Genomic DNA, 460735 nt, shown 5'->3' with positions numbered 1-460735 from the left:
GTCCCGAATGAGTAAATTTATAATACCATTATTTTATAATGTCCAATATCGGACCATTATATTGGTATTAGAAAAATATTACACAATAACACGTTTACTTCTTTGTGTAACAACTTTATTGTCACTACAATACATATACTGTTCTCTTCATTCGTTCTCTGGTAGAAATTCAGTAAGTATTACATTTCTTTTATAACATGATAAGGATGAAATATGTTGGAAATCTTAAGTGGAATACCTTGTAGAGGAGAGATGTGTTCACTGTGACAGTTAAGAACCCACCCACCGTCCCCCAGAAGTAATTTTGCTTTTATAACCTAATACAACTTATCACGCGCCATAGTCCATCACCTAACTACATTCCAGCATTTCGATTGGGTGAGACACAATGGGATATGATGTCACTCGTAGCAATGAATTCCGTTACCAATCCACGCACAAGAAATACACAACTGCCCAGACCAATGGAGGTGTCACGCAGGATACTAGAGGCCTAGGGCCGCTTCGCGGCTTCTAACCTGGGGGCTTACACCCCCAGACCCCCTTTGCTTCATCCAGACCAATGACCTAACCAATCCACACCAATGGCTTTGTCACGAGATTCGTAAATTCAAAAGTAGCGCCGCTGCCCTAGGACTAGTTCTTTATATGAACTGTTGGCAGCTCTGTCCACCGCACGATCAAGCCCTTTGCGAGACATGAGCGAGGGAGAAACAAATGACAGTGCAATCGCGCCTAGATGCGTGCGCTAGAAAATGTAACCTGTTCTGAACTTTTGCCTCGTTCTCCTTTTTTATCCTCGCACTTGCATTATCTTTTTTTATTCTCTAAAAAAATCATTCTTTTTCTTTTTTAAAAACAATCTACAAAGAATATATACATGTTTCACACCAATGACCTATTGGTGATTTTTCTTGGCACCATATTGGAAGTCTTTTTGTGTTAATATGTCCATTGCTATGTCACAAGTCTTTAAAAATCCTGTCCACTGGTATCTTATTCATCATAAACTGAGCATGCTAATAGATGTCTGTCTGTTAGGCCATCAGCCCAGAGGCTGGTTGGATCCTCAAATAGCACCACCAAAGGTTATGCAGTTATAATGAAACCCCAAAAACCAATGGCAGAACCAAAATGAGGCATACTAGGCAAGATGAGGAGTGAGGTAATTTGCCATTGCTTTCCTCACTGGGTCAGGAAGTACTATTGCAGCACGACTGACCCTATGAGCAGCACCTTTCAGAACACTCAGATGCACTAGTAATGCTCGGAATGTCATTACTCAGCACTACCCATACCCCAGCAACTTCCATATTGTCACAGCCATGGATGTTGACTGGGACTTCGGTGGAAGCTACACTTTACTGTGGCCTGTGCCAAGAGATGGATGCAAAAGTACTGTATAGATAGTACTGTATAGATAAGCAGGATAAGTATATGGGCGTTATACATCTATGGGCACAAAGCATTAATATATTAACACAATTTATAAATCATTGTAACTCCTATTATTTTATCTATTATATTAAATATGATTATTGAAGGTTTTACCTCAATAAGGATATCAGACCTGTGACAAGGAAAGAGAAATTATCTTAATTGCATAGTTCAACTAGAGATACTGTTCTTTTGGAGCACAGCTCTGCATGATACCATTGGTGAATTTTTCCACACAGTTCACAAACACACCTTCCATCTGGTTCGTGGAACTACTTTCTATTGCGCATCTTGTAGTGAAATCCATGGACCGTGAAATGTGTCATGGTGTGTCGCAGGTCACAGCCATAATTCATCCATTCTGACGTCATGGCATCTGTTCGGTAGAAATCTATCCAAATATTCACTTTTTTATCCTGTAGCTCCTGAAGTGAGACTTGGTATTGTGTCGTGGAAGGCGGTGGCAATCTTAATCGTAGATCTTCTATATAGAAGGGTTGTCTTGTCAGCGCATAGGTTAACCTCGAAGGAGTATTCTTTGCCAGGCAGAGAGCTTTCTTGAGATGCATGGCCTTCACTTGTTCTGGTACAGCTAGGTTGTCCTTGTTAGGTACTCCCAGATAATCTTTAAGGCATATGCCATGATGGGGGAGATCTTGATATGGAATAGGGCTATTGCTGTCTCTGTAGATAACTGTCGAAGAACCTTGGTGTCATTCAATGCTGCAACTGCAGAGGCTGCTTTGTCTCTGATGTGTTTGGTGAAGCTTTCTTCATTTGATTGTAAAGTCACGCCTAAGTACTTGTAGGAATTGACCCTGGCAATTGAATTTGATGTTCTCTGCAGCTGGGAGTTTCCCACCTCTTCTAAATGTCATTTGAACTGTTTTCTCTAAATTAATTCTTAGACCGTTTGTATTCGACCAGGTAATAAGTTCATCAAACGATTCCTGTAGGTTTTTATATGATGTTGAGGCTAATGCCATGTTGTCAGCATATATGTAAATGGAGACCTCCTCACTGGTGATTGATTCAGCTACGTCCCTTGTGGCAATGTTTAACAATCTTCCTGCAACACTCCCGTCATCTAGTGGCTTGCCTCTGATCTCGACAGGTTGTCGTTAATAAATAAATAAAGAGGAAAAGCGCACAATGTGCAGGAAAAGAAAAGTTAACAATAGTTATTAGGATAGTCACTGTCCCTCACTGCAAAGCATTTTCAATGAGCACTTCCTTTCACTGCATATCAATGCGTGATATCGATCGCAGCTTCTGTTGCACAAACACAGGTGACGTCTGGATCGTGATATTTGCTGGTCATGCACACCTTGAAGTGGAAGCCATGAACGGCGTAGCGTGTCACTAAATGTTTCAGCTCATAGTTCCCTTGTTGCCAATCGCTGTAGATCATAGCGTCTGTAGCGTAGAACTCTGACCATATTTCATTTTTCTTTTTCCAAAGCACTTCCATGAAGCCTTTATATGCAGGAGTTGCTGGAAAAAGTAGCTGTAGTCATAGTTCCTCAATGAAGAAAGGCTCCCTGGTGAGCTCGTATGCGAGGGTGTGAATTTGGAAAGGCATAATAATTTTTTCAGAAGAGTGGCTTTCACTTTCTCAATCTGTTCCAGATTTCTCTGTGTGCAGTGTATCCAAATTAATTCTAGTCCAAATGTTATGATAGGAGTGATTTTTATTTTGAATAATTTCATTGCCATTCCAATTGATAGTCTATTGATGAGTTTTATGTCGTTCATCGCCTTGATAGCCGTGTTTGTTTTGTCTTCTATGTGTTTTCTGAATATGATGCCATGTGTTTGTAAGGTCATGCCGAGATATTTGAAGTGTGACACTGCTGTTATTACAAGATATTAGAATCATTCCGTATTGACGGTTTTCACTTTACAATGGCGAAAAATGAAAGTATCAGGAGGATACTTTCATTTTTCGCCATTGTAAAGTGAAACACTGCTGTTAGTTTCTTTTATTGGTAGAAGAAAGAGAGGCCTGTGGCCCCCCTTTTCTGAAGCTCATGGACACTGTCTTTTTTTCGTTAATTTGTAACTCATTTTCCTTTGTCCATTGCACCAGTTGATCGAAGGCAATCTGCAATTCTACCTGATCTGTTGATGTTATTACCATATCATCTGCATAGATATATAGACGCACCTTTTCTGATGATATTGCTTGAACTACATCATCTGTTGCTGCAATGAAGAGCAGAGGGCTCTGTGGATCTCCTTGGAGTACCCCGTTTGTTTGATGAATTGGTAGTGAGATGTTTATACCATCACTGATGATTATGCTGTTGTCGTGCAGTATGTTTTGAATAATTCGCAATAGATAGTTCTCTCTACCAACCAATTGTCGTTAATGTATATTAAAAAATTTTGATAAGAGGGAATGAATTATCCTGTATAGGTAGTAATCCTGATCTATAAGTTGTGCCAGTTTACTTATTAGTACATTCCAGTCTAGAGAGTCGAATGTTGTAGCATAGTCTATAAATAATACTTTTCCTTTTGGAAAACGGAGAGCTTCAGTAATGTTTTCTAAATGTTTATTATAGGAAAGTGTGCAGTTAAGGATTACACCCAGATATTTTAGATAAGGTTTGTGATGAAGGATGGTACTGTTGAGAGAAACTTTCAACTGTGTATCTGCCATTTTGTTACTGAGATGGAAACAGACCGACTCTGTCTTGTTCATACTTGGCTGTAGTCTCCGTTTATGGAAATGCCAGTACACTCATGTCTGTGGTAAAGGTGACTTTGGCAGACTCATATCAGTATTTTGAATGGCAATTGCCAAGTAATGGGCATAAGAAAATTTACAACACTTAGTTGGAGGAAGGTCAGATGTATATAAATTGAACAACAAAGGAGCCCATACGGAACCTTGTAGTAGACCATTGTTAAGCTTCCTATGACTCATGCTGTCATTTATGACTACACAAAAATATGCAGCTGATAAAGTTAGCTAAGCATAGGCATGGAATGACTTGCAATAGCTTGAATATTAGTCCCTGTCTCCAAACAGTGCCATAGGCTGCTTTCATATTAACAAATACTGCACAGGTCCTTGTGCGTTTTTGAAAATCAGCTTTAGTATATGTCGTGAGGGCCATCACTTGAGTAACACAACTATGGTTCGGTCCAAAGCCATCTTACTCTGTGAGAGAGATTTAATTAACCACTGTACTGATTCTGGTATAAATGAGTCTCTCAAGGGCTTTGTGACCCACATTCAGAAGGGCTATTGGTCAATAGTTCTCAAACTGGTCGGTTGGTTTTCCAGGCTTTGGAATGACAATGCTTTTAGTTCCCTTGAACTCAGGTGGTAATTTCCCAGGAGTCAACATGTAGTTAGCCGTAGGCTTGTTTTAGGTCCATTATTGATAAGAAACGCAGGGAATATTCCATCAAAACCTGCTGCTTTGCCTGGTTTAACATCCACAAGAGCACCATCTAATTCCAACTTTGTGAAAGGGCATGAAAAAGATGAGTTGCTTGGGAATGAGATCTTTAGTTGCTTCAGTGGTTTCTTCACTTGAACAGTGTGTTTTTTATCAGCGGGAACCTTTGAAACATCCACATTGTGGTCTGCAACCTGATTTGGGGTGATATGAACCTTATCATTTGTACATTTAACAGTGCTGCTGCCAAATTTTTGTTAAAGATTCCAAGCTTTCCTGCTGGAATGTTTCAAATCCATGCTCTCTACTGTACTGTCTCACTTGTGTCTTCTGGAAACATCCAGGCTGTGTAAGAGATCGTCAGCTACTTTGGAATCACCACTGTGACAGACCAACTTACAAGTTTTGACTCATTTGGCATTCTCAACCTTGAATTTCCAATTTTGGTGGTGGCTGTTGAAGTTGTCAGTATATATTACTGGGTGACTAGAGATAGGGAGCATCTTATTGGGGCATGACACAGATGGTGGTTTATACACACATCACTTTAATGCCCCAATATCAACTGTTATTGTTTTTATTCCATCGTCCTTTATAACTAATAAGCATTGTATGTTTCTTATGGTTCTGCGAGCATACAAAGCTGAACCGCAAGCATGATGGTAGGTTGCAGCAATTAAAGCCAGAAACCTTTCCTCTGTTTCTCAGTTGCTCTACTTTTTAATGCACCTCCTATATTGTGACTGCGTCAACATTAGTACATACCTGCCAACTTTCCCGATTTAGGCGGGAGACTCCCGATTTTCGACAGTTTGTCCCACCTCCCGATTGTTCTATTATTTCTCCCGATTTTAGCTTTCTTGTGGTGAACTTCAAACATTTGTTTTCAAATCCCGCCATTTCAGCATTTTTACGCCAATGGCTGGAAGTCCGTCGGTAATTGGCCGCTTCCAAATGAAATATCGACGTTTATTAATGCGAGAAATGTGCGTGAATGTGCGATGTTCATTGAAACCTGTATATTGCGACGCGTATACCGATTGTCAATCTCTCGTACTCGCATGCTATATTCGTGTTCATTCACTGTTCACATCAGTCTAGTTGATTCTAGAGATTAGTCGCTAGATATGGAGTTTTTTTTTTAGTAATTTAGTGACAGAATTTCAATGATAACTAGTGACTTTTTTAGAGATTTTAGGAGCCATTTGGAGACAATTCTGACTACTATTAACTTATCTCAATATAAAGAAAATAACAGTTTTGTCTGTACATTGCTCAGAATTTTAAAAAAAAAAAATTTGTACCAGTTGTGGCCGCAGTAACAAGGGGAAATGCACGTTTTAATTTTCCGTAATTTCTGTCTGTGTCTATATGTATCTATGCTCATCACGAGAAAACGGCTGAAGAGAATTTAATGAAAATCAGAATATAAAGTCGGAGAATATGTCGCTACAATCTAGGCCGTAAATAACTTTTTTCACGCTGAGTGAAATGGTAGTTAAGGGGAAGGCTTAAAATTTAATTCTCAAATATTTGTTATTATTGGCACTACCTAACTAAAATAATATATTATTCAATTTCCTATCGTTTATGTCTTATACATTGTTACCGTACCTGCTACGATAACAGATATTCATGAATTTTGATTTTTGTTATAAATCCATATCAACACCGAACCATGAAGAAATGGGTGAAGAGAATTTAATGAAAATCAGTATTTAGTCGGGGAATAAGGAACTACAGTCTATGCTGTAAATAATTTTATTCACCTTGTTCGAAATTGTACTTTAGGGGAAGGTGCCAAAAAATTTAACTTTTACCTGTCTTATCCGTCACATCGAAAAGTACTACATAACAAAAGTTATAGAGAATACAATTTCTGATTATGTCTTATTCAGTTTTACTGTAACGACTATAATAGTATTGGTGGTGATGGTGATTAAATTATTATAAGAATGAGAAAAAAGTTCATGAAGGAACGTCGCTTGAATAATAACACAAGAGGGAGTTGTGAAAGAAAGGACGACTCGCTTTACGTTAGATGCTCTAATTAAAACTAAATGTGAAGGCCTTCAATATAGAAAGCTCATAAAATTGATCAACCATAACATTACATTGACCATTGTTTGTTGTGATGTCCTTTATGTATTCTGCTGCCATTTATCTCTGATAGATGGGATTACTGCTGCATATCGAGTATAACAGCCTGCCTGAATATTTGCGGGAAGTAGCTGGGAAGTTAAATCTCTTTCTTATTTATCATGCCATTGCTCTGGTTCATAAATTTTCTGATACTACTGGCACGTAACACACTGGATCATCATAGTATTCCAGCTATTCGATCCCTATTGTGAGGCAGTGATTGGAATGAGCCGTGTGCACACTTAAACAGAATAATTACACAGGAGTGTTTGGGGTTGTCTACGGCCTGGTCATTCTAGCTCTGGAACTTTGAACTGTTAGATCGACACCGTAGTACTTTTCGTTTTATTGAATATTTCATATGAAGCATTGCTTTTAATGGCGACATTCGTACTGACGTCATTGTAATGACCTATGTTGACTTCGGTTGGGAAAACTGAGTGTCAGGTTCATACTATTTTCGGAAGGCTTATCAGAGATCGATCATCTCACTCACATACCTGCTGTGAGGGAATAAGAGATTTGTAATGTTTAGTCTTGTAGCCTCGTATAGCATCAATCGGGCTTTGAGACAATAAGTGTTATAAATATATCATAGTACTGTGTTGCACAAGACCCGTAGAATAAGCAGTTTTGACCAATTGTATCTCCTGATTTCTCCTGATTTTTCCTGATTTTCATATCAAGATCTCCTGATTTTTGGTTTTGTAAAGTTGGCAGGTATGTTATTATTAGAGCTGGGATTTCTATGTAATTACATATTTTGTTCCTTGTTATTTAGGTGCTGAGAAAAGAAATATGTTCACAAAACACTATATTAGGGTTATTATTACCGAATTTCATTTTACATATTTTTTTATATTTGTGGGCATTAGTGATATTTCATAAAATTACATATTTTAGCGTTTTCCTGTTTTCATATATAATAAATTGCTGAATTGAAGTTTCACACTTAATGTGGGGCTCTTGTCTGTTCTCTCAACAGGGGGATTAGGTAATTATGAGTGACAGGTATTTGAGAGGATGATAGGTGCATCGAAGGTTATTTTAATGGTTCCAATTAGGTGCAAGAAAACTGTTACTTTACATGTGCGAGTCTTAAATCTTTCATCCCTTTTAGAGTTAATTGTTTTACAACTAGCCACTTTCATGTTGGAGTTTCCAGGAATATTTTTTAAGCGCATTTCTGTGACCTCTTTGTTATGTACTTAGGAATTTCCAAATCTGTTGTTAGAGCTGTCTTCCTTTGAAATGTCTCAATTAGGTTTTAGTTTCTTTTGAACAGCTGAAGAACATAGTTCATGAACATCAGTTTCCTCTAGAGTCAATATGGCACCAGTAGCGTCCTCGCTGGCTTTAAAGTTAAAATCATGGACTGCAGTTGACGAGTCATTTGCAACTGATGGCAAAGTAGTGATTTGCCAAGTATGCAACAAACATATCGCATGTTCTATGAAATCCCAGCTTGAGCAACATGCACGAAGTGCTCTGCATAGAAAAAACCAACAGTTAGGTCTACAAAAGAAACAAATCCTTTTAACACAAATGCAGCCTCCACCTTCAAGTGACCCTTTTTATAAAGATTTATGCAGTGCAATGATTGCAGCCAATATTCCATGGTATAAACTTGAAGTGCCTGAATTCACACATCTTTTCTGGAAAAATACTGCAAGCAACATGTTCCTAACCAATCAACACTACGCAAGAATTATCTTCAAGTCTGCTACGACGAGGTAATGCACAAAATAAGACAGCATATAGGAAATTCTTTCATATGGGTTGCTGTTGATGAAACAACAGATGCTAAGGGTAGATTTATTGCAAATCTTGTGGTGGGGAAGCTACAACCTGACAGCGCCTCAAAACCATGTTTGATCTACTTTAAAGAGCTAGACTATACAAATCACCCAACTATTTGAGAGATTTGTGAATGATGGATTAAGAGCTCTGTGGGTGACTGAGATGAAAAAGGAAAAGGTATTAGTGATGTATTCTGATGCTGCAGCATGTATGCTTAAGGCTGCAACTGCTTTGAAGGTGTTTTGTCCCAATATGCTCCATTTTACATGCTTGGCTCATGGACTGCAACGTGTTGCCGAAGATATTAGAGATAAGTTTCCACAAGTGAATAGATTAATTTCAGCAACAAAAAAAGTTTTTCTAAAAGCTCAACAACGAGTGCTATCTTACAAACAGCAATTGCCAGAGATACCACTGCTGCCAGAACCAGTGTTAACGAGGTGGGGGGACATGGATAGAAGCAGTTAACACGCGAGAGGTCACCCGTTTTAGAACGCGAGAGGTCGCGCGAAGGCAAATTGCTCACGCTTCATATTTTAATGAGCTGCTATTTTCCTTTGGCAGTGAATGCTCTGATAAAAATATTAATACGTACCCTGTGTAACTGCATTTCGACTAGTACTAACATAATTACCCAGTAACAATAATTTCTCAATTTAAAAAAATTAATGAATTTTTTCGCAAAATCTGGTAAAGTTACGAGAGTTTTAAAAGAGCACGAGAGGTCGCACGTGAGCAAATTGCCGCAGCGTTTCCATTTGTACATTTCAATGAATGATTTGGTCACAATTGAAGATAAAACTACAGCACCACACTTCACTGAAAGCCACCATAAACCTCATGAACTTTACTTAAGAAACTTTCTTGGAAATGCAGTCATGTAAGAATGCACTACGCGAGGGGTCACATGAAGGCAATATGCCGCGGCAGATGCGAGAGTGAAAGAAAACTTAAACTACTCCGGAACGCAGCAGGCAATTCACTGACGATAATCAACGTCAGGCGAGAGAGAGGGAGGGAAGGGATGAAACGAGAGCCCTAAGCCCTACAGCGGCTAGCAACGAAATTATTAACAAATATTTAAAAGTGCGACAAATTGCCGTGGGTGCAACCTCTTGCGTGTTAAATTCTATAGTGAGCATCTAGATGCTAAAAGACCGTGGGAGATTCTCTTGATCCTGAAAATGCTGTATGTATTAGTGAAACACAAACTGCCTTTAGTGACTTCAAAGTGGTCTCCTCAGTCACCTACATCAGGGGCAACTTCTGCTGGCTTCCAGAAACCATCAAACGTCTAGAAACATCAGGACTGTCACTGCAAGATTCTATTGCCATCATAAAGGATGCTATTGAAAAACTAAGTGCTGTGCATGGGGAAACTGGTGCAAGTGTATTGAGTAAATTGCAAAAAGTGTTGAAGAGAAATCCTGGTTATTCAACATTTCACAGTGTGTGCCGAATTCTAAATGGAGGTGACGTTGATCCTCCTGAGGACATTTCTCCAGCAAAAATTCCTCTCCTAAAATTTGCCCTACTTACATTATGTGATGCTGAAAGATCTTTTTCTGCATACAAGAACATCCGAAGTGACAAACGCCTTTCCATGACCGCAGGGAACATCGAAAAATACTTAATAGTTCACTGTGCTACAAAATTTAAGGAATAAACGTGCTTTGAGTGTTGAAAATAATAAGTTTCTATTGAATATCTGTGCGATATAGTCATATAATATGACTCCAAAGAACATTGAAAAATACTTAATTGTTCACTGTGCTGCAAAATGTAATATAAAGCGTATTTAGTGTGTTGTAACTGACAAAATGGTAAGTTTATTTTAATTATATGATATTACATATTTTGCCCATTCTACATATTTTGCTACATATTTTGGTGCTTTTTGTTACATATTTATATACATATTATGCCACTTGATACTACATAAAAATCCCAGCTCTAGTTATTATCAAGTAGGAGCTGTGACAGGTGTTTGCTTTTTGATCTTGAAATGCCTCCATTGTTAGAGTTTTATGCAGGGTCCCAACTAACTCACTTGTTTGGTTATGAGAAAAACCTTTTGTGTTCATATATGAGTCGATATGGCCAGGAGATCTGTTGAAATTCAAAAAATATTTGGATGCCTGTATGCTGTTGTTCAATTAACAGTCACGTGTAAGGCAATTTAAGGTTAAACCTACAGAATAGAATGATACCTATGGACTTGGAGACTTCATTCATATCTGCTGTAGGCTATTAATGTAAAAACTTGCGGTAGTATTCTGGATTCTTGTGGTCCCCAGTAACTTCAGGCAGAAAATAATTCCTCTAGAAAGTTTAATTGTTCTGTCATTCAGTGTCTTAACACAGTTAAGCAGTTATTTGTATGTGTGAAAATTACTTCACTTGAGGTCATTGTTGGAGTAGTTTATATTCCTCCTAAATCTCCATTTCAGAAATATAAGATCATGCAAATTCAATCAAAAACATACAGTCATACAAAGATAATCATATTTTTATTCTAACTTGGGAGTATGGGTTGGTGACCACAGGACCCTCAGCTGAGTCCTGGAATTGCTTCCACTTACTCGTTCTGGTCTCTAAGTTAAGGCAGTTGTAATAGAATTGAAGATTCATATAAAAATCAAACCAACATATTTTTGATTCAGTACTAGAGTGCATTAAGCGAGGATGTATCAAGATCTTGATTGATCCCTTTAGTCTATGAGGCCAACGGTGTGAAGATATCTTTGTCAATTCTGAGCCTGTTGCTGAAGTCAACATAGAATGAGGTAATTGTGCTCGTGGTTCTGACTGTAACTTTCAGGTTTTTGAGGTGGTATTTACATAGATTGTAGATATTCTGTTTATCTTTGTCAACTTCTACCGGCTGTGTCATCATCATCATCATCATCATCATCATCATCATCATCATCATTTCCCTTTATCCAGTTGTAGCCGGGTAGGGGCAAATATGGTTCCTCTCCACTTTCTTCGGTCTTTCCACCACTCCTCCTCCAACACTGTGTCCCGGTCCAGGTTTCTTTCTATAATGCCGCGTTGGATGGTATCCTTCCATCTCAATCGTGGTCATCCACGGCCTCTCCTTCCCTGGATTTGCATTTCCATCACCTTTTTTGGCATTCTTTCGTCGCTCATTCGCTTTATGTGCCCACACCATCTTAGTCGGCTCTTCTCTTCATTTTTTCCACTCCAATTTCTTCCCGGATTTTCTCATTCCTTATTTTGTCTCGTCTACTCTTCTGTATCATACTCCTCAAGAACTTCATTTCGGCTGCCTGTATTCGACTCTCATCCTTCTTTGTCATTGTCCAAGTTTCTGCTCCGTAAGTTGTTATGGGTATGTAATACATCTTGTACATAGTATCCTTTGCTTCAGTTGGCACATCTTTGTCCCATAACATGTTTCTTACACTATGATAGAAACAACTTCCAGCATCCAGTCGAGCATTCTCCATGAATTCACTCCCCAGGCATTTAAACGTTTCCACTACTTCCAGGGGCTTGTCTGCAAGTCTAATCTGACCTTTCCCTTCTTTCTCCCCTCTAGTCATAACAAGAGTTTTACTCTTTTCGACATTTAAATCTGACAGTTGGGTCGATTATATACCTGCTTTTTGTTTTGTTGTTCAAAGGCAGTGATGTCTATCCAACATGTGCTGACATATTGTTACACCCCCATGTGATCCTTTCATACTTATCAAAGGAGAATGATCGCATCAGAATTAAATGAATGAAGCCCAAGTTCACTAATACCTTTGGATAAATTAGTTCCTGTAATTATCACATCATAATTACTCATTTTTGAGGCTAGCCTAATTTCAGTCAATTTTGATCTACTGTAACTCCATTGACAGTCTGATAATATCCTTGCAAGACTTGGTTACTCCTAACAGAGCATTCATTGCCATATGAAGATGGTTTTGAGAAGGAAAGGTAGCCCCAGGGACTCCTAACTTGGGAATATGGGTTGGTGACCACAGGACCCTCAACTGAGTCCTGGAATTGCTTCCGCTTACTCGTTCTGATCTTCTCACTTTCATCTATCCTATCCAACCTCCCTCGGCCAACACTTGTTCTTTTCTGACCCTGGCAGTGTTAGAGCATTTGAGCCATAGGAAATCTTTCATTTTCATGCCTTTCATGGCCTTTGTCTTTCTTTTGCCGATACCTTCATTTTTCAAAATGTTGGACCTTTTCTGTTTCTCCTCTGTAAGTCCAACCCTTGTTCCATTGTTCTATGGGGTTGTGTTTGAAGTGAGATTGTGATAGTACATATATCACACCCCAGAATTATATGTAGAAGTTAGAGATATTATTGTCAGTATTCGATTTATTATTATTATTATTATTATTATTATTATTATTATTATTATTATTATTATTATTATTATTATCGGTATTTCATTTGTATGTTTTGTCATTTATATTTATAAGCTGGAAGATATCCACATATGTAGGTATGAGTAATTTGTTTTGCATGAGTGGGAAAACATTGCTGTAATAACTCTGGTAATTTGAATGAGTCATATGGCTGCCCCAGTGCTTGTTGTTGTATTAGGAAAGTTTGGTGAATCATGGAATATACCCCAGAGTTTGTTAATCTCTTGGGAGCTAGGTCTTGACAAGAGGTTCACTCATGATTGGCTGACAAGCACCAATCCAGACGTATCATCTGAGAGGAGGGGGATGTTGATGTCTATAAAGGTTGATGATACGGCGGCAACCAAGAACATTATGAGAGACATTGTAAGGAACATTGTAAGGGTGATTGTAGAGGTGATTGTAAAGGAACGAGAAGGAAGATAACTACAACTACAACTACAACTGAGGCACTGTACGGGAAGGAAGTGGTGCTGATACACGGTACTGGAGTGACACGGCTGCAATGGACTGGACTTCAAACGTTCGTGGAGCGTAGTCTTGTTATGTTTGTGGAAAGTGGCTGATTGTGGAGAGTGCTTGCGCATTAAGTAGTGTAGCACTTGTGGCGACCTAGCATTATATGTTGGTGAAAGCTATCTCAGACTTTCTATAAATTTATATGTTGAGGATCGACAGACGTGTGTATATATATTTACAACAAGTGTTAAAATATGTGAACACAGTAGTACAAGGTACGGTATCTGTGTGATGTGATAACTGCCGATTATGAGAATCGGTAAATCGAATTGATATAGAGACAGTGAAGGGTGTTTATCTTCATACATGTACATTGTTCATCGGACCATCTACAAATGGTAGCTTAGTTCTCGCTTTCGTTTTCCCACGATTTTCATTATTATTGTTGTTGTTGTAAATATGGAGTCTTCCAACAATATTTTATGTGTGTATTATATGTATAATGTTGTATGTTGATGAGGTGCTCATGCACGGAATTTGTTCAGAATATAGTTAGCTATTTTAGAATCAGTGTTATTGATGAACCTAGGTGCAGTTCCTACCTAATTAGTCGTTTTCAGGAGGTTAGGTAAGGCCTGCAGCAGATGTACCAGTACGCAGCATTATGTACACGCCCTGGGATATAAAGTTTATCATGCTCTTATCTAAATTCGAGGGATCCATTCTGGTGAACTCTGGCGCCCATACTACGGACATTTCGGTTAATTATGCTTATTAATTTTATTAAGTTTTGAGTAATTTTATTTATATATTTTTATTCATGATTTTATTTGTTAGTATTATCAGCAAAAAAGTTACAATTGGCTTCCCAACGTGTGGCTGAATGATTGGTACATCTGTTAGGCTTATAAGCGTAGGTGCACTTGTCAGGTGTGGTTGGAATTCTGCAAACTATGTCAGTGAAGTGTTTTATATGTTTCATGTGTATTTTGGAGTATGAAGAAATGTTGTAGCGAGTCCAGTATTATAAAATTGAGAAGTAGAGAGGTTTTTAAAGTTGCTGGTACTAAGAATCAGGAGAAGAGAAGGCAAAAGAATTCCACCACATTGAGTTTATCTAATTTAAGTAAGAGTAGCAAAATGGCTGATAGTAGGAAGGATCTATTGGCAACAATGGGTGAGGAACCGAGTAATCCGTCTCAAACTCAGAATGTAGGGGATCAAGACGAGTCTTCAATGCTCTGTATGATTAAATCGCTACTTAATGAGCTGAAGGGTGAATTGTCTAGTAAAATTGATAATCAGAGTGTTGTTTCTAATAGTAAGAGTGATGAATTGTCCAGTAAGATTGATAGTCAAAGTAAGGAGTTAAATTCAGTGAGTGTTGAATTGTCCAGTAAGATTGATAGTCAGAGTAAAGAGTTGAAGAGTGAACTGAGTTTTTTAAGCAATGAAATATACAGTATTAATAGTGAATTAAATTCAGTTAGTACGGAATTGTCCAGTAAGATTGAGAATCAAAGTAAGGAGTTAAATTTAGTGAGTGTTGAATTGTCTAGTAAAATTGATAGTTTAAGCAGTGCTGTGAATGGTAGAATAGATGAATTAAACCAAAAGTTTGACCATCAAAGCAGGGAAATTCAGGAAGTCAATAATAAGGTAGAATCTCAACGCTTGGAATTGACTGAGAAAATCGAATGCCGATTTAATGTAGTTAGGAAGGAATTTGTTGAAAACAGCAAGGAATGTGATAAGAGAATAAAAATAGTGGAAGATAAAGTCGAAGAAATAGATAGAATTAAAACCAGCCAGAATGTTTTAGCGAAGCGAATAGATGAAAAGACTGAGAAATTGGAGAAAGACCTCAAGTCAGTAGAAGGAAATGCCAGAATGGTAGTTGAAGAAGGAATTAAATCATGTCATGTGAAATTAAGGCAGGAGATCAGTCAAATCCAAGTAGGTAGCAGTATATGTAATAGGTACGTATCTTGTACGAAGGACTCTGAATTACCCAAGTTTAATGGTCGGCAGTTTAATCCGATGGAATTCTTGAAAACGGTGGAGAAACGGTTTTCCAAGAATCTTGACGATGGTTTGATCGAGTGGAGTATGGTTGATGAGATGTTGGATATTGCATTTGTTGGAGAAGCGAGATCCTGGTTTCAAGTTTATAGACAGGGTATTTCGAGTTTGGAGGAATTTAGGGAGAAATTTAGTTCTAAATTTTGGAGTGAAGCTATTCAGGGAAGGGAAAGAGATCGCGTGCTATTTGGCAAATATAGACCTCAGGAAGGTGTGTCTATGACGGAATATTTCTTAGCGCATGTTCTGATCAGCCAGAATATTGAAGGTCTAGCATCGGAGAGAGATACAGTCCGCCAGATGTTGAGGCACTTTCCTGAGAAGGTCGGATTAGCTGCATGTATGCAGAATATTGTTACGATTAAAGAATTAGAGCAGCTGTTAGAGAGGTTTGATGCTTTGGAAGGGCAGGGGAGGACTAGGCAAAGTGAAGGTAGAAATTACGGAGATAATGGGAGACAAGGTAATCAGGTAGCGGGAGATAGGAATAATCAGAATTTCAGTCATTCTAGTCAAGAGAATCAGGGTGGTAATTCCGGAAGGGGAAACAGACAGTCTAATCAGGGAGGTAATCACCAGGAATATTTTGGCAGAAGACCTAATCAAGGGGAATCAGAAAGTAGGGGGCGTACGGATCAAAGACCTCCAGATCAAGTGCAGAGACATGATAATAGTGAACAGTCCACGTCAAGTAATTTAAACCGGAATCAGACTTCTTAGTTGGGTCAGATAGGCAGTCCGATACCGAAATTCCTATTCACGTGATGAAACAGGTAAGTTACGAGGTAGACGTGAAAGAGGAATTATTGTATGACCATGTGTTTTGTGTTCAGGGAGATTTTGAGAATAGGGGGCGTGATGAAAGTAAGAAAGATGTGTCGGATGTCTTACTTTGTACTAGTGGTGATGGTAATAGTGGTGTTGCGAGCGATAATCTTGTGGAAGTTTCTGAAATTGAAGGTGAAGTTTTTTGTGAAGTTGATGAAGGTTGTTTAGTAAGTGAAGAGTGTTTACGGAGTATACATCATGAGGATGTTTTTGTTGATTTAAGTGTACGTGAGGAGAGTAAAGTGAGGTCCATTATGTGTGAAAATGGTGACTTTGAAATTAATGAAACTTCTGATAATTGAGTCGAAAGTAGCAGTGTTGTTGGCATGAAAGTGGTGCAAGTAGGAGCTGATATGGAAGGTGGTGAAGATGGATTAATTGTTGGGTCATTAAGTAGTAATGACAGCAATTTCAATGTGTATTATGGTAAGAATTTCTGTGATAGAGTAAGCGTGTGTAAGAATGGAAGTGTGCGTGAGATGAAAGAAAGTCTACCCAAGCAAGTGTGTAATGTTTTATTTAATTCTGAGAATTGTGTGAATTATTTTAATGACATGTTGTATGATATCGAGGTGGAATGTGTGAAAAAAGTATGTGATTTGTTTGCTTGCATTAATTATGGTTTTGTGGAAGAGTAAACGTAGTGAGATTCCCGCGCATTTCAGAAAGAGGGATTTCCTTTTTATGAATGTTCCGAATGAAAGTTTGTATAATTCTTGTGTGACTGGCTGGTATGAATGTTTGTGTGTGAGATAGAGTGGATTCTAGATGTAGTTAGATTTTATTGCGGTACGCATTCCTCGTCTATCGATGCCGATGTTAAGTTTATGTATAGTTTTTTCATTTATATTAGGGTCCGTATACTGTTGACAGTAGTATAGGCAAGTGTGCTTATAGGCTCCTAACTTCTGACAAAAAGGTCCTTGGGACATTTAATATCTATAGCCTTCGCAGATATAAGAGATAGGTTCTGCACCTTGGATGTATATATTATCAATTTTAATGTGTGTGTACAGTAGCAAGAAGGGATTGTGTTCAATGGTATGTGAAACAATCAGAGTTGTGTGTATATAGCCATATTATTATTATTATTTATGTTTGGACAAATTGTATTTCGTGTGTGCGAATACAATGCAGTAGACGCAATGTATATATCATTATTACAGTAAACTAAGTGTTCAGTTATGTATAAGGTTATGTATGAAGTTCTGTTTTATGGTGAATCATAATATATGATATCATCGATTCACCAAGGGGGCGTTATGTGATAGTACATATATCACACCCCAGAATTATATGTAGAAGTTAGAGATATTATTGTCAGTATTCGATTTATTATTATTATTATTATTATTATTATTATTATCGGTATTTCATTTGTATGTTTTGTCATTTATATTTATAAGCTGGAAGATATCCACATATGTAGGTATGAGTAATTTGTTTTGCATGAGTGGGAAAACATTGCTTTAATAACTCTGGTAATTTGAATGAGTCATATGGCTGCCCCAGTGCTTGTTGTTGTATTAGGAAAGTTTGGTGAATCATGGAATATACCCCAGAGTTTGTTAATCTCTTGGGAGCTAGGTCTTGACAAGAGGTTCACTCATGATTGGCTGACAAGCACCAATCCAGACGTATCATCTGAGAGGAGGGGGATGTTGATGTCTATAAAGGTTGATGATACGGCAGCAACCAAGAACATTATGAGAGACATTGTAAGGAACATTGTAAGGATGATTGTAGAGGTGATTGTAAAGGAACGAGAAGGAAGATAACTACAACTACAACTACAACTGAGGCACTGTACGGGAAGGAAGTGGTGCTGATACATGGTACTGGAGTGACACGGCTGCAATGGACTGGACTTCAAACGTTCGTGGAGCGTAGTCTTGTTATGTTTGTGGAAAGTGGCTGATTGTGGAGAGTGCTTGCGCATTAAGTAGTGTAGCACTTGTGGCGGCCTAGCATTATATGTTGGTGAAAGCTATCTCAGACTTTCTATAAATTTATATGTTGAGGATCGACAGACGTGTGTATATATATTTACAACAAGTGTTAAAATATGTGAACACAGTAGTACAAGGTACGGTATCTGTGTGATGTGATAACTGCCGATTATGAGAATCGGTAAATTGAATTGATATAGAGACAGTGAAGGGTGTTTATCTTCATACATGTACATTGTTCATCGGACCATCTACAAATGGTAGCTTAGTTCTCGCTTTCGTTTTCCCACGATTTTCATTATTATTGTTGTTGTTGTAAATATGGAGTCTTCCAGCAATATTTTATGTGTGTATTATATGTATAATGTTGTATGTTGATGAGGTGCTCATGCACGGAATTTGTTCAGAATATAGTTAGCTATTTTAGAATCAGTGTTATTGATGAACCTAGGTGCAGTTCCTACCTAATTAGTCGTTTTCAGGAGGTTAGGTAAGGCCTGCAGCAGATGTACCAGTACGCAGCATTATGTACACGCCCTGGGATATAAAGTTTATCATGCTCTTATCTAAATTCGAGGGATCCATTCTGGTGAACTCTGGCGCCCATACTACGGACATTTCGGTTAATTATGCTTATTAATTTTATTAAGTTTTGAGTAATTTTATTTATATATTTTTATTCATGATTTTATTTATTATTATCATTAAAAAAAAGTTACAAGATTAATCTTCATGGTGAGTTTTTATGACCAGATGCACTTCTTGATGTCATCCTCATCAGATGAGTTAATGAGATTAAATGAATGATGTGATATATGACAGTACAAAGAGAGAGGGTGAAAGCCATGCTAGCACATAGCCTACTCTTGTTGAATAGCACCAAGGCTCTGATTAGTGCTAATAGAGGATGGTACCAAGTTGTACTTCCTCTTAAGATGATAATTAACACCACCACCGCTTGAGAAAGAAATGTATCTTTAAATTTATTTATTTCAGATTCATCATTTGCTGTGGTGTGGTCCAGAAGAAAAGAAGAAAATTTTGATGTAAGTGTTTTTGAAGAGGAAGATGTCACTTGATTCAAGTATGAATCCATAAGATCTGATGATGTGGACAGAAGTTCTCGATGTTTCACAACGTGCTGTCTGGAAACCAACAATCCTTGACACCTTACAACCCGGAGATGAGTATTGTGCTGTACTGCAAAGCCAACTGATGTAGGGTTTCTGAATTCCAATTTCTGTAACCTTAGTGTGGTTAAGCCAAATATGGTTCCAGTTTTATTTATTTTAATTTTTTCTCTCCAGAATGTCCATTGCAGGTTCGCTGAATTCATTCTAGATGGAAATTGTGTTTCATTCTAAATTCTGCAAGTAATTTTTTTTAACAAACATGGAATTGCTTTTCTTAAATTATTTTAATTTAAAAATATATAATGTCTGAAAGAAGTATGTTTTCCCTCATACACTTTTGCACTGTATGTTGCATTTTTAAACATTGTATCCTTCATTAAATATTTAATTAAAACAAAAATTATGAATGAATTTGGATCATATTTTTACTTCCTTTTGGCCAGTTTTTAGGTCCTTTTTATTTATATTTTTAGGTCATTTTATAGGTCCTTTTAATACAATTTATATGTCTTCAGCTACAAAGCCCTAGTTATCACAATATCTAATGAGTAGACCTGGTATTTTAAGACAATTGCTTATTTTGTTCTGTAATAAATAATGTGATAAATGTTAAAATATGTTGATGTTTCATGATAAATTCCTTAGATTTATAGAGTTTTGTAGTGCCCTAAAATGCTTATTTGGACCTTTAGAGCTTATTTTACTATTTTAATACCTAAAATGCCTATTTTGTACATTTAAAATAAAATTCTACTTCTGTAACTTTTACTATCACACGAGAATTGGAACTTAAATAGTGGCAACACTGCTGTGGAGACGCTATGCAACGGAATCTAATGTTGTCGCTGATAGCACACGTTGGTTACATACCTACCTTACCTCAGAGCAAATGGACTCGCCCTTCCCAAATCACCTGCGTGCGCTCAAGCGAGAGAAACAGTCACTTGTGAGCTAGCGGTTTAACGTAACGTTGTCACTATGTTTTCCAAACAGGAATAACGGAGTTGGATCAAGATTGAATGTGCCAGAGGTCGTACAGCACGACAGTGTCATCAAGGTCTTCAAGAGGCTTGCAGGGAATCTGCATTGCCTTACAGAACAGTGGCACATTGGGTAAAAGCCTTCAATGTTGGTCGACAAACTGTGGCGGACATTCATCGGGCAGGTCGTCCTACAAGTGAAGAAGAAGTGCATGCTCCTGCCGTGTTACTGGACAGTGATCGAAACCAGACGATTCGTGAGCATTCGCTTCAGAATTGTTGCAGAGATTCGACAGGCAGTAGACCGCTCCTTTCGCACTATCAACAGAACAGGCTCTACTAAATGTATACTATGACTTCAACATTGCTGGCAATGGGTTATACACAATGCTGGTGACTACATTGAAGGACAGTAGGGGTTGCTAACATGTAACTCTTTTGTATCTAATACCAATATAAATGGTCCGTTATTGGACATTATAAATTTTCCAGCTAACTCATTCTTGGTTGCCAGCGTTTCGCCCTCGTGTGCTAGGGTGGGCTCATCAGTTGGTACCTAGCACACCTACCAATACGCTGGCTAGTGCATACCGTGGAGGCCACTGCGTAGGCTAACTGGAGCCACCGGCAGTGCCAATGCACTAAGAGACTTTGTCTCATCACTAAAAATTGATGCCTGCTTGGCCTTCAGATGATATAGATGTTGATTCCCATAGGGAATCTGAAATATTTGTCCTGAATGAGTAAATTTATAATACCAATATAAATGGTCCGTTATTGGACATTATAAATTTTCCAGCTAACTCATTCTTGTCGCCCTCGTGTGCTAGGGTGGGCTCATCAGTTGGTACCTAGCACACCTACCAATACGCTGGCTAGTGCATACCGTGGAGGCCACTGCGTAGGCTAACTGGAGCCACCGGCAGTGCCAATGCACTAAGAGACTTTGTCTCATCACTAAAAATTGATGCCTGCTTGGCCTTCAGATGATATAGATGTTGATTCCCATAGGGAATCTGAAATATTTGTCCTGAATGAGTAAATTTATAATACCAATATAAATGGTCCGTTATTGGACATTATAAATTTTCCAGCTAAATTTTCCAGCGAAACGCTGGCAACCAAGAATGAGTTAGCTGGAAAATTTATAATGTCCAATAACGGACCATTTATATTGGTATTATAAATTTACTCATTCAGGACAAGTATTTCAGATTCCCTATGGGAATCAACATCTATATCATCTGAAGGCCAAGCAGGCATCAATTTTTAGTGATGAGACAAAGTCTCTTAGTGCATTGGCACTGCCGGTGGCTCCAGTTAGCCTACGCAGTGGCCTCCACGGTATGCACTAGCCAGCGTATTGGTAGGTGTGCTAGGTACCAACTGATGAGCCCACCCTAGCACACGAGGGCGACAAGAATGAGTTAGCTGGAAAATTTTTAATGTCCAATAACGGACCATTTATATTGGTATTATAAATTTACTCATTCAGGACAAATATTTCTGATTCCCTATGGGAATCAACATCTATATCACTCTTTTGTATCTGTTGTAAATAAATAATTGCCACCATTTAAGTTCCAACATTCGTATAATGGACATTCCTGAATGAAGATCAAAAGAACAGTGGGTGGTTTTTCACAGAAACTTGATCTTTCCAGGAAACTGTTGCCAAAGGAATGCTGGGTGACCGAGAGAGGGGGACGTTTAGCTCAGAAGAACAAGGAACAGGCAGTAAGAAGGGACATACTGTGTCAGATCGCCAGTTAAATAATATCTGTTTAAGTGAATATAGTTGATCATGTCAAACACAAAATCATCTAAGAGTGCGCTTATACAGCACTGGTCTGTACAATTTCCAGGGATGACTTTTGATGGCAAGATAATTTTCTGCCAGTACTGCAATAAACAGGAATGTGCATGTGTCTTAAATTTCATATTAATCTAAAACTAAAAATTTAATATTAGTTCATCAAGTTAATTTTAGAGACCTCGTCCAGGCAACCTGATTTTGATTTTTCAGTACTGGCAGTAATTTAGAACGCTATGAGGTCTGGAATGTCATTGTTCCAGCATCGTATGGTATGCTGGGAGTGTACTCAATAAAACCAAGATCATTGGCACTGATGGCAGTCATACAGTTAAAGACTTGACACAAGTATGTCCCTTCTTACTATCTATTGTTCTTCTGCATCCAGGTTGGCAAGTTCAGTGCCAGCTCAATCTGGTAGGAACCTATTTAAAGTTGCTCAAATACGTCAACCTCGTAATGGTAAATTTACAGACGCATAAAAGAATTCCTGTGGTACAAACTTCCAGTACCTTGGCACCTTCAAGAACTGTAAAATTAGTTATTGGGATGTAAAACCAATAACATTAATGAGACTGATTACCTCGCATGAAGTTGGGGTGCATCAGTTGCCTTGATAAAGAATTCTGTGTGGTAATGTATTCAAAACATTGGCTATCGTTACATTTACTTATCATGTGGTCACAGGGCTAAAAATTACACCATAGAATTATTAACCATTTTTACTACTATAGATAGCAACAAGATGCCAGTACCCTTTACCAAAATAAAGTACCATGGCTTCAGAGCCACTCACCAAGTCGGTTTTGCCACTGAATTAAGGACAGTGAGAATATGCTCCACAGTTCCTGTTGGGCGAGTTCTGGAAGCCCTACTCGTGGAACAATTAAGCACATTGGCTATGTTTTGTGCAAAACCTGTTTAGAGATGGTCAAGTTTTGCGAGGAAGGTCAAAGTCTCTTGCAGCACATGAGCCCTTCTGTTTCTATTCTTGAGGCAGACTGAACCTGTCAACTGTAATTGTTTTCATTTATGGGTGGCACGATTTTAGTCTATCAATGCTGGGATTCTTGATATCCCTGGGGATTGGTAGGAGAGTGTTGAATGAGATTGCATTGCACTCTCAAAACAAAAAATGCAAATGAATGGCGCAAGTCTGGTGGAGCAACATTAAAAGGAAAATGGTAACTGCAAGGGCTGTAAATAAAGTAGTGGGAATAGTAATAGAATGCAATATTTTATTTATTTTATTTACATTTTATGGCCTTCATTGGACCTCTCTAGCCAACTTTATACAAAGAATTTTTCAGTTTCCTGTCAGCCCAGTACTTCTTCATTCTCTCTGATCTTATCCTTCTTTCTTCATCGGAAATCACCCTTCTTATTGTCTATTTGTTGATTCTGGTTTACTTGTCTGTGAGTTTCCTGATTTTGTCGGTTTTGTTTCTTAGGTCTTCTACTGTAATTTGTAGTTCATCCATATATTCCTTGATTTCTGTAATCCACTTAATGTTGCACTTACTATTCCATAATTTTTCTATTATTCTCCTGATGATCCTGTTCTCTGCTGTCTTGATTAGATGTCCAAAAAATGAAATGCATTTCTTCCTGATTGTGCTCATTACTGGTTCTATTTCATTGTAGACTGTTACATTAGAAGCTACTCTCCAGTGTCCATCTTTTTGGTATGATCTGTTGATGCACGTTCTAATGATCCTTCCCTCTCTATCTTGAGTATTTTGTCTATTTGTGCAGTGTTAGTTATTTTGAAGATGGTTTCACTTGCATATGTTATTTCTGGTTGAGTGACTGTTTTGTAATGTTTTAATTTTGTTGCTATTGACAGCCCCCTTTTGTTGTAGGTATTCTTGGTGACATATTGTGCTCTGGTCAGTTTATTTATTCTGTTACGCCATGCTGGGTTTTCATTGAGGTTATATGTTATGATTTCTCCCAAATATTTAAATTTATCTACAATTTTGATTTCTTGGTTTCCTGTGGCAATTTTGTTTATGAGTGGTGGGTCATTAAACATGATTACTGTCTTTTCAAAAGATATTCCAAGACCAATTTTCTGTGCTTCTTCCTGTAGTGATATAACTTGTCTGGTTTTCTGAATATTATTGGGCAAGAGAGCGAGGTCATTGGCAAATCCTAGGCAATTTAAACTTATGTTGTCTTTGGGTCTTCCAATTTAGATGTTCTTTGGGTTAATATTGTACCATTCCCTCAGTATATATTCCAAGGCACAGTTAAACAGCAGTGGTGACAAGCAATGTCTTAAGCCTGTTTTTATGATGAATGGCTCAGAGAATTCCCCTCTGACCTTGACTTTTGATTTAGTGTTGGGTAATGTGAGTTCTATCAATCTGATTAATTGTGGATGGAGGTGAAATTTCTTAAAATTTTCAACATTGAAGGTCTATGGATACAGTCGTAAGCTTTTTTAAGGTCCACGAAGGTTATTGCAAGAGATTTGTTTTGCTTCTTGTAATATGCTATGGCTAATTTTAAAGTGATGATTTGTTCTGCACAGCTTCTCCAAGATCTGAAGCCTCCTTGGTAATCGCCTAATTCTTCCTCTAGTTGAATGCAATATTTAATGAACTAACAAGTACAATTGCATTACATTCCTTCAATATAGTCACCCACAAAGTCTATTACCTTTTGCCAAATGTTGGGAGGCCGTTGGGGACCGTTGGCAAGACGTTCTCTGTTGATGACAGCAATGGAGCACCCTACTGTGTGGAGTACAGGTGCCACATCAGGAAATCGGCAGCCTTAGAGGGGTTCCTTCAAATTCGGAAACAGGTCACGAGGACTCATGTCTGGTGAGTTCGGAGGGTGTTCCAAGACCTCCCAATGCCACTGTTGCAATAAGAGCTTGACATTGTTTGCAACATGACAAAGCACAACACAATAGGGCGATCGTCTTGCAATAAATGTGGACGTTTGTGCTGCATAGCCAGATACAGACATCACCCCAGAAATCAGCAATAGTAGTCACTGTTGGTAGTTTGTCCTTCAGACACAGCGTATATAAGAATAAAACCCTCGTAATCGTATGCTACAAGCAGCGTAAGCTTCGCCCGACTGGGTTTCTGTCAAAATTTCTGTGGACATGGCGAACCTGGGTGATGCTATTCGTTCAATTGATGCTTCAATTCAGACTCGTAAGCTTGTGTCCACATCTCATCAATGGTGACAATACGCTGCAGAAATGTGTCGCCTTCGTTGTGGTATCTGTCCAGCTGGATGCCAGCCAGTGCATACCGGTGTCATTTTTATACATTGGTGAATTGGTGTGGAACCCTACGGTAGGCAATTTTCCTCATGTTAAGACATTTTGTTAGTATGTGCCACAGTATTTGATGACTGAGACCAACCTGTACAGTCCATCGATGATCTGCAGAAACAAGACCACTCACAATGTCAATCTGATCTTGAGAAATGGACAGCTGACCTGTGCAGTGCAAATCCGCAGTCTCTTTCCAACCTGTACAAAACGCCTTGACCTATCATGCAGCCGTCCTATACAGTAATCCATTCTTGCCACAGGCTTCACCTAATCTTTGATAACATTCTGATGCATTTTTGCCTTGGCCAACCTTGATTTTAATCCATGACTGCTGACCACCTTTTTCAAACATGCTTTAGGGTGGTTAAATCTACACTCTCTATTTAACGCCACACAGCAACAACACTCCCAACTGGATGTCCGTCAAATGCACACTGCGCATCAACAACAGCACCACCTGACCGCTCCCATATTCTATTTGCACATGCCCGATCTCCTGCAAGTGTCTGGACTACTTTGTCACTAATTTATAGCTCTCGTAGTATACGGGAGTTGACTAACAGTCCCAAACATGATCCACATCATGCTGTTCAGCTGGAGCTACCTTTTTTGTGTGGGTGCTTTTTAAGAATATTGGGGAGCAGCATTCAGTTGTTGACCACCTGTGGGTAGGGATAGTAGAATACATCCACAGGGAATTTCAGCAACTCTCAACTTGGAAGTTTGGGTGGTGACCACAGTGCCCTTAGTTGAGTCCTGGCATTGCTATCATTTATTTGTGCCAAACTCCTCACTTTCATTTTTTCTATCTGACCTCACCTCTCTTGGTCAACTCTTATTCCTTTCTGACATCTGCGATATTAAATTTGCGAGGCCTAGGGCATTTTTCATTTTTCCACCCTTCATTGCCCTTTTTTTTCTTTCTGATATCTTCATCCTTCTAAGGATCAGACGTCTTACTGTTTTCTCTTCTGATTAGTATTAAGAGAGGATGGTAGCCAAGTTTTATACTTCCTCTTAGAACAATAATTACCACCACCATTTTAGCTGTTGGATATGCAAATCGAAGGACAGAGCATTCAGAGCATTGCCCTCAACATAGCTTAATGTTCATAGAAGAATGACACAATCCAACCAAGATAAAGAACATAATAGAGTCTATCAATTTTATTTTATGAAGTGTATGGGTAGAACAAATCCCAGGCAACCTGTCGCCGTGGCGACAGAAAGAATTGTGTAGGCGTCTAAAATTGTTGAATTGTAACTGCTAAATTCCAGTTTGAGGGTAAACAATGTTTTCAAATTTTATTGCCAGTCTGGAAATAACATATACAGTGAAACCTCGGAATGCGAGTAACTTGGTCTACGAGTGTTTTGCAAGACGAGCAAACATTTTAAATAAATTGTAACTTGATAAGCAAGTGAGGTTCTGCAATACGAGCGTCACGTGCGCCTACTTTTTCTCCTCCCCTGTGCCTTTGTTGAATGGATGAACGTGGTCTTTGGTCCTGTAGTGAAGAAATACCTTTCAGAAAATAATGTACTGCTCAAAGTCTTGCTGGTTATGGACAATGCTCCCACTCATCCTCCAGGCCTTGAGGCCTTGAGGACGACTTACTGGAGGAATTCAAGTTCGTTAAGGGTAAATTCCTTCCTCTCAAAACTATTCCAGCCTATGGATCAGCAAGTCATTTCGAACTTCAAGAAGCTATACATCAAAGCACTATTTCAGCGATGCTTCAAAGTGACCGAAGGAAGAAACCTTACCCTCCGTGAGTTTGGGAGAAATCATTTCCCCATCGTGAACTGCCTGAAGATCATCGATAAAGCTGTGGATGAAGTCACCAAGAGAACTCTCAATTCCGCTTGAGGAAAGCTGTGGTCTGACTGTGTTCAAGGACGTGATTTTGAGGGGATTGTTGGCGACAATAAGCTGCCGATTGTTGATGAAATTGTGTCCTTAGGGAAGACTATGGGACTGGAGGTGAAAGACATGGACATTCAAGAGCTGGTGGAAGAACACAGCTAGGAACTGACCACCAACGAACTGATGGACCTGCATCGCGAACAACAGAAGGATGTTATGGAGGAGATCTCATCCGGGGAAAAGTCATTGGAATCTCTCACTTCAACTGAGATTCAGGAGAAGTGCAAAATGTGGGAAATGCTGCAAAATTTTGTAGAGTAACACCACCCGAATAAGGCTGTAGCAGTGCGAGCGATGAATCAGTTCAATGACAATGCAATGTCACATTTTCGTGAAATCCTCGAAAAGACGCAAAAGCAACAGTCATTGGTCAGGTTCCTCGTTAAAGTTGCACGAAAAGAAAAGAATTCTAGTGAGCCAACCGATAGCAGTGATTCCGTTCGTGAAATTCGTGCTACACAATAACTCTTTGCCTATCATCTCTTGTCACCCTCACACCTGTGATAGTACATATATCACACCCCAGAATTATATGTAGAAGTTAGAGATATTATTGTCAGTATTCGATTTATTATTATTATTATTATTATTATTATTATTATTTATTATTATTATTATTATTATTATTATTATTATTATTATTATTATTATTATTATTATTATTATTATTATTATTATTATTATTATTGGTATTTCATTTGTATGTTTTGTCATTTATATTTATAAGCTGGAAGATATCCACATATGTAGGCATGAGTAATTTGTTTTGCATGAGTGGGAAAACATTGCTTTAATAACTCTGGTAATTTGAATGAGTCATATGGCTGCCCCAGTGTTTGTTGTGATGTACTTGTGTCGGGAAATTCATGAGTCATGTATATATCCCAGCCTGATGAGATGAGCTTGTTGTTGTATTAGGAAAGTTTGGTGATTCATGGAATATACCCAGAGTTTGTTATTGTCTTGGGAGGAAGAAGTAGTTCAGGGCTTGGGCTTGAGAAGAGGACCACCCATGATTGGCTGGCAAGCACCAATCCAGACGTATCATCTGAGAGGAGGGGGATGTTGATGTCTATAAAGGTTGATCATACGGCGGCAACCAGAAAAAAGGACGAGGTGACTGCCGAAGTGAAAGGACGTACGTGCCTCTCGCTGCGCTCTCTCTCTCCTTGCCAGGCGCTCAGTACTTCTAGTGCTAACCAGGCAGCTGTACTTATTAGTACGACTTCGGAAGAGCATTTGTCTGAGCTGAGCACTTCTCAGTGCTCGCTCTTTCTCTTTCAGAGTTTGTTACAGGAGGACCAGGATGGACAACCAGGCGGATACAATGACAACCCAAGAACGGGCGGTGGCGATCGGGCACTTGCTCCGAGATCTCTTCACCGGCATGACACCAACACCGGAGAGCAACACGGAGCCGCAGACGCTGGAACCTGTGCCGGAGACCCTGGCACCCGAGCCAGAGCTGCCGCAGGAGGAGCCGGAGATCGAGGTGGAGACGGAGCCTTACAGGGACGGGTGTGACCCCCCTAACGGCTTCTTCTTCTCCGAAGGCTACACCGACCCGGCGCACGAAGCGCTGCTCGTGTACTACAGGCCGGGGCGCCCTGTAACTTCTGAACGGGGCCTCATCCTGGACAGAATGCGGCGCCCTCGCCGAGGAGCCAGGATCATCTCGACAACCATGGCCGTCGAGAGCTTCCTACCAGGAGGCCTCATCATCAGGCATCACAACCAGGAGCGGATGCGGGACGCAGAGAGGGAGCTTTCTTCTCTGTTCCAGGTCATCCGTCTACCAGGGAGGGACGGAGTGCCAGGGATGAACACCGGCGCAGTCAGGGCCGCGACGGAGACCAGGGAGACACCGAGGAGGCTAAGGAATAGGGCAGTTAATACCGACCTAGTCCTGGCCACCCAGCCGGCGACCAGCGACGCCACCACGGAGGTGGGGCATGACGCCCTCTGGCGCCGCGACTGTGCGACTTCAGTGGAGGAGGACGCCTCCTGGCGTTCTGAGGCTGCTGTCCAGGCCCAGCCTGCCAGCACGTCTATCGAGCTGCAGACCTCGATGTGCGCCCCACAGGACAGGGAACGCAGTCAAGCGTTAGCACCGACCGACGACGCCGCCGCCAGCCAGGAGAAGGAAGAAGATGGCGACGCAGCGGAGCCATCAGCTACCCTGGGGTCACCAGCCGGGAGGAGAGTCACCAGGACAAGGCCTCTTCCCCTGCCGAGAAGACACGCCCGGGAAGAAGAAGAAGACGACACCGGACCACGAAGCAGAAGGCGACGCCGGCCCACCAGGAGAGGGCCGCCCAGCCGCAACCCAAGACTGTTCCCAGGACAGCAGTCAACCGAGGAGCCAATCAGGAGAGGACCTCAGCGGGTAGCGGCAGTCAGGTGAGAGTAAAACGTCCCCCTCAGCAGCTCTTGCAGTGTTTCCGCTGTCTGAGGTGGGGCCACCGTCAAGTTAGCTGTGGACTCCAAGTGAAATGCAACCGCTGTGGTGGTGATCACCACTACATGGCCTGCGCAACACTTAAGGAGGCGCCGGTGTGCGCCAATTGCGAGGGGGGCCACCCGGCCTCCCACCGCAGTTGCCCAGTCTACAGGGCCATGGCGCGGGGAGAGAGGAGGGAGGCCCGGCGCCATGACCCACCCCATTCCAGGAGGCCCCCGCCTCGGCGGGCTTGGCCTCATTCTCCGGGATCGGAGACTGGGTACGAGGTACCCCAAAGAGGTGGAGCCGTGCGACAGGCCCTAGTGGTACTCGACGCATGGCTCCGCAGCTGGCAAGGACCGCGCTAGTCCCAGCAGTGCCCAGACGGACTGATCCCCAGGCGATGGAATGGCGAGGAATTGGTTTATGTTTTGTGCATGTTACCTGTTCCTAACTAACACAACCTCTGGTCTTTTTCCAGCCCACATCCTTGCATGTGCTATCAAAAGATGTCAGGTTTTACATGTAGGCTCTTTCTTCTTTCTGTCTATGTGGTTTTTCCCTGACCCTTCAATACCATACTTCAACACCATATACCTAACACAAACTCTTGCCGTGGTAGCGAGTCTGACTCGGAAACTGGCAGATACTCCTTGTATCACTTCCCACTCCTCCCTGCTATCTCTTTCTTCTTCTTAGAAATAATAGCATGTCGGAGGCCATGTAGATTGAGTCGTTGGTCATGCGGGGGGAGCGGGCTTCGGGGGCCCCTCCCGAAAAAGAAAAAAAAAAGCGGCAACCAGAAACATTGTAAAGAACATTGTAAGGGTGATTGTAAAGGTGATTGTAAAGGAACGAGAAGGAAGATAACTACAACCAGTGACACTGTATAAGAGAACTACAACTGACGCACTGTACGGGAAGGAAGTGGTGCTGATACACGGTACTGGAGTGACACGGCAGCAATGGACTGGACTTCAAACGTTCGTGGAGCGTAGTCTTGTTATGTTCGTGGAAAGTGACTTATTGTGGAGAGTGCTTGCGCATTAAGTATTGTAGCACTTGTGGCGGCCTAGCATTATATGTTGGTGAAAGCTATCTCAGACTTTCCATAAATTTATGTTGAGGATCAACAGACGTGTGTATATATCTTTACAACAAGTGTTAAAATATGTGAACACAGTAGTACAAGGTACAGTATCTGTGTGATGTGATAACTGCCGATTATGAGAATCGGTAAGTCGAATTGATATAGAGACAGTGAAGGGTATTTATCTTCATACATGTACATTGTTCATCGGACTATCTACGAATGGTAGCTTAGTTCTCGCTTTCGTTTTCCCACGATTTTCATTATTATTGTTGTTGTTGTAAATATGGAGTCTTCCAGCAATATTTTATGTGTGTATTATATGTATAATATTGTATGTTGATGAGGTGCTCATGCACGGAATTTGTTAAGAATATAGTTAGCTATTTTAGAATCAGTGTTATTGATGAACCTAGGTGCAGTTCCTACCAAATTAGTCGTTTTCAGGAGGTTAGGTAAGGCCTGCAGCAGATGTACTAGTACGCAGCATTATGTACACGCCCTGGGATATACAGTTTTATCATGCTCTTATCTAAATTCGAGGGATCCATTATGGTGAACTCGGCGCCCATACTACGGACATTTCGGTTAATTATGCTTATTAATTTTATTAAGTTTTTGAGTGATTTTATTTATATATTTTATTCATGATTTTATTTATCAGTAGTTATCAACTTATTACACACCAACAATGATTCTATGGTAAGGTAAAGTGCACTTTAATTTGTTTCTGTTATATTTTGTTTTAGAAATGATATGCGAATAAATATTTTTGTGTTGTGGACGAATCATCCGCATTTCGATTGTATGGGAAAACTTGCTTTGATCGCTTTGGATTACAAGCATGTTGCCGGAACGAATTATGCTCACAATCCAAGGTTCCACTGTATAAAATTAATTTTGTGGCATTTAAAAAAGCATGTGTAAAATTCGTTCCTAAAGTGTTTTGTTTGTTTTTGTTGTTACTGTTGTCTCTCTAACACAGGGGTTCCCAAGCTGGGGGGCGTGAAGTGATTTCCGAAATAATTTTTTTAAACTCAAATATTAGAATTTTGTATAATAAACATTTTTCGAATCTCTCCAAGTAATTGTCGTGTCAAGTCAATTGTTCAAAAGCACTGGTAATTGCCAACTGTTGGCACAAACCTCTGCGGAGCCGCAAGGTTGGAGGTGAAATAATAAATTTGCTGTGTTGTGAGAAGCAAAATTAAGCCTGAGAGCAGGTGCGGGAACAAGACCACTCAACGCACATTTAATCGCACACTTTGTGTACCTACTTGCGTGAAAGTAAACTATGACCATACCATACGCAACATGTTTCAACTCATCAACGATGTATTTGCTTTCATTTTCCAGTATTATTGTTACATACTGTGCAAGGCTTTTCTCATAAACAAAATATATTACATGAAGGATGTACTCGTATAAATGTCGGTATTATATCAAATTGATGTAGGAGTGAGAACAACAGGAGATGAGGCAATAATAGTAGGCTAAATTATAAAAAATTTATTTAATATAACATGTTAGGCTTTCACGGCTAGTGTGAAATTCTATGTAGGCCTACTGGTATTTTGGGGTACAACTAATTATTGTTTAACCACAACAATTAATGAAACAGTGACATTTTCTTGCCAAAGATCTTAACTGGCAATAAGTTACTACAGTGAGGAGTCGACATTAACTCTGAAGAACAAAGAATATCAGAGTTTCAGAAGCAAAAAATGAAGTGAAAGTTCCTCCTTGAATGCTCTGTTCCCACCCCTACACATTCTTATTCTTCCCTTGCAGTCAAATTGGCGAGAGCTACATATAGAGGATTCGATCCCGGGATCCAGAAAACCGGGATCGCGACCGCTTTTCAATCCCGTAGATTTCGGGATTACGTTTTCGGTATCCCGGGATTTTCGGGATTGACATCATTTTAAAAATTTGCAAAATAGACTGCGTGAAGCGGAACTCTCAGTGCGTTATGTATGCGTCTTTTCGGTGTATAAATGCCTGTTCTCATTTAGCGCATGCGTTCATCCCCTTTATGCGTGAAAGTCTGACCACAATTGCATGCATTGGCACATTACCTCTCCCGTGTGAGTGAGATGAGTGAGTGCCTCCTTGAAATTTAGCATCGAAAAGGCGCTTATAGCTTTGAACAATCCAGCGCAGTTGGAAGAGTCCGATTTCGAGCTCATTGATGAAATCATTAGTCTTGGCTCCAGTCAAATTAACTGTAGAAGCACTCTGTCGCACTGATGCGTATTTATTCACAACTGGTGCTGCCCTAAAGTTTCTTTTTAAGCAGTTATATGACAATAGCTCTGAGTTGGCTTCTAAATTCAAGATACATTTATAAAAGCGCATGAAAGATCGCCGAAGAAATGAGTTGAGTGGCGTATTATGCTACCTCCAAAATCCCCATAGTGCCAATGTGGCGTTGGCGTTCGATGATGAAATAAAACATACATTTTCAACTCTGAGCAAAGTCCTGATAAAAAACACATTGTTTCTTTAATTGAGAGATTAAATGGTAAAAAAAGACGAAGAGGAAGAACAAAATATGCAAGTCGAGCCTACAAATACAGAAAAAAGTGATTTGACGCTCAAAGAAAAACTTCAGCTGGAAATAGAAAACAGCATGAAAATTATGTCTCCTGAAGCCTTAAATGAAAATGAATTTTCCAGAATTGTTAAGAAAGAAATGAACCTATACGAGTATTCAAATTCTACTCGGAGCTATAACCTAGAGCAGGCTTATAAGTATTTACTAACAATTCCTCCAACTTCCATCGAACCTGAACGCGCTTTCTCAGCAGTTGCATATATGTGCAACAAATTGAGAAGCAGGTTTGGTGATGAGACACTGGACGTGTTGTTATTTCTCAGATCATATTTTTGCAATTTAAACTAGAATGTTGCTATTAAATTAATTTTCTTTATATTTACGAGAAATGTGAAATGTGACTGGTTAATGTTATTTTTTAATACTTTTTGCTAAGAAACTTTTACCTACTTATTATGTTGTTACATGTAAGTCATCTATTTAGTCTATGTTCAGAGAGATTGTTGTTAATTTCTAAAGTTTATTTGCATAGTTTTTTTTTTTAACTTTATGTAAGTTTAAAGAGATCTCACTGATTCCTGGAAAAGAGTAATTTTAACATAGAGACTGAGTGATTTTAAATCTGGTTAGTCTGACTCTAAGTCTGATTAGTTAGAGTGATTAGATTAGCTAAGTATATACCGTAAAATATGTTTATTTTGTCTAAATTTCGATTTTCTGATTAAACAGCTGATTTCTGTGAGAATATCTTGTTTTTTATTTGTAACTTTCAATCCCAGGATTGACCAAGTGTAATCCCAAAATCCTGGGGTTAGAAATAAGGGCCGGGATCGAATTCCCTAGCTACATAATACAACTGTCCCATCAGAGATGGCACAGTAATGCCAAGACAACACATCGCCGATAGACCATCAGTGGCCTAGCCCTTCGACTGTTGATTCTGTGTCTCGTATACTTTCGCAGTGGATGTGTCTGTCAAGTTGTTTATTGTGAGTGTTGTGTATGCTTCGCTTTAACAGTGCGGCTGTGTGAATTGTGTTATTTAATATTGCGACTTTAAGAAAAAATTGATAACAGTGTCCAAGAAGAGACTGTAAATGATGACTACATTAAATATGGCTTTACAGTCGTTGAACGGAATGGAATACAACAGCCTCAATGCATAATCTGCCACTGTATTCTGAGTAACGATGCAATGAGGCCTGTGCATTTGGAGAGACATTTAAACACGAATCATTCAGGATTAAAAGACAAACCCACAGAATTTTTTGCAACTAAATTCAACTCACTAAAACATATGAAATTAGATTCATTGCGTATTTTTAACCGAGAAAATGAGAAAGCAGTGGAAGCATCAGATGAACTAGCTGTTCTGATTACCAAAGACGAAAAAGCACACACAACTGTGGAAACATTAGTAAAGCCATGTATGTTATTAGCGGCAAATATAGTTTTGGATGAAGGCAGTCGGCAGAAATTGTCTAAAATTTCTCTTTCTGATAACACAGTGAAGTGCAGACTTCAAGAACTGTCATAAGAAATTAAAATGCAAATTTTGGAGAAGGTGAAAGCATCTCCAGTGTTTTCAATTCATTGTGATGAAAAAACCAATGTGGCCCATTGTTGTCAACTGATTGTATATTGTCGATTTGTCGACAGTGGAATTTTATGAGAAGGAATGTTATTCTCCCATTGTTTGAAAACAACTTCGAAAGCTTGTGATGTGTTTTCTGCTATTGATAGTTTTTTCCTAGAACATGGACTTTCCCCTGAAAATGTAGAGGGTGTGTGTACGGATGGTGCACCTGCTATGACTAGGTCATGTTCTGGGTTTCTCAAATTGGCCAAAGATAAAAATTCAAACATCATGGGAACCTACTGTATAATTCATAGGCAGGCTTTGGCGGCCAAAACCTTGCCCCAAGACTTTAAAAAAAAACTCTAAAAGTCACTATAAGAATTGCGAACTCTGTAAAGACAAGTTCTTTACATACAAGATTGTTTGAAACCCTTTGTGTTGACCTTCAAGCCGATCACAAAACTCTCCTTTTCCACATAGAGGTTCGCTGGCTATCAAAAGGGAACATGTTGGCTCGGCTGTTTGAATTAAATTCTGAAGTTGACATTTTTCTTCTTGGTGAAGGTAAGAACGATCTGTATGAAGTGTTTACTGATGCCAATTTTATCGTCTCATTGGCATATCTTTGTGATTTTTTTGAAGCTTTGAACATTTTGAACTTAAAGCTCCAAGGCAAAAACTCCAATATTATGCTTGCTTATGATACCATAAGAGCTTTCCTGGAAAAAAAATACAGTTATGGAAACGCTGGCTTCAATTGAACAACTTCTCATCCTTTCACCACCTTTGAAATTTTGCTGGAAAATGAACGTTATTGTAATAAACTTAATGTGCTAATTCAGTCACATTTGGATTCCCTGGCACAAGAATTCAATTTCTACTTTCCTGATATCTCGGCAGATGAATGGTCCTGGATGTTAACAAGAAATCCATTTGGCATTGACATTGAAGCACTGCCAGAACAACTTCAAGAAGAAGCCATTGATTTGAAGTGTGATTCAAAGTTAAAAGATGATTTAAAAATATTAGGACTGGGCGACTTTTGGGTAAACTGTCTTGCAGTGTATCCTGAAACAGTCAAAGTAGCATTGCGTGTCATTGTACCATTTTCAACGACATATTTATGTGAGTCAGGATTTTCAATGCTGAGTGCCATAAAAACAAAGTAGTACTGTCGGCTTGATGTTGCAAGTGATCTCCGCTGTGCTGTCAAATGTCAAACCGAACATACCGAATCTCACCAAGAGGAAACAGTGTCAACCCTCTCACTGACATTTGTTGACTAAGGATTTATTGTAAAAGTGTGTTCTTTGTATTCTGTTAAAATTAAGTTAGTATGTCATAGATATAAAGTGCGTACTTCATATTATTTTTTCGTAAATAATTGAATAATGGAATAATTTAATATGTAGTGTCATTAGGTTAGGTCTATATCCTCCACGTCAGTTTATCAGAAAGGTTATAGAGCGACGAGGTGGGGGGGCGCGATGAAGACCTGTATCTCAAAAGGGGGGCGTCAGCTGGAAAATGTTGGGAACCACTGCTCTAGCATATCTAAAGATGGTTTAGAAGCGGTTATAAGCATCAGCTACAAATGAACGTTGACTTAAACCGATTTGAAGCTTTCGATATATCTCGTGACTGCTCGTAACCAGATTTTCTCTCTGATGTTCTTTGTATACTGCACTACTATGTAGTAAGCACTGTATGTCTGGTACCTAAGAAATTTTAGTGGCTTCTGGATATTTTCTGATTTGTCTAGCCCTGGGGTAGTACACTGTGATTACAGTACGTTTTGCCAAGACAACTTTCTTTTTTTTTTTTTTAGACAATACACAGGAAGTAGAGTTGAGGATCACTGGAAAAAAAAAGACATTTTAGCTAAGAATACATCAAAGAGGAATACAAGGAAATCCTGGATGTGAGGCTGAAAGAATGCTTATAATATTATATGAATACTATAGAAAAGTTTATTTTACTTTCTTTTTTACATATTGCACAACAACAGACATGAATTACATCTATAGAATTGAGCTTATCGAAATAAACTAATAATAATATGGTACATGAAAAGAAGATGATGAAATAAATGATAGAACTGAGGTATAAGGAAGCCAACAGACAACCAACCCAGTGGTAACTCAGTCTTGGGTAGTATGTATGGTATTTGAAAGAGATTTTCTAAAATGAAGTATAAGTTAGAAACTTCTTTTTTTTTTTTTTTTTTAACATTCAGGTATTTCAGTTCATAGCAGTGATAATTATCTTACAATTTGAATGATAGAAGGAATATTGAATTTTTAGTACGATTTTACTTCTCATTCAAAATTTGAGCAAGTGTATTCAGCACAGTTAATCAGTTAGTCAAAATGCTTCATGTTTCCAGATAAACAATGTGAATCTCCCACCTTATTCTGAAAGATCTGCCTTGTTTATATTATACTTAAGAAACAGTTGAAACCTTTTATTGCGACATCACTTTTAATGATGTATTGGATATAACAGCAAAATCTAATGGTTCTGTCTAAATTCTATATAAGCACTGTACTTAAAAAATCACTTAGTATGACATTGCTTATTATGATATATTGCATAAAACAGCTTATTTTTTATCATATTTTTGGAGAAATGTATTTGCTACAATATCCATTGTTGATTTTTGTTCGCTACACGTTTGGAGATTGCTGACAACAATGTAAATCTTATTTTCAAACTCCTGTTTTTAGTAGATTGTACAAGGGTAATCCCAAAAATAAGGTCTCCTATTTTTTATAAATACAGAACTCTTTCCGTGTAGCTGTTGGTCACAATATTGTGAAGAGTGTTTCCCATGCTCATATATAAACATGTGCACGCCGCACTGAGTCACTCAGCTTTGGCTTGGCAGCCGCTGAGAATGGAGCTCCCGCTGGATGTTACCACCAACTGCGAAGTGCGCACAGTTATTTCTTTTTTGAACATAAAAGGTACTGAACCGATTGAAATCCATCGCCAATTGACGGAAGTGTATGGTGAGTCGTGCATGGATGTCAAAAATGTTCATAAGTGGTGTAGAGAGTTTGCAGCCGGTCGGATTGAAATTCACGATGAACAAAGGAGCGGGAGACCGTCAATTTCCGTCGAGACAGTCGTGAAGGTTGAACAAATCATGCGTGAAGATCGGCGGATCACCTTGGATGATCTCTGCACTTTGGTTCCTGAGGTTTCCCAAAGTGCCACTCACAGAATTTTAATGGAAAAGTTGAAATACCAGAAAGTGTGCGCAAGATGGGTGCCACGCATACTGACTGAAGACCACATGCGGCAACAAGTTTATTCTTCCCGCGCATTTCTTCATCGCTTTGTAGCCGAACAGGACAACTTTTTGGACTCAATTGTCATGGGTGACGAAACCTGGGCGTTCCACTTTTCACCTGAGACCAAGCAACAATCACGCCAGTGGCGGCATCCCTCTTCGCCAAAGCCGCGGAAATTCAAGCAAACATAGTATGCCGGTAAAGTCATGAAAACTGTGTTTTGGGATCGAAAAGGGGTATTGTTGGTCGACTTCATGCCCGCTGGGACTACAATTAACGCTGACAGGTACTCTGAGACCCTGAAAAAAGATGGGCAATTCTGAACCGGAAAAGAGGAATGTTGAGCAAGGGCGTAAACATTCTCCATGACAATGCTCGCCCACACGTCGCCCGGCAAACCGTTGCTCTCCTGCAACAGTTTCAGTGGAACATCATCACCCACCCACCCTATAAGGAACAAGTGATAATCACTGGGCGCCAAGTCGGGATGAGGGCTGGAAAGCGATTCAGCACTGATGACGAGGTGAAAGATGAGGTTCACAACTTCCTGAATAGCATGGCGGTGAGCTGGTATGACATGGGCATACGAAAACTGTCACATAGTCTACAAAAATGCATTGCCCAAAATGGTGAATATGTAGAAAAACAGCTAAATGTTCAAGCTGTAAAGTGATGTAAACCATTGTAGAAATAAACAGGTCTATGCATTTATAAAAAGATAGGAGACCTTATTTTTGGGATTACCTTCGTAGATTTCAAATTAGCCTGTCTGTTAAATAGTCAAGTCAAGCATTGCTGTGAAGATTTCACAAAAAAAAGTGGAAGTGTTTAATATGGAAGAAAAGTCACCCATAAAATGGCGAATACAAATGGGGAAACAAACGTCAATATCCCAAAAGAATTGGGTGTATCACATTCAACAATTTCTACAATTTAGAAGGACAGATAGAAGAACTCATTTATTAGCCAAGACTGTGTGCAAAATTATTGACCAGTTTATATTGTTGCTATTTCTTTCTTTGCTTATTATTTTATATTTTGCTGACATATTGTTGCTGTACGTACTGTGTAAACATTAGAAGAAAAATTCCTCTCAGTCCCACTCCACAAATACTGTATTGCAGATACAGTACTTACTTCACGTATGTATCTTTTTAGTTTTAACTTTATTCTATTAATTAACCATGTCAATGTGCAGCCTAAAACTAACAGGACCGGGCGAGTTGGCCGTGCGCGTAGAGGCGCGCGGCTGTGAGCTTGCATCCGGGAGATAGTAGGTTCGAATCCCACTATCGGCAGCCCTGAAGATGGTTTTCCGTGGTTTCCCATTTTCACACCAGGCAAATGCTGGGGCTGTACCTTAATTAAGGCCACGGCCGCTTCCTTCCAACTCCTAGGCCTTTCCTATCCCATCGTCGCCATAAGACCTATCTGTGTCGTTGCGACGTAAAGCCCCTAGCAAAAAAAAAAAAAAAAAAAAAACTAACAGGTATGATTTTTAGCAACAAAAAAGAAAAGACCGGTTTGTGCGACTATTGCCTATAACAGCTGTTAACTGGTGTTCCCTCTGGAGTCGTTATAACTGGTTTTGACTGTATTTCTTAATTGCCTTAACACATTAGCTGCCATGGGGGTCCGATTGGACTGGGAGTTTGGCCATTTATGAGAAATTCCGCCAGTCCAGTGGTACCGGCAACAGTTGGTTTCTGGGTGATAACAAATACTCTACAAGTCCTCAACTAACTGCATGCTTTTTAGAGCAAAAATAATGAACCAAGATGTCTGCATTAAGCCAATGTCATGATAATGTCACCCAAATGGGAGGGCTAGACAGCATAGAACACACACAAAATTATGTAGTATAACGTTCTTGGCTTTCTTTTTTTTTTAAGGGCAAGTAAATGAGAGTCCCAGGGTGAAAACTATGCCCTTTCACTCATGTGTTTCTGAGAATATCCAAATGAGTCAGAAAAATATGTTTATTACACTGGCGGGGGGAAAAGCAGTCTGGCTGAGGGGCAATATTTTGCCTCCCATGATCAGTTCGACATATACAGGGTGACATATGAGTAACAACACAGTAAAGGTTTCCACCTATTCAATACAATAGTTCAATACGGACCAACAACATGAAATTTATAACCCTTAAAGATATACAGAGTGAAGCGAAATTTGTGCACTCGGGCGTCGCAGCGCGACTCCTCACATGCCAGCAATAAAAAAAGTATCTCACAAAAGTTCGTCCTGTGAGTATATCCGGCAAAAAAAGAACGTTGAAGAGTGACAATCTGGCAACACTGTAACCACATGTAGGGTAACTACCTCTGTCAGCATTTTTTTTTTTTTTTTTGCTAGGGGCTTTACGTCGCACCGACACAGATAGGTCTTATGGCGACGATGGGATAGGAAAGGCCTAGGAGTTGGAAGGAAGCGGCCGTGGCCTTAATTAAGGTACAGCCCCAGCATTTGCCTGGTGTGAAAATGGGAAACCAGGAGCACATATTAATCGTTCTGTACAGCTGGTGCAGTGGATAGAGTTTTGGGTTAGCATGCAGGAGGTCGAGGGTTTGATCCTGGGTTGATGCTCATTTTTTTATTTGCTAATTTCCATCAGACATTACATATTGTGATAAACCGTTTCTTAGGTTAGATGTATCCTCTCTCTCCTCTCTTAATCTGTTTACCCTCCAGGGTCGGTTTTTCCCTTGGACTCAGCGAAGGATCCCACCTGTACCGCCTCAAAGGCAGTGTCCTGGAGCTTCAGACTCTGGGTCGGGGGATACAACTGGGGAGGATGACCAGTACCTCACCCAGGTGGCCTCACTTGCTATGTTAAACAGGGGCCTTGCGGGGGGATGGGAAGATTGGAATGGATAGACAAGGAAGAGGGAAGGAAGCAGCCGTGGCCTTAAGTTAGGTACCATCCCGGCATTTGCCTGGAAGAGAAGTGGGAAACCACGGAAAACTACTTCCAGGATAGCTGAGGTGGGAATCGAACCCACCTCTACTCAGTTGACCTCCCAAGGCTGAGTGGACCCCGTTCCAGCCCTCATACCACTTTTCAAATTTCGTGGCAGAGCCGGGAATCGAACCCGGACCTTCGGGGGTGGCACCTAATCACACTAACCACTACACCACTGAGGCGGACATCTCATGTATCCTACATTTACAAAATCTAGTAACACTGAACACGTTGTAATGCATCTTAGTATATGAAGTGGTGCAAATAAATTCACGCCCGTGACGTGGAAAGTGCATCTTTCAGAGCTGACCAAAGAAAACGAATGTTCATCGATTTCTAGGATCGTAGTATGTAAATGCAAATGGTTTCTAGAGGACCCGCTGCAATCGCTGTTGACGATTAAGATGCCAGATACCATACCACTTGGACTACATTTACGAAATAAAAAAATTACGCCTCAACCCAGGATCGACCCCTCGACCTCCTGCATGCTAACCCAAATGTCTATCCACTGCACCAACTGTACAGCACGACTGATATATGCTGACGGAGGTAGTTACCCTACATGTGGTTACAATGTTGCCAGCCTGCCACTCTTCAACGTCCTTTTTCTTCCGGATATACCTGCAAGACGAACTTTTGTGAGAGAGATTTTTTTATTGCTGGCATGTGAGGAATCGTGCTGTGACGCCCGAGTGCACGAATTTCGCTTCACCCTGTATAAGCAGTAATGATCAAGGTAAGATTGAGAATGCAAACAAATTTTTTTGACAATACAATACATTTATTTCAGTCAGAAAACATACAAACATCATTTATATACACAGAGGTTAAAAACAAACCAAGTTAACAAATGAAAATTCCATACATTCTAGTAGTGTAGCATATGTATGACATTGACACAGTGAAAGTAAACAAAGACTACCGACGTGGCCTGAAGTTCTCATGCCAAACTGTAAAACAGCGACTAACAAGAGAAATAACATCTACCACAATAGACTAAATAATAGCCATGCTCAGTCGGGTCGGCATATCAATTTTAAATGCTTGTAATGGCCAAAAGTAAAAGTGGCGACCTGATTGGCACAGAAATTGTGAATCCTTGTATTTTAACACATTTTCCTCATTTATGGTTTATTAGCAAGATACTGATCATAACTGTGATTATTGGAACTATCAATACAGGCTAATGAAGCTAATAAAGTACGACATACATGATAAAATAAGAAATGAGATACCATGTTTCAGTCAAAATGGCAATTAACCAGAGGAGTAGCCAAAAGTGTGGCAGATAATGTGTTAATGATACCAAATACCAAATAATACCCTTCATTAAGTGCTTCATGAATATACATACATACATACATACATACATACATACATACATACATACATACATACATACTACATATGGTACCATATTTTCAGTGAGTTGGAAAAAGAAGCTTCTTCTTCTCTCTTTTCTGCTTCAGTACCATCATAGTTTTTTTCGATTCACTGTATGGTGTGGTTGCACCATTTCTTTGTACCTCATTCTTGACCATCCTCTACGTCGTTGATCTTCCAGCTACAGTATTTTCATTTTCTTGAGTGTTTCATTAGTACTTGGTTCTTTTTCATGTGACTGTACTACATGAGTCTATGCATAGCTTCATCCCGAAGACTGTCAACTTCAGGTGAGTCTTTTATAATATCATTTCAAATTTTCCCTCGTTTTGCTTTTCCAGCCATTATTCTGGTAACTCATCTCAACTACCTGAATCCTCTTCTTGCCTTTTGTCCACATGATTCAAATCTTACAGCTATAGGTTAAAATTAGTATGTAATAAGTTAGGTAGATGGTTATTTTCATGTTGGGACATTTTCTGGTTTCATATTAGGCTTATAACAATTCCTTAGAATGTTCCTCTAGTCTGGATCTGATTCTTCACCAGTGGAAACTGTTAGTGATTATCCTCCCTCCTCCCCCCCTGCTGTTCCCTCCATGGTGTCAGAGCTCTGGATGCACCTTGGCCTACCAAGTGATTACACTTTCTTAATATATAAATATGTCCAAGAGTTTCCATTGTTTTCCAGTGAAACACCTTCTTGTGTATAGTCTTGTCCCTGCAGACCAGTGCAGGCATGTCCTTTACACTGATTTTTCATAATGGTCATCAATGCTAGTGAGTTTACTTAACTAATTTGTGGAAGATGTATTTACATTTTAAAATAAATATACTAGATAATACATTATTATCATGTTGTAACCCTCCATCTCAGGCCAATATAACATACAATTCTGAAGACTAACATGAATGCACAAAGAATCATTACTGGGGTCCACACCGAAACATGCTCTATGTCTACCATTCTAAGGATCACTTTGGGATCACTGTAGTGGCAATAGATCTCGTAACAGTCCAGCTTCTTTCTTCCCATACCAAATATTGTAACTGCAAGTGCTACAACACCACACCGCAAGAAACTCAGTTTCATCACTGCATTCATCATCCAGGAGATCTTGTTGGCAAAGTCAAATCCATACACAGCTAGTCCAAGGAATGGGGCAATAATTGCAGGTACAGCTGCACTACCATTCTGGAAACATAAATATAATGGTTAATTATACTAGGCTTTGAGTCATGTACAGAAAAATAGGAACATTGAAAGGAACACATAACAGGATTAACACAATGACAGGTCAGTGTGCAAAGAGGGTGAAATCGAAAAGAACGAAAGAAAAAAGAAAAGGAAAAAAAGGACAAGGACCATCACCCAATCTCCGTACACTAGGGGCATAGCACAAAGGTGGGGTTACTGGGGGTTAGAATCCCCCTCCCCTGGAATTTTTACAAAGGAAAATAAACAAAAACTGACAATAAACATGTGAAAGTTGATTAATGGGTTTGCTCTTTTGAACATTCATAAAGACATAATATCTTGAATCTATTTTCTAAGAAGCCTCGAAAGTTGGACTTTAGATTGTAATCTGAAGATACCAGTTGCCAGAAAACTGTTCACCTTGATCATATTGTTCTCGTTTTGTATGTTAATGTAACATTTTGTAGTGTACTGGTACTGCAATCTGAATATCAATGTAATTTACTTGTATCAATGTCCTTATAATGATACTCATGCAGGCGCATACGACACATGCACAAGCCCCTTCATTATGTTCCGTCATCATTTTGTAACTGCCAATCCTGGCTACGCTCCTGCCATACACTTCAAAGAGAGATTGGCTCTCAACTCATCAATCCCAGTTCTAATACGGTACATCCATTCCTTCTCAGCCCCTGAGAGCTTGTTTCTGTTTCCCAGCTTCATCAGAGAGCAGGCTTTAAAACTCATGGAGAGATTTCTATATATAACTTGATGCGCTTGCGAGATCCTTTCTATTACTTATATCTAATAATTTATCTATCTTGTATTTAATAATAAAATAAATATTTTGACCTATTGGGATCCTTTTCTCCTTCTTCTGTGTTCATCCTGTGTTTGTTGTCTTTTTCCATCATTATACATCTTCATGTAGTTTGTTCTTCCTTTTCCATTTCTTTATCTGGCTTTCTTCTTGTCCTACACTTCCCACATCAAGACTGAAGTCAGCAATGTATGAAGTTGTTCTTTTGAGTTTACTTTCTATTTCTCTTCCCAAACTGAGCTGCCATTATGTGCTCCTTTGATGTTTCTATCTTTTTATAGGATGACTTGCTTTGCACTTGTTTGTACCTTTCCATTAATATTCTTGGTTAAATAATCACTTGTTAATTCTTATCATCATATGTAACGTTCATTACCGGTAACTTTGATCGGCTCCATCAAGGGTATGGGTGTCCACATTCATTAAAGGAATTATTCTCCAAGATCTCTAATCTTGAAATGAGAAAACAATACTGTAAAGGTCATCTGAGAACCAATGAATGAAGAATTAGGATGGGTAAGAAGAGAGCTTATATGTGTGAAGACAGCAGTGTATAAAGAAGTGGAGGTTATCTTTATCCTCTTGAGTTCTTGGCTATCTTTCAATAGCTCTCCCTTCCACACTGCCCTCCTTCTTTTAACTTCTCAATCCAAAGATTAGTTGGCAGCTATTCTCCTCCTCCATTCTTCTCTGTTAGTCACTGCATTTCCTCATATGAGCCTGTTCCTACACCTTCTTCGATATGCTTAGAGTATTGCAGTCTAGGTCTTCCTCTTCCTGTCTTGTCTTCAACCATTCCTTCCATTACATTAACTATAAAACTATTGTGCTTATAGAAACAGCCAATTAATTGGTCTCTTCTTTTCCTTACTGTTGATAGTAGAGATCTTTCTTCACTTATTCTTCTAACAATTTCTTCATTTGTGAGCTTTGCTCTCCTTGAGATCTTTTCCATCCTCCTCTAGCACCACATCTCATAAGCCTCCAGATGTTTTTTATTACATGGACCAATACACTGACTGAGCAAATGTCATAGGATAAGGGAGCACTGATGCGCAGGTGTGTTGTCTGCGCACCACACGCCCCCTGTGCCAGCGGCAGTTGTATAGGAGATCTTGTGAGCAGTGGCTGTGCATGTTGTAGCTGGTGTAACATGGAACGTCGTCGTGAGCTGACACCGTTCGAACGGGGTATGGTGGTCGGTACCCGACGGATGGGAAGTGTGATTTTGGAAGTGGTGCGGGAATTCGGCTTCACACGATCAACCCTGTCCAGGGTGTATCGTGAATGGTTGAATGCGGATGTCACCGTTCACAACAGACAAACGACCGGCTGTCCAGCCACCCTTGATGATCGTGACCGGCGACATCTGAGACGTATTGTCAGTAGTAACAGACAGGCAACTGTGCAACAAATCACGGCTCAATTCAACACAGACCATGTTAGACATGTCTCCCAATGGACAATCCATAGGAACATGGGTTCTTTGGGGTATGGGAGCCGGCGCCGCTCATGGGTGCCACTGTTAACCCAACGTCATCGGGCACAACGACGCGCATTTGTTGCCAGTCACCCGGGGTGGACACTGGAACAATGGTGTAACGTAATATGGTCGGACGAATCACCATTTCAACTGCACCATGCCGATGGGAGGCACCGTCCCTGGTGCAGACCACATGAAGCGATGGATCCCGCCTGCCTCGAAGGCGTGGTCCAGGGTGCTGGTGTCTCTGTTATGGTATGGGGTGCATTTTCCTGGTATGGAATGGGCTCCCTAGTTGTTTTGGAAGAGACTTTGAATGGTACGCGGTATGTTGAGCTGCTCGGAGACCCTCCCCACCCACGTTTGGCCTTCCAGCGCCCAGACGGTTCTGCGGTGTTTCAAGATGATAACGCGCCGCCACATCGCTCGCACATCGCCCGGTAATGGTTTCAGGAACATTCAGCAGAGGTCCAACGACTGCCATGGCCACCCAGGAGCCTCGATATGAACCCTATCGAGCATCTCTGGGATGTCCTGGAACGCAGGCTCTGTGCAGTGGATCCTGCACCCATGAACAGTCCAGCATTGGCGGCCACTCTGCAAACAATTTTGTGTCAGCTGCGTCCAGAGGACTACCAGGGACTTGTCGACTCACTTCCACGGCATCTCACTGCAGTTCGCAGAGCCAGAGGAGGCCCCACACGCTATTAGGTGACTGTCCCAAGACATTTGCTAAGTCAATGTAGACCACATTTCCAAGCCGTACAAGGCCACACAGACATAGTACTAATAAATCTATTTTTGGTCTCTATATTTATATACCACACTGTCCTGTCATTACATAGATGTACAGGTCTACATCTTGTGTGCATTTCATTATACAATCATGCCAAATGGTATTCAGATGTAAACAACTTTGTACATTGTAAACACAATCGTATTTTAAACAACAGTTGGTAGATGGCATTCCCGTCACCTTACAACTATAACAGCGACAGTTGTCCTTACCCCTATCACAGGGTTGACTGCCTCTATCAGTCCGACACTAACTGACACTCTTAGCATTCCGTTATGGCTCAGAGAGCCTCCGTGCTCAGACGGCAGCGTGTCGGCCTCTCACTGCTGGATACTGTGGTTCAAATCACGGTCACTCCATGTGAGATTTGTGCTGGACAAAGCGGAGGCGGGAGAGGTTTTTCTCTGGGTGGTCCGGTTTTCCCCGTCATCATTCATTCCAGCAACACAGTCCATTATCATTTCATAGCATTTATCAGTCATTAATAAATCACTTTAGTAGTACTAATAGCGTATATATGGTTCATTCATTACATCCCTGACCTGGTCAAAGACTGGAAAACAGGTTGTACTATGCCTCAGAGAAGATGCCTGGAAGACTCCCTGTACTGGAAGGCAATAAGCAGAATGGAAGCTGGATGGTCTCAACCTGATGTGACCACATGGCTTAATGCACATCATTCTGTTGTTTTTTTGGATGTTGCAACAGTTTACAGAGTCCGAAACTGTAAACCTCAGGCCAGGCTGAGGACGACCAGAAGCAACATCAGAATGAAAGTTCCATTATCTGGCCATAAGGGAAAGATGGTACCACCTTCATACTGCATGGCACTTGGTATAAGACCTTGCAGCATCCACTGGAACAATTGTATTGAGACAAATGGTGTACAGAAGGCTTAGGGTCCTGCCGGCTACTTGGCTGAATTGACACATACTGGTTCTTGGTTCAGAGGATCCTGGGTTTGATTCCTGGCTGGGTCAAGGATCTTAAATGGTTATGTTTAATATCCTCGTTTGGACACTGGGTATTTGTATTCATCTTGATACACTTCTCTTCATATACACACAATAAGTTACTGGTACTCTACTAATTGCCACAGAAACATGCAGTAGAGAATACATTCCTCCACATAAGGTTGGTGTAGGAAGAGCAACCTGCTGTGAAACTAAGCCAAATCAAGTGCTAACCCCAGTAAACTGGGATTAAGGCCAGAAATAAGAAAGGCATACAGAGGGCTTAGGTAGGGAAGCATTTTTTTTGTCAGAGACCTGTTACATATGAACTTCTGACACACTTTACATAAAACACCATCTATAGTAGAGAAATAATGGACCATGTTCTCTTTATGGATATCTCTAGGTTTGGTCTCCATTAATATTTATAACCTCAGATTGGTAAGTAAGTAAGAAAGTGAATATTTCTTGTAGACATACGAAATCAACTTGCAGCATAACAAACGAACCAATCCCATGGTGCTGCAGTGACATGATCAGTGCAACAAATGCTCTTGGCCAGTATTATTGGATTTCTAGTCTGGGGCTGCAATCTGACTATCAGATAGCTGCTCAATTATTCCCATATAGGCCATTATTCTTGGTTCTGGTAATGAATAACTTTGTGAAATATAACTCCTACCACCTATAAACAACCTTCTTAATAAAAGACAATGTACAGAAGGGAGGAATTTAACATCATTATTCATACTTTATGAAGAAAGGGTACTTTACATTATTTTTATGAATGTAAGGTAATAAGTGTTTGGCTTCAGCTTGGCCTACCATGTGCATGCATTTTAATTTGACACCATCTGCCTGCTTGCTTGTCAATTTTGATGTTCTGTTTTACTCCAGGCCTACTAGATGGCAGAGTCAACCAAATCTCTCTTGGGCGTCTATGACTGAGTTTTAACCCTTTCGCTTTCAAGCTCTCAGCTGATGGATGTGTGAAAACTGTTGGCCATATTTACCCCACTATGCACACATTTCTTTTTAAAATTATATGGAAGGCACATCAATAAAGATATCAACATGAATGTTTGTAAATTTATAGAGTACCATATATATATCACTTATTATTACTGTACGTAAGTCATGCCCCTAGACTAGAAAGGTTCATTATAAAATAATAAATGTGGAAACAAAGTTACAAGTTTCCGATTTTGAAAGTTTTGAAGTAATTCTGAGAAGTGGAGTTCAATGCACAAATTTGTGATTGATGTTAGTAGATAGGTCATAGTATTGTTTACTAGAATAGTAAATATCAAAATTCTATGTGCATTAGATCCAAGGATAGATTAAATTGTGTAAAGTGATGTATCAATGAAAAAAGTTGGCCATTTTGTATAAAATACACATTTCTTACTGGAGGTGCTCGATTATTATCATCGTCATCTACACTTTCTGATTCGGACAAAGAAACATCATCACTTGAATAACTGTCAAGATATTCAGTGATATCGTCAGCTAAATGATCTCTCTTCGCAGTGTCGCATGCGATAAATAATTAGGTCTAACCTATATGAACTAGGCTATATCCGACTGGACTGTATCTAATACTTCGCTTACAATATGCACCTTATTACCTAAGAAAACTAATTAATAATGAAATAGCAAGTAAACTAATTGTAATGCATATGATACTGCTTAATTTCACTATATAATCAGTATCATCAACAAAAACTGAGAGGAATGCTCGCATGTTTGCCGCCAACCACGACGTAAACAAGACACCGAACTCCCGTGAGCATGTGTTTTAAACTCTAAAGGGCCCCATACATGCGCAAACTTAGTCGGAGGTAAGTTGCGCAAACCAGTCTCTTCAGACATGTCTCTGTGTGTATGGCCGATAAGTCTGCCGACAAAAAGTCTGCAGGCAAGTCTCTGACATTCTGGCGCTGCTTGAATTCAGCTGAAGACTTTGCGACAAAAGTGCTATCTCAGAGTTGCGGCAATAAATGTAAATGTGGTAACCTACAAATATGAAAACTGAAATAATTTTTTGCGTGTCTTCTTCGTGCAGAGTGCTACATTATGTCCAAATAACAACTCATCTTCTATACCGACTATCTAATTAATTTCAATCCATATATATTTTTCAACCATCCGAAGTGCATAATCTTAAACAGAAAACAGCTGAGCGCGTCGTATTCAACCTCCTCGGTAAATAATCATTTAGTCTGAGCGTGTGTGGGCAACTGCATACTTCCAACTTACCTCCCAGAGGCAAGTCTGTGCAGGTAAGTATTGCAGAAGTCTGCGCGTGTATGGGGCCCTTATGAATATTGATAAATACTGATAGCTGGCAGTTCCTGCGAAGTATAACGTGAGTTAAAACTGTGCACTTATTATTCTATGCAAAATGCTGCTATCTGGCATATAAATAATGAAAAAATAACAACTAAATCCGGTAACGATGGATCGTTACTATGTGAGTTTTCGCAGGCACCTTGGGTACTGATAGATCGTTAATTAATTTTGTCAGGTGAACACCAAATGTGCCACCAAAGATCTTTTACATACCAATATACTATCTGCGCACTTTTTAGCGACAGATTTACACCCTAGTGCTGAATCGGTCGACTTCGGTTATCTTCGAGATTCGTATTGGCAACCTTTGAAACACAAACTAAGAATCGCTTATCATCGCTGTGCGACATCTGGTGTATACTTTAAGTACTCGTACTGTTGTTGTTTACACATCAAAGCCAAACTATAGAATTCATGCTAGGAACACGTTTCGCATCGGGAAATGTTATGTAGTATTATATATTGTGTGTGTGTGACACAGTTGTTGGCGTAAGATAATAAAGGTTTAGAAAATTCATATCGATCGATCATATTATCGATTCAATTCAGATTTCATTTTCATTCAGTTGGCAGTATTACCGGAACCGGCAGTGCTCCCTTCTTACTCCTCAACCGAGTACAAAAATCTATCACTATAAAGTGCGCGTACTATAGTTGGACCGTTATTGGACATCATAAATTTTCCAGTTAACACATTCCTGATAGTCAGCATTTCGCCCTAGTGTGCTAAGTTGGGCTCATCAGTTGGTAAATAGCACACCTAGCAAGACGCATGGCTAGTGCATACCGAGGAGGCTACTGTGTAGGGTACTTGGAGCCACCAGCAGTGCCAGTGCACTATGAGAGACTTTGTCCCATTTAAAAAACTAATGCCTGCCTGGCTGTCAGATGATGTAGATGTTGATTCCCATAGCAAACCTGAAATATTTGTTCTGAATTTGTTCCAAATGAGTAAATTTATTCATTCACAACAAATATTTCAGGTTCCCTATGGGAAAAAACATCTATATCATCGATCTTTTACATGCCGACATCGTACGAAAGGGAGTATAACATGAATGTAAAGGGACAGTCCTTGTTGATACTTACCGTCACATTAAGTATAGATGCAACTGCTAACCCAAGTCCTTCTGCAACCATTGACGTGATCACTCCAATCAATGAGAAAATGAAAAATCTCTGGAATTCGGTTGGAAGACCACTCATAAAGTATACCATACTCAGGAAAATCATACTGAAGAAAATCTGGTGAAGAGATGAGTAAACAACTGTCACAGATTTGATAACAGAACACAAGTTAAAACTAGATGGTCAACATGAATGTAAATTTTCAATGGAAAATTATTTTCTGAAGTTATCTTGCTTGCACAGGTGTGTAAAAATAAGTACCATTTATAACACTTAAGCACGTATTAATTACTTGCACATAGGTATTAATTCCACTGTGGAACATGTGACCTTGCCATAGTAGGGAGGCTTCGAGGTTGATCCATCACCCTTATAGTACATTTCTCACAAGGATCATTTACTAAAATGTATGAAATATCAGGATGAGATTTAGTTGGGTAACCAGTTTTACCTATACCTTTTGTAAAGATAAACTGTATTGAAAACTTGCCGTCTAACATCTTGGAACTTGAAAAAGAATGGTGCAAGTACAGAGCATGCACAAAGTCCATACATCCCTACTTATTATTTATTTATTTCTATTGTCAGACCCATTGTTATCGACTTCAATTTTTGACAGCAGTTGGTGCCAAGATATTGAAAGAACGGCTGATACAAGTCATTATATGATTGAGGAATGTTTTCTGGCCTTTGTGTGGATTCTTGAGCATAAAATTATTGGCAAATAAATTGAAATTCCAGGGACAATTTTGTTGGGCAATTTGTGAAAGCAGCACCGACAAGGAAGACATTAGTGTGGGAAAAGAAAGCCTTTTTGACGGGCAGTGTTCACAATGTGCTGAGAAGTGGAAGACCATCCACCAGATTTGAACTTTGTGCTGACATGGAAAATCTATTGAACAATCTCCAGTTAAATACCTACGGAAACGTGTGTCAGAGTTACGGATACCGGAATCAACCAGGAGGAAACACATCAAAGTGGATCTGAAAATGAGGTGTTAGCATCCACTGTGTGTCAGTGAATTATATCCGATGGTGTTTTGGAGAGATTTGTTGATGCTTGTGGTTGGATGCTGTAACAACTCCAAACAATGGCTCAGAAGGCAGAAGTTATGTTCCCTGATGAATGTGCAATTTATTGCAGCTCCCGTAGTCACAATGTTTACTTTTGGGAAAAAGAAAATCCACTTTTTTTTTTTCAAAAAATCGAGAAAAACCCACCTCTTATCATGATCTGGGCCGGAATGACACAAATGCACCTGTTTGGCCCATATTTTTTTTTAACCATTCTATTAATCAGAACGGTTACCTCCAGAGGATTAATGACTGGCTCATTCCGCAGCTGCAAAATGAAGGAATCTTAGGCGTTGTTTGGTTTCAGCACAATGGGGTGCCGGCTCACTTTGCAGTGCCTGTTCAACAATTTCTGAATGCAGTTTTTGGGAATTGCTGGAATGATCAATGATCAGGCAATGATCCAGCTCCTCTTCCATGACCACCAAGGAGCCCTGATCTAACACCACCCGATAACACACTCTGAGGTTACATCAAGGAACAGGCGAGGAAGCAGTATGTTGGAATTGATGATCTGGAAAATACAGTGCGCAGAGCTTTTCAGACAGTAATTCCAAGAATGTTGTTCAATATGAGCATCGGAACAGGGCGGTGCATTCATCTGTGCAGAGACCATGGAGGGACGTGTACGGATGTTGTAGTTTCCTAAGATGAAAGATGTACGAGGGTTGTCTTTTTTTCAAGTTCCAATAGGCCATAAATAATTGACTATTGAGATAACAAGATGATTTTATTACCAAGGGATTTGTACATTCTTAGTTATTTTTCTACATAGTCACCATGAAGGTTGAGGTATTTGTCATAACGAGAGACTAGCTTTCCTATACCCTCTGCAATGAATTCTGCCGCCAGTGTGCTCAGGTGGGTCCTTACAGTGTCTTGAAGCTCTTCATTGGTAGTGAAGCGTTGTCCACCTAACCACGCCTTCATTTCTCGAAAGAGGTGATAGTCACTGGGTGCTGGGTCAGGACTGTAAGGCGGGTGGTCAAAGACTTCCCACTTGAACTTTTGGAGAAGTTCTTTTGTCACATTGGCACTATGCGGTTGTGCATTGTCATGGTTCAGAACCACACCAGATGAGAGCATGCCTCATCGTTTGTTTTGTATCACTCTCCGGAAGTGACGTAGGGTCTCACAGTAGACTTCCTCATCTGGCATAGACTGGCGGCAGACTTCTTTGCAGAGGGTATAGGAATGCTGGTCTCTCGTTATGACAAATGCCTCAACCTTCATGGTGACTATATAGAAAAATAAGTAAGAATGTACAAATATTTTGGTAATATAATCATCTTGTTAGCCTAATACATCTATTATTTATGGCCTATTGGAATTTGAAAAAATACAGCCCTCGTATGTAGAAATAAATAAATCATGAGTTTATGTGCTTTTATATCAAGTCAGTTTGAGTTTAATTTAATGAAATTTAATTTAATATAGGGGTATACGGACTTTGTGCGCACTGTGTATGATTAAAACTGAGCAATTCCAAGACTAAAGTGATGTTGATTGGGAACTAACATATGAGGACTGAATAGCAAGTAGAAAATATGAAACCAACTGGTGAACCATTTTACGTATGATACTTACAGTTAAGATATGCATTCTTCCAGATTGATAGTATAATGAGTAAAATTGCAATAAGATTAGAGAGAAAGAAACATATAAGGATAAATACAATGGCAGGTCAATGTCGAAAGAGGGAAAATGAGTAAAATTGCAATAAGATTAGAGAGAAAGAAACATATAAGGATGAATACAATGGCAGGTCAATGTGGAAAGAGGAAACAACTGAAATAGGAAACGAGGACAAACACAGAAACACAAAAGGACAAAGACAATCTCCATGCACGCACACTCTCTCTCTCTCGCTCTCGCTCTCTCTCTCTCTCTCTCTCTCTCTCATATATATATATATATACATATATATATACAGCATATATGACTTGATCTGACACTTAGTTGTTCCTTTCCTATAATTAATTTTTTGTAAGCTCAGGATATCTTATTCATAAGCTGAATTTGTAAGCTGGCATGAACAGACAGGATCAATAACAAGAGATCACAAGACAGCATTCACAACGAAGAAATAGAGGCTGGAGTTGTAAAGATTTTGATGGATGGAGATGAGCATATGTAACAGTTTCAGTCTAGAAGTTATGTGAGGCAAATGGAGGTGGCTAGGTTACGTAGTAGAATAATGGATTCGACTATGGGAGGTGAGAGAAGGAGACCTGTACAGAGACTGAATATTACAATCCATTGCAGTTTATATTCTAAAAAAAATTTCTTACCTGTGTTGGGACCTTGGATAATTGTAGAGCCATGTAATAAGGTGATAAACTATACCATTGATTGAAGAATTCCTTCTTCATCACCTTCACTTCACTTGGAACTACAAGAAGACAAGGATTTTTAATTAGTACATTTATTAGTATGAATTATCATTTAGTTTAGTATGAACATTCTCCTCAATACCAAACAGTGGGATGTGAAATGAAATGTTATTTGGTTTTTGCTTTAAAAAAATATGCTGGCTATCTCAGGTTGGTTAATGAATGATAAAAGTGAGTTGTGGATGAAATTTTACTAAAATGATGATATCTGTTCTGCTGTTTTGACAGTACTAATAGTAATCTACCAACAATCACCATCCTTAGCCTAATTTTTAAAAATTACAGACTGCTAGTTCAAGTATACTCACACAAAAGCACAGGTACCATGAGCCAGGTGTATGTGTGAAACAGTATTACACCGATACAGAATTTCATATGGTTGAACATTTTGGAACCATCATTAGCTTGATTAAAAAAGACACATCCCACGATGAGGCCACAAAACACATGATGGAAGAGCTGTATTCTTAAAGCCACCTGAAACATTTATAGTTACACTTATAAATAATACAGTGATATTAAGAACATTTCAAAGCCATAAGTGCAATAAGTAATTTGCATTTGCAGAACACATTTATAATAATTATCATAATTTCATTTAATTTTTTCCAGTATGATTGCAACTAAATATTCGGGAAAATATCGAAATATACACTATGTGATCAAAAGTATTCGGACACCCCCAGAAATGTACGTTTTTCATCTTTTAGGTGCATTGTGCTGCCACTTACTACCAGGTACTCCATAGCAGCAACCTCAGTAGTCATTCGACATTGTGAGAGAGCAGAATGGGACACTCGGCAGAACTCACGGACTTAGAATGTGGTTAGGTGATTGGGTGTCATTTGTGTCAGAAGTCTGTACTCGAGATTTCCACACTCCTAAACATCCCTAGGTCCACTGTTTCTGATGTGATAGTGAAGTGGAAACGTGAAGGGACATGTACAGCATGAAAGCGTACAGGCCCACCTCATCTGTTGACTGACACAGTCCACCAACAGTTGAAGAGGGTCGTCAAGTGTAATAGGCAGGCAGCTATCCTGACCATCACACAGGAATTCCAAACTGCATCAGGATCCACTCCAAGTACTATGACAGTTCGGCGGGAGGTGAGAAAACTTGGATTTCATGGTCGAGCGGCTGCCCATAAGCCACACATCACGCAGGTCAATGCCAAACGACGCCTTGCTTGGTGTAAGGAGCGTAAACATTGGATGATTGAACAGCGGAAAAACGTTGTGTGGAGTGACAAATCACGGTACACAATGTGGCGATCCGGTGGCAGGGTGTGGGTATGGCGAATGCCCGGTGAACGTCATCTGCCAGCGCGTGTAGCGCCAACAGTAAAATTCGGAGGCGGTGGTGTTATGGTGTGGTCGTGCTTTTCATGGAGGGGGCTTACAGCCCTTGTTGTTTTGCGTGGCACTATCACAATACAGGCCTACATTGATGTTTTAAGCACCTTCTTGCTTCCCACTGTTGAAGAGCACTTCGGGTATGACGATTGCATCTTTCAACACGATCGAGCACCTGTTCATAATGCACGGCCTGTGGCGGAGTGGTTACACAACAATAAAATCCCTGTAATGGACTGGCCTGCACAGAGTCCCAACCTGAATCCTATGGAACAGCGGTCTGTGAAGAATGGGCTGCCATTCCCCAAGCAACCTTCCAGCACCTGATTGAACGTATGCCTGCGAGAGTGGAAGCTGTCATCAAGGCTAAGGGTGGTCCAACATCATATTGAATTCCAGCATTACCGATGGAGGGCGCCACAAACTTGTACGTCATGTTCAGACAGGTGGCGGGTACTTTTGATCACATAGTGTATCTTGCTCAAAAAAAAACGATCCTGGAAAATTATTCATTACTGAAAATATCCTATTTAAAACTGTAACATGATATTTGAATCATGTGCCACTTACAGACATGACACTAGGTTGAAAACAACAAACAATACTGGAGACCAGCTGACTCTCAATAAAATCAACAAATTTGTCCATTATTGGTCCTCGATTATTCCGTATTGACTAAGCTCAGCCTCAAGTCGCTTCAGGCTTATTTCAACATCTGCTGTTAGTTCGTGTCTGGCTGGAGAGCGAGAAGTCATTCACTGCCCCAGTACATTATGTAAATTCAGTTACATTATTCCACATAACGGTATTCAGCATCAGGTTTTGAATTTATTACTCTAATAAGATTTCATTTCAAGGGCACGGCAGGATTGTTAGATCCGCTCTGTTTACATCTGGACAAGAACTTTCAAAGGACGAGTTTGTCCAATAAAGCTATGTATCATGGTGCAATTCATTGTAAAATGTCTTATGCAGTAGAAAGCCCATAACTTTGTGGAGGATAAGATCTTCTTAGCAGGATTTTTTAACAGCAAGCAAGACTGTAGGTGTTAATTGTTTTAATTTTTTACTTCATCCAAGAGATCAATGGTGGTTTTTAATATGAACTTTTAAAGTTCTTCCTTAACATTAAGAAGAAACTTAACAGCTATTAATGCAATTTAGACAAGAATTAGAAAGGAAACGTAAGTGTGAGAAAAAGAGAGAAAGAGAGAGTGTTTTAAAATTATTACATTTTTAACTATTTGTTTTTTAGTGTAAGTTAGGTTAATGGATCTTAGAATATGAGGACTTTTGGTTTATGATGTCAAATTCGCTGATGAAGAGAGAACGGCCATTTCTTGAAACATGTGCAAATAACTGTGTAAACTAACGAGTTTGAATATTGACAGGGCGGACATAACAACTTAATAACATATCGAATGTCCAACCATTCCTACTATTTTCATATACTGTATATTGTAATCTATTTAAAGAAATAATTTGTTACTGATGATGGATGATGACGGAATTTAATTTCTGAAAACCAGTTCTAACAAAGAAATATGATTTGTACTGATATTGACTGTGTTTTCATTACATTATTGTCTTGTGAATCATCACCATGGTTTATAAGTATGGGTTTGTCATTTTTAGATGATATTAGAAAATGTATTTAATGTAATTTATGTATTTTGTACAATATATACTGTATGTGCAAAAATTTACAGAGGGAAGAAAAATTATATTTGAATTTTTTAGCCTTACATTTTAACTTCATCTGGTGAATGATATACTCTGAACCCATTGAATCTCTTCATCTTTCTGGCTGCTTTTATCAAAATTGACTCTGATTATAAAGAAATTAATTTTCAGATTAATTATTTACACGATTTGAATATCTTATTACATGGAATAAACTTCATCGTAAAGCCCATATTGCCACAAGTAACTACTTGTGCAATTCTTGATTATACACTCCACCTTTACAATACAAATTGCCTGTCTTTATTAAAAGTCATTATTCTCATCATTGTTCCGTATTAAAACAAATTTAACTCTAAGTTTATACAAGGAGTATTTTATTATACCACCTATTCAAAACAATCCACTGTTGTGTGGTTAAATGAGCATAGAAACTACCAAATTATAAGGTACATGTTTCGCCCCTCTTTTACTGGGTGAAGTAATCAGCCTTATTCAATCTTAAAACAAACTTTGGTCTGAGGACCTTATCCAATTTATATAAACTATGCTGTTAAACGCTTAATAATATTGACACTGTGGTTCCTTATACTGTATTTAAAATACAAGGATACCTAAAACACATATATATACACACATTAAAATCAATTTAAAAATATTGAAATGTTCGTCTAAAAGAATTTTGTATCACATTATTTCTCAAAAATATACATATCTGAATCTGAAGTGGATCTTCTTCATAATTGCTTGAACAATAAGCAACACTTAGAGACCATGTGCTGAACCCAAGGCTATCAATAGAAAGGACGAACATACAGTTTTTGGATAAAGAGATGGAGATCTTGAATTAGGGTCCTAAATATAATTGGCCTAGCAAGAAAAAAAGAGGTAGACATTATCAACACAGTGGCCAAGATAGAGGCGAATGTTTCTTAACTCCCATATGAAGTACATAATGACATAAAATCGGAAATAAAGAAAAAAACTACGTAGGTTAGCCAAGGAACTGAATACTAAATTTGATCCCTATCAACACACATTAATACAAAATTTGAAAACTAAGATAGAGGACAACAGTATTATGGTGGCTAAAGCTGACAAGGGAGATCAATAGTTTTACTAGACAAGGAAACATATATCCAGTAAACAGAGGATTTTTTCAACAGTAACAATTACTACTCGGTGGTTAATAAGGATCCATTAGTAAAAGTACAGCGTAATTTAAAGACAAAAATCAAGAAATTGACATTTCTTTTTAATGAACAAGATCAACAGAGACTCATAAGTATGAATCCTAACATCACAGTATCAAGAGCCCTTCCTAAAGTCCATACGAATGATATTCCAATACGTCCTATTATTAATTGCCGTAACAGCCCGACCTACAAAGCTTCTAAATCCATTCAGTTTTCTTAAGAAATATTTTGTATTTAATAAGAGGCAGCCCTTAAAGAATTCAATTGATTTTGCTGAGATCCTAAGTAAGTTCAAGCTACAACCAAATCGAGCAATATGCTCTTTTGATGTGATTAATATGTACCTAAATATTCCAACCAGAGATACAGTTAATATCATCTATAATAATATCTGTAAACATAGTGGCCTCAGTAGGATGGAGACCGAAGAATTCATGCAATTATTGAATTTTGTGTTGGACAACAACTATTTCACATTTAATAAGAAAATTTTGGTTTAGCAATGGGTGACCCAATATCAGGCATCCTGGCTGATATCTACATGGACTCGATTGAACACACAAAAGTAATAACTAAAATCAAAGGAATATGTTTGTGGTTGAGATATGTGGATGACACTTGTAATGATTGATAAGAATGTCCCCAACTGTCACCAACAGTAGCGAAGTGTTGGAGAATTTAAATAATATCGACCCTAACTTGAGTTTCACTAAGGAAGATGAAGACAAGGGCTCCTTAAACTTTTTGGATATAAAGGTTAGCCGAGCTAATAATACCTTTGAATTTCAGATGTATAGAAATCCTACACATTCTCTGATAATTATAAATAATTCCTCATTACACCCCGGTTCCCAGAAACAGGCATCTTTTCATAGTTTAATATAAGTTACAGAGTGTTGAGAATATCTCTTTCCCCTATTAGCTTAAAGTTAAACTACATAAGGAGCCTTGTCATACTTAATGGATTTAAGGTTGAGATGGTCAACCACTTAATTTATAAAATCAAAAACAAGTTATCCATAAGTCTTATACCAGACAAACCAAAAAATAACTGATTACACCACTTTCACGTATATGTAATAGTCCAGCTATCCACCAAATCACGAACACTTTCAGTAAGTTTAATATGAACATAGTCTTTAGAACAACTAACACGACTCAAAACGTATTCTTCAATTATAATAAGATTAATTGTAACAATAGTAGATATTCAGGTTCTGGGGTCTACATGTTAACATGTTCACAGTGTGGATTTTCCTATGTTGGACAGACTGGACGAAGTTTCTATACAAGGTACATGGAGCATTTTAATGCTGAAAAACATAATAAATATTCTGCAATGAGCATGCATGTGAAGGAAGCTGGACACCGTTTTACTTCTATAGAAGGGTTCGATGACCTTAGATGTTAGGGCCCTTTAAACAACAAGCATCATACTCACTTCTATAGAAAAGGATCTCACAATAATCAGGAATACAGGCAAAGGGAAACTTTTAAATGAATTAGAGAGTATATACATCTTTTTGGACAAAACATATAATAAAGATCAGAATCTCAATGACGACACTGAAATCGGAAGTCCACTACACACTTTAACCCCTAATTTGTTATTAAGTGCTGTTAATCCAGTCCATAACAGGATCCCTCGGTTATTGAAATCCTTAGAATTAAAAGCTCCCTTCATCTTTCTAAATACCAAAACTGCTCTTGCTCCTCCAAACAACCCCTTCCTATGTCAGCATCGACTTGCAAAGCTCCACCTACCTCCCCCCCCCCCCAAGCATTCCCCACCACCTCTACCGCATCAATACAACACTAGGAGTAGGAACACCAGACAGGCTAGTGCTGCTGTAACAGTAGGACGTACATAATACCTGTTGAATGAGTAAGTACCCATTTTAAATATAAAAATTTTTCCAGGGAAATTCCATGTTCCATCACATGCCATCAAGTCCTTTTTCAGTTTTGTTACAGAACATCCACGTTTCTTTCTATGGCCATCTACATCTACAAGGGGCATCACATTTCCATGAAATTGTCATATGGGCCTATAGTTCACTCTTTTGAGAAGTTTAGCAGCGATTCTGACCAACACCCCAATGTTTACTAGTTCTCGTTATCAACAAAGAATTCTACACAACACCCATTATGATAACTTGGTCCATATCGTCTTCAGTTGGACCATGCACCTTTAACTCTTATGTTATTTTTAAAACAGATCTCACACCCAATACGCACGTTGTGTTACACCGATCCTTTCTATTGATAGCCTTGGGTTCAGCACACTGGTCCCTAAGTGTTGCTTATTGTTCAAGTAGTTATGAAGAAGATCCACTTCAGATTCAGACATGTATATTTTTGAGAAATAATGTGATACAAAATTCTTTTAGATGAACATTTCAATATTTTTAAATTGATTTTAATGTGTGTATATGTGTTTTAGGTATATAAGGAACCACAGTGTCAATATTATTAGGCGTTTAACAGCATAGTTCATATAAATTGGATAAGGTCCCTGACCAATGTTTGTTTTAGGATTAAATAAGGCTGATGATGCCCAGTAAAAGAGAGGCAAAACATGTACCTTATAATTTGGTAGTTTCTATGCTCATTTAACCACGCAACAGTGGATTGTATTGAATAGGTGGTATAATAAAATACTCCTTGTATAAACTTAGTGTCTTTATTAAGATAACGTTAACATTTGATACATGTTTCGTCTTTATCAGGACATCTTCAGTCAAAAAATAAATGTACAGACATTAAAATTGTAACAAGGATATTGAAATTATTAAGTATGAGAATTCAATGCTGATTGCATCCAGCTTAAATGCGATGTATGAAATGTCATGTCATAATAAAAGTAGAATATCAGAATTTAAAATAGCAAAAATAAAAACATTAGGTGAGCCTGTCTGTGTGATGAATGAAAACTTGACGCACTCATTGTTGACTGCAGTGTAATTGTCTGTGATGTGCACAGACTGTTGCAAGCCTGTACATTTATTTTTCAACAAAATGTGCTCTTTGGTGTTTGCCATGTCAGAAAACAAGGCGAAATTCTGTATGTTTCGTAGAGATTGACTGGCATGCTCCATTTGAGCTCTTTATAGAAGACCGCAGAAGATTTTTAGTTGTTTTCCAGATCATTCTGGCCACCTGGTCCCATATTAACCAGCTTCCAGCTTTTCTCTCAACAGTTTGCTGGCGCTGTGTTCTGCTTGCTGCTGGCCCTGTCCACATTGTTGTCACTGCACTGTAATTACTGTCTCTTGCTGGAATTCTTACTGGTCGCCCTGAGTCAGGTCGTAAATGTACCCATAAAACGGGTCCAATGTCCTTGTACCAGATCTAATGACACTTCACTTTTCCTTAAGGTAGCCTTAGCAGATCATTTCCATGTTGCTTTAGGACACCCTCTTCCTCTTTGGCTCTGCGATGGCAGGAACTTTCTGTACTAAATAGTGTTCATTTCTTCTTCTGATGTGTCCATATCAGTGGAACTGTTTTTCCTCCATCTTGTCAATGATGGGCACAACTTAGAAAGATCCTCCCTCACGCATGTTCATGGCATACTTTGTCATGCAGAGTGACTCCCTCCGACCATCACAACATCTGCATCTCTATGACATGCATTCGCTGGTCATGCTTTTTCTGCCTTACTCAACATTCAGAACCGTACATGAGGGCAGGCCGGCCCTTAATTTGACTGGCATCTGCTTATCACACAGAAGTCCGGCTCCCTGGCTAAATGGTTAAGCGTGCTGGCCTTTGGTCACAGGGGTTCCCAGCAGGGTCAGGAAGTTTAACCATAATTGGTTGATTTCGCTGGCACGACACGCAGGTTGCCTACGGGAGTCAAATTGAAAGACCTGCATCTGGCGACCCGAACTTGTCCTCGGACACATCCCGGCACTAAAAGCCATATGCCATTCCATCACACAGAACACCAGTAAGAGACCGCCATTTCATCCAACCGACACTGATGCGGTGCTTGACATCTGCATCGATATTACCATCCATCAGTTATGATGACTGATCCAAGATATTTGAACTTGTCGGTCATCATTCGTGGTTCTCCAGTAAGGAAGACAGTGTTGTGTGGGGCCACTTGCCCTGGCTGCACAGAGTTGGCTTTCATAGTCATAATCTAATTTTAACATAGTTTCAACCTCTCACCACCACAGTTAACACTTGCAAACCTTTCTGAATTTCCAGTTCTCCATCTTGATGAAGAATGCAATTCTTCGCTGTTTGGACCACTTTGTACCAAGTCGTCTTCTCATCCTTTGCAGAAGATTCTTTAACCCATGTACCCAGGTCCTGAACTTACTTCTTTCTTGAACCAGTGTCTCAGAAACACTGGTCAGTTCTTCCTTCACTGCAGTTGCCCATGGAGTGGTATATTTCCAAGTCATGAGGAGATCAAGAATTCTTCGAGATATTCTGATGTTAGGCATTCGAGACAGATAACCGTAAAACATAAGAATTCGGGTGTTAGGCATTCGAGACAGATAACCATAAAACATAAGATGATGCTTCCTCATAACAAGTGAGAACTTTTCAAATTTAGAGTACAGCTCTGCATTTGATCTCAGAATGTTGATGGGGGTCAAGGATCTTCCATAACCATTTCCCTCTCTTTCATTTAGATCCCCCGGTATCTCACTATGGTGAATGGGGGCCAAGCATTTGGCAGCATATAAGGCTTCAGGACATACCACTGCAGTGCCATGAGATCAGTCCGGACTGGACTGGGGTTGCAGAGGTGAAAAGCTGTTTCCGTACATTTAGTCTGATATTTCAGAGTTTCTTTCTCTGATGTACTAAAGGAAATTATCTCTCCAAGATACTTAAAGTGAATGCAATGTTTGATTTTTCCATATTTGTTATTGCACCTATCTCACAAGGGTACATACAGTATGAAGAAATGCAGTGGTATTATGATCAAAATCAAAATCTCTTTATTTGCAAATGAGGTGTCTACCTCGGTGGCAAATGGTACACTAAAATACATTATTGTCAAGCACTAAATTTTAAATTAACAGGAGACGAAGAAAATTTTCCTAGAATACAATATTATACAATTTACGCTAATAATTTTTTCTATTAAACACACACATCATCCTTAATAAATTTATATTGTTTACAAAATTCTACTTATAATATCTTACAAACATAGTCAACTCATATACAGTACGGTATGTGAAATTACTTCTAATAATACTATACAACTGGTATAAGATTAAAATTAACATTAAATTTATTTACATATTTATATTTTACCCATTTTGGAACCTAAGTAGCATAACGACCTGCTGCGTCTTAACCAGAGCCCCTTTTGCCACCACTTTTCAGGGTTCCTGAAGGGCCTTCACAGCTACCGTAGCGGTCCCAGGGCCCTCGAAGTCCCCACTGTATTTCACCCCTACAGGCAGTCCCCTACTTGGGCTGTCCAAACTCCTTAGACCAGGGGATTGAATGAATTTAATCACACACATTTATTATTTACAATATCCTGCACTGGTCGAATGCCCTCTAACATTTAATTAATTATCTCTGTTGTTGTTTATTCTCTTCTTGAATATCTGTACAGATTTTGGAAAAGGATCAAACACTACCCCTGGTAAACTGTTCCACTCCTTCACGCCCTTCCCAATGAAAGAAAATTTACCCCAATCGCTTCTGCTAAAATTCCTTCTAATTTTGTACTTGTGGTCAGTTCTACCAATATAATTATTTTCCAACCGAAGCCTCTCACGGATATCTCCCCATGCTTCTTCTCCTGTATAGGCTCTATATAATCCTATAAGTCTACTTTTCTCCCTTCTCTTACTTAAAGTTTCCCACCCAAGTTCCTTTAACATTTCTGATACACTACTCTTTCTCCTGAAATCCCCTGTTACAAACCTTGCTGCTTTCCTCTGCACACCATCTAGTTCTTTTATTAGGTATTCTTGGTGAGGATCCCAAACACTGTTTGCATATTCCAATAATGGACGAACCATACTTAAGTAACATTTTTCTTTTAATTCTTTGTTGCATCCTTTAAGTAGCCTCATTATGACATGTAACGTTCTGTATGCTTTCCCAACAACATCATCAACATGACCCTTCCAGTGCAAATTACTTTCAAATCTCACACCTAAGTATTTGCACTTGCCATCTTTTGGCATAACTACCTCATCCAAAGTATATTCAAATTCAGTTTTAAAGCTCCTGTTTGTAAAAGTTGTAACAGTTGATTTGGCTCCATTAATCTTCATATTATTTTCTTCAACCCATTCCTGGATACTGTCAAGGTCCCTTTGTAATTCTGAACAATCCTCAATGTTATTTATTTCCCTATAAACAATTATGTCATCTGCATACAATCTTATTTTCGATGTTATATTGTTCCCTAAATCATTTGCGTATATTAAGAAAAGTAACGGACCGATTATACTACCCTGTGCAATTCCCTTCCAAACTTTCTCTTCCTGTGATATATTATTTCCTACTTTGACTTTCTGAACCCTTGAATTTAGAAATGTTCTTATCCAACGTATAACCCTTACGTCCAATCCTATTCCCTCCAATTTCTTTAATAATATTCCATGTTCCACTCTATCAAAGGCTTTGGAAAGATCTATGGCTATGCAATCTAACTGGCCTCCTGAATCTAACTGATCTGATATGTCCTGCTGAAATCCCACCAGTTGTGCCTCGCAAGAAAATTTCTTTCTAAATCCATACTGGCTCCTCATGAACCAATTTTTATCATCACATATCCCTCTGATGTACTTTGCTATTAAACTCTCCAGTATTTTACAAACTATACTGGTCAGGCTGATTGGTCTGTAGTTCTCTGGTTTCCTTTTATCACCCTTTCCTTTATAAATTGGTATTATTATAGATTCCTTCCATTCCTTTGGTATCACACTATTATTTATGACATAGTCAAAGAGAAATTTTAAATAAGGCACTATATACCACCCCATTGTCTTTAATACCTCCCCAGTAATTTGATCACTTCCTGCTGCTTTTCCTTGCTGAAGCAGTTGGATTTCTCTAAAAATATCTTCATTTGTGAATGTGAAGCTTCTTGTTTCCCTCTGTGTCTCTCCCTCTCTATCTTCTGTTACGGTTTCCAAGTCCTGACAATCTTCTACTGAATCTCGGAATTCCCTACTAAAGAGGTTTGCTTTCTCAGTATCTGTTAAAAAGTGTTCACCCCCTTCTCCCACCATTGTAGGAATTTGGATTCCTTTTCCTTTTTGATTCCTAATATATGAATACAGCTTTTTCCATTTCCCTTTGTGGTCATTACCCTCTTGAAGAATGCCATTCATATAATTCTCTTTTGCTTCCTTTTTCACTCTATTCAGTTCCCTCATTAGTTGTTTTCTAGTTTCTCTATTCTCCCTACCTTCTTTGATTTTCCTGTTTACTATTCTACATTTTCTTTTTAATTTTCTTATTTCCCTTGTGTAATAAACAGGGTCTGAGGTCATTTTACCCTTCTTAACAGGTACAAATCTCTTCTCTCCTTCCCAAATTATTCCTTTAAATTTAGCCCAAAGTGTATCCACATTATTCCCTTCACTTATCCAACAACTGAATTGTGATTTAAGGTAAGTCCCAAATTCATCAACTTTAGTTTTTCTGTATAATTTCTTGTCTTTTGTGACCCTCTTATTAAACATTTTTGGTACGAGTCCTACATCCATTATTACAGCCTTATGGTCACCTATTCCTTCAATTACCTCAGTTTTATCAACAATTTCCCATGGTTTAACCAAGAATACATCTAGCAAGTTATTGAGACGAGTTGGTTCTTGTACTACTTGTGTAAATCCTCCCTCCCAAATTAACTTATTTGCCAGTTTCTGTTCATGGGCTTCACTTGCAGCTCCATTCCATTCAACTTCAGGCAAGTTTAGATCTCCCCCAATTATTACCGTATCATTATTGTTTTTATGAGTATAATCTATTATTTTCTCAAATATTTCCATATCTCTTTCCTCTCTTCCAGGCCTATATGTTCCTATAATTCCCACCTCCTTCATATTATCACAAACTAATTTTATCCCTAATATTTCATCCCTTTCATCAGTAAACCATTCATGCGAACAATAAGTTTCCTTCACCAGAATAAATACCCCTCCTCCTTTTTTATCTCCTCGGTTTCTACGATAGACTGTATACCCTTCTGGAAATACTTCTGTATTACCCACCCCTTCTCTCAACCACGATTCCACTCCTATCACCACATCCGTCTCATAAGATTCCATCAATGTACCGAATTTTAATTGTTTATTTACTACACTCTGACAGTTTACCAAGAGCAATCTCAGACCTCCTTCCTCCCTAAAACTTGACTGTTGCAATTGGGTAACGTTTGACTCATGAGTTGAGAACTTCCCTGGAACCCAGATCCTTGTACATAGATCTTGATTTAAGGGTCTGGGTTTTCTGGCAAGTTTCCCTGTATGTGCCAGTTTAGTGGTATAGGTTTTCTTAAGTACCGATTAGTTTGCAAATCTCTGTTGATAATTGTAGCAATTTGTCTACAGAGAGTTGCTTTTCCATTACCATTTAGATGTAACCCATGTCTAGTGAACATTTGCCTGCCAAGACCTAAAGTATCTACTACATAGACATTTCTAAAACTCTTACATAATCTCTTGATTTTTATATTTACATCATGTACAGCTTTGTTCACACATAAGTCCTCTAAAAGGTCATACCTGGGTGGCACATTTACTACAATTACTTTTGAGTCAGGTAGTTTGGAAATCTTACCTCTGAGAGTCGTAATTAGTTCCTCACCTTCATTTGCAGCAATGTCATTTGTACCACTCACAATCACCACATAATTGTCCTTCTCTGACACAGGATCACAACTTGAAAGGACGTCTTCGGTTTTGGCACCTGGTTTTATTAGTCCTAAAACCTCAGTCTCTGGATTCTGCAGCTCATCCTTGATGCCTTCTGCCATACCCCGCCCTTGACTGTCTGCGTAGAGATGAATCTTTGGCGATCTTGACTTTCGGTTGGTTTTCTTACCTCCACTGGATTTAAAATTATTTGGAAAACTTGGTGTGTCTTCTTCTGGAAGTTGCTGCAATAACTGAAATCTATTTTGGCACTGCAAAGAGTTTTTTCCCGGTTTTAAGTTGTACGTAGTTTCTCCCATATGTTTAACACTAGGCCTAAAATGGCCACGCGTCACTTCCGTCCACGGCGATCTTTCTTCTCCAATGTCTTCTTTATCTTCCAGTTTCTTTATTCTGTCCTTTAAGCATTCATTTTCATGTTTCAGAGCGCATAAGTCCTCTTGTAGCACTCCTAAAATCTTAATTATAGTTTCATAAGTCTCTCTTTCTTGTTGTTCTGCCTCACTATCAGTTTGTTTACACTCGGGACACAGCCACTCACTTTCTTCAATATCAGTCCTATTTACAATATTTGCACAACGAAAATGGTACCATTCATCACACTTACGACACAGAATCCCATTTTTAACTACTCTTCTGCATTTGCCACATTTTTCACTGCATCTTACACCATTATCTACTACGGATATCACAGACTCACACACAGTAGTCGCCATCTTCGCCGTTGCTTCTATCTCTTCTGACATCTGGTCTGACATATCTTTTCTAAAGATATCTAGAGACCTACAGCTTCAGCTCCTTCTTTTAACTTGTGAAAATTTAGATTTTATAATGCCACCTTTACAATACTGTAATTGTCTTTATTAAAAAGTTAAAATTTAATGTAGTTTTTTAATAAAGACAATTACAGTATTGTAAAGGTGGAATTATAAAATCTAAATTTTCACAAGTTGATACTTTGACAATACAGGCTCTAATATGAAATTTATAACGTGCAATCCTTCTTTTAATGTTTCAACCTGGAGGTGGGTGATGTTGAGGTCATCTTCCATTAGTACATCATTTTGCAAAAACAAGACAGTTGATGTTTACTGCTTTCAATCCAGTGCATAGACTATACTATTACATAGTCTATTTCTCCACTCAAGGAAAGTTTTTGTCTAGAACACAGTCGAAAAGAATGGGTGAAAACCTGTCACCTTGATGAACATCAATCTTAATTTCAAAGGATTTAGAGATTACCCCCAGGAATATTACTTATGAATAGGTGTTGACAGACCCATATTTACACATGGGCCACATGGGCCACATGGGCCCAGGCCCAGGGCGGCAATGTGTTTAAACAAATTTACGTACATCTCAACTCAGATCTGTTGAATTGTCTGGGTATATTGTAGTTAGAAATGACCTTACTGTGGTATCTGAAGATGTGATTAGTGTGGTCATTAGTATAAAAACAAAAAGAAAATAATTTGCCCAGTGAATTCTTTGTTGTTGCAGTGATAAATTGGACTTGGAAGCTTGGTACCAATAATGTGGCATAATGTATCCTTTTTTAAAATTTAATAGTTTTAATCATTTTTACCTTTATTATGTTTCTCAAGAACCTTTTAATGTCTTTTTGTGTGTGCACTTACTGGATACATATCTGAAGACATGTACAAATAATTTGGGGGCGTAAAATATTTTCAGGCCCCGGTGTACAAAATACCTAAATACAGGCCTGGTTGTTGGTCAGAGTTTGTTTGATGATGGAATGGGTCTTGTTGTCCATGCCCATCTCCTTAAGGATATCAAGAAGAATGAATTGGTCAATTGAGTCAGAGGCCTTCTTGAAATCAACAAAATCAATACAAGTGATTTGGCACAAAGAGATCTGATTTTAATGAAACTTATTAATGAAAACTGCAGGAGCAGGTCTTACGAAAGCCAGCTTGATATTTGCCAATCTGCAAATCAGTAATAGGTTTAATGCAACTAAGAAGTGCTTTGGACAGGATTGAATAGGCAACTGACTGAAGAGATATGCCCCTCTAGTTATTCACATTTGCTTTATCGCCTTTTTTTATGGACAGGATGTATAAGAGCTGAGTGCTGCTCCTTAGGAATATTCCCACACATCGTGAAAGAGTTCTTCCATTTTGGCAACAAAATTGGGACCAGCCATTTTCAGAAGTTCAAATGTGGAATCCTTGCCTGATGGATGTTTGATTGTTGGGGCAAGATGCAATGATCTGAGTGATTTCTTCTCGATCAAGAGGAAGAGGATCAGATGAAATGAAGGATGGACTAGAAACTGTAAAGTGTGATGCTGGAGGAGGGAAGTTGAGTAAGGACTCAAAATACTAGCCATTGTTATTCAAAAGAAGATTGCCATTCTAGTCCTGAAAGCATAGCGAAAGTGCTTGGTAGCTAGTAAGTTAAGATTTGAAGGAATGGTGAAAATCATGAGTGTTGTTTCCCCTGAATGTTTCTTTAGTGATCTCAAGCCAAGCCTTTTTTATGAGCATGTTTTGCTTTACAGATCACTTTAGGAGTCAGTTTATGTTGGATGAGGAATTCTTCAATTTTTCCAGTTTCATTCCAGTGATTCCAGGCTTGAGACCACTTTTTGAAAGCTTTATCACAATGTTCAGTCCACCATGGATATTTCTTTTCTCCTGCTAAATTGATCATTAGAGTAGCAGCATCCTGAAGCTTCTTGGAAATGTCTTCCCTCTTGTGTGATTTTAGATACTCAAATTCTTTCTTGTAATCATGAATGGCATTTTGATTTATCTTGAGTTTGTTGATGTGAAATCTATGGATTTTCTGCATTTGTGATTTGTGATTGGTGTTTGGTACAAATTGCACTTTAACTTTAGTTAGATATGGTCCGAATCAATATTAGCAACTCTTAGCACTTTCACATTCTGTATCTTGTGCACATTGCGGTGGCAGATGGCAACATGGTCTATTTGAAGTTTACCAATATGTTCATTAGGTGACTGCCAAGTCATACAATTATGAGGATTCTTTTGAAGTGGGTGGTCATAATAATTTTAAGGTTCATCCACTTGCAGGTATTGATGAAGTGTTCCCCACATTGGTTGATTCGAATGTAAACTGGATGTTTACCTATGGTGTGCCTAAACTTTCACTCCTTACCAAACCGGGCATTGAAATCACCTAAAAGAATTGCTGGAATTTTAATTCCAGACAGGATATTATCAAATTGAGTCCAGAAGGTCTCAAATTGCTCAGGATTGCTTGAGTTGTCTTGATTGATAGGAGCATGAGCATTGATTAAGATGCAAGCCATGTCAACGTACTTAATAGTAAAAGTTGACAGACTGGGAGAAGTCCACAATGGATGTACAAACTATAAGAAGGCTGTGTGCCTAGAATAACTAAATTAGCAGGTGTGATCTTAGCCTAGGATTTGTGAGATATCCTCTGACAGGATACATGTCTCTTGAATTGCAAGAATTTTTGACAGTGTGTTTGTCCAGAGCTTTTGTGATCTCAGTGTGTTTGCCAGTTCTAGTAGATGTCCGGACATTGAGGGCTCTTGTGTTCTGTTTGGGTCTGATTCCTTGAGGAGAAACCCTTTGATTGGTTGCTAATGTTTGCACTAAGTATAGTGACCCCAGAATCTGATGCACTGCATTTACTGTTCACTCTTAGTGGCCCTGAATTCCCTAGGTTATCAGCTGTGGTTTGTACTTTTTCCAAAGTGCTGGATTAAATGTTGAGAAGGCAATGGATGGAGCTGTTATTTGATTTTCCTTCAACTGTTGTCAGTAAAGTCAGTAGAATTTTAAGTATAGGAGACGAGTGTCTGATTAATTACACTACCCCCGTGGGCTGCAGAATAAGTTGGTCAGAAGTAACTCAAGTCATAATTTGGTGGTGGATAACCTGTGAATTAAATCACTCCTAACACAAAGTACACTATCATTAAGTAATGTCCGACTCGTTGGCTGAACGGTCAGCGTACTGGCCTTAGGTTCAGAGGGTCCCGGGTTTGATTCCCGGTCGGGTCGGGGATTTTAACCTTAATTGGTTAATTCCAATGGCACGGGGGCTGGGTGTATGTGTTGTCTTCATCATCATTTCATCCTCATCACGACGTGCAGGTCACCTACGGGTGTCAAATAGAAAGACCTGCACTTGGCGAGCCGAACCCGTCCTGGGATATCCCGGCACTAAAAGCCATACGACATTTCATTTCATTTCATTAAGTAATAAATTTTGTGTGTTGACTGTAAGTCATTTTTTATTGTAAACTTACTTACCCTATTTCTGAAGATCTGAATGATCATGCGTTTGAATAATGTGATGAATTGTTGCCATTGTGATGTAGCATAACCCAAGCTCTTAGTATGGCCAATTCGATGATAGCGCAGCACAGAAAATCCAAGTCCTTCAGTAATACATTGCTCTGATGATCCACTTTCACTTGAAGTATCTGCACTTGTACCTGCACAAAAGTTACATGAAAAAGATATTTAAGTCAAAATAAAGTTAATAAGGTTCATAAAATATATCTCTAAACATACTGTAAATGCTAGGGTATGAAGGCTGAAGTATAAAAATGTTAAGGAAACAAATGCAGAACAGTGGCTTACCATGTAAGTATACAGTGTGTGTATAGAGTGATTCCTCCAATGAAGAAGGTTGCAGCCAGACATTTTGGACCCATGTCTTTTTTGTATGTGTGATTTTGTTTTTTACTGTCTGCTTTATGTCGCACCATTTGGTCTTATGTCGGCAACGGGATAGGAAAAGGCTAGGAGTGGAAAGGAAGCAACCATGGCCTTAAATAAGGTTCAGCTTCAGTATTTGCCTGGTGTGAAAATGGGAAACCATCTTCAGGGCTGCTGATAGTGGGGTTCGTACCCAGTATCTTCCAAATACAAGCTTATACGTGATCCAAACCAAGCAGCCACTTGCTCAGTCTTTCATGTGTACTCTATCCATGCATGCTTACATAGTAAGATGCTGCTCTCCATCAGTTTCCTTTACGTATATAGATCTCTAGTCAGTGTGCCTACAAGTATCGCAATTAAGGAGCCAAGGGATAAAACCCGATAGCTCCACTTTTCAGTCCATTCATATTTTTTTAAATGTAAGCTTATAATGAAAAAAATATGCTCTATCAGTTAGCACAACCAGAATGTTCCACTGACTTTGTGTGTAGTAGTAATGGAAAAGAGCGAGTTTGGGTTTGTTTCACAATTTCTACTAGTGCATGACTTTAGACAGCCTATGGAGCAGTCTGGTTCTTGCAGCGGCAGGATCTCATGGACCTTGCAGTTGTGAACATGGCAGTACAAGGGTGACAAGTGGTTTCTGTAGGTGTGATAGATAAGGTTTAATTTACATTAGTAAGTATTGTGAAGGAGGATCTTAAAATACGTTGGGGGAACTAGTCTATTGCTATTTCTTGACAGATACAGTACTATGCATCTGCCTCTTGGCACAGATCAGACAAAAATGTTGCTTTCACCAAATTCCCAATCTCATCTGTGGCTGTGACAGTATGCAAGCTGCTGAGTAATGACTTTCAGAGCACGACTAAGAGTCTCTACAGCTACGTGACCAATAGTGTAACCACTTGCACTTTACCTACTTGAGCCTAGCTCCTTATCTTCATCTTTCCTATCCAGCCTCCCTGGTTCATCTCTTGCTTTTTTCCCACCCATATGGTTTTAGGTTTGAAAAGCGTAGGATGTCTTTTAATCTGACAGTCTGACAGCATTTTTGGTTCTTAGCTATCCGTTGTGATACCTTCATTCTTCGATAAGTTGGATCTCTTATTTTTTCTCTGATTACAGTTAAGAGGGGATGGTTGCCTGGTTGTACTACCCCTTAAAACTATAACCACCACCACTATCACTACCATCAGGCTGTATGAAATAAAACACATAGTTTGGAGACATTATCAACTTGACTGCTCCCTGTCCATAAAAGTGGATGATTATGAATGCAAGTAATTATGAATTGTAAAATAGAGGTTCCTTCAGAGTAAATACTTGTGAATTTAATAGGCTTTAATTAGTAGGCTACTGTACCTTGATTTTCTTGTTCATCTGGCAGCACTGCACTGGGTCGTTTGTACACAGTTTCTTTTATATCATCTACTCCATATTGTGTCCACGATAGATTGCCATTTTGGACTACAGATGATAGAGCTGTGATGGTACTTTCATCGTTATCACACACTTCAATTACTGCAATAAATGGAGATATAATTGATACAGTATTTCAGATTGTAACAAACTGGAATTGATTTATATGGTTACTCTATCAAATAAAGAGGACAGGTAGAACTAAAGGGTAAGTACTATTTCCCAAAGTAGGCACCATTTTTTTCTAAGACAATCTATATCAGCCACTCCAACATGTTGCCATTATTCTAAAATAGTGTGGCATTTATAAAGAATAACATAATTGGTTGGAGAAAAAGGTCCAAGGTTGCGTGTTGTAATAATAGTTAGTTTTACAAAATATTATAAAAAGTAAACTCTTGTCATCATATTCCTTGAGATGTTACAGTTCTTTTCAGGTCCCACTACACCCTCAATATAGGTGAGCTGCATGTACCTTTTTTTTTTTCTATTTGCTTTACGTCGCACTGACACAGATATGTCTTATGGCGACGGTGGGGAAGCAATGGGGAAGGAAGCAGCCATGGTCTTAGTTAAGGTACACCCCTAGCATTTTCCAGGTGTGAAAATGGAAAACCACGGAAAACCATCTTCAGGGCAGCTGACAGTGGGGTTCGAACTCACTGGGCCGATTGCAGAAACGATGACTAGTTTTAAGCCTTAGACATCGTCTACCTAAACAACGTCTAAATCATTCACGATCTTCCATTGCATAAACAATGTTCAGTCCATGTTTAACTAGACATCCCTTAAAGTTTCAATTTCGGTTTGAAAATGGAGACAGAACTATTTTTCATGCAACTCTTTGCTTGTCACAACTAATGAAAATCGTCGGTGTGCGAGCCGAATGCCAGTTAGCTGTTCGTCTTCCTACACATTACTCAAATATGGTTGAGCATGACTTCCCCACAGATAAGAGTATCGCTTTCGGTGCAAATTAAATCTCATAATATTATCGACACTAAAGCGACACGCCAGCGTACGGGGAAGTGTAGCTTTGATTATAGCGTTGTTACAGTGAGTGTAATTTACTCATAAATGCAGTAGCTTCGACGAAGAGAAAATGAAGCAATAGTAATGTGTAACCGAGTGTGTTGTACAGGCCATATAGATGTAGCTTGCATTCTGGAGATCGTAGATTCAAAACGCATCATCGGCAGCCGTGAAGATTGTTTTCCGTACTTTCCCTATTTTTACATCTACATACTAGAGCTGTTATTATGGTCACGGCTCTTCCCCAGTCCTCTTTAAACAATAATCACCACCACTTGCCTTTTCCTATCTGATAGTTGCCGAAAACCTATGTGATTTTATATATATAAAAATCCCATACAACCTACTTTTTTGTTTTCACTATTATGTGTGTTTACTTAGCAGTAAAAATAAGTGAATCTCTTCCGGTTGATGTATGTGACAGCCCTCAGACGATCGGGACACGTAATTGTGGTATGTATGCAGTCGAAGTGACCTATAATTCCATGGAAATTACCCGATGTATATAATAAAATATATCGATTGCCAAGAATTGTATTCAAGTTGACAGTTACCGGACTGTCACTTTGTCAGTCTCAAGAAACAAGTCTCTCGTAAAGCGAAACCTTATTTTATGATTATCTCCCCGTGCATGTCAAACAAATTGCTGTGATTTAGCAGCGGGCAACCCACAGAGAGGCCGTCAGACTAACCTTTCTTCCCGGAATCGTCTCAACATGATAATACAAATTACATATTTCACGGTACATAACCTCTGATTGTGATTCACTCCTGTCATTTGAGGTTAAACAGTGCTCTCGGCAGTGTTTAAACATGACCAGTTGAACATCGGTTTTAGACATTGTCTAAGTGATAAATAACATCTCTGCAATGCGGCAGCCATACTTAGGCATTGTTTAACCGTAGACACCGTCTAAATGCCATTTCTGCAATTGGCCCACTATCTCCCAGATGCGAGCTACAGCTGTGCGCTCCTAACTGTATGGCCAACTCACCCAGTATGTACCTTTTTTTTTTAACCACATAACTGCAGTCCTGCAATTCTTAAATATCTGTCAGTTCAAATCAAGTCATATATAGAAAGATGTTTGTTTTGATGTTTCGATCTTCCTATATATGACTTGAATTGCTCTTGTTCATTCCTACCTATTACTTATAATTGACCTATTTGGTTCCTTCTCTTGTTTTATGTTTGTCCTGTGTTCCTAGTGTTTTACGATCTGTATTCAGTTTTATCTTTCTGTCACTTCCTTTTTTTCCTGTGTTTATCTGGCTTTCTTCTTATCCTATACCTCCCACCTCAAGATTGAAGATATGTCAAGATGATCCTTCATTGAGTGTTGAAGCCCACCCTCCTGATGAAGATGGGAAGCAGAAACAAGCGCTGAGGGCTGAGAAGAAATGGATGTAGAAGACCTGGGAGTGAAGAGACAGCCTGTCTATTTGAAGATGGTAGTTTATAAATTATGGAAGCAACATTACTTTAGTTTTGGAACTAAGTTTTATAAGAACATGCTCTATCTATAGCACCATAGTTTTGAATAACTTACAGATGTAAACAGGGATTTTCTTCACTGCCTATGTGGTGTATCTCTTTAGAAACAGTTGAGACAGTTGCCTCAGCAACTACGTCTTGTATGTTTTTAGCAACAGCTGATGAATAGCTGATGTATTACACTGTCTTATACTAGACTCACGGTATAAGAAGAGAAAAAGGGCAAGAAGAAGAAACCGACACCAACATGATTGAAGATAAGACAGAGGAGCAGGCACAACAAGAAGTTTGTCATAAGACCTCAGGCATAAGACCTCCTGAAGATCTAATGATGGACCAGACTCAAGAGGAAGTTTCTTGTAATCGTAGACTCCCAAAAAACCAACGATCACATGATTACTTGACCAATTATATCTTGTAAACAAAATATATATTGGAAAGAGTGTGGTATATCTTTGTAGAAACAGTTGAGACAGTTCCCTTAGCAACTACATCTTGTATCTTTAAAGTAACAGCTGATAAAGAGCTGATGCACTACATTGTCTTAAAATAGGCTAAGTTTTTACTCAATAAAACTTCTTATAAGGCTTAGCACTGGTCAATATAAAAACAAGAAATAAGAGCTACTTCTTTATAAAGATCAAGAATTACAGCTGTATTTATCAGCAATTCCTCCTCATATTGAACAATGTGCAGCAATTAAATAAGTGCATATTTCTCCATCCATTTATATAAAAATGTGTGTAAACCGTAACTTTAAGTAACCATCCCCACCTACAATTTTATCAAGAAGTAGATCATGAGAAACCTGCCTCTCCAGACCTATGACCACCTTAGCCTTTAATGCTTTGCAGATTAAGATTACATAAGTAGATACACTTGAACTAAAGACCTTAAAAGCAACTTGTTCCAAAGAAAAATTTGTGAGAGGCCTACTGGAAAGCTGCTGTTGCATATGTTACAAAGGAATGCAGGGAAATTGCATCACAAGTAGTAGGTAAGGGGAATGAGGTGCGTGAGGAGGGTGGGATGTATTAGCAGAATTAAGGAGATTCATTGTAATAATTAGATGATAGCAGGTGAGTACCATATTTGTATTTTCAATACTTTAAAATCAGACATCAATTGCAGTTAATTTAAATTACTCTGTAAGTTACTCACCAAAATCTGCTGGGTTATAGTGTGTAGGGCAATGGATGCCAACAGAATGTAGATAGGGCACCAAGGCTTTGGTGCTTCCTTGATACACACATAGACCCTTGGCTACTACATACACATGGTCGAACAGCCCAAATATTGACGCACTGGGTTGGTGAATGGTGCACACAATAGTTCTGCCTTGCATTGCCAGAGTCTTTAGTAGAGATATACACTGTTTTGCCGCAACGTTGTCCAGACCACTGTTCAGAAATAAAAAACAAGGACATAGATTATAAGCAAATACTATAGTATACATAGTTGGTGTATTTTTAATGCAATGTGTTTGAAAGGATGTACCATAATATAAGGATAGTACTTCATTTCCTATACAGATTGAATCATATTTTTATATTCAGATATTCATAAAGATTTTGAATTAATATTTAACCAACAATTTATATTTAAACATGTTGCCATTTGGGGAGAAACTGAGAGAGACGTTCAGAGGAGACTGAATCTTTGGAACACCAAGTTTAAAGAATATAAATTAACTGTGAGCAGGAGCAAAACAGTGGTAATGAAAGTTAGCAGGACAAATACACCTTGTAACCTCGCCCTTGAGGGAGAGAAGATTGAATGTGTGAATACCATTACATATCTGGGGAGTACAATATCAAATAACGGAAGTGCCATGAACGAAGTGTTGAATCTGGTGCAAAAAGGATCCAACTTCTTCCGTCAAGTAAAGAACATAGTATGGGACAGGGGAGTTCCTCAGAGGGCTAAACAGACCCTGTTTATGACTCATCTCCTGCCCATCATGACGTATAATCTGGAGAGTTGCATCATACATGAAAAAGAAATAAGTCAACTGCAAGCTGTACAGAAAACAAGGAAGGACAGAGTTAGGAATGATCAGATATGAAGAGACCTGCAGGTCAACCTGACCACGGAAGAAAAGTTGAGTGTTGCAAGACTGAAGTGGCTAGGACATGTTAAGCGGGTGCAGGTGACTCGAACACCAAGGAAGTATTTTAAAAAGATGGTTCTGAGACGAAGACCAATTAGACGCCCTAGTAAAGGTGGTTAGATCAGATAAGAGAAGACCTAGAAGAGAGAGCAGAAACATGGGATGCCCTAGAGAGAATAGAAGCAAACCAGGACCGAGATGAAGTTCCCTAGGTCCACAATTCAAAATACCAAACTGGACAAGTTAAGGAATGATGTCGTTAGGAAGGAAGCTGGGATTGTTACATCATTGTTAGATCAGGTCAGCATGTCCAGACTGAGGTGATTTGGGCATGTAATGAGGATGGATCCAACAAGGACAGCATATGTTAACTTGGAGAGACACGTGGCAGGGAAACGGATGGTGGGAAGACCAAGAACCCACTGGATGGACATCGTAAAGATGGACATTGCAGATCAGGGAAGGACACTGGAGGATATCATTAACAACAGAACGTATCTCAATAAGACAGAATGGAAGAGGCTCGCCAACAGTACCCAGGAAACTGGAACTGTAAAATGATGATGATGATGACGACGTGAGGAACATCATGGGTCAACGTTACTTGCAATTACTACCCTAATGTGAGGAACACCATGGATCTATATTACCTAGGAGTACTACCCTTACGTAGGAACATCACGGGTCTGGGCGTTGCCTGTGGTTAGTACCACTGTGGGTATCCCACCGAGGAGGTGGCGGCGTACACTCGGCTGCGCGTGCTAATGTCCATACAAGAAAACATGCCATACACTGCACTGAAATGTGTCAGTTCCCCTGTGTTTAGAATGGGTCTCCATTACTTATGAGTAGTATCACTATATGAAGAACACCATGGGTCTACGTTGCCTCTGATTAGTACCACTATGTGAGGAACACCACAGGTTTGGCTGTTGCCCATGATTAGTACCACTATGTAAGGAACACCATGGGTCTGCATTGCCTGAGACTAGTGCCAATATATCAGGAACACCATGGGTCTGTGTTGCCTGTGGGTGGTACCATAATGTGTGATAAGCCATAGGTTTGCGTTGCCTATGATTAGTACCACCAGGTGAGTGGCCTGTTTTTAGTTCCACTATGTGAGGAACTCCACGGGAATACCAGCACCCATGATTAGTTTCACTATGTGAGGAACACCATGGGTCTGCTTTGCGTGGGTCTGTATTGCCTGCGATTGGTGCTGTTATGTGTGATGTACCATGGGTTTGCATTACCTGTGATTAGTACCACCATGCGAGGAATGCCATAAGTCTACATTACCTGTGATTGGTACCACTAGGAGGAACACCATGGTTGTGCTTTACAAGTAATTAGTACTATTATGAGGAGCCGGTGACCTGGATTTTGGACCCTTTTATATAACAAGCATCATCTCAGAAAAGAAAGCATTGTGAATTGGATCCACTGATTGTTTTGGATTCATGGTCCTTTTTTCGTCATCATTTGTTTTATATTTTAGTCAATGGATACATTTGAAGTTTTAATTATTTTATTTTATTTTATTTTAATTATCATTTCATTTTGTTGTTCCTCATACCATTAGGGGCCGATGACCTAGCTGTTAAGCCCATTTAAACAACAGACATCATGTTCTTGAGATCTTCTAGAGCAAGTTGAAGGCTAGAAAGGTAGCTGGTACTGATGAGATTTCTGGGGATATATTGTACCCTGGTAGGGGTGTAAGTTGCGTCATTCAATCATTTATTAAGGAATATGTTACAGAGATGCTAAAGCATAAAATATTATACATTGTACAGGCCAGTCCGTAAGGAGTTGAGAAATCCTACAGACTTCTGTCTCCAGTAGGATTAAGGGATGGTCAGGACATACAATAGAAGAGCAGAAATATTCTACCCAGTAGCCTTATCTTACTGGCCGAGGCGGTAAAGGTGTGCTCGGTTTGCTCGGAAGGACGTGGGTTCGAATCCCCATCAGGAAATCGTAAAATTTAAGAAACAAGATTTCCACTTCCGGAGGTGCACATGGCCCTGAGGTTCACTCAGCCTACACCAAAAATGAGTACTAGGTTAATTCCTGGGGGCAAAGGCGGTCGGGCATAGAGCTAACCACTCAACCCCATCAAATGCCGAGGTTACGGATGGTGGAAGCCTTTACCTTCCAACCCTCCAGGAGCCTTTATGGCCTGTACGGAGATTACTTGCCTTATCTTGATGGAATGAGAATGCTGTAGTTACTTCCAAACCCAAAAGGGAAATACAGAGCCTCAGAGCCGGGCTCCACCTGAACCGGTGAGCGTAATATGCACGAGTTCTAGGAAATGACGACAGGGAAAAACCGTCGACTCAGGCGTTTTTTGAAGGATGCAGTTGGTAAGATGAGATACTAGGGCAAGATTTGAATTACCGCTTACCTACGGGCCAATTACAAAATTCGCCTAGGAAACCTTTACAGAGTCAATCATGCCAACATTATATTGTATGAGGCGCTACATGGAAAAATTTCGCAAAGAACAGTAAATAAAATCTGAGTACAGATTCAGAATGAGGAAGAATTTAGAAACATGACCTGATATTAAAAGTTGGTAATTTAAGTAGATGTACAGCAGTTATTCTCAGAAATCAGTGACGCTATTCTCTGATTGGCTGAAAATGAGGGGCGCTAAAAATGGTATGAGTTTGCCCGCCAAGAAGACAGGAGCTAAATTCATAATTATAGTATTAACCTGTGATGGACCTGAGTTCAAATTTTGCACAGAGGCAAAAAATGATTGATCACACATGTGGACCACAAATTGAAGCTCCAGGCAGATTGTATGTTATGCTGGTAGAATGTAATTAGCGGAGCAAATAGGCCAAATGTGGACCGTGTGTGAAAATTACGAATGGGAATTCTCTCGGGGGCTAGACCAGGTACGAGAGGCCTGTCATGGGATGAAGGAAGAAATGAAGGATCACTTTGATGCGAACCTGATCCAGGTTACCGAGACGGTCGAGCGAGTTAGATCTGAAGCATTGGAGGATCGTAACAAAATCAGGGAAAGATTAGTGGCAGCACTAAGCGAAATCATGACCCAAATGTTAGCCGATCGAAATGAAGCTAAGGCATATAGTGAAAAGATGTGAGAAGAGTGTCGACAAGGACGAGATGAGATTAAAAATCAGATAGAAGGTCATATCGTCCGAGCAGAGCAGAAAATTGTAGAAATTGTGGGGAATGTGGAAACTCTATGAGAAGACTACAAAGGCACAGAAGTGAAGGTTTGGCTCTGAAATTAGAGGTGGAATCTCTCAAAATTAATCCAGAGGTTTCAACACAAATAGACAGTCTTGTTGTCAGAGTTGAAAATTTAGGTTGCTGGCTGGAGGCTTGAGAGGAAGTAAGTGACAAGCTGGTCACCTATCCTGGTAACTTTGGCACCTGAGAAGTGGGGACCAGGAGCTGGAGACCTTGTAACAGCTACCTTGGTATTTTGGGGGAAATGTATGCAGCTGTGGTATTTCTACGGTCTAAAGATAGTGCCAGTGTAATTGTTCAACTGCTGCAATTTAAATCAATAGTTTCCCTCTGAAGAACACAACAATTCCAAGACTAGAATTAATGGCATGTTGCATTGGGGTAGGACTGACCGTACAGGTCAAGAAGAGTCTCGAATCGTTACATCTGTAGGAGTTTTATTGGACCGATTCCACTTCTGTTCTATACTGGATCGAGAAAAATGAACAGTGGTGGACCTTTGTCAAGAATAGGGTTAAACAAATACGTGCCTACTCGGACAGCGCAGATTGGAGACATAACCCGGTTCAAGATAGCCTTCAAGAGGCTGTAGTGTAAAAAGATTAATCGAATCTAGATGGTGGGAGGGTCCAGAGTGGTTAAGATACGATGAGAATGAGTGACCCACAACTCACTACCAGCTGAATGAAGCAGAAATGAAACGCCGGAGAATTGTGCAGAATGACGCATTTCAAAAGCGAGAGAAATCATTATTCATTCCATGAGAGAGAGAGGGGTTGCTGAGAATCCACAACAAGATAGTCAGAAGAAACGATGAGGAAGACATTAGATTCCCCATATTGTTGCTACCTGAACATAAATAACAGCTTTACTTGTAATGGAAGAGCTCTTGAAAGCTTCTCATGAAGGAATACAGATTTTGTTATCTATACTTAGATGCATACGTTACCCCAAAAAATTCCAAGGTAGCTGTTACAAGGTCTCCAGCTCCTGTTCCCCACTCGCCAGGTTTTGGTTGTGGCATTATACACAACCATTAACCCGGCTCAAGGGAGATAGGGTCATCTTCCTTATCCTTCAGTTGAGTAATTCTTGTCTGGCGCATCCATGTTGTGGGGGTGGGTATCCTCCACATCAGTAGGCCGGTGTGAAGGAGAGCTAAGTTCAGGCAGGGACCCAGTCTCACAGGGTATAACGTGGAACCCATGTCCAGGGTTACGGGTGAAGAATTTAACAGCATCTTAGACAGAGAAGGAGATATCATCTGATGGCCAGGCAGGCATCAATTTTTGGTAATGATACAAAGTCTCTCATACTGCATTGGCACTGCCGGTGGCTCCGAATAGCCCACGCAGTGGCCTCCATGCTATGCACTAGCCATGCGTCTTGGTGGGTGTGCTATTTACCAACTGATGAGCCCAACTTAGCACACTGGGGCGAAACGCTGGCAACCAGGAATGAATTAGCTGGAAAATTTATAATGTCCAATAATGGACCATTTATATTGGTATTATAAATTTACTCATTCGGGACAAATATTTCAGGTTTCCCATGGGAATCAACATCTATATCATTACTGCTAATAATTTTAAAATTGCTAGGTTACCACAATGTTACCTTGAAGAGTTCTTTCTTATTGCTGGAAGTACAATAATGGGTTTGACATATCTGTGCACCTTACACATACTGTCAAGATTCAGTAACCTAACTCTGGAAACTAGAGAAGAGCTCTGAATGAATGTACTATACAGCCAAATATTGCATACTAAATTGGAGAATATCATCATAGGATTTCTGATGCGTTATGGATCCTGTCATACTCACCATTTGAAGTAGAGCTTAGAGCTTCCTCTAACCCACAAAAATAGCGGTATGATGACCTATACAAAGTGAGTTAAACAAAATTGATGACCTCAGCTAATGAAATGTTTTGTCTGATGAGGGAAGATAACAGAGAAAACACAATAATTGACTTTTACCTACCTCGTAGGCTCATCCAGGAAGAATATCGGAGGATTATTGATTAACTCTAGGGCAATGGATAGTCTTTTCTTCTGACCTCCTGATAGTGAAGTGGTACAAACATTTCTGGCCTCTAACAATCCAAGAGTTTTCAGGATCTCATTAATCTGTAAATAAAATATTTTTACAACTTTTAAAATTTGTAGTGGGTATAAAAAAGCATATGTGAAGGATTGGAAGTTATGTGATTAAGTTACAATATTTATTTTATTAATTTTCCAAGAGGCATCAGCTTATGCATTACTGTATAAGCAACAACAGGCATCCTGAAGCAATTTAACAATTTCACTTTAGTAGGGTGACTCCTCCTGTAAAATACAAATGATGAAGTACTGATAGGGAATCTTTGATAATATTTATAACAATATAATTTAAACAATTGAAGGATACTCCTCACTTTTAGATATTCCCAGGCACTAGCATTATTAGCTGAGTTAACTATTTGAGACACACACACTAAATAATGTCACATGTGCAATTTATTTTTTGACTGCAACATACCTTTTCTGTTTGTAAATAAGAAATTTAAAGAACTATTGTAACTTAGGCTATGTGCTGGGTAAGCTATTCTTCATAACCATACAAATATACTATGCAGGGCTACCGTATTGGTCCTACAAGCTTCACTGTTCTACCTGAAGAGATAAGCATTCAATCTATTCATTTATGGCTACATAATGCTGGCCCTGTGGTCTATGTTAGCAAGCCTGCCTCTTACCCGAAGGATCCAAGATCAATTGCTGGCCACATCAGGGATTTTTTTACCTTGATATGGTCCAGCTCCTTGGCTGAATGGTCAGCGTAGTTGACTTCAGTTCAGCGGGCCCTGGTTTTGATTCCCAGTCAGGTCAGAGGTTTAAACTTAAAATCGTTAAATCCCTGGCTTGAAGCTGGGTGTCTGTTCTATCCCCAACATCCCTGCAACTCATATACCGCACACAATACTATCCCCTACCACAATAACACTCAATTTCCCTTACACGACAGATGTCGCCCACCCTCATCGGAAGGTCTGCCTTACAAGGGCTGCACCAGACTATTAGTAGCCACTAATAATATTATTATTATCAGAAATGAAAATCCACAGCCTGTTTCCAGTCATTCAACTGGGTCAGGAATGGGATGAATGTAGCCCCACTTAGAAGCAAGGATAGGAATTCTGCCGGCTGCCGAAGCCTATCGCACTCCTCTGGAGCAATGATTAATGACTGACAGATGAAATGAAATGATATTGGTATGAAATATGACAGGGAAAACAGGAGTAACCAGAGAAAAAGCCTGTTTTGCCTCCACTGTGTCCAGCACAAATTTCACATGGAATGATCAGGATTTGAACCACAGAACCCAGAGTTGAGAGGCTACATGCTGCCATTTGAGCCATGGAGGCTCATTACTATTATTATTATTATCATTAGAATAATGGCCAAGAGGATATATCAAGCTGACCAAGTATCACTTTGTTATCCTGGAGCCTTTTGGGCTGAGCCACAGTTGCTTGGTAGGCCAAGGCACATCAAGGGCCTGATGTATTTCACAGCCCCTTTTTTGTCAAACAAACAACATGATTTTATGGAGAGTAAATGATGCCTAACAAACCTATCCATCTTCAATCAATATACTACGGTACCTCCGCCATCAATAACAAGACGCAATTGGACGTCATTTACAGTGACCTGGCTAAAGCATTTGTATCCACAAACCATAATATGTTTTTTTTTCTTGTGTCAACAAGATACACATTTGATTGTAAAACAATCAATTGACTCACTAAAAGGGAATCCTCATATCACACCATCTGGCAGTAATCTAAGTTACCACTGCACTTATCTTGAAAGTTGCCACTTTTTTGTAGTCGGCATGGTCTAAGTGGCCTTGGTGTGCATAGCAAATTAAATTGTTTAATAATTTGTTGATTGAATTCATCAATACAGTCATGAAGTGGACAGCTTGCAATCATTCATGATAGCAAGCTGAATTTCTTTTTTCATAAAGACGAAGTAAAATCCCATGTCATGAGGTCTCTTGAAATTTTTATCAGATTTACTGAATTTCGTGACTTAAATGCTCTTACATTATACTTGGTTGGGAACAACCAAGGATGGTGGAGAGCTTCAAGAACTCAGGCAGCTTAATACGGGTATGATAAAGAAGAAAGTGAGCAAGGGAGACAGGAGAAACATTCATAAACAATGTTAGAAGCTTGGTGTGGAGTAAAGATGCCCCCCCAAAACAGCATGAATGGTATACCTACATACTATATCCCAATACCAACATATGCTACAGAAACCTGGGTAATAAGGTGAAGAGAGGAAAGTAGGATCCAGGCCAACAAGGTGAAATGTTTGAGGAGTAGGATAGGAGTAATAAACATGAATAGGGGTATGATTTTTTTTGCATTAATTTATGTTGGATTTTGCAAAAAGGAAACCATTTTTTGTTAGTTTGCAAAATAGGGCTGACCACATCACTTTAATTTTGCATTAATCATTTCCTTAAATTATTCATAAAAAGTACAATTCATGAGATTTGTGAATTATTTATGTGAAAGACAGATAAATAAAGAGAAACAATATTGATAGTCATTATATATTGATTAGAATAATATAGCCCTAATCAAGGTTACATAACAAATTACCCTTTCATCCTACATGGCTATAGCTTTCACTCTATATGGCCATACCATTAAGGAATTTCCTAGAATATTAATACGAAGCAATACTTCTGTCAAAATGAGAAATCCTTAGTCTCTTTACTGTTTCCCTTCACACATGTGATATTAGAATACAATTTCAAGATTTTTATTTTCCATGAATTTTGCTGCAGTTTTGCACTTGCTGCAAAATAAGTAATTTTTGCTTTAAACTGGCCTTGTCACTTTAATTCACTGTAATTCACAAAAACAAAATCACTGATTTCTTAACAAGAATCATATGATTTGTTAAGATATCTCAAAATTGCTTCAAAATATTTTTTGTCACGTTTATTGTTAATGTGAAAATAAGTATCATGCCTCTAAACATGGACAAGATAAGAAACAAGAAGGTCAGAGAACTAGTGCAAGTGGAACCATTCTTGGAGGCCAACTTAATTGCATATTATATTGCTCATAATATATTGATTACCTTTCTTCCATCTGAATATTATAAAGGTTCAAGTATAATAGACCATGTTAGTGAAGACATCATGATACAAAAGGCTGTAAGATAAGGTTGTATCCTCTCTCTCTAATCCTCTGTAACTTGTTCTCTGAAGTCATCATCATCATCATCATCAATTCTTCGCTCCAGCAAGCTGGGTGCAGTTGTGTATGAGCCTCCCCCAGTTTGTCCTATCCATCCACAGATGTTGTTCATAAATGTGATGCCAGTTTACATCTCTAATTTCAAGGTCCTTGAAAATCTGCTTCTCCCAAACATCACGAGGTCTTCCTCTTGATCTCTTCCCAGAAACAATGCGGTCAAAGTATGCTCAAGGAGTCCTGTGGGAATCCATCCTTTTCATGTGACCATATCATTGCAATCTCTTCACTTCTAGGGTCTCCAGCAAGCATCTTTCCAATCCAAGCTGCTGTCGGATAGCCACATTCCTTATTTAATCCATTTTTGTTTTTTGTATTCATGAATGGAGGAACTGCATTTCTGTTGCCTGAAGACGACTCTTTGTTGATCCAGTAAGTGTTGCTGGTTCCAGACCATATGTCAGTATAGTTACCAGATATATTTTGTACAAGCTTATCTTGGAAACTAACAGAAATGTTTCATCCCAAAGTATTTGACGTACAGCATGATAGAATGTGAAGTCATTTTTCAAATTGTCCTTGATGAAGTTGACAAAGGAATCAAATAAATATCATCTGCTATAAAGATGACACCATGAATCTTACGGACAATTCAGAAGACCTTCAATTTCTTCTGAACAGCATCAGTGAAGTAAGCAAAGAGTTTGGCCTTTAAATAAACAGTGAGATATAATTCATGGTAATCACCAAGCAGAAAATCACCAACATTTCAGGGTCCATGTTTCAGTGCCGTACAGAAGCACTGGTTATACATAGCATCTGACAAAATTGTGATGTGTCTCCAAGCTGAAGCTTCTGTCACACATCCTCATTTTCAGAAAGCTACGAAGGGAGTTCAATATATAACGCAACACATTTTTCTACAAGCAGGTTGGTTTTATTGAGGATTCAAATGCACCATGTTATTCCCCAATTCTTTTTTCAACAATAACCTATTTTTCAAAGTAATTTTTCGTTCAATGCTACCGTAATGTGAGGGCCTGTGTGCCTGCATGGTACCACTTGATATCGGAGCCAACGTTATGCTGCATCGATAACTTCCCCATCATTCACAGAGTGCATTCTTCATTGGGCCAAACAGATGGAAGTCAGAAGGCACGTGATCCGGGCTGTAGGGTGGATGAGAAAGAACAGTCCACTGAAGTTTTGTGAGCTACTGGCATGTGCGCAGACTTGTGTGAGATTTTGCGTTTTCGTGGAGAAGGAGAAGTTCGTTTGCATTTTTGTGGCTAAGAACACACTGAAGTCGTTTCTTCAGTTTCCTTAGAGTAGTACAATACACTTCAGAGTTGTTTGTTTCTCCACAAGGGAGGACATCGAACAGAATAAGTCCTTCAGAGTCCCAGAAGACTGTAGTCATGACTATACCAGCTAAGGGTACGGTTTTGAACTTTTTCTTTGTGGGAGAGTTGGTGTGGTGCTACTCCATGGATTGCTGTTTTGTTTCCGGTTCAAAGTGATGAATCCATGTTTCATCACCTGCGACTATGTTTGACAAGAAATTGTCACCTTCAGCCTCATAATGAGCAAGCAATTCCACACAGATGTTTCTTCTTTGCTCTTTATGGTCTTCCGTTAGGTGTCGAGGAACCCAGCGGGAACAAAGCTTTGAATTCTCCAACTGATGGATAAGTGTGTCAGCACTACCAACAGAGATGTCGAGTTCAGCAGCGAGGTCGGTCACCTCAAATAAGGGTGTCACAGCTGTGTACAGCCGGCCAGCCGCGGGAGATCAGACAGGTTTGCTCAATCTTGTTGTGATGAAATGCCTCGCCCAATGACTCACTGCCAGGTCTCCCAAGACACGCTGCAAGAGCCTATGAATATCTGTGATGCCCTGGTTTTCCATCAAAAGAAACTCGATAACTGTTCTCTGTTTGGTATGCACCTCCATTACAGATGCCATTTTCAAGGCTAGTTATAGCGCTGCCATCTATCGGAAATTAATGAAACTCTATGAGACAAAGCGAGAATTTTCAAAGATGTCTCAAACAAAATTTCAATTTTTTAAAACCTAAATTGGCCGAGAAATGAAACATGTTGCATAATATATTGAACGCCCCTAGTAGCACCATTTCTATTTGTACATGGGTCTGTAAATCCAGGTCCAAGTCCTCAGTAATCCAGCTGCCAAGGTACTTAAATTTCCATACCTGTTCAACTTGTTCCCTATAAATGTTCATAAGAATATGCATGTTACAAGTTCTAGTAGTGGCCATCATCTTTGTCTTGTCAGTGTTCATTCTGTGTCCAAACTTATCCCCCTCACAAAACACAGGAAAGCAGCCTATTTCAGTCACATTTTCTGACAGGCAAATACAGCCTGATACAGCTGACCATGGAAGGGAAATGAGGACCCGGGCAGAGAAGATTATCCTGGACGTGGAACCTGTGACAGTGGTTCAACATATATGATACGGCAACTCTGGTATATGGTAGGGTCACCACCCTTCTGAGAGAAAATGGCACCAGAAGAAGAAGGAATAGAATGAAGTCATTCGATAGGATTCTGAGTAATTCTAGTCTTAGAAGAAAATGTGATATGTTAGTTACCTTTAGTTACAGGAATTAAGACAGATTTCATGCACTGGTGGAGTGATCAAGTAATAAGGAAATGAATAATGGAAAATTCAAGACTGATTATGGTCAGCAGGAAGATACAACATGGGAGTGTTTTCTATCAAAGGATGGAGAGTTTATCTTGAAATAGAGTTATACATAGAAAAAATGAGGAACTCTTCTCAGAAGAACTCTTAAGGTTTCACTTTACTTTGTCCTGCCTGCTGGCTCTTCAGAAAATGTGTGCGCGTGTGTTTTTATATTCAGGAATCATTCAAGAAGAACACTTTCGCACTGCAAGATATGTGGTTAAGGTTATTTTTAATATGTATAACTTTTGTTTTCTCAACGATTCATTTGTTTCTATATTCGTCCCTGTTTTTATCTCCTTGTAAGATGTGTATTGTTTAATGTAACGCCTTGTGTAATATAAATGCCTACATCTTGCCTATTTCCCACATTTTGGCTGATGATGACGCAAACACAGTGTCGAAACTAGTTCCAAGTGCAAATACATGTTATAAATAAATATAACATTTTTGTATTGAAAAGGTGGACCGTTTTAAGTTTTTCCTATCATCCTTCAACACGAATGTCGAAACATCAGATGTGTGGAGGAAAAGGTAGGATAGCTGATAATTTATAAGATGGTGATTAAACCCAAAGTTATTTATGGCCGCAATCTCGATCAGTTTATCGGATACACTGAGGCAGAATTAGAGAAAACGGGAAGAAGTGACAAACTCGCTAATAGACTCCTCTGCTTATTTCGTGAATTACTTATTTCGTTTAAGCAAAGTGTAAGAAATACATTGTAGAAAGTAAGTCATACAACTGCTCTTGGTCTATTTTTTTATCTCACATCTGTTTGATGTCTTGTGAGATTGCTAGTTTTAATGAATTTTTATAGGTTTTCTTACTGAAACGTGTTGCAATGAGCGGGCGAGACAGCTCAGTAAAGAGAACTCTAGCAGCGCTTGTCGGAAGTATCTCGAGGACGAGTCTAATGTGCTGTATTTCCCGGCCTTATGTATCTCGTAGGCAACGATGTGGGGAAGTGAAAAGGTAGTGCAAAATGGAGAGGAACCATGTCCACCCCAAACCAGCTCCTTCTGAATAAGGCAAAATGAAATTATGTTGTTAAATTGCTCAAGTGGAGTACTGAAAAATGATAGTAGTTTCCTAGTGTACCATTACTAACTGTTTATTCATTGAATTATAAATTGCAATATAATAGTTCTTTAAATTTAGGCTAAATAAATGAAAATTGTTATATTGTTTTTACTCATTGATGTTATAATTATATAAAATCTCCGTTTTAAGTTAGACTTTGACAGTTGAAATAAGAAGTTTGTATGATCACTGATGAAGAGAATATTTATTGTTCTCAAAACGTGTACGATGAATAAATAAGGTTCGTTAATGGAAAGTGTACTAACAAGGTGGATTTAATCAGAATACTGTTTAAAATAGTTTTTATGAGTTTATACATGTTTATACAGGAATAAACAGCACATATTATAATAAAATTTATCAACAGTGGAGTACTCAATTTATGTAATAATAATAATAATAATGTTATTTGTTTTACGTCCCACTAACTACTTTTTTTAAGGTCTTCGGAGACACCGAGGTGCCAGAATTTAGTCCCGCAGGAGTTCTTTTACGTGCCAGTAAATCTACCGACACGGGGCTGTCGTATTTGAGCACCTTCAAATACCACCGGACTGAGCCAGGATCGAACCTGCCAAGTTGGGGTTAGAAGGCCAGCACCTTAACCGTCTGAGCCACTCAGCCCGGCACTCAATTTATGAATGGGTTATCAGTCAAAATTGAAATTTAATTAATTGATGTACCGTTGTCTGTCGTTCAATTTTTGATGTTGAGGAAGGCAGTTTAAATGATGCCGCTATCATCATGCTCTCATTAACAGAGAGTAGTGGTTGTAAGTAATCATCCTGAGTGAGGTAACAGGATATCTTCTGGAACAAACGTTCATTCCGTTTCTCCCCATTTGTTAGGAGATCGCCTTGAATTCCACAGGACCTGAAACAAGTAGAAAGGAATGGTTAAAGTCTACAATTTTTACGAATAAGTTGCCAAGGAGGGGAAAGACCCATTGCAATATGATGCTTATATAACACATTATTACAAGGAGTTGTCATGACTTCGAGTGCAACAACATCGTGAACATCACATGTTATTACTTCTACTATACACAAAATACTTTCCACTAATATTATCACCTCTTGCCGTACTCATAAACCACATTGCTGGTTACAACTGCCCCTTTATAATCTCTGCATCCAGGCCATGGAATTCTCTACTTGCAAACATTAGGGGTTTAAAGTAGCTTGCCATAAGCACTTGCTGAGTAGATCCCGCTGACTTTCTGGATAATTGTTGACGGAATGAATGAAAAAATAAATAAATTAGCGTAGTTACTTCATTTAAATGTACTTTAGTCATCATTTTAAGGGATTCTACTGTTAATGTTATTGCTGTATATAATATTTGTATTATTTGTTATTATTTGTTTAAGTGTAAGAGAGGGCCTTGAACCCTAACTTTGCCACAAATAAAGGCATTATATATCCAGCTATCTATCAAGTATTTTATCTGTATTCATTAATAATGAATCATCCAAGTTAATGTACACTTAATACCTGATTCGAGTACCCTTGTTTTTAAAATAAATACATTCTCCGTATAAGCACAAGTGGAAGATATTAGAGGAGGATTCCATTGAAGAATACAGTATGTGTTCAAATACTTAAATATACAGTACCTCATTGATGATATTGCAACACTATAACCTTGACCTCAAAATTTATGAACAGGGAATGAGTGCTTTTTAAGTACTGTACTGACAATTAAATTTGTAGTATTAACTCTTTGCTTGTTGATTATAGTCTTCAAATTCCAAGAAATATTACATGTTTATTACTGGAAGTATACATAACGTGTAATAAATGTTGCTGCAACTCCAGCCAGTCCAGGGATTTTAATTCTGGGCTGGGGGCTGGTACAAGGTTCACTAAGGCTTGTAAGACCAACTGAGAATGTGTCTGATACAAGAGGCAGCGGACCCACTCACAAAAACCAAGCGATATAGGTGAGGATGTCTTCACGCTGACATGTTACACTCCCGTATTTACAGGTCATCTGGCTGGGCAGCAGTCATTTTGCCAAGCCAAGGCCCAAAATGGGCTGTGTGTGCCATGGAATTTCTTTTTATGATAAATGTTACCAGTTCAGCATGACTTGAATAAGGTGCTGCGTCAACAACAGGATGATACTCTGCATTGTATTCTGAAATAGAACTCCTGCTATGATGAGCACTGCAGGTTAACAAATTCATTCTGCATATCACCTGAAAAATAGCACACTTGTAAGCACTTGCCAGCTTGTTGGCTTTCCTGGACCTTGCTATTATAAGTTATTCAAGAACTGAATCTGTTAGACTTAGGAGGTCTAAAATTCAAGGAAATGTTTGTTATTTGGATCCTTATTTTCTGAGATGATCATCTGAAATTCATGCTCATTCATTTAAAAATAATATCACACAAAGAAACTCTTATAATATAATATAATATAGTATAATATAATATAATATAATATAATATAATATAATATAATATAATATAATATAATATAATATAATATAATATAATATAATATATTTTCAACCAGTGGATTAAATTTGCTGCATTTTATTGTGGAAGATAGTATTACATTGTTAAGCACTCATGCAACTGCCAGTCCTGTGGATCACCCTCCCCCTCTCTGTTATTTCCTGGAAAGGATGAGTGAGTGAATTAGGCCGGGGAACACCCAACCAACCTGAGAGAATGCGCTGGTCTCTCCTTGTATTTTGCTTTTCATCTGGTGTCTCTATTAATTTTCTGGAAGGAGAAACTCAAATGTTCCTGTACTGGACAACACCCCGAAGATACCACAACTCCATCATCACGTACAATGGGTGTAACTGAAATAAATGATGTGTGTTAAACTGGTGGTAGACTAGGTCATTTTAAGCATATTATGTCCTAAACATTTTGGTCTATCTTTAAATTTAAAGTTTATAAAATGTCAGTATTTTTAGGTTTTCAGTAACTCTTCAGGCACCAGTAGCAAACTACTGTACCGTATGTTTGCAGTAGCTAGAGTGGTTTGGGACGAGACACGGACGATGAGGGGAAGTTGTTGCATACTCTATTGTCTAAGCATGACTTTGCTTGTTGGAAGGGACAAGGAGGCGAGGTAGCTATCTGATATGAGAATACTGCTGTCTACTTGGCAAATCCTAACATAAAGAAACTGCTATTGTTGTTGTTCCAACTCCATATAAAGGATTGGGATATTTGGAGTGGTAGTACTCTGTAGCCTACCTTGTAAGTGTGTTAACATCATTTCAGTGCATAATTTCGTTGGTGTTGTAGGCCACGTGTTATAATTGAGTGATTGATTGATTAACTGAGTGATTAATTGATTGATTGTTGTTTTAAATGACAAAATAATTTTGATAATCAGCTCCCGTGTGGAAGTATACTAATGCATTGTCTGTCAAGCACTGTCTTACATACATGTCACATGGTCCTACCAAGGCTTAAACGTAGGGTTCAGTGGGGAATGATTAGGAAAAAATAAAATAAAAGCTGGTCATTATATTTAGGGTGAAGGGATGAATTTTAAAAAAAAGTTTCTCACTGTGCTGAGCATTAAGGGATTGATCAGATGGTTAGACATTGGCTTTCAATGCTACATTCCAGCTCCAAATCTCGGTTGGGGTATATGAAATTCGTGCCGAATAAATTGGAGGTGGGACAGAGTTTTCTCCATGATCTCTGTCTCCCCTGTCAATTTAATTTCGGTAATATTCCATCATTAACCATTTATCATCGCCCTGAAGTGGTGTGATGGGCTATCAGTCACTGAGTGATGCCATTTTTCCAAACAGCTGCCATAACTAGAGGAAGATCAGAACTGTTTAAATCTGGCTTCTGGTGTTGTGTTATACTTGGTTTATAGCTGAAACTCATTAAGGGTGTTTTAGGTTTTGAATCAGTACAGGATAAATCTTATCCATCAACATCACTGCCAACCTGAATGGCTCAGTTGGTTTGTCAATCAATCACTACTGATCTGCATTTAGGGCAGTTGTCCAGGTGGCAGATTCCCTATCTGATGTCTTCTTATCCTTTTCTTAAATGATTTCATAGAAATTGGAAATTTATTGAACATCTCCCTTGGTAAGTTATTCCAGTCCTTAACTCCCCTTCCTATAAATGAATATTTACCCCAATTTGCCCCCTCTAATTACAGCTTTATCTTCATTTTGTCATTGTCTTTCTGAGCCCAAATTTGCAGGTTCAAATCCAGCTCAGGTCAGTGGCCTTTAAGGGTGTTTTAGAGGTACAGTAACAACTCCATATCACAGCAATAGAACCAACTTTTGGGTAGTTAGGCCATGTGTGTTCGCAGAGTTTTGCCAAGTTGTGCTGTTTGTGCTCATCAGTGCTGTAGTGAGGACTTCAAATTTCCCACAAACAAGCAGCATGGGCCTTTGATACACAATGCTAAAACTCAGTAACATACCACCATGCTCGCTCAAGATGTCTTCTGTCTTGAAAATATAAAGGCCTAAATGGAATGATTATAAATGCATGCATAGTTTAACAAATAAATATTATCCTGTCTCAAGCAATAAGCTTGCATAGCAAGCACAGAAAAATTGCCCCTGTATTTATAACATTTCTTGGAAGGCAGTTTTAAGTATATGTATAATTGTTTATATAGAAAATGACACAGGCTACCAGATTAATCTCACATACTTAACCTATGGAGCCAAGGGCTATAGTTCCAAGTCTATACATGGAGGAACAAGAACAACTCTATATACAAAACCAAACCAAACCTCATGGCGCAACGGTCCCGAAGGTTCCTCGTCTCCGAAGTACCCGCTGCTCAGCCGGAAGGCCTGCAGATGACGAGGTGTCGTGTGATCGGTACGATGAATCCTCTCGGCCGTTAATTTTGGCTTTCTAGGTCTGGGTCACTGTCTCACCATCAGATAGCTCCTCAATTGTAATCATGTAGGCTGAATGGACCTCGAACCAGCCCTCAGATTCAGGTAAAAGTCCTTCACCTGGCCAGGAATTAAACCCAGGGCCTCCGAGTAAGAGGCAGGCACACTACCACTACACCGCAGTATCGGCCAACTCTATACATGAGCTGTGGAATATGTAGGATAAAACTTACCGGAAGCCAGATAATGCATTCAGCAGAGAGCTCTTGCCGGCGCCCGAAGGACCCATGATAGCAGTCAGTTCACCAGACTTGAAGCGCCCACTTACACCTTTCAGGACATTTTTCTTTGAACCTGAAACAAAGAACAGTTTCCATTGAAACATACATACACATTAAGTAATCTACTAATATATTTTGAAAGGTTGTCCTAAGTCATGAGGACTTCCCTTAAGCCACACCACTGTGTGTTGTTGCAATGAAATGGCGTATGGCCTTTTTAGTGGCGGGAGTGTCCGAGGACAAGTTCGGCTCGCCGGATGCTGGTCTTTTGATGTGACACCCATAGGCGACCTGCGCGCCATGATGAGGATGAAATGATGATGAAGACGACACATACATCCAGCCCCCATGTCAGCAAAATTAACCAATTAGGTTAAAATTCCCGACCATGCCGGGAGTCGAACCCGGGACCCCTGTAACCAAAGGCCAGCACGCTAACCATTTAGCCATGGAGCCAGACGTTGTTGCAATGTATAGTCTGTAAGCCCCAGTGGAAAACCAAGTGTATCACAATTCCTTGCTTGCATAGATTAAAAACATTTTTTCTGATTATTTCCTTCCTTCCTTCCTTCCTTCCTTCCTATAAACCACCAAAAACCATAGCTCTAATATTGCCTTCCAGATCCACTTCTGGCTTATTTATCCCTATGACTGTGTCCCTTAGTCTTTTTAATATATGGTACTGTATTTATCCGTGAAATCACAGAGTTTACAATAGGTAATGAGATGCGTGTCTTCTTCCAGTGTATTCTTTCCCAAACTTGGCCTTCAGAGATATTCCTTTAGCTTTCTCTACCTGCTAGTATCAGCAATATGCTTGCTCAAGTGAAGGTCTATTTAAAACCAAACAGATCAAAGGTTTCCGGCGACGAAAAATGGGAAAGGGCTAGGATTGGGAAGGTAGCGGCTGTGGCCTTAATCAAGGTATAGCCCGAGCATTCTTCTGCCGTGAAAATGGGAAATCACAGGAAACCTAATAATTCACCTATTGTTTCTTCATCAAACAGGATCAAATAACCCTTTAAGTCTTAACAGAAATTCAGATAAAATCCCCTTCCACTCTTATTTCTCCTTCAAGGATATTTTTGGTTTTATCATTATAGTAGCTATCCTATTATTATTATTAACTCTTCTCGAACCCTATATACTGGGAGACCCTGATAATCTTACTCCAACTCCAGGGCTGCCAACGGTGCGATTCGAACTTACTATCTCCCGAAAGCAAGCTCACAGCTGCACGACCCTAACCGCATGGCCAACTTGCCTTGGTGAGAATGATAACGTACAGTATTTACTGAAATGATTCAATTCAGGATAGCATATGTCGATAGTAAAATTCTGGAACGTCTGTTTTGCTACAGATGTTAGCTCATCTTTTGTTGTATTTCTAAACTACTTTTATTACAGATCCGGTTTTTTGTTATATAAGAGAAATCTTCCAGCCTTTAGTCAAATGTCCAAAAGTGCAATTATATTGTTGTATGAAGCGCTCTTCGTCCTCCTCTGTGGTGTAGTGGTAAGTGTGATTAGCCTCGGGAGGTCAGTGGTTTTCCGTGGTTTCCCACTTCTCCTCCAGGCAAATGCCGGGATGGTACATAACTTAAGGCCACGGCCGCTTCCCCCTTCCTTGTCTATTCCTTCCAATCTTCCCACCCCCCGCAAGGCATAGCAGGTGAAGCCACCTGGGTGAGTTGAAGCTCCAGGACACTGCCCTTGAGGCAGTAGAGGTGGAATCCCTCGCTGAGTCCGAGGGAAAAACCAACCCTGGAGGGTTCGGATCCCACTGGTGTCTGGCTGGCCATTTTTGTTCTGTACTTAACATCTCTTCAACACGTACTACATGTACGTAACACGACCTAATACGTTGAAAGTCTGTTTCGATTACACTGCGGTCGTGAAAATTCAATATTCATAGATAAAGAAGAAGAACACTAGTTGATATAAAAGTAATTACATTAATTTTTACATTAAGGTTGTTTCTAATATGTATTCTGCAGGTTTGGAGAAGAATATGATGTTTAGAGATCATTAATAAATTTAAGGAGCCGCTTTCCTCCCCTCAATTTTCTTGTATTGATTAACAATAACACTTTAAGGTTTACGATACTGGGGCAGAAGCTATTGATGGATTATCAGGTGTGACACAATATCTGTCACAAAGGAACATTTTCCTTCAGTTTCTCTTTCACATTTGACAAGTTAAGATGCCTCTTGGCCCAGACGATGTTGCAAGAGCAGTGGCGTTTGTGGATGACGGATGCAGCATTCGTTATGCAGCTAATGTCACCAGTGCATCATATGGAAGCATCTAGCATGTTCTAAGATGATTTCGTGAACTCGGTACCTGCCACAAACCACCTGGATCAGATCGTTGGAAGTCTACATCTACACAAGGGACGATAGGTTTCTGGTCATCCGAGCCTTGAGCGAACGCCAATCTACCGCCGTTCAAGCCGGAAATCTACTTGAGGAAGTAAGAAATGTCACTGTGACAGCGAGGAATGTCAGATGAAGACTCCGAGAAGCCAATTTGACCTGGTCCGCAGCTCGATTACAGTTTGTGCGTCAACATCAGAATTGGACTTTGGAGCAGTGGTCGTGGTCCTGTTAACAGATGTCACGATTATGCTTCCGGTCACGTAACGGTAGAGAGAAAGTGTGGAGAAGGCATGGGGAGCGATATTCACCTTGTAACATCTCCAAGAGGTCACCATTGGGGGGTGGCTCCATCGTGGTATGGGCCGGTATCAGTTTTGAGGCCTGGACAGAGATGGAGGTGCTCTGAACAGGGACGGCCGTACCGTATGTGCTGAAGTGCTGTAGTGATGGGACATTCGATTCATTTTACTGAATCAGTTCATTTGATTCTGTTCACGTTACTGAATCGATACAGTGATCTGATTCACGGCACATTAGTCACCGCTCCTACTGCATCTTTGTAGTATGTACTGGTAAGACAGCAGCAACAGCATTCAGTGCTCACTGCTGCCATCTGGTCTTCATACTATGAACTCCTTTCTTAGAAAAAAATGCTAGTCACTAATACATTGAAGGTTTCCGGCGACGCAGGATGGGAAAGGTCTAGGATTAGGTAGGTAGAAGCCATGGCCTTAATTAAGGTACAGTCTCAGCATTTCCTGGTGTGAAAATGGGGAAAATACGGAAAACCATCTTAACGGCTCCCGACAGTGGGATTCGAATCCACCATCCCCCGAATGCAAGCGCATAGCTACGCAATACTAACTGCACGTCCAACTCACTCAGTCATTTTTGAAAATATGTATTTTTCTATCAGCTTAGGATTTTTTAAAATCATCATATTTTGTATAGGCTACCCGAGATGTACAGTAGCCCAATGGTTTTCTAATTCAACATACTGCTGGTTAAGGTATTGCGTCAGTCGGCTCACTTACTGTCCACATATGATTGAACTCAGTGTGCTATGGCTCACTGTATGTCCGCCAGTGTCCAGTGTGCCGATAAGGAGCCGTGTGTATCTTGAGTCTCACTGAGCCGTGCTCGTTCACGATTCTTTCGGTGTGCCATGGCTCACTGTATGTCTCGCAGCAGCGGAAGCTCAGCTCTCCGCCAGTGTCCAGTGTGCTGATAAGGAGCCGTGTGTATCTTGTGTTTCACTGAGCCATGCTCGTTCACGATTCTTTCGATTTGCCATGATTCACTGTCTCGCTGCAGCGGAAGCACGGCTCCCCGTCAATGTCCAGTGAGTGCGCCACTCAGCACTGTCTGCTGGGAATAAGCTGAATTGTGTGCCGTGAGCTCGCTGTTCCTGTGAATCGATTCACTCGGACACTTGACTGAATTGATACACTGCTTCGAATCATGCATTCAGTAACCAACACTAAAGTGCTGCAGCACATTGCCTATTTGAAAAACAAATTACTTTAAAAATATTATTTACAATCAAATACAGTGCATTGAAAAAGACGTCAGCCAAAGAATAGGAAATTATTCAACTCCCCTCACAACGAGGTAACTAGTCGTGTGCTCCACGCCGGGTGGCTCTGCTGGGCTGTGCGATCACAGCTCAGCGACAATTTCTAAGCTTTTAGCCAGAAACCAGGAACTCTGCCTTTTGTGCATGCATGCCCAACTTTTCCGATAAACTGTGGACACAACAGCCAAGACCGCCAAGACATCACTTCACAGTGATTCTTCGTTCGACCATAGAGAGGCACCACTAGTCACACTTGCATTACAACCGATATGAGAAGGTGGCAGGTGGCACCCTCTTGACTCAGCGGTAGTGTTTAAGAGGGGATCGCTCAAAGCAAACGGGAAAACAAAATACTGTAGAGCTGTTCCCGCCAGGTCTTTTAATACCAAAGATGATAGAATACTACCAACTTGCCTATTCCATAGCCACATTTGTAAATCGATGAACTATAAAACTTGTACTTTTTATTTTGTCAAAATAAGGAAATGATATTGTGATTTTCTTTAATTAAAAATGCCTAGTGTATAAATGTCACTATAAAAACATAACATGTAATTTTGCATTACGACGTTGCTGGTTTTATTTCAATGATGTTGGTAACATTGGGAAATTCTGTTTTTGCGCGTTCACTCCAAGTGTTTGAGTTTATGAATATTTTGTCATTACTGGTGTTATTGTGTGTTTAATTATATAGTTTTATATGAGGAATGTGTATATGTGTTTGGGTTGTTTGCGTGTTGGTTCAGTGTGGAAAGCTCAATGGAGGGACTCTTGAAAACCACATACCGGTATGTTTCTAAATACTGTATTTGTACTTTTTGGAGGGGGGATGTGTTACAGCACACAACTGATTTTCTGCACCAGCCGCCACTGGCTCTGAATGCACACCGTTACATTGTAGAGGTGTTAGCAGGGCAGGTAATCCCCTGTGCTACCTTAGTTAGTGAAAATTCTATTCTGATGCATGATAATGCACGTCCCCATACCGCTCACTGCCTGACAGAATATCTAAGCAATGTCAGGATACGAACCCTCGACTGGCCAGCTTGCAGCCCAGACCTCAATCCCACAGAAAACGTGTGGAATATGCTTGGCCGAAATGTGCGGCGTCGCAACTGTGACACCCTCAACGAAATGCAGGCAACACTATTAGAAGAGTGGGCACTCATCGCCCAGGAAACGATCCAGGACCTTCTAACTAGCATGCCGCGAAGGATGGAGGCCGTAATTATCTCCAGAGGCGGTAATACCCTATACTAAGGCACGATAAGTGTAGAGTGTCATCAAGAAAACTTTCAGTAGTACCTATGTTTGTAAGTTTCCTTAGTGTAATGGAAATCGTGTCAACATACCGAGGTGGTGTAGCTCTCTTCGGGCACACACACACTGGAGGTGAGCTGCACTTACCATTTAAACCAGTTTGCTTAGTGTAATGCAATGTTTAATGACTTTTTCATCAATTACAGCATATAGGAAGTTTTTGGATAAACGTAAAAAAAAAAAAAAAAAAAAAGAACTTCCATAATCAGTATGAAGTATACAGAGCACTGGTTAATTTCATTTTATATTAATATGTTGTAGGAATGAAGAAAAAGCAATGCTTAAGATAAATAAATACACGTTTTGCTCTTAAATTAAATTATTTCACTCTCTTTTTCCACCAGTGTAGTTGGTCATTTGACCAAATTTTTGACGGTGTTTTGATCACCCGCCTTCATAACCATAAGAAAGTCCTCATAAACAATGCTTAAATTGCAGAAACATAAAATAATTTAATGTGTACATCTGGACGACAGAGACTAAGTATGGGCATCATCTTCAACGTGTAACAACAGACAACAGTAACATCAACAGCTGCAAGAAGCAGAATATATGATGTTCCGCGTAGGTCAGATGGTTAGCCTATATATTATGTGTTGGCCCTTTCGGTACTTCCTGGAAGAGGCAAGCGGAGTTGGCTGTCGCTGGTGTCCCACTGCAGTCTGTACGAGGAGTTGTCGGAGTGTCGAGTGAGCAGATGAACTGGAACGGCTATTCATTGGCGGCTGGTACAGAAAATCAGTTGTGTGGTGTAACCCATCCCCCCTCCAATAAGCACAAATAGAAACATACCGGAATGTGGTTTTCAAGCCGGTCTCCATTGAGTTTTCCACACTGAACAAACACGCAAACAACCCAAACACATATACACATTTCTCATAAAAACTATATCATTAAACACACAATAACACCTGCAATGGCAAAATATTCACGAACTCAAACACTTGGAGTGAGCGCGCAAAAACAGAATTTCCCAATGTTACCAACATCATTGAAATAAAACCAGCAACGTCGTAATGCAAAATTACATGTTATGTTTTTATAGTGACATTTATAAACTAGGCATTTTTAATTAAAGAAAATCACAATATCATTTCCTTATTTTGACAACATAAAAAGTACAAGTTTTTTATAGTTCATCGATCTACAGTATTTTGTTTTTCCGTTTGCTTTGAGCGATTCCCTCTTAAACACTACCTGCCACCTTCTCATATCGGTCGAAATGCAAGTGTGACTAGTGCTGCCCCTCTGTGGTCGAACGAAGAATTGCTGTGAGGTGATGTCTTGTCTTGGCTGTTGTTTCCACAGTCTATCGGAAAAGTTGGGCACGCATGCACAAAAGGCAGAGTTCCTGGTTTCTGGCTAAAAGCTTAGAAATTGTCGCCGAGCTGTGATCGCACAGTCCAGCACAGCCACCCGGCATGGAGCACAGGACTAGTTACCTGGTTGTGAGGGGAGTTGAATAATTTCCTATTCTTTGGCTGAAATCTTTTTCAATGCACTGTATTTGATTGTAGATAATATTTTTAAAGTAATTTATTTTTCAAATAGGCAATATGCTGCAGCACTTCAACGCATACGGTACGGCCGCCCTTGCGGCTGTTGGCTGCCGTCAATGTCCCATCGGAGTCGGGGTATCGTCACATGTGTTGTCTTAGAGTACTCTCTCTCTCTGTGTGTGTGCGCGCGGTCCATCGTAAAATCAGCGATTGGAGCAGCTATTGTGAGTGTATCTGGAACATTGCTAATGGCCATTGTGCTGCTTAACACTGTTGAGCTGTCATCGTGTGTTGAGTGGTCTGTGGCCCTGTGTTCAAACCTTAACTATCTGCATGTGCCTGCTGTGTGGGGTGACTGGACTTGGAGAGGTGAGCCTGTTAGTAGGATTATAGCCCTCTCAGGTGATGCCAACGAGCTAGACTGCCTGCTAGGTATATGAAAAGAACAGAGACTTGTAAATAGACAGCAATTAGTGAGTGTGGTCAATAATGGTTGGATTTTGTGTGTGTGTGCGTGTGTGTGTGTGTGTGTGTGTGTGTGTGTGTGTGAATTTATCGGGTTGTTCTGAAATAAATTAGAGTGATAAAACAGACGGTGCTTTATGCATAACAATATTTCTCACAACCCCGCTACTCAAGTTCACATCACAGCCCATGCGTAGCACAATATAGGTAAAGCAAGCTTATAGTTTAGCCGCGGGACCTCCGTTTCTACGTGGAATCTGAACCATAAGTATCACGCCAGGGCTCGATCAGCGGTCACCTTGATGAGAAGCTAGTAACAGCATCATGTTCTCTGTGAAGCGGTGCCTTCTGTTAACTAACCACTGCCTCTAATAATGTCAAATACATGCCTGTATTTGGTTAGTATGTATGTTCAGTCCGTCAACGATGCCGCTGGTGGGATCCTCAACAGCTCTGCCATCAGCTGTCATAAATGGCCTAGGCATCACTGAAGAGGCATACTAGGGAAATGAGGAGTGAGGTAGTTTCCCATTGCTTTCCTCACCGAGCCAGAGTTGCTATTACATATCAGTCTGCCAAGCCCACTGAAATGCATACACCAACTGACCCTATGAGCAACATTTTCACACCATTCATAGCAGGGACTGGCTGCATAAGGATTGGCATTACTAGCATCGCTCATACCTCACTCACTTTCATATTGAAAAAGCCAAGGATCAGCTAGAGACAGATCTGTGAAAGTAAAAAAATTGCTCTAGCCTATACCAGAAGACATAGTCACTGTAAACACTAGGTCCTGCCAGCAAAGGCATATTTGGTTAGTGCCTAAGCTATATTAGGAACAATATTATGAAGAATTTTGGGGCTGATTTCGATGTTTGCCCCTTATGGCAACAACCTTCATCATCATCTTCCTATCACCAAGAAACATTTTACGGACATTCCAGTAGTGAGGATTCTTGTCATTATTCAAAGTAGAAAACTGCTCTGCCAAACATGTTTTAAGGGTAGCCATGGGCGCCTCCCTTGGAGTGACTGAGGAAAGGACGCTTCAATCGTACAGTCACCTAATTCATAAACATACAAGTACCGGGCGAGTTGGTCGTGCGTTAGGGCCGCGCAGGTGGGAGCTTGCATCCGGGAGATAGTGGGTTCGAACCCCACTGTTGACAGCCCTGAAGATGGTCTTCCGTGGTTTCCCATTTTCAAACCAGGCAAATGCCGGGGCTGTACCTTAATTAAGGACACAGCCGCTTCCTTCACACTCTTAGGCCTTTTCTATCCCATCGTTGCCATAAGACCTATTTGTGTCGGTGCGACGTAAAGCAAAATAAAAACCTAAAAGTTTGCTTGCTTTTACTGGTGTAGATCTCTAGCAAAGGGCGTGGAAACGGTGCAATATATGGTTGAACTTTGTGGTTTACATAAAATGAACAGTAGAATTAAGATACTAGGAAGTACAGGCATCTCTGAATTATATTCGCAATTTATTCTACCGAAACTTGTTCATTAAGAGCAAAGTTACTATGTGAGATATCAAACTGTACTTAAAATGTAATGTGTACGCTATAAACTTTATAGCGACCAGATATTAAGTGAATGGAAGATGTATACTTGTGATTTTACCAAATACCGTAGCTGTGTTATATTAGCAGGAATGACATGATACATGCCATTCATTTTTATGGACTTGCTGTTGTTTATTCAAGAACATCGTTTAGACAAGTACAGTCCACTATCTACTTTCTAAATCTGTGACCTCATTTGCCTAAAGGTGGGCCGGCGTAAGGTTGCACATGACAGCTGCGCACAATGTTGGTCACACTGCAACGGCGCACGAAGCGATGTTGCCGCAGTAACAGCTGATTGCACGACACGCGAGTTTTTAAAAACATGGGAGAGATATTTTTAATGTCATCGCGATAATACATAATACAAATGAAATTCGTCGACAAAAATCGAACCTTATACTCACTGTTTATTCATCACACAATATGATACGAGATAAATATACTACGATGTTAGAAGGTACGGTAGAAATCGGCCGACAAGAATCTCACTTTAAATACACCAATAAATGTTAGAATAATTTACACCGGTGCTAACACAAAAGGTTTCAAGTAAAATCTATAAAATTTACGAAAATTCAGAAACCTTATTTTCATACCTGATTCACAAAGGTAGAGGCTCGATATACTCCAGATCACTGCTATCACTACCGTCGCCTTCGTTGTCATTGTCATCAGATCATCAACTCCTGACAGCCTGTGATGTCATGTGTTGCCATTGCCGAATTAATGAACGTTGCGACATGGCCAACTTTCTTCACCCACAAAGCCGCATCCATTCGAGCAATACTCTCCCGAACAGTCCTTCCACTTCAGTAAGGACTTATTAGTCCGTACGTAATGTTTTACTTCACCCCATACCGTACCAACTCAATGAGGTTGAAGTGGCAGTGGTACGGCAGCAAACTAATCACCTCGTGCCCTTCTTCCTTCGCTACTTCGTCGACTAATTTAGTCATACACATATGCGCTGGGGTACTTCTTTACCGCAGCCATTCTACTAACAGTTCTTTACGGGCGTTCGAAGTAGTGGTCTTGTCCATTATTACGGAGTGGTAATGGTGCATTGTCCATAACAGACAGAAGGGACTTTGAGCTGTAATAATCGTACTCGTGTCTTCGTATTACACCCAGTAGCGGCGATTGGGAATAAAAATTGCGGGGGCAAAGGATTTACAGACAACAAACAGTATCCGGGTTCGCGGGATATAGCGGAGGATGGGGGGAGGGGTGTATATTCATCAAAATTTGAAAAAAGGCCACAAAATGGTAAGTTTATTATGCTCTGTCAGCGAATTTAGACAGAGAGGTAAAGACTGACAGTTTACCAACTTAAATGCGGTAATATATATATATTTTTGAGATTTTGATTCAATACTATACAATAAAACTTTCGCCAAAGGAATAATATTACACATTTATTAAATTAAAAAGAAATACGGCGTGATTATACAATTAAAACCATTTAGTATTTGACTATACACTAACAACGTGACAGACACTAAAGAGACCGCCAGAATGACGAATGCACGCGGCAAGGTAGTGAATCGTACCTCAGTGTCTATGACCTTAGAAAAAAAAAGTATTGCCCTGGTACCCTTCCTTCTAGCACAGGCAAAGTCTTCACTATTTGCTGTAGCGCTACACAAATCGGTTAGCCGGGACGAAGGACATTTTGTGCGTATATCCGCTAATAATTTTGGTAATGATTAAAGAAAATAAAGAAAAGAATTAGCTGATAAGACAACAGCGCTTGTACTAATGGCTTTTGTTAATAACTCTGTTTCAGCCGGCTAAAATGTAATAAAAATATAATATTTTTTCCAAGAAGTTGATGATGATGATGATGATTATTGTTTAAAGGGGCCTAACATCTAAGGTCGTCGCCTCTCTCCAGAAAGTACGGGGGCGACTGCCCCCCCCCCCCCCTAATCACCGCTACTGATTACACCAGCCTGGAAATAATTCCTGTTACAGAAGATAGCTTAATTCGTTTCTTTCCCGGAGTGGTGTGAAACAAGTCCCTACTATCAGCCCCGTTTCCGCTACTGCTATGTACCGGTACCCCAGTCCTTTTTTGCTTCTGTTCATGGAGGCGAACACCTCTCTGAATAACAGTACGATTTGAAAGCCCTAATGTTTGACATATGCGTTCCACACCATGATCTGCAGGAACAGAGAGACGGCTAGCGTACGAATTTCTTCTCCCTCTCGTAAAACTCGCGAGTTCTCCGCACTAATTCTAATGCCTGACTATTAAGGGACACTCCGCGCTTCATGACTATGTTGCCGTTTCCGAGACATCGCACTGCATTCGTTGAAATGAAATTTCACAATTATTTCACAACGAAAACACAACTTTCATAAACGCGCGAATGACACCTGGGGGCCTGTTTCATAAAACTAACTAATAATATTAGCTAATAATATTAGAACTCATAAAACAAATTATTAGTTGTCAAAATTCTGTTTCATAAAGATGTATGCATGACTAATAAAATGGCTTCACTAATAATATTAGTTCATTAGTCAGCTGATACAGTTTGAGGTTAGAATCGATTTGTTGCATGTTCTTACAGTAGTTTGTTTTCGTTCCTTGCAGTAGGCTAGCGCTTGACCAACTCATACTCTGTGCTTTTTGTGTTTGACTACAACCGGAACCGGCTATTCAGTGCAGTTTCAGATTCAGTCCGTTCGTGTGTCTCGTACGGTGCGGATCGTTCTTTGGTTGCAGTCTGGTGTTTGCCTGCGGTGACAAGTAGTGTGTGACTGTTTGGCGAGTGTGTGTCTGTGTACGCTTTGGTGATGGATACTGATAGTGGAGGAGATGAGGCACCGGATCCCTCATCTAATGCCAATGTTGGTCGTAAAGAAACTGTGCCGATGCAAACCGATTTGATTAATATCACTTCAAATATGAATTCATTACAGCAGCCTTTACAACCTCAACAGTCTAATGCCGCTCAGCCGCCTCCTCCACCTCCCCCACCTCCTGAAGAGTTGGAGGTTTATCAACAGGCTCATTTTGGTCCATTTATTGTATTTGTTGAATCAACTAAGTCGAAAAATATTGGTGGGCTACATCCTATGGCGCTTGGGCGCTTGTTTTACGATAATGACATTTTTGTGAAAGGTATAACGCCCAAAGGACGCAATAGATTACTGGTGGAATTTAGTTCCGCGATCCAAGCTAATTCCTTTCTACGTCATTCAATACTTGCAACTCACTCATTGAAAGCATATATTCCCAGTTCCAATATCTTTCGTGTTGGACTTATACGCGGTGTGGAAAAGAATGTTTCTGATTCTGACATTCTTAAATACCTTAAATCTGATGTTCGGGTCAAATCGGTCAAGCGGCTTAACCGTAAGGTTGTGGAGCCCAGTGGAGTGACCTACGTTCCAACTGGCACAGTTAAGATTGTTTTTCGCTCTCAAACTCTTCCTCAATATGTCTCTTTGTTTCAAGTGCATTTAGAAGTTTCCCCTTTCATTTTTTCCCCGATTATCTGTTCAAAATGTCAGCGATATGGACACACGATTAAAAACTGTCAAGCTAAGTCACCCCGATGTGGGCATTGTGCGTTACATCACCTTACATCAGAGTGTCAGGAAAATATTCGCCGCTGTGTTCACTGTCATCAGGCACATTATACTGGCTCATCAAACTGCCCTACTCATCAACAGCAAACTGCCCTTAAAAAGCTTATGTGTACAGAAAATCTATCCTTTTCCGAGGCGTCTGCTAGAATACCCTCGACCCAATTTGACACGTCCAATAATACCCATCTTTTTCCACCTCTTCCTTCTACTAGTTCCACTTCACCTGTGGAAACCCCGAGGAAACGTAAATTTACTCAGGTGGTTATGAATGAGCCCCGTCCCATTCCAACACCTGGTTTTGATAAGTCTGGGTATCTTAATCTCATTCGACCCCCTCCAGTGTCTTCACATACCTCGGTCCTTCCATCCACTTCATCTTCATCCTCCCCGTCCCCGATTCCGTCTACGTCCCGTAATTCTCAGTGTTTACCTTCAGCTCCTTCTCAATCATCTAGTTCCCCTGTACTACGCCAAAAGGCGTATCTCCAAAGTGGTATTCATCAACTATTTCTGCAACTTATTCAATTATTAGGGGACCAGCCACATGTCGCACATACACTTTATAAGCTTCGTGACTGTGTGCACACTATGTTCTCTTTAGATGCTACGTATCCTGCAGTGGAATGCTAGGAGTATTCCTTCTAAACGGTATGAGTTACAATTTTTGATAAATGAAATTTCCCCATTCATTATAGCATTACAGGAGACTTGGTTTTCCCCATCCTCTGATTTTTATTTAAATGGCTTTAATGTTGAACGCTGTGATGGTGTTGGTTACGGTGGTGTTGCTTTATTTATTCACCATAGTTTATCCTATCAACGTCTTGATATCTCGTATTGTCTACCCCATACATTTGTTCTTGGTATCTCATATAATCGCCTTTCCATTATTAACCTTTATTGCCCTCCAGATCTTTCTATTTCTCACATTCAATGGTGTCGATTCTTGCAGCAATTTTCTTCTCATAACGAGCTTCTCCTCTTAGGGGACTTTAATCTTCATCATTCTATGTGGGGAAGCAGTAGTGATACTTCTCTGGGTTCTTATTTCCTCACTGCCTCCCAATCGCATGACTTTGTCATTTTAAACGATGGTTCTCCCACGCGCCTCACTCCCCCCGGCTCTCCTCCCAGTGCTGTGGATTTATCATTATGTCGTCCTGCAATGGCTTCGATTGTAACTTGGCACCGTCTCACTGATACACATTCTAGCGACCATTTCCCTATTATTCTTACGTATGGTCTTGGTAGGTTTCCTAGTTCTTCTTCTGCTCTTACATGTACCAGTAATGTTCGCTCCCTCCGTCACTTTGATAGAGTCTCTTTTATTACTTATGTTACCCATCGTATTGAGCTTATTTCGGATAATATTTTGCCCTTTTCTACTCTCTTTCAATTTATACAAGATTATCTCGATCTTTATCATCCCTATAAACCTATTTCTTCCCACTCTGCTCGCCCCTCTTCCTTTATACGATGGTGGGACTCAGAGTGCCATAATCTGGTTCTTAAACGACGCCGTTTATTCCGGATATATAGGAAAACATTAGCCCCCCACCATTATTTCCGTCTTAAACAGCATATTGCTTATACTAGACGAATTTTTCTTTCTAAACGCCGTGCTGCATGGCGATCCTTTATTTCTTCCCTAAACGCTCATACTTCGTCTTCTCACTTATGGAGTGCAATTCGTTCCCTTACCCGAGCTTCTCAATACATTCCACCCTCTGTCACCCCTCCACAGATTCTATCTATCTTTCTCAACTCCCTCACTCCTGATTATGTCGTGCCCGACTTTACTATCCCCCTGTCTCCATGCTCTTCCCGCTTTTCTGTATTACTTCAACCTATACACCTTTCTGAACTTGAGGCCACCTTGTGTAATGCAAAGAGTTCGTCTCCGGGCCCTGATTATATATCATACGATATGCTCCGGATTCTCCCTCTCCGTGCTAAACAAGCTTTATTAGCTCTCTATAACAATATACTTCTCACTACTTCTGTTCCTACCTCTTGGAATGATTTTTTTTTAGTACCTATCCCCAAACCTGGTCAACTTCAAACTGACGCTACTGGCTTTCGAGGGATTGTCCTTGGTTCGTGTATCCGCAAGACGTTTTTAAAAATTCTCCTTCAACGACTCCTGTGGTCTCTTGAATATTATAATTTGGTTCCCAAATATCAATTCGCCTACTTTAAAGGTCGTTGTGCTCAAGATGCTATTAATATTTTACTTATCGATATTTTATTAGCGCAAATTCGTAAGGATTGTCTTATTGCTATTTTTTTGGACATACGAGGAGCTTTTGACTCCATACCACTGCATCTTCTCTGGACTAATCTTGCACAGAAAGGTTTTCCTGCTCATTTTCTCCACATCTTGCGTAATTTGTTTACGTATCGGAAACTTTTAATTAAATCCGCTTATTCTTCTCTTCCTTGTCGTCTGTCATCTGTCGGAGTTCCTCAGGGAGACATTTTAAGTGGTCTGCTTTTCGCCCTGTATATGAGTAATCTTGAACAATTGGTCACCCAAAAAGCTCGCATTCTTTTTTATGCTGATGATATAGTTCTTTATTACTCTCATAGTAATGTCGATGTGTGTCGTCACCATATATATCAGTTAATGGAGCAAGTCATTACATGGCTTACTTTCCATGGTCTTCAACTTTCTACCTCCAAATGCTGTGCAATGTTTTTTACCTCTAAGCGTAGGTTTAACTCTGAGCCACTTGTTTTCGATTCTCATGTCATTCCTTTTTGTTCCTCCCATAAATACCTTGGTGTTATGCTAGATCGCTCGTTATCTTGGAAACATCATATTACTCAGTTACGTAATTCTTCTGATATGTATATTAAAATTCTCCAAGTGGTAACTAGACGAGCATGGGGTGCTGACCCTGGCACAGCTCAGTTGTTATATTTCGCTACTATTCGCTCTAGACTCGACTACTGTGCGCATGTTATAGATACTGCGTCGGATTCTGTTCTTAACCACTTAAATACTTTACAATTTAAAGCCCTGAGAACTTGTGTTGGAGCATTGTTGTCTACCCCTACTAATGCTCTCCTTGTCGAGACGGTGAGTTCCCTCTTCCCATTCGCCGTAAAATGATAACATCTAAATATCTACTTAAAAGATTTGCTCTGGCTCAACACCCATTGCTTCCTAAATTGCAGTTATTAGATGAATATTCTCTTCTTTCACAGGCCCGCCGTCGTAAGATGCCTGCTTTGTTGTATGCATATCAATTTCTTCTTTCCTATAAAAACACTATCTTACGCACTGCTTCTTCCCCCGTTTATTCAGTAAATTTTGATTGTTTATTTTTTGTCCCTTCTATCATTATTTCCCCTACATCTTCTTTTTCTTCTTCTATTCCTGGTTCTTCGTTGACTGGCCCACCTTTTAAGAAGCTACGTTTTGCTCTAAGTGATTCTGGCGTCCAGATATATACAGACGGCTCAAAAAACTCTTCTGGCGTTGGAGCAGCGTTCTATATTGTCAATACCAATGTTGCTGAACTCTATCGTTTACCCAGTGACTTTTCTATCTACACTGCGGAAATTTTTGCTATTCGTCAAGCTCTTATGTATATTAAGCATCATTCTATACCTAACGCAGCTATTTATACGGATTCCCTCAGTGCAGTTCAGTCGCTCAAGTCATCTCATCTTTCTTTTAACTGGTATTTGTATCATGTTAAAAGTCTCATTTATACTTTGCATCAATCTGGGGTGGTTCTCACTTTTGTCTGGGTCCCTAGTCATATAGGTATCTATGGGAATGAACAGGCGGATTTATTCGCGAAGCGAGCTGTTCGTGATGGCAAATCCCTCCTTAACCTTGCAGTTCCTCTACCCGATTTTTATCCAGTTCTTAAACATTATGCTTATGGTCAGTGGCAAGAAGATTGGACTAGATCAGCTTCTTATAAAGGTCGCTATTATTACAATATTCAGCCTTGTATTCCTCCCTATCCTTGGTATTTGAAGGGTAACTATTCTCGCCGTCACATTACCAACATTATTCGTCTTCGCTTTAACCATGCTCTTACTCCTCTGTATAAACATCGTTTTAACCTCTCCCCCCACTCCTCTTGTATATGTGGTACTCTGAGTGCTGATGTAAATCATTTATTATTCCAATGCCCTGTGTATGATTCTTTTCGTCCGGCTTTTATTTCTCGTCTTCTCAGTCTTCAGAAAGCTCTCCCCACCAATGTCTCCTGCTTGCTTACCGATATGTCTCCTGCTCTAATACATGCTATCAATCAATATTTGGATGACTCTCATCTTCATTTGTAAATTACTGTCTGTTTATTGTTCGCACCGTTACATACTCCTGCTTCCACTGTTTTTTGCTTCTACGCACTTCCTTTGTTATGTTTCGCGTTACTTAAGGTGTGTACATAGACCCGATGCTCAACTGTTCTTGAGACCTTCGTAGTGAAATTCATTGCGTGTGACCTTCGTAGTGGACTAATTGCGTGTGATTTCGCATTATAAGTGTAATATCACAATAATAAGTGTAGTGGCTGGGTGAAATAATAGAGCCCATAACCTCTCCGACAACAACAACAACAACAACAGTTTCAGATTCTTGTCAGTTTATATAGGCTACAATGGGTAAAAGAAACGACAATAATGTCAGGAAAGAAAGTTTCCTTAGAAAAGTGCTGGAGTTGAAGGGGCAGTTGTTCGGAGCCTTTTCACTAACTGTGACAAAGGACTCGAAAAGGCAAGCGTGGATGGAACTGCGGGATTTTGCTGTGGCTATTGGGCTGGTCACAACCAACAAAGATCACACTTATGTGCGGGATGCTACTTGGCCTAACATGAGGAGCAGAACAGTGGTAAGTTTTAGCTGTTGTTTTTCTCTTAGTTGGAGGTTATGTTAGTGTTTATTTACTAACTTTAAGCCACCCTTTTCTCAACTGGATGTCGATATTTTTTTAAGGGGGAGAGGGGGAAATAAGGAGACTATTAGCTTCGCAGTAGAGTTTACTGTGCTGTATACTACCCATAGTAATTTAACATTATGCATCATACATCCATCCTGTGTGTTTTTATGACTGTGACTGAGCAGAACATAACCTGAAATGAATTCCAGTGATATTTATAAATCTTTGTTATAATATGCAAAAAAGCATACAAAAATTATTGTATACAATAGATGTAGGTAGTACTTTAGTATAGTCAGTTATAACAGGATGTCCTTCTTCTAGACTTACATGGTTTCTTTTATTTACAGGCAAAAGTTGATAATGCTTATCAGACTGGAAGTGGGGGAGGAAGTAGCAAAAAATTAGATGTCATAGACCACCTGGTTCTTGACATTATCGGAAGAGAATCTCCTGTTTTACAGGGATTCGGAACAGAAGATTCTCTTGGAGAAATCGTTCTTCCTGCAATGGGACCAACTTCAGCTTCCTCCAGCGACTATATAGTGGCATTGGAAGAAAGTAGGCCTATATCTGCCACTGAAATTGATGGAAGCTGGCAAAATGGAGAGCTCCAGCATCAGCAGGAGACACCTAAGGCTAGAGGTAAGCTGGAAATGATTTAACTTAAGACTGTATTCTGGTATCTAATTCCACCTCTTGACTGCGACTTCTTTGTGTGACTTTAAACTTACAGGCTCAGGCTGCCCGCTAGTAACCAAGATCTGTTTTCCCTGGATTACATTCAGTGGAACACTGTACATAATAATGTGATGCTTGAGCATGTTTATCATACTCTGGTATAGTCATCTTGAAACATATTTTGCATGAACACTAATGGCATAAAGAACTTGAAATAAATGTATCATATGTCAAAAAAGCTACACTTTATCATAAAATATCAATCTGTGAAGTTGATCATCAGCAATCCCATTGTACACAGCCACTACAACCAACAAAAATTGACTACATTGCTCACAGCAAGCCATCAGTCATTCTTCTAATGCCTGTGCTCATCAGGGACCCTTTCTTGAAATTGGCACGAGTGAGCATACCAGTTTTAAACACGCTCATAACAGAAATGTGTGGATTAGTGTTCAGAAACTTGGGTACGTTCCCAGTTCCTGTCGCAAATGGAAGTGTCGTTAAATATGTAAGCTTGTCAACTAGTGTGTACAAAAAAAACCACCACTGACACAGTCCTTTATTTGTAGAATTCTTTTCTGTGATAACTTCCTTTTTCTATAATATTTTCTCCTTAATAGCAAGAGAAAATCTGGGACAAATATTCGTTTATAGGAAGGGGAGTTAGGGATTGGAATAACTTACCAAGGGAGATGTTCAATAAATTTCCAATTTCTTTGCAATCATTTAAGAAAAGGCTAGGAAAACAACAGATAGGGAATCTGCCACCTGGGCGACTGCCCTAAATGCAGATCAGTAGTGATTGATTGACAATACTTGAGCACCTCTGCGGTATGTAAATTATATGGGCAGATTTTAAAACATTGGGCGTTTGGAAAAAAAAAACATTAAGAAGATAAGAGTTATTGTCTTTTTAATCTGTAATATTATAATTTAAATTTTGGTTCAATGATTACAAGGCAATTAGGCCTACAAATTTATATTATTATTCCTACCATTTACCCGTTGGTGCAAGGTCCGCCATTTTGCACGATCTTGGGCATCGTGTGGTCTTAACATGAGAGTCTTCGTATCATTTACTGTGTCATGCCAGCTTCGCTCTGGACGTTCGTGTGGACGTTGCCCATTAATTTCAAAGGAGTGAGTTAAATTGGCTCCGGGCGAGTTGGCCATGCAGTTAGGGGTGCGCGGCTGTGAGGTTGGATCCGGGAGATAGTAGTTTCGAATCCCACTGCAGAAGCCCTGAAGATGGTTTTCTGTGATTTCCCATTTTCACACCAGGCAAATGCTGGGGCTGTACGTTAATTAAGGCTACGACCGCTTCCTTCCAACTCCTAACCCTTTCCTATCCCATCGTCGCCTTAAGACCTATCTGTGTTGGTGCCACGTAAAGCCGCTAGCAAAAAAAAAAAACAACTGTTCCAGATGCGGCACACAGGACATGACCGTACCATTTGAGATGCTTTTCCTGTGCTTTCTCAGTGATGGGTGCAATGCTCATTTACTAGTGAATGGTGTCGTTTTTGACATGATACAAGTGTGATGCCTATCAACAGCAAAGCGTATACATTTCCATATTATACAATTTATTAACTTCATTATATATACCCGCATTGACTTTTGCTCACCTGTAATGGAGTGTGTTCCACTTTCCAATACCTATTTTATTGTAGGCCTTTATATGTTTAGGACTAACACATTACACACGGTATTGATAATATTTAGGACAAAAAATAGCTGAAGATGTCTCTAATAGAGACTACCGGTAAAACATAATAGCCAAAGATGTCTCTATTACAGATTATTTATAAAGGCTGGTGTTTAACAATTTATTCCTGTCATTAGTCTCAGGGTACCCATTTTCTGGAAAAATAGGGAAAGCATGGAAAACACAGGGAAATGACTTGTCACATCAAAATTAATCTTTCAGTGTAATACTGTACCCAAACGTAATGATCGAGTGAGACTGATATTAGGTGCGACACGAGCCGAACGCAGTGGTAGTATTTTGAGAGAGAGATAGAGACAGATAGTGAACACATGCGATAATGAAGAAGAGTGAATGAAAAAGAGAGACATACTTGCACGAACCGCTCAAATGTTCCATCAGGCGTATTGTTCCAAATACAGTGTGTCCCACTCCCAGCATGGCCGGGAGACTACATGCATGTTCTGAGCGGTATATTCATAACCTTCTGCGTGTTCTGTGTCCACTATTACAACATTTATTGCTTACTCATGCACCCAATAGCCTTCATCATGAATACTAACCTCTTTAATTTCACTATGTACAGAGGATTTTGAGATACCGACTTCTTGTGCAACACATTGTACAGATGTAGTGGGAGATCGTACGAATGATGTGTTAATGTCGATATTTTTTTCTAATAGAATCCTTCGTTTCAGTTTAGGAATCACAAAATTAAGTGATCCTGTTAATTTATTCACGAGATATCTGTTTCTCTACCTGGAAGAGGAACCCCGGGAAATCTCTTCTGAAATTGCCTACTCACCTCTTTATGAGTCGGTTTTTACATATGTGTCATACATAAGAATTCTTTGTTCAAGTATGAATTTAACTGGCATTTCAACATTGTAATAATGTAATTAATCTAAATAATTCTACTGTAATTCAGCCCGACGCGATCTTCGGTTATACTGCCAACTGGGTGGAAATGAAATCTGAATTGAATCGATAATATGATCGATCGATATGAATTTTCTAAACATTTATTATCTTACGCCAACAACTCTGTTACACATACATTATTTAACATTATATAATATTTCTCGATGCGAATCTTGTTCCTAGCATGAATTATATAGTTTGGCTTTGCTGTGTAAACATCAGTACTAGTTCGTAAAGTGTACGCCAGATGTCGCACAGCGATGCATAGTTTGTGTTTCAAAGGTTGCTAATATGGATGTCGAAGATAACCGAGGTCTACCGATTCAGCACTAGGGAGCTCAGGGCTCAAGAAAAGGTTCGCGTATACTAACTGACCTCCTCATGGCACTGCAGCGAGTCAGCGTGAGGTTATGAATACACCGCCTGGAGTGTGCATGTCGACTACCAGCTCCGCTGGGAGCGTGACACACTGTACCAGCTTCTCCACCGTAGCTACCATTGTGGACTTCACTCATAACCCTGGCTGGGACCTTCCGTATTTATTTGCGGATGCAGCCTCTGGAGGTTGGCGGGCTCCCCCGAGGCAATCACAAATCAATGGGGGAAAGTTATTATCTATGAACATTTAATTTTACTATCAAGGTCTGGAATTACGTTTCATTAAGAGTGAATTTTAAGCTACACCACATGTAATACTAGATACATCACACGTCTGTTGCACTGCCTCCTTTAAGCGGTTACCACAAGTACCGGTATGTCTTTTTCATTAAATGTATTTCGCTACCACACGTGCGCACTCTATCTGTCTCCATCTCTCTCTCTCAAACTACTATTCGCTGCGTATGACTCACGTCGCATCTATTATCAGTCTCTCTCGATCGTTCCATCTGAGGTACAGTCTTAGATTGAAAGATTAAATTTGTCCATAAAATGGGTACCCTGAGATCAATAGTGGGAATAAATTATTAAACATTAGCCAATATAAATTAGCTTAACTGTAAGTCTTAACTTTCACCTAATTTTCTCCTTTTTTATTTTTTTATTTTTTTTATTTTTATAGGTACTGTCAAGAAGAGGGTACTCGTCCAGCATCCCCAGGAAAGCAAAGAAATAGAGTCCCTCAAAAAACGGAAGCTTCAACTTGAAGTCCGGAAGCTGGAGCTGGAGGTGTAGGAGAAGGAAAATTTACTCAATATTGAGCATTCACCCCTCACAAGTGGTGTTCAGGAACGTGGAAAAAAGGAACTTTCTGTACCAAACAATGAATATTTAATTGTAGAAAACAATGATGGTAACTTTGTTGTGGTTCAGCCTCAGATATAAAAAGTGTAAATAAATCATAAAAAGCACAAAATTACTGTGTTGGGTGTTCATATGATTTGTCTTTTATTCATCACAATGTCTGTTCACACGAAGTGGTCATAAAGGAATTGCAGTTTTTCTTGAGCCTGGACTGGAACCTCCTCACCCTCCTGAATATCCTCTTGCCCTAAATGATCCTCTTCCATTTCAGGAGCCGTGTAGTTATCTAGACGTCTTGACAGGTTACAAAGTACTACACAAGCATTGATAACTTTACAAGCAAAGGTGGGATTTATTCGCATACCACTGCTAAGGACAGGAAATTTTTCTTTAAGGAGTCCTATTGCACACTCTATAACCCTCCTTGTTTTTTTATGTGCTCTTAAAAATCTTTGTTGAGACTGACTAGCAAAATCTCGGATTACTGGTGGTATGAGCCAAGATTTTAAAGGATAGATGGAGTCTCCAAGCAGAACTGCACCAGGGAAAGGTCTCCAGCCATTAGCCATCCTATTGTTCAAGCTACTTAATCTTAGAACCCTAGCATCACTGACACTGCCAGGCCAGTTTGCACATACATAGTAGAATTCTAAATTTGGCCCACATACTAGCAGAACATTCAAGGAATGTTTCCCATGTCGATCAACAAATGCCGGTTCATATGCACTTGGTGCATCAATTTTGATAAGTGTTCCATCAAGTACTCCACAAATTAAAGGAATACCACCAAGTTCAGTGAATCTGGCAACTACTACACCACAGTCAGCTGGCCAACGTACAACATCCTGAAGAAGAGTGTCATTTATCACAGTCACAACTCGGTGCACAACTCTGCAGACTGTTGCTTTTGAAACACCATGCATATCAGAAATACAATGATACTGTGCACCACTACCTAACCAGTGTAGTGCAATCTGAAGCTGCTGTTTTGAGGTTAGTGCTTCATTCCTTGCAGTGGGAGATTCTAAGATATTACCAATCCTATCAAGCACATATTCAAATGTTCTGTAATCTAACCTAAATCTCTCATTGTATTCATATGATTGTTCCATACCCGTATAGGCTGTTCTTGGCCTAAAAGTTCTTGGACGGCGAATATAAACTCTCTCCTCGTCACTATTTGAATCAGTCAACCATTTCACTGATCTTCACAATTTTATGCCAATATATCAATATACCACACTCTTTGGTTTCACTAATAATATGAAATATGAGTCAAAATACACTAATAGAAATAATCCCAATAATATGAGTAAATTTTATTAGTTATGTTGTCTATGAAACAATTTACTAATATTATTAGGAACATCTACTAATAATTTAGACTCATAAACTAATAACTAATATTATTAACTAATAATTTTATGAAACACAATACTAATATTATTAGTTAATATTATTGGTTTTTACTAATAATATTAGTGAAATATGTTTTATGAAACAGGGCCCTGACCACGTGCTAGCGGAGACAGGCAAAACGGCAACACTTCAATACGGTAGTCAAGCTAGTTACAGATGGCACCACTATACTACCCATATTGCCAACTACAATCGACTGTAAATAGTTAGTAGGTATTTATTTTGTGGCTCGCTTAAATTTTATAACATTTTTTTAAAATTCTCATATTTGTGTAAGCAAATAAAAGATTATAAGCACTATATGGCATTAAATAAGAATTAACATGAATAAAATGCGTAACTCTATCTGACATGAAAAGTAGTAGATTGGTGATTCTGATTAACGGGTGACGTTCTTCATTTCATTTTTGTAGTGGTGCCAACATGACTTACAACTGTCAAGTGCAACCTTGTGCCGGCCCACCTATAAACGAACAGGTCTCTCTTTCTGCAGGCCTTTAAATCACTTTCATAGAATTGAAGCCGTACTATAATGCACTATAAAACACAAGGTTATTGAATGCTTCTCAAGGTAGACAAGTTCTGTTTTAATTTGGATACTGGAAATGTAAGCCTAAACAGAAGTGTTGCTTAAGGAGGTTAATATTTTGGCTTGATGTAATTTCAGTGACTCCTTTACTTTTATGGAATTACACGCCGCTGTATGCTAATGGCAGATTCCATTCTTTCAAAACACCGACTTCAGTGGTGCAGTCGGTTAGTGGTTGGTCTTCTATCCTGAAGTTAACAGCTCCATCGCGGCTGAGGCATGTCATCTCAAAATTCAAGAGTTTCAAAACTCACGATTCTCAAAACTTACGAATTCCACGAAGAGGATTAGTAAGAGTAGGTTTCTCTACCTGGGCCAGTCTCAAAACTCACGAGCAGGGCCAGTTCTTCTCTGAATGGATAAATGTCCATCCTATTAGTGATTGGATAATGGAATACTTTTAATAATGGGATAACTTCATTCCGATTATTTAGATAATCAAATGAATAATCAAATCAAATAATCGAATGAGTTTCAAATATCATTCAGTTTTATCGCCCAGAATAATCGGATGCGGCATGGATACATTTTTTGCTTTAAGTGTGTCGGGTTAGATAAATAATCAATTGAAGTAACCGAATAGATGAACGCTTACGAAAAATAGAAATACGCTTTTTCCAAACGAATCTCCAAATGTTGAAACTAAATGAGTGAATTAACTGTCTTGATCTCTAATATCTCTAAATAAAATTCCTTATTCAAGTAAATGTCGCCTTCTGGCCAAATAATGGAACTAAGCCCCAGTACCACTAACTGACCGTTTCTTTTACTAGCAGTGGGCAATATACCTACTTTTAATTTTATGTCTTCCGGCTCCATGCTGGTCTTCGGTCCAGGGGGTGCCGGGTTCGGTTTCCGGTCGGGTGGGAGATTTTAACTTCCATTAGTTAATTCCTATTGCTCGGGGACTGGGTGTTCGTGCCGTCTTCACCATTAGACTTCATCTGGGGCCTCATCCTCACAGACGTGCGGGTTGCCTATATGGCGTCAACCCTAAAGACCCGCACCAGACCTCCCCGGAGACTGCACGTCACTCTTATAAATTTATGTGAAAGGAAAAAATGCATTACATTAGCTTTAAGACAACAGCAAAATATTTTTAAAATAATGATAATAATACATCTCTGTCTCTTTCATTCACTAACCATTCATTTTCCCCTGTGTGTTGGGGTGACAGAATAATATTCACAGTATCCCCTCCCTATTCTAAGAGGCGACTAAAAAGGGGGGGCTCTTAAATTATTTAAGGAAAGACTAGATAAACAACTGATAGGGAATCTGCTACCTGGGTGACTGCCCTAAGTCGGTGGAAAAACATGGCTTGAAGGGAAATGTGAGTCACCGCGCACCTCATCCCTCCTGCAGTCATCGCAAGAACCTGTTGTCAGGATTCGTGAATTCATCGTTTTACAACGGTAGGGCAGAGCGATTTTTTCCCCTCACTAGAGTAGTTACTACGGGACCTGTTCCACTCATTGCAAATACTTTTTTTTTTTTTTTTTTTTTTTTTTTGCTAGGGGCTTGACGTCGCACCGACACAGATAGGTCTTATGGCGACGATGGGATAGGAAAGGCCTAGGAGTTGGAAGGAAGCGGCCGTGGCCTTAATTAAGGTACAGCTCCAGCATTTACCTGGTGTGAAAATGGGAAACCACGGAAAACCATCTTCAGGGCTGCCGATAGTGGGATTCGAACCTACTATCTCCCGGATGCAAGCTCACAGCCGCGCGCCTCTACGCGCACGGCCAACTCGCCCGGTCATTGCAAATACTACAAACACTGATGAGTAAAAGGGCACTTTTAGCTCTGGGACTCCCACTGACTCTCAAAAATATCGTTTTACAGTTTGCGGACTATATCTGGTTACCTGAACATATTTCCCGGGCCGAGTGGCGACTAAGGCGTTTATTTTCTTAGCCCAAGTTGGCAGGTTCGATTCTGGCTCAGTCCGGCGGCATTAGAAGGTGCTCAAATACGCCAGCCCCGTGTCAGATTTATTGGCACGTAAAAGAACTTCTGTGGATCAACATTCCGGTACCTCGGCGTCCCCGTAAACCGTAAAAGTAAGACCAATAACATTAATTCATGATGAACATTATTTTCGGCACATTTGATTTTTCTGTTTTGTCCATTAGAGATGGCACTTTGTGATGCGCTGCACTTACCTCCCAGAAAGTTGTCGACGCTTTATAGTATCACAACAAATCATGACAGATGTGCTGACCTGTTGTACAAGTGGGGGAACATCCCGAGTCCAACAGGCAAGTGCGGATTTCCTGACACAAACAATAAATTTATTGTGGAGGAATGTCCCGTGGAAATTTGCTGGAGTTCTTGAATACTGCTGTACCCCAGAGGCTCTACAATGTATAATAATTTAGACATTAATTTGTAACTCTCATATTTTCGTTTATCTTATATGTTGTAGATTAGTTAAGTTTGTAATACCATCCGCTAAATGAATACGCGATTACGATGGGCTAGCCGATCTTTACTCTGGTGTATTCTGAAGTACGGTAACATTTTTCTAATTAAAATGTGATTGTGACATGATTTATGATATGTGATGGATTTATTTATGAATTTTGAATGTTTGTCATGTCCCACTTTTTTCAAAATATGCCGGGCTGAGTGGCTCAGACGGTTGAGGCCCTGGTCTTCTGACCCCAGCTTGAGAGGTTCGATCCTGGCTCAGTCCGATGATATTTGAAGCTGCTCAAATACGTCAGTCTCGTGTCGGTAATGTACTGGCACGGAAAAGAACTCCTGCAGGTCAAAATTCGGCACCTCGGTGTCTCCGAAATCTGTCAAAAGTAGTTAGTGAGACGTAGAAACAATAACATTATTATTTTATTATTGTTAGTAGTAGTACCCATTTATGAAATATCCCAGCCTTTTAGGCCCAAGTTAAACATTTGGAAATTACCTGTTTAAAATGTATATTATGGGAACCTACGCTGGCCCCTAGCCCTACATAAATTTAGAAAAGAAAGATACACAGATGTTTGAGATGTATCATCTGGGAGAAAACGGAGATATGGTTGTCGAACAGGTAACAGACTTGTGTTCCCTGGGGCAACACACTCAAGTTCTCTTTCAAGGTGCAGTAATTTTGTGAGAGTACAGCAGCAAGGTCAGACTTTCTCCTGACCATTACTACACACTACCGGCCAAGTTCATGGCGTGCTGCTTTTTATTTCAGTATCCTTCATACTATGTTGACACAACCACTTCTGCTCAGTACGCGCACCACGTGGAATTTCAGTTGCCTCTTATTCAAAAGGACTGACGATCTTCAACGATTAAACATATAAAACAAAGTTACCTGCATATTCACTCAAGTCTCAGCATTCTGCATGACCGTGCGAATTTTTCCGGTTCATTCCAGATCTTTCCCTTATTTTATATCATGTTTACCGAGTCAAGAAGAGAATTTACCGCCGACATTTCTGAAGTTAATTTCTTAAGAAGTCGCACCGACTGACAGTCATAATGATTACGCTTATCGCGCTTCAAAGAACTCGTTGTTTCCTCCATGCATGTGTCACAGTTGTGCCGGTCAAACGTGCGCCTTTTCCTTCCAGCGAACAGAAGCTCCTCGTCAGCGTACCATTCCTAAAGAGGCGCTATGACAAGAATACAGTATAATGAAAATTTGTTTGAAAATAGTCTTCGTAAGAACACTACTTTTGTTAGAAATATTTTTAATAAAGCTGAAATGTCAGTCCTAATAAATTAAATAAGATCAACTGAATTCATACGCTATACAAATAATACTGGTTTGTCTTTCACCCTTCACTCGCTGATTATGGAGCGGGGATATCAGTCGTTCATTCTCCCTGCTTGTTAATATTTTGAAAGAATTTATCCCGACATGGTATAGGCCTTGTGAAGTTGCAAGTTCACTGTTCTTAATGAATGACGAAGCTCTAAGAACTGAACCAAACATACACCAAGCTTAGAGACACGGAGAAACAAGGAAATTTAACAACCTTCAGGACGAACATTCAGCTCTCATTCAAAGCCGTATATTATCCTGATATTAGTTAACAGATCTGAAGATCGTATTGACTACGTTCCTAGTTTTCTACTTTGTAAAGTACAGTAAAGTGGGACCGTTCAGAGATCCCAGTTTCGATTCTTGAAGCTGACAGTGGATATCTTCGGTGTCGCCCCCTCTCCGCCTCCATCAGTTTTTAATGCTCTGTCTAGGAAAATGCTATAATAATGCGTCATATTTTGCAACTGTAAGGTACAACTATAATATGATATCTATATCGAAATAATAATAATAATAACCGAGCTCGATAGCCGCAGGCGCTTAGTTGAGGCTAGTATCCAGCATTCGGTAGATATTGGGTTCGAACCCCACTGTCGGCAGCCGTGGTTTCGCAATTTCACACCAGGCCACGGCCGCATTCTTCCCACCCCTAGCGCTTTCCTATCCCATCGTCGCCATAAGACCTATCTGTGTCGGTTGCGACGTAAAGCAACTTTCAAAAGAATAATAATAATAGTACCGGGATGTACACCCCTACGCCGCACTTTTAAATCTTGCGCCAATAAAACCTTCTCTCTCTCTTTCTTAGCATTAATCCCGACTTGCAGGGTCTGCTGCTTTGCTACATCTCCTTCATTTCTCTACAGGAGAAACTCGGAACTTAAAACTGGACCAAATTATAAATTTTCTCAGAAGATGTCACTACCTTAATTTTTTGATTATGAAGTTGCCAGAACTGTGTGAATTTCAACTTGTTTTGTTTTCTGTTCCTCAAGAAGTGTGGACACTCTCTCATAGATGTCTCTACTAAAAAACTATGATCATGCACCTTGGTGCGAAGTGAAGGAACTTTATTTGAAGAAATGTTGTATTCATAAGTTTGTTCTTTACTAAATTTCGTTCATTCAGTGGTGGGTTGGCAATATCTTTCTTTCCGCCTGTTTTGATTTTTTTTTTTTTTTTTTTTGCTAGGGGCTTTACGTCGCACCGACACAGATAGGTCTTATGGCGACGATGTTTTGATTTTAACCAATCAAAAATTTCTGTAATTAATTTCCTACCAATCACAGGTTTCTTCTTCGATTTGATGTGTAACTTTAAGCGACTCAATAAAAGAAAGAGGGTGTGGCTTAATTATTCATGAAAGGTCTCGAACGTTCCCCGAGGGTTTATAAACTGTTGATTTTCTCGTCTCTCGGCCACTTGATCAACATCTAACCTAGTGTGTGGACGTGTAGCAGGAGGCGGGAGGTGCCTCGTTCATCAGGCGGCTGGTCTTCAGTAAGGTAATGGCCGTTTAACATCTTGCTAGCTCAGCAGTTTAACCCGCGGGAAAGGTCCGAAACCTTTACAATGTAACCTATCTTTCCAACATGTAATTTTCTGCCGTTTGATGTAAAAACTTCATAAAATCTGTAAGTGTAATTAGGGGATAGAGAGTGATTTACCCTCTCGAGCTCCCCTTCATTTTGGTTTGAGGTGACTACGTTCTGGTAACTGGTTCTCTTCCTTAATGTTTTAAATTTCTTTCTTATACGGGTCACCTCCATAGTTTGGGAATAGCCCCTGTTTCATTGGCCTAGTGCCTTTTAGGTTTTAAAATGAGTATTTAGGAGTGCAAGTACGCCTCCATTCATTTTTTTTATTTCGGGCCACTTATTTAACCTGTTCTTTTTCTGCTAAGGCCCAGTAGATTGGGTACAGGATACCCCCGTGTCATTGTTGTAAGTAGTGCCTTAATGGCAAGTAATTGTAAAGTCTACTATTGCCTTGAAGAGGCTTGAAAAACTGAGAGCGTGTATGCTCTTTTCAAGTATTGTAAAAGTGCCTCTAGGAGGCTTGACATGGTAAATTAAGGAGCAAGCGCTCCAGGTATTTGGGGATATCTGCCCTTTGTAAAATTACGCGCCTCTGTAATGTTTGATCTGGAAGCTCAAAAATTGTAAAACTAAGGGCTGTAGCCGAAGTGTGTTAATGATTCGAAGTCTTGGATATTTTTTCTAAATTTTGTTTTTAAATTACTATGTTATTGTTATCTCACTAAGTGAGAAATTGGTTTTTTTTGAAAATATAACCTTCCATTTCAGTTTAAATTCTTTCTTGACAAAGTAGTTAGACCCATTCACCCCGGCACCTTTTTTCACCTCTGCTGATCCACCAAATCACGGTAATAATAATAATAATAATAATAATAATAATAATAATAATAATAATAATAATAATAATAATAATGTCGCACTGACATCGAAGGATAGTAAAGGATTATGAAGTTATCGGGCTTGACCATACTGATGGTACAGCTCCAGCATTAACCTGGTGTGAAAATGATCCCAGAAAACCATCTTCAGGACTGACGATGCGACGGTGGGCTTCCGTCTCCCGAAAACAAGATCACAGCTATGTGACCCGAATCGCGCAGCCAACTCGCTCGGTAATAATAATAATAATAATAATAATAATAATAATAATAATAATAATAATAATAATAATATTGTGATGTTTGGGACATCACTGAATGTTTTTAATTATTGAACTATATATTTAATTGATAATATGTATATATTTAATCACTGATAGGTCATTTTAAATTAATATGTATATATATAGGGCTTTTATCATCGATTTCAATCATCATTTCATTTCTTTGTATCGCGGCTATAACGTATTCTGAACGAACAAATTATTGGGTAAAGTATTTCAACATCACGCATATTTATAACTTGCAGTAAATTTTCCAATAGCCGTTGTGAGGTGACCAGAGTCAGCAGGCTAATTTCAGCCCAGTTCCAGGAAAAGTACGTCATCGAGGTTACGAGAGATATTACCCTCTCCACCTCATGAAAAGACAGTTGATACATTATTAACACCCACTTTTCAAACTCAGCTTCGAGACGCTTTATTTCAGCGGGAAAGTTCAGCCTATGTGAATGAACGTAATGAAGCAACGTGATGGATGCACAGCTATACATGGGAGAAGGGATGAGACCTCGAATCTTACTGGACCATGTGATATGGCTGATGGAAGGAGACTTTTGAACCAATATATACCCTGACAAGGGCTGGAGAGGACATTCTCATTCAGACTCTCATTCACATTCAGATTCGGAGATTCGGACATTCTCATTCAGACTCTCATTCAGACTCACATTCAGATTCACATTCAGATTTAGATTCTGATTCTGATTCTCACGCTTGGAAGATACTCTTACTACGATTCTACGTCTACACATCGGAGAAGATTTTAACTTAGTTCACTTCGCATCTGAGTATATTCTACTCAAAAGTTACTCTCATTGGGACTTGTTATCTCAATGACGAGAGGTAGTCAACGGGAGACCGGTTTTTGACTAGTATAGGGCAGGAGAGCTTTTATTATGAGTTTAGCTACGCTACTGTTCCGTAATACGGAAGAATACGAAGGTATTCTCTCCATGAACATAACCCATGGTGGTTTTGCACTTAAAATTAGGACTCATTACGACTTTATGTAAGGAGTACAATAGGAAGTGTTAAAGACAGGAAATGTGGATGTAGGACTGGAATCCAACAACAGATGAGGCAGCCTGTACGAGAAATCCACCCATCTTCAGCTTCAAGACAACAGAGTCTACATTTGGTGAGCTTATGGCATAAGTTACTGCAAGTCTTCGCGCAACAGTTCATTTTCTTAAAGTTAATTTCATTCACTTTTACTTTTGCTTCCGTAAGTTCAGATTTCGTTAATACGCCGTTACGTCACGTTTTCATCTTAATAAATAGCTGTTTTAATTTGTATTTTATGAAATGATTATTAATGATCCTTAAATTCCAAGTTAGTGTACTTAATGGTTTGTGTTCCGTTCACCCCACCCCTGGGAGTTTTTTGAGTCTCATTACGTATTTTTATTTATTATTATTATTATTATTATTATTATTATTATTATTAATTATCTACTTTTGTTTTCAAGCCATAAGCTTGAAGACTGGCGCCCTTGGGATACTGTTTCTGGAGAAACCATGACATATCATTTATTTATTTTAATATTAAAGTGACCCGCCACGTTATAAATTTGTCATACATCTGTGGGCAAAGTGGGTACGTCACAATATGACACCTTTTCCGTTGCGTAGCTGTTTAGGCGCTCACCTATGCTCCAGGATGTGGAATCGAATGGCATTTAAGTGTTCTTAAATGCAAGCTCAGAGCCATCTCATGGAGATACAGTGTTTATTGTGCACTATCAGAGCCGTATGTAGGCCTGGGCCTTATGGGCCCGAGACCAGAACGGCAAAAATGAAAAGCTCTAATATTTCGAAAACGAGTTTTTAAAATGCGCGCACTTTAATAGTATTCTAAGCGAAAGCTTCTGACATGAATTACGCAAACTTCGGTCCACTTATTCGAAAGTTGTCGATTGGCAGGGCCTGGATTTCATTGACATGTCATCTTTTAATTGGTGCGTCATGGAAGTTGCTAAGTTATATACAAATCCTGTGTATGGCCCCCAGATTACAGAAATGCGTATTTATTAAGTCATTTTTTCGTCATTTTTTGAAGTATTTGATTTTTAGGTCATTTTTTTGCTTTTTGCTTCAATATTTTGTCATTTTTAATTATTTTCTTTTTCTTATTGGTTATTTTTAAATAAGAATCCACGTTTTACGTCATCAACCAACCAGGTCCTATATCTTGACATACTTGAAGGTTTACGTGAAGGTTCTTCTTCGAAAGTTTCTGCACTCAGTTGTGAGCTGAATACGTAGCTTTGTACACCCCTCACCTTTGTGTCTTAACAAGAGGTGAGAGCTAAGCTATTCTTGTGTGACCTTCAGACGAGGGCTAAGCCTTTATCAGTTCACCAGGAAAGTGTGTTCACAGTGTGACGTCAGCAGTGAGGTATTTCTGCCAGTGTACTATATTTCGTTGTTCCTTCAGGTCAGTTTTAGTTGTACAGTTTGTCGATGTCAGTTGTGTGTAACCATTTCGAGTGCGTGTTGAAATGCAAAAGGTAAAACCATCCAAGGCAGGTCATTTGAGACAAATTGTCTCTGAATTTGGGTAAGATACCTTTTCTACAGATGGTGTAGAGATGGCTGAAAAATAACGTAGCAGTTACTTTGTCCGAGTTACATGTCTGTCACTGTTACAAATGTAACGAGGACGAGAAATAACAGGTTATCGAGTAACGACAAAAGAAAAACAAACTAGTGAAAACAGTAACTGGGAAGTGGGGACCAGTCACTAGTAGCAGCTTGCACACTAGTAGCACCTTACAGACACAGAATGTGACCTTCAAATAGTACGCATGTCTTCCAAGTGAGAGCGGTTTCGTAGGAGATTGCTTTAAGTTCCTGCTGTCATCTGGTAGTGGTAACTAAAGTGTAAACTGTTATCACACATTCAACTGTTCGTGCAAGGCTACCTACATTATAATATTATAAGTTTCACCCGTATAATTTTTCTTGTACCATAAATAAATTATTATGCTAACTTTCCATACTGAACTGATATTATAGAATGAACGTAGATAAAATGCATTTTGTAATACTATTTCACTTTGACATCATTATAATTGAATAAACCTGACCCCGCCGGGAATCGAGCCCGGGACCGCCAGGTGACAGGCGGGCGCGTTGCCCCCTACACCGTGGAACACAATGAGCACAATTGTTTGAATATTCATAACAAGTACAATAAACATTTCAGATTGTCATGAATGAAACGAACGTGATAACGTCTCTTCACCCACTTAAGTTTTTATTAATTCATTTCACACAATCCATTATAACAAAATAACACATTATCGGTTCTTCATTTTACTTAAACGATCCTCTTGTACCGGTTTGTGCAAGGTTTGGCAGACAGATCATCATGTTTTCTTGTCTTCCATCCTTAACTGGGGCATTGTCAAACTCACTCCTCTAGATTTCAGAAAAAGATGCTATGTTGTCTTCTCATTTCATCCCCTGTCTGCCTCTTGATAACTTTATAGCAAATTGGAATGCGTGTTTTGCTGTTCAACAGTGTGTGTAGTGATGCGTGCGCGCATGTGTGAGTGAATGAATGGCAATTTGCAACACAGCTGTAAGGGGACAAGCTTGAAGCCGTGACCAGGCTGTGACCAGTAAAAGGTGAGTAACGTTGGACGTTAAACGGGGACAAGCTTGAAGCCGTGACCAGGCTGTGACCGCACAGAACACCAATGTGTGACCGGTAAAAGGTGAGTAACGGTGGACGTTATTTTTCACTGATACTTTTCACAATTACTTTATTGTAGCAGTGACAGATGTAGCAGTTACACAAAAATAACCGTTTATCACACCTCTAAGATGGTGAAATACTATTCTGTAAAGTGTGTGAAGTGAAAGTGGCAGCAGCAGAAAGATTCACTGTTCAACAGCACGTCAGTCGCGACAAACATGTGCGCGCTATTCACAATATCAGCAGAACGAAAAGTACTCAAGAGTTACTCATGCAAAACCCATCATCAAGCAGAGGTACAACCTCAGCCTTTTTTTTTTTAATGAAATGTGTGAAGTTCTTGTCACAGCAAATATTCCTCTTCATAAACTATTCCTAAATTAAGGCAGTTCCTAGCACGGTATACAGGTCATACCATTCCGGACGAATCTACGCTAAGGAAAAATTGCATATCGCTCTGCTATGAAAAAAACACTTCAAGGAATACGGGAAAGAACAAGCGGAAAGAAGATTTTTGTCTCAGTAGACGAAACTACTGATGTTGAAGGTCGTTACGTAATGTAATTGTAGGAACCACGGAAATAGATAATCCCGGAGAAATATTTTTGCTAACTTTTGAAGTCCTGGAATCTGTTAATCATTCTACAATATGTCGAATGTTTGACAGGGCCATGGTTCTGCTGTGGCCTGACGGTATGAGGTATGATGACGTTTTACTTTTCGTGACCGACGCCGTGCCTTACATAGTTAAAGCTGGTAAAGCTATCAAAGCTTTTTTATTCAAGAATGGTGCTTGTAACTTGTCTAACTCATGCTTTCCACAGAGTGGCAGAAGACGCGAGGGAGAATTTTCCTGACTTTGATAGACTTGTGTCGCAGGTAAAAAAGGAATCTCGGTTTTCCTTTTCCTAAAAACGAACAAAAATGACCTAAAAATCCCAAGTATTTATTGTTTTAAACTAAATTATATACGTTTCTAGATATGAACAATATTGATAATTGATATTTTTCCTAATTTTTACACAGCAGGTAAAGAGAAATGATCTGAACAGGAAAACCACGTTCCTATAAAGATAATCGTAATCGCCGTCGGTTGCAGATTTAACTGTAAAGCTATATATAATGCCATATTATGTAGGTTTTAATATTTACCTCAGACCGTGTTGCAGTAGACAACTCTGACCATCCGTAGATTCTCGAAGGTGAACGAACGTCAATTGTCGGCCAAAACGTTCTTGTACATTGAAAAGCTCCTTTCGACGTCCACAGATGCGAGGGGTGCGTACTTGAAGTGCGCTAAATCACTTGGTAACAGCTCATCTTCAATATCCACTTCACTCAAATCTTCCCAAGTGAGTACCCGGACGACTGAGCACAAAATCTTGTATGCTGTGTTTTTATCAAGAACAGATTTTAGTTTCCGAAATACTGACTCGCCAACTTCACGCACATTTTCTAAAGCTTCCTGCGTTGCTCTCACCAAAGCCGTCACTTGTTCGATTGTCACACCTCTCTCCTGAAGTCGTGTAATAGCTGACAGCAGGGAGCTACAATTTGCCTTAATGTGTGCCAACTTACCGGTTGTTTACATGTAACAAGCTTTAACAGCTTCATTTTAGATAATAATCCCGTACTGACTATAATTCAAATAGCGAACATATAAGATTAACTTAAATATTATATTTAAGTGGTCCGCCTATTCAATACATATATAATTTATTACGTTTAGTACAAGATTGGAAGACAGAATAGTATTCAGTTCTACAAATAACTTTACTGCTTCGGCCCCGTGTTGACTTTAAATCCTGAAGCTTCGCTACGAGATTCTCATAAAGGCTGACTTTGTGGTTTTCCTAACTGAAGTCAACATAGGTCATTACAGAAACGTCAGTAGGAATGTAGCAATTAAAAGCAATGTTATCATGTAAAATACTCGATCAAATGAAAATCCGCACATTTTCTCACTTGTAACGAACAGTACTACGGTGCCGATCTAACAGCCCAAAGTTCCAGAGCTGGAATGACTAGGCCACAGACAGCCATGAACACTTTTCTGCCGTTATTCCGTTAAATATGTACACTGCTCATTCCAATCAGTGCCTCAGAGTAGAAAATGAATAGGTCGAATGCTATGATGAACCAATGTGTTACGTACCAGTAGTATCAGAAAATTTATGAACCTGAGGAATAGCATGCTAAAGAAGAAAGTTATCTAACTCCCCAGCTACTTCCGCAAATATTCAGACAGGCTGTTACACTCGGTACGACCAAGCGAGTTGGCCGTGTGGTTAGGGGCGCACAGCTGTGAGCTTGCATCCGGCAGATAGAGGATTCGAACCCCACTGTCGGTAGCCCTGAACATGGTATTCCATGGTTTCCCATTTTCACACCAGGAAAATTCTGGGGCTGTACCTTCACACTCCTGGGCCTTTCCTATCCCATCGTCGCCATACGACCTATTTGTGTAGGTGCGACGTAAAGCAAATTTTTAAAAATACTCGGTACGCAGCAGAAGTCTTACTTATCAGAGATGCTTGATGATGATGCTTGTTGTTTAAAGGGGCCTAACATCGAAGGTCATCGGTCCTATCAGAGATGAGTGGCAACAGAAGACATAAAGCATATCACAACAAACAAAGGCCAATGTAATGTTATTGTTGATCTATTTTATGAGTTTTCTATATTGTAGGCCTTCACATTTAGTTTTCTTTCGACTCTTCGTTGCGTCTTATAAAATTATTTATAGCGTAGACTGTAGTTCCTTATTCTCTGACTTTATATACCGATTTTCATTCAAATCTGTTTACCCATTTTCTCGTGACTCAGCGCTGATATGGACTTAGTAACAAAAATCCAAATTCATGAATATCTCTGTGATCATAGCCGGTACGGTAAACATTTATAAGACATAAATGATCGGAAATTTAATACGGTATAACTTTCATCGATACGACCACTAATAGCAAATAATTGAGAATTAAATTTTAGTCCTTCCCCTCAACTACCATTTCACTCAGCGTGAATAAAATTATTTATGGCCTAGATTATAGCGATTTATTCCATGACTTCTCATGCCGATTTTCATTAAGGGCTACTAATAATATAAATATTTGAGAATTAAATTTTAAGCCTTTCCTAAAGTACCATTATATTTAGCGTGAATAGAATTATTTATAGCCTCGATTGTGGCGACTTATTCCCCGACTTTGGCTACCGATTTGCATTAACATACGACTACTAATAACAAATATTTAAGAATTAAATTTTAGGCCTTCCCCTAAACTACCATTTCACTCAGCGTGAATACAATTATTTACAGCCTATATATTGTATGGACTTATTCCCCGGCTTTGTTTAACGATTTTCATTAAGATACGACCAATAATAACATATATATTTGAGAATTAAATTTTAGGTCTTCCCCTAAACTACCATTTCACTCAGCGTGAATAAAATTATTTATATTCTAGATTATAGCGACCTATTTCCCGAGTTTGCACACCAATTTTTATTAAGATAGGACCACTAATAACATAAATATTTGAAAATTAAATTTTAGGCCTTCCCCTAAACTACGATTTCCATCAGCATGAATAAAATTATTTATGGCCTAGATTGTAGCGACTTCTTCCCAGACTTTGCATACCGATTTTCATTAAATTCTCTTTAGCCATTTTCTAGTGATGCGTGTACATACATACATACAGATAGACAGACAGACATACAGACAGACAGACAGACAGACAGACAGACAGACAGACAGACAGACAGAAATTACGGAAAAGTAAAAAGTGCATTTCCTTGTTACTGTGGACATGGCCGATACAGAAATACCTTTTTTTTTTCGAATTCTGAGCAATGTACAGACAAAACTCTTATTTTATACATAGAAGATAGATTAAGGAATGTCCATCAAATATCTTATAGCTCTTTCATAAAAAAATATTTTAAATCAAGAGTTCTTATTCATTACAACGATCATTTTAATATTTTATGAATACAACTGTTAGTTCCCACGAACTTTATCATCAAGAGTTTATTGAACAATTCAACCAGCTGGACTCCAGCTCCGTCCGCCGATTACTCAGGCTGCTCAAGGTTCCAAAACCCATATTGAAGTGGGAATTAATTCTTTGGATTTAATCAAGTTCCATGTTTATGTTTATTTTTCGGAACCAAACTACAGAACACACAGTGTCAATTTCATATGACATTAAACTCCGCAGCATAACTTAACAGTTTACAGAAACTAAAGACATATACAAGCTGGACAAACCGCCATGGGTATACAACAACGGAGTCATCGTCATTTTAACGGATTTTAAACTGAAATGCAACATCATCATGTACCATATTTTATTTCATATTCATCTGTGCAAGTGTTATAGTGTGTTTTAAAGTTGTTTTAAAGTTATATTTCATATTCATCCACGCAGGTGTTATAGTGTATTTAAAGTTGTATTAAGGTTATATTGTGTTTGCCCGATTTGACTTGTTGGCTGATGATGGCACATAGTTTGGTGCCGAAACTAGTACCTCATGTGAACGATATGCGATTCATTCACGTTAATAAATATCTTTGTATTGAATAGGAGGAACCCTCTTAACTTGTAAGATTTCCTAATAATAATAGTACTGTATTTGCTTTACGTCCCACTAACTACTTTTACGGTTTGCGGAGATGCCGAGGCGCCGGAATTTAGTCCCGCAGGAGTTCTTTTACGTGCCAGTAAATCTGCCGACACCAGGCTGACTTATTTGAGCACCTTCAAATACCAAAGGACTGAGCCAGGATCGAACCTGCCAAGTTAGGGTCAGAGGGCCAGCGTCTCATCGTCTGAGCCACTCAGTCCGGCAAGATTTCGTTGTAGACAGCATTAGTTGTTTCCTAATTAAAAAGTGATAGTGGGTACAAAAACAAGTATTATGAACCTAGTAACCATAGGTCTGCTGAGGAGTTGTCCGTCTGGGTTCTAGGACATTTCGCACCACTTGCCCGATGATTACCTGCGAAGTGTTAGCTGATGACTGTAAAATACTGTATTTAGGAGAGGACATTCCGAACCACTTGAAAGAGTGGTAAGTATTGCAAAGTTAAAACGATATCCTAATTAACCTAGTAATTTGTATCTCCTTTGTCCACTAGTGGCGCAGAAGCCTCCGGGTACGATGCGCATTGGTATCACCCAAATATCACTGTAAAATTTGTCACAAATGGAACATAATAATTGCTTTTACACATATCAAGTGAAAAATCCCTGGCAAATTACGAAATACCGTTGTTATTTGAGAAATATGAAAACATACTTAAGGCTTGTAGACAGGACTGGTTTATGACGTACTGCGCTGCTGGTGCCGTCTTTTGTTACTTTCTTCAGGTCCAGGGCTAGCACCGTGGAATGGGAGTGCTATGTCTGTAGATTCTCATTATCTTTGTCCATATGACTAGAGCGGCCAGTTCAAACAGCAAAATGGAGGTCAACAGAAAAATAGCATGATCCCTGGACCAATAAATATTTTTATTTTTGTTCGAACGAAAGTAGCTCGATCCCTGGACCAATAAATCACTAGTCCACTGAATTTTTCTTATGTACATTGGCCATACCATTTTGTCGCCTATTAAATATTGCATATCGCGATACAATTCATGAAATGATGATGTTTGACAAGTGAAGCAATGAAACGAAAGCAAAGTTCAGCGAACACGGATATCACACACAAAATCCACACACGAAATCGTTGAAAGTGTAAGACAAAAGACATACAGTACGTGTGTCACTGTGAGCGCAACACCAAATGTACTTGTAAAGTGGTAAAATACGTATACATAATATTCTCCAAAAATCAAATATTTCTTAATTTGCCAGGGATTTTTCACTTGATATGTGTAAAAGCAATTATTATGTTCCATTTGTGACAAATTTTATAGTGATATTTGGGTGATACCAATGCGCACTATACCCGAAGCCTCCGCACGGTGTGACCACTACTGATGTTAACTTTCCGTCGTCGCAACTGATCTGATTGGCACATGTATTCATTCTTATCTCACATTCGTCATTTGCGGAGAGCTATAATTTATATAATTACATCCACCTTTCAATAGTTTCCTGTTTCCTCGTGACCTTCAAGCCCATATCGGCCAGTTCATCAGAATCTTTTACTTGATAATGAAATAATGCAGTAATATATAAATATTCACAATAATAGTAATATTATCCATCCAAATACTCCTCAGGCACACTGCGCCCGAACACGATGTGTATTTCTATTGTATCGTTTTGTTTCGGGATTTATTCTTTAAAAATTGACCTTCTTATGATCATATTTACGTAAACATAAGTGTGATAAGTGTACAGTACTTTAAAGGGCAATTATTACAATAATGTAGGAGTTTTCTTCCGGAAATGTAAATTATTTTTGTTTCTGATTTCCAAAGTGCGTCTGTCAGGCCCATTCCGTCCACTGGCGTGGAAATGGAATTCCAATTTGACATGAAGTAGCACGGATTGTCCTGGCGTAAATATTTGGGGATTGCGGGAAAACCGTTCGCAGGTAGATAACAACCTATAGGTGAGTAGGCGAGTTGTGAAGAATTTAGTATTTTATGAAGAATGTTTAAGGTGTGGTAAGTGCACCGCAGGACGTGGCCAGGATAGGTGAGTAAATAATGATATTACCTGGTTGAAGTACCTCAGATTGTATGTGTATCGTACATATGCGTTCTGTCCTCGTAGTCAATTTTGTAGGATCACCGCTGCGTCTCTGTACACGTCATAGTAATCAAAATGAGGCAATACAAATGCTTCGACTACTGTTCGTTTTACCGAGCTCGATAGCTGCAGTCGCTTAAGTGCGGCCAGTATCCAGTATTCGGGAGATAGTAGGTTCGAACCCCACTGTCGGCAGCCCTGAAAATGGTTTTCCGTGGTTTCCCATTTTCACACCAGGCAAATGCTGGGGCTGTACCTTAATTAAGGCCACGGCCGCTTCCTTCCCACTCGTAGCCCTTCCCTGTCCCATCGTCGCCATAAGACGTAAAGCAACTAGCAAAAAAAAAAAAAAAATACTGTTCGTTTTAGTTTCTTCGGAAAAATGTATTTCAGCCTGTTTACGAAACGAAGAGATAATACTCGTTTCATTATGCTTGAAACACAAGCAGTCCAACACAGATTTTCATCCAGGGTAATGCCAACTCATTTCACTGTGGATTTAAGTGGTGCCATACTGCCACAAATGTTAATGGGAGGAAAATCCGCTGGGTTAACTTTTGATAGGATCTTGGGTTATCCCAGAAGTATTGCCTTGGTTAGAGGTAAATCTAACGCAATGCGAGAGATTTAAGACTGAATTATGGAGGACAGCGTCTTTGAAGGAAAACAACTGCAGCTCATTAGCATACAATCTGGTTTAGAGTTCACACTCCGAGAATGGTCTTGCATTCTCTCCGCCTACACTTTGCTCTACTGTACTTGTAGGCCAAGGGAACTTGAGTCATCAAAGATCCTTTACTATGTTGAAAAACAGGTTTATAAATCAAGAAGACATTATTATCCCATTCCTGCACGTGATGAGTCTACTGAAATGCCAACTTTCGAACTAAAATTATCAGTGGAAACCGGCTGCTCAAATTCACTCAGTTCAACCTGGGCAAAAGATTCTTTTTCAAAAAAGGCACTGAGGAAATACTGTAACATCCTTCTCAAAGGAAAAATGCTTCTCTCTGATTAGTCATGTGATGAGAGGAGAGAAGTGTCATCTACTTAAGGTGGTCATTCAAGGGAATGTAGGCAAAAGAAGACCAGGAAGAAGACGCATTTCTTGGATTGATAACCTCAAAACTTGGTTCAATTGGTCCACTATAGAGCTGTTTCGTGCTACATCATCTAAAGCAAGAACCTGTATAATGGCAACTCACCTTCTGAGAGGAGATGGCACTTGAAGAAGAAGAAGAAGAAGAGGAGGAAGAGGAGGATAGTTGCGTAGTTGTACTTCCTCTTAAAATAATAATCACCACCACCACCACTCTTAAATTGAGGAATATTTCAGTACTTCTACGGAGACACTTTGAAGGTAACTGGTTTCCGGGATATCTCAATAACATACAATTCTCGTTATATAACCTCAGAGCCGTTCAACTCTTTGGCTGAATGGTCAGCGTATTGGCCTTCGGTGCGGGGGTTCGACTCCCGGCAGCGTTGGGGATCTTAATTTCGTCTGGTTAATTTCTTTGGCTCAGGGGCTGGTTGTTTATGTTCATCTAAAATGCGCAAGTTCAGTTCATCAAGTTAATTAATAATTAATAATAAGAAAAATATAAAATTATATCTGGCTGCACGGTCGATAAGACCGAAAAAGAAAACAAAAGAAAAACCCTCAGAGCAGCCAGTTCCTCTATACTGGATTCGGAACCAGCTACACCAGCTAATTCGTTTCAAAAGCAGTTATAGTATTAAAAAAATTAACAACCTTTTATCCCAGAAAACATTTGGAATTATTCGGAAGATATTGAGTTCGAACTCCACTGTCGGCAGCCCAGAAAATGGTTTTCCGTAGTTTCCCATTTTCATACCTGGAAAATGCTGGAGCTGTACGTTAATTAAGGCCATGGTCCCTTCCTTCCCATTCCTAAACCTTTCCTTTCCCATCGTCGCCATAAGACGTATCTTTGTCGGTGCGACGTAAAGCAAATTGTAAAAAGTAAAAAAAACACATGGAATTCTATTTTTTCTTGTTTCTTTTTGCTAGTGGCTTTACGTCGCACCGACACAGATAGGTCTTATGGCGACGATGGGATAGGAAAGGCCTAAGAGTTGGAAGGAAGCGGCCGTGGCCTTAATTAAGGTACAGTCTTAGCATTTTCCTGGTGTGAAAATTGGAAACCACGGAAAACCATCTTCAGGGCTGTCGACAGTGGGATTCGAACCCACTATCTGCCGGATGCAAGCTCACAGCCGCGCGCCCCTAACCACACGGACAACTTGCCCGGTTTTTTTCTTATTTATGTACAGTAGTTACAGTTAATAACAATAATATAATAATATCGGCGGTTTAAAGTTATGCCATTCAGATGACCTACGTACCAATTTAAACGTTCCGATTGTGCTGTCATGTTGGTACGTAGCGAAACTCTATTGGGCTGTTCTTAGGCTGAGTTAACTTTCTTCGATGAAGAATGTCTCACAAAAGATTTTTTTTAACCTGTCAACACTCATCGGTCTAGAAAGCCAAGAATAACGGCCGAGAGGATTCGTCGTGCTGACCACACGACACCTCGTAATCTGCAGGCCTTCGGTCTGAGCAGCGGTCGCTTGGTAGGCCAAGGCCCTTCATGGGCTGTAGTGCCATGGGGTTTGGTTTGGTTTTGGTCAACACTCATGGCTTGGAATGACAAGAGAAATTGGGTACTTCGGCCGAGATTGAACCTATGAGTTTGTGATGTAAGTCGAATGCGGGTAGTGTGGTTGGTATCTTCTTCTATATGTATACATGTATCTAAGACCAAACGGTCTCCTTAACACTTGCACAAGCTCTTGGCCTACTGATCGACAGCTTCTTTCTTCTTTTGTAGTAGGGCTTAGTGTTATCTGATGAGAACGACGAACCACGACGTTAATGTCAATTTAATTGGCTTGTTTTATATATGTTCTAATTATCTGTTTACAAATGTCAAGCATAAGACCTTGATGAGGAATCCTTTGACGTATTCACGTAGGTAGGAGGCCAAACCAGCGTCCAGCTAAAATGATGTACATTAGTCCTCTAATGCATACCTTTGCAGTTAACTGCTCACCGGGCTGCTCTGGGCAGTTAATCTGCAAGTTAGCCGAGTAACTGCCCTGAGCGAGATAGGTATAACGGAGTGACTGAGCAGCAGGGTAGGCATGTGTTCACCCCCCAAAGAACGTGAGAAAGACTGTCTCGCCCAACATTCTCACAATAATAATAATAATAATAATAATAATAATAATAATAATAATAATAATAATAATAATAATAATAATAATAATAATAATAATGTTATTTGCTTTACGTCCCACTAGCTACTTTCAAGGTTTTCGGAGACGCCGAGGTGCCGGAATTTAGTTCCGCGCGAGTTCTTTTACGTGCCAGTAAATCTACCGACACGAGGCTGACGTATTTGAGCGTCTTCAAATATCAGGATCGAACCTGCCAAGTTGGTGTCAGAAGGCCAGCGCCTCAACCGTCTGAGCCATTCAGCTCGATAAACATGCATTTAAACATAAATTGAACTTAACTGACTTGTAAAAATAAACGACAATGAAATATTCTAAAATATTTAAAGAAGGGCGATCGATTATTCATTAAAAATCCCAAATAATTCCCGATTTTAGTACATGTATAAACAAAGGAAATTATTCTATCAAACTATAAACGTAAATTATATTTTAACCCACTGAATCAAAAATAAAATTTCGATATTTTTTAAAATTTAACACCATTTTAAATAAAGGATTATTATTTTTAAGTAGGTATAAAAGTTAATTATGTTTATCTCACGAAGTCATTAAAAACTTGCTTTAGAATTTATAACAAAAAAATTAAAGAAATATATAAACGAAAATTATTTTATCTCACAAATTCAAAAGAAATTCGATGTATGAAATTGAACAGAAATAAGTGCAAGTATTAGTTTGCCTATCTTATATAATCCAGCCAAAATGTGGGTCTTCTCTTCTTTTTTGAAGTAGAAACTTAACATCTCCTGGATGCTACCACTTTAGTTAGTTATGCTACCACTTTAGTTTGCGCTGATTGGATGCGTAATATATCTGACACATATGATCTTTTAGATTTATTACGGTTCATTATTGAAAATATTTGCTCTCAAACATACGTTGAGCCAAACTTTGCAGCAAATCGTCATGTCTGTGCATGTAGCCGTCGAACTCTTGCTGGGACTGAGACTGCTAAAAACCTGAGCAAATCTGTCGAAGGAAATCATGTACTGTACTGTATTTTTTCAACATCGTTATTGTGTTACTGGAGTCCAGTCCTGTAACTTGCTCATTTCCACGTATGGAAAATCTTAATCAACTGAGTAATGGGTTAACAATTTTCTGAGTCAGGTGACAAGAACACCACAGAACTAGTAGGTATTTTGAACACATTATTATAAAGCTAGTCAAATGACATAATCATTAATTCATCAAGTTGAAAAGTGTTTTTTGTTGTGAATGTAGTGGAGAATATATTTAACTTGTATTTATAAGAGTAGATTATCATATTTTTCTTCCTATCCTGAATAGCACGATTGCAAGTTTGAATAAGGTAAGCCTACCATCTATGTTAGATCCACGAATTATCGGACACGTTCTCAGATAATTATTTTCTTGTTTACGAGCGCAACAGAAACCTTAGATATGCAGAAAGGGAGGGTGGAATGCTCTCTCTCTCTCTCTGAGAATTCAGGGGCTGTTGACTGCTGTGTCCTACTGGAAGTTCTTAACAGTGTAGTAACAACGGAAACAATAACTACATTACATGGCAACATTAAATTTGCCCTAAAATTTATTTTACTTCTACATGTAAATGTCTCTGAACAGGCGTGACAAATATACAATAGGACACTAAAGTCTACATACGCCCTAAACATAACACTTTAAGACAAAAGCAGTCAAGAAAATATTATGTATTCACTTTCTGTGTCATAAACAGACATGTTGCAAACTGAAAAACAACATATTGTATATACTGCATAATTGATAATATTTCCATATACTGACATCTTGAGCATACAAATGAAACACCGGTTAGGTACAAAAGTCAACATACACCGTGATGTTGTTCACTTTCTTGCACGATTTAATATTTTGTATTGCCGCCTTTTACTTCGATCACAGCTTCCAAACGTCGAGGCATAGATTCCACCAACTTTCTTGTGTCCTCAGATGTAAAATTACTCTACTCTTTCACTAAGGCCGCTTTCCGATCATCTTTGCTTTTGCTGTCGTATCTTTTTATCCTTCCCTTTAGTTCTCCCCAAAGATGTTCAATTGGGTTGATGTCTGGTGACTGGGGGAGGCGAATGCAACTGTTTTGGTACATTGTAAAGTAGTCATTCTCTTACCACAATGGGCGTATGCTTGGGGACATTGTCGTACTGAAACACCCGGTCTGTTCCTAGTCCCATTTTCTCCGCAGATCGTTTCAGATTCTCCTTTAAGATAGTGAGATACTTCCATTTATCCATAATGTCCTCAATAGATACTAAATTCGCAACCCCAGCTCCAGACATGCTACCCCACACAAGAATATTTCCACCACAGTGTTTCACGGATGGGACAATATATTTCGTCTTTAAACATTCATTCCTTTTCCGCCCCACCTTTTGATTTCCAGCACACTGGAAGATGTCGAACTTACTCTCATCCGGGAAAAACACTATATTCCAAAATATGGAATCTTTACTTCGATGCAGAGTTGCAAATTCCAAGCGCTTTTGTTCATTTACATTGCTTATGAACGGTTTCTTCCTTGCTGTTCTACTGTCAAACTCATAATTGTGCAGAAGTCTTCGTACTGTGATGTGATGAACAATATTGCCACTAGTATTTGCGACATCTACCGCCAACTCCGTAGCTGTAATTCTCGGGTCGGCATTTACTTTTCTAATGATGTGTCGGCGCTCCCTGTTCGTTCATTTTGGTGGTCGTCCACATCTAGCTTTGTTTTCTGCACGTCCTCAATCATTGTAGTTTCTTATTACGGTTTGGGCAATTGCATCGTTCCGTCTAACAATTTCCCCCATTTTTCGCAGTGAAAAGCCCATTTTACTGAGCTCAATGATATTTTTCCTCGCCTCCACTAGTATTTTTAGTTATTTTTGGGTTCATGTTACGCGATCGAATTCTGTATTGCAATACACGTCCACTGTATCAACAAACCGCACACATTTCGCTGTGTTCACTGCAACATCTCTCCTACAACTGACGACAGACTCGAAGTGTATGTTAACTTCTGTACCGCAGTAAACACACACTACTGGATCTATCACGCTTGTCGTGTGCGATACTGGTCTGACGACCTTGATTATTATGTTGTTGTGGACGTGGACGCAGGTATAGAGTTGTACAGACGTGCACATTAATGGTGTCCCGACATAAACAATCAACACTGCCCCACTTCAGTACTGAATAGAAGGGGAGAGAGTGAAGGGGTAGTGTTGAAGGCCAATCCAGTACAAAATATGGGGGAAGGGAGTGAAGGGGTAGTGTCGAAGGCACAATGACTCACCTTCTCGCTTAACGCATTGCTGCATGGACTGGATGCAGACAGCCCGCTACAAGACTTCGTTGTGATCGAAATGGGCACAGTGGCGGGTGTATTGAAGTACAGCATTAGGTTACCTACTCGTCCGGCCCCGCGGTGTACGGGGCAACGCGTCCGGCCGCCCCGGGTTCGATTCCCGGCCGGGTCAGGGGGTTTTAATTGTAAATTATTATATCCCTGGCCTGGGGACTGCGTGTTTGTGTCGTCCTTAGCGTTTCTCACATTCAACACTCAACACTTCCGTAATTCCAATTACATGCAGGCTCATATATTGTGCAAGTAGGGACAAAAGAACTCTATAGGTCGACGCCCCGAACAAATAGTATTTTAACATAAAAAAAATTAAAAAGTAACCTACTCTGATAATTACAGTATTAAGAGGCAAAGGAGGTTTTTAACCGAAAAGTATTTTATACTAGTTGTAACATATCGATAATAATAACAAATAAAATCATGAATAAAAATATATAAATAAAATTACTCAAAAACTTAATGAAATTAATAAGCATAATTAACCGAAATGTCCGTAGTATGGGCGCCAGAGTTCACCAGAATGGATCCCTCGAATTTTGATAAGAGCATGATAGACTTTATATCCCAGGGCGTGTACATAATGCTGCGTACTGGTACATCTGCTGCAGGCCTTACCTAACCTCCTGAAAACGACTAATTAGGTAGGAACTGCACCTAGGTTTATCAATAACACTGATTCTAAAATAGCTAACTATATTCTGAACAAATTCCGTGCATGAGCACCTCATCAACATACAACATTATACACAAATAAAATATTGCTGGAAGACTCCATATTTACAACAACAACAACAACAATAATAATGAAAATCGTGGGAAAACGAAAGTGAGAACTAAGCTACCATTTGTAGATAGTCCGATGAACACTGTACATGTATGACGATCAATACCCTTCACTGTCTCTATATCAATTCGATTTACCGATTCTCATAATCGGCAGTTATCACTTCACACAGATACTGTACCTTGTACTACTGTGTTCACATATTTTAACACTTGTTGTAAAGATATATACACACGTCTGTCGATCCTCAACATATAAATTTATGGAAAGTCTGAGATAGCTTTCACCAACATATAATGCTAGGCCGCCACAAGTGCTACAATACTTAATGCGCAAGCACTCTCCACAAACATAACACGACTACGCTCCACGAACGTTTGAAGTCCAGTCCATTGCTGCCGTGTCACTCCCGTACCGTGTATCAGCACCACTTCCTTCCCGTACAGTCCGTCAGTTGTAGTTGTAGTTATCTTCCTTCTCGTTCCTATACAATCACCTTCACAATCACCCTTACAATGTTTCTCATACAATCTCTCATACAATCATCTGGTTGCCGCCGTATGACCAACCTTTATAGACCTCAACATCCCCCTCCTGTCAGATGATACGTCTGGATTGGTGCTTGCCAGCCAATCATGGGTGGTTCTCTTCTCAAGCCCTGCCCTGAACTTCTCCTTCCTCCCAAGACAATAACAAACTCTGGGGAGTTTTCATGAATCACCAAACTTTCCCTGGTACCACAACAAGCTCATCTCATCAGGCTGGGATATATACATGACAAATGGAATTTCCTGACACAAGTACATCACAACAGACACTGGGGTAGCCAGATGACTCATTCAAATTACCAGAGTTATTACAGCAATGTTTTCCCACTCGTGCAAAACAAATTACTCATACCTACATATGTGGATATCTTCCAGCTTACCAATATAAATGACAAAACATACAAATGAAATACTGATAATAATAATAATAATAATACTGATAATAATAATAATAATAATAATAAATCGAATACTGACAATAATATCTCTAACTTCTACATATAATTCAGGGGTGTGATATATGTACTATCACATAACGCCCCCTTGGTGAATCGATGGTATCACATATTATGATTCACCATAAAACAGAACTTCATACATAACCTTATAATGGCATAACTGAACACATAATTTACTGTAATAATGATATATACATTGCGTCTACTGCATTGTATTCGCACACACGAAATACAATTTGTCCAAACAATAATAATAATAATAATATGGCTATATACACACAACTCCGATTGTTTCATATACCATTGAACACAATCCCTTCTTGCTACTGTACATGTACATTAAAATTGATAATATATACCTCCAAGGTGCAGATCCTATCTCTTATATCTGCGAAGGCTATAGATATTAAATGTCCCAAGGACCTTATTTTCAGCGGTTAGGAGCCTATAAGCACACTTGCCTATTCTACTGTCCACAGTATACGGACCCTGATATAAATGAAAAAAAACTATACATAAGCTTAACATTGGCATCGATAAGCGAGGAATGCGTACCGCAATAAAAACTAACTACGTCTAGAATATACTCTATCTCACACACAAACATTCATACCATCCAGTCACACAAGAATCATACAAACTTTCATTCAGAACATTCATAAAAAGGAAATCCCTCTTTCTGAAATGCGCGGGAATCTCACTACGTTTACGCATCCACAAAACCATAATAAATACAAGTAAACAGATCACATACTTTTTCACACATTCCACACCGATATCATACAGCACGTTGTTCACCTCATTCACACATCTCTCAGAATTAAATAAAACATTACGCACTCGCTTGAAAAGACTTTCTTTCATCTCACGCACACTTCCATTCTCACACACGCTCACTCTATTACTGAAATTCTTACCATAATACACTTCGAAATTGCTGTCATTACTACTTAATGACCCAACAATTAATCCATCGTCACCACCTTCCATATCAGCTCCTACTTGCACCAGTTTCATGCCAACAACACTGCTACTTTCGACTCTCTTATCAGAAGTTTCATTAATCTCAAAGTCACCATTTTCACACATAATGGACCTAACTTTACTCTTCTCACGTACACTTAAATCAACAAAAACATCCTCATGATGTATACTCCGTGAACACACTTCACTTACTAAACAACATTCATCAACTTCACAAAAAACTTCACTTTCAATTTCAGAAACTTCCACAAGATTATCGATCGCAACACCGCTATTACCATCACCACTAGCACAAAGTAAGACATCCGACACATCTTTCTTACCTTCATCACGCCCCCTATACTCAAAATCTCCCTGAATACAAAACACATGGTCATACAATAACTCCTCTTTCACGTCTACCTCGTAACTTACCTGTTTCATCACGTGAATAGGAATTTCGGTATCGGACTGCCTATCTGACCCAACTAAGAAGTCCGATTCCGGTTTAAATTACTTGACGTGGACTGTTCACTATTATCATGTCTCTGCACTTGATCTGGAGGTCTTTGATCCGTACGCCCCCTACTTTCTGATTCCCCTTGATTAGGTCTTCTGCCATAATATTCCTGGTGATTAACTCCCTGATTAGACTGTCTGTTTCCCCTTCCGGAATTACCACCCTGATTCCCTTGCCTAGAATGACTGAAATTCTGATTATTCCTATCTCCCGCTATCTGATTTCCTTGTCTCCCATTATCCCCGTAATTTCTACCTTCACTTTGCCTAGTCCTCCCCTGCCCTTCCAACGCATCAAACCTCTCTAACAGCTGCTCTAATTCCTTAATCGTAACAATATTCTGCATACATGCAGCTAATCCGACCTTCTCAGGAAAATGCCTCAACATCTGGCGGACTGTATCTCTCTCCGATGCTAGACCTTCAATATTCTGGCTGATCAGAACATGCGCTAAGAAATATTCCGTCATAGACACACCTTCCTGAGGCCTATATTTGCCAAATAGCACGCGATCTCTTTCCCTTCCCTGAATAGCTTCACTCCAAAATTTAGAACTAAATTTCTCCCTAAATTCCTCCAAACTCGAAATACCCTGTCTGTAAACTTGAAACCAAGATCTCGCTTCTCCAACAAATGCAACATCCAACAGCTCATCAACCATACTCCAATCAATCAAACCATCGTCAAGATTCTTGCAAAACCGTTTCTCCACCGTTTTCAAGAATTCCATCGGATTAAACTGCCGACCATTAAACTTGGGTAATTCAGAGTCCTTCGTACAAGATACGTACCTATTACATATGCTGCTACCTAATTGGATTTGACTGATCTCCTGCCTTAATTTCACATGACATGATTTAATTCCTTCTTCCACTACCATTCTGGCATTTCCTTCTACTGACTTGAGGTCATCTTTTATCGACTTAAGGTCTTTCTCCAATTTCTCATTCTTCTCATCTATTCGCTTCACTAAAACATTCTGACTGGTTTTCATTCTGTCTATTTCTTCGACTTTATCTTCCACTATTTTTATTCTTTTATCACATTCCTTGCTGTTTTCAACAAATTCTTTCCTAACTACATTAAATCGGCATTCAATTTTCTCAGTCAATTCCAAGCATTGAGCTTCTACCTTATTATTGACTTCCTGAATTTCCCTGCTTTGATGGTCAAACTTCTGGTTCAGTTCATCTATTCTGCCATTCACAGCAATACTTAAACTATCAATTTTACTAGACAATTCAACACTAGCTAAATTTAACTCTGCACTCTGCTTCTCAATCTTACTGGACAGCTCCGTACTAACTGAATTTAATTCACTATTAATACTGTATATTTCATTGCTTAAAAAACTCAATTCACTCTTCAACTCTTTACTCTGACCATCAATCTTATTGGACAATTCAACACTTACTGAATTTAATTCCTTACTTTGACTATCAATCTTACTGGACACTTCATCACTCTTACTGTTTAATTCAACACTCACTGAATTTAACTCCTTACTCTGGCAATCAATCTTATTGTTAACAACATTTAATTCCTCCTTTAACTCTTTACTCTGACTATCAATCTTACTGGACAATTCGTTAAATAGCGATTTAAACATACTAAGAGTCAAACCTTCCCCTTGATCCCCTACATTCTGAGTTTGAGACGGGTTACTCGGTTCCTCACCTATCGCTGCTAATTGATCTTTTCTACTATCAGCCATTTTGCTATTCTCACTTAAATTAGATAAACTCAATGTGGTGGAATTCTTTTGACTTCTCTTATCCTGATTCTTAGTACCAGCAACTTTCAAAACCTCTCTACTTCTCAATTTTATAATACTGGACTCGCTACAACATTTCTTCATACTCCAATATACATATGAAACATATAAAACACTTCACTGACATAGTTTGCAGAATTCCAACCACACCTGACAAGTGCACCTACGCTTATAAGCCTAACAGATGTACCAATCATTCAGCCACACGTTGGGAAGCCAATTGTAACATATCGATAATAATAACAAATAAAATCATGAATAAAAATATATAAATAAAATTACTCAAAAACTTAATGAAATTAATAAGCATAATTAACCGAAATGTCCGTAGTATGGGCGCCAGAGTTCACCAGAATGGATCCCTCGAATTTTGATAAGAGCATGATAGACTTTATATCCCAGGGCGTGTACATAATGCTGCGTACTGGTACATCTGCTGCAGGCCTTACCTAACCTCCTGAAAACGACTAATTAGGTAGGAACTGCACCTAGGTTTATCAATAACACTGATTCTAAAATAGCTAACTATATTCTGAACAAATTCCGTGCATGAGCACCTCATCAACATACAACATTATACACAAATAAAATATTGCTGGAAGACTCCATATTTACAACAACAACAACAACAATAATAATGAAAATCGTGGGAAAACGAAAGTGAGAACTAAGCTACCATTTGTAGATAGTCCGATGAACACTGTACATGTATGACGATCAATACCCTTCACTGTCTCTATATCAATTCGATTTACCGATTCTCATAATCGGCAGTTATCACTTCACACAGATACTGTACCTTGTACTACTGTGTTCACATATTTTAACACTTGTTGTAAAGATATATACACACGTCTGTCGATCCTCAACATATAAATTTATGGAAAGTCTGAGATAGCTTTCACCAACATATAATGCTAGGCCGCCACAAGTGCTACAATACTTAATGCGCAAGCACTCTCCACAAACATAACACGACTACGCTCCACGAACGTTTGAAGTCCAGTCCACTGCTGCCGTGTCACTCCCGTACCGTGTATCAGCACCACTTCCTTCCCGTACAGTCCGTCAGTTGTAGTTGTAGTTATCTTCCTTCTCGTTCCTATACAATCACCTTCACAATCACCCTTACAATGTTTCTCATACAATCTCTCATACAATCATCTGGTTGCCGCCGTATGACCAACCTTTATAGACCTCAACATCCCCCTCCTGTCAGATGATACGTCTGGATTGGTGCTTGCCAGCCAATCATGGGTGGTTCTCTTCTCAAGCCCTGCCCTGAACTTCTCCTTCCTCCCAAGACAATAACAAACTCTGGGGAGTTTTCATGAATCACCAAACTTTCCCTGGTACCACAACAAGCTCATCTCATCAGGCTGGGATATATACATGACAAATGGAATTTCCTGACACAAGTACATCACAACAGACACTGGGGTAGCCAGATGACTCATTCAAATTACCAGAGTTATTACAGCAATGTTTTCCCACTCGTGCAAAACAAATTACTCATACCTACATATGTGGATATCTTCCAGCTTACCAATATAAATGACAAAACATACAAATGAAATACTGATAATAATAATAATAATAATAATACTGATAATAATAATAATAATAATAATAATAAATCGAATACTGACAATAATATCTCTAACTTCTACATATAATTCAGGGGTGTGATATATGTACTATCACATAGTTAGGAATATTTTGCAGCTGCGTTATATCGGGTCTACCAATCCTTCTTCACCTCGTTCTTGCCATATTTCTATCCATCTCCAAACTGCCTTAGGACTGCATGGTATTGCTTGTGCTATTGCTTGGGGGACCATGTGAACCTCCCATATGCCAATAATACGTTCTCGATTCACCTGTGATAGGATAGGAGCCATCTTATTACAATGTTACAGTATAACGCCGGAATACACACACTGTGTATTCAGCACTACCTGTTCACTCCCTTCCCCCCCTTTTCAGTACTGGAGTGGGGCAGTGTTGATTGTTTATGTCGGGACACCATTAATGTGCGTGCGTGTACGTACACCTCTGTGCATCTAGGGTTGTACACAACAGGATACAAAATGGGGGTGTATGTAGACTTTAGTGTCTCACTGTAGTAACAAAGAAGGAGATCCATTTTAATGAAATGGCGTATGGCTTTTAGTGCTGGGAGTATCCGAGGACATGTTCGGCTCGCCAGGTGCAGGCCTTTCGATTTGACTCCCGTAGGCGACCTGCGCGTCGTTATGAGGTTGAAATGATGACGAAGATGACACATATACCCAGCTCCCATGACAGAGAAATTAACCACTGGTGATTAAAATTTCCGACCCTGCCGGGAATCGAACCCGGGACCCCTGTGACCAAAGGCCAGCCCGCTAACCATTTAGCCATGGAGCCGGACATCCACTTTAATAATGTCCGCCATTAGCGACAACCGGAGATGTCTTTTCATCCAGTCATCGTCAGTCAAAGGCGGAACAGAGTCAATGACCTCCTAATGGCATCATATGCTGACAAATGGCACAAAACATCATCTGACAAATGTTCAAGGTAAGAAGGATTCCCATGAGGGAACGAGGCTCAAGTTAGGGCCTGTCAGTGGGGTCGATAGTACCTCCCGCCCGGATTTTTCAGCTCTCTCGCCAACGGTAATGAGATGGTTTCTGGACATTAATATTGTTGTTGGGAAAGGCGCTAGCGCAACCATCTAGCCACTCGACTAGCATCTCCGGTTTCGAATCTCGGTGATTTGGGGTGGAATTTTCAATAAGGCCAGCACGTAGTGGCAGGATTGGTATTTTTGCCTTAAAACCCTCGGCTGCCGGGCTGAGTGGCTCAGACGGTAGATGCGCTGGCCTTCTGACTCCAACTTGACAGGTTCGATCCTGGCTCAGTCTGGTGGTATTTGAAGGTGCTCAAATACGTCAACCTCGTGTCGGTAGATTTACTGGCACGTAAAAGAACTCCCGCGGGGAAAAATTCCGGCACCTCGGCGTCTCCGAAAACCGTAAAAGTAGTTAGTGGGACGTAAAGCAAATAGCATTAACAACCATCGACTGGTTGCTTCAACGATTCCACGTATGTAAATGTGGGAAACGGAATAGAGGAAGATAACATGTTCGTGAAATGTATATTATACTCTTACAGTCTTGCTAATAACCGGTGTACCATAACTTTTATTCCAGGTTTATACAACATTTATGTGCAATTTGTTACTAATAAACCGTTCATAAGCGCCCTGTGTATACATCTGTTATAGTTAGAGCCCTGCACTTACTGTCTTGGCGGATACAAACTGTATGGCAGTGCGGATAATTTGTAAATAATGACGTTTATTGATTTTCACTCAGGTAAACTCTCAGTTTTGCTTGTGGTTAGGTGACCCTTGACAGTGGTATGGGAGAACAGTGATATATGAAGAGCCGTGAGACCATAAAGCCGTAAATCTGACCTAAGCCTAACTGGCTCCTGTCCGCAATTAATGGAAGGAAGGAACAAAGGTCAATACGTCGGTAGTTGTCGCAAGAGAAAATCCATCATAGACCTGTGACTGTGGGGATTCTGGTGCCAGGTGTCAGGCCTTTTGTATTACGTTAAGTATCAATATCTTGAGTGTAATATACACTGACTTAGCAAATGTCATGGGATAGTCACCTAATAGCGTGTGGAGCCTCCTATGGCCCTGTGAACTGCAGTGAGACGCCGTGGAAGTGAGTCGGCAAGTCCCTGGTAGTCCTCTGGACGCAGCTGACACCAAATCGTTTGCAAAGTGGCCGCCAATGCTGGTCTGTTCGTGGGTGCAGGATCCATGGCACGGAGCCAGCGTTCCAGGACATCGCAGATATGCTCGATAGGGTTCATATCGGGGCTCCTGGGTGGCCATGGCAGTCGTTGGACCTGTGCTGCATGTTCCTGGAACCATTCCCGGGCGATGTGCGAGCGATGTGGTGGCGCGTTATCATCTTGAAACACCGCAGAACCGTCTGCGCCCCGGAAGGCCAAAAATGGGTGGAGATGGTCTCCGAGCAGCTCAACATACCGCGTACCATTCAAAGTCTCTTCCAGAACAACTAGGGGGCCCATTCCATACCAGGAAAATGCACCCCAGACCATTACAGAGACACCAGTGCCCTGGACCACACCTTCGAGGCAGGCGGGATCCATCACTTCATGTGGTCTGCGCCATACACGGTGCCTCCCATCGGCATGAAATCGTGATTCGTCCGACCATATCACGTTACGCCATTGTTTCAGTGTCCATCCCTGGTGACTGACAACAAATGCGCGTCGTTGTGCCCGATGACGTTGGGTTAACAGTAGCACCCGTGTCGTATGGAGTGTAACAGCCTGTCTTGAGTACTGGCGGGAAGTAGCTGCGGAGTTAGATAACTTTCTTCTTTACATGCAATTCCTCTGGTTCGTAAATTTCCTGATACTAGTGGTTCATCATAATATTTCAGCTATGCAATCCCTACTCCGGACCACTGATTGGAATGAGCAGAGGCGGCCTAGAACTTTGGACTGTTGGATCGGCACCGTAGTACTGTGAGAACATGTGCGGTTTTTCATTTGATCAAGTATTTTATATGATAACATTGCTTTTAATCGCAACATCCCTACTGACGTTTTTGTAATGACCTACGTTTACTTCAGTTACGAAAACCATAAAGCCAGTCTTTGTGAGAATCCCGTGGCGAAGCACGGGTACACCAGCTAGTTACAGTATGTACAAAACATTATTGTTATTATTGGGGAACAGGATGGTGTAGCGGCTTAGCTACTTGCCTGTCATTCGAGTGACCGTGGTTTGATTCCGGCCACAACTCTTTCATACCTCAGGGACCCTGAGCAAGCGGGATAAGCTGCGAAAGATGATGATGATGATGATGATGATGATGATGATTGGGACCGGGATGTTTATGACAATTTTTTTTTAGGAATATGCAAGCATTTGTGTCCTAAAATATATTAAAATACGTCAATAAATATTACTTTTAAAATTTTGGGTCACATTTTCGAAATCTTAAAAATATTGCCGCTGTTTAAATTAACATTATATTGAAAATGTACTTTTAAATTGTACAATATTCAATAATAATAATAATAATAATAATAATAATAATAATAATAATAATAATAATAATAATTTTATTATTATATTCTGAATTTATTTAGTTACTCAATCCAGAGGTAACTCTCGACTCCGCACAGAATGAAATAAATGTCACATTTCGATGGGCGGTCAGGAAGAATTACAGTAGCAAATTACATATATTTTAACGTTTTCAAATAGGAATGATCTTCTATTTTCACGCAACATTGACTTGAGACGGAAAAAAAAGACCGCTCAATATCGCAGGATGTTACTGGGCCATATGTGAAATACGTCAAATCACTAGAGTTCAATAAATTGAGGCTCACTATTCTCTCTCTTTCTAAACAGCTTACCCTCCTAATTCACATACAAAGAAGCTTGATTTTTTCGCATTAATTTTTGTTCGATTTCGAGAAAAGAAAACAATTTTTAGCGTTATTTCGCGAAATAGGACTGACCCCATCGCTTTAATTTCGCTTTAATGATTTCGTAAAATTATTCACAAAATGTTTAATTCGTGAGATTTGTGAATTATTTATGTGAAAGATAGATAGAGAAACAAAATTGTTAATCATTCATTATTCCTTATGTAACTAAATCTTGATTAGTACTATAATATAGGCCTAATCAAGATTAATAACAAATTGCCCTTTTCACTATATATGGCCGCAGCTGTCACTCTATATCGCCATACCATTAACGGTTCTTAAAATTTTAATTAATGCGAAGAAATACTTCTGTCGAATTGAGAAATCGTTTCTTCTGTCATCTGTTTCTCTTCACACGCGTGATATTCGAATACAATTTCAAGATCGTTATTTTCAATTAATTTCGCTGCATTTTCGCAAAATAGGTGCATTGCGCTTTAAACTGGCCTCATCGCTTTAATTCGCTGTAATTCGCAAAAACAAAATCACTGATTTCGTAACCAGAATCATATGAAGATATCTCAAAATCGCTTCAAAATATTTTTTGTCGCGTTTATCGTTAAAGCGAAAAAATCATGCCTCTACACATACATATATATTTCTAAGGAAGATCATTGTAAGAAATTACAGACACAATTAGGAGATGTGAAAAATCCGTCTTTGAGACGACTGCAAGCATGTATGCAAAAATGGAAAGAAAAAAGATAAAAATGACAAAAAGACGAAACTTCGCGGCGAAATAATATGACCACAATATGAAAATTACTGGAACATGACAATAAAAAGTAAAGAAAGCCAAATTACGTCTTCATATGACCCGTGAAAATTGCATAATTGTAGTTACCGAAGATGAATTCATGCTTAACTAGTATTTTCCATGTAAATAATAAAAAGAAATGAAATATAACAGGTCCGAGCTCGGTGCTGACGTATTTGAGCACCTTCAAATACCACCAGACTGAGCCAGGATCGAACCTGCCAAGTTAGGGTCAGAACGCCAGCGCCTCAACCATGGAAGATGAAATGAAATGGCGTATGGCTTTTAGTGCCGGGATATCCCAGGACGGGTTCGGCTCGCCAGTTGCAGGTCTTTCTATTTGACACCCGTAGGTGACCTGCGCGTCGTGATGAGGATGAAATGATGATGAAGACAACACATACACCCAGCCCCCGTGCCGTAGGAATTAACCAATTAAGGTTAAAATCCCCGACCCGGCCGGGAATCGAACCCGGGACCCTCTGAACCGAAGGCCAGTACGCTGACCATTCAGCCAACGAGTCGGACACCATGGAAGATAAGAGGAGTAGAGAGAGACCAAGTTGATGATATTTAGATTCGGATTTTAATGATTTAATGATGAGAGGCATGGAAATAAACGAGGCAACACAGCTAGTTGCAAACAGAGGATTGTAAAGACGAGTACCGGTAGTTAATTCACAGAGGCTTGAAGATGTGAGATGTGAAATATTCTTATGACTGAAGTGCGCACTATTATAAACGCAAAGTTCTAATTAGGTGAGAGGAAGGCAGGGCACTGGGAATTTCCAAGTAGAAGCAGTCTCCTATTCTTCTGTGTCTTATTTCGCTGGCCGAGATTGCAAGGTCAGTGCACCACTAAAGAAATTGACGTCATAGAATTCTCCACTGGACACCACGTACTGCATGAGCCTGCTGATAGTTAACTTATTCCTGTGCATAAAACAATTTCAAATGCAAATTAAAACACTATAAGCATACCTGTGAAAATCACATATTATATACAGTGGCTCAAAAAAGTATTGGTCTGTCGAGATATGCTAGATGTGAGGACGAGGAATCGAATTGAATGATGATAAAAATTGACATATACTAGAATCCTTGATATTTTATCATCGTGTGTAACATGTGCTTTGTAAAAAACATAATTCTTCCATGTCCATATAACTAAAAAACCAAACCTTAAAACAATAATTTTCACTTGCCACCCAAAAAGTATTGGTCTGAATTAACATAACGCAGTTTCTTGATCCTTCATGAACGTTTCAGTACTTGGTAGGTCCTCCTTTCCTATCTATAACCTCATCTAACCTATTTGGCATCGGTCGTACCAAGGTTTCCGTAGTTTCGTTTGGTATGTTATTTTTTTCGGTGAGTACAGCTTCTTTCAGGTCAGCTTTGTTTCATATTGCATGCTTTCTCGCGTTTTGCTCCAAATAGTGCCACAAATTCTTGATGGGGTTGATGTCGGGAGATTGTGGTGGTGTTTCCATCCAACGCGGAGTATTATATAACAGCCACAGCTTCATGTTCAGGGCTGTGTGTTTGGAGTCGTTATCTTGCGTAAATGTATACTTTGCAGAGAGTCCCACTCTTTGTACACTTGATGGAAGATGTGTCTTGAAGATGTTCGTGTATGCTTTGTGATCCATAGTCCCTTCAGTTAAGGCTAACTCACCTTCACCATTCGCACTCATGCAACCCCACACCATCAGGGAACCATCTCCATGTTTCACAGTAGCTGTCAGATTCTTCTCTTCAAGTTCAGAATTCGTTTTCCTCCACAGAGTCACTCGCCTGTCTGACCTGAAGAGGGTAAATTTACTCTCATAGGTAAAAACGACTGTCTTCCAATCCTCATAGCTGTAATTTCTGTGCTCTTTAGCGTACAAAAATCTCTTCTTCCTGTTAGCCTTACTGCTGTACGGCTTTCTACGGGCTGTTCTGCCCGCATATCATCTTTCGCTTAGCACATTTCGGATGGTTTCAGATGACGCTTGCACTTCTATATCTTGTTGTAACGCAGTTGCTATCTTCGGCGCACTTAGTTGAGGATTTTGGGCCACTTCACGCACAATTTGCCGTTTGTCTTGTACTGATAACTTCGAGGGGCGGCCTCTTCTTGGTCTTTTTTCTATTGTACCTGTACACAATATTTTTAACAGTTGTAATAGCTCTTCCAATAATTTCACTTATGTCCTTGAAAGATTTACCTTTTTGAAATAGTCGCACTGCAATCCTCCTTTCTTCCACGGTTGTTTCTTTCATTTTCCTTCCCATTGCTAACTGAACGCGGAAACAACGCTGAATATTACCTTCCAACGTGTCAGCACGAACATAATGAGAGACCGACTTGCGGTAGACAGCACGATGTCACGATGATATTGTTTACTAGACCAATACTTCTTTGGCGTGTAATGACGCATGCCGTTGTATTACTGGTCCGTTTGCAAACAGCGTGAATCTCCTTGGCTCCATATTCAACCTACTGATGTACTTGACTGTCCTACATATCTAAATACGTGAAATTCCATAATATGTACCATTATTTGTACTATACTGTTCCATTCATACCACGGCTATGGGCAGACCAGTACTTTTTTGAGCCACTATACAACGAATGACACGTTTCATTCTTCAAGAACATCCTCATATTTGATCAAATCACTTAAATTATGTGCATATATATACAGTATAGTTCACGTAGCGTAAACTTGTCAATGAAATGTAGTTAGGTGATAATATGAACCGCATGTGAGCAATAAATGATTGCATGGGAAACGACCAACACCGTATAGTGAAATATTTTGTACTTATCTACACTGCCGAAGAAACGTCTTTTGTCACCTCTCACTATAATTAAAGCCACGCCCTCTTCCTTCCCACTCCTAGCCCTTTCCTGTCCCATCGTCTACTGCTGTTATAGTCATCCATTGGATGGAATGTATAAGTTTTGTCCCATTAGCGCTTTGTTAATAGAAGGATGTAATATGTGGCTATCAGGTTCAAATGTACGTTTAAATAACTTATTTTTGAGAAAAATAACTTATCTCGAATAATAATAATAATAATAATAATAATAATAATAATAATAATAATAATCTTTGACTAAAACAACCATTTCACCGAGCTAATTGGCATTACGGTTAGGGGTGCGCAGCTTTGAGCTTGAATTCGGGAGATAGTGGGTTCGAATCCCACTGTCGGCAGTCCTGAAGATGGTTTTCCGTGATTTCCCATTTTCACACCAGCCAAATGCTGGAACTGTACCTTAATTAAGGCCACGGCTGCTACCTTCCCAACCTTTCGTCGCCGTAAACCTTCGATGTGTTAGTACGGCGTTAAACAAGTAGCCAAAACAAAAAAACAAAAAAATTGAAACTCATTTAGGTGGGCGGGGTACATATCTAATCTCATATCATTTATACAACAGTCATTACATAAATGAAAATGAAAATCCACAGCCTGTTTCCAGTCGTTCGACCGGGTCAGAAATGGAATGAATGAAGCTCCCATCTAGCGGCGAGGATAGGAATTGTGCCGGCTGCCGAAGCCTGTCGCACTCCTCTGGGGCAATCGTTACATAAAATGCACCTTATTTGTATGAACCATTCGAAACGAAATACAATCATACATAGCGATTTGTTTACAATTTTTACTTCAGTTATGAATTCCTTGTGAATAATCACACGCGAATCATGACCTTTTCTCTCCTTTGATCTTGCCGGATGTCTTTTTCAATTGTAGCGAAGATGGTATTACCACAAGTGATTGATAATTTCATCCGTTCCCGTAGCCACAGTTCTACCGCAGAAAACGACGATGGCGTACCAATTGAAAATGTTTGATCTCGCCATCGTATGTCTAAACATGCACTGTTTCTATCATTGTTAACTTCTCCGAAGGGCTTCCTTCCAAACGCTGAACATTTTGATGTTAACGCACTGCTCTTGAAAATTCCGTATTTCTTACTTTGCTTACTAGCATTAGGTTCAGAGGGCCCTTGGTTTCGCCTGAGCCGAGGATTTTAATGTCTGGTTAATTCCTATAGCTCCAGGGCTGGGTGTTCATGTTTGTCTTAATACATATCTTCAAATACACAGATCACATCACACTACCAACCATCAAGGAAACACGCAATAGTGAATACATCTCTCCACATATGGTTAGCGTCAGGACGAGCATCCGGTCGTAAAACTAGGTTAAATCCATTCAAGGTAATTGAAAGAAGAGAGACGGTGAATTCGTTAAGATATGTTTGCAGACTGAACGCCGTGAGCCATTACTACAGTATGCAAAACAAAATGTAAATATAAACAAACCTCATGGCGTTACAGACCAGCGCGTCTATGAGGACGGAGCCCTACCTATGATGAGTCCTAAAAATGAAAACGGCCTTTGCAACCGCTACTCAGCCCGAAAACCTGCAGATCTAAGCAACGAATCCTCTCCGCGGTTATTCTTGATTTTTTTATACGGGGGCCGCTATCTTACAGTCAGATAGCTCCATAATTGTTCACACGCAGATTGACTGAATATGGAACCAAATCTTAGATCCAGGTTAAAAAAAGTACCCCAACATGTCCGGGAATCGAAGCCAGGGCTTCCCCATAAGAGGCAGACTCCCCCCTATCGCTAGACCGACGGTCACAGTAAAGATATAAATAATAATAATAATAATAATAATAATAATAATAATAATAATAATAATAATAATAATAATAATAATAATAAACACCGGGCGAGTTGGCCGTACGGTTAGGGCCACGCAGCTGTCAACTTGGCATCCGGGAGATAGTGGTTTCGAACCTCACTGTCGGCAGTCCTGACAGTGGTTTTCCTTGGTTTCCCATTTTCACACCAAGCGAATGCTGGGGCTGTATTTTAAGTAAGGCCACGGCCACTTCCTCCCCACTCCTAGGTCTTTCCTCTTCCATTGTCGCCATAAGACATATCTGTGTCGGTGCGAAGTAAAGCAAATAATAATAATAATAATAATAATAATAATAATAATAATAATAATAATAATAATAATAATAATAATAATCGTATGGGCATTTTAATTTGATGCAATTTAGGCGGCATGCGTGTCAATTTCGACGTTCTAGTTTACTCTACCAGTTGGTAGAGAAATGGATCTCTGTTGGGCGATCTATGGCTGAGTTTCAATTCAATATCTCGGGTAAGCACCAAATACGTCAACAGGGACCTTTTACATGCCGTCATTGTACGACACGAGTGTCGAATGGATTTCATCCATCAGTATGAATCCGCGATCTTGGGATCCAGAGGCTGCCACTCTACCACTGATTCACAGAGGGAACTAGTAGAAGAAAAATAAAACAATAATTGCATTCTTAAAAATACTATGGCGCGCAGGCACTTAAACCTAATTTAGTCAGTTCAGTTTTTCCAAGCTGAGTAGTTGCAAGACTAGAAGTTAAATGGGGTTTCATACTTATTATTATCAACCTTGCATGTGTTGTCTGGTGATCATTGTCTTATATACGTATATATTGAGCACTCATATTCCACGTAAGTATTAGGAAAGTCCGCTACTGAACAGTACCTTGACTCATGAATAACAGGTTTAAAAATCTGGCAGTCCTACTTTGTATTAGCATGAAAATCCTGCCCTGTCCCAGAATATTAAGTATAGCCTACTTGGGAAAAAACATGACGGCCTTAGCTCTTGGAAACGAGCTGGAAGTCGGCGGTCAATCACACCCTACACCCTGCTGAGTTAACGAATTCTCTAAGTGATCCTTGTTTGTTGAGGAGAGGTTGCCAAACCACTTTCTTCCACACTCTCTTCAGTCTCTACCCCTTTGTTCGTGTCGAATGCAGTCGACGATTTGGCAACTCCGGCTGCAGTAGACGTAGTCAATCCTATAAGTCGCTAATGGACACCGGGCTGCCGCTGGTGAGTGAGGCGAGGTCGTCATGTTTGTCCCCAAGTATAATTACTGATGAAATATTTTCGTAGAACTTACTTTCTTTCCAATTATCGCAATCTTCGGAGTAGTTCTGAGAAGAGTACATATTTGTTACAAGAGAAGAAGAGCTGAGGTTTCGTTCGTGATAATACTTTTACGTACAGTTAATATTGAAGATAATAATTCAGTTCTTAAGTATATCATCAGAGTGCGAGAAACAAGCCTGTTTATACATTACAAACTTAGTTTATCTACGAGTATTTGTGCATTTTAAACACTCACGGCAAATACAATCTCTAGTGGAATAAAGTAGTAATAATTCTAAATTTTATTATTATTATTATTATTATTATTATTATTATTATTATTATTATTATTATTATTATTATTTGCTTTACTTCGCATCGACGCAGATAGGTCTTAGGGCGACGAAATAATTCTAAACACGTTGTAGGGCCTAAATAGTTATTCACTATTAATAAAATAACAGCGTCTGAACTTCATCCCGTAGTAGTTGCTACTTGTCCGCCTCTGTGGTGTAGTGGTTAGCGTGATTAGCTGCCACCCCCGGAGGCCCGGGTTCGATTCCCGGCTCTGGCACGAAATTTTAAAAGTGGTACGAGGGCTGGAACGGGGTCCACTCAGCCTCGGGAGGTCAACTGAGTAGAGCTGGGTTCGATTCCCACCTCAGCCATCCTGGAAGTGGTTTTCCGTGGTTTCTCACTTCTCCTCCATGCAAATGCCGGGATTGTACCTAACTTAAGGCCACGGTCGCTTCCTTCTCTCTTCCTTGCCTATCCTTTCCAATCTTTCCATCCCCCACTGGATGGTACTGGTCATCTCCTCAGTTGTAACCTCCGACCCAATGTCTCACGCTCCAGGACACTGCCCTTGAGGCGGGATCCCTCGCAGAGTCCGAGGGAAAAACCAACCCTGGAGGGTAAGCAGATTAAGAAAGAAAAGTAGTTGATACTTGCGATAAGTGAAGTTGAAAAGGAGTAAGTAGAGTTGGGTGATAAAACATTATGAATAAAAATCTTCATTTACATGTTTGTTCTTCTTGTTCTTGTTATTCCTCAACGGCCATATGCGGTCCCCCAGATCACCCTGGAGAAATCACCCCTTTCTTTAGCTAATCTGAATTGTTCGGTGTTGATGCCAGTTCAATCTTCAATCTTCAATCTTCAATCCTCGTTTGCTGAGTCATTACGTGTGAGAGAGAGGAGCAGACGTGTTTAGTAGTTGAATACCACACAAAATGGTGCCCACGATAAAACAGCGCGTGTTCATTGTCGAGTGTTATGCGATGCACGATTCTTGGAAAACCTGCATGGAACTGCTTGCGCAAGAGTTTAAGTCTGGAAGTGTTTTGGCAAAACCTCCAACAAAGTCTGCAATGCAAACCTTAGTGGCAAAATGGCGCGAAACGTGCTCTGTAGCAAGTAAAAACCGCAACTATCCGAAAAGTGTTCGAAGACCAGAAAACATTGCTCGATGGAATGAAAGCTTGGAACGAAGTCCGACGAAATCTCAACGCCGTTTATCGGTGCAAGTGGGAACTGAGAGATGGTCGTGTCGAAACATTATCAAGAAAGATCTGCATCTGTATCCTTACAAATTTGCTGTTGGGTCCGACTCCATGGCTAAATGTTTAGCGTGCTGACCTTTGGTCACAGGGGTCCCGGGTTCGATTGCCGGCAGGGTCGGGCATTTTAACTATCATTGATTAATTCCGTGGCACGGGGGTTGGGTGTATGTGTTGTCTTCATCATCATTTCATCCTCATCACGATGCGCAGGTCGCCTACGGGTGTCAAATCAAAAGACCTGCAGCTGGCGACCCGAACCCGTCCTGGGATCTCCCGGCACTAAAAGCCATACGCCATTTCATTTCATTTACTGTTGTGCATGTGTTAAAGCGTCCAGATGAACCTCTTTGCGTGTTGAGCGTGCGGGAGATGCGCACGCGCTGACATGTGTCAGCAACCCATTGGTGCACTGAAATCACGGTTTCCAGCATTTCCTGTGATAGGCACTTCTCCTGTTCATTAACGAGGGTCTGTAGTAGCATACACTCTTTACCTCGTAGAACGTGGATCTAAATAAGCTGTTTTCCTTTGGCTTCGATGACGTTTGCCAGATCTCTCTCTGCTCTAACTCTCCTTAACACTTCATTTTTTGTGACTAGATCTGTCCAGGATATTCTGAGCATTCTCCTGTGTAACCACATTTCAAAGGCCTCTAATCTGTTCATGGAAGAAGGCTTTGACTGTATAAAACACTGTTAACCAGATGTAACATTTCAATAGCTTTTGCCTGATTTTGAGGTTCAGATGATCATCATTGCTATAGAAAATAGGTATTCTACGCGTGACGTATTCACGAAAACTGTTTGATTTTTCTTACATGATAGTTGATTGCGAAATCATATCGTAGTTCACCTGCACACCTGCAGGCTCCCCCCTCCGTCCCCGCCCCATCATTGGTTGAGCTCCTACGGCCCCAATGGTAAGTGAGGCCATACAGCATTATTACATGTTCATTAATTTGTTGGATATTTTTTAGATGCTTGGCCGTGACTACTTTGTCAGAGGTCATTAGAATGACTGCGCGTTACCACAGAGAACAATCAAACTAAGTTGAAACTGTTTGAAGCAAAGCCATGTAGAGTCTCGGGTCATTACTGTAACACGGATGTAGATTAGTGAAGTATATAAAAAAAGCAGCTTAACCTTTAGTGAGACAATTGCTGCGTCACCAGTCACGTTCTGCGCGGCGTGAAACCCGCGGTATGTTACTCGTATATTACATGTGGTGTTCATTCCATAAGCCTAAGCAGGCTTAATAACAGAGTAATACCCATGTACTTTGAATATCTTAATGTATTTCTGTTTCGTATCACATAATGTTGTTGCAGTAGCTCTCCGGTTATAGGCGAATTGAGTACTAAGGTACAGTGCACCAGTTTCTCTTATACCGGTTAATGAAGACTCAGGGGTTGAATAATAAAGTTTCCGAACTTTTAAGGTCATGGAACACTTTTTAAAGTTCATTACGGAGCACACCTAGCCAGTGTTGCCAACTCAGCGGATTTCCCGCTAAATTTGGCGGATTTTTAAATGGGACAGCGGATAAATTTTCCATTTAGCGGACAGCGGATTTTTTTGACGGATTTTCAAACTTCTATTAAAAATTTTCAGCGGTAACAATATCACATTTCATCATCAGGAGAAAAATGATATAGAAATTACTACGGTATAATAGTCTACTTAATCCCATTGAGTACTGAAGTTACGCTGCGTACTACCACGCGGTTTCTAGACCAGCTCTGGCCCATAGACTCAGTCGGAATTTGTTGCAATCGTTATGTACTCTTGATGAGTCGGGTAGTGTCGTGTTTGATGTCGTGTTTCTTTTGACACCCGGCTCTTTTTGGTACGTCAATATGTCGAAAGAAAAGGTTAAAAAGTACAGTCAGATGTTTCGTCAAAAGTGGTTAAATAATTAAACTTTAAAAGACTAGTTGGTTGAACTTCCAAGTGATCCCAAACATGGACGGTGCATCTATTGGCAGTGCGATATAAATGCGAAATTGTAAGACATTATTTCTTTCCACACTTATCAAAAACAATGAAAACACAGCTTCATATGAAACCACAGGACCTCAACCCAGCACATCTGCTTCAGAGCATATACAGTAGTGCGGGGAGGGGAAGATGATGACCCCCTGTTCTGAAACTGGTGAATGTTGAGTTAATCTCATCATCATCATCATCTGTTTACCCTCCAGGTTCGGCTTTTTCCCTCGGACTCAGCGAGGGATCCCACCTCTACCGCCGCAAGGGCAGTGTCCTGGAGCTTCAGACTCTTGGTCGGGGGATACAACTGGGGAGTATGACCAGTACCTCGCCCAGGCGGCCTCACCTGCTATGGTGAACAGGGGCCTTGTAGGGGGATGGGAAGATTGGAAGGGATAGGCAAGGATGAGGGAAGGAAGCGGCCGTGGCCTTAAGTTAGGTACCATCCCGGCATTCGCCTGGAGGTGAAGTGGGAAACCACGGAAAACCACTTCGAGGATGGCTGAGGTAGGAATCGAACCCACCTCTACTCAGTTGACCTCCCGAGGCTGAGTGGACCCCGTTCCAGCCCTCGTACCACTTTTCAAATTTCATGGCAGAGCCGGGAATCGAACCCGGACCTCCGGGGGTGGCAGCTAATCACGCTAACCACTACACCACAGAGGCGGCACTTGAGTTAATCTACTCTATTAAAACAGCTTGTATATGCTTTTTTGCTTCAGTTCGAAATTTAGAGGAATGTAGCGGATTTTCAACTACAATTTAGCGGAGAAAATACTTATGGGTTGGCAACACTGCACCTAGCACTTATATGATCCTACTATTTTCTTTTAATTTTGTATGTGTGAAACTTACTTCGTTTCATTCACAATTTTCGTTACTACTTTAATTTATCTACATTTACAAAGGTAGGGGCTGCCTGGCCGAGGCGGTAAAGGCGTGCTCGGTTCACCTGGAAGGACGTGGGTTCGAATCCCTGTCAGGAAGTCGTAAAATTTAAGAAACGAGATTTCCACTTTCAGAGGTGCATATGGCCCCGAGATTCACTCAGCCTACACCAAAAATGAGTACCAGGTACCGGGAGTAGAGCTGACCACTCTACCCCCATCACGTGCCAAGGTTAACAATGGTGGAAGACTTTACCTTCCACTCCTCCAAAGGCCTTCATGGCTTGTACGGAGGTGACTTTGCTTTGCTTTGCTTTGCTTTACATTGGTTGGTTGTACATCTGGGCAATCATCCTCTATTGCTCTAATCAGAGGGGAAAACAAAGAAGGTGTCCGACACTTTTAAAAAATGAAGTTATCGGTCAAAGAAAGACAAGAGACAGGAAGGGCGTGAAAATTAAAGACTCCCTAGACCTCAGAAACTTAATTTCGTCCTGGTCGAAAAAAAACAAAAGTTGAGCAAGGGAGGCGGTATAGAATATAGATGAAAGTGAGGAGCCTAGCACACGTAAGTGGAAGCTAAGGGCACCATGGTTGCCAACCCTCGCTCCTAAGTTTTTTGCTAGTTGTTTTACGTCGCACCGACACAGATACGTCTTATGGCGTAGATGGGATAGGAAAGGCCTAGGAGTTGGAAGAAAGCAATCGTGGCCTTAAATTGAGGTGAAGCCCCAGCATTTGCCTGGTGTGAAAATGGGAAAGCACGGAAAACCATCTTTAGGGCTGCCGACAGTGGGATTCGAACCCACTATCTCCCGGATGCAACACTCCTAAGTTAGGAGCCCTTGTGGCCCCTTTTAGGCAGGAGATACCATGGATGTTACTGTACTGCCCTCGCCCACATGGAGATATATTTATAAAGCTGAGAGGAAGAAAACAAATAATAGCAGCTCATTTTAACATGAAAGAAAAAGCTTCAGTCTGTTCACAGATCGACTTCGCTATACGAGAGTTGAATCTGCTATAATTCGGAAGAAACAGACATGAAAGTAGCAAGAATGATTACTCGCACAATAAGACGATTCAGGACTTTGGAAGCAGGAGAAGAAGATGATTTCCATCATTTGGTTCAAGCGTTGTATGGAAATGATGAAGAATTTAAAAGTTACTTTCATCTAAATCAGGATCATTTTCATGTTATCTGTATTTTGGGGACAATATTAAGAAAACATGAATAAGAAGTGTTCATATTATAGAATATAGGGTAAGCATTTATGTAAAAGTAATAGTGATACGTACAATCAATGTCTAGAATTTCACTTAATTCTTGCCAGCAGTTGTTTTTCATGGTTATGCCGCCATAATAATTTGATGTTGTATCATAAAGAGGATATTTGTGTATCTCCATAATAATAATAATAATAATAATAATAATAATAATAATAATAATAATAATAATAATAATAATAATGAAATCAAATGTCGTATGGCTTTTAGTGCCGGGATATCCCAGGACGTGTTTGACTCGCCAGGTGCAGGCCTTTCTATTTAACACCCGTAGGTGACCTGCGCGTCGTGATGAGGATGAAATGATGCTGAAGACAATACATACACCCAGCCAATTAACCAATTAAGGTTAAAATCTCCGACCCGACCGGGAATCGAACCCGGGACCCTGTGAACTGAAGGCCAGTACGCTGACCGTTCAGCCAACGAGTCGGAAATAATAATAATAATAATAATAATAATAATAATAATAATAATAATAATAATAATAATATTAATAATAATAATAATAAACACAGAAAATATATTATTGTATTATTGTATTTAAGTAATTCATGAAACGCACATAGGCCTACACGAAACGACTGTTTGCCAGATGCTGGGCAAAAAAAAAAAAAAGAAACAACTGATCGTGCACATGCGCGAAGTCAACTACAGCTGTGAAAATCGCCTCTTTGGTGATCTGTAAAATTTAGTTTGATATTGCTTAGGTAAGCGTACCTTACCGTAGCGGTCTGTGTGTGTCATTCCATGTAGGTTAGCGTACCTTAGCATAGCGGTCTGTGTGTGTCATTCCAGGTAACTTCATTGGAGGTATTTTTTCGTTGGGTTGCGTAGCTTAGTTTAGCTTTCTGTGTGTATGGTGGCCTTAACTCTTGCGTCACTTGAAGACTGCTCGTCCTTTTCGAACCTCCTCAACACGTCCTTCTAACAGTCGAGTGTTCGAGCCGGGCGTAGACGACTGACATCATGCATTGACACCTAACACAGGACGGAAATGTAGACGAAATACTGCTGTGCGTACACATAATTGAGCAGGTACAAAGTATTGCGCTTAGCTCTCTACGATTGTAGAAATCTACTAGCAAATTTATTAATTATCTTCTCTCAGTGGCCGCGATGTAGAATAATGCGGAGTATTTTTGTTGGAATTTTTTTCTTGCATTCGATCGTCCAGCGGCTCTGCCATTGCCATCCGTTTTGCCGTATACAAGCCGCATGCCTGTCGTTTCCGTAGTTGTGTGCTGATACATATCTCATTGCTGTCAGCAGCGGTACTGTATTGGACTAAACCACAAACGACAATATTTAGTTTGTTCGCACAACGAATCCGTAATAGTTCGATTTATCGTCCATATGCGCATTTTGAAATGTGACGAGCTAATTTCCACTGCGAACGAAAGTGGTTGGAGACGTCAGCTGTTTTGCTAGTTGCTTTACGTCGCACCGACACAGATAAGTCTTATGGCGACGATGGGACAGGAAAGGGCTAGGAGTGGGAGGGAAGCGGCCGTGGTCTTAAATAAGGTACAGCCGCAGCATTTGCCTGGTGTGAAAATGGGAAACCACGGAAAACCATCTTCAAATCATGCACGAGGCGGGATGATCATGTCCTCGGACACTCCCGGCACTATATGATTTTTCACGAGAGTTTAATCCTGATGTAAACAAATAGGCGGAGCACCTTGGCTTTGCACGTGGACACAGACGTAGTTGATTGGAGAAGCAACCGTCGCACTCACTGGACTGTATGCGAGCTCGAAGAAAATTAGTACGTGGCATTAATTTAATTTTATCTTAGTTTATTACATTTATATAGTCTGAAAGAGTACGTAATCAAATTAAAATATGGTTGTCATATATACCGGTGTGTATCTATAATTTTTTTAAATAAAACAGTGATTAAATAACGAGATATGAAGGCAGAAGGCGTGGTGTAATGCAGGAAGTCTTCTCATAGCGAGGGAAAGTCCCAAGCTGTACAGCGTGGAGATAAGGTGTTGCATCTTGCAGCAGCTGTCAGTGTCAGTATTCACAGTGAGAGAAATGGAGCAAGAGGTGCTCTAGCCTACGATAGCTTTCTTTAATATTCAGAAATGAATAAATAAATAACGTAGGCCCTAATCTTCAGCAGTAGATCTCCCTTTAGACCCCTCTGTTTAGTTTCGCACAGCTCAAAAACTGTTCCTCGTCTATTTTAGGTAATATGCGCAGCACTGTATGTCCGAACGCGAGACGTTGACGGGGCGGAGGTCGATACTACACGCTCAGCGAATCACAACTCTTTCTTTGGCTGAGGCGTGGACATGCCTTGTTTACATCAGGATTAAACTCTCGTGAAAAATCATATAACTGCTCCTGAAAGCCTTCCTGTACGTGAGTGCCATCTCCCCACATCTGTGTGTAGCGTATGACATTTATATGATTTTTCACGAGAGTTTAATCCTGATGTAAACAAGGCATGTCCACGCCTCAGCCAAAGAAAGAGTTGTGATTCGCTGAGCGTGTAGTATCGACCTCCGCCCCGTCAACGTCTCGCGTTCGGACATACAGTGCTGCGCATATTACCTAAAATAGACGAGGAACAGTTTTTGAGCTGTGCGAAACTAAACAGAGGGGTCTAAAGGGAGATCTACTGCTGAAGATTAGGGCCTACGTTATTTATTTATTCATTTCTGAATATTAAAGAAAGCTATCGTAGGCTAGAGCACCTCTTGCTCCATTTCTCTCACTGTGAATACTGACACTGACAGCTGCTGCAAGATGCAACACCTTATCTCCACGCTGTACAGCTTGGGACTTTCCCTCGCTATGAGAAGACTTCCTGCATTACACCACGCCTTCTGCCTTCATATCTCGTTATTTAATCACTGTTTTATTTAAAAAAATTATAGATACACACCGGTATATATGACAACCATATTTTAATTTGATTACGTACTCTTTCAGACTATATAAATGTAATAAACTAAGATAAAATTAAATTAATGCCACGTACTAATTTTCTTCGAGCTCGCATACAGTCCAGTGAGTGCGACGGTTGCTTCTCCAATCAACTACGTCTGTGTCCACGTGCAAAGCCAAGGTGCTCCGCCTATTTGTTTACATCAGGATTAAACTCTCGTGAAAAATCATATAGTCCATCCAACTTGTGGCGATGTTTAATGGGTTGCATAACTGGTAGGACGCCAAATACAATGAAGACAAACCAGGACAGCTTACAGAACCCAAACCGTGCATTTCCGAACATAGGTCAGGTCTTGAGAGATGCTCTGTTTGCTGTCACGTACAATACACTAACTACTGTTGGTGTTATTCTGAATCGCCTTGTATGGCTTAACATCACCCCTTAATTTAATGATTTCTTCTTAACACTTCTTTTCTAAATATAAGGAATAAATCACACTAAATTGTCAGAAAAGTCATGAATCCCTATCTCTAATAACTAATCGTGATTATATTCCTAGAACCCAGCATAAAGACTCATACCTATTGAGACGTCTGAGGAAGTAATGAGGCTGCAGTTGACCCTGGTATTACTAGTGTCAGATTCCTGCAGAAATCGAACCCGTCCAACCTCTCTTGGTTCATAGGAAGGAGGTGTAAGATATTTGTTAAAATAACTGCTAGGGTTTTTTTTCTAGTTGCTTTACGTCGCACCGACACAGATAGGTCTTATGGCGACGATGGGACAAGGAAGGGCTAGGGGTGGGAAGGAAGCGGCCGTGGCCTTAATTAAGGTACAGCCCCAGCATTTGCCTGGTATGAAAATGGGAAACCACGGAAAACCATTTTCAGGGCTGCCGACAGTGGGGTTCGAACCTACTATCTCCCGAATAGTGGATACTGGCCGCACTTAAGCGACTGCAGCTATCGAGCTCGGTTCTGCTAGGGTTGTTCGTATTTATTAGCAAAGGTATTGATAACGAAGTTTTCACGGGTATTTTGAACAAGTTTACTAAAGATAACATTTGTTTACGGATTATAATGTACGTCATTTGTAGGTTATTCAAGTTACACAAGGGAAACATTGTCGTGTTTTTGTGAAGAAAGCTAGTAAAAGTTATAGAAAAGTAAACTCGTGCCTTCATACCGAGGTAGTGTAGTTCTTTTCAGGCACACCCCCAACAGAGGTGATCTGCATGTACCATTTCAACAACATACGAGCCCTTCTGCCATTCTTAAATTTCTGGCAGTCCCGGGAATCGAGCCTGGGGCCTAAAAGTCGGTAGCTAATAACACTAACCGTTATGCTACGAAAGCGAACAGTTACCAAATACAAAATACTTCATTTATTTATTTATTTAGGACGTTATTTTAAAAGAGAAAATATTACTATGCAATGTTTGTTAGTAAAGCTAATGAAGGGAGCATTCCTCTGATCATCGTTGAAAGAGCGCTACTACTGAAGGAAAATATTACAAGATTTTCTAACAAAGCAAGTGGACTAAGAATTTATTGAATACGGACGAAGTTACTAGGAAGACAATTCGTCAGTTTTAACGAACAAATCCACCTGAAGTATAGTTTATCAATTTCTATCAACAAAGCTTATGATATATTTCTAACGCCTATTAAAAGTAGTTTAGCAGAGATAATTATGTTCAAGTTATAAAAAGGAGATTTACTCCTTGTAAGGCAAACCTTCCAATTAGAGTGGGTGGCATCTGCCATGTATGGGAATCTGCGTGTGTTATGGTTGAGGGTAGTATTGTGTGTGATGTACGAGTTGTAGGGACGTAGGGGACAGCACAAAGAGCTCACCGAGATTAAAATTATCGCGACCCGTCCCGAGTAGAACCCGGGGGCTCTTAATTCCGAAGGCCAAGACGCTGACCACTTACCCTACTGACCAGGCGCAGAATTAATAGTGACATTCCCCTACTTCCTTGTGTTTACAACATCGAGAAAGCCTGTCTACTGATTCCAGTGTATGCAAATGCTGAAGACTGAGCAATACTAAGGAGATGAGAGTGACTGCCTCTCTACTCAGAACTCGCGAGCGAAAGTGGAATCTCTAGGTTGGAGCAGTAGAAAGTAAGGAAAACGCAGTTTCTCCGATCCACCTGGTGGCTGCTTACGCAGTATATACTCTGTTCCTGATTTAAGCTTGAGGATTGATTCGGTGTCTTGTGAACAGATGCTGTAGTCAACGTTCATGCACTGTAAAACTGGAAATAGCCCATTCCTCTGATAGCGGTTTAAAGATGTTTATTGTGAGCTGAGAGAGAAGACTTCCACATTTAGCCCTTAAGTAAGAAATCCTACCATTTCTTCGTCATGCTGCTCACGGTAATTTTTAAAAGTTATTATTTAACTGACCGAGACTGACAATCTGGTCACAATGATAACTGATGGTAGAATGAGTTCTTGATTCAAAGTAGTTACAGGAGCTACACAAGGCTGTAATATTTAATCTTTGTCGTTTATAGTTTTATTTGCTGAAAGGTATAAAGTGCCAGGGAGGGATTCAGTTGGGTGGAAATACAGGAAACTGTTTGGCCTATGTCGATGACTTTGTCGTAAAGTCAGACTGTGCAGAAAGCCTGCAACTCGTATCTTGGAGCCTGAAAAGAGGTACAGTGAGAACGATATGAAAATTAGCATTTCCTAGACCAAAGTGATATCAGTAGGTAAGAAACCTAAGAGGACTGAATGCCAGGTAGGGAATACAAAACTGGAACGGATGGATCATTTTAAGTATTTAGGATGTGAATTCTCCCATGATGGTAGTGTCATTCAAGGTTTAGGGTCTTTTACTGGAAGCTCGAGGTACATACCAAGGATTTATTTTTTGGAAGATTTTAGGAAGACTTACTATTTCTTACCGTCTTCTCTTAGAGGTGAGATCGTACTGATATTGCTGAAGAAAACCTGCCAAGTCCGGAATCACCACATCATTCCGAATATTTGAATATGATTTGCTATAACTGTTATATCAAATTATCCTGGCTGAGTGGCTCAAACGGTTGAGGTGCTGGCCTTCTGCTTCCAGCTTGGCAAATTCGATCCAGTATCAGTTCGGTGGTATTTAAGGTGCTCAAATACGTCAGCCTCATGTCGGTAAATTTACTGGCACGTAAAAAAACTCCTGCGGGACTAAATTCCTGGACCTCGACGTCTCCGAAAACCGTAAAAAAGTAGCTAGTGGGACGTAATGCAAGTAAAATATTATTATTATTATTGTTATTATTATTATTATTATTATTATTATTATTATTATTATTATTATATTAAATTTATGTTGGTGAGTATATTGAGCCCTATTGTGCTACCTTCACATAGGGCTGCACAAAAGTGCGTTTCGTAAAGACCCTAGTATTCTCCGTATTCCTGGATGCGTCAGAATTGTGGGCCCTCAAAAATAAAGACCTGAAGCACACTGATGCCTTGGAAATGTACACTTGGAAGCTAACAAATCAATCAATAATAAACGAGCTTAAACTAAGAGTTCGCTTAAGTGTTATAGTACAGAAGTAGCGCATTGCCAAGTACTTCGGACATATTTTAAGGCAAGGTGACCTAGAAAAAATAGCATAATTCAAGGGAGAGTTGAACAAATAAACTGGGATAGAGCTCTAATGAGTCAGACTGAACACGTTATAATTTCTCCACTTCAGCGATGCATGACAGTATGAGAGAAAACATGAATTTATGGCCATAAATAACAGGTGACATTGCAAAATAATCACGATACAGATACTCGAGTCGAGTGTCCGACTTTGCGTTCTGTGTTGCTACCCACCGAGAGTAAACTCCTTGCTTGCCACTATATCTTCCAAAAAAAAGTTCACAGGGATTTTTTGTTTATTTTTATTTTTTACAGTTGGCTTTACGTCGCTCCGACACATATAGGTCTTATGGCGACGATGGGATAGAAAAGGGCTAAGAGTGGGAAGGATGCGTCTGTTGTGAAAATGGAAAACCATATTCAGGACTGTTGTTAGTGGGGTTCGAACCCACTATCTCCCGAATGTAAGCTCACACCTGCGTGATCCTAACCTCACGACAACTTCCTCGTAAGGTTCACACGTAGGCAGTAGTAGTGTTTTGCTAGTAGCGGGGAAATGGTACCTTTCCGGACACTGGCTCCTATTCAGAATATTATCTACTCTGTCCCGCAACAAGCCCTCGAAGTGTGAAACAGGAATTTATATACACCCGGTATATCCCAAATTTTTACAAATAGTTGAATATATTTACCCTATTGTTCGGATCTATCGATAAGTAGTCAGCATGGTGGCATTTGGTCCAAGGGATTGGGGTTCGATTCCCGGTTGGATCGGGGATTTTAATTTTCATTGGTTAATTCGTTTGGCTCGGGGACTTGGTATTTGTGCCGTCTTAAATAGAGGCCGCATCCTTACAGGTGCGCATGTCGCCTATAGGACATCGACTCGAAAGACATGTACCAGGTCTCTCTCCGAAAGCCACACGCAATTAAAAGCATATTATATTCAATATTAGATTGATTTTGCAGAGGCCGCCTGGTGGCCATGATCGTTAAGACGTCGAAGTGTAAACGGTTTGACACCGAGGTTAGCCATCAGAATGTTGGCCGGCAGGATAGGGGAGGTGGTGGTATACAATTTCTAATCACTAGATTGTGTGCCAAAAGCCTGGATTAAATTCCAAACCTCTCCGCTACGCTCATATGGAGTTGTTGATCGTGATTCGTCCGTCGGATGGGGACGTTAAGCCCTGAGCAGACCCTTTGGTGCTATTCAACAGAAGTAAGCTACGTGCCGGCACCGGGTTTCACCCTCTCCCTTCCTAGTGCCGTATATCACGTCATTCACTTCATCTCATTATCTCCTCTCATGAGGTTGACGCCAGGAAGGGCATCCGGTCATAAAAAACCCCGCCACGACAGATACTTCTCACCTCATACCCGACCCCGACAATCATTAGGTTGATTTTGCAATAATAAAATTCTCTGTTCTGTGTTTATCGTTTCCTAACAGAGATAGATCTTCGAAGACGATGATATAGGAAAGGACTAAGATTGGGCAGGTAGCGCTCGTCGTCCCCACTTTTAATACAATTCCGGTATTCTCCTGGTGTGAAAATCAGAAACCACGGAAAATCATCTTCAGGGCTATCAACAGTGGTGCGAATCGAACCCACCATTTCTCGAATGCAAGCTCACAGTTACATTTTACGTACCATATAACCAAATCGCTCGTTATTTTTAAAATATTAAATTGTATTTGCTTATTACAGCGGAATATTTTCAGTCATTACTCTCCCTACACCGTACTCATTTATAGAGCATATGCTTTTGCTGTATATCTACGCAAATTGACTGTCCCTAATATCACTATTTTTTCTTTCGTATTTATATTGTCAAATGAGTGCAAAATAATAATAATAATAATAATAATAATAATAATAATAATAATAATAATAATAATAATAATAATAATAATAAATTAGATATTGTTACGGAAGCCGCCTCTGTGGTGTAGTCGTTAGTGTGATTAGCTGCCACCCTGGAGGCCCGGGTTCGATTCCCGGCTCTGCCACGAAATTTGAAAAGTGGTACGAGGGCTGGAATGGGGTCCACTCAGCCTCGGGAGATCAACTGAGTAGAGGTGGATTCGATTCCGTCAGGAAGGGCTTCCGGCCGTAAAAACACGGCATATAATTTCATCTCACCTCATCTTCGGCCTCTAATCAGGAAACGGGGCTAAGGGGCTGCCCAAAAATCTTTCCTGTTTCTATACCATTTTGCGCCGGTAACAAATGTGCGGTTTTTATCTGGAAGTGGTTTCCCGTGATTTCCCACTTCTCCTCCAGGCAAATTCCGGGATGATATCTAACTTAAGGCCACGGCCACTTCCTTCCCTCTTCCTTGTCTACCCCTTCCAATTTTCCCATCAACCCCGCAAGGCCCCTGTTCAGCATAGCAGGTGAGGTCGCCTGGGCGAGGTACTGGTCATCCTCCCCAGTTGTATACACCGACCCAGAGTCTGAAGCTCCAGGACACTGCCCTTGAGACGGTAGAAGTGGGATCCCTCGCTGAGTCCCAGGGAAAAACCGACCATAGAGGGTAAACAGATAAAGAAGAAGAAGAAGATATTGTTACATGGCACCAAATGGAATGCGCCTTACCTTCATGGTTGCTTGACAGGTCGTTTTCATTGTGCCGCGAATGAGTGAGCAGATTTTTTTTTTTTTTTTTCCTTCTCCTTGATATCTTTACAACCTTTGTTAGTCCTTCCTCCACTATACAAGTCATTGCCATACTCTGTGTAAGGTTGGCCAATCATTTCGCTCTTTTTTTTGTTCACCAAATGCATTAGCATGCATGAAGGTAGGAGATTAGTGGTACATTGGTGGCCTCCGGAATCCAAAATCACGGTTCTACATCCAACAGAGGTTGTCGGATATATTAAGGGCGGAAGAAATCCATACCGTACGATGTCAGCTTGTAAAGATCATTCTGGCGAGACCGTCGGTGTTTCACTGGACACAATAGCGAGACGAGCGGGTTCGAATCCCATTGTCGGCTGACCTGAGAATGTTTTTCATGGTTTCCCATTTTCAGTCCCAGGCAAATGCCGGGACAGTTCCTATTCACAGGCCACATCCGATTCCTTCCAGTTCCTTAGCCAATTTTTATTCACCATCATTCATTTCATCTTCATTAGCTCCTAAACTGAGGTTTCGCTGGGATGAGTGGCTCAGACGATTGAGGCGCTGGCCTTTTGACCCCAACTTGCCAGGTTCGATCCTGGCTCAGTCCGGTGGTATTTGAAGGTGCTCAAATACGTCAGTCTCGTGGCACGTTAAAGAACACCTGCGGGACTAAATTCCGGCGCCTCGGCGTCTCCGAAAACCGTAAAAGAATTTAGTGGGTCGTAAAGCCAATAAAATTATTATTAACAACTGAGGTTGGCGTCAGGAAGGGCTTCCGACCGTAAAAACACGGCATATAATTTCATCTCGCCTCATCTTCGGCCTCTAATCAGGAAACGGGGCTAAGGGGCTGCCCAAAAATCTTTCCTGTTTCTATACCATTTTGCGCCGGTAACAAATGTGCCTCTTACTTGGAGACTTCGGTTGGGTTCCCGCCTAGGTCGGTTTTTATCTCGATGTGAGGGCTTGTTTGTGATCACTCAGTCTGTGCGAGAATAATTGAGAAGTGCCGGGCAAGTTGTCACGTTCGATCCTGGCTCAAATACGTCAGCCGCGTCAACAGATTTACTGGCTCTCCTGCGGGACAAAATACTGGCATTTCGGCGTCTCCGAAGACCGTAAAAGTAGTTATTGGCACGTAAAACTATTATTACTTTTTATTATTATTATTATTATTATTATTATTATTATTATTATTAGTATTGTTATTAACTGAGAAACTATCTAACTGTTAAAGAATGGCCTTTGTCAAGAAAGCGAAGAATAACGATCGATTTGTCGCGCTTCGGGCCTTCCGGCTGAGCAGCGTTCGTTTGGTTGCTTCTTTGTTTATGTAGGATATGCCTATAGATTTGGTTCAGTACTGCGTCCTCGGTAATCCATGTGTTCCATGAAAATTGGTACACCAAACTTCCTTCATTCATTTCAAAACTAAAAAATCTAGCAAGAATATAAAAGCTGTTTTGAAAAGACGAAGGTCCAAAGATTCCATCTGAATAGATTTCAAAATCAGATGAAACAATAAGAAGCAGCGTGTGCGTCTTTTGGATTTCGGAGCAGGCTATAAAATAAGTACAACTTGGGACCGCAAGGTGTTGTTCGTTTCGTATATCGATATCTGTAATAACATTTATGAGAAAACTTGTTTAGGTACGTGAAGAAGTGTGGAATAGTCATGAACTTTGTAAACATTTCCTGAATCCAGTCAATCAGTCACGACTGATCTGCACTTAGGGCAGTCGCCCAGGTGGCAGATTTCCTATCTGTTGATCAGACTGTCTCAATATCTTTTTTTGCTATTTATTCGGATTGTCGACCTAGAAAGATCTTTTGCCCTACTTTGCACCATATGTTATGAACCCGCGTGTATATGGAAATTGCGATAGTGCAAAGTGAACGTGAGGAAAGGAAAAACTAAGGACGACACAGACATCCAGTCCCCAGGCCAGGGATATTAATCATTTACAATTAAAAACCCCCTGACCCGGCGGGGAATCGAACCCGTGGCCGCCGGGTGACAGGCGGACGCGTTGCCCCTACACCGCGGGGCCGGACTTTTAATTTAGAGGAGATTTCAAGACTATGGGAAATGGAAACAAAAAGAAAGAACGAGTCGAAAAAATCGAATAAGCCCAACATATCTCGAAACTCAGCGTTGGAGAGCCTACAGACAAGGTAAGAAATTCGAGGACCGAGCTCGATAGCTGCAGTCGCTTAAGTGCGGCCAGTATCCAGTATTCGGGAGATAGTGGGTTCGAACCCCACTGTCGGCAGCCCTGAAGATGGTTTTCCGTGGTTTCCCATTTTCACACTAGGTAAATGCTGGGACTGTACCTTAATTAAGGCCACGGCCGCTTCCTTCCCACTTCCAGCACTCTACCGTCCCATCGTCGCCATAAGACCTATCTGTGTCGGTGCGACGTAAAACAAGTAGAAAAAAAAGAAATTCGAGGCGGCCGATCGCCGCAAGCCATCGAGTACGTCTACTGCTCCCGTCGAACCTAAGGAGGTAGATAGCTTATGCCTGAAGACACTCAACAAGATGTAGGCCTAATCGAATCGATGCACATATGAAATGCATAGAATGATTTCATGAGATTCGCAAGAAGATACCCCCCCCCCACCTACCAAAAAGAAAAAGTATCAAATTCCTGTTTGGGAAAAATCAAATGATAATACATATGTATTTTAATAAATGAAACTCAAATTCACCACGATTAATTTCTTTGCATATAACGAATCATTTTCGGATGCGAGGACTTGCGGAAGGCAGAAGTATTCAGTCAGCAATATGTAAAGGTAATTGGATATAAAGACAATGCCCTGATAGAGGAGGCTATTCATACTGGCGAAATACTAAAATTTACCTGTGATAATAAAGACAATTATTAAAAAAATATAGAAGTTCAAAGCTAGAAAGACACCTAGTATTGATAAGATTTCTGGGCGTATATTAAAGGCTATGTGTTGGGATACAGTGCCATATCTGAAATACGTATTACCGGGCGAGTTGGCCGTGCGGTTAGAGGCGCGCGGCTGTGAGCTTGCATCCGGGAGATAGTGGGTTCGAATCCCACTGTCGGCAGCCCCGAAGATGGTTTTCCGTGGTTTCCCATTTTCATACCAGGCAAATGCTGGGGCTGTACCTTAATTAAGGCCACGGCCGCTTCCTTCCAACTCCTAGGTCTTTCATCTCCCATCGTCGCCATAAGACCTACCTGTGTCGGTGCGACGTAAAGCAACTAGTACAATAAATAAATAAATAAATAAATAAATAAATAAATAAATAAATAAATAAAGAATTACGTATTTGCTTACTGTTTGCATGAAGGAGCGATACCGAATGGATGGAGAGTTGCAATAGTAGCCCCAGTGTACAAGGGGAAAGGGTGACAAACATAAAGCGGATAGTTAAATGCCAATCAGCTTGACATGTGTTGTTTGTAAATTCTGGGAAAGCATTCTTTCCGGTTGTATTCGAAACGTCGGCAAACTGTGCGAAATGTACAGAACACAACGACACGGTTCAACCTGGAAAAATAAGTAAATAATTCTACACACCGCAGAAGCTTCACTTCTAAGATATTCATTATATAAAATGCGTAACTGTTGGCGTGGCCTCCTATAAATTTTGACGTGTGTCCTTTTCTTCCATGAAGCGAAGGTGTGAAGGCCGTGCTATAACCGTACCATGACGATTGTCTGTAGCCCTGCTGGGGCCGTGGCCGTTATTGCGTCATGTGGTCTGACACCGTGGTTAGGCGGTTCGAGTCCCGTTGATGAAAAAACAAAAAATCACCATCAGAAAGTTGGCAGGCAGCGTAGGAGAGGTGGTGGTATACAATTCCTAATCCCCTAATCCTAATTAAGCCTGGTTTAATTACAATTTGTTTTACGTCACACCGACACAGATAGGTCTTATGGCGACGATGCGATAGGAAAGCCCCAGAAGTGGGAAGGAAGCGGCCGTGGCCTTAACTAAGGTAAAGCCCCAGCATTCGCCTGATGTGGAAATAGGAAACCACGGAAAACCATCTTCAGGGCTGCCGACAGTGGGATTCGAACCCACTATCTCCCGGAAGCAAGCTCATAGCTGCGCGCCCCTGACCGCATGGCCAACTCGCGCGGTCTGAGTTTAATTACAAACCTCTTCGCGCTGCTCATGTGAAGTAAGGGCATGTGAAGTTTTTGATGGTAACTCGCCCGTCGAATGGAGAATGTTAAGCCTAGAGCAGACTCGTTGGTTTCTTTCAATAGGAGAAGGCTATGAGCCGACACCGGGTTTTTGCCCTCTGTACGGCATAATAATAATAATAATAATAATAATAATAATAATAATAATAATAATAATAATAATAATAATAATAATAATAATAATAATAATTCACTGTAGAAGAAAGGATATACACGGTGGAAAGAGCATACGATATAACTAGGAATATCTACAACAAAAAGTGTTTATCTAAAAACCTCAAAATACAACACAGTAGTCAAACCGGAATCCCTATATCCGAGTGAATGTCTAGTACTGAATTACAAGCTGAATAAAATAAAAGTGTGCGCCTCTGTGGTGTAGTGGTTAGTGTGATTAACTGCCACACCCGCAGGACTGGGTTCGATTCCCGGCTCTGCCACGAAATTTGAAAAGTGGTACGAGGGCTAGAACGGGGTCCACTCAACCTCGGGAGGTCAACTGAGTAGAGGTGGGTTCGATTCCCACCTCAGCCATCCTGGAAGAGGTTTTCCGTGGTTTCCCACTTCTCCTCCAGGCAAATGCCGGGATGGTACCTAACGTAAGGCCACGGCCGCTTCCTTCCCTCTTCCTTGTCTATCACTTCCAATCTTCCATCCCTCCACAAGGACCCTGTTCAGCTTAGCAGGTGAGGCCGCCTGGGCGAGGTACTGGTCATCCTCCCCAGTTATATCCCTCGACCCAAAGTCTCACTCTCCAGGACACTGCCCTTGAGGCGGTAGAGGTGGAATCCCTCGCTGAGTCCGAGGGAAAACAGATTAAGAAAGAAAGATAAAATAAAAGTACTAGAAGCAAGAATTATACGGAAAATACTCAGTCCGCTAAGAACTACGGAAGTCTGAAGTAATGATGAAAAACATCGCAACATAGAAAACGTAACAGATTCAATACGGAAGAGGCGATTGATATTTTTTGGACATTTATACGGAGTGGATGACAACAGGTTGACCAAACAAGATCTTCAAATATCTTTGGAACAAGAAGTCAACAACAACCTGGATTCGTGAAGTCAAGAAAGATTTTGAAAGAAACAATATTATTTATTTATTTATTTATTTATTTATTTATTTATTTATTTATTTATTTATTTATTTATTTATTTATTTATTTATTTATTTATTTATTCCTGACTTACATTCGTGGCGAAGTTAGGGCTCACAGCCCTCTCTTACAATTAGCCACTATAAACAGTAAAATTTAAAAATGTAAACATAAAAGTAAGACATAGAAATTCTAAAAAGAAATAATACTACGGACAGATAATTCTAAGACTAAGTTAGGCCTACATATCAGTACAGCGAATAGTGTGACAATACTAATAATACTACTATAGGAGAAGAAGAAGAAGAAGAAGAAGAAGAAGAAGAAGAAGAAGAAGAAGAAGAAGAAGAAGAAGAAGAAGAAGATGATGATGATGATGATGATGAAGAAGAAGAAGAAGCGACAGAGAGAGTGAGAGAGATTTTTTAGACATAAAGTGTTAAAAATGGAAGGACTCCAAGCTCGAAGGGAAAGAAAACAGGCTCAAAATTGTTCTAGGCGAGGAAAAGGAGACATAGTGAGAAGATGGAGTATTGTCGGAAGAGGAAGGAACAACAAAGAATGAAGGATTGAAAAAAAATAGAAGCTCCTAACAGAGAAATAAATAATACTAATCACATTACCCGACCCACAACATGCAGTTATCACACTGGACACAGAAACATATTATACTGACGTGACGATCTTCTTCTCCGGAGCAGAGTCCTTGACTAAAGATGATACGCACAAATAAGAGGAGGTCACAAACCGTCAATCATCACGGCCAATGGACTCTGTGCCGGGACATAAGAGGGAAAAAAGCCCACCACACGCACTTTTAGTCCGTTCAAGATTCATATTTCTTTTTGCAACACATCCTTGACCGCAATGCTACAGAAGAGCTCTAATGACTGTACAGAAAAAAAAAAAAAATCCTCGTTATGATCGCAATTACGCTTTAGTCTTATACAATTCCCGAAAGGGATTTCGCTTTGTTGAACGCTGATTTCTCTTTTTTTTTTTTCAAAAGAGTTTGAGCGATGGTAATGAATGAGTCTCAGGAATTATAAGAATTACAATTAACATAACAATGAGTAATGGACAATGAGAATGGTAAATTAAAATTGGTTCCGTTCAAGGTGAAAGGAAATAAATTTTGCACTTTCGTACGTGACTTCAAGGTCAACACTCATAATTCTCATTAAGATGTAGAGGTCATGTTAGATCAAGAATTTCTTCAATGTGCAGAATATAAGAAGAGTTTGTCTGTATTTTGCCTAGTGTTCTTAACTTTGCCCGCCTCTGTGGTGTAGTGGTTAGTCTGATTAGCTGCTACCCCCGGAGGCCCAGGTTCGATTCCCGATTCTGCCACGAAATTTGAAACGTGGTACGAGGGCTGGAACGGGGTCCATTCAGCGTCGGGAGGTCAGCTGAGTAGAGAGCCATCCTCGAAATGGTTTTCCGTGGTTTCTCACTTCTCCTCCAGGCAAATGCCGGGATGATACCTATCTTAAGGCCGCGGACAATTTCTTCCCTCTTCCTTATCTATAACTTCCGATCTCCCCATCCCCCCTCAAGGCCCATGTTCAGCACAGCAGGTGAGGCCGTCTGGGCGAGGTACTGGTCCTCCTTTCCAGTTCTATCTCCCTACACAAAGTTTCACGTTCCATGACACAGCCCTTGAGGCGCTAGAGGTGGTATCCCTCGCTGAGTCCGAGAGAAAAACAAACCCAGAAGGGTAAAGGGATTAAGAAAGAAGGAAGGAAAGTTCTTATCTACTGAAACTCATTCCAATTAAAGATTTCCTCCAGGAAGGTCGCCACTGGAGCGAGTTAATGAAAACTCTGTCTTTTGTTTGGAGAATCCGATTACCGTCCGATTAAGCATCTTTAATCGCTAGTTTCAGCAAGGTAACCGTGATTCAATTTGCCGATAGTGGGATTCGAACCCACTATCTCCCGGATGCAAGCTCACAGCCGCGTGCCCTTGACCGCACGACCAACTCGCCCGGTGTCCAATATTTACTGGCCACCTGATGGGCCAACAGTCATCTTGGTAAGCAAGGGTCCTTATTAGGCTGTATGAGCAACGTGTTTAAATAAATTAAATAAAGTCCGGCTCCATGGCTAAATGGTTAACGTGCTGGCCTTTGGTCACGGGGGTCCCGGGTTCGATTCCCGGCAGGGTCAGGAATTTTAACCATCATTGGTTAATTTCTCTGGCATGGGGGCTGGGTGTATGTGTCGTATCCATCATCACTTCATCTTCATCACGACGCGCAGGTCGCCTACGAGCGTCAAATCAAAAGACTTGCATCTTGCGAGCCGAACATGTCCTCGGACACTCCCGGCACTAAAAGCCACAAATACACTGTGCCATCTGTGATAAATCTATGAACACGTTTGTTTATGTCGGATATTTTGTGATCTTTGCTGCGTCCTGAACTAAGTCTAGAAGAAATCCACCTGCAGCAGGAACAATGGTTGTTGCGAGCGGTCGTGTCCTAGAAAAACATAGTCGGCCGGAACAGAGCTGCAAGCAAGCGGAACAAACGAGAGGCGAGTTCATGTAACGGGAACGACTTCAGAGTGAGAGGGTACCGTCTCAGGCCACTAGCGTTAATTTGATTATGATACAGCACACAGTTACCCACATATCACCGACTGGCATTTAGGAATGGCGAACTGAGCTGTTGGTAGCATTGACCACAGCCGTGGCCAGACTGTTCTACCGTAGCTGGTTTCATAGGCAGCTCTCCTGCAGGGCTGTCCTGTCGATTTGTGGGCCCAGGGGCGGGAGTAAATAATTTCTTGCCAACGTTGACTTTTTCGTATTAAGATACTGATATCCCACTAATGTAATAATAATAATTACGTGGATCTTCACAAACGGCGGATCATCTACTGTGCCATGTTTGGAAGGACAAGATTCGAACTTCAGTGTTACTTAAACAATTATAATGTGGAACTTTCAAAGCCATAATACCATCTGTTTACGAAATCCTGCTGCTATAAACAGTTCCATAAGTTCATTCACCACAACTTCAATAATTTAGTTTCCTAATTATGTGTCAAGGATCAATAATTTAAAACTGATCAAAACTGTAACCCTAATATAGGCCTACTCGTGTACAGTAAGGTTCAAACAAGATACTAAGTCCAGCTAAGTGGTTTCGTACAGGCATTTTTAACTACAATAGTACGCAGTTAGGAATTCAAAACACGTGCTGAGATTCTGAACACGCAAACATTAAATACAATTATTTGTGAAAAGTTATTATTTTTGTTTTATTTTACCCTTCCAACGAAATGAACTCTCTTTTCTTTTTACAATTTGTTTTTCGTTGCACCGACACAGATAGGTCTTATGGCGACGATGGGTTAGGAAAGGGCTAGGAGTAAGATGGAAGCGACCGTAACTTTAATTAAAGGGTGTACGGACATTTGCGGTCACTGAGACACACTTGTGCTCACTCACAGAAATTCTCCAGTTGTCAGAGGACATTTGCGGTCACTGCAGCAGGGGGTGGGACTCATTAGCTTAATCTCGGGTATCCCCGCTAACCTGCCTGATCTCCTGCTCGCTCCTTGCAGATCAACATTTTTCTCTCACATGCATTATTTAGAGACCGATACCTTCAGACACACACAATTCTATATCGAAACTTCCCGGTGTAAGTATTTACTGTTGTGTGCTGTAATGGATTTGACAGTTACTGATAAGGCAAATGGTTATATGCCCAGAAAGTATAGGCTGAGTCAACATGAAATCGTCACCTGGGTGTGTCGGAAGGAGAAGAACAAGTCATGTCATGTTGTTGGTAACATACAATTCTGTAGATGATAAATATATTTATTCCATTCTATTTCCTATCCGGCCTCTCTTGGTCAACTCTTGTGCTCTTCCGACCCCCAGGCAGTCTTACATTTTCACGTCCTTCGTGGCCTTTCCCTTCATTTTCCCTAAAAGAGAGTCCGACCTATTCGAATTGTTTTCTGGTTAGTGTTAAGGGAGGATGGTGGCACCGTTCTACTTTCTCACAAAAACAGTAACCATCACCATCACGGAAAGGTCCCGTGGCTAGCACGATATAAACAGTGCCGCAGAATCACAAGCTCGTATATTTGATATTTAAACTCTAATACACCGCAAAGTGAATTTTTTATATACAAACATCAAAGACTAATTCAAAAAAATAAGTTTCCTATTTATTTATCGTGGAATAATTAAAGGTAGGTCAAGATAAAAGATACTCTTTTATTCCGCACCAGTCCTTCATGTTTAGAAAAACAAAAGTTAATCCATTGTTAATTAATTTAATTAATTTATTTATTTATTTCTGGTAGTCGAACGTCACGCTAACATATTTTTCGGAGAAAATGGTATGGTAAGCGCCGTTATAATGTTGTTCTTTTACATTAGGATTACTTGAAGCAGCAAGAAGATTACGGTAGTTTTTCTATGTAAGAAATCGCCTTTAAACAGGACCTGATGTCATTGGGGGTTCTTTCAATTCTGTCATCTTTCCTCACATATTTCGTCTTCCTCCTCTTACCTTCAAGATTGAGCTACAGCACACAATAATATATACAGTACTCACACCAGGAAGTTTCGGTATAGAATGGTGTTTGTGGCTGAAGGCTTCAATCTCTAAATAATGCTCGCGAAAAAAAAAAAAAAGTGTTGATCTGCAAGGAGCGAGCAGGAACTCAGTCAGGTTAGCGGGGATACCCCGAGATTAAGCTAAGGAGCTAACCGGCTCCTTTGCAGTGACCGCAAATGTCCTGTGACAACTGGGGAATTTCTGTGAGTGGGCACAAGTGACCGCAATTGTCCGGCAACCAATTAAAGTACAGCCCCAGCATTTGCAGTGGCAGTCGAACGCTCTGTCTCCCAAATGCAAGCTGACAGTTACGTGACCCAAACCATACAGCCAGCCACTTGCCAGTCAAGAAGAGTGGGTTTTACAAACCACTTTTTATTTATTATTATTATTATTATTATTATTATTATTATTATTATTATTATTATTATTATTCTCTAAGTATTAAGACTAGCACACAGATTCATATGACACTTTTTGCTCAAAATGTCTTCAGAAATCAGCTCCGTAAGTGGTGGTAACTGCCTGGCTGTCGCAACTTAAGCACTGACCAAGTGCGTGGGAAATTGAACCTCAGAACTCTTTCTGCTCGGGGGAAAAATTGCCGACATAAAGCTACTATACAAAGCAGTTAATGGTTTAATTAGGTTGCCAGAATTAGTTTCCTTCTTCCGCCTCCACGTCCCTTCTCGTAGTTCTCGAATGAAGACCCTCTTCCGTATTCCCTACTCCCGCCTTTCTCTTTACCCAGAGGTATACGTATTCCTGCAATGTACTGTACAATACCTCACCTCTCTACTGGAGCGTACATGTCGTCTTATCATAACCTCCTTTATGTGATATTTCTTATATAACTCCATTTCTCATCCTTTCGGTTCTTCCCTGATCTACCATTCTCTGTCTCCTCTGTTGTATTTATGTGGATTTTCCTTTTTATTTATATCATTGTGTATATAAATATTTTATATACAGGGCATTTTTAGTTGCTTTGTTTATATTTGTTACTTTTGTAAATGTCCGACTAATTGGCTAACTGGTCAGCGTACTGGCCTTCGGTTCAGAGGGTCCCGCGTTCGATTCCCGGCCGGGTCGGGGATTTTAACCTTCATTGGTTAATTCCAATGGCCCGGGGGCTGGGTGTTTGTGCTGCCCCCAACATCCCTGCAACTCACACACCACACATAACACTATCCTCCACCACAATAACACGCAGTTACCACATATGGCAGATGCCGCCCACCCTCATCGGAGGGTCTGCCGTACAAGGGCTGCACTCGGCTGGAAACAGCCACACGAAATTATAATTATTATACTTTTGTAAATGTTTGAATATATCCCATTTTGTTATAACTAATGTGCAATAGCGATTTATTACAGATCCTTGTAATTCGGCGCTATACTGTTTCTGATTCTGAATAAATACATAAGCTTACCTGATATATTTCGAAGGTCATTGGAGACATCCTAGCTAATTTTAGGTTTGAACCCGGAGTTTAAGACCAGAGCCCTTCGTGACGTCACGTTATTTTTCAGATGAACATTTCACTCTTGAAACCAGCGGGATTCGAACCAAGATCATCTGAGTGAAAAGCCAACACTGAGCCACTTCGCTAATCACGCCCTTAATAATAATAATAATAATAATAATAATAATAATAATAAACAAAAAAGACCTGATAGAAAAAAATGGAAATTAAAGAAAGATCTTAAGGAAAATGGTTGGCCCAGTAAAAGACAAAGATGAATACAGACGTCGGCTTAACCACGAGCTGTATATTCATGTCCAGAAGATCTCTGATGTCATGCGGAGAAGGAGAATTGAGTTTTATGGCCACTTGCTAAGAATGAAAACCAACACGATTATCGAACCAGATCTTTATACATTTTAAAGATGAGAAGACCCAGCCAAGTTCGTTCAAGGAGGTGAAAAGGGACCTATGGGAGATGGGGATCATTTATGAAGATATACGAGAACGCAACCCACTCAGAGTCTTCAAGAAAGGCCAAAGTTGAAGACGGGAAAGACGTGGACGGAAGAAAGAAAAGAGCAACACCGGCAAAGAATGAAGGAGCACTGGATAAAGATCAAAGTCCAGAGAAGGAATAATAATAATAATAATAATAATCATAATAATAATAATAATAATAATAATAATAATAATAATAATAGAGGTCACAAATACCGAAGTTTGATACGACACAGATTGGAAATACTAATCTGCAAGAAGTGTGGGAAAGGGAACATGCAGGCACCTGGGAGAAATTCCGCAACAAAATCATCCAGAAAGCTCGAGAGCATATTCCCCTGAAAAAGAATACTAAACACCCTTGGTGGAATTCTGAATGTGAACGTGCCTTGCAGGAACGAAAAGAAGCATTCCAGAAATACAACAGCAAGAAATCACCAGAAAACCAAACATATTTCAATGAAACTAGAAAACGAGTAGCCAAAATCATCAGGCAGGTCAAGAGAAAACACTTGAAGCAACAACTGGACTCGATTGAAGACAACTTTCGTAACTACAATGTACGAGATTTCTACAGGGAATTCGGAGGACAAGTCCGTGGGTATGCTCCTCAAAACCTGGCTTTCAAAAGATCAGATGGAAAACTTGCATTCAGTAATCAGGATAATTGTCAGGAATTAGCACTTTACTTCGCTGATCTCCTCAACTGTCCAGAGCCCCTCACAAGATTCCCTCAAGAACCCCCAAGTCACACTTTCCCAGAATCTCCACCACCGACAGAGGAAGAAATCCGCGGCCACATCCTCAAACTTAAAAACAATAGGACCTCCGGAGAAGACGGCATCATTGCGGAACTTCTGAAAAATCTTGGACCTAACTCCCTCAAGGAGCTCACTCAAATCATCACAGATATCTGGCAATCAGAAGAATTACCTCAGGACTGGAAGTGCGCCCTCATCCACCCATTACATAAAAAGGGAGATAAGACCGACGTAAACAATTACAGGGGCATTTCTCTTCTCCAAGTGACTTACAAAATTCTTTCAGCTTGCCTTTTGAAGAGAACGCAAGAACAACTTGAACAAAATATAGGCGAATATCAAGCAGGCTTCCGCCCTGGTCGCTCGTGTGCAGAACAAATATTCAACTTGAAGGCAACACTTAAATACAAAGCATTGAGGAACAAACCGGTCATCTGCATTTTTGTTGACTTCAGGAAAGCGTACGACTCGGTTGATCGACAGTCTCTCTTCGTTATTCTTGAGGAACTGGGGCTTGATTCCAAGACCCTCAACCTCATCAAGGCAACACTCACTGACACTATCTCCAAAGTTAAATTCATGGGGGAGATCTCTGAACCATTCCCGATTAAAACTGGCGTCCGACAAGGTGACGGCTTATCTCCGCTTCTTTTCAACCTCGTCCTAGACAAAGTCATCCGCGAGTGGGAAAAGGTATTGAAAGACATGGGATACTGGCGCCCCATACGACTAGGACGACCCAAAGACGGTATTGAGATATCATGCCTCGCTTTTGCAGATGACTTGGCCATACTTACAGATGATGTATTCAAGGCCGTTAAACAAATTGAAACCCTTAGCGAATGTGCTGGAAAGGTTGGCCTACAAATTTCCTTTGAAAAGACCAAGTTCTTCTGCTCAAAACTTGACATCCAAACTTTGAACACGACACATGGGCAAATCAACCGAGTACCACACTTCAAGTACTTGGGAGAAATACTTGAACCAACGGGAGGCGAGAAGGTTGCCCAGAAAATTCGCCTACAAAAATTTCGGAAAGCCTACGGTAGGGTTCACAACATATACAATAAAAAGTGCTTGTCCCGCCATGCAAAGATCAGACACTATAATACAGTAATAAAGCCCGAAGTCTTATATGCCAGTGAGACCCTTACACTAAACGGTAAAGGTGACCTAGAAAATATTTTAAAAGAAGAAAGGAGAATCCTGAGGAAAATTCTCGGCCCCCGAAAAACAGAAGATGGATATAGACTGAGGTTACGCAGAGAGACAGAAGAGCATTCCAACATTGCAGCAGACATCCGTAAAAGACGTCTGAAATTCTATGGGCACGTCCACAGATTGCCGGCAAGTAGACTGACACACAAGATTCTCACCTACATAGAACATCTAAAAAATATTCCATGGGTACTAGAAGTGAAGAAGGATCTGGAAAAAGCCCAGATAAACCCAAATGACACCGCGGACAGAAACCTTTATAGGAAAAAAATTAATGGATGGAAAGTGCAACCAGAGAACGAAGTGAAAAAGAAGACTGGAGCAAAGTGGACAGAAGAACGAAAAAGGATCCACGGAGAAAGGATGAGAGCTGTTTGGCAACTCAGAAAGCAGAATCGTTAGAGCTTTGCGTGATCCATTGGGTCCATACGCACATAATAATAATAATAATAATAATAATAATAATAATAATAATAATAATAATAATAATAATAATAATAATAATAATAATAATAATAATCCGATCGTTATCTAGATGGGAAACCTCTAAAAACTAAATTCGGCAAAATTAATCAAGTGAATAAGTTCAAGTACCTAGGAGAAGTAATTCAGCCATCTGGCTTGAATTCTGAAGCAAATAAGGAGAGGATCTCAAAATTACAGAAGGCCTATAGACTCATCTATACAGATGTGACAAAAAAATTTCAATATCCAGGAACGCAAAATTAAGACATTCCAACTGAGTTATCAAACCTGAAGCATTATACGACTCGTAAACCTTGATCATTGGAGGCAGATCACTTATTAAAGACGTAGAGAAACAGGAGAGGAAAACATTGAGAAAAATCTTTGGTCCAGTCTACTCAGAGGGAATCGGGATGAGACGGGAGTCTCGGGAGCTTTGTCAGCATTGAAGATCACCGACACGAACAGAAAAATGCGGTTAATGTTCTATGGCCAGATTCTCAGAATGAACAATGACAGGTTCGTCGAAAGGATTCTCAACCTTGCTCTCTCAATGAATGTCAAGAACAACCGGCTTAGTGAAATAGAAAAAGACCTTCAGGAAATTGACATCCCACGGGAAATTATTCAAGATCGACTCCAGTTCAAGAAAAGCAGCCAACAGAGTACGCCCATCTGTGAAGCGCGTCAGAACTTATTTAACTGACGTTGATTGTTTTCTTCTCCCCAAATCTCTTCATCTGAGCACTGAACATTTTCCTCCGTTCAACTAATCGAACAACTCAAAATTGTCACCCGTATGTGATTATATTACGTGTCGGGAGAACTGGAGCTTTTTCTGTCTTCTGTTTTCTACATTTTGTAATATGTTCAGGGATTGAATATCTCTAATAAAGAAATGAAGGAGCTACAATACAGATTACTTTAAACAAAATCTTACCGGGCGAGTTGGCCGTGCGGTTAGGGGCGCGCGGCTGTGAGCTTGTATCCGGGAGATAGTGGGTTCGAATCCCACTGTCGGCAGCCCTGAAGATGGTTTTCCGTGGTTTCCCATTTCCCACCAGGCAAATCCTGGGGCTGTTCCTTAATTAAGGCCATGGCCGTTTCCTTCCCACTCCTAGGCCTGCGTCGGTGAGACGTAAACCCTCTAGCAAAAAACTTCTTCTAGACATGATATAGGCTTTTGGGCTTATGCCTACTTGCCCTACATTCACAACACCACAGATCGAATTGCCAAGGTTCTCCGCAAATACAATATAAAAACCGTGTTTGGCACCGCCACTAAAATTGCTCACAATCTGGGTAAAACCAAGGACAAGTTTTCCCCACTTTTACATCCTGGGGTATACGAAATTCCCTGCACTTGCGGTAAGGTATACATCGGCCAAACATGCCTGTCTGTCCATTAGTACCCGTATCAAGAAACATGAACGTAATATTCGTCTCAACCAGCCAGACAAATCAGCAGTATCTGAGCACGCTCTATCGTCGGGTCATGATGTCATGTTCCAGATGCTCGAGCTCTTACCCACACTAGACACTATCTGTCCAGGATTATACGAAAAGCTGTGGAAATACGTAGAAATCCTAACAATTTCAACAGGGACGCTGGCTATCAATAAGTAATACCTGGTTGCCAGCCGTTAAGGATTTACGTAGGTAGTTCCCTTTCCTGTCCCTTCACTATTGTTGTTTCGTCTCGGTGTTTTCCAAATTCGTACGTTCCTCGTCGCCAGATCTACTGTAGTCGGCTATGTTACGTACACATGTTATGTGACCCTCTCATATAGACTGATTCTGATGGTTCCGTCAGCTTCCGCTTCGAACGCTAGCGCTGTACCGCGTCCGGTGAGCCATCTGGTGGCGAATGGACGTACCATTTCCACTTCTATTATAATGTCTAAATTCAAAAGCTCATTGTTTAAGAAGCCTTTCTCGTGGACAGTCGAGATTTTCTTCTGATGACGGAGAGCACAGTTTTCTGCGAAACGTAAAGAATTTCACCTTATTTTCTTGACACGGCATAAGCCCAAAAGCCTATATCATGTCTATAAGTACGGGCCGTGAAAGCATCAATGGCAAAATCTTCTTCTGTTAAAAAAATCACTTGTCACAATCGCAGTCAGTCATGTCATCGTCACTATTGTAATGCTCTTGTTATTCTCTCTGCTCCTGTGTTATCTGTCTTTGGATGATGCGGATAAAATACTTGCTTCCATGGTAAAGGAAAATATGTCGATAATACATGTGTCTTTATTTGCAGCAGGTATGACGGTTGGAGAGTCGCAAAAATTGTGCAGGTTAATATTATTTTTTTGTAAGGGAAATTTTTTGAGGAAAATATTTTTCGGCCTTTCTTTTTTGAAGTTTAACAGGTTTTTTAAAATTCAAATAATATTCGTTTACGTATAACCCTTGTTTGTAATCCTGTGTGAACTGGAAGGTTTTTCCACACACTGGCTTGAGCAGTCGATGGGAATAGGAAGGATGCACTCTAAAACGCATCATAAATGCTTATGTAAACAAGGAGTGAGGAGAACTGTTCAGTTTTCCCTTCATACCCCCAGCCACATTGCTCCAAATGTTTGCTCGCTTTTCTACAATGTTTAACATCAAAAGGAAGTACATATGAATGAATAAAGTTGACTTCCTAAAAGGGAAATAAGAAAATGTTAATTCCATGTTCAATCAGCCCTTTATCTTCCCATTGAATCATATAAGCAAATGATGTTGAACGTACAATAAAACTATAAATGAATGCAATCAAATGAAATTACGCAAGATGAAGATAAATTAAAAACGTGAGTGAGTTGGCCGTAGTTGTGAGCTTGCATTCGGGAGATGGTGGGTTCGAATCCCGTCGGCAGCCCTGAAGATGTTTTTCCGTGGTTTCCCATTTTTACACCAGGCAAATTCCGGGGCTGTAACTGAATAAGGTCATGCCACTACCTTCCCAATCGCTAGCCCTTTCCCCCTTGCGTCACCGTAAATCTTCAATGCGTTGGTGCAATGTTAAACCACTGGCAAAAAAAAAAGTGTAAAATAAGTAAAACGGATGTGCATCCCACAGGTTGTTAGTGAACCGGACCATTCTTGTTTACAACATGCCATTCTAGAGACTTTTTGTACAGACACCACTGGTAGACAGATACACACCCTTACTTATTAGAAGCTATTATCGTCATATATATGACCTTAGAATTTCCTCCAATTTATCTCATTTACATGAAGAACTCCTTCACGCTTTTCGACTTTGCAATGCCGGGAATTTCCAGGACCATAAATAAATTGTAGTACTGCGTAATAGTCCTACAATCGCGACCAACAGCTATAATTAACATGTCAGAAGAGACATTGCTCAAAACAAGTTTCCTGTTTTATGCGTTCTTACGGCTACCCTCATCCAACCGCAACAATTATATACCATAGCGTATTGAAAGCGCATTCGCTATGTATATACTGTAATTATAGAGAAATAGCAAATATATGTTTCAATTGTTCCCTTTTATACCGAAAAGCCAACGACTTAGCTACTTTGAAATACCAGTATTAAAACCTTCGGAAATCAGATAAACTAAAATCCGTCATGGAAACTAGGCGAGAAACAGATTAGTAGATTAGTCTCGGTGGGAAGAATTGGCTGCTTCAAATCATGAGCACCATGGTAGAATCTCTGATCCTTGCAGCCACCGATCTGATTTCAGTTTACTGAGAAGAGAATGGGCTATCTGAATAGGGTTCGAATGGATCGTATGTAGCATGTGCAAAGTTATCTAACTCCCTAGCTACGTTCCGTCAATATCCGGGCAGGCTGTTTACTCGGAACGCAGTAGTAATTCCATCTATCGGAGATTCATTTAATTTCGTGTGGCTATTTCTAGCAGGGTGCAGCCCTTGCAAGGCAGACCACCCGATGAGGGTAGGCGGTATCTGCCATATGTGGGTAGCTGCGTGTTATTGTGGTAGAGGATAGTGTTATGTGTGGTGTGTGAGTTGCAGGAATGTCGGGGACACCACAAACATCCAGCCCTCGAGCCATTGGAATTAACCATTGACGGTTAAAATCCCCAACCCGGCCGGGAATCGAACCCGGGACCCTCTGAAGCGAAGGCCACTTCGCTGACCATTCAGCCAACGAGTCAGAGATCTATCGGAGATGAGTGGCAGCAGAAGAGACAAATTACATCACAACAATGGTCAATGTAATGTTACTGATGTTACTGTTGATCAATTTTATGAGCTTTGGATATTGTAGGCCTTCACATTTAGTTTTGTTCCGACTCTTATATTATTATTATTATTATTATTATTATTATTATTATTATTATTATTATTATTTGCTATTTAGTTTACTTCGCAACCACACAGATAGGTCTTATGGTGACGATGGGATAGGAAAGGCCTAGGAATGGGAAGGAAGCGGCCGTGGCCTTAATTAAGGTTCAGCCCCAGCATTTGCCTGGTGTGAAAATGGGAAACCACGGAAAACCATCTCCAGGGGCGCTGACAGTGGGATTCGAACCCTCTATTTCCCGGATGCAAGCTCACAGCCGCGCGCCTCTAACCGCACGGCCAACTCGCTTGGTAAACTGGAGAATATACGGCTTGATCCCTAGATTAACAGTCCCGTAACTGGTGTGAAAATGGGAAACCACGGGAAACCATCTTCAGGACTGCCGACAGTGGGGTTTGAACCCATTATCTCCCGAATACTGGATGCTGGTCGCACTTAAGCGCCTGCAGCTATCGAGCTCGGTGTGTTTTATTTCTAACTACCATCCATTTTCAGCGCTGCCTTGTCGGTGTGTTTGATATGAAGGTAAGGCTTTTAATGTGTTTGATACGCTGCAGTACTGTAGGTTTCAAGGTAATGCTTGTCTTGACACACTACTCTCGCTACGTCATCGTCATAAAAAAATGATGTATACCATATTAATCATCCTGTTAGTTCGACCAGGCAGACTAGCCTTCAGTCACCTTGGCCTTCGGCTGTCAGTCTAACTGTGGGTTGTTTCTCTCTTCAGATCAGGTCCAATATGTAATAGGATAGCCGCGGCCGAACGTGACTGGAGCCTAACCTGCTCACTAAAAAAGAAAAAAAAAACCAACGCTTTCGCTCAACGCACTGTATTTTGTACATATCTTTCAAAATTACCTCTGATCTGCATTTCAGTATTTCCAGTATTCGGGAGATAGTAGGTTCGAACCCCACTGTCGGCAGCCCTGAAGATGGTTTTCCGTGGTTTCCCATTTTCACACCAGGCAAATGCTGGGGCTGTACCTTAATTAAGGCCACGGCCGCTTCCTTCCCACTCCCAGCCATTTCCTCTCCCATCGTCGCCATAAGACCTATCTATGTCAGTGCGACGTTAAGCAACTAGAAAAAAAACTGCATTTAGGGCTGTCGTCCATGAGGCAGTTCCCTAAAAGTTGTTAACTTCGTCTTTTCTTAATAATGTCATTGTTTTACGCCCTACTAATTATTTTTCTATTTTCGGAGACGCCGAGGTGCCGGAATTTTGTCCCGCAGAATTCATTTTACGTGTTAGTAAATCTACCGACCCGGAGCTGACGTATATGAGCACATTCAAATAACACTGGAGTGAGCGAGAATCGAACCTGCCAAGTTGGGTTCAGAACGTCCGCTCTCTAGCGTCCGAGCTACTCAACCCGGTATTTCCTTAAATAATTTCCCTTGGCAAACTATTCCAATCCCTGACTCTATAAACTAATATATTAAACCGCTTTCTACCGTCCGAGCTACTCAACCCGGTATTTCCTTAAATAATTTCCCTTGGCAAACTATTCCAATCCCTGACTCCTCTATAAACGAATATATTAAACCTATGTAAACGTATAAACGAGTAATTGCTCTAATTTGTCGACTTGAATTCCAACTTTATTTTCATATTGTGATCTTTCCTACTTTTATAAACACCACTCAAACTTGCTCGTCTCCTAATGTCATTCCACGTCATTTCTCCACTGGTAGCTCGGAACATACTGCTTAGTCAATCAGCTCTTCTCCTTACTCCCAAGTCTTCCCAGCCCAAAGTTTGCACCATTTGCATAACATTACTCTTTTTGTTGGGAATCGCCCAGGATAAATCGAGCTGCTTTCTTTTGGATTTTTTTTTTTTCATTTCTCGAATCAAGTAATCCTGGTGAGGATCCCATACACTGGAACCATACTCGAATATTGTAGTCTTTCTAGTCATATGCCATCACTTTTACATCCTTACTACAACACCTAAATAGCTCCAGATATCCATACGTTCATTATTCACCACAATGACAACGCCTAGGCTATGTCATCGCTGTTTCTTTTTCTACCACCGCGATCTGGCTAGTAGTAGAACCATTTCATATCGAGCGGGTTGACTACATGGCGTAACAGCCACGAAGGGCTGTGGCCTACCAAGCAACCGCTGCTCAGCCTGAAGGCCTGCAGGTTATAAGGTGTCGTGTGGTCAGCATGACAAATCCTCTCGGCTGTTATTCTTGGCTTTCTCGACCGGGGCCGCCATCTCACCGTCAGATAGCTCCTCAGCTGTAATCACGTAGGCTGAGTGGACCTCGAACCAGCCCTCAGTTACAGGTAAAAATCTCTGAACTGGCCGGAAATCGAATCCGGGGCCTCCCGGTAAGAGCCAGGCACGCTACCCCTACAACGCGAGACCGGATCGAATAAATAAATAAATAAATAAATAAATAAATAAATAAATAAATAAATAAATAAATAAATAAATAAATAAATAAATTAAAGATTAAAGAAGGCCTGGTGCAGGTTTTTCGAGTTGACACCTTACAGGCGACCTGCGCGTGAGGATCGGTCCCTGCCTATGATGAATTCTAATGCTGAATACGGCACATACACTCAGTCCTCGAGCCATCGGAATTAACCATTGAAGGTTAAATTCTCCCGACCCGGCGGGAAATCGAACCCGGGATGCTAACTGGACAGCAATGAAATGAACACACTGTCACAGTCAGGGCACAAGTCAGTTTGTGTTCCAAAATAAAGGCTTGTTTGTAGTGCGGGGTATTTCCAGCTATCAGCTATTTCCGTACAGGTTCGTTGACCTCTGTCGGATGTAGTGTTTGCCATTTAATGGACTAGTTCCCAGCCAGAAAGTCAAGGTTACGCGCTTTCTTTTTACACATTACGGCAGGATCTGAAAGAATTGCATTCTCGCGACACAAGGCCAACAACCATACGGCGTGCTTTTTTCTCAAGACAACTTTCTTTCCCTCTGTCTCTCTCTTGCCATGTACTCTATCATCTCAGACGTAATACACTGACCTTCATCTGATAAATAGTCTTCAGCAGTTAATTATCCATGTATACCGTATTTATAGCTGTTCTGCACACACATTGTCTGTGAATGACGCATATATCTGGATTTAAACTTTCTCTGATATTGATTCTTGCAAAGGGTAATTGACGAACAATTTCATTATTATTATTATTATTATTATTATTATTATTATTATTATTATTATATACCGGGCGAGTTGACCGTGCGGTTAGGAGCTTGCATCCGGGAGATAGTGGGTTCGAACCCCACTGTCGGCAGCCCTGAAAATGGTTTTCCGTGGTTACGCATTTTCACACCACGGCCTTTCCTTCGCAGTCCTAGCCCTTTTCTATCCCATCGTCGCCATAAGACCTATCTGTGTCGGTGCGAAAGCAAATAGCATAACAATAATAATAATAATAATAATAATAATAATAATAATAATAATAATAATAATAATAATGTAATTGGCTTTACGTCCCACTAACTACTTTTACGGTTTTCGGAGACACCGAGGTGCCGGAGTTATTTTACGTGCCATTAAAACTAACGACATGAGGCTGGTGCATTTGAGCACCTTCAAATACCACAGAACTGAGATAGGATCGAACCCGAGCTCATTTCTGAATACAACGTGAGTGATTTTCTGTTACTCATGTTGGTCCTTTCACTTGCTCTAGATTTTAAGGTACGTCATGATGTTGGAATTTTGTCCCACAGGCATTCTTTAACTTGTGGAAGTCAACAACACTGAGTTGCCGAATTTAAACGCACTTCTTAATAAATGAAACTACGATTCCATATTGTCCTTATAGACTAATCTATTCAAATCGTCCATGATAGAAAGAGCAGACTACACAAAAACTGCACTTCAGATTCCCATCCATTGTGTTCGTAAATTCTAAGAATCGCTCCTCTACACAATACAACTGATTTATAATAATTAGATCTTCGCGGATTTACGAATTCTGCCAGCAAAACGTTTCTAATTGTAAGTAAAGAGCGCTTAATTAACAACATGCTTCCTGGACGAATTCAACACATTTTATAAGTCCATGCATTAGTTGGGTGCTCTAAGCGCCTTTCAGTCTGTAGTATTAATATTAGAGAAGGAATTATGATATACCCTGACAAGCCAAAGGTCATAGGATACGGGTATCATATCGTGAGCGCCCTCCTCTAATTCTGCCAAGTGCAGGAACTAGTCGTGGCATCGATACCGTAAACGGAAGAAACACCTGTGGAGAGATTCTCACCCGTGCCGTTTGGATTGCTATCCACAGCTTCCTGCTATTTGTAGGTGCAGTGTATTGAGTGTAAATGAACATCGCGAACACATCCCATAAATGCTCGGCAGTAGTGCATATGCTGGAATCAAGACATGGGCTACCACTAAACTTGAGGTTATCCCTTTTCGATAGATGGTTTAGTGAACGTCAAGCCTTCAGTGTTTTGAACTACAGCCAATATCCAACGGTGTGGTCCGCTGTGTTGTCAAAGCTGTTTGTTTCACAAGCTACTGCCCCAGTCTAGCCTCTGTTACTGTCAATAATCAGCAACAGATCAGTGGAGATGGTAGCGTAAAGATTAGCAAATTTAAGTCCGGCTTTGTGGCTGAATGGATAGCATGTTTACCTTTGATCCGATGGTCCCGGCTTAATTTTCAGAATCAAGGCCCCCCGCACTCTTAATTCCCCTGGCTTGGGGACTGGGTGTTTATGACGTCTTCGTCATTCATTCCATCCTCATTATGTCACCACCAAGCCTATACAGATGTCATACATTATTATTATTATTATTATTGTTGTTGTTGTATTACAATTTCAAATTTTACTGCAGTACCAGCGGTTGAACCCATCGTTTTCTGGTTTATTAGCTTCCTCGAGAGATCAGCGTTGGTGTTCGACCCACGATCATGGGTTCTATTCCAACCAACAAAAAAGTAAACCTGAAGGATTGCATATTACTCCTATAATAGCAGCCCTACAGTGTCTTTCTATAAGGATGTAGAAGTAGACGGGAGTGAAATACCGGTACTCTTTTATCTATATAATTAAGTCAGAAGTACGAGGTAAGGAAGCCTCCATGGCTCAGGTGGCAGCGCGTAGGCCTCTCACCGCTGGGTTCCGTGGTTCAAATCCCTGTCACTCCATGTGAGGTTTGTGCTGAACAAAGCGGAGGCGGGACAGGTTTTTCTCGGGGTACTCTGGTTTTTTCTGTCATCTTTCATTCCAGCAACACTCTGCACTATCATTTTATCTGTCAGTCAGAGGAGTGCGACAGGCTTCGGAAGCTGGAACAATTCCTATCCTCGCCGCAACATGGGGGCTTCATTCATTCCATCCCTGACACGGTCACTGGCTGGAAAACAGGTTGCAGGTTTTTTTATGAGATGAGGAAGTATATACGATGAGGAACGCATGGTTGTTCGTTAGCAGTGGCGATCTGACGGAGCGAAGCCTAGAGCACACCTATCCCCCCGGTCCTCGCAACTACTGGACATTCAGCAGCATGCCGCGCGAGGTGTGGCGAGGGGAGAGGGTCGCAGCGCTTGGACAGCGATATCAGTCTCCGAAGCCTTGCTCTCAGAAATGCGTGCGACGTTTTTTCTCATTGCTTTCAAGTTTTGTAAATGGAACAATGTGTCAGATGCTTACGTTGTAATGTGCTTTAGATTTCCATCGTTCTCAGTGGAGGCTTGGGCTTCATCGATAGCCTCGGTAGCCCTCAGTATACGCCACCACTCGGTGGGGTTCATATCAGACGAATGAGGTGGCTACTACAGTCGTTGAAACTCTCCAGAACGCTCCTCGAACCAGTTCTGGACAACTTGAGCCCGATGACACGGTGCATTATCCTGCTGGAATACTCATCGTTGTACGAGTAAGTGAAGTTCATGAAGGGCTGCAAGTGGTCACCAAGCAGTTAAACGTAGCAATCACTGGTCAATGACCTGTTCAGGTGGATCAGCGGGTCCAGTCCATGTCACATGAACACATCCCACACCACAGTGGAGCTACCACTAGCATGTAGGATGTCTTGTTGACAACTGGGGCCCATGGCTTCAAGGGGCCTGCGCCACATTCTAACCCTACCATCAACCCTAAACAACTGGAACAGTAACTCACAGGACCAAGCCACATGTCACCTGTCCTCCAGGGTTGAGTTGGAAACATCACAGGCCCAGATGAGACGCTGTACCCGGTGTCGTGGTGTTAACAAGGACACTGTGTTAGGTCTTCCGCTCCCATTTCCCAGAATCCCACTGACCTTAAAGATCGCTACAGTGGTCTGCTGGATATGTTTCTGGTACCTCCTGCAGTGAGTGAGGATGTGATTTGAGCAAGTGTGGCTTGTCTGTTATCACGGACAATTCTAGCCAGACGCCGCTAATCGCGATCATTAAGCATCCGTGGTCGTTCACTGCGCTGTTCACTGTGGCTGGTAATGTCTTCCACGTGGTATTCCCGTTACACACGTGATACCGTCGATCAAGGAATGTTATATGTCCGCAAAAATTCGACAATGGAATGTTAAGTTCTTCTAACCACCCACTTTCATGCCTTGTTCCAAAGAATTCATGTCGCCTTGGCACGACCAGCACATACGATGTTTACACTCAGTCTCGAGATGACAGGTCGCACCTGATACAATTCTGGATACTTCCAGGTCTTCACAGTACCACGGCGCCACCCACTATTACCTTTAGCTGCTGCTGTCCCATGACTTTAGGCATGTCAGTGTGTTACGTTCGCTCTAAAATCGACTGCTCTAAAAGACAGCGAATTATTAAGAAATCTTCGTAGATCTTTTCTGTAAACAATCTTAATTTTTACAATAGTAACGAAAATGATTCCCGGTCTAGAAAACCAAGAATAACGGCCGAGAGGATTCGTCGGGCTGACCGCACGACACCTCGTACTCTGCAGGCCTTCGGGATGAACAGCGGTCGCTTGGTAGGCCAAGGACCTTCAGGGCTGTAGTGCCATGGGGTTAGTTAGTTAGTTAGTTAAAGAAAATGATTATAGATAGCCCTAACAACAACCTGCCTGATATCGTGGGGGTTGCTAACTATGGAGTGGTTTGCCGCTTTCAGTACCTTGGATCTGTTGTCTCTAACACTGAGGACTGCGAGACACGTCGCGATTGGGAGGACTTGGACAGCAAAGCTTACTCGCATATGGAAAGATACTTCCATTACTGTAACGAGGAAAGTTATGCTTTTGTGGACACTTATTTCACCCATTGCCACCTATGCACCAGAAACCTGGACGTTAAGGATGACAGACTGCCGCAGGATTGACTCTTTTGGAAATGTGGTACTACAGAAGCTTTATCTGACCCGGTAATAATTAAGAGGGGAATTCCTCAAGGCAGTATTATCGGACCTTTATGTTTTATTATATATATAAATGATTTGAGTAAAGGAGTGGAATCAGAGGTAAGGATTTTTGCGGATGATGTTATTCTCTATAGAGTAATAAATAAGTTACAAGATTGTGAGCAACTGCAACGTGACCTCGAAAATGTTGTGAGATGGACAGCAGGCAGTGGTATGTTGATAAACGGGGTTAAAAGTCAGGTTGTGAGTTTCACAAATAGGAAAAGTCCTCTCAGTTTTAATTACTGCGTTGATGGGGTGAAAGTTCCTTTTGGGGATCATTGTAAGTATCTAGGTGTTAATATAAGGAAATATCTTCATTGGGGTAATCACATAAATGGGATTGTAAATAAAGGGTTTAGGGGTTGTAGTAAGGGTGTAAAGGAGAGGGCATGTAAGTCTCTGGTAAGACCCCAACTAGAGTATGGTTCCAGTGTATGGGACACTCACCAGGATTACCTGATTCAAGAACTGGAAAAAATCCAAAGAAAATAAGCTCGATTTGTTTTGGGCGATTTCCGACAAAAGAGTAGCGTTACAAAAATGTTGCAAAGTTCGGGCTGGGAAGAACTGAGCGAAAGAAGAAAAGCTGCTCGACTAAGTGGTATGTTCCGAACTGTCAGCGGAGAGATGGCGTGGAATGACATTAGTAGGAGTGGCGTTTATAAAAGTAGGAAAGATCACAAATGAAGATAAAGTTGGAATCCAAGAGGACAAACTGGGGCAAATATTCATTTATAGGAAGAGGAGTTAGGGATTGGAATAACTTACCAAGAGAGATGTTCAATAAATTTCCAATTTCTTTGAAATCATTTAGGAAAAGGCTAGGAAAACAACAGACAGGGAATCTGCCACCTGGGCGACTGCCCTAAATACAGATCAGTATTGTTTGATTGATTGATTGATTGATTGATTGATTGATTGATTGATTGATTGATTGATTGATTGATTGATTGATTGATTGATTGATTGATTGAAGACTATTATGAATACCTTGGATAACACACCCAACGAATGAGTCAATCCTGAAACAGCTAGGCATTAAAATAAGACTCGACAATAATCAAACAGCAGCTCGGGTACTTCGGTCACATTGTTGGAAGACTTCGCTGACTGGAGAAGACGATTTATCGAAGGGGAAGTCACTGGACTAAGAAGGCCCAGAGAACGTGCTCCATTGAGATGGGTGGATCGACTCAGGAGCCTAATTGGAGGGAACTTGGGACAAGCAATTCACCATGCCCAGGGCAGTGACTCGTAGACAGGTCGTCAAGATGCTAACTACATGATGCCGCTACACCCTTACGAAGGGCTAGAATAAGACGCACAAAGAACATCAACCTAAATCCTCCTCTTCCATCATCAACATATACCGACCTCCATAGACGCAGTCGCTAAAGTGCGGGCAATATCCAGTATTCGTGAGATAGTGGGTTCGAACCCCACTGTCGGTAGCACTGAAGATATTTTTCGTGGTTTCCCATTTTCACACCAGGCAAATGCTGGGAATGTAGCTTAATTAAGGCTACGGCCGCTTCCTTCCCTCTCCTAGCCCTTTCCTATCCCATCTTCGCCATAAGACCTATCTGTGTTGATGTGACGTAAAAAAATATAAATCAACATAGTTCTGTATTGGAAACAAATTAACCAATTTTAATTTTAGAGCTCATTTTGATCACTATAATACTTGAATTTTTTTGTGTACGTGATTTACACTCGTTACTCAGCTCAAAATATTATTTTTTGTACTCATACTTAGATTTTCCATGGGTTGATTAAATATAACACGATAGGATTTTAACCATATCTTGTTAATTCCACTGCTCGGGGACTGGGTATGTGTAAGTCTCTTGTCCTATCCAGCAGGAGGCGTCCGCGCAGCGGGACGTACAACCCAGCACTTCTACCGCGCCTGTGGACTGGGAGTCAGCTGGGGACCTCTCGCAGAAACTATATTCAATAAATATTTTGTTCTAATTCGATCAATTTCATATCTGACGGAGGGTTCTATTTCAAAACGTTCATGATTTTGTAGTGCTCATCGGCCCAAGTACGGCTCCAAATTTATAAAATATTCTACGTCAAAAAGATGCATAATCCTTACTGTCTTAGTTCTTACAAAGCACATCCATTTTTCTTCCATCCGTAGCCGTGGTGTCACCAGCATGAATTCATTATTTAAGCTTTGCATCTAGGCCTATACAAATCCTCCAACTGGCACTGCGTTCTTGGTCAATGTTAAATTCTAGCACGCCCTTCAGTTTCGCAATCGGATGGAGAGTTATATTATTCAGCTTTACGTTGCTATTAAACGCGCGAAAGTTTATTTGTTTGTGTGTAAGCAGCAAGGATTACGACCACTCCTGAAGGCCATTATTTCACACACAGGTTGGTACACACTTTCTCCACTCTAGTGTTGAAAGGTCATCAGCTGGTACTGCTGGCAACGAACCTGACACTTGGCTGGTCCCGTATCTTCCGTGTCGAATCACTTCTCTCTAATGTGTTGCTCTACTTGACTTAAACACATTAAGACAGATGTAAGGTAAGAGCTAAGCAGTGCCAGTTACAAAGCTAGTCCCGTGGGTGTAGGCGTAGCATGTCTGTTCTTACACAGAGATTCCGGATTCGATTGCCGGCCAGTCCAGGGATTTCAATTACAATTTATTTTACGTCCCACCGACACACATAGGTCTTAGGGCAATGATGGGAGAGGAAAGGGCTGGGAGTGGGAAGGAAGTGGCCGTGGTGTTAATTAAGGTACAGCCCTCATTTGCCTGGTGTGAACATGGGAAATCACGGAAAACCATCTTCAGGTCTGCCAACAGTGGAACTCGAATCCACTATCTCGCAAATGCAAGTTCACAGCTGTGCGACCCTAACTACAGTGAACTCGCTCGGTCCAGGGATTTCAATTCTGGGTTGGGGGTTGGTACGGAGTTCACTCAGCCTCCTGTGACATTTTTTAAAGTAGAAATTTTATAATTTTGGAACCGCAGTTGGGTCGATGAGTGCTACAAAACCATGGATGTTTTATATATTAAAAATAATGTCTAGATAACACGTCCGATCACAATGATCAGTATCTCATTATACAGAGGAAGGGCCAAGGTATCTAACAACAAGTTTCTGACCTCTTTATCACATCATCAGGTGTTGCAATAGCGCCGCCATCTTGTGGTACTGAAATCATCGTGCGGCGCGGTGAACAGTTGGTGTAGCTCTGGATTTCGGCATTCTAGGACGTCGTGTAAGCTGCCGTTTGATTTGTCTCAGTGAGTTCTACAAATAGGCCTATCAAGCAGAGAACATTTAAGAAAACTGTGATGAGTATAAGTGTAAGAAAAGTCTTTCTTTCTCAAAATGTCACGCCATACGAACTCAATAAATGGCTTCAACACCAGTGCAGAGTGGCAGAAAGCGTATCGGAAGCGTCTCAAAGTTAATGCGGCCGAGTGTCGTGAGGCGAGTTCCGCGCTACTGGAGCCTCAGCCGAGCACGTCTTCTACAGCTCCAATGGTGGAACTCATGGATGTAAATACTGATCAGCAGGGCCAGGATTTTGATGTCCCTAAGAATGTTTAAAATATTATCTATAAAATGACGGCAAAAATCCAGTAAACTGATGCGAATTTTTTTTTAAATGACATAAATTTTAAATGAAATTTTACAATCAATTTAATAATCGAATTGATACAGCTTATATTTATGTTAAACACATTATAATGAATAAAGTCACATTTCTTTCCTGGGCTCATCTTATCCGTAATCTGAAAAATAACTGAATGATCGATCCCTGACCCCATTCAAAGGAATTTATGTTGCAGATAAACGCATATTTTGGTAATTTTTACTGTTATGGTCATACTGTATTTTGCCCATTTTAATAATTTAAGGTCATATTTGTTTATATTTTGAGAATTTTTATTTAAATTGAGACATCATTTTTAACAAGGTATGTGTTATCTGCGTCGAGTTTCAAATAAAGCATTTCAAAATACTGTAGTAGATGTATTTTCTATTTTTTTTCGAAACAAACATGATTCCGAGAAAGTGATGCTGTACGGACGTACGGCGACAGGTATCAAAAAGCATGCTAATACTTCATTCTTTTGGTCCTGCTTTAGGAGAAAGAGTGAGAATTGTGCCTTATGGCTATGCTACTGAATGAATGCATAACGTTTTGGTATTTACCTGCTGTAGCTCTGTGACTTTGCATGATTAAATGTGTCTGCTGTATTCAATGTTAGTAAAACTCTAATACTTTCTACCTATCCCTAAAATGCTGAAGTCATATTTTGGTTCTTTTAGGCCATATTTGCTTGCATATTTTATACTTCTTTAGGTCATGAAGTTCCAAACCCTAATAATTAACTTTTGGGCTTTTCCCGCGTCAAGGAAACGAGGCGAAATTATTTACGTTTCACGGAGAACTTCGCTCCACTTCTTCAGAAGAAAATCTCGACTGTTCACGAGGAAGACTTCTACAGTTGCTTTTTTTTTTTTTTTTTTTTTGCTATGGGCTTTACGTCACACCGACACAGATAGGTCTTATGGCGACGATGGGATAGGAAAGGCCTAGGAGTTGGAAGGAAGCGCCCATGGCCTTAATTAAGGTACAGCCCCAGCATTTGCCTGGTGTGAAAATGGGAAACCACGGAAAACCATTTTCAGGGCTGCCGATAGTGGGATTCGAACCTACTATCTCCCGGATGCAAGCTCACAGCCGCGCGCCTCTACACGCACGGCCAACTCGCCCGGTCTTCTACAATTGGAAGTGTCGCTCCTGGAATGTGGACATTCCCAAGAAGTAAGTGGTGAACGAAGTTTTAGTCCCCAGATTGTCAAAGCGTTGTGAAGATTCTCAAGTCTCCGTATTCATCCTCACTTATAATTGCGACAATATTCAATACCACACGCGTAAATGCTTCAAAATTCTCAAACATATAAGAAAAGGACTCGATAATTATGAAATAGCATAATAAATTCCATACAATAAATGGGCATAATTTTGAGAATGTACGAAGTTTTGAGTATTTGGGAACCATGTTGACAATGTAACTTTTTTGATGAATACTAATAAATAAAATCATGAATAAAAATATATAAATAAAATTACTCAAAAACTTCATAGAATACTTTAAATGAATTACTTTAATAAAAATAGTTAACCGAACTGTCCGTAGTATGGGCGCCAGAGTTCACCAGAATGGATCCCTCGAATTTAGATAAGAGCATGATAAACTGTATATCCCAGGGCGTGTACATAATGCTGCGTACTGGTACATCTGCTGCAGGCCTTACCTAACCTCCTGAAAACGACTAATTAGGTAGGAACTGCACCTAGGTTCATCAATCACACTGATTCTAAAATAGCTACCTATATTCTTAACAAATTCCGTGCATGAGCACCTCATCAACATACAACATTATACATATAATACACACATAAAATATTGCTGGAAGACTCCATATTTACAACAATAATAATAATAATGAAAATCGTGGGAAAACGAAAGCGAGAACTAAGCTACCATTTGTAGATAGTCCGATGAACAATGTAGGCCTACATGTATGAAGATAAATACCCTTCACTGTCTCTATATCAATTCGACTTACCGATTCTCATAATCGGCAGTTATCACATCACACAGATACTGTACCTTGTACTACTGTGTTCACATATTTTAACACTTGTTGTAAAGATATATACACACGTCTGTCGATCCTCAACATATAAATGTATGGAAAGTCTGAGATAGCTTTCACCAACATATAATGCTAGGCCGCCACAAGTGCTACAATACTTAATGCGCAAGCACTCTCAACAATCATCCACTTTCCACGAACATAACAAGACTACGCTCCACGAACGTTTGAAGTCCAGTCCATTGCAGCCGTGTCACTCCAGTACCGTGTATCAGCACTACTTCCTTCTCGTACAGTGTGTCAGTTGTCGTTCCTTCATACAGTCTTACTGCTTGTAGTTGTAGTTATCTTCCTTCTCGTTCCTTTACAATCACCTCTACAATCACCCTTACAATGTTTTCTGGTTGCCGCCGTATGATCAACCTTTATAGACATCAACATCCCCCTCCTCTCAGATAATACGTCTGGATTGGTGCTTGCCAGCCAATCATGAGTGATCTCAAGTCAAGACCAAGCCCTGAACTACTTCTTCCTCCCAAGACAATAACAAACTCTGGGGTACATTCCATGAGTCACCAAATTTTCCTAATACAACAACAAGCTCATCTCATCAGGCTGGGATATATACATGACTCATGAATTTCCCGACACAAGTACATCACAAGAAACACTGGGGTAGCCATATGACTCATTCAAATTACCAGAGTTATTAAAGCAATGTTTTCCCACTCGTGCAAAACAAATTACTCATACCTACATATGTGGATATCTTCCAGCTTACCAATATAAATGGCAAAATATATAAATGAAATACTGATAATAATAATAATAATAATAATAATAATAATAATAATAATAATAATAATAATAATAATAATAATAATAATAATAAATCGAATACTGACAATAATATCTCTAACTTCTACATATAATTCTGGGGTGTGATATATGTACTATCACAACAAACAATAATCGAATAAGATACATCGTAGAATAATAGCTGGAAATAGGGCCTATTATGCAAATCTTACATTATTTAAATCTCGTCTATTGTCTAAACCTACAAAATTCAAAATATATAAGACCCTTATTAGACCTGTAGTGACATATGGCTCAGAAGCCTGGAACCTTTTAGTTGATGATGCGAATACATTAAGAATATTTGAAAGAAAGATTATTAGACGAATACATGGCCCAATTCAAGACCAGAATGGTTGGAGGATAAGGACGAATGCTGAAATACAGAACATATTAGACCAGGAGGATATAGTTAGATTTATTAAGGCACAGAGATTGCGATGGCTTGGCCATGTGGAAAGAATGGAGGAAGATCGAATGCCAAGAAAAATAGTTAAATCCCGAGTAGATAAAAGACGGCGACATGAAGGCCCCGTAATAGATGGAGCGATGAAGTTGAAGCCAGGGCAATGAACATCCGCCCATGGAGAGCAGCCGCTCAGGATTGAAGTAGATGGCGGACTATCGTAGAAGAGTCCAAGGCTCACACAGGGCTGTAGCGCCGGATAAGTAAGTAAGTAAGTATAATAAATTCCATAAAATTACCAAATAATGACATATAATTTTAGAAAATGATATAAAATCCGAAATGACAAAAACATGAACTTATAAATGAACATTTCTACAATGTGGGAACTATGATCAGGATTTCTGTACAAGTTAGCAATGTCTGTTGTGAACCAATTAAAAGATGACATGTTATCAAAATCCTGGCCCTGCTGATCAGTGTTCAAATCACCATAGGGGTGATAAGGAGGTTCCGATGAGTCCATCAAAGCTCCCACGACTGTAACATCAATCAATCATTGATCATTGATCAGTTTCCCCATCTGTTGTTTACCTAGTTCTTTCTTAAATGATTTCAAGCTTTATGTCGCACCGCCATTGTTAGGTCTTATGGCGGCGATGGGATAGGAAAGGGCTAGGATTGGGAAGGTAATGCCGTGGCCTTAATTAAGGTACAGTTCCTGCATTTCTTATTCTGAAAATGGGAAAACACGGACAACCATTTTCAGGGCTGTGGACAGTGCGGGTTCGAACCCACTATCTCCCGAATACAAGCTCACAGCTGCGCGAATCTAACCGCACGGTCAACTCGCTCCGTCAATTTGCAATTCATCTTCCTATAAATGAATTTTGCCCCAATTTCACCTTCCAATTTTATCTTCATATTATGATCTTTCCTACCTTGAGAAAAGCTCCACTCAAGCTTATTCCTCCGCTGACAGCTCAGAACATCCCGCTTATACTCAGCGTGGTACAAATTTAGATTTACCTTTTTTTTTTTTTTTTTACAAGTTGCTTTACGTCGCACCGACACAGATAGATTTTATGGCAACGATGGAACAGGAAAGGGCTAGGAGAGGGAAGGAAGCGACCGTGGCCTTAATTAAGGTACAGCCCCAGCATTTGCCTGGTATGAAAATGGGAAACCACGGAAAACCATCTTCAGGGTTGCCGACAGTGGGATTCGAACGATTTAACTTTTGCCGGTAAGATTAACATCAGTCTTTTCCCATATAATGTACTACTAGTACTACTCAAAGTTTTCACTCCTCCCCTGGAGGGGGAGGCGGGCCTCTTAGACGGTGACGCCCTCTCTCAGGCCGGGAGATGTGGTACGGTGATTTGTGATTTGGAGAAGAGTAAGGTGGGTGCAGCTCTGCTCCGGCATTCGCCTTAGTGAAGGAGAATGGAAAACCACGGAAAGCCATTCTGAGGACAGCCGACGGTGGGGACCATCCCCTCTCCGTCCCCCGAATGCAGAGATATAGAGCCACGGACCAGCCGTGGCCACCACGTCTCTGCGGCCGCCGACCTACAATACACTGTATGTTACTTCTCATATCACTGACCCACTGTGCACTGACTTTGTCTTGAAGATGTGTTAGTTCTTTTGTGGAATCAAGAAATTAAATGTCCACCTCTGTGGTTTAGTGGTTAGTGTGATTAGCTGCCACACCCGGAGGCCCGGGTTCGATTCCCGGCTCTGCCACGAAATTTGAAAAGTCGTACGGGGGCTGGAACGGGGTCCACTCAGCCTCGGGAGGTCAACTGAGTAGAGGGTGGTTCGATTCCCACCTCAGCCATCCTCGAAGTGGTTTTCCGTGCTTTCGCACTTCTCCTCTAGGCAAATGCCGGGATGGTACCTAACTTAAGGGCCCCGGCCGCTTCCTTCCCTCTTCCTTCTCTATCCCTTCCGATCTTCCCATTCCCCCACAAGGGCCCTGTTCAGCATAGCAGGTGAGGCCGCCTGGGCGAGGTACTGGTCCTTTTTCCCAGCTGTATCACCCCTACCGAAAGTCTCACGCTCCAGGATACTGCCCTTGAGGCGGTAGAGGTGGAATCCATCGCTGATTTCGAGGGGAAAACTAACCCTGGAAGGTAAACGAATTAAGAAAGAAAGAAAGAAAGAAAGAAAATGATGTCAACTACAAAATGTCAAACCCATACTGACTATATGGGGTACTATTCTTTGTGAGCTGCTTCGTATGAGTTTTCTCAAACTATTGACTCGGAATTTTCCCCATATTTTCCCCTTCTCAGATAATTCGAAATTAATGTTTAATTATTGAAAAAATGCCATTAGCAGTTGATAGAATGTTGGATGCATAGTATTATTACTTAATTTTACAGGTTTCGTTTTGTGGAACTGAATGGTCAGCTTCGATTCAGATGGGCGCGGTTTCGATTCCCCGTCGAATCGTGGAGTTTAAATTTGTCTTGTTAACTCCCCTAGCTTTGGGGTGGGTATTAACGTCCGTCTTAATACACATATTCATTTATATACAGTGATGGTGCTGGTGAATGTTGTTTTAAGAATTAGTACATCTCGCCAACCATCCTCTATAAACACTAATCAAAGGGGAAAAATGGGATGGATCGGACACTTAGAAAAGTGAAAGGATCGGCCAAAGAAAGACAAGGGCATGGAAATGAAAGACTCCCTCCTAGGCCTCGTATGCTCTAATATCGTCGGAGTCGGGAAAGAACAAGAGTTGACCAACGGAGGTCGGGCAGGATAGGTGAAAGTGAGGAGCCTGGCATTTGCACGTCACACTGCAGACCATTTCAGAAACATGCAACAGTAAATACTGTACATCGCTGTGCATAGAGTTGGCGTCGGGAAAGGCATCCGGGTGTAAAAGTGGGCTAAGTGCCGACCCTAAGTAACTAGAGAAAGGGCAGAAAGATGATGAAGATGAAAGAAGAGGAAGAAGACGGTTTTCTCACTCTCTTGGTGAACTAAGGCCCAACATGAAGGGATTTTTCTTTCAGTCTAACCACTATTTAAAATGTAAGGTGTTTCACGGGGGGTCGTATATATGTGTTGGGAAGTAGTGTTATGGAATATTTCGAGAGAAAAATGCGATAGAAACTTGTGTCTAATTTGTATTGTGTGTGTAATTACAGCTATTTGTATGGAAGGTATAACACCAATCTTACAAACATTATTTCTCGGAAATGACTTGATGCACTGATTGATGCACAAACGAAGGGTTTTATTTTTTGGTCATGAAAGAAATACGAGGTCTACAAAGAAAAAGTAAACGCAAGAGACTAATATTGGTCGATCGAATTGTGAATAGTTGTTTTTGTTTGGGTCATCGGTCCGCGGACTGGTTTCATTTCTACGTAACTACTCCTACATCAACTCTAGTCTGTTTGTCTACTCCTACCTTGGTCTACTCCTGTCGTTTTTACCGCCTACACTTCTGTACCGGGCGGTACACCTCCACGCCGCTAATTCAAACTTTGCGCCAGTTAAAACTCCTCTACTGGAGGAAGTCTGAACTTTATCTACTGTGTTAATTCTCAAGTTTCTCAGAAGATGTCCCTACTTGTAAATTTTGAAGTTTCTGTACTGGGTCGTTTTCGATGTATTTTTGTTTTGCCTGTAGTAAGAAGTGTGGTCATTCTCTTCCAGATGGCACTACTGAAGGACTACAATTATGCACCCTAGTGCGAAGTGAAAGAACTGTGTTTTTGGAGAAATTTTGAATTCATAAGTTTGTTCTTTGTTAAATTTCTTTCAGTTATTGTTTAAGTTGGCAATATTAACCCTTTCTTTCCGCCAGTTTTGAATTCGACCAATAAGGAATTTCTGTAATTAATTTTCCACCAATAATGTGTTTCTTCTTCCTCTAGTGTAGGGGTTTTCTTTGTTAGCCAATAAAATGATTGTGGGCGGGTGTTCTCATTCCTGAAACGCCTCGAACTTTCCACGAGGGTATATAAACTGCTGATTTTCGGGTCTCCGCGCCACTTCAGTAACATCTATCAGTGTGTAAAGTACGTAGCAGGGGGCGGGAAGCGCCTCTTTCTTCGGGCAGCAGTTCAACCACCAGGTAATGGCCGTTTAATAACTTCTTTTCTTGCTAGCTCAGTAGTTTAACTCTCGGGGCAGGTCCGCAGCCTTTTTACCATGTAACTTTCTCCTAAAATGTAAAGACACTTGGAATCAATTCTATCTTTTTAAACTACATATTGGGATAGAGAGTGCTTAACCCTCTCGAGCTCCTACTCATATTGCGTTGAGGTGAACTTATTTTCACAACCGTTTCTTCCTTAACGTAATGTAAATTGTCTCCTTCTATAAGTCACCTCTTTAGTATGGGATTAGCCCTTGCATTAGAGGCCTAGCACCAAGTAGGTTTTAAATAAAGTGTAGTAGGAGTGCAAGAACGCCTCCTCTCAAGTTGGTATTTTGGAGGCCATGTAATTGACCTGTTTCTTTACTTAATAGGCCTCAGTAGGTTGGGTATTTTTACCCCTGTTTTCATGTACTTGGAGGACAGCTTGAAAGTGGAGTTTGTTGTGGCCTTTGATAGGCTTGAACTTAAGAGCGGGTTGCTCTTTCTTAAAATTTGTTTCTGCGTGCCTCGAGGAGGCTTTACTGTGTAGTTGGGAGCAAGTGCTCCTGGGCATGATTGGGGTTTTCTGCCCCTTTGTCGAACCTTATATTTGGGTAAAGTTGGGCTAATTGCTCAAGAATTGTGAGTCCGGGGCTCGAAGCCCAAATTCTGTGAAAACTGTAATTGTATATTCTTAAATTGTTGATATTCAACTGGGTTTCTGTGATTCTTGTTATTTCTTGATCTTGATAAAAAAATATAACCTTGTTAAATTTTATCGTAACTTAATTTCTTATTTTGAGACCTGTTCACCCCCGCACCTTCTTTCACCTCTGCACATCCACAAAACTCGGTAACACTTCCATCAAAAACCAACCGCACAAATCCTGGGTGTCTTAACATGTGTCCCATCATTCTGTCTCTTCTTCTGGGCAAATTTCGTCTAATCGTTCTTCTCTCACCAATTCGATTCAGTATCTCTTCATTCGTGATTCGATTTATCCATCTCACCTTCAGTATTCTTCTGTAACAGCGCATTTCAAAAGCTTCTGTTCTCTTTCTTTCTGAGCTAGTTATCGTCCACGTTTCACTTCTATACAATGCCAGGCTCCAGACGAAAGACTTCAAAAACATCTTTCTAATTCTTATATCAATGTTCGAGGTGAACAAATTTCTTTTCTTAAGAAAGCTCTTCCTTTCTTGTTCTAGTCTGTATATTCTCCTTACTTCTGCTATTAGTTATTCTTCTACCCAAGTAACGATATTCATCTACTTTCTTTAAGACTTCGTTTCCTAATCTAATATTTCTTTAACCACCTGACTTCGTTCGACTGCACATCATTACTTTTGTTTTGGGTTTATTCATTTTCATCTTGTACTTCTTTTGAAAAACTGTGTCCATACCATTCAGTAATTTCACCAGATCCTCTGCAGACTCTGATAAAATAACTATATCATCGGCAAATCTCAGAGTTTTGATTTCCTCTCCTTGGATTGTGATTCCTTTTCCAAATTCCCCTTTGATTTCCTCTACCGCCTGTTCTGTATAAACATTGAAAAGGAGAGGGGACAAACTGCATCCTTGCCTCACTCCTTTATGGATTGCTACTTCTTTTTCATAGCCTTTCCTATAGCCTTCTTCACTGCAGACTGATTTTTATACAGATTGTAGATAATTCTTCTTCCTCGGTATCTGATCCCGATCACCTTCAGAATCTCAAATAGGATGGTCCAATCATCATTATCGAATGCCTTTTCTAGATCTACGAATGCCATGCACGCCCGCTTGTCTTTCAGACGTAAAGTCAGGGTTGCTGCACGTGTTCCTACATCTTCTGAAGGCCCCATAAAAGAACTTCCGAAGAGCTACTCGTCTGGGCATCAATAGGTCATCCGTGTTGAAATGTTGCACAGTATGCAAGCTTTTGGATTATTATTTTATTTATTTAATTGATCTTTTTTTGCATCAACATTTGGTCATTCTCCATGTTCAAGGAACATACATAGCCCACATACAAAATATAAATATTGTCAGCGCAAAGTACATATAAGAAATGAAAACCAAATCGTCCACAATCTTCAAGTACATAACACCACACTGAATCACTCTTCCGCGAGGAGAGGGGGAGAACAAACAAAATACTGGCAACAATTCGATGAGCACAAGGTCAAATTCTAATATCCGCGATTCTCAAAAAGTCCATCACAGCATTGAGAACTGAATTGTTTTCACCTTAGGCTTTTGGATCAGCATGTCATTTAGGTTGAATTAGGTTGAATTTCTGTATCGATAAATACATCACCTATCAGTTGTGAGTCTTTAATGCTTTTTTGTATGGCTGTTCTTTGTGTGTACCATAGTCTACACATAGCTGTAATTCCACACTCTTTGCACATTGGGCACATGTTTATATAACGTTTTGTACCTGAGCATCAATGTTGTGTAACGTTCTCTTTAACCGCTTTGGGCAACATTCTGGTGCAACGCTTAGTGCTTTCCAAGTAAAGACTACCCATACCGGTGCTCACTTTCTCGAGAGGTATGTAATTAAATATACTCCTGGCTATTAGGGAATTCTCATCTTTTGAGGACTCCTCAACACTGGCTGGATCGTAAATTAAACGAAGTCATCGTTTGATAATGAGTACTGTAACGTAGATGCAGCCTGAGAAGGACAATATTGTATCATAACAGAAAAGTAGATACTCCTTAAAATTATTACAAAAGTAATTGGAAGAATAGCACTCGTACGTGTTGTCCGCTAGACGGAAAAGGGTAGAATCTTGGATATGTTTTTGGGCTTACAAGACGAGGGACTGAGCGCAGATTCTTCGTTTGTTCCCTCTTAATAGCCTCCGAAAACCGTGAAGCAGGCAGTGGGACGTAAAGCCAAAAACATTATTTTTGTTAGCTCCTTACGACATGCTGTGAGGTACAGGTGGTCCTTTGACGCCACCCACAGCGGAGATAAATAGATCTGATAAATCGAAAGAAAAATGAGTGTATTCACACAGGACTGGTAAGACTCATGAATTGTGAGGAAATTAAAGACATTCTAGACCTCGTAAATATAATACTAATCAAATTATTATTATTATTATTATTATTATTATTATTATTATTATTATTATTATTATTATTATTATTAGCCAGTCCTGTGGTGTAGAAGTGTAGCGTGCCTGCCTCTTATTCCAAGGCCCTGGGTTCGTTTTCTGGCCAGTTCAAGGCAGTGTTGCCAAGTCTCCCGAAATTTCAGGAGATCTTCCAATTTTTTTTGCAGCACACCAGAAAACCCGAAAAAAAAAATCTCCCGAAATGTCTTCTAATCCAAAGTTAAGGAAAATGAATGATAATGGTACATATTCTATTTGTTCGAAAAACTCTTTCCTCGTTTTATCGATAACATCACTCGTTAGGTACTTCCCCGCATTCATTTTACTCTCGAATTACGTAATCTCTCCCCTCGTATTGAACTCAAAACTCACGCTTGACTGCAGCATTCGAAGGGAAATCCCCGATCCGCATATACAATGTAAAATATGCATCCTGCTACAACTTCAAAATTGTTACAGAATTTCTACACCTGACGAATAACTACATCTACAAGAAAAGTGGGGAGAAACTGGACACTGGCCGCACTTAAGAGACTGCAGCTACCGAGCTTGGTGTTAATTCCTCTAGCTCTGGGACCGAGTGTTTGTGTTCGTCTTAGGCCCGGTTTCACAGTTTGAGTTTAAACCGAAGCTTTAGTAAGCCACGCACGCCGCTTAAGCAAGGCTTACTCTTTGGCTTAAACACTACGAGTTTCACAGTAGGGGGACCATGTGCAGCTTTACTAAGCTGAAGATCTCCGAAGTTGGTAATGCTTGCGCATGCGCAGTGATTCAATTCTCATCTTTGTTTACATCCGTAGCCTATGATTGATTGACTTGTAGGTTATACATCGTTTCTAGAGGGCAAACGGTTGGAAATAGGTATATACCATCGCGGACTTTTTTGTAGAGGTTTCTATGCTCTACAATTCGTACACTTACACTTGGGGTCTATCGTTGATGGTTCACGCAGCGTAAGCCAAGAAAGCAAGTGACCGACCGACATTTTTGTCTCTTGAGCCTCGAAATATATTCAGAAATATAAGTTATTTATTAATGTTATTGGTTTTACGTCCCACTAACTATGAATTTGAGCACCTTCACCACAGGACTGAGACAGGATCGAACCTGCCAAGTTGGGCTATAAGAGGGCCAGCGCTCTACCATCTGATCTGAATCCTTAGCTTAAACCTCAGTTTCATACAGCTTAAGCCAGTCACAGATAAGCTCGGCTTACCACTTGCACTCCCCACTGTGAAACTCGTCCAGAGTTTAAGCTCCCGCTTAAGCCCGATCCAAGGCTTAAGCTTATACTGTGAAACCGGGCCTTAATACACATCTTCAGTTACGGTGTCAACACTATCAACCGCTACAGAAACACACAATAGTGAATGAATCCCTCGTTGTAGGTTAGGCGTCAGGAAGGGTATCCGGCGGTGAAACTGGCCGAAATCCACACAAAGTGCCGACCAAGCAACATGTGGAAAGGTGAAGAAGAAGACTGAGACCTATTACAACTTTTACCCAGCAAGGAGGTATGCGATTAGGGGCGCGCAGCTGTGAGCTTGCATTCGGGATCGAACCGCACTGTCGGCAGCCCTGAAGATTGTTTTCCGTTGTTTTCTATTTTCACACCAGGGAAATGCTGGGGCTGTACCTTAATTAAGGCCGCGGCCGTTTCCTTCCCTCTGCTAGTCCTTTCCTAACCCATCGTTGCCATAACACCTATCTGTGTCGGCGCTACATAAAGCGAATTGCAAAAAATTAGTATGATGTAATCGTATTATGTAAGTAAGAAGAAAATGACCTAATTATAATACGATGAGCACAATACGACCCCTGTAGGATTGGGGGGGGGGTAACAGTCGTAACAGAACATGTTCCGGACTACTTCTCTTCGGAATATCCTACCGCTCGGAACTCGTAAGCTCAACTCGTATACACCCGAATTTACTGGTGATCGTGGTATTGGTAGTTGTTGCTGTCGTCAGTAGCGGCGATTGGGAGTTAGAAGTTAGGGAGGGCGGCGGCACAAAACCGTATAGACAACAAAATGTACCGGGGTTCTGGGGAATATAATCAGGGGTAGACAACAAAAATGAAAAAAGAAAAGCTCCCTGAGTGAATTTCGACAGAGAAGTAAAGGGTTGATAGTTTACCAGCTTAACTGCGGTAACAATAGTTCTTTTTTTTTTAAATCAATACTATACAATAAAACTTTCACCAAAGGGACAATTCCAATTCCACATGTGTGCCACTAAGGTTTTGTGCCATCGGATCTACACATTGCTGCGAGTCTCCACTACTTGCTGTGGCGCTTTACGAATTGGTTAGCTGCGTCGAATGACATTTTATGCGTATTTCCACTAAGTATTTTTTCATCTTTAAAGAAATGAACAAAAGAATTAGGTTGTAGACAACAGGGTTTGCATAAGTTGCTTTTTTTTATAATTCCTAACGTTAGGTGGCTGCAATGGAATATTTTTTCTATTTTTCTCCGCCGCTGGCTGTCGTGATTGTTTTTATGAGGAGCAAAATCCCTTATTGGTCACGGGTAATGACTTATTAGCTGCTCCAGTTAACGGTATGGTTTGTGAGTTGTTCAGTAGCCTGCAGCCACAGTTAGTACCACTAATCGGATATAAATACAAGGTGACGACCAAAACCTTCCAGATCCTAACAACGAGCAACAACACAAGTGTGTTTATTGTGGATAATAAGACAGTTATTGAAGAAATGTCTCTTAGGTCATTAGTCCTGAGGCTGGATGGGTCCTCGAACAGAATCCCTCAAGGTTATGTGTTTGTAGGGAAACAAATAAAATCGATAACGGAGCCAAAATGAGGTATACAAGACAATATGAGGAGTTGCTTTCCTCACCGGAGCCAGAAAGTGCTATTTCAGAATGACTGAATTGCTTGTTTGTTTGTTTGTTTGTCTGTTTGTTTGTTAAGAAGGAAGCCATACTTTTTCAGTGTCTCGACTTGCAAGGGAGGTCGCTGTGTTGTCTTCTAGAAATGTGTTCAAATTTTGAGATTTGCCCTTCACTAAAATATATTTTAGCTCTGTTCGAGCGTGTTTGCTAATAGACCTTATTTTGTTCAAAATTTAACGATTAAAATCTATCCTCAAACTTTTGCAAATCTTATTCCCTCAGGTATTTTCAATGTTGTATTTGCTGTGGTATCTTTTATTTAAGAGCTATTCGTCCTTGTCGCTTGAACGAGTCGTAAGTTTTATTGGTTAAAATTAAAATGCGGCGCGGTCGGCGACGCTATTTTCATTCGCACTGCGCCGAGTCTAAATGCAGCAACGTAGCAGCCCTTCCCTACGTTCAAATCTGCTCCACCATCAGGTTAAACTTGCTGTATCCTAAACTCGAAGAAATAAGAAGAGGAAATAAGGAATGTATCAGTAAAAGAAACAAACAGTAACGACCAAGGTGGACTGCAGCTCGAAACCTTCAGTTCCCCAACGTTAACGCACTACCAACTACGCCACGGAGACAAGTCGGAAATATTTGCGGGAAAAAGACTACAAAAGTTTGAGGACAGATTTTAAACGTAAATTTTCTTTCTTAATCTGTTTACCCTCCAGGGTTGGTTTTTCCCTCAGACTCAGCGAGGGATCCCACCTCTACCGCCTCAAGGGCAGTGTCCTGGAGCGTGACACATTGGGTCGGAAAATACAACTGGTGAGGATGGCCAGTACCTCACCCAGGCGGCCTCACCTGGTATGTTGAACAGGGGCCTTGTGAGGGGATGGGAATACTGGAAGGGATAGACAAGGAAGAGGGAAGGAAGCGGCCGTGGCCTTAAGTTAGGTACCATTCCGGCATTTGCCTGGAGGAGAAGTGGGAGACCAAGGAAAACCACTTCCAGGATGCCTGAGGTGGGAATCGAATCCACCTCTACTCAGTTGACCTCCCGAGGCTGAGTGGACCCCGTTCCAGCCCTCGTACCACTTTACAACTTTCGTGGCAGAGCCGGGAATTGAACCCGCGCCTCCGGGTGTGGCAGCTAATCACACTAACCACTACACCACAGAGGCGGACTTAAACGTTAAATTTTGAACAAAATTAGGCCCATTGGCAAAAACGCTCGAAAAGGGCTAAAATATGTTTTATTGAAGGGCAAACCCTCGAAGTTTGAACACTTTTCTATAATAATAATAATAATAATAATAATAATAATAATAATAATAATAATAATAATAATAATAATAATAATGTTATTTGCTTTACGTCCCACTAACTACTTTTTAAGGTCTTCGGAGACGCCGAGGTGCCGGAATTTAGTCCCGCAGGAGTTCTTTCACGTGCCAGTAAATCTACCGACACGGGGTTGTCGTATTTGATTACCTTCAAATACCACCGGACTGAGCCAGGATCGAACCTGCCAAGTTGGGGTTAGAAGGCCAGCGCCTTAACCGTCTGAGCCACTCAGCCCGGCCACTTTTCTAGGAAACCACACGGCGACCTCCCCTTCTCAGTTAAGACAAGTTTAAAGCTTTTCATTCCATCAAAACAATAATTATATCACATAGAATACCATAATATCCCTGTAAAAAATAGCACATTAATAAACAATAAATGACATTTTTCATTCTACTGGGTGGACACAATCAAACTGGTCTGGAAAATGTTTACACTAAGAGTGACGTGACCGAGCTCGGTAGCTGCAGTCGCTTAAGTGCGGCCAGTATCCAGTATTCGGGAGATAGTGAGTTCGAACTCCACTGTCGGCAGCGCTGAAGATGGTTTTCCGTGGTTTCCCATTTTCACGCCAGGCAAATGCTGGGTCTGTTACCTTAATTAAGGTCACGGCCGCTTCCTTCCCATTCCTAGCCCTTTCCTGACCCATCGTCGCCATAAAACCTATCTGTGTCAGTGCGACGTAAAGCAACTTGCAAAAAAAAAAAAAAAAAAAAAAAAAAAAAAAAAAAAAAAAAAAAAAAAGTGACGCGGGAATGACTCTTGTTAATGAACATCACAGAAGATGCTGGAAATGGCCTCATATGAAGAAATGAAAAACTGAGGATCCGAAAGTCCTGACTCCACTTCGCTCAGAAACCAGCGGCAGAACTCAACACGCGAAGGTCGTCTGGACGCTTTAACGCACGCACAACAGAAAATTTGTAAGGATACAGATGCAGGTCCTTTCTTGATAATGTTTCGATATAACGGTCTCTTAATTCGCACTTGCACCGATAAACGGCGTTGAGATTTCGACGGACTTCGTTCCTGGCTTTCCTTCACTCGAGCAATGTTTTCTGGTGTTCGAACTCTTTTCTATAGTTACGGTTTTTATTCGCTACAGAGCACGTTTCACGCCCTTTTTGCCACTAAGTTTTGCATTGCAGACTTTGCTGGAGGTTTTGCTAAAGCACTTCCCGTCTTAAACTCTTGCGCAAACAGTTCCGTGCAGGTTTTCCACGAATCGTGGTTCGCTTAACACTCGACCATGAACACGCGTTGTTTTACCGTGAACACAATTTTGTGTTGCATTCAACTAGTCACTGAACACATCTATTTCACTCACTCACTCACACGTAATGACACAGCGACGTACTCGGGACATGCGCACGCGCAGAAATGTAACAGCAAGCAATTGGTGCATCGAAATCACTGTTTCCAGCATTTCCTGTGATGATCAGTTGCGCGCCAGTCCCACCCTGTACTACTACTATGGCCAGGGGCTGCCTGACCGAAGCGATAAATGAGTGATCGGTTTATCAACGACGTCATTTCGATCCCCCGTCAGGAAATAAAAAATGCCCAGTTCCGAAAGTGTACATTGCCTTTGAGGTTCACTCAGCCTACACCAAAAATGAGTACTAGGTTAATTCTTGGGGGCAGAGCCGGGAATCGAATCCTGGCCTCCGACAGTGGCAGTTACTCACACTAACCTCAACACCGCAGAGGCGGTAAAGTATTTTACGAATTATATTTCTTTAAGGTATCAAAAATGAATGTAATTTGAGGAATGCTATTAGAACTCTGTGGATGAGTAATATGACTGTAATCAATGAAGTGATTAAACATAGCTATATACACTGACTGACAGAGCAAATGCAACACCAAGAAGGAGTGGTCAGAACTTTATGCCAATTGCAGGGTAGACTGACGTCACTGAGGTATGCTCATGATGTGAAATGCGCCGCTGTGCTGCGCACGTAGCGAACGATAAATGGGACACGGCGTTGGCGAATGGCCCACTTCGTACCGTGATTTCTCAGCCGACAGTCATTGTAGAACGTGTTGTCGTGTGCCACAGGACACGTGTATAGCTAAGAATGCCAGGCCGCCGTCAACGGAGGCATTTCCAGCAGACAGACGACTTTACGAGGGGTATGGTGATCGGGCTGAGAAGGGCAGGTTGGTCGCTTCGTCAAATCGCAGCCGATACCCATAGGGATGTGTCCACGGTGCAGCGCCTGTGGCGAAGATGGTTGGCGCAGGGACATGTGGCACGTGCGAGGGGTCCAGGCGCAGCCCGAGTGACGTCAGCACGCGAGGATCGGCGCATCCGCCGCCAAGCGGTGGCAGCCCCGCACGCTACGTCAACCGCCATTCTTCAGCATGTGCAAGACACGCCTGGCATGGTGCCGGGCTAGAGCGACTTGGATGAGGGAATGGCGGAACGTCGTGTTCTCCGATGAGTCACGCTTCTGTTCTGTCAGTGATAGTCACCGCAGACGAGTGTGGCGTCGGCGTGGAGAAAGGTCAAATCCGGCAGTAACTGTGGAGCGCCCTACCGCTAGACAACGCGGCATCATGATTTGGGGCGCTATTGCGTATGATTCCACGTCACCTCTAGTGCGTATTCAAGGTACGTTAAATGCCGACCGCTACGTGCAGCATGTGCTGCGGCCGGTGGCACTCCCGTACCTTCAGGGGCTGCCCAATGCTCTGTTTCAGCAGGATAATGCCCGCCCACACACTGCTCGCATCTCCCAACAGGCTCTACGAGGTGTACAGATGCTTCCGTGGCCAGCGTACTCTCCGGATCTCTCACCAATCGAAACACGTGTGGGATCTCATTGGACGCCGTTTGCAAACTCTGCCCCAGCCTCGTACGGACGACCAACTGTGGCAAATGGTTGACAGAGAATGGAGAACCATCCCTCAGGACACCATCCGCACTCTTATTGACTCTGTACCTCGACGTGTTTCTGCGTGCATCGCCGCTCGCGGTGGTCCTACATCCTACTGAGTCGATGCCGTGCGCATTGTGTAACCTGCATATCGGTTTGAAATAAACATCAATTATTCAGCCGTGCCGTCTCTGTTTTTTCCCCAACTTTCATCCCTTTCGAACCACTCCTCCTTGGTGTTGCATTGTCACTGTCAGTCAGTGTATATAATTTATTTAATTGGTATAGTTAGTGAAAATGAAAGTCCACAGCCTGTTTCCAGTCATTCGACCGGGTCAGGAATGGAATGAATGAAGCCCCCGTCTAGCGGCGAGGATAGGAATTGTGCCGGCTGCCGAAGCCTGTCGCACTCCTCTGCGGCAATGTTAAATGACTAACAGATGAAAGGAAATGTTAATGGAGAGTGTTGCTGGAATGAAATATGACAGTGAAAGTTGGAGTACCCGGAGAAAAACCTACCCTACCTTCGCTTTTTCCAGCACAAATCTCACATGGAGTGACAGGGATTTCAACCACTGTATCCAGTGGTGAGAGGCCGGCGCGCTGGCGCGGTATAGTTAGTACATAGGTCTATTGCCATTTCTTGATGGATGCAGTACTTTTGCATCTGTCTCTTAGCAGAGGCCAGAGCAAAATGTAACTTCTACCGAAGTCCCAGTCTCATCCATGGCTGTGGCAATATGGAAGCTGCGGGGTATGGGTCGTGCTGAGTAATGACATTCAGAGCACAAATAGTGTGTCTGATTGTTATGAAAGGTGTTGCTCGTAGGGTCAGTCGTATACTGCAATAGCACTTTCTGGCCCAGTGAGGAAGGCAATGGCAAACTATCTCACTCCTCATCTTGCCTAGTACGCCTGATTTTGGCACCCCCATAGGTTATTGCGGTTTCTCTATAACCGCATAACCTTTCGTGGTGTTATCTGAGGACCCAACCAGCCTCGGGCTGATAACTTTACAGACAGACAGTTAGTACATATTAGGTATTTACTACGAAGTGATAATGATCAGGTTTGTGGAATGAAGTGCTCGGTGTCTGATCAGTTCGGATGGCTGACCGATCCCATTACACAATAACTTTCTCCAACACTCACAACCGGCTGTAGATGAATGGAATGCGTAACTCCTTCACTTCACAAGTTGGCATCTGACAGAGGTCAGCATTCGCTTTCTTGAGACCCTGACATAAGCCGTGGTGTATCTCCTGTTGTTGTTACATTTCGAGACAAGAGTGCAGCTGTTTGCAAACAAGGGTTATTGCAGTTCATAATTATTTTGACCTAAAGGTACCGCGTTTAATTAGTTGATTTGGGAATCCCTAGAGTACCGAGCAAATTGCCTGCGCGGTTCGTATCACGTAGCTGTCAGCTTACTTTTGCCACTGTAGGCAGTCCTGACGATGGCTTTACATGGTTTCCCATTTTCTTACCAGGTGCTGTGCCTAAGTTAAGGCTATGTTCGCTTCTTTCCCAGTCCTACCCATTTCCCTTCCATGTGTCGCCGAAAACTGTCCATATATTAGTGCGAGGTTGAAACCACTGGTCAAATAAATAAATAAATAAATAAATAAATAGATAAATAAATAAATAAATAAATAAATAAATAAATAAATAAATAAATAAATAAATAAATAAATAAATAAATAAATAAATAAATAAATCCTTGAGAACACATAAACAGCTTTGAGGTCCGACTCCTTGGCTGAATCGTCAGCGTTGAGGCCTTAGGTTCAGAGGATCCCGGGTTCGGGATTTTAATGGCGTCTGATTAATTCTTCTAGCTCGGGGACTGGGTGTTTTTATTTGTCCCAACACTCTCCTCTTCCAAATCAGACAACACGCCACATTGCTAACCACCACAAAAACACGCAATAGTAATTACATCCGTCCACAGAGGGTTGGGGGTCAGGAAGGGCATCCATTCATAAAACAGAGCCAAATCAACATGTGCGACACTGTTCGCACCAGCGACTCCACAGGTTTGGTAAGAGCGGTGGAAGGAGAAGAAGAAGAAGAAGAAGAAGAAGAAGATGATGATGAGCAGCTTTGAGGAGATATCGCAGTTAAGATGAACAACATTTCGTTGTTCAGAGTTACTTTGGATTCTTTGAATTCCCAATAACTTCGGTTTGCCAGGCGATCAATGCGGTGTCGTACGGCTCGATTGTTAAATGGTTAGCAGGTTGGCCTTTGATCACAGGGTTCCCGGGTTCAATTACCGCCAGGGAAAGGAATTTTAACCATCAATGGTTAATTTTCCTGGCACGGAGGCTGGGTGTGGCGTCTTCATCATCATTTCATCCTCATCTCAACGCACGGGCGTCAAATCAAAAGACCTGCACCTGGCGAGCTGAACTTGTCATCGGATACTCCCGGCACTAAAAGCCATTTCCTTTTTTTTTTTTTTTTTTAACGGGGTGTCAGTAAGAATTTTCATTTTACTCTACCAGACAGAAATAAGTAAATGTATTTGGTGAATACCGGACTATACGTACCAGGGACATTCCGTACCAATATACCGGCTGACTGCCTGCGAAATGTCAGCTAATGACTTTTAAAATATTTGAAAGAAAGTGAAGTGTTACGGGTGTATTTATGTTTTAAATATACGCTTACCGAATACCAAGGTAGTCATGTATACGAGAAAATGTCCTGTACAGAATAGCGGTGTAGTGAATCCAATTATTACGATTTAAGTGTACCGTTGTCGAGGTTCCAGAGAATGACAAAAATACTGCTATGCTGAGTTGAATATTAGCGAAACTCTTTAGTGTTTGTTTTATCCTTTGGTGGAATCAATAGTGTTAGAACATTTCCTCTCGACAACGGATGGTGGTACTGTTGAAAAGTTTTCCTTTTCAATATTGATGTTTTTTTTTTTTGCTAATGGCTTTACGTCGCACCGACACAGGTAGGTCTTATGGCGACGATGGAGTAGGAAAGGCCAGGAGTGGGAAGGAAGCGGCCGTGCCCTTAATTTAGGTACAGCCCCAGCGTTTGCCTGGTGTGAAAATGGGAAACTACGGAAAACCATCTTCAGGGCTGCTGACATTGGGATTCGAACTCACTATCTCCCGGATGCAAGCTCACATCTGCGCGCTCCTAACCGCACGGCCAACTCGCCCGGTTTGATGATTTAGAAGGTCCATATCGGTTAAGTTTTTAACAGTCAACTTGTTGAGAAATAATGATAAAACATCTGGACTTGACGCAAAGAAACGTTAAAATAGCTGCTCATGATGAGCTGAACATGGATGAAACAAACTTTTTACAGAATTGTAATTAACTCCTGTATACCAAGTATTTTGCTTAATTAATCATAGTAATAAATACGGAGGTCGGCCTCTGTGGTGTTAGTGGTTGGTGTGATTAGCTGCCAGTCATCCTCGAAGTGGTCTTCCGTCGTTTCCTACTTCTCTTCCACGCAAATCCCGGGATGGTACCTAGCTTAAGGCCACGGCCGTTTCCTTCCTTCTTCCTTGTCTATCCCTTCCAGTATACCCATCCCCCCCAACAAGGCTCCTATTCAGCATAACAGGTGAGGCCACTTGGGTGAGGTACTGGTCCTCCACTCCATTTGTATCCCCGACCCAAAGTTTCACGCTCCAGGACACTTCCCTGGAGGGTAAACGGACAAGAAAGGAATATTACATCAAATACTTAAATATTTGTTGCTGGTTTTTCTATTTCTTCTTCTTCTTAATCTGTTTTCCCTCCAGGATCGGTTTTTCCCTCGGACTCAGCGAGGGATCCCACCTCTAACGCCTCAAGGACAGTGTCCTGGAGCTTCAGACTCTGGGTAGGGGGATACAACTGGGGAGGATGACCAGTACCTCGCCTAGGCGGCCTCACCTGCTATGCTGAACAGGGCCCTTGTGGAGGATGGGAAGATTGGATGGGACAGGCAAGGAAGAGGGAAAGAAGCGGCCGTGGCCTTAAGTTAGGTACCATCCCGGCATTTGCCTGGAGGAGAAGTGGAAAACCACGGAAAACAACTTCCAGGATGGCTGAGGTGGGAACCTAACCCACCTCTACTCAGTTGACCTCTCGAGGCTGAGTGGACCCCGTTCCAGCCTTCCTACCACTTTTAAAATTTCGTGGCAGAGCCGGGAATCGAACCCGGGCCTCAGGGGGTGGCAGCTAATCACATTAACCACTACACCACAGAGACGGACTATTTACAATATTAATAAATATTTACATTATTTTCAATATTTATCACATTTTCACTGTTCGTGGTGGTATTTTTCATGGAAGCATTGGAAACAAAGCGACGAGCACACTTAATAAATGCAGGTGCAGAGCTAGAATAACACTTTGACCTTCCAATCTTCCCATCCCCCCGCAAGGCCCCTGTTCAGCATAGCAGTTGAGGCCGCCTGGGCGAGGTACTGGTCATCCTCCCCAGTTGTATCCCCCGACCCAGAGTCTGAAGCTCCAGGACACTGTCACTGAGGCGGTAGAGGTGGGATTCCTCGCTCAGTCTGAGGGAAAAGCCAACCCTGGGGGGTAAGCAGATTAAGAGAGAAAGACAAGTTTGAGGATATATTTCAAACGTCGAATTTTGAACAAAATAAGGTTCATTGGCAAAAGTGCTGAAATATTTTTTTAATAGAAGGGAAATCCTCAAAATTTGAACACTTTTCTAGAAAACTACATGGCAACCTCCCTTTGTTAGTGCCTGACATGGAACCTTACACATCTGACTACCCCGATTCCCTGTTCACGTGTTTCGCCACTCCTGTGACAGTGCTATTTAAGGAATAACATCTCCATTTTCACTGTCATTTGAGGAGAAAAACTTTCCAACTCATAAGATGTACTAACGGCGCGGTGACAAATATTTCTGTATTACCTTAGAGCGATAAGGCAATGCCTTTAACTGATGTCCTTCTGCCTAGGAGTGACGAAAACAACTGTGGCTTCTCTGTCAGAAAATCAGGAAGTACAAAGGTGACCATTAAGATAGTTAGCCTGAGGATATTTTTCCATAGCTCAAAATAATATTCATAGTATATTTATAACCGGGGCCAATTTAAATGACGGAAAAATTGTAACTCCTTTCAGATACAAAACATTGTAATCAGACGAGGCTTCATAATGCTACTTGCAGAGCTGCAGAACCATCAGAATGAAATATAAAATACTAGCATGTACCCGCGGCTTTGCCCGCGTTTATTTCTTCAACTGTTTTATATAATAAAAACTATTTTTTCCTTATAGAGCGTCCGATTGAACTATATTAGTATCCTTCCAAATTGAGCTGAGATATATAGTCTCAGATCTTTGTTTGCCGTAGATTTGGACGGGCACCGCACACAGACAGACAGACAGACAGACAGACAGACAGACAGACAGACAGACAGACAGACAGACAGACAGACAGACAGACAGACAGACAGACAGACAGACAGACAGACAGACAGACAGACAGACAGACAGACAGACAGACAGACATCATGGACAGAAGGAAAATGGCTTCCTATTCCACGGACTTAAAATGGCATCTTGACTGATATATGTATTATTCCTTGTTTATTCTTGTCGTCTATCTTGTATCCTGTATATTTCCTCTAAAAGTATACATGTCCAACCTTGTCCCCTTTCTCTACGCGGTTGGGTATGAAGCGAGATGAATCTTCGTAAGCGAGTTTTTACGACCGGATATCTTTCATGACGTCAACCTAATCCGATGAGTTATGAGATGAAATGAATGACATGATATATGATAGTAAGAATGAAAAGGATGAAACCCGGCGCAGGCACATAGCCCACTCCTCTCGAATAGCTCAAGACTTCACGTCCCCATCCGACGGACGAATAGCCTTCAAGAGCGTCATATGTCCTCACACCATATAAGACCAAAAACGGCTTCCTACGCCATGGACGTAAAATGGCTCCTTGAATTGTGTTCTCTACCTACCTTATGTACGTTGCCTAGCGACAGTGGCTCTATACATATAATCTTGGTGACAGCACGTTGGGTTTTCATATCCCAATACACGTTTTCCGATGGTTTTTCGTTCATAACTCACCAACGAAAGCGAAAATGAAAATTCCGGCTTCGAGGTGCATTCTATTTTCGTATGTTAAAAATTTCAGATCTCTACGTGCTGTAGATATTGCTGGGCATCGCGGACAGACAGACAGACAGACAGACAGACAGACAGACAGACAGACAGACAGACAGACAGACAGACAGACAGACAGACAGACAGACAGACAGACAGACAGACAGACAGACAGACAGACAGACAGACAGACAGACAGACAGACACACACTTCCTTTTATTATTATTATTATTATAGATACAGCGATGAGCCATCTCATCCGTCATACTGTGTGTCGTTATCGAGCCGAAGATCGATATGTATTCAGATACTGGTGATCTGGTAATCTTGCTTGGATCTGTGAACTACAGAACATTAGGTTGAGAGCACACTTAACTACAGATTTCTCCGATAGATGGCTAAGAGTCGCTCATAAGTAGAGTCCGAATTATTAGGTGCTGATAGGTTAGAATGCAAACTTACTTAAGCCAGTAACAAGTATACCCTACACTGTACAACGGTTATGCTATGAGATGTGCATAGATATTAGGGGCCCAGCGTATAGAACTCCTTGAATTTATGGCACTCTTCCCACATTGTGGTACAACGGGTTGCATGACACTTCCCACAAACCATTCTAACCTATTACCACCTACAAATCCGAGGTATACTCATAAGTTTCTGTATGAACTGCACGCCTTCAGCAAGAGCTGCTCGTTCAGCTGATGGCCCGCTTGTCTCTGGGACAAGAATTGAATTCGTGTCTAGTCTAGTCTCCCTTAGACCTGGCTTGACGATTTGTGTTGAAATGTCACTGTTCCGGATTGGCACCTTGCTATTAGATAGCACAGTGGCGGAGAATTATTTGAAATGTTCCATCTGATCTCCTTTTGAAAAGTGCTTTAATAGGTAGTCTTTCACTCGTCGTAATACAGCTGTCACGATGAGACAAACCGTAAACGTAATTACATCAATAACTGAATGAACAGTCTACAAGTTATCATGAAGATGTTTCTCCGTAATGGTAGTGAAGTTTTCAAAGTTAGGTAGTCATGAAATTGAAAACAGGAACGTTAGTATTTTCAGATGATGTTCCCAAAGTTGTGTGCAGGTCTCGAAACCTCTGTCAATATGAGTGTGTCGGTACTAGATCAACATTTATTCGAAAACCGAAAGAAAGGCTTATTTTTTGGTAAATTTTGAACTGTTTTTTGTACAAGTCAGTTGTTTATATCGCCGAAGTCCCTTTAAATCGGTTTCTTACGAATTTAGGTGTATGTTTACGTGTATTTTTTCTGTAAACTTTCGGGAACTTCAAAGCTGATAGGACATGGAGTAAGGCGTTTCTGCGGGGTTAGAGGACGGATGCACACGAGCTCAATTAGCACTTCCCGTATGCAATACGAATTTAGATGTGTCTGTTACACTGACTGCAATGGACTGAGCACCAACATAATTCAGCACGACCCGCACTGATCGTAGGACACTCCTGTTTACCCGGCATGATGCAGTCGATCTTGGAATGTTCTATTCCCATTAGGTGTTCACAGTTGAGTGCAATAAAAATAATGTATTGTGTAAGGTCTGAGGATCGCTACATGGTTGTGCGCAGTGGTAAAGTCGAAGTTGCCGGTACACTGAGACCGAAAGATAGGAAAATGGCGTCCGTCAAGGCTGTGTATTGAGCCCTATTTTATTTAACATCTATTAGCACATTACTAGATAAATCGTGAATATGATTATTAAAAGAACTAAGACCTGAAATTTCTATATATAAGAATTATTTCAAGTAAGGGTAAGTTAGCCGGCCCCGTGGTGTAGGGGTAGCGTGCCTGCCTCTCACCCGGAGGCCCCGGGTTCGATTCCCGGCCAGGTCAGGGATTTTTACCTGGACCTGAGGGCTGGTTCGAGGTCCACTCAGCCTACGTGATTAGAATTGAGGAGCTATCTGACGGTGAGATAGCGGCCCCGGTCTAGAAAGCCAAGAATAACGACCGAGAGGTTTCGTCGTGCTGACCACACGACACCTCGTAATCTGCAGGCCTTCGGGCTGAGCAGCGGTCGCTTGGTAGGCCAAGGCCCTTCAAGGGCTGTAGTGCCATGGGGTTTGGTTTGGTTTGGTTTTAAGGGTAAGTTAAGTTCACGTCACTCTGTTTACATTCAGGACAATGAAATTTTAAATATAAACAATGAGCCAGACGTCCGCCTCTCCTACAGAATTTATCTTCAGTTGGCAAAACGATTACGAAGTTCATCAGAAGGCGATTTGATCAACGGTTGTTTAAAAATGGGGGCGGTTAAATTTAGTCCAAATCTGATAAAACAATACGAATCAGTAAACCTATCAAGATGGACTGTGAATCGACAAACTCAAGATCTTAGCTAGAAAGTACGGCTTGTTATTGCCATCTCGCAGGTCACCGCTGGCGCACTGGCAAGCGGCTGCTCACGGGCTGTTCTAGCGAGCCTAGCCTTCACATGCCTGATCTATGAAGAATGGATAATGAGGAAAGCAAAGGAAAACTGGTATGACGGTATCAAAATAGGTAGGAAAGTGATTAACAACCTGATGTATTCTAATGACATCACATTAATATGAATCATGAAAATCATAAACCACCTAACTCGACTTTCTGTGAGTTTCGGTGTTATGATGGAAAAATATTGCAAGCGTAGTCTACTCTCCATGTATAGCATAAAACATCCAAATGCGCAGGTAACAAGTCAGCTACGAGCTGTTTATTATTTCGTGGAAATCAAAAACCAACTTATTCCATGGGGTTAGCGAGTTTTTCTGCTCTCCACAAATATTCTATCACTAGTTGGCAGCACTATCGCATACCAACACAAAGGTGTGAATGACACAGAGGCCTTTCGAGTTCCAGCGAAATCTCCCTGTTACCACCATACACGTTTGTAATGAATTCTACCTCAGGCAGATGTGGGTGTATAATTTTGGTGTACATCCAATGTCAAACAATAAACACGTAAGGTAAGGTTTATGGTTTACTGGAGTTAGTAGGTATTTGGATTCCATGATTCAATTGCTTCATCAGAAGTTCATTCTCCTTCTCAGAATAATAATAATAATAATAATAATAATAATAATAATAATAATAATAATAATAATAATAATAATAATAATAATAATAATAATAATGTGTGACTTCGGCTGCAGCTGTTTAGAGTTGACGCCTTATAGGTGACGTACACGTCTATAAGGATGGGGCCCTACATATGATGAATTTTAACGCTGAAGATGGCAGACACGCACCTAGCCCTCAGCCATCAGAATGAACCAGTCATGGTTAAAATCGCCCACCCAGCCAGGAATTGAACCTGAGACAACTTGGACCACGCTAATAGCCATGGAGCCGGATTCCACAGAGTAGAAAAAGTAAGGTTATAAATAAACAGAGAGAAGACCAAAGTGATGGTCAACAGGTCAAACCGCTTCGAAAATATGAAACATGTGAACAATTTACAGGTATTGGACAAATTTCTTTATCCAGGTTTTACAAACACAGGTGGCTGCACTGCTGAAATATAAAGAAGAGTAGCTATTGGCAAAACTGCTATGGCTATGAAAGAGCCATGATTGTTACCATCGCCATCAAAATGCGCGTGCTCAGCACACTGATGTTCTCCATCTTCAGATACGCTTTTGAGTGTTGGACGCTGAAGAAGACGGATCTTCACTTTATTAACGCTTCGGGTGGAGGCGGATGCTGAGAATTCCAGTCAGTTGATATTTGATGAGCTGCAGATCAAAATACGCCTGAATGTATTCCGTACAACAGTGCATCAGAATGGTGGAAACAAAACAAAACTGTAATGTCATGCCGGGGATTCTAATAGCATAAACACGTCAGATAACTCATCTTGTTATGCCTGTCGTAGTTATACTGCTTTGCCTGTGATTTTCACTGGCTTTATGAACATTTAATAAGAAGCGCGTTGTGGTATGCCGAAGTTTGTAGTCAGAATTCATCCATTCTGACGTCATCAGGCCGTCTGGTCAAAATCTATCCATATATTCACTTTTTTTTTATCCTGCAGGTCTTGATGTAAAGCTCAGTATTGTGTCGTAGAAGGCAATAGTATTTTTAATCGCAGTTCTTCCATATAGAACGGTTGTCTTGTGAGCTCATAGGTTAGTCTCGAAGGAGTGTCTTTTTGCCAGGCAGAGAACTTTTTAAGATACTTGGCCTTCACTCTTTCTAGTGTAGCCAGGTTATCCTTCGATAGGTGTTCCCAGATAATGTCTAAGGTGTATGTCATGATGGGGTCTGTTTGTACGTAGACTTTTTCTCCTAGCAGCATGTAAGTTATACCCTTTGGCTTGCCACGTAGTAATCAAACTTGCTGCATGAAATGACATTACTAAGGGTAATAATAATTTCGTGTGGCTATTTCTAGCCGAGTGCAGCCCTTGTAAGGCAGACCCTCCGATGAGGGTGGGCGGCATCTGCAATGTGTAAGTAACTGCGTGTTATTGTGGTGGAGGATAGTGTTATGTGTGGTGTGTGAGTTGCAGGGATGTTGTGGACAGCACAAACACCCAGTACCCGGGCCATTGGAATTAACCGTTGAAGGTTAAAATCCCCGGCCCGGTCGGGAATCGAACCCGGGACCCTGTGAACCAAAGGCCAGTACGCTGACCATTCAGCCAACGAGTCGGACATTACTAAGGATGAAAAGTCCCATATATCAGAATATTAATGACAGTGTTAATCGCTTAGCAACCTGATAAGTACAGAATGTACGCGTATTACGGGTTAAGGTAAGCCTTCGCCACCAATTACTGGAGTGATCACTTAATGATCTGATTATTCAGAGTTGGCTAAGACCGGCAGGTAATTCCGGAAAGAATTATATAAGGTAAGGGTGTATTCTGCCTGCCTCGCGGTGTAGGGGTAGCGAGTCTGCCTCTTACCAAGTGGCCCCGGGTTCGATTCCAGCCCAGGTCAGGGATTTTTACCTGAATCTGAGGGCTGGTTCGAGGTCCACTCAGCCTACGTGATTGCAATTAAGGAGCTGTCTGACGATGAGATGGCGGCCCCGGTCTGATTCCCGGCTCTGCCACGAAATTTGAAAAGTGGTACGAGGGCTGGAACGGGGTCCACTCAGCTTCGGGAGGTCAACTGAGTAGAGGCGGATTCGATTCCCACCTCAGCCATCCTGGAAGTGGTTTTCCGTCTTTTCCCACTTCTCCTCCAGGCAAATGTCGGGATGGTACCTAACTTAAGGCCACGGCCGCTTCCTTGTCTATCCCTTCCAATCTTCCCATCCCCCCGCAAGGCCCATGTTCAGCATAGCAGGTGAGGCCGCCTGGGCGAGGTACTGATCATCCTCCCCAGTTGTATTCCCCGATCCAGAGTCTGAAGGTCCAGGACACTACCCTTGAGGCGGTAGAGGTGGGATCCTTCCCCGAGTCCGAGTGAAAAGCCGACCCTGGAGGATAACCATATTAAGAAGAAGAAGAAGAAGAAGAAGAAGGCGGCTGTATTCTGCCCGAAGGCAGGCCCGGACCTCCGCAGAGGTGTGCCTGAGCCGAAGTTTACGTTCCAGCAGTTCCTTTCCGCTCCTCCATTCCCTTACCCACACCAACAGCGCGTGGCAACCTATCCAAATCTTGACCACGCCCAATGTTGCTTAACTTCGGAGATCTCACGGGATCAGGTGTTTCAACACGGCTACGGCCTTTGTTTTAATTTATAGATAGTTAAATTCTCCGGCTTAGGGACCGGATGTTTGAGTTCGTCTCAATACACTTGTCTTTACCTACATACAATATATCACACTACTAACCACTACACAAACAAGCAATAGTCAATACATTCCTCTACACAGGGTTGGCGCCAGGAAAGGCATCCGAGCGTAAAACTGAGTGTAATCCGTTAGTAGTGCCTAGGAAAGGCCAGGGTGAAGAATATTCTACCACTGATCCACAGACGGAGTGGTTTCCAGCTTATTTTGTTTTAAATTGAACCATCCTCAACAAGTATTTTCACCGCTTGGCTTCAAAAACATGTTCATCCAAAAGCAATGGAATGATGATGGTGCACATTATGCTCCTAGAATATCTGCTGTAGCCAAGCGGCTGCTTGCTGTAAAGGAATTCATGGGATGTTACCTCACCACCAAGAGTTTCACAATGTTGCTACAGGGGAAGCTATTGTCACTAATATTTTTAAAGGCATTGACAAGTGAAAGTTTTAGTGATTCTTCTAGAAGCTGCAGAGCGGAAGAATGTTCTCTTCTGTCACTTTCGAGTCAGAGTTACTGCACCAAATGACACTGCGGACATAGAGCACACATAAGTTTTGCTACAAAACAAACGGTGCGAAACGTTAAAATCACGTGAATAAACATGCTGAAAATATAATAATCAGCTTCTCTACCATAAACAACCTGGTTCAGATCTTACCACACTCAGTCAATACACCAGGTAAATTCAAACAGACCGGTGCATATAAAATCAAGCGAGGAGTATCTGTTCAAGGTGCTGTTTCCATTTCCACATGCATTACAGTAGTTGAATATTATCGACTGCCATGTTCCATTGAGGGGCTGCCAGGCCGAGGCGGTAAAGGCGTGCTCGGTTCGCCCGGAAGGACTTGGGTTCCAATCCCCGCCAGGAAATCGTAAAATTTAAGAAACGAGATTTCCACTTCCGGAGGTGCATATGGCCCTGAGGTTCACTCAGCCTACACCAAAAATGAGTACCAGGTTAATTCCTGGGGGCAAAGGCGGCCGGGCGTAGAGCTAACCACTCTACCCCATCACGTGCCGCGGTTAACAATGGCGGAAGCCTTTACCTTCTACTCCTCCAAGGGTGATAAACTGAAGTTAGCTGAAGTTAGCTGTTTCCATCTAGATAATAAAAGAGCAAACTTTACACCTCAAGTGGAATTCAAAGTGGAACATCTTATACAATGTATAGCCTGGAAACTACCACGTTAACGAGACAAGACAACTCAAAACTCCAAGCTGTAGAATATCTGGGCATCGCAACGGACCGGACGTCCGACTCGTTGCCTTCGGTTCAGAGGGTCCCGGGGTCGATTTCCGGCCGGGTCGGGGATTTTAACTTTCATTGGTTAATTCCCAACATTCCTACAAATCACACACCACATATAACACTATCCTCCACCACATTAACACGCAGTTACCTACACATGGGAGATGCCGCCCACCCTCATCGGAGTGTCTGCCTTACAAGAGTTGCACTCGGCTAGAAATAGCCACATGAAATTATTATTAACGGACCGGACACTGACGTATAAACAACATCTTCATAATACCGCAGAATAGATAAAAACAAGGAACAATATCTTGCATAAGCTCAGTGGAACAGGTTGGGGGGCAAACGCATCGGTTCTACGAATTTCAGCCCTCGCTTTAGTTTATCCAGTGCCTGAATACTGCTGTCCTGTGTGGCTTAGCGCACATACTGAAAAAGATGATATCCAACTAAACGACACAATGAAGACAATATCTGGCAGTATCAGATCAACACCCCTACAATGACTACCTGTGTTATCCAACATATCCTCATATACGAAGGGAAGCAGCTCTGGTAAGAGAATGGATGTCGCAGCAACCCTCAACTACCCTTACATCAGGATTGCAAATTTCAGGAACCAAGTGACATTGAAATCAAGGAACCCATCATGGAAATGAGGAGAAAGGCTTGCTGAGTCACATTTTAATCCTGATCAGACCTGGAAAGAAGATTGGTCTTCTTCAAACGCTGATCAGCTGGGTTTAATTAACAATCCATGGAAAGCTCCGCCTGGTTTCAATTTGCCTAGAAAGACATGGTCATCTTTAAACAGACTTAGGACAAACCACGGAAGATGCAAATTCTGGCTTCACAAGTGGGGAAAAGCTGCCATACTGCGACTGTGACAATGTCCCCCAGACAATCCAGCACATTGCTATGGAATGCTCAAGAAGAAGATTTGAAGGAACTATTCAAGATATACACAGTGCCACCGATGAAGTTGTGAACTGGTTGAATACACTGGACATTACATCTTAATTTACCTGATCTGTAAATACTATATATAGCTTACTGTGACATGTACATTTCCAATGTATCCTTATTTTTCCATACGAAATAATAATAATAATAATAATAATAATAATAATAATAATAATAATAATAATAATAATAATAATAATAATAATAATAATAATAATAATAATAATAATCGACTGCCATGAGAAATCCAGACCTGGAAGATGCAATTCCTTGAAATTTGTACCAAACCCCATCATGGGTACGTTCCATGTGCCTTTTATTTTACGTGTTCTTGCGCTTTTCCCACAACATTCTTAAAAGATGTGCATTTATATATGCAGTAGATATACAATATTGACAGGCAGACCTGTAGCTTAAGGTGGAAATAACAGCTTTTGAATGGACATTCCTCACATGTAAATGTTTTTACATTGGACAAACTAGAAGAGGATTTGACATCAGATTTCAAGAATACCTGGTGGCTCTTCAGCTATATTAACATGAAAAATCAGCAGTTGCTGCCCATCTACATGACAGAGGACGTGAAGCATCAAATATATAAAATTCTCTCATCACCTTACACACACATCTCAAAGGGATAAAACTAAACACCTTAGAAGCTCTAGAAATTTATAGAAATCAACTAATAGATCCTCAACACATGCTTAGTGATAACATTGAAACTGACGACTTGGTGATCTGGGGTGAAACTGAAAATGATGTGGAGGAACAGCTGCAACATGGAGTCAAGGGTTTACTAGATGTGATTTAAATATCTACAAGACTAAGACGGTGGTGATGAAGTTAAGAGGGGAGATGACATGCCACAAATCAGAATAAGTGACATCAAACTGGACAGTGTTCCAAGGTTTAAGTACTCGGGTTGTATAGTATCAAAAGACAATGTTGTAAAATATTAGGACAGTCCAGTTAGCAAGGCAAGTCAGTTTTACCACCAAGTAAGATAACTCCTGTGGGATAAACATGTGCTGTTGGAAGCTGAGATGGCATTGTATAAATCATCTTATACAACCATCCTCACGTATAGCCTGCAAACTATCACGTTAACGAGACAAGACAATTCAAAACTCCAAGCTGCAGAAGTGAAGTTCCTACACATTATGATACAAAAGACAAGGAAGGACATGCTCAGGAATAAGTCCGAGAGGAGGTGGGAATAGGAGACTCCCTAGGAGACGATGCCACGTAAAAAGGACGAGTGCAAGCAGAACTGCAAGAAGAGGATATGAAAGAGAAGTAAAAGGAAACAAGACCAGTGGGCAGATCCAGAGGAAAATGGACCGATCTGATGAAGAAAGATGTCGAGGAGAGAGGACAAGATTGGGAGAATATTACGAGAGAACAGTGGTTCATGGACAGACAAAGATGAAGGGGGCTCGTACACCACACCCGAGCAGCTGGAGATGGTCGACGACGACGACGACGATGATGATGATGGTGATTAAGCTTTAGCAACAACTTTATGTTTCTGAGACGACACACACCTATAGCTGACCCAACATAGCTGTAATAGCTTGGCGGGCTGAGTGACCCCAGACGGTTGAGACGCTGGTCTTCTGAGACCCCCAATTTCGCTCAGTTCGGTGGGATTTGAAGGTACTCAAATACGTCAGCTCCGTGTCGGTAGCTTTACGGATACATAAAATAACTCCTATGGAACTAAATTCCGGCACCTTGGCGTCTCAGAAACCGTAAAAGTAGTTAGTGGGACGTAAAACCAATAACAGCATTACCTATAATAACTTCATAATTCACATAGTGAGTGGTGGGGCTCTATGGTTGCCAAATTCTCGATGCGATGTATATTGATTAGTACGTAACTATTGCCTGCCTCGCGGTGTAGAGGTAGCGAGTCTGCCTCTTACCCGATGGCCCCGGGTTCGATTCCAGCCCAGATCAGGGATTTTTACCTGAATCTGAGGGCTGGTTCGAGGTCCACTCAGCCTACGTGATTGCAATTGAGGATCTATCTGACGATGAGATGGCGGCTCCGGTCTAGAAAGCCAAGAATAACGGCCGAGAGGATTCGTCGTGCTGTCTACATGACACCTCATAATCTGCAGGCCTTCGGGCTGAGCAGCGGCCGCTTGGTAGGCCATGGCCCTTCGGGTTGTTGCGCCATGGGCATGGGCGCCCATATGACAGTTTGTAGTGGTGGTGGGGGGGCTAGACCTGGGGGTATGTAGTATTTTTAAAATTTTGGAAGGTGAATGGCGGTAAAATAACACCCATGGTTTCCCCTGCCTGTTGGTGGGGGGCGGCACTACCACTTCTACGTAGTACCGACTTTTAAATCATTTTCTTGAAAGAAAAACGCCATACTACATTCAATTTTTCACTTTCCCTGAGAGATAGCCCCCCCCCCCCTTCTACCGCGGGCATGGGCGCTCTTGGCCATGGGGTGTTTGGTTGGTTTGGTTTTAGAATGTAACGATTACAATTTTATTTCAAGGAGTAAATTACGAATAAGAATTACCTTTTGTGAAAAGTACCAATTACAGGTAAAAATTATTGTTACAAATAATTCGACTACTTTTGCTCAATTACTTCCCAGCTCTTCCTGCCTCCTCCCATAGAGGGTACTATTTGAATAATGGGCAATTATTTTATGGAATAGGTTATTACGTTTTTCAAGATATGATTGTACTCAGCCGTGCAAGGAACTACTGCTGATTTATGTCTGGTGCTCTGTCTACAAGTACAATCAGTCGGTCAGTCCTTGGGGATAGAGTAGTTTCTTTCGTTCTAACTTCGCTAGGGCCTGAATGATCAACACACATTATATTTCAAATTATTCCTATTGTCCTATTTTCCTATATTTACACATTTAAACAAAACTGACACATTGCAATTTTTATGTTACAGTGTACAGTACAAAGATACGGGGTTGAAGCGTTCAAGGTAAGATTTACACTTTTTTGGTTAGGAACGACAGAATTTCAACTATGGAAAGTAGCATTTCTTTTATTCATTCAGTACAACGTAATACATAATTCAACAAGTTTTATGCTTGATTTTTCAGTGTTCTAGTGTTTTGTGGCTTTCCTATTTCATTTTCTGAAAATAGTATTTATAACTTATCTTCAATAATGTTTATTCGATTATCCCCTAAAAGAGTCCCATGCAAATGGTTAGGTTTTGCTTAATAGTGGCGTTCTACAGTATGTCTTTTTGATGTAACAGAGTGCCCACATTGTGAAAATTTTATACAGTATCCTGCTTCCACAAACTGTTCCTCTCACTGGCTCTCTGCAGTCAGAGTCAACGAGGCTGTCTTTTACCCCCCTTACTTTCCGCCGCAGTGATCGAGACTGGCTGGCAGACCTTCGCCCACCACTGACTTTCACGGCCAGTGACGTAAGCACTAAGTCGCTGTGGGTGCATCGATCACCCGTCCGCTCACTTACAGTATATGGTGTGTACCCGGGGGGTCGACATACCCAGCGCGAGTGAGACTGGCTTAGAACCGTTGGTCTGCCTAACGGATGATTGTTGGTAGCAATATCAGTCATTTTCTTCGCACCCTCAGATGACCTCCTCGCATACTTCCCATTTTAAAAACTTCAGATCTATAGCTGAAATAGCCCTCACTCAATGGTGTCTTGTCGATGAGCAGTTCACATTTCGGGCGTGATCGTAACGTGTGTCCTAAGGCTTCAAGCTCTCTACAGTCTGGAAACCGACAGCGGGACGCAGTAGGGCATCTCCCTAGTTCCGCGCACTGCTGAAACGTTTTACCTCTCAACATGTAACTTGGTCAAGACTGAAAAATACTTATATTCTGATTTTCAGAAGTCGTTGTCTGCCGAAAAATTTAAGACATCCGTAAGAATGTTTTACCTACTACGTCATACATCTGGCTCGTTTGCGATTCCATTCCATTAGATGCCACCAGTCAAATGGGGAGTTTATTTCTTCGACTTGGTTTGACTTACAGCCAAATCAACTAATGTCTTACCTCATAAATGCTCATTCCTAGCACGCACCTTGTAGGGGGCCAAGGACGCAATTGTACATTCACACTGCCGCGTGCACGCACTCTGTGAATAACGAATGAATCTTCTTCGCACTCTGCCAAGCCCATGCAGTTTGGTCATTATGCTTCTGTTCTTTTTCCTCACGAAGACTGTTGTAGAGTAGGCTTCGGTATACAAGTGGCCACGGCTGGTCTGTGGTCCGACACCTCTGCACTCCGACCGGCCAACTGAGCAGAGGACGGGTGGCCACGGCTCTGCCATGGCTCTACATCTCTGCAGTCTGGAGAGTGGCTGATCCCCACCGTCGGCTGTCCTGAGAATGTTTTTTCGTGGTCTTCCACTCTCATGCACTAAGGGACAGTTCCTATAGTTCTATTAAAACAACTTGCGTGTTCTGACAGCTCGCAGCGTGGTAGTTCCATAGCTGCAGTCGTTTAAGTGCGGCCAGTATCCAGTATTCGGGAGACAGTAGGTTCGAATTCCACTGTCGGCAGCCCTGAAGATAGTTTTCCGTGGTTTCCCATTTTCACACCAGGCAAATGCTGGGACTGTACCTTAATTAAGGCCACGGCCGCTTCCTTCCCACTCCTAGGCCTTTCCTGTCCCATTGTCGCTATAAGACCCATCTGTGTCGGTGCGACGTAAAAGCAACTAGCAAAAAAAAAAAAAAAAAAAAAAAATAGGTAGTTACAGTTGGCAGTTACTATGGCAACCAGTACACGCGTCCCGTTTAAGCCAATCCCAGGTAGTCGCGCCTTCTTCCTTTCCCTAACCTCCCTGTCTTAAAGCTCCCTTAGGCGGCCTGTCCGATTTCCAAGTGACCAATTCATGGGCCTTGGCTAACAAACAGCAGCTGCTTTAAAGATAGGCAAGGACCATACATGACGGGTTATCAACTCCAGGGAAAACTCGGCACTATGTCTCGGATTTCAGTAAAAAGAGGCAACTTATGATTGCAAGATTAAAAGCCATGCCAAACGACAAGCTGAAGGGCGGACTTTCACCGATCACAACTCTCATCTTAAATTGTGCCGATACCTATGGCAGGGTCCGACTGATTTCACTTTTTTTAAATCCAAAGAAAAGCATGCTCTTTGATATTTCTCCCATCCACACTCAAATTTTAACCCGGAATATTGAACAGGCCAGTCTAATTATTATTGGCTATGATGTCAACGGAGATTTCCACGACAATATAAATGTAACATGAGTTTAAAGACAGGTCGTATTTTTAAATGTGCCTTTCTGCTACTGAAATCTACCTGAAAATGGAAACCAATCGTCCGGACATCAACTGCTAAAAGCATGAGAGGAAGGGGAATGAGGATATGTCTTACGATATTTGAGCCAAATAAATTACTGCTGAGCCACCTTGAAATGATATTAACAATATTAATATTATACTAATTCTCTCATGATCCTGTACAGCACCTAACGCAGAGCGAGAGGGGTTGATTGTGATGGTAATAATTCAGCCGGAACAAGTGGCACCTTTGCTCGGTGCCACGTGGTGCAGGCCACGGGCGCTAAGCCCCTCACCTTCCCCACAGATCTCCGTCACTACCACACATTTCCTGGCCTGAGAGACGGTGTCATCGTCTTAAGAGCCCCGCCTCCCCCCCCCCCTCAGGGGAGGAATTGAAATAATTTAACAGTAGTAGTAGTAGTACTCACGAATTTACAAATATGAGTCATGTACTACTTGAGTAATTCTCTACACAACTGCTCAGAGCGGACTCTACTCAACACTTCCAAATTATACGGAAGGTCGAAAGCAAATACATTTTGAAATTATTGCATAGACAAAAAAAGTGGTTAAACTGGTAGCTCACCGTAATTCGTAAGCCACTATGATATTTTTTATTTGCGATTTAAATCAAATGTAAGTATCCATTAAGTATCCAGTATCCAGATACTTCATACTTTTGAGCATTAACGCAATCAGAAAAATAGGACTGTGGATTGTGTACAGAGCCTGAAAGAATCTATCATGGTTTTGGGACAATTATATTCATCTCTGTATTATTTTGGTTTACACAGGTTAATATCAATTTCCGGCCGAATTGGGAATTTTTACTTCTTTTCCCACCGCTTTTTCCCACATCTGTGGGGTCACGGGTGCGAACTGCGTCGCACATGTGGATTTAGTCCTGTTTTACGGCTGGATGTGTTGGGAATTTTGACTGCGTGCGGTTAATTTCTCTGGTTTCGGGACTGGGTGTTTGTGTTTGTATGTTACAGTTCTCTTCATTTATTCAACACGATCCACTAACCACCACAGTAACACACAGTATTATTATTATTATTATTATTATTATTATTATTATTATTATTATTATTATTATTATTATTATTATTATTATTATTATTATGTCCGGCTCCATGGCTAAATGGTTAGCGTGCTGGCTTTTGGTCACAGAAGTCCCGGGTTCGATTCCCGGCAGGGTCGGGAATTTTAACCATCATTGGTTAATTTCTCTGGCACGGAGACTGGGTGTATGTGTCGTCTTCATCATTTCATCCTCATCATAACGCGCAGGTCGCCTATGGGAGTCAAATCGAAACACCTGCACCTGGCGAGCCGAACATGTCTTCGGACACTCCCGGCACTAAAAAGTCATACGCCATTTCATTATTATTATTATTATTATTATTATTATTATTATTATTATTATTATTATTATTATTATTATTATTATTATTATCACGAAAATTCTCTTTCTAGTTTTAGAAAATAACTTAGTCCATTTTGTAATGTTATGTTCTACATCTGTATTTCTACATGAGTGTCACAAAAAAAAAAAAAAAAAAAAAGCATGCCAAGGTGCCCGCCAGTAACCTAAATCTGTTTTCCCTGGAATAAATTTAGTGGGACATGGTAGATAAGAGTGACGCTCGAGTATGTTTATCATACTCTGGAATCATCATCTTGAAACATATTTTGCACGAACACTTACAGTGGCATAAAACACTTGAAATAAATATATCATCGTAAGTCAAACAAGCTACAAGTTATCATAAAGTACGAATATGTACAGTAAACCGGGTTGTATCAGTAATCCCATCGTAAACATCCACTACAAGAAACACTACAACCAACGAAAATGAAGTACATTGCTACCATCAAGTCAATCACTCTTCAGGAATCTCATTCTTGAAATTGGCGTGAGTGAGCGAACATGTTTCAAAACACGCTCGCAACTGAAACATATGGGTTAGTGTTCAGAAACTACTACTAAAATGTTTGACGGTGAAGGAGATGCTCGGAGAAGGTGAGGGGGTGGGCGGCCGTGGCCTATACTAGGAACTGTCCCGGTATTCGCCTTAGTGTAGGAGAATGGAAAACCATTCTCATGACAGCCGACGTTGGGGCCAGACGTGAGGTCGAGCTCTGACCCGTCTCCCGAATGCAGAGACGTAGAGCCGTGGCCACTTATGGGCCGAGATCCACTCTGCATCTACCGCCCTGACTCATGAACAAGATCCCACTTCCTGTAGCAAATGGAAGTGTCTTTCGAATACATATGCTGGTCAGCAATACTGCCGTCATCCCAAGAAACCAGTCCTGCTGTAAACATGAGCACGTGGTCATGGTAAATTGGCTGATGCCACTGAAGAACACCTACGCGGCGACATCAAAGTAATTCGTTAGCTAGGTCATGGCACATTGTGATCCTACAAGCAAAATATCCAAACTATAGCCTAATTTCTCAAATAATTTCAGTCACAAAAGTATGCAAGAACCGATTTGTGTTCATTTTCCCTGTATATTTTTTTGCATTTTCGCTGGGTTCCGTGGTTCAAATCCCGGTCACTCCATGTGAGATTTGTGCTGGACAAAGCGGAGGCGGGACAGGTTTTTCGCCGGGTACTCCGGTTTTCCCTGTCATATTTCATTCCAGCAACACTCTCCAATATCATTTCATTTCATCCGTCATTCATTAATCATCGCCCCAGAGGAGTGCGACAGGCTTCGGCAGCCGGCACAATTCCTATCCTCGCCGCTAGATGGGGGCTTCATTCATTCATTCATTCCATTCCTGACCCGGTCGAATGTCTGGAAACAGGCTGTGGATTTTAATTTAATTCCCCTGTTTCTTGTTTTTTCATTTCTTCCCCCCCACCAAGAAAACGGGTAGCCTGCTTGCGCCCCCCAGAACAGTTTCCCCAGCTGCGCATAGAGTGCTCTGTCTTTTGACAATTGGGAACATCGCGTTCTTTATTGAACTGAATATTGCTTTAATGAATACTCCTTTTTATTGTCCACCGATAAATAAAACGAATATTTTTGAATGATGACACGACTATCCTTATCAGCCCGAAGTGGAGAACTGTCTTCATCCTGTCCGCCTCCGTAGCGTAACGGTTAGTGTGATTAGATGCTGTCCTCGGGGGCCCGGGTTCGATTAAAGAATGGCAGAAGGGCTGGTATGTGGTTGAAATGGTACGTGCAGCTCATTTCCATTGGGGGAGTGCCTGAAAAGAGCTGCACCACCTCGGGATGAGGACAAGAGTTTACTTTACCTTCATCCTTATTGCTGAAGTCCTTGAAGAAACGGTAATATATGATGTATCACACGTATATTCTTTGTAAGTTAGCAGGGCGTGTCTCATACCAGGAACTTCAATTTATTGCCTATACACACTAGAGAGAAATTGATGCGATAATTTGCAACTTTGTGTACAGAAAGATCTAATACTGAGCCTCCCAGCTTCTCATCCGGCAGATCCGCATACTATTCCTAATTCTACAACGAATTTTTAGACTTCTTCAAGAGTCTGAAACTGGTGCGCTGCGACTCAGGTGACATGACGGAGAAGAGAGGAAGAATACAATAATTACACTCTTCGCCATTCTAGGAGTAGCTTTTCTTGGATTTCCTCTTTCACCTCCTGGTGAATGCTACTTGTTTTACGTCGCACCGACACAGATAGGTCTTACGGCGACGATGGGACAGGAAAGGGCTAGGAGTGGGAAGGAAGCGGCCGTGGCCTTAATTAAGGTACAGCCCCAGCATTTGCCTGATGTGAAAATGGGAAACCACGGAAAACCATTTTTAGGGCTGCCGACAGTGGGGTTCGAACCTACTATCTCCCGAATACTGGATACTGGCCGCACTTAAGCGACTGCAGCTATCGAGCTCGGTCCTGGTGAATGCATTAGCAGAGATGCCGAACTTGAGAGGCGATTGTTCGTAGTGGCTTGGCCTGCAGTGTATGAGGGAAGGTTATGTTATTAAAAAAAAATTAAATTGTGAAATAACATCCAGCCCGTATAACATTAGTATAGTCACTTTTTATATTTTTAAAAAAGATTGGAGCTTCCTGCATTGCCATTTGAAATACAGAGGAAGTACAGAGTGAAACTTACGTAAAGCTGTAAATCAAGGCCTCTCAGGGTGCATGGACCCGTGCATTGCGCGGCGCAAGGTGCATAAGACGACTTCGCTAGGTTGACCAGGGCTTAGATTCCCCACTCCTCAATTTTGAGCAATAGCTCTGTCTCTCTCTTTCCCTACGACTGTCTCTCTCGCTCTACAGCGCTCCGCAATCCGAGCCGAGTTGAGCGGAGCTTAGCCGAATCACCCCGAGACAAGACGCTGATGAGCCGCGTCGACCGATGCACGGTATACAGAACCTTTGCGCCTCGTTTTGCACGCGTGAGATTTTGGGCGTTTACGAGGTCCTGCTGTAGAGTAACAACAAAAACGTCGAATAAAGATAACTCCAAAAAGTAAATGGAAAACCTGACAAATTGTTCTATCGCACGTTGAGATTTTACGAAAGAAAATTACTAAACGTTTCTGCCACCTGAACGAAGTCTGTGGAAAATATGAAGGAAAATGTAGTGTCTCCGCACTGTTAAGTTGGACGTTTCCTTTCGTAAAAACTGGCAATCAATTTGGACATATCTTTCGTTGGAAGCCAGCAATCAATTCGGGCGTTCGGAAATCATTTCGGATGCAGCCTTGTAAGAGATAGGTACCAGCAAATTCTTGGTAGCCGGGTGAGTTGACTAGACCTTATGCTTCGTTGAAGTGTAAGCCTACATTCCGAAGATAATGGGTTCGAACTGCACCGTTAGCACACCCCTGACATGGTTCACGCCTTACACACTGGGTATTTTTTTTTTTTTTTTGCTAGTTGTTTTACGTCGCACCGACACAGATAGGTCATATGGCCTGTTTACACGCGGACAGTAATTTAGTGGTAACTAAATTTTTAACTTAATTTTAAGTGACTTGCAGCGTGTGAACTGTGACTTTAGTGGTAAGTAGTAAGTAAACGATTAAGTAACAATTTAGTCAAGTGGAATAGAATCCAGTCTATTTTTCCTTTCAAGTAGACTTCTCACCAGCTGCGCGCGCACCTATCGGAGTAGTGGGGGAGCACTGTACTTGCAACTTACCACGTGCGAACGGGCGCAATTTAGTCAAGTTCATAAGTTGTGGGTAAAGCTACGGAGCTGATCATCGTTGTGAGTTCCTCTTTTCTTTTGATCGTTCATTCTAATTGCCGACAACAATGGCTAGATGGGCAGAAGCTTTTAAGTCACTGCAGAATGGAAACAATACTAATTATTGTGATAGGTTTTTGATGTGTATTCACTGAAATATAAAAGCAATAAACCTTTGATAATAGTCGTTTTGCTAAACAATCGCTTAATTATAATATTGTAACCAATATGTGTTTGTATTTTTCCTTACCTGTATGAAATCTTTCAGAGCAGTGTATATATATATATAGAGCTTCATATACTTCCGGAAACACTAGATATACTGGCTTTGGAAACTCTGAAGAAATGATGAAGGCTTCGGACATTATTTCCCATCGCGAGCATGTACAGCACGATATGCAGTTTCAGCTTTGCTGATAATGCACTACGCATGATGGTATTTGTCTTTTGTATCATTGGTTCAACTTTATGCAGTAACTCATTAAATGTTACTTGTGACATTCGCAAGGATAACATAAATATTCCTGTCGATCCTCCTCGGATAATTCTTAAAAGAGAATTGTACTTGCCCGGAGATTATTCCTTCTGGTAATCCATTTTCGCTCCCATTCTCTTTTTCTCCTAACTTTCGTCACCTCATCCTCAACTTCCTCTAAAATGTTATCTAACACGTTGTTGATGACCGTCCATCTTATCTCTGATCTAGTTGACGACACAGGAACGACTGAATCACGTGGCCTGAGTGACAAACTGCCATGTACCACCGTACTAAACGCTGTCTTACGTTTAAACAAGCCTACGTGAGTTAAGTAGTAACTTACACCACTTACTACTGTACTAAACACTGTCCACGTGTAAACCAGCCATTACGGCGACGATGGGACAGGAAAGGGCTAGGAGTGGGAAGGAAGCGGCCGTGGCCTTAATTAAGGTACAGCCCCAGCATTTACCTGGTGTGAAAATGGGAAACCACGGAAAACCATTTTCAGGGCTGCTGGGGTATCTTCTAAGAGCTGTGTCGTATTTAAGGCACGGCTGCTTCCATCACAGTTCAAGCCACCTCTCTCATGTGCTCAGTGTTTTTTGAACGACTATACATATTTACTTTTAAGCCTACCACAAAAGTTCAAACATGAAGTATCTGCAACAATAGTACAGTGTTATGTTAAACCGCTACCGTAAAAGTGAAATCTTAACAACATTCCTAGCACCCAGTATATCGCAAACTTAGATGTTTCATCTCTTAATTTTAGACAATATAACTGCTCAATCCTTTGGACTGGTTTCGGTTCACCGTTCTGCCATGGAGGTTGTCAATCGCGCTATGAGGATTCAGACGAGATGTTGTCACGCGCGGTGAGATTGAGAGAGAGATTATTTCCTGAGCGAGAGAGCCCCAACGACATTCGGTTCGGCTCAGTCACTTGTTATTACCTGGGTGTGAAGTCATTATTAAGACTTTCCCTGTAGAGTTACGGCACTTGTTCAGTGTGAAATCTCCGGTCTCCACTTCCTGTTTGGAGGATGCTGTATCGCTTCTTCAATCTGTTGTTCATTCGTATTGATCTGGACTCAACCAGCAGTGATGACACTCGGATCACCTTGAACTTCATCGACATGGGTTTATCACAGCCTGGAGCATTTTATGACGCTGTCTTTAAGAAAGAGACCGGTACGATGTACTTTCACTTCCTCCACCTTGGGCTGCTCCATAAAAATGTGTTGTTCTTGATTAATAGGTCAGGAATCAGGACTTGACGAGGGAGAGTAGATAAGAAATCCTCTTGGGCTCTGCTGATCATAGGGCACTAGCTCAGTCCGAAATTACTTCCTCTTTCTAGAGCTAGGTCCATGTTGTTAGTGCCAGTTCGCAGGAAGCAATCGCCAATGATCTGTATTTAGGACTTTCGCCCTGTTGTTGTTTGAGTCATCAGTCCATAGACTGGTTTGATGCAGCTCTCCATGCCACCCTATCCTGTGCTAACCTTTTCAATTCTACGTAACTATTGCATCCTCCATCTGCTCTAATCTGCTTGTCATATTCATACCTTGGTCTACCCCTACCGTTCTTACCACCTACACTTCCTTCAAAAACCAACTGAACAAGTCCTGGGTGTCTTAAGATGTGTCCTATCTGTCTCTTCTTCTCGTCAAATTTAGCCAAATCGATCTCCTCTCACTAATTCGATTCAGTATCTCTTCATTCGTGATTCGATCTATCCATCTCACCTTCAGCATTCTTCTGTAACACCACATTTCAAAAGCTTCTATTCTCTTTCTTTCAGAGCTAGTTATCGTCCATGTTTCACTTCTATACAATGGCACGCTCCACACGAAAGTCTTCAAGAACATCTTTCTAATTCCGATATCAATGTTTGAAGTGAGCAAAAATCTTTTCTCAAGAAAGCTCTTCCTTGCATGTGCTAGTCTGCATTTTATGTCCTCCTTACTTCTGCCATCGTTAGTTATTTTACTACCCAAGTAACAATATTTATCTACTTCATTTAAGACTTCATGTCCTAATCTAATCTTTCCTACATCACCTACCTTCGTTCGACTGCACTCCATTACTTTTGTCTTGGACTTATTTATTTTCATCTTGTACTCCTTATCCAAGACTTCATCCATACCATTCAGCAACTTCTCGAGATCTTCTGCAGTTTCAGATAAAATAACACCATCGGCAAATCTCAAGGTTTTGACTTCCTCTTCTTGGACTGCGATTCCCTTTCCAAATTTCTCTTTGATTTTCTTTACTGCCTGTTCTATGTAAACATTGAAAAGGAGAGGGGACAAACTGCAGCCTTGCCTCACTCCTTTCTAGATTGCTGCTTCTTTTTCAAAGCCCTCGATTCTTATCACTGCAGACTGATTTTTATACAGATTGTAGATAATTCTTCGTTCTCGGTATCTGATCCCTATCATCTTCAGAATCATAAATAGCTTGGTCCAATCAACATTATCGAATGCCTTTTCTAGATCTTGCCCTTCTTGATTCGATCCTCTAAGATCAGACGTAAAGTCAGGATTGCTTCACGTGTTCCTATCACGTGTTAACCCAGTCTTTCCTTAACTGATTTCATTGTAGATGAACATTTATCGAACATCTTCCTTTGGTAAATTATTCCAATCTCTAATTCCTCTTTCTATATACAAATATTTGCCCTAATTTGTCCTCTTGAACTCCAACTTTATCTTCATATTTCCACATTTCTTACATTTTAAAAACTCCATTCAAGTGTATTCGTCTACTAATGCCATTCCATGCAATCTCTCCGCAGACAGTTCGGAACATACTGCTTGGTCGGGCAGCTGGTCTCCTTACTCCCAAGCCTTCCCAGTCCAAAGTTACAAACATTTTACTAACACTACTATTTTGTCGGAAATCAGCCAGAACAAATCGTGCTGAGTTTCTTTGGATCTTTTTCAGTTCTCGAATCTCAAGTAACACTGGTGAGGGTCCCATATAGTGAAACCATACTCTATTTGGGATCTTATCAGGGACTTACATGCCACCTGCTTTACATTCTTACCAGCAGTGGCGCTAAGAAGATCAAGACCCCAACCCTCCGCAATCATTGAAAATGAGCTCGTTTCCTGATAAAGTAAGTTACAAGTTTATTTCGTAGTACAGAGTTGTATATTACAATGCCTTTTTTTTTTTTTTTTTTTGCTATTTGCTTGACGTCGCACCGACACAGATAGGTCTTATTGCGACGATGGGATAGGAAAGGTCTAGGAATTGGAAGGAAGCGGCCGTGGCCTTAATTAAGGTACAGCCCCAGCATTTTCCTGGTGTGAAAATGGGAAACTACGGAAACCATCTTCAGGGCTGCCGACAGTGGGGCTCGAACTCACTATCTCCCGATTACTGGATACTGGCCGCACTTAAGCGACTGCAGCTATCGAACTCGGTATTATTACAATGAACAACAACGACGCAACTGTAATAATAATAATAATAATAATAATAATAATAATAAGTAATAATAATTGTACCGGGAGGTACACCTCAACGCCGCGCATTCAAAATAAGCGCCATTATAAACTCCTCTATCGATCAAAGGTGAAACTGATAACGCAACAAGTTGGAACTTTAATCAGAAGATGTCAATGATGAAAAATTAAGGAATTGTCTTATTGTGAAGTTTCCTAAACTGCCTGAATTTCTCCTTGTTTTGTTTGCTATACATCAAGAAGTTTGGACATTTTTCCCCACAGATGACACTACCAAAAAAACTCTGATCATGCACTCTGGTGCAAGATGAAAGAACTTATGACTTAAAGAAGTTTTGTATATCTAGGTTGTCCGTAACTGAATCTATGTTCATTTATTTTTGAGTTGGCAACACTTCCTTTTCTTTCCGCCAGTTTTGAGTTTAGCCAATCAGGAATTTCGTAATTAATTTTCAACCTATCACAGGCGTCTTGTCCGATTCTGAGTCTAACTTAGTGTTAACCAATAAAAGTTAAGAGGGTGTGTCCTGATTAGTCTTGAATGCTCTCGAACCTTCCCTGAGGGTATATAATCTGCGGCTTTTCACGTTTCCTTGTCTTTTGATCACCGTATTTCTGTGTGTGTGTTTTAAGGCAGGAGGGGGGGCCGCCTCTTTCTTCGGTCAGCAGAACATCTATAAGGTAATGGCCACATCAATTCATTCTTTCTTGCTACCTCCGCAGCTTAATTCCAGGTGAAGGTTCGAATCTTTAACTATGTAACCTACTTTTCTAAAATGTAACTTTTCTTTCGGCTAATGTAAAAACTTCATAAAATCTTTAATTGTAAATCTGGGATAGAGAGTGTGGTACCCTCTCGAGCTCCCCTTCATCTTGGTTTGAAGTGGCTACGTTTTCGCAACCTTTCATATCTGTAATGTGTTAAAGTTATTTCCATCCGAGCCACCTCAGTAGTGTGGGTAACCCCCAGTTTCATCGGCCAAGAGCCCTGTAGGATTTTATATTCCATTGTCTGGAGTGCAGGGTACGCCTCCATTCAGTTTGTGTTCGGGCCGTTTATTTAACCTGTTCTTTTCGCAAAGGCCCTGTAGGTTGGGTACTAGATACCCCTGTATAAAATCATTTTCAATTTGTAAGTTGTGCCTTGAGAGGCCAGTGATTGTAAATTTTGATGTAATGTTGCCTTGAGCGGGCTGTAAGAAACTGAGAGCTTGTTAGCTCTTTTCAAGTTTTTGTAATATAAACGAGCGCCTCTGGAAGGCTAGATATTGTATTTTGGGAGCAAGTGCTTGTAGCCCAGAATTGTTAAGGTCTGAATCTGGAATTTTCCAATTGCGAAATTGTCATTGTACCTGATGTTTCATGGTTATGAAAAATTGTTAAGTTTGAAGTTCTAAAAGAAATATAACCTTCAGTTCAAGTTTAAATTAAATTTGATATTGTAGATGGGCCCATTCACCCCGGCACCTTCTTTAACCTCTTTCTGCTCCACGGGTACCCCCGTAACAATAATAATAATAATAATAATAATAATAATAATAATAATAATAATAATAATAATAATTTAGTTTTTAAATCCGAAGGAATTAAAATAATATGTGCTGGCATTGGTTTTTGGGGTTTCCTCATAATCGCATAACCTTTGGTGGTGCTATTTGAGGATCCAACCAGCCTCTGGGCTGACGACCTAACAGACAGACACTTAAATGGTCCGAATACACACATACACACACAAACACACACACAATGCATATTCCAATTGTAGTAACCAAAACACGCTGACCGTCACAATATTAAGAAATAATTTCGTTCCTATGATCAAATAATTTACTACTATTTACAGATCAACCTCCCATCGTAAGCCTACTTAGCTACACAGACTACCGAGGGTTATAAACAGGCTCGAAACTTCAGTATTTAGAGTTTAGATAAGGAAGATATCTTTGTTGTCGTATCTTCGTTGACTACTGGGTTCTCAGAACTGGCTAATTACTTCAAAAGCCTTGTTGGTTGTTGTGAGCGGCAGCAAGGGGTGGTTATTGTCGGAACAGGTTGGGAAACAACATTCTGAAATAACTATCGTGCTCCTATTGATGAAAGGAGCTCTGCACTACGACGGCTTAAGTTTGGAATAACCTTCTTACAAATAATACTGTGTTGTCTGCTGTAGCTTTTTCAATATGTAATATCACTCTTCAGCTACTGAAGTAAGAAACAGTCGTGGGCCCCTCACAAGCCATGCCCTCCCCCCCCGCCCCGTGGGGTCTGCGGGGTCCTTATCGCCGCCACTGATTCTTGTACAACTTCTAAATATCCTCACAACTATATGAAGAGACCTGTAACCTTCATTTACAATCCCGTTAATGTGATTGCTCCAATGAAGGTCTTTCCGTATATTAACACCACTCCATCATCACGGTAATTAAAACTGAGGGGACTTTGCTCGTGGTGAGTCTTACTTTTACTATCGTACCATTGTCTGCTGTCCATCTCATAAATTGTCGAGATCTTTTTGAGTCGCTCACAGTCTTTATCTTAAAACCCTTATCTGAGACTCCACTTCATTGCCCATATAATTTATACACAGGGTGAACCCGAACTCCACCGAAAATTTTTCGGTAGTTGTTCAGGAATACCTTCTACCGAGCTCGATAGCTGCAGTCGCTTAAGTACGGCCAGTATCCAGTATTCGGGAGATAGTAGTTTCGAACCCCATTGTCGGCAGTCCCGAAAATGGTTTTCCGTGGTTTCCCATTTTCACATCAGGCAAATGCTGGGGCTGTACCTTAATTAAGGCCACGGCCGCTTCCTTCCCACTCCTAGCCCATTCCTGTCCCATCGTGGCCGTAAGACCTATCTGTGTCGGTACGACGTAAAACAACTAGCAAAAAAAAAAAAAAAAAGGAATACCTTCTTAGAATATTGGTATAAGGTACCATGGTCTCCGGTGGCTCGTCGCGGAGTAATTGCATTTCGTTTCGTTTGTTGCCCCAGTTAGCTTTGTTCCTTGACGCAAGTGTAATCGACTAGTATAACGTGGAAACAATATTCTCTAACTCATGGGTGAATAATAGAAATATCCAGCTCGATTTATTATTATTATTATTCTTGTTTTCGAATGGGTCTACTATGGACCACGTTAAGCATCATTCATTTACGGTTCTTCCTCTTTCGATCGGCCCAGTACTTCTTCATCCTTTCGGAGTGGGCTTCTTTACGTTCTCGTGACCAGTTGTTGCCGGTCCGTTTTTTGCTACTTTGATCTTGGAATCCCTTAATTTTGTTGATGATTTTTCTGTATTCCTGTCTGTTGTATACTACCTGCTGTGATATATTATTTTCCTCCATATCCTCCTTGACCCCTTTAAGCCAGCTAGTTTGTATCTTCCTGTTCTCCATGTATTCCAGAATTCGCTTGGCTGTTCTCTCTGGTGGCATTCTTTTAATGTGTCCGTAGAAGCAGAGTCTTCTCTTCTTGAAGGATGTTGTCATTTTTTCGGTCCTTTTGTATAGTTCCTCATTTGGTCGCAGTCTAAATTCTTGACCCACTTTCCTGGGCCCTAGTATCTTCCTCAAGATCTTCCTTTCTGTCTTTTCAATGTTTTCTAGTAAGCCCTTCCTGTTCAGTGGAATACATTCGATCGCATACAGACTTTCTGGTTTGATGACAGTGTTGTAATGTCTGATTTTTGCAGTGAATGAAACTGATTTTTTATTGTAGACATTTCGACATAACTGGTATGCTGCTTCCATCTTTCTTGCCCTTTCCTGTAATGCTATTCCTGGTAGTCCTGTTGGGGTTATCCATTCCCCTAGATATTTAAACTTCTGTACTCTTTTAATTGTTCCATATTTGGTGACAATATTTTGTGTCGGATCCTTTTTGTCCTGAATCATTAGTTCCGTCTTTTCGAAGGATATCTGAAGTCCCGTCTTTACAGCAGTCTCTTTAAGTGTTTCAATTTGTACCTTGGCTGTTTCAGTGTCTTCTGCCAGTATTGCCATATCATCTGCGAATGCTAGACAGTCAATTTTGACTCCAGATCTTCCCAGTGATATTCCATTTTCCACCCCTAATTCCGTCAGTCTCTTCCTCCACTCTCTGACCACTTTTTCAAGTATAACATTAAACAGGAGTGGTGACATCCCGTCCGCTTGTCGGACACCTGTTTCGATCTTGAATGGTTTTGACAACATACCCATAAACTTAACCTGTGATGTAGTGTCAGTGATGGTTTCTTTGATTAAATGTCTAGTTTTTTTATCTATCCCAAACTCTTCTAACGTGCTTATCAAGGTTGCTCTGTCGACTGAATCAAAGGCTTTCTTAAAATCCACAAATACAATCACTAGATTTTTGGCTGTGAGTGCACGTAGTTGTATTATGGAGATTAGGTTGAAAATTTGCTCGCTGCATGATCTCCCTTTCCGGAATCCTGCCTGGTATTCACCAAGTTCTTTTTCTATTATCCCTTCAGTCCTGTTTTGTAGTGCCTTGGATAGAATTTTAGAGGCAACTGGTGGAAATGATATTCCTCTGTAATTGTTAACGTTTGTTCTGTCTCCTTTTTTGTGCAGCGGGTGTATTAATGATGTCTTCCATTCCTTTGGGATGCTCTCTGTCTGCCAAATCTCCTCAAAAAGTGCTTCTAGCTGAGTCACTAAGTGTTCTCCGGCATATTTCAATAACTCTGCAACTATTGAATCTTCACCTGACGTCTTATTGTTCTTCAGTCCTGTTATTATTCCCCTGATTTCTTCTTTATTAGGTGGTTCTGAGTCCGGTGTCTGGTTCTTGGGTTTCTCAAACATTAGAGTTTCCTCAGGTTTTTTACAGTTCAGTAGTTTCTGGAAATAATTTGCAAGGTGTTGGCAATTCTGTTCATTTCCAGTGATTAGATTTCCTTCGTCATCTTTAAAGCATAGGGTTGGCGGTTTGTATCTTGTTAAGTTCCTCCTGAATGTCTGGTAGAAATTACGTGTATTATTATTATTATTATTATTATTATTATTATTATTATTATTACTTGTGAGGTGTGGCTATAAAGTTGTTTACATCTATTAGTATTAGTATTATTATTTACGTAGCTGTCTACCAACTTTATTTGGTATAAATCGTGGTCGTATTAACTGTGAGGTTATGTCATGAAACATATGCTGTATGTGTATTAATATGAGTTTATTTAATGTAAGAATACGTAATTAATAGTATGTAATTTATTAGTACCTGTATATACGATGTATATATCCACTGCAATGTTGTGCAGTATACAGTAATAGTCCAGAACAACTTATCTTTGGATGTAGAGAATTACAGAAAAATCCGTTCATTGTAAATAGGCTGTTGGAGACTCTCGAAATTACGAGAAAATATGTTGTGTCATATTCTTCTAGAAGCATGGCCAGGCAGTGTATATAAAGAGGCAGTGTTGAGGGTTGAGTGGGGTTGTTTTTAGCAAGAGTTGTGAGTGCAAGTCGTTAATCGAGTATGTGAATTCATGTTGTGGTTGGTAATACGTTGACATGTATTAGTTTGTGTGTATATAATGTGTAAATAAAATGTAAATAAAAACTGTACACAACTGACAGCATTTCGTGTGTGCGTCTTTGTGATAACATGAACCTGTATTGCACTGAAAATAATAATGTTATTTGTTTTACGTCCGTCTAAATGCTAGTTCTTGACAGAAGCCGGGATGTCGGTATTCTGTCCCGCAGGAGTTCTTTAACGTGCCGGAAGCCAACGACAGGTAGTTGTTACCTTTTAACATCCTTTAAAGTCGTATTGCAGGCCTTTTCATTATCGTGAAGGTATTTTCACAGAATCAAGGATGACTACGGTAACAAACCGAATAAATCATAATTACATTATTACTCTGTATGGATATGGGTACAATACATATTATAATAACACATAAAGATCCAAGTCGTTCAATGTACAGATTCAAAAGGTCGAAGCAACATGAAAAAATATTTTCGTCTGAAATTTCATATTAGATCCTTTCCCCGATTTTTTCCGATTGATGCCCCCTTAAACCCACATCTAAAATAGAAAATGAGTCAGGGTGGCTCCAGCGATCCCAGAAATAGCTGAGATAAGCCGGATAAAGTTTTCTTTTACAGAAGTATTAAATCCTAATATTCTGATAATATTCATATACTGTTCGTGTTAGGTTTGTAGAGCGTAAAATTATACTCGTGTTGTCAAAATCTCATTTTCGGTATAAATGTTTTATGTAACTTTAAAACAGAACTAAACCATCGGTAGACTTACTTTTATGCGTTGCATACATAAGGTTAGGATATTTCAACATCAGGTAAGTGCTTCGACCCGTCCTGATATTTGTTGGCAATTGTTATAGTATTACCATTGATTATTACCATTACATTTCTTCTTTTTCTACTGTTTTTCCCACACCTGTGGGATCACACTTATGTTGATTTGGCCCTGTTTTATGGCCGTATGCCCTTCCTCACGCCCACCCTACTTGGAGGGATGTAATCACTATTGCGTATTTCTGCGGCGGTTGTCTGAATAGAGTGTTGGGGCAAACACAAACACCCAGTCCCCAAGCCAGAAGAATTAATCACTTGAGATTAAAATCTCCAACCCGGCTGAGAATCGAACCCAGAACCCTCTGGACCGAAGGCCTCAACTCTGACCATTCAGCCATTGAGTCGGACTATTATCATTATATTCAGAATATATTAATTAGTCTTATAAATGTCACTGAATTCGGTCTGGTCCGACCTAAACGGTTACCATATGAGGAGTGCCACTAATGAATCCAAGAGCTATGACAGTTAATGGCTCTCCTTCTGCTGATACCCGATAATGGCGGTCCAAGTTCACATTTACTGACATTTCATCACCAGCGAACGAATTCAGCTAATCATTCTTACAGAACGGACATTGTTTTGCATCATATTTCTCGTTCTACACGGACTATAACAGGGCTGTGATGTGAGTTGGTCAACACCATAATTATCGAGGTCGTTAAAATGATAGGACGATTCTGGCTCAGGTCGGCCAGAAACGTAGGTGTAGGAATTTTCAACTTCAGTAGGTTAGCTGGAAACTTAGAGTGTGATACGGGTTAGGTAACCTATTGCAGTGCTCTTTATCGGGCGAGTTGGCCGTGCAGTTAGGAGCGTGCAGCTGTCAGCTCGCATTCGGAAGATAGTGGGATCAAACCCCACTGTCGGCAGCCCTGAAGATAGTTTTCCGTGGTTTTCCATTTTCACACCAGGCAAATGCTGGGGCTGTACCTTAATTAAGGCCGCGGCCGCTTCCATCCCATTCCTAGGCCTTTCCTATCCCATCGTCGCCATCTGTGTCGGTGCGACGTAAAGCAACCAGCAGTGCTCTTTGGAGGTCTGTATTACGTTCGAAAATTCATTCATTATAGACTGTTATGCCTTTCAGCGTTCAGTCTGCAAGCCTCTGTGAACTTATTAACCGCCGCCACAATCCTCTATTTGTAACTAGTTCTGTGGTCTCGTTTAGTCCCATACCTCTTATCTTTGAATCGTTAGAAACTGAGTCCAACCATCGTCGTCATGATCTCCCTCTATTTCTCTTACCCTCTGTAACAGAATCCATTATACTCCTAGATAACTTATCCTCCTCCTTTCGCCTCACATGACCCCACCACCGAAGCCGGTTTATGCGTACAGCTTCATCCATCGAGTTCATTCCTAACTTATTCTTTATCTCTTTATTTATTTATTTATTTATTTATTTATTTATTTATTTATTTATTTATTTATTTATTTATTTAGCGTATAGTTTTTAGTGCGGGGAGTGTTCGAAGACATGTTCAGCTCACCTGGTCCAGGTCTCCCTACTTGATACCCATGGGCGACCTGCGTGTCTGGGCATGAGATTATAGCGATGATGAGATAGGAAGAGGGTGAAACTCGGTATTGGCCTACTCCTATCAAATATCACCAAGGGGTCTGCTCAATGCTTAACGTCTCCATCCGACGGCCAAATCACCATCAACAGCGTCATGTGCCTTCATTCCATATGTACACTGCGTAGAGGTTTGGAATTAAGTCCAGGCTTTTGGCAGGCAGTCTAATGATTATATATTGTACACCACCACCACTGCTTCTCCTACCCTGCCGGCCAACATTTTGGTGGTGAATTATTTTTTCTACCAACGGGATTCGAACCGGCTAACCAAGGTGGAATAAATAATATATAAAATCCATTACGCTTTCTGCCCAGCTGTTCGGCTGTCGAAGAATATTTACCTACTTCCCGTTAAGCTAGGAAGTTCAAATTTTGTAGACATATTCCCTGTAGACTGCAGTTCTGCTCAAAGTTCATAAAATATTGCTGAACGTTCGACGGAAATTCTTTAACAGATAAAGCGTCGTCTATATCCCCGTCTTTCATTTTCCGTTTGCTCTGTCTCGCTTACACGCAAGCCATTGCCCTGCCCTCTTATCTACAGTACTCATCACGTAAGGCGTCCGCTAACACGGTTAGTGTTATTAGCTGCCGTCCTCGGGGGCCGGGATCGATTCCCGTTACTGCCAGAAATTTAAGAATGGCAGGAGGGCTGGTATGTGGTTGAAATGGTACATGCAGCTCACCTCCAATGGGGGTGTACCTGAAAAGAGCTGCACCACCTCTGGATGAGGACTAGTCCGGCTCCATGGCTGAATGGTTAGCGTGCTGGCCATTGGTCACTGGGGTCCCGGGTTCGATAATTGGTTAATTCCGCTGGCATGGGTACTGGGTGTATGTGCCGTCAAATCAAAGGACGTGCACTAGGCCTCTCCGGAGGCCACACGTAAGGTTATACGCTAAAAGGCAAATATCGCCGCCCTATTCTCTTAGCAAATGTTTAAGTAAGGGAAAGAACATTACGTGTGTAAATATTTGTCCATGTTATTCACGCGATATTGAACCAATGCGTTCTGCTACACGGTGTTGTTTCTCACACTACGGTGTTTACAGGAGGCAAGATCAGTCAGCTGTGGCCAAATACAACTGTGGCATCATGTTTCGCTAGCCAGCCGAAGTCGAACAGAGTCTAAACTAGATTCTGTAGGACTCTAAACCTACTAGCTCAGTTAGGGACCTCGAAATTGCCCCTGGGGTGTCCCCCTCTCAGCCTCTCGACAGGCAGTGAATGCATTCTACGTCCCTTACCACAGGGAGATCCCGATGTCCCATCGAATGTCATGGAGCACGGGGTTTAGTTCTTACTAGCTCTATCGACACTCGCTCCTGTTGAATGTTGCCTGCGTTGGTAGCAGACATATGTCCTGGTAATATCTGTCCCCATTAACTTAGATACCCACAACACATAGACGAAATAGCATTGGTTATCGTAAGACAAAATATGATAGCGGAGCTGATAACTGCGAGCCCGTAAATGAAGAAAGAACAATATTTTCGCTCTCATTTCTCCATTATGGTCACAGAATTATTCTATGATATCCATGTGACCTAGCCGCGGTGGGATAGCTTGTGCGTCCCAGGGAAGCATATAGCTGAGCCGTAGGTCCAGCCATATCGGATGGTTATCTGTCCAGAGACCAGATTAACGAATGGTTCATCGAAACTGGGGTAGCAGCCTTTCGGATGTTGCAAGGGCGGCGTAACTATGTTGATACTGCTACACGGCTGAAAGCAACGGGAAACCACAGCCGTAACTGACTCCCGAGAATATGCAGTTCACTCTGTACGAAAGATATACTGATGATGGCTTCCTCTCGGGTAAAATATTCCGAGCGAGTTGGCCGTGCTGTTAGGGGTGCGCAGCTGTGAGCTTGCATTCGGGAGATAGTAGGTTCGAACCCCCACTGTTGGCAGACCTGAACATGGTTTTGATTTGTTTCCCATTTTCATACCTGGCAAATGCTGTGGCTGTGCCTTAATGAAGGCCACGGCCACTTCCTTCCCACCCCTAGCCCTTCCCTGTCCCATCGTCGCTATAAGACCTACCTGTGTCGGTGCAACGTAAAGCCAGTTGTAAGGAAGTTACTTTACGTAAAGCCAGTTGCAAGGAAGTTACTTTACGTCGCACCGACACAGATAGGTCTTATAGCGACGATGGGACAGGGAAGGGCTAGGGGTGGGAAGGAAGTGGCCGTGGCCTTAATTAAGGTACAGCCCCAGCATTTGCCTGGTGTAAAAATGGGAAACCACGAAAAGCCATCTTCAGGGCTGCTGACAGTGGGGTTCGAACCCACAATCTCCCGAATACTGGATACAAGCCGCACTTAAGCGACTACAGCTATCGAGCTCGGTAAAGTAACTTCTAAATATATATACATACACAGAATTAAAATCAGAAAATTTTAAATGCAGGAGTTGCTTTTAATGAATAAGAAGATAGGGCAGCGGGTAAGCTGTTGCGACCAGCTTAGTGAACGAATTATTGTTGCCAAGATAGACACCAAACAATGCCTGTTTAATCTATGGTGTTCACCTTCCATGGCGTTCGTAGTACGCCGGGCTGAGTGGCTCAGGCAGTTGGGACGTTGGCCTTCTGACCCCAACTTAGCAGGTTCGATCCTGGCTCATTCCGGTGGTAATTGAAGGTGCTCAAATACGCCAGCGTCGTGTTGGTAGATTTATTGGCATATAAAAGAACTCCTGCAGGACAAAATTCCGGCACCTCGGCGTCTCCGAAAACCGTGAAAGTAGTTAGTGGGGCGTGAATAAATAACATAATTTTATTATTCGCTCGTAGTACGGTGTTTCTGTTAGTAGCAGCTACACACCTGTAATGGTTTCCTTGAATTACCTGACCACTGCTCCACAAAGAAATCAAACAACTCCCCAAGGTTGTTGTATCCCGGTGCCCCCTCATGAATATACATAACCCTCGTCCACATCTTCCGGCTTTAGGAAAGTCAGCGCAGAACACTTCGCAACAGAAAGTCTGATTTCTTCATCCTCCTTGAACTATCCTCCACAGCCGTAGTGATAAACGAAAGAAAGGATCCTGGATGTTCATATCACTTCTCTGAGAGCGGTAAAATCCATAAGAGGGACAAGCTATACCGCAACGCAGGGATTGACCGGCTCTTGGGACAAACACAAGAAGAAATTAGGTACTGTTGATGTAAAACAAAACCTAAAGGTTTATACCTATTCAATACTATTTATTGTAACCTTAAAAAGGTTACATATATTTGATGAAAGTAGTTTCGGTCTTGCTAGAGACCATCGTCAGTCAAAATCAGTAGTTAAGACAAGACCGAAAATAGTTTCATCAAATATATGTAACATTTTAAGTTTACAATAAATAGCATTGAATAGGTGGAAACCTTTAGGTTTCGTTTTAAATTATATTGCTCTTCAATACGGAATAATATGAAATGTATTACCTATGAAATTACTGTTGGCTGATAGCTAAGAAATGAACGAAGCCTGTTTCTTTATCTTAGGGCTGACATGATCTCTAAAACTCTTTCATTAATAACAACTCCTCATCTGGCCTTGGGTGTTATATGGGGGAACATGACCAGCTAAACAAAACATTGCTTACTTTATATCAGTGTAGGATGGCATTGAATATGGCCTTAGCTTAGTACACAATCTAAATAATAGAACTGTTCTTTCATGCTGTGATTATATAAAAGGGGAAAGATTAATGAAGATAAGTGGAGAAAATTGTAGCCTTTTGTTATTAGCACATTATGCAAACTCATTTTCAATTAGTCTGACAGCTTTTACTTGCGTACAATACATTAGGGTCATATATTCCTTACGCAATCACACAAGAGGGGCCATGATTGCCCCAGCGGTTTAAGGCGTGGCCTTCTTTATTCTGTTGGCCATTCGGTGTTCTTACGTCCCGAGCTCTTATGGGACAAGAAATACGAGGCAGTATACCAAAATGTATTTCAGTAATTTTTATCAAAACATTCAGTAAAATATAACATTGACTTAAGAAAGTAAGTTTAAATAATCAAGTAGAATTGTATATTTAGCTTTTTTTTTCACTTTATAGCCAACGGCCGTAGCCGTGTTGAAACACCAGATTCCGTGAGATCTCCGAAGTTAAGCAACATTGGGCGTGGTCAGGAGTTGGATGGGTTGCCACGTGTTGTTGGTGGGAGGTAAGGGAATGGAGGAGCGGAAAGGAACTGGCCACCCTACCGCACGTAAACTCCGGCTCAGGAACACCTCTGCGGAGGTTCGGACCTGCCTTCGGGCAGAATAACCCTTACCTACCTTTCATTTTATATGATACCTTCCAACAGAAAAATAATCACCGAAGGTCATCGTACCTCAACCGGGAGAGCATTGGCCGCGAAATTTTTTAGATCTCACAATGTCCACTTAGCCATTTTTGTTTTGTACTTATCATCTCGTCAGAAAATCGGTTTAAAAATCCAGTGAATGTTTTATCAAAACCAATTCCGATCGCATTGAACTTCAACCTGTACGAAAAAGTATCGTACAATTCTTTACTTGATGTCTATAGGGACCTTGAAGGACTCGGAGATGAAATATAAAGATAACTGAGGATTATCAAATCCTATTCCAACACCAGTACCCGAACGATCTTGGTTATGTGCATTATCAAGCAAATTTTACAATAAAATCCAAACTAAATATCGCATATCCAAAACATTTCGAATAAGGAATTAATCTCCAAACAGACTGCGGAGGGTCCTTGGAGGAGTGGAAGGTAAATGGTTCCACTCATCCTTAACCTCAGAACTAAGTAGGTTAGAGTGATAAGCTCTACACCTGGACACCTTTGTCCCCAGGAATTAACCAATCTAGTAATCATTTTTGGTGTAGGCTGAGTCAACGTCAGGGCCATGTGTCTTTTCAAGAATAGAAATCTATTTTCTAAATGTTTTGACTTCCTGACGGGGAATCGAACTCATGTCCTGTTCGCCTCAGCTGGACAGCCCTTAACAAAGAGATTTGTGTATCTGGCATAGCTCAGCACACGGAGAATTGCGAGAAGGTTATAAAGAGGAGCAACATCCCTGGAAGAGGTGCCAGAACAAGTTAACGAAGATCAGGAAGGTCAGAACAATAACAAGACCCACAAAAGTCCGTCTTGTGAGAACTCGTGTTTTAAATGTGTATGGACTGAGACATGGATTTTCAAAGTGTACAATATCAAACTCATATAAACGCATTTGTTATGTGGTGCTGGCGAACAAATTCTTCGATCATACAAGAACTGAACATCAGTGAACCTTTGTAATCGTGCCTGAACCAAAGAATTTTGAGGTTCATTGGTCATATAACCAAAAGTGATGGAATGAACCTTGACAAAATCATCTCACAAGGCAAAACCGAAGGCAAGAGGTCGAAAGGAAGTCCACAATACAGATGGATTGTTCAGAAGGGATAACCAATTTGCAGTTCGAGGAGATGTTAAGGAAGGCTGAAGATTGTCTAGATTAGTGAAGTTATGTCACCATTGCGATCAGAAATGGGGTTATGACACTCAGAAATTAGTAATACGACTAATGGTGACGTTAATGATTAATTGATGAAATGAAATGTCGTATGGCTTTTAGTGCCGGGATATCCCAGGACGGATTCGGCTCGCCAGGTGCAGGTCTTTCTATTTGACACCCTTAGGCGACCTGCGCTTCGTGATGAGGATGAGCCCCCGTGCCAATGGAATTAACAAATTAAGGTTAAAATCCCCGACCCGGACGGGAATCGAACCCGGGACCCTCTGAATCGAAGGCCAGTACGCTGACCAAAAAATTACAAGTCTGAGCAGATCGGATGGAAAAGAACAGGATGGCTCAGGTCACCGAAATGTTTCAACAAGAAATAGATAGCGACATATTTGCCGGTTATGAACGAAAACCAAGGTGAACAATTTATCAAACAGGCCTACTCTCAAGTTGTAAGAGTTTATGATTTAAAGAAAAATGCATGGCCATCTCAGAGTATCCAAGCATTCTGCGGTTATCGATATATGATACCATCTTCGACCAAGTTAAAACATTCACGTACTTAGGCCAGACAATTATAGCTCCTTCGCAAGAAGCCCCCATGGGCGCGCCATGTGGTGTTTGCATAATTTCAATTGTGGCCGTTCACGTGTGATGGTGGTGGTGGTGGTGGTGGTCACGTCGTTGAGCAGAATTACAGGTAGCAGGCAATGGGATTTTCCAAGCCTTCAAGTTGGCGGCGCTACCATATGGAATCAGACGAACCTCTTGCGACGACAGGCAGCTCTTGGTGAGGCTGAACTTGTATCGTACGTACTCACGAGTTTTAAAAGTTAACACAGAAGCATCAACTTATAAATTTGATTCAGATACGTACATAAAGTTCAGTCAAGTCTGCTTTGTGCGATTTGGGTATCGACGAATATTGAAATAGGGCAGTAGCGTAGTCAGGATCAATCGAAGGTGGGGGGGGGGGTATAGTTACGAAATGATGATAGAATACAGTGGTGGTGCTTGTGTGTGTGGGGTGTGCACATGCAATAGTGCCTTTATAAGGACACTGGTACAGGTGAATTATGTTGATATTCAGATTGCAGTACACTACAAAATCTTACATTAAAATACAAAACGAAAATAATTGATGAAGGTGGACAGTTTTACAGCAAATTGTATGTTGATATCACAATCTGAAATCCAACCTTCGAGGTGTCTTAGAAAATAGATTCAAGAGATCTGTTGGTATTGGACTCTGTGAAAAGAGCCAACACATTGAGTCGACTTCCATTTACTTATTGTCAGTTTCCATTTATTTTCCTTTTTAAAACTTCCATGGGAAAGCAACGGGAAACTACCTCACTCCTCATTTCACCGAGCTCGATAGCTGCAGTCGCTTAAGTGCTGCCAGTATCCAGTATTCGGGAGATAGTAGGTTCGAACCCCACTGTCGGCAGCCCTGAAGATAGTTTTCCGTGGTTTCCCATTTTCACACCAGGCAAATGCTGGGGCTGTACCTTAATTAAGGCCACGGCCGCTTCCTTCCCACTCCTAGCCTGTCCCATCGTCACCGTAAGACCTATCTTTGTCGGTGCGACGTAAAACAACTAGCAAAAAAAATTGCTAAGTTCACTTGTTTTTAAAATTGTATTATCTAGAAATTTTAGGACGAACAAACAATAGATGAAACAAAAATAACTGATACTATTTCTTCTTCCACTTCCATTTTAAAACTGATATGATGGAGCTGGTGGCATGAAATAGTCACGCTACCGAGAGAAACGCCTCCAAAATCACGGGTGGCAAGGCCATGGTGACTTCGTATGAAGGAACTCTTACTGAGGATAGTACAGTACATGCGTGTCTGAGATCAAAAGCTAAATTGTTCAAGCAAAGTTTGCTTTTATGTGTAAGACAAACTACTGTGCTCAACGTCCACTTTCGTCTGAACCGCCTTAAAAACCTGGAAGGCAGAGAAAAGTAAAATCACAGCCTAAAGGCTTTTAAAATGTGGTGTTTCCGCTAAATGCTTGAATTTGCGTAGACTTAGGTGATACAATTTTTTCTGAAATTAATGCGCAGAAAACCTATTTTCCAGTGGAATCACACTTTATGGCACTCTCCATCAATTAAAAGTCATTGTAGAAGGTTCTGTTGGCGGGAAAAGGCATCGGAGAGGACCTGGGAATTCATTCTTAAAACAAATCTTAGAGGACATTGGAGTGTAAAGCTACTTAGCACTGAAGACTATAGTTGTCTATCGATGGGCATGGAACAATTTCGTTCCAAAAGACCAGTGCTTGGATTGACTACTTGATGATGATGATCTATGGCCTCAGCTACTGTGTGCAGGCATGTTCATTTCACGCCGTCTGCTCGTCATTTCGATGTTCGCTAGTGGCTTTACGTCGCACCGACACAGATAGGTCTTATGGCGACGATGGGATAGGAAAGGCCTAGGAGTTGGAAGGAAGCGGCCGTGGCCTTAATTAAGGTACAGCCCCAGCATTTGCCTGGTGTGAAAATGGGAAACCACGGGAAACTATCTTCAGGCGGCACAATTCCTACCCTTACCGCTAGATGGGGGCTTCATTCGTTCCATTCCTGACCCAGATGAAACTGGAAACAGGCTGTGTATTTTCATTTTCATTGAGCGATTTAACTTAGAACTCCCTGAGTTTCAATATATGTCATAAATGTTCAGTCAACCGGGCGAGTTGGCCATGCGGTTAGGGGCGCGCGGCTGTGAGATTGCATCCGGGAGATAGTGGGTTCGAATCCCACTGTCGGCAGCCCTGAAGATGGTTTTCCGTGGTTTCCCATTTTCACACCAGGCAAATGCTGGGGCTGTACCTTAATTAAGGCCACGGCCGCTTCCTTCCAACTCCTAGACATTTCCTATCCCCTCGTCGCCATAAGACCTATTCGTGCCAGTGCGACGTAAAGCCACTAGCAAAAAAAAAAAATGTTCAGTCAGATTGAGGTCAGAGATTTGAGTCTGCAAGTCACTTGCTTGAACGACTTTCTCTTTAGATCAATGTTTCTCAATCGTTTTGATGGAGCGATTTCGTTTCTGTTAGGTACTTCATATTCGTGCGGGCCCCTGAAGTCTGCTTTATAAAACATATAATGGGGCTGTGTCGAGGTCATGACCGCAAGTATTGACGTAAAATACGCACCACGTGATGGGTGTTGTCAAAATAAAGTCAACATGGGTTTGACATTTTATTGTTGACAATTATGGGGAGCATATTCATAGTTAGCTGCTGTACTCTCTCTAGGACGCACTCAGGCTGAGCGTACAGTGGATCCACATTTGCTTCGCACATTGATTGCGAGCTCATCCGGTGTGAGCGTTCAGTATTCGCTTTTGTGTTCCACTGTCAACATGAATAACCTATTTCTGTTGGAGAATTCTCTTCTGCAACACAGAAGACGGCATCGTAGAACTGAGTGGCTTAATTAAATATATCTGGAAAGGTGAGAATTAAGGGAATTCCATCATATCTGGGAAGATAACAACCAAACTCTAACAAAATCACTTCACATTATCGTCACAAAGCATGCGAATAATACACTGAGTGGCCAAAAGACACTGAATGGGATGTTAATAACGAGTTTCTCCTCCGCGAGCCCTCAATACGTTGAGGTATCGACTCTACAAAGTGTTGGAATCGTTCTAGAGGGAACTGGACCCACGCATCTTGCACTGCTACCCAAAACTGGTCTTGTTTAGTTGGTGGGAAGTTCATGGAGCGTACACCAGCATCGATAACATCCCATAAATGTTCCATTGGATTAAGATCAGGGGATCTGGAGGGCCAATCCATGGTCGTAACTTCACTGGAGTGCTTCTCCACCTACCTGCGTGCCACCACAGAGCGGTGACACGGCGCATTGTCCTGTTGAAACATGGCATCTCCATCAGCGTACTCTAGGGCTAGAACTGGATGTAGATGGTCTGAAAGAATGTCTACATAACGTGCACCTGTCAGCGCTCCCTGCAGCCGGACAGAGGGATCTAATTGCGACCATGAGAATTCCGCCCAGACCAGAACTGGGCCACCTTCCGCCTGGACACAACCTTGTTGACACGCAGGAATCATAGCTTTATGGGGGCATACGCCACACTCTCACGTGCCCATCAGCTCGATACAACTGGAACCGGAATTCATCGGATCATACCACTCGCCGCCACTGTTCCATGGCCATTGCAGATGTTCGCGGGCCCACGCACGTCGAGGTGTCAGCAAAGGGACACGAGTTGATTGTCGGCTGGGGAAGCCTATGCGGTGCAGTTGTCTCCTTACAGTCCTGGTAGAAATGACTTCCTGATTCCCAACATCCAACTGAGCGGTGATCTGACTCACAGTAGCCCGTCGAGCACCTAGTATGGCTCTGTGGAAGCGACGTGATGTCCGTTCATTAAACACCTGTGGTCTTCCCGTGCGGCTGTTTACGCGGGTGATAACATTCTCTCTGCGATATTGAAGATCCACCTTCGACACTGTTGACCTCGGAAACCCGAATTCGCGTGTAACCTCCGCAGTGCTATGACGCATCCACGTTCAAAGTCGGTTAACTCGCGACGTGCTGCCATCTTCACGACTCTGGGACACCGCTTCCCGTAATTTTTGGTCACTCATTGTAGTTGGACAACGGAGATAGCAATTATAATACGACCATTTTGATTAAATATGACTTATATTAAAATAAAGTAGATATACATATCCAATAAGAAATCGTGTCATAATGTTCACAACAGCTAAGAAAGTGTTCAGTTTAACATAAATTTGGAAAAAGAGACCAGTATAGCCTATGTCACGGAAATTCGAGCCGTAATAATAAATTAAAACCTAACTTGTAAACGTTTTCTGTATATATGGATACAGAAATATGCATCACTTAAACTGTAAATGAAAAATGCAATTACTGCTTAACAGGCATATCCATTTCTTCAGATATTTCCTTCCATGAATTGCGTTGGTAGTCGTGCAAGTGATATTTACAATCATTTTGATCTCACGAGTATTTTCGTTCATGCTGTATATTAACGTTAAGGTCCGACTCGTTGGTTGAATGGTCAGCGTACTGGCCTTCGGTTCAGAGGGTCCCGGGTTCGATTCCCAGCCGGGTCGGGGATTTTAACCTTCATTGGTTGATTCCAATGGCCCGGGGGCTGGGTGTTTGTTCCGTCCCCAACATCCCTGCAACTCACACACCACACATAACACTATCCTCCACCACAATAACACGCAGTTACCTACACATGGCAGATGCCGCCCACCCTCATTGGAGGGTCTGCCTTACAAGGGCTGCACTCGGCTAGAAATAGCCACACGAAATTAATTAACGTTATGAACTTTTCAAACATCCGTATTGCTCTGAGTGTGTACATAAAGATTCGGTAAAATCCCAGCAAGTTGGGAACGTGATCGGACGTCGTATCTGAACGCGCGTATCCGTACAATTAACTTGTGTGCAGTGTGCGAGCCTGCACAGCGTTACTAGCGTCGGAACTGTTCATACATATTCGCGCGTGTTCGTACGACGTAATTTCGTACGAATACGGATCCAGTGTGCGCTCAGCCTTAGAAGGCAGCACACTTTATTATTTATTTATTGATGTCTTCATTTGTGGCGAAGTTAGGGCTCTTGGCCCTCTCTTACACTTAACCACATTATGCGGTTTAATACTGAATACAAACTTAATATTCAAACTTAACACACTGTATATAATATAATAATAATATAACTTGATATAGACTAAAACTAAAAGGTTACATCCTAAGTCTAAAATTAGAAAATAAATTCAATAACTACTCTAGGTAGAATTCATATAATATAACAGTAATTTATGTAAACTTTTGGGAGCTACTTGCTCCAGACATTCACTCACACATTCACACATAACTACATGATATAGCCTACGTATTCAAGAGGAAATCTTTAGACTGTCTTTTGAAGGTAATTAATAAGGAACAATTTCTAATTTCAGAGGGTAAAGCATTCCATACTCTAGCGCCCGACACAAGGAAAGAATTACTGAAGGCAGATGTATGATGTGGAGGTATTGCAATTGTTGACCCAGATCGCGTGTCACGGTCATGAAAGGAAGATAGAAAACGGAAATTACTGGAGAGATATTCAGGTCTATTTTCAGTCAATTCAATTCAATTCAATTCAATTCAATTCAATTCAATTCAATTCAATTCAATTCAATTCAATTCAATTCAATTTAGGGTGGTATCAAACAAAGACTTTAATATTACTGCACTTGGGTAATGCCTGCTTGGGCCAGGGAGTAAGCGAGGGGAGAGTCTGTTGTCGCCACTGTGACAAAGTGGCCAATCGATCAATCAATCAATCAATCAATCAATGATCTGTATTTAGGGCTGTCAGCCAGGTGGCAGATTCCCTATCAGTTGTTTACCTAGCGTTTTTTCTTAAAACGTTTTCAAAGAACTTGGAAACTTAACGAACATTTTCTTTGATAATAATTTATTCCAATCCCTTACGCCTTAAACTGGCCCCACGATGTAGTGGTAGCCCGCCTTCCTCTCACCTGAAGGTCCCGGGTTCGATTCACGGCCAGGTTAGGGATTTTTACTGGGGTCTGAGGGCCGGTTCGAGGTCCACTCAACCTACGTGATTACAATTGAGGAGCTATCTGACGGTGAGATTGCGGCCCCGGTATATGAAGCCAAGATTAAAGGCCGAGAGGATTCGTCGTGCTGACCACACGACACCTCATTATCTCGTTTATAGGAAGAGAAATTAGGGATTGGAATAATTTATGAAGGGGGACGTTTGTTATATTTTCAACTTTTTTGAAATCATTTAATACTAGGTAAACACTTGATTTGTGTACGCCCCGTGGTGTAGGGGTAGCGTGCCTGCCTCTCGCCCGGAGGGCCCGGGTTCGATTCCCGGCCAGGTCAGGGATTTTTCTCAAGACCTGAGGGCTGGTTCGAGGTCCACTCAGCCTACGTGATTAGAATTGGGAAGCTATCTGACGGTGAGATGGCGGCCCCGGTCTCGAAAACCCACAATAACGGCCGAGAGGTTGCTTCGTGCTGACCACACGAACCCTCGTAATCTGCAGGCCTTTGGGCTGAGCAGCGGTCGCTGGGCAGGCCAATGCCCTTTCAAGGGCGTTAGGTGCCGTGGGGTTTGGTTTTGGTTTTAAACAATTGATCTGGAATTTGGATCTGCCACCTGCGTGACAATCTCTACATATAAATACACATCAGTGGTGACTGATTAAGTGATGTATTGAAACTGAATTATATCAAAATAACAATTGGAAAAAAAAGAAAAAAAAAGGAAATTTGGTGGTGGTGGTGGTGATTATTGTTTTAAGAGGAAGTACAACTTGGCAACCATCCTCTATATAACACTAATCAGAGGGAAAAGTGGAAGGGAACCGACACTTCGAAAAATGAAGATATCGGACAAAGAAAGACAAGGGCCACGAAGGGCGTGAAAAATGAAAGACTCCCTAGCCCTCGCAAACCTAATAGCATCGGGGTCGGAAAAGAACAAGAGTTAACCAAGGGAGGTCGGATACGATAGATGAAAGTGAGTAGCCTGGCACAAGTAAGTAGAAGCAATGGCAGGACTCACCTAAGGGCCCCGTGGTCGCCAACCCACGCTCCAAAGTTCAGAGCCCCTGGGGCCCCTTTTAGTCGCCTCTTACGACAGGCAGGGGATACCGTGGGTGTTATTCTACCGCCCCCACCCACAGGGGGAAAGGAAATTTGGAATTACTATCAAGGATGATCGAAGGTAATGTTCCAGTCCACCTGTCTCTAAACCAGTCAGTCACTACTGTTCTGCATTTAGGGCATTCGCCCAGGTGGCAGATTCTCTACCTGTTGTTTTCCTAGCCTTTTCTTAAACGATTGCAAAGAAACTGGAAATTTATTGAACACATCCCTTGGTTAGTTATTCCAATCCCTAATTCCCCTTCCTAAGACGAGTGATCTTTCCTACTTTTAAAGACACTACTCAAACTTATTCGTCTACTGTCATTCCACGCCATGTCTCCACTGACATTTCAAGCAGCTCGTCTCCTTTCTCCCAAGTTTTCCCAGCCCAAATTTTGCAACATATTTGTAACGCTACTCTTTTGTCGGATATCACCCTGAACAAATCGAGCTGCTTTTCTTTGGATTTTTTTCAGGTTTTCGAATCAAGTAATCCTGATGAGGGCACCATACACTGGAACCATACTCTAGTTGGGGTCTTACCAGAGACTTAATATACCCTCTCCTTTACATCCTTACTACAACCCCTAAACACCCTCATAACCATGTGCAGAGAGATCTGTACACTTCGTTTACAATCCCATTTATGTGATTACCCCAATGCAGATCTTTCCTTATATTAACACCTAGGTGCTTACAGTCCCCAAAAGGAACTTTCACCCCATCAACGCAGTAATTAAAACTGAGAGGACTTTTCCTATTTGTGAAACTCACAACCTGACTTTCAAACCCCGTTTATCATCATACCATTGCTTACTGTACGTCTCACAACACTGTCGAGGTCAATTTGCAGTTGCTCACAATCTTGTAACTTATTTATTACTCTATACGGAATAACATTATCCGCAAAAAGCCTTACCTCTAATTTCAGTTCTTTACTCATATCATTTATATATATATATATAAGAAAACATAACGATCCAGTAATACTGCCTTGAGAAATTCCTCTCTTAATTATGATAGGGTCAGCTAAAGTTTCGTCTACTGTAATTCTCTGAGTTCTATTTTCTAGAAATATAGCCACACATTTTTAAAAGTTTTTTTTTTTTTTTTGCTAGGGGCTTTACTTCGCACCGACACAGATAGGTCTTATGGCGACGATGGGATAGGAAAGGCCTAGGAGTTGGAAGGAAGCGGCCGTGGCCTTAATTAAGGTACAGCCCCAGCATTTGCCTGGTGTGAAAATGGGAAACCACGGAAAACCATCTTCAGGACTGCCAATAGTGGGATTCGAACCTACTATCTCCCGGATGCAAGCTCACAGCCGCGCGCCTCTACGCGCACGGCCAACTCGCCCGGTAGCCACACATTCATTCACCCTTTTGTCTAGTCCAATTGCACTTATTTTTGCCAATAGTCTCCCATGATCTTCCCTTTGCGATACAGTCCAATTGACCTCCTGAATCCAAGAAGTCTGGGAGAGAAAGCGATTGACGTCTTGTGATAAATATACGAGATTACAGTTCCAGCATGCTGCTTTAATGTCAAATAATATACAAGTTTCCCGTGATGTTTAGATAGGAAAGGGCTGGGATTGGGATGAACCTTTCGCTCAGCACTATTCTTTTAAATGGATATTTCATAAAAACCAAACCCCATGGCACTACAGCCCTTGAAGGGCTTTGGCCTACCAAGCGACCGCTGCTCAGCCCGAAGGCCTGCAGATTACGAGGTGTCGTGTGGTCAGCACGACGAATCCTCTCGGTCGTTATTCTTGGCTTTCTAGACCGGGGCCGCTATCTCACCGTCAGTTAGCTCCTCAATTCTAATCACGTAGGCTGAGTGGACCTCGAGCCAGCCCTCAGGTCCAGGTAAAAATCCCTGACCTGGCCGGGAATCGAACCCGGGGCCTCCGGGTGAGAGGCAGGCACGCTACCCCTACACCACGGGGTCGGCCCAAATGGATATTTCATACCTTAATTAAATATTTCAGTACGCTTATATCATAGGAAGAGTGTGAGAGTGAGTAATTTAGGGAATGGCATCACTGTACATGCATCATTACTATGACTAGAGAAAAGCACAATATGAAGAGTGTCATTATTGCAGCGTTCTTTTTAAGTAGCAAATAATAAGTGCCTATAATTTCCTTTCATTGTATCTGCCGTACACTTAGTGTTCCTGTGCCTTTTTGCTGTTAGTCAGCACTTCCATAGTCCACCAACACAGTAGCCGTAACCCGAGGTTATTACGTCTGATCCTTCAAACGACCCACTGTGGTTTCTTTTTTCATTAAGCTGTGACGTAAAAGTTTATTGGCACCTCTTAAGTTGGCTCTAGGCTAGAGGATATACAGCGTGTATCTAAACATTTGGAACCAAAATCGGGGTGGGTGTGATTCAAGTGGGATTAAAGCAAGAAAAATCGGGTGAGTTGGCCGTGAGGTTAGGGGCGCGCGGCTGTGAGATTACATCCGGGAGATAGTGAGTTCGAATCCCACTGTCGGCAGCCCTAAAGATAATTTTCCGTGGTTTCCCATTTTCACACCAGACGAATGTTGGGGCTGTACCTTCATTAAGGCCAAGGCCGCTTCCTTCCAACTCCTAGGCCTTTCCTATCGTATCGTCGCCATAAGACCTATCTGTGTCGGTGCGACGTAAAGCAATAAAATAAAATAAAATAAAATAAAATACATACATACATACATACATACATACATACATACATACATACATACATACATACATACATACATACATACATATATACATACATACATACATACATACATACATACATACATACATACATACATACATTATCATTATAGACTGTTATGCCTTTCAGCGTTCAGTCTGCAAGCCTCTGAGAATTTACTAAACGTCGCCACAATCCTCGATTTGCAACTAGTGTTGTGGCATCATTTAGTTCTACACATCTTATCTTTAAATCGTTAGAAACCGAGTCTAACCATCGTCGTCTTGGTCTCCCTCTACTTCTCTTACCCTCCATAACAGAGTCCATTATTCTCCTAGGTAACCTATCCCCCTCCATTCGCCTCACATGACCCCACCACCGAAGCCGGTTTATGCGTACAGCTTCATCCATTGAGTTCATTCCTAAATTAGCCTTTATCTCCTCATTCCGAGTAAAATAAAATAAAATAAAATAAAATAAAATAAAATAAAATAAAAGCAAGTAAAAACATGTTTTAAATAAAACTTCCTCATGATACAAGTTGTAGGAACGCCACTTCTGATCATTCACGTGTCATTTACTGCCTGATTGAGATACTAATAACATTTTAAAAACACTTGTATACTAACTGAACCGGACTACAAAATTAGACGCGCATAGCGGGGACCGAACCGCGGGGGGTAGTCGGTAATAGAATACCGAAAACAAGGACCCTTGGACCAGAACAGCTACTTGTTTTGATCTCTTAAAAGTAGCAGGTGTCTAACAACAAGTAGTGTTTTCTCAAGTTATAGGCCCTACTGATAGCATTTCATAATTAATTGCTCATCGCAGGAATCGATCAGTGGCGGTCAGTAACAGAGCACTAAACAGTACCCGCAGACCTCGAATATTGATTATTTTCACAACTAAAGAGCAGCAAGTTATCGTTTCTGTTTTTTACAAGTTTCTTGACGTCGCATCGACACAGATAGGTCTTATGGCGACGATGGGAACGAGATAGGAGTGGGAAGGAGGCGAACTACCTTAACTAAGGTACAGTCGCAGCATTTTACTGGTGTAACAATGGGAAACCACGCAACACCATATTCAGGGCTGCCGACAGTGCGGTTGGAAACCACTATCTCCCGAATGCAAGCTTATCAGCTGCGCGCCCCTAACCTCACGGCCAACTCGCTCGGAAAAGTTAGTGTTATTTGTTATTTATTGTTATTCGTTATAATAGTGCCTTGCCGGCTCTTTGGCTGAATGGGCAGCGTCCTGGCCTTCGGTTCAGAGGGCTTTGGATTCGATTCCCTAGGGGCCGAGGATTTTAACTCACTTACCTCCACGTAGTGTTGGCGTAGGGAAGGGCATCTTATCGTAAAACTGGGCCAAATAGAAACCCCGTGTCGATCTAGATAAATTCTGGAAAATTCCAGTTAAGCAGAAGGAGATGAAGCATAATAACTAGGACAAGAAGAAGTGCCAAGAGTACAGTAGTATGATACATTTTAACGTAAATATCGAACTAGGTAATCTCATTTTGTCCACACATTGGTTAATATAGACTTAATTGATTATAACTATTGTTATTTAATTATTGCATCCACTCGGGGGTGAGACTACACATGTGTACAATATGCAGTAATACGTTTTCATGAAACTAAGTAGGAATTAACCAATATAACAGTGCTCTTCAGGACCTGCTCACCTGATGAGTTAAACTGAGCACTGTCCCTGCATTGCAGGAGGCCATAGCCCTTACGGGATTCACACGGCTAATTTATTTATTTATTTATTTATTTATTTATTTATTTATTTATTCATTTATTTATTATCTGTGTGCAATTTGTACTGTATACGCAATAAATATTTACGCAACAGTCATGGAAGGTAATCTTTTATGTTACGAGAGCTGAAGACCGAATTTCGAAAGGATTAGCGTAAACTTATCATTTGAGTGGCTGTAGAGGACAATAATTTATTTCATGCTAAGGTGAATTAATTAAAGGTTTAACTATAAATAATTTTTACATGTCGCGACGCGAATCATCCATGTTTGACTCATGCAATGACGTTTCTTTTTTGTTTTTGTTTTATGTGTGTTGCTATCAAAGGCATGGGAGATGTATACATGGAGTTACTTGGTAATAAAACATCAGAATTATTAATGTTATTTGAAGCAGTGTAAAGTCCACTAAGCTACCAGAGTTGTAAACATGGTCCTCCGGTCCTGAATGAATATAGGTAATACGGCTGTTATGATATACTTGATATATACTACAGTATATTTATCTGTCAGAAATGAATTAACCTGAACAATAGCTAGGAATGCAGGCACGACATTTTGGGTGTAGATGGGTACGGAGTGACAGTGCTGCAATCTGGTGGAGAAATAATTCAACAAGGTTAAGATCGGCGTTCGCTGTTTATATAATCTCTCTGCATATCCGTGTTTACATTACTGTGAAGCGGAGTTCAACCAGTGAGAGACGATTTCTAATAAAACAGTGCGGAATGTAGTTACAGTACGGTAAGTATAATTTTCCGTATTTTTTCAGTACAGAAGGAAAGCATTTGCTTCATAGTATAAAATTAAACATTGGATTCATGTATACAGCTATGGTTTGAAGATATTGCTTTATATACTATTGATATGTTAAACTACGTAACCGGGAACAAGGTACCCTTATGTTAAAGATGTTGTAATATGGAAATCATAACTGTTCAAGTTCACCTTTTCAGTCATCATATACAGTACTCGAGATAATGAGTATACGCCATCGTATAATGCGCATGCCTCTTCCTTTTCCTGATATTTCCCCCAGTTTATTGGTATCTGCAGGGGGTATTAATTTGGTCCAGTTGTACGGCTGGATGGCCTTCCTGACGTCAATCCTTTATGAAGGGATGTACTGTCTATTGCATGTTGCTTGGAAGTGAAGTGAAGTGTTGTGTGTACGGGAAAAGAAATGTATTTAGACGAACACAAACACCCAGTCACTAAGCCAAATAAATTAAACAAACGTAGTTAAAATCCCCGGCCTGGCCGGGAATCGAACCCGAGGCCATCTAAACCTAAGGCCAGTATGCTGACCATTCAGCCAAGGATCTGAATAATGTCGATGTCATATGTATTGCAATAAAAATGTTTTTGTAGGCCTATCTACCTGCACAGAATGTGTAACCTGTTAACTAATTGTGATTTCTGTATGCCTTGTGTACAGTCAACCTCTGACTATGACAACTAATCATATAATTATGTCCAAAATAAGCACAATAAATAACATTTTGAAACAATGAACTATTCTTTATTGAAATAATAGCCCTATGGCTATCCTCCATCTATCAGCTGATTGTATATATCCACGTGTGGGTGGGAGCAGTAGAATAACACCCACGGTAACCGCTGCCTGTCGTAAGAGGCTACTAAAAGGGGCCCAAGGAATCTTAATTTGGAGAGTGTATTGGCGACCACGGGGCTCTTAGCTGAGTCCTGGCATTATTTCCCCTTAATAGTGCCAGGCTGCTCACTTTCATCTATCCTATCCGACCTCCCTTGGTCAACTCTTGTTCTTTTCCGACTGCGACGATATTAGAACATTCGAGGCCTAAGGTGACTTTCATTCTAACGCCCTTCATGGCCCTTGTCATTCAGTTTTCGAAGTGTCGGATCCCTTCCGTTTTTTCTCTCTGATTAGTGTTATATAGAGGATGACTGCCTAGTTGTATTTCCTCTCAAAACAATAATCACCACCACCACCTGATTATGTATTGCAATTAGTCCCGTTTCCTGATAAGGGGTTCGGAATGAGGTGAGATGAAATTATATGTCATATTTTTACGGCCGCATGCCCTTCATGACGCCAACTTCAGTTGAGGAGCTTATGAGAATGAAATGAATGATGGTGAAATAAATTAGGTAAGGAGATGAAAGGAATAGGAAATGTCCTGACATTTGTACCTTAATTAACGCCACAGTCGCTTCCTTTCCACTGCTGGCCATTCTTTAGCCCATCGTCGCCGTAAGACCTATCTGTGCCGGTGCGTCGTAAAGCAACTTGTGTTTTAAAAAAATAGAAAGCCATTCTCAGGAACGCCGACGATGGGGTTCGTACTATCGATATGAAGTGTCGAAATTTTTCCTGCTTTCACGGCTGGGATTGAACCCATTAAATTGAGATCGTAGGACGGACACTCCCTCCGAGAAAGCTACCAGATATATGGATCTAATTAAACAGACAGCTATCACTCACCTTCTGAAGAGTGTATGAATAGCTCAAGATAGAGATTTGGCACAAAATAACCACTGACATCAGAATTTAATTATTAATTTCACGGTAATCCTGCCAAATCACGGACGTAGAAGGTTAGGAAAGCTAAAACGATTCTAAAATATTAAACAGTCGAATCGAAACAGTGACCTTTCGATACATTTCTTTCTAAACGACCTACTTGTACGCATTCTTGCTTAAAATAAAAAATAAAAAAACTTGTAATCTCTTCATTTATTAGAAATTCACGACATAATACGAGAGTTGGGGCATAAAGTCATTGCAACTATTTTTATTGTTCGCCTCTTTGGTGTAGTGGTTAGTGTGATTAGCTGTCACCCCCCGGGGGCCCGGGTTCGATTCCCGGATTTGCAGTGACATTTGAAAAGTGGTACGAGGGTTGGAACGAGGTCTGTTCAGCCTCGGGAGGTCAAGTGAGTAGAGGGGGGTTCGATTACCTCCTCAGCTGTCCTCGAAGTGGTTTTCCGTGGTTTCCCACTTCTCCAAGTAAATGCCGGGATGGTACCCAACTTAAGGCCACGGCCGCTTCCTTCCCTCTTCCTTGACTATCCCTTCCGATCTTCCTATCCCCCACAAGGCCCCTGTTGAGCGTAGCAGGTGAGGCCGCCTGGGCGAGGTACTAGTCTTTCTCTCCAGTTTTATCCCCCGACCCAACGTCTGAAGCTCCAAAACACTGCCCTTGAGGTGCTAGAGGTGGGGTCCCTCACTGAGTCCGAGGGAAAAACCAACCCTGGTGGGTAAATGGATTAAGAAAGAAAGAAAGAAAGAAAGAGAGAAAGAAACTATTTTTATTGATACGGATGTGGGATCTACCAGAAAAATGGAAATATACAGATGGAAGTAAGATGCAGGGGAATGTATAAAAACTGCTGAGTAGGTTTACCAGGTGTATGATACAAGGCTACGCAACTGTCAGCCAGGAGTACAGTAACCTTTGAGCAGTGGCGGCTGGTGCAGAAAATCAGTTGTGTGCTGTAACCCATCCACCCTTCAAAAAATATTGAGAAACATACCGGTATGTGGTTTTCAAGAGGCTCTCCACTGAGTTTTCCACACTGAACAAACACGCAAACAACCCCAACACATATACACATTCCTCATAAAAATCTATAAAACTATATAATTAAACACACAATAACACCTGCAATGGCAAAATATTGACGATCTCAAATACTTCGTGTGAGCGCTCAAAAACAGAACTTCCCAATATTACCAAAATCATTGAAATAAAAGTCGTAATGCAAAATTGCATGTTATGTTTTATAGTGACGTTTATAAACTGGGCATTTTATTAAAGAAAATCACAATATCATGTCTTTATTTTGACAACATAAAATTACAATTTTTATAGTTCATCGATTTACAAATGTGGCTATGGAATAGGCAAGTTGGTAGTATTCTGTCCTCTTTCATATTAAAAGACCTGGCGGGAACAGCTCTACAGTACTTTGTTTTCCCGTTTGCTTTGAGCGATCTCCTCTTAAATACTACCGCTGAGTCAAGAGGGTGCCACCTGCCACCTTCCCATATCGGTCGTAATGCAAGTGTGACTAGTGCTAGTGCTGCCTCTCTGTGGTCGAACGAAGAATCGCTGTGACGTGATGTCTTGGTGGTCTTGGCTGTTGTTTCCACAGCCTATCGGAAAAGTTGGGCACGCATGCGCAAAAAGCAGAGTTCCTACTTTCTGGCAAAAAGCTTAGAAATTCTCGCTGAGCTGTGATCGCAGAGCCCAGCACAGCCACCCGGCGTGGAGTGCAGGACTAGTTACCTCGTTGTGAGGGGAGTTGAATAATTTCCTATTCTTTGGCTGACGTCTTTTTCAATGCACTATAGGCTATTTGTTTGCAGATAATATTTTTAAAGTAATTTATTTTCAAATAGGCACTTCAGCACATAAGGTAGGGCCGCCCCTGCCTTTACGGTAAACCTTCAAAGTAGTTCCCTAAATTATCCACAACTTGTTGCGAGAGACGTCGGAAACCAGTCGGCTCATCATGTGTGAATCTCATGTTTCACAGTATTGTCAATGTTCTCTTGTGTCCCAAACCTTCTCCCACCCAATAGACCTTTCACATTGGGAATGAGATTAAAATCGTACGGAGACAGGTCCGGTAAGCATGGCGGCTGTTCCCACGCTCTTCTTGCCTCGTCACATCCATTCTGCACGGAGCCTAACTAACTGCTGCATTCCCATGCCCTGTGCGTGGTGCCGCCATCTCGTGCTGTGTCCAAGTACTATGAGTCTCATGCTTTCCACGACATACAGGGTGGGCCATTTTAATCTATTGGAGCAAATATCTCGAAAACTACACATCGAGTCAAAAAAATGGGTAATAAAAGTTGTTTGTTTCGGCAGGGGACATCCAATGATACAGAACTCCACCCCCTACCCACATCCCCTGGGGGTGCGGGAGGGGGGAAGATGAAATCTTAAATAGGAACCCCCATTTTTATTGCAGATTTTGATTCTCCAGAAAAAATTCCCCAATTTGACCTATGATTAAAGTCATTTTGGCGACAGATGGCACTGTAATCGACAAAATTTAAATTGGTTAAAAAATAATCAAAAATGGGAATATTTCGAGAAAAAAACATGATATCAGAAAAATGAAAGTAAATGTAAACGATATTTTTAAAATTGATATCCTGGGGCACCATTATTCACCGTTCCTGAGTAACGCTGAAAGTAGTATTTAGTTATTGATAAACAAATAAATGAATTTTCCCATCGTTTTTTATTGGAGGGCCATCTAAAAATAAATTTGCATCAATAATAAAATCAAAACATTCGATTCCGTACTGGAAAACCAAGATTTGATTTCAAAAATTGGTTTCCCATTGAAGATTTTGAAATAATTTCCACTTCCATAAGTGGGGATGGGGTGCGTCCGTGAATAATGGTGCCCCAGGATATCAGATTTAAAAATATCGTTTACATTTACTTTTATTTTTCTGATATCGCGTGTTTTTCTCGAAATATCCCCAAATTTTGATGTTTTTTAACCAATTTAATTTTTGTCGATTACAGCGCTATCTGTCAGCCAAAATGACTTTAATCATAGGTCAAATTGGGGTAATTTTTTCTGGGGAATCCAAATCTGCAATTAAAAAATGGGGATTCTTGTTTATGATTTCCTTCCTCCCCCTCCCCCACCCCCAGGGGGTGCGGGTAGGGGGTGGAGTTCTGTATCATTGGATGTCCCCTACCGACACAAATAACTTTTATTACCCATTTTTTTGATCCGATGTGTAGTTTTCGAGATATTTGCTCCGATAGATTAAAATAGCTCACCCTGTATGACCATTGTATGGTAGCACCTTAAAAGTATGAGAAACAATTGTTGCTATGAATTATGCCCTAACCCTCGTAGTTAAATGACCAAGTTGAACATTACGAGATATTCTCCAATATTTTGCATATCGGATTTTTTATTCGCTCGTCTTTTAACAGAATGTTGATATTTTTCTCCTTTGTTGTGTGTTGAGAGCGGATGGTTGCCAAGTTGTACTTCCTCTTAAAACAATATTAGTCGTCACCACGGCCACTGACCCCTAGAAGACGGTGAAATTCCGCGTGAACTGGAGGTGTCGTGGCTGTGATCAACCGTCATATATCTTACAAGGTTCCTTGCTTTCTCTCTATAGCAAGAACCTTACCTTTTCTCTCTACGAATTATGAATACGACTGCGTCGGGAGTGGGGGGTGGAGTCTTGTTTTACTGCGGCGTGAGAATCACGATAAGTAAAGAAATGTTCCTTATGTAATGACAGCCAACTGATGGAGTGTGGACCAGTCATCTTAACGCATTGTATTGCTAGGAGATGAAAGTGCTGTTTAGAAAGTTGCCAAAAGCTAAAAGCCCGGAAGTTTTACTCACGTACAGCAAACCGTGCTCACTGAGTAACTAACGTCAACATGGATTAAAAAAATAAAAAGCGAAGGACTGTGTCTACTTTCATTTCGAAGGCCTCACGTCTGTCATTCATTGACTGGCGGAATTTTTCAGGTGATATTTACTTATTTGGTGCGAAGAGTTAACAGTATGACTTAATGTTTAAAGTCGCGATCTTTGGTTACGAGGGTTCTGAGTTCGAATCCCGGTCGGATTGGTGATTTTAGCTGCGGCTGGTTAATTCCTCCGGCCCGCGGGCGCATGCTCATGTTTGTCTCAGTACATTGACACAGCACATCACACTACCAAACACAAGAGAAATAGCTCAATATATCCCTTCACGTAGGATTGGCGTCAATAAGGGCATTCTTCCGTAAAACAGGGCCAAGTTCACATCTGTGATATATTTCAGTCCTACGACCCCACCAAGTTGTGGGAAAAGCGTGAGGAGAAGAAGAGGAAGATAGGGCGAGTTAACAATCTTCTTCTTCTGGAGCGATGACCAAGATGTTAGGCCCCTTTAAACAAGAAGCATTATTATCATAATATTCTTCTTCTTCCTGGTCTTTTGCCCAACACCACTTGATGTGGATTTGCCCATTATTACGGCCGGATGACCTTCCGCACGCCAACTCTACAGTACTCGAAGGTATGTACTCACTATTGAATGTTTCTGTGGTAGTTGGTGGTTTTGTGTGCTGTATATAAATGAAGATAAGGGCATTAAGATGAACACAAACACCAAAAACCCGCACTAGAGCAATTTATCTGACGCGACTTTACTACCCGAACTAGGCCAAGAATCAAACCCCGGATCCTCTGAACCGAAGGCCACTATGCTGATCTGTCTGCCGGGGAGTGGGACAACAGTCCCTCTGTATTGTATCTTTTAATTGACATAAATATGTTTTATGGCTGGGAGTCATCCGAAAATTTGTGTAAGGTGACGCGATACAATGTGTTACAGAAGCGTAACCATAGCAACCATGCAGGTAGTAATGTAAGGTATGGTGGGACAATGTTACCTAGCAATCGTGCAGGCTATGTCTTAAGGCTGGTTGCCATCCTAAATGGATGGCCATAACCGGGGGACATATTTATGAACAATTTGATTTTCGCAAAGGGAACATTTTTTGAAGTAAGATTGAGTCGGAGATTGTCGGTTCGAGACCCTGCTCCGCTCTTTGCGACGGTTGTCTATTACGTTCACGGACTTTCCAGGGAGGCATCCCGATTCATTATTCAACTCTGCTCCTTTCCCCTCATAACATACGAATGCAATTGTATGGTTAGTCAGAAACCTACAGAGTTAATATATTTAAACAGGAACTCAAAGAAATTTGGGGAGAAGGACTGACCAGCTGGTTGGTTTTTACTCGGAAATTGATTGCATGCATACAGTGTATGCGAAACTGTGATCTCCGTTATGGAGAACGACGGAGCTTGAGAAAGTCCTTGTTTGAGCAATAGGAAAATTTCAAGTTCTGCCAAAAATTAGGCAAATCCGCTAGCGAAACGTTTCAGACCGTGAAGACGAAATCGATCGTATCACCACGACCGTAGAAAGTCACGTCAAGAGACTAGGTGGTGCTTGAACTGTAGGCGCCAGTCCAAGAACTGATCGACAGTGGTGAGCAATTGTACGCTGTGTTGCCTACACTTCAGACACTACTCCACGCAGTTATTGACTGCAGTACGGAAGTGTACACTACGCTGCCTACATTGTAGGCGCCAGTCCACGAACTTACTGACTGTGGTAGTATTCGAACTCGCAATACCCAGGGATGCAGGGAGCAAAAAGTTTCACCTGTAAAAAAAGGTAAATCTCATGTCCCCTTCACCGTTAGCGTAAATTCGATCATACTTATGAATAGATCCAGGAAATCCAGGGAATTTTTTCTACATTTGCTGTGTACCTTCTGGATTCTCCATTGCGGAGAAAAACATTACAACAATGGAGTTCTTTTTCATGTCTGTTCACACTCAAGTATGTAAGTATTTCAGAGTACCAATAGTATTCTCCACCATAGTCTTCATTAATTACACCAATGACCCGACTCCGGATATGGTGTATGGCCTCCGGAGAGGTCTTGTGCAGGTTTTTTGATTTGACGCCCGTAGGCGACCTACGCGTCATGATGAGGATGAAATTATGAAGACGGCACATACACCCAGTCCCCGTGACAGGGGAATTAACCAATTACGGTTAAAATTCCCGACTCTGCCGGGAATCGAACCCGGGATCCCAGTGACCAAAGGCGAGCTCGCTAACCATTTAGCTATGGAGCCGGACTCCGAACTCCAATTTCACAACAACAAAAAATGACGAGCACGCTGTTTATTATTGTGACATCTGATCTTGAAATCTATTTAGATGGAATCTTTAGACCTTCGTCTTTTCAAGACAGCTTTTATATTTTTGCTAGATTTTTTAGTTTTGAATGGAATGGTGTACCAATTCTCTTGGGACACATGGATTACCGAGAGACGCAATACTGAAACAAAACGATAGGCATATCCTGCACAAACAAAGAAGCAACCAAGCGACCCCTGCTCAGCCCGAAGGCCCGAAGCGCGACAAATCGACCGTTAATCTTCGCTTTCTTGACAAAGGACATTCTTTAAGAGTTGGATAGCTTCTCATTAAATAATAATAATTATTATTACTTTGACGGTCTTCGGAGACGCCGAGATGCCGGTATTTTGTCCCGCAGTAGAACCAGTAAATCTAGTGACGCGGCTGACGTATTTGAGCCCGGATCGAACCTGCCAACTTGCGTTCAGAAAGCCAGAGCCGGACTCCGGAATTTTTAGGCAGTAATCGGCTGGAATGCAAACTAATTTGTTAATAAGAAGTGTCCGTCTAGCACGCTCTTCCCTAATGTCGTGAGAGCAACCTAAATTCGAGGGGTTTTGATGGACCGAGCCCCTAATGTGTATGCAAAGCTCATAGCATGGTCGTTGTGCAGGCTACGTACTACAGCAAGTTTGCATTCTAACCTCCTCCTCCAGCTTTTCCCACACCTTTCCTAGTCCGGCTTGAGCTGTGGCAGGAGGCGGTTCGCGCGACTCTGCCTCATTGCGTGTGACGTGTAGTGTTCTATTATTCTATAGTGTAATTACGTAAAGTGAAAATGGCAACCAACGGCATCCGGAAAAAATACAATTCAATGTGCTTTCCCTGACAAGGCAAATAAACCCGGCCCTGCGGAAATACACGAGTGGATACAGCAAACTTTAAAGGTGAATGTCGACCAACTGGAGGCCATACAACTTGACAATTTGGAAACGGCAGTCTACATCAAGTTAACCAGTAAACTGTTAATGGAGAAGATCCTACTCACGACCAATGGACACTCACAGGTACGAAAATTTAATGGCTCTATATCTGATGTGGTGATAACATGTGCAGACGTGGATAGCAAATTAGTGAGAATAATGAACTTCCCCATAGAAATGCCAAATGAAAGAATAATGTCTTTCTTTAGCAAGTATGGCAAAGTAAGAGAAATCCGGAATGAGAGGTGGTCCTCCACCTATATTTATAATATATACAGTGGAATTAGGGCCATGCGCATAGAGTTAAAAACTGCCATACCCCCCATTGTATCTATAGAGGGATACAGGGCGCAGGTCGTTTACGAAGGGCAACCGAAATCCTGCTTTTTCTGTAATGCTACAGATCATTTTCGACAGGACTGTCCCATACGGCGCGGAGAGAAAGAAAATAAATCGGGGCCTAGACTCCTTAGTGAGATAGTTGCCGATAATGAATGTCACAGTGACCCCCCGGTTGTACTCGAGTCAGAGCGGATGTCCACAAGTACCACACACGTAGAAAACCCGGTCCCGGTCCAACCACAAGTTGCAGAACAACAACAAACGGATGACTCACCTCACGTCTCGCAGACACCAGTCAGCCGGGTCGACTCCCCAACTGCAATATGTACACACCCACAACCACAACAGTCAAAGCTGGACACACATGAGCAATACCAAACATCTGCCAATACTCAGCCACAGATAGACAGCCTTGTAGGAACAGACAGCTTGATTATAAACAACATTCCAGAAGGAACTAGCAGCGCACCTACCAACGATGACGTGGAGAGTGTATTGCCTGCTACGGTACTTGAGACAGCTGGGGCGGGGGACATAAATGTCCCACCCCCGAATCAGAACCCCACTCCCGATCCAGTGACCACTCGCATGCAATGGGTTGCAGAAATAGAAGACGATACCTCTACCCTTATGGAAACTCAAGACACGGGGTCAGGGACCCCAGCAAGCATACAGGTCGATGAACCACCACTAAAAGACGCCGCCATGGCGAAAATCACACCAAAATTGAAAACACAACGACACTCGCGGGAAGAAACCCACAAGCCCTACACGACAAGAGATCCGCGTCTACACGGGAGTAGAATTGCAGAAAGAAGATAGTTTCTCCCTGACACCCCCCGCCCCGCTCACCCCTCTGTTCTTTTGCCCTATCAGGAATGGCACCTCGAATGCTGAGGCTATCAACCTATACAATGAAGACAACACCACTGAATGGGACGCCAGCTCGTAAACATTAAACACAACGGTCCAAGACTGCGACGAATACTCGCCACTTTCCTTCCCATAATTACTAGGAAGACGACATACAATGGTCCCCCTTAGGACCATGCTGCTGACTTACACGATATTATCTCTTAACATAAACTGTATCCAGGCTCCCAGTAAGCAACTTCTGTTCCGGCAACTTCTGCGTGACCAGGATGTTGATATTGCCCTTCTTCAAGAAGTAGCTACGGAGGAACTGCAATCAATACCTGGATATGAGAAAATCTTAAATGTTAACGAAGACAAACGTGGTACTGCTATATACATCAAAGACCACATCCAATACACCGATACAGTTCTGCTTCTAAACTCTCGCGGAATTAGTATTCGTATTAACGATCTATTAATAGTAAATATTTATGCACCATCGGGCTCGAACGCAAGAGTCGAACGAAGGACCTTTTTTACGACAGAAATATTACCCCTTCTTCAACAATTTAAGGGTAACATGATCCTTGGAGGCGATTTTAATGCAGTACTTTCGCCTAAAGACCAAACAGGTAACTTTCAGGGCTGCCCTGCGTTAGCTGCGCTGATACAAGGTTTACAATTGAAATATACATGGGAACTGAAGAAACCCCACAGCCCTGGCTACACATATTTTTACAACATGGGAGCATCTCGCTTGGACCGCATTTACATAAGTACACAGTTACAAGACGAGCTACGTGAAGTTGATTTATGCCCGGTGGAATTTTCGAATCACTGTGCTTATATTTGTAAGGTCAGACAGCCGGCTATGGGGCCGGCACGTGGAAGGGGTACATGGAAATTAAACTGAAATATTTTGCGTGAAGTGGAGTTACAGGACCGCTTCTCCACTGAATGGGAAAGATGGAAACGACATATACACCAATATCGAGATATATTAGATTGGTGGTTGTTATATGCTAAACCTCGAACAATAGGGTTATTGAAGGCCTACAGTTCCCAACGTCGACGGCTACTCAACCAGACTACGGACTTTTATTACAGATGTTTACGGCAGCTCTATACTGCAGATCCTACCAACCCGCGAACGTACCAGCGCATTAAGCAGGTACGAGCCCAGCTATTGACACTGCACAGGCGATACCAAGAAGGTTTGAAAATTCGCGCTCGAGACAACCATTATAACAGCGAAGAGGCTCCTTCCATATATCACTTCCTTCGAGAATGTCGCAGGGGGCGACAGAAATATATTCATCAGCTTACTACCCAGGACGGCCAAATTGTTCAAGACCACCCACGAATACAAGCAACACTTGAAAACTTCTTTCAAGACTTGTATGGAGAAGGCGAGGTAACCCATCTTGATCACCGACACACGTTTTTCGATGGAATTCGTGGAAGGATTCAGCACCGTGAACAAGACAGTCTGACGGCTGAGTTAACGGAAGACGAAATATATCAAGCAATCAAGCAGAGCGCATCCCATAAATCACCAGGAATAGATGGACTGGGGAAGGAGTTCTATGTACAGCTATGGCCCATCATCAAAGCCGAACTTATGCTGATACTAAATAACGCCCTGCAACCTGACAGGAACATTACAAAGATGAAGGAAGGTCAAATAGTTCTAATTCCAAAGAAAGGGAAACCAACGACCCCAGCAGACTTTAGACCTCTCACACTCCTCAACTTTGATTACAAGTTACTTACTCGCTGCTTGAAACAACGGCTCAACAAATTCTTAGCAGACGTAACCTCCAGCCAACAGTCAGGAGCTGTTCAGGGAAGAAGTATTTTGAACACTGTCTATGCCATTCGTGATATGATTAGTAAGTCACTCGTAGAGAAGCAATGGCGACAGCTGCTCTCTTTGGACTTTGATCACGCATTTGATAGAGTTAACCATGGTTATTTGATCGAAGTGTTTAAAGCATTAGGTTTCACTATGCCTTTTACCACTCTGATGGCTAAGATACTGACTGGCGGCTCTTCTAAAATAACTGTGAACGGTTACCTTTCAAACCCTATCAAAATTACAAGAGGAGTACGGCAAGGTTGTCCCTTATCGATGATGCTTTTTGTGCTATCCTTGGAACCCTTTATTGTCAATGTATTACGTACCTTCTCCCCTGGTATGATCGATGTCTTTGTCTACGCTGACGATGTCACATTAATTCTGGATCGCAATGCTGACTACCAGCGTCTTTTCACCGAGCTCGACACTTATGGACAATATTCCGGTGCACATCTCAACTTCCAAAAAAACTAAAACTATAGGGATAGGGTATCGAAGCAGGACTTCCGAAAATGGTCCCTCATGTATGCAGATAACTGATGAGATTAAGATACTCGGCATCCTGTTCTGTAATAGCATACATCAGATGATTAAAAAAAATTGGTCCCTTGCCCTTGCATCGGTGAAAAGTATACTGCACCAAGTTAAATATAAATTCGTGGTGTTACAACAACGAGTGCAATATGTCAATATGTATGGTCTAAGCAAAATCTGGTATCTAAGCCAAATTTTACCAATGCCAAGAGTAGTTGGCATCCGTATAGTTTCAGCAGTAGGCTGGTATATCTGGCAAGGATCACTTTTCCGCGTCGCACGACCTACACTCATGCTCGCTAAATCTGAAGGAGGTCTTGGTCTCATTGATGTACAGCTTAAAAGTAAAGTGCTCTTCTTGTTACGGAATCTCAAAATGATGCAAGCAGCAGACAACCGCAGATCCGGCAATTTTTTACTGGGAATGTGTAACCCGGAAGAGATTAAGAACCCGCCAGCATTTTACGATGTCCACCACCACGCGCCACATGCACGATATATGCGATGTGAGATGAGCTACGTTCCTCGTAGTCTCCTCCTATCTCCAGACATAACAACGAAGAAACTTTATACGTATGTGCATACACAGCAATATCAAGCCCCAAAAATCGTTCGGACAGCGATGTTAATAAACTGGAACCGCGTCTGGCGGAACATCTCAAATCACATTCTCCCTCAGATAATATGTGATACGTGGTATAAGGTAGTTCATGATATCATTCCTACAAATAGCAACCTCCATCGCATCCAGATGCAGGACAACGCCGCCTGTGGATTTTGCCGAGCTCCTAGGGATACAATCCAACATAGACTGACGGAATGTGACGTCATCCAACAAGTGTGGAGTGAATTTAAAGTGAAACTACATTCCATCATAAATCAGCCCAAGATCTATATTGCCTCTGAGTGGACAATTCGACCTACCTTTAGCTTGCGACCGGTTCAGTTAAATAATACTGTAGTGCTCCTCTTAGGCACTTATGTACATTGTGTGTTACAAACCAAAAGTCCCTACACCAAACATGAGCTCTTCGCAGACATCAGTGTTAGTGTATACAAAACCCTCGCGTCCCCCCAGAAAAAGCTCTATATTGGAGACTTTATTAATAAACTGGTAGCAGTCATCTAACTATGCAACTGTGTGAATAGTGTAACTACTACAACTTCTCTCTCTGTCCCAAGAGTGTCGTTTCCTACGCGAACGTACACAGTGGTGCACGAGTTGTATGGGTTAGCTTGTGTTATTTTTTTACTTCTTTAGCTCCGATTACTGTGACGCTGGTTGGTTGGTGTGTGTTGTTGTAGGCAGGGAATGTGAATCTGATGTAAATTCTCGCTCTTTATTCACTTATTGTATAGTATATTGTGTTCGCTGGCATAAAATACTCCAGTTAGTCATTGACTCACAAAAGGTGTGTGTTATTGTTTAGCAATCTTCTCCTTTGAAGTATATTGTATTTGAATTATATGTATTGTAATATACTATGTTGACAATAAAAAATATATATTTAAAAAAAAGCAAGATACAGTTGCGTCCATATAGTATAAACAGAATTACGGTCTCTGTTGTGAAGGGTAGTTGCATCTGAAGGACGGAATCTGAGAATGTCGTAGTTTGAACAAAGACAAATTTCAAGATCTGCCAAACATTACACATATCTGCTAGCGAAATAAAAAAAAAAGTGGGGCCGCGGTTGCGAATTATTGTTTAGCGTATGTGGTATTGCCCTGTTTTACGACCGGATGCCCTTCCTGACGCCAACCCTATGTGAAGAGCTTAAATCATTTTTGCGTGTTTCTGTGGTGGTAGTTGATATTGTTGGTACAAACACAAACACCCAGTTTCCGAACCAGGAGAATTAATCATACTCGATTAAAATCCCTGACCTGGCTGGGAATCGAACCCGGGACCCTCTGATCCGAAGGCCTCTATGCTGACCATTCAGCCAAGGAGTTGGACTTTTTATTTTAACCTATTAGTCTATTGCCTAAAAATACGGACTCTACTGATGATAATTAAGGTAACCCAAGACTTCTTACATAAATGCCAATCAGTCATCAGTTGCAGGGTTTCTAGTGTACAGTATCGATTGTTCTTCGACCTCATACCCTTCCTGAGTCTATTCTGCTTGAAGGCGCAGTGTCGACCTTTCCATGGAAATAAATACATGTCCGCAGGCTGGTTTTAGTAACAGCAATGCATTTTCTCCAACCACTATAACAGTCGAACTACAAAAAGACAATCTTTGCGGTTTGACTATATAAGACCAGTTGCTCGCTAGGGAGCAGAATGTCGTCCTTCGACAAGGAAACATGGACAGATCCTCCAAGCTATGAAGGTGAGGATGTTGCGATGGTCACTGGGACTTACTCTCTTGGACCTTGGTCAGAAATAAAGATGTTGTGGCCCCAATAGCAGAGAAAGCGCGAGAGCTTCGCATCCGGTGGTATGGCCATGTCACGCGAAACAACGATAATTCAGTAATAAAGACGGCCCACCAGAATGACCCAGGTGGACGCCCACCACGAAGGAGACCGCTGAAACGATGGATGGTCAGCACTGCGAAAGATATGCGAGCTGTGGACCTCAACATTCGTGACATTCTAGACAAGGTGAAATGGCGTAAATGTAGCCGAACAGTGGACCCCATCTGATGGGAAAAACGCAAGGGTGAGGGGGGAGATGGCTTAGTTTGAAATGTAAATTCTGGTTTCTCACTAAAGTGATCGCGGTTCGAATTCCAGTTAACGCACGTGGATATTTTGAAATAAAAGGTCACGTCTCTTTGGTTCGGATTCCACGTATAACTGGAAGTCCCGTGGCTGCAATCACGATATCAACCGTTACGTAAGTTACAAGGTAGCTTGCTTCTTCTTTATCCACCACTACTGTGCTGCGCATGTGAATCTGGCCCTGTTTTACGGCCGGTTGCCTTTCTGGACACCAACGTTGAATGAAGGGATTAATTCACTGTTGCGTGTTTATACGGTGGTACGTAGTGCGGTGTGTTGTGTGTTGTGTGGATATGAAGAAGAGAGTGTTAGGACAAACACAAACACCCAGTCCCCGAGTCAGAGGAATTAACCATCACCTCAACGATCTCAGTCACGGCACGCACAGAAAAGAAAGTCCAAACATAGTACATTTGCTGTGTACTTACTGATGTGCTAAGTGGCACGAACAAAAAGACCCCTGGCTGGGCAATCTTAGTGCAGTGGAGAAAGTGAGGCAATTATATATTAGCATGGTAGTGTATCTCATGCAGATCAAACCTGGCGGACCTTGACCTATCAAGTGACGATTGCTCAGCCGGAAGGCCTGCAAATTACGAGGTTACGGGCACGTCGTCAGTGCGTCGAACCGTTTCTGGCGTTATTATTCATTTCTAGACCGCGGCCACTATTTCACTGTTAGATGGCTTTTCAATTGTTCTCTAGCCTTCAGATACGGGTAAAAACAATCTGGTCAGGAATCAAACGTGAAACCTATCGTTAAGAGACAGGCTCCCTAGCGCTAGACCGAGGGTATCCCGTACACAAGTTCATAATCTCAGATATTTTTACAGCAAACTCAGGATTACTGTGATTTCCCACAGAGAAGGAGTGGCTCCAAAAGGTGTTTTTTTTTTACAAGTTTCATTACGTCGCACCGACACAGATAGGTTTTATGGCGACGATGTGCTGGAAGTGAGAAGGATGCAGCCGTGGCCCTAAATAAGATACAGCCCCAGCATTTGCCTTGTGTGGAAACGGGAAATCATGGAAAGCCACTTTCAGGGCTGCCAACATTGGGGTTCGAACCCATTGTCTCAAGATTACAAGCTGACAGTTACGGGACCCAAATTTCGCGGCCACTTGCTCGGTGGTACCAAGAAGCAGTAGGATGATAAATCCAAACAGTTTCTATTAATATGAAGATGTAACAGCCGAGTGGTATAATCAAAGGCTTCTCACCAAGATGGCCGCGGTTCGAATCCCGGCCAAATTATGTGGGACTTTCTAAATTAAATTTCACATCCCGTTGGTTGGTTAGAAATCCATGTAAAACTGGAGGAACTGTGGCCATGGTCACGATATCAACAGTCACATAAAACTACAAGCTTGCTTTCTTGCTTGAGACGAGACGTCAGGGAAACTTGAATTTTGCTCTGGTCTGTGTCAGTCGAAAAACAATCTGCTTCTATTAAAAAAATAGTTGGCTGTGCGGTTAGGGTAGCGCTGCTGTGACATGCATTCGGGAGATAGTGAGTTCGAATCACGCCGTTGACAATTCTGAAGATAGTTTTCAGTTTTCATACCAGGCAAATTCAGGGGCTGTACCTTAATTAAGGCGACGGCCGCTAGCTTTCCATCATCCTTCCGTCGCCGGTAAACCTTAGTGGGATGTTAAACAATTAGCAAAGGAAACTTCTATAAAAGACGGCAAATCCATTTGTTAATAGTATCGATTACATTCATTTTATAGTTACGACTAGCAAATGTGCCCGTGCTTCGCTACGGTACTCTACATTGTATACGGATATCGAAGTAAATTAGTGCACATGAAGTGAATAAGATTTTTAAATTGGGTTTGTCTTGTCTTTATCCGAGAATTAGTATTGTGAAATCCACAGACGTTGTTTCCAATGAAAGTGTGATTTGCAGAATTGCGATGATAACGGCAAGTCCACTTGTTTACTGCAATTCACAACGAAGAAGGTAATTTTCATTTAACGGCAGACCCCATTGCCTAGTGCGCGGCCAAAATCGATTTGGGGAGGTTTCATTACAATGGCAGACCCCAATTCCTACTTTCAGATAGATTACATTGAGGAACTTTTATTATATTTGCAGGGACCTTCCTTACTGCCAGTCAAAAGTGAGTTGCGTTCTTATCTTTATAATGGCAGACGCAATTCCTAATGCCAGTCAGCTTCCTGCCAGTCACACCGAGTGGGTGAGATTCCATTATAATAGCAGGCCACTATGCCTACCGTCAGTCACATTTTAGATGGGTCAATTTGTTTATAATGGAAGACACCCTTGCCTACTTCAAACAGGATCGGGTAAAATAGTTTTGAAAATAATTGCACGCTCCCTAGAGTTCTGGTAGTCGAATCGAGAAGGGAATTATGCACTAAAATAGTGCACAAGAGATGGAGGACGACCCCATTCCTACTGCCTGTGAAAGTCGATGTGGGGAGGACTGAAAACAATAGCAGAAGTCCTCCTTCTGACAGTCACTATCGATTTGCAATGTATTTAATACCAATGGCAGACAAACCCTTTCTAGATAGCTACAAATCGACGTCAATGAAAGAATATAGTCGTCATACGGAAGTATAAGGATGTTAACCATCATTTACAGAATAACTGCTGCTAAACGGTACATCATATCGAAAAACGGATTGTACGATAAGACGCACTTTCTGGCCATATCTTGGGGTCATCAGCTACTCCCGTACAAGTTTCAAAATTCTGAGATTTCTGGAAGTGCCTCATTAATTCACGCCTTTTTTCATTTTTAAATATTTATATAAACATCGCTCCAGTCCGACTTGCTTTTAAATATATAGATGACGGATAAGCATGAGCACGTTGAAAAGTGCAGACTTCCACTTCGAGATTCATATCTCCTAAACGGTGCATTGTATTAAGAAACTGTTTGCGCCATCAGACGCCCCATTTATGGCTCTACATGCTTGTTTCTAAACCATATCCTCGTATCTCCCCTATTAAGGGGGTAAATTGAGTTCAAATTTTGAATAGGGTGAAACTTGGGTACATTTTTAACATTTTACATTACTTTTAGCCTACTAAAATGTAAGCTAGAATCATGAAATTTGGTCCACATATGGCCCTTAATCGTGCCAATGTGCGCATCTAACGTGATGATCCTATGGTTCTTATAAGTGTGTCAAACAATGAAATATACTTGTAAAAATCACCAAATTTACGAACAATCCAGAAATACGGCCACATTTAACGTATAAGGGAGAGAGATACGACAAAATGTCACAGGACCAAAGTTGTAGGTCACTCCGAATTGAAGGGACGTTGTGCCATCCGTTTTGTGATACGACTTACCGTCTAGCCAAAAAATAGCTCAAAAGAATGTCTGCACAGGCATTAAAATTGCCTCCATATTTCGATATCTTGGGGGGTAAAAAGTGAAAAATTTGAACATCTTGGAATTTTCCCGTCGGTTAGGGACCAAAAGCTATAATTTCACCAAATTTCAATTGTCTACCGCGTCTGGCAGGTTGTACCGCCATCTTGATTTGGGGGATGGGGGATAAAAATGAGGAAATTCCCGAAATTTTTTAAGCCCATGAAACCTATAGGTTGTCGATTTGGATACATTTTACGACTGCGTTCTTATGCTGAGCCCAAAATTTGAGCCCCCCAGCGTGCCCCCTTCAGGGAATTTTGAGAATTTCCGATTTTTCTAGGGATCCTGGGGTCATCAGCTTCTCCCGTACCAAGTTTCAAATTTCAGAGATTTCTGGAAGTGCCTCATTAATTCACGTCTTTTTCCATTTTTAAATATTGATATATACATCGCTCCAGCCCGACTTGCTTTTATATATATAGATGACGGATAAGCATGAGCACGTTGAAAAGTGCAGACTTCCACTTCGAGATTCATATCTCCTAAACGGTGCATTGTATTAAGAAACTGTTTGCGCCATCAGACGCCCCATTTATGGCTCTACATGCTTGTTTCTAAACCATATCCTCGTATCTCCCCTATTAAGGGGGTAAATTGAGTTCAAATTTTGAATAGGGTGAAACTTGGGTACATTTTTAACATTTTACATTACTTTTAGCCTACTAAAATGTAAGCTAGAATCATGAAATTTGGTCCACATATGGCCCTTAATCGTGCCAATGTGCGCATCTAACGTGATGATCCTATGGTTCTTATAAGTGTGTCAAACAATGAAATATACTTGTAAAAATCACCAAATTTACGAACAATCCAGAAATACGGCCAAATTTAACGTTTACGGGAGAGAGATACGACAAAATGTCACACGACCAAAGTTGTAGATCACTCCGAATTGAAGCGACATTGTGCCATCCGTTTTGTGATACGACTTACCGTTTTTATGGTAAGGTTTTGCGTCGCACCGACACAGATAGGTCTTACGGCGACGATGGGATAGGAAAGGCCTAGGTGTTGGAAGGAAGCGGCCGTGGCCTTAATTAAGGTACAGCCCCAGCATTTGCCTGGTGTGAAAATGGGTAACCACGGAAAACCATCTTCAGGGCTGCCGATAGTGGGATTCGAATCTACTATCTCCCGGATGCAAGCTCACAGCGACTTACCGTTTAGCCAAAAAAAAAAAAAAGCTCAACAGGAATGTCTGCACAGTCATTAAAATTGCCTCCATATTTTGATATCTTTGGGGGTAAAAAGTGAAAAATTTGAACATCTTGGAATTTTCCCGTCGGTTAGGGACCAAAAGCTATAATTTCACCAAATTTCAATTATCTACCTTGTCTGGCGGGTTGTGCCGCCATCTTGATTTGGGAGGATGGGGATAAAAATGAGGAAATTCCCGAAAATTTTTAAGCCCACGAAAGGTATAGGTTGTCGTTTTCGATATATTATACGACTGCGTTCTTATGCTGAGCCCAAAATTTGAGCCCCCCCAGCGTGCCCCCTTCAGGGAATTTTGAGAATTTCCGATTTTTCTAGGGATCCTGGGGTCATCAGCTTCTCCCGTACCAAGTTTCAAATTTCTGAGATTTCTGGAAGTGCCTCATTAATTCACGTCTTTTTTCATTTTTAAATATTTATATATACATCGCTCCAGCCCGACTTGCTTTTATATATATAGATGAATGAAAAAAAAAACAGACATTCACATTGAGTAAAGTAAAGGAAATCCATCTCCGTACAGGCAATGAAGGACCTTGGAGTGATGGAAGGTAAAGGCTTCCACTATCTGCAACCTCGGCACTTGATGGGGTAGAGTCGTTAGTTCTACGCCCAACCGTCTTTGACTCCAGGAATTATCTTGGTAATCATTTTTGCTATGGGCTAAGTGAACCTCAGGGCCATATGCACCTCCGAAAGTGGAAATAGTGTTTCCTAAAATTTACGACTTACTAGTGGGGAGTCGAATCCACTCCTTCCTGATGAACCAAGAATACCTTCACCGCCTCGATCAGGCAAGAACTATTTAAATTCAGTAAGCAAGGGCAAAGGTTGGAATTGTACGCAGCGGGACGTATAGCCCAGCACTTCTTCCTTGTCTGTGTAACCTGTGTTGTTAGACATTCGATCTACTTCATTTCTGTCAGAAAGATGTATACACCATAAACCTTGTAGCTGTGCCTCCGATACAGCACGTCTCTCTCTCTCTTTTTCTTTTCTTTTTTTGTTGTTGCGAATCACAGCACCGTAATTACCTGTAAAATTGCCATCAAATTTACGTATGTATTATTCGTAGCTAAATGAGCTTTGCACTATACAGTGAATACTACAATTCATCAAGCATTTACATAATTATTTTGCTGAAATATATTTTAGAGATTTGTTCCAACAACACAGGCTAGAATCTCTAAGACATTTCTCAAGACTGTTTTTGCAAATCCTTACCATCAGATCGGGAATACGAAAATGATTCAGGCATAGGATTTCAAGTATTTAGGATGTGTATTCTCCCATGATGGTAGATTAGCAAGTGAAACTGTATCAAGGTACAACAAAGCTAATGCAGTGAGGTCCCAGTTTGCGATTGATCAACGGTATGTAAGAAAGAAATCAGTTCTCGGACGAAACTATCTTCAATGTACGAGAGTAAACGGAGCGAGTTGGCTGTGCGGGTAGGGGCGCACAGTTGTGAGCTTGGCTTAGGGAGATAGTAGGTCGGCTGCCTTGAAGATGATGTTCCGTGGTTTCCCATTTTCACACCAGACAAATGCTGGAGCTGTAGGCCTACCTTAAATAAGGCTACGGCTGCTTCATTTCGTATGCCATCGTCGCTGTGAGACATGTGTCAGTGCGACGTAAAGCAAAAAAACAAAAAAACAAAGTGCGAGAGTAAAACCTGGGCCCCTTTAATGTCAGGAGCTTCAGATATGACATTCTCAAAAAGAGCTTACGAACGCAGGCCAGAACAGTAAAGAACTAAGGATGGGGGAGAAATGGTTCCGATTTCTCGAAAACTGAATTTGGCTAAAGTAAAAGTGGGGAAAATATTGCTTTCCTATGCATCTTTTCTAAGTAATTTCTTGTCCCTTTTTGGTCCCAACAGCAGTAAGTCAGCGAGGTTCTGTCCTTCCTCCAAGTTCCCTTCGTTAACGAATGGCCATTGAAGTTCCCTACAGAAGCAGACGATGTGATTGGAGGGGAGCGTACTCATGGTAACGCCTTATAAAGCACGGATCAGTTACCATCCATTTTATATCTTATTCAAACAGACTACTGACAGGTCATCTATCAATTGTTATCCTTTTCTGGACCGTATTTAGTCTGTAGTAGTTCTATCCTTCTCTAACATTTCACGATCCCTTTATATCTTCTAACAAAACTCTCGTTATTTGAGAGGTCGGAATGTACCTTTGAATATTTAATTTTTGTTACAATGCAGTACTGATGACCTGGATGTTTTTCCCCTAGCAAGACTACCTTCAGGGCTGGTGAGTTGTGGCCAAAAGAATAACACTTCGTCCTAGATATTTATTCTGCAGCTGTAGTAGTCCTACCGAATAATAAGTTCCCCATGTATTTGTGGTCAGAATGTTTGGATAAAGGAATCCCTTTAGACTACGTTTCTAAATTTGGAAGATTTTTCTTTAATTATCACTTTCAGTGAAAGTCCTTTCATTAAAACAACGTGACTTTCTCTGTTGCGATAATGAGTCCGTACAGAGTGTAAAAGTAAGGTAGGTCATACTTTCAGGACACATTTTTCAAACGTAGAAGAAGAAAATGTGTTATATATCACAATAACTCATAACTGATATCTATAGTATATTATTTTTGTTAAAATTAAGATAAATGACATTTAATTTAAAATATGGTCTTGCGAAAATTTTGAGCTATTCTCAAGTTATTTAATCTCAAATTTGGTTCATAATTAGATTTTTTGGTGAAAATACTGATGGAACTGTTGAACTTCAAACTTACATTTTGAAAGCCACTTATCGGTTACGATTTAATTAGGGAAATATTTCGGTTTTAGTGGTTTGGAAATGGTTCTTAAAATTAAAATTCACTTCTTCTTTGATGTTCCTGACATCTCGTTTTATGTAGTGTAATATAACATAACATAATGTATCCCCCTAATATCTGAAACACCGGGCGAGTTGGGCGTGCGGTTAGGAGCGCGCAGCTGTGAGCTCGCATCCGGGAGATAGTGGGTTCGAACCGCACTGTCGGCAGCTCTGAAGATGGTTTTCTGTGGTTTCCCATTTTCACACCAGGCAAATGCTGGGGCTGTGCCTTAATTAAGGCCAAGGCCGCTTCCTTCCCATTCCTAGGCCTTTCCTGTCCCATCGTCGCCATAAGACCTATCTGTGTCGGTGTGACGTAAAGCAAAATAGCAAAAAAAAATCTGAAACTAGGGAGAGAGTATTTATTTATTGCAATACACTCCTACACATGAATTTTATATCGTGCATATCACCTTTCCATTCGGTTCTTCTATGGCACTACTCATGTTTTGTACTTTTTTTGCTAGTTGCTTTACGTCGCACCGACACAGATAGGTCTTATGGCGACGATGGGATGGGGAAGGCGTGGGAGTTGGAAGGAAGCGGCCGTGGCCTTAATTGAGGTGCAGCCCCAGCATTTGCCTGGTGTGAAAATGGGTAACCACGGAAAACCATCTTTAGGGCTGCCGACAGTGCGATTCGAACCCACTATCTCCAGGATGCAAGCTCACAGCTGCGCGCTCCTAACCGCACGGCCAACTCGCCCGGTTGTTTGTCATCAGTCTTCTGGAAAGCTTCTCCGCGACCGCCAATCTGCTGACTGAATCAAAAGCTTTCTGTAAATCTGTAGCTGTAATGTATAATTTACCACATTTTCTCTTTAAATTTTTATTATTGTTTTGATTATATATATCATCTGAGGTTTTCACGCCTTTCCTGAATCCTGACTAGTATATCCAGAGTACAGAATAATTCTCCGCCTATGTTATGATTAATTTTTTGTAGTATCCCAGTATCAGTCTTGCTAAGTGTGTCAAATAGAGTAATGCTCCTGACATACAAGGGCTGTAAATATTGACAGAACGCAATATTCCATGAACTAACAAGTACAACTGCATTACATTCATTCAGTGTGGTCACCCGCAAAGTCTATTAACTTTTTTCCAAATGTCAGGAAGCCGTTGGAAAGCGTTCTCTGTTGATGACAGCGACGGAGCGTCCTACTGCGTGGTAGTGTTGGCTACTGAATGCATGATTCGAAGCAGTGTATCGATTCATTCAAGTGTCCGAGTGAATCGATTCACAGGAAAGGCGAGCTCACGGCTCACGATTCAGCTTACTCCCAGCGGACAGTGCTGAGTGGCGCACTCACTGGATGTTGACGGGGAGCCGAGCTTCCGCTGCAGCGAGACAGTGTATCATGGCACATCGAAAGAATCGTGAACGAGCCGGCTCAGTGAGACACAAGATACACACGGCTCCTTCGGCTCACTGGACACGCGGAGAGCCGAGCTTCCGCTGCAGCGAGACATACAGTGAGACATGCTAGACTGAAAGAATCGTATGCTATAATGGACTCTCGAGCTCAGCTCATTTGAAAATAATACCCATTTGCATTCACTGTCCTCTTCTTCCAGGGAGGTTTAAATAATAGATGGATTTATTTGCAGTGTTAAAAAGGTAGTCACAACATAATTCTGAAGTAGCCAGTAAGTAGGTAGGCTATTAGGTTATACTATTTATTAGTTTAATGAATCTTAGTATTATAACTTAATTGACTTTTGACAATTAAACTCGACTCTAGCCTGCCCTATGACTATGAGTCATGCTCATAACCACTCAAAAGTACCTGTTTTATATTGGGAAGAACGGCTCAGTATTTTCTCAGTTCATATGTCACATCGTTGCACAAGACTTCAATCATATGTGGACAGACGCAATAACAGTATGTTGAATCAGAAAACCAGCGGGCTACTGTACATCTCGAGTAGCCTATACAAAATATGACGATTTAAAAAAATCCTCAGCTGATAGAAAAATACTTTTTTAAAAAGACTGAGCGAGTTGTCGTGCGGTTAATATCGCGTGGCTATGCGTTTGCATTCGGGGGGTGGTGGGTTCGAATCCCACCGTCGGCAGCCGTTAAGATGGTTTTTCCGTAGTTTCCCCATTTTCACACCAGGAAATGCTGGCTCTGTACCTTAATTCAGGCCATGGCTGCTACCTTCATAATCCTAACCTTTCCCACCTTGCGTTGCCGGAAACCTTCGATGTATTAGAGTAACTAGCATTTTTTCTAAGAAAGGAGTTCATAGTATGAAGACCAGATGGCAGCTGCGAGCACTGAATGCTGTTGCTGCTGTCTTACCAGCACATACTACACTGATGCAGTAGGAGCGGTGACCAATGAGCCGTGAATCGGATCACTGTATCGATTCAGTAACGTGAACGGAATCAAATGAATCGATTCAGTAAAATGAATCGAATGTCCCATCACTACTGCGTGGAGTACAGATGCCATGTCAGGAAATTGGTGACCTCGGAGGGGTTTCTTCAACTTCGGAAACAGGTCAAAGTCACAAGGACTCATGTCTGGTGAGTACGAAGGCTGTTCCAAGACCTCAAAATGCCACCGTTGCAATAAGAGCTCGACATCGTTTGCGACAGGATAGAGCGATCGTCTCACAATACACGTGGACGTGCACTCCAGAAAGTTTGTCCCTGAGGCACAGCATGCGTAAGAATAACACCCTCGTAGTCGCGTGCCACACGGCCGACCATACACGTTGCGGCGTACCGGAGAGGTTTACCTGTACAGTTGACCTGCACAGGTAAACCGGAGCGTGGGTGGCACCTACGTTCGATGAACCTGCACAGGTGGCCAGACCTGTACAGGAGAGCCAGGAAGAATCGAAAAACAATTCCGTTACCTGCGCAGTTCAACAAAACTGCACGTCTGTGTGATTCACTTGTGACCTGCACAGGTTTCAGCTCAGTTGAAGCAGGACAAGCGTAGGAAGAAGGTCTTGCGTTCTATTTATTTGTTTTTAAAAACCACTCGGTTTGTTTTGTTTTATCATATCTTTTTGGTTACCGGTGATGTTTTGTTTTGTTTTATCATATCTTTTTGGTTACCGGTTTTGTTTTGTTTTGTTTTGTTTTGTTTTGTTTTGTTTTGTTTTGTTTTGTTTTGTTTTGTTTTGTTTTGTTTTGTTTTGTTTTGTTTTGTTTTGTTTTGTTTTGTTTTGTTTTGTTTTGTTTTGTTTTGTTTTGTTTTGTTTTGTTTTGTTTTGTTTTGTTTTGTTTTGTTTTGTTTTGTTTTGTTTTGTTTTGTTTTGTTTTGTTTTGTTTTGTTTTGTTTTGTTTTGTTTTGTTTTGTTTTGTTTTGTTTTGTTTTGTTTTGTTTTGTTTTGTTTTGTTTTGTTTTGTTTTGTTTTGTTTTGTTTTGTTTTGTTTTGTTTTGTTTTGTTTTGTTTTGTTTTGTTTTGTTTTGTTTTGTTTTGTTTTGTTTTGTTTTGTTTTGTTTTGTTTTGTTTTGTTTTGTTTTGTTTTGTTTTGTTTTGTTTTGTTTTGTTTTGTTTTGTTTTGTTTTGTTTTGTTTTGTTTTGTTTTGTTTTGTTTTGTTTTGTTTTGTTTTGTTTTGTTTTGTTTTGTTTTGTTTTGTTTTGTTTTGTTTTGTTTTGTTTTGTTTTGTTTTGTTTTGTTTTGTTTTGTTTTGTTTTGTTTTGTTTTGTTTTGTTTTGTTTTGTTTTGTTTTGTTTTGTTTTGTTTTGTTTTGTTTTGTTTTGTTTTGTTTTGTTTTGTTTTGTTTTGTTTTGTTTTGTTTTGTTTTGTTTTGTTTTGTTTTGTTTTGTTTTGTTTTGTTTTGTTTTGTTTTGTTTTGTTTTGTTTTGTTTTGTTTTGTTTTGTTTTGTTTTGTTTTGTTTTGTTTTGTTTTGTTTTGTTTTGTTTTGTTTTGTTTTGTTTTGTTTTGTTTTGTTTTGTTTTGTTTTGTTTTGTTTTGTTTTGTTTTGTTTTGTTTTGTTTTGTTTTGTTTTGTTTTGTTTTGTTTTGTTTTGTTTTGTTTTGTTTTGTTTTGTTTTGTTTTGTTTTGTTTTGTTTTGTTTTGTTTTGTTTTGTTTTGTTTTGTTTTGTTTTGTTTTGTTTTGTTTTGTTTTGTTTTGTTTTGTTTTGTTTTGTTTTGTTTTGTTTTGTTTTGTTTTGTTTTGTTTTGTTTTGTTTTGTTTTGTTTTGTTTTGTTTTGTTTTGTTTTGTTTTGTTTTGTTTTGTTTTGTTTTGTTTTGTTTTGTTTTGTTTTGTTTTGTTTTGTTTTGTTTTGTTTTGTTTTGTTTTGTTTTGTTTTGTTTTGTTTTGTTTTGTTTTGATAGAATACTATGTCAAACCGTAAGCGAACTCAAGTTTTAGAGGAGTTTATCGAGTTGTACAAATCTGAACCTTTTGGATTAAAGGTGACACCAATGAAAGCAATTTTTGGTGCATTGGTTCACTTATCCTCAAGTGATTACGGTAGTCTCCTACAATGGCGAACTCAAGTTTTAGAGGAGTTTATCGAGTTATACAAATCTGAACCTTTTGGATTAAAGGTGACACCAATGAAAGCAATTTTTGGTGTACTGGTTCACTTATCCTCAAGTGATTACGGTAGTCTCCTTCTTCTACAACGGCCGTAGCCGTGTTGAAACACCGGATCCCGTGAGATCTCCGAAGTTAAGCAACATTGGACGTGGTCAGGAGTTAGAAGGGTTCCCACGCGCTGTTGTTGGGGGGTAAGGGAATGGAGGAGCGGAAAGGAACTGGCCACCCTACCGCACGTAAACTCCGGCTCAGGAATACCTCTGCGGAGGTTCGGGCCTGCCTTCGGGCAGAATAACCCTTACCGTACCTTACCTTCTTCTCCACTCAATTCTTTTAATAAATTGACGTGAGTGTAGCGATTTCTTCTCAACAACCAGTCTTTACACCGTGAGTTGCGGGGGTTTCCTTTGCTTTTTTTTAAAATTAGTTGCTACCAATACACCAACCACTGCGATCGCGTCATCATCTCGTCGTGTCGATGCCGTAAGGTCACCTGATGGGTAAACCGTACCGTGTATAAGGTCGTCGCCTGTAATGGTTTACTACGCAGGTGAACTGTGCAGGTAAACCTCTCCGGTACGCCGCACCGTGTATGACCGACCTAAGCTTCACGCTACTGGCTTCCTGTCGAAATTTCTGTGGACGTGCCGAACCATTCATTCGGTTGACACTTGCCCACATTTCATCAGTTGCGACAAGGCGTTGCAGAAATGCGTCTCCTTCGTTGCAGTATCTGTCCAGTGGATGCCAGCCAGTGCATACCGGTGCCATTTCTGTACGTCGGTGAGTTGATGTGGAACACAAAGAGACGCAATTTTCCTCACATTATGACATTTCGTCACTGTGTCACACCGTTTGATGACGGACAACTGCGGGACAGTTCATCGATGGTCCACCGAAAGGAGACCACTCACGATGTCAATATGATCTTGAGGAATGGACGGCCGACCTGGGCGGTGCAAATCCGCAGTCTTATTCCGACCCGCACGAAACGACTTGACTCATCGTGCAACCGTTTTGTACGGTAATGCATTCTCGTCACAGGCTTCACGTAATCCTCGATAACATTTTGATGTATTTTTTCCAAGGGCAACCTCGATTTTAATCCACGAATGCTGATCACCTTTGGAAAACATGTTTTAGAGTAGTGAAATCCATACTCTTCGCTTCAATGCCACACAGCAACAACACTCCCAACTGGATATACGTCAAATGCACACACTACAGTACACATGGACAACAGCTCCACCTGACCACTCCCATATTCTCTTTGCGTATGCCCGATCTTCTGCGAGTGTCTGGACCACGTTGCTACTACTTTATTAACAGCCCTCGTATTACATCTTCTTTCCAAGATCTTGATGTTTTCCTACCAACACATTTTTGTTAAATAGTTTAGTTATTATTCTCGGCATATGATTGTTGTTATCTAACTCTTTCCAAAATTTGAGTAATTCCCGATTCCAATTTTTATTGTCTGTTGTACTTCATCCCTAGTTATTGGATCGTCTAGTATGGGCAGTGTTTTCTCCATATGTCTCATTTTTAGTCACTTTCCATTTAACACAACTCCCTAGCAGTCCCGTCTCGGTTTATATGCTTGCTCGTTTGACAATCTACATGTCATAACATCCACAGTTCTCAACTTTGCATTCTGATAATATCGCGATAATATCAGACCTCCAATACCGATGAGCGTGAAATGTTTCAGATTGCTATAATTGCCGCTTGGTAGCGTGTGAAGTAAAAGAAACTTCAAAAGAGAAAGAAATTAGGAGCATCTTTCCATAGTATTTCTCTGGACATACTAAGAATCAAGGAAAAATTTTCTCATATGCAAATGAAAACTTTTTAATTATCGAAAGACAGTACGAAGAACGAATAATTCCGCCAGTTATTAGCCTACTACAGAAGAAGAAAAGCAGGATGCGTCCTTTTTTTAAAAAACTATACAAGTTGCAGATATTTGAAATAAGACGTTTCACTTGCAAATGTTATTAACATTATTTTAATGGTTTTAAAGACTTACCCCTGTTTCTCCAGTTGCTAACGGTGTAAGTAAGATTTCGGAACTCCACATCAATTGAGGTGGTTGGATGCTGTAACGTGCCATCGTCAGCGCCTCGAGCGCACATCATCAGGTTTTTGCTCATCTGCAACGAATAATTTGATTTGGTTAACAGCTGTATAACACTTCAAATAGAAACCTGTATTGTGATGTAGAAGAAGTATTGTTATAATGATGACTGACTGATAAAATAATTCCAATACTGGCACAGTACGTCCAACCCTCGTCCCGTTTCTCTACGAGGTTGGGAATGAAGTGAGATGAAACTTTGTAGCCAGTTTTTACCACCGCATGTCCTTCCTGACGTCAATCTCATCAGAGGAGTGAATGAGATGAAATGAAAGACGTGGCATATGATAGTAGGAAGGGAGAGAGGGTGAATAGCGGTGCCGGCACATAGGCTACTCCTGTCGAATAGCACCAAGAATCTGTTCAAGGCTTAACGTCTCCATCCGACGGATGAATGACCATCAACAGCGTCATTTGCCCTCATTCCATGTGAACACTGCAAGAGGTTTAGAATTGAATCTAATCTTTTGGCACGCAATCTGGTGACTAGAAATAGTATACCGCCACCTCTCCTACCCCTCAGGCCAACAATCTAATGGTGAACATTTTTTTTCGAACAACGGGCCTCGAACCGGCTAAATATGCTGTGAGACCATGTGGACTTGACGCGTCAACGATCATAGCCACCAGGCGGGCTCCAATACTGATACAGTAATACTAGTATATAACTGTTTTCGGCAGCTGCCTCTGTGGATCCGTGGTAGAGTGTCGGCCTCCGGATCCCAAGTTAGCGGGTTCAAACCCGGCAGAGGTAGTCGGATTTTTGAAGGGCGGAAAAAGTCCAATCGACACTCCATGTCGTACGATGTCGGCATGTAAAAGATCTCTGGTGATACATTTGGTATTTACCCGACAAAATTAATTAAATCTCAGCCATAGACGCCCAAGAGAGATCCGGTTTACTCTAGGTCCGCTAGATGGCAGACAGAGTAAACCGGAACGTCGAAATTGACGAGCAGACAGCCAGATGGCGTCAAATCGAAATGTCTGCAAACGGTAGCTGAGGCCATACGATTATTATTATTATTACTGTTTTCGGCGACACAAGGATAGGAAAGGGCTATTACACATTTATTTATTTATTTATTTATTTATTTATTTATTTATTTATTTATTTATTTATTTATTTATTTATTTATTTATTTATTTATTTATTTAAGTTTTCGGCGACGCAAGGATGGGAAAGGTCTAGAATGGGAAATTAAGGTACAGCCTCAGCATTTTACTGAGTGTAAAAAAATGGGAAACCACCGGAAACCATCTTCGGGGCTGCCGACAGTGGGATTCGAACCCACCATTTTTCGAAAGCAAGTTCATAGCTACGCAACCCTCACCGTACGGCCAAATCGCTCAAAAATAGGGCCTAATAATAATAATAATAATAATAATAATAATAATAATAATAATAATAATAAGTCGCCAATTGTATTAGGTTTGTGTGGCCAGGGAGTTGTGTTTTTCACCCCTTTCGTGGTCCTTTTTCCGACACCTTCATTCTTCGAAAGATAAGACTTCACTTTCTCTTCACCTGTTTAGTTTGAGAAAAAGAATGGGTAGTCTATCTCCCCGTACTTTCCCTTAAAAGAATAATTACCACCAATCTTCCTCCTCTGGTGATACGCCTATGCGATGTTTACATTTTCCAACAGCGCAATGAGTATTGTGTTGGCCCTAGGTGAAAGGCATTCCGTTCTCTCTCTGACGCCAACTCTTCGGTAGATCCTTGCCTCTTCCTCCTCTACCTGAAATTCCAGAAGCCGTTTGATATCAAGTGTTGTAATTGCCAACCTTGAGGTATCACTATATAGTGGTTTACCTTCATCGTTCGTTAACTTTCTCCGCGATCTTCCGCTAAAGAAAGATTCGCCTTCACTACGAGGATTCCTGCTTCATGAATTTCGACTCCATTAGGGGCGCTTAATCCCATTCCCTTGAGGATAATCACTTCCTGGTTCAAAGTTATTCACTATAACTGTCTAGGACAATGATACTATTAATCGGCAGAGAGCAGTACTACATCAAGCCAAGAGTGTAAGGTTGCTGGTTACGAACGTTGATCCATCACCCAAGTCTGCCTTCCCATCTGGTTGGCAAGATTTCCATCACTCGTTCTTTCATGGGAGATTTAAATCTTGCTATCTGGGTGAAGGAGATTATCTCCCATATGTAAACCGAAGATGTCTTCATAAAATCTATGAAGTCTCTTGGAGGCGTGGAAGGTAAAAGCAATCATTAACCTCGGCTCATATACTGTGTTAGTTAGCTCTGTGCCCCCAGGAATTGACCTGGTAGTCTTTTGTGTAGGTTGAATGAACTTGAGTGCCATGAGGTTCCCCAGAAGTGGAGGGTGTGGGCGTAGTGGAGTACCTTCCCCAGAAGTGGAGGGTGTGGGCGTACTGGAGTACCTTCCCCAGAAGTGGAGGGTGTGGGCGTACTGGAGTACCTTCCCCAGAATTGGAGGGTGTGGGCGTACTGGAGTACCTTCCCCAGAATTGGAGGGTGTGGGCGTACTGGAGTACCTTCCCCAGAATTGGAGGGTGTGGGCGTACTGGAGTACCTTCCCCAGAAGTGGAGGGTGTGGGCGTACTGGAGTACCTTCCCCAGAAGTGGAGGGTGTGGGCGTACTGGAGTACCTTCCCCAGAAGTGGAGGGTGTGGGCGTAGTGGAGTACCTTCCCCAGAAGTGGAGGGTGTGGGCGTACTGGAGTACCTTTCCCAGAATTGGAGGGTGTGGGCGTACTGGAGTACCTTCCCCAGAAGTGGAGGGTGTGGGCGTAGTGGAGTACCTTCCCCAGAAGTGGAGGGTGTGGGCGTACTGGAGTATCTTCCCCAGAAGTGGAGGGTGTGGGCGTACTGGAGTACCTTCCCCAGAAGTGGAGGGTGTGGGCGTACTGGAGTACCTTCCCCAGAAGTGGAGGGTGTGGGCGTACTGGAGTACCTTCCCCAGAAGTGGAGGGTGTGGGCGTACTGGAGTACCTTCCCCAGAAGTGGAGGGTGTGGGCGTACTGGAGTACCTTCCCCAGAATTGGAGGGTGTGGGCGTACTGGAGTACCTTCCCCAGAATTGGAGGGTGTGGGCGTACTGGAGTACCTTCCCCAGAATTGGAGGGTGTGGGCGTACTGGAGTACCTTCCCCAGAAGTGGAGGGTGTGGGCGTAGTGGAGTACCTTCCCCAGAAGTGGAGGGTGTGAGCGTACTGGAGTACCTTCCCCAGAAGTGGAGGGTGTGGGCGTACTGGAGTACCTTCCCCAGAAGTGGAGGGTGTGGGCGTACTGGAGTACCTTCCCCAGAATTGGAGGGTGTGGGCGTACTGGAGTACCTTCCCCAGAATTGGAGGGTGTGGGCGTACTGGAGTACCTTCCCCAGAATTGGAGGGTGTGGGCGTACTGGAGTACCTTCCCCAGAAGTGGAGGGTGTGGGCGTACTGGAGTACCTTCCCCAGAAGTGGAGGGTGTGGGCGTACTGGAGTACCTTCCCCAGAAGTGGAGGGTGTGGGCGTACTGGAGTACCTTCCCCAGAATTGGAGGGTGTGGGCGTACTGGAGTACCTTCCCCAGAATTGGAGGGTGTGGGCGTACTGGAGTACCTTCCCCAGAATTGGAGGGTGTGGGCGTACTGGAGTACCTTCCCCAGAAGTGGAGGGTGTGGGCGTACTGGAGTACCTTCCCCAGAATTGGAGGGTGTGGGCGTACTGGAGTACCTTCCCCAGAATTGGAGGGTGTGGGCGTACTGGAGTACCTTCCCCAGAATTGGAGGGTGTGGGCGTACTGGAGTACCTTCCCCAGAAGTGGAGGGTGTGGGCGTACTGGAGTACCTTCCCCAGAAGTGGAGGGTGTGGGCGTACTGGAGTACCTTCCCCAGAATTGGAGGGTGTGGGCGTACTGGAGTACCTTCCCCAGAAGTGGAGGGTGTGGGCGTACTGGAGTACCTTCCCCAGAAGTGGAGGGTGTGGGCGTACTGGAGTACCTTCCCCAGAAGTGGAGGGTGTGGGCGTACTGGAGTACCTTCCCCAGAATTGGAGGGTGTGGGCGTACTGGAGTACCTTCCCCAGAAGTGGAGGGTGTGGGCGTACTGGAGTGCCTTCCCCAGAATTGGAGGGTGTGGGCGTACTGGAGTACCTTCCCCAGAATTGGAGGGTGTGGGCGTACTGGAGTACCTTCCCCAGAATTGGAGGGTGTGGGCGTACTGGAGTACCTTCCCCAGAATTGGAGGGTGTGGGCGTACTGGAGTGCCTTCCCCAGAATTGGAGGGTGTGGGCGTACTGGAGTACCTTCCCCAGAAGTGGAGGGTGTGGGCGTACTGGAGTACCTTCCCCAGAAGTGGAGGGTGTGGGCGTACTGGAGTACCTTCCCCAGAAGTGGAGGGTGTGGGCGTACTGGAGTACCTTCTTCGAGGTGTTCAGTCCCCAGCACGCTAACCATTTAGCCATGGAGCCGGACATAATTAGCAATGTAACAACACGAAGGCTTGGCATTTATATTTTAAACGAGTGTGAGGCGCAAGAGCACGCTGCGGTGAAGTAAACTGATAGCGTAAGAACTGTTATTTTTTTAAATAAGCTCTAACGATGTTCAAGGATGAATTTCACAACACAAGTAGAAAAGGCTTAACGTTGGTATTTTGCAAGCGGTTACGTCCATTAATGACTTCAGCAATATTAGATCAATGGAAAAATTATGGAAAAATCACATACATTTCAGCATTTCGAACGAAGGAAATACAAGACGAATACATATAAGCCCTAGCTAGGGAAAGGGCTGTATAATCGATCCCATATATTGCTTCGAGAATTCCCAGAACTAGTCGGATGACACTGGTGAAGAAAAATATCGAATTACCAGCTGCCCTCAACTTGAGAACATGAATTGGCGACCACGAGGCTCCTAACCGAGAGTAGAATTATCCCCGCTAATGCCAGACTTTCATCTTTCCCATAAGACTTCTGTAGGTCAATTCATAGTCAGTGGTTATTCATTAATATGGTAGTGGTTCGAATACCTCCCATTGCAGGTGGGACTTTTGATACCAACTGAGGAGTGTCTGTCTGTTCACTTCATTTTTAAAAGTATTTTGTCCACATGCATTGCAGTAGTTGAATATTATCGCTTGGCATGAGCAGTCCAGACAAGGAAGATGCAATTCCTTAAAATTTGTACCAAACCCAATCATGGGTATGTTCCATTTGCCTTTTATTATACGTTTCTTTGCGATTTTCTCACAGTTTTCTTAAGGTGGAAATAGCACAGACACTCCTCAGCTGTTACATGAAAATCCGAGCTTATCTTGCCTTCAAAAATTTCCTTACCAAGATCTATTTCATCATTTTCTTTCATGGGACCAAGTTCCGCGCCTCGCTTCATGATTTCATCGGAGTATACCGCACTTTGTGGTGCAGTAATCTCGTGATTTCCTACAACAACATCCATTCAAGGACAATTTAATAATAATAATAATAATAATAATAATAATAATAATAATAATAATAATAATAATAATAATAATAATAATAATGGTGGGATGAGTAGGTCAGGTGGTAGAGCGCTGGCCTTCTGAGCTCAAGTTGCCCTCAATATGTCCTTGCCCGACTTCACGCCGTCTAATGCGGCGTGCAAAACAGCACTTGCTGTTCTTACTTATATCTCAAAAAGTAATTGTTCGATTTTGAAAATATTTACATATTTGAACTTATACGCAGATGAACATTTAAATCAGCTGTATGAATTTGTGCCGTTCCATTTAAAAATATGTAGTTAGTAGTAATATCTCGGTTGTTAATCATTCTATGAGACTAAGTAGCACGTTATTTTACAAGACCCTGCGTACCATTTACGAATATGAAAACAGAATGCTGATATCTTTAATGGTTTAGAAGTTATTTGCGTGTAACATGTTAGGTGAATAGCCCTGTATATTGGGAGTATGGTTACAACGACTGGAGGAGCAGAAGAAGACATTAAGAGTCGTATCAGGAAAGCAAATGGTGCTTTTGTTCAATTGTATCCTATATAGAAAAATAAGAACATTTCTAGAAAAATTAAGCTACGACTTTTTAGCACAAATGTTAAGTCCGTTCTGCTTTACAGCTGTGAAACGTGGAAAGTTACCCAGAAGACGACTAAACAACCGCAAGTCTTCGTGATTCACTGTCTAAGACGTATCATCAACAGAAGATGGTCGGATGTCATTTCAAATGAAGGCCTATGGGAAGAAACTAACCAGCAGCCAATTGAAATGCAGATAAGGGAGAGAAAATGGCGTTGGATAGGGGATACTTTAAGGAAGCCCGCTGGAGCCATTGAAAAGACAGCGCTAGACTGGAAGCCCCAAGGCGCTAGAAGTGCGGACGTCCGAAGAAGACCTGGAAAAAGACGATCGAAGAGGAATGTCTAACAGTGGGAAAAACTTGGAATAAAGTGAAGAGGTTAACCAGCAACAGGAACAGATGGAAGTGTTTCATGGAAGCCCTATGCTCCACGAGGAGCAACAGGAAAGTCAAGTAACACACACACACACACACACTAATAGTACTAATAATATCTGTTTAGCGTCCTTCGATTGTCGGAATTTTGTTGCGTAGGAGTTCTTCAGAGGCCAGTAACCTTAGTCAGTGGTGAACCCACTACCTTGAGAAAGAACAACAAGTACTAACTGACTGCACCATCGATTTAGATTCAAACTTTTTTTTTTAACTAACCAAGTTTATTTGGAAAAGTACCCATAAGGAGTCGGTGTCTATTTGATGTCGCAATCTGTCCAATTAAGAAAACCTCGGTCATGTTTAAGACTGTGTTGTGTGACGGGGACCTTGGAACTCGCTTCATAGAACAATAACAGGCTTCAACTAGAACAAGAAATAAGAATTAGAATGTAGGTGTAACTCGTTTCCGAGAATGAAACAATGACTTGCTGGCAATATTCCACCCTTTGTTCGTGAACAAATAGTAGCTGGCCATGAAAGATCGAAGGCAATGAACAAACGAAGACCCCCGCTGCTTTGACTTTGATATAGAAGTTGATGGCTTTGGACATCGTTGTCATATTCTCCATCACTACATACTATATATTATCTGCGCACTTTTTATCGATAGATTTGTGTACGGGTTTGAGGAGTAAGCAGGGATCACTTCCGGTTCTGGTAGTCCTGCCAACTGAATGGAAATGAAATCTGAATTGAATCGATAATATGATCGATCGATATGAATTTTCTAAACCTTAGTTACCTTAAGCCAACAACTGTGTCATACACACATTATATAATATTCCATTACATTTATCGATGCGAATCTTATTTCTAGAGTGAATTCTATAGTTTGAATTTGCTGTGTAAATAACAACAGTACTAGTACGTAAAGTGTACGCCAGATGTCGCACAGCGATGCATAAGCGATTCATAGTTTGTGTTTCAAAGGTTGCCAGTACGAATCTCGAAAATTGCCGAGGTCGACCGCTTCAGCATTAAGGGATAAATCTATCGCTAAAAAGTAAAGTAAACTCGTGTCCTCATTCCGAGGTGGTGCAGCTCTTTTCAGGCACACCCCCATTGGAGGTGAGCTGCATGTACCATTTCAATCACATACCAGCCCTCCTGCCATTCTTAAATTTCTGGCAGTACCGGGAATCGAACCCGGGCCCCCGAGGACGGCAGCTAATCACACTAACCGTTACTCTACAGACGCTAAAAAGTGCGCAGATGATATCTGCGTCCTACGAGAAGTCGCGGCAGCTTGTAAGTAGGCTACACTCATTACAAACATTAGTCGTGACCACTAAACTACACATTACGCAGTACTTATAATCCCTAAATCCACATGACTTCTCGTCAGATAACCATAGTATAACTACAGTATATACCAACTGTGGGACCAGTCCCTAAAATATGTGTGGTTTGGGCATAATCTATTAAACAGAGTTTATTGAAGAATAGAATTTTAAAAGAACAGATAAGGGCTTTAATAATAATAATAATAATAATAATAATAATAATAATAATAATAATAATAATAATAATAATAATAATAATAATAATACGCAGCAGAATGTATTGATACACCGAGCAAGTGGCTCCGCGGTCTAAGTCAGCTTGAACTCTGGAGATAGTGGGGTCGAACCCCGTTGTCATTGAAGATTGTTTTCCGTGCTTTCCCATTGTCACACCAGGCAAATTCTGGGGCTGTGCCTTAATTAAGACCACGGTTGCTTCCTTTCCAGGCCTATCCATTTCCTATTCCATCGTCGCCATAAGATCCATCTGTGCTGGTGCGACGTAAAACAAATTGAAAAATAAAATAAAAAAATGTATTGCTACGTCAGACTGTCAGCCCTCTTGAAGCCGCTTTTGGTATTTCCTGGAAGAGATGAGCGAGTTAGTCTGGGAAGCTACCGGCCAGCCTTCGGGCATGTAACGGCCTTGCTTCTATTGTCTCCGTCTTGTAACTCCGCAAATATCCTGAACGGCGAAACTAGAACACTCGTATCCCGGCCGTACCCCGAAGACACTCAAAGTTCATCCCGAGATATATACAAAAGCAGGCTCGCCTCGAAGAGTGATTGCTGTGCATTGTTGTGGTGAGTGTTGAGTAATCCAGTTACGAATCGAGAGCCGAGAGTTCATGTGTGAAGCGGTTACGTGAGTTGACTGTGCGAGTTATCGGTCTTGTCTGGAGTCGAGCCATGTGTACAACAGTCGTGCGACGTGATAGCCAACAGACATGTGTTCGAACCCGACAACATGGAACTGCGTGTTACGTTACTGTAGTGCGCGCGAAGCGAAGTGAAAGTTGAAACCTGTCGATCAAGATTATGGAGGATCGCCCGTCCCAGGTAAAGACTGCCAGCGAAGATCCAATGTGAGGTTAAGAGACTTTAGTAAATAGGAAGTAACTAGTGAAGTGTTGTCATTTATTGTCAAGTATAATTTTGTGTGTACTAACAGGGTCGTCTCGATTAATTCTTTGGTTACAATTTGTTTTACGTCACACGGACACAGACAGGTCTTATGGCGACGATGGGATAGGAAAGGGCTACGAGTGGGAACGAATCGAGTGCGGTCTTAATTAAAGTACACTCCCAGCATTTTCCTGGTGTGAAAATGGGAAACCACTGAAAACCATCTTCAGGGCTGCCGACAGTGGAGTTCGAACCCAGTGTCTCCTGGATGCAAGCTCACAGCTGCACTCCCCTAACCGCACGGATTAAATGATCAAATTATATTATATTATATTATATTATATTATATTATATTATATTATATTATATTATATTATATTATATTATATTATATTATATTATATTATATTATATTATATTATATTATATTATATTATATTATATTATATTATATTATATTACTAGCTGTTACCCACGGCTTCGCTCGCGAGGATTTGTTTAGTTGATAAAAATGAATTGTTCCTTGATACTGTACTAAGACATTATCTGAAAATCCCTAAAGTATAATAACTAACCGAAAAATTGCATTTCATTCACGCCAGAACCTCTTTGTAAACCACGTTTTTGGTACTGTATTGCCTTTTGGGGCTAAGATAACCAGGCTACTGGCAGAGCTAACTCTGAAACATGCGACATGGAACTCTACATGTGATAAACAGTCCTCTTTTAAGTCGAAAAAAAGGTTTATTTCTAAAGGAGATTCCCAATTCCGATTTTCACGTCTGTAACATCTTAGTTTTTGAGATATAAGTATCCTCACAAAGAGAATTCAACTCCTTCTTCACTTATTTTCGATCTCCAGCTTAAGTTGATTTTCCGAAGACAATAAGTACGTGTTTCTTTATTTTTAAAGGGGATTACAAACACCAACTTTCACGTCTGTAACAGGTTAAGTTTACGAGATATACTGTATATATACTTATTTTAAAAACTGCCCCACTCCTTGGTTGAGTGGTCAGCGTTAAGGCCTTCGGTTCATAGAGTTCCAGGTTCGTTTTCGGGCTGGGTCGGGGATTTTAATCGTGTATGATTAATTCATCTGGCTCGGGGACAGGTTGTTTGTGTTTGTCCCAAAACTCTCCTCTTCATATTCACTCAGCACAACACATTACCAACCACAACAGGAGCACGCAATAGCAATTACATCCCTTCTCACGGGGTTGGCACCAGGAAGGGCATCCAACCGTAAAAACAGTGTCAAATCCACATGTGCGACACAGTTCGCATCCGCGACCCCACAGGTGTGGGAAAAGCTGTAGAAGAAAGAGATATTCATTTTAAATATTCCCCCGCTTTTTTATTATTTCACCCCTTAAGTGGATTTTCCAAAAAAAGTGTTCATTTATTTTTAAAAGAGTTTCCGGGTACCAGGTTTAACGTCTGTAACATCTTCAGTTTCTGAGATACATGTATCCTCATGTAAAGAATTCAACTCCTTCCTCACTTCTTAAGTACATTTTCTGAAAACAAACATTTGTGTTCATGTCTGTAACATGTTAGGTTTTTGTGATATATTGTAGATAATCTCGCTGCTGTAAGCATACTGGAGCTGACGTTGCCACGGTTACGGCAGTTCATTTCTTTATCCGATTCCTAGAGCAGGGGTAGTGTGTTGTCAATATCTCCATAGCGGTTGGTTTTAGGGCCTTAGAACATGATTTTCGGGCCGGTAGGGCATATCGAGTTTTGTTCTTTGCGTCAAGGGGCTTAAAATAAGCTTTGTCTCGTCGTTGTACGACAAATTCGATCTCGCCTATATTAGCCTATTATATATATATATACTAGCAAGATACCCGTGCTTCGCTACGGTATTATACTGAAATTTAGAATTGAATGCTTATTGTGTCGCGCGTAGGCAAGTGTGCGGGATTTCTGGCGATACGAATGACATACTTCCGTGCATTATTGACCTTATTATAGATGTGAACAATTGGACGGTCAATCTCATTCCTATCGTTTATTTCGAATGTATTTACATTTTTATTTATATGCCAGGAGAATCTACTGTAATCTAAGAACGTTCTCCGAAGGAAAATATGGCTCTTGAAAACGAACCCAGGAAAGATTAAAAATGATCGGTTTATGATCAGAATAAGTACATCGAAAATCTACAGCCTGTTTCCAGTCATGCGACAGGGTCAAGAATGGAATGAATAAAGCCCCAATCTAGCGGCGACAATACGAATTGTGCCGGCTGCCGAAACCTGTCGCACTCCTCTGGGGCAATGATTAATGAATGACAAATGAAATGAAACTATATTGGACAGTGTTGTTGGAATGAATGATGACAGGGAAAACCGGAGTATAAGGGGAAAAACCTGTCCCGCCTCTGCTTTGTCCAGCACGAATGTCACATGGGGAGACCGGGATTTGAACCACGGAACCCAGCTGTGAGAGTCCGGCGTGCTGCCGCCTGAGCAACGGAGGCTCCCTATAAATACATTATGAACAGTAAAACCAATTGGCCTCACCACCTTTTACACCCCACCGCCGTTAAGTTTGTTTACCCCCCCCCCCCCCATAAAAAACTAAAAGAAGGCGTGTTTCTTTATGTTTAAAGGAGATTTCAAACACCAATGTTCACGTCCATTACCTTCAGTTTTGAGATAAAAATAATTCACTTTTCTTCACTTTCATACTCCCCCCCCCCCCCCCAAGTAAATTATCCGGCAAAAAATACTTGTTTCTTTAATAGTAAAGGATCTTCTAAATACCAATTATCACAACTCTAACTTTTTCAGTTTTTTATTTTTGTGTCCTCATGAAAGGAATTCAACTCCTTTTCACTCCCGTCCCCAAGATGATCCCCCCCCCCCCAAACGGATTTTTCTTTGTTTTTAAAGGAGATCCAAATACCAATTTTCACGTCTTTAGGCCCTAACAACTTTAGTTTTTATTAGATGTAAGTATTCTCGTACAATTATGTCAATTCATTTTTCATTTTCACCCCCCTCCCCCATTCATTGGATTTTCCGAGAGTACGTGTTTCTTTACTTTTAAAGCAGATTCCAAATATCAACTTTCACGTCTGTAACATCTTCATTTATGAGATAACAGTAGCCTAATTAAAAGAATTCAACACCATTTTCTGTCACTTTTACCGCCCCCCCCCCTCCAAGTGGTATTTCCGAAAACTAAAAATACACGTTTCTTTATTTTTAATAGAGATAAGAAATGCCATTTTTCACTTCTGTAACTTGTTAAGTTTTTTTGAGATATACTGTATAAATTCTCATTTTAAAATTTCACCCCTTTTTAGTTCCCCTTATGAGGAGTTTCCAAAAACAAATCACCTATGTTTCTTTACATTTACAGGAGATTCCAAATTCCAAATTTTACGTCTGTAACATTCTACGTTTCTCAGATATTCTGTAGATATATTCTTTCAAAAAATTCACCCCAATTTGTCACTCCTGTTTAACCGCCATTAATTGGATTTTCCAAAAACAAAAAAATACGTGTTTCTTTATTTTTAAAGGAGATCCCATATACAAATTTTCAGTTCTGTAATATATTCAGTTTCTGAGATATATGTATCTTCATTAAAGGCATTCAACCCATTATTCACCCTTTTGCACCCCTCCTATTGGGATTTACAGAAAACAAAAATAAATACGTGTCCCTTTATTTTAAAGGAGATCTAAATATGAATGTTTACATGTGCAAACTTTTAAAGTTTTGAGATATACTGTAGATACACTCATTTTAAAAATCCACCCCCTACTCACCCCCCTTCCATTATTTGGATTTTCCAAAAGCAAAAAAAATGTTTACTTTTAAAGGAGTTCCCAAATACCAATTTTCAGGTCTGTAATATCTTCAGGTTCTGAAATATAAGTAGCCTCATTAAGGGCATTCAACACATTTTCACCCTTTTCTACCCTTCACATTGGGATTTTCCGAAAACAAAAAATACATGTTTCTTTATTTTTCAAGGAGATTCTAAATACCAATTTTTACATCTATAAACTTTAAAAGTTTTGAGATATAGATACACTCATTTTAAAAATTCACCCCCTTTTCACCCCCCATTAATTGGATTTTCCAAAAACAAAAAAATACGTGTTTCTTTATTTTTAAAGGAGATTCCAAACACCAATTTTGTCTGTAATATCTTAAGTTTCTGAGATATAAGTATCCTCATTAAAGGCATTCAACCCCCTTTTAACCCCTTTTCACCTCTCCTATTGGGATTTTCCGAAAAGAAAAAAATACACGTTTCTTTATTTTTAATGAAGATTCTAAATACCAATTTTACATCTGTAAACTTTCAAAGATTTGAGATATAGATACGCTCATTTTAAAAATTCACCCCCCTTTTCACCCTCCCATTAATTGGATTTTTCAAAAACAAAAAATACACGTTTCTTAATTTTTAAAAAAGAGTCAAAAGTACCCATCTTCAGGTCTGTAATATCTTCAGTTTCTGAGATATAAGTACCGGTATCCTGATCAAAGGCGTTCAACCACTTTTTCACCCTTTTTCACCCCTCCTATTGGGATTTTCTGAAAAAAAAACGTGTTTCCTTATTTTTAAATAAGATTCTATTTACCAATTTTTACATCTGTAAACTTTTAAAGTTTTGAGATATAGATACACTCATTTTAAAACTTCACCTCCCTTTTCACCCCCTTAGCGACGGAATATCCAAAAATCCTCTCTTAGCGAGCACCTAGTCCGACTCGTTGGCTGAATGGTCAGCGTACTGGCCTTCGGTTCAGAGGGTCCCGGGTTCGATTCCCGGCCGGGTCGGGGATTTTAACCTTCATTGGTTAATTCCAATGGCCCGGGAGCTGGATGTTTGTGCTGTCCCCAACATCCCTGCAACTCACACACCGCACATAGCACTATCCTCCACCACAATAACACGCAGTTACCTACACACGGCAGATGCCGCCCACCCTCATCGGAGGGTCTGCCTAACAAGGTTTGCACTCGGCTAGAAATAGCCACACGAAATTATTATTATTAGCGAGCACCTACATCTTAATATGAATGTATCCCCAACATTTCATTTCTTTATGTCTAGTAGTTTTGGCTCGGCGATGATGAATCAGTCAGTCAGTCAGTCAGTCAGTCAGTCAGTCAGTCAGTCAGGACAAGTTATTATATATCCCCTTCGCCCCCTATCGAATTGTTTTGAAAATAAAATACAGCCCATGTTACTCACTGGCAATATACCCTCCTATAGGTGAAGTAATTTTCGAAATAGATTCAGTAGTTTTTGAGTCTATCGGTTACAAACAAATATAATATTACATGAGATAAAAAAAAACCAAACCAAACCAAACCCCATGGCACTACATCCCTTGAAGGGCCTTGGCCTACCAAGCGAGCGCTGCTCAGCCCGAAGGCCTGCAGATTACGAGGTGTCGTGTGGTCAGCACGACGAATCCTCTCGACCGTTATGCTTGGCTTTCTAGACCGGGGCCGCTATCTCACTGTCAGATAGCTCCTCAATTCTAATCACGTAGGCTGAGCGGACCTCGAACCAGCCCCCAGGTTCAGGTAAAAATCCCTGACCTGGCCGGGAATCGAACCCGGGGCCTCCGGGTAAGAGGCAGGCACGCTTCCCCTACACCACGGATTACATAAGATACTACATTATATTATATTATTTCAATAAAGCGGTCATTGTTTTATTTGTATGTTGTCCCTGAAAATAGGAGAAATAGAAGAGATATACGAAAAGAAAAGGAGAAATGAGAAAAATCTGGTGAGCATTGAAAACGGAGAAGGGAAAGTTTAGGAGGATAAATTCTATGTAAGGACAAAAGCAAAGAACCAGAAACAGTGACCGTGCTTTGTTTATCCTCTGACCTCAATAGAAACACTCCTCTTTATTAACTATCTTACTACACTTTCGTAATTACTAGTTTCGGTTGTTCGTTAATGTACGTAAAATTTCGATTTCGAACTCTTCTTAGATGTCATCACTCATTTTATAATTATTCAAGGTAGTTCATTTACTTAGATCATTATTTTACTATGCTTTTATAATTGGATTAGGTTAAGTTTGCTTTTGTACATAGAATATATATTTTGAGCTCTTCTTAAACTTCATTAAGCGTGTTATAATTATTCAAATTATTTACTGTTTTATTGAGCTTTTAACTGTAAAACTCACTGCTGGTAGTATCATTGTAAGCGCAGTTTATTACTATGTACTGATATTATTATACTATACATCACCTATTTATGATACTGTATTTTGTAGATTTGCTCATTAAATATTTCATGAACGTCATATTTTACCGTTATTAGAAAGTCGAAACACTTTATTCAGTGAAGTGAACTTAGCCATGAACCATGGTTCATGTTTGACCACGCCATCGCGAAGCACTGTCAGGGTACGGAGTATAGGAGCACTGTTTCTCTTGCAGTCCGAGACGCTATTTTTTTTTATATTGGCTTTACGTCACACCGACACAGATAGGTCTTATGGCGACGATGGGACAGGAAAGGGCTAGGACTGGGAAGGAAGCGGCCGTGGCCTTAATTAAGGTACAGCCCCAGCATTTGCCTGGTGTGAAAATGGGAAACCACGGAAAACCAGCAGTCCGAGACGGAAGTGCGGTGTGCCGTATCGAATGTCTCGAAACAGTCAGCAGTATCACTTCGCCCATCTCTACTTCCCAGTCCTAGACCTGTCCTATCGAATCGTCAGTACAGTAACACTTATCTGAGTCCGAGGGACGTAAAACGAATTTAAAAAAATCATATTCATGACGACGACATCTTCCAATGTTCAATCCTATTAGTGTTAAGAGAGAATGGTTGCCCATCACCGCCACTACTGTCCTACTCAGAACACGCAAAAGATACATTGATCAACACAACACTTGAGTCAACTGCTCACATCAGAGTCTTAAATTTAAAATTTCAGGTTTCAATTTTTTCTTGTATATTCGATGTATTCATATCTATTAATAATAATATTTGTTTTACGTCCCACTAACTACATATTTATGATTTTGGGGACGCGGAGGTGCTGCAGTGTTGTCCTGCAGGAGTTCTTTTACGTGTCAGTAAATCTACTGACAAGAGGCTGACATATTTTAGCACTTTCAAATACCACCGGACTGAGCCTGGATCGAACTTGCCTAGCAGTGCTCAGAATACCAGCGCTCTACCGCCTGAGCTATACTCAACGTGGCAAATTACCTTAAATTAAATCAACTTGCTTTCCGAGTTCATGGGCAGACAATTCAGTTTCAATTTCAATCATCAATAATCTGCATTTAGGGCTGTCGCCGAGATGGCACATTCCCTAACAATTGTTTACCTACATGTTTCTTAAATATTTTCAAAGAACTTGGAAAATTTTCAAACATTTCCCTTGATAATTTACTCCAAGCCCTTACTCATCCCCAATTTCTCCTCTTGAATTCCAAATTTATATTCATGTTATTATCTTTCCTATTTTAAAAAGCTCCAGTCTACTTATGTCATTCCACGCCAACTCTCCACTGAGAGCTCGAAACATACCACATACTCGAGCATCTCTTCTCCTTACTCCTAAGTCTTCCCAGCCCAAAGTTAGCAAAATATTCGTAACACTACTCCTTTGTCGAAAATCACCCAGAACAAATCGTACTGTTTTCCTTTGAATTGTTTCCAGTTCTCGTATCAAGTAGTCCTGGTGATGGTCCCATACACTGGAGCCATACTCTAACTGCGGTCTTACCAGAGACTTATACTTTACATCCTTAGTACAAACCCTAAATACTCTCAATAACCCTGTGAAGAGATTTGTAACCTTTCTTAACAATCTTATTATCCAATGAATATCATTCCTTTTATTTATTTATTTATTTATTTATTTATTTATTTATTTATTTATTTATTTATTTATTTATTTATTTATTTATTTATTTATTTATTTATTCAGGGTCAGCAACAGCATAACGCGGATTTACAAAGATCCGAGCAATGTACGAAATATATTAATCTAAAATGAAAGATAAATATTTACAAAGGACACAAATATACACAGTAAAAACTGTAGAGTCCTATTAAAACATATTTACATAAACAACGACATTAACAAAGGAAAATATATTTACAGTAAACACAGGAGTAGAAACAGGAAATAACAAGAAGGAAAATTAAGTTATATGATAAATATCATGACAGAAGGAAGGAAACGATACGAAGATGTCAAGGTTCTTGTTGACAGATAACGTATTAGACATTGCTGAATACGTACAGAAATAGGACCTTATGGGGAGAGAAAGCCGGGAGTAAGGAATATGGAATAGGGTCTTCAATCTGGTACTACGGGATGGTACTTATCTTACAGTATTCCTCATGATGAACTATCACCTCATTAACACATTAATTAAAACAGAGGACTTTTCTTCTTGGGGAAACTTACAACCTGACTTTCCATCACATTTACACTCGTACCATATACGTGACACTGACTACCTAATTTGGTCGAGCAAGCAATTTTTTTTTTTTTCATTCACTATTCATGTCATAGGAAAGAGTTTTAAACACCTGACGGATGTTGTCTGGAGTTGTGTAATACTCTCTATGTTATCCGGAGAATGAATCAGCAGACAGGCAGCTTTCGAGTCATTGAGTCTAACAATGAGCCATTTGTTGAAACTCCTGACAGTCAATAGAAAGTCTCGTTGTTTAGCTCCTGTCCTCAATAGACACCGTCCACCGCTCCTTTCTGCACATATCTACTTTCTTAGGTGCTGTGCCCGTCGTTGGGAGGCTGGTTTTGTAGTCACCTAGCACAGATAAATGGCGGCAGAAGAGGCAGAGCATACTCGATTAATAACATCAAGACTATCAGCGCTGATCTGCCTTTAGGGCCGTCAGCCAGGTGACAGATTTCCTATCAGCTGCTTACCTAGTTCTTTCTTAAATAATTTCAAAAAATTTGGAAGTGTGTAGAACGTCTCCCTTGATAAATTATTCCAATTTCTAACTCCCCTTCCTACTTGTCCTCTTGAACTCCATCTTCACACTATGATATTTCCTACTTTTGAAAACACCACTCAGATTTATTCGCCTACTTAGAGTCATTTCATCCCATCTCTCCACTGACAGCTCGGAACATACCGCTTAGTCGAGTAGCTCGTCCCCTTTCTCCCAAGTCTTCCCAGCCCAAACTTTGCAACAGTTTCATAACGCTACTCTTCTGACGGAAATCACACAGAACAAATCGAGCCGCTTTTCTTTGACCTTTTTTTTTTCAGTTCTTGAATAAAATAATCCTTGTGAGGTCCCATACAAGGAAACCATGCTGTAATTTGGTCTTCCCAGAGACTTATAAACCCTCCCCCTTACATCCCTAAAACTCCTAAATACCCTCCAAAAGATCTGTAAGTTTTAATTTACAGTGCCATTCATGTGAATACCTCAATGAAGATCCTTCCTTATATTATCACATAGGTACTTACAGGGTTCCCCGTGGCCTTAGTTAAGGTACAGTCCCAGCATTTGCCTGGTGTGAAAATGGGAAACCACGGAAAACCATCTTCAGGGCTGCCGACAGTGGGGTTCGAACCCACTATCTCCCGAATACTGGACATAGGCCGCACTTAAGCGACTGCAGCTATCGAGCTCGGTGTGATCTGTGGGTTTGATTTAATTAAGGAAAATACATATGCATATGAGTGTGGCTGGTTGTGTTCCAAGTTGTCCCATTTGGAATGCCGTAATGCGTTGTCAAGCACTGAAGAAAATATGGGTGATTTAAGAAATGTACATATTTTGTTGAAACAATATGATGATGCAAATTTGCTTTACCCTAATGTAATGGCATTATGGCAAGTATTGCTTATAGGGAAAGTTTGAATATTTTTGAGGCTAAATTTATAGATTTTCTTTCTGTTAGTAGGCTTCATGTCAAAAGGAAAATTGTCCAGCTCTTAAATGTAAATTCATTGAATCGTGTGTAAGGAATGTGCCGATATTTTTGTTGACAAGTGTTTTAATATGATGATACAATGCTATTAAATGTTTTTAAATGAGAAAAGAGAAAATTCTAGCCGTGAACGTTCATGCAGGAATTCTAAAGCTTAAAAAGTAATGCATAAATGAAGGATCAAGCCCTTTCACAGCAGTCCAATTCACATCTTGATTATATGTCTAATTTCAGTCTTTAAATAATAACCAGTTAAATAATTCTTCATTCATTTATCCAGAATTGCGTTAGCAACTTTGAAGTTAATATCTTAGTAAGACTTTCTTTCTAGACGTAATTTATTTATCCATTTCCGTATACACATTTCGATTGATATTTGAATTTAGCGCGAATTTTCAGGTCAAGCCACTAGGTGCGCCACTTGTCTTCCATTTTAACAAGGCTAAATCCGGAAGTGTCGCGTATTGTCTCTGCTGTATTTGGTTCAAGTCAACAGCAGTCAGTCAGTGAAATGTTATTGTTGATTAATTGTAGCTGCTCTGGAAGGGGTGCTCTTACACGTAGGAAGCGTAATTTCCTCGAGAACCATTAGAATTGAAAAAAAAAATCCCCTTTTATAGAATCCTGTATTGTAGGTATACAGGCTGTGCTTTACGTTATGGTTATAACTGACCACTTGTTGAATATTTGTTTTTTTTTTTACGGTTAAAACATACGCAAGTTAAGGAAATAAGTACATTTAATCGTTGCCATTTTGAGAAGCGTAATTTTTGAAAAATAAGAATAGGCTCGTATTTGAAATGAATATCTGAGACGTATCCGTACCAAATTTCAACACAATTGGTCCAGCAGTTCAGGAGAGAAGGAAACGGACATGATCTCATTTAAAACTATTATTCCACTTTCGACAAACTAGGTATGTCTTATGGCTGAGGACCATCTATCCCCTGTGGTTGGGGGCGGTAGAATAACACTTACGGTATATCCTGCCTGTCGTAAGAGGCGACTAAAAGGGATCTCAGGGGCTCTGAACTTTCGAGCGTGCGTTGGCGATCACGGGGCCCTTAGCTGAGTCCTGGCATTACTTCCACTTACTTGTGCCTGGCTCCTCACTTTCATCTATCCTATCCGACCTCACCTGGTCAACTCTTGTTCTTTTCCGACCCCGACGTAATTACGTATGGAGGCCTAGGGAGTCTTTCATTTTCACGCCCTTCGTCGCCCTTGTCTTCCTTTGGCCGATACCTTCATTTTTCAAAGTGTCGTACGCCTTCCATTTTTTCTCTCTCTGATTGGTGTCATATAGAGGATGGTTGCCCAGTTGTACTTCCTCTTAAAACAATAATCACCACCACCACGTGAGGGCCATCTGAAAATTTGCTTTACGAAATTAGCTATACAAAATGAGTGACGCGATGTAGCCTAGTAACCGTGCAGGCTGTGATGTGAAGTATTGATTGATGACCATGACTGAAACATATTAGCTTTGTTCGTGCAGCAAATCTGAGATAGTTTGTGATTTGTACAAGAGAGCATGCGTGGATTAGGAATAGTTGGAAACGGTTTCCGATTCTCAGCTGCGCGAACGGTCACGTAGCAATAAATATTGCCGTTAGATGTCAGCACCATTCCCAATTATTTTATACTGTATTTAATTTATTGATTGATTGATTGATTGATTGATTGATTGATTGATTGATTGATTGATTGATTGATTGATTGATTGATTGATTGATTGATTGTTGTGTTCTACAGAATGTAATATTTTGTCGTAAATATATCACTCATTTGGACTGAAAAGTAGAAATATGTCCGCCTCTGTGGTGTAGTGGTAACTGTGATTAGCTGCCACCCCCGGAGGCCCGGGTTCGATTCCCGGCTCTGCCACGAAATTTGAAAAGTGGTACGAGAACTGGAACGGGGTCCACTCAGCCTCGGGAGGTCAAATGAGTAGAGGTGGGTTCGATTCCCACCTCACCCATCCTGGAAGTGGTTTTCCGTGGTTTCCCACTTCTCCTCCAGACAAATGCCGGGATGGTACCTAACTTAAGGCCACGGCCGCTTCCTTCCCTCTTCCTGGCCTATCCCTTCCAATCTTCCCGTCCCCCACCTAGGTCCCTGTTCAGCATAGCAGGTGAAGCCGCCTGGGTGAGGTACTGGTCATCCTCCCCAGTTGTATCCCTCGACCCAACGTCTCACGCTCCAGGACATTGCCCATGAGGCGGTAGAAATGCGATCCCTCGCTGAGTCCGAGGGAAAACCAACCCTGGAGGGTAAACAGATTAAGAAAGAAAGTAGAAATATTTGCTTGCAACATGCAAGGTACGAATAAAGCAACTTATTTTGAAGTATGTTCTACGGATTTTTACACGGTAGTATTAATAATTCAATCAGTGACAATAATACGATACGAGGATGAATGAACATTTATAGTACAATACTATTATTTTCATTTTTAGGCCTTGCTCTATTCAGATCAATGTCATCAACTAAATCTAGATTGTCGTCGTCAGTTGAAGATTCATTGCAGTCACTGGCAAACCTGATGTTTGACATCTGAAAATATATACAAGTTTTTATATCGCCAACAATTTGTGACATTCGTGATTGGTTACCACCATATCATTAAGCATAGACTAACAGTTCATTAAAATGCATCTAGTTTATCTACAATACGTAGACTTACATTGACAGTTCACATGTGTTTTATCGTGATATTGTTTTAAATTAAGGATATGTACTAGATGCATATTAACCCCTTATGTACGTTGATTAAACAGAATGCGCGATTGATACATTTAATTAAGAATTTATTTAAGAATACCGCCGTCAAGGAATGTTAATTTCAAGGAAAACACGGAACAAATGTATTTATAAGGATCTGTGCTTTGTGAATCACGTATGAAAGGGGCTGATGCTCATGCCTGATTTAGAAATCCGAAAACAATCCCCAAATTCTGCTGACTGTCCTCAAACTATACGAAACTGGAATACACGGCTGCAAGAACAGCAGACTAGCAGTCAGAAATTCTCGCTGCATTACCAAAGAGGGGCGCTAGAGTAAGGATGGTTGCTGTAATCTTGCAGGCTGTGATGTGAAGTATTCATGAATGGTCATGAGACGTCACCTCATCGTACTCTATAGAGAACTGATTATTTTATTCGTAGTAGTTTCACAGAACCTGAGTCAACTTCCTCTTTTCGACGTACTGAATCTTCCACTAGTCCCCTCCATATTCCACACAGAAGTCTTCTCAAAAACGATTTGTTAGATGCTAATAATCATTACCTATTTCATTTTCATTTATTGAAAGGCATATTCATGATCTTTTAATTCTCCGAAAGGGAAATTTGGCACCACTTTTGCAAAAAAAAAAAAATAAAAAATAAAATAAAGAATGAATTGGCGTATGGGGAGTGTCCGAGGACATGTTCGGCTCGCCAGGTGCAGGTCTTTTGATTTGACTCCCGTAGGTGACTTGCGCGTCGTGATGAGGATGAAATGGTAATGAAGACGACACATACACCCAGTCCCCGTGCCAGCGAAATTAACCAATGATAGTTAAAATTCACAACCCTGCCGGGAATCGAACCCGGGACCCCTGTGACCAAAGGCCAGCACATCAACCATTTAGCCATGGAGCCGGACACTTTTGCAAATAATTTCAATAAATAATATATTTTCAGGTTAGTATTTAGAAATGAAATATACTTTGGTTATCAATAGGGCTCGAAAGTTGACGAAAGTTGAGGCAAGTTGAGGCAAGTTGAGGCCCAACGCAATATGTGTTCATTCTGGGTCATTGTAGGCCAGAAAATGGTGGGTTTTATGTGTTTTTTCAGCCTTTTTCGGCATTTTTTGGCTTATTGACCTTTTTTAGGCCTTTGATTAGGTCTTAACGGCCTTTGTTTTTTTTTGCAACTCCGTCTTATTTCGACTACATTTTTACTGTTCATTCTCAATTCGAATTATTATTAGTTCATCCATCACCTCTTAAACCTGAAAGGAGAGAGAATGAAATTAAAAATGAAACTACTACGTGAAAAAACCGCGAGTATCAAATTATGTGCGAGATAAGTGAGGAGAACATTTTGATGCGAATGTTTTTGAAGAGGAAGATCTCACTTGCTTCAAGTATGAACCCTTAACATCCGTTGTTGTGAAGATGTTTTGTAACGTGCTCTCAGAAAACAGAAGATCCTTTACACGTAAGAACCTGGAAATCACTATTGTGATATACTGCAAAGCCAACTGAGGTAAGGTTTCCGATTTCCAATTTCTGTAACCCTAGTGTGCTTAAGCCAAATATGGTTGTACATACACTAAATTAAATTTCTTTCTCCTGGATGTCCATTACGAGTCCGCTGAATTCATTCTAGGTGGAAAAAATATTTCATTCCAAATTCTGCACATCCTTTTTTTTAAAAAACAAACACAGAATTCCTTCTTTTAAATTACAGTATATTAATATTAAAACTACGTTGTCTGAAAGACGTACTTTACTCATATATTTTTGCACCCTATGTTGCATGCCACCAGAATTTTGTATTTTTAAACATTATATTCCTTCATGTCCGCCTCTGTGGTGTAGTGGTTAGTGTGATTAGCTGCCACCCCTGGAGGCACGGGTTCGATTCCCGGCTCTGCCACGAAATTTGAAAAGTGGTACGAGTGATGGAACCGGGTCCACTAAGCCTCGGGAGGTCAACTGAGTAGAGTGGGTTCGATTCCCATCTCAGCCATCCTGGAAGTGGTTTTCCGTGGTTTCCCACTTCTCCTCCAGGCAAATGCCGGAATGGTACCTAACTTAAGGCCACGGCCGCTTCCTTCCCTCTTCCTTGTCTATCCCTTCCAATCTTCCCATCCCCCACCAAGGCCCCTGTTCAACATAGCAAATGAGGCCGCCTTGGCGAGGCACTAGTCATCCTCCCCAGTTGTATCCCACGACCCGATGTCTGACGATCCAGGACACTGCCCCTGAGGTGGTAGAGGTAGGATCCCTCGCTGAGTCCGAGGGAAAAGCCAACCCTGGAGGGTAAACAGATTAATAATAATAATAATAATAATAATAATAATAATAATAATAATAATAATAATAATAATAATAATAATAATAATAATAATAATAATAAACCCTGCCTCTAAATGCCAACAAAGGACTCCTTGAAGAACTGGAGAAAAGAGAACGCAAAATTGTGAGAGGAATCTTGGGATCAAAGTACAAAAATGGAATCCATCGAAAGAAATCCAACAAGGAAGTCTACAGCAAAATAGAGAAAATTACCGACACAATCAGAAAAAGACGGGCACGATTTTACGGTCATCTGAAAAGAATGGATGGAACAAAGTTAACTAAAGAAATCTTTCACTTTTTTGATTCAAACCCCAAAACCAAAATTCCCTGGTTTAGAAATACCAAAGAAGACCTACAAATGCTACATATCTCAGCTGAAGACGCCCTTAACAGAGATCTCTTCCGCAAGAAAATATTGACGAACGGGCTAAACCGAGACGAGCAACGGAAGAGAAGACACGGTGCCCCTTGGACAGAGGAGCGTAAGCAGGCCCACTCACAAAGAATGAGGGAAATTTGGGCTCTAAAGAAGGCCAAGTTCAGTGTCAAATGCAACAAGACTTAACGTGGTCCTTGATGGCCCCAGAGAATTATATAATAATAATAATAATAATAATAATAATAATAATAATAATAATAATAATAATAATAATAATAATAATAATAATAATAAGAAGAAGAAGAAGAAGAAGAAGCAGATAATATTCCTTCATTAAATACGTAATTAAGTCCGCCTCTGTGGTTTAGTGGTTAGTGTAATTAGCTGCCACCCCCGGAGGCACGAGTTCGATTCCCGGCTCTGCCACGAAATTTGAAAAGTGGTACGAGGGCTGGAACGGGGTCCACTAAGTCTCGGGAGGTCAACTGAGTAGAGGTGGGTTCGATTCCCACCTCAGCCATCCTGGAAGTGGTTTTCCGTGGTTTTCCACTTCTCCTCCAGACAAATGCCGGAATGGTACCTAACTTAAGGCCACGGCCGCTTCCTTCCCTCTTCTTTGTCTATCCCTTCCAATTTTCCCATCCCCCACCAAGGCCCCTGTTCAGCATAGCAGGTGAGGCCGCCTGGGCGAGTTACTGGCCATCCTCCCCAGTTGTATCCCCGACCCAATGTCTCACGCTTCAGGACACCACCCTTGAGGCGGTAGAGGTGGGATCCCTCGCTGAATCCGAGGGAAAAGCCATGTTAGATAATTATACGAAATCCTTCCTAAGTATGTGAACTATCATTATCGCTAAAAGATGTAATCATCATTAGTTGTGAGGTAATCGAGTTAATAACAACCTGGCCAAGAACAGTTCTTCATTAACGTTTCTGTAGTTACATCTGTCAAGTCCGCCTCCAGACAAAAGAAGTTGCGTAACTCACTCTTGCACACAGAGTAATTAACTAACACATAACTGATGTTCGCCGTAACCTTGATTGCTATGGTACGTAATTAATGGCACGATTATGGAAATATTTACAGCAAACACTATGATAAACCTTGCTTGATTCATAACTAGAAAATTGTATTAGACTTCTGCATGCGATCAGGTTGGTATTCACATGTACTTATCAACCTCGTGATCTGTGGAAAGGAGAACAAACTTTATACGAGGGCTGTAAATAAAATAGTGATACAACGCAATATTTAATGAACTAACAAGTGCAATTGCATTATACTATTTCACTGTAGTCATCCGCAAACTCTAGTATATTTTGCCAAATGTCGGGAAGCCGCTCGGGAACGTTGGTAAGGCGTTCTCTATTGATGATAGTGACGGAGCGCCCTCCTGCGCTGTGCAGAGATGCCACGTCAGGAAATCGACGGGCTCGAAGGGGTTCCTTAAACATCGCAAACAGATCGAAATCACAAAGACTTATGTCTGGTGAGAACGGACGGTGTTCCAAGACCCCTCAATGCCACCGTTGCAACGAGAGCTTGACATTTTTAGCGACATGACTACGTGTGTTGTCATGCAACACGATAGGGTAAGGTATTATCCCCACTTAAGAAGTGTTGGTAAGTCTAAGACATTGAACGCGAATTGAAACCTAAAGCTTGAAACTTTCGTCACCAAACGGAAACGAAAACTAATTCATGCAGTAAATGGTTAGGTAGACTACGATCACTACTTTTCCAGCCTTTCCGCTGTTAGTGGGTGACTAGAATATGCCTACGATATCTCCTGTCTGTCGTAAACAGTAGCGGCTATTGGGAATTAAAAGTGCGGGGGGAAAAAGAACATACAGACAACAAACAGTAGCGGGGTTTGTGGGGTATAGCCGCTGAGGGGGTGGGGGGGGGGGGGTGGTGGTGGTTATACGCATAAAAGACAGGTACAAAATGGTAAGTTTTTGATTCTCTCTGAGCGAATTTTGACAGAGAGGCAATAATAGTCTTTTGAGATTTCGATCCAATACTATATAATACAACTTTCTTCATAGGAACAATATTACACATTTATTACAATTAAAAGTATGGTGTGATTGTACAATTAAAACCATTTAGCATTCGACTACTCACTAAGAAACTAACAGACACTTGCGTGTTTTCCCGCAGCGGGACTGCGTGTTTTTCACGCAGCTGGACGACCTGCGAGGGGGTTGGCCACACTTGCGGTTTGTTCACGCTGGATTTTTGCGTGTTTTTCACCAACTTGACGACAACACGTGGCCACACTTGCGTGTTTGTACGGCGTGATTATATTAGTGTGTTGTATATTGTGATGCCGGCCCCGTGGTGTAGGAGTAGCGTGCCTGCCTCTTACCTGGAGGCCCCGGGTTCGATTCCCGGCCAGGCTCCCCTGTGGGTGGGGGCGGTAGAATAACACCCACGGTATCCCCTGCCTGTCGTAAGAGGCGACTAAAAGGGGACCCAGAGGGTTTGAACTCCGGAGCGTGGGTTGGCGACCACGGGGCCCTTAGCTGAGTCCTGGCATTGCTTCCACTTACTTGTGCCAGGCTCCTGACTTTCATCTATCCTATTCGACCTCTCTTCGTCAACTCTTGTTCTTTTTCGACCCCGACGCTATTAGGTTTGTGAGGGCTAGGGAGTCTTTCATTTTCACGTCCTTCGTGGCCCTTGTCTTCCTTTGGCCGATATCTTCATTTTTCGAAGTGTTGGATCCCTTCCATTTTCCCCTCTGATTAGTGTTATATGGAGGATGGTTGCCTAGTTGTACTTCCTCTTAAAACAATAATCATCACCACCACAATCCCGGCCAAGTCAGGGATTTTTACCTGGACCTGAGGGCTGGTTCGAGGTCTAGTCAGCCTACGTGATTAGAATTGAGGAGCTATCTGACGGTGAGATAGCGGCCCCGGTCTAGAAAGCGCAGAATAACGGCCGAGAGGAGTCGTCGTACTGACCACACGACACCTCGTAATTTGCAGGCCTTCGGGCTGAGCAGCGGTCGCTTGGTAGGCCAAGGCACTTCAAGGGCTCTAGTGCCAAGGGGTTTGGTTTTGGTTGTATATTGTGAGTAGCAAAACATCGCCATTGCTCTTCATATAGAAGGCATTCCATTTTTAAATAATAATTCCGTTGTTGTGTTATGTGCTTGGTTGTTCTTCGCCGTCGTCAGCGTCAAAGAAAACATTGGATCCATCCTGTATTAAGTGACAGGTCATCAAATGGACAATTTGTGCTCCTACACTATAAACTAAAAGACAACCAAGATAATTTTTTTGAGTATTACAGATTGTCCGTGACCTTATTTGAACTGCTTTTCTGTATGTTGAAAAATGCTATCAGCGAAAGAAACACAAGGCTGCGGGAATGTATTCCTGAGGAAGAAAAACTCGCATTGACATTAAGGTGTCGTTAAGGCATGGGTACCTTTGTACCTCCAAAATTATCAGTTCACTGTCTAACATTCTCCTAAGTTTTACACGAACAAAACCGCAGCGTCTTCTTCCCGCAAGTGTGGCCAGGCACTGCTGAGCGGGAGAGCGTGAAACACGCAAAGAAAATGGACCCCGGCCCATTCTCGAGCGGGCGACCTTGAAGACGCGCCTTGTCTCTTGTCCCGCTGCGTCTTTTTCCCGCAAGTGTGGCCAGTCCCATTAAACTCAGTGATGTGCATTTTTAGCGCGTGTTTTCCCGCAGTCACGCTGCGGGAAAAAACGCAAGTGTGGCCGTACACTAAAGAGACTGCCAGACTGACGAATGCGCGCGGCAAACGGGTGAATCACTACCTCAGAATCCCTGACCTTGGGTACATGCAAAGTCTGCACTACTTGCCCAAATCCTTCACCTGAGACGAACGATATTTTGTGTGTAGATGAAAATCCACAGCCTGTTTCCAGTCATTCAACCGGGTCAGGAAAGGAACGAATAAATGAATGAATGAAGCCCCTATCTAGCGGCGAAGATAGGAATCGTGCCGGCTGCCGAAGCCTGTCACACTCCTCTGGGGCAATGATTAATGAATGACAGATGAAATGAAATGATATTGGAGAGTGTTGCTGGAATGAAATATGACAGGGAAAACCGGAGTACCCGGAGTAAAACCTGTCTCGCCTCCGCTTTGTCCAGCACAAATCTCACATGGAGTGACCGGGATTTGAACCACGAAACCCAGCGGTGAGAGGCCGGTGCGCTGCCGCCTGAGCCACGGAGGCTTCTCTTGTGTGTAGATATTTCCGCTAATAATTGTGTAAAATTAAGGATAGAATTAGCTGATAAGACAACAGGGCTTGTAAAAATTGCTTTTTTAAAAAGTAATTCCTTTAATTTCTAGTTTCAACCGGCTAAAATGGAACAAAAATTTAATATTTTCTCCGCAAATTAGGGGGACAACTGCTCCCCCCTCGCCTCCCCCCCTCCCTAGTCGCCGCTACTGGTCGTAAAAGTCGATTAAAAGAGCGACCGTTTTTTTTTTTTTGCTACATATTTAACGTCGCACTAACTCATCATTTGCCTGCACAAGTAACCCCCTTGGTATTGTAGCCAGTGATCGACTGGATGAATCTTGCAGACACCCGAGCAAACGGTTCCACTTAATGTAAGCGTCAGTAAACAATAAACCTGGAAATGCTCGTATTTGCGACTAGTCTCACGTTTGTAGCCAGGGTGTCTGTTGTACTCCGCCATTCCATTAGATGTCACTATTAAGGTATGCACACACCAACGCGGAATGCGGGAGCGGGAACGATCCCGTCGCGAACCATTATGAGTACAGCGGGATATGGATCCATTCACACCGGTGCGTCACTCTCCCGCCTATATGGCGAGATTGCAGCGAACCATTTTCAGTTTGCAGCATGCAGCGTCTTCCCGCGTCCCGCATTCAATGTGACAGTAGCAATGGCGACTGAACAGTTGGTAGAGAGCGTTAAGAAACATCCAATGCTTTACGACATGAGTAATGAAGATTACAAGAATGTGAGGAAGAAGAATATGTTGTGGGATGAAAGAGAAAAAGAACTGTGTATACCTGGTTAAGTATCAATTCTTTAATTATCACTGTTTGTGTGTGACTTTTTTGCACACATTTCTCCATTCGTAAACTTCCAGATGCATGTAAGATGTATACTAAAACTATCTATACACTGTTGTTATGCATGCCAAAGAACTCCACAAATTTCTCACGATCAGCGAACGCTACAGAGAGTGCTCGTCGTACATCATTGTCAACATTTTCAAAGGCCCCAAGTTCTGATTCCGGTAGATCTAAATCTTCGTGATATGTTGGATTTTCTCTCAGGAAATTGTGCAGAATGCACGTTGTTCTAATGATTCGCTTAGCTGCGTCCACATGAACTTCCATGGGTCTGTGCAAAGACAAAGACGAACTTCGCAGTGACCGCGGGATTGTAGGTTTCACTCCCGCTTCCCGCGTCCCGCGTTGGTGTGTGCAGAAAGACGAACTTCGCAGCGACCGCGGGATTGTAGGTTTCACTCCCGCTTCCCGCGTCCCGCGTTGGTGTGTGCAGAAAGACGAACTTCGCAGCGACCGCGGGATTGTAGGTTTCGCTCCCGCTTCCCGTGTCCCGCGTTGGTGTGTGTGCAGAAAGACGAAATTCGCAGCGACCGCGGGATTGTAGGTTTCGCTCCCGCTTCCCGCGTCCCGCGTTGGTGTGTGCAGAAAGACGAAATTCGCAGCGACCGCGGGATTGTAGGTTTCGCTCCCGCTTCCCGCGTCCCACGTTGGTGTGTGCAGAAAGACGAACTTCGCAGGGACCGCGGGATTGTAGGTTTCGTTCCCGCTCCCGCTTCCCGCGTGCCGCGTGCCGCGTTGATGTGTGCAGACCTTATCCTTAATTGTGCATATACAAGATGGTCGGATATATGAGCGCTAGAGCGTTGGTCATACTGATAGGTAATTTAAACGGGATTTTATTTTTTATTTAAATTCATTTATTGAAAAACACAAGACAATTACAATTTATTTTTCCACATAGTTTCCTGCTTTGAAAATGTATTTGTCCGAGCGTATGGGCAGCTTTTTGATGCCCTCATCGCAAAAAGAACGGGATCGTGTCACCAGCCAGCTGCGCACGAAGTCTTCCACATTCGCATCATCTTCAAATCGTTGCCCTCCTAGAGCTTCTTTAAGCGGCCCGAATAAATGAAAATCGCAGAGCGATAAGTCCGGGCTGTAAGGAGGATGATCAAGTGTAGTCCAGTACATCTCCTGAGGCTTGGATACAGTTTCCGGTCAAAAGGCGAGGGACCCATCTGGAACACACTTTACGGAACTGTAAGTCGTTTGGGATGATTGCTTGACAGCTCCCATAACTGATTCCGACTTGTTCTGCAATTTCTGATACTGTCGCCCGTCAATGTCTTTAACCGCACGAATTTTTTCGTCCGTAATGCTGGTCCGAGGACGGCGATCGTGTCGCTGATTTTCCACACTTTCTTGTCCTTCCTTGAACTTTTTACGCCAGGCAAACCTACGCGTCCTTGACAATGTTTGATCACTGAACTGTGCAGTCAATCTCTGGCAACTTTCCGCCGCTCTTACTCCTTCACGAGTAAGATACACTGACTGACAGAGCAAATGCAACACCAAGAAGGAGTGGTTCGAAAGGGATGAAAGTTGGGGAAAAACAGAGACGACACGGACGAATAATTGATGTTTATTTCAAACCGATATGCAGGTTACACAATGCGCACGGCATCGACTCAGTAGGATGTAGGACCACCGCGAGCGGCGATGCACGCAGAAACACGTCGAGGTACAGAGTCAATAAGAGTGCGGATGGTGTCCTGAGGGATGGTTCTCCATTCTCTGTCAACCATTTGCCACAGTTGGTCGTCCGTACGAGGCTGGGGCAGAGTTTGCAAACGGCGTCCAATGAGATCCCACACGTGTTCGATTGGTGAGAGATCCGGAGAGTACGCTGGCCACGGAAGCATCTGTACACCTCGTAGAGCCTGTTGGGAGATGCGAGCAGTGTGTGGGCGGGCATTATCCTACTAAAACAGAGCATTGGGCAGCCCCTGAAGGTACGGGAGTGCCACCGGCCGCAGCACATGCTGCACGTAGCGGTGGGCATTTAACGTGCCTTGAATACGCACTAGAAGTGACGTGGAATCATACGCAATAGCGCCCCAAACCATGATGCCGCGTTGTCTAGCGGTAGGGCGCTCCACAGTTACTGCCGGATTTGACCTTTCTCCACGCCGACGTCACACTCGTCTGCGGTGACTATCACTGACAGAACAGAAGCGTGACTCATCGGAGAACACGACGTTCCGCCATTCCCTCATCCAAGTCGCTCAAGCCCGGCACCATGCCAGGCGTGCACGTCTATGCTGTGGAGTCAATGGTAGTCTTCTGAGCGGACGCCGGGAGTGCAGGCCTCCTTCAACCAATCGACGGGAAATTGTTCTGGTCGATATTGGAACAGCCAGGGTGTCTTGCACATGCTGAAGAATGGCGGTTGACGTGGCGTGCGGGGCTGCCACCGCTTGGCGGCGGATGCGCCGATCCTCGCGTGCTGACGTCACTCGGGCTGCGCCTGGACCCCTCGCACGTGCCACATGTCCCTGCGCCAACCATCTTCGCCACAGGCGCTGCACCGTGGACACATCCCTATGGGTATCGGCTGCGATTTGACGAAGCGACCAACCTGCCCTTCTCAGCCCGATCACCATACCCCTCGTAAAGTCGTCTGTCTGCTGGAAATGCCTCCGTTGACGGCGGCCTGGCATTCTTAGCTATACACGTGTCCTGTGGCACACGACAACACGTTCTACAATGACTGTCGGCTGAGAAATCACGGTACGAAGTGAGCCATTCGCCAACGCCGTGTCCCATTTATCGTTCGCTACGTGCGCAGCACAGCGGCGCATTTCACATCAAGAGCATACCTCAGTGACGTCAGTCTACCCTGCAATTGGCATAAAGTTCTGACCACTCCTTCTTGGTGTTGCATTTGCTCTGTCAGTCAGTGTATTTTATAATATGCGTTGCGCAGTGCAGGTTTGCACCTGTTGCTCCGACATCGTGAGCGCTACTGACGAAACGGCGGGACATATCTAACAGCACGCTCTCCCCACTCCTAACGGTCCCGCCTAGAGATGGCTGAAAAATGACGTAGCAGTTATTTTGTCACAGTTATATGCTTGTCACTGTTACAAATGTAACGAGGACAACAAATAACCGGTTACTGAGTAACGACAACAGAATAACGTACTAGTGAAAACAGTAACTGGGAAGTGGTAACTGTCACTAGTAGCAGCTTACAGACACATAATGTGACCTTCAGAGTTCAGACAGTACGCATGTCTTCCAAGTGAGAGCGCTTTCGTAGGAGATTGCTTTAAGATAAATACACTATAGAGTACTGTATATTATACGTAAGTTGCTGCTGTCATCTGGTAACTAAAGTGTAAACTGTTATGAGTAGGGCTCGGATGTTTAGGACCTAAAAATCGCCAAAATAAGCAAGCAAATATGACCTCAAAAGTGACGAAATATGACCTCAAAAGTGACAAAATATGACCTCAAAAGTGACTAAATATGACCTCAAAAGTGGAGAAATATGACGTAAAAATTGCAGAATATGACCCGAAAATGCCTAATCTAAATGTGGCGTTTTTTAACAAATTATAAATCGAAAGGGCAATGCCTTTGATACACACTTGTTAAGTAAATTCTTTATTCTTACTTTCATATTAATTTTCTTAATGTACATGTTTAGCAGTTATTCAGTCTATTTTCCTTGTTTCACTTACCGAACATTTGTCAATACATAGCTATAAGGTACCGGCACTAAGTTCGATAAGATTATCAGATCATACAACATTTTAAAAGTCAAAGCGTGTTTGCACCTTCTAGTGATGGTTTGAAGTAGGAGAAAACTAGAAATATTTAAAAAAATATATATTTTGGGACGTTCAAGCCCATGTTTTCATTAATATTATTAAATGCGTTAGTTTAAATTGAGCATCACGAAACGAATCAGGTAGATGTCTTTCAATACATTATGGTAGGGCGGCAGGGCGTATAGTGCAAACTGACATACATTTTCCCTTCTTCTCCGCGGGTGGAATTGAAGTGTATGACAAGATTCATCTTCAAATCATCAGGCGCGAAAGACCTCCGATTATCACTTAACACATTCTTGTAAGAAGAGAAGCTCCTTTCTATGTCACAAGGTTATTGGTGCATATTTAATTCGTGTAAAAGGTGCAGTGAAGTCCATGGCCTTCATTCTATACAAACGGTATTCCACTTGTATTAACTGCAGATGTGATACCGAGAAGCAGTTTTGTGAACACTAGTTCGCATTCGATATGTTGAAGACGATTTTGCACAGCTACAGCTGTCGTCAGACCGCCAAAATATGACAGAAATATGACGTTTCTACGAAAATAGCTCAAAATATGACTTTATGACAAAAATAGCCAAAATATGCATTTATATGACAAATAAAAATCACTTAATTGTAACTATAATCACCTGATTCGTACCAAAATCCAATCAGGCAAGAAAATAGAGACAAAGAAAAAATATGACTTTTCCTAAACATCAGAGCCCTAGTTATGAGTAATAAGTAATGTATACAAGCCCACATACAAGATTGCTTATGTGGGATTCACTGAAATGTAGATGATTGTAATTGTGAATAATGTGAATTAAAATTAAATAAATAAATAAATAAATAAATAAATAAATAAATAAATAAATAAATAAATAAATAAATAAATAAATAAATAAATAAATAAACAAACTTGCAGTACCTTCATGGACTTGGAAAATGAACGATCATATTTCCAAAAGGGATTAAGCTACGATATTGCCATCTGCGTCACTGGCATCCTGCGCTTGATTTCCTTATTATTGCTGTTTCCGTTGCTGTTTGAGCTGAGGTACACTAATTAGGGTACAGTTTAAAGAACTTTTAAAGTCATTTTCAATTTCAAACGCTACTAAACTCGACCGTGATTGAACCTTATGAAATAGGAACAGAAGAATAAGGACTAACTGACTGAGTCACAGAGGACGACTTAACCTCTGTCACCACCACATTCAGATAAAAAATATCTTGATTATTTGGTTTTGCTTGTAGTCCAATGACCTACCTTAACTGCTCCATCAACAACACAACATCCAAGTCAGTCTTACTGCTGTATTATAGGTCCTGTGTGCCTAAGTTCAGCGCTTATCACGTTACGTCATTTTTGCTCATTGTACGAAGCTGATTGAATACCAAGCTATGTCAAAGGTTAGCATCAATTTCCCAAGCATAAGCAGTAAGTTATTCTTTCTTACGTAACGACGCAAATCGCGATGTATTGGAAAGAAATACGAAGTAAAATTATGTGCACGAAGGTGAAGATGGGCGGGGGTTATAGCAAAGCAAAGCTAAGTTATCTCCATACAGAGCATGAAGGTCTTTCGAGGAGTGGCAGGTTAAAACTCCACTATACATAATCCGTAACCTCGGCACTATGTGGGATAGAGTGGTCGGCCGAGTTCAACCGCAGGAATTAAATTGATCATTAGTTTAACTGAGTAAACGTGAGGGCCATGACCCTCTCCAGAAAACTGAAATCTCATTTCTGAAATGTTCGACCTCCCGACGGAGGAAAAAAATTGTTTTAATAATAATAATAATAATAATAATAATAATAATAATAATGTCCGCCTCTGTGGTGTAGTGGTTAGCGTGATTAGCTGCCACCCCCGGAGGTCCGGGTTCGATTCCCGGCTCTGCTACGAAATTTGAAAAGTGGTACGAGGGCTGGAACGGGGTCCACTCAGCCTCGGGAGGTCAACTGAGTAGAGGTGGGTTCGATTCCCACCTCAGCCATCCTCGAAGTGGTTTTCCGTGGTTTCCCACTTCTCCTCCAGGCGAATGCCGGGATGGTACCTAACTTAAGGCCACGGCCGCTTCCTTCCCTCTTCCTTGCCTATCCCATCCGATCTTCCCATCCCTCCACAAGGCCCCTGTTCAGCATAGCAGGTGAGGCCGCCTGGGCGAGGTACTGGTCATTCTCCCCAGTTGTACCCCACGACCAAGAGTCTGAAGCTCCATGACACTGCCCTTGAGGCGGTAGAGGTGGGATCCCTCGCTGAGTCCGAGGGAAAAACCGAGCCTGGAGGGTAAACAGATGATGAATAATAATAATAATAATAATAATAATAATAATAATAATAATAATAATAATAATAATAATAATAATAATTCTACGTTTTACCAACTACTTTTATGGTTTTCAGTGAGGCCACGCTGCTGGAATTTCATCCCGCAGGAATTCTTTTACGTGCCGGTAAATATAACAACACGAAACTGGCGCATTTGAGCATCTTCAAACACCACCGCACTCATTCGGGATCGAATCCACCAAGTTGGGCGCAGAATGCCAGCGCTCTACCGTCTGAGCTACTCACTTCGGACTTGTTTCGGCTCCATGGCTAAATTGTTAGCCTCCTGGCCTTTGGTCACAGGGGTCCCCGGTTCGATTCCTGGCAGGGTCGGGAATTTTAACCATCATTGGTTAATTCGCTGGCACGGGGGCTGAGTGTATGTGTCGTCTTCATCATCATTTCATCCACATCACGGCGCGCAGGTCGCCTACGGGAGTCAAAACAGAAGACCTGCACCTGGCGAGCCGAACATGTCCTCGGACACTCCCGGTACTAAAAGCCATACGACATTTCATTTCATTACTTCGGACTTGTTTATTTATTACCTGTTCATTGCACGGCTAATGACATATGACCTCCGCAGAGGCCTGGCGCACGTCTTTCGCATACAGGCGACCTGCGCGTCTATGAATGGAGCCTGCCTATGATGAATTCTGATGAAGAACGAAGTACACATACCCAGTCCCCGAGCCTGTCGATAATCGAACCCGAGATGCCCTCGGTCAGAGGCCTGCACTCTAACCATTCAGTCATGGAGACGGACGTGTAACGAATTATTTTATAATATTAAGTAGTAGTGTGCATTTACCACAATTTGAACAACAGAGATATGGAGGTTCTGGTAAAAAAGGGCGAACGTATAAAATGTTTACAAGACCGATGCTTGAAACTAGATAGCATAGTTTACTAAATAAATGAATAATTAAAATGTGTAAGGAATGTATCTATATAATTTCTCACTGCTCAATCAACCAGTTGAACCCCACTATCGGCAGTCCCGAAGATGGTTTTCCGTGGTTTCCCCATTTTCATACCAGGCAAATGCTGGGGCTAAACCTCATTTAAGACCATGGTCGCTGCCTTTCCACTTCTAGCCGTTTCCTATCCCATCGTCGCCATAAGGCTTATATATGTCGGTGCGACGTAAAGAAAATTGCAAATAAATAAATAAATAAATAAATAAATAAATAAATAAATAAATAAATAAATAAATAAATAAATAAATAAATAAATAAAACACACATTCATTCTCTCCTTTGTGAGCTCATAGTCTTGATCCGAGGGCACAGTGGTTCTGTTGGAAACGAAAAGGCAGATATCCTTGCAAAAGCAGCTTCCAAATCTAATATAGAAGTTATCTACAAAAAATCACTCCCTGAGTTACGCAAAAGCCCTAAAATAAAAATACAAACATATATAATAAACCGATAAAATAACTTCTGGACCTCAAGTACAAAGGGGACTGTCACAAGAGTTATTCTTTCCCAATATATGTAACCAAATTCAGTGCAAAAACATTAGTATCCGAATTCATTATCACTCAGTATCTGTGCCTTTGCTGGTAAGATGTAGTGTTTATAGTGCACCATGCCTGCTGGTACGGGCTAGAATAAGTTTGTTACTTTCATTGACCTGTCTCAGTCTCATCCTCGGCTTTGAGAATATGAAAATGCCTGACATATGAGCGATGCTAGTACAGTAATGCCATTCCTTGTACAGCCCGCCCCTGTTATGAATGGTGTGAAAATGTCAACTCATAGGGTCGGTTGGTACATGCATTTCAGTGGGCTAGGCAGACTGATATGTAATAGTAACTTCTGTCTCGGTGAGAAAAGCAACGGGAAAGTACATCACTCCTCATTTCCCTAGTATGCCTCTTCAGTGATGCCTAGGCTATATATGACAGCTGTTGGCGGAGCTGTTGAGGATTAAACAAGCCTTCGGGCTGAATACTCAGCATACATACATGGAAAGTTTAGTGTGGTTGTGAACGCTTTAAAATTAATATTAGCGAGCTCGATAGCTGCAGTCGCTTAAGTGCGGCCAGTATCCAGTATTCGGGAGATAGTAGGTTCGAACCCCACTGTCGGCAGCCCTGAAAATGGTTTTCCGTGGTTTCCAATTCTCACACCAGGCAAATGCCGGGGCTGTACCTTAATTATGGCCACGGCCACTTCCTTCCCAGTCCTAGCCCTTTCCTGTCCCATCGTCGCCATAAGACCTATCAGTGTCGGTGCGACGTAAAGCAACTAGGAAAAAAAAATATTGCAGATTATTATCTGTGCTTTTGTGGATCTTTTCAAACAGTGGACCATTTACTGTCTGACTGTGCCATGTTTGGAAGGACAAAATCTTATCTGGAGTGTCGCCTAAACAATTTGTAATCTGGAAATCTCAAAACCTACCTGTTCAGTAAATTCTGCTGCTACAAACAGTTCTTCAAATTCACTCATCACATCATCAATACTTTAGTGCCTTAATTTTGTGCCAAGTACCAATAATTAATTGACTGATCATAAACTATAGCCCTAATATACTCACGTAAAATAGGGTTCAAACTAATAGGATATTAAATAAATAAATAAATAAATAAATAAATAAATAAATAAATAAATAAATAAATAAATAAATAAATAAATAAATAAATAAATAAAATAAATAAATAAATAAATACAAGCAATTTTGTAAAACAATGTACTTATTTCCGGCGACATGACTGTCCTGAAAGACCTTGGAACGATGTGCATTTTACTTAATTTTGAAATCCGTAACAATTTTTGTTAGTAACCGAATGCAGGGTTAGAGATCATTACTATCTCTGGAAATCTCAAAGCCATTATACCATCTGTTCAGTAAATTGTGCTGCTACAAACAGTTCTTCAAATGAGGTAGCATAAGTAACTTGCTGTATTTTGTTTATGAACCTTTACAATTTGAATTCTTGATATTATTTTTAAAATAGGATTAAACCACTGTCACCAAAATAGTACACTTTTAATAATAATAATAATAATAATAATAATAATAATAATAATAATAATAATAATAATAATAATGGCTTTACGTCCCACAAACTACTATTACGGTTTTCAGAGACGCCGAAGTGCCGAAATTTTGTTCCGCAGGAGTTGTTTCACGTACTAGTAAGTCTACCGACACAAGGCTGACGTATTTGAGCTCCTTCAAGTACTACCGGACTGAGCCAGGATCGAGTCTGCCAAGTTGGGTTGTGAATGCCAGCGGCTTAACCGTCTGAGCCACTCAGCCCGGCACTTCTAATATTAAAAGATATGCTTACTCTCATACTGCTAGAATTACGTGACAGTAATGAAGACTATGTTTCAACTTTCAAAAAATAATGAATTATGAGCGAACTCATATCTCTAAGATAGCAACAACACTAGAAAATTCCTCTTCCTAGTCAAACAACACTTGCATATTTCGAAAGCAGTAATTGACCGATTTGTTCCAGTGCAGGTTAATAGCTACACGTTCTAAACCGCTGTAGAAGCTTAGGGATTGCATGTGGAAGGTCTTCTGGAATTGGTATAGCATTATAGTGATTGAAAATGGATATTATGTCCGGGGCTATTTGCATAATTGAACCCTTTGCACTTCACAATCAACCTTCATGCTTGGAGGAGAAATGCCTTGTGCACACCTAGAAACTTGTCTTGGAACACAGGGTTGCTATGATGTCATAGATTAATTTTAGGTGCTGCTCATTTCACCTTAGGATCGTGGTAGCCGAAGACATCGTTAATGACTTCTAACCAAGATAGCTGTGATTTTAATCTCTTTTTAATCTTAAGAGGGGATGGTAGTCCAATTTGTACTTCGCCTTAAGCTGCATCTTGGAGAAGATCATAAAGGAATGGACGGCAACAATACCACCAGGAGCAGGACTGAAGCTAGGGTACAAGAAAGACAAAATGTCTCATGCCTAGACTTTTCTGACGACCTCACCATGCTAACTAACAGTATAGAGGAGGCTACCCAACACCTTCAGAGCCTTCATATTGTAGCGGCTACGGTTGGCTTGAAGATCAACATCGGGAAGACTTAATTCATGACCAATATCAAGGAAGCCCCTTCCTAGAAGACACTACCATCAGAAAGGTCCCAGCGGTCGAACCTAGCCGTAGACACCAGATGCACCAAGTTTGAGAGGGCCTATCACTCCTGCATAAAAAGTCTACGCATCAAAGTACCTCTCCAAGAATCTCAAACTCAGGCACTATAATGCGATAGTAAAACCGTGTGTTCTCTACGCCTCTGAGTGTATCGTGATGACCAGCAAAGCCCCTCTCAGGAAACCAGAACTCAAAGAAAGGAAGATCCTGAGGAGAATACTGGGACCCGTAAGAGAAGAGGAGGCACCTACAGAATTCGGCACAACGATGAGCTATACAAACATCAGGAAGACATCGTTACTTGTATAAGAAAAACGCGCCTGGTCTTCTATGGGCACCTAACCCGCATGAACCCCTGCAGACTTACCAAAAGGATCTTCGCTGTGGCAGGTAGAGGGAAGCCTTCCAGGAACAAGCGGATCTCTTCGATCAAGTCGGATCTGGAACAACTGGGGATCCCAAAAGAGTCTATACATGACCGCCCACAGTTTCGGAAACCATCCAGCGGGGAAGTTTACCAACGTCACTTACGAGTAGGAAGAACACGGAGACCAGCTAGCTGACCTATGTGGACGGAGGAAAGGAAGCTGACTCACAGCCAGAAAGTAAAGGAGTACTGGAAGAGGAGGAAACAGAAGGCCCAAGTGACGAGAAGATACGAGCCCTGTGATCCTCAGTAGGCCCAAACGACAAAGAAGTAGGAGAAGAAGAATCACTACTGAAACTATCGGAGTCTTGCAGTTATTTTCTTGCCTTCCCCTTCGTGGTTCTGCTATTTCTTTTGCAGATATTCTCACTTATCGAAAGGGTTGAAACTCTACCTATTTGTTTTCTTCTGATTAGTGCTAAGAGGGGATGTTATTTAGCTGTAATTCCTTTAAAGCAATAATGTGTAAGGAATGAAACTACAGTACGTGTTATTTTCAGACACGCATTCCACTGCCCCAACAAGCCAACATTGTACAGTATATGAGTGTGTGTGTTCAAACGGTGCTGTTTCCACTTTAAAGAAAAACAGTATTTCATCCACATGAATTACAGTAATTTAATGGTATCGAATGTCATGAGCAAGCCAGACCATACCGGATCATAGGTACTGAAGGGTCAAGGAAGAGAGCAAGACCAAACATGAGATGGAAAGACAAGGTCGAAGGGGATCTTTAAAAAAAAAAAAAATAAAAAAAATAAAATAAAAAATTGGAAGAGGGAAGAAGGATTGAATAGACATTTATGGAAGATAAGAATCCACCAAAGCAACGCTGACCGTACGTGACGTGGGAAAAGGCTAAAGTAAAGAAGAAGAAGAAGAAGAAGAAGAAGAAGAAGAAGAAGAAGAAGAAGAAGAAGTTTGAAAAGTTTCATGAAAAGCGTTTAATCGATTTTTAGTTTCAGACCCCGCACCCCCGGTATTTGCATTTGTAAGATACTAGTGGACCCCCGCTGCTCCACAGCAATCCTTATAAATAGGTCCGATAACTCATCTTGATCTGCCTGGCGTAGTCATATTGTTTATCCTATCCATTTCAATGATTTTATGAACATTTAATACCGATAATATAGTTTATGGATTTTCCAAAAACAAAAAATGTGTTTACTTTTAAAGAAGATTCCAAATACCAATTTTAACGTCTGTAACATCTTCAGTTGTACGATCCCGCCCGTATGTTTTCTTTCCCAAACAGTGAGTCATAATATGTTTACCATACCGATTGGGAACGAACTTTGACTTAAACGGCATTCAGAGAGTCACAGTTCATCTCAGCTACCCCCAAAGACTATGAATTCGTCACTAATATCGTCATTTTCGGATTTTTAACTTTCACCCCCTTCCTTTAGGGGTGCTAGGGGTTTCTTGACACTACAGTAATTTTTCCAGATAAAAGCAGAAATAAGTTTTTAAGGAACACATCATAATCTTCACATACTGTTGGGTAGGCAACCCGCTGATCTGACTTGTCTTGCGGTTTGCTTATCTTACCCTATTTTATTTTGTACCCCTTAGTGCCGAACTACCAATCATATTTCGTTCAAACCCCTTCATAATCCCTCTCAGATGTAATAAGAACAAACTGTGAAAATTTCAGCGAAATCGGTCCAGTAGTTTTTTAGTCTATTGGCTTCAAACATACCAACATCCAATTTTATATATATATAGATTTCACATCAAAATCAAAACAAATAAACTGTATAATTACCATCGTGGAAGTGTCACAGGTTTTTCTTCATCCTTGAAGAGCATTGTTGGAATAGTGAAATGAAATGGCGTATGGCTTTTAGTGCCGGGAGTGTCCGAGGACATGTTCGGCTCGCCAGGTGTAGGTCTTTTGATTTGACACCCGTAGGCGACTTGCGCGTCGTGATGAGAATAAAATCATGATGAAGACGACACATACACCCAGCCCTCGTGCCAGCGAAATTAACCAATGATGGTTAAAATTGGAGAGGTGTGCGAAATGAAAATAGAACACAGACAATTAAAGTAGGTGAAACCTTATCTGATCCCGTAATCATTAGGAGGGGAATTCCTCAACGCAGTATTATTGGACCTTTATGTTTTTATATATATATAATAATGATATGAGTAAAGAGTAAAGAACTAGAATCAGAGATAAGAGATGATGTTATACTGTATAGAGTAATAAATAAGTTACAAGATTTTGAACAATTTGCACACAAAAAAATCGATAACGTGAGATGGACAGCAGAAATTGGTGTGATAATAATAATAATAATAATAATAATAATAATAATAATAATAATAATAATAATAATAATAATAATAATAATAATAATAATAATAATAATAATAATATCGTGTGGCTATTTCTAGCCGAGTGCAGCCCTTGTAAGGCAGACCTTCCGATGAGGGTGGGCGGCATCTGGCATGTGTACGTAACTGCGTGTTATCGTGGTGGAGGATAGTGTCATTTGTGGTGTGTGAGTTGCAGGGATGTTGGGGACAGCACAAACACCCAGCCCCCGAGCCATTTGAATTAACCAATGAAGGTTAAAATCCCCGACCCGGCCGGTAATCGAACCCGGGACCCTCTGGACCAAAAGCAAGCACGCTAACCATTAGGTATGGAGTCGGGCATTGGTATGATGAGAAACGGGGTTAAAACTAGGTTGAGAGTTTCACTAATAGGAAAAGTCCTCTCAGATTTTATTACTGCGTTGATGAGGTGAAAGTTCCTTATGGGAATCACTGTAAGTACCTAGGTTTTAATATAAGAAAAGATCTTTATTGGGGTAATCACATAATTAAGGGTACAAATCTCTGTATGTGGTTATGAGAGTATTTAGGAGCTGTAGTAAGGATGTAAAGGAGAGGGCATATTGGTCTCTGGTAAGACCCCAGTTAGTGTATGGTTCCAGTGTGTGGGTTCCACTGGAGGATTACTTGATTCGAGAACTGGAAAAAATCCGAAGCTAGATTTGTTCTGGGTGATTTCCGACAAAAGAGTAGCGTTACAAAAATGTTGCAAAGTTTGGGCTGGGAAGACTTGGGAGAAAGGAGACGAGCTGCTCGACTAAGCGGTATGTTCCGAGCTGTCAGTGGAGAGATGACATTAAGAGACACATAAGTTTGAGTGGTGCTTTTAAGAGTAGGTAATATCATATATGAAGATAAAGATGGAATTCAAGAGAGTAGAAATTGGGGCAAATATTCGTTTTTAGTAAGAGGAGTTAGTGATTGGAATAAACTATCAAGGGTGATGTTAAATAAATTTCCACATTCTTTGCAATTATTTAAGAAAAGACTAGGTAAACAACAGATGGGGAATCTGCATTTATTCTTGATCTTGTGTGGCTGCGGATCGCTGTGAACAACTCTGTGGGACAGATTTAATTCTCTTCCTGGAGATCGCTTACTCCTATCCCAGAGAATAGTTCTAAAAATGTTCCGCTCAAGAACAAGAGACTTCTTGCGGAAGAATATTGCGTGGCTGTGAGTACACCTTTAAAGTTCCATTAGCTAACTTTATGGTAGGAACTCGGACCATAAAATTCAAACATCCATTACGGCGTGGGACGTTGTTGACAATTAACAAGTAATACAAGGGCACATTTGATAACTAAAGTCACGTCCATCTGGCAGTCTTGTGCAAGTGTTACCCGTGTTTAGACTTTCCATTCGTTGCGAGGTATTATTACCAGGTTAAACCGATACATATAGGATCGTTAGAGGTTATTGTATTCATATATCAAAAACAACGCTTAAACGATCCATCATCTTCAAGTTCCTCATATAATGTACTAGTAAATTACTATTTACTTTGCCGTACTGGTAAATTACTATTTACTTTGCCAGGAAAAAACCATTATATCATATTTACGGAATCAGTAAACTACGTCGCCTACATATATAAAGTGCACCATGCTGAATTTCCTTCCAACTTCACCGGAATTAGTAGCATCATCTACGTATATTTTCTGTCGCTCACGACAAAAAAAAAAAGAAATTAAAAATTAGTGGTACATGAGAAAAAAAATATCGCGTTATTCACTGAGCTATTAAGAAGAAAAGCCCTTCATGTCTGTTGGTCTTAGGAGGTACAGCAACAACTGTTTCATACACGTCAGCTCAGCTTTTTAGCAGTGAGGACATCACACATTTCTTTACATTATCCACCTTCTGCCGAATACGTTAGATGTCGATATTGTTAGATGACTTTCTTCATCGACACAATCATTTTTCTGAGTATCATCTTCGCTGGAGGTTCACGAAGTAATGCATCATCTTCTCTTATTTTATTTTTTTACACTATTTGACGGTTAAAGCTCCCTTCACGCTCGTGATGGTGGTGATTATTGTTTTAAGAGGAAGTACAACTAGGCAACCATCCTCTATATAACACTAATCAGAGGGAAAAATTGGAAGGGATGCGACACTTCGAAAAATGAAGATATCGGCCAAAAGAAGACAAGGGCCACGAAGGGCATGAAAATGAAAGACTCCCTAGGTCTCAATACGTAATACCGTCGGGGTCTGAAAAGAACAAGAGTTGGCTAAGGGAGGTCAGATAGGATAGATGAAAGTGAGGAGTCGGTCACAAGTAAGTGGAAGCAATGCCAGGACTCAGCTGAGTGCCCCGTGGTCGCCAACCCGCCCTCCAAAGTTCAGAGCTCCTGAGGCCCCTTTTAGTCGCCTCTTACAACAGGCAGGGGATACCGTGGGTGTTATTCTACCGCCCCAATCCACACGGGGTTCACGCTCGTGATTATGTTCTGAATTAATTTAGGTAAGTCAGCGTTAAAGTCTGATTCGCCATGCATACAGTAACAGTTTTTCTTTGTACACCAACCACATTTACCTTTATGTTTTCAGAGTGGGTTGAATTTCCACTCTTGACCATCCCAGACGTGGTTTTTCTTTCTTTCTTTCTTTCTTTCTTTCTTTCTTTCTTTCTTTCTATCTATCTATCTATCTATCTATCTATCTATCTTCATCCATTTAAATTCAGGGTTGGTTTTCACTCAGACTCAGCGGGGGATCCCACCTCTACCGCCTCAAGGGCAGTGTCCTGTACCGTGAGACTTTGGGTTGGGGATACAACTTGGGAGTAGGACCAGTACTTCGTCCGGGTGGCCTCACCTGCTATGTTGAACAGGAGCCTTGTGGGGGGATGGGGAGATCGGAAGGGATAGATAAGAAAGAGGGGAAGAAAGCGGCGTGGACTGAAGTTGGTTACCATCCCAGCATTTTCCTGGAGGAGAAGTGGAAAACCACGGAAAACCACTTCGAGGATGGCTGAGGTGGGAATCGAACCCCCTCTGCTCAGTTGACCTCCCGAGGCTGAGTGAACCCCGTTCCAGCCCTCGTACCACTTTTCAAATTTCGTGGCAGAGCCGGGAATCGAACCTGGGCCTCCGAGGGGTGGCAGCTAATCACACTAATCACTGCACCAGAAAGGAGGACGAAGTGGTTGTTAATGATGATAATAATAATTTTGTGTAATTCTGACTGCCGATTGCAAGTTGACACCACCTGGACGACTTGCGTGTCGATTTCGAAGTTCTTGTCTCAGTAACTAAAAGGACTACTGTAATTAATTTTACTTGGCGCTCCGAGTGGTGAATCAAAGAACTCTACGTCAAGAGTTTAGAATCTCCATAATTTTCCCGTCATGGCATTCTAAGATTTTCCCATCTCTGTAGATCCACTGACCATCAACATTCGTAAAATTTAAGAAACGAGATTTCCACTTCCGGAGGTGCACATGGTCCTAAGGTTCACTCAGCCTACACCAAAAGTGAGTACCGTAAAGCGGGGTAACTTCGGCCATACAGGGTAACTTCAGCCACTGACGAATAGCAACACTTATTTTCTCCTGCCTCCTAAACTGAAAAAGATAAACCACTTGCAACAACTGAAATGCACGTATGATAGAATGCTCTATCAACACTCAGTAGTCCAAAAAACATTGGTGGGCTCATTTTTGAGTCAATCCATTTTTTTCGCAGCCCCGACTATTGTCTTGTCTGGTAACAGCAGAAAACAAACTGTTCTCTAGCCCCAGCATTCGATTCTCCATTCCAGTGGTTTATGGGGTCCAAATGTAAGTACGTCTGGTAACTGATCAACCTAATTTGATGCATTTTATTCAAATAGGTTCTTCAGGGAATAGTTTTGTGATGAAAGTTGTCCACTTCCGGGGTAACTTCGGCCATGCCAAGAACGTACAGGAAAACATTACGCGGCCGCGAGTTTTGTAATTACGAGCCTGTTTACTTCAATAATGCTTTAGAAGAGATTAATAAAGCCACAATAACAATAAACGGAGAAGTTTATCCCGACAGGGAGGAGAAAGACGGTTCCTATTTTCAATGATAAATAGACGGAAATCAGTTGACATGGACGAGGCGCAATTAAGAACTTGATTTACGACCCAGATATTTTCTAATTTAGAAGACAGTGTGTTATGAGAACAGTCTATAAGATTGCTTCTTTTCCGATCCCCTTTTCCCTCCATACTATTGAGCTTTGTGATTTTCGTACTTTTTATTTATTATCTTTTGTACCATTACGAATAATTACGCAATGCAACACGTAATTTGTAATATCATACAATGCTTGTATACTTAGGCTAAATAAAATAGTTTCTTCTTTGTGAAAAATGTGAATTTGATCACTATACATCTTTTTCAGCATAAATAGTTTTAATTTGTTTGTGATTGTTGATATGGGGCGTTTTGCAGGTTTTTAAAAAACATTCACGGTGGCCGAAGTAACACTACATCGAAGAAAACTTCGTTTTAAGAGATATTTTTATGGCGGCCGAAGTTACCCCAAAACATGGGGTAACTCCGGCCACTCTTTCGATAATTATAATTCATTACTGAATAACAATTTGAATTATGTTCATATTTAGAAATGAAGAACAAACATGGCAGAACTTATATTATATTTTTCAGAAAATTAGAGGGAATATTTCACATTTTAATTTAAAAAATATACGAGAAAGTGGCCGAAGTTACCCTGTTTTACGGTATACTTGGGGGACAAAACACGATGGCCTCAGTTCGTGGATGCGAGCTGGAAGCCGGCAGTCAATCACACCCTGCACCCTGCTGAGTTAATGAGTTCTGATGATGTTTGTTGTTTCAAGGGGCCTAACAGCTAGGTCATCGGTCCCTAATGATACGAAGTGAACGAAACGAAAATTAAAATTTCAAAATGTAACCACTTACTAGAATCTAAGACGAATGACGATGAAAAAATGTTCGTGAAACGAAAACAAACAGCGGATCCAATTCACAATACCTTAATTATTGGGGTGATACGCACTATCCAGGTCACCGGCCCCTTATTAATCACTGGTAAAGCAGAACCATGGTGTTTCTGCTATAGTGCTACTAAACAAATGACGTATGGCTTTTAGTGCCGGGAGTGTCCGAGGACAAGTTCGGCTCGCCAGGTGCAGGTCTTTTTTTATTTGACTCCCGTAGGCGACCTGCAGGTCATGATGAGGATGAAATGATGATGAAGACGACACATACACCCAACCCCCGCGCCAGCGAAATTAACTAATTTTGGTTAAAATACCCGACCCTGTCGGGAATCGAACCCGGGACCCCTGTGACCAAAGGCCAGCACGCTAACCATTTACCCATGGAGCCGGACTATAGTGCTACTAATCACAGGTAATGTAGACCCATGGTATGTCACACACAATGGCACCACTCACAGGTAACACAGATCCATGGTGTTTCTCACTTAGTGGCACTAATCACACGGTGTTTCCCATAAAGTGGTACTACTCGTAGGTAATGCAGACCCATTTTGAACACACTGGAACCGACCGGTGGAATACACACGACGACCATTATCATAAACAACCGAACGCCCACACTCGTAGTGTTCTCACGTTATGTTACTGCTCCTAAGTAACGTAGACTCATGGTTTTCCCAGCAAGCTGGTACTATTCACAAATAACGTTGTAACCGTCCAGGCTTCTCCAGCCCTACTAATTTAATATAATATCATTTTACGCGATATCATTTGATATCAAGTTTATCCGCCATCGGCAATTATTTGTAATAACATATTTATTCAACGTCAATCATTTGTAATCAAGGCATTTTGGAATCATATTGTATATATGATAACATCGTTTTATTATTTAAATTATTATATTATGTAGGATAAGAATTCATTATGTTGTAAATACGGTTAATATGTTGAGACATAGTTGTTTTCATTTCATCTCATGTTTGTGTATACGGAGGGTTTTTCTTGAAGCTTGGGATTTTGCGTGCGTCATGGGTTTATCTCATGAACAAGGCTAGTAAACAGCGACCCGTGCGCGAGGCTTGCGAGCTGGTCAGCCATATCATCGCCACGCCTTCTGGACTTGTCGAGGAAGAAGGGAAGGGGAGTTGATGCTTCGATCTATCGAATCAGATACTTCATTGTATATGAGTTTTGAGATTGAACTGTTACCAAGAGTGGGGGTGAGCCCGGATATATACTGATTCTCAACACGAGAACGAGACATAGCCCCTTGCATCTAAGGCTTGGCTCCAATTCCCCCCTCTCCAAAAGGAGACTTGGCACCAGGGGCTGCTGGCTGCTGGACAATGGGACGAACCTGTGGCCCAAAGCCCAGACGCTAGCAGACCCGAGCCGACCCGGCAGTGACAAGAAGGACTGATCCCCATAATAACAAAAATTGCAAGGAAATGGTTATGATTGCATGGCACCTATTCCTAACTAACACAACCTCTGGACTTTATCCAGCCCACATCCTTGCATGTGCTATCACAAGATGTCAGGTTTTACATGTAGGCTCTTTCTTCTTTCTGCCTATGTGGTTTTTCCCTGACCCATCAATACCATACTTCAACACCATATACCTAACACAAACTCTTGCCGTGGTAGCGAGTCTGACTCGGAAACCGGCAGATACTCCTTGTATCACCTCCCACTCCTCCCTGCTATCTCTTTCTTCTTCTTAGAAATAATAGCATGTCGGAGGCCATGTAGATTGAGTCGATGGTCACGCGGGGGGAGCGGGCTTCGGGGTCCCCCCGAAAAAAAAAAGAGAACGAGACTTTACGACCTTACAACCTTACAACCTAACTACGTGTACTCCATCACTAGTACTTCTACTGTGAACATCTACTTTGTACGACGTAATTTGATTTTTGAAACAGTGTGTGGTCGCTCCGCGACATAGTATTTTTGTACAATGTGTTATCGCTTTGATACAGTACTTAGTTGCGGTAATGTTATCGGATCTGCGTGAGACGAAACAAGCTTATGGCTTGTGTGATATTCAGTAAATATTGTGGACGAAAAACTATGTTTAGTTCAAGTCTACGGAATTTTGGTACAAGTCTGTACCGTATAAATAGTATAGCTCAGTTGGATTGAGATTTCTACTAATATGGAAAAATTCATATCTCTGAATTTTCTCCTCTTACGATCAAAGCTGATCAGTTTTTACAAATATAGGGCCAATGTCTAATTTAAAGACTAGGCATGTAGGGAGTGTTAGTCCAGATAGCCCGTACCATATCAGAGAAGGAAGGAAGGATGTCCATGGAGCAAAGTCTACATCGAGAAGAAGAGAACGAGTAACCACGGAAACCAGATGACGTCAACGAAAGCTGCAATTGGTGAGCTTCAATTAGATAAAGCAAGCAATTGTAAATTCAGTAAATTATAAATTCCTCCACGCTTTAAGGAAACTTTTCCGATTCATCTCATTTTTTTGTATAATAAATTCATTTGTATTTTATATTGCGTTAATTTTCTTTCTTAAGCGATACTTAATGGTTAATTATTTAAAATCCTACCCCTGTGATTTAAGTATAAGTCTCTATGCTAGTAAATATAAATTTTGGTTTACAGTTTTATTTAAAACTGTAACCATGGCGCCCAAACATTACATAGAGAAATGGGGAACCATGGAATGTTTATTGTTTCTATTTGAGTGGCAATTTGCGGGCAAGCCACAAATAGTTTATTTAATATTCATGTGTCCCAAGATAATAACTTTCATCCCGTCAAGTGTTATGACGAGGTGGAACAGTTACAACGTCGACCCATAGTGTTCTGCACGTAATGGTACTGATCACAAGTATTCTCATGGTTCTAATTTTATCATCCCTTGATCGCCCCTTATAGTCGCCTGTTACGACAGGCAGGGGATACCGTCAATGTATTCTACGTCTGTGTCACTCACCCACAGGGGGTTTAACGAGTTCTAAGTGGTCCTTGTTTGGTGTGGAGAGGTTGCCAAACCACTTTCTTCCACACTCTCTTCAGTCTTTACCCTATCTTCGTATCGAGTGCAGTAGACTAGAGGTGTGACAAACGGTTATTTTTGTGTAACTGCTACATCTGTCACTGATGCAATAAAGTAGCTGTGAAAAGTAACAGTTAAAAATAACGTCCAACGTTACTCACCTTTTATGGTCACGACTTGAAGCTTCTCTGCTTACAGCTGTGTTGCGAAGTCCCATCCATTCACTCGCACATGCGCGCACGCATCACTACACTGTTGAAAGTCGGTGCAGCAAATCACCCATTCCTATTTGCTATAAAGTTAACGAGACGCAGACAACGGATGAAATGAGAAGACAACATAGCGTCTTTTGTGAAATCTAGGGGAGTGAGTCTGACAATGCCCCGATCAAGGATAGAAGACAAGAAAACATGATAATCTGTCTGCCAAACCTCGACACAAACCGGTACAAGAGGATTGATTAAGTAAAATGAAGTAGGCCTAATGTTATGTTATCTATAATATCAATATGGAAAGTTAGCATTCTAATTTATTTATGCACAAGAAAAATTATACATATAATAATATTATAATGTAGGTAGCCCTGCGCGATATCTGTCAACGATTACCCCTGAGTAGTTGAATGTTTACACTTTAGTTACCAGATGACAGCAGCAACTTAAATACACTATAGTGTACTTGACTTTAAAGCAATCTCCCACAAAAGCGCTCTTACTTGGAAGACATGCTTACTATCTGAACGCTGAAGGCCACATTATGTGTCTGTAAGCTGCTACTAGTGACAGTTCCCATTTCCCAGTTACTGTTTCACTAGCACGTTATTCTGTTGTCGTTACTCGGTAACCTGTTATTTTTTTTGTCTTCCTCACATTTGTAACAGTGACAGGTATGTAACTGTGACAAAGTAACTGCTACGTTATTTTTCAGCCATCTCTACAGTAGACGATTTGGCAACTCGAGCTACAATAGACGTAGTAAATCCTATAAGACGCTAATAGACACCGGGCTGCCGCTGGAGGGTAGTGGTGTGAGGCGAGGTCGTCATGTTTTCTTCCCCAAGTATACCAGGTTAATTCCTGCGGTGGAGGCAAAGGCGGCCGGGCGTAGAGCTAACCACTCTATTACACCAAGTGCTTAGGTTACGGATGGTGGAAGCCCTTACCTTCAAGGGCCTTCGTGGCCTGTACGATAACTTTGCTATAAGATCACTGATCTTGGCCAGGATCGAACACACGAACTTCTGTGTAAGAAGCTATCACGCTTACCACTCCAGAACCTGCACTATTTCCAACAGAAGCTTTTAGTCAGGGTCGACCGACGGAGTTGGGTGGGGGTGGGGTATAGTCACAAAATGACAGAACACAATGAAAGTGCGCGTGTGTGTGTGTGTGTGTGTGTGTGTGTGTGTGTGTTGCGCCTTAACGACACTGACACAAGTGAATTATGTTGATATTCTGATTGCAGTATCGGTACCTTGCAAAATGAAATGAAAATCCACAGCCTGTTTCCAGTCATGCGACCGGGTCAGAAATGGAATGAATGAAGCCCCCATCTAGCGGCGAGGATAGGAAATGTGCTGGCTGCCCAAGCCTGTCGCACTCCTCTGGGGCAATGATTGATGACTGACAGATTAAATGAAATTATATTGGAAAGTGTTGCTGGAATGAAATATGATAGGGAAAACCGGAGTACCCGATGAAAAACCTGTCCCGCCTCCGCATTGTCCAGCACAAATCTCACATGGAGTGACCAGGATTTGAAGCACGGAACTCAGCGGTGAGAGGCCGGTGCGCTGCCGCCTGAGCCACGGAGGCTCTACCTTACAAAATCTTACGTTAAAATACAGAACAAGAACAGTATGATCAAAGTGAATAATTTTGCGGCGAATGGTATTTTCAGATTACAATCTAAAATCCAACTTTCGAGGCTTTTTAGAAAATAGATTCAAGAAATCCGTTGGTTTTACAACTTTTTCTCTGCGAATATTCAAAAGAGACAACACTTTGAGTCGACTTTCTCTTGTTATTTGTAAGTCTCTGTTTATTTTCTTTTGTAAAATTTCCATGGGGGAGGGATTCTAACCCCGGGTATAGTGCGCATTCGTATGCCTGAAATATCACTATAAAATTTGTCACAAATGGAACATAATAATTGCTTTTACACATATCAAGTGAAAAATCTGCGGCAAATTAAGAAATATTTGATTTTTGGAGAATATTATGTATACGTACTTTACCACTTTACAAGTACATTTGGTGTTACGCTCACAGAGACACACGTATGTCTTTTGTCTTATACTTTCAACAATTTCGTTGTGATGTCTGTGTTCACTGAAGTTCTTTGCTTTCGTTTCATTGTTTCACTTGTCAATGACATAATTTCCTGAATTGTATCGCGATATGCAATATTTAATAGGCGACAGAATGGTATGGCCAATGTACATAAGAATAATTCTGTGGACTAGTGTTTTATTGGTGTTTTCGTTCGAACAAAAATAAAAAATATTTATTGGTCCAGGGATCATGCTATTTTTCTGTTGACCTGCATTTTGCTGTTTGAACTGCCCGCTCTAGTCATATGGACAAAGATAATGATAATCTACAGACATAGCACTCCCATTCCACGGTGCTAGCCCTGGACCTGAAGAAAGTAACAAAAGACGGCACCAGCAGCGGAGTACGACATAAACCAGTCCTGTCTACAAGCCTTAAGTATGTTTTCATATTTCTCAAATAACGACGGTATTTCTTAATTTGCCGCAGATTTTTCACTTGATATGTGCAAAAGCAATTATTATGTTCCATTTGTGACAAGATATTTCAGGGATACGAATGCGCATCGTACCCCAAACCCCCCCTCCTTGGCTACGCCCCTGATTTCCAGTATATAAAAAAGGAAAGGCCTATCTGTATTCTTAAACTGCATTTCTTATCGCTTAGCTGATGAACTACTTGAGCAGTTTGATTGCTGTTCTCATTTGCCATGATCCATAAAAGTAGTTAGTGGGACGTAAAGTCAATAACATGGGCGACCTCAGGATCTTTTCCAATGGGAAGGAGGGGGCACATTAAAATTTTCTTGAATATAAAAACCAATATAACGTCAGCAACATTAAATTGTTTACAGGAATTTCCGGGCGCCCATGGCCGATAACATTCATACCGAACAAAATTACAGCGTCAGACTTTTTTTTTTTTTTGCTAGGGGCTTTACGTCGCATCGACACAGATAGGTCTTATGGCGACGATGGGATAGGAAAGGCCTAGGAGTTGGAAGGAAGCGGCCGTGGCCTTAATTCAGCGTCAGACTGAACTCAGAAGTGGAGAAGAGCGCACTGCTTCAAATCCGAGTTAACTCATGTTCGGGATGAAAAATTATTAGTGTTGAATAGTTCGTTCACAGTGCAGTCCGCATTGTATATTAATATAAGATCCACTGAGGATGCGACCGAAAAGGCAAACAGAGACGGATAAAATATGGAACTGCCTCATCACTGAAGAGCCGATGTCATCACACAATCTCCACCATAACAGAAGCAAAATCTTGTAATTTATGTATTACTCTATACCAGGGGTTTCCAATTGGTAAGAACTCAAGGGCCACATTGGAAACCTGAAGCATGACGGCGGGCCGCACTTTAAGAATAAGCGAATTTTCGTAAAATTCCGCAAATAGGACAAAGGTACCAGTATACAAAATAATATGAAATTGAAAGGAAGGTTTAATAACTTCAATTGCTTAAAACACTACTTTAAAATTGCATAAAAGAGTGAAATTAACAATAATCAGTATTATACCCAGGACGATTGAATTTGGAAGAAGAGCACCTAACAATGTCAGTTCATTTGAAATAATATTTGACAAGTGAAAAAAAAACTAAAACGAAAGACAAACTAAAATTAATAATGTAGTTAAAACAAAAAGGATAATGTAGTGGAAGTACTGTGAAGGGCACAATGCTACACATTTGTAAGAGCCTAAAATCCCAACAATGTACTTCCCTGAAAATGTTCACTGTGTACTAGCCAATACTGCCAATGAGAGAAGAACGAAGAAGTGAAACCGCTTCTTACACCAATGGCTTTTAAAGTATTTCTTACCGAGCTCGATAGCTGCAGTCGCTTAAGTGCGGCCAGTATCCAGTAATCGGGAGATAGTGGGTTCGAGCCCCACTGTCGGCAGCCCTGAAGATGGTTTTCCGTGGTTTCCCATTTTCACACCAGGCAAATGCTGGGGCTGTACCTTAATTAAGGCCACAGCCGCTTCCTTCCACTTCCTAGGCCTTTCCTATCTCATCGTCGCCATAAGACATACCTGTGTCGGTGCGACGTAAAGCAAATAGCCTTTCAAAGTATTTCTTGGTATTCACTGCATGGTACGTTGAATAAAAAGGCCACAGTGAGGTTGGCATGCAGTTCAAGAATTGGTATGGATCCCATAGCCATTTTTATAATAGTTAAGATCTAGAACTGATATCTGTGAGGGGCTCATTTTCCGGCGAATCTTAGATTTTCATTTTACTAAATCAAAGAATCCATTCAGCACAAGTGAATACTAAAAAACAGGAGATATTAAAGAATGAATTAGTTCTGACTTTGGTCTATACAGGATATAAAAATGAATACATTTTTGAACGAGTTATCAAATATTTTTCGTAAATTTTCTTCACCTTTCTTAAAATACATTTTTTAAAGTCCTCGCGGGCCGCAAGAAAGCTTCGCGGGCCGCCATTTGGAAACCCCTGCGCTATACTGTGTAACATCATCTGCAAATAGCCTTATCTCTAATTGAAAGTGTCATAGTTCGTGAAAATGGTTTGTTTTATGGAAGAAAATTGTTGTTTTATGACTGGTGAATGGTTAGGTTTACAGTCGTAAATTATATTGATCGCAGATTCATTCATTTTATCTCCAAGAGACTAAGAGAGTTGACTTTAATGCCACCGGTTTACTTATGTTACGCGATTCTATGCCAGTCTAGTCTGTCGGCAAGTTGACACTCCCTGAGTACAAAAAGTGAATCAATATGCAGCCGACAGACACGTTCCACATTTCCATCCACAGAAGAGGAAACATAATCTCTCACAAGATATTTGAAATGTGATTGACGACAACTGGAAACAATTCCGTGAGCGTTAATCACTTCCTTGAAGCTAATAATGAAACGGAAAGCGAGTCGCTCTTGCACACTTTGAGTTTAATTTATTTTGCAAAGGCTTACGGCTGGTGAATGGTTTGCAAGGAAGTGTTCTGTTTAGCAACTGCATGTAATTGTTATGACTCGTCAAGACTCTTTGATCTTATGGCTGGTTTACACGTGGACAGTGTTTAGTACAGTTGTACATGGCAGTTTGTCACTCAAGCCACGTGATTCAGTCGTTCCTGTGTCGTCAACTAGATCAGAGATAAGATGGACGGCCATCAATAACGTGTAAAACTTGTTAATGACGTTATTCGCTGCGTGTTGGATAACATTTTAGAGGAAATTGAGGATGAGGTGACCAAAGTTAGGAGAAAAACAGAATGGGAGCGAAAATGGATTACCGGAAGGAATAATCTCGGGGCAAGTACAATTCTCTTTAAAGAATTAGCCGAGGAGGATCGACAGGAATATATGTTATCCTTGCGAATGTCAGAAGTAACATTTAATGAGTTACTGCATAAAGTTTGAACCAATGATACAAAAGACACATACCATCATGCGTAGTGCATTATCAGCAAAGCTGATACTGCATATCGTGCTGTACATGCTCGCGACGGGAAATAATGACCGAAGCCTTCATCATTTCTTCAGAGTTTCCAAAGCCAGTAAATCTTTAATGATTCCGGAAGTACTGTATATGAAGCTATATATATATACTGCTCTGAAAGATTTCATACAGGCAAGGAAAAATACAAATACATATTGGTTACAATATTATATATAAGCAATTGTTTAGCAAAACGACTATTATCAAAGGTTTATTGCTTTTAAATTTCAGTGAATACACATCGAAAACCTATGACAATAATTAGTATTGTTTCAATTCTGCATTGACTTAAAAGCTCCTGTCCATCTAGCCATTGTTCTCGGCAATTAGAATGAACGATCAAAAGAAAAAAGGAACTCACAACGATGATCAGCTCCGTAGCTTTACCCACAACTTATGAACTTGACTAGTGATGGGTAGCTCGTGAATGAGTCGTTCAAAATGAACGCTTCACTCTTATGAAGTGTGAAGTAAGCACTCAATTTCAATGAACTGGTAGTTCAAACACTTCACAGTTCGCACACTTCATATCACTCACAGTTCTCAAACTTCATATCATTCACAACTCATTCGATTTGTCTGTCGCTCGCTCATTCTCTCTCTTCCGTCCTCTGACTAGCTACGTCATTCATTTCGTCCTTTACTCCCAGTCCCATCCTACCTGTCAACTGTGTTATTACACCATTAAAGATATATACGAAGACACTGACAATCCGTCAGAATGAGCACAGCAGACATGCAAATAAAATGCTTGCCTTGTGAATCTGGAAGTAAAAAGTGCGCTGAATCCACAGCCGAAAGAGTATCTTCCTTGCAGGAGTGTTCATCTCATACACAACACTTAATTAATTAAACAAACTGCACTTGGGGAATAGACTAATTAAATGAAATGAAATGGCGTATGGCTTTTAGTGCCGGGAGTGTCCGAGGACAAGTTCGGCTCGCCAGATGCAGGTCTTTTGATTTGACACCCTAGGTGACCTGCGCGTCGTAATGAGGATGAAATGATGATGAAGACGACACATACACCCAGTCCCCGTGCCAGGGAAATTAACCAATTAAGGTTAAAATTCCCGACCCTGCCGGGAATCGAACCCGGGACTCCTGTGGCCAAAGGCCAGCACGCTAACCATTTAGCCATGGAGCCGGACACTAATTAAATAATAAATCAAAATGAACGGACTTTATATCATTTTTAAAGACCTGAAGCTGGAATCGTCTCTCCTAGAGTGCTTTAAGTACGACGATTTAGCTCTTCCACTAGCTTCTCGGCCATCTGTTTCACATCACCACGAATTTCAGAGTTATTGGCAAATCTGCAACACCATCTTTTCAATGACCGAATGAGGAGTATAACTTTTGACGCAGTGAGCAGTCCTTCACTGGCCATTTTCTCAGTACAATCTTTGAAAACTTTAAACACTTCGCAGGCTTGTGTTATGATTGCAATGTCGTCTGCAGAAGCGGTTGTATTGACAATGGATGGGTGGACTTCAATTAAAAATGAGAGCTACTTGTTAGTGACATCACACTATATGAAAGGTGATGGTGGTGGTGATTATTGTTTTAAGAGGAAGTACAACTAGGCAATCATCCTCTATTAAAACTAATCAGAGAGAAAAAACTGAAGTGATCCGACACTTCGAAAAGTGAAGGTATCGGCCAAAGGAAGACAAAAGGCCACGAAGGGCGTGAAAATGAAGAACTCCCTATGCCTCGAGTGCTTTAATAACGTCGGGATCGGAAAAGAACACGAGTTGACCAAGGGAGGTCGGATAGGGTAGATGAAAGTGAGGAGCCTGGCACAAGTAAGTGGAAGCAATGCCAGGGCTCAGTTAAGGGCCCCATAGTCGCTAACCCACGCTACAAAGTTCAGAGCCCCTGGGGCCCCTTCTAGTCACCTCTTACGACAGGCAGGGGGATACCTTCGGGGTTATTCTACCGCTCCCGCCCACAGAAGGATAACTTAATGAAAGATTCATCAAGGTAGATAAATAGATATTTATGGCAGTGGTAGGTAGTCATATTCATTCTATTTCGGACTGAATTTTAAGAGGAAAAAATATTACCTATGTTATGATGAATAACGTTCGTAACCCTGGTGTCTTCTGCCAGAGTACAGCTAAAACAGGTATCACATGGCAGATAAAGACACTGTTGAGTGCATCATGTGAATAAGATGACCCTAGATTAAATGTATTTCCTTCTTTCGTTATATCTTTATCTTTTCCCTGTCCCTATCAACCATCATCTAGATGCTGTAAGCAAGCAAGCTATTTGGTCCATAATTACATAGCTCTGCCATCTGTTGGTAATGTTATTAAGTATTATGAAGCTTTATTGAGCGAGTAAGATACTGTGAACGAAGTCGCTGCTGAACGACATACTCATCAGCTTCATCAGGCTTGATTACTTCATGAACTACTTCATGAACGAACTACTTCATTTGAACGGTTCACAGTAAAGAGTGTGCATGAGTGAAGTAGTTCACAGGAATGAACTGGTTCGACCCATCGCTAAACTTGACTAAATCGCGCCTGTTCGCAAGTGGTAAGTTGCAAGTACAGTGCTCCCCCACTACTCCAATGGGTGCGCGCGCAGCTGGTGAGAAGTGTATAGTAATTTCCACGTAAGGAAATACCCCAGAAAGTAAATATCGCCACCCGATGCTCTTCTTTTCTCATTTTTGTAATGGCTGATCACTGCTGCCAACCTGCCTGGTTACATATTAAAATCACCAGACATAACCATAACAAACTAACCTCAATGTAGGAAACACCGATAATCAATGTTTCCCTACCCTAGTAAATGATAGAAGATAAGATCAAATAAATCAAGATAATTATGAATATCTCGTAGATTTCCACGCTCAATGAGGAATTAAGGAAATAAACACACTTTCTCACTCAAATTATCCGTCTTTATTTTGATATACACTAGGCGTACTATAACCATATTCTTGACAAGAGGGGCGTGTTAAACTATGCAATTTATTTAATAAGTCTTTGCAGTGTGATTTTAGAAAGTTCCAGACATCCAATGACTTCCCTTTCTTTTGCGCGAACATTTCCTTCTCTCTTCAACACCGGTAACCAGTAAGGAGAGAAATTATTGGGCATATTTTCAGCCTGCAGGCTGGTTATATCTTCAAGCTTATCAGGTAACATATAGGAATACTAATGTGCCAAGCTCCGTGAACGGAAATTAGGTCAGGTTTCAAGTTCACTGCGGATTTGAAAATAATGTTATAAGTTCTACTGCCAAAATTTCGTCCCGCAAGAGTTATTTCGTGTACCGGTAGATCTAGACATGAGACTGACGTACTTGAGCACTTTAATCATTTCACGCAAACAATGTTAATAAATGCATTATCCGAACATGCCACAATTCTACTTACTTGGTATTAGCCAAATAGATTTACAATCCCACAGAAAAAGAAAATATGCTTTAAATATTCTCGCAAATGTATCACTAGTGACTTTAACGGCAATGCGGTGGCAACACACAATTCACGCTAGAACAGTGACTGAACGTTGCCAACGTGCCAGATTAACGGTTAATGTAAGACGTCGTATCGGCAAGTAGGGTCCCTAAATTGTATGGTTACCGACACTGAAAAAGACCTGCAAAATACCCAACAGCAAGAAAAGTAACTATAAATCGATACCTTAATATTACAGGGGAGAAAGGGTAAGGTTGCACCCTTAGGGTACGTCCTTACACGGAGAGGACTATACTTGAAAGGAAAAATAGACTGGATTCTATTCCACTTGACTAAATTGTTACTTAATCGTTTACTTACCACTTACCACTAAAGTCACAGTTCACGCACTGCAAGTCACTTAAAATTAAGTTAAAAATGTAGTTACCACTAAATTACTGTCCGCATGTAAACAGGCCATTAAGTACAGTCAGTATTTCAGTCCAGTATTTATCCGCCTCCATAGCGTAGCGGTTAGCTCTGTTAGCTGGCGTCCTCAGAGGCCCGGGATTATTTCTCTGTACTAATAGAAATTAAACATTGGCAGGAAGACTGGTATATGTTTTGTTTCCGCGGGACAAATGTATGTGGCCTCTTAGGAAAGTTAAAGCCACAATACGGCCTGTACGAGACAAAGGCAACACTCTGAATAACTGAAAATAATTACAATTCTGTTTCTGGTTTTCAGCAAGCATGAAACGTCGGAACGTTTCTAAGGAAACGTACCAACCTATTACCGCCAATGATTTTATTATTGCGTGGTGGTGATTATTGTTTTAAGAGGAAGTATAACTGGGCATTATTGTGTAGGTAAACGAAATTTGTAGTACTTGCTATACATTGGAAGCATGGTTCATTGAGTATGATGCATCATCTACATGACTGCGATAGTAACTCTGATGCAGTAAGATATTATGGAATAATGTATATATCAGCGATGGAATGCCAAAGGAGAGAACTTTACTGCCCAAATCGATAATCCCCTGATATAGAACAATACTAGAGAAGTTCTGTTATTGGTTCTCACATTTTAATCCTAAGAATAGCCTAATATTAAGGTCTGGTTGGAAATAATAGCGCAAAAGTCACAATTCCATTTTCAGCATTAATACAAGACAGAAATTTACGGTACTCGGAGACGCCGAGGTGCCGCAATTTGGCCCGCAGGAGTTCTTTCACGTGCCAGTAAATCTGCCGACACGAGGCTGACGTATTTGAGCACCTTCAAATATCACCGACCTGAGCCAGGATCGAACTTTGCAATTTGAGGCAAGAAGGCCAGCGGCTCAACCGACTGAGCCACTCAGACCGGATAATTTTGTTCAGAAGACGGACGACGGGCGATTAATATATCGACTTACCGTAATTTGACGATAAATAGGCCTATGTGTCTTGTATTTTTCTTTCACATCTGTTTTACGAGATGAAGCCTCCGTGGGTCAGGCGGCAGCGCGCCAGTCTCCCACCGCTGGGTTCCGTGGCTCAAATCTCTATGTGAATTTTGTGCTGGAAAAACTGGAAGCGGGACAGGATTTTCTCTGCGTTTTCCCTGTCATCGTTCATTCCACCAACACGAAGTACGTGAAAATGAAATACTCCCTTCGCATCGGAAGCCGTCGCGGTCGGAAAAGAACAAGAGTTGACCAAGGGATGTCGAATAGTACAGATGAAAGTGGGTGGAGGCGGTAGAATAACACACACGGTATCCCCTGCCTGTCGTAAGAGCCGACTAAAATGAGTCCCAGGGGCCAGCTTTCTACTCAACCCCAGCCATGACTACCGGAGTGACTACCTTCGCAAATCCGTGCAAGAGAACTGCTATCCACGGATTCCATTGCAGAATGTGCCTGCGACAAGATCAGCAGAACGTGGATCTTCTCTACCTTTCTTCACTATGCGGGCAGCACTGCTCTCTGTGTCACCTGCTGGACTTAACAAAAAATATTGCCCCTGAGTTTTTATGGAAGCGACGAAAATTTTGTGTACATATTTAATGTTTAAAAGGTGGGGACCTAGCTTAACATGGGGGAAAACAGGCCAATATTCATTCGATTGTTATATATGCTACAAATGTTGTTGACAAATGCTGCACATATCCCAGTATTGGCATGCTTCAGAGCAATCAGAAGCAACTTCAATAATGTCAAAATTCTAATTATAACATTTTCAAATAAAATGTTCAAAATTTCTTGCCTTTTTAACAATATATATTACGGTTTCCTTCATAACCCTCTTACTGATTCACGGATAATTCTGAATTTTTCAGAGTTTCCTCCCATAGTGTTGTACTACAATCTGTACCTCGTTCAGATCAATAGGACTTAAATTAGATTTTATATAACATTTTTATTTAAAAAACTATAAATATTTTCTGGTGCTCGAAATAAAAACGCGACAGAAATCCAAATCACAGTCTATGTTAATGATTGAGGTTCATTTTGTAGCTGGAGTTTTGATACACACTTTCAAAAAGGAAAAATACGAAAATTCTTATAAACTTGGAATTTATAAGGGAAACAGTGATATATTATTAAAAAGGCGGGAAATTTTGAACATTTTATTTTAAAATATTAAAATTATTAAAATTCTGACATTATTAAAGTTGCTTCTGGTTGCCAGGAAGTATTCCAATACTGGGATACGTGCAGCAAATGTCAACAACAATTGTAGCACATTTAACAATCGAAAGAATATTAACCTTTTTTTCCTTTGTTAAGCTGGGTCTCCCCCCTTACTTTCTTTTCTTGTACACAGTATGTATAATAAAGCTATTCATTCAAAGGGGCCAAGGGAGTCTCAGATTAAGAGCGTGGGTTGGTGACCACGGTTCCCCTACATGTGTCTGATATTGCTTCCAGTTGTGTCAGGCTCGTAACATATTTCTTCCCTATCGACCAATTTTGGTCAATTCTTGTTCTTCTCCGACCCCAATGCTAGTAGGTTTTCGAGGCGTAGGGAGTCTTTCACTTTCAGGCCTTTCGAGGCTCTACTGTTCCCTTTACCGCCCGATCCTTCATTTTTCGAAGTGTCGGACAATTTCCACTCCCCTTATGATTATTCTTTAGATAGAATCAGAGTCTCGTAGCACTTCCTCCTAAAACAATAGTCACCAACACCACCTCAGTAAGTACGCGTCCGAAAGGATTCCGGGGGCGATAAAGCGTACTGTCTCCTGGATGATCGCCACGGGTGACGGCGGGGTGGGGCCGTCACTTCTACGAAAGTTTCCTGCGTTAGTTAACAAGGTTAAGGCAGCAGGAATCCCTCGCTGTACTCGGTAATATCCTCGAGGTGACAGCCGAGCCCGGGACAACGTCAAGGACTGATCATCAAGATGGGGTTTACCGGGTTTCCTCTGTTTTGAGGTTCAATCTGCGACCGAGTCTCGGGAACGACTGAATCTTCGAAGATGTTAGCATATACATGAGGTAAAGTGCAAGGTACGCCTCCGAAAGGATTCCGAGGACAGCAAAGCGCAACAACTGTTTGGATGGGAAAGCTTCCTGCGTTAGTTAATAAGGTTGAGACAGCAACAAGCCCCCGCTGTACTTGGTAATATCCTCAAGGTCACAGCCGAGCCCGGGACAACGTCAAGGACTGATCATCAAGACAGGGCATACCAAGTTCCCTCTTTTTGAGGTTCAATCTGCGACCGAGTCCCGGGAACGACTGAATCTTCGGAGATGTTAGCATATACTGTACTCAAGGTAAGGTGTAAGGTGCACGTCCGAAAGAATTCCGGGGGCGGCAGAGCGCACCAACTCTTTGAATGGTTGCCACGGGTGACGGCAGGGAGGGGCCGTCACTTCTACGAAAGCTTCCTGCGTTAGTTAATAAGATTAAGGCAGCAGGAAGTCCTCGCTGTACTCGGTAATATCCTCGAGGTGACAGCCGAATTCGGGACAAGGTCATGGACTGTTCTTCAAGATGGGGTTTACTAGGTTCCCTCTCTTCTGAGGTTCAATCTGCGACCGAGTCTCGGGAACGACTGAATCTTCGTAGATGTTAGCATATACTGTACACGAGGTAAGGTGCGAGGTGCGCGTCCGAAAGGATTCCTGGGGCGGCAGAGCGCACCAACTCTTTGGATGGTCGCCACGGGTGATGGCGGGGAGGGGCCGTCACGTCTATAGGACCTTGCTGCATTAGTCAATTAGATTAAGACTGAACTGCTATTCCTTGGCTGATTTCAGGTAAAAGCCCTGTCGGTAAAGTTTTAATCTCCCAATTGTGGACTTTCTCGGGCTGCGATACCACTGTTATCATCTAACTCCTCCCTCTGTGTGTGGGGAAGTGGAATGACATCCACGGTATCCCCTTCCTGTCGTAAAAGATAATTAAAATTGGGACCAGTTGCTGTCAACTTGAGAGTATAGATTGGCGGCCATGGTGGTGGTGATGATTATTGTTTTACGTGTAGGTACTGTTGGCAACTATTCTCTATTAACACTAATCAGAGGTGAAATATTCGAAGGTTAAGGATACATCGAAGGTATGGCCCCGTGATTTCCAACCCAAACCCCCAAGTTTAAAGCCCCTGGGACACATTTTAGTCGCCTCTTACGACAAACAGGGGATACCGTGTGTGTTATTATACCACCCCCATCCACTAACGTCACTCTCTTCACTTTCATCTGTACTATTCGACGTCCCTTGGTCAATTCTTGTTCTTTTTGTTCTGAGGACGAACGACGGGCGATTAATATATCGTAAAACAGATGTGAAAGAAAAATACAATGCACGTAGGCCTATCGTCAAAATACGATAAGGCGACTAGCCAGGCTGAGTGGCTCAGACGGTTGAGCCGCTGCCCTTCTTACCTCAAATTGGCAGGTTCGATCCTGGCTCAGTCCGGTGATATTTGAAGGTGCTCAGATATGTCAGCCTCGTGTCGGCATATTTAATAGCACGTAAAGAACTCCTGCGGGCCAAATTCCGGCAACTCGTCGTCTCCGAAAACCGTAAAAGTAGTTAGTGGGACGTAAAGCCAATAACATTAATACTGAACAATTTACAGCTTTAGACTGGACTCGGAAGTGGAGAAGAGAGCATTGCTTGAAATCCGAGTTAACTCGTTTTTGGATGGAAAAGGTTAAATGAATTAACTTATTTTGGAAACTATTTTCGTCAGGAGGGAATCAGCATTGTTGAACTAGGGAATTCTCGGCATGTCCGGCTCCATGGCTAAATGGTTAGCGTGCTGGCCTTTGGTCACAGGAGTCACGGGTTCGATTCCCGGCAGGGTCGGGAATTTTAACCTTAATTGGTTAATTTCGCTGGCACGGGGGCTGGGTGTATGTGTCGTCTTCATCATCAGTTTATCCTCATCACAACGCGCAGGTCGCCTACGGGTGTCAACTCAAAAGACCTGCATCTGGCGAGCCGAACATGTCCTCGGACACTCCCGGCACTAAAAGCCATACGCCATTTCATTTCATTCTCGGCATATACATTTATTCCGTGGCACTACTGGACTTTTCACTACCTGATTGTAGGTGTTCAGAGTAGAATGGATTTTGTTTTCGAGTTCATCAACTGTCATTCCATCCATACCGCTACCTTCCAGAATAGAATCAGTACCAGTAGTGTATTCGACTTCAATTTTAGAATAACATCGTTAAAATCCCATAAACACGTCTGGACTACGAACAAGTCAAGACATTTCACTAGTTCTTCACGTGCCCACTTCATTTTGCAAGCTAGGCAACGGTTCAAAACGTTTATAACCTGGAAATTACCAGTTTAGTTTCACGAAAAGTTGGAGGTAGCTGGAAGTTGCTGGTGTCATAATATACAGTGTAAAAATAGCAATTCACGCATGCGTATTTAAATAAAAACCAGTTGCGAAGCCTAGTGTCATCGTATAAACCAGCCTATAGATAAATACTGGTTGCCATTGTTACAATGGTGTCGGGAAGTGGTAGTTGTGGTGGTGGTGATTATTGTTTAAAGAGGAAGTATAACTTGGCAACCATTCTCTATTAACGCTAATCAGAGGGAAAAAATGAAAGGGACCCAATAATTCAAAAATAAAAATATCGGCCAAAGAAAGACAAGGGCGACGAAGTGCTGCACGTGAAAATGAAATACTATGAGGCCTTGGAAAATGTCGGGGTCGGAAATTCACCAAAATGACCAAAATTTCGAATTTTTATCTCTGGAGTGTCGCCTTAAGTGTAAGCACTGCTGTTAATTGCTTTACGTCGCACCGACACAGATAGGTCTTATGGCGACGATGGGACAGGGAAGGGCTAGGAGTGGGGAGGAAGCGGCCGTGGCCTTAATTAAGGTACAGCCCCAGCATTTGCCTGGTGTGAAAATGGGAAACCACGGAAAACCATTTTCAGGGCTGCCGACAGTGGGGTTCGAACCTACTATCTCCCGAATACTGGATACTGGCCGCACTTAAAACACATAATTTAATAAAATGGCCGGCTCATCAAGAATTGTTAACGCCTTTGTTAATAGCTGTGTATTTAAATTAACATGGCAGCAGTCCTATGTTAAAGCTCTTTAACAGCTGTGAAAGGTAGCATGCAGAAGTCGTAAATTTGAAGCTTTACCGCTATTTGAAGACTCATAACCTGAAGAAGGCAAAGTACGACCCATACTGAGAGAAACTGATTGTTTAGAGTTGTCAGAAGAAAGTTTTTACAACGATACCGAATTACGAAAGCTATAATGAACAAGGTGCTGGAAGAAATTGAAAATAGTTTCCCACAGACTGAAACTTATCAGTGTCTCCGGTGCAGCACTTGCTTTAGTTCTTATATACAGAACGCCCCGAGAAATGTACTTACTCTTCGACTGTCAGTAACTCGTGTACTTTTTATTGACAACAAATACAATGTCCTTTAGGATATATGGAATGATTTCAATTGAAGAAAACAAATTTACTGCACCGTTCTTCTTCGCAAATGTTCAAACTGACCACCGCCATTATGCAGACATAGCTGATTACAAGCAGGAATGGAATCACAAACTGTTTGAAACAATTCATTTGGAATTTGGAGATTTTGTCTTTCAATTTCCTGTTGTAACGCACGGACTGTTGCTAGTTTTGTGACATAAACCTCGTCTTTGTCGTACCCCCATAAGAGGGCGTCAAGTCGGGTGGACGCGGGGAGTATTCAACACTGCCTCTTCGTCCAATCCATCTTTCCGTAAAAGTTGCGTTGAGATAGGCCGATACTTCATTACGATAGTGAGAGGTGTTCTATCTTGTTAGAGTTACTGACAGTTGAAGAGTGACTACATTTTTTTTGGGACACCCTATATTATTGCTCTTTCCATGTAATTGTAGGCGACTATGTTTATTAGTGCAAGACAAGAGTGTGTAGAATTCTGCAAAGAATTCCTGCTTCCATGGCAGTATTAACAAGGCATTTCATTATTTTCCCAACAGTAAAAGCAGGGGGGTGACACTTCATAGGGAGCGTCCGAAGCAGTTCTGAGATGGGCCATACGATCTCCGCCAACTAATGAAAACTAAAATTCTCTTTTAGAGGGTTAGAAGGCAGAGGTTGGCATTACACATTCAGTTGCGTGGTACAGCAAATTCAAAACACAACACCGTTTCTCTTATATGATCCTTGACCGTTATCGTTGCGTGCGAAGGGACCTTGGTCGTAAGGTATGTAATAGTGCTTGTTAGGACGAAAATTTGTTGAGATTCTTTCGCATTGAACGAGATTTTTGATCCAGTTTTTTGAGAGTATGGTGTGAAATTATAATTATGCGCGTTCTTAGTGTGAAGAAATAGTATTATGATCATGAACGTACTTCACATTGAACTACCTAGCTGTTGCGAGTAAACGTATGTGTGATTGTACTTCTTACCTGCTGTGTGGAATAAATAAATTCAAAATATAAACTGTGTGCATTATGCTGTGTTTTACTTTCATCCTTTCCTTCTCGTGTTTTCCATGCCCATACATAAAAGTCGTGGGAAGGGTTCAACGAACGAACGAAAGAATGAGGTTATGTTAGATAGTGATTTAGGCAAGTATGGGCGTTTTGGGGTTTTATATGAATTGCATTAACATTTTCAGTAATCAATGTTGCATTTATCACTTAATAGATGCAAATTTACATTAAAATGCGAACGGTGAAACAACGATACAAGCTAGCGTTATAACAGTATTGCCAACATACAAATACGGTAATTGCAATTTACTTTTCAAGTAAAAGACACGAGAGAAACTTTAGATAAAACTTTCCTACCGAAATACAATCATTATCTCTATCACAATTAAAATTTTAACAAAGTAACAACTATCATCATCCTGTTTACTACGAGGTACTATCGTGGGATTTATTCCTTATGTTGGCAGAGAGAAAGTGGCCACTGTAGCTTCCATGACCTGTTTTCTCAGCCAACTTTATTATACAGGAGTGACGGATCTATTTCTCTTATATGATCCTTGAGTAAAAGAATGCCCGATAGTCATTCACATTTTCCCGCAAGGCCCCACACCGCTGGCTGCGCAGAAGCGTGTGACTAGGGAAGATGTCCATGCGCGTACCGCCATCTTGCGGGCACTCCACAGCTCGCCGAGGAGACCGTAGTATGGAATTCATGCATTAACTTACATTTCGCACCACCTGCTCTGGTAAATTAATGCCAGCCTACACAGACTACCATGTACAGACGCAATAAATATACATAATATCAAGACCTTGGTAAAATTAAAAAATACTTGTGTATATGAACTGAACACATTTTGGATTGTACTGAACAATCTACACAAATCCTTTGGATAGCGTATATGTGGGGCACATAAAATAAAATGTAAAAGTAAGAAAACCTTTAGCAGACTGAATAAGAAGACTGGAAAATACACTACTAACAAAAATAAATATACATACCTCCTATTTGAAATTCAGTCCCCGAAAACAGAAAAAAAAAAACAGTATATAGGCCTAGCGGTACTTAAACGTAATCATGTCGCTCATTTTGATATAAGGGTCATGTTTGTAACTGATGTGTTTGAACATTCGGAACAGGTACATGTAATTGAAACCTAGGCTCTACACTTTAGCTTTATTGAAAATACGAATACATGTTCAAATGACAGCGGTCTACAACTTAAGTACGATTACATATCGCGAGAGAAAAATTGCCCGTCTCTCAGCAGACTGGAGAACAAATTAGTTAAGTATTTACAAACTCCTGTACCGATAACAATAATCTTCAGTATCAACAAAAAGGAAACCTGTGAAAAAAAATATTTCTATGAACGGTACATAGCTTATCATTCCTCTCTCATAAGTCATTGCAGCAAATTTTACTCAAGTCTCTGAACAGTTTGTTTAAAAAGCGCATAACTGCGAAAATCTTTCTAAAATATCAGATACATTTATCATTTTCTGAATATGAAATACCGGCTCCGCGGTATAGGGGTAGCGTGCCTACCACTTACTCGGAGGCCCCGGGTTCAGTCCCCGCCCAGGTTAGGGAATTTTACCTGGATGTTAGGGGTAGTTTGAGGTCCACTCAGCCTACGTGATTACAACTGTGGAGCTATCTGCGGGTGAAATAGCGGCCCCGGTCTAGAAAGCCAAGAATAACGGCTGAGAAGATTCGTCGTGCTGACCACATGACGCCTCGTAATCTGCAGGCCTTCAGGCTGAGTAGCTCTCGCTTGGTAGGCCATGGCCTTTCGGTTTGGTTTGGTTTATATATGACATAACGTAATGGTATGAGTAGAACTTAAATGATCATTTCTGTGTGATTTGGATTTAGGAGAACTTAAGAGATAAGTTACGATACCAATAAATCATTTTTCAGATACCGGTAATTGATAATAATTTGAAGCAATACCTTACCCTAATATTAAAAGAGTTTCATCAAGCTTTATCAGTCATATCTTACGGATTCTAGGCCCAAGTTTATCAAATTTGTAATACCGGTACACAGTCTGTACGAAAAATACCGTATGTATGCTTTTTCAGAACAGCTGTTTGGTTCTAAAAACGTATCCCCGATGAATTGGAAAGAGGCAAAGAGGGAAAAGAAGAAGCCTAAAAATTCTAAATTTAATGTCCATTCATTGTCTGAATCAACCACCTTGTAACCTGTTTAGTTTTCGATTATGGTCATTGAAAGTCATTTTTTTTAACAGTTCAATTTCTACTCACATGTGTAAAGGAATATCAGTCCCATCTGATAACGATATGTACAAATGAAGGTTGCACATGAATTCACCCTGGTGAATACGGTACCTTTCCATTCCACACGTAAGGCCTAACTTACTTCCCTTTAATATTGCCGAAAAATTTAACTAGCGTATCGTACAAGCTCTCACATTCCTTGAAGATATTTGACAATATAGTATCACTCTGTCACATATAATACCACAACAGATCCACTAACAGACATGATTCAAATCGAAAACGTGCAAGGGACTGTAAACATTACCACGTGCTAAGCATGCATTCAAAGCTGAAGCGCCCGCAACATGGCGATGCGCGAAAGTGTTCAATATTCCGCATAGCATCAGCGCGCTCTGTGAGTCTAGATAAGTAATATTAAAGTCTTCGTTTTCCCGGTGACATAGGAGCCTTAGATTGCACTCACATAAGAGTATATTGCATGCTATGATATAACAGTCTATTATTTCATTTTTCAAGCAAACTTGCATACTTTCGAAATAATTCTATAACAACATTTGTCTCGCATTCATCACATTAACGCTTTTGTTGCCTCTTACTTGACATGTTTACGTCTTAGCGGTCTCCGTTAACCATAACCTATAATAATGTCAACCATGTGTGACAAACTACTATTCCAACGTACCACTAGGAGCGCTTTATGTAAAGAAACAAAAGTCGCTCTACTGCCAAACGCGTTCAGAAATCTCACGGAAACGTGTCTGTTGGAAATGCGTTCGTGAAACAGGGTACTTTTAACTGAAATGTTAAATTAATAACAATTGTTAGGTAAGATTTCTTTTCAGTAAAAATTAACACAAAGTTAAGGAAACCGGGCCAAGCTTCAAAAAAAATATCCTTGAATCTATGCTTTTCCGTGTAATAGAGAAAAAGTACTCGGGCTACTTAAGTCGGTTAACAAACATTTTTGATCTGCAAAACACCCACACAGGCCGACGTACTTCCACCACGATCTGCAGCCTTCATAGCAATAAACTTATGTTCTTGTTACGTTCATGTAACCATAGTACCTGGGCTAGGAGTACTGTAATCTCCTACCTTACGAAATGTTTCGCTCTATTGTAGAAGCAAATATTGAGATTATTGTTAATTTTAAAAAAATGACTGAACCAATTTTTACGAAATTTTAATGGGACCAAATCGAGAGTATCTTCTTTCCGTTAGAAACAGAATCACGCAAATTGATCGCGAAATCTCGGAGTAATCGTTCTACATAAATTAAAAAATGCATACGCCCCGAACTGAGAACCCCTCCGTTTTGTTGAAGTTATTCAAACCAGGACGTCGAAATCGACAGGAAGGCAGCCTAAATAGCTTCAGTATTATTTTAAAATCCTGCCCATGGTAGCTGATGCCATTTTTTTAAAAGTTGCTTTACGTCGCACCAACACAAATACGTCTTATGGCGACGATGGGACACGAAATAACTAGGAGTGGGAAGGAAGCAATCGTGGCTTTAATTAAGGTGCAGACCCAGCATTTGCCTGGCGTGAAAATGGGAAACCACGAAAAGCCATCTTCACGGCTGCCGACAGTGGGGTTCGAACCCACTATCTTCCGAATACTGGATACTGGCCGCACTTAAACGACTGCAGCTATTGAGTTCGGTGAGATACCCTATTATTATTATTATTATTATTATTATTATTATTATTATTATTATTATTATTATTATTATTATTATTATCTTTCTTTCTTTCTTTCTTTCTTTCTTTCTTTCTTTCTTTCTTTCTTTCTTTCTTTCTTAAACTGTTTACCCTTCAGGGTTGGTTTCTTCGTCGGACTCGGCGAGTTATCCCACCTATACCGCCTCAAGGGTAGTGTCCTGGAGCGTGAGACTTTGGGTCGGTGTGATAAAACTGAGGAGGAGGACCAATACCTCGCCCAGACGGCCTCACCTGCCATGCTGATCAGGGACCTTGTGGGGAGGGGGCGAGGGGATGGCAACATTGGAAGGGATAGGCAAGAAAGAGGGAAGGAAGCGGTGTGGTCTTAAGTTAGGTATCATCCCGGCATTTGCCTTTTCAAATTTCGTGGCAGAGCCGGGAATGGAACCCAGGCCTCCGGGGGTGGCAGCTAATCACACTAACTACTACATGACAGAGGCAGACATTATTATTAGCGAATGAGCCCACTAGGACTACGCAAAGTACTTAAAGGCCTCTTGCCTTCCTTTGTGCCCATTTTTATTTCATTCTTTTACTGTGGGCCTCCTTTCTGTCTACACGGATGGTTCAAGGACAGATACGAAGGTGGGCTGTGCGTTCGTTGTCGACAATGATAGGTTTCTTTATGCTCTTCCGGAAACCTGTAGTGTGTAGACGGCAGAGCTCTATGCTATCTGTGGAGCTCTGCGGTACGCACTGTCCGATGAGCGCCGACACTTTCTTGTGTGTACTGACTCCTTGAGTTCGCTCCAGTCTATTGATACCTGTTTCCCTCGGCACCCTCTGGTGCAGCTAATCCAGGACCTGCTGGCTGGGTGTTCGGATGCCGGCACCAGAATCACGTTTCTTTGGCTCCCAAGCCACATGGGCATAGAGGCAAACGAGTTAGCAGATCAGGCTGCCATGGAACCAGTTACACTGCCCCCGTTGCCTTTCAAGGTTCCAGCAAGCGATATTCGCTTTCAGCTGAGACATCTGGTTATGTCCCATTGGGAGATGGAGTGGCAGGCCATTCCACTTCCCAATAAGCTGTCTTAAGACCAGGCTGTTCCAATCTTCTTTTTTTTGTCTTTCCTCTTGGTCAACTTGCCGATTGTGAATGTTGGATCTGAAGATTACCCTGTTTTGGACACCTGCTTGTGTCTGTTTTGGCTTTACTGCTGTTTCCGTAGAATTCGATTATTTGTTTTGTTAGTCTGTCTGGGTCCATTCCTTTAATGCGCTTGTACCGGGAGGTACACCTCAACCCCGCACACTTAAAAGAAGCGCCTTAAGGAACACTATCTATCGAACAAACTTGAAACTGCTCATGCATGAAGTTGGGACATTGATCTGAAGATGTCACTACTGAATAACTGAGTAATATGTTATTTTAAAGTTTCCTAAACGGCTTGTTTTGGTGTACATCAAGAAGTTCCCACTTTTCTCCATAGATGTCTCCACAAAAAACTGAGGTCACGCGTTCTGGTGCAAAGTGGAATAATTAGTGTTTTGAAAAAGTTTTGTCCTTAAGTTTTCGCAACTAAATTGACCTTCATTAATTTTGATATTTCAAGGTTTGCAACACTTCCTTCTAATCCCTCCAGCTTTGAAGTCTGGCCAATCAGAAATTTTCTGTATTTATTTTTCAGCCAATCATAGACTTCTCGTAGCTTTTTATTCTGCCAATAAAAATTAGAGGGTGTGTCTGGATTTAGTCCAGAGCCTTCTCGAACCCTCCTCTTGGGTATATAAGCTGCGGCTTTTTCAAGCTACTTTGTCTTATCAGGTAATGACCACCAGTTTTCTGTCTCTGTAGCAATCTCTGCAAACTTACCCGAGCGGAAGATTCTGATCTTTAATTATGTAACCACCTGTTTTCTAAAGTGTAAACTTTCTTTCGGCTAATGTAAAATTTCATAAAAGACTTAAATGTAAATCGGGGATAGAGAGTGTGTTACCCTCTCGAGTTGCCCTTCAATTTATCTTGAGGTGACTATGATTTTGTAACCGTTTTTCTCCTGTAAATTACCAAGTAAATTGTTCTAGTAATTTCAGTAGTGTGGGATTAGCCTCTGCATCATCGGGCCACAAGCCCAAGTAGGGTTTTAAAACTTGGTTTTCAAGGAGCGCGAGTGTCCGCCTCCAGACATTTTGAGTTTGGGCCAGTAATATTAATCTGTTCTTTCTTTTCACGAAGGCCCAGTAGCATGGGTACTAGATACCCCTGTGTAAACCACATGGTATTTATAAATTGCAGGTGGTGCCTAGAGAGGCAGAGTTATGTAATTCTATCCTTTATGTAAACTTAAGAGTAGAGCATGCAAGCTCTTTCGTTGTTTTGTAAGAAATCTCTGTGTACCATTGAGTGGAGCCTTTGGAAGGCTGATTTGTAACCGTTGGAGCAAAGTGATCTTGAATTGTGTCTTGGGAGATTTCTCTCCTTATCTAACTAAACGCAACATTTGCGACGCTGTAAGCTTTTAAATTGGAGCTGGAAGCTCATAACTTGTATATCCAGCACTTGGGTTTCAATTCTTGTTTGCTATTTTGTACCTGACATTTTGTTCCTTCACAAAGTGAAGAATTTTGTTAAGTTCGTGATCTGAAAAGAAATATAACCTTTATTTTAAAGTTTTAAACTAATCTTCGATATTGCAGATAGACACATTCAAGCTCACACCTTCTTTCACCTCTCTGCGTTCCACGGATAAGCCCGGAACAATGCCCATAGAATCCTTACCTGCGTTTTCTAATGTCACAGTGAATATTTGTGTAGTGTTTGATTTCCGGTTTGCCTCGGAGTCGGTATTGTCCATCTGCGAGTTTTAGGCCTAGAATTTTCCTTGTCTTTTGCGTTCCTTTTTTCCCCCCTAGTGTTTTCAATGTCTGCTTTATTATTCAAAATTAGCGTTTATGACCGATAAAGTCATTCTAGTTTAATGACTGTATCCTAATGTCTTAGTTTCATGTACTTGGAGATACATCTTTTGTTGTATATATTTTATTATTTTTTATTATTATTTGCTTTACGTTACAGCGACACATATAGGTTTTATGGCGACGATGGGATGGAATAGGAGAGGCCTAGGATTGAGAAGGACGCGGCCGTGGCCTTATTTAAGGTACAGCATTTTCCTGGTGTGAAAATAGGAAACCACGGAAAACCATCTTTAGGGCTTGCCAACGAATCCACTATCTGCCGGATGCGAGCTCACACCGCACGGCCATAGTCGCTATGTAGTTTCCATCTTTTGGTATCTAATTTCGAGTCCGTTTTCCTCAATTGTTTCATCAAGATATTATTATTATTATTATTATTATTATTATTATTATTTCTACCGCGGTAGCGTAACGGTTAGCATTATTAGCTGCCGTCCTCGGAGGTCCAGTTCAATTCCCGGTTCTGCTAGAGATTTGATTATGAGGATGCTTGTTGTTTAAAGGAGCCTAATATCTAAGGTCATCGGCTCTGAGATTTAAGAATGGCAGGAGAGCTGGCATGTGGTTGAAATGGTACATACAGCTCACCTCCAATGGGGGTGTGCCTGAAAAGAGCTGCTCCTCCTCGGGATGAGGACACGAGTTTACATTTAATGACCCGATTCGTGGCCAGCATTGATATTATGTGGACAAACCTATTACTGTGATTTCCGCCCGTCTCCGTCGAAAGCTTTTGTTGGTTCTTCGGTGCATCTTAGCGATGTTGGAAGGTAAAACCATTGAAGGTTAGAATGCATGCGAAACAAATATGCGTGACAAAAGCTAAAGGTTTCTTGTTCGCCGGCTTAGGTTAACGTCCTGCAGTTTCTCAACACTGCACAAGATGATGACTACCGTAGCTTAACATGAAACCCATCATCGAGTTATCACATGATCACGGACAGGAACGGAAATAAGACAGCGTACCAGAATCTTAGTAGCGATCGTATCTTGCAGAAAATGAACTTTAATTGAAGTATCTCCTGCCTGTCGTAAGAGGCACCTAAAGTATGCATGTTCAAGAAACTGAAAGAGTCCAAAAAATACTTTGCAAGATACCTTCAATGTAAGACACACACATGTTATTTATTTATAATACACACTTATGTAACTTTGGTATATCTAACTTAGAAAATCGGAGAAAAATAATTGACCTATTAAATTGTTACGTAAGATTATTAATGGCGACTTTGTACATACTTTTTTTCTAAATCCCTTATTAACCTAAAAGTTTCTTGCGTTAACTCTCGACGTTCTCTTGTATTTAGAAACACAGTATCACGGACTGCTTGACACACCTACTCACCACTTAACTGGATCTTAAAGATATTTAACACTGCTCCGAGAATAATTGCCGCTGTAGGGATTCATGGCCAAAGTTTATCAAATTTGTAATACGGGTACACAGTCGGAATGAAAAATATGTGGGCCTGTGCTTTATCGGAACTGCTGTTTAGTTCTAAAGAATTATCCCAGATGAATTAGACAAAGTCCAATAATAAAACGAAGAAGAAGCCTAAACATTCTAAATGTCATGGCCCTACGCCCTTCACCCTCGTGAATACGGTATCTTTCCAGTCCACACGTAAGGCATAACTTACTTCCCTTTAATATTACCGATCAATTTAACTACCGCAATGTATAAGCTCCCAGATTCCCTGAAAATGTTTGACTACATATTATACAACAGACATGATTTAATTCGAAAACATGCAAGGATCTGTGCACATTACCATGCGCTAGCCATTCATTCGAAGCTGAAGCGCCCATAACATGGCGCTGCGCGAAAGTGTTCAATATTCGGCATAACATCAGCGCGCTCTGTGAGTCTAGATAAATAATATTAAAGTATTTGTTAGAGACATATAGAGTAGAAATATATATAGAAAGAGATATAGACTTAAGAAATTAGTATATCTTTTTCTATCTATATAAATAAAGTTGTAGGGGGTCCGCTGTCTGTAATTTCGTTTGTTTTGACAATTTTTCAGATATTTATCCATTTTAGGTCAACTCAAGACTGAATCGGTGGTTTTTATTTTTCGTGTCTGTTTTTCTGTTTGTTCCACCATCACGGCGAAGCGGCTGGATAGATCTCGACCAAACGTCATATTTAGTGTATACTCATCCCGAGGAAGGTTTTGATATGCATATCATTTTAAGATCTTTGAATAGACGGGGAGGTTTATAGGAAAACCAGAACGGTTTTCCTCCATTTTCTCTTATACTATTGATTTATGTAAATTCCGTGGACTGTGTGTGAAACATCTCTTCATTATAAACAACTTTTGTTATGTTCATAATTTACCTTACCCTTCAAATGACGGAGAAAATAACTGTTTTCTGCTGGTATCATGCTCTGTATTGAGTGACCGACACACCGACAACGAACCTGCACGTTACCATGGCAACGTCTCTGACTGCTTGCCAGCAGGGAGGTAACGTACTGCCATTTTCGTCATCATTCCTGTAAATTCGTGGTTGTTCCTTGGGTAGAAAGCAAGAGAGACGGCAATCGGCCATTCTGCGGTATATTGGCGGAATATCGTTGGAGCTCATAACCGTCCTCGAATAGCTTAAGTAATAACACCATTAGTCTTCTTCTTATCTATTTGCCTAAGAATCACTGCGCCTAAACTGCTCCTCTATTTCGACTTTCTTATATCCATGATTCATGTTATCATAGTTTATTGAGGGACGTTTGATTTTCCAATACATCCACTTGGCATTTACGTATTTGTCGTATCCGTCTGTCCTCAGTTATAATCCTATTTTTTATTAATTTCAGCTTTCTCAACTGTATTACTTTATTCCTTAATTGCTCCGTATGTATGCAAGTGCTAATCCCGTAACCTGGACAATCTTTTCTTTGAGGAAATGCAACTTCCAAGCTATGCAAATGTATAAATTTTGGCCCCGGAAAATATCGGAATATGGATGCAATTTTAACGACGGTGCAGACCTCCCTTTCAGAATAATTGGTGGCTAAACCGTAAGTCGTATCCCAAAAGATCGCGTTTCAATTCTGAGACATCTACAACTTTTAGGCCTCTGACTTTTTGTCGTATATCCCTTATTTGTTAAATAGAACTGCATTTCTCGAATTCAGGTTAATTTTGTAGTTTTTTACACGTATATGTTATCGTTTGGCACACTTATAGGAAAGATGCAATCATGACATTGGACACGCACATTGACATGTCTAGTGGCCATATGTTCGCCAAATTTTATGATTCTAGCTGTCACATGAATATCAAAAAAAAAAAGTAGTATGTGAAACCTGTACCAAATTTCACCCCATTCAATGACTAACTGAATCTTACCCATAAATATAGGAGTTACTAGAAAATGTCGTAGGACCAACCATGTAGAACACTGAACGAGGCGTCTGATGAAGTCCGTTTGTAGGTGCAATCCGTATACAATGTAGAATACCGTTGCGAAGCACGGGTCATTTGCTAGTAATATAATATTTATTTATACTAACTCTCAGAAATTCACCTTTCTATCATTATCATCATTATCCAGGTATTCTGCCTTATTTAAGTTTAATTTCATAATGATGTGTAATTAGGAACCTTAAAACAGTGTAGTTTGTACAATGTAGCACATATACGATAGTTCGGCATAACAGCAGACTTTATAGCCTGAGCCACGCCATATAAAATAAGACAATTTAAAAAAATGGACAAACGTACAGTACCTTAGAACAGATGTTTGAAATGTCTCTCTGCAACTTGGCGGCACAATTCTCATCGACACAACAATCATTCGCGTATTTCTTGAAAAATTTCCGGCGTTTCTCGGACACGGTGTGCAGGGTGCGCAAAACTCACCGTGGTATATTGTAATATAACCGCAAAAATTCAGTACCGCAAATGAATGTGACAAATTGATCACACAGTAAAAGTGACTGCATGGCCTTAAGCTCTAACTATGGCATATAAATCGTTTGTAAAAAGGAAGATTGAGTCTATCATACATTTACCAGGCCGTATTTTAATTTCCGAATTTAAGAACACGCCCATTGTGTACTGGTGTGGCAGCATTGATGAATAATATTACTGCTGAACAGTAGGTATTACCGATGTAACAGTATACGTGGACGTTCTTCAGAGTCAGTACTAGTGCCAGCATGGAGCTTGTGAAAACAGTGACCAACCGTGGAGTGCATTGCTAAATGGTTAGCATGCTGACCTTTAGCCCAAACGGTCCCGGGTTCGATTCCCAGCCGGGTTGGGGATTTTACCCTTCATTGGTTAATTCCGTTGGTTCGGGGGCTGGGTGTGTGTGCCATCTTCAGAATTAGAATTCGTCACAGGTAGGGCCCCATTCTCACAGATGCGCAGATCACCTATAAGACCTGCACCAAGTCTATTCGGAGGTCATAGGCCATACAAACAAATTCCCATTATCTGTGACTGAGCGGGGGGGGGGGGGCTTCTTGGTCTTCGTGCATTCATGTGTAGTTGGATGTTTGATTTCCTAAAAATAACAACATTAGTGGCATTATGACCTGAAAGCTGTAAGACTACATCCTGACATGGCCCGTGACCGAATTAAATGGAGACAACGAATCCACACAGCGGACCCTGCCACCAGGTGAGACAAACGCTAAAGAAGAAGAATAAGAAGAAGAACATTAGTGGCATGTGATCGTGATGATTACAGTGGACAGGTGCTCTCTTCCACGGTTGATGGTCATCCGTGACTAGGAGAAAAGTGTATTCATTCATCCAAATCCTTATTATTATTATTATTATTATTATTATTATTATTATTATTATTATTATTAATAGTAGTAGTAGTAGCAGTAGTAGTAGTAGCCTCCGTGGCCCAGACGGCAGCGCGCCGGCCTCTCACCGCTGGGTTCCGTGGTTCAAATCCCGGTCACTCCATTTGAGACAAAGCGGAGGCGGGATAGGTTTTTCTCCGGGTACTCCGACTTTTCCTGTCATATTTCATTCCTATCAACACTCTCCAATATCTTTTCATTTCATCTGTCATTCATTAATCATGGCCCCAGAAGAGTGCGACAGGCTTCGGCAGCCGGCACAATTCCTATCCTCGCCGCTAGATGGGGGCTTCATTCATTCCATCCCTGACCCGGTCACTGACTGGAAAACAGGTTGTAGGTTTTCATTTTCAGTAGTAGTAGTACTGACAAAAATTTGTCGAAAATTTGTGTAATGGAAATAGTATATGTAACAAACTGTGTGATGAAAGTGTAACCTAGCAAACGCGCAGACCGTGATGTAAAATAGGGTTGGATGGCCAGACAAAATTACCTAAGGTCGTAATACTGAAAGAAGGATTCTGACATTTCTTACAGGGAGGTTCGTTTACTACCTGGCTGGGTGGGAATAACGGAGTAGGGGGCATGGTTGCCATGGAAACGTGGGCGGATCTACTGCGGTTGCCATGGAGATAAGCCTGCTGGCCAGCTCGTGTTGCTTGGAGTTGCCAAACCTCTCACTTCTGAGTTGTGTACAACAGAACACAGCGGTCTGAACGAACGAACAAGTGAGCCGCAAGTGAGGGGAAGGAGAAAGGAATGCAGGAATGTGGCAACACTTAGCAATGCTCCTCCCTCCAGCCCTATCTGTCAGAGTGCTTCTTTCAAAATTACGGGTATAGTAACCGTGCAAGCTATGTCTCACGGCTGACGGCCATTTGAAATTACTAACCGTTGATGGATGGCCATGAGCGAGAGACATGGCACTTTTATGATCATTTTATTTTCTCATATGCATTGGGGGATAGTGAGTTCGAAACCAACTGTCGGCAGCCCTGAGGATGTTTTTCCGTGTTTTCCATTTTCATACCAGGCAACTGCTGGGACTGTACCTTAATTAAGGCCACGGTCGCTTACTTTCCCATCGTCGCCATGAGACCCATCTGTGCTGGTGCGACGGAAAGCAAATTGAAAAAAAAAAAACCAGGGAAATTTGACTCCATTTTATTATTAGTAGTAAGTAATCTTTCTTTCTTTCTTTCTTTCTTTCTTTCTTTCTTTCTTTCTTTCTTATTTCTCAATCTGTTTACCCTCCACGGTTGATTTTCCCTCTGACTCAGCGAGGGATCCCACCTCTACTACCTAAGGGTCGGGGATAAAACTGGGGAGGAGGACCAGTACCTCGCCCAGGTGGCCTCACCTGCTTTGCTGAACAGGGGCTTTGGGAGAGATGGGAAGACTGGAAGGGATAGACAAGGAAGCGGTACCATTCCAGCATTTGCCTAGAGGAGAAGTGGGAAGTGGGAATAGAACTCACCTCTGCTCATTTGACTTCCCGAGGCTGAGTGGACTCCGTTCCAGCCCTCGTACCACTTTTCAAATTTCGTGGCAGAGCCGGAAATCGAGTCCGGGTCTCCGGTGGTGGCAGCTAATCACACTAACCAATGCGCCACACAGGCGGACATTATTAAGTAATCATGTAGGCAAACTAAGTCAAGAAGTTTACTCACCTGTGTGTCCGATATGCCTCTGCTTCCATTATCTGGAACTGTGGAGTGGGCTCGTGAGATTTCCTTTCTAAATAGGTCTAGAGAAAGTTGCTTCTTTGGTTTATTGCTCCTTAGTGTCTTTCTTAGAATACTCTGGAGGTTTCGTTATTTTCTTCCTTTCGTCAACACCGCTTCGGGAAATAACCATCCATACAGTTTTTCTCTTCACGGCGTTTTACATGACCTTATGGAAATATACCCTCGACGAAAGGATTATTGAAAAAAAGAGATTATGCATGGTTGATGCCAATAGAGATATGCAATTGACGTCATCCACAAAGGGAGTTACGAACTAAATAAACATGTTTTTCTCTCTTACTGATGTAATAATGAAGGTTTTTTTTTTTTTTTTTTGCTAGTTGCTTTACGTCGCACCGACACAGATAGGTCTTATGGCGACGATGGGGTGTGAAAGGGCTAGGAGTGGGAAGGAAGCGGCCGTGGCCTTAATTAAGGTACAGCCCCAGCATTTGCCTGGTGTGAAAATGGGGAAGCCACGGAAAATCATTTTCAGGGCTGCCGACAGTGGGGTTCGAACCTACTATCTCCCGAATACTGGATACTGGCGGCACTTAAGCGACTGCAACTATCGAGCTCGATGTGAAGGTTAATAATAGTCTGATTTCTGGTAGGCCTCTAACCCATTCTATTCACTATTCGTTACGATGCACATAATCGTCTTCTTCTGCTTCTTCTACGAGCAACATTTTCACACCATTCATAACAGAGACTAGCTGCATTTCTGAAATGGCGAGATTATGGTTCATGGCTGGTGCATGGTACCTTTTTCTCAACTAACACAAACACTTGGACCAATCCAGAAACCACATCCTTTTGCATGTGCTATCAAAATTTGTCAGGTTTTTCATGTAGGCTCTTTCTCTTTCTGCCTATGTTGGTTTCCCTGACCCTTTTGTACATAATGTATTATTTATTTATTTATTTATTTATTTATTTATTTATTTATTTATTTATTTATTTTTACTGTACTATACCATTACTTATGTGTTATAGCTATATTTATTTTACTGTGCCTAGCTATAAGTTCTTCTCTTCGTTTACCGTTCAATCTACATTTGTCCTCATCGTTTATTTTGCCTTTATGTTTTGTAGTTAATTGTTGTGTCTCTACAGTTATTTTGTTTTGTTAGTTTTAAACTTTTTCCTCTAGTTTTGTCATCAGATGTTTTTTCCTCATTGTTCTTCCACTTATTTTTTAATGTTTGCACTGTGCTACTCCATTGTAAATACATTTTTCATTGCGGAACCCTGTAATTCGGCTTCTCGCTATTTTGGTTTCCGAAATAAATAAATAAATAAATAAATAAATAAATAAATAAATAAATAAATAAATAAATAAATAAATAAATAAATAAATATTACGCCATTAAAACGCATCAGCGTATTGAGTGGCTCAGACGGTTGAGGCGCTGGCATTCTGACTCCAACTTGGAAGGTTCGATCCTGGCACAGTCCGGTGGTATTTGAAGGTGCTCAAATATGTCAGCCTCGCGTCGCGACGCGTCCGTAGATTTATTGGCCACGTAAAAGAACTCCAGCGGGACAAAATTCCAGCACCTTGGCGTCTCCGAAAACCATCATAACGAAGGTAGTGGGAAGTAAAAACAATAAGGTGACTGGACGTGGTGATTATCGTTTCTTCTTCTACTACTACTACCGGTTTCCCACACATGTGGGTGCGAACTGTGTCGTACATGTGAATTTGGTTCTGTTTCGCGTCTTGATGCCAAGCCTTCATAGAGGGATGAAATCTTTATTGCGTGTTTCTGTAGTAGTTGATAGTGTAGTGTGTTGTCTGAATATAAATAGGAAAGTGTTGGAACAAACACAAACTCCCAGTCCCCGACCCGGAATAATTAATAAGACGCGATTAAAATCCCCTACCCAACCGGGAATAGAACCCGGGACCCTCCAAACCGAAGGTCTCAACGCTGACCATTCAGCCAAGGAGTCAGGCAAAACTTTCTCAGCTTATCCCAGCTATTTCTGGGGTCGCTGGAGCCTCCCGGGCTCAGTTTGGTTTTGGCCGGATGGCCTCACTGACGCCAAGTTATTTTTTGAGATGAAAATCTCAACCCGGGATCGGTCGGGATTTGAACTTCCGTCTTCTGGGTAGGAAACTAAGCCATAGAGATAATCGCGCCCTCCACTAGTAGGCAACCACCACTTTTTAATACCAGGGGCGGTATTGTTGCAATGTTGCACAACTCCCAATAATTGTACACTTCATTTATCGTCTTTTCTCCTAATTTTTTTGTTTAATAAACCTAAAATATATTCTAAAATATCTTAAAATCAACTATGGTCATTCGACGTACTAATGCTTCTAATGGACCAATAAACGCTCCCGACTTCCAATCAAGCTCTGGGAGATTGCTTTCCTACGGCAACTCCGAAGCGGATAGCGAAATGAAACCCTGACACACTAACGTAGTAGCCATCTGGCCTGCTCACAGGTAAAGAAGCGCGGACAACGCCATTCGGTTACAAGGAGCTGACGTGAACACTTCCGTAGCAACTAGCGAAGAACGTTCCTTCGCTCTCGCCCACGCTGCGGCACATGGTCTCGCCCGCATACAAAACTCATTTAGTGCCCAACTAAGGTTTTGTACCATCTGATTGTAGTCGCGCGCTATTTTACTCTGAACATTAGCGATGTCCGCGAATGACGCTTGGAATCGCGAGAATCCGTTCCTACGAATCCGAGGCCGCACTCAATGTCGCATGCGAAGAATCGGTTCGGCGATGACGTCACCAGAGTGTGCTGGGTGCACTTACTAGAGTGACTCGTCCGTATATAAATGAGGAAAATTCGAACGTGCAATATTTACTATTTCTTTTATATATAGTATAATATACCACTCACCGGGCGAGTAGGCCGTGCGGTTAGGGCGCGCGGCTGTCAGCTAGCATCCGGGAGATATTGGGTTGGAACCCCACTGTCGGCAGCCCTGAAGATGGTTTTCCGTGATTTACCATTTTCACACCAGGGAAATGCTGGGGCTGTACCTTACTGCAGGCCACGGCCGCTTCCCTCCCACTTCTAGGCTTTTCCTATCCCATCGTCGCCATAAGACCTACCTGTGTCGGCGCGACGCAAAGCAAATAGCAAATATATAACACCCATTTAAATGAAATCTCTTATTGGTTGTTTTGACTGAATTATGCCAAATAATAATGAAATAACAATTTAACCTTGTAGTCTATAAATAACATTACACATTTCGACACTGGGTGTAGCAATCGACGTTGTTATTTATGCTTATATTATTGTATTCTGCTTCAAATGTGATTTTCAAATATCGCTAGTATAAATGTATAATGTGTGTGGAATCACATTTCTAGTAATTACACAACTTGTTTGGTAGCGTACCTGCGTTACATTTAATTTGCGATGAACATTCCATACCTTATTGACAATCCATACAATTTGATTAGTTTCAAGTAGAGAAACATATATTCCGATGAAATTACAGTCGTATAAGAGTATGTAACTCCAGGGTACTATAATGAGAGCGGACATGGCTTGTAGAGTGACCTGGTTATAAAATAAAACGAACTCACATTACAGAACACATTCGTGCTGCACATGTATCTGCATCATAGATGGTGCTACTAGTCCCTCGGAATCGATTCCGGAATCGGGTACCTGATTCACCAGGCATACGAAATCGACTCTTCGCGATTCCAGTTGCAGCCCATCACTACTGAACATTATAACTACTAAATTGACGTTTTCGCCGATTTTGGCTCTATCTGGTGGTTGCGCAAGGAAACACAGACATGCAACCAATAGCAAGCTCCCATTATCGATTGAGCGAGCGCGATCTCGAACCTAGTTGCCAACTGTACTGTGAACATTTACAACGTAGTTATGTTTGCTCGCTCGGCGTGTATGGTATTCGGTATGGTTCGCGAACTTCTTCATTTTCTTCGGTAATTTGCGTTTTTCATATTGTTATTTGTATTCATTCTTTATCTCTCTAGTATAGCATAGTTTACAGTTTAGCGTAGCATAAATTAGTAAAAACGCAAAGTCATCTCCGTACAGGCCATGAAAGTCCTTGAAGGGGTGGAAGGTAAAGGCTTCCACTATCCATAACCTCGGCACTTGGTGGGGTAGAGTGGTTAGCTCTACGTCCGGCCGCCTTTGCCCCGAGGAATTAACCTGATACTTATTTTTTGTGTAGGCTGAGTGAACCTCAGGGCCATGTGCACCCCCGGAAGAGGAAATCTCGTTTCTTAAATTTTTCGAATTCCTGACGGGGAATCGAACCTACGTCCTTCCGGATGAACCGAACACGCCTTTACTGCCTCGGCTAGGCAGCCCCTAGCATAAGTTAGTGCAATCGTTTCTTGTTTGTTTAATAGTTCAGTACAGCGGTAGTTGTATGTACATCCGTGTGTTGGTTATTGTATCTAGTTCGTCTGTGCATACCATGTCTCACTGTACTTCGGGAAAGATAAGTGGCAAGAAAGTGACTCTGAGATATTAATAATAATAGCTTTACGTCCCACTAACTACTTTTACGGTTTTCAGAGATGCCGAGGTGCGGGAATTTATTCCCGCAGGAGTTCTTCCATCAGTCAGTGACCACTGATCTGCATTTAGGGCAATCGTCCAAGTGACAGACTCCCTGTTTGTTGTTTACTTAGGATTTTCTTAAGTAACTGACAAGAATTTGGAAATTTATCTAAACCGAGCTCGATAGCTGCAGTCGCTTAAGTGCGGCCAGTATCCAGTATTCGGGAGATAGTAGGTTCCACCGAGCTCGATAGCTGCAGTCGCTTAAGTGCGGCCAGTATCCAGTAATCGGGAGATAGTGGGTTCGAGTCCCACTGTCGGCAGCCTTGAAGATGGTTTTCCGTGGTTTCCATTTTCACACCAGGCAAATGCCGGGGCTGTACCATAATTAAGGCCACGGCCGCTTCCTTCCCATTCTTTTTTTTTTTTTTTTTTTTTTTTTTTTTTTTGCTAGGGGCTTTACGTCGCACCGACACAGATAGGTCTTATGGCGACGATGGGATAGGAAAGGCCTAGGAGTTGGAAGGAAGCGGCCGTGGCCTTAATTAAGGTACAGCCCCAGCATTTGCCTGGTGTGAAAATGGGAAACCACGGAAAACCATCTTCAGGGCTGCCGATAGTGGGATTCGAACCTACTATCTCCCGGATGCAAGCTCACAGCCGCGCGCCTCTACGCGCACGGCCAACTCGCCCGGTCTTCCCATTCCTAGGCTTTTCCTGTCCCATCGTCGCCATAAGACCTATCTGTGTCGGTGCGACGTAAAGCAAAATAGCAAAAAAAAAAAAAAATCTTTTATTCTCGTCTTAGTGTTGGATGTTGTTAGTAAGTGAATTTGTTTTCACTAGTCATTGATTACATTACATTTTACGAGGGCTGTGTGCGGCGATCGTATTGCATCAGCTGTTCTCGCAACTGTAGATCGCTGCCAAGATGCAGTAGGTAAGGCAATGCGAACTGTCAATTTAGAAGTAAAGCCTTGCGGAGCATAGGTTTGCGAGGCCTAGAAAGTCTGTCATGTTTACGCCTTTCGTGATCCTTCTCTTTCTTTTACCGATATCTTCATTCTTCAACAGGTTGAACGTCTTCCACTTCTTTCCTCCGATTATTGTTAAAAGAGGACGGTTGCCCCGTTGTACTTCCTCTTGAAACAATAATCACCCCCTGAAATAATTCCGAGTCCTCGAACAACGAGGGTATTGGCTGAAGGAAGAAAAGGATCAGGAAGGGGGGTGGGGGGAATGAAAAATCTATCTACACAAGTTTTCATTCCGTCGTTGAAAGGGACGGCGGGCCTTCTAGATGATGACACCGTCTCTCAGCCCGAGAGATTTGTGGTGTTCGGAGAATGTGAAGGGGTTGGCGGCCGTGGCCTAACTGTCCCGGCATTCGCCTTACAAAGTGTAGGAGAATGGAAAACCACGGAAAAACCATTCTCAGGAAAGCAGATGGCGGAGACCAGCCCCTCTCCGTCTCCCGAATACAATTGCGTTGAGCTACGGTAGAGCCGTGGCCACCTTTCCTCCGTTCGGTTGGTCGGTCGGAGTGCAGGGCTGTCGGCCCATACACCCACATCCATCTTCATGACTTACAGTGGCAGAGCCACAGGGCCGTGAAGCTTTTGGCTCGTCGACCGGTACCAGTCTTGAATGCCGTACCTTAATGAATTTATTCCCTAACACAATGGGTTTGGTTGCGGGTTAGAATATGGACTTAGTCATGGCTGGCCAGTTTGTGATCTAGCGCTAGGCGCTGTTTCGTTCAGGATGACCCTTGGCCTCTGATATTTGAGGCCTAGGGCATCATATTACCCTAGGGTGTTAGTCAGAGGGTTACCCGCTTGGGGTAACTTTCTATATAGTTTGGCAGCCATGTTCCGCCTTCTTTCCCTTAGTGGTTATATGGTCCTCTTGGTGGATGTCCACATCACGTGCGAACCAATAGGCGGCAATGCGCCGTATAGGGCAGACATACTCCAATAATGGTCTCACAAGTGAAATGTACAGTTGAAGCTTGTTTTCTGTCGAGAGGTTGTTTTCAGCTTTCAATAGCGGGAATAACCGTGGACCAGCCGTGGCCACTTACTTGTAGGCAACCGCCGACCAATGAAAGATTTCATCCTTGCAAATGTGGAAGCAAAACCATACTCAACTTAGGTCCGTGATTGTCTCACACGGTAAACCTTGAAATTAAACTTCAGTCAATGAACCAATCTTTTCGCGGAAGCCATTCACAACATTTGCAGTCTGCTGCTTATCGATACTTGGCGCATTGTCAACCAGCTCACGTGCTCGCCTGACCCAATTCATGCAATGTTTTCAAGTTTCTCCGGAGAGATGGAGTCGAATATACGTAAGATACCATATCTATGCGGAATTGCAAAACTGATTGAAATTGCAACGTTTGTGTAAAAATCATACGATTAAAACACCCACGAAAGTCATTTGGAAATTTTTCAATTTGCTTTACGTCGCATCGACACAGATAGCTCTAAAGGCGACGATGGGGTAGGAAAGTAGGCTACTAGGAGTGGGAAGGAAGCGGCCGTGGCTTTAATTAAGGTACAGCCCTAGTCTGGTGTGAAAATAGGAAACCACGGAAAACCATCTTCAGGGCTGCCGACAGTGGAGTTCGAACCCACTATCTTCAGAATACTAGATACTGCATGCACTTAAGCGGCAGTAGTGGAAATACTGGGCAACTTCGCGGTTCGATTCACGGTTCACTGGTTCAAAGCCCTCTCGTGTAGAAAATGTTCTCACACGTCATATTGTTTACTATGCCATATAAACGTGACCATTGTGGGCGGGGCAGAGGAAAGGGAATATAAAAATGGCGGTAGGCTGTCACTATTCTAACAGCCACAGAGTTTTGAGGGTTTCGAAGACTTACTTATTAAATTTATTATTCTCTACAGTTGACCACGATGTATTCACGACAGCTCACCTCCAACTGAACGCGCGATTTTTTAATTTGCGGTCCCCAAAGCCGCTGCCCCCGCGTGGCGATTGACACTAATCTACTTTGCCTCCGACATACTATTAATTCTAAGGAGAAACAGATAGCATGGAGGAGTGCGAAATTATACTACAGCAGTATCAGCCTGTTTGCACGTCAGGCGCGTTACCAGGCGTGGGATTAAGGATTAGGACAAACCCCCATAGGCGGAAAAATAGCAGGCCTACATATAAAACCTGACTGAGCGTGCGAGTCAACACAGCGCCATCGTATAACAGAGTATACGTGTGACGTCACATATTTAGCACAAAATTTGCCTTAATGTTAGAAGCGCTATCACATAAAAACGATGTTTCACATTTTCAGTTTTATTTTAATCGGTCAATTGAGACATTAAACATAATCGTTAAACACACTAGGCGAAATACGCGTGCTACCCAAACACTGAAAGTGGCTTAAAATTTTTCTTTCCATGTACCAGTTGTCGAGAAACGTAAATCTACGTTAAAAACCGTTTGATAACCTGGCCTTTCTCCCTGAAGGAAGTTCGCCTGCGCTGTATAGTTCATTAGATAATAGTTGCATATGTTCAGCGCAGCGGAGCCGACTACTACCTCTGTTGATGTGCAGGGAAAGTTCTCACATTCCGGCGTGAATTAAGACCTACAGTTCGCCCTATAGTAGAACAGAGGAAGGATTATTTATATATATATATTATTCGTTCGAGCCATCTAGGACCACGTTAAATCTTGTTACATTTGGCAGTTTGCTTCGGCCAGAATTCCCTCATTCCCTGTGAGTGGGCCAGCTTACGTTCCTCTGTCCAGGTGGTACTTTGTCTTCTTTTCGGTTGCTTGTCTCGGTTTAGCCCATTCGTCAGTATCTTTTTGCGGAAGAGATCTCTATCGAAGGCGTCTTCGGGTTTTGTATGCAGCATTTGGAGGTCTTCTTTGGTGTTCGTAAACCAGGGCATGGTGGTTTTGGGTTTGGAGTTAAAAAACTGAAAGATGTATTTAGTCAGCCTGTTTCCGTCCATTCGTTTGAGATGACCGTAATATCGTGCCCGTCTCTTACGGATTGTTTCTGTTATTTTCTCTATTTTACTGTACACGTCTCTTTTGGATTTTGTTATAATGAGTGCCTTTCTTGTAATTGGATCCCATGATACTTCTGATGATTTTGCGCTCTTTTTTCTCCAGTTCCTCGAGGAGTCCTTTATTAACATTTAGGGATAGGGTTTCGGCTGCATTATTGGCTCCAGAACAGGTTCATAATGACGTAGTTTTGTATTTTGGGACAGGCATTTTTTTGTTGTAGATTGAGCGCGACGTTTGATAGGCTATTTCAAGTTTGTGCACTCGTTCCTTACGTGCTTCTTTGTTTAGTCCAATTTTTCACCAGTATGATCTCACTTTCATTAATTTAAATACATAAATTTCATTATGATCCACTTGGTTGATCTTCCCGTATTTTGTCTGAAGTTTTGTTGGGGCATCTTTGATGTTAGTCATTACTTTTTTTTTTAAATGCATTATCTCCAAGCCAGTTTGTTCAGGGATTTCTTTTAGAAGGTCGATTTGCATCCTAGCAGTTTCTACATCCTTTGACAGAACAGCGATGTCATCAGCAAACACTAGACAGTCGAGCATGATCCCCTTAGATTTTGTGCCCATTCTCAGAGGACTATCCAGTAATCAGCTTCTAATCATTTTGTTCGCCAGGTCCTGATGATCTTTCGAGCACGCAGTTGAAAAGCATCGGAGAGAGTCCATCACCTTGTCTGACTCCTGTTTTGACCTCGAAGGAATCTGATAGGCATCCTAGGAACTTTGCTTTGGATTTTGTGTCAGTCAGGGTGGCTCTAATCAATGCCAGTAGTTTTAGGTCAACCCCGAATTCGTTGAGGACGATTAGCAGAACCTCGCGGTCCATCGAATCGTAGGCCTTCTTAAAGTCCACAAAGACTATTATTATTATTATTAATATTATTATTATTATTATTATTATTATTATTATTATTATTATTATTATTATTATTATTATTATTATTATTATTATTATTATTGCCGGTGCTATTAATATTACTTTTATTATTCATAACATTATTTTTCTTTCTTAATCGGTTTACCTTCCAGGGTTGGTTTTCCCCTCGGAATCAGCGAGGATCCCACCTCTACCGCCTCAAGGGCAGTGTCCTGGAGCTTCAGACTCTGGGTCGGGGGATACAACTGGGGAGGATGACAGTACCTCGCCCAGGCGGCCTCAACTGTTATGCTGAACAGGGGCCTTGCGGGGGGTTGGGAAGATTGGAAGGGATAGACAATGAATAGGGAAGGAAGCGGCCGTGGCCTTAAGTTAGGTACCATCCCGGCATTTGCCTAAAGGAGAAGTAGGAAACCACGGAAAACCACTTCCAGGATGGCTGAGGTGAGAATCAAACCCACCTCTACTCAGTTGACCTCCCGAGGCTGAGTGAACCCCGTTCCAGCCCTCGTACCTACCACTTTTCAAATTTCGTGGTAGAGCCGGGAATCGAACCCGGGCCTCCGGGGGTGGCAGCTAATCACACTAACCGCTTCACCACAGAGGCGGACAATAGGCCTATTATTATTATTATTATTATTATTATTATTATTATTATTATTATTATTATTATTATAAATACACTTCTCGACAGGAGATATAGGTAGTAACAGGGCACGGGATAATAATAATAATAATAATAATAATAATAATAATAATAATAATAATAATAATACTTAGAATACACGAGACGGCAACATCATGTCTCGGGAATTATACACCAGGTACTTGCACAGAAAAGCCAATTAAGACCAATTTATGTCGGTGCGACGTAAAGTAAATTGTAAAAATACGCGTATATTTTTTCTTCTTCTACTTCTTAGTATTATAAGACCAGTTATACCGATCTATACCATAAAGAGCCTTACGTCGGAAAGACGTCCTGTCCCGCCACCATCTCGTTATTACTGTACTATATAATTCATTAAAATGTCTTACAATAATTCCCCGGCAGCGTGGGATCGTCCCGAGAGACAAAGAAGAGAGAAGAATGGCCGACAATGGAATTAGAAAAAAAGTCTTCCGAGTCCACAAATAATCGCATCACCTGCCGAGCTCTCGTGTGCAGGTCGCTTAAAACTCTTTTTAAGTTGTGCGGTTGATAGTGGGCACTCTTACACCAGTCCAGTGTCGAGTGCTCGTTAGAACAAGCTCGTTACAACTGTTAATGTGCCCGAGTGGCTGGAGTCAGGGTCAGTCCACTTCATGATGCATCAATCAATTTATACTGATCTGCATTTAGGGCAGTCGCCCAGGTGGCAGATTCCCTATCTGTTGTTTTCCTAGCCTTTTCTTAAATGATTTCAATGGCATTGGAAATTCATTGAACATCTCCCTCGGTAAGTTATTCCAATCCCTAACTCCCCTTCCTATAAATGAATATTTGTCCTCTTGTATTCCAACTTTATCTTCATATTGTGATCTTTCCTACTTTTAAAGACGCCACTCAAACTTATTCGTCTACTAATGACATTCCACGCCATTTCTCCGCCGACAGCTCGGAACATACAACTCAGTCGAGCAGCTCGTCTCCTTTCTCCCAAGTCTTCCCAGCCCAAACGTTGCAATATTTTTGTAACGCTACTCTTTAGTCGGAAATCACCCAGAACAAATAGAGCTGCTTTCTTTGGATTTTTTCCAGTCCTTGAATCAAGTAATCCTGGCGAGGGTCCCGTACACTGGAACCATACTCTAGTTGGGGTCTTACCATAGACGTATATGCCCTCTCCTTTACATCCTCACTACAACCCCTAAACACCCTCATGACCATGTGCAGAGATCTTTATCCTTTATTTACAATCCCATTTATGTGATTACCCCAATGAACATCTTTTCTTATATTAACACCCAGATACTTACAATCATCCCCAAAAGGAACTTTCACCCCATCAACGCAGTAATTAAAAATCAGAGGACTTTTCCTATTTTTGAAACTTACAACCTGACTTTTAACCCGGTTTATTATCATACCATTGCCTACTGTCCATCTCACAACATTATCGAGGTCATTTAGCAGTTGCTCACTATCTTGTAATTTATTTATTTCTCTATACAGAATAACATCATCCGCAAAAAACCTTACCTCTGATTCCACTCCTTTACTCATATCTATATATATAAAATAAGAGTTTTGTCTGTACATTGCTCAGAATTTGAAAAAAATTGTATTTCTGTATCGTTCATGTCCACAGTAACAAGGAACGCACTCTTTTCTTTTCCGTAATTTCTGTATGTATGTATGTATGTATGTATGTATGTATGTATGTATGTATGTATGTATGTATGTATGTATGTATGTATGTATGTACACGCATCACTTGAAAACGGCTGAAGAGAATTTAATGAAAATCGGTATGTAAAGTCGGTGGATGGGCCACTACAATCTAGGCTATAAATCATTTTATTCACGCTGAGTGAAATGGTAGTTTAGGGGAAGGCCTAAAATTCAATTCTCAAATATTTATATTTTAAGTGGTCCTGTCGATAAATACTACATAACTAAAGTTACATAGAATTAAATTTCCGATCATTTATGTCTTATGCAATTTTACCGTACCGGCTATGATAGCACTGATATTCATGAATTTCAATTTTTGTTGCTAAGTCCACATCAACGCCGAGCCACGAGAAAATGGGTGAACAGAATTTAATGAAAATCGGTATATAGAGTCGGGGAAGAAAGAGCTGTAGTCTAAGCTATAAGCAATTTTACTGAACCTGGGTGAAATGGTAGTTTAGGGGTAGGCACCTAAAATTTAATTTTTAAATACCTTCGTTATTGCTCTTATAGAAAAGTACTACATAACAAAAGTTATAGAGAATCAATTTCCGATCATTTATGTTTTATTCAGTTTTACCGTACCGACTGTGATAAGAGTGGTATTTCAGAGTCGGAAGAAAACTAAATGTGAAGGCCTACAATATCGAAAGCGTATAACATCGATCAACAATAACATTACATTGACCATTGTTTGTTGTGATGTTCTTTGCCTCTTATCTTGCCCTCAACTCCGATAGATGGGATTACTGTTGCGTACCGAGTATAACAGCCTGACTCAATATTGGCGGGAAAGAGCTGGGGAGTTAAAAAACTGTTTTCTTTAGCATGCCATTCCTCTGGTTCATACATTGTCTGATACTGCTTGTACGTAACACACTGGTTCATCAGTATTCCAGCTATTCACTCCCTACTCTGACGCTCTGTTTTGAATGAGCAGTGTTCAGATTTGGCAGAGGCTCACTTAGTAATAGTAGTATGAACTGGTCTAGAATTACAATTTAAGCCTATTCCAAATTACAGCACTACAATTCATTAATAATTCAAAATTCAACCCTGAAAAGAGACGTTACTTAAGAAAAGCGTCTTCCTCTTCACTTTTATTAAATTCTACATTCATTTTGTTCGAAATTAGCAGTGAAGAAGGGTTTTCTCCTGTGGCTTGGAGGAAAAATTTGCCTCCAAGTCAGATAGATTTTTCCGCCACCAGTGTATTGAAATGAGATTTTCCGACTTATCGGGTACTCCTAGGAAAGAGATTAGTAAAAGGGCATAGATTTGTCCTCCTGGGACACCCCGCTATTTGACCCCCCCCCCCCTCCTGAATGAAAAAAGACGAAGAGTGTTCACGGATCAAGGCTGTGCGGCTTGGCCATTCTAGCTCTGGAATTTTGGACTGTTAGATCGGCAGCGTAGTACTGTTCGTTAAAAGTGAGAAAAATGTGTTGTTTTTCATTTGATAGAGTATTTCATATTGCTTTTAATCGCGCCATTCCTACTGACGTCATTGTAATGACCTATGTTCATTTCACTTGGGAAAACCACTAAGGCAGTCTTTCTGAGAATGTAAAAAAGCAGGTGGAGAGTGAGTGTCTGCCATTATAATGAGAACTCCCCAACCTGATTGTGACAGAGTAGGCAAGCAGACCTACCATCTCAATGAAAATTCCCTAACCCAGTCTTCATATGAGAAAAGACGTTTCGTGACTTCGCGTTTCTAGGGTAACGTTGCTATGCAATATAATACAATCTTGCTCACAAGGTGTACACTACTTAACATAGAATTCTGCATACAATGTAGAATTCCGTAGCGAAGCACGGGTACATCAGCTAGTCATCTATATATATATAAAATAGCTTGTCCTGACTGACTGACTGATTCATCATCGCCGAGCCAAAACTACTGGACATAAAGAAATGAAATTTTGGGGATATATTCATATTATGATGTAGGTGCTCGCTAAGAGAGGATTTTTTGATATTCCTTCCGTAAGGGGGTGAAAATGGGGGTGAAATTTTAAAATGAGTGTACCTATATCTCAACACTTTAAAAGTTTACAGATGTAAAAATTGGTATTTAGAATCTTCTTTAAAAATAAGGAAACACGTATTTTTTTGTTTTCAGAAAATCCCAATATGAGGGATGAAAAAGGGTGAAAATGGAGGAAAATGGGTTGAATGCCTTTAATCAGGATACCGGTACTTATATCTCAGAAACTGAAGATATTACAGACCTGAAAATTGGTACTTTTGATCTCTTTTAAAAATAAAAAAGCACGCATTTTTTTGTTTTTGTAAAATCCAATTAATGGGAGGGTGAAAGGGGGGTGAATTTTTAAAATGAGTGAATCTATATCTCCAAACTTTTAAAGTTTGCAGATGTAAAAATTGGTATTTAGAATCTTCATTAAAAATGAAGAAACACGCATTTCTTTGTTTTCGGAAAATCGCAATAGGAGGAGTGAAAAGGGGTGAAAAATGGGTTGAATGCCTTTAATGAGGCTACTTATATCTCAGAAACTGAAGATATTATAGACCTGAAAATTGGTGTTTGGGATCTCTTTTAAAAATAAAGAAACAAGTATTTTTTGTTTTTCTGGAAAATCCAATTAAGAGGGTGAAAAGGGGGTAATATTTAAAAATGACTGTATCTATATCTCAAAACTTTTAAAGGTTATAGATGTAAAAAATGGTATTTAGAATCTCCATTAAAAATAAAGAAACACGTATATTTTGTTTTCGGAAAATCGTAATAGGAAGGGTGGTAAAGGTTGAAAAAGGGGTAGAATGCATTTCATGAGTCTACTTATATTTCAGAACCTGAAGATATTACAGACCTGAAAATTGGTGTTTGGGATCTCCTTTAAAAATAAAGAAACACGTATTTTTCTTTCTGTGGAAAATCCAATTAATGGGGGGGTGAAAAGGGGGTGATTTTTTAAAATGAGTGTATCTATATCTCAAAACTTCTAAAGTTTATAGATGTAAAATTTGGTATGTAGAATCTCCTTTAAAAATAAAGAAACACGTATTCTTTCGTTTTCGGAAAATCCCAATAGGAAGGGTGTAAAAGGGTGAATAATGGGTTGAATGCCTTTCATGAGGCTACTTATATTTCAGAACCTGAAGATATTACAGACCTCAAAATTGGTATTTTTGGATCTACTTTAAAAATAAAGAAACACGTATTTTTTCGTTTTGGGAAAATCCAAATATTGGGGGGTGAAAAGGGGGGGTGAATTTTTTAAAATGAGCGTGTCTACATCTTAAAACTTTAAAATTTACAGATGTACAAATTGGTAGTTAGAATCTCCTCTAAAAATAAAGGAACACGTTTTTTTTTTGTTTCCTGTAAATCCTAATAGGAGGGGTGTAAAAGGGTGAAAAATGGGTTGAATGCCTTAATTGAGGATACACATATCTCAGAAACGAAAGATATTACAGAACTGATAATTTGCATATGGGATCTCCTTTAAAAATTAAGAAACACGTATTTTTTAGTTTTTGGAAAAGCCAATTAATGGCGGTTAAACAGGAGTGACAAATTGGGGTGAATTTTTTGAAAGACTATACCTCCAGAATATCTTGGAAACGTAAAATGTTACAGACGTAAAAAGCGGGTGTATATCTCCTGTAAATGTAAAGAAATATAGGTGATTTGTTTTTGGAAACTCCACTTAAGGGGAACTCAAATGGGGTGAAATTTTAAAATGAGAATTTTTACAGTGTATCTAAAAAAACATGTTACAGAAGTGAAAAATGGTATTTTTTATCTCTATTAAACATAAAGAAACGTGTGCTTTTAGTTTTCGAAAAACCACTTGGGTGACTGAAAATGGTGATGAATTCTTTTAATTAGGCTACTGATATCTCAAAAATGAAGATGTTACAGACGTGAAATTTGATATTTGCAATCTGCTTTAAAAGTAAAGAAACACGTATTCTCGGAAAATCCAATGAAGGGTGGGCGGGGGGGGGGGGGTGAAAGAATTGAAAAATTAATTGACTTAATTTATGAGAATACATACATCTAATAAAAACTAAAGTTGTTACAGACGTGGAAATTCTTATTTGGACCTCCTTTAAAAACAAAGAAGAACGCGTTTTGGTGGGGAAGCCATCTTGGAGGGCGAGAGTGTAAAGGAGTTGAATTCCTTTCATGAGGACACATAAATCGAAAACTGAAGAAGTTAGAGTCGTGATAATTGGTATTTAGAAGATCCTTTACTATTAAATAAACAAGTATTATTTGCGGGAAAATACACTTAAGGGGGGGGGGGGATTATTGTGAAATGAAGTGAAAAAAAGTGAATTATTTTTATGGGGATACTTATATCTCAAAACTGAAGGTAATAGACGTGAACATTGGTGTTTGGAATCTCCCTTAAACATAAAGAAACAAGCATTCTTTTAATTTTTATGGTGGGGGGGGGGGGGGTTTGGCGGTAAATAAACTTAACTTCGGTGGGGTGTAGAAGGAGGTGAGACCAATTGATTTTACTGTTATTAATGTAGGCCTACTTATAAGGATCCTCCGTTGCTCAGGCGGCAGCGCGCCGGCCTCTCACAGCTGGGTTCCGTGGTTCAAATCCCGGTCACTCCATGTGGCATTCATGCTGGACAAAACGGAGGCGGGACAGGTTTTTCTCCGGATACTCCGGTTTTCCCTGTTATCAGCCATTCCAGCAACACATAATAATAATAATAATAATAATAATATTCCGGACCGTCGTCAAATGTGCGGACCGCGCTGGAAACGGCTCCTGGACGGGTAATGACTAAGAATGCAGTCCGGCCGCGGGTTCAGTGCCGCCAAGGCACCCAATATGACACCACGCCGAATCTCCTGAAGGATTTTATCCATATTAAAAATATTATAGGAAAAGATGGCAAAGATTTACGGGCCCAACTGACCGGGAGGAATACCTGAGCCTAACCCGGGAAGTACGAAAAAGATTGCTGGAAAGGAAGATTTAAAAATGGGAGGAAACGTGCCGTAAAATAATAGAAAACCAGTCAGATCGGGAATTTTGGTGGATTCTCTCAGAAAACGAGTCAGATCGCGAATTTCGGCGGATTATATATCTAAAACAATAAGCATTCAATTATAAATTTCAGTATAATACCGTAGCGAAGCACGGGTATCTTGCTAGTTTATATATATAGGAAAACATAAAGGTCCAATAATACTACCTTGAGGAATTCGCCTCTTAATTATTACAGGGTCAGACAAAGCTTCGCCTACTCTACTCGTAATTCTCTGAGATCTATTTTCTAGGAATATAGCAACCCATTCAGTCACTCTTTTGTCTAATCCAATTTCACTCAATTTTGCTAGTAGTCTCCCATAATCCACCCTATCAAATGCTTTAGACAGATCAATCGCGATACAGTCCATTTGACCTCCAGAATCCAAAATATTTGCTATATCTTGCTGGAATCCTACAAGTTGAGCTTCAGTGGAATAACCTTTCCTAAAACCGAATTGCCTTCTATCGAACCAGTTATTAATTTCACAAACATGTCTAAAGTAATCAGAAAGAATGCCTTCCCAAAGCTTACATACAACGCATGTTAAACTTACTGGCCTGTAATTTTCAGCTTTATGTCTTATCACCCTTTCCTTTATACACAGGGGCTACTATAGCAACTCTCCATTCATTTGGTATCGCTCCTTCAACCAAACAATAATCAAATATACTTCAGATGTGGTACTATATCCCAACCCACTGTCTATACGATACGAGTCGTGAAGCTGTGCTTTTGCATTCGTCAGATAGCGAGTTCCAGCCCTCGTACCACATTTCAAATTTCGTGGCAGAGTCGGGAATCGAACCCGGGCCTCCAGGAGTGACAGCTAATCACACTAACCTCTGCACCACAGAGGCGGACTCTAATTCCTATATCGATGTTCGAAATGAGCACAATTATTTTCTTAAGACAGAACTAAAAGGCTACATCAGGTTAGGAACAGGCAGACCAAATTACAGTATACTTATCTTGTTCACAAACAATTTAAGTTTGTAAAAAGAGATAAGTTGAAAATATCATAGAAATCTGCCGCATAAGGAAAGGATCTGCACAGCTTACCTTGTGTAATCTCCGGCTCAAAAATCCTCCTTGGAGCAACTTCGGCTTAGCTGGAACATCACTTGACATGGTTGTTATTCTATTCTAACACTCAGTGATCATTGATTTTTTTTTGACGTTAATAAGATACAGATGATGGAGGGAGAGATCACATGCATCTCGTATGATGACCGCTCATTAATGCTGACAGTGTATGGTCCCACCGTAGTGCCTCTGAGACAGCTGGATACAGCACCACACTGTTGATAACGCTTCATCAGCTCCTTCCGAATCGATTAGCCTTCTTCTTATCTGTATTATGGTTTTGATTCCCCTGTGATCTAACAAGCGCGGAAATACTACAGAATAAACTAAAACTAGTCCTTCGGAGGTCGGCAAAACGGCGATCACGACACTAAGTTCGGGCCCACAAGATTGCGTGTAATATTCAATATTGTGGGGGAAAAAAGAAAGAAAATGAAATGGCGTAATGCTTTTAGTGCCGGGAGTGTCCAAGGACAATTACGGCTCGCGAGATGCAGGTCTTTTGATTTGACGCCCGTAGGCGACCCACGCGTCGTCGTGATGAGGATGAAATGATGATGAAGACGACACATACACCCAGCCCCACCTAGTGCCAGCGGAATTAACCAGTTATGGTTAAAATTCCCGACCCTGCTGGGAATCGAACCCGGGACTCCTGTGGCCAAAGGCCAGCACGCTAACCATTTAGGCATGGAGCCAGACAATATTTTGGAAAATTACCTTGACAGCTTATTTTTTGTAACTGCAACAGTAGTGACATCTGGGGGAGACTAGTGGCAGCAGAAGTAACGGAGCACTCCACAGCTAACAACAATATTCAGTCAAGGTGAAGTGGATCAATGGTAGAGTGTTTGCCTCCGGAACCAAAGATACTGGGTTCAAACTCGGCAGAGGTGTTCGGATCGTTTAAGAGCAGAAAAAAGTCCGATATCGGCATGTAAAAGATTTCTGGTGACACATTTTTTGTTATTTGAGTCATCAGTCCATAGACTGGTTAGATGCAGCTGTCCATGTCACCCAATTCTGTGCTAACCTTTTCATTTCTACATAACTTTTTTTTTTGTTAGTTGTTTTACGTCGCACCGACACAGATAGGTCTTATGGCGACGATGGGACAGGGAAGGGCTAGGAGTGGGAAGGAAGCGGCCGTGGCCTTAATTAAGGTACAGCCTGGTGTGAAAATGGGAAGCCACGGAAAACCATTTTCAGGGCTGCCGACAGTGGGGTTCGAACCTACTATCTCCCGAATACTTGACACTGGCCGTACTTAAGCGACTGCAGCTATCGAGCTCGGTTTTCTACATAACTGCTGCATCTTACATCTGCTCTAATCTGCTTTTCATACTCACACCTGGTCTACCCCTCCAATTCTTACCGCTTCCCTCAAAACCCAACCGAACAAGTCCTGGGTGTCTTAAGATGTGTCCTATCATTCTCTCTCTTCTTCTCGTGAAATTTAGCCAAATCGATCTCCCAGTTCGATTCAGTATCTCTCCATTCGTGATTTGATCTATTCATCTCACCTTCAGCATTCTTCTGTAACACCACATTTTAAAAGCTTCTATCCTCTTTCTTTCTGCGCTAGTTACCGTACATGTACATACAATGCCACGCTCTAGACGAAAGTCTTCAAAAACATCTTTCTAATTCCTACAGTATCAATGTTCGAAGTGAGAAAGGCCTTCCTTGCTTGTGCTAGTCTGCATTTTATGTCCTCCTTCCTTACATCTGCCATCGTTAGTTATTTTACTATGTAAGTAACAATGTTCATCTACTTCCTTTAAGACTTCATTTTCTAATTTAATTTTACCTGCATTACCTAACTTCGTTCGACTGCACTTCATTAGTTTGTTTTGGACTTACTAGTTTTCATCGTGTACGGTACTTCTTATCCGAGACTCCGCCCATACCATTCAGCATTTTTCTAGATCTTCCAGCCATAGATTCCCAAGAGGAATTTGGTTTACTCTGACATCGAGTAGGCCTGGTGTAACACGTCAAAATTGACAAGCAGACAGCCATATGGCGGCAAATTAAAATGTCTGCACGCGGTAACTGAGGGCGTACGATTATCAGTTTTTTTCTATTTGCTTTACGTCGCACCGACACAGATAGGTCTTATGGCGACGATGGGACAGGAAAGGCCTAGGAATAGGAAAGAAGCGACCGTGGCCTTAATTAAGGTACAGCCCCAGCATTTGCCTGGTGTGAAAATGGGAAACCACGGAAAACCATTTTCAGGGCTGCCGACAATGGGATTCGAACCCAGTGTCTCCCGGATGCGAGATCACAGCTGCGCGCCCCTAACCGCACGACCAACTCGCCCGGTGGTAATGTTATTGCCCGGTTGACTAGCTCAGGCGGTAGAGTGCAGGACTCCTCGGCTCAAGTTGACGGGCTCGATCCCGGCTCAGTCCGCTGGTAATTGAAGATGCTCAAATATGTCAGCCTCGTGTAGGTAATTTTACCACCTTAAGAAGGTATTCTCTCTCTTCATTTCCATAGCTATGTAAAGGTCGTCTTTTTTTCATACTTCAGCTATTACTTTCTCTGTGCTTAGGAGAAAGTCATTAACGAAGTACACGCAACTGTTTGAGTCACCACCAGCCTAAGAGTGTAATATTAATTCTGTACACGAGCTTATTAGCGTAGGCTGTATTGTACTTGTCCTCGTGTAACAACTTGTGTCCCATAGCGTCCATTGTACGTATACATCCATAATGTCATCTCCCTGTCGTAAGGACAAATCATCCTGTAGCTCTCAACGTATAACCGTAGGCTGGTGGGAATACGAGTGCTGTACCTGAGTCTCACCTTGTTTCCTTTTATTTGTATCTGGCTCCTCACTATCAGCTTCCCCGTCTCACCTCCCTTGGTCAACTTTTGGTCTCTTCCGACCCCCCCCCCCCCCCTCCCCACGTATTAGATTTTCGAGTCTAGGTAGTCGTTCATGCCATTCCCGCTTCTCTCCTTTATTTCCCTCTATCATCATTCATCACCATTTGAAGGATAGAACCCCTTCTATTTTTCCCTCTGATTAGTGTTAAGAACAATAACAGCTACTGCCACGATCTCTACAATTCCCTGTGGATGGGGACAATAGAATACATCTACCGGTTCCCTTGCCTGTCGTAGAGGTAATTAAAAGGGAAAATTCTCCAGGGCCTCTCTACTTGAAAGCTTGAGTTGGTGACCACAGGTAGACTCGCATTGTTTCCTCGAATGGAAATATTTACTTTATTTTTATAAGCGTGGTGATTTACAATTTGGAGAGAACCCTTGAGACTATTAGAGGCAATTTCTTCTACAGTAGTTCCAACATACTAATTCCAAAACTCCGAAAGAAGTTCACGCAGAAATCACTCCTCAGTCCCATGACCTCCCATTTCGGAACGGGATGTTGTATTTTTCATCTTGATATTTAACCCCTTTTAAATAAATATTTAACCACCCTATAGGCCCATATTTTGCTTTTACTGGCTACAGATTGCGCTGAATGGCGCATCTGTACTCATGAATCAAGGCTCTGAATGTGTATAGTTGGGCCCATGAGAGTTGAAAACTGACGTTTAGTGCCACCGGCGAGAAAAAGTTGACTAACGCTGCTTGAAAATGGTCTGTTGCTATGGCAACGATAACAGCGATGTCACATTTAAGGATATTATCGCCACGTGGGTTGGCTTGCTCTCAGTCGCTTTTGTGATATTATTCGGAGTAGTACTGTGTTAGCTGCGTTAGTTGTTGCTGGTTTGTGTAATAATTTAAGTGTTTGTTTTCTGAATATTATTTTCGTTGTTAGTGTATTTTTTGTGAGTTAATCAGTGGCAAGTTGTACAGTTCTATTCTCTATTTAACATGTGCATTTGTTGAAGTTATTGCCAGTTTAGTGAATATGAAATCTCATATTTATCGGCAACGACGTGTTCTGTCTTAAATGCCGGAATTACTAACACGAGCTTAGGACCGGGTCAAAGTTTATTGAATTGCATTAGGCCAACATAGTTGATTAAATATTCAGCCTGTATGAAAGAGTGATATGCCGCAGATTGAGGTAACTATGACAACGCAGCGTACTTCGTAGTTACTGCTTTCGCCACTCAAATGTCAGACTTTAACTCTCGTGGGTCGAACTATAGTGAGAATGTTAGAAGACAATAAGATTGAGAAGGTTGTGGCTAATCGGTAGGTAAGTATGAAGATCAAGGTGGCTAAAGATGTAGCCGACATCCGTTTAAGGTCTATTGTTTAAAATCAAAGTGCATTTTCTTCACTACAATAGTTTTGAATCTGTTCCTTTGCTGGATGAGTCTGAATTGTTGAGCTGTATTTACGTGTGTATTATCGTCCAACATTCATCCAACATCTAAAGTCATAAATAAGCTAATTTACTGCATATTTATCATTATATTGAAATATTTATTAGATCTTACATTGATCAGTTCTATGTTTTCATTTATTTCATTTAGTGTAACGGGGTAAGTCCCGAATATTTTTGAATTTGCTCTCGGGCAAATAATAAGGTACTAATTGGTGAATGAACCTTGATGTGTTTCTGAAATGGTATTTGAACCGCTTAGATGATATTTTTGGTAATAATACTGCTACTCTGATTGCGGAACATAACCTCACATTTGCTTTTCGCGGTATTTTCATCTTTCGCGCTCAAATTAAGTTTAACAATATACAGTACCGGTCAAACTTTAGGACCACATTAACAAATAATGAAATGTCATCTAGGACCTAAAATTGTGCTACTAGACCTCTGTGGGTTTTTTCCTGAGCTCTCGCATCTAATATGATATACGTCACCTGATTTTATTGAGTTCAGCCAAGTATTGGAGAAGTTATACATTTTTAACTGTTGGAAAGTCACATCAGAAAGTAAATTTTTGGAAATATTATGTACTATATACTCTTATTGGTTTCTATTATCACCACCAAGATTCCTTTGCAGACTTAGTAATAGGTGGGGGGGGGGGATTTTTTCAGCACGTACTAAACGTACGGAACACGACCTAATAGGTTGGAAGTCGGTTTCGATAAATATGAACATTCCGAAAAAATGCGGCACCGATTTTTGTGCGTTTATTTATTTGTTTTCAAACCAGTGCTAAGATGGTCACATTTTTCCTTGTTCTTGTCATAGGTCTCAATGTGAGCTATCGGTATCAGAATTGTGTTCTTGGATGCCATCAGCAGAGTGCAAATGAAACTATCAGGGCAGATAAGTCTGATGCCGATAGCTCGCCCCGAGCCATACATGACAAAGAAAAATCAAAGAAAAGAAAAATATTTTCAAAATTCTTGATTTTTTGTGCGACCTTCCAAGAGTTAAAAATTAATAACTTCTACAGTACTTGGGCTAACTCAATGAAACCAGGCGACGTATATCCTATTTCAGGTGGGAGCTCAGAACGAAAATTACAGAGGACTAGTGGCACAATTTTAGGTTCTAGATGACATTTCGTGATTTCTTTATGTAGTCCTAAACATTTGACCGATACTATAGGTAAGCATATGCCTGTGAGAGGTAGTAACTCGCTCTCTGCTTAGAGTGGCACGAAAAACACCGCAAAGCGATCAAGTCTTTTCTCTCCAAAGTGTGATGTCACTCTCAGGAGTGCTCTGTGCCATTCGAGACAAATTGAGATTGTATTGTTTGTGATACTGAAACAGTGAAAATTCTATTTTTAATTTTGTTGTATTGCAAAAACAAAGCACCTAATACTCTGCAATTGTAATGGTGACTGAATAAATATCCACCATCTGCATGCAAGGTACAGTGCGCTGGAGTGTATGGTTTCCAAACATTTAGCCACCCTTCTAATAGCTTATTTTAATAAAACTAACATGTAATTCATTCCAAAAAATATTACCAATCTACTTATACGTCACCTTCGAATCTGAAAACTCTTAAGAATAGTTTTAAGATTAAGAAAAATCTTGCCTTAAAAAGGGTTAAAGCACGGTTTGTAGTATCTTCTCTTCTGCTTGTGTTTCCTACTCCAAACTTCACAGTTCCGTGTATTATGAAGCCAGTTTTTTTTTCTTTCTATCGATTGCTGTGTCAGTATGCTTATGGGAGCCTTCAGATAAAATACAAGACGATTCTTCGAATACTTGAAAGTTATTCTACTTTTTGAGACATCTAGCAATACAAATCCGGGTTAAATTCTCGTTGCAGTGACGGCAACGGGTTTCTTGGCTTCTACCAGGAGCACTGTGGACTGCGACGACTGCTTGTCTTAGAAAATACACAGAAACATACATTAACGACGAAACATATTTCCGATAACATTTTATGAGATATTATTTTCCTAGAAAGATTAGGCCCTATCTCCCATCAAGTCCTTAATTCTTAAATGCGCAATTTATTATTTCTTTCAAACATTATGTGTTTCCATTCCAGAAGTAATACATTATTATCAGAAACATATTTTTTTAATTTGTCAAAATAATGATTTTTTATTTATTTGGTTCAGTCAAAATTGTTAAGAGTTTTGAATGTTTTACAAACCGATATATGCAAAGCTGTATGATTACTGCATCTACTGACACACTTCAGTCTTAGGGATGTACTTGCTTACGAATTATCTGAACTAAACAGCTTTGTATTAGTTTTACCTTAACTATTTAAATTATACACTTCACTCCAGCCAATTAGCAAGAAAAATCATAAAATAAAAAAGATTTTTCCTATTTTAATACAGTAGTGTCACCTAGCGAGTTCGTGTGTAAGGTAGAAATAAATGCACACTTTTAAAATCGTAAAGCAGATACAACACGCAAGTAAATTCTCCTTTGCACATATGCAATGCTGTGCATTTAAGGGTTAATAATTACTTATTGTATGTTGCTCTCAGAAAATAGTCTTATCTACTCATTACGCAATTCAGCAAACATTATTCAGCAAAGGTGAGCCATTTGGGTATTTTAAGGATCGGACGATGAAGGCTTCCACTGTGCGAAACCAAGGCATTATGTGGGACAGATTGGCTAGTTCTATACCCGGCAGTTTTTGTCTCCAGGAATAAATATGGTACACATTTTTGGTGTATGATTAGTGAAACGCAGGGCCACTTTGTGCCACTCCAGAAGTTAGGACCTCGTTTCTAAAGTTTTCGATTGCTTAATTAATGAAAAAACCGAAAGGCAAGTTTCATAACAGGTCGTAGTCAGAAGTTTCTCAGGGGAAAAGTAGACGACTTTCTTCAGTGTTTAGCTAACAGAACAAAGAACTGTAAGTAAATCAAATGGAGGTATACAAGTTTATTAGCAATTACAAGAAACTCAACAATCTTCGTACAAGCCATTAAAGGTTCGTGTAAGAGTGAGAGGTGGATGTTTCCACTATCCCTAACAAGAAGAAGAAGAAGAAGAAGAGGATGTGTGTAGACATTTTGATTTGATGTCATTTAAGTTGCCTGCGTGGTTCACTTCCTGACTGACAGAGAAACCTTGCCAACGTATCGCCACCGATTTGATCCATTTTCAAAATATGTGGTCTACAGTAAAATTCCAAGGTGCAACTAACTCCCAATTCCTATAAAACTGAATATTTCCAGAGAACTTCACATTTTCACAACGAAAGTGCAGCGCAACAAGTAAGCTTTACGCTTCACAAGCTCATGATCCACGGTTCGGATCTCACCTCCGTGGTGCTTGTTTTTTGCTGGCCCGCAGTATTACCAACTCTGAACTTTGGGATCACATGAATATGAACAAAATGTGCTTTGCGATGGACGACGACTTGTGGAAACTCTTTGTGGATGCGAAAAGGCAGCGTTTGTTCGGTATGCTAGATGTCGTTAGGTGTATATAATATTGAACGAATCAACGACCTTCCACAATTACGGTTGCCACAATTTACAAAGTATAGCGTATCAGGATACAGATTTGTTCTTATAGAAATATTATGACAGTCGTCTTCTTCTTCTTCTCTTCTCGTTTCCAGTCTTCTGAGTCGAGTTGCAAAGCAAGGACCTCCATAGTTTTCTATTTCTCCACCACTCCCTTCCCTCCTCCAATATTTCTTCTATTTTTACCCCTCTCTTCTTTATACTCTTCTTCACCGTATCCATCCACGTCTTTCTGGGCCTTCCCCGTTGTCTTTCTCCTATTATTTTCTCCATAAATACTCGTTTTGGAATTCTATCCTCTTCTATTTTCATCACGTATCCATGCCATTTCAGCTTACTGGTCTCTATCTTGTCTTGCAGTTTAGGAAATCTAATTCTCTCGCTGATTTCTATGGTTCTAATTTTATACCTTCGTGTCTTCCCAATTATTACTAAAGACATTTCATCTCCGCTGATTGGATTCTGCTTTCATCATGTTTTGTTGTTGTCCATGACGTGCTCGCCACGTATGTGAACATTGGTGTGTAATACATTGAGTACAGGCTTTTCTTGCTTTTCTCGGGGACGTCCCGACTCGACACTATACCTCTCACACACACATTGGTAAAACCTATTGGCTTGTTTGATTCTCTTCCCAATTTCTTCATTTATTTTCCCGTCTTCTACAAGTACACTCCCCAAATATTTGAAGCTTTTCACAACTTCTAATGGTCCTCCATTTACTTCAATATTGCCTCTTCCTTCTCTATTACCTCTCGTCATCACTACTATCTTACCCTCATTCACACTTATTTCCATTCCATATTCCTCTATCTGCTGATTTCACACAGTAAATTGTTCTTGTAGTATGGTTTTTAAATTATGGAGGTCCGAACAAGTGAGATCTCAGAATGTTTACAGATTCACGTATGGTGGCGGTAACTATGCTTTCGATCTGTTCATAGGCAGCTCGAGTTTCTTCAGATGCAGAAAGACGTGATAGCCACAAGGTGCAAGATTATGGTATAGGGAGAATAGTCGAATTGCTGCCAGCCAAAAGACTGGATGAGTGCTTGTGTTTGAACAGCACTTAGTAACTATCATCTCTTTCTGCATCTGAAGAAATTCCTCAGCAGCAAACGTTTTCTCATCGACGATTTAGGAAAGGTTTTCCTCGCAGGCAGCAGACTTCTACGACAAGGGTCTTCAAAAACTTGGCTTACTCTACGACAAATGTTTCAAAAAGCGTGAAATGATGAGGAAACCTAGCTTAAGATATGCAAAAAGGCATGAAAAGAGAATTAACCAATAATATGTACCGGCTCTTCTTTTATTGACAAACGGTCATTCATTTAAAAAACACCTTCATAAGTTCAATTTGAATTACACAGGAAAGGATGGACTGAAGACACGGAGGTGTAGAAATAACTATGTAAATGCAAGATACAAGCATTAACTGTTAAAAATGAGATTCTAAATGTGCCTCTAACACTTTGCAGAGCTGAATTAATACAAACTTCAGAGCGAAAATTAATTTCACATCGACTGAATTTCCCGAGTCAGGTCTAATCTCTACAACACATAACGTTCAGTACTTCCGCCATTCTACAAGAATATTACTGACGTGCGTACAACCATAAATGCTATAGAGACTGAAAGTAATACGTCTAAAAGGTTTATTGTCTTACACGATAAACATAATAATAATAATTATTATTCTCTTCATGTGCTACGATTATTTAATACGTCTCAAGTGATGCAATTTTAACAGACGGACCTTTTCAATACTCTGGAATTTTTAAATAATCTTCTATGCTAGTAGAAGTTGGTGTAAGTTCTTTGTGTAGTGCAGTGTTGCAGTTCACAATATTTCTCTGAGAGAAAGTGAATATAACTCTAGGAGTTTACTACCCCCTAAACGTCAAAAACTAAATAAAAACAAACCATACGGCACTACAGCCTTGAAGGACCTGGGCCTACCAAGCGACCGCTGCTCAGCCCGAAGGCCTGCATACTACGAGGTGACGCATGTCCAACGTCACGAATCCTCTCGGCCGTTATTCATGGTTTCCCTAACCTAACTTTTTCGGACAAGTGAACATCGCTAACCTCAGTGCTGCCATCTTGACACTGCCTAACCTCATTGTTGCCACCTTAAGCATGTAGAGGCTCGGAATTTGAAACCCACGTGCTTTTGACAGCTGTCATCTTGACAGGTCCTAACCACGTGCGCACGGAATTTAAACAAGTAAACGTTGCTAACCTCAGTGCTACCATCTTAACCGAGGTCATCACCTCACTGACATATAGCATCTCAATTGTAATCACGTAGGCTGAGTAGACTTCGAACCAACCCTCAGATCCAGGTAAAAATTCCTGACCTGGCTGGGAATCGAAGCCGGGGCCTCCGGTTGAGAGGCAGGCACGCTACTCCTACACCGCGGGACCGGCTTTCTCTAAAGGTCACCAAATACAGTTTTCTAATAGTTTGCATAGTAATTTTGTAGAAGTTTACAAAATTTCTAGGAGTCTACCAACCCCGTCTCGGATGGGTGGTTATTTGAACAATGTCGTGAGTTAGTTCTTACACTATGGCGACATGACCAGCCTGGAGCACCTGGGTACAACTGAGAATAACAAACAAATAGATGTTGTGGTTAAGTCATCAAGGATTGTTTAAAACATATCGACTGCGGTATTTTGAGAATACGTGACCTTGGGGGATTTTTGTAATTATGTAAAGCTATGTCCAGTGGTCCTTAGTAATAGAGGATTGTATCAAGCCACTCCCGTGTTATTATTGATGAGTGGAAGTAATGGGGTGTTAGTAGTACTAGGAGGAATATACAAAGTGATTCAAAAGGTTGCGCAGAAACCAAGTAGCCCATAGAGGGGTCGAAGTAGAACAACTTGAGTAGGAACGTATAGTCTAGGGCGAAACCCTGCATCAGGGAAAATCTGGGAATGCCATGAACTACATAGTGGACAATTTATTTATTTTCGCAGAATATTCCTAAACAATGCAGAACTGACAGTGAGTGAAGTGACAATAATTTGCGCACAGTGAAGTTTGATACTGGGCACTGAATGTTGATTACGGAAGGTGTTCGAACTGTCACCCATCACCAGGGTTGCTAGGTGCCGGAGATGAAAATAAGGAAGTAAGTACAGAGTGAAAGGACGTATTTGTAGAGAATGAATAAAAGACGTGAAAGTCATTTATGCCCCCCACTTTAAAGGTAATTCCTTTTATTTTGACAACGGCTAATCCGAAGAACAATATTTGTTAATCAAGAAAGACTTCCACGAACCTACTACGCTGGCGTAGCAGGGGGAGAGGTGATACTCCCACGTGGCGCGTCCCAGGTGGCGGATAGGGGAGTCCTAACCGACTTGCCGGCGGACTTGAGGGAAATAAAATACCTCTCGCGGACCAAACACACAACCCCCTGTGGGTGGGGGACGCAGACGAAGAACACACCCACGGTATCCTCTGCCTGTCGTAAGAGGCGACTAAAAGGGGCGACCAAGGGATGATTGGATTAGAACCATGAAACTACTTGTGAATAGTACCACTACCCGGGGAACACCATAGGTCGCTATTGCGCGTAGAACCACTATGTTAGGTACCAAATAGGTATGTGATTAGTAGCACGCAGGAGCACCGCGCGGTCAGACTTTTACGGTACCTGTGATCAGTAGCACTATATGAGCGACACCAGGGTTCTGGCTTGCCTATGATTAGTACCCACTATATAAGGAACGCCACGGGATAGTACGATTCCCTGTGGTTAGTACACTTATGTGATGAAAACCATAGGTTTGCATTGCCTGTAAATGGCGCCGCTATGTGCGGAACACCATAGGTCTGTATTACATGTGCGAATTTCATAACCTGTCAGTAGTACCATAATGTGTGGAATACCGCGAGTCAACGATACTTTTGATTAGTACCGCACCATGACAAATACCATGGTTCTACTTTCCAAGCGGCAAGTACCATTATGAGAGGCTGATAACCTATATTTTGGACCCCGTTAGCTTGCAAGCATCACCGATTCAGTATTGAGCTATAGTAGCAGTCCCTTGGTCAGTATTTACTATTGTTTCCCGTCAGTGTCTGAGACTGAGGCATTGCGGGTCGGCTCCACTGATTGTTTTAAATTCATATCCATCTGTTCATTTTTCGTCCTCACGCTTTGAATTCTGGTCGGTGGAGGATTTTGGATTTTATTTTTTCATTGCATTTCGTCTCATTTCGTACCATCAGGGGCTGATGACCTAGATGTTAGGCCCCTTAAAACAACAAGCATCATCATCATCATCATCATCAGAAATACTTCATTTAGTTTCCATTGTGTTATCATGTAACCATCTGTCCATTTAGCCAGTGTCGAAGAAAGACAGTCAATGTGTACGTTATTGACGGAAAGAAGAAGACTTGTAAGTTGTGAAATTACGAGGAGTATACACATCCTTCGATGCTTCAGTCAGATGCAACCGAGTATCGAAGTGCTCAACAAAATATTGATTAAAATAAGAAATGCGTAAAAGACATAAGATCTTTAGGCTTTTTCAATCGTGAAAGTACCAGCGTTTCGCCCCAGTGTAGCGGTGGGCTCATCAGTTAGATTTCTACACCTTTCCAAGACGCCGGCGGTAGTGCGCCGTTGAGACACCACTGCAAGTGGACGCACATGCTTCCTCTAGTGCGCCGTTGAGACACCACTGCAAGTGGACGCACATGCTTCCTCTAGTGCGCCGTTGAGACACCACTGCAAGTGGAGGCACATGCTTCCTCTAGTGCACCGTTGAGACACCACTGCAAGTGGAGGCACATGCTTCCTCTAGTGCGCCGTTGAGACACCACTGCAAGTGGAGGCACATGCTTCCTCTAGTGCGCCGTTGAGACACCACTGCAAGTGGAGGCACATGCTTCCTCTAGTGCACCGTTGAGACACCACTGCAAGTGGAGGCACATGCTTCCTCTAGTGCGCCGTTGAGACACCACTGCAAGTGGAGGCACATGCTTCTTCTAGTGCGCCGTTGAGACACCACTGCAAGTGGAGGCACATGCTTCCTCTAGTGCGCCGTTGAGACACCACTGCAAGTGGAGGCACATGCTTCCTCTAGTGCACCGTCACTGCGTCACTGCTAGCGCGTGATTCGCAGGAGCAAGATACAAGGATCCGGTTTACGTCAACGCAACAATAAACGGAACCTTACATTCTTTAATTTTGGAATGATTTTAGCAGACATTTTTAAAGCTTGCTGTGGTGGGTTGAGAGTAAGAGAGTTCATAGTAGTGTTATTACAATGTATGACTCCCCGAAAGCAAATAAGAAAAGGCCTTGCATTTATTTGAAACAAATGGGAAGATCAGTACAGGTATAAGTGGATTGCGCCCGTTGACAACAATTGTTTCAAGGCAAGATGTGTTACTTGTAATCGGGTATTTTCAATTGGATATGGAGGTGAAAGTGACTTAAAGCAACACGTTTCGACCACACTCATACAAGTTTCGTGAGGCAAATGAACATGGTCTCTAAAATAACAAAATTTATGTTCCCTCTACTGCATGAATTATTTTTAGTTTGAGTTTGGTGACGAATCGAGCTTTAAACTTCAACTAGCGTCCAGTGTCTTAGATTTACCAACAATTCTTAAGTGGGCCTAATAACTTAACACTCGTATGTGATGTGGTTTGCCATAATGGTGCGTATATCCGATTTTTGCGATTTTACGCTAAGCTTTAAACATTCAAAGATCGATCATTACTATCTACTGGCCATGGGTACGACCCCCGGTGGGTGGGGCCGGTAGAATAACACCCACGGTATCCCCTGCCTGTCGTAAGAGGCGACTAAAAGGGGCCTCAGGGGCTATGAAATTTGGAGCGTGGGTTGGCGACCACGGAGCCCTTAGCTGAGTCCTGGCATTGCTTCCACTTACTTGTGCCAGGCTCCTCACTTTCATCTATCCTATCCGGCCTCTCTTGGTCAACTTTTGTTCTTTTCTGACCCCGACGGTATTAGGTTTGCGATCCTAGGAGTCTTTCATTTTCACGCCCTTCGTGGCCCTTGTCTTCCTTTGGCCGATATCTTCATTTTTCGAAGTGTCGGGTCCCTTCCAAGTTTTCCCTCTGATTAGTATTATATAGAGGATGGTTGCCTAGTTGTACCTCCCCTTAAAACAATAATCACGACCACCATGGGTACGTATTGCAAGGCGCAAGTATACTTGCAAGACCGTAGGTTGGCAATGTCTTTGAGGCTGAACCAGAGGTACTCCTGAAGCCTGTGGTAATGCGATGGGGAGGACGCAAAGAAAATGAACGGCGGTTGGATATTGACGGGCTGGAAGGAGTTCCTTTGGTTGTGTGGCTGTTTTGTCGTCTGTTACGTAAAAGCAAAAGATCACTGGCACATGTGTTTGAATGACTATGCAGTTGAAGGCGTGCTGTAAAACTACAAGCTGTATTCACTTACACAGACATGATTTAAGCTATAATAGTGTTTCATGATCTGTCCCTTAGAAAATATTGGCATTTCAAAAACCTACTTAAGTTTTTCGATACGATATCTCGAGTGTTGGTGTATGGAATAAGAGATGAAAGGAGGGAAAGAACTGCTCACTCAGCGCCCAGCACACCGCCAGGAGAAGAGTTGAAATGCACGGAATATTAGAACCTGATGCAAATAACTGTGCGGCGCGCAGAAGTCAAAAATCGTACAACCCCACCAAGGGGCAAACTTTACAAACATCCCCAGTTAAAAAAGTCGTAGTTGCAATATCTCATTGAGTTCTGCCGGTGGTTTCTGAGTAAAGTGGATTCAGGACTTTACATCCTCAGTTTTCCATTTCTTCAGATGAGGCCATCTCCAGCATCTTCTGTGATGTTCATCAATAAGAGTCAATCTCGCGTCAGATCTGTTGTAAATATTTTTCGGGCTAGTTGTAGTGTGCTAACCCGGTAGGAACCATAGTAGAACCGATTTTACATTTCCGCTCTCGCCCACAGCGTGGCTCATTTATTTGGAACAAGTTCTTGTTAGCTGACTAATGATTCTTTCCACTGCAACCGAAGGTGCGCCACAGAGTTAAGTTGAGTCACCATCTGCACAGGTTTGTATCGTGTCAAAACTGTAGTTTTATTAATGGGCAATGCATCTTTTCTCAGAACGCAGGAACATTAAGGACCCTGGGTAGAATTCAACGAAGACCAGGAGGAAAAGTAACTACCTAACCTTCAAAGCAACATAATAGACTTTGACTTCATTCCTTTTCCTTCGTTCGGAACACAGGTTCTCGAGAACGACTTCCATCTGTGCCTGGTCATGGTCATGTTCATAACTTCGGCCCACGATTTTCCAACCTTCTTCCCCAATGATATGTCTCCAGGTTTTCCTTCGCTGCCTTTGCTTCCGAGATGCCTAAGAATTCCACTCTAAAGCCACAGCTTCGGCTACTACATCTGGTTTCCATTAAGTATGTCCAAGTCTATTTCGTGTGCTTAATTTGTAGTAAGGTTAACCGAGGATTGCCCGGTGCGCTGGGGTAAGAGCCTGACTAAATCACAATTATTGCATTCATTAGAGGAGAGGAGGCTCATACACATTCCAAATATAGAAATTATCCGGATAATTGTTCGTCCAAAAGCTGATTCTCGTTTTACCCGGGTAGTCGTTTGTTGCGATTTTGCTATCAATATTCATAACGCTAACGAGAGTCCGACTCGTTGGCTGAATGGTCAGCGTACTGATCCCGAGTTCGATTCCTCTCCGGGTCGGAGATTTTAACCTTCATTGGTTAATTCCAATGGCCCGAGGGCTAGGTATTTGTGCTTTCCCCAACATTCCTGCAACTCACACACCACACATAACACTATCCTCCACCACAATAACACGCAGTTACCTACACATGGCAGATGCCGCCCACCCTCATCGGAGGGTCTGCCTTACAAGGGCTGCACTCGGCTAGAAACAGCCACGCGAAAGTAAATTAAAAAACGCTAACGAGAAGTAATGGTAAGTTTAGATATTTGCATACTTGCTCAAAAAGTAACAGAGTCAGGACTGATCTATTATAATTTTGTGGAAACCAACGCAAAATAGTTTGTTTATATTTTTCTCCCACGTGTACACCAGTTTGAAAAGGAGGGATTTCCATATGAGGAATAGGTATGTGCCCCACTGTCCACATAAATCAGTTGGATTTATTGTGTCACTCATAATCACAAACTATTCTCTCTTTTAGTCTTCGGAATAACTTCTTTAATTGAAAATAACATTATTTAGGCCTACACTTAAACCTGATGGCCACATAATACATTTTTATTAACACAAATAAAGCATAACGGGCCAAAAGTTAAACATTCCAACTAGCGGACGAATCTGTTGAAAATCTGAGATGACGATTTCTCATTAGACTGTAAACAAACGAAGTTACTTTAACAAACAATTACACGCATACATTTATTTTCTTTTAAATAAGGAAATGCGAACCTCAGCTTCTAGAAAAGCTTGGATTTTATGTAAAAAAAATAAAAAATAAAAAAAGAAATAAATAAATAAAGAAAAACAGAGTGAATTAACGTTCTCTGAGCACAGAAGTCTAAGTTTAGCGAGAGATAGGTGGTGGAGTAGCCGTAGATAAGTAATGTTGTGGGGAGAAATGGAATCAAACCCATCCTCTGATATGACATTACATATTCAAAATATTGCACTTGGGCGCACATTTGGTAGATGGCAATGGGACGAGCAGTAGTCACCACATTGGTCTCACATTACCGATAGGACAAAATGAATTTACAGAAGAATTTGTGAGTGCAAAAACGATAGGGTGAATTCTGAATGGAATAAGTGTACATCTTTCAGGGCTTAGCGACGTTAGAGCGAAAGGGACTACTGTATCGACTTACGAACTGAATAGTTGTAGATTTAACGCGCTACTGTATCTGGCGACAGAGCCAGATGACAAGGCACCGGACGTAAACAAGCAGTAGCTCGTGGCATGCCCGAGTGCAATACTATTTTTAACACGTAATGCAGTAAAAAATAGCCTTTTTGGTGTAGTGATTAGTGTGATTAGCTGTCACCCCCGGAGGCCCGGGTTCGATTCCCGGCTCTGCCACGATATTCGAAAAATGGTGCGAGGAATGGAACGGGCTCCACTCAGCCACGAGAGGTCAACTGAGTAGAGGAAGATTCGATTTCCACCTCAACCATCCTCGAAGTGGTTATCCATGGTTTTCCACTTCTCCTCCAGGCAAATTCCGGGATGGTACCTAACTGAAGACTACGGCCGCTTCCTTCCCTCTTCCTTGTATATCCTTTCCAATCTTCCCATCCCCCACAGGGCCCCTGTTCAGCATAGCAGGTGAGGCCGCCTGGGCGAGGTACTGGTCCTCCTCAGTTGTATCCCCGAACCAAAGTCTCACGTTCCAGGACTGCCCTTGAGGCGGTAGTGTGGGATCCCTCGCAGAGTCGAGGGAAAAACCAACTCTGGAGGGTAAACAGATTAGGAAAGAAAGAAAGAAAGAAAGAAAGAAAGAAAGAAAGAGTGCAGTAAAACGTATTTAAAACGGACCCTCTATTAAAAAAAAACGGCTTTAACGGAAAATGAATTCCAGTCCCTTGAATTTGGCATAATATGTAATATAAATCACCCTGGTTTAAGCAGAAACTGTCCAACGTGGAGACGGGAGCCAAATATGGACTTAAACGGAAAATGTTCAATCATCCAGGTGAATCGTTTAGCAAAGTTTTAAATATCCTATATATTCTAGATTGTCTGTGACTCAAGGTCAGGCTTTTTTCTACTCTACCTATAATCTGGCAATTATTTTTGGAATTCTTTCTTTCTTTCTTTCTTTCTTTCTTTCTTCCTTTTCTTCTTAATCCGTTTATCCTCCAGGGTTGGTTTTTCCCTCGGACTCAGCGAGGCGTTCCACCTCTACCGCTTCAAGGGCCGTGTCCTGGAGCGTGAGATTTTGGGTCGGGGTGGAAGACCCTCGCCCAGGCTGCCTCACCTGCTATGCTGAACAGGGGCCTGGTGGGGGGATGGGAAGATTGGAAAGGATAGACAAGGAAGAGGAATGGAAACGGCCGTGACCTTAAGTTGCCTGGAGGAGAAGTAATAATAATTTCGTGTGGCTATTTCTAGCCGGGTGCAGCCCTTGTAAGGCAGACCCTCCGATGAGGTTGGGCGGCATCTGCCATGTGTAGGTAACTGCGTGTTATTGTGGTGGAGGATAGTGTTATGTGTGGTGTGTGAGTTGCAGGGATGTTGGGGACAGCACAAATACCCAGCCCCCGAGTCACTGGAATTAACCAATGAAGGTTAAAATCCCCGACCCGGTCGGGAATCGAACCCGAGACCCTCTGAACCGAAGGCCAGTACGCTGACCATTCAGCCAACGAGTCGGACGGAGGAGAAGTGGGAAACCACGAAAAACCACTTCGAGGATGGCTGAGATGGGAATCTTTTTTTGTTTTTGTTTTTTCTAGTTGCTTTACGTCGCACCGACACAGATAGGTCTTATGGTGACGATGGGACAGGAAAGGGCTAGGAGTGGGAAGGAAGCAGCCATGGCCTTAATTGAGGTAATAGCCTGGTTTGAAAATGGGAAACCGCGGAAAACCATCTTCAGGGCTGCCGACAGTGGAGTTCGAACCCACTATCTCCCGAATACTGGATACTGGCCGCACTTAAACGACTGCAGCTATCGAGCTCGGTAAGAGAGATGGGAATCGAACCCCCATCTACTAAGTTGACCTCCCGAGGGTGAGTGGACGCCGGGGGGACCTCCGGGGGTGGCAGCCAATCACACTAACCACTACACAACAGAGGCGGACTATTTTTGGAATTCAGTGCATGTAAATCAGTAGCTGTCACTTCGTAATAATAATAATAATAATAATAATAATAATAATAATAATAATAATAATAATAATAATAATAATGCTTTTACGTCGCACTAACTACTTTTTTTTAATGTTTTCGGAGACGCCGAGGTTCAGGAATTTTGTCCCACAGGAGTCATTTTAAGTGCTGGTAAATTTACCGACACGAGGCTGACGTATTTGAGCACCTTCAAATAGCACCGGACTGAGTCAGGATCAAACCTGCCACGTTGGGGTCAGAAGGTCAGCGCGTCAACCGTCTGAGCCACTCAGCCACTACGATGAAAACGAGGAAGCCATTGTGTTCGAAGAAGAAACGATTGAGTGCAGACAACACTTACAAACCGAACGAGTTGGTCGTGCGGTTAGGGGCGCGCTGCTGAGAGCTTGCATTCGGGAGATAATGGGTTCGAACCCCACACTGTCGGGGGCCTTGAAGATGGTTTTCCGTTGTTTCCAATTTTCACACCAGGAAAATGTTAAGGCTGTACTTTAATTAAGGCCACGATCGCTTCCTTCCCACCCCTAAGCATTTCCTATCCCATTGTCGCCATAAAACCTATCTGCGTCGGTGCGACGTAAACAACTTGTAAAAAAAAAAGAGAGAAAAGACAAGAAGAAAGTGGCTTTACGTCAGCATTTGCCTTGTGTGAAAAATGGGAAACCACGGAAAACCATCTTCAGGGCTGCCGACAGAAGAAGAGTTACAAAGATGCTGTCACAAGTTTAAGGAATTACAGGAGTCCACCCTACGGCGGAATAATTCAGGTAAGTTCGGAGTAATTTTCTAGGTTAAATTTTTAGTGGAAATTAGGGCAATGCAGTGCCCGGCCTGCGGTGTAGGGGGCAACGCGTCCGCCTGTCACCCGGCGGAGTCGGGTTCGATTCCCGGCCCGGTCAGGGTTTTTAAATTGTAATCTTCCTTTCCTCACACACAACATTCCACACTACCGCCATTCCAATTACACGCAGGTTCATACAGTATGTTGCCAGTAGGGGCAAAATATCCACATGGGTCGACGCCCCGAACAAATAGCATTTAAAAAAAGGGCAATGCAGTTCAGATAACTTTATTGACTTCTGACGAATATAAAGTGCAGTGCTCTACCGATAAGAAAAGTTATCCATTTAATGGACTCTGTTAATGTTTGACGTGTTTTCAATAGTCTAGTGCGACTAAATAGACAATGTGTACTGTTTTATAACGCACTTTCATTAAGCGGAAACGATCTTTAACGGAATGTTTCTCCTGTCCTTTGCGCAATTCCATTGAAGATAGGTTTTATTGTACTGCTGTACCTCAGCACGAAAGTGGACAGTAAGGATGGTGGAGGTTGATGTATGAAAATACTTCTCTCCGAGATGTCCTCATCAGTTTTAACGTGGGTTCTTCTAACCCTCACACCGCTCGCCTCTGTAGCGTAACGGTTAGTGCTATTATTTGCCGTCATTGGAGACCTGGGTTCGGTTCCGGTTACTGCCAGAGATGTAAGAATGGCAGGAGGCATATTATACAGTTAGAATAATAGAACATGTAACTCCCTTCCATTGGTGGTGTACCGGAAAAGAGCTACACCATCTCAGGAGGAGGACACGAGTCCTTTGGTCCAAGGGTCCCGGGTTTCGATTCTCGGTAGGGTCTGGAATTTTAAATTCTTCTCCTTCTTTATCTGTTTACCCTCCAGGGTTGGTTTTTCCCTCGGACTCAGCGAGGGATCCCACCTCTACCGCCTCAAGGGCAGTGTCCTAGAGCTTCAGACTCTGGGTTGGGGGATACAACTGGGGAGGAAGACCAGTACCTCGCCCGGGAGGCCTCATCTGCTATGCTGATCAAGGGCCTTATGGGGGGATGGGAAAATTGAAAGATATAGACAAGGAAGAGGGAATGAAGCGGCCGTGGCGTTAAGTTAGATTCCATCCCGACATTTTCCTGGAGGAGAAGTGGGAAACCACGGAAAACCACTTCCAGGATGGCTGAGGTGGGAATCGAACCCACCTCAACACAACTGACCTCCCGAGGCTGAGTGGACCCCGTTCCAGCCCTCGTACCACTTTCCTAATTTCGTGGCAGAGCTGGGAATCGAACCCGGGCATCCGGGGGTGGCAGCTAATCACACTAACCACTACACTACAGAGGCGGACGAATTTTAACTGCCATTTGTTAATTCCTCAGGCTCGGGGGCTGTGTGTTTCTATGCCGTTTTCAGCGTTAGAATTCATCCTCACAGATGCGCAGTTCGCGTGCATGGTGTCAACTCGAGACAACTGCATCAGGCCTATTATTATTATTATTATTATTATTATTATTATTATTATTATTATTATTATTATTATTATTATTATTATTATTATTCATTATACCAGGATTTAAATATTACACTGCAGAACCAGGAATCGAATTGGAGCCAACTAGTCCAGAATCACAGTAGTCTTATCGAGCCTTGTTGCATAAGACCTTCGATTCTGAAGACAACTTTATGTGTAAGTCAAATGAAAGTTATATTTCGCCTTGAAGAAGAAAGTGGTATCATAGAAGCACGTTCCACTTTGTGAGAAGTCAATGATCGTGTCGTTGAACCAAAATATTAAGGTCATGAGAAATTGCATAGGAAATGTCATTCTACGATAGAAAACTTGGCAGGTAACTCTACTTCTGGAAACAAGCAGAGAAGAGGCTATTAATTGATTTCGAACCTGTTCCTTGATAGTAAAGGAAGACATGGTCCACAATTAGTGTAGTTAATTACCTCATTGGCTTATTAGAGTGACCGAATACAGATTACAGGCATTCTAAATATTATTCGTCTAGAAGAATGATCAAAATACCCAGGTCCATAGCTGAGTGGTCAACGTATTGGACTTAGGTCGTGGAGGTCCTGGTTTTGATTCCCGGCTGGGTCGAACGCTTCTGTTTGTGCTGTCCTCAGCATCCCTACAACTCTCACACGGCACACAACACTATCACCGAACGAGTTGGCCCTGCGGTTAGGGCCGCTTACATTCGAAAGATACTGGGTTCGAACTCCACTGTGGTTTCACACCAGGCAAATGCTGGGACTGCACCTTCCGCTTCCTTATCATTCCTAGCCTTTTCTTATCCCATCGTTGCCATAAGACCTATCTGTCAGTGCGCCGTAAATTTAATTGAAGAAAACAAAAACTATCCTTCTCCACGCTAAGACGCCACTCAAGCAATAGCCACTCCAAATTATTATAGGGAGAAGTACGGGAACTGATAAACATCAAGAAACTAAGAAAACCGTTAATCTAGGTCATGTTCGGAGCGACAAAAATTACAGCTAATAATAGAGGTCAACGTTGCAGACAAGCGAGGAGGTAGTAGCTCACAGAATTCGTGGCTCCAGCACTGTAAACAGTGGGCTGGTATCCATATAATATAATATAATATAATATAATATAATATAATATAATATAATATAATATAATATAATATAATATAATATAATATACCTATTCCCTAGTTCTGTAACTAGGGTGAGAGTATTCAATTATTGCAATCCATTTTTCGTACATTCATTTGATTTTCCTTGTGTTTGTTTTCGTAAATCTATTCTATTACTATAATAAATCATACTTAAACCCAATAGTATTTATTGGCTCTTTTACTAATTTTTAAATTTTTCACTTTTTGCCCTAGATGCTATACACTAGCGTTCGGAAATGTATGATCTAAAGAAATACAAAATATGCAAGCAAATATTCCCTAAAAATGAGCTAAATACGACCTAAAAAGAAGTAAAATATGACTTAAGCATTTTAGGCATAGGTGGCAAGTATTAGAGTATTAATAACATGCCAAAGAGTGATTCGCGGTAATACAGCAGATACATTTATCATGCAAACTGACAGAACTACAGTAGGTACGTTAAAACTTTATATTTCATTCAGTATCATAGCCTTGAGGCGCAGTTCTCACTCAGTTTTCCTACAGAAAGATCAAACAATCCAAGTACTAGCATGCTTTTTGGTATCTGTTGGCGTACGTTCTCGGTCGGGTCTGGAATTTTAAATTCTTCTCCTTCTTTATCTGTTTACCCTCCAGGGTTGGTTTTTCCCTCGGACTCAGCGAGGATCCCACCTTTACCGCCTCAAGGGCAGTGTCCTGGAGCTTCAGACTCTGGGTCGGGGGATACAACTGGGGAGAATTACCAGTACCTTGCCCAGACGGCCTTTCCTGCTATGCTGAACAGGGGCCTTGTGGGGGGATGGGAAGATTGGAAGGGATAGACAAGGAAGAAGGAATGAAGCGGCAGTGGCCTTAAGTTAGGTACCATCCCGGCATTTTCCTGGAGGAGAAGTGGGAAACCACGGAAAACCACTTCCAGGATGGCTGAGATGGGAATCGAACCCACCTCTACTCAGTTGACCTCCCGAGGCTAAGTGGACCCCTTTCCAGCCCTCGTACCACTTTTCAAATTTCGTGGCAGAACCGGGAATCGAACCCGGGCCTCCGGGGGTGGCCACTACACCACAGAGACGGACATGTTGAATTTCAATTCTTAAATCGGTTATGAATCTGTACCTAATAAAATTTGTCCAAGTAAGGATGCCGGAACTGACTCCACGTCACGCTTAAAATGTCAGGCTCACACCTATAAGTATATGAGGTTGCAGACCTCGATTTCCTGAGCCCTACACATAAAAAATCAAAGAACAATATTTGATTTCAAATACCGGAAATATCTTCAATCAGTGAGAAAGGTTAGAGTCAGTCAAACCGGATGACATTGATATTAGCTTGTAATAAGAGATGTTTAACTGTACTGACAACTCACTGTCTTAAGGCCACGAAAGCAAAGCAGTCATCTTCATAGAGGCCACGAAGGCCCTTGGAGGGGTGAAAGATAAAGGCTTCCAGTATCCGTAACCTTGGCACTAAGCGAGATAGAGTGGTTAGCTCTACGCCCGACCTCGTTTGCCCCCGGGAATTAACCTATGGTGTAGGCTGAGTGAATCTCATGCACCTTCGGAAGTGGAAATATGGTTTCCAAAATTTTCTAGTTCCTGTCAGGGAATCGAATCTACGTACTTACCACCTTAACGACACTATAGCCATGAATGCGGAATATAGAGGGTAGGAATTCCAACTTTGTCGTAACTGAAATAGTTCACCACTGTTTCCACTATTTCATTCTATGCGCATTCTGGGGTTGTATTCCAGGCTGCAGTAATTTTCACCTCAATATTAGTCGTAATTACCGAGCGGAATTGCCTACATTGTACTGTTTGTGCGGCAGTAAGTGTACATTCGGGTAATGGTGGGTTTGTGGCTGCAATTCTAAAGATGGTTTTCCGTGGTTTCCTACATTAACACCAGGCAAATAGTAGGCCTGTAACTTAACTAAGGCCATTGATGCAACCTTCCCCATCTTAGCCTTTCCCATCCCGGCGTCGTGGAAAAGCTCATCAATTAGTGCAACGTTAAAGGAACCTGAACGTAAAGAACTTACTAAAAATTGAATAATTTTGAAGTTGATTTTCACAAAAACTTTTCACATTTTCACAAATTGCACAATATATAGACAAACTTTTCTGTTTAATTTTATTAATATATTTTACACCGTACGATGATTCCCAGTTTGTGCGAATAATTGATTCATTAGTCTCTTGCTATTTATTGTTGAGTGTGGTATTTTTCCCGCTGTCACTTGGCCCAGGCCAGAGGAAAATGTAGCTAGCACTGAAGTATCAGACCCATTTATGGTGAACCGGGCGAGTTGGCCGTGCGCGTAGAGGCGCGTGGCTGTGAACTTGCATCCGGGAGATAGTAGGTTCGAATCCCACTAACGGCAGCCCTGAAAATGGTTTTCCGTGGTTTCCCATTTTCACATCAGGCAAATGCTGGGGCTGTACCTTAATTAAGGTCACGGCCGCTTCCTCCCCACTCCTAGGCCTTTCCTATCCCATCGTCGCCATAAGACCTATCTGTGTCGGTGCGACGTAAAGCCCATAGTATTTATGGTGTGACGATATTGAAGCTGCTGTGGTGTAGAAAAATTCGTATCCTGATCCCGTAATAATGCAACTCTTCCTGGTACCAGGAATGGAATCCGATAGTTAATAAACGTTAAGCGGCACCCTTCGGAGGTGGACGAGGTGTGCGTATAATGGTATTCGGAGCATCAATAGTGCATCTGCGTGTTATGGAAGGTCTGCTGACAGGGCTAGTCATGCTGCAATAGTACTTTCTGCCCCAGCGAAAAAAGCAATGGCAAACTACCTCACTCCGTTTCGTGCCTTGTACGCCTCATTATGACGCCGCCATTGGTTTCTGCGATTTCCCTATGGCCGCATTCATTATAAACTTCGATGGTGCTTTTTGAGGATCCAACCAGCCTCTGAGCTAATAATAATAATGTTATTTGTTTTACGTCCCACTAACTACTCTTTTACGGTTTTCGGAGACGCCGAGGTGCCGGAATTTAGTCCCGCAGGAGTTCTTTTACGTGCCAGTAAATCTACCGACACGAGGCTGACGTATTTGAGCACCTTCAAATACCACCGGACTGAGCCAGGATCGAACCTGCCAAGTTGGGGTCAGAAGGCCAGCGCCTCAACCGTCTGAGCCACTCAGCCCGGCCCTCTGAGCTGAAGACTTAACAAGTAAACAAACAAACAAACAAACATGGCTCATCCCAAAAATTTACTCACACGGATATGTAACACTTGTTTCAAACAACGTGACGAAATGTTTAGTTATAAATTGAAGACAACACAAACAGCCATGCCCAGACGCGAACCGGCAGCCAACGCATGGCACAGTTGCACAACCTACCGTGCGTTGGCCCTGAGCTATGCTTACCCGTTGTAACGCCCGTTCAACTAAGGCGGAGTGCAGGAAATTTCGTCTGAAAATGGATTCTCTAGCTTGTCAGTAAATCTACTGTCACTAGTGTTCCCATCATTAAGCACTTTTATATGCCAACCAACTGCACCGGGATTCGATCTCGCGGCTTTCAGTACAGGAGACGAACACTCTGCTATGTTAGAGGTCACAGCAGTAGCAGCGATTGGGAATTAAAAGTGTACGGGAGGGAGGTGGGTCGGTGGGTGGGGTACACAAAATATATAGACAACAAAAAGTTACAGGCTCTGAGGATTATAGTTTGGGGTAGACAAGAATGTTGAAACAAAATACATAGCTACAAAATGATACGTTTTTTAAGCTCTCTGAGCAAATTTCAACAGAGAAGTAAAGTTTGACAGGTTTTTTCTTTCTTTATTTATTTATTTATTTATTTATTTATTTATTTATTTATTTATTTATTTATTTATTTATTTATTTATTTATTTATTTATTTATTTTGCTATTTGCTTTACGTCGCACCGACACAGATATGTCTTATGGCGACGATGGGATAGGAAAAGCCTAGTAAGTGCCTGGTGTGAAAATGGGAAATCACGGAAAACCATCTTCAGGGCAGCCGACAGTGGGGCTCGAACCCACTATCTCCCGATTACTGGATACTGGCCGCACTTAAGCGACTGCAGCTATCGAGCTCGGTGTTTGACAGTTTACCAACTTAACTGCGGTATAATAGTTTTTTTGAGATTTTGATTCATTACTCTACAATAAAACTTTCACCAAAGGAACAATTACACAGATACTAATCCCTACTTCCTGTGGCGCTGAAAAATCGGTTAGCTGCCTAGAATTATATTTTCCGCAAAGTATTTTGTTAATGTTTAAAGAAATTAATGGAATTAGGTAACAGAAAACAGAGTTTGTATAATTTTAAAAAAAGGGTCAACAGCAAGGATAGAATAGTGCTAATGGGCGATTTCAATGCGAGAGTTGGGAATAGAACTGAAGGATACGAAAGGGTGATTGGTAAATGTGGGGAAGATATGGAAGCTAATGGGAATGGGAAGCGTTTGCTGGACTTCTGTGCTAGTATGGGTTTAGCTGTTACGAATACATTCTTCAAGCATAAGGCTATTCACCGCTACACATGGGAGGCTAGGGGTACCAGATCCATAATAGACTATATCTTAACAGACTTCGAATTCAGGAAATCTGTTAGGAATGTACGAGTTTTTCGCGGATTTTTCGATGATACAGACCACTATCTGATCTGTAGTGAACTAAGTATCTCTAGGCCTAGGGTGGAGAAAGTGAAATCTGTCTGCAAACGAATAAGGGTAGAAAATCTCCAGGACGAGGAAATTAGACATAAGTACATGGATATGATTAGTGAGAAGTTTCAAAAAGTAGACAGTAAGCAGGTTCAGGATATAGAAAGTGAATGGGTGGCATACAGGGATGCTGTAGTAGAAACAGCAAGGGAATGCCTAGGAACAACTGTGTGTAAAGATGGGAAAAGGCGAACATCTTGGTGGAATGATGAAGTGAGAGCAGCTTGTAAACGTAAAAAGAAGGCTTATCAGAAATGGCTCCAAACAAGGACCGAGGCAGACAGGGATTTGTACGTAGATGAAAGAAACAGAGCGAAACAAATAGTTGTTGAATCCAAAAAGAAGTCATGGGAAGATTTTGGTAACAACCTGGAAAGGCTAGGTCAAGCAGCAGGGAAACCTTTTTGGACAGTAATAAAGAATCTTAGGAAGGGAGGGAAAAAGGAAATGAACAGTATTTTGAGTAATTCAGGTGAACTCATAATAGATCCCAGAGAATCACTGGAGAGGTGGAGGGAATATTTTGAACATCTTCTCAATGTAAAAGGAAATCATCCTTGTGGTGTTGCGAACAGCCAAGCTCATGAGGAGGAGGAAAATGATGTTGGTGAAATAATGCTAGAGGAAGTGGAAAGGATGGTCAATAAACTCCATTGTCATAAAGCAGCAGGAATAGATGAAATTAGACCTGAAATGGTGAAGTATAGTGGGAAGGCAGGGATGAAATGGCTTCATAGAGTAGTAAAATTAGCATGGAGTGTTGGTAAGGTACCTTCACATTGGACAAAAGCAGTAATTGCACATATCTATAAGCAAGGGAACAGGAAGGATTGCAACAACTATCGAGGTATCTCATTGATTAGTATACCAGGCAAAGTATTCACTGGCATCTTGGAAGGGAGGGTGCGGTCAATCGTTGAGAGGAAGTTGGATGAAACCCAGTGTGGTTTCAGACCACAGAGAGGCTGTCAGGATCAGATATTCAGTATGCGCCAGGTAATTGAAAAATGCTACGAGAGGAATAGGCAGTTGTGTTTATGTTTCGTAGATCTAGAGAAAGCATACGACAGGGTACCGAGGGAAAAGATGTTCGCTATACTGGGGGACTATGGAATTAAAGGTAGATTATTAAAATCAATCAAGGGTATTTATGTTGACAATTGGGCTTCAGTGAGAATTGATGGTAGAATAAGTTCTTGGTTCAGGGTACTTACAGGGGTTAGACAAGGCTGTAATCTTTCACCTTTGCTGTTCGTAGTTTACATGGATCATCTGCTGAAAGGTATAAAATGGCAGGGAGAGATTCAGTTAGGTGGAAATGTAATAAGCAGTCTGGCCTATGCTGACGACTTGGTCTTAATGGCAGATTGTGCCGAAAGCCTGCAGTGTAATATCTTGGAACTTAAAAATAGGTGCAATGAGTATGGTATAAAAATTAGCCTCTCGAAGACTAAATTGATGTCAGTAGGTAAGAAATTCAACAGAATTGAATGTCAGATTGGTGATTCAAAGCTAGAACAGGTCGATAGTTTCAAGTATTTAGGTTGTGTATTCTCCCAGGATGGTAATATAGTAAGTGAGATTAAATCAAGGTGTCGTAAAGCTAATGCAGTGAGCTCGCAGTTGCGATCAACAGTATTCTGTAAGAAGGAAGTCAGCTCCCAGACGAAACTATCATTACATCGGTCTGTTTTCAGACCAACTTTGCTTTACGGGAGCGAAAGCTGGGTGGACTCAGGATATCTTATTCATAAGTTAGAAGTAACAGACATGAAAGTAGCAAGAATGATTGCTGGTACAAACAGGTGGGAACAATGGCAGGATGGTACTCGGAATGAGGAGATAAAGGCTAATTTAGGAATGAACTCGATGGATGAAGCTGTACTCATAAACCGGCTTCGGTGGTGGGGTAATGTGAGGCGAATGGAGGAGGATAGGTTACCTAGGAGAATAATGGACTCTGCTATGGAGGGTAAGAGAAGTAGAGGTAGACCAAGACGACGATGGTTAGACTCGGTTTCTAACGATTTAAAGACAAGAGGTATAGAACTAAATGAGGCCACAACACTAGTTGAAAATCGAGGATTGTGGCGACGTTTAGTAAATTCACAGAGGCTTGCAGACTGAACGCTGAAAGGCATAACAGTCTATAATGATAATGTATGTATGTATGTATGTATGTATGTATGTATGTATGTATGTATGTATGTATGTATGTAGATTTAGGTGGCTAAAACGGAATAATTTTTCTCCACAAAGTGGGGGGGTGGCGACTGCCCCCCTTACTCTCTCCCCCCCACCCCCCACCCCCCGAAATAGCTGCTACTGGGTCACAGAACAAATCTTCGTGAAAACAAGCAAGCAAGCGTACCGTATGCTTTTACATACTTCCAACTGTTAATGTTGTGATAACAGCCACAGGGCCGACAGATTTGTGCGCAAGCCACAGAGTAGGGACGTGACATTTTATGTGTTGACTTGGACACCTCCTTGTGTCAGGTTCCTCAGCTTTTCTGTCCGTCCTTCTTTGGTCAATTCTCGTTTTCTTCCTAATAACGATGGTATTCGAGGGTTAGGGAGTCCTTAATTTTCATACTCTTCTTTTATCTCCACAATATTCGTCGTAGCGTCGAAACGTATTTTTCCGTACTGAAGCGTTAAAAAGGGATGATTTCCTGGTTATACTTTCCTTTAAAATAATAAACATCACCACTTATCGCAGGTCACAGAACTTGTAGCTTTATCTGAAATTCGATTCAAATGGACTCAATTTCCCCATTTGAAAAATCACGCTTGCAATGACCAGGATTCGATCTGCTGCTGCCTCGAAAGGAAGCTAGTGACAGAGTGAATGAGCTGCACGGTTAAGGTCGAGTAGCCTGGATTCAGGAGATGGTATGTTCGAATCCTACAGTCCCTACCTTCCCAGTTCTAGACTTTCCCAGCCTTGAATCGCCGAAAACCTTCGTCTATGACATGGAGGTGGTGGTGGTAATTATTGTTTTAAGAGGAAGTACAATTAGGCAACCATGCTCTATTAACATTAATTAGAGAGAATAAATGGAAGGAGTCCGACTCATCGAAAAATGAAGCTATCGGCCAAAGAAAGACACGGGACTCGAAGGGGGTGAAAATGAAAGATACTGTAAGCCTCGACATCTGATAGCGTGGGGGTCGGAAAAGAAGAGTTGTCCAAGACAGGTCGAATAGGATGGATAAAAGTGAGGAGCCTGGCACAAGTAAGTATAAGGAATGCCAGGACTCAGCTAAGGGTCCCTCTTACGACAGGCAGGGAATGCCGTGGGTGTTATTCTACCACCCCCACCCACAGAGGGACGTCTGTAAGGGTGGAGCCACCGAGCTCGATAGCTGCAGTCGCTTAAGTGCGGCCAGTATCCAGTATTCGGGAGATAGTGGGTTCGAACCCCACAGTCGGTAGCCCTGGAGATGGTTTTCCGTAGTTTCCCATTTTCACACCAGGCAAATGCTGGGGCTGTACCTCAATTAAGGCCACGGCCGCTTCCTTCCCATTCCTAGCCCTTTCTTGTCCCATCGTCGCCATAAGACCTGTCTGTGTCGGTGCGACGTAAAGCACTTGCAAAAAAAAAAAAAGAAGTAAAAGGGTGGAGCCCTTCCTAAGATGAATTCTAATGTTGAAGTCGTACAAACACCCAGCCCCCGAGCAAGAGAATTTAACCAATGAAAGTTAAAATCCCTGACCCAGCCGGGAGTCGAACTTGGGACCCCTGGGAGCAAAGGTCAGCATACTAAGCATTTAGTCACGGAGCCGACATTGTCAATACAATCATTTAAAAAATGCAATTATAATTTGGAATGGCATAGTTCATCGTCAAGAAAGAAGAATACAAAAGGGAGCACCAACCTTCACAAAGCACGTTCAGAAGCTCATCCAAGTCTGGGAAGTATCCGTGTGCTGCTTTCACTTCAAGACCTGACACTCACAGAAGCACTCTCAAACAACGACTGAGCAGTCGGGTACGACTCATTCCACCGTGGAGAGAGGACTTCCAAACGTGACCCACAGAGAAAGGAGTAGGAGGGGGCTTTGAGGGAGAAACAGACCATCACGATCGCCTGCAGTTAGATTTATCATTAGTGTTTCCTAATTCTTCTATTTCCAACACTCGCTGATCATTGGTTTAACTTTTCTACCGGCATTATTGGGAAAGCGTAGTACAGTAATAGATCGGTATTCCTTCCACTTCTACCGACATCAACAGACTTCGGAGCGTCAGAATGTTTTAGCCTGAAGAGACGATCGTCAGTAACGTGCCAGACATTAGTGATACAGTCTATGGGTGGAGGCGGTATTCCCTTCCTATCCTAAGAGGCGACTTAAAGTGGAGCCCAAGGGGCTCTTAACTTCGGAGCTTGGAGTGGCGACCACTAGTCCCCTAGCTGAGTCCGGTATTGCTTCCACCTACTTGTTGTTTAATATTGAAAACAGACAAGTTAGGGGTGCCCATACTAGTTTCCTCAATTATGCCAAACACTGAAGGGCTAAAAGGCTCGGAAACTTTTCAAGTTGTGAGTCTTGGATAGCTCTTTCAAACTAAAAAAATCCAATATAACTTCCGGCCTAAATTCAATTCCGGAAAACAGCCTGAAAAGGCTTGTTTCTTTACACGTTTTCTTTTTCATTCAAATCCCAGCCAAATTATCTTATTTACATAATTCTTTCTGTAATGTGTTCCTATGCCTTTGCTGGCGGGCAACATTGCCAACTTGGCGGATTTTCCGCTAAATTTGGCGGAATGGGAAATATATCATTTAGCGGACAGCGGATTTTTTGGCGGAATTCTAGATTTATTGTAGCGGAATTTAGTGTTTTGTATGTGTATGTATGTTCAGTCTTCAGCCCTAACGCTGGTTGGATCATCAACAATTCTGCCATCAGCTGTCATAGATGGCCTAGGCATCACTGAAGAGGCGTACTAGGGAAATGAGGAATGAGGTAGTTTCCCGTTGCTTTCCTCACTGTGCCAGAAGTTGCTATTACATATCAGTCTGCCAAGCCCACTGAAATGCATGCACCAACCGACCCTATGAGCAACATTTTCACACCATTCATAGCAGGGACTGGCTGCAGAAGGAATGGCATTACTAGCATCGCTCATACCTCAGTCACTTTCATATTGTCAAAGCCAAGGATAAGACAGAGACAGATCAATGAAAGTAACAAATTTGCTCTAGCCCATACCAGAAGACATAGTGCACTGTAAACACTAGGTCCTGTCAGAAAAGGCATTTTAATGTTTTATCTATTTTTTAAAAAATTTGTACTCCAGTCTGTCTCCGAGCTATTCCGTATTTCTTATCAGAAACTAGCAGTCACATGAGGAAAACATGTTATTTGGATTTGATGTTATGAGATCATGGTATTATAAATTTGTAATGTGTGGGGAAAGGTTACTTATCTCTTAGTTCACGAATGACGACAGATAATGAAACTGTGAGAGAGTAGCATTTATATTAATGATATGAAGGCAGACCGTTTAATGAACTGATGTTCTGTGTGTGGCCCTTGAGGTAGGGGATTCACCTAGTTTTCACCCGGCACCAAAACGCCTACAAGTTTTAGCTCGCTGGCTCGCAGGCAGGGGGGTTTAATCCCAGTAAAACTCACAGATCAGGTGAGTGCAGACATTTACATTATTATTATTATTATTATTATTATTATTATTATTATTATTATTATTATTATTATTATTATTATTATTATTATTATTATTATTATTTGAGATCGGATTTCTTGGCGGAATTTTAGCGGATTTTTAGTAGTATTTAGCGGAACTTGAAAATATAAGTTGGCAACACTGCTGGCGGGATCTAGTGTTTACAGTGCACTGTCTTCTGGTATAGGCTAGATCATGTAGTTAGAAACGAATGTTGTTAAAAAAAGAAAAAAGAACACAGAGGTTGGTTAAGAAAGACGAAGTCGAAATGGCAACAAAAGAAGGCTGCAGACATAAATAAAAAGTGTAAGGACAATGACAGTAGGAAAGTATGGGATGAAATAAATCAGATAACCAAGAAGAAGTCGGGTTCTGGGAGGACCAATATAAGTCATGGTACATGGGTCCAGTATTTCGAGAAATTATTGAATAAAGAAGACAAATGGAGAGCTCATTATGAGGGGATTATTGTTTCGGGGGGTTTGAGTGTCACTCTGCCTGAATTAGATGAGACTATTTCGACTCAGGAAATAATGAACCTGTTACAAGGAGCCAAAAAGGGAAACTCAGGAGCTATTTCGGGTGTCACATACGAATTTTGGAAAGAGGTCGGAGAGCAAAACGGCATGTTGGAAATTTTGACGAGGATATTCAATAAATTCTTCGAGAAAGGGGTATTCCCGAAAGCTTGGAAAGAGGGGATCATATACCCTATACATAAAAATAAATGGGATAGATTAAATCCAGGAAACTATAGGGGAATTACCTTATTAGATACATTGCGGAAAGTATATACTGGTATACTAGCAAATAGACTAAGAAACTAGGCAGAGAGAGATTCAATATGTCGAAATTTCAAAGTGGTTTCAGAAGAACACCAGATAATATATTTATTGTGAGAACTCTTATTTACAAATATGTAAAGAAAAAAGGAGATAAGCTGTATGTTACATCAATGGATTTAGAAAAGCATCTGATACTGTGAACAGGGGGGCAGTCGTTACTAGATTGAGACAAGTTGGAGTGTCATGTAAAATGATAAGAGGTATAGAAAAGACGTATGCTGAAGTAAAGTGTACTGAGAGAGTGAAAGAAGGGGTAGTAGTAGGAGAGATTATCTCTAAAACAGGGGTGTAAATTGTCACCGATCTCTCTCTAAAATGGTATAGGCTAGAGCAATTTTGTTACTTTCATTGACCTGTCTCAGTCTTATCTTTGACGTTGACAATACGAAAGTGACTGAGGTATGAGCGATGCTAGTAATGCCAATCCTTATGCAGCCAGTCCCTGCTATGAATGGTGTGAAAATGTTGTTCATAGGGTCGGATGATGCATGCATTTCAGTAAGATTGGCAGACTGATATGTAATAGCAACTTCTGGCTCGGTGGGGAAAGCAGCGGGAAACTACCTCACTTCTCATTTCCCTAGTACGCCTCTTCAGTGATGCCTAGGCCATCTATGACAGGTGATGGCAGAGCTGTTGAGGATCCCACCAGCGTTAGCGCTGACGGACTGAACATACATACATACATACATACATACATACATACATACATACATACATACATACATACATATATACATACATACATACATACATACATACATACATGCATGCATGCATGCATGCATACATACATACATACATACATACATACATACATACATACATACATACATACATACATACATACATACATACCTTATGTACGTTGCCTAGCGACAGTGACTCTATGCATATAATCTTGGTGACAGCACGCTGGATTGTGATATCCCAATACACGTTTTCTGATGGTTTTTCGTTCATAACCAGACCTGGGGTTTTAAGGCAAATGCCTATTTCGTTCCTTACGAAATAAGATGATTTAAAAAAAAATATGTTGACGTTTCATGATAAATCCCTTACATTAATAGAGTTTTATAGAGCCCTAAAATGCCTATTTTAATATTTTAGTGCCTAAAATGCATATTTTCTACATTTAAAATAAAATTCAACTTCTGTAATATTTACAATCACACAATGGACATCCCTGGAACGAGCAGAACAGCAGAGGGTGGGGTTTTCACAGAAATGTGCTCTTCCCAGACAACTGTCACCAAAGGAATGAATATGAAATGAAGGAGGAATGGAGGTGGACGATTAGATCAGAAGAACAACGAGCAGGTAATAAAGGACGTACGGTGTCTAGTGACGGGGTGAGGGAGAGAATTATCTAGGAAGAGCAAGGAGCAGGCAGTAAGAAGGGACATACTGTGTCAAGTCGCCAGTGAAAGAACATCTGTTTAAATGAATATAGTTCATCATGCCTAAAACGAAATCATCTAAGAGTGCGCTTATACAAAAATGGCTTGTACAAACAATTTTCAGGCATGACTTCTGATGGCAAGATTATTTTCTGCCAGTACTGCAATAAACAGGTATGTGCATATATCTTAAATTTCATATTAATCTAAAACTAAAGTTTTGATATCAGCTCCTCTAATTAATTGCAGAGACCTTGTCCAGGCGACCTGGTTTCGATTTCCAGTACCAGCAGTAATTAGAAATCTACGAGGCGGTGTTGACCCAGCATCGTGAGGACAACTGAGAAGCTACAGTGGGTAGGGGTCACGGAGGCAAGGCAATACTTCTGAGGGATACATCGTGCTGACTACACGCCTACACGCCACCCAATATCTGCAGGCCATGAGCTGGGCAGCAACCATTATTGAAAGCCAAGCCCCTTCGGGGACTGTAGTGTTCTTGTTCTTAATTAACTTTAGAGTAATAATGGCTTAATTTAAATCGTTCAAAATTACAAATTTTATTCAATGGCTCACATTTTCTATTCCTCATCTTAGTCTCTAATTGACATAACTTTATTGTGTTCTAGATTAAACATGAGAAAAAATGCCACCTACAGCAGCATGCAGATGCTGCCAGTCACAAAGCGAAAGCAGCCATGAAAAGTAACATTAGACAGACTCTCCTCACACAAACTATATCTCCTACAACCCATAATGGTTTCTATGCTGATATGTGTAGAGCTCTACTTGCAGCAAATATCCCCTGGAATGCTGTGCATAATCCGGTTTTCAGAGATTTCTTACAGAAATACACCAAGCAGCACATCCCATCAGCATCTACATTAAAGAAAAACTACTTAGATATTTGTTACATTGAGGCCATTTTGTCAATCAGGGAGGATATTGGAGAGTCTTGCATATGGTTCTGTGTGGACGAAACCACCGACTGTGGGCAGGTACATTGCTAATCTTATAGTAGGAAAACTGGAACCCAATCAGGCATCTACCGCTCACCTTCTTTGCTCTAAACACCTTGAGAAAGTCAATAGTCAAAGCATAGCATACTTCATCAACAAGGGGTTGCAATTGTTGTATCCTGGGAGTGTTGAAGATTCTTAAGTCCTTCTCCTTGTCTCCGATGCTGCTTCCTACATGATTGCCACTGCACCTCTCCTCAAAACTTTCTATCCTTCTTTAATTCATGTTACTTGCATGGCCCATGCCTTGCATAGACACGCAGAAACAGTTAGGGCCGAGTTTCCTGCAGTAAATACTCTCATTTCAACAATGAAGAAAGTGTTCTGTAAGGCTCCATGAAGAATAGCCATATTTCGAGAGAAACTCCCCTCTATTCCCCTTCCACCACAGCCAATCGTCACCTGTTGGGGTTCCTGGATGGAAGCTGCCCTGTATTATGCAGAACATCTTGCGGAAATCATGACTGTGATAGACAATTGGCCTTTAACGGACAACTCTGCATGCGTGTCGTCTATCAAACAGCTGTTAAATGATTGTTCCAGTGTTCAGAGAGACATTGCGTATGTGCAGGCACATCTTTCATTTCTTCCAGTCACCATTACAAAAATGGAGGAAAAAGGAAACAGTCTCAAACGGCAATTTTCTGTAATTGAGGAAGCTGAGAATAACATAGAATGTGCTAGGGGCAAGGTAGGGGATAAAATAAGAGACAAGTGGTCTAGTGTACTGCAGAAGAACCCAGGTTATTCTATGATGCAAAGGGTACATCAGGTAATGGATGGGGAAAAGGTAGACTTACCGAGTGAAATAGAATTGAAAAATGTAGGTAAATTTTCCTATGCATCTGTGAGTGTGGAGTGCTCTTTTTCTGCTTTCAAAATGATTTTAACAGACAAAAGACACAGCCTGACTGTGGAAAATTTGGAGAAGATTATTGTTATGTACTGTAAAACAAACTACGAATGAAAGTACTGTAGGAATGTTCCTCACAAATAATAAACACATACTACATTCGCGTTTACACCGTTATTGGATGCCTACAGTGTTGTAATTGTGTACAGTGATTTTGGTATTAAGGTTTTAGATCAGTACTGATAATGATATATCATATAATGCATAACTTATTTTGACACATGACTCTTTTTGATAAATCTCTTTTTTATTCTGTCTTAATTTTGCAGTTATTTCGGTTAAGAATAGGGATACCACGTTTGTTAAAATAAAAAAAATATCACGTTACAGTTTAAGTGTATATTGCAATATTCTTAAAGTCTATTTCCTGCCTATCCATACATTTTAAAAACATATTTTAAGTGCCTATTTTCTCTTTTAAAAGCCTATTCACTTGTTTTAAAAGCCTATTTTAGGCGCCTAAAACTAATTTTTTCCAGCCTAAAATCCCAGGTCTATTCATGACTCACCAACGAAAGCGAAAATGAAAATTCCGGCTTCGAGCTGCAATCGGACCCCCTTCCATCTACCTATGTTCAGAATTTCAGATCTCTGCATGCTGTAGATTTTGCTGGGCATCGCGCACAGACAGACAAACATTTCCTTTTATTATAGACTGTTCACCGCTCTCAGATGTTAAAGGTGTTGCCTACCACTAGGGAGAGGCCTTACTGAAGGTATCGTTATTACTGTTGTTGTTTGGATCATCAGTCCATAGGTTGGTCTCCATGCCATCCTATCCTGTGCTAACAGTTTCATTTCTACGTAACTACTATATATAATCTGATCTGTATGTCATATTAATACCTTGGTCTACACCAGGGTTTCCCAAACTTTTTCTGATCATCGCCCACTTTCGAGATTTATTTTAAAAAATTCGCCCACCTGATTTCAAAACTACGCACAAATCTTAAAAGTACTAACACATACATTCAAATACCTACATATAAGTTGAGAAATGAGGATTTTACGGACATTTTTCTCTTAATAGGTACATCATGTTTATTTAGGTATAATTATGTACATCAAAAATTTGCAACGAATATGTCTAAAAAGGAATAACAATCAATGCAACGAACTGAAGCAAAAATAAAATTAAAACTACATGAATTTTATATATAATTAATTAAACAACACGAATACCTATGTCTAATTAATGTTAGGGATGGATTAGATGAGTTTCAATCAATTTGTTGATGTCGGGAGCCATTTTTGTTAGAAAAATTCTAAGATCTCCTCGCTTTTCAATTTCTAACCTATTTCTAGACTTCGTGGCAAGATTATTTACCGCACCAAACCCTCTCTCAACCATGTAAGAAGAATAAAAGACTACGAACAACTTTTCTGTGATGCACCACAATCCAGGATAGAGCTGGCGAATTTTATTTTGAAGCCAAAATGCTTGGTAGCCCAGTTTGAACTTGAGCTTTAGTTCTTCATTTGCAACAAGCTCGATCAGCTCTTCTTCCAAGGTCGGGGTGAGATCACCTTCAGAAGGACAACTGTTGAAAGGGTCAAGAATCCAATCAGGTATTTCCAAGGATAAAATATCCTCAAACCTTGTACACATGTCTGAATGAAAAATCTCCAAATGCTGGCAGTATGCAAGTAGGTCTTCTTTGGTCGGAGTTTCTAACTTGAGGCTAGGAAATTGGCTTAATTCGTTTCGCTGAAGAATTATTTGCCAAAACATCAGCTTCGATACAAAAGATGAGAGAATGCTTTTTGCTTTTATTAAATTAAGTTAATTCCCTTGCAGCTTCAAATTTACTTCATTAAACTTACTGAATAGGTCTGCTAGGTACGCAATGTCACCGGTCGAATTCATTATGTTCCGTCCAAAACAGTATCTTTCTCCTTTAAGAATTAGTAAAAAGTAGAATCTCTCCAATCAAGCTCCTTTGGACAGCCACCTCACTTCAGTGTGAAGAAGTAAGCGCGTACAATCTTCTTCATTCTCCATGCAGAGTTGTTTAAATAGCCTGCTACTGAAGCCACTGGTTTTTATCTTATTTACCGCCGTAATGACAAACTGTAGAGACCTGTGCAGTCGTTCACTCAAATTTTTGGCCACAAGGTGTTGTCGACGAATGACACAATGAATTGTAAGTAAATCGGGTACACTTTTCTTCACATATGCGAGGAGCCCTTTGTAGCGACCAACCATTGCATTAGCACCATCAGTAGCTATAGTCAAAATATTGGTTAGAGGTATTTCTTTTTGTAGGAAATAAATAGTCCAATGTTTTAAAGATACTGTAGTTTCCCCTTTCGTGTCAGTCTTTAATGTTCTGGAGAAAAGCAATTCTTCTTGCCATTTTCCTTCTTTTATATACCGTACGTACGATAGCAAAAGTATTATTGCCCAAAGATAATTTCTTAGTAACATCAAAGGCAGGTGTATGGAGCACTGTTGTTGAAACTTCTTTAATAGCCGGAAAAATCAACTCTTCCCCAATCGTGTGTGGTTTCCCTGATTTCGCAATCATCAGTGCAATATTGTAGATGCACGCACGCCATCGTTATTCCGTTTTGGAACCGCAGAAAACATAGGCTACTAGTCACAGTGGCCTCATTCAGATAACGAGCTTCCAGATTTTGAAAATATGGCAAGGGTTTGTCTTTCATATTGTTATGAGTCCTGGTGAAATGGTCCACAATCCTTGATAGCTTCATAGCTTCATTCGTGAAGGTTTTTATTTTTAGACACATTAGGCATATTGGTTTAGTTTTATCAGGTTTAAATGGAACAATTCCGTACTTTAAGTAATCCACTTTATACTGTCGTACAGCGCATTTCCTTTTCGGCTAAGACATATTAGATTGCTTTCTGAAATCGGAAATAAAATTCACCTTTAGCATTTCTCTGAATTTTTGGAGTACGTTAAGATACATTTTATTAAAAGCCTAGGTTACGTGGTTTACCTTGCACTGAGGGCCTGAAGCCTAAAATGTGAAATGAAATGAAAAGCCAATATTAGGCTACCACGTTTTGTACCCTTCATTTGTTTATTGTTTATATACCTTCAATCTTCAAAGGGTCAACGGTTCAAAGCATAGTTGGGTACCTGAGTATTAGGGGACAAAACTATTGGGTATTGATATTTGATAAATAGACCTAAAATACTTGAAGGATGGTTTATCTTACCTTACCTGGTGACCTTTATACGTTAAAAACTAACCCGTCTAAAACTTAACACGTTTTTTCTTACATTACGAATAAAAAATGTTTAGAAATTATACGAAATATTAGTACGCCTATTTACTACCACTATTAATATATAATTATAATGAATACAGTTAAAACGTACGATACATTAATATTCATCACTGTATACAATTGCAAAATTTAACCTAAAAATAGTGTAAATATATTTACCTTGTTGCTCAACCAAATCAACACACGAAGTTTAAATAGACATTATAATCACAACACTAAAACTCTAACCTAAAATTTAATAAGTATTTTTGTACACTACACGCCGCTTTTTAGTTGTAGACCTAACCGACACTAATAACTCTGCCACTATTAGTTATTCCGCTACCCAAGTAACAATATTCACCTACTTCCTTTAAGACTTCATTTCCTAATCTAATATTTCCTGCATCGTCTGACTTCATTCAACTGCACTCCATTAATTTTGTTTTAGATTTCTTTGCTTACATCTTGTACTCCTGCACCAAGACTGTCTCCATATCACTCAGTAATTTCTCCAAATCTTCTACAGACTCAGATAAAATAGTATCATCGACAAATCTCAGAAATTTGATTTCCTCTCCTTGGATTCGGATTCCTTTTTCAAATTCCCCTTTCATTTCCTTTACCGCCTGTTCTATATAAACACTGAAAATGAGAGGGGGAACAAACTGCAGCCTTGCCCCACTTCTGCATCGCTTGCTTGTCATACCCCTCGATTCTTATCACTGCAGACTGATTTTTGTGCAGGTTGTAGATAATTCTCCTTTCTCTGTATCTGATTCTGATCATCTTCAGAATCTCAAATAGCTTGGGGTAATCAACACTTTCGAATGCCTTTTCTAGTTCTATGCCATGTACGTAGGCGTGTCCTTAGTCCGATCCTCTAACATGAGACGTAAATTCAGGATTGCTTCACGTGTCCCTACATTTCTTCTGAATCCAAACTGATCATCTCCCAACTCAGCTTTAGCTTGGTTCTCCATTCTTCGGTAAATCTTCTTCTTCTTCCTTCTGCGCTTTTCTCACATCTTTGGGGTCGCGGGTGCGAACTGTGTAGCACATGTGGATTTGGCCCTATTTTACGGCAGGATGCCCTTCCTGACGCCAACCCTATATGGAGGCATGTATTCACTATTACGTGTTTCTGTGGTGGTTGGTACTGTAGTGTGTTGTCTGAATATGAAGAGGACAGTGTTGGGACAAACACAAACACCCCGTCCCCGGGCCAGAAGAATTAATCAGACACGATTAAAATCCCAGGCCCGGCCGGGAATCGAACCCGGAACCCTCTGAACCGAAGGCCTCAACACTGACCATTCAGCCAATGGTCGGAGCATGCTTCGGTAAATAATTCGTGTTAAAATTTTGCGAGCATGTGATACAAAAGTAATGGTGCGGTAGTTTTCACACTTGTCAGGACCTGCTTTCTTTGGAATAGGTAGAACAAAATTCTGCAGAAAATCGGATGGCACTTCTCCTGTATCATATATCTTACACATTATATGGAATAACCTCGCCATCCTGGTTATCCTAAGGCAGTAGGGTATGTTTCAATTCTAGCTGACTTGTTCCTAGTTTGGTCTCTCAAAGCCATGTCAAATTGAAACCTCAAAATTGGGTCTCTAATTTCATAAATATCAACAGCCTCTTCTTGTTCCAGAACATAAGTGGAATCCAAACCTCCCCGCGAGTTCGTCTAATAACTCAAACGCATTCGGCTTCGATTGTCGCTTGAAGTCTGTGAGGAACGGAAACCATGAGACGGGCAATATGCTGCACACTCTCGGCATCCTCCTCCCAGGCATCAAGTGCTAGATAACAAAGGTCATCTTTGGGCGGGGTCAGGCCAGTTTTCCCTCATGAGGCCTTTGCTTATTTATTTTTTGCACGGCTTTTAGTTCCGGAAGTGTCTCATGGTGCAGGTCTTTCTGTTGACCGCCCACTGGCTTGCGCGTCTGAGTGTGGGATGATGTTGATGATGGGGCAGGGAGAGGGTGAAAATGTATCAGCACATAGCCTACTCCTGTCGAATATCAAGGGTTGTCCACATGGCGCCCCAGGGCCTCTTAACTTCGGAGTGTGGATTGCCCTTAGCTGAGTCCTGAGTACTGGCATTGCTTCCACCTGTTTGAACCAGGCTCTTGGCTTGCATCTATCCTATCAGACTTCCCTTAGTCAACTCTTGTTCTTCTGTGTGTACCCTCATTCGGTATTTCCGGGAAGGAACTAGTGAGTCAACTGGGAGCTCCAAGCCAGAGGGCTTCTCCCCTTCATTGTTCTCTTCCTCCTTTTGCTCGTGGATCTTCTGGAAGGTGAAAGCAAGATGGTCTCATTCTGTCTACAGCCCCAAAAATCTGGAACTTCATCACTGGGGATATAAACCAGACTCGCCGCGAATAGGGTGTTGGTGTTGTGGGCGTCCCAACGGAGTCAGCATCAGAATATCGTCGTGTTGGAGTGGAGTACTGTGTGTGTACTGCCGTGGAGTACAGAGTTCTGTATGTGTACCGATGTGGAGTCAGCGTGTGAAATAGTTGGTGTGAGTAGAGTTGGATCACTGTTTAATTGTCGTTTTAGTGAGCAATGTTCGTTAGCCCTGTTGAGTTGTTGCTGTTATGTGGCTATTATTTAGTTGTCAGTGTTAAGTAGTTCACTGTGTGAGCACACACATGCAATGGCTGTATGAGTGACGGTTTCTCTGGACCAGTTGTCGTGTAATAACACACTGTGTATTCGAACCTGCCTGCGTGAAGCTATTTTGTACAGTGACTGAAAGTGAAAAGCGAAGTGAAATAAAGGCCTGTCTATCAGGATTATCGTCCGTCACAGGAGCCGGATTATCTGCGGTGAGGATGGCACAGGCATTGTAAATAACCACAAATTAGGGAAATTTAGTAATTCATTCTCAAATATAACTGTGTATATATATGTGGGTGTGTGTGTGCTAATTAGGTCATCGTGCATTAAAAATTATTAATTTCGTGTGGCTATTTCTAGCCGAGGGCAGTCCTTGTAAGGCAGACCCTCCGATGAGGGTGGGCGGCATCTGCCATGTGTAGGTAACTGCGTGTTATTGTGGTAGATGATAGTGTTATGTGTGGTGTGTGGGTTGCAGGGATGTTGGGGACATCACAAATACCAAGCCACCGAGCCATTGGAATCAACCAATGAAGGTTAAAATCCCCGACCCGGCCGGGAATCGAACCCGGGACCCTCTGAACCGAAGGCCAGTACGCTGACCATTCAGACAACGAGTCAGACATCGTGCATTAAATTAGATCGATATAACAGTGTTATATTCGTTAACAGTATCAACCGGCTTCGGTGATAGGGTCGTACGAGGCGAATGAGGAGGATAATTATTTACATAGTAGAAGATTAATGGGTCCGTCGTCCGGCCACATGGCTGAATGGATAGCATGCTGGCCTTTAGTCACAGGGGTCCCGGGTTCGATTCCCGGCAAGGTCGGGAATTTTAACCATAATTGGTTAAATTCGCTGGCATGGAGGCTGGGTGAATGTGTCGTCTTCATCATCATTTCATCCTCATCACGACGCGTAGGTTGCCTGCGGCTCTTGGTGTCGCTATAAACCGAAGGTAATGGATCAGTGTGACTTGAGCAGACGCGCAAGTTGCCTCGCAGACGTATGCGAGAACCGTACCGTCAAATGCGTGAGTTTGCAAGAGGGCGCATTATTAGCATGAGAGAACGTGATGCATCCATCCGGGAAATTGCTGCTCGTGTGGGACCAAGTGTGTCGGCAGTGCAACGGGGGTGTGTACAGAGAGGTTCACAGAAGGCCGTATAACACGACGAGATGGGTCTGGTCTCACCACCCAGACCATCTCCCGAGAAGATTGACATTTAATCCTAATGGCACTGCAGGACAGGTCTGCGTCCTCCTCGGCTCTGGCGCAACAGTGGAACAGTGTTGTAATAATCGTGGTTGCCACGACATTCACATAATTTGATTGCCCACCCGAATTAATTGTATATATATATATATGTATCATGTATCATATGTAATTTTATTCATTATTAACGTCCATCATCATCATTTATGTAATTGTACGTAAGAACGAGATATAATTTTTAATTGTAATATATTAGAGTATTCCATGGTAATGTCAAAACAGGTCTTGCGCTAACAGGCTACTTGGTGCTTCGCAATAGTCCAGGAAGGTTAATTTTGGATGGTTCTTGGAAACGTACGGAACAGCAAGAGGAAGATACATAATTTCGTTGTTGCGACGCTAAATTACCCCATATCACGTGCTCCTATCAGGAGGGCTTTTTCTGTCAAGGACAGACACTTCATCTATATATCGACAGAGTAGTGACGTATATCGGCTCTCATTGGAACGAGATGTCATGTGACACCAAGGGAGGAAGTGGGAATCTGAAGAGGATTTATATAGATCTACACGGCGTGGTGAAGTTCATTCGGGATTCTTCATTCTGTATTCTGCATTCTACATCCAGCTTTCTTGAGTCTCCATTCTCAGGTAGTCCACGGGCTTTTAGAGTCACTCTGCTTTCTGAGTGCATCGCTTACGATGTGCTTATACTCAACATTTCTTATTGGCTCTGTGAGATTATTTAGAAAGACAAGTTCAAATAATATAGAAGGACTGGATGTTTCCGTTCTCTCTATTCAATTCATTCCGATGTGGAATTTCACATTGTAAGGCTGGTACTATGTTTTGGTACTCAGCAAAATAGGGAGTGATAGATTCAGGGTGGAATCCATTCCATGAAGCAGATGACGAGGATGATGCTGTTGGAAGAGGGACGACAACGATCAACCTCGAAAGCAGACTACGAGAAGATCAACTCCGGTGAGCATTAGTAATCCCTGTTAACGCAAGTCCGCGCGTGTAGTAATGAATTGTAATCTCAGTCAGTAATTTTTAATTTTGGTAAAAACTCGGTTTTACGTAATTTCATCTTTTTTTAAATAAAACTTTTCTTTCTTTTTACGTCGTTAAATAATTGACTTTTTAATAGGTTCCCTATGTTTTCCCACATGGTATTTAATGGTTAGTATCCCTATACCTCATGACCGAGATAGTCTCATTAAATTATGTTTAGTACTTTTTATATCTAAATTCGGTTTCAAATTACATTTAATTTCGAAGCCTGGCGTCCAGCGTGCAATTGTTTTTAATTATCTATATCGGGTGTTTGATCCGTTACAGTGTAACATATCGTACACTACCAGGAGTGACAGTCCGTCGCCGTTTATTACGGTCTGGGTTACCGGCGTGTCATTCACTTCTCCGCCTACCTTTGACTAATATGCATAAACATGCTAGGCTGGAATAGTGTATAGAACGACGTCAGGGACAGGAATGGCGCAGATAATGTTTTCGGTTTTGGTTCGCCGCAAACAGGGCAAGACATACAGTGCCAATTCAAGGCCTTATGGTGTGGGGTGCTATAGGATACCACCACAAATTACAGTTGGTGCGTGTCCAGGAAACTGTGACCAGTTTGACCTACGTGAATGACATCCTGCGACCCGTAGCCATACCCTTTCTGCACGACACCCCAATGCCATATTTCAGCAGGATATGCGCGACCATATGTTGCTGCATGAACACGTGCCTTCTTCTTGTCGCAGGATGACCGACTGTTGCCCTGACCCACCAGATCACCGGAATTGTCGCCAATCGAAAATGTGTGGGATATGGTGAAACGACAGGCGCTGTTCTGTGACCCAATGCCAACCACCAAAGATGAACTGTGGAATCAGTGAATGCAGTATAGATGACTATACCCCAGGACGCCATTCGAGCCTTATACGTGTCAATGCCATCACACATGGAACAAGTTATCAGTACCCACGGAGGACCCAGTGCCTACTAGGTAACAGGGCACATGCTGAACCTAGGTGACTGAAATACTAATCGTTTCTGAAGAACATACTAATTAACATGTCCTGTGAATATGAACTTACTATCTCTAGTCTTTAAAGGTGTTCTGCTTTTCATGAACATAGTGTATTTATTTCGCATTAGTTAGATCAAAATTAGAATACATCTCTATTATTTGGAATTCAGCAACAAAGTTAGACATAAGTTTGATTGAAATGATCCAGAAAAAGTTCTTGAAATACATATATTTCAAGCAAACCGGAGAATACCTCGTATTCCAAAATAACAATAATAATAACTGAAAAATGGAAATGTCGGTTGATGATGTTTCTCTATAAGCTTGTAATAATGGCATGGATGATATGGAACTATCTTGTCAACTTCTATTACACGCACCTAGAAAACTGGCAGGTAATTTAGGACCTTGTTTTTCTTGCCGTCCGCCTCTGTGGTGTAGTGGTTAGCGTGATTAGGTTCCACCCCCGGAGGGCCGGGTTCGATTCCCAGCTGTGCCAAGAAATTTGAAAAGTGGTACGAGGGTTGGGACGGGGTTCACTCAGCCTCGGGAGATCAGCTGAGTAGAGGTGGGTTCGATTCCCACCTCAGCCATCCTCGAAGTGGTTTTCCGTGGTTTCCCACTTCTCCTCTAGGCAAATGCCGTGATGGTACGAAACTTAATACCACGGACGCTTACTTCCCTCTTCCTTGTCTATCCCTTCCAATCTTCCCAACCCCCTACAAGGCCCCTGTTCAGTATAGCAAGTAAGGCCGCCTGGGCGATGTACTGGTCCTCCTCCCCAGTTGTATCCCCTGACCCAAAGTCTCACGCTTTATGACACTGTGCTTGATGCGGTAGAAGTGGGATACCTCACTGAGTCCGAGGGGAAAGCCAACCCTGGAGGGTAACAGATTAAGAAAGAAAAAAGAAAGAAGAAAGAAGAAAATTTTTCTTGTCATGAGTTAATACAAACATTTTAACTCACCTGAATATAGAATGATGTCACTGTATAATAAATTACATCCTATCTATATTCATTTATTCAAGATTTTAAAATCTGACTTCTCGAAATCTTGTAGGCATTTATTAGAGGTAATTAATTATTAAGTTAAGGAAGCTATGGTATCTGTTTTCGTTTTTGGTTATTTTCTTCTTTTAATTGTTCATTATTTTATTATTGTTATTGTTACGTAATAGACACCTAACTTGATTTATTTCTCTTTTTTTTGTATCCAGTTTGTTATTTTCATTTTTAAAATATTTTTTATTTATGCTCAATAATATTAGTAGTTCTCAGCAATATTGTAATTGGACGATCGTCTGTATATTTGCATTAAATAAATAAATAAATAAATAAATAAATAAATAAATAAATAAATAAATAAATAAATAAATAAATAAATAAATAAATAAATAAATAAAATATTGTCTTTTCACGAATGGCAACAGCGAACGGCAGTAATTTTTAAAATAATTTGCTTTACGTCGCACCTATACAGATAGGTCTTATGGAGACGATGGCTCAGGAAAGGGCTGGGAGTGAGAAGGAAGCGACCGCATCATTAAGTCGAACCCCAATTTTTCCCTATCCTTCTTCTTATTATTATTCTTTTTCTATTGCTTTTCCCAAATCTGTAGAATCGCGGGTGAGAACTGTGCCGCACATGTGGATTAGGTCGTTTTTACGATCGGATGCCTTTACTGACGCCAACTCTATATGGAGGGATGTAATTACTATTGCGTGTTTGTGTGGTGATTGGTAGTGTAGTGTGTTGACTGAATATGAAGAGGAAAGTGTTGGCACAATCACAAACACCCAGTCCCCGGGCCAGAAGGATTAATCAGTTGCGATTAAAATCTCCGACCCGGCCGGGAATCGAACCCGGGACGCTCTGAAACGAAGGCCTCAACGCTGACCATTTAGCCACTTAGTCGGACCATCATTTTCCTAGTCTGAGAATTGGAAACCACGGAAAACCATCTTGAGGACTGCCGACAGTGGGATTGGAGCCCGATGTCTCCCGGACTGAAGCTGACAACTACGTGACTCAAAACGTGTAGCCAACTCTCTCGGTTGTCATGAAATGCATCTGACCGCAACAAAATGGCTAAATGTAAAGTAATAATACTGTTATTGGCTTTACGTTCCACTAACTCCTTTTTACGCTTTTCGAACACGCCGAGGTGCAGGAATTTGATCCCGCAGGAATATTTTACGTGCCAGTAAATCTACCGACTCGAGGCTGACGTATTTTTGCCCCTTCAAATACCACTGGACTGAGCCAGAATCGAACCTACCAAGTTGGATTCAGAAGACCAGCGCCTCAACCGTCTGAGCTACTCAAACCGGCTAGATGTAAAGTTACATTAATGCTGATAGCAGCGATCAAAAAGGCCAAGAAAGTTCTGTTTATCAGTTTATCTTCCACCTTAGAATCTATATATTTCCTGTATTTAAAGGGAAAATGTCTTCTTGCTATCAATAAACCGCGAAAACGAACTCCTTTGCTATGATCACCTAACAAAAGAAACCTGTGAGAGGGTCATAAAATGCCATTGATTTATCGATGGATATTGTGATTGTTATACTTCTTCTTCTGCTACCGCTTTTTCCCACACCTGTGGGGTCGCGGGTGCGAACAGTGAAGCACTTGTGGATTAGGCCCTGTTTTACGGCCGGGTGCCCTTCCTGGCGCCAAGGGTTGTGATCACTATTGCGTGTTTCTGTGGTGATTGGTTGTATGATGTGTCGTCTGAATATGAAGAGGAGATTGTTTGAAAAAATACAAACACCCAGTCCCCGAGCCAGAAGAGTTAGTCAAATGCGATTAAAATCCCCGGCCCGGCCGGGTATCGACCTCGGGACCCTATGAATCGAGGGCCTCAACGCTAACCATGGAGCCAAGGAGTCGGATATGGTTGTTACAATAATATGCAGAGAAATCTGGACATCTCCATTCTTACCATTTCCCAATTATTATGGGGCAATTACTGATGTGGATTTGGCCCAGTTTGACGGCCGGATACCTTTCCTATGTGGAGGGATGTGTTCGCTATTGCGTGTTTCTGTGGTGGTTGGTAGTGTGATTTGTTGTATTTTCTCTATACGAGGATGTGCGTATTAAGACGAACATAAGAACCCAGTCCCCAAAACAGAGGATTCAAACAGATCCAGCTATAATCCGCGGCCTAACCGGGAATCGAACTCAAGACCCTTTCAACCAAGGTAGCTAACATTGACCATTAATGTAAGGAGTCGATTGAAGTGGAAAATTTGATACTGGATAATAGACACACATTCTCAGTAATATCATCATCATCATCATCATCATCGTGATTCACTCGCTGCTATGTACCGGGTGTGCCAAATAAAACTGGCCTGAAAAATATCCACAAGACTGACGCGATACTGACCCTTGTTAATGAACAGAAGAACTGCCCATCACAGGAAATGCTGGAAACCGTGATTTCGATGCACCAATCGGTTGCTGTCATATGTCTGCGCGTGCGCCTTTCCCGAGTACGTCGCTGTGTCATTACGTGTGATTGAGAGGAGCATACGTGTTTAGTGACCAGCTGAATGCAACACAAAATGGTCCTCACGATAAAACAGCGCGTGTTCACTGCAGAGTGTTATGCGAAGCACGATTCGTGGAAAACCAGTGCGCAACAGTTTTGAAAAAACCTCCAGCAAAGTCTGCAATGCAAAACGTAGTGGCAAAATGCCGTGAAACGAGCTCAGTAGCGAATAAAAGCCGTAACTATCTGAAAAGTGTTTGATCACCAGAAAACATTGCTCGAGTGAAAGAAAGCCTGGAACGCATTCGGACGAAAATTCAACTCCGTTTATCTGTGCAAGTGGGGATTAAGAGATCGTCGTGTCGGAACATTGTCAAACAGGACCAACATCTGTATCCTTACAAATTTACTGTTGTGTATACGTTAAAGCGTCCAGACGAACCTTCGCGTGTTGAGTTCTGTTTCTGAGTGAAGTGGAGTCAGGACATTTGAATCCTCATTGTTTTGTTTCTTCATATGAGGCCTTTTCCAGGATCTTCTGTGATGTTCATTAGCAAGGGTCAATCCCGCACCAGTCCTATTGTAAATATTTTCTGGACTAGCTTTATTTTGTCCACTCTGTATAATAAGTATCTTCTGAATGCATCAGTGTAGCCGATTATGGATATCTTTTGTCCACTCTGTATAACAAGTATCTTCTGAGTGCATCAGTGTAGCCGATTATGGATTTATTTTGACCACTCTGTATAACAAATATCTTCTGCGTGCATCAGTGTAGCCGATTATGGGTTTCTTTTGTCCATTCTGTATAACACATGTCTTCTGAGTGCATCAGTGTAGCCGATTATGGGTTTCTTTTGTCCACCCTGTATAACAAATATCTTCTGCGTGCATCAGTGTAGCCGATTATGGATTTATTTTGTCCACCCTGTATAACACATGTCTTCTGAGTGCATCAGTGTAGCCGATTATGGATTTCTTTTGCCCACCCTGTATAACAAATGTCTTCTGAGTGCATCAGTGTAGCCGATTATGGATTTATTTTGTCCACTCTGTATAACAAATATGGCCTGCCCCTTGGTGTAGGGGTAGCGTGCCTGCCTCTTACCCGGAGGACTCGGGTTCGATTCCCGGCCAGGTCAGGGATTTTTACCTGGACCTGAGGGCTGGGTCGAGGTCCACTCAGCCTACGTGATTAGAATTGAGGAGCTATCTGACGGTGAGATAGCGGCCCCGGTCCAGAAAACCAAGAATAACGGCCGAGGGGATTCGTCGTGCTGACCACACGACACCTCGTAATCTGCAGGCCTTCGGGCTGAACAGCGGTCGCTTGGTAGGCCAAGGCCCTTCAAGGGCTGTAGTGCCATGGGGTTTGGTTTGGTTTGGTTTGGTTTGGTTTGGTTTGGTTTGGTTTGGTTTGTATAAGAAATATCTTCTGCGTGCATCAGTGTAGCCAATCATGGATTCATTTTGTCCACATTGTATAACAAATATCTTCTGCGTGCATCAGTGTGGCCGATTATAGATTTATTTTGTCCACCCTGTATAACAAATGTATTCTGAGTGGATCAGTGTAGCCGATTATGGATTTATTTTGTCCACCCTCTGTAACAAATATCTTCTGAGTGCATCAGTGTAGCCGATTATGGATTTATTTTGTCCACCCTGTCTAACAAATATCTTCTGCGTGCATCAGACTGTTGTAAAACCTTAGGGGGTGGAAGTCTATACCGGGGTTACACCTTCTACGTCCCGTTGAACTGCGCGCCTTCTAGAAGGCCATCTGTGCTGTAAATCTTGAATTTATATAAATGAAGATACACAGTTCAAAAAATTAGGGGACATGTTTCGAACGTATGCCATGCTCCACCAAACAATACATCACACCCAGGTATATTACCAACTAAACCTTTATTCTTTGCCGTTGAAGTATACAAAAGAACACCGATGGATTCACGCTAATTTTTAGAACACAAACAGAAATGTCCAAATAGGAGCGAAAACAAAGTGATAACAGTCCTCCAGGGTGGATTTGTATCACAGTTGGAGAGCTTCAGTATGGTTTATATCCTCCACGAGCAGTTATAACAGCTTGGCACCTACGTTGCATGCTCCGTATAAGTCGATGGAAGTCGCGTTGCGGTATCAGGCCCCATTCTTCAATGAGAACCTGTTCGAGGTTTTGGGGAGTCTGTGGTGGAACAGGACGCCCACGAACATTTCTATCAAGCCTATCCCACACGTGCTCGATGGGATTAAGGTCGGGACTCACTGCTGGCCATTCCGTCTCTTGAATGACTAGTTATCGCAAGACAGCTCTGGTCATGCGCGCTACATGAACCCTGGCATCGCAAGACAGCTCTGGTCATGCGCGCTACATGAACCCTGGCATTGTCGTGCATGAGTACGAATTCAGGGCCAGCACCGTATGTAGCAACCAACACATGCTGCAGCAGTATCTGCTCGATGTACCCCGCAGCGGTAAGATTGCCACGGACGACGACAAGATTCGTACGGCCATCAATACTGATACAACCCCACAGCATCACAGAACCTTGTCCAAATCGATCGCCTTCCTGGACAACATTTGGCATGTACTGCTGACCACGGCGTCTCCATACACGTTGACGTCCATCACGCTGTGTCAGGGGAAATCTGGACTCGTCTGTGAACAATACAAGTCTCCATTGGCGAAGTTGCCAGTTGACGTGGGTACGGGCAAGCAGAAGGCGAGCTGCGCGATGTTGCTGCGTCAAACAGGGCACTCAAACAGGACGTCTGGATCGTAAGGGTACTTCTCTTTAACCTGTTCCTTACCGTCTGGTCAGATATCGTGAATCCAATGCCCCTCCTGAGGTCTTGTTGCAGTTCTCTCGCAGTTGCTGAAAGACGCTGCAACGCACAGATGGTAAGATAGCGGTCATCCTGTGGGGTTGTCATGTGTCCACGACCTTGTCCAACCCTCCTTGTGAACTGGACTGTCTCACTGTAGCGAATCCACAAGCGTTGAATAACTTACGGAGAAGCATTTAGATCCACAGCAACACGACGATAAGTCCACCCGTCCTGGATCAAAGTGACGGCCCTTGCGACTTGAACCTCGTTAAGATGTCCCATGGGATGTGCTAGTTTACGTACAACGTGCTCAAATGACCGCAGTAGTCTGTGTACCTCACAACGACACACGAGTGCAACCGTTTTCACTTTGTTTTGAGGGGTCACCTGACAGTTTAATGCATGGTTACGCCAACAGATGGATTATAACTTCGATTTGACATACGCTGAGTATCTAAGGTCTCAAGGTATGCTATACGACCATTGAAACTCCATCTACCAAATTAACATTCACATATCAGACGTTACAAAACCATGTTCCCCTGATTTTTTGTACTGTGTATTTGGACCTTTAGTTTTTAGAGATCTCTGCTATCGGCCTATGTGCGCCCTCTGGCGGGATTAAGGATAACTAATTTTAAGCGAATTTTCAATTTTCAATGTTCATAAACCTCAAGTTTTATATATTGGTTTTTTACGTGCTAATGTTGTCGGTACTCCTATGTCTTCCTTCTTCCTTAGTTATTAACTAATCAGGAATTTTGTGAATATTTCTCTAGCCAATTCAATTTGGGGTTGTGTACAGTCATTATGGTGATCTCAATAGAATTCTGGAACGTTTCCCTCTCAGACGCCTTCACCTTCTGTTAATTCCCATTCAACTTAGTATGGGGGTGACTAAGATTTTCTAAACTTCTAAATTCTTCACACTACTTTGATACTTAAAATTTCACATCTAGTCACCCCTCTGTAGTATAGGCTTAGCCTCTGCAACTTCGGGCCAAAAGCCAGGCAAATGCTGGGTGGTTGTTGTTGTTGTTGTTGTTGTTGTTGTTGTTAGTCGTTTAGTCGCTTTCTACTCTCCGTGACCCCATAGACCAAAGTGCGCCATTTCTTCCTGTCGTATACTATTTTCCGAAGTCTTTCTAAATTGAGAGCCGTGGCTTCCTTGATGTCATCAATCCGCCTCATCCGTTGTCGCCCTCTTCTCCTGTTACCATCAGTCTTCCCCAGCATTAAGGTCTTTTCCAATGAATCATGTTTTCTCATAATATGACCGAAGTACTTTAGTTTTTGCCTGAGTATTTGACCTTCCAATGAACAGCCTGGGTTGATTTCCTGTAATATGGACTTATTAGATCTCTTCGCAGTCCACGTAACTTTAAGGAGTTTTCTCCAACACCATAGTTCAAATGCGTCTATTCTTCGGCGCTCAGCCTTTCTTACTGTCCAGGTTTCGTTTCCGTACGTTGCTACTGGGAAGACCATAGCCTTCACTATACGAATCTTCGTTCTTAAAGTTACGTCTCTACTCTTGAAAATGTTATCAAGGTTGGCCATTGCCTTCCTCCCAAGGAGCAAGCGTCTCTTAATTTCATGGCTGCAATCGCCATCAGCAGTTATTTTGGAGCCCAAGTAGATGAAACTAGAAACAACCTCCATTGTTTCACCATTTATATGCCAGGAGGTGATAGGTTTAGTTGCCATGTTTTCTTGACATTCAACCTTAGTCCAGCTTTTGCACTTTCATATTTCACCTTCATTAGTAGATACTTAAGTTGTTCTTCACTTTCTGCCAACAGGGTGGTGTCATCAGCATATCTAAGGTTATTTATATGTATCCCACCAATTTTAGCTCCAGTTTCTGTTTCATGCTGGGGCTGTACCCTAATTAAGGCCACGGCCGCTTCCTTCCCACTCCTAGCCCTTTCTTGTCCCATCGTCGCCATAAGACCGATCTGTGTCGGTGCGACGTAAAGCAAGTAGCAAAAAAAAAGGATTTTAAGTGTCTTTGAAAATGAGTGCAAGTGCTTCGCCTCCTAGCATTTTGTTCATGGCCGATCATCTTAAACCTTTATTTTGTACATTAAGGCCATTTAGAATAGTCACTCATTGCCCATGTTTAAATCATCATTATTTATAGACGAGTGTGTAACAGACTGT

General features: G+C 41.2%; 2 protein-coding genes across 5 annotated transcripts; one reads left to right on the top strand and one right to left on the bottom strand.

Moving 5' to 3' along the window:
* Positions 1-42357: 42357 nt before the first annotated feature.
* On the bottom strand, positions 42358-437210 carry LOC136879152 (ATP-binding cassette subfamily G member 4). 4 transcript variants are annotated; one of them, XM_067152906.2, is made up of 12 exons: positions 437115-437210; positions 307329-307452; positions 96409-96529; positions 92004-92193; positions 84252-84397; positions 78083-78321; positions 74338-74496; positions 72559-72743; positions 55477-55645; positions 55067-55167; positions 51663-51818; positions 42358-44163 (listed from the first exon to the last, which is right to left on the bottom strand). In XM_067152906.2, exons 2-12 carry the CDS (start codon positions 307450-307452, stop codon positions 43822-43824), a joined length of 1932 nt encoding a protein of 643 aa, XP_067009007.2. In that variant the 5' UTR covers positions 437115-437210; the 3' UTR covers positions 42358-43821. The 4 variants fall into 4 exon arrangements, with proteins under 4 accessions (XP_067009007.2, XP_067009006.2, XP_067009008.2 ...); XM_067152905.2 differs by lacking the exon at positions 437115-437210 and adding an exon at positions 406309-406387; XM_067152907.2 differs by lacking the exon at positions 437115-437210 and adding an exon at positions 341865-341936.
* Positions 111987-118536, top strand: LOC137501850 (uncharacterized). The gene is made up of 3 exons (XM_068228954.1): positions 111987-113722; positions 114121-114415; positions 118144-118536. The coding sequence occupies exons 1-3, from the start codon at positions 113492-113494 to the stop codon at positions 118254-118256; spliced, it is 639 nt and encodes a 212-aa protein (XP_068085055.1). The 5' UTR covers positions 111987-113491; the 3' UTR covers positions 118257-118536.
* Positions 437211-460735: the final 23525 nt, after the last annotated feature.

Source organism: Anabrus simplex, chromosome 8 (assembly GCF_040414725.1).
Source record: "Anabrus simplex isolate iqAnaSimp1 chromosome 8, ASM4041472v1, whole genome shotgun sequence".
Lineage (NCBI taxonomy): Eukaryota > Metazoa > Arthropoda > Insecta > Orthoptera > Tettigoniidae > Anabrus > Anabrus simplex.
This window is presented reverse-complemented; position numbering and strand designations above follow the sequence as displayed.

Excerpts from the sequence above, each read along its gene's own strand:
- LOC137501850 (XM_068228954.1), top strand. The coding sequence starts at position 113,492 with ATGGGTAAAAGAAACGACAATAATGTCAGGAAAGAAAGTTTCCTTAGA. Across the intron at positions 113,723-114,120 it reads ACATGAGGAGCAGAACAGTG|GCAAAAGTTGATAATGCTTA; the intron begins GTAAGTTTTAGC and ends TTTTATTTACAG. Across the intron at positions 114,416-118,143 it reads GGAGACACCTAAGGCTAGAG|GTACTGTCAAGAAGAGGGTA; the intron begins GTAAGCTGGAAA and ends TTATTTTTATAG.
- LOC136879152 (XM_067152905.2), bottom strand. The coding sequence starts at position 406,377 with ATGTCAAGTGATGTTCCAGCTAAGCCGAAGTTGCTCCAAGGAGGATTT. Across the intron at positions 72,744-74,337 it reads AGATGAACAAGAAAATCAAG|GTACAAGTGCAGATACTTCA; the intron begins GTACAGTAGCCT and ends ACTTTTGTGCAG. Across the intron at positions 55,646-72,558 it reads TTCAGATCTTCAGAAATAGG|GTGGCTTTAAGAATACAGCT; the intron begins GTAAGTAAGTTT and ends TAAATGTTTCAG.